Below are 480,012 nucleotides of genomic sequence, written 5' to 3'. Positions count from 1 at the left end.
GTGCTGAGGGCGACTCCTTGTGGAGCACCACTGTGTTGAGTGTGACTCCTCGTGGAGCACCACTGTGCTGAGTGTGACTCCTCCTGGAGCACCACTGTGCTGAGACGACTCCTTGTGGATCACGACTGTGCTGAGGGCGACTCCTCCTGGAGCACCACTGTGCTGAGTGTGACTCCTCCTGGAGCACCACTGTGTTGAGTGTGACTCCTCGTGGAGCGCCACTGTGCTGAGGATGACTCCCCGTGGAGCACCACTGTGCTGAGGATGACTCTTCTGGAGCACCACTGTGCTGATGATGACTCTGTGGAGCACCACTGTATTGTGATTACTCCTCATGGAACCACCCTCAGGTTAGTCCCATCAGGAAGGACTTGCAGGTTTGTTTTCAGTGGTTTTGTTTTAGTATCATGGGGCTGACTAAAAATTGTCCCAAGGATTCACACTACCCAGGAAGCTGAAGTCAGAGGTCGAGAGCCCATGGTCCTCTTGTCACGCTTGGTCCCTACTGTGATCAGCTGGTCTTATTTACTGTCATCCGGTGCACACTTTGGCCTGAACCTGAACACAACTGTTCCATTATCCTCTGAGTAGAGCAGGCTGCCTTGAGCTAATACCCTGTCAACAAGAGAGCAATTGCTAGGAGCACGAAGGTGGCTTTGCGGCTGGTCAGAAAGGCCACCTCAGAGCCTGTCTGCTGCGTGCTGGCTTCCTTTCATCAGGCACTTTAAGGAGTGAGTTACCCAGCCTCCATTTTCTCCTGTTTTCACTGTTGCTAATCACCGGGACCTGGAGTCTATCCACATTCGCACAGGGCTCATGGGAAATCGGCAATGTGTTTTACCCACAAGCCCTCCTTCTGGCCTGCGGATTAGAAGGTTAATTGAGATTTCTGTGTGTAGGCTCTAAAGTGCTAATGCATTGCAGGTCTGTATCTTTTCCGAGCCGGGCAGGGTTTAATTGCCACTCTGAAGGTAAAGCCTGTTTGCTCCGGATGGATTACAGGGCAAGAGCCTCCCTGATAAGCCCTGAAGGATGCAGATGACAGGTACAAAGGATGCAGGTGCCACTGGGGACTAACCAGGTGATTGCGTCCTGAATCCAGCCTCATCAGTATTGATTGTTCTCGTCCTAAAACATTTGCAAATTGTTTTGCATGGATTTCAGCTTCTATTTTGAGTGGGCCATGCATGATGTCAGAATAAGTGAGAGTTTATTTTTAGAAGCAAATTGGTTTAGGTGCAAGTGGATTGTTTTCTAAAATCAGGCAGTGGGTAGAGTGGTGAGCGGCGTAGACGGACAGGGCACCCATGTATTTTCAGGAGACGTTCTTTCCGTCATTGCTTTCATTTCCACTGACCCTGAGCAGGGGCCCAGCTTCTGGTATGGCATACTCTGGGGGCGGTGCACAGTGGTCAGGCTGAGGCTCCGGGGTCAGTCTCAGATCAAAGGTCAGCCAACTGGTGAGCCTGGCACCATCACCAACACCTCCAGTCTTTACTAACTTTTCTACATGTTAAAGCTGTAAGAGTTTCGTGGAACTCACGTGGAAGCAACGCGTGCTTCACACCTCCAGTCTTTACTAACTTTTCTACATGTTAAAGCTGTAAGAGTTTCGTGGAACTCACGTGGAAGCAACGCGTGCTTCACACCTCCAGTCTTTACTAACTTTTCTACATGTTAAAGCTGTAAGAGTTTCGTGGAACTCACGTGGAAGCAACGCGTGCTTCACACCTCCAGTCTTTACTAACTTTTCTACATGTTAAAGCTGTAAGAGTTTCGTGGAACTCACGTGGAAGCAACGCGTGCTTCACAGGTGACTCACTCCATAGCGGAGGGCTGCTTCCGGGGACGATGGTGGCAGTGATGACAATGGTGGTGATGGTGGCATCGATGGCAATGATGACGACGTGAAGGTCGTGGCGATTATGGTGACGAAGACAGTGGTGATTTGTGGCTATGTGGTGGTGGTAAGGAGGGTGACTATGGCAATGGTAATGGTGGTGGTGATGATAGTGATGACCTAGGGATGTAATGATGGTGACTATGAGGATTGCTACCATCCAGGCACATCTGGCCCCGCCCCTTGGGGGCCTGGCAGAGGCATCACCCCTGCTCACATGGCAGGCAGTACCCTGGCCTGCTGTGTGGTCTCTGTGCATATGCGTTGCTGCCCTCTGTCCCTTTAAAGGCACAACTCGCCTTCTCCCTTCCCTCTTCCTCTTCTTCCTCTCTCCCACCTGTCCTCCCCCCCCCAGCTCTCTGCTTCTCTGCACCTCTATCTCTCTTTGTTTCTTTCTCTCTCTTCCCACGGGGTCACTTTATGCTTTCTTTCTCTCTCCCCTCTCTCCATGCCCTCCCCACCACTTTGGACCCAACCACCAAGGTTCAGCTCATGCTTTATCATAACGGTGATCATAGTGATGCCAGTGATGGCCACGTGAGGGTGGTGGCAATGGTACATTTAACCTCTATAAAGACCTTGAATTAGAACAGCATATAATTTTTATTTGTACATTTTTTATCATTATATCTGTCCAGTTATTTCTTTTTAGAGAATTCCCTTATCATTTTTTTTTTCAATTTCTTTTTCCATGAACACTTGTCATATGTTTGAGACTTTGGGACTCCTGCTATATAATTTTACTTTCCTTAGACTCTATATGTTTCTTTTAAAATCAATCCTAAATTACTAGAATTTCTGAGGTCACCTTGAGCTTTGGCCAAGGTGGGTATTTACACCCTGAGGGATGTGTGCGTGTCGGAAATGGAAATGAGGGTTCATCCTGAGGAGTCTGAATGGCCCGACATGATCTTGGTGTTTGAAGCTGGCCCATGCTATGGCACGGCTGAATTTTGACTCCTGTGTCCAGGCCTCTTGGGTCCTGCACTGCTGTTGACACTAGTGTAGTGTGTAGATTCCTCTCCTGTGGGGGTGTCCCAAGCTGGAGTCACAGCGCTCTCTCTGTCCTTGTGTCTTCCCACCACTGGTCCTCTCTCTGCCCTCTCAAACCCAGCTGCACCTCCGCCATTTAGCGATGACCCAGCTTCTCCCATTGCATCCTGGGAAAGCATTGTCTCCATCCTTATAAGAAATGGTTTCTTCATTATTAAGGAGTGTGAAGATGGACAAACCATCACTGGACAGCTAACTTACAATCTCTCTTTGCCCTTCTTCCTGGCCCACTGTCCCCCACTGTCTCACTTGGGGTGCAGCAGATGTGAGCCATGGTCCTCCTGGTCCCTGGCCAGAGACGGGCTCGCCTGGCCACAAAGTATGACAAACAAGGCTGTGGTTGTATACATCTTAGAGCCAAGTCCTGGGAGCTCACAGCCTTGGTCTGAGCAGTATGGAGCACCAAGGCTTTTGTATTTTAAAGAAGGGTGAGAGGGAAGAGGAAGTGAAGTGGGAGTCCTCTCTGTGTGCTGTGATTACCATTAACAAATAAAAAAACTGGACTTAGGCAGCAAAGATGCTTGGTTCTCTATTCATCTCTTAGATTGGCACACCAAGAAAGTGGCCACAATGCATACAGACACTTGGCAACCTGAGGAGGAACGACATGGAGCGTGAAGTTCCGCCAATGACCAGGGCCAGCTCGCGATCCACGAGCAGGGATCATCTCACCAGCGGGCCGTCCAGTCCCTGCCAGTCCTTCAGATGTCACAGCCCTGGCTGACCATCCTCAGTTCCTGACTATAGAGTTAAGGTCTATTAAGGTTTTAGGCCATCAAGTTTGGGGTCACTTGTCACACAGCAGTGGGTAACTGGTGCCCTTCTGTCTTTGCAGTCCCCCACAAATGTCCCAGTGGGCTGTCTTTGCCACAGTCGTTTCCCAAGACTAGGGAGTTGAATGAAACTTTCTCTGATTCTCTCATAGTGTAAGAGTTTGGAAAAATGTTTCTCTTTTCCAGACGTGCAGGGAAGGGTGATCTATGCTCAAGATAAACACAGAGAATAGAACCTATTTTTCAAGGGTGGCGAATTGCTAGACCTGTGTTTACTCTCTTTTATCTACCTTGAAATTTGGCTTCAGTTATGAAAACTATAAGTCAAAGAAGGAACTAAACAGAGAACACAGAGCCCCAAGGCAAATGCTGGCTGTTGGGCTGTTACTTGAGAACCTAGGACTGTCATGGTCACTGTGGGTTTTGTTATCTCAAAACTTAGAGGAGTGCAGATCCCAGCCAATCACAACAGACCCGAAGGAGGAGCCTTTGATGCAGCCCAGGATGGAAAAGCTGCAGGAAGCAAGTGACTTCCACGCTCTGCTCTGAACACACCCGTCTCTGGGTGGCCGGGAGGGTGGGGTCCATCTCACTCTTCACAGCACCCAAGATGGACTTCGCAGGGGAACATATCATGGTGGTATTTGCTTGCTCGTATTTAATCAGTTTACAGCTCCACATTCGCCAGACCAATCCTTCAGCAAATATTCCAGGAAAAGGGACCTGGTCCTCCACTGTCACCTCCCTAGCTTCTGTCAAATATAGTCCCACCTGAAGGTAGGCTATGGGCACTCAGCCACTGCCGGTCCCGGGATGTATCTATGGGTGACGAGAACAGCCAGCTCTGCCCCTGCAGAGCTCCTAACAGCCATGACTCTGCAGCTGTGTTGATCTTAACTTCTCTGCAAGGCTCATGCTCCTCAGGGCCGATGCTGGGAACCCAGAGGGCCGTGGTTCCTTGCCCCCAAGGTCTTCCAGTTCACTGCCTTCCTGCCTGTGCAGTGGCCCTGACAGGGTGTGTCATACCCGGTCACGGGCGGCGAGGCTTGCTTTGTCCCTCAGTGCCAATCATGCTAACCAGGCCTCTGGGCTGAGCGGCAACCTCCTTGCTCTGACTTCGCCATCTGTATTCAGAACTCAGCACTGGGAATTCCAAGGGAAGCCTTGCAGCCTGCAGCCCGATCCTGCAATCAACAATGCAGCTCGCGGCTTTCAGATCATTCCTTGGCTTTGCAAGAACAACAACAAAAAACATCAGCTGGCCAATCTATACAGCATCTCAAGAGGCAGAGATGACATTTTTCTCCCCCAAGGCTAAGTCTGGTGGATTCTAGGTACTAGAAAGCATCCTTGAAATATTTCCCCACATCTGGACTGTGGTGGCGCACGCCTTTAATCCCAGTACTCAGGAGGCAGAGGCAGGACAATCTCCGTGAGTTCGAGGCCAGCCTGGTCCACAGAGCTAGTTCTAGGACAGGCTCCAAAGCTACACAAAGAAACCCTGTTTTGGAAAACAAACAAACAAACAAACAATAAATTTCCCATAACCCACACATCTAACACCAACTCTCTGGGCCCTGCCGTCTGCCATGTCATCTGTCAGCTGGTATCAGTCCATTCCCACCTGTCCATTGTTGTGATTAAACATCACAGAACAGATACTGGAGGAAATGTTTATTTGGCTTACACGTTCTGATCACAGCCCATCATGTAAGGGAGTCGGGATGGGGACCCCGAGGCAAGAACTAAGGCAGATGCTGTGAAAGAATGCTGCGTCCTGACTCTCTGTCTACAGATCGCCCAGTCTGATTTCCAACACAGCTCAGGACCACCTGCCCAGGGAAGGCACCAGCCGCGGTGGACTGGGCCCTCCCCCCACATCAATCATGAATCAAGAAAATGCCCCTCGGTATTTCCCACAGGCCAATCCCCACAGAGGATCACGGGTCATGTCTCGGAGGGTCAGTGAGGTGGTCGGCCTGAGGGACAGCTCCTACCTTGACCAGATGATGAAGTCGGAGAGTCGGAGCATGTTTCAGCCTAAGAGATGCCAGCTGCCAAGAAAGCACCTCTGGGCAGTGCCAGACAGTGGGATGGAGGCCAGAATGCTTCAGTTCTTCCCCGTTCTTCATAGCATGAAGGAGACACTTTGTAAGAACTGTTCTGTCTTGCCTTGGTCTGGCTACTGTGAAGCAGGCAGATTGTTTGGCTAGTCACTTCCTGCTGTGACAGTCTTGTGGGCGCATATTCCGATATGCCACAAAAGCCATTGCCCCGGTTTGAGCTGATACATAGCTCTGCAGACAAGCTGTCTGCCCTTAACAAAAGCCAGGATGCCTTGCTCCTAGCTTCCTTTGTTTAAGTGTGAATTATCTGAGAAGAGGTGTTGACTGAAACTGGTCAGGATGTTTGGGGTTTCTTTCCTTATGCAATTTGAAGGTTATCTTATAGAGATGCTAATTCAGTACCTACCTGACTGCTAGACTTGACTAAAGTCCAGGCACCTGGTTGCCTAGGCAACAGCCTTTGTGTGTTGCTGCTCATTTTGGATGGATATATAAGATGTTGGAACAATAAACGGGGAGTCTGGCCTTTTCCAAGATGACCGTGTAAGTTGTGTCTGATTATTCCTCGCGACTCCGTTCCAGTCTAGTTAGAGAATCTGTGTTGGACCCAAACGGGCTCCAACACAGTCTGCTCCACCTAACAAGCTGGAAACATCCACCGTGGGCTGTGAGCCCTGAAACAGTGAGCCAAGAGAAACTTCTTTCCCTTGTCGCTGGATTAACTCGGGTATTTTGTCCCAGCAATGGAAATCCCACGTGCAGCAGTGGCGCTAATGCTGGGGGTCCCTGATGGCACATCATTCAGACGCCTTTGCCGCGTGTTTGCAGGAAGGACTGGAGACATGGGGAGATGCGAGCAGCTTGAGAATCTGGAGAATGTTCTAACAGAGCTTTATGGACATCGTGATAGAGACTTGACCAGAGTAACGGCTAAGTTTCCATGGGATTGAGAATTGGTAGGAGGTGGACTAGAGGGTGCACACACACATACTTTCTCTCTCTCTCTCACACACACAGACATACACACATACTCTTTCACACACAATATGTAAGAGCTAGCCAATAAGAGGCTGGAACTAATGGGTCAGGCAATGTTTAAAAGAATACAGTTTTCGTGTAATTATTTCGGGGCATAAGCCTGCCATGTGGGAGCCAGGGCTGCCGGAACGCAGCCCTGCCGCTCCTTCTACAACCCTCGGAGGTTCTTTGGAAATAGCAATTTCCCTGCCAAGCACAGTCTTCTGTTAGGAATATTTTCTAACTGAGCCTCTCCGCTGGTGCAAAAATCTCCAATCAAACCAGATTAGACCGAATCAAAAATGTCCGCGTTTAATGAATGCCATGCTCCCGGGTGGCCAGGAGCATTGGGGGGGGGGGAGACAGAGGGAGACCACATGCAAAACCTGAAACCACGTGTTGCTCTTTCTACCATGAACCTAAATACCCCATGGGAATGGTCCTGACCATCCTGGTGGAGGGGTCAACACTTGGCAGGCTAGGAGTTGGAGTGCAACTCAATATTACATTTTAGACTCTTTGAATATGGGGGTGTTAGAGGGCTGGGATCTCACTTTTGACCAAACATCTCAGAGACTTGGAAAAAGGGGCATTGGGTCAAGTCTGGCCACTTCCTGCAGGCATGGGGCAATGTGTGTGTGAGGGGAGCTGGGAGTTGGTGAGTTCAGGCTCAGCAAGAGGTGTGGCTGGGGAGGCATCTGGGTTGTTGTTATCCTGGAGTCCTCAGGCAGCTGTTTTTTGAGGGAGATGAGAAGGCAGGTGGTTAGGAGAAAAAAATATTATTTTTGGCCTATGAAATGCAGCTAGCCATGGGAAGGGACACAACAGCAGATAAAACCAGATTTTAGTTGGCATGTGTCCTTGATCCAGAAGAGTTGGTATCAATGGTGAAGTCCCAGGAACTGGTGCAGGTCTTTGGTGTTGTCTGGGGGAGCGCTTTGTAGATTGATCTTGGCCCAGGCAGCAGGATTGACCTATAGAATATGCTTGAAACTGGCTGGGGTTAGCAAAAGGCTCTGGAGACTGCTAGGTTTTTTGTTGTTGTGTTGTTGTTGTTGGTTTTTTTTTTCCAGACCTGGTTTTTGATAGAGCAGCAGAACTTTTTTAGGAACCTGTAAGAAAACCAGAACAGATTTACATCTTGGTGTCATAGCAAAAGACTATTGCTTTAGGTTAAGACAGTTAGGGAAATTGAGAACCCTGGATTCTTTAAGATACACCTGAAACCTGTTAGGCACACCTGTCTGTATTTTAGCAGGAAACAATATGAAGTAATAAGTTAACGATACCTTAAGTTGTCCAATGCCATTAGACAGATCTGAGAGGGATAAATGAGCAAAAATGAGACAGCTTTTTGGGTACACAGGCAATCCCAAATCCTCTCCTTGGTCCTTGGAGAACAACAGTCTTGGAAGCAGTGCTTGCTGTTAGTTGCTGAGTACAAGAGGCCCAAAGTTTTTTCCTGTGTGTTGGGGGGGCGGGATTTAGTCTACTTGTCTTGGCAGGATGAGGAGATCGATCCCACAAAAGGCATCCAGGAAGTTGAAGAGGTAGAAGGCCTCTTTTTGCTGTGTGGGTTGCTTTGCCAAACCCAAAGGCAAGGCCAGGAGGCGAAAGGTGATGTGGAAGCTGGATTGTCTGTGTTAGAGGCTCTTTTGTTAAATGCTGTACTCTCAATCTGTAGACACTTGAGAACCTGGTACCACTACCTGTTATTAAAGTGTGTGTATAAGCTAAATTCAGGTGAGTATTTTATCCAGTAAGTTACAGTTTACCAGTGCTAGTTAGTAAATGTAAGAAGATTAAAGGGAATATTTTAATAAGTTAAAGAATCTTAAAATGAGCACACATGCACACAGAAACATTTATAAAGTTACAGACTTACTGTGGCCACATTATTAGCTGACCAACCCAAAATTTGGCATAGGCAGGCAGCAAAAGCTGGACAAGCACAGAGTTGATCCCATTAAGGACCAGACTAGCAGACACTACAAGAGGGAACAAAAGCATAAGGACGAACCATCCATACAGTTTTAAAGTGGAAGGACAGGGGAGGGGGGGGGGGNGGGGGGGGGGGGGGGGGGGGGGGGGGACCAAATCCATTGTAGAGAGTCAAACAGCTGGGGGGGGGGAGGGGCCCAGAGTGATCCCAGGGTAGGGGGTAGGTGGCAGGAGCCAGCGAAGCATAGGAAACAGTTGATGGGTGAGGGCCTTTCCGAAGGGATGGGTGGTGGCTTCTGCTGTCCTTGGTGGGTGGAAAGGGAGTCAGGTTTAGATCCCCGAATCCGGAACTAGAGCTGGCCGTGCCTCTGGCAGTGGCGTTGGAGCCCCGTGGGCTAACAGAAGAGGCAGAAGTGGGAACAGGACAAACTGCGGGCTACAAATCAGTGGAGAACAAGAGGCAGAGGCAGGGGACAGGAGTGTGCATCAGAAATCGGGGGTTACAGAGCCTTAGATAGCCCCAATGTAAAAGGACTTTTTGTAAAAAGCCACTCAAGGACATTTGAGTAATCGGCTTGGAATTGTAAGGACCCATTTTAAAAGTCTATGCCCAATGGGACTCAAGTCTGTTGCAATGCATCTATCAAACAGAGCCCTTGAGTCAAAACAGGGCTACATGAGAGTGGGGGACATCTCCCCACACCCACATCCCGTCTCAGCGAAAGCCTGACTTTTGCCTTGTGGAACAGGCTCCTGGCATGATCCACAGCTTCAACAAAAGAACAAAAAGCTAATGAGTCACCCTGGGGACCCTACCGGCATAGAGCCAAAAGAAAGGGAACTCACTGAGTCCAAATTTGAGTCTGGCGGAGAGCATAGGGGATGAGCGTTTTCTAGATGGTGGAAAAAATAAACCCATCTCAGTGAAACCTCCAAGATGTTGGGAATGTTTCCTAACCAAGCCTCTCTGACAGTGCAAAACACTCTAATCAAACCAGATTAGACCGAATCAAAAATGCCCACGTTTAATGAATGTTGCACTCTTGGGTGGCCGGGAGCATGGCAGGGGCAAGACAGAAGGAGAACACTCACAAAACATATTCCTTTTTCAAGCCCAAACCTAAATACCATGTGAGAATGAGTGGTCCTGACCCTCCCCAGGGAGGGGTCAGCACTTGGTAGGCTGGGAATTGGAGTCCAAGTGCTAGGCAATTCCCAGGCCAGGAGCTGGGGTGACGCTTTCAACTCAACATTACATTCAGGACTCTTTGGATATGGGGGTGTTAGAGGGCTGGGGTCTCACTTTTGACCAAACATCCTCCGTCTCTGAATCATATCTGAATCAAATAGGCTGGGTGAGTATAGAGAACTTTGGGCGGAAGGCATGGATTGAAGACTTCCTGATAGTGGGATGGACACTGTCCAATCACAGCAGGTTGTGCGTGGCAGCCTCTCCAGTATATTCACGTACAAGCACGTACTGTTGACCATCGCGTCAGGGACTGTGCCTACGTAGGAACAGAACACAGATGAGATTCTGTGTTCCTGGCAGCTGAAACCCCACTGGAGGAAACCTACCCTTTTCACATTGGCGAGTCCAGTTGTGGCCGTGAGCAGCCAGCCAGCCAGGTGGTGCCTGCTCAGGAAAGTCCCCCGAGGGGCAGCTGGCTAAACACAAGAGGATGACAGGAGCTGTTACAGATACAGAGCCAAGGCCAAGTGCCCCCATGTGTAGAGTTGTACGGGTGTTCTAGGAGAGTGTGCCCTTCCGGGGGTGGGTGTGTCTCTCCATCACCAGTCCTGCCTGGTTAGCACATCCGGCCACTCCCTTGAGAAACCAGCCCCACTAACACCAAGTCCTAGTTCTTGAGCATCAGAATCCTGTCAGCTGTTACCTGAAGCCATTTACATCCCAGTAAACATCAACTGAGAAAATGGCCAGTTATTGTTGGGTTTTGGATGGTGGCGGGGGCGGGGGGGGAGCTGCTCAAGAGGGACAGAGAGATTATAGGGACTGAGGAGTTTATTTGAAGAGTTAATAGCGCCAGAGACAGAGAGGCAGCAGCGCACTGGGGTCTCTGCAGAGAGAAATCAGGATCCACGCAGCAGGAGAGGAAGTCTCCTGTCAGCCCTCTGAGGCTAGGGTGGGTTTCACAGCCAGCGTCTGCAGTGGGCTCTCTGATTCCCAGGCTGGAGGCAGGGAAGGGGTGGGAGCAGAGTGTGAACAGCACCAACAACCTTTGTGACATTAACTCATTTCCCAGGTGAGCGATCTGGGCCCTGGGACTCACAGACAACACAGCTGGGTGCCTCAGTTGGGTGCTTGTCTGTATCCTTGAAAGGGGAGAGAGAGCTGCTGCTGACTGTGACCTGAGCTGCAGCCAAATGCTAACATCACATTCGTACAGTTCTGCTGCTCAGCGCCTTTCCTGTGAGCTCCCAGAGAAAGCAGATGCCCGATTTCTTTATCAGCAGTGTGAGGCTCCTGGGACTTACTGCCTTCCCAAGTGCCCTCTGCAGAAAGGAACTTGTCAAAGCTCGTCCACATATGGGAACTACTGCCTTCTGGAGGACAGGGATGTGGCCAATGCCCTCTGGCCGGTGATGTCTGCAAGCCCTTTGTACAGGTCTCCAAAGCATGCTTTGTCTATGAGACAGCTTGTTTGTATCTTAGATTCAGTCCCAAGTTTCTGAATCTAGGAGCTTCTTAAACATTGTTTAATTAAAGTTCTTAACTGACTTTCTTTGCCATTCTAGAACGAGGCAATGATTTGTTCCATGAAGTAGAATGTGTTCTCGAAGTCTATTTTAATCAGTTAAACTAGAATTCCTTTATGAATTGATGACCTGGTTTGTTTTCAGGGTTAACAACGCTCAAATCTAACAGGCAGAGGCCCTGCTAACCCATTCCCCTACACTTAGAGACAGAGCCTGTGGAAAGACTTTCTTGGAATTCCAAGAACTTTCTCTCAGGCTGAGTAATTGGGTCTGACTGGAATTCTGACTGGAGTGTCCCCAAATCTGCCCTAGAGTGCACAGAGAATCAGTTTGGATCGCTTTTTCTCTAAGTCCCCTCTTTCCAGTCTTTCCCTGAGTGTGAACATAGCCTGGCTCTCTGCTGACTGAAGGAAGCCCATCCTGGCTGGCTCTCAGGTCCTAGAGAGGCTGAAGTCAGCTCGGCACAGGCAACCTGCTGTGGATATCAGCTCTTGAGTAATAAGCTGTGGAATCAGTGGAATCAAGCCTCATGCTGATTTCATCTTTGAAGTAAATCATACACAGCTTTGAAAATCAAGACAATTTTCCTCTAGAAATATCTTACTTTTATGTGGCATTTGCAACAGTGTTTATTTTAAACTCAAGACCACGCCAAAGAAAGGCATGTGATTTTTATGGTTATCAGAAAAAGCACACGGAGAGGATGCCTTTGAAGGGAGTCCGACGTTGGAGCAAACGGAGTTTGTTATGGGGTCACATCTAGTCCCTCTCAGTTGTGTCTCATCTTTCTTCGGCGGCTCCGTTTCCTCACTGTGGCCATGACAAAATACTCTGACAAATGCCACTTAAGGGGCAAGGGCTCATTCAGCTCACAGCTCTAGGTAACCCTCTCACTGCAGGGTCCGCATGGGGCGCAGCAGGCACAGTCAGTCACGTGGTCACACCGCACTCACGGTAGAGCACCTCTGAGGTGAAACAGGATCCCTAGGAGATTGCAGGCAACTTTTCTCAGCCTTGCAGGTTAGCACAGAAAGGAATGTCTGTAGAGACCAGACCGCCTGTCTCCCTTGGGCTAAGAGTTCCAGGAAGGAGAGCCTGCAGGAGAGGAACACAGGTCTGTGGCAATAACTCCCTTAGTCCCAAGCCCTCATCCCATTCCTGTAAAGAGAGATTCATAGCCGGGATCTACTGCTGGCAGACCCCTCAGTTTTCCTCAGGAGAGAGGCTACTCCTTGCTGTGTGTGCTAATAAACACATCTGTTCTGTGTGTGCTAATAAACACATCTGTTGAAGGTCAGACCCCTGTCCTTTTCGGCCTCTTGTCTCTTTATGGGGCCGCAGAATCTAACGGTCGAGAAGCAGAGGGCAAGAGACACATGCATGCTGGCACACAAAGAAGCAGAGGGCAAGAGACACACGCATGCTGGCACACAGTTTGCTGTCTCCACTCTTGTGCAGTAGGATGCCCTGGCAGGTATCGGTGTTGTTCAGAATGGAGATTCTCCTGTCTCCTCCCATCTCATCCATTAATGAGATAATCCCCGTAGACCCGCCAGAGGCCGGTCTCCCTGACGATTCCTTACTCTATCGAGCTGACAAAAATCACAGGAATTCTGGTCAGTGGACCATGAGGAAGGGAATGAATGAATGGGTGAACAAATGAATGCTGGAGAACGATCCAGAAATCTCAGCAAACCTAACAAAGGGCCAGGCAAGACAGACAAGGTGACTAGTAAGTCAGATTCCAAGAGCTTATGAATTTAATCCATGTCAGACTTTGGGGAGAAAGACATCATACAGGTCACACAAATGTGAAGACAGAATGGGGATGGGCTGGGGTAAGGGTGGGGGTGTCGATCCCACAGCCCAGCAGGACCCACACAAGTCTGGATATGGTGACCCAGCACCTTAAGCTGTAGCTGTCTGAGACTCACTTTTGCTTCATCGGTTTTAAATGTGGAATAAGGTAATTTTAAACTTTTTGTGGGTGTGACATTTTCCCAAATAGACTGAATCTTAAATTTAGATGTGGGTATTGTGTAACACGGGGAGTAAGTATCTGTGTTGTCTGAAATCTTGAATAACTAAGAGCAAGGGAGGCAGAGTGACGACTTCACTGTGTACTGGGGACAAAATGTCATCAATGGGACAGTCCCAAGTGCATCCGGCGAGGAGCAAAAGCCTCAAGATAGAGGTCAATCCTTAGAGAACGCACACACCAGCATCAGGACCTTGGGGCTGGAGAAGGGTTTCTCTAACGGGGGTTGATGACATCAGCCGTGGTAGAAAGGGAAGACAGCATTCGACAGTGCTCTGAAGAGCAAACACACCGACAGGAGATGTTTTAGCAGCTCATATCAGTGTATGAATGGGGCGGGTACTGCACGGCATCCTTCAGACCAGTCTGGGATCTCCTCAAGAGAGACAACTGCTAAACAACAGAGCCGGGCTGTTCTGTGATTTAATGGTGATGATTATCATAATTATTATAAGAGCTTCCATTTGGTTATTCAGTGGGCCAGGCACTTTCACGCACTTACATACTTCATTACTTCATTTTTAGAATAACCTGCAATATAGGTTAAAAATTTCACTTAAACGTTGCTCAATTAGTTAATTCTTTGGCTGAGTCTCTCTCTCTCTCCCTCCCTTGCTCTCTCTCTCCCTCCCTCCCCCCCTTTCTCTTTCTCTCTCTCTCACCCGCGCGCGCGCGCGCGCGCACGCGCACACGCACACACACACACACACACACACACACACACACATGCACACGAGTTAGCAGGAACACAGGGCACACGAGGAGCAGCATGCCTACAGACTGCTCACACCAGCCTGGGCCGAGGGAGAGCGTGGTGCTGATGCTAGGACAGCAGGCGCGGCTGGCTTTCTGCTCTGGGCTTCCTGGTGCTCCCTTCATCTCCACACAGCATTGTGACGTCCTCTGGAGATAAGTGCGCACCAGTGCACACACAGCTGCTTCCCTGTCTTAATGATCGCACAGAATCCCCTTCTATAAATGAGCTGTAATTTATTCAGCCAGACCCCTTTAAGGAGCGTTTGGACGGCTGCCAATCCTTGGCTCTTAAACCCCGTTTGTGCAAGAGATACCATGATTTCACAAATGGACAACTGCCCGGACTCAGCATCTCAGAGCAGATCCCCACAGATCCCTCGACCGCCTCATGCGGTTTTCTTTCCCTGGTCCAGTTCTCTGCGAGGCCATCCCTCTCTCCACAGACGCCCACTAAAGCGACACATCACAGTCTGTAGACAGGAATGAGCTGGAGCCCAGCTGCCTTCTGTAGGCCACACATTAAAAATACTGTGAAATGTAAAACAGTGTTCTCTTTTCACTGACTTTTAACAGTACAATTTTCATGTGATGGAGTTATTTTTATTTTTTAATATAGTAAACATCTTTTGAATTTCTCATTTTAGTAAGCTGGGGCGACAGCTCATCCAGTAAATGCTTGCCTTGCGAGTCTGAGGACCTGAGTGCAATTCTTAATACTCACGCTAACAAAACAAAACAGTCTAGCGGTGGTGCACGCCTTTAATCCCAGCACTTTGGAGGCAGAGGCAGCCGGGGCAACAAAAGAAACCCTGTTTTAAAAAACAAAAAACAACAACAAATAAACAAACCACCCCCTCAAACAAAACAAATGAAAACCAAAAAACAACAAACAAAGAAACAACAATAAAAAAAATAAACAAACCCTAAAGGCCCAAGTGTGGTGGTGCACACTCAATCTCAGTGCTGGTGAGACTGAGCCTGGCAAATCCCAGGGGCTAACTGGCCAGCCAGCCTACTGTCCTCGGCAAGCTCCAGGTTAGAGCGAGGACCTAACCTGCCGGGGGAATAACACCTGAGCATGACCTCTGACCTCCGCAAGCATGCACACACACACACCCTTACACACAGGAAAACCCTAACTTTAACCTCTGACATTGCAAATATCCATGGAATCCACATAACTGAAAGCTTTGTGGGGAGTAGGGAGTGCAGCGATTCTTGTAAGGTGGTGAACACTGTGGCCACCATGTACAGTTCTAGAAGTGGAATTGGGATGTGGAAGTTTACAGGCTTGTATACACGGTACTGAGGGGTTTTATCAGCCTTCATCCCACCAACAGAGAGTAAAATGCCGCCTTCCGTTCATCTTGAAAACAGTCCTGTGGAGCCCTTTCAATCTGTACATACCTGATTGCTGAAAGGGTTTATTGTAGTTTCATTTTGCATTTCTCTTCTGTTGCATACACATACACACACATGACATGCACACACACCACACGAGTCCACACGCACCACTGTCTAGACACACACATGTGACATGCACACAGACCACACACGTCCATCCACACCACTGACACCACACACACACACAGAGTTTGAAGTCCACAGTGGTGTGAGCAGGCTCACAGTTTTTCTATTTTTTTATCTAGATAACGTGCTGGATTCCTGACTCTTACGTTCCCTGTACATCAGCCTTTGTGAACTCTGCCCACCTCCCACACTGGATCTTTCCTGGGCTTCCCATTTTGTTCCGATGTTTTTCAACAACTGGATGAGGAGGAACCTTCCTGGCCCCTGGAGTTACTAATTGAGCTGACTGGCCGCTTGGACAACAGACCTGTGTCCCGGTGGGGTGTTTAACAGAGTCTGATGTTGAGTGAGACTTCTGGTTTTTGAAGACTGCAAGTCATGGCACCACTGCTGACAGGATGGACCCAGCGGCTTGCAGAAACACCCGTGGTGGCCTGGCTTCTGAGAGGAGCTTCCCTGACTCCTCCCTGGCTCATGCTGGCTATGTGACAAGGCAGGAACACCTGATCCTGAAAGCAGACATATCTGAGAAATCACAACCCTGTGGGCAACTGAGGCATAGACAAGACCTGTGGCTAAACAGAAGAGCTCTCCAGCACCCCCGAAGCTAGATGTGGGAATCTGTTGCCATGGCATCCGTGGCAGCTTCTGTTAATTTGCTTGCATCATAGAAAATGACAGGAAGTTTGTGCTTGTTGGAGCTGCTCTCTGAAAGAGGCGGCACACCTGAGGGTGTTTGTCCATGATGTCTGGTGTTTTGTTTATGCCGCATAGGACTGATCTGTGGGTACAAGGCCTTACAGAACAGAACTGGTCGGCTATCAGCACCAGGAGTTGATGGCACTTAAAATCTGTGAAGAAGCAAAAAGGAGTTTCGCCAGTCTCAGAATGGGGCACTGTTGGCACCTTCAGTCCAGCCTTGTGGCTCTAGATCTGAGGAGGATGGATCTCAACTGCCTTAAGCCTCTTGACATGGCCCTCATGGCTGTTTCAGGGCTAGGGTTGGGTGTGATACTTCAGAACACTCTTTAAAGAAACAGGTAGGCTTGACTTTTCTTGTGACACAGGATTTCTTGGTAGCGGTGGCTCCAGAAAGGTACACTAAGGCTTTCTGGGAGGAGACACCAGACCATGTCTCTTCAAGAGGAAGAAGCACCTCCTCTCAGGGGAACATGCATCAAGGCCCCCAGAGAGGAGGGGCCAGGCACACGCCTCTCGTCACTTGGTTATGGTGGTTCAGCTCCAACCTGACACAGCTCTTCTCTCCCAGCTGAGAGGTCAAGCTGGCGGTGAGAAAGACAAAATCATCCTGTCGTGAGGATCTCTCCTTCGCCTTTGTGGTTGGTACTAGATAGGAACACTTTCTGTGTAAGCCCAGGAGTCAGGGCTGAGACGGGACGATGGGAGGGAGGAGGCTCCTCAGTCATGGAGGCCATCCTTGCTCACCATGACGAGATGGCTGTTGGCTTGCCTGCCCAGTAAGAATTCCAGACAAATAGCAATCAAAACACTTCAACATACTGAAGTATGCACCAAATATTACATGGGAAATTTATATTAAACAAGTTTTAACTATAACTTTAAATTCAGATTTAACAGAGCAGAGCTGCGGAGATGGCGTAGCGGTTAGAACACTTCTGTTCTTTCGGAGGACCAGAGTTTGGTTCCTAACCCAAGTTGCCCAGTACACAACAACCAGCTCCAGGGAGTCTGATACCCTCGTTCTGACCTTCGTGGGGATGAACACACACACATACACATGTATGCATTTACACACATATGCACACACAGGGTTTTCATTTTTGATAAATTTAGCTACTTTGTCTAATTTCACTTTTATTTTCTGAGGGGAAAATCCTAGTATGCAGAAATCATGGGGTTTCATTGAGATGTTTCACTGTCTCGATTGGTTTGAATTAAACTCCTGTGAGCCCTGAGTTTCAGTAACTGAGAGTGGAGACAGAGGCCCCTCCCTCCTTTAGCTCCAAGGCACAGCACAGGACTGAGGTAAGCCAAAGGAAGCCCTAGTTCACTGGACTCTGGGAACTTCCTTCCATAGCCCCAGGTCTTTGTCCTGGTGAGTCATCCGAAACCTAGGGGCTTGAAGCTTTGGCCTGGCCCACAGCTCACCACGTGGTCACCATCGTTCCATGCCAAGCACCAAAACCCCAGTAGAAGAAGAAGAACTGCCTGCCTTCCCAGCCCCAGAGCCGGGGTCCAGGTCCTGTTCCAGTTTATTCCGGCAAACAAGCCATTCATGCTAGCTCCCCCGAGCTGCACCACTATTCAAGACACCCCAGAGAGCGCCGAGCCCTGGGACACGTAGAAATGCCAAGGTGCGTACCTTCACACATGGAATTTCCTGGCATTCCCCCTGATAAAACCAAGGACAGCAGGGAACAAAGGTCCTCCAAGGGCCTGGGACTGCACCAGACACAGTGTGCTTCTCCGTCCTGGAACGCGTGCTCTCTGGTTGAAGGGAAATTAAGGTGAGCAAAACCAGTGTGGTGACAGGACATTTTCTAGGGCTGCTTCTTCAGGACACAGTGCCTGTCCCCTGGCCTGCTGTGGCTGCCTCATCCCTGCTGTGCTGGCGCCTCCGAGGAGGAGAGCTGCGTGCTCACGGACAAATCCATCCATCCTCATCAGATGGACGCTCAAGGGCAGAAGGCCATTCCGTCAGACACCCGGGATCTGCAGAGTGTCACGAGGACCAGAAGTGCTTAACTGTCTGCGCTGTCAGTTCCCAGGGCCAGAAACGGCAAGCTTATCAGAGATACGCAGCATCTCCGAACCTCAGGGGGCCTTTCTAATCTGAGGCGCCGGATCCAAACCAGCAGAAGGAAAGGTCAGGAGTGTATTTTGAACTGGTGGACAGTTGATGTCATGAAGGATGCCCTGGCAACTGTAGACGGGCGCTCCCAGGAGGCTCTGGCTCTTCCGTTTGTTTATCTCCTTGGCGGCGATCACTGCGTCTGCGCGCATCTTCAGAATTTGCAATGTGAAGCAGGCTGAAGCATTGAGATTGGGACGCAGCTTCGAGTCCTGTGGTACAGAATCGCTTCCAGTGTGATGGTAAACCGGGAGCGTTTAATGAACCGTCGCTCCTTGACCACGGCTCGTGTGTGCACCATGAAGGATGCCTTCTTATTACCCATGGTTGGGGGTGTTTATGAGGAATTCAAGTCTGGGGGATTTTAATCCTCCAGTTCATTACACGAATCACATGAAAACCTAGGTCATAAGGGTTTCTGTAATTGTCTTTAATCCACAGCTCTCTCTTCCCAGAAATGACTCATTTCTAAATCAAAGTAGATTTAATGTCTGTCACTTCCATCATAGCTCAGAAAATGTGCCCCAAACATAGACCTGTGCCAAGTTCATCTCGTGAGCCTTCTAAAAGCTTTAGGACTTAGCTCCAGAAAATCCCAGGCTGGCCCGTCAGGTGATGGCCACCACAGGTGAGTGCGCCGTTTGGAAACAAAATTATTACCATCCAGTTTCTCAGCCTTGTAACGGCGTAAATGAATGCAGACAGATTGTAAAAATATATACAGTTTTAATGGAGAAATAGACTTACAGAACCACCGTTCCTGCGGAGACCAGGAAAGCAGAAGCAGCATCTGGGAGCACGCTCGCCAAATTTATAGGCAAACATTAGCCCGAAGTGAACACGCCCCCTAAGGGGCGGGACTTGTCCCTACACAGCCTTGGTTAACAGAAATGGGATAAAAACTTGGGAAAACAAAATCAATACGTTTTTAGAGTTCCCTTTAATGTAGGTCAATACAGCCAAGAAACTGTCTAACTTAGGTTGTCTAAGTCAGAATTCCTACATCACATGCAGGAAAATGTTATTAAAAAACGAAACAAAACACCAATTACTTATGGATTTGGTTCTTACCTCAGAAACACTCTGCACCTTCAAGGTGTTAAACTGGAGGCAGCCTTGGGCTCAGTGGAGGTGTGCCAGCAGGTGGCATCCCCAGCTGCTGAAGGACAGGGACTAAACTCTGGTCACTGCAGGCTTGAAAAGTACAGTTTAAAACCAGAGCACAGCTGGGCTGGTGGCCTGTGGCTGTAGCTGTAGCTATTCAGGTGACTGAGGCAGGATGACCAAAAGACATGCCTGAACAACAGAGTGTGTTTAAGGCCAGCTAAGTAACTTAGTAAGACGCTGAAAAAAGAAGGGAAAGAAAACTATAAAGGGAGAAGGGACAGAGTGCGGTTGTACAGCGTGGTGGTAGCACGGTGGCAGAGTGCTTGTGTGGCCTCTGTGTCACTCTCAGTTCAATCTCCAGTTCTACAAAACACAAAACAAAACCAACAAAAAAGCATAAAACCCAGCAAATGTCAACAGCATCGTGGCTAGACTCACTCTGACAGACAGATGGCTGCCGACTCTGTAAAGACAAACTGAACAAACGCAGGCCTCAGGATGGGGCTCCCCGTGGACAGCTGCGAGCTGGGCCACGAAAGCCTGAAGTGTGGACACGGGAGGACCGGTAGATGCCCCGGAAGTGGCTGCCCCGGAAGTGGCTGCCCCGGAAGTGGCTGCCAACTCTGAGACGAATGAAGTGTGTGGGTCCTGGGCTCCCATGGTATAATGAACGAAAGAAATACAAGAGCCCAAACACCATCAAGGATAGAGATTCATTCAGCTGTGTGAACAGATATCCACTAGAAAAGCATGAAATAAATACATAAACAAAAAACAAATGGAGCCCTTTTAATTTGGTTTAAATTGGCTTCTCCTACTTGAATGACAAAGTTTGGCCCAAAGTGGCCTCCGTATATAGTGAACTGCAATCTATCTTGATGTGTAAGCAGGCTGTATCCAAACTAAGTGTGTACATGGTAACCAAGCAACCAAGCCTCTGCCAATCACAGCAGCCAAACCCTCAGCTGGTCCTCAGTCTGAAGGCTCTTAAATTATGCACAAGTAAAACAGAGGGGGACTGCACTAATCGGGGGGGGGGGGGGGGGGGGGGGGGGGGCTGTGTGGACATACATGGACTTACTTGCGAATGAACACAGCTCACCCTAACTGCTAGAGAGCACTGAACCCCTTGGTCCTGAAATACTGTTTCTAGGAACTTTTGTTTGTTCAAATAACCCTGGCTAAATCTGACCAAGGTCAGGTTTTCTGGCCTGCTTGGGAAGAAGTTTGATTTTTCTCCAGCAAGCTCAGGACGGACTGAGAGGCTAAAGATGTTTACAACTTTTCAGAAGGCCATGAGAAATCCCTTGAATTTGGGAGAGACTTTTTTTATTGAGGGTTTTCTCTAGATAGAATGGAACCATTTGGCTCCCGCCTGCCATTTCTTTGCTTTCCTAAGCCATGCTTCTTGGGGTTCTCGCTGGCCGAGACAGTAGTCAGCTCACACACTACAGGTTAACCCTCTAAAATACTAGCCCCCAGATGTCAAGAATTTCATGACTAATGCTGACTTCTGGTCTATGGTTCTCAGAGCAGGGCTGGCCATATAGATAGCTCCATGTGACTGGAGACTGGGCAGGAGAGCCGGGCAGTGTGCAGGGAGCCAAGCTTGGCCAGGCATCCCGAATGCTTTTTCTTTAATTTATTTATTATTTTTTCCATACCAATCCCAGTTCCCTATCACTCCTCTCCTCATGCTCTCCCTCCTTTCTCCTATCCCACCCCCGTCTGCTCCTCAGAGAGGGTAAGGCCTCCCCTGGGAAGTCAACTAAGTCTGTCCCATTGACAGAATTGTTGAGGCAGGACCAAGCCCCCGCTTCCCCCACCCCTGGGCTTAAGCCGAGCAAGGTATCCCTCTATAGAGAATGGGCTCCACAAAGCAGTTCATGTCTTAGAGTTAGATCCTGTCCCACCGCCAGTGGCCCCATACACTGCCCAAGCCACACTGTTGTCGCCTGTATTCAGGGGGCCTAGTTCGTCATACGCAGGTTCCCCTGCAGTCAGTCCAGAGTCAGTGAGCTTCCACTAGTTCAGGTCAGCTGATTCTGTGGGTTTCCCCATCATGACCATGACCCCTTTTTTCATATTATAGCTCACCCCTCTTTTCTCCTGGAGATCAAGTTGTTTCCAGGTTCTGGCTATGATAAATAATGCGACTATGGACATAGTTGAGCACATGTTCTTGTGGTGTGATTGTACCTCTTTTGGCTCAAAAGTGGTATCGTACGGTCTTGAGGTAGGATGATTCCTAATCTTCTGAGAAACTGCCATCCTGATTTCCACAGCAGCCACACAAGTTTGCATTCCCACCAGCAATGGAGGAGGGTTCTGCTTACTCCACATCCTCTCCAGCATAGGCTATCTTTAGTGTTTTTTATCTTAGCCATTCTGGACGGTGTAAGATCCAATCTTAGAGTTGTTTTGATTTGCATTTCCGGGATGACTAAGGATGTTGAGCATTTCCTTGGATTCTTCAGTTGAGATTTCTATTTAGATCTGTACCCTATTTTTAATTGGATTATTTGGTAGTAAGATGTCAAGTTTCTTGAGTTCTTTGTCTGTTTTGAAGATCAATCCTCTGTCAGATGTGGGGTTAGTGAAGATTTTTTCCCATTCTATAGGCAGCCATTTTGTCTTGTTGACCATGGCTTGCTGTGTATTGCCTTCATTATGTTTAGGTATGTTCCTTGTATCCCTGACCTCTCCAAGACCTTTATTATGAAGGGATGTTGCATTTTGTCAAAGGCTTTTCAGCATCTAATGAGATGATCATGTGGTTTTTATTTTTCAGCTTGTTTATATGGTGGATCACGTTGACAGATTTTTGTATGTTGAACCATCCCTGCATCTCTGGGATGAAGCTTACTTGATCATGGTGGATGATGGTTCTGATGTGTTCTTGGATTCAGTTTGACAGTATTTTATTGAGTATTTTTGCATCAATGTTCATAAGGGAGATTGGTCTGTAATTCTCTTTCTTAATTGTGTTTTTGTGTGGTTTGGATAACAAGGTAACTATAGCCTCGTAAAAAGAGTTTGGCAGTGTTCCTTCTACTTCTATTGTGTGGAACAATTTGAGAAGTATAGGTATCAGCTCTTTTTTGAAATTCTGGTAGAATTCTGCACTGTAACCATCTGGTTCTGAATTTTTGAGGGGGCGGTTGGGAGGCTTTTGAAGACTGTTTCTATTTCCTCTTGGGTTATAGATCTATTTAATTTGTTTATCTGGCCTTGATTTAATTTTGGTATGTGGTATTCATCCAGAAAATTGTCCATTTCCTTTAAATTTTCCAATTTTGTGGAGTATTGCCTTTTGGTTAGTTCGGATAAAGGTTTGCTTGCTAATCTTGTTGATTTTCTTGAAGAACCAACTCTTTGTCTTATTGGTTCTTTGTATTGTTTTCTTTGTTTCTATTTTATTGATTTCCAGCCCTTGATTTGATTATTTCTTATCACCTCCCCCTTCTAGATGAATTTGCTTCTTTTTGTTCTAGATCCTTCTGGTGGTCTGTCAGTTTGCTAGTGTGGGATTTTTCCAGACACTTTATGTACATTTAGTGCTGTGAACTTTGCTCTTCACACTGCTTTCATTGTGTCCCATAAGTTTGGGTATGTTGTATAGTCATTTTCATTGGATTTTAGGAAGTCTTTAATTTCTTTCTTATTTCTTCCTTGATCCATTGGTGATTCAGATGAGCATTGTTCAATTTCCATGTGTTTGTGGGCTTTCTGGAATTAGTGTTGCTGTTGAATTCTAACTTTAAGCTGCGGTGTTTGATAAGACACATGGGGTTATTCCAATTTTTTTTTTCTCGTGAGATTTGCTTTGTTACCAAGTATATGGCCAATTTTTTAGACGGTTCCATGAGGTGCTAAGCAGAAGGTATATTCTTTTATGTTTGCATGAAATGTTCTCTTTTTTTGTTTGTTTTTTTCAAGACAGGGTTTCTCTGTGGTTTTGGAGCCTGTCCTGGAACTAGCTCTTGTAGACCAGGCTGGTCTCAAACTCACAGAGATCCGCCTGCCTCTGCCTCCCGAGTGCTGGGATTAAAGGCGTGTGCCACCACCGCCCGGCTGGATGGAATGTTCTATAGATGTCTGTTAAGTCCATTTGAGTCATAACATCTGTTAGCTTTCTTATTTCTCTGTTAAGTTTCTGTCTGGCAGACCCGTCCAGTGGTGAGAGTGGGGTGTTGAAGTCTTCCACTATTAGTGTGGGGGGCATTAATATATAGTTTAAGCTTTAGTAATTTTTTTTGCAAATGTGGGTGCCATTGTATTTGGGGCATAGATGTTTAGAATTGAGATTTCCTCTTGGTGGATTTTTCCAGTGACTGATATGAAATGTCCTTCTTTGTCCCGTTTGTTGATTTTAGCTTGAAGTCTATTTTGTTAGATATTAGGATAGCTACACCCACTTGTTTCTTAGCTCCATTAGATTGGAAAATCTTTTCCCAACCCTTTACTCTGAGGTGATATCTGTCTTTGAGGCTGAGGTGTGTTTCTTGTATGCAACAGAAGGATGGATTCTGTTTTCGTATCCAATCTATTAGCCTATGTCTTTTTATAGGCAAATTGAGTCTATTTATATTAAGGGATATTAATGACCAGTAGTTGCTAGTTCCTGTTATTTTTGTTTTTCATGGTTGTGGTGGTGGTATAATGTGTGTATTTCCCTTCTTTGTGATTTGCTGCTATGAAATCATCTGTTACCCGTGTTTTTGTAGGTGTAGCTGACTTTCTTGGGTTGGAGTTTTCCTTCTAGTACTTCTAGTAGGGCTGGATTTGTGGGTAGGTATTGCTTAAACCTAGTTTTGTCACAGAATATCTTGTTTTCTCCATCTATGGTGATTGAAAGTTTTGCTGGGTATAGTAGCCTAGGCTGGCATCCATGGTCTCTTTGTGTCTGCAGCACATCTGTCATAGGCCTTCTGGCTTTCATTGTTTCCATTATGAAGTCAAATGTAATTCTCATAGGTCTGCCTTTATATGTTACTTGGCCTTTTTCCTTTGCAGTTTTTAATATTCTTTCTTTATTCTGTATTTTGATTGTTATATGGTGAGGGGACTTTGTTTTTGGTTCTATCTATTTGGTGTTGCATAAGTTTCTTGTATGTTTATAGGCATGTCCTTCTTTAAGTTTTCATCTATGATTTTTTTGAAATATATTTTCTGTGTCTTTGTGTTGGACAACTTCTCTGTGTTTTATCCCTATTATTCTTAGGTTTGATCTTTTGATGGTGTCCCATATTTCCTGAATATTTTATGTTAAGATTTTGCTGGATTTAATATTTTCTTTGACCCATAAATCTATTTCCTTTATTATATTTTCAGTGCCTGAGATTCTCTCCCCCATCTCTTGTATTCTGATGTTTATGCTTGCATTTGTGGTTCCTGGGTACAATCGTTTACCCAAATTTTCCATTTCCAGAATTCCCTTGGTTTGTGTTTTCTTTATTGTCTCTATTTCAGCTTTCATGTCTTGAATAATTTTTTTACTTGTTTGTTTTTTCTTGTTTTTCTTTAAGTGATTGGTTGATTTCTTCCAATTTTTTTTTGTTTTTTCCTCTGCTTCTTTAAGGAAGCTTTTTATTTCCTCTTTAAGGGCCTCAATCATTTTCATAAAGTTATTTTAAAGGTTGTTTTCGCCTGCTTCATGTGAGCTGGGATGTTCATGTCTTGCTGTTGTGGAACCTCTAGTTTCTGCTGGTGCTGTACTATTCTTTGTGTTGTTGAGTGTTTTCTTACTTTGTTGTCTACCCATCTCTTCTCTCAACCGGTGTAGGTGGAGCCTGTGCTTCAGGGGTCCCTCTTCTTCTAATTGGTGTAGTTGGGGGCTCTGGCCCTGTTGAACACTCCTTCAAGTGCAGGCAGAGCAGAGCCTCTGGGGAGTACTTCTCCAGGTGCTAGCTGGCCCAAGGCTCCAATGGTTGCTCCTCAAGGTGAATGCAGGACTAAGAGGCTATCGTTCCGGTTTCTGCCACTCCTGGGCGGGTCAGTTGCTCAGGCCTCTGGTGCTCCCAGGCAGGTCATTCCCTTGGGTCTCTTGCCTCTTGGTCTTGCCATTTGTGAGGGGCTTACACCTTTCACACGTTCTTCAGTGGCAGCTCCACTGAAGTCCCAGCAGGTCCCACGATGCCATGGCAGCATGTTGCGCTGGCTTCTTGTAGTCTCCTATTATAAGGTGAGCTCTACGAACCTCTGATGTCTGGGGGATTTGCTGACCCATCTCTGGGCTCCTTTTGTGTCACCCACATGGCCACACAGCACTGTCCTGGGACCAGCATTCTTCCCTGATAACCAGCGTTCTCTGTTTTCCAAAGCAGATGTTTTGCTTTGTTATGCAGACAGTTTTTAACCTTCCATTTTTTCTGAGGTTCCTCTAAGAGCTAATCCAGAAGTGGAGGGACCCTAAATTCATAAGAGGAGGAGAGGCATTTGCGCCCCTTCAATGTGCTTGGCACTGGAGCTTTGAAACGCACCCCAGCCTGGTCCTGCTCCTAAGTGCACAGCATATGTGTGCACAAACCTGCCACCAAGGTAATGATGATTCCAGCAGCTCCTAAGGCTGGGTCCAGATTCAGAGTTTACAGAGGTGAGCAAGCTATGAGGTCCGTAGTGTGGGCCTTAGTCCAACATGCCTGATGTCCTTAGGAAAAAAGAAGAAACTCAGACAAGGACAGATAGGGAGGGACAGAATATGAAGAGGCACAGAAAGGAGATGATGTCATTTGTAAAGCCGCAGGACAAGCCAGTCATGCCAACACTTCGTTTTGACTTTCAGGTTCCAAAAGTGCAAAAATTACCCCCTCTCTTCTCTCTCTCTCTCTCTCTCTCTCTCTCTCTCTCTCTCTCTCTCTCTCTCTCTCTCTCTCTCTCTGTGTGTGTGTGTGGTATGGGTGTATGTATGGGAGAGAGAGAAGTGTGATACACACATTTTATGCACGGGTGTGTGAGCACATCAAACACGTCGAGGGTCACTGGGCACATCTGCTGCTCAGCCCTGAGGGTCACCGTGAGCAGGCTTTCTGTCCACAGCGTGCTGACACCCAGATTCTCTTGTGTATCAGGAGACTCCGTCAGGCCAACGGTGGCTGGTTCATCAGCTTCCACACCTGCTTTGGAAATGTGCTCCATTAAGGATCTGTAGCCAACGCTAGCTCTGTCCAGCAGCTCAGAGTAACACATATCACGAAAGGAAAATTCCCACCCCAGGCCTCTCCAAGACACCTTCTCCTCCTCCTTGAATTTAACGACAGGAGTCCTAACTCCCTGTGGAGGTAACCTGGGTCCCTTTAGAACAATTACACCCTTTAGAACAGATCACCAGACCCTGGAATGTGCCGTGCGTGCCCTGGGCCAAAGGAGTGGAAGTTTCCTCCTTCCTTCAGGCCTCCTCAGCTGCCACTCCTTGCTCTCCACATGGAACCTCAGTTTCCTTCAGCCTGGTAGCTGAGTTGGTGGATGGGGGACATACAGCTCTAGACTAGGGCACAGCGGAAAGGGCACAGTCAGAGCCAACCCCGTGTCTTGTCTCTGCTTTCAAATTCCTGCTGGTCTTGTTCACCTCCACCACTGAGGGAAATCAGGGCAGAAACTCAAGACAGGAACCTCAAGGCAGGAACTGAGACAGAAACCACGGATCCCTGCTTTACTGTCTTGTTTGGTTTGCTTCCTTATGCATCCCAGGACAGCCTGCCCTGGGTTAGCATTGCCCACCCCGCCATGGGCTGTGCTTACCTACACCAATCATTGATCAAGAAAACGTGCTGTAGACTAGCCTACATGCAGTCTGATAGAAAACGTGCTGTAGACTAGCCTACATGCAGTCTGATAGAAAACGTGCTGTAGACTAGCCTACAGGCAGTCTGATAGAAGCATGTCTTTCCAATTGAGGTGCCTTTCCCCAAATAACTCTAGCTGTGTCAAGTGGACAAAAAGCAACCAGGACAGCTCCTTCCCAAGAAGACTGTTATCACTGGAGGGTGCCCAACCCCCAGGGTGCCATAGCAAAGACAACCCATGGACACACTAAAGGACGTGGTGTCCACAGGACCACACTAAAGGACACAGTATCCACATGGCCACACTAAAGGGCATGGTGTCCACAGGACCACACTAAAGGGCAAGGTGTCCACACGGCCACACTAAGGACATGGTGTCCACAGGACCACACTAAGGACATGGTGTCCACAGGACCACAGTAAAGGACATGGTGTCCACAGGACCACAGTAAAAGACATGATGTCCACAGGACCACACTCTTTCCTTCTAGAGATGCTCAGGAGTCTGCCTTTGCCTCTCCCAGCCGCTGCTGATAAGACCAAAATTCTTCTGTCCTAAATTTAGTCACAAGTCAGAGCACAGTAAGGAGAGATAAGAAATCATTCAACTAAGAGCTCTGATAACAAACACAGGCTGCTCCACATCCTAAAGGTATGTCATCAGTCACAAACGTCTCAGAAGGGGTCCATCAGAGTGCCATGTCCACTTATGGCCTTAGCCAGCCAAAGGCTCAAGTGCTGCTTCTGCTTACGGTCAGTTCCCGGCTCACTGGCCCTCAACTGTTCTTGCTCTGTGTTGTCCTGTCCTCCTTACCACAGCCAGTTAGGATCAATGTAAAAGGTTAATGCTTCCTGTTAACACACTGGGGTTTCACAACTGCTGCTTCCCCCAGAAGTCCCTGCAGTCCATTGATGACTTCATCTTGAGTTCAGAGACCCAGTTGCCCAGAGAGGTCACACTCACCAGGGTTAGGACTTAGATGTATCTTTTGGGGACACATGATTCAACTAAGCACAGTTTCCCAGGACTGAGAGGCGATCTGGGAGGGGTGTCCAGCATGGGGTAGAGAGAGAGGTCCCCATTTCACCCTGACCTCATCCATGGCAGCCAAGTCTAAGGTACACAACTCGTGCCTGCTCTCCTAGGCTTCTTCAGCGAGCGCTGGGCAGGTCAGAGGTGCTGTCTCAGCCATTTCTGCCCAGTGGGAATCTTTGAAGAAGGGAATTCTCAGCACACTGCAGACAGAGCCTCCTCTGTCTCCTTTCAGAAGCTCAGCACAAGGATTTCTGCAAAACTCCAGAGTTCCTGGATATCCACAAGTCCATGTGGGTCAAACTTCCTGACCGTCCTCCTAAGGAGTAAGCACTCACCCTACAGTAAGCATGTCAGATAAACTCTGGGTTGGGCTGAAACAGACACTGGCATACACCTGGCATAGGTGGCGTTGTCCTGACAAACCCACAGTGGTCTTGGCTGCAGAGCAGAGCAATGTGTGGTATTATCCATCATGGAGCCTGGCTGTGTTTCTAATATAATGTGGGAACACACAAGTTTGGCTACACCATCTGTTCTGTGAAGTCAGCACTTCTCAGAGCCCTTTGCTACATTAATGTCCTTTTGTTCTGTAAATGTATGTTGACATATGCATTTATGTGTACATCTGTGTGAAGCATATACTTAGACAAATGTGTGTTGTGTGTGCATAGACTGTTACAGAATATGTGTGTATGCATATCTACATATTTGGACAAGTTTGTGCATATATATTCTTTTATGCGTATGTACATATATCCACATGAATGTAAGTATATAAATGAATACATGATGTGTGTGTATACCTTTGCCTATACCTATATGGAAGCATGTGGGCATGTATGTGTGTGTATAACTGCACAGATGTGTGTGTATATGTGTGCATGCTGTTAATCCCACTGGTCAAGAATAAGGCTACTACCACAATCTTAAGAAAAATTTGAAACAAGATTTAATCAAATGCTGGCCAGGAGGATGGGCTCTGGCCAGGACCACTCTGGGAGTTTCCCCAAAATGGCCATGAGTTACATTTTACAGAGGCTTTAAAAACAAACCCACAATTCACTTCATGTCTCATTAGGTCCAATCAGGGGCAGGCATACATCCTGGTGTATTTCCTGCCCAGGTACCTCCTGCCTGTGTCCAATCAGGGGCAAGCATACATACTGGTGTATTTCCTGCCCAGGTACCTCCCACCCACATATGGTCAAGCACCTCTGGTTCAGATGGGTCAAACAAACTTGTCTAAGGAGCGAAAACATAAATGATAGCCTCCAGCACTTAACTATGATTCTCACAATGCCTGCATGGATGCAAGTGTTTGTGCGCATGTATACATGCATGGATGTGTGTGCACATGTGTATGTATATGTACATGGATGCATGTTTACACACATATTATTTACTTTACTAGATTTAGTGTCCTCTACTTTACATACATATATGTATATGTCTATTCATATGTATATATGCGTATATATATATAGGTCATTTATCAACAGTGAGGATGTTCATTCTGTAATCCAGCTTAAATGCCTTTATCCTGAATACACATATGGAACTATCCCTTTCTCTGATCTGTGGTCGATGTGTGAGGATAAGGGGCCCCCAGAACACACATCCTGTTGTCTCTGCGAGGATGAGAATCTGGCACCTGAAGGACCAGGAAGTTCCAGGCCCTTTCTATGGGACAAGTTCCAGCTCTGCACGGCCCCATTTCTCCACAGTGAGGCCCCAAGCCTGTGAGGCTAGAGCCAGGCCGCCTTGGGAGCTGCCTGTCCAGGAGTGTAGCACCTTGGCTCCACAGCTCTCAAAGATCTCCGTCTTCCTTACTCTAACTTCCCACCTTCCTGTCTGGCACTGTCCAAAGTCACACGTTCCCAACATCATGATGTGGGGACAAGAGGGCAGAACTGCTGTGTGCTTGCTCGCTGTGACTCCCTGTGTGTGGCTCTCTGTGACGTTTTACTGGATGCCAGGAGGCCAGCTGGGCCCTGCCCTAGAGACTATTCAGCTGTGAGTTGGTATCGAGAGGATGGACTTTCCCTTTAAGGACAACTTCAGTGTGTTCATCACCTCAGGGTTCGATAGGGAGGCACATAAAAAGCATCAAGATAAGTAGGAAGCAGACTGCTTTAAACCTCGTGCTGCCTCCTCTTTAATTGTTGCTGACTTTTCAGGTGCATCACTTCATGGAGGCTGGGAAATGAGGAGAAACACACAGAGCCAGAGAGACAGAGAGCAAAACACAGGGGAGGGGAAGAAGAGCGACAGCAAGGGGAAGAGAGAGGGGGAGACAGAGAGCAAATGTGCACACACACGGGGCAGAACAAGCTATCCCCTTGGAAATCACACCTCTGCTTCTTCCTTCCTAAGTGTACCCCTCCTTCCAACAGCACTACCAGCTGGGGACCAAGCATGGGTCTTTGAGTGATATTCTACATCAAACCATAGCATTTAGGAAACATTTATAAGCAGGGTGGGAAATCCTTCCGAGAGCTTGAGGAAGCACAAGCTTCTTTCTTAACATCATTGCTCCTGTTGACTTGAGGTCGACACAGTTGAAAGAACTCCAAAGCTCTTTCCCCTCACGAGTGGGACACTGTTCTCAGATAATAATAATAATAATAATAATAATAATAATAATAATAATAATGACAGATGTAATATAATAATAATAATAATGTAACAGGGGGGCTGGAGAGATGGCTCAGAGGTTGAGAGCACTGACTGCTCTTCCAGAGGTCCTGAGTTCAATTCCCAGCAACCACATGGTGGCTCGCAGCCATCTGTAATGAGACTGGTGGGTGCCCTCATATGGCCAGCAAGCATACGGACAGAACACTGTATACTAAATAAATAAATCTTTTAAAAATAATAATAATAATGTAACAGAATGTCTGAGTGCCTTAAAATACGCAACCTGAGACTTTTCCCAAGCCAGTCTGTGCCAAATGCTGCCCTTCACTGCCTCGCCGCTGTCCAGCACGCTCAGTGCTTCCTCCTGGTGACCCCTACTCCTGGGAAGCAAGCTCAGCTTCTCCACCGGTCCTGCCTTCATATCCCCATGGCAGTAGCAAAAGCTTCCAGAGAGATAAGCTAATACAATGCAAAGCTGTTCAGCAGTAAAAAGAGCGCAGAACAAAACAAAACAAACCCCAAACTATGAATTGTTGGCATGGAAGAGAGCTCAGGCTAAAGACATACAAATATGCTTGATAAAATCATAGAAGGAATTTCCCCAAATTAAGGGAAAAGCTGATGATACATAATTCATCTTTCTCTTCTGTTGTCCTTCAAAGCCAAACTTACCCAAAGCAAAACCCACTTTCTAACAATGGCATCTCTCTGTCAAGAGCAGCTGAGCATTTGGGGGTGTTACACCTCAGGGGGGAGTGTAACACATGGGAATCAGAAGCATCAGCACCCTGAGAAACAGGGCAAGGGAACCTCAGTCCATTCCCCTGCCATCCCAGGAGCAAATTAGAGATCAACAGACAGGATGGATTATTTTTATTTAAACTTTAGCAGCTTCACAGCATCCCAAAGGCACCCAGTGACTGCTGAACTTCTTGCCTGTCCTCAAAGTTTACTCTCAATTTTTATGCCCCCACCCTCCATTTCCCCGTTTATCCCACAGAGGGATTTCATGTTTGGAGGAATGCGGGCTTCCCTGTCAGATTTAATGATTTTATTGCTTTCATCATCGGTAGCTGGCTAAACCACAGTGACTCAGGGTTTTGAAATCACCTCCATCATTCCACATGTGTTTAGGCACAGGAGGAGAGAATGCACAGCCCTAGCAGCCCACGCTAGCTGCGGTTCAGGCTCCAGGGCCCTCCCTCCAGGACCTGGCAGGCTTCGAGGGCCTCTGCTGTGTTTTTGCAGTTGCTGGCCTTGACATTTTAGTAGGATGGCTGCTCTACTGGGCTTTTAAAATATCTCTTCTTGCATCAAATTAATCTTTTGTGCCACCTTGTTTCCCTCACATTCCCACTGCCTTGGCAGCTAGAAGCGGCATTGTTCCAGTGAGCCTGAGAGGATGGGGGCTCCCCCCCCCCCCCGCAGGTGGAAGAAGCTGCCTGCTCCCTCCACCAAGACCTTCTGTGCTGGAAGGGTAGGCTCATTAAGGCTTTTCCCAGAGCACACCACAAAAGACGGCTGGGAAAACAAAAGTAAGATGCTGGATCCCGCGGCAATGCCTTTGTGGCTCTGCTGGTGCGAGAATCGCACAGAGACGTGGATTCCATCTATTGAATGTGGAGTCAGGCAAAGGGCGGCCCAGAGAGGAGGGAGGGGCTTGAGAGATTCAAGGCCATTCAGTTAGCAGGGCCCAGTGGTCCTTGGTGCTTACTGAATGCCTGCTGGGGGGAAAAAAAAAAAGGAAGAAAAACGAAAAAAATTCTGGGATTGCCAAGGAAAGAAAGCAAGAATTTAATCTCTCAGGACAGCAATACAAAAGAAAGTAAAGGAATGTCACCCTCTCAAAAGTGTCCTAAGTGTGTAAATCAGGAAGCCACATCTCAGTCCGCAGAGCTGTCACTGCTAGGTCAGTGTAGACCTGGGCACTCCGTCAAGCCTTGCTCTGTCTGCATCTTTCCTCCAGTCCCCTGGTGTCCTCTGCTGGGGGAGCAGCCTGGTCGCCTGCTCTTCTGTTCCTCTCTGACTAGTGTCACTTACAGAACCAGACTCGCTGCTGTGAGGGACAACAGAGGCAGGACAGGAAGGAAACATTTGCCTTTTGAAGTTCTGTGTTCCTGGCATTGTTGGCTAAAGACAGGCTGATTGTGGTTTTAAGAACTTACTGGGAGACCATCTGTAAGCGGAGACTGCTCGTTCATTCCTGGCTGCCCAGATCTGAAATAATCACACAGAAACTATATTAATTACAACACTGTGTGGCCAATGGTTCATGCATATTTCTAGCTACCTCTTACATCTTAAATTAACCCATTTCTATTATTCTGTGTATCACCACAAGGGTGTGACTTACCAGGTAAAGTTCTGGCATCTGTCTCTTTCGGCAGCTACAAGGCATCTCCTTGACTCTGCCTACTTTCTCTCTGTATCTCTGTTCAGATTTCCTGCCTGGCTTTAATCTGCCCTGCCATAGGATCAAAGCAGCTTCTTTGTTAACCAATGGTAGTAAAACATATTCACAGCATACTGAGGGGAATCCCACATCTACCATTGATGTGGGAGTCCCCTGTGTGTGCTGTGATTACCATAAATGAATAAAGAAACTGCCTTGGCCTGTTGATAGGGCAGAACTTAGGTAGGCGGGGAAAACTAAACTAAATTCTAAGGAAAAAAAAAGGCAAAAACTCCATGGATCTGCCACCAGAGATGTGCTGAAACTTTGCTGGTAGGCCACGACCTCGTGGTAACACACAGATTAATGAAGATGGGTTAAATTAAGATGTGAGAGTTAGCCAATAAGAAGCTAGAGCTAATGGACCAAGCAGTAATTTAATTAATACAGCTTCTGGGTGATTATTTCGGTTCTGGGTGGCTGGGATGAACAAGCGTTTCCCTACCACAAGCCATCTTCCTTTTGAGCATGTGATGGCCTAGTTTCCAATCCAGCACCATCAGTGATCTAGATCTATGACTCCTCAAATCCTTGCTGTTCCTCGGAATCTCTTGGTGCTGCTACTTCAAGATCTTAAAGTCAGGGCATGTCTGCGAAGGATATTCAGCAGCACATACGTGTGTGTCTGTGAGCTCATGTGTGTGCTCACACCACACGCGTGTGCGCGCGCACACACACACACACAAGTGTGCTTTTGGTGGGGATGACTCACAATCTGTACAGCCACCTAGGAAGTGCACATCTTACTGATGCTGACCAACACAGTTCACACACTCAGCCATTTGTCTGTTTTATATTTACTGAGTCCTGCAGATTCTCAGGGCACTGTGGTGTTTGTGCTTTCTTCTCTGGTTAGCGTTCTGCTCAGGCATGTGCTTTCACAAACTCTGTTTTTCAAGGTTTCGCATTAATTGGATGCAGCATCTGGATGGGTCTTTAGTTACTGCAGCCACACCGCCTACAACTCTGTGAGATGATTTGATAGCTATAATAGATTTTCTAGCAGCAATTTCCTGATTTTTCTGTCAATATTATCAGGTCATCTGCAAAGACAGATGGATCTTTCTTCTCCCTGAACCCCACCCTGTGTGCTTCCCTGGGGCTCTTGAGATGATCCCATTACTGGTGTATGCTAGGCAAGTGCTGTAGCAGAGCTACGTGCCCATCCCATAGTGGGCGTTGTTCATCTCCTTTGTAAGCTGGGTTCTCTGGCCCATCCACTGTTGTACCCAATAATTACAGTGTGGCCTCCTGGTGTGGGACAATTCTGTATTCTGTCAATTATGGTTTAAATAAACACTGACTGGACAGTAGCCAGGCAGGAAGTATAAGTGGGACAACCAGACAGGAAGTAGAGGCAGGGCAAAGAGAACAGGAGGATTCTGGGAAGAGGAAAGCCCATTCCTCCACAGTCCTGCCCAGACACAGAAGAAGGAAGATGTGACCTGCCCCGCTGAGAAAGGTACCAAGCCATGTGGCTAACATATACTAGAATAATGGGCTAATGTAAGTTATAAGTGTAACAAGAAGCCTGAGCTAATGGGCCAATCAGTTTATAACTAATGTAGACCTCTGTGTGATTTTCTTTGGGACCTAACAAATATGGAAACCAGGCAGGACAGAAACCCAGACAACACCCTCCCTCACTTAGACTTATAAACTGTCCAGTCTTTGGTGCTGATACCATATTAGATGAACTTGTCCTGGCCATGCCTTACCATGCAAAGTTTCTCTTACTTCTGGTTATATACTTGGTCATGGTCACGCGTGTGTTCCTCAGCCTCTGTTGGGATGACCAAGCAGTCTTTCCTCTCTACCATTACACTGAATTCTCTCAGTTGGTTTTCATGTATCAGACCATATTTGCAGGTCCAGAGTAAGCTCTGCTGACCGCTGTGTGGTTTTTCTAGGGCTGTGTGAGAAACTGTGGAAACAGGAGCGAGGTCTGCACATCTCCTCACAGTTCCCCAGGCCGAAGTGGATGCAGGGCTGTTTGAAGTGAGCATGCCAACTTGTCGTTAAGAGTGGTGGGTGACAGCTCAAAGCCCCAAGTCCCCTACTGTGTACTGTGTGATGTGGGAGTTACTATTAAGACTGAAATCACAAAACAGAACAAAACACATGCATTTGTTTCACCCAGACTCCAAGGTAGGTGGAGTTACATGACAAGATACTCTCATTGAAACTGCTAGGCTTTGTGAATTGATTGTGAGCCAATAAATTCAGACACTGTGGAAGGCACACATCTGTTTATTGGCATAGCACACTCATGACGGGAACAAGAGGGATTCCAGCGGGGCCTGGAGGAGATGGAGACTATGGAATAGTGGGTGCCAGAGGCATTTGGATTCTCCAGGAGTTGGCAGGGGCGGGGCACATAGTTCTTCCTTATTGTCTCCAGGTGTGCAGCCCGACCAGCAGGCAAATTTCTGTCCAGTGAAAGCATTATGGGCCTCTGGCTTCCGGAGCCCTGAGAAAAGTGTGCTTCTGCTCTTTCTGCCCATCCCTGAGGTACTTTGTGGTGTAGCTGTTGGACCTCACACACGTGTGATTTGTCCTTTGACTGTCTAGCTACATAAGAGTGTTATTTAGCTTCCAAGTAATTGGAGATTATTCAGGGTCTGGTTGCAGATTTCAAATTTACTTCCCATGTGTTTGTTCGGTGCCAAGTGTCTAGCCCACGGCCTCACGCATTCTGGGAAACTGGTCTACCACAGAGCATGCCCCCAGTCCAAGGAAGCATCCTGTGTGATCTTAGGCCTGGTCAATGTGTAGAGACTTGTCTTCGAGTCCAGAGTGTGGCCTGATTTGATCCACGTTCCGGGAGCTTCTGGAAATAATTAAAGGCCATACTGCTGGGTTTAGCGACAGCAAACGTCCATCCACAACCGCAAGGTCAGGTTGGTCTGTGCTGTTTAAGACTGCTCTGCCCTGAATGATTTTCTCCCTGGCGCGGATGGAAGGGGCTGTAAAGCATATGCTGAAACTTGGGGATTATCACTCTTCTTTCTCGCTGGTTGGCCTTTAGTAAACTTTGGAGCAGTAGTGGTCTCATTCAGCTATAAATACTAAGTGGCCAGGCCCAGCCTTCTCCCCTCAACCCCCCACCTCCCATGCTGCTGAATTTAACTTGTTTGGATCTTTAAGTTTAGAGCGGTAGCTTAATATTGCATTTTTATTTACTGGACTCAGAGACAGCTGCTAACACACAGCAGGCAGACAGAGCGGAGACTGCCTCACGCCCAGGCGCGCTGGTCCAGGGATAGCAGGTGTAAGCTGGGGCTTGGTTAGTAGAGACTCATGGTTCCTTCTTACGTAGACCACACCACCTAAGCGTGGGTGCACATGGCTTTGGGATGCCTAGGGCACTCCACATCACATCACACCTGTCACAGAGCTCTCTCTGCCTTCTCTCAGCTGTCCCTCATCACGTCACCCAGCTAGCCAACCTTCGGGCCTTTCCTGTGACGAAGTGACTCCATCTCAAGTCTCAGCCATGAGAGAACGGAGTGGGTTAACACTTGGCAAGCGCTGGGGAAATGGGTGTGTCATCATGTTAGTCACTGCTAAGGAAGTGTGCACTTTCCAGGCTCATTGGATCAACACGCCCTGTTTATGACCGTCGTGGGAGACTAATGCTCCCCAGAACTTTTTTTTTTTTTAAGCTGGGAGTCACAGAAAGACTGGGATTTGGAAGCGGACTCATCATCTTGGGGTGTTTTATTTTTGGGTGGGTGATGTACTTCACTGAATAATCATTCTGTGTGTGGGTGGTCAGACAGTTTTCTTCTGCGCTTCAAGTCTAACAATAGTTTGACTAACTGTGAAATTCTAGCATCCCTATTCTTTCCCTCGAAGTCTCTATAATCATTGCTTCTAAATTTAGTGCAGCAACTGGGACTTCCATGTGGGGCTGAGTCTCCTTCTGTCTGCAAGCATCGCTCCTTATCAGAGGGCTGGGGAGTTTCTGTTGCCTCCTGCCTCCGGAGGGAGAGAGAATGGTCTTGTTTGCATGTGTGTGTTTGTCTCCAGAGATGTTCTCCACTCGCTGTGAAGACTATCTTTCCTTGATTTAGGGGAGTTCTCTCGCAGTGCAGAATTGGCCACTTCAGTCTCCACATGGCTGAAACTATGCCTGGTGAGAAGTCACCAGAGGCTGGCTGGCATGAGGTCATGCCCACGGGTTGTGGCTCAGGGGTAGGGGTGGGACAGCCTGGGGCTGCAGAGGTATGGCCTTGCTCCCTGCAGGTGTGGTACTATCACAGCTACAGTAACTAACCAGCACTTACTGTAGCTGATTCATGCTCTCATCGACGAGATTGGTTTGTTTTAATTTTTTAAGAGAATGTTGCAATATGTTGCGAGGTTGCTGCAGAGGTCAAAATCTTCAGGCCTTAACCTCTCCAGTGCTTAGGGTGCAAGCAAAGGCCATCAAACCTGACTAAGAGATACAAAGTTTGAGAGCCATGAGTGGAACTAAAATGTCCTTAAGTCTCAGGACCATCCCTCACCTCCATGCTGTTCAGTTGACCTAAGTCAATGAGGAAGGGATAGGAAACCCAGAGCAGTGGCTTGGAGGGAGGGGGAGGGGCTGAGCCCTGCAGCAGCCCATTGATGTGCCAGTGGCCAGTGGCTGTCCTGGCTTTGGCCCTTTGTCACCTCTCCCACCATTATGCGCATCATGATTTGATCGGTAGTATAAACCCACCTATGACTAGCTTCATGAATAACAAAAGGTGTGAAATGCACCTTTCAGCCCCAGGCAGGGCAGGGGGAAATCTGGCCAGAGCAGGCCCGAGGCAGGGTGGGCTGAACCTGCCAAGAGCAGGATAGGTGCCCTTCACACTGACAACACCCGCGGGTACATAACTCTTCAGACCGAGCCGACCTAGGCTTTAACACCGAAGCTGAGCAACCACAGGTGTGATTGTTCGCCGAGGTTGCCAAAAAGAGGCAGGGTATGAGTGAAATTGTAAGACTTCAGGATTGAAGAAGGTAAATACAGTCTGACATTCGTAAGTTTATAGTGGTCACCTACCATAGCGGCCATGTTCTGCTGTATCAGGTTTCATAAAATGTTTCTTTATAATTAATTTAAACTGTTTCCTTTTAATCTGTTGTGCTTCCTAGAAGCAATGTGTACAAAAAGCCTCAGGATGGGGCTCTGGACACTTCTCCCCTGCTTAGGTTCATACAGGGCGGCAGGTTGTGGCGCTCTTATTTGATTCTCTCTGTTGTGTTTATCTGTTTGGCCTTTTATTGTGTTTTATCTTATTCTGCGTTCACAATGCTGCATTAACAAAAACCTTTGTAGACGAAGTGCAAAGAGGAAGCCATATGGGGGCGGGGAGAGAAAGCAGCCCTAACTGGTCTCTGCCAGACTTCTGTAGTATTATGTCTGTCCCTCTGTCTGTCTCCCAACACTAGCCCCCAGTCACCGCAGCCTCTCTACTATGCCCACCAGGGAAGACTTTCCAACAAGTGCCATAGCTGAGACACTCAGCCTCTGTCAGGTGAGGTTATTTCCTGCTGATCAACCAGCCACGTGAGGAAGCCCCATCCTGTCACAGGAGCTTGGTAAGCAAATCAGGTGATGGCTGGGAGCCACAATGGACGTGCCCATGACTATGTAACCTCACTCCAGCAACTTCCCTTCTCTCTTTGCTTCTCAAGGAAAGCACGTTTGCAATGTCATGTCATAGTGCCACCTTGTGGCCATTCCAGTTACCAACATCCAGCCCCCTCCAGATGTCCATCCAGAGTGAGGCAGATTCCTAGAGATGGCTCCGTGGTTCTTTGGTCCATCTGTCTAGGGCCACAGCTTCTGGCCCTGAACTGTACTCTCAGAGCAACTGGCCTCTCATCTTGTTCCCCTTGAAAAGCCATAGGTGACCCCCCACAACCATCTGCTTCAGATGGAGCCAAGTCAGAAGTGCTAAGCATGAGCTTCCGATTCTGAAGACCAAGTGACAAAGTTTTCAGAATCTTTAACAGTTTTACAAAGTTCCCAAGCATCAGAAGCAAAATCAGTCCTTGAATGTGACGGAGCGAAGGCCAGGCCAAGGTGTGACTTCTGGCCTCTTCCTTTATCAATCCGGCTTATTATCAATCTCTCTTTGGCTTTGAGAGGCCTCTGTCCCGTGGGATGCATTTCAATTATCGCCTGGCTTTGCAAGTAACTTTCAAAGAGGGCACAGAGTGGCCATTGTCTGTTTATATTGGGATATATCCCGAAGGAGAGGAAGGACCCAGGAAGCAGAGGGCATTGGCCATGGCCCACTTCCCGTGTCCCTGCTGGTGAGGCCTGGACCTGAGCCCATCTCGGCATTTGCCATCACTGCTTTCTATCATGCAAACTCTTGAGTTTTAGAAACAGTCTAATGCCTGCTCCACTGCCCATGGAAACACCCTTTGGTTGGTGAGGACTTGGAGCAGTCCATCTTCCCTGTCCCTTGTGGCTTTACTAAGGCCACCCAGCCTCTCGCCCTTCCCACAATGCTCTGCCAGCCTCTGCCAGCTCTGTCGAGCAAATGGCCACACCACCGGGCTTTGCTGAGGGAGTGATCACACTCAGCAAGGGCTCAGCTTCCTCTCATGAGCTCCTCTCTGTCTCTCTAGCACCTCCTGCCTCTGCCCTGGTCCACCTGTCCCAGGTCCATCAGATGTGTTCCCATTTCCTCCTCATTTGTCTCCCTTTCTCTGGCTCTTCTCCTCCTGTAGCTCAGATCGACTTTCAATTTTCTCCAACCTTCACACTGCCACCCAGAGCCATTCTAGGTGGGAAGTGGCCTCTGTTAACCTCACTGATCAGAGAGCTCCTGAGTCCAATCCTCCCGGGCTTACAACTGTGCTTGTCCTTACAGTCACCTCTCAGGTCACACCCTCAGTGACCCCCACAGTCACCCTCACCAACCCACACAGCCACCTCTCAGGTCACACCCTCAGTGACCCACACAGTCACCTCTCAGGCCACACAGCCACCTCTCGGGCCACACCCTCAGTGACCCACACAGTCACCTCTCAGGCCACACAGCCACCTCTCGGGCCACACCCTCAGTGACCCACACAGTCACCTCTCAGGCCACACAGCCACCTCTCGGGCCACACCCTCAGTGACCCACACAGTCACCTCTCAGGCCACACCCTCAGTGACCCACACAGTCACCTCTCAGGCCACACCTCACTGAGCTAAGCAGCCACCTTACTCAGTGGCTGTGCTGGTCCAAACAACCCTTCCAATCCTAAATAACTACTTTGCCTTTTAAGGATGGTGGTGACACATGGAGCTAAGTAAACCTTGAATAAAAATGTGCGCCTGTGCCAGCAATCAAAACTTATCCAGAATAATCAGTCATCTAGGCCTCTAGACGGAAGTTTCTGTCCTGCCTGCTCCCGCATCTGTTCAGTCCCAAATAAACACACAGTAGCTTATACTAATTATAAACTACTTGGTCTATTAGCTCAGGTTTATTATTAGCTAGCTCTTACAACTTAAAATTAACTCATAATTTTTGTCTATGATTAGCCACATGGTTTGGTACCTTTTCTCACTGAGACATTCTCATCTTGCTTCTTCTGTGTCTGGGTGCTGACTGCAGACTTAGACTTTCCTCTTCCCAGAATTCTCCTAGTCTGGTCACCGCACTTGTACTTCCTGCCTGGCTACTGGCCAATCAGTGTTTTATTAAACCAATTCAAGGGACAAATCTTTACAGGGTACAAGAGCATTATCCCACAGCATAGGCCAGCTCATGTTGTTCATCCTACAAGATGGCAGTTACTTCCCTAAAGTGTTGACCTGCTGTGGTAAAGATACATTATTTCCCTAGTTTCCTCATAGAGTGCAGAGATTGCCGACTGTTGTGGAATATTATTTTAACTGGGCAAAGAGGTGTTACATTTATGCTGCATTTGTTTAATGATGTTAACAAAGTGTGTTTAATTATGTAAAGATGGGCTGCATTTGTTCCACCTTGCCTGCCTAAGGCACCTGATTGGTCTAATAAAAAGCTGAATGGCCCATAGCCAAACAGGAGAGGGATAAGCAGGGCTGGCAGGTAGAGATACTAAATAGGAGAAACCTAGGCTCATGAGGAATGGAAGAAAGAGAGAAGGAGAAGGGAATGGGTGAGAAGGAGGGGAATACACCTGGGGCAAGAATCCAGGCAGCCACCAGACAACCAGACATGAGAAGTAGTGAAAGTAAGATATACAGAAGGAAAGAAAAGTAAAAAAAGACATAGCCAGAAATGAGCCTCAGCTAGGCTGAGCATTCAAAGCTAACCATAATTCTCTATGTCATGATTCGGGAGCTGGGTGGAGGCTTAAAAGAAAAAGCCAGGTACCAACCTTCTTGTGTACAGGATGGGAGACCTATGCAAACTGACCCCACACCTTCACCTTCTCGGCTGTAAATGGATCCATGCTTCTCTTGGGAATGATGTGGCATAGGGTTCTAGCTATTCCTTGCCCCAGCGCAGGCCCATGAGATACATTAAGGGGTAAGAAACCAACATGGATGGTGCCACCCTTCAACAGAATGATAAACTAAAAACTGGACATGGAAGGTAGTATTCTACACCCCCCTCAAAGATTGAAAACAGAAACAGACAGGTGTATGCCAGCCTCTAGACAGAAATAACCCACGTGTTCATTTACAAATGACTGCGTGACAATTTGTCACCTATGCAACAAGGAAGTCACGGACAGAAAGGAAATTCTGACATGCTACATGGTGGGTAAGTCTGGAGGACACTGTGATGAGTGAAATAAGCCAGTTACAAAACTGCAAATGCTGTGAGGCTTCAAGCCCAAGCCACCGAGGCTAAGGTAGGTGGAGGCTTTGGGGGGGGGGCTGGGTGTGGGGTGTGTTTAATGTGGGATGTGGGAGTCGGTGTTAAACAGGTGTGAAATTTGATGAGAAGATGGAAGTTTCTGGAGGTGAGTGGACGGTACAGGCAACTGTATAATGGTGTGAACGTACCCAGTGCCACTGATCTAGGCAGAATGACTGAGATGCGACATCATGTGGATTTTACCACAGTGAAGGGAAGTGCACTGCAGTGGAGGGCAGTGCACTGCATTTGTCATCACAGTGAAGGGCAGTGCACTGCGTTTGTTACCACAGTGAAGGGCAGTGCACTGCATTTGTCATCACAGTGAAGGGCAGTGAACTGCATTTGTTACCACAGTGGAGGGCAGTGCACTGCATTTGTTACCACAGTGGAGGGCAGCGCACTGCATTTGTCATCACAGTGGAGGGCAGCACACTGCATTTGTCATCACAGTGAAGGGCAGCACACTGCATATGTTACCACAGTGAAGGGCAGCACACTGCATTTGTTTTTACAGTGAAGGGCAGTGCACTGCATTTGTTTTTACAGTGGAGGGCAGCGCACTGCATTTGTCATCACAGTGGAGGGCAGCACACTGCATTTGTCATCACAGTGAAGGGCAGTGAACTGTATTCGTTTTTACAGTGAAGGACAGTGGACTGCATTTGCTACCACAGTGAAGGGTGGTGCAATGTGTTTGTTACCACAGTGAAGGGCAGTGGAAAGCATTTGTTACCACAGTGAAGGGCAGTACACTGCATTTGTTACCACGGTGAAGGGCAGTACACTGCATTTGTTTTTAAAATGAGATATTGATGTCATGTGGATTTTACCACAGTGAGGGCAGTGTACTATATTTGTTTTTAATCTTTTAATTTTTGTTTAGAATGTGTTTCTTGAAGTTATTTCTGATTACTTAACTTTTGAGGAATAGATAATTATTTTATACAAGCCATTTTAGAAAGAGAAAAGAAAGTAGTTGTCTAATTTCTAAGGTTACTCTAAGCTTAATTCCCATGGATCTATGCAGAAAAGGAGAAAAATGAAATGCAGAACGGGATGGAAAAATAGAAAGAAATCAACTCAACCAGTGGGCAAACATCTATTTATAAGTAAATTCACTAATTTTCAAATAATTAGAATCAATTAAAACAAGGCATGGGGAGAAACTTTGTATCTCTGAGCACTATCATGGTGTGAGAAAATTTAGCAATTTATCATATGAATGAACAAGAGAAGAGAAGTTACTGGATTCTCTGTGGGACTATACAAAAAGCATTTGATATAGTCACATTGAAGTTTATAGTTAGAACTCTCTAAAAGGAAACAAAATGGCTTTTCTTGTGGGTAAAAGCCTCCACCCAACACACCTGCAGGGAACGTTGGAGACAGAGCAAGGCCTGCTGGGAAAACGGAGGACCAGAAAGCCAGTTGTATTAGACATAAGGTGCGACTGTCAATCAGCCCTCAACTGATGAACACGTACATACCTTCCAATCTTTGCCACGAAAAATCCTCTACAAAGAAAAGATTGTCCGCACATCAATTGGATGGAGAAAAACAAGACTATCTTTAAAGTGGGAAGGGGGTGGCAGCGGGAAGCACTTAGGTCAAAGAGGGCATGCGTGCTTGCATGTGTAATACGTGAGCTGGGCTGATGGCTAGCCTGGGTGTACACCCACCCACAGTTCTCCAGCAGCGGCACACCCCTGACTTCACCCATCTGGCTGATTAATAACAGCTGTGTGTTTTAATTTGCATTTGCACATTGTGCGTGCACCCAAGCATTTCTGAGTGTTTCTGAGTGGGTGTTGTTTATGTAAAACACGTGTTCCTATTCCATGTCAATTTTCTATTAAATTAGTGAGGCCATTTTTGGTCTTTGATACTAGGACAACTCTTTTTTTCCCACGTGATTTTTTCCTCTTGACTTTGATAATACTCTTTTCTCTTTTATTTCAGAGTATCTATGTGGCTGAATTGATCAATTGTATCTTTTATGACTTTTAAAATCTGAGAAATATTTTTTAAAAAGCCTTTTGTGTTCTAGTTTATGAGAACGTTTTCTCAAGTATCACATGATACATGAAAAAGAGAAGTTCCTTGAAATAACATATTTCTAGGTACAGTTAATCTCATTGGATATCTGTGCTTGATTTTGCCTCTAAAGAAAACAGAAATGGGGCCAGGTGTGGTGATGCACCCCTTTAATCCCAGCACTTAGAAGGCAGGAGGATCTCTGTGAGTTCAAGGCCATCCTGGTTTATGTAGCTCATTTTAGAATAGCTGGGGATACACTGAGAGACCCCATCTTGAAAAGAAACAGAGAAGGAAGGAAGAAGGAAGGAAGGAAGGAAGGAAGGAAGGAAGGAAGGAAGGAAGGAAGGAAGGAAGGCCAAAATGGAGTTAGCCACTCACTTCTTCGGGAATGAAAAGTGAGGTTTTCTAGGACTTCCTAAGATGAATAAGATGGGGGCCTGGTGAGGAGGGTGGAGGTGAGGAGGCTTTGAGTTCATGTGTGGTACCCACAGAGACCAGAAAAGGGCACGGAAACCCCTGGGACTGGAGTTACTGACGGCTGAAAGCCCCATGCAGATGCTGGGTAACCTGGGTTCTCTGCAAGAGCAGCAAGTGCTCCTCACTGCCAAGCCATCTCTCCAGCCCCAATAAGAGATTTTTTAAATCCTTCTAAACACTGTGTGAACTGCCATTCAGCACATTGTGTTAAATCATAGAGTTTTCTAAGCTGTCAAGAATTATTAAAATGGACACAAAACAAACATGGGGCTGGGTGAAAACATTTTCCTGAAAGAAATTCTTTAAAGAATGGTTTTTATTTAAAAACCCTGAGGTCTCAGAGGAGGAAGGTGGGACCCATTCTTTTCCTCATTAAACAACAGCAACAACAACAAAATACATCTCCTTACCCTTGATTTGTTTCATTAAAATGTAGGTCACAGTGGGCTTGAAGGTACATTAGAGTGTGCCTTGGGCTTGAAGGTACGTTAGGTTGTGCCTTAATGAAAAAATTTCGACCAGGAGGCAGTCACCTGCCTGCTGTCCCCAACCTGCCATCTTGTTTGCTTCCTGTGCACTGGGCACTCTCCAGCCAAGAACAGGAAGCTCCTGGTCCACTTTCCTGTTCATCTGGTGGGACCTGGGAGAAGGAACGGGGGGGGGGGGGGGGGGGGAGACAGTTCAAGGGCTGAAACTCTCACAGGATGGAGTGACATAGACTGCTTGGTGCAAGAAGGACTGGTTTAACTGTTTTCTTTTTAATTATAAAGTTTGTTCAACTGGAGAAATACAACTGGAAAAATGTCTAGAAATTTGGGTGACTTCCCCTTCCAGTCCACTGCCTCTAAACATGACCACCGTCTGCTCGATCGTCTCTGAGAGAACTGTCTCATCCAGGCAAACATCTGACCCAGATATGCTGGGATTCGGACATGCAGGACAGGAGCAGGGGCTCCAGAGTTCCCTGGAAGGAAGCCACCTAAGGCATCAGCGTTGAATATATGGGGCTCTGGAGAGAGAACTAGCCACATCCCCGCAATCTCTCAGAGAACTAGGGCCTGCCTGGAGATATAAGGTAGAATCGCAGAGTGTGAACAAGAAAGGGAGAGATTTTGTTATAAATACTCGTCAGGGGCTGACCTCCCAGAACAGCATCCTTCAAGCTCTTAGACAGGTCAGAATGTCCACGAAAGGGTTCTCATTGTCACGGCTTAGCTCTGATGGCCCAAGGGCCAGCCTGACTCTGCTTGCTGGTTCAGTCATTCTGGTCCCTTGATCTGTGCAATGCTGGTCTCGCCATTGCAAGCTACACCGAGAACCAGACTTAGGAGGCAGAAGCAGGAGGATCTGACAGCATCCCTCTCCCTCCAGCATCCTCCCTCCAGCATCCCTCTCCCTCCAGCATCCTCCCTCCAGCATCCCTCTCCCTCCAGCATCCTACCTCCAGAGCATCTTGCCTTCAATATCTTTTCTCAGACAGCAACCCTACTGGGGTGGATGCCATTCCTCAGTGCCAGAAGGTTATAAAGCATTTTTTGTCTATCTCTTTGTTAACTGCTCTTATTTGTGATTTCAGAAGGCATAGTTGGCATATTTTATGTCTTAAATAAAAAATAGAGGGAGTTTGATTACTCAGTTCTCATCACATGACCCACATTGATCTTGAGCATTGAGCTCCTTGCTGTTTATCAGTGGTTTAGCATCTGGGGTAGAACATGCACGGAGCCACACTGTGTGTTTTGATTGGAAGAGATACCCTATACACAGGAGCACGACCCACAGACTCAGCTGTTTCTCAGGGATGTTTTTGGGGTGAGAGTTGGAAACGGAGGTACGCCAGTACTTAGACGCATTTTCTAAAGCAAACCCCTATATGCAAATGTGTGCAGTAGTGGGTTGGTATTCAGATATGGGAATTGTAAGCATTTAGAAGATGAATCAGCCTCTACCCAAGGTAACCAATAAATCCTCAAAGAACCGAGAAAGCTACAAGGGGAGGGTGGAAGATGTGTGCAAAGAGTATTTATTTGCCAGCCCCCCTTCCCCACCCCGTGATGGCTTGAAGGACAAATGTCCCCTATGGCTCACATATTTGATTACTTGGTCCTCATTTGGGGACACCATTTGGGGGGAGGTTATGGAACTTCTAACAAGAGCAGGCTTGATGGAGGAAGTACATCACAAGGGGGTGAGTTTTGGGATTTTTATAGCCCTACTTCTTTTGCTTCCCGCATGCAGATAAGATTTGACCAATCTGTTTCCTACCGGGGCTGCTTGCTTCCCTGTCTGCCTGGACCTATCTCCCTTTGAAACCATCGGCCAAAATAAATTCTTTCTTCCTAAAACTGCTTTTCGTCATGGTGTTTGTCAACAGCCATAAAGAAGTAACTAATATATACCATCTCATACATCAGAGACTGTTAATCAAACACAGGGTGGGGAACGGTTATACACTATGCACGCACCAAACGTCACCTTCTACAGGGGAACTCCCATGGTGTTATGGTTTAAACTGCTTCACAGATTCTGTGATAATGCCTCCTGGAGCAAGATGCTGCTATCAGCAAGAACCTGGCAGGAGCAGCGTCTACCCAGCAAGACATTTCCAGTCTGCTTACCTGCTGTGTTCATCCCAGAAGTGGAGCCTCAGCTCCTGTCAAACCGGAAAAACCGGAAGATGCAGCTCAGTCAAGCTCAGCCAGACCTGCAGATCCTGAGCAAACAGGCAAGCTTTGCCTGAGACTGTAAGCTTTGGGGTGGTTTCTTACTCAGCAAGAGACTACAGAGAGAGAGAGAGAGAGAGAGAGAGAGAGAGAGAGAGAGAGAGAGAGAGAGAGAGAGAGAGAAGAGAGGAGAGAGGGGGGAAAGGAGGGGAGTGCTCTGGGCATGAGAGAGAAGGGCCGTGTTAGGCCAGTTGATCAGGTTTAAGCTTTTGAATACTTATTTTTTTTTTCTAGAAAAGATGTTTGCTCTGGGAATGCAAATATTCCTTTTATGCTCACAGATCTTCTGCTTGTTTCAGAAATTCCAGGATTGAACCGTGAGAGTCAGAGCCAGAGCTAACCTATCCAGGGGTGATGATAATCACGTAGAGAGGACTGTGTCTTCACTCCTTCACAGCGCTAACTTTCAGATCTGCCCCAGGGTTTCAGAGGAGGTGCGCCCTTTAACTGAAAGCAATAAAGGCCCCCCCCCTTCGTTACAAATTTTCCTATGACAATTCTTTTAGTATTCCCAAATCTATATCTGAGTCTCCAAGGAGAGCATGCCAATCACTGGGCTTTAAGTATCATCAAACATTCATATTTATCCTGAAAATCTTCACTGTAACAACTTTGGCAATCACCCACTTTTTAAATCGCTGGGTTGTGATATACAGAGCTATTTTGTTGTGCGGTATCCACCAGAGAAGACCACTCAGACATTGCTCGAGCCCATAGAAAGTCTTAATTAGCTACAAGACAAGCATGGATGAGACATCCCAGTCCCAGAGGAGAAGGAAGGCTTAGCAGGTCTTCACAGTTCATCCAGACACTATGGCTTGAGAAAACCCTGAATCCTGACTTTCAGACAAGTGGACAGGGTTTTGTGTCTGAAGCTTCGTGCAGCTACACGTCACACACGGATGGGGAAAGCCACGCCCCCACATTTCATGTGCTCTGAGCCAGCAGAGGTGGCACCACTGGGCACGGCCAAGGTACATCATGTGCCCTTTGAGGCAGCCACTACGCCATACCTCTCCTGGCTCAGTGACCTCCCCAGGGCAGTCATGAAGTGCTGAGCAGGAAGAGGGAGCTGAGCCATGCAACTGCTCCACCCTAGGCCCTCATAGTCTGGATGACAGGAGGGGCAGCCATTCATCTCTAACATGCAAATGATGCCGCTGCTGTCTGGAAGACTAAGACCTGCTGCTGAGCCACACTAACCTGATTCCATGCGACACACCACTCAGCTCAGTGCTCTCCTCGGTCGTGGTTTTGTTTAATTTCTTATGACATGCATTAGATGAACATCTTACAAATTCTGCTTCCCTTTGGGTCAAGACACCCACACTGAAGACACCCCCTTAGACACCCACACTGAAGACATCCCCTTAGATACCCACACTGAAGACATCCCTTAGATACCACACTGAAGACATTCCCCTTAGACATCCACACTGAAGACATCCCCTTAGACACCCATACTGAAGACATCCCACTAGACAACCACACTGAAGACATCCCCTTTAAGACACCTACACTGAAGACATCCCCCCTTAGACACCCACACTGAAGACATCCCCTTAGATACCCACACTGAAGACATCCCACTAGACATCCACACTGAAGACACCCCCTTTAAGACACCTACACTGAAGACATCCCCCCTTAGATACCCACACTGAAGACACCCCCTTAGATATCCACACTGAAGACTCCCCTAGACACCACACTGAAGACACCCCATTTCAGCTTTAAGCACAAGAGGCTACACTGTGTCCTCAACACTTACTTAGAACTGTCTTCAACTAAAGATGCTTTTGCCATACATCTACCTTCCACAGAACACCGGGATGTAAACAGAGTTCACCAAACTTATTGCCGTGTTGAGGAAAAGACTGGCTTTCAGTTTTTGGTACTTGATTCACATTTCCATCTAGGACACCATCAGAACAGCCCTTGCTGTTCAATTTGATCAACATTCTTTTCAGGTCAAATTTCGGGTTCTCGCTACAGCCACCAGAATCACACCAAGCATTCTAGGGCAGTGTAGGCTCTTCCTAACTGTAGGGGTACTCTCTCACCTCTACTTACTATGTACGCTGTAGCAAGACCACGTCCATAATTACGGGCATTTATTATAGCAGAATCAAACACCATCTAATACTGTTCTGGCTGCTATGATATAATCCCACAGTCTGATTTACAAACAGCAGAAACTGACTGCTCACAGCTCTGCAGACTGGGATGTCTAAGATGAAGATAGATTTGGTGTATGATGAGCGCCTATGTCCTGATTCCCATCATGTCATCACAAGTTATAATAAACACAAAGACTCTCTCTCCCAAGCTGTCTTATAAGGACCCAATCACCTTTCAAAGGTCCCACCTTTCAATACCATACAAGGAGACTAGTTTTCAATACACAAAATTTAAAAGAAAACAAATTTTCAAAGTGCATCAGGCATTATTCTCTAGTGTTTATTCTTCAAGGGATTCTCATGGGCTAGACACTTTGCCTACAATTAAGACACATCTCACTAGGGGGCACTACAGTTCACCCCCACTTCCCTTCAGCTCTCCCCCACCTCTACCAAGATCTAATTGCATTTCTATCTAATTTACTTGAAAGTAACCAATGGACAGGTTTTACCGCCACTCCTGAAAACTGCATCTAAAACAGGAAAGATTCTTTATATCATCGCGAGTTTTGTTCATCTGTTAATGATCTCTTTTAGAGACGAAACTGAATGAAACAAGGAGGAGCTGCTGTCACCTACTCTGCCACCAGAGGGTGCTCACTGCAAACACACTGGGGCCTGGAAGAGAGTCTGTGAGGGTTAAGTAAACAGTTTAAGGAAAGAGCCTAAAGCTTGGGAGCTGTTTTCCTCACAGCCATTTTCCACGGTATACTTTCCTCTTCCTAGGTAGTGATTTGGAAGTACATGATAGCTAAAGCTCTCTCCTGTTGTAAAATCTACAGAGCTTTCTGGAAGCAATGGAACCCAGGGATACTTCAGGCCTCTGTAGATGTTTTTGGGTAAATCTCCATCTGGCCGGGATTCCCCTGTCATGCCCAGATTGGTGGGGTATGAGGCGCCACCTCATCTCCTCATGGTCTCACCCTGACCTTTCCTCTCTAACGGCTCTGGTGCTTCCTGCAGGAACACTCGAACGTGTTCCCTGGCGCTGTCGAGCCTTAGCGAGGCGTGTGATCACACTGTGGGAAAGGACACTCCTCGAGACCCACGCATGGTCACTGGCAGGCCTGTGAGGAAGGGACTGGCCACACAATAACTTAAATAATACTTATTTACACATGTATTCGTGTGTACATGTGTGGTCATATGAGTCGCCTGAGGAGGCCAGAAGGCATCAGACCCCCCGGAATTGGAGATCCAGGCAGCTGTGAGATGCCTGATGTGGGGACCAAACTCAGGTCCTCTGCAGGAGCGGTAAGCACTCTTTTCCTCTGAGCCATTCCTTCAGCCCCCCAGAAGACTTCATAATAACTGCAAGTTTATTTAATGACCTGGGTCCCTCGAACCGGCACTCTGCCGAGATAGACCCTGAACTCTGCAGAGTTAGCTATCCTCTCTCACCCACACCTCACAGAGCTTAGCTTCCCTCTTTTCTCCCAGGGTCATTTTATGATAATGACGGGCATCTCACAACTACAGAGTCACCGCTCCCCCAGCTGTCATGAGGCTGGCGCCTGGGATGCAAAATGATTGGAAAGGAGAGGGGCATAGGCACCCAGCTACGCATGCGTGGAGAGCAACGTTGATTTGACTGCTAACGACGCCTTCCCACATTCTTCGTAGTCTTGGCTTGAGTTGAATTTCCCTGGAATAGACCACGGGAAACAGACTGCTGTTGGCCCCACTGCCCCTGTTCGCTACTTTGTATCGTTTGATTTGCATATGTTCTCTGAGGCAGCCCTTGTCTGTAAGGGTTGGCATAGGGGTCTCACATTTTGTGTATGGCCAGCCGGCAGACAACTGAACCATTCAGGTAGGTCTAAGTCCGGGCCTCTGGCCATTGGTACACACGATGGCACATCATATTACTACATGTCTGGCCTTTTACTTCTCTATCAGATAAAAATGATGGCTCTGAAATAATTTCTTTCTGAAAGAAAGCTCTGGGACTGGGTCCTCTCTCAGCACCTGAAGGCAGCGTTACTGATGACCCGATGCCTTGGGGTGCAGGATGATAGAGTTAAGCTGTGCTAGTCAGGAATGGCCTCTGGTATCACTGTTTTGGGGTGTGGGCATTTTCATGGGACTATTTAAAAGTGTGTGTGTGTGTGTGTGTGTGTGTGTGTGTTTAGACAGGATCTAGTATTCACTATGTAGATCAGGCTGGTTTTGAATTAATAGAGATCCTCCTGCCTCTGCTTTCTCAGTTCTGGGATTAAAGGCCTGTGCCACTTGGCTTTGTTTTAAAACCTAAAATGCTTCAAGGATTTAAAAGAGCTCTGAGCATGGCGCTGGAGTGTAGCTCAGTGGTAGAATATATGTAGGGATAGGAAGCGGGCTGCGTTCTCAGCCCACCTAGCTTAGTCCCCCGAAATAACCACACAGAGATCTGTATTAATCAAATTGCTGCCTGGCCCATTAGCTCTATCCTCTTCTTGGCTAACTCTCACATCTTAATTAACCCATTTTTAATAAATCTGTGTATCACCACATGACTGTGGCTTACCAACAAGATTCTAGCCTACGTCCGTCTCGGCCTGGAGATTCATGGCGTCCGCCTGACTCTGCTTTCTTCCTCCCACGATTCTGTTCTGTCTTCCCCACCTACCTATGTTCCGACCTATCAGGCCAAGCAGTTTTCTTTATTGAAATATAAGTGAAATAAATGCCAATGAAAGCAACAGATAGATAGAAGACTCTCCTACATCACATATATACTCAGCAAGCAAGAAGCCCTGGGCACCAAGAACAAACAGGAAAACTATATTCTGTGTGTGTAGATGATGAGTGTACCTGTTCATGTGGGTTTGTGCATGTGGATGTGGAGCAGGGGTTCTCAACCTGATGGGTCGTGACCCCCACGGGAGGTTGCATATCAGATATTTACATTATGATTCTTAACAGCAGCAAAATTATAGTTATGAAGTAGCAAAGAAATAATCTTAGGGTTGGGGGTCACCATAGCATGAGAACCTGCGTTAAAGGGCTGTAGTGTTAGCAATAGCAAAAAACACTGGTGTGGAGGGTGGAGGGTAGACGTTGATGTCAGGTGTCTCTCTTGATTGATGGGGTCTCTCACTGAGTTTGGAACTCACTAATTCATCTAGATCGGCGGCAGGTCAATAAGCTCCGCCCAGCTCCACCTTCCAGCCCAGGGGTTAAGGATGGGCATCACTACACCAGGCTTTTAGAGGACGGCTGGGATCTGAGTTCAGGTCCTCAAGCATCTTCCAACCCTCTAAATCTTTTTTTTAAAAATATTTATTTATTTATTTATTTATTATGGATACAATATTCTGTTTGCATATATGCCTGCAGGCTAGAAGAGGGCACCAGACCTCATTACAGATGGTTGTGATCCACCATGTGGTTGCTGGGAATTGAACTCGGGTCCTTTGGAAGAGCACGCAATGCTCTTAACCGCTGAGCCATCTCTCCAGCCCCCCCTCTAAATCTTTTTTGTTTTGTTTTGTTTTTGAGACAGAGTTTCTCTGTGTAACCCTGGAACTTGCTCTGTAGACCAGGTTGGCCTCGAACTCATTGATCCACCTTCCCCTGCCTCCAGAGTGCTGGGATTAAAAGTGTGCTCCACCACTGCCTGGCTAAATCTATTCTTAAATGGAGTTGTATTTCAGAAAACACGAAGAGAGTGTGGAAATGTCCAGTGTGTGTCAGCCTCACCTTGCTGATGGCTCTGGAAGAGACTGACACTCCCTGCAGGAATGAGACTTAGTAAGCCTGAAGCAGGCTTGTTAGTGCCCAGCAGGGGATTAAGTCAGAGCTCACGGTTGCAGTGGTGACAGCCTCAGATCCCGGGAGGGACAGTAGAAGATTCCTCCCTAATCACTGGCAAAGCCAATGTGACGTGGACAGCTTCCGTAATCACAAGTTTCAAAGGCCTTTTTCTAGGGTCTGGATTGTAAGAGTGAGTCCCTGGAGAAACACTACCCAACTCATGTCCTGTGTTTCACATAGCCTCTATCCTACTTCCAAGAGCCTTGTTGAAATTCCATCCACCTCAAAGGGCCTTGGCTGGGATCAAAACTCCTATGGACTTGGAGGCTGGGTCTGAAAGTCTCTTCCTCCCTTTTTCTCTCCACTGTGTAGGAAGAGCAGAGTGAGCATGGGCCTCATTCCCCAGAAGCAAACCAAAGTGGGAAAGGGGTGATTGGCCGGACTCCAGCAACACACGCTCTATGCCAGCAACTGCACCGGAGACTTCCTTTGCCTTAACCCAGCAACAGCTTACTTCCCTTATCTTTTTCTGCCAGAGAGTTGAGCTCTGTCTGCACAACATCCAAGCTGCTCCCAGGCTTCTGCAGATGCAGGTCCAGAGGCCCTGGGAGCAGATGTTTGCGATGGGGTCGTCAGCCCTTACAGTTCTAGTTCAAACCCTTCCTGGTCCTCTGGCTCAGGCTCCTCTGCAGGGGAGCTGGGTCAGCTTGGCTCATTTGCGCCTTTGGTTTGGCCCAACCAGGTTCCCAGTGCTTGCCAAGCTGCTGAGGGTCAGCAAGAGGCCAGGCAGATGGCACCATCCAGCCTTCAGGAGGTGAGGCAGGGTGCCAGTGCCAGCCGGCATGCCCAGCTTACTTTGCAGGCTAAATGGGGGTCACATGCCATCCTTGGGGCAGGAGGCCTGTCCTGCTGCCAGCCCTAAGTGCCAGGGAAGGTTTCTTCTGATGCCCTGCATCACTCCTGGGCCACCACCCTCTTGTACAGACGCGCTCCTCCAGACGTCCTCATTCTGTCGCGGAAGCAGCACCTCCGCTCTGAGGGAATGGAACACTGAGGCCCAGACAGACTCAGACACACTCTCCCAAAATAACAAAGTATATTGGTCGTCTTTCAAGGATGGCTTGGGACCAACTTTCCAAGCACAGACATGCAGAGGGAGCTATTCCAGTCTGTGACCTCTTGACATCGCAAGCTTAAAATCCCCAACCAAAACGTGGAAATTATCCCTAGAGGAAAACCAGCGCCTGTGAAGAAGCAAGATACTGTCCATTCCTGCACAGAGGCTCCCTCAACTTACCCTTTCTGCCACCCACTCAACAAGCAGCTGCTCCCTGTTCCTTTCCCTCGGGTTCCCTGTAATTCACCTGCACTGGAGGATGAGGTAGCCATTAGCTCAGCTCCCACCATTGCCAGGCAGCCTCCCGATGGCACAGCCTCTTTCTGATAGGCCTGGCTGCACAGGATAGTCCACACACATCTTACAGCAAGTCCTTGTTCTGCACCAATCGGGCCCCAGGATTCAGAAAAGTCAGGCCAAGAAGAAGCAGGGACTTGAGTTCAGGGTGAGTGACAGACAGACTGAAGCCCTACAGAGGTTTGCGACAAACCCACTCCCTTTCCTCCTGGGTACCGTGAGGGTGCCACTTACAGCGTTTACTGTCACACACACCCTGTGAACAGGCGAACCTGTGCTCTCTACACTGGGAATAGATTGTTGAAATAGGAGCGGCGGGGCTGTGTCCCCAACACCCCGGCCGCTTGGCTAGCTCATGCCCGAAATAACAACACACAAACTGTATTCATTTAAGAACTGCTTGGCCCATGAACTCTAGCCCTTACAGGCTAATTCTCGCACCTGGACTAGCCCATTTCTAGTAATGTGTGTAAGCACCCCAAGGTGCGCTTACCGGGAAGATTCTAGCCTCCATCCATCGTGGGTTTGAGTTTCATGCGTCTGCCTCAGAGCGCAGAGCTGTCGGGTCTCTCCAGAAGCAGAGCAGAGTCTGACCTCACTTCCTCTTCCGCCCAGAATTCTATTCTGTTTACTCCTCCCATCTATGTTCTAACCTATCAGGGCCAGCCAAGCAGTTTCTTTTATTGCTCAGCCAATGAAATCAACAGATTGATATGACACTCCCACATCAATAGATGACCTATTTCTCCTTCCTCTTTGCTGGACTGATGGGGAGGACTGGGAGAAAGTCCTGGAGGGACCTGCAGAAGGTAGCTCAACATGACGGCCGATGCTACTGCTACAAATGCACCTCCTTGTATCCTCAATTTTAGGTCCCCATTGTTGGTGTTCGAGAGGACAGTGGCACATGCCTTCCCAGATCAACCGATATTAAATAGCCTGAAATCTTGGGAGCCACAGAACCATGTTTCTGGATCAATATTTACTTCTCTTCTTAAACACAGCTTCTCATGTCTTGGACCATGCAGGCCATCTCTGTGAGAGGTGGATCAAGAACTCAGGAAAGGAGCCCTGGGTTGCACCGTCCCCTCTGTTATAATTGCTCCTCCTCCCTGGGAGCACAAGAGCACAGACCCATGCGTCAGCCCCCACTTAACAACAGCAGACTCTAGTCCTTTAATGAGGGGTCTGTCCCAGCTGGAGGCAGATGGGAACTCTGCCGTGAGAACCCCTAATTACACATCTCTGCAAGGAGAACCAGGTGGGGACAGGTCACAATGACCTCCAGAGGGGAGCCAGGGTTCCAACCGAGGAAATACAGCCCTGATATACAAAGTGCAACATATGGTTTCAGGGGACCCTGATGTGGGAGTGATTTCTTATTAATAAAGAAACTGCCTAGGCCCCTTGATAGGCCAACCCTTAGGTGGGTGGAGTAAACAGAACAGAATGCTGGGAGAAAGAAGCTGAGTCAAGGAGTCGCCATGATTCTCCCACTCCAGACAGACGCAGGTTAAGATCTCCCCTGGTAAGCCAGCTCGTGGTGTTACAGGGATATTAGAAATGGGTTAGATCGATATGTAAGAGCTAGCCAATAAGAGGCTTGGAACTAATGGGCCAGGCAGTGTTTAAAAGAATACAGTTTCCGTATAATTATTTTGGGGCATAAGCTAGCCATGCGGGCGGCTGGGTGCCGGGGACGCAGCCCCACAGCTTCTTATCTCAACAGGACCCACAGAGCTGTGTCCCCATGGTAAAGAGGAGACACGGAGGATTGTTCAGACCCCAGCAGCCTGGAAGCTCAGTCTCTTCTCTTAGTGAAGACATAAGGGTTATGCCGAGGTCCACCCAGGAATCACTCCTAAAGGGAGAAACAGGTCAACGGGCCCTGGGACCACATTTCCTAAGTGACAGTGAACTAATATAAGTGTGTGCACACAAATGCACACATATTCCTCATCACTCCCCCACTGCAAGCCAGGCACTTACATATGTACCTGGTGTCCAAGTGTTACTCTGTTGCTACTTGCAGCTACAAGTCTACATGTGAATAAGAACCTTAAAAGGGCTTCTAGGGCTGGTCCAAGTCACATGACCAGTGAAGAGTGGAGACATCGCCATAACCAGTGTGACTACTGCACCACGCAGTCACTAATCAATAAAATGCCTTCTAGTGGATTTTAGGGAGGTATTTTCGCAATTGAGGTTCCTTTATCAATTACCCTAAATTGAATTATCCTTCAGATAATTCTGGGCTGGAGAGATGGCTCAGTGGTTAAGAGCACTCCCTGCTCTTCCAAAGGTCCTGAGTTCAATTCAACAACCACATGGTGGCTCACAACCATCTGTATGAGATCTGGTGTCCTCTTGAGGAAGAGACCTGGTCAGTCCTCCTCACCAACTTAGACCATGAAACCCAGTATGGACAAGTTCAACAGACCCGCCATGTACGGGCTGCCCACACAGGCTTCAGCATTTCCAGGGGAGGACAAACATTTCATTTTTGTTTCAGATAATTCTAATTTGTGTGTCAAGTCAACATAAGGCTAGCCAGCACGCTGAGGTTTGATGGAAAGCTGATTCCTGGGAGGACCCATGAAGCTCCTTGGATACGGGGACAGCTGACACTTTCCCCAGTGCCATTGTTGTAGCCAGGCTGTTCTCATCCAAGAGAAGGAGACCAGGCTGAGCTCTTTCTGAATCAAGTCTAAGTCACACAAACCCGGCTGTGGGCACACACTTGTGGTGACAAGTCCAGAGGCCCTGAGCCGAGAGAGCAGGGAGTTCAGAAAGGTAAAAGCCACAGGTTTACTACATCCTGTTGACGTAGCTGCTGTGGCTGTTGGCAAGCAGAACAGGAGAACATGAACGTTTAATAAGACCAGGGCACAGCTGTACCACCATGGTGCTTCCGTTGGATGGGGAACAGAAAGCCCCGTGGTTACAGAAGCAGAAGGATGCAGGCCAGCAAATGTTCCTGTAAGTACTGTCCGTGCCTGAGGGTCAGGCTGACCTCAGGATTTAGCAAATGTACTTTTCTCACTTCAGCGTTCTTAGCTGACCTGCAGCCTTTGGAGAAGGGCTTCTATCCAGCTCCACCGTCAGCCAGATGTGGGGCCTTGGGAGCTGCAGCGGGTCTCCCTGAGCTCTGGATCCCTGTCCCAAGGAGGAGCTGTACCAGGCGTGCAGGCAACAAGGACAGAGGAAGCGGGTTAGCTTCTGGCTGGTCTGTCACCCCCATACCTGGCCTGGTTTGAATGTGAAACATCCTTCACAGGCTCCTGTGTTTGGACATTTTGTCTCCAGTTAGTGATGCTGTTTGGAAAACTTAGGAAATCTTTGGGACATGGAGCCAGGCTGGAAGAAGTGGGTGGGCCTTGAAGTTTTACAGGTCAGCCCAACTCCTGTTCACTCTCTGCTTCCTGACTGCAAATATAATGAGACCAGCTGCCCATGCCATGACTTTGCCATCCTGATGGCTGGTACCTAGGAACAGTGCTTCAGAAAACCTTCCTGAATTTGCTCCTATCAGGCATTTGTCACGGCAGTGGGGGGAAAGGCACCACGACAGTGCCTTAGAGATGAACATCTCTAGATGAAAAGACAAAGTTCCTCACACCCACGCTGCCACCCATAATCTCAGAAGAGGCACCAAGGCCAGCCAGGCCCTGGTTCTTATTGCCAAACCACAGGAACCACCAAGTTGGAGCCAGCGGGTTTGTCCAGGGCCTTGGGAGAACCAAGGGGGAGATACCTGTCAGGAGATTCCAGGACGCCCACCCCACGGCAGAGGCACAAGAGCAAGGCACAGAGAATGCTCATTGTCTGACATTCCGGTTGGGCCTGTTGCGCTAGTCACCTGCCACCTACTCACCCCTGGTCCTCCAAGGTCATCCAGAGGCTGAGAAACTAGAGCAGGCACACCCAAATCTTGAAACCGGTCTTGCCCTGGGGAAGTCTGACAGTCAGAGGGGAGGGGATGGCACCTGTTGGAGCTGGATAGGTGACTTACTGAAGAGAGCATGAATGTGGCCGGGTGTCCCTCACCAGCAAGGTCACACCCTACACACCACCCCAGGCTTTCTATTCAACCCCCACACACTTCCCTATGGTGGTTTTCTCTGGTTACATACTCCCCCTGCCCCCCTCACACTGGAACCTGTGGGATGTGCTGCCCCCAAAGCTGTGACATATTGGCCTCAAGAAGTTTGCCAATCTGATCTTCATGTGTTTAGGCAAGTCTACTAAAACCACAGCTTTCATCTTAAAGGGAGTAGGAGTAGATGTAAGAGCCATTTGGAGTGACCATGGCCCCAGGAACACAGACTTAGGGTACTCCAAATTCCACGTTCCACCGCGGGGGCAATTTCATAGCTGTATAGAACAAAGACAGTCATAAATCAAGGCGGGTTTAAAATACCTTGGAGGATACACCAGAGGCAGGCACAGAGAAATGGGGGGAGCTGTCCTAGGAGCCCCAGATACTCTCTGAGCTTTTGCGTCAATGGAAGCTAGAGATCATCTAAGTTAATATCTTTTTTCTGTTAGTCACAAGGCGTTAGTTCCAGGTCTGAGCTGGGCAAGAGAAGACTGTTTCAAGAGCTGGAACTAGATAAGACAACTAGCCTCAGGGCCTGCGACATTCCACCCCCCTCTCCCCCCCACCAACCACCACGGTTCTGCAGCTCTATCCCTCAATCTTTACAGAAGACACTGAGTGGACAAATGAGGGGGACCCTACAGGTATCCAGGCAGGGAAGCCATCAGCAAAGAGGTGAGAATGAAAACCCAGGGGGTTCACTGTCGGGATGCTTAAAACAACATAAGTTGAGGGAAAGTTCCCAGGCAAGAGTCACCCCCACTCCAGGTGCCCGATAAAGCTCAAGGTGTGACTTCATAAAAACTGCTATGAGAATGGCTTCTACAGCTAGAAGGCCTAGACTCTAGTGTGGTCTTTCATACACAGAGGCCAGCAGGCCATAAAGTACTCTTGACCTCTCCCCCTAAGGATGGGTTAACTGGGAGGGGAGAGGGTAGGAAAAACATTTTAGATGAAGTCTGCCTCTACAGTAAAAGGGAGATAAGGTCTCCCTCCAGGGATAGTGAGTCACCAGGTCAGTAACCATATCCACTCCCAGCCTTCTTGGTAGAAAACAGGCAAGTCCCCCTTCCAGGAGGTACCCTTTGTGCTTCACGTTCCTGGTTTCCTAGTGCTGTACAGGGACAAGAACCTTTGTGCCCCACAGACAAAGGAAGAGATTTCATGACAGTCCCATGCATGTGCTGTTGGGGGGTAGCCGCCAGAGAAGACTATGCAGGCATGAGTTGAAGCCAATAGAAAGTCTCTATTAGCTGGCCAGTGACTGCACTGGGTGTTCAGGATCCCAGTGTAGCCCTGAGCCGTTCTCAGAGTGAGATTTTAAGCACAAAATCCATATCCCGGGTTGACACATTTCAGTTAACAAGAACACTTAGCCAGAAGCAGAACTACAGAAGTCAAAAAGCAAGGTTAGTGCACTCAGAGACTCCCAGAACTACGGGCTTTGATGGATGAGGTCTTTGCTTCTGTTTTGGCAGGTGGTGCTGTCTACATGCTGAATTTTATGGCCATCCTTCCTTTCATACCTTCCTACTCCTCCTTCCATTCCTCCCCTCCTTCCCGTCCTCTCTGTCCTCCCGCTCCTCCCCATCCTCCCGCTCCTCCCCATCCTCCCGCTCCTCCCCATCCTCCCGCTCCTCCCCATCCTCCCGCTCCTCCCCATCCTCCCCTTTCTCTCCTTTCTCCCCTTGCTTCCCCTCCTCTCCTTCCTCCCCCTCCTTCCCCCTCCTCCCCTTTCTCCCTTCCCTTCCCCTTGCTCCCCCTCCTCCCCACCTTCCCCTTCCTCCCTCTCCTCCCTTTCCTCCCCCTCCTCCCCGTCCTCCCTTCCCCATTCCCACCTCTGATGGTCCCACTCATGTCTTCTCATAAGCCTCACACGATAGCTACTCCCTGAATTTGCTTAATAAAACACCCCAAAGACCATTCATTCTTCCTGTGGCTTAGTAAAGTTCCACTTGTGGTAGACCATATTTTCACTGCCCATTCTTGCACTGCTGATACCCAGGCTGATTCCACAATCTGGCGGTGTGAACAGAGCACTGGTAGACATGGGTGTACCGGTGTCTAGGTGTCACTGTGGAAAACTCACGTGACTCCTCTGGGTGTGTTCTCAGAATGCTACAGCCAGACTAGATAGTGGTTCATGTTTCAGTATGTCAGACACCAGTGTGCTGTCCCCACTGTGGCCCCACTAATTTACACCCACACCAGAGTGTTTACGATTCTTTCCCTACCTCCTCCATAATACTCGTTTGCTTTCTCGTGGGTAGTAGCCATTCTGACTGGCTATCTCGGCAGACTCCGGATGTCGTGTGATTTCAGTTCCCCAGTTTCTAAAGATGCCAGACCCCTTCATGCATTTATTACTTCTTCTGAAAAGTGTTTGATCAGTTTGTTTGTCCATGTGTTGTTTGATTCGTTTGTCCTTTTGGTGTTTAATTATTTAGTACTTTTGCAGGGGTAGGGTGTTTTTGAGACAGGGTTTCTCTGTAGCTTTGGGGCCTGTCCTGGGACTTGCTCTGTAGACTGGGCGGGCCTCAAACTCAGAGAGATTTATCTTCCTCTGCTGCCTAATTCTGCCTCCCAAGTGCTGGGATTAAAGACTCGTGCCACCAGCACCTGGCTAATTATTTACTTCTTTATGTACTCTAAACATTAACCCCCTTCCTCATGGATTCTTCGATTCTATTGGCCACCTCCAATGTTTTGTTTATTGTGTGGAAGTTTTTCAGTTTCATGCAGTTCCATTTGCAAATGAACACTATTACTTGCTTAGCCATGTGGATCTTCCTTGGAAATCATTGTTTATGCCCAGGCTGTGAGATGCTTCCCTCTGCTTTCTGGCAGGAGTTTGCTTCAGGTTGTACATGAAAGTGTTTGATTCATTTTGGGTTGATGCTGTACAGGGTGAGGAAGAACACAGGGTTTCATTCTTCTCCCTGTGAGTTCAGTTTCTTCCAAACCACTTGAGCAAACTCTCTCTTTTCCCATCCTTGCCAAGAATCAGATGGTTCAAGCTCTGTAGATTTATTTCAGGGTCCTCTTTTCTACTCCGTTGGTCTGCACATCTGTTTTTGTGTGAGTGCCATGCTGGTTTGGTTATGGTAGCTCCACAACATAATTTAAAATCAGGAATTCAGTTGCCTCCAATAGTGCTGTTTTGCACAGGATTGCTTTGACTATTTAGGGTCCTTCATGTTTTCATTTAAATATTATGGTTTGTTCTGATTTTTGTTTTGTTTTGTATTTCTAGTTCCCTGAAGCATTTCATAGAATCCTGAGGAAAATTGCACTGAGATTGAAGATTGCCTTTTGGTAATGTGGCTATTTTCACTGCCAATTCTGATAATTCTGCACAAGAGGTCTTTCTATAGTATAGTATCTTCATTTTTATCTCCTTGGAATCTTCCTTGTAGAGGTCTTCCATGTCCTTGGTCAATCTTGTTCCTAGCTTTTATTTTGATCATATTGTTAAAGAGATTGTTTTTCTCATTTTCCCAGTGAATATTTTATTTCTGAATGAAAAGACAACTTTTTGCATCTTGCTGCTTTGTTGACTGTGTTTATTAGATCTCCAAGTTTCTGGCAAAGTCTCTATGGTTTCCAAAATAGAAGAGCAGATGGTAAGGTTTATTCTAATTATCTCTGTTATTTCCTTGCTTTATGGCTCTAGCTAAGAATTTAAGTGATGAATGAGAGTGAAGAGTGGGCACCCTTTTCCCGTCCAGACTTGGGAGAAAATGCTTTCTCCCATTTAGTGTGATGTTGTCCTGTAAGTCTGTTGTCCGCAGCCTCTAGCATGCTCGTTCTGTGTGCTTCTCCTGCTCCTTGGCCTCTCACGCATGTTTTGTCCAGTTCTGGTGAGAACGTTGTGTTCCTTTGCTTTTGGACACTGTGTTCCTCTTTAAGACTCAAGCCACGAATCTTCCCTTTGATTTGGACAAAGTGAAGTGCTCTGAGGTTTGGAAGAACATCAGCAAATCTGTAAGGTGAGGACGGTCAGGTTGGGAAGGACATAACGCCGTCATTTGCCAGCCTCTCACACAACAGAGCATTTTCTTATGTCAGTAAGAACAAGACTTGTCCTGGGCAGAAATATGGGTGGCCCTTGGGGCTCTTGATATGAGACACTCTGCCCTGGCTGACTGTGGCTGGCACAGCATAGCCATCACCACAACTGAGTACCTTGCAGGTAGATCTGTGCTTCCCATGGCCCTGGAGGCCAACATCAAGTGATGCTATGGTGGCCAAACTGGGGGAGGGGTGGGGTCCTCGGGTGCAGATTTCTGTCTTCTCACTGTGTCCTCACAGGGCAAAGCGACACCTCTGAGACCCTCTTTATAAGCTTTCATCCACTTCATAGTCCTTCCTGTGGTGGTTTGAATTAGAATGGTCCCCATTGACTCATAGATTTGAAAGCCTAGTCACCAGGCAGTGGCACCATTTGAAAGGATTAGGAGGTGTGGCCTTGTTGGAAAAAGTGTGTCCCTGGGGGAGGGCTTTGCAGCTTCAAATGCTCAGGCTGAGCCTACTGCGTCTCCCTTCCTGCTGCTTTCAGATCCGGCCATAGAACTCTCAGCTGCTCCTCCAGCCTGTCTGCTGCAGGCTGCCATGCTCCCCATAAAGATGAGCAGGGGCAAGACCTCTGAAACTGTAAGCCAGCCCCAGTTAAATGTTTTCTTTTATAAGAGTTGCTGTGATCGTGATGTCTCTTCACAGCAACAGAACACCGACTTAGACACTCCCCAGACTCTGAGCTTCCAAATCCTGAGTAGGGATTTTAGCATGAATTTGAGGCACACCAGCAGATGAACTCTGGAAGTCTGACTCTTCCGGCTGCCTTCAGACTGCACCTCTTAACCAGAGCAGCATGAGAACCACTTGCCAGGCTCTTTGAAGGACAAAGAGAAGGGAGGCAGACTTCCTTCCTGAAAAAATAGGGCTGAGCAAGAAGGACCAAGACTTGGCTTCAGGCTGGGGGTCTAGGACTAGCTGTTTCAGATCCTCTGCCACCTGGGATAGTTACACAGCACCTGTGGGAAATGTCAGCCCCCAGTGAAATCAACCTGACTGAGAACAAAAAAATAATTCTATCTCTTTGGGGTTAATAATGACCGTGACTTGGGAAAGCCTAGATTCAAACAGTCTTGGCAATACGTCCTGGGCTTTCACAAAGTAGCCACAGCTTTAAGCCACCAAAGGGGTGTAGGTATCCCAGGACATACCAGTCAGGAGTAAAGCTGTACTGAAAAAGCCATGCTGTCCTATAAGTGTGTGTGTGGACACCTCTCTGGGGAGCTTGGGGAGAGCGTCTGTGAAATGTAAGTCAGCAGAAACCAATGGTGTTTTCAGGAAGCTGTGGTCTGGCTCAGTCTCCAGGTCCCCTTGCACTGGAGATTGGAGTCTGCCGTCCAGCTGGAGCTGTGTTTGAGGTCTTCCTCAGCGATGACCTCTTGGCTCCACCGATACGCACTGAGCCAATCCCACTCTGTTCTGTGTTTGTTGTTTTCATTTTTTCCCTTGACAAATATAAACATGGGCAAACTGGTGAAAGGCAAGAGCTGGATAGTCAGGCTGCTTACAGACAAGCTTTCCTGTTCCCATCCGTTCCAGCTCTACAGCGGGTTGTGGCTTTTCCCCTCCTGCTCAGGAAGTGGAGTGACCGGGACAGCCTTACACAGGGAATTTACACTGCTTGCTCAGGCAGATGGAAAGTGTATGAACTGGAAACATGATTGTTTAGAAGGTTTCTATTATAGATCTGAGGGCGAGAATCTCCAGAGGTGTCGAGAAGCATCCAAAGCAGAGAGAGAAAGACTAGCAGTCTAGACTTGACCATGAGAGGAAAAAGAAGGGGAGAGGACAAGGGGAAGAAAAAGAGACGAAAAGGTCAAGAGATGAAGAAAACAGGAGAGAGCAGTCAAAACAGCAGGGCTGTAAGAAGAATGAGAAGCTGTGGGGAAGGAGGCTTCTGGAGTGAAGATAGAGTGAGAGGGGTTGGGTGAGCAGAGAGCCAGGACGCCAGCGTGGACTAACAGGTTCATTAGTACTGAGGGAGCCTGGAGACCAGCAAGCGCTCTGGGATGCTAGCAGGCACCCCAGGCAGCGGTTAGTCCCTTCCTACAGTGATAAGGAGGGGTTTCAGGGCAGTGGTGGCAGGCCAGTGGACATACTAAAGCCCTTGAGGAACATGTAAGGCATTTCCACAATTTCTTATTCCTAACACAGTTAAGTGTAACAGACTAACCGTAAGTAAGGAGGGGTTCTAACAAGAATGCTCTATTTCAGGACCACCCAGACCACCCATAGACAAGAAGCCGAACAGGTGGAATAGACAGCTCCCCAACTGTCAATTTAGGACTGACTTTTAACCAATTCTAGGGAACACTGCTTCATGGAAATCTTTGTCTAGAGTTTTGAAGCCGCAGATGACCTTTATCTGACACACAGGAGGATTAACTGTGAAGAAGCTAAGTTTGTTCCCTGGCTGCCTGTGTCAACTTGTCAGGCCCATAGAAAATCCTGTTTCAGGGGAAGCTATGGATCAGATTTTGGACTGGCCACTGCCTTTGTTTGTCTGGCTGTGTTTTGGTTTGGGGTTGTCCTGGTTTGTTGTCTGTTAGTGCTGTGAAACATTCTGACCAACAGCAACATGGGAACATGGCCTGGACCACATGGCGACCATCACTGCTTAATAAAGCCCCATGGCCTGGACCATATGACAACCATCGCTGCTTGACAAAGTCCCAGCATTTTGATATCGCAGACCACACTTCCCCAGTAACTTTTTACTTTCATTTTTAATGATTCTCAATACTAACACCTTTCTCTTTGGGAAACTTTGGATGGGCTTGGGTAAAGGATGAAAATGTGTACACTGGTAGCCTCTCTAAACAAAAATAATGTTTTGAGAAAAAGCATCCCCACCAGTGTGGAACCAGGAAGTTCACTGTACGCTCCTAATTACACCAAGAACAGGAATGTTAGTGATTTGCTAGACACACCTGGACCCAAGGATGAAATGCCTGCCTACAGTTCAGATGCAGAGCCTGGGGCAAGTGAAGGCAAGAGTTCTTTTCATCAATACAGAACAATCAGAATGGTACGGTATCAGAAAAGAGTAAGACATTAGGACCTTCCCTATAGGGAGCGCTCGGAGCACGGAGTAAGACCGAGAGTAGTTTACAGTCTGCTCCCCACGGGTCCTTCTCCCAAGGTCAGGCATTTAGATAAACAAGGGTCTCCATTCATTCCCTTGGGAGGAACTTAATTAAGGCCCTGCCTTTAACACAGGTGCCTATTGTCAAGGTCAAAGTTAGACTCCTCAACCCCTGACCTGAAGCCACACCCCAGTTCACAAGCTCCCTGACTCCCATTTAACCCCTGTGCAACTATACAGTATAAAAAGTAGAATCTTTTATCAATTAAACAAACACTGCTGGCAGCCATCCTGATTCACCCTCAGATCCTGTCAGCACCCACTTCACACATTCTCTTTGGGGTCTAAACCCTCCACCCGTACCTCTACCCCAACCCTCCTCCCCCATCCTGGCAGGGAAGAAGGAATTTATCACAACATACACGTCCAGATCTCAACCCATCGTTATGGGAAGTCAGGGAAGGAACTAAGCCTAAATGGTGGAGGATCACTGCTTGCTGGTTTTGCGCCTCCACCTCTTCCTCTCTCCTGCTTCTGTGTGTGTGTGTATGCGGTCTCACTGTGTCACCCTGGCTGGCCTGGAACTCACTATGTAGACTGACTCAGCTATTGACACCTACCAGTAATCACCTGCCTCAGCCTCCTGAGTGCTGGGATTAAAGGTTTGCATCTCTGTGAAAAATAGTATTTTGTGTTTTATTTCTATCAAAGGCAGCTAGACTACCAAGGGCCAAGCTTCAATAATCTCCCCCATCTTTGATCTTCTCATCCTGTAAAATGTATATGCAGATTTTTTAAACTCCCCCACCTGATGTTTGTTTATAAAAGCCCCCACTGTGCTCCCAGATTAACATGGCCTGGAGTAGTCAGTTAAGATGGTGGTAAGGTCACCTATGTAACAGAGTTAACACGGGGAACCAGGCAGGGAATACCTCAGTAAAGATGGCAGAACTTGGTTACCTGACCTGGCTCTCAGTTAAAACAGCAGCGAAGTCACCTGACCTCAGTTAAGATGATGGTAAGGTCACCTGACCTCAGTAAAAATGGCAGCGGTCACATGTTGTATGGAAGAGAGACCTAGAGACATGATCCGCCCTGTTGCCTAGCCACAATGCCACGCCACAAGCCGCGGCAGGGAGCAGAAGGATGTAATTGAAGACAGCTGCCTCGTGGATCCGACCAATCTTGTCGGCAGCAGTAGCAGTGGCAGGGACAGTCAGAGCAAAAGTGGAGCCAGTGGAGCTGGCGAGGACACTGGTGGAGTGAGGGTTTATACCATAGTCAAAAACGTGAAAACCCTTGAAAACGGGAACACCACAAAGTTCATAAGGGGGCACCCCCCGCTCTAGGCGGGGCTGTGAGAGAAGGGGACACCCATGGCTTGGAGAAGAACGTCCTCTATTTCTGTGGCCTGCTGTGGTCTCAGGACCGCTGCCCATTGCCACCACTCAGGGACCTGCAGCATTTTATTTAAACCATAACAGCACCATGACATAAAAACATTTCCAATCTCTGGGTGGTGGTGGCACACACCTTTAATCCCAGCCCTTGGGAGGCAGAGGCAGGCGGATCTCTGTGAGTTTGAGACCAGCATGGTCTACAGAATGAGTTCCAGGACAGGTTCCATAGCTACAGAGAAACCCTGTCTCGAAAAACCAAAACCAAATCAAACCAAAGTCAACACCAAACCAAAACAACAACCAAAGAAAAAGAAAAAACCCAGAACAAAGACATTACCAAACAATTTTCTTGATTCTGGCAAAACAGAATTTCCATGTTGATCAAAGACTTTAAAGTTAAGAAAAATGGGGACACAGCTTCAGTGGTAAAATACTTGCCATGCAATTATAGGACCCGAGTTCAGATCCCCAAAAGTCATATCAAAAAGCTTGGCACAGAAGCTGTCCTGTAATTCCAATGTTGGGAGCCAGAGACAGGAGGATCATTGTGGCTTGCTGTCCAGCCAGCCTATCCAGTGAGCTTCAGGTTTAGTGAGAGACCCTGCCTGGAAAAATAACAGGGAGAATAGAGCAAGACACCCGACAGAGACCTCTGGCCTCCATAAACATGTATATGGCTGCATACCACACCACACACGCATGGACATACACACACATATACCACACCACACACACACACCACACACATACCATACACACACCACACACATACCACACAAACCACACATATACCATACACCATACACACACATATATACCACACCACACATACACCCACACACCACATACCATACACACATACCACACACACACCACACATATACTACACACATACACAGTAGCAACAATAATAAAATTTAACACAATAAGCTTTGTCTTCCAACCAGCAGGCAGACAGCCAAGATCTGTGAAGGGCAGTGCTAGGAACTTCAGAGAGCGTGTGGGGGGCTGTGAGGAGCTCTGGGGAGCACCTCAGCTTTGGGAGGAGCTGTGTGGACTGCAGAGATGTAGAGGAGCACATGAGGAGCAGACCTGTGCTGTGGGCTGGGAGGGAGGCAGAGCAGCCTTGAGGTCACAGATTGTAAAAATGGCACAGGATTAGTCCGCTTCCAGAGGCAGCATGGTCACCAGGAGTGGACTGGCTACAAGGTAAACTATGTTAGCTCCATACAGTGTGGTAGCCACAGAGCATCACAGAAAAGGAGGCGGACCTGCATCACATCCAAATACGGCAAAGTACTTTAATAAATTAAAATGCGAATAGAGGGGAGGTAGAGAATAATTAGACTTCTATTAAAAGTAAAAACAAACAAAGCTGTCTGTGAGTTAAGAGACAAACAGCAGGTCAATATCACAAAATGCAATCTTGACTTCTGCCTGTCTGCAAAGGTCAGTGACATGCAAACTCCTCCTGACTTCACCAGGTTTCTACCTCAGGCTGCTGATTCTCTGACTCCCTGTCTGCCTCCTGCCTCCACCCTGGCTTGCGTTAGGTCCCAGGCTCGATTGCTTCCCTTGCTTGGAACATGCCCTCAAGTTTTAACTCAGACGCCAGCTCTCCAGACCAGCTTCAGAACCCTCTGCAGGGACAACCAAACTTGTAAGCTCCTTGGGAAGGAATGCCACAACACAGACTATGGTAACGCCACCTCCCACCGGATGAGAAGTCCATGAAACCAAAGATCAAGTCTATCCCCAGCATTGCCTCTGGCCCTTGGCCACAACACTGGCACTCAGCAAAATGCCAGTGTGTTCTTCTAAAGAGCATTCAGGGAAGTAGGTCAAAGCAGGGAAACAAGGGTCCCACAGAAAAGCCCAAGTAACAGACCAACCGCGGCGGCAGCTTGTGTCCAGCATCCCCAGTGGAAGCCCAATATGATACAGATTTTGTATTTTATGGCTTTGGAAGACATTCTGCCAATGTGACCCCAGAAATGCAGCTGGTTTCAGGTAATGGACGAACAAACGCGGGCTTCTGACCGATGTCTCTGAACTGAGTGTGTCTCTGGGCTCGCTGGACGATGTGATATTAGCACTGAGTGTGACAGAGTACTGAGCTTCATGGGAGTACCGAGTTCGGCTCCTGGGGAGGGAAGCCTCACCCTCTGGCCCCACCTGGAAGGAGCGTGACATGGTGGACTTTCCCCACCCTGCAGCCCCCGTGGCTGGGTACAGGTGCCTCCCTTCCTCTAGCCTGTCCCATCCACAAGGTGGGCCTGGCGTCATGTGACTACGCATTGAACCCTGCCTGTGGTGGCTTCCGTCTGTAGCTGGCTCAGAGGGACCCTGACCTGCCTTTCACTCTCAAGAATTTTGCTTTGGAGTGTGTCAGTGTTCAGTAACTTTTGGTTGAAGGGTAGAACTGGGCACCATAAATACTTTATTGTTTGGAAGATCCAGCGGTGATTTAGAGGAAAGCTGGTCCTGGTTACGTTTACTAGTGGCCAAAGGCTGAATTTTGCTCCACAGCCCAGAGCCATCCTTGCCAAGGCCTGAGAGTGAGCAACGGAGGTCAGGATTGAAGAGGAGACTCCTGTGGTTACTGAGAGGAACCAGGGGAGGTCACTTCCTAGGAGAAGTCGTGAAGGTCACACCCAGGCTTCCATCCAGGGCCTCTCTAGCCTTAGGTCTTAGGTTCCCATTGACCAGGCCCTGATCAAAGATAAAGTGAACTTGGACAGCGGGCAGTAGTCACCCAGCACCAGAACGAGGTCTCAATGTTCTTGGCCGTGAAGAAGCTTCCAGGTGAGCTCTAGGATTTGGAGGGAGATATGTAGAGGGGGCAGGTGTTCCACAAAACACTACGACCCAGTCCTCTTAGGGTTAGGGAGTGGGGGACACCCAGGGGACTTTCCCTGCCAGAGCTGGGGCTGATTCTCTACCTTCTCGTTAAGATCTAGAAAGCTCACCGTTGTCTCTCAGAGTCCCATGTGAATGTGGGCAGGATATCACAGGCAAGCCAGCCTGTCAGGTGACCGATCTGTTCAACCCGGCCAGTGGTCCTCAACCTGTGGGTTGTGACCTCCTGGGGATCTCAGACGGATATCCTGCATATCAGATATTTACATTATGACTCATAATGGTAACAAAATCACAGTTATGAAGTATCAACGAAATACTTTTATGGCTGGAGGTCACCACAGCATGAGGGACTGTATTAAAGGGTCACAGCATTAAGAAGGTCGAGAATCACCGAGTTAGGGCGGACCCTGAATGGGAATGGCCTGGCCTCAGATCTCTCTGTGTGTGGACACTGAAAATGTCAGGAGGTTGGCTTTCAACCTCTAAAGGTCTTCAGTCTGCAGGAGAAGGGGGGCAGGGTGCAGAGGGTGAATTAGAACAGGGGGGACGGCTCAGCGCACCGCTTACCAGGATACGCTCTTCTCCTCTCCTACTACCTACTTCCTGCTACTTCCAGAGGTCGAATGGTTCTAATCTCACCGACCAACCCTGCCAGCTATGAGGAAAGGGGCTGGTGTGTGACCCTGTCCCTGGTGAGTTAGGGGACTACCTGTGAGCCTGAGGTGGTGGGAGAACACACGGGTACTGAGTCGCACCTGAGCAACAGAAGGGGGAGAGTGGAGATGTAGGGTGAGCTCATGACCGTTGCTATGTGCGGTAGACGTCAGAGTGGGCTATGGTAGAAGCGTGGGTTCTCTTGCCTCTCAGACACCAGCAAAGGAGTAAATCTGACACTTGAAATGAAGGGTGGATGAAAGATGGAAGAAAGAGGCCAGGTGGAGGGACACCTAAGACCACTGGTGTTAGGACACAAGCCATGTGTGCTCAGTCTGTTTCCTCTGCACTGAGACACTGAGGTGCATGCAGGCACATGTGGGCAGGAAGGCAGACAGGCACACACGCACGCACACTCATTCACATGCATGCACGCGCACACACATACACTCATACACACACACACACACACACACACACACACACACACACACCACAGTGGGCTTGGGTTTGTTCTCCACTTACAAGCACGAAGGAACAGGAGGACTGGATTACAAATGCCTCAGATCTCTGCTACCTTAATGGAGTCTTTGTCTTCCACGAGCCAACTCCTGGCCACTCTGCTCCTCAGCCCCAGTCCAACCAGCTCAGCCACAGGCCCCATTGACTCTCTATACTTCCTAGTCTGGGCTGTCTTGCAGAGCGAGTCTCCCGACTGTTGGGAGCCCTGGCTGTCGGAAGGAGATCTCAAGATAAACGCACAGGCATTTCAACTCCCTGTTCCTTCCGCCAGAACCGGGAGGGTTGCTCTGTGCCTTCAACATGGGCTCTCTTGCACATTTCCCTGTGGACCGCAAGGGCGGGTGACATTCAGCTCCCCAGACCCCGTCGGTACAGTGACTAACCCACGACAGGTGCTCAGTAAAGCGGGGCAATGAGTCCGGGAGCTCCGACACAGAACTGCAGGCCAGGGAAGGCTGGCGAGCGCGGGCGAGAGCGGCGTGGAGACAAACAGCCGGCCCACGGGGCGGGGTGCCCACCCTGCGCTTTGAGCCCTGCTCTCATTCCGGTTCCCAAAGCCAACTTACAAGGTCTGCTTGGGAAGGGCAATGATTTATTGGGCCACAGAGATGGTCTCATCATTACCAGCTACAAACTAAAGACCCAGGGTAAGATAAAAGTTCCATCTAGCTTCTTGAGGTCACATGACTGAGTCCACACCGTCCCCACACAGCTTCAGGACTCCTGCCTGGTAAAGTCACGGGCTCTCTATCCAGCGTTGGTGTGAGGAAAGGACCCCCACTTCATAATAAAAGCCCTGGACACTGAGTAGTCAACGCCAGGTAGATTTTTTTTTTTTTTTTTTTTTTTTTTGGTTTTACAGAGTTCCGGACAAGAAGCAAAAAATGCCTGGTATGCCAATTCGGTATAAAATAGTTTCTTAAAATCATATTTCCCTGCTCCCTGAATGCTTCATTGGCTGAATCTTCAGGGGGTACAGTTTTCCCTGCATGTCCAACGTAGCCACCACCCCAAATCCACAATCCTCGGAGGGTTTGCAGTCTTTTCCCCTTTTGTTCTAGGTAGGGCAAGGCACACAGTATATTGTACCTCTTCAGCCCTAAAATAGACTCAAGTGTCCAGGTGAGCAGGGCCAGCTGCTGGCTCAGGAAGCCAGGGGCCTGGTGCCTCCTGTTTCTTTGTGATTCTTGGACGGGGTTCAAAGCCCTGAAAATGGGCCATAAATTTTACACTAGGGGGTGTGTCTTACCTGGGGGCTCTGACATCACCATGGAGAAGCTGCCCAGCCTCAGAGGCTGACACCCTGGCTGGGGGCCAGCCCCTCCCATAGCCCTGGCTGTGAGTGCACAGCTCCTGCCCCCCCTTGTGAGTCACAATCCTGCCCCCTCTCAGTACCCTGCTACATCAGCCTGACTTCTCCCTCAGCTGAGCGGTGCCAGCCTCCCTACCCTTACCAGGCCATCTCAGCCTTGGGACCCTGCTAGGCAGTACCACCGAAGAGGGACAGATCAAAAGGGATGGGCAGGTATGACCAGGTGTGTGTTCCTTTGCCTTGGAGGAAGCAGTTGATGACTGTCTTGCTGGCAGCCCCTAAGCCACAGGTCTAGGTTGGGAGGAGGGGTCTGGCAGGTCTTTGGGAGGTTGGGTCTGGCGTGGCTTTGTGGCAGGCCACTACCTAAGGCACAGAATTCAGAGACACGTACTAGGTGAGCTGTGCCAATTTGCACAGCTGTCTGCTAGGGGTCACTGGGGTCTGGAATGGGCTTGGGGTTTCCTTTTAGATGAAGGTAAATAGCCCAACCAAAAGTGTTTCCCATCCACATGCGCTGAGGCAAAGACCCAGGCAACACAGGCTGCTTTTTCCCACCTTCTGCATGTCTATACGTGTCGTGGCATACTCCTTCCAATGTCCGGATAAGTTCCTGGGCATGGGGTGGACAGATGCCTTCAGGAAGCTGAACAGAGATTGTGAACACGGGTGAGCCGTGAAAATAAGGCAACTCTTGTGACTTGATCTATGTAAGATGGTTGGAAAGAAGCCGGATTTGGAACCTACGGCATGACCCTGGCTGACCCCAGCAGACCATTGCAGAAGGGGATTTCTCGCACTCAGTGGGTGTCTGGTCTGTTTTGCAGAGTTCCTCCTAAGAAAATTGACTGTTGGAAGTATTGTTCCCTTGGGAATACTTTTCTTGGGAAAATTAGATGATCTTCTAAAAGAATAGAATAGTATGTAGGTTTAGCACATAGAATAGAACGTGAGTTCAGTTGCCCAGAGGAGAGCTTGAGGAATCAAACACGAGACTCTGTATGTAGGTGTGTGCACACAGTATGCACATACAGACATGTGCACCTATATACGCTGAATACAGAATGTGATGTGTCTCACAAAGGCACTTTTTACAAAGTATTCTGTTGTTTTTAACAACATCTCCATTGTTTGATTTTACCAGTAAAGACTCGGGAGCCAGATGCTGGGGTGAAAGCCTGCCAGCTCAGAGAGGCAGAAACAACACCCAGTTGACCTTCCTCCTCAGCCGACATCTCAGAAACCTCCCTCTTCTACACTGCCTCGAAAACTCTCCTCAAACTCAGTGTCCCTTCCTCTACTTCCTGTGTGTCTCTCTATCCATCCTCCTGTCTCCCTCTTACTCGCTATGGCTTTTTTTTTATTGATCAGCCTATCTTCACTTCTTGTCAACTGGTTGCTTGCTCTGCCTCTTGACCTATGGTTGCCTTTTTAAAAGTCCTGTTTACAATATTCAAGCAGAAAGCTCTTAGCTTAAAGGTGTGTGCAAGGACTAAACCACACCACAACTAGAAACAGGATTTTCTAGTAAATAGTGCAAGCTCAGGGCTCACAGTTTGATCAAATATCCTGCACCAATATTCATGTGTACATACATATATACCTGTGATTTTTTTCATGAAAATGAGCTTTTCCTATATTTTTCAAACCAAGTAATATTTTTTCCTGTTAATTTTATGTGTGTGAGTGTTTTGCTTACATGTATGTCTGTGTACCATGTACATACCTGGTACCCATGCAGGCTAGAAGAGGGCGTTGGATCCTTTGGGAATGGAGTTAGACAGTCATAAGCCACTATGTGTGAGCTGGGAATTGAACCCAGATCTTCTGGAAGAACAGCAACTGCTCTTAAACACGGAGCCATCTCTCCAGCACCAGTCTTTATAAATGGTCTTAATAATATTGGGTTATTGACATGTGGCTTCTTCAGTCTTGGAGAGTGTAGGAGTGCCAATGTGGTTTCCAGGTTAAACACCCCCCACCCCCACCCCCACGCACAAGACAGGGTTTCTTTGTGCAACTCTGGCTGTCCTGGAACTGGCTCTGGAGGCCAGGCTGGCCTGAAACTCACAGAGATCCACCTGCCTCTGCCTCCAGAGTGCTGGGATTAAGGGTGTGCTCCACCACCACCCGGCTTCCAGGTTACATTTTTAATGCACTATTCAGACCTTTTATGTCTTTTCCTGGAGTTTGTTTCTGTGTCAGCCAATGGCAAAGCCTGTTTGTAAAGTGCCACCATGCTGGCCGTGGTCAGACCAGGAGCTACCAAGCCAGTCATAGGGAAGGTCTGCGGGCAGACTCCAGAAAGAGGAAAACTACCCAATGTCTTATCGGGAAAGATTCAGCATGTCTGACCTGGTGGCTTGCTTCATCGCGTGCATCTGCCTGGGAGAGGGGAGCATGGCCTCTGAGCTCACTTCCTCTTCCTCCCAGCATTCTGTTCTGTTTACTCCTCCCACCTATGTTTTAACCTATGAGGCCAAGCAGTTTCTTTATTACTTAACCAATGACTTCCTCCATCAGTGGGAGCAAGGCTGAAGCTCGCGCTCTGAGCTTTCCCAGGATAACTTATGACCACTTTGCTAGCGGGGGCAAAGCAATCCATTACAAGTATGTGCTGGACGCACACAGGTACCACTTGTGTGCACCATGCCTACGTGCTGAGGACTGACTGGGAAGAGATCTCTCAGCTGTTCAGATTTTGGCCTTCACGGCACTTGCTGGTTATTACGCACAAGGCGAGTGCCTGCTTCACTGAGACAGTGCTGGACTGGCTTTCCCTTCCCGACGGCAGAGACTGCTCCCGTGGGCATTTGTGGATCAGAGCTGCTGTGGTGATGGCATTTACACCCTCGTCCTTGTGGATGCTGATTTATCTGTGTGTCTCCTGCCCTAAGTTCTGTTGGCTGCTTTCCCTTGAGTCCAGCTTCTTTAGTAGTGCGAGTTTGCCTGATTGACTTCGACATTGGCTTGGTTGTTTTGTTTGTATCTGTTTCCTCCTCTGGCCCTTTGCCCCATGAGCACACAGGCTTCTGGGCATACTGACAGCAGCCAGCTCCAGCTTTCCAGTAATACCTGGTGCAGGATCCTGGGGAAGTATCTGTGACCCCGGGAAGGATCTGTGACTCTGGGAAGTATCTGTGATCTTGAGAAGTATCTGTGACCTTGGGAAGTATCTGTGACCTTGGGAAGTATATGTGACCCCCGGGAAGTATCTGTGACCCCGGGAAGTATCTGTGATCTTGAGAATTATCTGTGACCCTGGGAAGTATCTGTGACCCTGGGAAGTATCTGTGACCTCGGGAAGAATCTGTGACTTCAGGAAGTATCTGTGGCTAGATGTGGAGGGGGAGCCCTGTCTACAGTACTGGAGAGAGAAGGAGACATGCAGAAAACAAAAGGCGCTGTGCGCAGGCGTGCTGCAAGGCTGTCTAGAGCAGAGCCTGGTGTCTTGCTTGGTGTGGGAGTGGATCCTGGGCTCTGGGTAGCCGGGTACTGCTGCCACAAGAGGGGAGTAGGCAGAGCATAAACCTAATTAGTCTTCATCAATAAAGAAATTGGGACTCAAATATTGGGGTAAAAGCTGAGAGATCAGAGACACAGCAGCCACCAGAGACTTCTTACCTCTCGGAATCCTCAGACCCCTCCCTGTATCCACCCAGTATTGTCACTTCCTGTCTCCTCTCTGTACAGACCACCAGACCTTTATGGTTAATTCGTGACTAGCTCTGCCCTCTCCCTCCAAGCCAGCTTTTTTTGTCAGAACACAGACAAAATATCACAACATAGGACTGAGCCCCCAGATCCTGGTCTGGCCTTTTTCTGTACAGGATGGCTGTGCCTTAGTTGGGTGAGATTTCCTGGTCAGTAGCTCTGCAGGATCTACAGTCAAGGGTGGCTGACCCATCAGGCCACTCAAATGTCAACAGTAGAATGTGTTCTAGAGCCTCTGAGAGACATCAAGACACAGATTCCCAGGTGGTCACAAACTGCCAACCTGGGGCTCTGTGGGATTCATCAGTAGCGAGAGGGTGAGGGCAGTCTCTACAGTCCGTTCTTCAAATGGGTCTGGGCTCTCTGGAAAGGGGTGGGAAGCAGTTGGAGGATCTCACTGTTACCTGAAGACGGTCATGGAGCCTTTGCTCAGACTGGCTCTGGCTGTGCCTGCCTTACCGAGGAAGAACTTGGTAGTCCAGGCAAGCTCCCCGTTTCCTCAGGAGGCCATTTGTTTAGCCGGGCTAAGCGATGTCTGCTGCACATTGTGGGGTTGCCAGTCAGCCCTGGGGTTGCAGGAACTCTGGGATACATGCTAAGAGAAAACTTCTTCCCAAGCTGCGGTTGCACTGGTGCAGTCTGCTAAAGGGAAAAGGAGGAAGCGTGGGGTATACCCATTCCTAGAGCACAAGAATCCCAGAATTCCTAAAGGAAGCAATAATCTCCATCCTTTGAATACTCATGTTTCATTTTCCTGCAGGAAATTAATAGAATCAATGAACATTTATTTGGTGCCACTTTTAGATTTCAAACACAAATGCCGAGGAAGCTGACAGTGGCTGCTCACAGGTCAGTTGTCTTTCACACTCAGATCAGCTTCCAGAGCTTACTGTTCTCTCCTCCCATCCAAGTGTAGGTCTGTAGGGCTGTGTCTGTCAGTCCAGGCAGGAGCCAAGACCTGGGACAATAAGCACATCCTAGCTTTTGGCCGTGAGATCACACCTAAAACTCTTTTCACCTTAGAGATCGGGCGATTCTGCAGATATCTCTCGAAGATCATCTCTTGCAGACTTCCATGTTTTCTGTTTTCATCATCCCCCCTTGACAGAGATGAGGAGCGTCCTGGGGGAAAGACTCGATTGATCAAAACATTGATGCTGCCAACCAATTCCCAACCTGAAGAGCAGCCAAGGACACTGGATCTGACTTGCCAAAGGGAAACTAGACCTCTTGGGGGGATTTCATAGCCGCGAGTTCCCTGGAAGATCTAGATGGACTGTGAGGAGCCGAGACAGCAGCTATTAGAAGTTGCTTTCAGGGTCAGTTGCCAACCCCAAAACAGTCCTGGGAAGTTTGAGAAACCAATGGAGGAAGAGACTAAAAGCAAAGAAAACACCAGAAGCTGTCCCATCGCACATAAGTCATTTGGGGTAACTATAGACAGGGTGATGGAGTTGAAGGCTACTAAAACATCTCCAGAAAATTAGACAGAACGCATTAAAGCATCGCTTTCTGTGTTGCTCCAGCTCACCTTGTGTATTGTCATTTGCTGGGGATTACTCTGATTAAGGGTGGCTCCAGGGCTCTATACTGTTAGCCTCTTGGATCCTCACAGCTTCCTAAACGGAAGTTTAGAGATCTTTCAGGGCTAGGATGATGATGCAAGGTTGTTTCCAGGGTTCCTGTGTTTGTGTGTGCACAGGCGCACCGGCATGTGGAAGCCAGAGGACAGCTTCAGGTATCCTCCTCAGGCATGCTGTCTGCCTCTGTTGAGACAGGCTCTCTCATTAGAGAGTTCACCGTGTTAGGCTAGACTGGGTCAGGGAGTCCTAAGGACTCTCTCCTCTTTCCACCTCTGGAGCCCCGGCATTCAAGTACATGCCTACCATGTATGGTGTTATTACTCATGTTGGGGCTCAGCCTCAGGTTCTCACACTTGTGACATAACTGCTTCACTGACTGGGGAGTGGTAACCCCCTTCCCCACATTAGAATACCTTGCTAGCCTAGTCTTGCTCTATTGTCTGTTTTCAGAAATAATAACCCATTTAAATATTCAACCCATTTAATATTTAAAACCATGTTTCCCACAAGGCTTGTCTTTCCAGGAACCAGGTAAGCTACAAGAGCCTTGTCTCCATTATTGGTGGTCATGTCGGTTACCAAGGCTGTAGGATTCACTCGCTTGGTTCATCCTTGGCAGACATGACGGAGGACACAGCATTTTGGGAATGGTCTAAGAACAACTGGGTAGAAGGATGATTTCGGGAGACAAGGTCTTACTAGGAAGCTCTGGCTGTCCTGGAACTCTGTGTGAGCCAGGCTGGCCCCAGACTCACAGAAACGTGCCTGCTTCTGCCTCCAGAGTCCCTAGATTAAAGGGTGTGGCACTGGGTGCAGCATGGGGTGTTTCTTACTTGTCTTGTACAGTGTGTAGAACACCGTGTGACACTCTGGACCTAGCCTGTCTGTCTAACATGCTCCCACAAGAATCTTTTGTGTTAATTAGCAAGTGAAGCTCAAATCCAATTCCACAGCGAGTGCCAGCTGTCTTAAGGACTCAGAGACCACGTATGACTGGCAGCTGCTTGGCCAACCAGCATCGTTCTGGGCTGGCATCCTGGGCTTTGCTGTCTTATAATGGGTCCAAGATTTCAAATACTAATTATTTCACATGAAATGGTACAAGTAAAATTTCTCTCTGAATATAATAGGATACCATATTCAACACTCAAAGCATCATTGCAACATGGTGAAATCACGTCTTTGCACTACTAAGTCCATGGCTCTGGGATCTTATCGCAGTAAATGTTTGTCAGAAGATAGACAAGGCATCTAAAGTTGATGTTTTTGCATTTTTTGGTTTTTGTTTGATTGATTTTTTTTTCTCTTGAGACAGGGTTTCTCTGTCCTGGAACCCACTCTGTAGACTAGGCTGGCCTCGAACTCCCAGAGATCTACCTCCCTCTGTTTCCTGAGTGCTGGGATTAAAGGTGTGCACCTGCTTTGTTCTTTAGGACAGAAGAATATTCCGCATTCTGCACCACTGGCAATTTCTCTGGACATAGGAGTTACTCTCAAAGGTACGTAAGATGTGATATTCCTATCCGAAAGTAATAGGGAAAAAATTGCAGAGGAGCTGATTAATAAGTCAATCTCCCCAGAGAATAGCATGAGGTAGACTTAGGCCTGCAAAAGACAGTGTATACCTATCCAAAGCCTTAGTGGCCAACCTACTTCTCACTCAGAGAGGGTGGGACCGCATGGTAATGGTCCCATTTCTTGTGCTCCAGTTGGTTTCTTTTAGGGAAACACAAGCATATGCATCCCCTGACATCCGCTGGTAGTAACACACGTCTGTCTGCGTAATGGGGAAGAACCTAAAGAATGTCCTGGTGGTTTCCTGTGGATTCTTCCTTCTCTTCACAGCCTATGGAGGCCTGCAGAACCTGCAGGTGAGATATATTTATCATGTTATCCGATTCACACTGGTACAACTCACACATTCCCACACTCCCTGGCACAACCCACACTCTCCCTCATCCCTGGTACACCCCACACATTCCCACATCCCTGGCACAACCCACACATTCCCGCATCCCTGGCACAACCCACATCTCCCGCACTCCCTAGCACATTCTTTCTTTTTTCCAAATGAAGCCCTACGAGGTTCAGTCTTGTTCCCACAGAGTGATACCAGAGCTCCACAGCCCAAGTGTATGTGACCCTGGGGCAAGGAGGAGGCTCAGGACACTTTGCCTTTGAATGGAAAAAAAGAGATAAGGGAAACTATTGTGGATTTTATGTGCTCTGGGCTTTGTGGTTGGGCAGAAATGTCAGTTTGCTAATCCTTACTTGACCTTATGAGAAGCTTTAGGCAAAACTATGAACTTTGACAAAATCATTTGCATTTTGAACAGTTATGGAATCCTTCTTGCTCAAGTCCGTGAGTCTGCTTGAAAACCATGCAGCTGCCTCCAACAGGTTGTTGGAGGTCATGTGCATCTAGGTCATATGGGCCCAGATCCTTTGGGGTGGGGGAGGATTTGACAACTTTTCCTGTGACAATTACAGTAAAAGGGATATCTGTCTGTCTGTCCATCTGTCCACCTATCCATCCATCCATCCATCCATCCATCCATCTGTTGTTTGCCTTCCTCCCTTCCTTCCCTTTCTTTTTCTCCCTTCCTTCCTTCCTTCCTTCCTTCCTTCCTTCCTTCCTTCCTTCCTCCCTCCCTCCCTCCCTCCCTCCCTCCCTCCCTCCCTCCTCCCTCCCTCCCTCCCTCCCTCCCTCCCTCCCTCCCTTCCTTCCTTCCTTCCTTCCTGCTGTTCTTCCATTCTTTTTTCTTCTTCTTTTGTTTTTTTAAGACGGGGTTTCATGTAGTACTGGCAGCACCAGCTCCATGCTGATGCCTGCTCTCTGGTTTCTGATAGCTCCTGTGTTCACCAGCTGAAGATGGTGGATGTTGTCTCCACAGTCTTGCATGGCCCTCTAGTGGAAAGCATTCCCGAGCCTCTCCTCGGCCTGATTGAGAGACTGCTGTATGTTGATGCGACCAGGTCTACTCCATGCAATCTCCATGTGCTTGTCTTTATATGTCTACTGCACAGACGAGCTTGTCTAGCAGATGCCAGCCTAGGCATTAAAGTGTGGGCACTCATGTGGAAAAGGCCATTAGCTTCTGAAATTCTGATTCTCCTTAGATACTGACTCCTGTCTTCCTTTCCAGTGGTCTGCAGTCAAAAGCAATTGTCAGTCACAAAAGTCCTTCCCTAATTTGCTGTAGTAATGTGGGCAACAGAGAAATCCCAACATTGACAGACGCTGTTAGAGTCTCACTAGAATTGTGGAGGAAGCAGGCAAAATCACAACTGTGAGTGAAACACCCAGGACAAAACTGTTTGTAAAATGACCTGGCTGGACGACACTTCTAGCTACTCCATAAACACGAAGTACCCAGACAACTCCACTTCAGAGGACGGTGCTCGACTCCTTCTTTTAGACAGATTGTAGGGGTTTTAGGGATGGGCTAGAGGAAGTCTGTTGAGTGCAGTGGGCACAGAACGTGGGGGAGGGCAGGTAGCATGCTGGGGGAGTATCTCTGTCTCTTTCCCCTCCTCCCCTTCCTCTTCCCCTCCTGTACTCTTTTTGTCATTCTTCCTCCCTCCTCTTCCCCTCCTCCCTTTCCTCCTTCTCCCCTTCCTCCTCCCCCTTCCTTTCCTTCCCTTCTGTTCTTCCTCTTGCCATTCCCTTCCTCCCCCTCCCCTTCCTATTCCTCCTTCTTCTCTTCCTCCCTCCCTCATCCTCCTCTCATTCACTTTCTCTTACAAGTGGCAGAAGAAGAAAGAGTTCTTCTGGTTTCTTTGGCCACAAATCCAGTAGTGCCCTCCAGCGGCCTGGGTCAGTTCACACCAGTGTTATGCGGGGCACTCCTGTGGAATAACAGTGAGTCATTGTGTAGCGCAGGGCTATACAATGACTCGCTGTTTTGTCGGGGCACTCTCTGCTTTGTCGGGGGTCTTCCCCACAGCTCCACCATGGACCCCTCCCACCAAGCAAAAGTCCAGTTGAAGGGCTCACAGTGGCCATTTCTGAGTCCTGGCGGCGTCCTTCCTGGTAGTCTGGGAAGCTGGCTTTATTTCCACTGCAGTAGTGACCCTTATGTAAGAAGGCTGGTATCTGGTAACTCAGGGTTTGAGGGGCCTGAGCCTGGGACCAACACCCGCACAGTCCCCTCCTCTGACGGCTGGCCTTTCTTCCACAGAGCAGCCTCTACAATGAGGATGGCCTGGGCGTGGTGACCCTCAGCACCATCTACTGTAGTATGATGCTGTCCTCCATGTTCCTCCCACCTGTCCTCATCAAGAAGCTTGGCTGCAAGTGGACCATGGCGGGCTCTATGTGCTGCTACATGACCTTCTCCCTGGCCAACTTCTACCCCAACTGGTGTGTGTGCCTTGCGCTCTCGTGCAGATGGCTGTCCTCTGCGACTGAGTTAGAATATGTCCCTCTGAGCACCGTGACAGTATGACACCCTCTCGACCTTCCCTGTGTCCCCGCCGACTTCCTCCCATACTCCTGACCCCAGTGCTGGCCTCTTCTTTGGATTTCCCCAACTCCCTCACAACCCCCTGCCCTCACCACATCCTCATGGCCCAAATGGTTAGGAAGTCTGATATAGGTAATTCTCAGGGACTCAGCCAGCAGTGACGGACATCCATCTTTTGAGTGTGGACCACATTGGCCTCTTTGGGCACACCCTGATCCCTCTCCATCTTGCTGGGCCTCTGTGTGGATGCATACTGATCCCTTCCTCCATTCTGCTGGGTCTTTTTGCAGGTACACCTTGATCCCTACTTCCATCTTGCTGGGCCTGGGTGCAGCTCCTCTGTGGTCGGCCCAGTGTACCTACATCACCATCATGGGAAATCTGCAAGCACAGAAAGAGGGGAAGCTGGCCAAGGATATGGTGAACCAGTACTTTGGCCTCTTCTTTCTTATCTTCCAGTCCTCTGGAATGTGGGGCAACCTCATTTCCTCACTGGTGTTCAGCCAGACGCCCAGTAAAGGTAAGCGTGGGGGCTGCGTAGCCTTGGGAATAGCCCGGTCTCCATGACAGCAAAGTGAGGTCCAATTCCACTCCCATACCTGTCCTTACTGTGGAGGCAGGTCATCCTACCCCTCTGCGGACAGTTGAGAGGCTAAGTCGCTGCCTTCTCCACAGGTACCCTGTGGATATTGGGGAACCCCTGGGGAAAGGGTGTCATGAAGAAATTGGGCATCCCCAAATCCTGCTAGTGTGATGTGGGTCCCTGGAGTTGCTGAGAATTTACGTGACTTATTTCCCTATAAAACTGAGCCACAGGCCAGTGTTAAAAACCACCTGTCAGACTCCTTATCCCACGACTGGGAGAATGTTCCAGGGCTGCCTTCCCTCAACCCTACCCAGCAGGGACCCCAGGCTGGAGGACTTCCAGCCTTCCATTCTTGTGGCAGAGCCTTCCGGAAGGGGCAGTCTGGGTGAGGATGGCCTCTCTCCCTCCATCCTGGCATGAGTCTGGCTCGGCCCAGGCCACGTGCTGGCAGGAAGCTCAAAAGTCACCACCTTCCTCCCTCCACAGTGACAGTGTATCTCAGGCAGGAACGACTCAGGGCAACACATATGGTCACAGTCACTGCCACTCAGCCAAGATGCTGCAGAAACTGATGTCAAACCCAGCCTCTGTGTCACAGCAGGGAAGGGCCGTGGGCTGCTCCCTGAGTAGTGAACTGATCAATCCCCCCATTGGCATTGCCCAGAGACTAATCTATCCTACATGACAGTCCCTCATGCCTCACAGATGTGCCCAGAGGCTGTCTCCTATGTGACTCTAGATCTGGCAAGGGATCAACACTAATGTCACAGTAGCTTCAATTTACACGTGTGTGCGTGTTAGGTAGGTAGTCACCGTTAAACCAACCACTTCATTCCACATCTATTTATTTTTATTTTATGGGTAGGAGTGGGTTTTTTTTCTTCATGCATGTATATGCACCATGCGCAAGCAGGTGCCAGAGAGGGCACTATATTCTCTGGAACTGGAGTTACATGCAGTTGCCCGCCAGCGTTGGGTGCTGGGAACCAAACCTGAATCCTCTACAGAAGCAGCAATGCTACTCGCTGGACCATCTCTCCAGTCCTGCACTGGTTGTTTTGCTTTTCTTTCTTTTTTTTTTAACAAATAAAAGAACTAGCATTCGTTTCCTGAAGCAGAAAAGACAAAGTCACCTGCCCCATGTGACTACCACCCTTTCACCGCCGATTTTGGCCTCAGTATACAACTTAGTCCCTAGAATTCTCACCTCATCTTGATTTCAACTTCCCTAGTGGTCATCCCAGAGGATCAGCTCAAGTCCTGTGGAGCCAAAGAATGTCTGATGGACACAGAGGTCAGCAATAGCACCTACCACCCCTCCCACCATCTAACCTACACACTCCTGGGTATCTTCAACGGTACGTACAGATGCACAACCTCTAACTGTGGTTCTCCAGCCCGTAAGTGAACTTTGTCCATGGAAAACCCTGCCACACTTACCTGGTCGAAGAGATGCCATGATCACGATGGTGGTTTTCTCAGGGTAGTGCTTGTTCATTGCACTGTGTCACCCCTGTGATTTCCCCAAATTCATTTGTGATAGTGGGGGACTATGTCTGTGCTTGCTTTAATAAATAAAGCAAAAAACCCCAGCCAATTGTAGGACTGGGCCAATCTCAATGGCTAATCTCTAAAAGCAAACTCAGCGGCCAATGCTGCCCAACCAAGCTACCTGTGGCCGTGCAATATGGAGGTGCACAGATCTAAAATGAGGGTGTGGGTAGAATATGGAGTAAAAAGGGGGAGCCAGGGAGGCACCCCAAGTAACTTCTGTCTTCCTGCTGTCCTTGGTCATCCTCAACCTAGACATTTGTCCATCAGATATCCTATTTATATCCATGTGGTGATGGGGACAACGGGGTCACCAGGCTTGTGGTTTCTCAATATCTACCCCCATCCCCTTTCTGCAGTGGGGGACCAGACACCCATGGAAAGCACTGGGCTATAGTGATTGCCCTGTCCCCTCTCCTCCCACTTCTAGACAGCCACAGAGAACCTGGGTGTACAAAATGGCGGTACTCATCAGTCGAAGTGGCAGGCTTTCTGGTCGGCAGGGTCAGGCAATAGAGAAGTCAGGCTTTGAGCATCACGTGACCTCGCTGCCTCACTCACTGTTGTCTTTGTAGTGAGGGGAAAGGCCACAGGTAGCACTGGTGAATAATTGGAGTCATCAGTACTGCTCAGTAGAACTTTATATGCCTGGAGAATTCTGTCATCCAAATAACCGGTCAGCTGGCTTAGATAAGGAGACCATGGCCCAGACTGGGTGGAGCCATTACCCTATTCTGATACCTGGAAATCTGCCATGAGTCTCTTTTAAGTATGCTACCATAAACAAATAAGACAGGACAAAGTGGGCAGTAATGCCCGAGTGCCCTCCCCCTGGGGTGATGGTCTGGGGCTCTGGGAACTGCATTCACAATGAAGCGCTTGGAGTGTGCCTTCAGAATATAGCATCTCAGTTCCATGACACCACTTCACGCCCCCGAAGGCTCAGGACCACTTGGCATTAGATACACACACCTCTGAGGATGTGACTTCTGAGACCAAGCCCCTCTGAACTCACAGGCTCTCCCTGAGACCGTGTCCAAACACCCCAAACTTAGAAGTCTTTTGCAGCAGGGTAGGCCATGGAGAAGGAGCCACCCACATCAGTGAGGAAGAGACACAAGTTTTCTACCGTTTTTCCACAGCCAACATTGGGATGATTGGAAGGACAGAGTGCTTCCCTGTACAGACACCTACCTGTTCATGTAAACGGTCACTGCGATGCTATGGCTCCTCCCTTGAGGCCTTGTGGTTCTTCCGCAGCGGGGCACAGCCCCAGGTCCCCGACAGGAGATGCCTAGCCTCATAGAACCTAATAAACACAGCTGAAATGGTGCAGTCAGGTGACTCAGGAAGGGTGCTGAGTCAGGAGGGAAAGCCCTGAGGGGATCCGGACTTTGCTGGGTGTAAGTTTGTTAAAGAGGGGATTACTATGATCGGTGCTGAGACAGGTGGGCCACCTCTGCCAACATCTGTAAAGACAGCTGGCTTCGTCAAGCCCGCGGCTCAGCAAGGCTGGGGGACTGCAGGACCCACGCTCACTGACTGAAGCTCACACCCAGAGTTTGGGCATTTCCATCCCGAGGGAACTACCCTTGTCAGAAAGTGGAATGGCAGTGCCCAGGAGATGTTACAAATGGCACCTCACATGGCTCGGGGACAGAGGGACCTCTGTGCATGTCACAATACCCACATAAACCTGTTTCCTGTACAGGGGATGGAGGGGACCGGAAGACTGCAGTGGGCAGATGGCAAAGACGCACTCAGCTACTCGCTGCGTTTTGGGATTAGAGATGTACAGAATGTTCAGGGTGAAATAGTTTTCGGTTCTTATTTTCACAGATAACCCATTAATGTGGCTCAAAGTACAAATGCATAGAGCACAATTAATAAAAACCCAGACACAGAAATTGGAGTCCAACCTGAAAGTCAGAAAAGTGAAACAGTCAGCCCCTAGCTCTTAACTTAATCTCTGTCCGAAATGACAATCCTGCCTCCAGGAATCTCAGAATGAGACTGTGTGCGTGAGCTGTCTCCTCCCATCTTATATTCCTCTCTAGGGCTGGGATTTAAGATGTGTGTTACCACTGCCTGTAAGGCTGACCAGTGGGGCTGTTACTCTCCTATCTTCAGGCAGGCTTCATTTATTAAAATACACTGCGTATCATCACAAGTGCAGTCAAAGGTCTCAGGACCCATGGAGCCCTCTGCTGATTGTCCCTCTAAGCCCATCCCTCTCTAAGGCCTGTCCCTAAACAGCACGGGTCTGCTGGGGCCTTCAGGGTGTTTAATGCACAATAGATTTCTATGTCCCTCTTTGACTGACACATAGCTTTGTGCCTTGCTGTGTTTTCTTCTCATCATCTGGCTTGGGGAACTTTTGTTTTTTATCATCTTTAAAAGCATGTTGTTCCTCTGTAGGTGATGGCAATGCTGACCCACTGTGTGTGGGTGTTGGCAATGCTGACCCACTATGTGTGGGTGATGGTCATTCTGACCCACTGTGTGTAGTTGATGGCTATGCTGACCCACTGTGTGTGGGTGATGGTCATTCTGACCCACTGTGTGTGGGTGATGATCATTCTGACCCACCGTGTGTGGGTGATGGCTATGCTGACCCACTGTGTGTAGTTGATGCCTGTGCTGACCCACCATGTGTGGGTGATGGCCTTTCTGACCCACTGTGTGGGTGTTGGCCATGCTGACCCACCATGTGTGGGTGATGGTCTTTCTGACCCAGTGCATGTGGGATATGACCATGCTGACCCACTGTGTGGGTGTTGGCCATGCTGACCCACCATGGCGGACTTTAACTGAAAACTAAGTCACAAGTTAATCGTAGCGCTAACACATATGTGGTCAAGTGCAGCTAGTCACTGGTTCTATGATGACTAGCTGTCCATGGAGATGGGGGTGGAATATACATCTGATCCTCATGGACGAACCTGTCCGTGTGTCCTCATAGGTAGCAGTGTCCTGGCCATCTTGCTGGTGTCCGTGTTTCTGGAGTCTGTGGAAAACAGATTGGCTAGTGAAGGAGAGGCGAGGCCCAGATCGCCACCTCTCTTGTCCACTGTACTCTCGACCTTCACACTTTTTAAAGACAAGCGCTTGTGCCTGCTGATGTTCCTGCCACTGTACAGTGGGCTCCACCAAGGGTTTCTCTATGGAGAGTACACAAAGGTAGGAGAAAGGAGCCCAGGGCTCACACTGTGCACCTGTGCTCTACCTAAAGGAACCCGAGAGTGTCCTGAGACCAGTGGCCCAGGGGCCCTCGAGTGGGATCAGGTTCCCGGTCCTATAGCTGCTAAGTCTATGATTTGAGACACCCACCTCTGACTTCTCATCCGAAGGGAGAACTTCCTACCAGCCTGTGTCTTTCCCAGGAAGCACAAAACTAGGGAAAGGTAGCTGCTGCCAGCTGTGTGTAACGCTCGTCCATTCTGCTAAAGCAGGTGTTAAATCCTTGAGTCGCCTTGAAATCCCTTCCTACGCCAGCTTCCACACCGTGTATTCCAGCCTAGAAACCTTGCTGCCTGCCAACGCCGGCTCTTCCACTTATGAACTTTTTTGTGCTCACGGAAAGTCTTTCACATGGGACAACACAGGCAGTAGGGACACAAAGCCGGCTATTCTCTATTGGCTGAATCACAACTGCTGTCTTCTGTGGGAGGGCTGACCCCAGGCTCTGTCTTTCTAAGGAATCCCAGAGCTGTGGAGGGAGGGAGCCACTTGTCCTAGAAGTCTTCTCCCTCCTGGGTGGGTGAGAGTCTTTCCTGGTACACTCTGGTTCATGGTGACCCTAGGGCAGAGGCAGGAGGCAGAGGCAGGAGGCAGGAGGCAGGAGGCAGAGGCAGGAGGCAGGAGGCAGGAGGCAGGAGGGAGGAGGCAGAGGCAGGAGGCAGAGGCAGGAGGCAGGAGGCAGGAGGCAGGAGGCAGACAGCAGGCAGACAGCAGGCAGACAGACAGCAGGCAGACAGACAGCAGGCAGACAGCAGGCAGACAGACAGCAGGCAGACAGCAGGCAGACAGACAGCAGGCAGACAGCAGGCAGACAGACAGCAGGCAGACAGACAGCAGGCAGACAGCAGGCAGACAGCAGACAGACAGCAGACAGACAGCAGACAGACAGCAGACAGACAGCAGGCAGACAGCAGGCAGACAGACAGACAGCAGACAGACAGCAGGCAGACAGCAGGCATTCAGCCTCACCTGAATTCCCATAAACTGCAGTCATTGCCGGACAAGTGTGCTTTGGGCAATATCTAGGTATCCTGGATTCATCCAGTAGTACCACCATTTGCGGGGAGCTGATGGTGGAGGGAATCAGTCTTGGGTCTTTATTAAAGAAGGTTAGAAAGGGACCACACCAGCAGCCAAGAAGAGGGGTACCAGCCAGGAAGGTGGGATGGCTCAGGCTCTTAGCACTCAAGGGAAGACTGATGGATGGCTGCGAGGACCTAAGGAGACCATGTCTTGGCAGCAGCTGAGGGGACTTAAAGGACAGCTTCAGGCACCACAGCCATGTGCTGTGGGCTGAGGGACTGAGGCTGTGGCTGCAAGATGGGTCAGGGTAACCTGGAATCACCCCGAGGCCCCCTTTGCTTGTCTACCTAGATCACCCCCTGGTCCTGGTCCTGTTTGTGGCCTTTCATGTCCACCTCACTGACTTCTCCATCGTCAGGTGACTCTCTGGAGTCACGCCTCTCATCATGTCCTGCACGTCCTCCTCTTCATCCTCCCTCTTCCTCTGCACCATTGGGCTCTGCAGCTGGCAGGACACGCCCCCAACACTTCAGCCCAACACCTCAGCAATGTGCATGGGCCTCCTGTCCCATCAGACATCACATCGTTCCAGCCCCAGCCAGCTATGCCAATGCAGCCAGCCTCCTTGTTCCAACCTTTTATCCTAAATGTCCTTGATTCTGCCAGTAATGGAGCCAAGCTTTGAGGCCGCCCAGTGGCCTCCCTAGCGGTCTATGGAGGTTGCATTTCCCTCACCTGTCCTTAGGCCTAATAGGAAATGATGGGACATGTCAGCGTCTTTGTTAATGCTCTATAAGATAGTGTCTACACCTAGGGTGAAGAATGTGGGAAGGGGTTTGTCCAGATGTCTGTCCATTCTGGCCCAAAGCAGGCCCTCTTCCGTATACCAGTGCTGCTCTCCCAGGCTGGGAGCTGCAGTTCCTGGGCCATATCAGCGTGTCAGCTGTCACGTGGTAGCTGCAGACTGGAACCACAGGGAGGCCTGTACACGCCAGTAATGCAGCTCTGTGCTTCTTCCCAGTCTTATGCCACCTGTGCCCTGGGCATCCATTTCGTGGGCTATGTGATGATCTGCTTCTCGGCTGTCACCTCCCTGTGCTCCCTGCTGTATGGGAAGATCTCCAAGTACACGGGCAGGGCGGCGCTCTATGTGACGGGTAAGTAGACACTCGGGTCAGCATATGCCCCGGGCCCATGTAAAGGGCACACACAGGGCAGTGAGAGCCTCAGAAAGGGAAGCCCTGTAGGCAGCACGATTGCCCGCCTCCCATGATGCTCTCCTTGTGCCCCCTGACACCCTTTGCCTTCCTCCAACAAGGGGAAGTGTAACCAGCTTTCTTGGACTGCCAGGCCCAAAATTATGACACAGAGACTTCTTGTTAATTCTGAATGCTCAGGCTTAGCTTAGGCTTGTCTCTAACTAGCTTTTTAACCTTAATTTAGCTGGTTTCTATTCATCTACTTTGCCATGAGCCTTTTTACCTGTCTTTCATTCTGTATGTCCTACTTTCTCTGTGTCTGTCTGTCTGTCTGGCCAGGTCCCCTTTTCTCTTTGCCCACCAGTCCCATCTGTCCCTTTTCAGCCTAGCTATTGGCCCTGGAGCTTTTTATTAGACCAATCAGGGGCCTTAGGAAAGCAACGCATCTTTAGATAGTCAAAGAATTATTCTACAGCATAAACAAATGCAGCCCATCTTTACCCAGTTAAACAAATATTCTACGGCACAAGGAAGTACTTGTTTCTGCCTCACAGAGATCTGCCACAGAAGTTGTGCCCCAAGGAACAAGCCCAGAGATCACTGTCCAGGGCTCTCTCTTCACCCCCCGACTGTTTAGAAGCCTAGCTCACACTGTAGGAGACAACCTGTCGGTCCCCCAGCCACACAGCAGGGGCTGGGGTCCCACAGTTCAGAGTCCTGATGAGATTATGGGTTCTGTGGGTCCTCATGGTCCAGAGGGTCCCCTGTTAGAGTCAGCCACGCACTTACACACTCTGCTTTCTCTGCTCACACACCTGTGCTTCCTCTGCTCGCACACCTGTGCTTCCTCTGCTCGCACACCTGTGCTTCCTCTGCTCACACACCTGTGCTTCCTCTGCTCACACACCTGTGCTTCCTCTGTCCACACACCCGTGCTTTCTCTGTACCATCCTGATTCTATGCGCTGTATGAAAGCATTAGAAAATCCGCAAGCACATGGGTATAGGACCTGAGGTCCCCACCATCCCAGGCAGAGGGGACAGCCACCCACGGTCCTGTCTTGTGTCCTCTGACAGGTGCTACCATTCACCTCGTTTGCATTATCATCCTCCTTCTGTGGCGCCCGAACCCAGCCCAGCTGCCTGTCTTCTTCATCCTCTCTGGCCTGTGGGGAATGGCAGATGCCGTCTGGCAGACACAGAACAACGGTGAGTGCCCAGCACAGGCTCATGGTGCCTCAGTTTCCCTCAGTAAGCTCTCTTGAGGGTAGCAAGGCCAGAAGGCCGTCACTAAGGTGGAAATCAAGGTCTCTGTGTATGTCTAGTTGAAGCCCCCAGTAGAAGGCAACTCTGGGGACAAGGGAAGTGAGAAAGAGACAGCCAGGTCTCAAGGACTGTGTTCTCATGTCTGAGTACACATGATGCAGAGGGAGGGGCGGGTGAGACCAGGGGCTCCCCACAGCATGGGGTGCCCTGGAGTGCTCACAGGTGTGCACAGACGAGGAGCCAGAGGAGGTGATGGCAGGGAGGAGCTATAGCGCATCCAGATAGGGACGTGGGATGCTAGCACACATGTTACCCTGTATCCTGAAGATGGGGACAGGGACACAGAGGAGGAAGATGCCTGTGGGCAGGTTAAAGCTCCTGCTGACAGTCAGGATCAGAAATGGAGGTGAGAAAGTCCTATAGACACCCACAGAGCCAGAGATGGGGAACATGACCTCTTGACCTTGGAGAACTGACTAGCGGTAGAAAGTTGGAATAACTATGAAGAAGCCCTGGTAGAAGCCACCTGGGAGAGACCTTTCCCCAGGTAGAGTGTGCCATCTAGAGGTGAGCAAGACCAGTAAGGCAGGGGCATGACTGGACAGGAGGGTGGCTCGGCTCCGGAATGCCGTCTCACCAGGCCCAGGGGCTGCACAAGGAGGCTCCAAGAGAATCAGCAGGAGGGTCAGTGGTGTGACAATGAGTTATAGGAACCAGAGTGTTTGCACTGGATGTGCTGGAAGCTCTCACTTCTACCCTAGATCAGCAGCTCAGAGGACTCCAAGGGAGGGCACTAGGCGAGAAGGATACGGAATGTCGTGTGGATGGCCGCGGCGCAGGACAGGTGACAGGGCGTGTATTCGGATGATGGTCATAAATGACATAATGAGGCCAAGGTCAGAACCCTCAGCCCTAAATGCCTAGCAGCCTGGATTGTGCCCAAGGGGCAGGAAAGGAAGGGCTCTGTGTCCAGAATCTGAAATGTCTTGGTGAGCGGCCTGAGGGAGCCCTGAGACGCATATGGTTCATAAGTTACTCCTTTCCCAGCACAATCAGGCTTAAACACTGGCAACACCTTGAAATTAGGCTTGCCAGGGATGGGAGGCCCAGCCACTCTTTCTGAATCTGCAGCGTGTGGCCGCAGACGGTGGACCCGCATCCTTCAGAGCTTGTCCTTGCTGTAATCCCAGTGTGCTATTAGAGAAATCTAAAACAGTTGGATCCAGAGGGTCTAACTGACTCCATAGTGCAGTTGGCTTTAGTGGAGGCTGAACCAAATGGCCAGTGTGTGCTCTGGTGGGGCTTTCATCTAGTTTTTTGTTTGTTTTTGACCAAAGTCAGTAACTAGGAACAAACAGCTAGACTTTCCATGGGCTGGGACATACTCCTGTTCTTAGGAATATATGGGTTCAGTGTGTGTGTGTGTGTGTGTGTGTGTGTGTGTGTGTGTGATCAGAAACTCACTTTAGCTCTTCTCAGAAGTCCAGAATTAAAAGCCAGTGACATGGCAGATCAGCTAGTGACGTTAGCTTATCCAGCCAGCACCAGAGAGAAATTGCATCAAACCCCACACAGGCCTAAGAGTTCGCTGAAACACGTGTGGACCCCATCCTCTGTGTGCGGACGACCTTCTGAACTCACTGAATTTTCAAAGCATTTACAAAAGCACAGAAGGCACCTGGATAGACAGCCCGCTTTATCCCGCACTCCAGCACAGTGGAAACTTAAAATTATCACAGTAAAAACATCTCACTTTCTTTCTCTCTGAAATATATGAATAATCACTTTACTTCCCCCTTTCTTTATATGGACAGAAAACACCCGGAAAAGCACCTTTGTTAAACTATGAAAATTACCTAAGACCCAATATTTATGTATATTATGAGCACTCAAGTTCGGTTAGTGTCTTGGACAATGACTCGATTGAATAAGGGATGCTAATTTAAAATCACATAATTTCAATCCTTTTGTACAGGTAAAAGTGTGATGTTTGTTGTTAAAAGACAAACCAGTTTCTTCAAAAGTGTGCGCTTGCAGCCACCCCAGTGAGGAGTGTTGTTTTGTGCCGAGTTCCTGTAGCTGGCTCCGCCAAGCTTCCCACAACACAACACGCCCACACGGCATCCAGATGGTTGCCTGTCCCTCTTCGATGTGGCAGATTACATGCAGTTTTGGTCACATCTCAAGAACAGTATCCTGTGGGGCAGCGGAGATGGCACAGTGGACCAGAACACTTGCTCCATGAACAACTCGATGAACTGAGACATTTGGATCTCCAGGTTGGAGCTTGTGACCCCAGCACTGGAAAAGGGGAACTGAGACAGGAGAATTGCTGACACTTGCTGGCCAGGCAGTCTAGCAAGGAAACCGAAAGGTCACGTTCTAGTGAGAGACCCTGTCTCAGGGAGTAAGATGTGAGTGACTGAGCAGGATGCCCAGTGTCCTCCTCTGGCCTCTGATTGCACACACATGCACATGTACACACAAAGGACAGACGTGATAGTATGTTCTCTTCTTATTCATAGACATGAGAGAGCTCCCCCAACTGAGTCATTGTTGTAGGACTCAGACACGGTTCCTTTTGCGAGGCTGGGTGCCCCAGGGCTTGGGGGCTTCTGCAGCCTCCCAGTAAATCTGACCTTATCTGTCCATCCAGTCTGACTACTGAGAGAGGACGAGTGTCGTTGCTATAGCAACCCTCACATGCCACTGCACTGCGTCTAAGACATAGAATGCGCATCTAAAAATACACTCCGCCCCGTTGGCTGCTGAAGGGGCTAATTTTCAAGTTCACAGGGGCACAGAGTCTGACTTCTTAGTGCCCATTTGTCTTCCCAACAGATGAGACGCCTGTCAGTTCACTCAACATCCCCTCACCTAACGACTGGAATCAGGGTCTTGGTCACTTTAGCCTCAAGTGCCCTGCACAGCTGAGGGAGCCAGGTCAGGCTGCTGCTGAGAGCAAAACAATAATTAATTCACAATAGCCTATGTTTACAGACAAGCTGCAGAGACGGTATAAAGTCCGCATAGAGCCAGGGTCCAGCCCCTAATAATCATCTTTCATAGCCAGGTTGGCTGCTATCAGGACATGGGTTCCCTGTGGCTCACAAACGGTAGATGCCCTGGGATTTCCCCAGTTTGCCATAAACCTCCATTTCCTGCTCTGAGATCTGTGTTGGGTGATGCCCTGCACTTGGCATCCATGTCTGTGTAGTTAACCCTGGGATGGTCACCTCCTTGCCATGCCCCCTCACCCATCCGTCTGGATACTTCTGGCATGGATGTCTATTTTCTCATGGACTTTCTCTTCACTTGTCTGGTTGTTACCAGTGTGGACAAATGGACAGACATGACTCCTCCCTTCTCTGTCTGGTCATAGCTGATGTGAACACCTCTCCCTCAGAGCTGGTTTGATGAGCAGGCATTCCTGAAGAGACAGTGGTTGCTCTGCCCAGATCCGCGGGTCTTCTGCAAAGGCAGTTTAGGCTATGCACCCAAAATCCTTAGCTTCTCAGTTGTCTGGGACGCAGCTTCTGGTGGAGCTGTGTTCACAGAGAGGAAGGGACGGGGCCACTTCTGCTGGTCCAGTTCCCAGATGGATCAGTTTCAGTCTTCATAGTTATCAGTCCTAGACTTCTTACTCTCCTGCCCTGGGGCCCTCCATCTAGAATGTCTCTACACTGGGTCCTCCATCCTAGGATCCTTCCATGTTGGGCCTTTCTACCCAAGATATTTCATTCTGGGGACCCCATCCTGTGTCATGGCATTCTTTATCCTGAGTCCTCCGTCTTAGGGTCCTCCCTCCTGGCCCATTATGGGAAGCCAAGCAGGATTTCTAGGGGCAGTGCTGCTAGGATTGAGACATTATGCTGACTCCTGTCACCTGGCAGGACGCGCCCAGGGTCCTATGGCTGCTACATCACTATGAAGTCTATATGCAGATGCAAAGGTCCCTTTAAGAGACAAGCTCCACCTACTCTCTCTCTCTCTCTCTCTCTCTCTCTCTCTCTCTCTCTCTCTCTCTCTCTCTCTCTCTTCTCTCTCTGAGGAGACAGGTCACTGTCTCTTTCTCTCCCTTTCCCTTCCCCAATAAACTTCCTTCCAGTGTAAGCTCTGTCTAAAGGCATCTTTGTTCCCTGCCACGGAATCCATGGTCCCACCTCAGGCTGCCATGTCGTTACACATGCAGGGGCTGAGGGCGGCCTTGGTGAAGAGGGAGGTTGTGTGAGTAGGAGCTGGCACAGCCATCTGGAGTGTGGAGAGACCATAGCAAGTCACCAGGGCCTGTCATTTCCTCATTGATCCCCTCCTTGATGCACCTGCCACTCAGCCACGTTTTGCAATGGGATTCTTGCCGCTCTCATCCAGATCTATCAAAAATGCCCTGTCCAACACAGGAAGCAAAGGTGATTTCATTCAGAAGCGGAAAAGCATCGGGCTGTGCGAGTTTTGAGTTTGCTGTAACCAATAAAAATTACCATAGGCTGGGGAGTGTGATAAACATGGCTTCTCTCACTGTTCCCTCTGCCAGACCCCTGCTCCAGGAGGTCTCAGGAGTGCACATATACACACATGTACAGAGGTGCTGTGTGACAATTTAAAATGGGAAAAAAGAGACTGTTGAGCACATTAAAAAGGTAAAAGTCATACTAGGTGTGGTGGTGCACACCTTTAATCCTAGCACTCGGGAGGCAGAGGCAGGCAGATCTCTGTGAGTTCGAGGCCAGCCTGGTCTACAGAGTGAGTTCCAGGACAGCCAGGATTGTTTTGCTGAATAATCCGGTCTCAAAATAATAATAATAATAATAATAATAATAATAATAATAATAATAGTCACAGAACTAGTAATAAAGGCTTAAGAACTTTCAAGTGTCACTGACTGCTTCTAAACACTGGGCAGTGGGCATCACCTGCGAGGCTACTACTGTTGAGTGTTGGCGGCATACCCTTGGAAGGACAAATATGGGTTCCTGTGAATATAACTCATTTCCCTTTGGTCCTGGGGACAGGTGAGGAGCTCCACCTCGTCTTACACTGTGAGGGTGAAAGAAACTCCATTCATGCCAGGCATCCATCCTGGTACCCACCAGCCATTCGTCTCCGACTCCAGCCCCTGGAAGATAAGTTCCCAGTAACCCTGACTCAGTGACCGCCACCCAAAACTGAACAGCTGTGACCATCTACTTGCTATAAGACTAATTGCTTTTTTGCTTCTGTAACTTGCTTATGCAGACACCTAAGGATTGTTCTGAGCTGCCTTAACCCCTTCACTTGGCAGATCAGACTGGTTTTTGCTGGCTTGCATAGATACGGAGTCTTCTCGTGCCTTCCCATTCCTCCCTTAGCTCTCCTTCTCACGGCAGTCCCAAATTTGGCGCAGAGATGGTTTATCCTGCCAGAAGCTAATCAATAAATCTTTTAACTATTGTTGGGTTGAGTCTATGATCTTTTCCACAGGGTCACAAACTCCACAACAACACACACTGAATTCTTTCTTTATCCCTAGAGGAGGCCAGCTCCCTTCGGCAGCGACTGCTCTGCGTCTCCATGTTCCCTCTCCCGTGCTGCCCACTGCTGGAGGGCCTCACCTAACTGTCAGCATAATTATGTACTATTTTGTTTTTAAGAAAAAAAATCCAGATTTTTTTTTCAAGAAAGCTGGCAGTGACAAAGTCTCTCTATCAGGATTAATTTAATGGACCCTGTTGTGTGTCTCTGTGCTTATTGGTGGTATATGTGTGTGCATGTGTTTTGGGTATGTATGTGATATCTGTGTACAAATGCACACGTGTGCATGTGGAGGCCAACACTGTCTTAGTCACTCTCTATCTCAATATTTGAGACAGAGTCTCAAAAATTCAGCTGGGTGAGCTGGCTAGCAAGCCCCAGAAATCCTCCCTTCTGTCTCCCAGGACTAGGATTATAGGGCAGTGCCTGGCATTTTCTGCAGATACTGGGAGCCTGCGCTCAGACTCTCACACAGGCCCCGAGTCCTGTTTGGCGTCTTATACAACCTTTTCACTCGCGTCTCTCCTCCACAGCTCTGTACGGCGTCCTGTTTGAGAAGAAAAAGGAAGCTGCTTTTGCGAACTACCGCCTTGGGGAAGCCTTGGGGTTCGTCATCGCCTTTGGGTACAGCTCGTTCCTGTGTGTGAGGACCAAGCTCTATATTCTCTTGGGCATCTTGAGCCTGACCATCACGGCTTACGGGACTGCTGAGTACCTGGAATCCAGGGCTGCTGGCAAGGCCCCTCCTGCAGGAGAGAAAAGTGAGGCAGGAAAAGAAGAAATGAAGACAGAGATATGAGTTCAGCCTAGCCATGGCCGAAACTTCAGCCCGGGTCAGCAGAGGAGGTCTGTATGGCGGCACTCAGTAGGTAGACACCCGCTAACTGTTTCAGCAATATCTGGACATTCTGGAGAGTATTTTTTTATGGATTTTTCTCAACTTGACAAATTTCCAGTCCATTTTTCTACTCGCAGAGATCAAGGGTATATATGCAACGGGCCGGGAACATAGCGTAGCGCTGGGGTGCTGGCTCAGCACGCACAAGGCCACGTGTTCAGTCCCCACTTCCACAAAAAGAAGGCAACACCTATGTACAGGGGCAGGGGAGATGGCTCAGTCCGTACAGTACTTTCCAGGCCAAGCATGCAGACACCAGCTTGAACCCCGACACACGTTAAAAAACAAAGGCAGGGACTGGAAATGGCAGTGCACACTTGCCATTGTGCGTTCTACACTGGGGAGGCAGAGGCAGAGAGGTCCATGGAGCTCATTGGCTCTTCAGGCTAGCCAGACCCATGAGCTCCGGGTCCAGTGAAAACCGTACTGAGGTTAACAGAAACTGGGGTCACCTAATGTCAACCTCTGGCCATTATACACCACACACACACATCATACACACACATCATGCACACACACTCACACACACACATAACATCACATCACATCACATATACACACACTGGCACCAAACACACACACACACACCACACAGACAGACACACACACTACACGGAAGTATCTGTTATAGATATTAAATGAAACATCAAATATTTCCAGAGTAGGTTTACCTTAGTTTTTGCTGTTGTGTTTAATAGTTGGAAGAACCATACATTTACAAACACCATAATTTTACAAATGGGTAAACATCTAATGCCACAGATTTTACAAATGGACACAAAAGCCAACTGAACAAAGCTCACAGGGGTTAGCCACTCCGCAGCGCGTGCCTCTTGAAATTCCCTGGGGGCTTCTCTAAATAAAAAGTTTATGCCTCTGTTTCCTGCCTAAATATGTGTTCTAAACACTCACATGTATCTTTCTCTCTCTCCCTCTCTCTCACACACACACTCACACACCACATGCACACACGCATGAGCGCACACGTGCACACACGCACACACATGCGGGCTTGCCATGTCAGGAGGCCATTGGAAGGATTTCAAACGGGATGCTTGATGTTCCGTTATCACTGTTGTGAAGTCAAACATAATTCATGCATAGAGCCTGTACTGTAATCAAAGGTGTTTCATGCATGCACCATCTCCAGCCCCTGAGTCACCGAGTGACATTCTGAGAATGGCATCCTTAAGAAAATCAAGTTGGAGGCATTGACGGAGACATGGATCTCACACTCTGCTGATGAGAACCCCAGTGCCTGCTGTTCTTGCTTTGGAAAGCCTTCTGTCTAGGGCCCCTCATCTCTCTCTCTCTGTCTCTCTTCTACTTCTTCCTCCCCACCATCTCCTACCCTGCCCTCTCTGGGCCCAGTTTCATAGGCAGTGGCCCCTCTGAGATGGAAGCCTGCTTGCTCTTAGTCTGTCTTCAGTGCAGAGAATGTAAAACAGGCTCACATGTAACACAGGACTGTAATCACAGGAACAAATTAGGAGGCTCATTCCTTCACATGACATGGGTGTAATTAACATTGTCTTAGACTCAACCCGGAAAGCAGGGACAAAACCAGACTCCACTCTGGAGAAACTTCTCTTTTACACAGACAGTGTGAAATGAGTCAGAGGGCAACTGAGGCCACAAAGCAGTGGGGCAAGAAAGACAAGAAGGGTCAGCACCAGGGTAAGAGACAGAGGGTCAGGAAGACCCTGAGGGATGGCGTGCACGAGTGCAGTGCCTACCCTACAGGGTCAAGGTAAGTGGTCAGGTTTGGGATGTACTTTCTAGATAGAGTCTGCAGGATATGGCGATGAGAGAAAAAAAAAACCAGAAGGTTGACCTATTAAGGAATAGACCTGTTCCTTCCTTACTTGGAGAGTGTCTGACTCATGGGTAAGACCCCAACATCCGGGCACAGGGTGTGTCAATTCTTTTTCATTTTATTTACGTTTTATTTTTTGAGTTTTATTTATTATTTATTTATTAAAAATTTCCACCTCCTCCTATTTCCTCCCCCTCCCCCAACTCCCCCTCCTCCTCCCTCTCCAGTCCTACAAGCAGTCAGGGTTCCCTGCCCTGTGGGAAGTCCAAGGTCCTCCCCGCTCCATCCAGGTCTAGGAAGGTGAGCATCCAAATAGACTAGGCTCCCACAGAGCCAGTACATGAAGTAGAATCGAAACCCAGTGCCATTATCATTGGCTTCTCAGTCAGCCCTCATTGTCAGCCACATTCAGAGAGTCCGGTTTGATCACATGCTCGTTCAGTCCCAGTCCCGCTGGCCTTGGTGAGCTCCCATTAGATCAGTCCCACTGTCACAGTGGGTGGGCGCACCCCTCGCGGTCCTGACTTCCTTGCTCATGTTCTCCCTCCTTCTGGGTGTGTCACTTATACGTTGCTGACATTCTATATTTTTTTACTTTTTGCCTGGACATTATCGATAGAGAATGAGGCTGGAATTCACAGGAGAGATGACTGTGTTGGATGTTCCCATCACAGAGGTGACCGGTCACACACAGAAGAGCCCAACTCTGCCTGGTGGGGTGGAGAATGCGGCGTTCTGGGGTCTGCATCCTTGGGCCTTGCCAGGTAATGAGGGTCAGGAGGAATGGGAGGAACCAGGAAAACACCAGGGAAAGGAAAACCAGGGCCCAGAGACGGACCAGGCTCTGACCATGACTGCGGTTCTTGTGCTGGGGCATTTGGTTAGAGGAGGAATGAGGCCCGTGGCCTGTATGAGCACAGGACGACTCCATGTGGATGATGGGACAGGAAGCATGGACTCTCTGTTGTGCTGGAATGTGACATGAAAGCAATGACATTTTATGGAACGTCGAAGTCTTCTCTGTCCCCAACAGTCTTCCAGCCAGGTGACAAAGCCCACCATAGGCACAGCGCCTGCACCTCGGGAGAGATGGACTTTCGTGTATAGTCCTCCAGACTTCGGGGATGTCGAAGGACTTAAAACAGATGTGACCATTTTATAATCAAGGGAGAGATACATGTAATTAACACAGAACAGGCAGGCCTAAGGGGCCAAGGAGTGCTTATCTTTGGGGAGATGGTGGGGAGGGCTCTTGGGGCTCTGCTGGGGCCAAGCATTCTGTCTCTTGCACAGAAGAACTTAGTTATATGAGTCCAGAAGGCGATGCTAGGGATGGATTTGGGCCACAGTGGTGGGCACATCATGACTTTCCATCCTTCCACGGGACAAGTCAATGCTTCTCTGGGACTGCTCAACAGCCACAAGGCCAGACTCAGAGTGGCTGTTACTGGGCTACCACATTCTTCCCAGCCTTCCCATGAGGTTATGTGGGCACGCAGCCCAGGAGAGAACTGAGTCAGAACGAAACCCAGCAGGAACCAAGAGAGACCCAGCTCCCAGCCAGGCAGTCTGGGATTGTGAAAACACGGTCCAGAAGATGTGTCTCCATGTCCAAGTGCTCTTGGCAATGGCCTAGGGTGGTCCCTCTCCCTCGGCTCTGATGTTCAGGCACAAAGAGAACACAGCTTCTAGTAGCTTATCCCCTCAAATGGAGGGGAAAATTAAAGACTGTTGAATAAATTTAGGATTTCCAGCTAATCCAGACCCAGAAACTGCCTTGCTCTGCTACCTCCTGGACTAGATACACTAATCCAAATAATATATGTCAAACCCAGTCTCCTGTGTATGCTTATGAAAAACACAAACTTAATTATACTTCATTTTTTACAGAATTTACTGGCATCTAGAGCTGGAAGATAATGAATAATTAATAATAAGAAAGAAAAATGACTTGAGGGCTGCACACCACCAGCCCTGCTAGAGTTCAGTCGGCATCTTGGGTATGACTTAGTGTATCTGAAATACATTAACAGTTAACCAACAGTCGGCAGTGCTGGCAGCTGGGTGGGCTGAGAAGGATTGCCGGCTCAGAGCAAATCATTAGATGAGTCCTCTGGCCCCCAAGGAGATTCGCTGCGTTGGCAGTGCTCAGGCCCCTGTCGTGGACGCTGGAAGGACTAACAACAGCCTTAGCTGAGGGAGGAGTGTGGTCAGGATCGCTGGAGCTAGCAGAATAGTAAAGATCTATTCTAGACACCCATCTGCTTTTGTGGATAAATACACAGCACAAGGGGATCCCAGGAAGCCAAGTCCCACCTCCAGAGGAGGCTAACGCCTTGCTCATGACAGGTGGGTCTCAGAGTCCCCAGGCAGTGACACTGAACTTCTCAGGGCACAAATGAGCCCCTCTGGCACTCAGCTGCTAGGATCCCGGCTGCCAGTCTTTGAGGAAGGGAAGGTCTTCCCTTTGTGAGGACAGCAGACTGCATCGCTAAGCAACAAGCACTTCTGCCATCCTGCCCACGTCCACCTAGCGGTATAGAGGACAGCACCCACTCTTGGCGTCTGGACCCGACGAGAAGCCATTCCTGTACTTTAGGTTGGGTGTGGGGACAGATCAGCAGAACCTTCTGGAGAGGCAGAGGCTGGTCAGTGAGTACGTACTGGCCTGCACACCACAGAACCTGAGTAAGGGGACTTAGCCAGAGAGGTAGACTGAGTCACCCAGGCTATGTACCTACAGGCACACTTCAACCCGAAATATGCATCTCCGGGATGCCTTGGGTGCTGGCCCTGCAGAGCAAACGGTACTGGAATTCATGTCTGTGATAAGGAGGCCAAGGGGAGTGCTTCTCCACGCAGGTAGAGGAGAGTCAACTGATGATGTGGGAGTGTCATATATCAGTCTGTTGATTTCATTGGTTAAGTAATAAACACACTGCTTGGGCTCATAGGTTAAAGCATTGGTGGGAGGAATAAACAGAATAGAATTCTGGGCGGAAGAGGAAGTGAGGTCAGACTCTGCTCTGCTCCGGGAGAGACCGGATAGCTCTGTGCTCTGAGGCAGACGCATGAAGCTCTCCCAGGATGGACAGAGGCTAGAATCTTCCCGGTAAGCGCACCTTGGGGTACTTACACACATCATTAGAAATGGGCTAGTCCAGGTGCGAGAATTAGCCTGTAAGGGCTAGAGTTCATGGGCCAAGCAGTTCTTAAATGAATACAGTTTGTGTGTTGTTATTTCGGGCATGAGCTAGCCAAGCAGCTGGGGTGTTGGGGACGCAGCCCCGCCGCTCTTATTTCAACAAACTGAGTTCAACTCGAATCCTTTGAACAGCCAGTGTTTCCAAAATGGGTGTTGATGTTGGGTGCAGGGATGAACAAGATGGCCTACTGGGGCATCTGGCCATTCCCTTAGGTACATAGGAAGTGCGTGGGTCCTACTAAGGAAAAGGAGGTACTCCTGAGAGGAAGGGGGAGTCCAAGGACTGTCCTCATCAGTGTCCTCATCCATCCCCTGAATATTATATTGAGAAACTGAGACTCAGGAGGGCAGGGCCTAGCTGGAGGACACAACTTGCCGTCCTTCTCCTGTCTGCTCCTGTGTTTCCTGCCACCACGGGATGAGCAGTTTTGCCACACACTCGCCCTGCTGGGATAGTCTGCCTCCCCTTTAACACAAGTGAGCCCATCAGCTGTGGACGGAAATGTCAGCAGTCGGCAGCTGACACCAACCTTCCCTCCTCGCACAGTTCCTCCCAGGGTTTGTCACAGGACTGAAGAGGGGTGCCGGAGGTCTGTGGCTCCCGTCTGTCCCCACTTGATGTCTAAATGGCCGAAGCTCACTGAGCTAAGCTATGTTCACTGTGATGGGGTCTCTGTGTTACCAGGGTTCTCAGAGACCAGGAGACCCCACAGCAGACACAGGGAGAAGGCTCTTACCAAAAGAGAAGGGCCACGCACCACCAAGATGCACACGACATGCAGCTGTTGCCTAACTGCCTGCATGATCAACGTTTAGAAAAGAAACTCTCTGAGGATGGAAGACGAAGCCCCCGGGATCACCCTGAAGCCACTGGTGTTCCGAGTGGACGAGAGCACACCCAGAGTCGTGCAGAGCGTCCTCCTGGAGCGCGGGTGGGACCAGTTTGATGAGCAGCATCAGGACGTGGAGGACTGGAATCTCTACTGGAGGACGTCCTCCTTCAGGATGGCAGAGCATGTCAATGTCAAACCCTGGCAGAGGCTGAACCACCACCCGGGGACGACCACCCTCACCAGGAAGGACTGCCTGGCCAAGAGCCTGGCACACATGAGAAGGCTCTACTGCGAGTCCATCTATGAGTTCACGCCCCTAACGTTCATCATGCCCTGTGACTACACCAAGTTTGTGGCCGAGTACTTCCAGGAGAAGCAAGTGCTGGGTACCAAACCTATGTACTGGATCTGCAAGCCGGCAGAGCTGTCTCGGGGGAGGGGGGAATCATCATTTTCAGCGACATTCGAGATCTCATCTTCAAGGGCATGCATGTGGCACAGAAATACATCTGCAACCCTTTGCTCATGGGCAGGTACAAGTGTGACCTCCGCATCTACGTCTGCGTCACCGGCTTCAGGCCTTTGACCATCTATATGTACCGCGAAGGGCTGGTGCGGTTCGCCACTGAAAAGTTTGACCTTGGGAATCTGCAAGACGCTTATGCCCATTTGACCAACAGCAGCATCAACCAATCTGGAGCCTCGTATGAGAAGATCAAGGAGGTGGTGGGTCAATGCTGCAAGTGGACGCTCAGCAGGTTCTTCTCTTACCTTAGGAACTGGGATGTGGATGACCTGCGGTTGTGGCGGAAGATCAACCACGTGGTGATTCTCACGGTCCTGGCCGTGGCTCCCACGGTCCCCGCTGCCTACAACTGCTTCGAGTTTTTCAGGCTTGACATCCTCATTGATGACAACCTGAAACCGTGGCTTCTGGAAGTCAACTACAGCCCTGCTTTGTCCTTGGACTGCTCCACAGATGTCTCTGTGAAGAGAAGCCTTGTCCACGACATCGCTGAACTGATTTATTTAAACGGCCTAAGAACTGAGGAGAAGTGCAGCAGGGCTTCTCCAGGCTGCTCCAGGGTCTCCTTCGCCAGGAGTGACAGTGAGCTCTGCACAGCCTCTGATCCCCTTCCCTGCGTGTCTCTCATACGGTTTGCCAGCAGGACGTGCAGTGAAGCCAACTCGGCTGTACACAGAGCCACCGACATCCGTCCCAAGCCCACGCGGACCTCCCAGCTGAGAGAGAGGATGAACAAGCAAGACGGACTCCTGAGGAAGCAGCCAAAGGCCAGGGCTTGGCACACGCCTCGCAAGGCACTCTCTTCATGTGCACCGTCAGCTCAGCCACAGCCCCACAGGACCAAGGGGCACAAGGCCATCCTCATGGAAGCTGGCTCCACACCCAATGACCAGGAAGGCAACTTTGTTCTCATTTTCCCTTTCAATGAGGCTACTTTCGGAGCCTCCAAAAATGGATTAGATGTCAAAAGAATAATCCAAGAGCTCCAGAAATTAATGAATAAAAAACTCTCAAGTGGTAAAAACTAAAATGGAGAAGCAAGGTGGAACTTTGGAAAACTAAGGATTTCTCGTTTTTCTTTTCTTCCTTTTTTCCTCTCTGTCTCTCTGTCTCTCTGCCTCTCTCTCTCTCTCTCTCTCTCTCTCTCTCTCTCTCTCTCTCTCTCTCTCTCTCTCTCTTTCTGATACAGGGTTTCTCTGCATAGCCCTGATTGTCCTGGAACTCACTCTGTGGACCAGCAGCTTATCCTATGAACTCAGAGAGCCATGTGCCTCTGCTTCCTGGGTGCTGGGATTAAAGGGGTGCACTACCACCACACAGCTGGAAACTAAGGATTTTACCCCAGAGGAGATGATGGCCCAGTCCCTAGCATGTGCCTTTAGCACACAGCATTGTTACTGGGTGCAGATGTGTGAACAGAGACAGTGGCTCCACTAGGGCGACTCCATCAAACACTGATCACACGACCCTGTCCCATGTTAGGTTTCTCAGATGGCTCGGCAGTATCTCAGGGGCCACCTCTTAATTCAGAGACATGCTGTCCAGCACTACAATCCAGCTGTCTATTCCTTGTAACATGAGAAAAACATGAGAAATATTATAACATTTAAGGAGATTTCTTAGGTCAAATAGTACAAAATAGGCAGGAATCATCTTTTATTTTTAATCAGCCATTGTTTGTCAAAATTATTTTGGGGGGTTGATGTGGGATTCCCCCCTGTATGCTGTGAATATGTTTTATTACCATTGTTTAAGAAACTGTTTTGGCCAATGGCTTAGCAAAGTAAAGCCAGGTGGGAAATCTGAACAGAGAGAGAGAGAGAGAGAGAGAGAGAGAGAGAGAGAGTAGGTGAAGGAGATGCCATGTAGCTGCTGAAGGAGAAGGACCCAGAACCTTTCTGGTAAGCCATACCCTTGTAGTGATACACAGATTAATATAAATGGATTAATTCAAGATGTAAGAGCTCACTAGAAATATGACTGAGTCATTGGCTGGACAGTGTTGTAATTAATGTAGTTTCTGTGTGATTTTTCCGGTCTGGGCATCTGGGAAATGAAAGAGCAGTCTCCACCTACAGGGGGCTGGGAAGCTGGCTCAGTGAGAACCCACATCTGATTTCCAGCACCCAGACTGGAAGCCAGACGTGATGGCACATGCTTGCGGTCCCAGCACTGGAAAGAAAGGCTTCAGCAGGCAGGTGCCTGGGGTTCACTGGCCAGCCAGCTTAGCTGGGCCAGTAACCTCCATATCTCAGTCCCAGAGACTCTGACTCAAAACACAAGGTGGTCAGTTCCTGAGGAAGAACACTTGAAGTTCATCTCTGGCCTCTACACACGCGCTTGTATGCACTCGTGTACACCCACACATCCGCTTCTGGCCTCTACACACATTTGTATGCACTCGTGTACACCCACACATCCGCTTGTGTCATCATTGTACAGTCACTTAGGGTGCAGCAGATTACAGGAAATCCAGCTGTTTATAATCATGCATCCTAAATCAGACATTGTACAAACAGCTACCCAGAGGGACGTCTCCTTGATTCCGTCAGGTTGACACATTAACCATCACACAGACAGTGAGTTCCTAGGGCTGGAGGCAGTGGGATGATGGTGATCCTGTGGGTGATGGAAACCCTCCAGCATGAGAGATCTGTGATAACCACATGGCTGCGGGAATGTGCTGAGTGATGCTTACGTTACGTGTATTACGGTAATGTGCCAAGGGTGATGCTTATGTTATGTGTATTATGGTAATGTGCCAAGGGTGATGCTTAAGTTATGTGTATTACAGTAATGTGCCAAGGGTGATACTTATGTTACATGTATTACGGTAATGTGCCAAGAGTGATGCTTATGTTATTTATATGTATTACAGTAATGTGCCATGGGTGGTACTTATGTTACGTGTATTACAGCAATGTGCCAAGGGTGATGCTTATGTTACGTATATTATGGTAATTGAATAAAGAGGTCCCTGCTTATAACCCACCCCCAACAGAAACTTCTTCAGGCATCTGTAGACAAAAGCTTTTGAGGGATCCTGGGATTCACATTGACACTTGTGAGACATTGCTGGACACAAGACTCAGGGGACTGTCGTCATAGGGAAGGCCCCATGCTCGGAGGACAGACCAGTTGGCTGGAGCTATCTCTGGCCATGAGTTTACTGCCATCACCACTGCCAGGAACCTACAAGGATTGTGCCCACTGGCGCCTTGGAGACCGGCTCACAGGAGGGCTGAGAGGAGACCTATGCAGCCAACAGGCATGTGAAACTCCACCTCCCAGCAGGTGTTTCAACCAGGGACCCTGGTTGGCTCTAGGCTGCCTTGGATGCAGCCTGTCTTGGGAACAGTTCCGACTGCACAGACAGGTGATAAGAGATTCATCTGTGTGCTTCTGGGATGGCCTGCAGGCTCCATGCCCACAGACTGAGGGGGCCCTGCAGCTCAACTCCAGCCCTCTGTGTTCCAGGGACAGTAGTCCTGCACAAAGACTGGACAGACTCTCACCTCCCAGGGGCCCCAGGTTGGGTTTGCTAAACTGGACTCTGGAGCCTAGTTCCAGTCCCCGCTGGCTACCCAGGGGTCTGCCAGGAGACTGCCCAGGGGTCTGCCAGGAAACTATCCAGGGGTCTGCCAGGAGACTACCCAGGGGTCTGCCAGGAGACTACCCAGGGGTCTGCCAGGAGACTGCCCAGGGGTCTGCCAGGAGACTGCCCAGGGGTCTGCCAGGAGACTACCCCACCAGCTGAGTCCCTGGACAGACTTGCCAGTCTCTGTCCCAAACATCTGCCAATGCCCCATGGTTCTGGTCCCAGCTTCTCCCTTAACTGAAGAGCAGCTTTGCCAGAGGACGGGAACACACTCCTGATGGAGGAAGGTCATTGGTCAATAAACATGCTGCCTTGGCCCATTTGATAGGCCATTCCTTAGGTGGGTGGAGTAGACAGGATAGAATGCTGGGAAGAAGGGAAGTGAGGTCAGAGACGCAATGCAGCCAGCCGCCAGCCGCCAGCCGCCAGGTCAGACATGCTGAATCTTTCCCGGTAAGACTGGTGCTACACAGATTATTAGAGATGGGTTGATCGGGATATGAGAATTAGCCAGTAAGGGCTAGAGCTAATGGGCCAAGCAGTGTTTAAAAGAATACAGTTTGTGTGTTGTTATTTTGGGGCATAAGCTAGCCAGGCAGCCAGGAGCCAGGTGGCAGGAACGCAGCCCGCAGCTCATTCAACACACTCCAGCCTCTTCATTGTGACTTTTTGGTTCATTATCCTGGGAGTCTTGGAGGGACCTCATTTTAGTGACAGCCCCATAGACCAAGGTCCTGGAGAAAGTTGCATCCATCCTGTGGCCAAACAGAACTCAGAGTAACCAGAGCCCTTTGTAACAGGTCTGCAAACAGCCGTCTCCACTATAGACACAAGAGCAGCCATGTGACCAGACCCAACCAGACACACAGCCCTGCACCTGGAAGCACTTCTGTTTACACAGACTTAAGCTGAGACAAACTGGCAGTTGTGGGAGAGCTGAAGGGAGAAGCTGGCTCCTTCACACTCAAAGTCTAACAAGCTATAACAGACAGCAAGAAACCACCGTCAACTGATGGGATTAAGAAAGCAGCATATAAATTAGATGCTAAATATTATAATATAAACTATTGAAAAGAACCAGACAGAAGCCCTGAAGCCAATGAATGCCCCCACAGGAAAATTCAGGAGTATATATGATTATGTAGGAGAGAGATCAGTAAATCCTAAGGTAGGGCCATTGGAATTATCCAGTTAGAGAAACAAAAAGGAAAAAGACTGAGAAGCAGGGGCAAAGCGTGGGTCTGGGTGACACTCTCACACAGGAGTGGGCAGCTTTCAGCAGCACCAGGAAGAACTGAGAACTGAAGCCTGCTGGGAATTCATCAGCCCTGGGGCGGGGCGCCCTGTGCTGCACTTCCTCCTTGTCATGGTTGTCATGGCAGAACGCATCATGGAACCTTTGCAAGGGAGGGAGGAGTTACTGTGGCTTGCAATACCCCTCATGGCAGAGAAGGCATGGCGTAGAAAGGCATGGAGGGGCCCAGCCTGGGCTCTCACACCACAGCACATCAGAAAGCAGAGAGAAGGCTAGACCGAAACCAAGGCTGGACCTAAAGTCCTCCCTTTACCAACCTAGTCCCACTCCTTGAAGATTCTATGGAATGAAATTAGCCGGGGATAAAGAGTTCAAACACAGGAACCTGGGGAGGGGGGCATTTCACATTCAACAGTACACACACACACACACACACACACACACACACATTTTTTGGAGGAACCAAAGAATGGGAGAATGCTTTGAGGTGCAAGATAATTAAACAGTAAAAGTGAAAACACAGAATCTTAAAAGCAGCAAGAAAACGCATATTGCGTATAGGGGAGCACCCCAAGTGTGCCCAGTAGGATTCTTAGAAGACACCAGAAGCACTGGGAGGGGACACCGTCACAGGGCTAAGAGCTTAATCCAATAAGAACTGTGTCCTCAGAAAAGCTGTCCTTCCAGGCGAGGAGAGCTGAGGGGGTTATCACTGCTGGATGTGGCAGAAAAGACAGCAGAGGGAGCACTTTGAGTTGAAACGAAGGAATGCTAAATTCTGCATACTGTATGAAGGCAAACATTTGCTCAGATTCACAGTGCTCTTTGTCCTGAATAGCTAGCCTGGCACTTTCTCAATCCTTATACATGAATTTAGGAACTGAGGGATTAAGATAGCCCAAGCCATCCTTTTGTGTTTTTTACACAGCAGGGGAACGTTTTCCCAACTGGCTCCAGGTTTCAGGGCTTGAATAGAGGCAGTAACAGTTAGCAAGCATTGCTGGTAGAGGCAGGAACTAGACTTTGGTCAAACTGAAAATCTTGAGTTCAGGAGATACTGTCTATAAGCCATGACCACACTGACATTAGAAATTTGGTGTGAGAAGTCCTTCTGTATATGTGTTGTTTTTATTGGTTAATAAAGAAGCTGCTTTTGGCCAATGGCTTAACAGAATATAGCCAGGCTGGAAGAGATATCTATAGTGAAAGAAGGTGGAGTCAGTGAGAAGCCCTGTATCTGCCGCCAGAGACAGACGCGCCAGAACATTGCCGGAAAACCACAAGCCTTGTGGTAAAAAAATAATGGAAATGGGTTACTACAAGATGTAAGAGTCATCTAGAAATATGCATAAGCTAATACGCCAAGCAGTGATTTAATTAATACAGTTTTGTGTGGTTGTTTCGGGTCTAGGCAGCCAGGCATTAACAAGCAGCCTCTCCCAACAGAAACTACTCTATATTCCTGGGCCCCGAGTGGATGGGATCAAGGCAGGGTGGTAAAATTGGCAGTGCCCAGGGGAGGGGTTGCAGGCATTGTTCTGAGGGCTGTATTTGGATCCAGGTACCATGGGGTTGGTTGAGAAGTTTTCAGTACCTCTTAGATTATTTTCTCTCCAGAATGTTCTCCAACTCTTTCTGCAAGTGTTTTCTCCTCATCCTGCCAGGAACTGGGGAAGTAGAAGCAAGGTCCCAACTGGGTCACAGAACACAAGCTGACACTCCACTCAGAGCAGGCAGATGGGACACTGGTGCACCCTCCAGAGGCAGAGGCCCTTGTCGCCTTGAGACCAGACACTTTGCCATGGTTGAACACATCCAGTGTGCTGCCAGTGTGGACAGCTGCACCCAGGATGGTGGCACCCACACCCATCTCCCTCTAGCTCCAGGCTCTCTGAGTCAATAGCTAAGACCCTGGCCCCAGACCCCGCCTACTTCTCCACCAGGGTGCCGAGCTAGTTTCCTGGATGTTTGCTGTCAACCTGACACACGCTAGAGTCATCTAGAAGGAGGGAACTTCAACTGAGAAAATACCTCCATAAGATCTGGCTGTAGGGCATTTTCTTGATTACTGATTGATGGAGGAGGGCCTGGCCCATTGTGGGTGGAGCTACTTCTGGGCAGGTGGACCTGGGTTCTCTAATAAGAAAGCAGGTTGAGCAAGCTATGGAGAGCAAGCCAGTAAACAGTGCCACCATGGCCTCTGCTTCTGCCTCCAGGTTCTGGTCCCGTTTGAGTTCCTGTCCTGACTTCTTTTGATGATGAATTGCAATGTGGAAGTGTTAGTCAAATAAACCCTTTCATTCCAACTTCTTATTTATTTTTGTCATGGTGTTTCACCACAGCAGTAGAATCCTAACTAAGACAAGTTGGTACTAGGAGTGGGGTATCTCTGTGGCAGACCTGACCATGTTTGGGGGAGAGTGTGGAAAGACTTTGTAACTTTGGGTTAAAAAGCCTTTCAGAATTGAGAGCGTGCTGGGCTGCTCTGCAGGAACCTGGAAGACAAGAACGGAGAGCAATGCACACAGCGGAGGCCTGGCTTGCAAAGTTTAATTTTTTTCTTTTGGTTTTCTAAGACAGGATTTCCCAGTAGCTATGGTCCCAGTTGTGGAACTTGCTCTGTAGACCGGGCTGTCCTCGAATTCACAGAGATCCGCCTGCCTCTGCCTTCCAGGTCCTAGGATTAAAGGTGTGTATCACCACTTCTCAGCCTGACTTGCAAAGTTTAAGAGGGAAGTTTAAAGACTATCAGGGCCATCTGTTATTTTGAATTAAGGTTCTGTGGTTCTGGTTAGCTGGGGCTGAAGAGTCAGCTGTGGTTAATAAGATCCCAGAACTGCTGAAGCGAAACCTTTGATTTTCTGGGACAGTCGGTGCTGGTCTATCGACAGTGATATTGATGTTCAAGTGCGATCTTGGGTATGGACAAGAAAGGAGAAGTTATCACTTATTAGTGATGCTTGTATGTCAATTTGATAAGGGGTCAGTGGGAAGGTACATGGGGAGGAGGTGAATCAGATAACCCGAAACTTCAGCCCACATGTCCAGAACTCTGCAGCTCAAGCCTCTCACTTTGCATAGACTTGACCCAAGCTGAGTGTGAAAACCCCGGCAGCCTGGCTCACAACATGGGCTCTCACTGCAGGCACGCGCGGCTACAAAGCTGGCTTTGTGACAGCAGAAGACACCGTCTGGACAGGGCTACGGAAGTCAGGCTTCTGTGAGTCGTGCTTCTTGCATCCACTATCAGTTTTCAGAAGAATTGAAGGGCATCGTCAGCCGCTCACTGGCGGTGCAGAGGTCAACAGTATAAGACATCACGGAGCACATTTACACAGGCAATGAGGATTTAACACTCACTGCGATGAGTCAGACCCTAACTGTAAAGACCCTGCCCAAGACTTAGAAGACTCTAGTGCACAGGGCAGTTAAGGGAACAGTGGCATCTTATTGTCCACGCCAAAGCCTGGCACAACAGTGAGGTGGCTGTACAAGCCAGAGAGAGCCCAGAAAGGGATCTTTTCTCTACCTTGCAGATCCTCTGACACCAAGGAGGCAGGCACACCTGCCCTTTGGACTTCCTTACAGGTCAGTCAGGGCAAGGCGGGGGAATGGAGATGCTGCTGCCAGCCCTTCCTCTCCACTGCCTCCTGAAGACACCCACTGGGCACAGTCTGCTGGCGTGCATCCAGTGCTTTCTCCATCCACACACCTTGCAGGCGTGTGGAGGACACAGAGAAACCCACACGCTCAGAGCTCCTCATCAGAAAGAAGCCCCCCACCCCCGCAGTGGATCTGCAGCCTCCACCGCAGACCCGTGCAGGGGCTGGAAGGGGTAGTCAAAGGATTGGAACTGTCTACTGAGACTCGGCTGCCGCCTACAAGCTAGGGAGAAGCCTCCCTTGCCTAGGGCACAGCAGAGTGCTCCCACGAAAGGAGGGGACAGCAGGCAGACTCACAGGAATGAGGAGGAGGCAGGGTTCAAGTGTGTTTCTGTGTTTTTACTTGTGCTTTTATTCATGTCCTTGTTGATTGACAGATCATAATTCAAATTTATGGGATAGAATGCCACATGAGGCTCTGTCTAGGCACTTCAAGGTGGTTAAATCATGCCTATCAATACACTAAGCACCAGTGAAGATACACCCCCCTGAATCCCACTCGTGAGGAGTCTAAAAAGGGACAGAAGTAGACAGCAGGCAGGCATTGGCTATGTTCATGGCTGACCGTGCTCCAGCTTGTGTCCCTTTCATCCTCTGCTCCAGGCCCAGCCTCTGACAGAGACGCTGCATCTAGACCAGACCCTGGAGCCATGGTCTGGGGAGCCTCGTTCCTGGCCACTGCTGCTTTGGCATCCTTCCCCAGATGGTGACTGGACGGTCTTTCTCTTTATGATTTTTGGATGCCCCTCTACTCCTGATGTGTGTGCGATCTTCAGACTCACCAGGGGAACCTCTCCGTGAGTCATTGGGACCTAGTGCTTGACACTGAGTCTGTGGATGCGCTACTTCCAGTCCAGAATGACAGCTCCCGTCTCGTCTTTGACCCTGACCCTCCCAGAGGCATACTTGGTCTCCTGGCAGCCATTGCAGTACACAGTCTTGGTGGTGCCATCTGGGAATTCCCTCCGCTTGAACCTGGCTGTGTGGATTTCCTTCTGTCCATTGCTGAACATGATGACTTTGTCTCCATTCCTGTAGAACAGAAACACTGATGGGTGGTGCCGCACAGAGGCCAACGGTGTGAGCACGGAGGAACTAGGAATGAGTGATACCATAGCGCCACCCAGAACCCCAGTCTCTTCTGAGGGAGGAAGATGAAGCTTCCCGAGGAACGAGTTGGGAAAGCATTCTCAGGAAGGTGGCCATGCAGGGGCTGAGTGGGGAGCACGGACCCAGAGACCTGAGCTCGCAATCTGAGTGGGTGCATCAGAACTGCTCAGTCCATGGCAGAAACACAGCAGAAAGAGCCCTGGGTGTGGGCACTGTGCTGACCAGGAGAGCCAAGGACGCTCCAGACGGGGGTGGGGAGAGCTGATGAGGTTGAGGTCCTAGAGGAAACACGCCAAGGTCACACCAGAGTGGGGGCATACTGGGAACAGCTAAGGTGACTTCTTGACCTCTTGCCCAGGCTAGTAGACAGATGTGACTGAAGGGCCTCATTGTCTGCACACACCAGCACTGAGACAGTGACTTAGTACACAGTTGTGCAGCTGAGAGTCTGCTTATACACCCTGCAACCGAACCACACCTCTACACAGTGTAGCTTTGAGAGGTGGAGGCTGAAGATGGCACTCAATGGTGGGCCGGCTTCAGTCACCGAAATATTGACACGCGTCACTTCAGAGCAGTGGGACATCCTGAGAAATTATTGTGATGTCAACCGGGGTGACCATGACATTAGTTGATGCTGTAAACTGCGGTCAATCACTGAGCAGCATTTGGGGGCACGAGACTGCCCCCGAAATTCTATGTCTATGCTCATATTCTCTATAAACAGATTTGCACTGAAGGCACAAAGAACCTTGCAGGCCCAGTGACATTATTTTCTGGTGTCATTGTTGGTTTTTATAATTTTTTTTGTATATGTATGAGTGTTTGCCTGCATGTATATCTGCAAACTACATGGCACACAGCTGGTGCTCATGGAAGTCAGGGGAGGCCATCAGGTCCCCTGGGACAGGAGTTACAGAGGGCTGCAGGCTGTCACGTGGGTGCTGCGAACTGACTCTGTGTCCTTCCCAAGAGCAGCCGGGCTCTTAACCGTGGAGCCATCTCTCCAGCCCCTGCTGTTACGCTTAAATGAATGCCTGGATTTCTGCACACGTGTAAATGGCTGTGGATATGTTATAGAACACAAAGCCCAGGGTTGGGGTGCTGACCTTTTCACCGTCACACACGTCCCATCAGGGAACACAGTCTCCTCACAGTCGTCCTTAAGCTGCTTCACGGTCCCATCAGGAAACACCGTTTCCTTGGAGCCATCCGGGTAGAATTTTTCTGCAGAATACATTGTTTAAAGTACGTGTTACACAGGATGCATTTGGAACCTGTGCTGTATCTAAATGACCTATACTGAAATATGAATGAGGACGATCAAATCAGAGGAGTTTGTAATTAGGATTGGCAGACATAACGCCCAGCGCCCTCTTGATTCAGTTTTAGGTAAGTGAGGTTTGGACGTAGTGTTGACAGTTTCTAGTGCATAATGGTTGGTGGATATTTTGGCTTGGTTATGATGAAAAAGTGGTACACCTTTGTTAGAAATCCAATTCAAGTCTCAAAGTCTGCTTCTCTTCTTGGCTGTGGACTTTTGGTAAAATCCATCACTAGTGGCAGGCAATATTTTGTATTGCAGTCCCAGACAGAACTAAATGGGAAGGGAGGCGCTAGAGGCCATTGCTCCCTCAGCCTCTCACGCGACCTCACAGTCTGCCACTGCATCTTTCCCCGCACACTGGACTACATTTCTCTCTGAACCGTGAGCCAAAACTAATAATCCCTGGTCCCAGCAGTGGGAAAGTAACCAAGACACTCTTGGAAATGCTTCTGCTGTCCCACATGGACTTGCAAAGGCAAGCTAGATCATTGAGAGTCACAGTGACATCAGCCTTGTGGTGACATCAGCCTTGTGTGGAGACAGTCCTCACTGCGGAGCATGCTGAAGCATTGCTGCACCTGCGCTTACACACGAGCCGGGGCCGGCAACCGTGCACGACACCCTGCCAAGCTGTGCTTTTCCGTGTGCGTCCATGGGAAGTACAAAAGCTTATAAGCGGAACGCCACGGATCGGCTTCCACGTGTTCTTCTCATGACCCCGTGCTTCGTGCATGTTTTGGCCAATGGTTGGCGGTTGTTGGCAGACAAAAAGGAGACATTAAGTATGCTTAGGAAAAGACTGTGGTGTGGAATCTGACAGCCAAGGACCAACTCCGTGCAGTAAGTGCCTGTTAGCCCAGGACTCTGAAAAGCTAACTGGAATGTTGGTACAATGCCCTGGAGAAGTAGGGACTCACTAGCTTGCAAATCTCAAAATCCCCTGTCTGGTGCAGAAGCAAAGCATTTGCTGAACTTTGCAGAGCACATAGACACAGGGATGCCCCTGAAAAGTGGCAAGAGGGGGTTGTGATGTTTTTTTCACCTTGTCTAGAATTGTCACAGGAGGGTGTTCTGGAGATAGGAGGCGTGGGTATAGACAGCGACAGAACTCAGAACCCCTGCTATACAGTTACTTGATACATTAGAGACATTCCACACAGAGCAGCCAGGGTTCAAAGGACAGATATGTCTATCAAACCCTTTTATTCTTTTCATCAGACCTGCCTAATATCATCAACCACCTCATAGAGCATTTATGAACGTGCGAGTGTAATTTTTCTTTTTCTTACTTATAAATGCCTGACCTAATTTGGCTCAGTTTTAGACAGCTTTTCTTCTTCTTTTTTTATTGATTTTTATTGAGCTCTACATTTTTCTCTGCTCCCCTCCCTGGCTTCCCCTCCCCCTTCAGCCCTCCCCCAAGTCCCCATGCTTCCAATTTACTCAGGAGATCTTGTCTTTTTCTACTTCCCATGTAGATTAGATCTATGTAAGTCTCTCTTAGGTCCTCGTTGCTGTCTAAGTTCTCTGGGATTGTGATTTGTGGGCTGGTTTTCTTTGCTTTATGTTTAAAAACCACCTATGAGTGAGTACATGTGATAATTATCTTTCTGTGTCTGGGTTAACTCACTCAAAATAATGTTTTGCATAAGATGACAACGTATGCTGGAGAGGATGTGGGGTAAAGGGAACACTCCTGCATTGCTGGTGGAAGTGCAAGCTGGTACAGCCCCTTTAGATATCAGTATGGCAATTTCTCAGAAAGTTGCGAAACAACCTTCCTCAAGACCCAGAAATACCACTTTTGGGTATATACCCAAATTATACCACAAGGACATGTGCTCAACTATGTTCATAACAACATTGTTTGTCATAGCCAGAACCTGGAAACAACCTAAATGCCCCTTGACCAAAAAATTGATAAAGAAAATGTGGTATATTTACACAATAGAGTACTATACCAAAAAAAAATGACATCTTGAGATTTGCAGACAAATGGATGGATCTAGAAAATGTCATCTTGAGTGATATAACTCAGACTCAGAAAGACAAACATCATATGACTTTTAGACATAAAGTAAAGAAAAGCAGCCTACGAGTCACAATCCCAGAGAACCTAGAAGACAATGAGGACCTTGAGACAAACATGGATGTCTCATGGGAAGTAGTAAAAGACAAGATCTCCTGAGTAAATTGGGAGCATGGGGACCATGGTAGAGGGTAGAAGGGGAGGGGGAAGGATGGGGGGAGCAGAGAAAATATATAGTTCAATAAAAATCAATAATTTTTTTTAAAAAAAAGCTTACTGGAAATGGGAAAAAATAAAAAATATTGTGTGTTAAAAAAATAAGTAGCAAAAACACTGAGAGCAACAATAAATGAATGGGACCTCCTGAAACTGAGAAGCTTCTGTAAAGTAAGGACACTGTCAATAAGACAAAAAGGCAGCCTACTGAATGGAAAAAGATCTTCACCAACCCCATATCAGACAAAGGACTGAAGAAATTAGACATCAAAATTCTAAATAACCCAATTAAAAATGGGGTACAGAACTAAACAGAGAAGTCTCAATAGAAGAATCTCAAATGACCGAAAGATACTTAAGGAAATGTTCAACATCTTTAGCCATTAGAGAAATGCAAATCAAAAACAAGTCTGAGATACCATCTTACACCTGTCAGAATGGCTAAGGTCAGAAACACTATAATGATAGCTTATGCTGGAGAGGATGTGGAGTAAGGGGAACACTCATCCCTTGCTGGTGGGAATGCAAACTTGTACAACCACTTTGGAAATCAGTATGGCGGTTTCTCAGAAAATTGGGAATCAACCTATCTCAGAATCTAGCAATACCACTCTTGGACATATACCCAAAAGATGCTCAATCATACTACAAGGACATTTGTTCAACTATGTTCATAGCAGCATTATTTGTAATAATCAGAACTTGGAAACAACCTATATACCCTTCAACCAAAGAATGGATAAAGAAAATATGGCACATTTATACATTAGAGTATTACGCAGTGGCAAAAAAAAAAAAAAAAAAAAAAAACAATGACATCTTGAATTTTGCATGCAAATGGATGGAATTAGAAAACACTATATAGAAGGAATGGGAGGAGGGGAGGGAGTAGGAACTTGGATTGGTATGTATAATGAAAAAAGTTTGTTTTCTTTTTTAAAAAAATAAAGGAAAAGACAAAAATTAAAAATAATATTGAAATAACAAAAAATGACTCTTTGGGTATAATATTGCCCTATGTACTCCATGGAATAATTTCTAATAAAAAACATTTAAATCTAGCTGGGCAGCCTGTTTTTTTTTTAGTGAATCTAAAGGCTGTATGTCTGCTGCTTTTTCCTAGGCTGCTCATATACCCCACCATCTCCTCCCTCACAGACACACAAAGCCCGGAGCCAGCAGGTCCAGGGTGACGACGTCACTCACCAGTCCACTTGTTTGGAAACTGCACAACTTCAACACCGTCCGGGTAGGTTGTGTGTGTCGTCTGAGCATCCGCATAGTAGTAAATCTGTAAAGACCAGGGAACACATGTTGGGAGGCGACCCCTAATGCTGTTACATTAGAATCAGCTGAATCTGATTAGTTGTTTCCCATAGGTGGCTCATGGCACAAGCTCAGCTGGTGGGTTCTGTGGGAACTTCCACAGTTCAGAAACACAGGCGGTGGGGAGGAGTGACATTTTATGTGCATTTTAATAAATAAAGCTTGCCTGAAGACCAGAACACAAAACAGCCACACTAGTCGGCCATAGAGGCCGGTAGAGGTGGTGCAAATCTTTAATTTCAGCACTAGAGAAGAATAAAGGGCTGGAGGAGACAGGAGCTCGCTGTCTTTTCAGCCTGAATATTCCATAGAGGTAAGAGCTCTCTAGTGGCTAGGCTGCTTTGCTTTTCTGATCTTCAGCTTGAGCCCAGTAGGTTAGCTCAGGCCAGTGGAAGAGCACCTGATAATTCACAGCAGAGGGTGGGGAGCTGGTGGGACACCACTGACCTGCAAATCTGCAGGTGAGACCATGAAGAATCTCGCTTGCATCAAACACCAAGGACAACATTCTCATTAACAAGAAGGTTCTAATCTTTCTCCTCCCCTCACCTCCTGACAGCAGGAGAGGAGAAGGGTGTGCCTCTGGGGACTGCTGCTCCTAACTGTGGCTCTGACTCTAAGACAGCACAAGTGTGCTCACTGCACGCACCACTCTCTGGTCTGACTTGACCTTCTTCATGTCACCATTAAAGAACTTGACGAGGGTCGTCTTCTTGTCGGCACTGATCTCCTTCCTGGTTCCGTTGGGGAAAGTGATGATTGTTCGCCCGTCGCTGAGTACCTGCTCGACCTTGATGGACACACAAAGACTCGGGGTGAAGACCTGTGACAAGTACGGTTGCCGCGGCTCCACTGTTTCTCCTTGTATTCAAAATCACTGCACACAGCTTGTCTGGCATGGTGATTAATAACACACACACACACACAAACACACACACACCATCCTGCATTTGTTTGTCAGTAGTAAGCGTTATGGTCTGTTCCTCCTTGTCTGCCTTCCTTGTGCTGAGGCTGTGTGTTTGCCATGGGTCTGTAGGATCTAAGGTCCTAGGACTGATTAACCCGCAACCTGGGCCAGATGAAATGGCACAATTGCTATGTAGAAATTAACTTGTGTGCATTTTTGTCCTTCCTGTCTTCTCCTTTCCACTCATACACTACACTCATGGCTTCAGTGAATAATTAGCAAGCAGGCAGCTTCAAGTGCACACTGCTAGGCTTTTGGTAGAAGACACTACCCTGTAAAGATCAGCGTAAACAAAGACACTTGCAGAAATAACCTCAATTTGGGGACTTAATACATGTGTACTTTAAAAGCTCCACGTAGCATTTATTAATTATGCCACGCATTGTAACTATTCTTAACATAGCTGGAACTGTAGGAGCTGACTCATCAGAGTTAAAAACCAACACTTCTGACCAAATCAGAGAGCTAGCCAACCAAACCCAGCTGACAGCCAATACGGCAGAGGTTTGAGCTAAGTCTACACTCTTATGCCCTTGCTCACAAACAGACCAGCTGAATGTGTAAGCTGTGTGCAGGTCAGAACCAGAAGACGAGTTCTTGTTCTCAGCCAGCCAGAAAAGCTCCAACGAGACCAGCGGCCTCTCACAATAACAAAGCGCACTGTTCTTAAGGCTCTACACGGGGAGATCATAAAATCAACCGCATTTGCACGAACCAGTCCAGGAACAGTGCTCCAGCCAATAACCAACACAGACGATAGTCATTGTATAAGACAGTAATGGGGCTGACCATTTCCTGTCACCTCATGCCGTGTGGCACCCTGCATCTCTGAGGTTTGTGGTGATGCTGGGCCAATGTGCCTGTGTGTGATAAGTCACAGACCGCTGTCTAGTCTGCACCAGAAACTGACAACAGACAACAGAAACAGACAACAGACAACAGACAGCAGAGACTGACAACAGACAACAGACAACTGACAACAGACAACAGAAACAGACAACAGAAACAGACAACAGAAACAGACAACAGACAGCAGAGACAGACAACAGACAACAGAAACAGACAACAGACAACAGAAATAGACAACAGAAACAGACAACAGACAACAGACAGCAGAGACAGACAACAGACAACAGACAACAGAAACAGACAACAGACAACAGACAACAGACAGCAGAGACAGACAACAGACAACAGAAACAGACAACAGACAACAGAAACAGACAACAGACAATAGACAACAGACAGCAGAGACAGACAACAGACAACAGAAACAGACAACAGACAACAGAAATAGACAACAGAAACAGACAACAGACAGCAGAGACAGACAACAGACAACAGACAGCAGACAGTGGCTCCTGCGTTTGCTCTCCCAGACATGTCGTCTTTATTTCAGTGCCTTCCTCACGGTGCGGGACACGTCCTGCATGGTAGTATGACTGCTGCCCATGCCGCCTTGCCCCTCACATTTACCATGTCTCTTGCTTACACCCCAGGGTCATGTGGAGTAACTGAGGATGTCTAGGTTTGGGCGAATCGCTACAATGTCCACACAATGGTGACATCACCAAACGCCGTTCTGAGAGCATGTCATCACTCGGTCATGTGTGATCATGTCATTTTTAAAGTACATTATAAGAACAGGGTACAAGCTGGTGGTGGTGGTGTACGCCTTTAATGCCAGTGCTCAGGAGGCAGAGGCAGGTGGATCTCTGTGAGTTCAAGGCCAGCCTGGCTTACAGAGCAAGTTCCGGGTCAGTCAGAACTGTTTCACAGAAAAACCGTCTTGAAAAACAAAAACAAAGCAGCTACCCCCTCAAAAATAGGATTTGAGCCACAAAAGAGGATGTAAGGCCTATTATATTTTAGTTTAGACTTTGCCATGGATTTTTCATTTTTAGTGGTAGATAAGTGTGTAAAACGTATTTGATAGTGAAGGTGTAAAATTTAATCTGACTCCTCACCGATTCCGAATGGCTGTTCTAACTACAGAAGAGCATTGAGAGATATAGACTTTGGGTCTGGTTAATTTTAGTGTATGACTTTTTCTTACTTCTTTTACAATAAAGTTTCAATTAAAGATAGATACAGTTTACAATATAAAAATAATCGAACAATTCAGCATATTCCATGTAAGACACACATAGACTGATCCAAGATGAAGGATCAGAAGAGGCAGTGAGGTGATGGGGACTGTAAGGGAGGTGGTACCCAGGGAGGTGGTACCCAGGGAGCCGGGCAGTGAGGTCAATGCACAGCAGAATAGGATGCCACAGACACCTGCTTCTCACATTCATCCCCGTGGCTCCCGAAGACCAAGCACCTGATTGGTGTGTAACTCCCTGGACACTAACCAGCACCGCCCTGCTCCCTACGGATCTCATCGTGTGGGCTGTGCTCAACTGTGTTTCTTTGCCCGATAACTGTGCAAAACAGCCACACTAAAGAAGGGGTCTAGGGATGCAGCTAAGTTGGTCGCTGCTTGTCCAGCATGCTTGAAGCCCTGGGTCCCATTCCCAGCATAGCATGACAGGATGCGGTGTCACACGCCTCTAATCCCAGCACTATGGAGGAGGAGGCAGGAGGACCAGAAACCCAAGGTCATTGTGCTACCTAGTGGGTCCATAAAGGCTGGACCTGTCTAAAAGGAAAAGAGGGGGAAGGAGAAGGGGGCTGGGGAGGAGGAGGATGAAGAGGAAGAGGAGATTTTAGTGAAAAACTGTGACGTCAGGCAGCTTTCCTTCTTCCTCTGCTCAGCCCAGAGGAGACTCACTCCAGCAAGAGAGGCTGAAGGTGAACTGGGCCATCATCACTTCAGCTGCTCGCTTGGGCCACAGCAGCTCCCCCTTCCCATGGTCCCCAAGTCAACTCCAGTCTCCTGGCAGTAGATCTCTGGGACAAAATGCTTCTTGAGGTAGCAGTGGGTGTCACTGCGGTGAGAGCGGCAGGTGTTTGTCACTGGAAGCAAGCTGCTCAGTGATGCTCTGGAGAGGTGTGGCCACCAGCCTGTAGCTCTGGGACAGCCTGCACAGGGAGCGTGGCTGGGAAGAGCTGTGTTCCGCGGATACCTACCTTGCCATTCGGGTGTCGCTTTTCCTGTGTCTCCTTATCCTTCTTGGTGTTCATGGAGCGTGGTACTTCTTTAGATGGTCCTGATCTTGCCATGAGATTCTGTAGAGAGATTAAAACCATTGCCTCCTGTGGCCCCCTGTGAGGACTACAGGGCCTCATCAACACTGGCTCTTGGGACTAAGTTTGTGTTTGTAAAGTGATTTCTCTCATCTTATGGACCATGCTTGATCCATAGCAGGGTGAGCAAGATGGCAGTCACCAAATTCTGATTCTGACTGCACATCACTCAGGCCTCGAAATGCATCGGTAGCAGGAGTTTACGAGGTAACTAAACCCATCTCACATCGCTGATTGTAGGGTTAGGCCCGCCCCGAAGGGGGCGGACTCGCCTCTGGCTTAAATTGCGCAGCAAAGAAGCCTGGGCTTCCCTTCCTGTTTCCTGTACTCTGCGGGAACCTTGGTTTCGTGAGTCTGTTTTTTCCATTAAAGTTGTGCAAATATTTATTACAATTTGTCTTCATTAATCTAAGCTGCCACAGCTGATAATGATACTGACTGCTTTTAGAGAACCCCACCCCCCATTGCCCACCTTCACATGGTTTCAAAGTACTTTTCAGCCCACATTTCCTCCTGTAGAGAAAATGGCTTTAATTCTGTTGCCATTCCCCTCAGACACTGTGCAGCTATGAGGTGACCCTGGCCATAGATCTTGGCCTTTTACTCTTTTCATTTCCACTGAGAATTGAAAATAAAGAAAACAAAACAGAATAAAAATTTTGGCTTCTGAATCCTTAAGGTCACAGAAGCTTGACCTGCCTTTGGCCACTGGCCTAATGCTGCCCTCCATTGACAAAGGGATGCCCTGTTTCTCTCTTTTGAAAGGCAGAGAATGTCAGAGACTAGGGTCATTTGCAGCCATAATAACCTTCCACGCTCATGAAAAAGGGATGGAGTGGCAGTCACTCCACTGTCACTGCCACCACCTCCAGGTCTTCCTACCCCAGCTTCCCCACCAGGTGAAATCCTACCTACCTGCAGCCACAGTGCATTCTGGGAAAAACTAGGGAGGAGCCTGCTTGCTTGAGCCTGCATGAGAAGCTCACCTTCAGAACTCTCTGGGTTGGAGGACCATATATCTAAAAGAGCAGAGAAGAGCTTTTCAAAAGACTGCATGCACAGAGTGAGAAGGTTGTATTCCCCGTGTGAGTAAGTTTCCAAACGTTTCCAACAGTTCTCTTTGTTCCTGGGGTCGCTGTGCGCATGTCATCGACTGATTGAGTGAAATCATGAAATGTTGAGTGGAGACAGTCAGCCCTTGTCTGCTGACTCTGTCGTCCCTAGAGTTGTGGTCCAACAGACTAAGCTAGCAGAGGGTGGTGTCTGTTCTGCAGCTGCTTTTGCCCCAGGAAGGGACGGACACAGGAAGAGAAACCCAGGGACAACTGCCCACTGGACACGTGGAAGGAAACAGAGGCAGCCGGGGAGGGAGTACTGTGTATCCAGGGCAGTGGAGAGCAGGTAGGAAGGTCACCATCGCCAGGGAACTGACAGCCACACACCCACAGCCGAGAGCAGAGAGAAGAATGCATGGATGCTTGCTTGCTCTCAGCCGGCTTTCTCATCTCATTCAGGACCCCTTGCACAGTGCTTATCAGACACAGGCCAACCTGATATAAACAATTCCTCAACCAGGTTCTCTTCCAAGGCGATTCTAGGTTGTGCCAAGCGGACATAACCAACACACGGAGTGTGGAAGGCTTGGGCATTTGGACACTGCCCTCCATCTGGTGTGCTGCTGAAGGAGGTTTGGTTGCTATGACCTCAATAGAAGAAGTATAGTACTTGGTTTTACTTCCAGTTTTCTCTGCTTTTTGCCTATGGTGCCTACCCTTAGGAGCTGGCCCTTTGGAACCATAAACCCAGTAGATTCTTCCTGCTGGAAGTTGACGTGGTCGTGGTGCTTTACGATAGCGATAGAAAAATAACTGATTCACAGGGGTCCAGAAACGTCACACAGGCTCAGGGAGAGACAGCGCTGTGCTCACGCATGCACAAGGGTTCAGGGCTCAATATGCCAAAGGGGGCTCACGTGGGCCAGCAAAGAGGGTAGGTAAGAATCAGGCTACAGGAGGATGAGGACTTTCTCTTCCCACTAGGGCTGCCGCTGAGCCTGGCAGCCAAGGCTGTGTGCAGACTCCACAGCAGAGTTCGTGCACACCCACGGGCGTGCTCAAGGGCGCAGAGTGTGGTGGTTACCACTGTCGGCAGGCTGCAGTGGGGCATTCTCCCTGCCACTGTGGGAGCCTGCAGCTGGCACCCACGGGGACAGGAGAGCCTGGATAGACAGTTTGGGCTCAGGGGAAGGTCAGGCAATTGCTGGGCAAGAACAGATAAAACAGGCAGGTAATGTCACCGGCCAGCAAGCAGAAAGGGAAGGGCTAAGGATGGCCCCGAACAGCCAGCCTGGGTTCTGCTGCAGTGTTGAGAGAGGTGACCGAGACAGATGAAGGAGCTTGAGGAGGAATCAGACAAAGAGTGGCCAGGCTCACATGCCACATCCCTCCCTGGGCCCAGGGAGCTTTAGGGACCTCACCCACATGCCACATCTCTCCCTGGTCCCCTGCCACTTCATTCCTCTCACCAGCCACTGACTCTGTGTCCAGAGCTGTGGTGTCCGATGGTGGTTCTGGTGATATCCTGCCAAGGCGCCTTTGCACAAACTTGGAAGACAGGTGCATAACCTGGATGTAGAGAGAGTCAGAAAACCAATGATGCCACCAGACCAGTAACCGGATGCTGTGCACAGCTGTGTCAGCTTTCAGACACCTTAATCACGTCTCAGACTCTGCCAAGAGTACTGGCTCCATTCCCTGAACTCAGGCAATTGACCCTGTATAGGGAATTCCCACCCATATAATGGTTTTGTTTTTAAAGATAACTTCAGTTCTGTTTGGCTTGTTGTTTTAATACTGAAGGCGTGTGTGAAGACACTCAGTTTTCTGATCTATAGGAACAGTTACAATTTACAAATCCCCGAGCCCATTTTGAGTGACAGAGGGAGTGCTCTTGTTGGACTTCATGTGGCTGGGATAAGCAGGATGTATTCCTGGGGTGGGGAGCTGAGGAGAGGGAGGTTGGTAAAGTGCTTTCTGCTCAAGCGTGAGGGTTGACGGTCAGATCCCTAGAACCCACAAAAGGCCAGGTGGGGCAGCATGCCTAGAGCCCCAGCATCCAGAAAGCAGACACCAGAGGTCCCTCAGGCTTATTAGTCAGAGCCCAGTCAACCAGTGTCGTCACCCAGGCTCAGTTAGGGAGCATGTCTCAAAATGTGGTAAAAGGCCAGGGGACAGCACAATGGTTAATTAAGAGCTTTGCTACCATTTCAGAGGGACCCCTGTCTGGCTCCCAGCTCTCATGTTGGATGGTTCACGATTGCCTGTAACTCTAGCTCAAGGGGATCTAGCACAACCTCTTCTGGCCTTTATGGGCATGCAGAGGGCGCGTGTGCACCAGCATGTAAAAATAACTTAGAGAAATGATGTGGAAACAGATAGAGGAAGACAACGGACACAGAGAGAGGGGGAGAGAGAAAGGAGAGGGAGGGAAGGAGGGAGGGAGGGAGAGACCATACACAAGCGGTACAAGTTCCCAAGGTCACCTTTTCATCAAAAGACATAAAAGATAATCTTTCATCTAAGGAGTCTGTTCCTCCAGTGGCCATTGTGCTTCCGTTTTGAAGACTTCCGGAAGGGACATCGTCTCTGTCGTCCCATGATGTTGTTTTCTCTGAATCGATCCCCTCTATTCTTATGTACACAGGCTAGAAACAAACGTGGGGGCGTTTACGTCAACATCAGATCATACCGCCCAAAAGTACCAATTAACGCACCATGTTGGCTACCCCCACAGCTTGGACCGTGACAGCCCCGTGTTTTCAGTTCCCTGGGGGAGCAGAAGGGAAGCTGCTGTCTGCACACCTTCCCCCACAGCCTCAGTCTAGAACCATTGCATTCTGAAGTCTAGAAAGGGTTTGATACCGTGCTTAATAAAGAACATGAAACCAAATTTAACAGATTTTAAGAAAAATGAGTTTCTAGCCTTTGTGTTATTTTAAAAACCAGTGGTTCTGATGTATGGCTTAGCTTGCCACCCATCACTCGCCTTCAAGCACACATCTACCAGGGAGTCTTACTACATTCAGATAACTGATTACACGTGGTCTCTTCTGCTGTGGCCCCACACTCACCCCAAACCGCTGCATGCGGGAGTCTCATGCAGACAGGCAATGAGTGCAGAGCCACCAGAGGCCTGTGAGGACACCCAAGGGGCAGGAATGCCCAGGCTTAAAGGGCACAGGGAGGGAAAACCACATTTTAATCTGCTCACTAATATTGAATGTCTTCATAATGGCTTGAGCTAGGAGCCTTGGACTGGATGTCCTACGTGTTGGTGAGATTAGACTGCTGTTGGGTGTGACCTGTGACCTGCCACCTGCTTCTTGCAGACACCAGTTCTAAACCATCACAGGACCCAAAAGATAAACAACTCAACCCTCGTGCCCTTGCATTAGGCAACTTCAGCTGAGCATGTGGGGAAGTAGGAAATGCGGAACACTTCAACAATATTAGTTAAAGTTTTTCATACAGTATTTCCCATCTCTTTCAACTGCTCCCAGATTCTCCCCACCTCCCTACCTAGCCAACTTCATGTTCTCTCTCTCTCAACCCCCCAAAGCAAACAGAGAAATGAAATAAAAACAAACTAAAAAAAAAACCAGTCAGACAAAAAGAAACAAAATACAGGCACACAAAAACAATGAACCAAACAACAACAACAAAACCCAACAACCACAGAATCTGTGTTGGCCAGCTACTCCTGGGTGTGGGCCTGCCTTGGAGTGTGATTGATGCACCCAGAAGCTCTTCCCTTTCTTGGCAGCTACCATTTGTAAACAGCTTCTTGGTCAAAGGTGGGACCTTGAGTCCCCTCCCGCTCTGAGCTCTGAGTGCCGGGATTTCACATGGTTTGAACCTGTGCATCACGGTGTGCTGCACAGTCTCCCTGAGTTCACAGTGCATCAGCCCTGCTCCGTCTGGATGGTGCTGTTTCTGTGGAGTCACCGACCACCTCTAGTTTTACAATCTTCCCACCCCTTCTTCCACATAGATCCCTGAGCCGTGAGGGGAGGGTTTTGATGAAGACAGCCCATCTAGGACCAAGTGCCCCAATGTCTGTGTGTGTATTGTACATCTGTGCTTCTCTATGTTAATGCTCATCTACAGCAAGGAGAAATGTTTCTGATGAGGGTTTCGGTAGCACTGATCTATGGATCTAGCAATGTGCTGTCAGGATATCTTTTGTTAGCAGAATAAGAACATTTGTGTTTTTTCCTAGGCCCATGACCTATCCAGTCTCTGTTTCTGGACCAGTTTACCAGTGTCAGGTATGGGTTCCCCCTCATGGAATGGGCCTTAAATGCCATAAGGAAGTGGCTGGTTACTCCCATAACATGGGTGCCATGGTTGCACCCGTGTATTCTGCAGGCAGGTCTCTGTTTTAGGTAGTGTGCCTGTAGTGGGTGACACTGATGTTACCTTTCTCCTCTGGTGGCCTGCGGAGTTACCTTACAGCACCGTGAACACTAGCAGCAGGGGTGAAGCTTCTAGCAGGATACCAGCTTAGTTTCTCCATGTCAGTGAAGACGTTGTGTCTTCGTAAATAGAGCCACTCCGTCAGTTTGTGGGGAGCAACCAATAGCCTTAGCCATGTCCTGCTATGTTTGGGGAGTTCCAAGGGACCCCTTTGGCCAATGACTCAACAAGATGTAGTCCATTCCTTTCACTAGAGGATTTATTTGGTGGGATAATATGTCTAGTTGGGCATCATCTTTCCTGTTATATGCTGACTCCATTTAAATTCCCTTCATATACATACATACATACATACATGTTTTGGAAACTTCTACAGCAGTAGGATCCCACGTGACTTTTCAGAAGGCCTTTAGTTACACAATACTCGTGTAACTGGCCAAAGACCTGAGATACAAGTCCTCCTCTGGAGGCTGTCTGTCAATGTGGGCTTGGTATTTTATGGTTGCACACTCTCCTCTGAGGAAGAAGTGTCAGTGTGAACCTCTCGCACCATTGCTCCAGGGCTGACTTACACTGTGCACTCCATATACACGTGTACACAAGGCAGACCTTTTGACACCATCCCTAGAATGGTGTTTGAATACAGATAACCCTGGGCAAATTTAAAAGTGTGGCATTTACCGCCTTGATTTTTTTTTGTTGCCGTTCAAAGGTGGGTGTGTGCGGTTTAGAGGCTGTTCTTATCTACAGTCACGTGAGGAGCAGAATTGTGCAGTCAGTGAGCTTTTGAGACTGACCTCTGACAGAGACAGAGGAATACCCTGCAGACTCATGGGCACATCTTACCCACATACCCACATGAGCAAAGTTTAATGGAGGCAACGCGGTAGCAAAGGCCACATAGAATCTCCCATAGGGCCCCGCTCAGCTTCCACCAGTGACAGCAGCCTGCTCTCAGTTACTAATCACAGGGTTATACCTCCGTCCTATCTCCCCCTGTGCCACGGTTGGGTTAATGACAGAATCTAGTCCACCACTTAAGGTAAAGTAGGACCCTAGAGTCCTGAGGTGGCCTGGTCAGGTGTCCAGCTGTTCCACCAGAGCCTGGGGATTCCTGGAGACAGTGGCGACATGCTCTGCTCCCAGGGCTACCGGGACTGTCACTTCTATGTGAACTATGACTGAAAGACAGACACTAAGCCCTCACAGAGTGCCCAGGGGAGACGGCATGCCTGCAAGGGAGGGGACATGCCTCCTTGTGCCATTATCTCTGCAATGCAGAAAGTCTGCTGTACCAGAGTATCGGTTGCTCTTGCTGTGGGCGGCAAGGCTACAGAAGATTTTGCGGCCCCAAGACTCTGCTGCTTCAGGGCCTTCAGTTCTTCACGGAGCTCCTGGTTCTCCTTCATCAGAGCGTCGATCTGGCTTTGGAGGTCTCTGTGAGCCACACACCACCAAGACGCCTGTCTTGAGACCTCTGCTGCAAGGTCACAGATCTGCTTCTGCAGTCCCTGAGGTGGGGAAAGAATGACAGGCACTTCTCAGGAACCCTGAGGGAGTACTGACAACTCCCCGCCCCCAAAACAGAGTCCACGCCCACAAGGGATTGTGGACTTCTGAGATGTTGTTCTCCAAAGAGAAAAATCAGGTGTCCACAGCTTTAGCATTGTCAAGCGTGTCTGCTAGGGCTTACTCCACACACACTAACCAGATGTAAGGGCTGGTGAGGTACAGCCACCACTAGAGCATTTTTGTGAAAGAAATTCACTTCTCTTGCTCAGACTTCTCCTCTGGGGTAGTTGAGAAGGGGCTGCCACCATGAGTCCGAAAACGACTGAGACCCAGCCTCTGGTCCTAACTTCATTAATCCCTTGCAGGGGTGACCTCAGAGAGAAGTGAAGGAAGCAGAGGCACCTGCCCACATCACAGGACAGTTAGCTCCACCCCCGAGCATGCCGCTGGGACGGACAAGGCCTGGTCTAGGGACACCTCCTCCCCATGGCAATTGCTTTCCCATTAGTTGCTGCCCCAGACCGCTGAGGTTAGGTTTGTCCTTTGTCCTGTCACTTTGACAGGACCCCCTGCTCGGTGTTGAAGGTGTCCCTGCCAAGCACTACCACCTCTGTGGGAAACGTTGTCATTGAGGGAGGGGGGGGCGTGCGCGTGTGTACGTGCGTGTGTGCACGTGGGTGTGAGTGGGGGTGTGTGCACAGGCATGTGTGTGTGTGCGTGCACGTGTGTGCTTGTGTGCACGTGGGTGTGAGTGGGGGTGTGTGCACAGGCATGAGTGTGTGTGCGTGCACGTGTGTGCCTGTGTGCACGTGGGTGTGAGTGGGGGTGTGTGCACAGGCATGTGTGTGTGTGCGTGCACGTGTGTGCCTGTGTGCACGTGGGTGTGAGTGGGGGTGTGTGCACAGGCATGAGTGTGTGTGCGTGCCTGTGTGCACATGGGTGTGTGGGTGTGTGTTGTGATAGGAGCGGTGGGGCTGCATCCCCAGCACCCCGGCCGCCTGGCTAGCTTATGCCCCAAACTAACAACACACAAACTGTATTCTTTTAAACACTGCTTGACCCATTAACCCTAGCCCTTACAGGCTAATTCTCATATCCCGATCAATCCATCTCTAATAAACTATGTAGCACCGGTCTTACCGGGAAAGATTCAGCATGTCTGACCTGGTGGCTTGCTTCATCGCATGCGTCTGCCCGAGAGAGAGGGGAGCGTGGCCTCTGCTGAGGCGTCTACCTCACTTCCTTTTCCTCCCAGCATTCTGTTCTGTTTATTCCTCCCACCTATATTTTAACCTATCAGGGCCGAGCAGTTTCTTTATTGCTTAACCAATGAAATCAACAGACTGATATGACACTCCTACATCATGTGTATATGTGTGTGTGGTGTGTGTACGTGGGTGTGCATGGGTGTGGGTGTGCACATGGATGTGTGTGCATGTGGATGTGTGTGTATGCGCACATATGTGTGCATGGGTGTGTGTGCACATGTGTGAGTGTATGTGTGTGTGTGTGTATGGCAGCTATGTCCAGAAGCCTGTTGTTTTCCTCCTCAATAGTGAGCAACAGACTTCTCTTTCCTTCCATAGAGATTATCACAAAGAGAAAGACCACATATTTGGATGGACTGAATCTTAGAGACAGAATAGAATGACAGACATTAGAGAACACCTTCCTGACCATCTCATTCTCCTAGTTCTGGAGACAATGGGGGAGGGATTGCATTTTAGTTTTGATATTCTTCCTTTCTGGGAACTTTGCCACTAACACCAAATTTGGAGGATTTGGGCAGAGAGCGACGACAGTAAGGGCACCCAGGGACCCGAAGTGTATCTCTGCCAAACAAACCCAGGGACACGTTTTGTTTTTTATTAATATTTGTTAATTGCACATTTCAATGAGAGATTGCTGTGATATTCCTCTAGCACACAAAGTGTCACAAATGCATTCTACAGTTCTGATCTTCCTGGAGGAGACAGGGCCCCCAAGGGACACTTGGAACTGGGGGCCTTGGATGTCCAGTGAAGGGCAGTGTTAAGCGTCCAGATCCAGGACGTGTGTGCTGGACGGAGCTCTTGGCAGGGGATCAGCTGCGTTAGTCAGCCTCCTGTCCTCTCAGAAAATAACAGAGGGAGCCAACTTAGACGGGAGAAAGTTTGGTTAAGCTTCTGGGTTCAAAGCTTTCAGTTCACAGCTGCTGGGCTCCATCACTTTGGGCTTGTGCTGAGACAGAACTGTTCACCTTAGGAAAGCCAGGGAGGGAGGGAAAGAGGGAGGGAGGGAGGGAGGGAGGGAGGGAAGGAGGGAGGGAGGGAGAGAGAGAGAGAGAGAGAGAATTGTGGAAAAGCCTGGGACTTCACTAGCTTTTTCAAAGGCATACTCCTAACGACCTAACTTCATCTGCCTTCACCTTTACCACCTGCCAATAGTGGTACTTTGTGACCGTCAATGTTACACACGGATGTGATCTTTGGGGGACGTCTGAGACTCAGACTGTAACTCCAACTACAGTTTCCCAGACCTTAGAAAACCTTAATACCAACAAGCCACCGGCCAGTGAAGAGGGATGGATAGCGTGACAGTGACTAGGGGTCAAACTATTTAAAACAAAAACAAGATTCAGGGATGCCTGAGAACTCAAGAAGACCCCCGTTTTGCCTTCCCCATCATAAGAACACCATTTTCTTAACATTTACTCATTACAAAACACAGCCCCATGACCTTGTGATGTTCTCTGTGGGCTACTTTATAAAAGCGATGCTCATATTCCCCTGTCTTTCTTCAACAGTGCTGAATGACCTCTATGGTTAGGGGCTCACGTCCTGTCCCTCCACACACAATAGGAATCTAACATAGTGTGGGACACCCAGTAGTGGGATGCTGTTCCTGAGGAGCCCCAGGGACAGCTCTACACACGGCAGTCTCTTCTGCTTGTGGATGTAAGCCCTTCGCTCCATCCTTGCACCCCGCTCTGGGAAGAGAGCTGTAGAGACTGAAACATCCAAGAGTCCTCTCATGCCTCAGAGAAAAGAACATGACCTTTCCTTCTCATGTGCTCTGTGAAAGCCATGCCTCCACGCCCCCACCTCTGCATGCTTGGGCTACTGTTGGCTACTCAGTGACTTCCCCTACGGTCTCTGAGTCCCTTACTGCAAGGGGATCCTCACACATTCGGTCAAAAGGCCACAGGTTTTATGCTGCAGCCAGAGTGCAGACTCTGCAATATTAGCAGGCCACCCCTAATGATACCCCACCCAGTACTGACAAAATAAGAAATGTTTAGGCAAGGACCTAGTGCTAAAGAAACACTGTCAGCATCAAAGTTGTGATGGCAGTGTCTAGACCCTCAGCGTCCACAGGGAGCCCTCAGATATGCTGCGATTGTGTGTTCCCAGCTCATAACAGCTACTGGAAGCCAGAGAGCTCTAAACTTCACACTCCAGGTTTTCCATGGACCTCTTCAGTTGACCCAGTGAGCACTGCAGCCTTGTCCTGAGAATAAACGGGGTCAGATCCTAAGAGAGATTATAGCCTCACATGGAACAAGGGGATGGATAATGTGGAAGGGGTGCGCACGCGTGCGTGTGCGTGTGTGTGTGATGGATATTGTGGAAACAGTATGTGCATGTGTGTGTGATGGATAATGTGGAAGCAGTGTGTGAGTGTGCATGTGTGATGGATAATGTGGAAGCAGTATGTGTGTGTGTGCGTGCATGTGTGTGGGTATGTGTGCATGTGTATGATGGATAATGTGGAAGCAGTGTGTGTGTGTGTGCGTGCATGTGTGTGGGCATGTGTGTGTGTGATGGATAATGTGGAAGCAGTGTGTGTGTGTGAGTGCATGCGTGTGCATGTGTGATGGATAATGTGGAAGCAGCATATGCGTGTGTGTGTGTGTGTGTGTGTGTGTGTGTGCGCGCGTGCGTGTAAGGATCAGGGAGTTTGATAGCACGGTTTAAGGAATATAAATGTCCTGAAAATACTGACACATTTTCAGCAGCCTGGAGCCTTCTCTGGACCTAAAAGAAGGGAGGCAATGTGTTCTGCATCCTCAGCTCTGCACCTGACACTCAAAGTCACCACAGAGGCTGGACCAGGGTTTCTCTAAGAGAACGCAGCACCCCAGCTCAGAGTGCGCTCACACTGCAATGGCCCTAAGGGACAACTTGAGTTTTAGAAAGGAACGGCAGGTCTCAAGACAAGAGGCAGAGTCCTGCCCAGTACATTCCCCATCCAAGAGACACGCTGCTTCTTGGCTTGGCTTACCACAGGCTTCTCAGGTTTGCTGTCCTCCCCAGAGACCTGGGCTGTAGCATCCATCTCCTTCTCATGGTTGGCCCCTGCTCCCTGACGCGGGTCCTCTAACATGGTAGGCCTCCACTGACTCCTTAGCCTCGAGGTGACCGGTAAGCATTCTGGTTGTAAAGGAGGAAGGGTCATGGGGGCTTCTTGGCACATCCCACCTCTGCCTCTCCGATCATCGTCTGACAGCCTTCCAATCCTCCCACGTAGGATGGAGAAATCCCAACCACGTGTCACGGAGTCCCCCACCCTACATCCTGGGAAGTCTCCACCTGGAGCTGACCAAGGAATGGTTTCTATGCCTGGAAACCACAGACTGGAAAGGACCCAGCCACTTCCAAGTGGTGTGTCCCCAAAGGTGGGTGGGAGTCAGCATGGTGCCTGATCACAGTGCCAGCATTACCTTGAGGGGAGCAGTGCCTCGAGAGGGCACCTGGGAAGTCTTAGTCCTTCATCAGACCTCTGCTGTGGATGCCTTTGACTGCCTCTCATCAGGACAAACCCCTTGTCCCCAACCTACAACTCCATAACCTAAAACGATGACATAGAAGCAGGGGTTTATGGAACCTGAAACTTAGAACCATGGGGGAGGAGCCCAGCAGGAGGCAGCTAGGTGGAGAGGAAAAGCAAGGAGCTGCCTTCCATAGGATAGAACAGCACCAGAAGCCAAATCAATTCCCTCCCATGGCCACCAAAGCCCCACTACGGCTAATCCCCACCCCCTGTCCAGTGTAAGGTGGTGGTGGCCATTGGCATGTTTGGGAAAGACTGAGCACTGGTGAGTGGCAGGGCTTCTCAGACAGAGAATGTCTGAGAACCGAGAATGCCCTGACCACAAATTACAACTATAACAACATACTTCCTGTTTCTACATATAAACACATGTGCTCATCAGCCTAGGCTGTATATAAACAGGAATGAGAAGCTGAGCCACAATGACAGGCAGTCTGGCTGGAGACAAGGTGTTTCCTAGTGAGAGACAAGCAAAGGCATCTGTAGCACGGCCATTCACAGCCCCCCTCAGTGGTCCCAGACCCTACGGGTTTCTGCAAAGGTGGACAGGCATCCATGGCTTCTCTGAAGGGGGACTCCACACTCCCCAACACTGGCTCCTAAGGGCCTCTCTTCAGGAGTACCCTCTCCCTGGGCCCCCCAGGAATCATGGCTCACTTCACCTAGCCTAAGATGGTGGCTTCTGCCAGGACATGGCTCATCTAGGCCATATCCCAACAGCTCTCTGTGTCCTCCACACAGCTAGCGTTAGAACTCCAGGAAACCTCTCCATTCTAAACTGACTCTCTGACTTAAAGGGCCATGCCAACTCATACAGCCTTGGGATTTTTATAAGGTTAAACAGTCACCACCCGCAATTTAGCTAGAGTAAGTTCATATCCATCCACACAGAGAACTGGAGGGAGCCATATTGTCTGCACAACTGATGATGATACCAAGTTTCCCACATGCAGCAGAATAAAGACTCAATTCTCTCAGCACACATTCTTGAAAAACTATAACATTTCTGTAAAATAAAAACAGCTTAGGGATGCTCACAGATAGAATATGATCTCTACGAGGCTAAATGAAAGACACAAGGCAAAACATCATTCCACAAAATGCTTCACGGACTAAATGGTCCCTCTGGGTTTCGTGATTAAGGGACTTCTCATCCACATTGCTGAATTTGAAGTGGTTGAATATTTAAAGGCAAATAGAAAGAACATTTTTTTACAAGAGTGTGCGTTCCCTACCTGGGGACCCATGGTGTATATCCTGGGGACATAGAGAGTTCTAATTGGGTTGGGATTGACTGTGCCGCTCCTGGGAGACCTTAAGCTGCTTCTCTGTCTCTCTCCATCATCAAGTTCTTCTTGGACCAAGTCCTCATTAGCCAGCAGAGGCCAGAAAGAGCTCAGTGTCGTGGGCCTTTGTTCTGCTTTTTGTCATGTTTTAAAAATTCTTAAAATAGAATTTTTTATTGGGTCTATAAAAAAGAAGTAGCTCATTGTCAAGTCACTGTTAGCTCATGATAACAGAAAATTCTCATATGAGACTCGGTTCTGGCCCCAGGGACCGTAAGGTGCAGCCAGAGGAGCAGAGTCCGGGCTGCACTGATGTAGTAATAGGAGCGGCGGGGCTGCATCCACCCAGCTGCCTGCACAGTTAGCTTTATACCCGAAATAATTACATGGAAACTGTATTCTTTTAAACACTGCCTGGCCCATTCGTTCCAGCCTCTTATTGGATAGCTTTTATATATTGATCTAACCCATTTTTAATAATCTATGTAGCCCACAAGATGGCTTACCAGGGAAGATCTTAACCTGCTTCTATGTTGGGTGGGAGAATCATGGCGACTGCCTGACTCGGCTTCTTTCTCCCAGCATTCTGTTCTGTCTACTCTGCCTACCTAATTTTCTGTCCTATCAGGCCAAGCAGTTTTCTTTATTAGTTAACCAATAAAAGCAACAGATAAGATACAAGACCTACCTCCATCACATTGAGCCCAGAGTTAGACACTCAGGCAAAGAAGCATGTATCGGCACGGAGGGCTGGAGGAGAGAGAGCGTCTTCCATACCAGAGAAGCGAGGGCATACAGAGAGGCAGAAAGGCCAGGAGGGAGATCAGCAGCTGTCCCAGGAGGCCACCCTCGAGGAAGAGGAGTTCTGAGACTAAACTCTAGGGTGTGGTGCATTGCAATAGTTGGTGAATTGTCGTGTGGTGACAATTTGATTTGATGACATGTGATTACGCCTGCTAAAAGTAGACCCTGGGGATCAGGGTCACACACTCCACCCCCATTTTAGACCCAAGCATGTTTGTCTTCAAGAATCCTCCAAACCTTCTTGTCTGGGGGTGAGACGGCTCTCGAAACTCTCTGACAGGATGGAAAGTGAGCAATGTTCCTGAAAACACCTATGAAGGCAACCCTTCCAACAAGGATGACTATTGCTATCCCATGATATGAAATGTCTACAGTGGGAAAGCTCTGGCAGCTCAGACACAGAGTCCATGAGAGACTCTGACTCCCTCTGCTTCCTGACTTCATTTCTGCTTGGTGTCCTGAGACTCGATTTGATGGTGCTCGCTTTTGATTGCTCTGTCAATTAGACCGCTGCAGTCATTCCGCTGGATGCTGTGAGCCACCTGCTTTGAGGATGTTTTTCTACCTCTTTCCTCTACCTGCTCCTCACTCTTTATGATTTTACTACTGCTTGATATACACTTACCAAACTCACTCATTCAAAAATCCAGCTACTGTAGATCATTCTCAGCCCACACAAAACAGCAGGCTTAGATGCTATTCCTGCGACATTCAAACCCTTGATCTTAGACTGTATAGAGGAAGCAATGGGCCCTGCTGTAATTTTATCATCATGAAACCAGTGGATTGTGAAAGATGGTTCTGGAAGAAGCATATAAATGAATGAAAGAGGAAGGTGGGAAGCCTGGCTGCTTCGGTCAGCAGTAAGCAGCCTGTCATGTGAGAAGAAGGTATCAGATACTGTTCGTTGGTTTCCTTACTTGTTTCGTATTTATTTAGATAAAGGGTCTGAAACCATAGCCTAGGCTGGCCTGAAACTCACCGCACAACTGAAACTTGTGTCTATTTTCCTGTCTCGGCCTCCTAAACGTTATACAGGTCACCATGTTTAGCTCCAGGCCACTGTCCACTGTTTTTCTATAGTATATGCGTAGCATTTGTGTAGGAAGAATAAGTCTCCTGAGGTCCACACACCTTAATCCCTGACCTACACCATCTTGAAAAGAGGACTTTTCATGTGGGTAGGCCATGGATCTTACAATGGAGGAGGCTTAAAGTCAAGTCACTAGTGCGCTTGTGTCAGCGAGAAGAAGGAATGAGGGAACAAGGCGTCAATGAGCACATTGCTTGACGGTGGGGAGGGGACGCAGTGCGAGGAACAGAGGTGCTTCCAGCCCTCTGGGACTCCAAAAGCACAAGGCCCTGCTGACCCTGGGCTCCAGAAGCACACGGCCCTGCTAACCCTGGGCTCCAGAAGCACACGGCCCTGCTGACCCTGGGCTCCAGAAGCACACAGCCCTGCTAACCCTGGGCTCCAGCGGGTGTCACTCAGGCGACATTTCTGACCTATGGAGCAGTAGGAGAGCATGTGATCTTCGGATCCCCCGTATTGTGGCAGAATATTTTTCCTTCTCCTCCTCTGCCTTCTCTTTCCTTCTGCCTCCTCCTTAATTCCCTCCTCATCCTCTCCCCCTTCCCCTTCTTCTTGTTTTCTGTTTTAAGTTTATTGAGATGGATTCACATAGCTCAGGCTGGCTCAAACTCACTATATCCCAAAGGCTGGCCTTGACTTCCTGATCCTCCCGGTTCTGCCTCTGGAGTCCTGCTACGTCCAGTAAGCTGAAACCTTCTGCCTTTCTAGGCCTTACAGTCCTGGATGGAGACTGAGGGTTTTCACGAGTGCGCTGCGTCATGCAGCCTTGGTACCAGACAGCGTTTCAGTTTCGAAAGTGTGTCTGGAGGAAGAACCAGAGACAGGAGGATGCTTCTCCTTGTCCTGAGGCAGGTGTGTCTGGCAATGAAGGAGCCGTAGGATGATAACCATCGGAGTCTAGCTAGATGGAACAAAAGAATGCCTTCCTAATAGCGGGTGCTGAGAATGAGAGATACCAAAGACACTGGTGGTTACCCCCTCCTCTGTTCTACAGTTGTTGAACAGATGCCAAACCAGAAGACACTGAGAATTGTGGCTCACCTCCCTCCTTCTGAGCATCACTCCAAGTGCTTCTCTCCCTGCATCCAGACACAAGACTTCAATGAGATTGACTTCCGTCTTTGCATAATTGAAAGCAATTAAATTGAGATGAATATTCTACTGAGAAAATGTGGTTCCCTTTGGAAACTGCCCTCATTCTCCAGCCCCTCATTCTCCCATCTACAATAGGGACAGGCTGTTCAGTCACTTGAGACTCAGGGCACCTGTGGGCCAAGCATGATCATGAGCCCGAGAAGCAGGAAAACGAGGCTGATCACCGAATCCCTTGACTTAAGGACCCTGAAGTGGAGAGCATGTGGGCATGAGAGAGATCAGCTTCCCACAGGGTAAGATAACCAGAGTTAAAGACAACCCTGTTGGGTCTCAACTCTAGAGGCTGCTGGAAAAGTGGCAGGTACATCGTATGTAAAATCTGACCCCTCCCTGGACTAGGACACACGGAAAGTACAGGGTCAGATAAAAAGGCCAATTCCTGCTGCATGTTTGGGTGGATGCAACTTTCTGGGATCTAAAAATCCGCATTAATGTGTTCCTTGACAAATTCTTCAAAGATCTTGCTTTCTTCAACTCCCTGAATTAGTAAGCCTGCCAAGAAATATATAAATATATATACACATATGTAAATATATAACAAATATATATTATATATAATTATCGTTGTCAACTTTACACTTATCTAAACCTATAAAAACAAACACTAACCATGTGTATGTGCACAGCCCCCCAGGAGCCATTGACACAGTGGCTTCTGGTGTTCTTTGCACGCATCATCATTGACAAAGAGAACCTAATGGACACTCACAGCAATGTGCTGATAATGCCACGTTTCAATACTTAACAAAACCCCAGTGATGAGAAACGTGGGGTTACTGGTCAAATGGAACACAAGACTGTAGAGCAAACTGTGCCTAGCCACCCCTGACGTGTTCGTTGTAATGAAACCATGGAAGAAATGGCCAGAGTCTGAGCGAGCAGCATCTCTAGGTGGTGGGATGTTCTGTGTTACTTTACTTCACTCCACAGTTCCTATAACTGAGCATATTGGTGTCATAATAAAAAAAGTCATTAGAAATAGTAAAGCTAAAATTTTAGATGGTGAGCTTCAGCATCCAAAATAACCCTTCTCACTGTGATAAGAGGTATGAGATCAAGGGGAGCACATACCTGGGTCTGCAGGCGACCTGGGGAGACAAAAGATCTAAGTTCCACAAGACTTCAAGATGCCTCTTCTCTTACATCACAAAGAGATCATGCCTGAAGATGCCACCGTGGTAGAAAATACAGTGGCGCCCACAATGCCCATTTCCTAACTCCCAGGACTTACAAACGAGTCATCATGACAACAGGGGCTCTCAGACGTCCTTTGGGGATTTGAGAGGGCAAGAGCTTCCTGAATTGTCCACAGATCCCTAACAGTAAAGGAGGGAGTAAGGACTGTCACGTTCCTTCCTGTATGGTTGTAATGAGAACCTCTGAAGCTAGACTTCTAGATAGGAGACTTCATATTCCTGTGTCTTGTTTTAAAATGCTGTTGTTTTGTTTGTGAGCCTAGCCTTTAATGGCTGAGCCGTCTCTCTAGCCCTGGCCAAAAGATACTTAAGGAAATGTTCAACATCCTTAGTCATCAGGGAAATGCAAACCAAACGACTCTGAAACACCATCTTACACCAGTCAGATTGGTTAAGATCAAAAACATCAGTGATAACTTATGCTGAAGAGGATGTGGAGTGAGGGGAACACTCCTCCATTGCTGGTGGGAACGCAAACTTGTACAACCACTCTAGAAATCAGTATAGTGGTTTCTCAGAAAATTGGGTATCAACCTACCTCAGGATCCAGCAATACCACTCTTGGGCACATACCCAAAAGATGCTCAATCATACTACAAGGACATTTGTTCAACTATGTTCATAGCAGCATTATTTGTAATAGCCAGAACCTGGAAAGAGATGTCCCTTAACCAAAGAATGGATAAAGAAAATGCGGCACATATTATTTTATTTATTTACAAATTTATTTAAATACTTTATATATTTACACATTGTAGTACTACTCAGTGGTTAAAAAAAATGACATCTTGAATTTTGCATGCAAATGGACAGAACTAGAAAAATCCATTCTGAGTGAGGTAACCCAGACCCAGAAAGATGAACATGGTGTGTACTCACTCATAAGTGGATACTAACTGTAAAGCAAAGTATATTCAGCTGATCCATCTGGAAAGAGGAAATAGAAAAGATTGCCTGACAAAATTGGGAGCATGGGGGTTAGGGGAGAAGGAAGGGTGGAAAGGAAAAAGGATAGGGAAAGGTGAAGGGGGAAGAGAACTTGAGGAAATGGGATAGTTGAGATGGAGGAAGGATGGAGATAAGAGCAAGGAAAGAGATATTTTGATTGCAAGAGCCATTATTGGGCTAGCAAGAAACCTGGCACTAGAGAAATCCCCAGGAATCCACAAGGATGACCCCAGTTAAGACCCTAAGCAATAGAAGAGAAGGTGCCCAAATTGGCCTTGCCCTATAGTCAGATTGATGACTATCTTAAATGTTACCATAGAACCTTCATCCAGCAACTGATGGAAGCAGAGACCCTCCTTGGAGCACTGGAAGAGTGGGAGGACTGAGAATATGAGCAAAGAGGTCAAGACCATGATGGAGACACCCACTGAAACAGTTTGCCTGAGGTAATGAAATCTCACCAACCCCAGCTGGACAAGGAAGAAAACAGCAAAGGTCCAAACTAATCCCTATGATGGGGTTGACAGTTGCATGGATGGGGCAGACTGAGGGGCCACTGGCAGTGGCACCAGGATTTATCCCTACTGCATGTACTGGCTTTTTGGAATCCTATTCTCTTTGGATGGATGCCTTGTTCAGCCCAGATATCGTAGGGAGGGCCTTGGACCTTCCCCAAAGCAATGCACCTTACCCTCTCTGAGGAGTGGATCAGGGGTGGGGTGGGGTGGAAGGTGAAGGGAATGGGAGGAGGGCAGGGAGTGGGAACTGGGATTGGTATGTATAATGAAAAAGATAGTTTTTAAAAAAAAAGAGAGAGAGAGAAAAGGGAAAAAAAAAGAACTTCCAGTTGAATATGTCACACTGGGCACAATCTTTGCTATGATTGCTTTCTCCCAAACTTCACTAAGATGATGTGGGAAAAAATTTAAAAGCAGAAACAAAAAAGAATGCTATCCATTTGTCCTCCCCAAAGAATAAATACAAGAGTTTCATAATTCTCTTCTCAGGATAAGCCCACGTGGGTTTCCTTCCTCCTGCCAGCAGCCCTCCCATACTGTGTTGCGTCCATCAAATGCCCACAGTCTCCCTATCAGGAGGCCTTGGTGGTCCAGCTGTTCAGACCCTCTGTCCTCCTGTCTCCACTGCCCCTAACCGCAGTGCATCCACGTGGCTCATGCCCTCTGGTCACTCGCAGAACACAGCTCCACCAGACAAAGCAATGTGGCTTCACCCCGTGTCATGCCCAAGGACAGGATGAAGCATGCATGGATGGAGGATTTTACCTGGCTTGCAGGGTCCAACCCCCAATGTTCTTGGCCCTTTCCAGGTAGTGTGAGTGTCAAGGAGGAGTCTTAGTAGAAAACTTGTTCCTCCCCCAACACACACACACACACACACACACACACACACACACACACACACACTTTAGACTGAATGGAAGAATAAATGACAAAGTTCAACTTTAAGTAGCCAGGAAATCTGAAATACTCTGTCAGGAGAGTGTGGCAACCAGATCTGACCTCACGTATAAAATCCAGCCATACTCAGGGGGTCTGACCTCATGTATAACATCCAGCCATACTCAGGGGGTCTGACCTCACGTATAAAATCCAGCCATACTCAGGGGATCTGACCTCACATATAAAGTCCAGCCATACTCAGGGGGTCTGACCTCACGTATAAAATCCAGCCATACTCAGGGGGTCTAACCTCATGTATAAAATCAGTCATTCTCAGGGGGTCTTTCCAGTGTCATTATTTAAGGCAGGGAGCCCCAAGCCTCCCTTGTGAGCCAGTCACACTACAGGACAATCCGCCTGTTTCAGTCATTGTTCTAATGCCCAAAAGTGCAGAAGTCTTGGCGGTGTTAACCGTTTCCAGTTCCCCTTTCAGCAGCTGGGACACAAGCTCCGCTCACTGATCTTCTCAGAACACCGTAGCGATGGCTTTGGGGCCCCTGAAGGGAACTGAAACACAATTTCCCCTTTCTCAGGAGCAAGCAAACAGGGCAAATCTTGGGGGTTTTCCTGTCTCTGTCCATCCTCTTCCCCCAAACCAATTTTGCATCTCCTTGGGCCAGATCCCAGTTAATGTTTCAGTATTATTTTCTCACCAAATGCAGAACTCGTCTGCTCTGTAGTGGGGGAACACATCTTTTTCTCTCAGAGGAGAGAACACAGTGAAGCCTCCTTTCACTGCTTCAGCTCCGCATGGTCTCGGCCCATGGAGCCCCCCAACTGCTCAGCTGCCAGCACCACGGTGGAGACAGCTGTGGGTACCATGCTGACGGTGGAGTGTGCTCTGGGGCTCACAGGCAATGCCATTGCCCTCTGGACCTTCATCTACCGCCTCAAAGTGTGGAAGCCTTATGCGGTTTACCTGTTCAACCTGGTGATGGCTGACCTGCTGCTGGCCACCTGCCTGCCACTCCTCGCCATCTTCTACCTGAAGGGCAAGACCTGGGAACTCGGCCGTGCCCCCTGCAACGTCCTGCTCTTCCTGCTGGCCTTCAGCCGTGGTGTAGGGGTGGCCTTCCTAACAACAGTGGCTCTAGACCGGTATCTGCGCGTGGTCCATCCTCGGCTCAGGGTCAACTTGGTGTCTCTGAGAGGAGCCTGGGTCATTTCCAGCCTAGTATGGCTTCTCATGGTTGCCCTCACTCCCCAAAATCTGCTCGCTCATAAGGCTACCCAGAATTCCACGGAGTGTCCCAGCTTCTACCCCATAGGAGAGAGAACCTGGCAGGAGGTGCTTTTCTTCCTGCAGTTCCTGCTTCCCTTTGGCCTCATCGTCTTCTGCAACACTAGGCTCATCAGGACCCTCCAGGAGAGACTCCGAGAGTCTGACAAAAAGCCCAGGTTCCGGAGGGCCAGGGCGCTGGTTGCCATGGTGCTGGTGGTGTTTGGGCTGTGTTTCCTACCTTGCATCCTGGCCAGAGTCCTGGTCCATGTCTTTCAAGAATTTGAGAGTTGCCTTGTCCAGCGAGCCATAGTGCAGACCTCGGACATCGCCGGCAGCCTCACCTGCCTGCACAGTGTACTGAGCCCGGTCATTTACTGCTTCTCCAACCAGGCCTTCACCCACTCATACCGGAAGGTGCTCAGAAGCCTGCGAGGGTGGAAGAAGGCAGAAGGGCCAGCTGTCTCCAACCTCAGAGACTCCGATTCCTGAAGACTATTGAAATCCTCAGCTTGCCTCTGTTTGGGCACCACCTCGAATCTAAACAATAATCCAGTTAACCTCAGGGTCAGAAGAGAGCAACGTACCTTAAGGATCCAGACATGAAGTCAGTCAATGCACTAACAGGCTTGGTTCCCCTGATTTGCCCCTGCTTCTGTCACACTGCAGGGTGGCAGACTTGAACCACACAGACAGATCCTGCTTCCTTTGCGTGGTGGCCATCCAGATGAAGTTGCCTGGCTGAGAGGAGAAGCTGAGCACTTCTGCACAGCCCCACGGGGAGACTCCAAGGCACTATGATCACGGAGGAGAAGGCTGCTCTTGCTCCAGCACGGGTCATGTTCTCTTTCTACACTTCAGTTCTCTCCAGTGTGACAAACTGCTTTCTTCTTACCCACCGTGGAGCGCACAACAGTGGAAGCCAGCAGTCCCCGAGGCTCTGAAGAGGCTGCAGGTCACATTCTGCTTTTATAAAACTCTCCTTTGCTTTTAGAGGCTGTACGGAGTGTCAAAGACAGTTCAGCCAGCTACCTCTTTCACTGCAGGAAATACCTGGTAATTGCCTCAAAACTGACCTGGAAGTTCTTGCTTAACTTTTAATGTCTGGGTGCTTTTTACTTTCCCTGCCCTGCTTTAAAAGAGACGCCACATCTTCATCCTAGTCCCGGGGAAAGGCGCTTGCTTTTGAACTGGTGCTTGAAGCAAGTCCCCAGGGGAACCTAAGGGCTGGCAGACTGTGGCACGGGACTCTTAGAACACACAGGCCAGGGACAGCAGGTGAGCAGGAGGACTTGAAAACCACTCTCCTTGCTGCTTCAACCCTGTTTCCACTGTCCTCTCCAGAAAGGCAGCTAAGAACAAGGAATCTCCACAATGCCTTTGGGGGATCTGCTGCCAATGGCCACGGTCCTCGCACAGGCGCCCTGTGGTGTGCCCTGCTTGATGACAAAGCTGATGGCATTGGTGACACTGTGTCTGCTCACAGGCTTCCTTGCCTGCTCGGTAGATTCATTGCCACCTGAGACCTTATGCAGACGGATAGAAAAGTCCCAGAGACCAGGGTGGCCTATCAGACCCAGCGTTCCCGGGAATGAGGACCGTGCAGCAGCAACTCTGTTTTCCAGGATTTATTTCCTCCTAAGAGAGCAGACTGTCACAGGCTGGAGACAGAACTGTGGCCTGACCAGAATGTGACTGAAGTCTGCTGTATGCATTTGGTGCTGTGCCCACTTTCTTCCCTTTCAACTGAGGAAAAGCATCTCCAGCTCACATGCATCCAACAGCTTAAACGATGCTTTAACAACTCCTGTGTTTGACACAAGTGTTTTCTTTGTTATGTTGTTATTGCTGGCCTAAAAGGAATCCCAGCTCTCTCCCACGCTTGGACTTCGGAGTCTGTGACTGTGCTTGTGACAGTCACCCCGAACGTGATGGCGTTGTCTGAACACCGTGCAGGAGCCGCACAGCAGTCTGCCCCTATTGCGGGTCAGATGTGGGGAGGTCTAGGGTCACAGCCTGTTGAAATAGGAGCGGCGGCGGGGCTGCGTCCCCAACACCCCGGCCGCTTGGCTAGCTTATGCCCGAAATAACAACACACAAACTGTATTCATTTAAAGAACTGCTTGACCCATGAACTCTAGCCCTTACAGGCTAATTCTCGCACCTGGTCTAGCCCATTTCTAATGATGTTTGTAAGCACCCCAAGGTGCGCTTACCGGAAAGATTCTAGCCTAAGTCCATCGTGGGTTGCAGCTGCCTGGGAGAGCTGAGCATGGCGTCTCTTCTCCAGCAGAGCTGTCGGGTCTCTCTGGGAGCAGAGCAGAGTCTGACCTCACTTCCTCTTCCGCCCAGAATTCTATTCTGTTTACTCCTCCCATCTATGTTCCAGCCATGAGGCCAAGCAGCTGGTTTATTATAACTTAACCAATGAAATCAACAGATTGATATATGACACTCCCACATCACTTCCCCTTTTTCTGTTTAAACAAAAAAAAAAAGGCTTTAACTTAACATAGCAAAATTACATATAACAAAACAGTTATCAAGTAAAAATTACAATAATCTATATCATAACTAAGAAAAACTATAACTATAGCTAACTATTCTTAACTCCATCAAAGAGTCCAGAAAGATACAATATTACCTAAACAAACAAGAAATAAGCAAACTCTCAAACTCTAGAAATGACAGAGACATCTCGCTGCCTGGACAGTCACCCAAAGTTCCTCTGTACCGTTGGGGCATCCATCTTCAGCCTAGAGGCCCATAGTTTCCAGCAGACATTTCCACAAAGCAGGAACTTTCAAAGGCAGTCACTATCTGCTTGTCCTGAAGAATGTCTTGCAGACTCTTTCATGAATCAGGAACCCCGAAAGATCATCTCACCTTTAGGCAAGTTCAGCAGTCCTCTCTCTGCGGGTTCTCTGTGTCCAGTTTATGCAATAGTCCAGGCAAGAGCAGTTTCTTGCCCAAATGGCTATCAAACTCCATAAGGATCCTCTTCGATGCCCATCTTCCTCTTGAAGTAGATTGGTGCTGCCAGGAGCAGAGTGTCTCATTGTCATGAAAAGTCCTAAGTTATTAAAACATTTAAAATGCCATATTCTATAATCTTTGAAAAATATGAAGAATGCCTATCTAAAATATATCTATGCACATCTAGAAAATCTTAACTAACATGACTACAAACTTAACTATTATTAATGATTATTCATTAACAACCTATATACATTACAAAATTAACCTTAAATTTAAATCACTAAAGCAAAATCCATATCAATGTAAATTATTCATACCTATATCATCTCCCCCTTTAAATGTAAAAGAACATTTATAAACAATATTTGGGAACATGGGCGCAGTTTTTTCTCTCCAAACTGCTTCCTGCTGAATGGGGGCGTCGTTAATTAGGTCTTTCATGGTATAACCTGTGTGCTAGTTTCATCTCAGTTGGCAGTTGAGCGAAGCAATTTTCTGAAGGTATTCACAGCAACCGTTCAGGAGGGCGTGGTCCATCATACCATATCGGAATAGAAGAAATGAACAGGGTCTCATCCTCTGTGAAAACAAAATAGGAAACTCCTTTCGAAAGCATCATGTCCTTAGATCCAAATTTCAAAGTCAAGGCATCAAAATCTCTACGATGGATTAGTTCAGCAGCATTTATAAACAAATATCTTTTGGCAGCTGTTGCTCCTTCCTCAGCATTCAAACAATTCAAAGAGAGCATAATAGTATACAGTATCAAGATTCTCTGTGTATTTTCCATCTTTGTACGCTTTATTTTAACCTCTATTTCGTTTATTTTTACTTTTATTTTATATTCTCTGCATCTCTTTGACCTGGAATAACTCTGTAGACCAGGCTCTCCTTGAACTCTCAGAGATCCGCCTGTCTCTGCCTCCCAGGCATTGGGATTAAAGGTGTTTGCTACCACACCTTGAACTCACAGAGATCTGTTTGTCTCTGCCTTCTAGGCACTGGGATTAAAGGCGTGTGCTACCACACCTTGAAGTCACAGAGGTCAATCTCCCTCTGCCTCCCAAGTGTTGGGATTAAAGGCGTGTACTACCACACACAACTTCTCTTTTTCTTACTTTTTTTTTAAAAACTTTTAACTTTTAGCTTGCATATATTTCTAACACACTGTAAATCATTTAAACATTTTCTTTATCTTTGAATCTCTTTACTGTATATCTCTCTGTTTTTCTGACCACATGAGTCTGTAAATTACTGAGCAATATGAGTAGGATTAAAGCCGTGGCTTTGCCAGCTAGATCCAGTCCATTCCTTAGCTTTCCAGCCTCATGGCGGAGATACAGGCTGTAGCCTTGTTTATAGACACAATTCTATGGCGTTTCAAGGTCCCTGCCAGCCAGCGAGCTACAACAGACAACAGTCAAGTCGTCTCTCGGTAGTTGGCTCTCCTGCCTCAGTCAGAGTTTGCCCTGGCAGGACGGCCCAAAAAGCCAGCATTTTTAAACGGCGCAGCTTTTTTCCTGCTATAGCTGAAAACCGAAAAGCATGCGTTCAGCTTTTCGTCAACACCATTTAAGTGTTTCGTGGCAGGACCTCTTAATGAGCTGCAGGGTTTTGCAGCTGAAGCTGAGTCAGGAAGCCTCTCTTAGATGAGAGCGCTTGCTTGCCTCTAGCAAGCAGAGTAGACCCAAGAAATTTCTGCTACCAAGAAAACATGCTTCACTCCATTCTTTCCCAAGCTTTCTCAGGCTTTTTGTGGATTCAGTTAGCCTCACGTCTGGGCACCATCTGTTGAAATAGGAGCGGCGGCGGGGCTGCGTCCCCAACACCCCGGCCGCTTGGCTAGCTTATGCCCGAAATAACAACACACAAACTGTATTCATTTAAAGAACTGCTTGGCCCATACTCTAGCCCTTATAGGCTAATTCTCGCACCTGGTCTAGCCCATTTCTAATAATGCGTGTAAGCACCCCAAGGTGCGCTTACCGGAAAGATTCTAGCCTAAGTCCATCGTGGGTTGCAGCTGCCTGGGAGAGCTGAGCATGGCGTCTCTGCTCCAGCAGAGCTGTCGGGTCTCTCCGGGAGCAGAGCAGAGTCTGACCTCACTTCCTCTTCCGCCCAGAATTCTATTCTGTTTATTCCGCCCACCTATCTTATAACCTATCAGGGCCAGCAGTTTCTTTATTACTCAGCCAATGAAATCAACAGATTGATATATGACACTCCCACATCAACAGCCTTCCCGGTCTGGGGAGCACAAGACTTCGAGCTTCCTGTCTTGAGCTCTGCTCTCACTCCGGTGCTGCTAGCCCTGCCGACCTCTGCCTCTGTCCGAGATGCACGTCAGTAAGATGGGTGACTTTGGGACATCCTCAACACAGTGTCCCTACCCTCAGGGTCCTGTTTTCTGTCCCCACAGTGGCCACTGAGGAGAAAACCCTGGTGCCTTAGCCAGGTAGGGACACTTCACTCAGGTGGAGCAGATGGGGCAGGGTCCCATCTTAACACGTCTCCTCTCCCTTAAATCTATTCATGTGTAGCCCCGGCTGAGAACGCCTGGTGTGGTGGCTAAGTGAGACCTTGGAGAGAGCATCTTCCTCAGTCTCTTGGATCTATGACCTGGGACAAGACGCCTTACTGCTTTTGTCTGCCCCATCTTCAAAATAAGAAAAACGTAACATCTACAAGGCATCCTTGCAGGGATTAAATGACACTCCAGATTTGTCGTGCAGACACAGTCATGCCACAACCACTCAGGAGACATTCATTTAATCGTCTCTTATTTCTGTTTTCCTTGCTGACTTCCCATCCTACTGTGGGCCTTGAGGACATTGTTTTTCAACTGCATGTCCTCACCCAGACCCTGCTACACAACGGGTGCTCAGGGATGGAAGTCTTGTAAAGTCATTTAATAAAAGGCTCCCGTTCCTGGTAAGTTACAGCATTGGGCCGTCTTTCCCAGAAATTTAACAGTTGTAACTATTACACCTTCTGTTGATTTTGCCATGTCTCTGATTCCCTAGACCTCAGCCAGGCCTGTACATTTCGACATCTTTCTAGAATAGTCCTAGTTCCTGCCCTCTGGCCTCAGGCAGGGGCATTCCTTTTGTGGAGAGTCGCCTGAACAGCATCTCCATCTACTACCTGATACAGCGGGGTCTCACTCCAGAATCCCGCATCTCTGCTCTTCCCCACATGCTTCCCTTGCAGCCCTAGCCCCTGACTCACCCCTCAGCCCCCCAGCTTTGCTAGGTGCACACAGAGGCCCCTTCATGAGTGAACAGGGAAAGAAGAAGCAGCGAACAGATTAGCCCTGTAAGAAATGAGCTCGGTGACCTAGCAGATTGGGTTTTGTTTGTTTTCAAATATAGCTTGAAAGTCCGACTCTAGAGGTAGACCGAAAATGAGCTCTGAAAACCTTTAGGGAGCTGCTGATAGGAATGACAGGGACATAATGCTGTCTGCAGAAAGCTTCCTCTATGGGCACATGCCCACTTGTGCCAGTGATCGAATTAACACTGACCTCTGGGCATGTCTGTGGGGATGGTCTTGAGAATTGATGTGGAAGTCCCCGTCCATTGTGGGCAGCATTATGGCTGAAAATGTCGAGTCATTTCAAAGTCAAACAAAGGTGAGCGGCGTAGAGCCTTCTAAGGACCAACACATGGGGGCGGCAGTGTGTTTGAGCCTGGATGAGGACAGGGGGTACATTCTACGGCCCCCAGAGGTTTCAGCTGTTACGGTTCATGACATCATGTGCCATTTTCACCATGGCTGTGTCTGCTCAGAGGCTGGAGTACACTCACCTTGCTGAGCAACATCCTCACCCTCCCTCCCCTGAGCCTTTTCCTCCATAAACAGAAACTCATGCTCTGCAAACACACGCGGCTGCCCTTCCTTCCCGGTCCCCGAGCCACAGCCTCCTCTCTCTGTCTGAATCCAGCTCTCTGGGGCTTCCCACACATGGAGAACTGCACAGTGTCATGAAGGGAGCATTTTACTTGCCATGGTATCCATAGAGTTCCCCTGTGGGGTGGCATGTCAGTTTCCTTTCCAAAAATAAACGACACTTTGCTTGTTGGTTCCTGCACTCACTCATAGGCTCTTGGGCCACTCCTGCCTCGTGGCTGTTGTGCACCTTTCTGGATGAACACAGGTGTGCAGATGTCCCTGTAGCCCTGCTTACAGATAGGGAGTGGAAGTTCTGGGTCCTGTGGCAATTCCCTTTTGAAGAGGGTCTGTTCTCTTGTCTCAGGGGCCTCTTTTACATACCCAGCAATGCTGTACAGGGGTTCCAACCCTCACATCCTCACCAGTTTATAACAGAGCAGCTGCAGACAGCAGGAGGTGGGTTTTCTTCCTGGGAGTTGGAGATGCTCTCTAGGAAGACTCAGAAGAAATCCCAGAGCCAGCCCTTGGTTAACAATGAGTTTGTCATTTACTTGTGTTTGCTTCCTGTTGTCTCAGTCAGTCTGGGCTGACAGAATTGTCAATTGCGTTGGGTGGGTTACTCAGTCTAGGGGTTTGTAACCCACCCTGCAATCAGTTATTCCAGGGTCTCGGAGGGGCGCTACCTGGAAGGGAATGAGCTAGGACAGAAGAAGGAGGCCAAGCAGATTTGTCAAAGCCTCCTTTATTAGTTAGGATCATGGTTGCTGCTTATATAGGCCCTGCATGAGGACTTGGTGGGCAGGGCACGGGATCTTGCCGCGTGGTCCCGGTCACGTAGGCCAGGTTCGTCACGTAGGCCAAGAGGTTACATTCGGACAGGTAGGCCAAGAAGTAACAAGTTGCCACACCTGGTTCCCTGGATAGCTGGAATGTGAGGCACGTTCCACTAATAGATAAGTTAATTGGGTGTGGGGCAGGTTCTCTCAATAGAACATAATTATGGGTGTGAGGTTCCCTGCAGGCTCCCCAGGGTGATGGTTCCTGTAATGATTTTTAGGGGGGAAATGGCTCGTGACACAGAACAAAGCACCCATGCCTGAGGAGGCAAAGCCTATGGGCTCGGCTCACCGTTCTGGAGAAAACGCGGACTGAGACACTGGCAGTCCAGGCTGACTGAGGGCTGTTCTCGTCTCTAGAGATGTCAATTTACAGCTGTGTTTTCTTCTGACTGGAGGAGCCTGGGAGCATCCACGAGCCTTGAGTGTAAGGGCATTGTGCTGGTTAATTTTAACTTTCAACTTGATACAAGTTAGAATCAACTGGGGAGAAACTCTTAATGAAAAATTGCCTGGATCAGCTTGGCCTATGGACATGCATGTGGGGTTATCTTGATTCTTAATTGATGAAGAAGACCCAGCCCATTGTGGGCAGCACCATCCCCTAGGCAGGGGGTCTGAATGGTGTAACAATAAAGAAAGCTAGCTCAGAGCTAGCAAGGAAGTGAGATCCATGTATTTATTCTCACTTTGCTCTTATGGTTGATGTCATGCTTTTAAATTACTTTCTCAACTTCCCCACAGTACTGGACCATAACCTGGACTTGTCAGTCAAACCAAACCTTGCTCCCTTGACTTGCTTTTAGTCAGAGGACTTCCCATAGCATCAGAAGTGAAGCTCGAACAGGCGCTGATCTCGTGTAACTCTTGAGAGGTGCCTGCCTCCTGTGCCCTCCTTCCTCACAGCACCCTGACTCCCCCTTGAGGACAGTCTGCGGATATCTGTGGCTTGAGTCCTATTTAGCTCTATGATAGGAGTGATACCATCCTCCATGGTCCTGCTCAGACTCATAGGCCCTTTGAGACAAGCGTTAAGGCATGATAGCAAACTCCAGCCAGCCAGCTAGGACCCACAAAGGACCTGTCCTGTCTGCTCTCAGTCTAGACCTGCCTCAGGTCAGGAGATGGGGAGTCTGTGTCTGGGACTGCAACCCAAGGCGAGCCACTCTCTCTGCCTTCCCTATAGGGAGTGTGCTACACTGCTCAGAAGCTCTAGGAGGGCCTGGGCTGTGGCACAATGAAGAAGTGTAGAACTCTCAGCTCCTTCAGCACCATGTCTGCCTGCATCCCTCCGTGATCCCCGCCACAATGGCAATGAGCTGCACCCCTGAACCTGTAAGCCAGCACCAATAAAATGTGTTCTTTTTATGAGTTGCCTTGGTCATGGTGTCTCTTCCCAGCAATAGAACAGTGACCGACACAGGGTATACATTTGTTTCATTTAACACTGATTTCCTCCGTCTTCCCAGGTTTTTGACAAGAACCTAACTACCTTCTGGGAAATTACAAGAACCAGCCTCAGAGGTGGTAATAAATTATTGTATATTATAAACAGAATTTTTTAATATGTCATGTTGTAGCATCATCTTAGGCCCATCTGTCAGAACTCAAAGAAAAGGTGCCTTGGCAAGCGCAGACACAAGGATGGTAAAGCAGGAGTCACCGCAGACCTTCAAACCAGAGACCTGAAGACCTCAAGGCCTAAGGCCAATCTCCATAGCCTGCCTGAGCCAGAACCTTTGCGTCCTGCCTAGCCGTGTCAGGGCAGGTCCTGCTATGACCTCACCAGGAGCCATTGTGAGAGATCCACCAGCAGGTGTGACACTGTGGCCCAGCCTGGATTTCTTTGGGTGAATTGAGAGGAGCTGTGGAGTGGTGCCCTGTGCGACTTTATTGTTTCTAGCGAGGTTGCCTGCAGCTCCCTATTTTTGGTTGCTTAGTTTGTGTGTGTACTCGTGTGTCCTTATGTGTATAGGTGTTTGTGCAAGTATGTACTTGTTTATTTGCTATTAGGTGTGACTGCACATATAGGTGTGCACCTGTGTAGAAGTGTGAGGTCGGTTGTCTGCACATGTGTGTTCTGCCTGAGGACAGCGTTTAATTCCAGGTGTGGCACGTGAGATGTGCTGCCCTCTCTGCTTTTTGAAGCAGAGTCTCTCATTGGCCTGAAAGCTCATCAAGTAGGCTAGGCTAGCCAATGAAACTCAGGAATCTCCCCAGCGAGATTAAAAACTTGTGCTGTCCAGTTTGGGTTTTTATTACTTTTTTCAATGTTTGATTTTGTTTTGTGTTTTAACATGGATCCTCGGGTGGAATCCAGAAGGTTTTCCTAGGAGCTGACGCCATGCTGAAGCGTCTGGTGGTGGTGTCCACGCCCCCTCGTTCTTTGACGGACTTGATATTTGATTTTAGGAATGTACTTAATGGCTGTAGCTGGAGAGTTTCTGGTTTTTTGTTTTGTTTTAGTTTGAATGCTTACTGTTTTTCATTTGTTTCTATTTCTTTTCTTTAATCTTTTTTCTTTAAAAGAAAAAATATTAGCCAGGAGAGTTTCAGGACAGTTAGGGTTACACAGAGAAACCCTGTCATGAACCCTGCCCCCACCAAAAGACCCCCAAAACAAAACAAAAACCCACTGTTTGCCATTGAGAATGTTCTTGATCCATGCAATTCATACTTTGTTTGGCTTTTATACAGTTTTAGCCTTCAGATTTTATTTTTGCTTTTTGGTTTGGTTTTTAGTTTTCAATTTTCTGGCTTGGGTTTATTTTGTTTCTGTTTTTGTTTTTAGTGTTGCGGTTATTTTGTATTTTATTTTTTGATTTGTTATTTTGGTTCTTTGGGTGTTTGGAGTTTGGGTTTTAAAATTTTGCCTTTTTTATATTTTCTGTTTGTATCCCTCTTTTTCCTTATTTCCTTTCAGGTTTGTTTCTTTTTCATCTGTTTTCAGTTAGCATTCCAGCATTCAAGCTGTGACCCCTTTAACTCACTGTCTTGGGAGTTGACCTTTCAGTTTGGGTTTTGACTTTTGTTTCCGTGCTTTGGTTTCCTAATTTTGTGTTAAGTCTTTGGTTTTTAATTTTGCTTTTTTGTTTTCATCTTGATTTAATTTTCACTTTTAATTTTTCATTCCTTATTTTACTTTATTCTCCTTTATTCCTTTTTCTTTGACGTCGTTCCTACAGACATGCCACCCGTGGCATCTAGTCAGCCGGATAGAGAGACTGCAGGACTCAGCCGCGTGCCCGTCTTCTTCGGTGAAGAGATATTCACCAGTCAATACACCATCCTGAGAAAGTTAGGCCAAGGTTCCAACGCCAAGGTGATGCTGGCCCAGCACCGTCTCACGGGCGTCCCAGTGGCTGTGAAAGTGCTCGTGAGGGAGATGCCCTGGCGCCAGTCGGCTGTTTCAGAAGTGGACATTCTGATGACCATCAGCCACCCAAACATTGTCTCTCTCCTCCAAGTCATCGAAACAGAAAAGAATATCTACCTCATCATGGAGGTGGCTGAGGGACAACAGCTGTTCCGTCACGTCTGTGAGGTCGGACACTTGCAGGAGAAGGAGGCCCGAGGACTATTTCACCAAATCATAGGTGCCGTGGGCTACTGCCATGACCACGGCATAGTCCACAGAGACCTGAAGCCTGATAATATTATTGTAGACAGCTCTGGAAGAGTGAAGATTGTCGACTTTGGCCTGGGGGTCAAGGTCAGGCCTGGAAAACTGCTTGAGAGGCCTGGAGGGGCATTCCAGTTTGGTGCCCCTGAATTCTTCCTAGGGGTGCCATACGATGGCCCCAAAGCAGACATCTGGACCTTGGGGGTCCTCTTGTTCTTCATGGTAACTGGGACATTTCCATTTTCAGCACCCACCTTATCAGAGCTTTGGAAGCAGGTGGTTCAAGGGAGGTATGAGGTCCCAAACCAGCTTTCTGAAGAGCTACAGGGCCTAATCAGGTACTTACTAACTGTCAACCCCAGGCAGAGGCCAACGGTTAAGGAAATCGAAAGGCACTCATGGCTAAGACATGAGAGCGCATCAGCTCACAATGAAGAGACAATCCCAAGCCTCCCAGACCCTGCAATCATGGCCGCCATGGCCAACATTGGCTTTAACATCCGAGATATAAGAGATGCCTTACTGCACAGGAGATTTGATGAGACAATGGCATCGTACTGCTTACTACACCACCAGGCATGCCAGGAGCATGGCCGCTCAGCCCAACCCTATCTCAGGGACACAGAGGGGACACATTTCACCTCACCCACGGATCCCGTCTCTTTCCCTTTGCCTCTGAGGAGGAGGGCCAGCGAACCTGCCCTTCAGACAATCTTACCTTCAACAAAAAACCAGCGGCTAGAGATTGTCCGACAGCCCAGACCAAGGGGCGACAGAAGTGCCACTGAGCAGGACAGTCCTCTCTGCTTCTACTCTTGGCACGTTCTTGGCACCGCTCACCCGTGTGGCATTGGTGTTCCCAACATTTATTCACCGACCAGCAGTCAGGGGAACACAGAAAACAAGAAGAAGGCCCTCCCCAATGAGCCAGACCACGGGGAGACTGCAGCCTCAGGTCCCGGACAGCAAAGTGACTGGAAGGCGTGGGCAAGGAGGATTGGGAAACATCTATGGAAGCTTTGCTGCTGCACAGAAGAAACCTCAGGGATGGCAGAGCAGGGTGTCACCCCAGAAATGAGGGGACAAAATGAATGACTGTCATAGAAAATTTAGGTATGCGCCCCAGGTCCATTTCTGTGTTCAGTTGTATCTCTGCTTTTATTAATTTCCTCGTCAATTGACAGATCATAATTATGAGCATTTACATGGTCAAGTGTGTGGAAGGCTGAATCTAGACGCTGTGGGATGGTTCCATCAAGTCTGTCAATGCTGTAGGACATGTATGAGTCCCTTTCCCATGCATCCTTGTATCATAAGTGGCCAGGCAGAGGAGACCTCCATGATCCCAAAGTCATAGTGTTAGGACAATCTTTGTCTGGACACCAAGAACTGAAGGATGGAGCCATAAAGGAACCTTAGATGCTCTCTGTGACCCCCATTCCCATCCAGAGGCCTGATCCAGCCAGGAGGCCTGCAGAAAGTGGGTGAGGCTTCTAGTGATGGGTAGAGCAGTCATCTGGGACACCAGATAGCAGGGGTGGACAGGGACCTCACATCAGCAACAGATAAAAGACCCCAGCATCCAGGAATTGGGGAGACCCTGAATTAGGCTGTGGGGTCTTCCACCCTTTCCCAGCTTCCTCTGAAGGAAGGGGAGCAGACTAGTAACCCTGATTAAAATTCTCCCCCATTTTGACCTTTTTACTTTCTCTCCCTGAATTTGACAGGCCTTCTTCTGATTGGTCTCTATCCCACACACCCAACAAAGTACACACATCTTAGTTTGTGCAGTCTGGCTCTCTGTGGGCTACAGCCTCTGTCTCTCAGGCCCCAGACTTCAGAGGACTGAAGAGACCATCAAGACTGTTGTCCATAAGACCTGGAAAGACAGAGTATCTAAGACTCGAAGCTTCCACTGTATGACAAAGAAGTTAATTCCTGCCTCAGCCTCTGAGAATCACTCCTGCTATGGGAACTGATCCACCTTTCCTGCCCATGCCTGCACCGTGAGCCTCGCTGCTGCTGAGACCTGCTCCTCACGGAAGATGCTCTGAATCTCAAGCCTGCCGTGACACCGGACCTCTCTTGGTCCCAATGAAGCGGAGGGTCTCAGAGCTACACAGTTGAGTTTCCACTTTCTGAACCAGCACTGCTGCACCGCAATCAAACCTTGTTTTTTCACACGCCGCCCCATCTACACACTCCATTCTTGGAGGAAGGAAGGATAAAGAAATAATTCAAGGAGACTGAAAGTCTCACAGTCAGTAGGGCTCTTGTTAGGAGAGACCCCAGTCTGTGCAGGCTGCAGCTACAGAGACCCACGAGTGGGGACTCTAAGCATCAGGGACTCTTATTTGGAGAGATACTGCTTGGCAAGGAATCCAATCAGTAGGGACTCCATTCAGAGGAGATTCCAGTCGGCATAGATTCTAACCAAGAGTGATCCAAGTCAGCTGGGAGTCTAGTCAGTGGAGACTTCAATCGGCCAACACTCCTGTCAGGAAGATTCCACCGAGATCAAACTCCAAGCAGCGGGTATCAGATTCTTGCCAGAGCAGACCCCAGTCACCTGGGACCCTCCTCAGCAGGGATCTCTCAAAGATACTGGCCTTGCACAGGACCCCTTCCCAGTCTAGACCCGAAAGCCCTTCTAGGAGCTACTGGACCCAGAAGCCCGTCTGCTCACATAGGGTCCTGCTGGACTTTTCTTCTTGGGACTCATCCGTGCCTGACTTTTCTGTGTGTGTTACAGGTAAGAGGGTGAGCACACAGTTCCTCTTAAATGTGATTCCCACGATTCTTGGACTAAAATTGATGCTGACAAAAGATGTTTTCTGCATCTTCCTCACACAAATGCGCCAGTCACTGTTTCAGGGATGGGTGGTCACAGCCTGAGGATGAGTGACTTCAAGGGCCCTTCAAAGTTCCATCCGAGAGCACCCCAAAAAGTGCTTCTGAAGGGACTGAGTCCTACGCTGCCTGCAGGGAAGAAATGCAGACCCAAGGAAGACATTCCAAGAGTGATCTCAGGGGATCTCAAGAATGATCTCTTCTGGACGTTGTTTGCAGGGATTTTTGGCTCTCCCCCATAACATTTGATATGTGTTTAGGTGGGCACGCATGTATGTGTGCATGCGTGTGCAGGGTAGGGTTTGATTCCAAGTGTCTTCTATCACTCTTACTCTTAGTTTAAGACTTCTTTATTGTGAAATTTTAGTTGTATGTATGTATTCATGTGTGTGCATATGGGAGCAGGGGTGAGTGTGCAAGTGTGGGTGTGCACGTGTGTGTGGAGCATGCACGTGTGGGTATGCAGCATGCATGTGTGGGTGTGTAAGTGTGTGGAGCATGCATGTGTGTGCATGTGTGTGGAGCATGCAAGTGTGTGTATGTGGAGTTCAGTCAAGTTTAAGTCAAGTGTCTTCTCTTGCTCCTCCACTAGTTTTGCATTAAGTGTCTCTTGCTAAGCCTGTGCTCACTGAGTAGGCAAGGTTAGTGAGACAGCGAGTTCCCAGAGTCTTCCTGGGTCCCTTTCCCGGTCCTGTGACTATAGGCATGGGAACACCATGCCTGGGTTATTTTTTTACAGGGATGCTGGAGGTGCAGCTCAGGTTCTCATGCTGTGTGGCAGATACTTTACCGACATTGCTGTATCTCTATACCCATGACCCCAAGGCTTAGTGACTATTCTACAGCTGCCAAGAGACACCTTGACCAAGGCAACTACTGTAGAAGAAACATTCGATTGGGTGCTTGCTTACAGTCTCAGCGGCTTAGTTCGTCACCATCACAGCGGGGAGCATGGTGGCAGGCGTGGCGCTGGAGAAGTAGCTGAGAGCTCCACCCTGATCCTCAGGCTGCAGGAAGAAAGAGACACTGGATCCGCCCGGGGGTTTTGGAGCCTCAAAGCCTACCCCCCAGTGACACACTTCCTTTAACACCTGTCAATCCTTCTAAGCCTGTCAAAGAGTTCCATTCCCTCAGGGCGAAGCATTCAAATGAGCCAATGGAGGCCACTCCTAATCAGACCACCGCACCCCATAATCTTATAGTATCCTTGACTGCAAACACCAGGAGAGACAATGCCCATTCAAACGCCCCCCACTGCCTCTTTGTCTATCACCCCTCCTCTTCTCCTTACATCTGATGGGTGGGTTCTTGTTGATTCCTGAGGCATCTTCAAGCCGCCTTCTGCTGTCTGGATGCAACTCCTCTGGTTTCTTTTCAATGGGGGTCATATCTCACACAAATGAAAAGCCCACCGTACAAAAATGAGCCCTGCAAGATAAAACCAATCCCCAGGTAGCCTTGGGGAAGCACTGAAAGCTCACTAAGGTGAAGCGTTGACTTGTAGCCAAAAGAATAACATCTACCTCAAGGTGGAGACATAAGACACAAGACCAGCCTGTATGGGGAAAGACATTCTGTCTCAACAAAACCAAGGAAACTTCTGCGCAACCTTCCCTAAAGTATTTATTAAGCAGGTGTTTTAAAGGTGGTATCTAAACTCCCTACACAAAGAACAACCTGTGTTCTGTGTTCACACCCTGGGTTTCTACGCAGCCAATCACACTCTCATCAACACCTTCACCTGTGCGGGTCTAGGGTGGATTTAGGATTCTCAGCATCTCCAGTACAGACCATCAGAGCACAGATTCCAAGTTCTGCTCAGAACTCAGGGCCAGCAGTCGCCTGTCCAGGCTGTAGAAGGAACCAGAAGCAAAAGCTGGCCTGGCCTGCAGTGTTCCCTGAGGGCTCCGTCTGGTGCAGTACCCTTCTTCTGAGAGAGCTATCAAAGGGGACAGGCTGGGAAAGGCTCTAATTACCAGCTGATCTGAGCAGGCAAGTGTTGCGGCCTTGGACTTACTGCCCTCTAGAGTCAGATTTTAACAACTGCAAACAGATAGCACTTGCAGGGGGCCTGGTGATCAAAAGAGATCAACTTGGGGATAAGGACCCCACTCTCCTGGAACAGGGAGGGGGCATGTGGAGTGAGTCACGCCTTGCATTAGGGGATGGGGTGGGAGATGCCTTCCAGATGCTGATTTCTCAGAAGCCTGCTAGCCATATTTGGGCAGCCTGTCCTGAACTCCAGTAGCAGCTGAGGCTCAGCTATGGGCCACAGGAGAACAACTCGCATGAACTTAGCTTTGACCGTGTCACGTGGTAGCCAGGGGAGGTTCTGTTTGAAAAAGGGTTAGGACTATTTGTGCTTGGGAGCTGGGGCTGTTCTGAGAGAAAATGTATTGTCTCATTATTTCTTCTTTTGAGACAAACTCTCACTGCCTAGCCCAGGCTGGCTGGAAAGGCGAGGCCCTCCGCAGCCACGCATTAAGCCCAGCACTGACACACTGGCATGGCATGGTTCCTGAGAGGTCAGAGATCAAACCTGGTGAGCGTTCCTGCGTGGTGCCGAGGACTTGATGGCTGTGACATTCTTAGGAGGTTTTCTAGATTTCAGTGGCAGTGCCCCTAACTGGGCTAGGGTTACATCGCCAGCACAGTTCAAATGTTTTAGATTTGGGCGAGTAGTCCATCTGGTCCCAATTGAGTGAATGTTCTTTTCTTCTGAGGGCACACTTACTCACCTTCTGAGGGCACGCTCACTCACCTGAGGGCACGCTCACTCACCTTCTGAGGGCACACTCACCTTTTTCAGCTGAAACTCAGGACTGAAAAGCAAATCCTGCTGGATCCGGTCTCTGGGTCTTGAGTTTTAAACACCACCATTGAGTGTGGCAGCCTGTGGGTTTTGTCCAGTCTGCTCGTGGCCAAGGTTTCCAATTTTATCAGCATCCCCACACTCTAGGGCAGAACATGGGAGCAGATGGGACCTGTTGCTAGTTGGTGCTGACAACATGGCTGAGCTTAAGGTGACCCTTGTCTAAATTGTGGGATAAAAAGAACTCATGGAATGTGATTTCTGCCTTGTCTGTTTACTTGATGTCTCTTCTCACCAGAGCAGAGTGACAAACGTCCACACTGGACAGATGTCACATATATTTTTTAAATTCGATATTCTGCTGTGTTGGCCAGGCTGGCCTCCGACTCTTGGGTCCAGGTGATGCCCCTGCTTCAGGCTCACAAGCTGCTGGGACCACAGGCAGGTGCCACTGTCTTAGGTCCTGGTGTCCGGCCATGAAGGGGTCAAGCAGGTAAAAGGGTAATGGTGAGGAGGTGGCTGTAGAAGGAGCAGGGCCAGGGCCTGGTTTGTGCGTTGGTTCCCCAGCTGCCCCAGTACCCAGCAGCCTCCTCTGCGCTCCGTCCCTCCCCTGCAGGCCTGGCCATGTCTGCACACTCTGCACCCTGCGGGCTGTTGTTTCTTCCTCTGCATGCCACCGGGTGCCTGATTCTCAAGAGTTAGAACCGCATTTATGACCAAGCAGACAGAGCTCCCTGGTCAGGTGACTTGTACACCATCTCACCTGGAAGAGCCTCACACAGTGTCAGGTCTCTGGCCGCAACGGCTGAAGGTCATCTGGTCTGCTTTGTGGGAGAGATTTAGCCATCATAACTGGAAGGTCATGGCCTTAACTACTAGAACTCCTGATTCCTGAATTCAGGTGATTCTCGAGTCCCAGAGTAAGGTGGGACACTCTGAGACTTGCTCCCAACAGACTTGCTGGTACCCTGTGGTTTCTTAGGGCAGACAATTGCCTGAGCTTTGAGAAAAACGATCTCCAGAGGCACGTAAGCAGAGGGTCACGTGCCATGCTCTGAGGACAGGGACTGCCTGGATGCAGCTGAGCTCAGGAGGGCCGTCGTCTAGACAGAAATAGCAGAAGATTCAGTGATGGCCCAGCACAAGCCGCACCTTCTCCTGGGCTCAGCAGATCCGTAGAGGACACTCAAGTCAGCATTAGGGATTTCTAAAGCCGCTCACTGTGCAGGGGAGGGGGACAGGTCTCCTGGCCTCATGCAGGCTGCTGTCGCAGCTATTTTGATTGACTCACTCTCTAAGGACATCTGCAGAGAGACCGAGGAGGACATTGACTTGTCTGTCTACACAAGGGCAGGTGAGCTCTCCATCTGGTGTCTTTGTAGTCAAAGCTCACGTTGGTGTTAATTACGGGTGGGCTTGCTTAGGGCCCTTCTTAGGGGCTGACGTTTCCTGGGCTCGGAGTCCCTAGCTGATGTAAAGCCACCTGACTCTTCTCCATTACCCCGTAAAGCTTATAAGACCCTTGGGACGGCTGAACATATGGGACTCACACTGTGGTCTCTTCCCGGGAGGGGGGCAGTTTGGGAACCTGATTAGCATCTTCAGGACTGGCAGGCTTTCCTGGTGGCCTGCAAGAGGGGCAAAAGCCAAGAAATTGCAGTCAAGAAAAGACAGAGGCCCAAGGCTGGAAGCAGACCCACCCTCCATGGGACTTAGCAGGTGGGATGGGGCTGCCCCTGCCAGTATCAAATCCCTGGAACCCATCTATGTGGCAGACTGGAGACAGAGAAGTTAAGGTGCAAACTGGACTAGGGGACCAGAGGCTCCCTTCCTGTCTCCATGGCATCTGTGAGCACACCGAGGGCAGGAGCTGGATCTTGTACATTTATTGTGGTGTTGAAATCCCTTCAATGACCCTGGTGCCCCTGCCTGCTCAGATCTCCAACAGGGTTAGGAAGACCTGGTCTGCACTGGAGCAGCCTGGCATACGGGCTTTTAGGCTGGCTAAGCATACCCCTGTGTTCACATGATACTGGCAGGACACGGTGCAGCAGGGCAAGCAGGGGGCATTTGTGTGTTGCCTGTTGGCACAAACTGCTTAGGAATTCACCAAACTCCAAGTTAGGCAGAGGAGTCAGAGACCAGCAGTGGAGGCTCATTTTACACCTAATGTAAGAAAGGAAGGAGCTGTGAGGTCAGGTGACAGAGCAACCCTTGGTTTCCTGCTTTAACTTCTACCTGCTCCCAGCCTAACGAAGGAAAGCATCTCACACACTAAGATTACACACATTTAAATATATATATGCACACTCACTTGCATTTGTGCAAATATGCCCCCAACTCATACCTTTCTACACATGCCTACAAACATATATACATAAAGCTTCCATGTGTGCACATATTCTCGAACATTCATGTCTGCTCATTTTAGGCATAAACTCACACCACACACACGGCTCTGAAAGTGGATCTGGACGGTATTCTGAGCCACTTTCCCATGTACACATATGAATGCATACAGACACACACACACTCTCAAGTGGATAGACCCATGCTGCTCATGCTACTCCAATTCACCAGTGCAGGTGCACACACGGAAGTATGCAAGGCTGTGAAGGGGAAAGGACCCCCCACAAGCTTCGATGGCAGCGGAGGTTCACAGTGACCTGGAGTCAGTCAATGAGACAGAGGAACGAGGGCTGGGCCCAAGAACTGTTACTGGCAGCAGCATAGAAAGTGCAAAGGTTCTCGCTATTCCAGAAAAAGATTACACTTCATAAAATCCATGTTTATTCAAAAAATCTCATGGGAAAGTCTGGAAAGCATAATAAATATCTGTACAGTGGCCGCCCGTCTCAAACACAGACAGAAAACGTGGACACAGAGTGAGCTGTAAACGTCACTGCTGAGCGTGTAAATGCAGTGCCAGGCGGGAGCAGGGTGGGCAGGGTGTGCCACCTGCACGGATGAGCCACGCTGGCTTCGCCTTCCACCTTTCCCTGCCACACAGGGCCCAGAGTCCTTTCCCACTCCGGGTGTCTCACAGTCTTGCAGGTGGTGAAGGGTGGCAAAATAAGCCAGAGAGGACGAAGAGTCCTGGCGTTCTTCTCCTGGGTTTGAGAGATCAGTACAACGCAGGGAAAACCCCAAAGGGCATCGTAAGGAAGAACGCCATTTATAAATACTGCCAACGATAGATAGCACAAGATACTATCCTCACTTAAAAAGCCAGGCAATATCCCCCAAATTGGGGCTTCTAGGTAGTTTAAACCACACATTCTGACTGTAGGACAGTGGACGCTCATGGCTTGCCCTCCACTGACTTCAGGGTAGAATGTGACAAGGTCCCCACCCCACGCAGTAGGGGTGTCCATCATGTTCTCATCCCAGATAGGTCAGGAGCTGCCAGTGGGGTGGCCCCAAAGTGACCACTGGGTAGGGGTAGGGGAGGACTGGGATGGAGGTGGGGAATCCCCATGACAAGTTCTGTAGCTTCCAAGACCCACACAGGGGGTGACAGTGGGCTGCGGGGGAGCCTCGGTTGCTTGTGTAGAGAATAGAGGACCTTTCATTGTGCTGGGTAAGGGCTCACTGGGGAGGTGAATGCAAGGGACAGTGGGACTACATGCCATAGCCGTCTGAACAGGGGTTCAGATCATCCCGCCACATGCTCTTTAGGCCGCTCCTACCAAAGATTTCAAGTATCGTGTACTGGGCGAGGGTGGGAAAGTCGAGGTATTTCACTCTCAACATAGCAGGGCTGAGCCAGCATCCTCTACAGATGTGTGACATGCTTCACAGACACGTCAGTGACAGGGTTTGGTGTGAAGGCGAGTGAGGGTAAGGCAGATAACCTGGCATCACCGAGGTGATAGGACCATGTGACCAGTGGGGACACATGATGCTCACCTCCTCAGCAATGCCTTCAGCATTCTCTTGTTCTTTCTCTTTGATAAAACTCATAGATTTGAAGCTGCAAACAAACCCAGACCAAAGGCCGTGGACAGCTCGTCCGTGATGTATGCTGAGAGGCCCTTGGAGGATTCCGGGTCTCCTGCTCATTTCTAAGAGGACAGCATCTGCCACAGACTACCCGCTACTTGTTCCCTCTCAATTTCTATCCGAAATGGAAGGACCCAGACCTCAGAAATTAATAGGGAAGTGATTTCAGCCTTGGACAGAGCATTTTCCATTGAGAAATTATGAGGACTTCCCTCGGGACACCGGGAATATGGCACACAGTCACCAACTGCTCCCACCCTTTATAGTCTATAATTCCCAAACGAAAGTGCAGTGGAATAATTAAAGCTTGTGAAATGAGTTTACACTTTGAGGTCTGAAACATGTTCCACGCATTGCACTGAGGGCGGGTGCTGGGTCCTAGACCTAAGTGAGGTACGGAGGAGCTGTGGCCGCTTGCTGTCTTCCCAGTACAAGCTTATGTGACTAACGGGTGCTTCCTACACCTCCTGGGTGGAAGAGCTGGCCTCAGACTGGCAGTTTCTGAGCCACAGTGGAGTGTCCTCTGACCTGAGCCCACTACGGGGGTATCCTTGGCACCCCCCAGAGAGACTGGAGGACACACAAGCCCCTCTTCCAGGGCCAGGCTGAGTGGGGCCTGCCATGCAGCAAGGGTCTCACTCGCTTACTCTGCAAGAAGAGTGCACAGACAGCCTGCTCCGCGTCACACCTGCTCCCCACACGGACTGCACCCTGAAAACACTATTGGTGAAGTGTGATTTTAAGACAGGTCTACACAACAGAAACAAAATGCAACACAGAACCACGGCTTCTACGAAGTGCGTCACTCCTGTGGACAGCCTGTCCTGGCACCTCTTGCCTCTCTGAGGCCAAAGGGCTCAGGTGTCTCTCCTGTGCTCAGTGGGGCTAAGAAAGAACTGGGGAAGGAAATATAGTTCCACTTCCTCGGTCTCTCTGTGGACTAGGAAACACAGACTGAATCCAGTACCCCCACCTCAGGCAAACACGTGCACAGTTTCCAGCACAAGTGGCAACGGCAGAGCCCCACATGCTCAGTGTCCTCGGGGCCAGAACGCTAGGGAGCGGCAATGCAGTGGGCACTGGCTCTGCCTGGCAGCTTCCTGGGGCTCCCCTCTCAACCGTCATGAATCTGGCTCTCAAACAGACTCAGTCACCCCAACTCTTGGGGTGGGTGCTTCCGTCCTAACAAGTGAGTGACAAGAGTCGAGAGGCTGCCCAGCATCTCGTTTGTGAACCAGAGGATGGCGAGGGACTCTTTGGGTGACTTTGGGCAGAACAGGCATGTAAGTTGGATGCCATCACGCAGCCAGTGGTGACATCAGAACGGCCAGGAGCATCCCGCTCTTCTAGGGCAGCTCTGCGGGCCCCTGGCAGGGACCGTGCACCGACCTTCTTAACGGCAGAGCAGGACAGCGCCGTGAGAGGTTGGCCACTCAGCTGACTTCAGGATGGCAGAAATGCTTTGCACTGAACATAAGCCATGACATGAAAAGACTAAAAGCCCTGAGCGAGCTCAGGCAGGCTCCAGCAGGGTGCTATGAGGTGACAGGTTCATTTGGTTTCACTCAGGAGAAAAGGAGAGCAGGCGGCGGCGAGGTCGGCACAGCAAGGCTCAGACATCCTGGGCAGGACCCTCTCCGGGGCTGCAAAGGAGACAGACAACCAAGGCCAGATCCGTCTTTGTGCTGGAATCATGGTCACTCAAGTGCCCATGAGCAGGACCTGTGTGTGGCGTCCGGGAGCCTGAGAGGACGTTGGGCAGGGAGGCTGAGGCTGGAGGGCAGGCCTGGCCGGCCACTACAACCTGGTGGACGTGAGTCTCTTCATGCCTCTGCGCTGGGCCAAGCTAGACGACAACACAGGCTCCAGCCTTGGCGCCTGTGGGGTCCTGTTCAGAGCAAAGTAGGTGGCTGCCATGGCACCCTGTAAGAGGAGGAGGGGGGTAGGTGAGCATGGTGCCCATCTACTCGTGAATGGGAAGCTGAGCTACAGGGCCTTGAGAGCCTCAGTTTATATCCCGATAAAGCAGGGGAGGCCAGGATTACTGGTGCACTGAGGGTAGCGGGCATCCTGCCGTGCCCACATAATCAGCCCACAAATGGTGGCCACTACCGTGACACCCAGGCCCAGCAGGGGCTTGTGCCTTAGGAGTATTTAAGGCTGGAGTGGAGTTTCTGGGAGGTCATGCCATCATCTTACTGCTGACTGGAAGGCAGATGTGTCTGGGGGCCAGGTAGGTCCCCAGGAGTTTGTGGCCAGCGTTTCTTAGTCTCTGGCACTCTGAAGCAGTCTGCACTAACTTGGCAGCTGGGCTCACCTTGGTGTAGCTCCACCCCGTCAAGACAGACCCAGGACGGACTTCTCGCAGGACTGGGCTGGGACTGTGTGCAGTGCTTAGGAGGGCGGTACTGCCCGGACTGCGGGACTGCGGGGCTGCCCAACACACTGCTAGCATGAGGAGACTTTTACAGACTTCTGGTCCAGAAATGAGGGCTCTGGATTATAGGGCTGTACAACCATGGTACCAAACACAATTTCTGTACGTGTGCTTAAGTGAGACTCGTGTACCTACAGCAGGTGACCTCACGAGCTACAGTCTCTGCTCACCAACGGTGAGGAACTATCCTCAGGGATTGCTCAGGGATTCCCACGCCCACCGCCAGGGTCTGGCCATTAGGTACCTTCACTAGATGGACATCTTGTCTGCTCAGCTGACTTTGGGACAGATACTCTCTGTTCACAATCCATGGGTGTTTCAACACTTGAACTGCTGTGAGGCGTTGCTGCGGGTCCACGTGAAGCATCTTGGACACGACGTCCTGCCAAGGGTTCAGAGGGAAGAGGGATGTGGTGTTGGGCTGGTCAGGGACTGCCCAGGAGAACAGAACTATATATAATTTGGAGGTGATTCTTTGCATTTTGGGTCAAATCTAGGGTTATGAATATGTGATTGTATTTAAAGTGTCAAGGATTACTGACTTAGCAACAGACAGATTTATAGTAAAGGTGTTTCAAACTTTAAACGGCACACATAAGCTGCTGAAATACTAATTTAATAAAAGTGGCTGCCTTCTATAAACTCAAGGGATTCCATGCACTGGAACAAGGCACTCAGAGCCCATCTTTCTCCTTCAGAACTTTTATAGCAACACAGAAGACAGGCTGCTGGCACAGCTTACTGAGGTCAGACTGTAGTGTACTTTTCCGGCACTGGGTGGAGCCTAGCACCTTGCAAACACTAAGGGCTTGTGCACTGACCTACACTCTGAGCCCAACAGTGTACTGTTTTACTACAGGATTTGGTGATCTCCACCGAAGAAGACTGGAGTGGGAGGGATGGGCATGATGGTGACCTGGTGAGAAAAGTGTGCGTGCCAGGCCAGCCCAAACCAGAGACTTTACACCAACACAAATGTGCCGCAGGCATTAGGGTGGTCGTCCGGAACCACCCCTACAGAGGAGGCAATTTGGCCACAGAGGCTCTGAAGTTAACCTGCAGGTCTCTTCTTCCTCAGGGTCCCTAGCTGCCAGTCACTCTGCCAACTTCAGGCTCGCAGCCCTGGTCGCAGCAGCCAGCTCCCTAACCGCGGCTCCTCTGTGGGCTCCCCTAGCTGTTCATGTCTACATCTGCCTGTGTCTGTATCTCCGTCCATGCCCACAGTTCCTACTGGTTCTGCTTCTCTGCAGAACCTTACTACATTAGCAACATGAAGAAGGTCATTTTTTTTAAATAAAAAATTTGAAACACTGTGAATAAGTCTATGACGTCTGTATGGGTGGAAACATACAGGAACGTCCGGCTTCCTCACAAACAGCATGCCTATGGCAGATCCTCCAAGCCCAGGCGGTAACAATACCAGGAAATATACTCACTTTGGCTGCGTCAGATATGGAGTCCCAGTTCCCCCCAGAGAGGGCGTATTTCCCACTGCCGATCCTAGCCAGAATCTCCTCGGGGGTATCATCTGGCCCATTGGCAAAAGGGGTGAACCTGTGGGGGAGCATTGATGGCTATGAGCTCACAGCTCCACCTCAGGGCTTTCTGCCGGGCGAACAATGTCTGCCTCTTTCTACCCCGAGTCTAGGGCTCAGGCTAAGGAATGGTGTGTGCCCTAGTGCCATGGTCAGTGCTGGAAGTCAACAAGACGGGGTCACACTGGCGCCAGGATGGCAGAGAGTCTGCATGGAGATTTGGTATCCATGATGAGAGAGTGGTTCAGTGGCTGGACGCCCGAGATGTGAAGTCTGAGGGACCCAGGTGTCACTCCACCACCAAGTCTTGGCTCTTGGGTAGACTGGTTCTTGAACTTAGAAAAGTCACACCACACAAGTCAGGTATAGTCCTTGTCCGCCACCCCAACATCACACATACAATTCAGACATGCATCAGCACACACCTCCCGAGAAGAGGAACGTGCAACTCTCCTAGCGTTCCTGTCAAGAGAATGGTTCAGGCGGAAGAGGGAACGTGTGTGTGTGTGGGGAGGGGGAGGGGGTCTGTGGAGGGTATTTGTTTGTGGGCTGAGTTTATAAAGATCACACAGCTGACTGTCCTTGTCATTTCCTTATCCTACAGGGTTTGAGTAGTCACCCTAACCCAGACGTGCTGGTGTGTTTACACACAAGCACCAGGAGGGAAGGGTGACGCCTGGGGCCCTCCATTACCCAGCCAGCATGGTTTACAGCAGGATTCCCAAGCTCCAGACATCGCACGCTGCGTCGTAGCCTTGCCGCTTCAGGACCTGGAAGGGCAATGGGCAGGGTCAGAATTGTGCTGGGCAGCTCCAGTTCAGAGTGAATGGGGGCACAGCCAGGGCAGGGCGGGGCCATCTGCTGGGTCAGCCAGTGCTGCCTACCATGTTATAGCATGGCTCCTGCAGAGAAGGGGTGGGGCACAGCCAGGGCGGGGCCATCTGCTGGGTCAGCCAGTGCTGCCTACCATGTTATAGCATGGCTCCTGCAGAGAAGGGGTGGGGCACAGCCAGGGCGGGGCCATCTGCTGGGTCAGCCAGTGCTGCCTACCATGTTATAGCATGGCTCCTGCAGAGAAGGGGTGGGGCACGGCCCTTGCCTGACATGTGGCGTGACGGCAGAAGTCCTGCTTTTCTGTCGACATGTTAGCCACATTGCGGGATGCCATTCAGTGCACGTTCACAGTGCAGGGCAGCCATCCTCCAGAACCCCTTTTCCTAAACTGAAATTCCCCACGGGCCAACCCAGTCGTCTCTGACGACCCCATTCTGTTTTCTGTATGAATCTAAGCTTGCGAGGAACTTCACCCAATGGACGCAGAGTCGTCCCGGAACTCACAACATAGCAGGAATGACCTTGACCTGATCCCCCTTCTGTCTCCACCACTGCAGCACTGTATGTGGCACGATGCCTGGCTTATGCAGTTTGTGTTTCGAGATATGAGGCCCTATCGTAGGCTGGTCTCCTGCCCCTGAGCTCAGGGGCCCTTCCTGTCTCGGCCTGGTAGAGTCCCAGTGGAGACCAGGTGTGTGCCACTGTACCCTATGTCTTAGCTAACGGATACTAAGGGGGAAGAATTCTGATGGTGCCATATGGGGGTGACTGATGGGTATGTTCACACTTGAGCGACAGGGAAGAGCCCAGCCTGATGCTCACGGGTCACTATAGATTGCTGCATTGGCCTGAATGAGGCATTAGAACTCTGTGTTCAGTTTCTTCCCAGGCGAGGGTGAGTTATGTGCCACAGTGCAAGACAGGTATTAAATGCTGAGTAAATTGCAACTCTGAGTCACTGGTTAAATGACCTCCCAAGTCACATAAATACTGACTTTGTTTTTCTCTCCTCGACTATGAAACACGGCTCTCGTATGCACTCTGTCAGGACTAATAACGGCCAAACGCCATCGAAGCTTCAAACCAGCCGTTTCCAAAGGGGTCAAGGCTGCTCACTTGCCTGGATAACCCCTGGATAACCAGATACGGCTGCCTAGTCACTCTTAGACCTCACTCGGCAAAGCGCACAGCAGTGTCTTCCTCGTAGGATTCGGAGCAGACCTGACAGTTCCACTCAGGAGGCCCAACACAGGGCCTGAGCCTCTCCGACTCCATCAGCAAGGCTAGCCCCTGCTGCTATCACTGTGGTTCCACTTTACCATCAACTCACACAACAAGCCAGACTGATGTACCACCACAAATATCAGTGGCAGCAGAAGCCAGTGGAGTTGGCCTCAGGAAGCTAGCAATGGGAACGAGATACCCTTTGGAAATCCTCCGAGGTAAGGGATGGGGAGCAGAGTAGGGAACACATATGTGAGCATTTGGGTGTACACTGTTGTGGGCTCCCATCCCAAGTCGCATGATGCTGACTGGTTGTCATGGAAACACTAGAGCAGGAACCTGGTGCATCAGCACCATATAAGTGTTCCTGATGGAAGATAAGATACACACGGTGACTGAGTGGTTCTGGCCGATCCAGAGCGACCATTTGCTCTTCTCCCTCCACAGCAGGCTCTCCTTCACATCTCTTGAGGACATGGCCAAGTCCATAATACTGCCTCAATGCCCCAAGATCTCTAGTCACTATGGTAACAGGAAACAGGGTGTGCTTCCCTCAGCCTGACTATGCTGTCTTCCCTCGGTTTGGAGGACTCTACCTCAGGCGCCACAAAGTTTGCTGTGTAGCAGGGAGTCATGAGCAATCCGTTCTCTGCTCGCAGCTGCTTGGCAAACCCAAAGTCACAGATGCGGATAGATTCGGGGTTTCCAGACTCGTCCATGTACAGGATGTTACTGGGTTTCAGGTCCCGATGAACAACCTGGAAGGCAGGAAGCAGCAGTCAAGGCAGAGTGGGAGAGAAAAGGAGTGTATGCGGGAGACAAGGGAGAACTGATTCCCAGAGTAGGTTCCCTGGTGAGAGAAAAGTACTGTGCTCTTCTGAGGGGTCGCCCTATCTCTCACCCCTGCTGGTCACTCACGGCCAAGGACCCACAGAGTCCGCCTTCATACAGAAGGACAATATGATGGAATAAAACCCATGCTTTTCCAAGATGCAGGCAGCTCTGGCTACAGGGATGAAAATGTTCCCGTGAGAAAATTGGCCCACAGTGGGATTCTGGGGTATGACAGTGCACGGACCACTTGTCACAGGGACCAAAAGCACAGTGCGCTGCTATCCCAGGCACACACGGTGCACTGCTACCCCAAGCACACACAGTATGCACCCCAGGCACACACTGTGCGCTGCTACCCCAAGCACACACAGTGTGCACCCCAGGCACACACGGTGCGCTGCTACCCCAAGCACACACAGTGTGCACCCCAGGCACACACGGTGCGCTGCTACCCCAGGCACACACGGTGCGCTGCTACCCCAGGCACACACGGTGCGCCGCTACCCCAGGCACACTGACTCTGCAGCAAGGGGAGGGGTTGAGGGCTGCACAGACTGCATTGCACCACTCAAGGCCCAGACTCCAAGCATGTCCCATAGTTACAGTGACAGCTGCCACGGCAGAAGGGCCAGCAATACCACAAAACAAAGCAGCTATTTAGGACACAAAGGGACAGAAGACCCTTGTGCAGATACGCAGTGTGACGCCATGAGGTCTGGAGCTGAGCATCCCAGCTGTCCTCTTCCAGAGCAGTGAGAGGTTCTGCTAAGATCGACGTGATATACTCAGGCAATCGGGGCGGTTCATGGACACTGACGGCAGCCTCCGGGAGACTGAAGACTCCAGATCCCCCCATTAGACAGAAGGATGTCTGTGAACTCTCACATTCAGGGGCGTCTAGAATCTGGCTGTTGGGAAAGCAATGTGTGGAACTCCCGGGTCACGGGGAAGTCACACAAAAAGGATGGGCTGTGAGATCTTGGAAGAACTGTGAAGGCTTGCAAACCTGTGTTTGCAGTTGGCCCAAACCTGCTTTATGGGAATTTCTGAGGAGAGAGGGAAAGAGCAGAGGAGGGGCAGAGGTGAAGGGTGGGGTGGGAGGAAGGATGGAAGGACAGAGGCACAGGGTGAAGGGAAGGAGGGAGGAGGAAAAGACGCAGACAATGTATTAGGCTGGCTGTTCCCTCCTTGAGACAGAGATTGTGGCCTGGAGTTCCGCAGTGTGGCCTTGGTGCAGTTGGCTTTAACCAACCCATGCTTGGTCCTCTAAGACACACAAAGTCCAGGCTTTAGAACTGAGTCCCTGAGGAGCGTGGTGTAGTCTCGGCCGTCGGAGGCTGTGGGAACCCTAGCTGCTACCCTTTCTCTTTAACTTTTCAGATCACAAGTACTGAGAATTCTAAATCTCTCTTTATCAAGGCCAGGGCATCACATTCTCTTTGGTAAAATTGGTTCACACAAATCTGTGACCTTAGTTCCTGTATACTATGTATACAGATGACTTCAGACCCATAACGGGCAGCAGAACACATCACAGAAAATCACATCCCTTGGGTACATTGTTCGGCGCTGAAGGACTTGAGAGGGCACAGGAAGTACTCTGCCCTCCCACTTGCCTTCAGGCAGATACCAGTCTATAAGGATGTCTCCCTGCACCCACAACTCTGTGGCTCCTCTACAGTCTTGCATCTTCCTCCCTGTGGTTGCCAGCTGCCCCGAAGCTGGTCCACTGCCCTGCCCTGAGCCTTGCAACTGGGAGTGCAGGCAGCCCCACCTGGGTCATCCCTTGTTCCCGCAGGCTATGGGCACCCTGGCCCGGGTCTTACCCCTTGAGAATGCAGGTAGTCCATGGTCCTGGCAATGGTGCACAGCACGTCACTGGCCTCGCGCTCTGAGAAGCACCGCTGACGGAGGATGCGGTCCAGCAACTCCCCGCCGCGCATGAGCTCCATCACCAGGTATACATACTTGCCATCATCATAGACCTGGAGGTCAAGGAGAAGCACACGAAATTCAAGGACCTCTATGTCAGCATGGCTGCCGTCTTCAGGCTCCTGGTTCTGTGACGGAGCAAGGGCTCCAAATGGGGTGGAGGACAGAAGCTGGGGGCTATGTCCCTAGAAGTAAAATCAAGATGTTTGGCTGTTGGGAATGGGTGAGCACCCATTCCAGCCACACAAAAATAGCTCTTCTCTGGAGGGAAACAGCTGATACCCTGGGGGATGGGCAAGCTGGGCCACGGGATACACGGGAGCTCGAGAGAAGCGGCTGAGCTGAAATATGTTGTAGAGTCATGCTGCTGGTCTTTGAGGGGCAAGCACACCAAAGGAGGGCAAGTGACAGTAGCAACAGCACTCCACAAGAACGATGCCTCTCAACTGTCACCACGCATGTAATTCCGTGGGTCAAGCCAGCGTGCAGGCCTGGCTCTGCAGGGCTGTGGGGAGGGGACCTGGCTCCAACAAACACACAGCTTTTGCCAATACTAGCTTTAGACTCAACTTAAAATGAAAAAAAAAAAAAGATGCAAACTGGCTATTTTGGGGCCCTGTATATATGAAGACAAACACGTATGTACCCCAGTCACCAAAAGCATGGAGCCCATGTGTGCCTAAGCTTTGAGAACTAGATGAAAACGGGTGACGGAACCAAGTGCTTGTTCTCAGTTCAGTGATAATCATTCAGTCGATGAACTGCCAGAACAAGTTACTAAAATAATTTACCTGACTTTGACCTGTGTAAAAGGTGTGGCGCTAATTCGTTTCTGAGCTTATGAACTCACTGTTCTATTTTGAGGGTGGGAAGATGATGTCATCTCGGCCCTGAGCTGCTCCCCTCAAACAGCAGAGAGGGCCAACTCTGAGTCTGCAGAAGAGCTGGCTTTGGTTTGTGAATCTTCCACGTAAACCAAGAACACACAATCAGAGCACCAGGCTTGGGTCAGAGCTGGCTCCATTTAAGCTTTTGGATGAGAGACACTCACTGCCCATGTTCCCTGGGGTTGAACTCTTACTCCGTGAGCTGCTGTCAAAGGGACACTGAGAGGGTCCCAGCAGGTACAGGCTGTGGGCGTATGTCACGGGAATGACTTTGTACTCCAAGAGGTAAGGGTAAGAAGAGGGAAAACTTGCTCTCCTCTCGAACCCATACCTGCCCATCTGGCTTCATTCATAGGGTAGAGGAGCCTTGCAGACAGTCCCAGTGCGGCTGATTCCTGTGCTAATGTCCCTCATCAGGGAAGGTTCAAAGGAGGCTGTAAACATGTCCCAGCCAGAGTTGAGTGGGACCGGCCACCCTCATGCCACACTGTCAGGCAGGAACTGACTCAGTGACAAAGAACAGCACACACACGTGACACACTCAGGTGTTTCCCATTTTACGCTCGGGCACAGCATGTTGGGGGGAGTGGGGGACTATCCAGGGGTGTACATACACCCGGTTCATTCATGTATACACCCAAATTAGGGGACTTCTGGGTGGGATGTGTCTAAGGCACGTGATCCTGGGCGCACGGAACAAAAGCAATGTGAGAAAACTTGCACCATGCGCATGGTGGTGTTTCTGCGTCCACTGCAGGAAAGAGCTGCTACAGAGGCACTCACATCTTTTAGGGTGATGATGTTGGGGTGCTGGCCATACCGCAGGAGGATCTCGATCTCTTCTGAAGGGTCCCTTTTGCTCTTATCGATGATCTGAAACACACACAGCATGTAGCACTGAGAGCTTCGCTGCTGGCCTTGTTGGACCACTGCAGATGAGGGACTGAGACCCCAGAGAGTCACAGCAGGACCGCCGTCCATACCCGCATGGGACTCAACCAAGCTCACTTAAAATCTCTCAGAAACGTAGACCTAGCCTCTCCTGTCTCAGCTAGCAAAAAGGGTACAATTAAAAAGAGGAAACCGGGTCTATAATTCTAGCTACGAGGGAGCTCGGAGCAGAAAGACTGTAAGTTGTAGGCCTGTCTGGGCAACTTAATGAGATGCTGTCTCAAAGTGAAAAGAGGGATGTAGTTAGGGATACAGCTAGGGATGTAGCTTGGTGACAAAGTACTTGTCTAGCACGTGCAAGGCCCCAGGTTCAATCCCTAATACCACAAGAAAGAAGGGGTCAGCCTTCAGACATGAATCTCAAGATATCAAAAGGCCAGAGGCAGCAGGGCAGGTGTGAGCTTGCCCAGGCGCCAGCAGCCAGCACAGTCTGTGTCTGCCACTGACCTGACACACCCCCTTTCTTTTTTGGGTCCCTCCCCCTACCCAGTATTTTGCACAATGTCTTGGAATAGCAGATAAAACTATTTAACTCTAGATGGGTGGCTTCCCCTTAAGGTGCCACAAATCAAAGCCTGTCTTTGAGATAGGAGTCCCTGTGCTCCATGATGGCTCTGCCACCTCTGGAGGAGCCTGGCCTCCTATGTTTGTGGGGAGCTGATGGAGAGAAAGGACCCACGTGTGTGACTCAGACAGCACTTAGGTTGAGAATGACTCATAAATTCAGAAATGCCCCCTACCCTCAACAGCACTCTATGCCCCTGCATTCTGGCGTCATCCAGTTCCAAAGCCTCTCTGCTTTGACTACATGGGTATCCAACACCCAACATATTCCCTTTGCAATATATTCATGGGCCTGGATGATTTAGTGGTGGATGCATTTTTTCTCAAAGTCATTTCCATGATAAAGTCATCCGCTCCTAACATCAATTTGGTCTCCTCCGAAGGAGCTGAGTGGAATGAACAAGAGGAAGCCTTTTGTTGACCGCCAGGGACACCTGAATTGGAAAAGCGCCACAGGTGCACCGACACTGTCACTTAGTTTAAGAGCAGAAAAGGAATTACATATTTTCTTGAGAATGCATAAATAACCCTAGAAAGGAATAGGAGACTATCAAAAACTTTGACTTCCCAGGGCAGGGAAATGGGTATCGAGGGGATGGAGTTATGACCGGGAGACCCTGAGGTTTCCTTGAGTATAGTTGTTGAATCTGGAATCATGTGAATATTACCTGCTAAAAATTAATGTTAGAATACTGCCACTATCATAAAAACACCTGGGACAAAGCTTGACCCCTTTCCGTGGTATCTGTCTTATTCCTGTGTGTTCTTTGGGTGTAAGTCATGAAACAAATTCTGACGAACAGCCATAAACATGTGTGAACAAATCCTGTTTCTTAAAGACCTTAAGATCTCACTGACACTGAATAACACTTTAAGACTGAAGTGAGAATTAATGTGTATGTTCGACCAGGAGGTGCTGGAGGGCACGCCGGCTAGTCTGTAATAACAGGGCACACACACGAGCATGGTGGACCATGAAAACACACTGAATATCCTTTGTTCGGTGGAACTTGCGAAGCATCTCCATCAAATACCATAAGGAAGTGACGCGTTCCCTCCGGTGGCTGTTGAGAGGTGGAAAAATACACAGGATCCTTCAGTGAGTTTCCTGGTGGGACGGCTTCCTGGGAATGATGTAGCTGGGTTTCCTTGCAACTAGAGCAAGCCCTGTGGACCACATTCTTGGCTCTTCCCTCCAGGTAGTAGAGACAACCACAGTCATAGGCAGGAGGAAGGGGAAGTGTGTGTCTCACTGCTCTGCTTCTCATCAGGAAGAGAGGCGTAGAAGGGTCAGGCAGCGTCCTGCCCAGTGGACAACTGTCTCTGCTGAAGGTGGGTAAGCTCCCCACGGGTGTGATGTGTAGCATGCTGCCTCTCATGCTCCTCAGAGGTGGTAAGCCAAGGCCTGTATATACCTGGAGCAAGTATGCCTGCCATCACGGCTGGTGCAGGAGGAAGGCTCTTCTTGACAGGGAACTCACGTATGCTGGTGGCTGATGCTGCTACACAGGAGTCTTTGTCACTACCAAGGCATTCCCGCCCCCCCCTTCCAGCTTTCCCTTTCTGTGTCTGTACTTGTCCCTCCTTGTACTTCTCAGCTCCCTATCACTGAAGCACCCCTTTCTAGGTGCTGAGCCATGTGCAGGCGAGTTCTGACAGCGGCGGGGTGAGCTCCTGGCCAAGCAGGACGCACCCCCAGGCCCACTTCCTTCCACTTGTTGGAAGGACCCTAGTGTGTTGGAAGCAAGTTAAGCAGAGTGTGTAATTACTTAAAAAAAAAAAAATAACTAAGAGTTTCTCCCGTAAAGTTAAACAAACGACGAAGAGTAAGAACTCCAGTGTTTTCTTGGTAGGAAAAAAAAAATCAAAATTTCTACGCTAATTAGTCCTTCTAAAAACAAGCTCTCCCCAGGCCAGGCATCTGTTTGATTCCACTTCCTTGCTGGTTCACAGTTATGTACACAGAATGGAAGTGAGCACAGGCAGGAACACTGCTGTGCAGAGACGGCAGCCGTGGGTCCAGACTCGGCCTCCCGTGGGCAGTGAGGCCTGTCCTGTCCTGGCTGTGGTGGTCACATCCCCTGCTGGAGTTAAAAACAGGGCGACAGACATCCAAAATCACCATCCAGCGTCTCACAGAGAAGCCAAAGGCACTTTGGGAAAACTGGCTGTGAAGACACGGGAGACTGGGTTGTGAACCTCATCTTTCACCCTGCACATAGATCAGACACCTCAATGATGGCGACAGACCCGGGAGGCCCCACCAGTCCTCGTCAGGGGCGGGGTGGGGCAGGGATTAGCAGCAATGGAGAGCTGTTGTAGGGGGGGATTCAGATTTTTCAAGGTGTGGCCACAGACACAGTGCTCTGGATCAGACAGGATTTTACTCAGTGGTCACAGGCAGAATGGACGTGGAGTAGGGGCGGGTGCTGGGAGGAGGAGAATGTTCCAGAGGGGAAAGGAGGCAACAGCGAGTGGAAATGAGTTAAATAAACAATTAAAATAGCTTTGAGAGAACGGGGTGACACTTAGGAACAACTCTAAAGCACTTCAGCTTTTATTGCGTCCATTTCTTTAGCTGTGTGTGGCTATGCACAGCTCAGGGCACATGTAAGGCCAATGACAGCTTGCTGGAGCTGGCTCCTTCCTTCCACCATGTAGGTCCCGGGAATGGAACTCAGCCCATTGGGCTTGGCAGCAAGGATCTTTCATTTTTATCTGATCCTAACTGCGGGCATTTCGTAAGAACGGGTGTGCTGCCGAGGGGTTTGGTCACGCCTCGTACTGACCAGGTCCACCTGCCACCCCCAGAACTTCAGCCATAGGAGGCGGGGTTGTCAGTAGAGAGGTGCCGTGCCTGGGCTAAGGCTCTGGTTTGAAAGGCAAGGGCATGAGGAAGGGCCGGCTGAAGGGCGTCTGTTAACCTGTCTCAGTTACTCTCCGGTGGCGGCCTCTGGTTCTGGGACCAGAGAGAAAGGATGTGTCAGAGATGGAAAGATGGAATGCAGCAGGCTTCCTGAAGGCGGAGTCAAGGGGGCAGTGTGCTCCCTGCCTTGAGCAGGCTCTAGAGTGCATGTGCACAGGCCTCTCTCTTCTATAGCTCAACCTGCCCCCACCACACGACCAGCTGACGTGAGTTCACAGGCTCTGCTTGCCGGAGCTGCGTGGACACAGAAGTCCATCAACTGTTGGCTCTTCCATCTTTGAACCCAGGAAAGGTTGAGCCCTTAGAGAAGTGGACTTATTGCTGCCCATCTACAAGGAGTTTGTGTGTGCTCCTAGGCTGTATGTGGAAGCTGTCTTGCCAAGCTTTTCCATGGTCCTGCTCCATTCCGTGAGGGTTAATTTAAGCATTTTCCAAACAATAGATTATGACCCACTATAGTCTTAGAAAGGACAAGGGGATCCCTGCATGTCTACCACTTGGTTTATCCAGGGAGTTTCAAGGCTTCAATGACAAACAGGAACTCCTAGCTCTTCTTCTACTGTCAACTAGAGATAAAACTCTTAGTTTTCTTCCTGGGGTGCACAGGTTGGGAAGGGGAGCTGTCACAGATTGTACATGGTCAGACCTCACCAGGATCTTTGAGGACAGAGTCCTAACTCCCAACAAAGCCGATTCCAGATGGAGGCTCTGCGTGAGAGCTGGACGTGGGAAGACCAGAGAGAGCATGCCACTGGCCTCGTCAATGGGACCGAGGTGCAGGGCACAGAAGAACACTAAACAGTAGTGGGCTGTTTCTAGAAGGGCCCTGGGGCTGCCGGGCCAGCCGCACAATGGATGTGTTTCTTAGGCTCTCTGGCAGCACCGCTTGCTTCTAGGAGTGCTGCTGGCCTTGAGATAAACAATCTAAAGAATTTCTGTGAGAAACAACTCACACAAAGAAATACTAAAGAAGCCCACACAAGCCACAAAGCACTCAAAAGTCCTCCGGGGCGAGGCAGAACACAGATCTTCTGTACACCCCAGCCACGCGCAATCAGGACCCGTGACTGTGCCCCAGCAGGGTTGGCTCCGTGACACCTGGTGCTGACCCTGCCATAACTGTGAGCTCCTCTTTCCGCTGTAATCACCTTGAGGACTCCAGGAAGTTTGGACCAATTTGTAAAAAGGCCAGATTCCTGAAATGTTTGGCTGGTGTCTATTTTGCTAAAACCTACTGAATGTTTTCACAGTCTGAGATACCTGGGGCAGACAGCCTGTGAAGACTCACTTTCTCTTGAGAATATGCTTCTGAGAAATGTCCAGTGTCAAGAAAGGATACACAGTGCCCGGGCTCAGTGGACCAAGCAGCCTTTTCAGAGCCTGGAAAACCACTATGGGCAGAAACTGCCCTTGCCTCGTTGGCCAGCTCCACCTCTCCCTAGGCTCTCTCTGAAGAGCTGGGACAGCGTCACATGCCAAGCAGAGCTGGTATGGTTCACGTCACAATGAGGCAGCCTCAGACTTTGTCCCTCCAGTCTGTGTCCGTGTGTCTGTGTGTGGGCGCACGCGCGTGTGCACGCAAGTGTGCGGGGGAGGGGTGTGTGTGCACACGTACCACAGCATAGGTGTGAAGGTTAGAGAACAACCTCAGGATTCAGCCCTTCCCTTCCAACTTGTCTACAGCACAGTGTCTCTCATTGTTCCCCTCTGCATAGGCCAGGCTAGCGGCCCAAGCAATCCTGGGATTCTCCTGTCTCTGCCTCCCATCTCACCGAGGAACTCAATACAGACGTGTGCTACACACCTGGCTTCATGTAGGCTTTGCAGACTTGAAGTCTGCCGCAAGCATTCTACCCACAGAGCCGTCTCTCCAGCCCTATGTCTCATGTGTCGGGGGTGGGTAGCTGAGGTTAGACCGCCTCACGGTCGTGGAGAGAGAACACGCAGTGTGTGAGGCATGGTGTGTGTTTCTGTGTATGTTAGGTGCTGACTTCAGAAGAAGGAAGCTTTAGCTTTTACTAACTAGAAAGCTCTAGAAGTTAGCGTTTTGGATGCTCAGGTCAAAGATTTAATCTACAACAGTTCGGGAGGTGAAGATGACTACCCGGAGCTCGACAAACTGGATTCCGGTGTCACTCTGCACGACCCGCAGGTTTTGGTGGCTGGGGAAAAGCATTAGCTGCCCCCTTTATTCTCCATTCCTATTTATTTCTTTGATTATTTTTTCGCAGCTGTATCTTTTTTCCTTCCTCCCTCCCCCACTTTCCTTCCTTTGATAAATGCTATGCCTGTTTGCCCACTTCTGTCTCCTAGATCCTGTGTGCTTAGGGCTATTTTTTCTTGGCATGCTATACTTAGTTACTAAAGATGACTGGTTCCATGTTGGACATAACTGAAATATTTATCATTTGAAAAGACTTTTTCTTTTTGTTTTTTGAGATAGGGTCCTGCTACGTAGCCCAGGCTCATCGGGACCACTCAGTTCCCCTGCCTCAGTTTCCTGAGGGCTTTAGTTACAGCTGTGTTACCATGCCCAGCTTGCAAAATAAGTTTTAACTCATATCAAAATAAACTGAAGTCTCCCACACTGATCTCAGAAACCATGGCTGGGCAGAGCCTGCTCAGTGCCCGCGTTCCAGCTGGCGGCACTGCTCGGCGAGGCCAGGGCTCCTTGCCTTACCTTCACAGCATACTCCGTGTCAGTGGCTTTGTGAACACAGCGCTTGCACACCGAGTAGGAGCCCACCCCGATGTCCTCCTTGATCTCGTAGCCATCGGTGAAGTGGATATTGTTCCCGTGTAATTGCTGCAGAGGCCAAGACAGGGTGGTTAGCAGCTCTTCATCAGGTGCGTGGGCAGCAGACACACGGATCTAGGGCACCCTGGGAACTTGGGAGCTCGAGGAAATGAAGAGTTCCTTGCCCAAGGTCACAGAGCTATGCATAGATGGTTCTAGAACTCCTGTGGCCACTGGCTTTTAACATTCAGACACCTGGATGTTATGGGTCTACTGAGCACTTGTTTCCCCCAGAGACCTATGGTGGTGAGACTCTGTGGAGCCGGGGCAGACACACTTGTATGTGGCTACGTTGCCATTTCCAGGGTGAGTGTTCAGATGAAAGCACCAAGCCCAAATGTTTAAACCAGAAGTCAGCTCTGGCCCCCCCGCGCACAGCCCCCGCCTGCTCACCACTGAGAACAAGTGCCCCACTGAGCACAGCCACCAGGGAGACAGATGTCAGGGAATCAATTCAATGCTATCTGATTCCACTGAATGGAGACATCGAGCACTCAAGTGAGTTTACTGCAAATCCTTCAGAGTTCTCGGAGTTCTAGCTATATTCATACAATACAGAAGTCTAAACGGCATCCCCAGTGCCCCCCCCGACAACATGGCACCCACAGCTGATACAGAGAAGACAGGGGCACAGACATCCATGGGGATCCTCTCCTCAGATTTAATTTTCCCTTTTAGAAATGAATGTGTAACTGTTCAAACCACCAGGAAGATCACTATAGCAACACTCAGTGACATTTAGGGGCAGGGGGATGTCTGCCTTTGACCCGCTGTTGGCACCCAACACTGAGGTAATAAAAATCCTCAGGGTCTCCAAGGCCAGGCACTGGGGCCCTGAACTGAGCTCCTGAGGTAAGCAAACTTACCTGCACAATGGGGTGAATGGGGGCCTTGGGCATGTCTTGCTGTGAGGGCTCCTGGACCAGGCTGGAGGCCACGAAGCTGAATCCTCTGAACAGGTGATGGGCGTTTGCACTTGGGGGGACACCAGGAGAGTCTGTGGATGAGCAGTGCAGGGTTCACACCTCATGAGAGCCAGGGAAAGACCATGATGTGTACATGTGTGTAGTGACTACACATGCAGCATGTGTGCTGGCGAGGGTACATATGAGTAGAGAGGCAGAAACACACGAAACTACTTCAGGTGCTGCCAAGAGTCTGATCCGGCAAACACGCATCACGTGGAAGTTTTCAGATAATCATTGATCACGTGTTTTTAGGTTACTGACTTTGGAAGTTACTGGATATTCTTCAACAGAACCCAACACCCCTCCCTACTACAGAACAAAGCAAAATGCTGCCAGAAACTCTAGGGGGAGAGGCCAGAAAGCAGGGCTGCCATGAGTTCAGCACCTCCTTTCTGGGCTAAGCAGGTGCTGTATGCCTAAAGACAATCAGAGAAAAGCCAAGAATTTCCCCAGTTCCACATTCACCTACAGCCCAGACTTCTGCCTAAGGCCCAGCACACAGCCAGACAGCCCCTTCCACACCTGCACAGCATGTGCCAAGGCTGCCCTGCTCCGTGCCTCCAGTCCCTGCTGCCCACGGTCCAGCAGAAGAGTGTTGACTTTTCTAAGTCCATGAGGGCTGTTCCAAAGCAGGACTGCTATGCTATGGTTCCCCTCCAGGTCTGGCTGGTGGGGGAGGGGATTAGTGACAGACAGGAAGGGGCAGAGGAAGCCATCTTATGGGCACCATGTCTGGAGATGCTCAGGCTGGGATGAGTGGGCGCATGCTTATTAAATGGGATAACACGAAAGCTGAGGGTGCCATAAAAGCACAAGTAGCCTGAACATCTAGATTTGGCCAAAGGACAGCGATCTCAGGGCTGAAGGAGGGAACTCGAATTGGCATGGATTCTTGGAAGAGGAGGGAGGGGCAATGGCCCCTGCACTCTCAAAGTCACACGTCCTCCGGAGAGCCAGCCTGAGCCTTGGATTTAGTCCTCAGAATTACTGACAAAAGTACAAGTGTAGAAAATGTCCTTAGCATTATTAATGACAGCAAAAAATCACAGCCAGCCTACATGCCAGTGTTAAGGACATCGCAACTATAGTGACATTTCATTTGTATTTTAATAAATAAAGCTTGCCTGAGCATCAGAAAAGTAAAACAACCACATTGGCCAGCCTTACAGACCAGGTCTCAATAACACACACCTTTAATCCCAATAGCCACACTAACTTGCCACAGAAACCAGGCGGTAGTGGTACACACCTTTAGTCCCAGCACTAGAGAGGATTATAAAACGGGAGGAGGCAGCTCTCAGTCTCAGTCTCATTCTGAGATTCCTGAAGCCAAGATCGCCATTTTTGGATTAAGGTCAAGGTAAGAGCCAGTGGCTGGCTGTTTTGCTTTTCAGATCTTCATTCAGGTTGAACTCCATTTCAGTCTGTGAGCTTTTATTAATCGTGTTTCACACAACCACAATTAGTAACAGTCTCTTTACATAATGCTTTACTGCTGGATAGTGTGTGTGTGTGTGTGTGTGTGTGTGTGTGTGTGTGTGTGTGAGCGCGCGCGCGCGTGTCAGAGAACAACTTTCAGGAGTCTTTCTTTCTCTCCTCCCACCTTGCCTGTCTTGTTCCTGCCATGCTGCATACTCTAGGCTATCTGGCTGCCATGGTCTGCATGTGAAATGTCTCCCATAGGCTCACGTGTTTGAACACTTGGTCCTTAGCTGGTCTGTTTGGAAAAGCCATGGAACTCTGGGAGATGGAGTCTATTGGAGGAAGTCCGTCACTGGAGGCGGGCTTTGAGGTTTGTAGCCAGACCCTATTTCCTGCTCTCTCACCTTCCAGACTGCTGATGCAACGCAACAGGCTGGCCTCCTGTTCTCCCCACACCTTTCAAGCCATGATGGGCTGTAACCCTCTGAGACTGTGAGCCAAATAAACCCTTTCTCTCTTAGCTTACTCTTATAGGGGTGATTTAGCTCAGCAATAAGTGTCAATAAGGCACTGGCCCAGGAGCCTCTGGGTAATTCTCTGATTCCCACAGGAGTGCGGGGATTACAGATGCCAGCCCCCACTTTCAGTTATTTGTGGGTATCCAGGGATCAAACTTATGTTATCAGGATTTTTACCCTCTGAGCCAGCCCACTGGTCTATTTGTAAGTATTAAGGATCTGAATTCAGTTTGTATTTTAGCTGGCCCCATCCCTTAGGTGACCGACTATGACAACCAGACACAGTTAGGGACAAACACAAAAGTGTAATCCTAACAGTTTGAAAGCAAAGACAAAGATGTCAAACACCAGTCAAGTGTGGTGGTATTCTCCTGTCGGAATGGGCAGACCTGGGAGGCTGAGCCAACCTGGGCTACACGGCAAGACCCGACTCAGGAAAACAACAGAAACAACAACAACAACTAAAATTTAAAAGAAAAAGACGGAAGAGAGAGAAAAGACAGAAAAAGGATGTTGCCAAATAACGAGAACTTGCCCACTGTAAATGAAGATTCAGCTGTGTAAACATCAAATATATTTATATATAAGTAAATAGAATATGTAATCTATAACAAATTCTGTAATATATCAGGATATATAAATAAATAACATAAATAACACATTAACTAATAATATTTATAATAGATACCTTAGTTTTTTCTTGTATGATAATTTAAAAATTAATGTATATACTACATTAAATATCATATGTACATATATACATACTTACACTATATCTATATATCTGTCTGTCTGTCTATCTATCTATCTGTCTGTCTGTCTATCTATCTATCTATGAGAATGAACAGATGAACAAGTGTATATTTACACATTCTGGAAACATTTACCCTGGGGAGACAGAGTGCCCTTTCCTTCCCTTCCAGTCCTTTACTTTGACATAGAAACAATGGTGGGGAGGGGTGTGGGGAGGAAGAAGCTCCTGTCCAGGAATGTATTTTTTGTTCCTTCATATTCTGCTTTGGGTACAGGTTTATGAGGGCAGCTGCTTCACAGCCCAGGGGCAAGGCCAGTGAGGAGGGGGGCTCTGATCCCAGACAGGGCCTGGCTGTAGTTAGGTGGAAATAGCCCCCACCGTGTGCTTTCCTGGGGCAGAGATGCCAGCCCACCAGAAGAGACAGGAAGCTTCCTGGATGCTCCTGGACAGAAAGGGAACAGACCTGAGACTCACTGCCTTGCACGAGCTCAGTCTCCCACACAGACAGACACTCGTGTGACCCTGAATTAATGTGACCGAGGTGACTGCTTGGAAATGAATTCCTAATCTGCTAGACTGGGGACACTTAATTACAAGGCAAGGCATGGCAGGACTGTTTTTAGAACATGAAGTTATGCGCAGCGAGACACCCAATGGCAGAGTGAAGTTTAATGTAGACGGCTGCTTCCCTCAGCCTAGCCCTAGGGATGGATGGGCTTCTGTTGTGTCAGGAGCTTTGGTTGTCTTCCTTTACCCAGCACGCTTCTGGCTATGAGGTCTATTTTCTTGCCTTCTCTTAACAGTGAGAGACTGGACCAGGGAAAAGGTTTAACGATGGGTATGTCAGTCTCAGGGACTCGGGGGGTTAGGAGTTTGCTGAGCCTGGCAGTGCTGAGCGATAGACGGGGGTCTGTGCACAGCACACTGGGTGTGTGTGTCTGAGAGATAGACGGGGGTCTGTGCACAGCACACTGGGTGTGTGTGTCTGAGCATGTATGTAGGGAACACGTCACGTGAACTTGAACTGATGCATTTTTAGTCGTGAAAAAAATGCAGCCAGAGTCAGCAATGTTTTCCGGGCAGTAAAGACGCATACATCTCTCTGCATAGAGCCAAGAAGTCAGCGGAGATGCAAGGATGTCCGGCCTGCTGGAGTGCAGAGGTCTTTGGAAGAGGCCGGAGGAACTGACATTTCATGTGTGAGGCAGGAGAGTAAAAGGCAGGTAGCAGGCACAGAATTCAGAATGCTTTATACTCAGTTGAGAGGTACTGAGTGCCTCCTAGTTCATACAGAAGAGCGAAATTACAAGGGGAGCTAAAAGTCAACTTGTAAAAGCACCAATGAGCTCCTGGCCAGGGGGAAAGATTTTCAGTCCTTAGATTGACATGCTCCACCAAGCAGCTGACTTCTGATCAGGAAACCTAAGGTCGCTTGCGGCTTCATGTTAACCAAGACGGAAAGTCTACCGCATGAACACCCTCAGTTTCTAGATGGTGTCAGAATCACTCCACTGCTCTTTCTTTAACTTAAAGGTCTACTCAGCTTCCCTGCTGGGAAAATCAGGGTGACTTCTCTGCATCTTCAGCACTTCCATTACTGTCTCCCCCAAAGGCAAACTGCTTGACAGGGTCTATTAACTCAGTATCTGAATAAACCACAATACTAGGGCATGATATAAGCCAGTTCTAGACACAGGATTGTATGCTCCATGTCTGATGGGTTTTCCTTGGGCTAATATTAAGATAAAACATCTTTTTCTATGCACAAAAGGCTTACAAGGTTTACTTAAGGCAACAACAACCAACTAGGTTGGAGTTTGAATTCCCCATGGAATTCCAAGAGCACACGTGATCCTCAGGAAGACCCTGCACTGGCCCCTTTGCACTCAGCAGTGCAGCTTAGCTTGCTTGGAGCATTTTAAACATGCAGGTTTCCATGGCAGACTCGTAACTAATGCTACCCTTCCCAGTGAGGACCCTGCCATCCCCGAGGTCTGGGTGGAGTCTGCTCTGGCTCACAGTCACAACAAACTGCTTTTGTGTTCCTTCATCTTGGGGTTAGATGCAGGATTGGCGAGCCACTCAGGTGGCCTCCAGGCTCTGACCTCCTGAACTCAGCACCTGGATAGGGATGCTCCTCTGTGCACGGGCTCATGACAATGGGACTGACTGCTCCATGGCATGACCATGCTCAAGGACAATTCTTCCTCAGTGGTGCTGGTCTCCACCAGTCTTCTCTAGGCAGGGGCGGCCTAGAGGTCAGAGGGAGCCATCTGTGCGCTGTCTGGGGTTGAATGTCCAGAATCAACGCACACACTGCCCTGGCTCTTCATGCCATTTCGCTCAAAGAGTAGCTATCCCAGACCCACATGAAGTGCCCATGCAGTCCCAAAGGCCAGTCCATCATCATCCAGAGGAGGGCATGTCCATCTCCCTGCCTAGCAGAGCCTGTACCCAGGGAGAACAGGGTGGGGTTTCTATTCCATTTCTCCCAACTTGAAACTCATGGTTGACAATCTTGTTTTGTGGTTAGTTCCCAATAACCACACCATTTCCTATTTGTAAGTAGTGGGAAATCCCAAAGAATCCATGCACAGACCCCAGCAGCTCCACAATAGCTGGCTGAACTCGCTCCCGAGTCGACAGGGGCTGAGGGTCTGTTCTGCTCATTACCACTGCAGTGGCTCCCGCTGCCCTGCCCACAGGCAGCTGTGTTTGCAGACAGGGTCCTCACGGGAGAAGTCAGGGAGTGGTCCCTACTCCCACAGGACTGGTGTAACACAGCATTACCCAGGTTTCCCCAGTCACAGAGGAAAGGCCGTGAGAGGACACGGGAGGTGGCCAACCATAGAGAGTCCTAGCCAGGCACAGACCCTGCCAGCACCTAACCTTGAACCCAGTCTCCCTGACTGTGACACAACACACACCTCTTGCTAAGCCACCAGCCTTCCAGTGCTGCCCCATCACGGTGGTCTCAGGCAATCATGGAAAGCAGAGCCACAGACCCCAGAGATCTCAAACACCATGAAGCTAAATTTCTGTGCTGGGATCTAGTTGCACTGTATCCATCAAACAGGGCCCAGCGTTCACAGAAATAACATTTAGTTCCTAAGCCCACAGCCCTAAAGATAGCCACTTTCTCCCACAGATCACTGAAGTGAGCCACCTGCTACTTTTCTGTGTCTTGCTTGTGTGTCCCTGGGAGGATTGTCACGCCTACCATCTCACAGCCAGAGAGGGGTTCACAGAACCCTGAATGGTTGTGTGTGTCTGTCACAAGAGGAATAGTGCGAATTGGTTCTGCTGATGACCCCTTAGTGCCAAGCAGAAGTCAGGAAGGCCACATGGGTCTAAAAGTTACTCCCTAAGGGAGTGACCTCCACTCTCTGGAGTCAGATCGGAACAGACCAACTGGGAGGAACCGGTACATACCTGTGGGTGTTCTTGCAGTAAACTCGGGGTCAAAGTGGAAGGTGTCCTCAGGTCTGCCCACTGCCGGCTTGAAGGGTGGCTTGATCTCCTTGCGGTACAGCTTCTGCAGGAAGAGAGGGACAGATACTGAGAACAGGCAATGGAAAGCAGAGATCAGAGGCCAGAAGCAGCTCTCACGCTTTCCAAGATGAGGCGCATGTAGATTGTATGTGCCATCTCTATAACTATAAACACTATATCTCACTGTGCGTGTTCCACAGAAGACCATGTATGCAATACAGATTTACATGTTAGATGTGAGTTACAAAAGGTATAGTTTGAGGTTTAGAGGTTTGAGATCTGTTGAACATCCTTCTATTTAGTGCCATAGTTTTCTAACTTATTTTTGGTTATAGGATTTTTATCTCCAAGAAGGCATTATGGGTTGCCCAGACACACCGAGCACTGTGGCTGTGGAATCGCCACCTTAGAGCCTACTTCAGCAATCTGGGGACTCTGAAAACCGAGGCCCAGAAAAAAACCTTTGCTTGTGTAGCTCTTCCCACTGTCACGGCCATCAGGAAAACACACAGAAGTCCAGGACTGTCCACGGGTCCTTCCAGGACTGTCAGTGGGTCCTTCCAGGCAGACCTGCTGCTGAAACCTGCTTTCCAAACCCAAAGTGTGCTCTTTAATCCTCTGTGGAGACGATGTTGGATGAGGCCATTGAAAGACAGTGCACACATCTTTGAGATTGGGCAAGGCACCTGTGATGGGCATTGTGGATGGTGATGAGTCAAGGGTACCAAGAGGCAGAGATGGGAAAGAAGGGAGGGGAAGGAAGAAGCAGGCAGCATGGGGAGAGCTGAGATTCTAGAACAATTCATGCCCATTCCGAGGGAAGGGGAAGAAGATGGGACCGCATGGTCCAACTCATCGTTTTCAATCATTTCATTTGTCCCTCCATGTTCAGATGACATCAGCTCGGCACTGACACTGAGACAGATCTCGCATCGCACAAGTGCTGAGGATGCTGGGCAGGCACACCAGGGTCACACACACCTCACAAGTGCTGAGGAGGCTGGGCAGGTCCATCATGATCACACACATCTCACAAGTGCTGAGGATGCTGGGCAGGCACACCAGGGTCACACACACCTCACAAGTGCAGAGGATGCTGGGCAGGCACACCAGGGTCACACACACCTCACAAGTGCTGAGGAGGCTGGGCAGGTCCATCAGGATCACACACACCTCACAAGTGCGGAGAATGCTGGGCAGGCATACCAGGGTCACACACACCTCACAAATGAGGAGGATGCTGGGCAGGCACACCGGGGTCACACACACCTCACAAGTGCGGAGGATGCTGGGCAGATCCATCAGGGTCACACACACCTCACAAGTGCGGAGGATGCTGGGCAGATCCATCAGGGTCACACACACCTCACAAGTGCGGAGGATGCTGGGCAGGCACACCAGGGTCACACACACCTCACAAGTGCGGAGGATGCTGGGCAGGCACACCAGGGTCACACACACCTCACAAGTGCGGAGGATGCTGGGCAGGCACACCAGGGTCACACACACCTCACAAGTGCGGAGGATGCTGGGCAGGCACACCAGGGTCACACACACCTCACAAGTGCGGAGGATGCTGGGCAGGCACACCAGGGTCACACACACCTCACAAGTGCGGAGGATGCTGGGCAGGCACACCAGGGTCACACACACCTCACAAGTGCGGAGGATGCTGGGCAGATCCATCAGGGTCACACACACCTCACAAGTGTGGAGGAAGCTGGACAGGCACACCAGGGTCACACACACCTCACAAGTGTGGAGGAAGCTGGACAGGCACACCAGGGTCACACACACCTCACAAGTGCTGAGGAGGCTGGGCAGGCACACCAGGGTCACACACACCTCACAAGTGCGGAGGAAGCTGGGCAGATCCATCAGGGTCACACACACCTCACAAGTGCAGAGGAAGCTGGGCAGGCACACCAGGGTCACACACACCTCACAAGTGCGGAGGATGCTGGGCAGATCCATCAGGGTCACACACACCTCACAAGTGCGGAGGAAGCTGGACAGGCACACCAGGGTCACACACACCTCACAAGTGTGGAGGAAGCTGGACAGGCACACCAGCACAAACAGAAGTGAAGACAGGAAACCGACTCCAACTCCACCCTGGGGCTGCAGATTCTAGCATCTGCTTGATGTACAGTTTCGACTACAGCATTCTCAAATTCATCTGCTCCACTGAGCGACGGGCAGAGGTGTGCCGTTCCTGCGATGGCAGAGCAGCTATGCAAGCACAGAATGTGGCAGAATGAGAGGGATGGGGAGAACAGACAATGTCCAGGGCATTATGGATGGGCTGTGCCAGTGTCTGTGAGAAAGAACACAACCTCAACAAGTCTATGTCACCCAAGACATCCACCAAGTCCTCAAACAAGAGGCACTGTGGCCGCAGTCCTCAGGGGGATTTTGAAGGGGTGAGCTCTCCTGGTGCATTCAGGAGGAAGTGGTAGAAATCCTCCTGCAGCAGCGGGAGCAAGAGCACACGATGAAAACCCATTAACGAAACACTGGATGCACCTCATGTCCTCACATGCCATGAACACTATCCTCCACCTGTGCCAGCCAGTGCACAGGACAGCCAAGGCCACCAAGCTGCATCCTGCCACCCACAGAGCCACCCAGATACTCTGTGCCTCAGTTTCTCTTCAGAGAAACAGATGATGTCCCAAGCTGGCAATGTAAAAAGCACTACATGTGTGATTCACTCGTATTAATAGTTAGCAGTAACGGCGGCCATGCCTGCTCAGCCCCTATGCAGAGGGTCTGGGCTTGGGCCTCGGACAGTGGCCTGGAAAGAAGCAATTTGGCAGGAACCTACCACCCTGGGGCTGAATCTGGTGAAGTATTGTTCTCTGCCTGTCCACGTGCCATTTTGCCCGCCCTGGGTTTGCTTGATAGAAGTCGGCTGGCTGGATGCCAATCTGGACTGGTTTGCTTAGCCTGTGAGGTCACCTTTTATGTTTATTTTGGGTTTGTGCTAATCCTGAGTTCTCAGCATTGCTTCAGCCACCGAGGGAAAAGCAAACACAGCTTACATTTGCCGGCTCCACCGTCCTCTGCACGAGCTTCCTGGTCTATAATTAACTTGTAATTTTTCACTTAGCTAGGCGAGCAGCACGGGTGTTTGGGGGGCCGACCCAGAGCAAGCACTAATGTGCTGGAAGCCGAGGGCAAACGGAAAGGCAGGAAAACCACAGAGACCCTGTCACCCTCCGCCTGCCTCAGCTAACACTGGTGACCCTCACTTCTGGGTGGATGACACTCTCTGTGCCAACAGGTCACCAGATCCTCAGGGGACAGCTGGTGGATGACAGGAATTTACTCTAAAAAAAAAAAGACAGAAATATATGCTGGCAATTTGGGGGTCACAGAAGGCAATAGAAAGAAAGATAAATAGCCTGCTCTTTTCTCAGCTGCATCCTGAGGCTACACTTGGATAGACTCCACAGGCCGGATCTGATGTGGCAAATGTCTCCTTTGTCACTATTGAATGCCCGCACTGCCAAGGGGTGTGGAAGGGGATCCCCTGGTGAAGAGAGTCCTGTAGAACATGGGACTTCAGTGGTTTTCAGTGATCTGAGCTACTGACACCAAGAAGGTGCACAGGACAGTACAAAACTAAGTCCAATAGCCTGGTGCACACATGCCCACAGGCTTCTTGAAGCATGGTGTGTGTGTGCATATGTGTGTATATGTGTGCGTGTGTACATGGCGCTTTTGAAGCCATTCACACCTGTGCTCTTAGCTGGGCCCCTCCTTCCTTCCTCCTGGGTCCATCTCTTCCTACTTACCTTCCCCATGCTTCTGTTTTCTCTCACCTGGATACTCACACAGCACTGTGGTGTTGAACAGGCACCTCAGGTGCACCAGACATCTCCCCATCCCTCTAGGGTAGGGCTTCTTCCCATCACCACACTGTAGGTACCCCAGGGTGCACCAGACATCTCCCCATCCCTCTAGGGTAGGGCTTCTTCCCATCACCACACTGTAGGTACTCCAGGGTGCACCAGACATCTCCTCATCTCTCTAGGATAATAGGGCTTTTCCCCATCACCACACTGTAGGCACCTCCCTTCTGCTGCATCCAGCCATGCTACAAGCACTGCTTATGGCTAGATAAATGAACATGAAAGCAGGTTCCTGGGCTCCTCTACCATGCTGGACTATTTATCAGAGCCATAGACAAAAGAAGGTGCCATTGCTCCAGGCTCTGCAGGGTACCGTCCGGCAAGGACAGGGTGAGAGTAAACATTTGTGGTCTTGGTGACCCTGAAGGGCCTCTTTGGAGCCAAATGAAATAAAACTGAATGCCAAAAGAAACAGGCAACAACAATAAAAAGCCCTTCCCCACATTATTCTAGCCTGAATTAGTTTCAAATAATACAGAAATGCCACTCCTTAGTACAGGAATCCAGTGTCTTTGTTTGCACCAAAGGGGCATTGTTCCCCAATGACAGAGAGACCAAGGCGAGCTCTGAGCCTGGTGTAGTTTATGGAAGGTGCATATGGCTGCGGATGGGATCCCACAGACCTAGTCCAGCCTTGCCCCACTATGACCGTTAGCTTTAACTGCCAGTGGATACAGCCTAGAATAACATAGGTACAGAGTCTCAATGAGGGGTTGTCCACATTGGGTGGGCCTGTGGGTGTGTCTGTGGAAGACCGTCCTAAGTGACTGATAAGGGCGACTCAGCCCACTGTGGGTGGCATCATTCCCTAGGCATGAGGTCCTAAACTGTATTAAGAGTAGAGAAACGGAGCTATTCACAAACAAGGGGGATGCCTGTGCTCTTTCTCCATGCTCTTGGCTAGATATGATGTAACGAACTATAGAAATGATCCCTGAAAGTATAGTCTTTAGATATGATGTAACGAACTATAGAAATGATCCCTGAAAGTATAGTCTTTAGATATGATGTAACGAACTGTCTCAAGTTCCTACCACCTCAATGTCCCAGCAGTAATGGGCGGTACCCTGGAACTATGAGGGGAGACCAACTGTCTCAACTTCCCAGCAGTAATGGGCGGTACCCTGGAACTATGAGGGGAAACTAGCCTGACTTCTATAAGTTGCTTTTTGTCCAAATATTTCATCACAGCAACAGAAATAGAGCAAGAACTCTGGGTTCTAGTCCCATCTGCAACTCAGATCCTGAAACCTGAAAACTCAGACACCCACATGGCCACTGCCAGCTCCAGGATGTCTTTAGATTGTCATTCATCAGAATTCCTTCTCAGTCAGGTCCTCTGAGGGGTGCTACCTCTGAGCCACAGCCTGTGGGCATGGCTGGGCACTTCCCTTCCTTTCCAGGTACAGCCTAGGACTCCAGCTATCTCCACCCAGGCAACTCCCTGCCTGCTAAGTCACCCTCCCTGACTTAGCAACTCCCTCTCTATTTCCTGGCTGGGTCTTTGGAAGGACAGCAGTATACGCTACAGAGAAAGGGAGAGTGTGTGTGTGTGTGTGTGTGTGTGTGTGTGTGTGTGTGTGTGTGGGTGTGGTTTGGGGGGAAGATCCTTCACAGGCATCATCCTGGCCTGAGAGACTTCTGGAATTCCATCCCTGACCTCTTGCTGCTCCTCCTTACTCATCAAGGGCTCTTATTCACCCCTCCTTTCCTCTCTCTCTCCCTCCCCTCTCCACCCCACCTCACTCTCTCAAAGGCATCTTTCTGGTGGCTCCCTGGCCTATTTAGAAGCCTGGGTCAAGTCTTGTGAGTCAGCAGCCCTGATTTCTCTTGGCTCACATTTGAGGACAGAGACAGAAAGGGACAACACTCATCACAAACCGGTGGTGCCACATGGCAGATTCAAAGCTAATGGGGAGGGGAGCAGAAGAGCAAGGCCAGGGTCTGGAGACCACGGCAGGTGTCCTGTGGTGACACTGAAGAGAAGACTGAGAGGGGGACATAGAGCAGAGGGCCTGGGAAAGGCAGACCCAGGAAGATGGCCAGTGGAGAGAGGGGAACAGGTAGGTTAGGGCATGATCTCCTGATGTGGGAAGTCCTTCAATATGCATGTTGCTTTTATTGGATAATGAATAAAGCTGCTTTGGCCTATGGCAGGGCAGAACACAGCCAGGCTAGAAGAGATACAGAGAGAGAATAGGCGGAGTTAGGGAGACGCCATGTAGCCACCGAAGGAGAAATATGCCTGCTGATCCCTTACCAGTAAGCCACAGCCTCGTGATGATACACAGATTAATAGAAATGGGTTAATTTAAGATGTATAAGAATTGGTTAATAAGAAGCCTGAGCTAATAGGCCAAGCAGTATTATAATTAATATGGTTTCTGTGTGATTACTGAGGTCTGAGCAATCGGAAAGCGAATGAGCAGTTTCTGCCTCTACTTTCCCACTTTTCCCCGCCCTCTTTCCGGCCTCCCTTTATGCAGCAAAACCTGTGACCCAGCACTGAGTCATTTGTGCCCAGCTTCTCTCTCCAGTGAGATCACTGGACCCCCAAGGTAAGGCTCTACCACATCCTGGTCATCCCCAGCCCAGGAAGTCCCTGGGACAGAGGCCCTCAATGTGCAGGCTTGAATCGAACAGGGAAATGCCACACTGGCCGAGAAAAATCAGGGAGCGGAGGGCCACCCCAGAGGCCTGGCTTCCATGCCCCATATGCTAAACTGTTCTATTCATTCCTCAGGGTAACAGGAAGACAGCTGCTGTCAATGAGAAGTCTGCGGGTCAGTCTCTTCTCTTTCAGTCATTCTTTCTTTTTCTTCTTTTCTTTTTCTGATGCTGGGGGTAGAACCCAGGGCCTCACGTATGCTGGACAAGTACTCTGCCACTGATATACACCCAGCCTGATGTTTCAATATTCTGCTAAAAGATCCTCTGTGATTAACTTCAACTCCGGAAATGAAAGTCTTGTGTGTGTGTGTGTGTGTGTGTGTGTGTATGCGCGCGCGCGCTGTGTATCACAGCATGGATATCAGAAGGCACACCAGAGGGAGGACAGCCCAGAGGCTGTCAGACGTAAGCACTGCTGCTAGCCTGTCTGTCCCTGGGGTGCCTTCTGCTGAGGCAGAAGCTGGCATTAGTATGGCTTGGACAGGTGCAAGAGGATGGGTGTGCAGAGGTGCTAATGAGGATTTAGGACTGTGGGCAGGTGCTCACCAGTTTGTACCTCTCTGGGAGACAGTCAGCCATGCTGAGGGTCCCGAGCATGCTCACCCACAGGCGGGTAGTCTGTGTTTGTCCCAGACTCTTGGTGCAGACAGAGAGGCCGTGTGCACCAGGCAGCTGTAGCATCCCCCCAACCCCGTGTGCACCAGGCAGCTGCATCATCCCCTCCGCCCTCTCCTCGCCATGTGGCGTGTAGAGCGGAGACCTCGGCAAGGAACTTACATTCCAGTCTATGGTGACGAAGAAAGGATGGCGCTTGATCTCCTCCACTCCATCAATGCCAGCACCTGTCACAACACAGCAGAGAATCCATGTCAGTGCAAGCCCAAGGCCATGCGCTACCTCTGACTGCAGCTGTGTGTCGGGCAAGAGAGCGTGCAGCAGGGGGAGTCCTGGGATGGTCTTTCTGTGAGAAGAAATCTCCCACTTGCCCGTGGCCTCGGAACCCAGGGAGCGCCCATGTGACTCCAAGGCTGGGATGCGGCTGCAGCCAGAGTGGAAGTGGTAATGGAAAGGTAGGTGTCGGGGTCCAGACCTCCTGCTCCAGGAATAGGGATGCCAGGATGCCCAGAGAGAAGCAGGTGGCTGCCACAATCACAGACCATGTTTGCAACACCCAGAACCACAAACTGTCTCCACTTGGTTCTCTGATTTGCTCATTCATTGTGCCTACCGAACCTGTCCCCTTACTGTGTTTATATTAAAATCCTAAGTTGTGCCCTGCACAGGAGACAGGGGGATGTCCGTGACTGTGACATCATTCCGGATGTCACTCAACACCAGAGCTAGCCTGATGTGAATGGTGAGTTCCAGAGGAGCAGCATGAGTGTGAGAACAAGCTGGAAAACACCCCACATCCACCTGGTATGAACCTGAGTGTGGGGGAGGGGGAGGGACCCTGCCGTGTTTCCACTCAATTCTTTAAACCATGCTTCTCTAAATCAGGTCCACTGATTAAAAGCAAAGCTCGAGGCCCAAAGCTCATGTTTCCCCAGGACTGCAAGGCAGACAAGGAGTCCAGGCTCTGCTGCCGTGGGTAGGGGACAGAGCTAGCCTCAGCTACCTAGAAATAGGATCACAGGAGTCTTGTCTGCTTCTATCCCAGGGTAGGAAAAGAATGACCCCCACCACCACATGGTGCACCCCAACGTCCTCCTGGCTCTAAGTCAAAACTAGACATTCCTCTTGAGTCCATGCCCACTAGGCTCCTGGAGCCCTAGAGGCATTTTTTTTCTTCCTAAGACATCTCCGAGCAGGGCACCATGAAGGGCACAAGGCCACCTTGAGATGCGGTGGTGATCTGTCCTCTGTGGAGTCAGGCACTGGTCCCTACCCTGGAGTCTCTGGGGGTAGATCAATACGTATCCCGTATCCCGTGGTTCATGCTCTGACTCCTGGTCATCTGCTCTGTTCACAGCAGCGACAGAAACCAATACGTATCAATACGTATCCCATGGCTCAAGCTCTGACCCCTGGTCGTCTGCTCCCTGATCCAGGGAGGCATGCCTTGCCTCTGTTTAAAGAACCTCTGCATGCATATGGTTTGCAAGAACTATAAGGGGGACTCGCTGGAGAAGCTAGTGTTGGGTGCTTATGAATCTCCTCTGTTGCTCTCCCCTGGCCTCATTTTCTTCTGTTACAGTTCGAATCTGGCACCAAGCTTGGGGTTTGCAGTCTCAGCCAATAGAGCTGGTGCTGTGATTACTGCGCAGATACTGTGCAATGGTGGAAGGTCTCTGCAGCCGGGCTTTGAGAGCTGCGGTGACCTTTCGAGAACAAACCTGGTCATTAGTCTTCATGCTCGCCTTATCCTCTCCTGAGATATTTTAAAACAGATTGCTGTGGATTTGGCTCTGCTTTTATCTGGACTGAACACATTTGACAAATAGCAGGGAGCAGAGTTCCAGGAGGGGAGGATGGGAACGCACTTGTGCTGATGTGGGAGCCAGAGCGGCTACGTTATAGGATCTTGAGCAAACACCACTCAAGCCTCTCCTGCTCCAGGAGGATGCCTGCAAATCATCTCCTGTCACGGGCACTGACAAGACCCTGGAGTCGACAGAGACAGGCGGAATGCAGGGCTGTAGGGCCGGCCACGTGCCTCTCCCTCTCTCGTCTGGGGTACCTCTCTCTCTCTAGGCTCCATCGTTCTGCAGCAGGCTTCTCAGTGCCAAGCAGACACGGTGGACTGTGGCATTCAGATTTCACCTCTGATGACCACACTTACTGACACACGTTCTAATTACTGTGGGCACTTTTCACACAGAGACATCTTGAAGGGTGCTTCTCTGGATCCAGATTCTGTCCTTGATTAAAGGCACAAGGCACTGAATCAAGACCCCATGTGACCCCAGAAAAGGATTCCTCTGTTACCCACACTTAGTCAGGTCCCCTTCACACTAAAATGCCCTCCTCTAATACACCCACCAAGGACTCCCAAATTCAGCAAACCGCTCCCTAGCGGGTCTGCTGAAAAGAGCTTCCCTGGTTTTATTTTCGAAAATGGTTAATTCCTAGATCCTCTGCTATACTTTTAGAAGGGCACAGAACCCACCTGCAATGCCCCTGGCAGCACTCAGAACTCACTCTACTGGTGGCACGCCTTCCTCCCCTGACCGGCAAACCATCTGTGTCTAAGCTGTAACCACTCAGACCGCCTCCTAGGACTGATGGAAATATGAGCCCTGCTTTCTAGTTCTTAATCGCGTATATGCTATTTGCACAGCATTTCTGTAGTTGTAAAGTGCTTTCTGTCCATTTAAATGTCACCCGTTTGATGTTAGCAACCTTTGCCTGACAACTGTGTGCCATGTAGAATGCTGTGCTGTGTGTGTGTGTGCGTGTTTGTACGTGCGCGCACACACACATGTGTGCACACGTGTGTACCCTATCATTAGATAGCCCTAGGTCTATTTAAGTTCCCGAGGGATGCCCAGGGCTGGTTCTGAGCTGACTAACTTTAAATACAAGTTCAATTGTGTGTGAGGTTTGAGGAAGCCATCAAAGGTCAGTGAAGACACAGTCACGGTTGGCAGCTCTGCTTGTGGAAAGTGGAACAAGGCCCTGGAGAGACAATGCCTGCACTGTCCAGATCACCTCTGACCAGGGAACTGAACAGAGACCCAGAACCCCTGGGTGACATGAGCAGGGCTCAGCAGCTGCCCTAGACCATGGTCACTACATCAATGTGACCATCAGCCAAGTTGCCTGTGTTCCGCACACATCCGACCCTTGCTGAGCTCCCATGCTCCCATGAGAGCTCCTGTCGCTCTCTGGGAGAGGCTGCAGCCACTCGTTAGGGGAGAACACAAAGCCACCACGTCGGAAAGCCCAGGAAGCAGGTTAATAGAACTGATGTTCCTTGTCACTCATCTGGTCCTGCAGGAAGTCAGAGCAGAGAAAAAGGAGGGCTGGAAACCAGTTCCTGCAGCTGCTGAGGTTGGGGGCAGCAAGACACAGCCAGATCTCTGTAGATATGCACGCAGGACAAGCTCCCCTCAGGAGGGGCTGAAGTCCGAGGACTGGGGAACACACCCAGCAGACCATGCAGCACAGATGTGCTTCATAAGATCCTACAGGGTGAGACCCATGTCTCCCCGAGCACCAGCATCAGGGGTAGGGGGCTAGCCTGAGTCTCTGACTCACTTTCTCACGGGTAAGGGGCTAACCTGAGTCTCTGACTCACTTTCTCACGGGTAAGGGGCTAGCCTGAGTCTCTGACTCACCTTCTCACGGGTAAGGGGCTAGCCTGAGGCTCTGACTCACTTTCTCACAGGTAAGGGGGCTAGCCTGAGTCTCTGACTCATTTTCTCACTTTTTCACCCTCTACTTTGAGCTGCTAGGATTTGAAAACTGTTCTCAGTCACAGATGCTAGGTCTGGGATGGACCCTTTGTGGCATAGGTGACAGTTCTGGAAGCCAGTCAGGGCAGTAATCTTCCCTAGCCTCTGCCACGGGCTGGGTTCTCACTCCTCAGCCCACACCAGTTCATCTGTCCCCACCAAGGCTGGTGTGTCCCCTTCTCCACAGTCCAGAGGCCCCGACAGAATACCTGGGGGGTATTCGGGGCCTCAGGATGCCAAGCACCTCTGAGGGTGCCCAGCACTTCACCCGGCAGCTGCGTATGGTTGTGGATGGCACACGGAGGCTTCCACATGGGAACGGAAGTGACTGGCACAGAATACAGCAGCCAGCTGAGGAGAAGGCTGTGGGGTGTGGATGGCTTAGGCCTGGGACAGCTTGGAATGTGGGGGGCAACACAGATGGCTGGCTGCTGAGACGGTCCTCTGAACAACAGCACCCCTCCATGGGTCCCGTATAGTCCCACTCAATCTATATGACACAGGTCAGCATTTCCTATGTGCCAGGCACTGTCCTGTCTCTGTGAAGTCCACTAACAACTTTGGGGTACACACTGTTACTCTCAGTTCACAGATAAGCAACCAAGCACAGAGAGGTTAAGCTATGGATTGGCGGTTACACGGCGAGAAAGCACAAACCAGGCAGGGTCATAGCAAAGGAGCTGCTCCCCTGCCTCCCTGCACCCTGGCAGCAAGGCCTCTGAGTGCCTCTGAGGGGTGTCATCTGTAGGCTACCCCAGGACCCCCGATAATGAGGACTTTCTGTTAGATCTAGGAAGACCCCTGAGCCAACATAAGAGCAATTAGGAGATCCTTCTAGACTGTCTGCACACAGACACTTCATGTCTCTTTCATGGCACTGTGCCCTGTTTTCACCACCTGCACAAGTATGGTGAGGAAAGGCCGGGAAAGCTAGGATGGCCTGGACCACCAATGACTGTGAAGCATATTGGGGCTCAGGAAATGAACCCCAAAGTGAAGCCCCAGATAACCAAGTTCCTCCGGCCTCTCATACGCTTGTCTCTCTCCATAGAGTGCAGAGAAACCAGGACCCCTTCCCTCCAAAGGCAACAGCGAGAACCAAATCGTCCTCGCCACCCTCGCCACCATTCCCGGCAGGACCCCTCGTATGATGGTGGGTCCCAGGACACCTGTCCAAGAGATAAGGGTCCTAGGAGTGGGGTGCAGGCTGCAGGAGCCTGGGACAAGCCCTGCTGAGCCTCTGGTCTCCTCTCAGTATCGTGTGTTTACCCTCAGCCTCATTTTTGTGGGCTTTGCTGTTTCATCGAACCCGAGAAACGTTACTAGTGTCTTTGGGTCTTCTCCTGAAGAGTCCTGCCCTGTGTACAAACGGGACCAAGTTTGTCAGTTACACCTGGCAGCTCCCTGTCACAGGGTGCCAGTGTGGCCCTCAGGGTGGGGAAAAAGACCTGCATACTGCTTGCTGCCATGTGGGAAATCCTAAGACTGGGTTGGGCCCTTGTGTCTCAGAGTCTCCAAATATTGGCTGCTCCCCTTATAAACAGCACCCCCAAAAGAAAAGAAAGAAATTTTAAATTATTAAAATACTATGCAGTTGCTGTTTGCAGGGCCGGTCTGCTGAGGCGCTTGAGGCAGAGGAGGGGCCGTCTCCAGCCCTGGGAGAATAGCACATCTGGCCTGTCTCCTCTCTCGTTTCCAAGCAGACCGGCTATCCCGGGCTGCTGCGCACGGTTTAAACAGCTCCTTTTAAACTGAAGCATCCGCCATATTGCACAGGTGCAACCTCGCTGCTCTGGCCAAGTGCTGCCCGCAGCGTCAGTCGAGCTAGCTGGTGTGTGAAGCAAAGCTTCTGGGGACATCTGTCAGCATGCCTGAAGGAGATGCCATCCCTAAAGTGGAGCTGACTGAACGACGATCACAGGCTTTCACCAATTAGCTGGAATTAGGGTGAGATAAATTCTGACCAGTATCTCAGGGTGCCATCAGTTCTAAAGGTCACCAAAACAATACCCCCATCCAAATTTGCAAGGTGTAAAAAAACCAGGGCTTTTTGTTTTATCCCAACACTACAGAAACAGTTTTGAAGACGTCAGGAATCAAGACGTCTGCATTTGCAGCTGCCTGTGTGAGACAGAAGTCTGGTAGGGAATTGAAGCCCTTGCTGGAAGCCATTGAAGCCAATAAATACAATCTCAAAATACACGCAAATCCATTAAGACTAGAATGTTATATAATTATCTTTCTTCTGGTTTTCTAAATCTACCTATCTTTAATGCCCATTGGCTATACAGAATGAAAGTGTGTAAAATTCAAGGAAAATAAATAAATTGAGATTTTTCACGCAATTCAGCAAATGCAATTGTGGTGAGAATTCAGGGGGTTCTTGGCAGGTGAAGAGAGAAGAGGGACAACCTTGGTGTAAATTGAGTAGAGAATCCATGTGTGAATAACAGACAGTTTATCTGCAAGTCTGGAAGATCTCCAAGGACTCAGAAAGACAACATGAACATAGAGAGCGTTTTGCAAAAGTCTGTCTATGCCGACGGGGGACCCTGTGGGCACGATGTGACAGTGGTCCTGCCACAGTTAGTGAGGTGCCGATGCTGGCTCCGACTCAGGTTCTACACAGGACTCTGACCTGACATTGCTCCAGAATACCAAAGCCCTTTTGGCTGTCAGCCCTGGTGATAGCTTTTGAACAATAGATGGCTGTGTCCCAAGCACCGCTGTGGTCATGAAGGGCATGTCCCCTGTTTTGAGGCTTCTGACAAGAAGCCCTTGTGTTTTCCTGTTGTCCTGAAAAGCAGGTGTTTATGAAAAAAGCCAGATATAACAGGTTCCCCAAAGCTCATGGTTAGACAGGCACAGGAATGAGCTGGATGCTGTGATGGGCCAGTTTTATGAGCTGCACGAATTCCACATTTAAGATGAGGGCCCAGGATGTCTCCCTGGATGAGGGAGAGGGTATGCAGCGCCCTGGGCTGGTGAAGTCAGGAGGGACCTCAGGGACCAACTGACCTCACTCCTCAGGGAGAAAAGCTGACTCCCAAGGTCACTTACTTGGGCCCAGGTCAGGGCCAATACACACTTGTTGATAGGCACAGAGGCTCAGACAGCAAGAGCCTGTGTGTTTCACCATCTACGGCCCAAACTAATGAGGAACCCTTCACTTCTGTGGAGACCCTTATACATGCTGGAGTGGACAGAAGGAAGGCTGGTCTCTCTTCAGGGAAGTCAACAGAGACAGGAACACTGATTTTTATACTCTGGAGTCAAAACACAATGTTGGCAAAATGAGACTACAGCTGTGACATCCTCAGTCCAGGCAGATGGAATGGCCAAAAATGGCTGCTCCTAGGCAGGTCCGAGCACCACAACACCACACTGCGGGGAGACCAGAGAGGACCGTCTCGGCTGTGGATGCTGATGTGGCAAGAACATTTGAAAGTCTCTGATGGAGAACCCCCAAGTGAACAAGAGCCCACTGAGTACAGTCAAGGACAGCACCTTCTAGCATGCTAGCCAGGAGTGGGATGTAGGCAAACCATTTGCTGTCATCATTTCTTCTGCTTTACCCCGTGATGAGGACAATGGAGAGGACTGGACTAAAGACCCAGCTGGGTGCCAAACTGGCCATCACTGACCCCTGCATCTCCGACCTTCTTGGAGTGTCTAGTCTCACCTCTTTCCCGTTCTCTCAGCATCAGCAAATGCTCCCAGGGTTTTCATTGTCTAGCAGCCCAGGTCCAAGGTGAGCAGACAGCACACCTGCCTGCACTAGCTGTGACTTGTGGGACCCTCTCGCTGACCCTGGTGGCTGCTAAGGAAACCTGGTCCCCAGCCTTTCTTATGTCACCCCAACCACAGATGCCTGCTTCCTGCCTTTCTTCTACTCAGAAGTGCCAGGTGAGCAAGTTCTATCAACAAGAAGTGATAGTAAGCTTTGAGGAGGACTTTCAAATACGCTTTCCCCACAAAGGGACACAAGCACTTGCTCGCTCCGTCCCCCCTCTTTCTCCCTTCAATACGGATGCTATGGCCTCCTGGAGCTGTTGCGGCTACTTGCTGATCATAAGACAGCCAAGCATGGGAATGAAAAGACAAGTCACAGCGGGAGCCCAGCTGCCAGGTGATGCCTCAAAACCTACATCCACACATGGCCTCCTGTGACAGACCCCCCACAAGCAGAAATACATTTTTGCAGCCCAAAGCAGTTCTCATCAGATGCCTCCATTTATAAATGGATCAGGGTTCTCCTTTGAGCTACTCTACAGCACCACCACAAGCCCTTGACTCAGGGCGGCTGCTGGAACACAGTGCAGGTCACACGACTTGTTCACCTGCGCACTAAGCAGCGGCTCTCACCATCCCCTCATTGTCTCAGGGTCCCACTCAGCATGGCTGTACTTACACTGGACAGTGTAGGCCACTCAGGAAGGGACCAAAGAGTACCCCAGGATTGCAAGAAAGATCAGGTTAGGATCAAAACTTCAGAAGACAGTCGAAAGCAGGGCAGAGCTCTAGACAGGGCTCTGGGGTTCAGAGGTAAGCGGTAATGATAAGTGAATGTGTTCTCCTGCACTTTGGGGAACCTGAGAGCTACGAAGCGATTCTGAAGCAGTGTGTTCTGAGGGGTGGGGGTGTTCCGGTATGCACTGACCTAGCTCCTCTGGTCAAGACCAAGACAGAATGCTCAAAAATTCAAGGCCTACTTGGCTAAAGAGTAGATTCCAGAGGAGCCTGAGTAACTTAATAAGACCTGTGTCAAGAGGAATAGAAGGGGTGGAGGTGCATGAAGTGTTTGCTTAGCATGAGCAATGCTGGATGTGGGGACCCTCAGCATCTCAAAGAAAATCAGTCTGGAGCAAGTGCTAGCCCTGTGCTCCGGGAGGTTGATCTCAGGGCTGCTCACCAAAGAGGGGGAATAGGCTGAAGGAAGTGTGGTGGGAGGTCAGCTCCAGGACCAGTGGCCTCCTCGGTGTGGACACCAGCGGACACCACTGTGCTTTCTGACTGAGAAGGAGTGTCCCATCCTCGATGCCCCACTCCTCAGGGTGGGCGTTCTTGCTTGCAGCAGGCCTGAATAAACAGGAGTCACTGCCCCCGAGCACACGACTGCCTTCCCTACCAGGAACCAAGGAACACAGCAAGGCAAAGCTGGCAGTTCAGAGAGCAACAGGGGCCTTAGACCACTACATGTGAGCGTACATTGCCCAGTAAAAATGATCATAACCTTCTTGGTCCCATGAGAAGCCACAGTGATTCTTGGCTGAGGTCTCAGGTCCTAGCTGAGATTTGTGTAACCGATCCAAGAACAACAGCACAGAGAGACTCTGAACCATGGGTTTCCTCCAAATCAAGAGCCCAACACACACAACCCTGTACGCACAGCCATGCCAAGAATTCCACCGTGGCTCCACACATTCCCATCCTGGGGATTTCCGTCTCATCACCACACTGGCACCTTGGGGACCAGAGCTGCTTACCCGGGACTGTCACCTCCCTGTGGGTCATCTTGGTGAGCTTTTGGCAGGTTAAGTGCTCTGGTCAGCTGGGGAACAGCCCCAGCTCTTGGGCCTAACTGTAAAGTCTGCACTGGGGCAGCCCATTTCACGAAGCCTCACAAGCTTGGCCACAGAGGCAATCACAGGCTCCACGCAGGATGAGCACCCTCTCCAGTGTCTCCTGTGCACTCCACTCTAGGCAAATCCATGTCGGTTGTGAAGCAGCCATCCTCACTGGGGCTGCTCCCCCACAGACCTTGCCTGGGTCTGGGACTGATGGTCATGGGTGAGGAGGGAGGTAATGACAAGGGCATCTGGTCCAGGATGACTACAGTAGGTATGTCTTTAATACGCTCGTGAAGCGGAATTTTTCTAAAGCAACCTCGGGAGGGAATAGCTGTGCCTGGCGTGAAGCCTGGATTAGAAGTCGAATGCGGCTCTGTTTCACTGCTGGACTAGCACAGCACAGCCCTGTATTCCTCAGACCACACCACTGTATACAAGTCACCTCGCACGCTAGGAAGATGTCATAGGAAGGGGGACAGGGCTTTTAATAGGCATTTTCTAATAGCTGAAGATCATAAATGACTCACAAGTTTCCCGAATGGAAGCTGATACACGAAAGGAAGTAAACGAGGCCTGGCTTCCTTGGGGCTGAGCCAGGCAGAGAGGAAAATCTAATTATTTCTTCTAGAATGAAATATTTCCTGACTTGCCTTTGAATGAAGTGTTCCTACCTGTGAAGCAGAGCCAATGGCCTGTGTTGCTTCTGCTCATCTGTGGGATAAGCCATACGGCCAGCATGCTGTGCCCAGACTCCCACAGGACCCTTACTCCATCCCTGCGGCTCAGTCCGTCCCCCAAGAGTATCCGGGCCATGCAGTAAACCCAGTGGAGTTGGGGAAAGGGGACGGTGCTTGGTTAATGCTACAGTAAGTCTTGGCTCTGTATGTGTTGGGCTTCTTAGTTTAAGAGGCCATAAATAGAAGAGACCTTTCAACCATTCTATCTGTACTTTATGGAGTTCTTAAAGAGACACGGGACAAAAAGAAAATATCGGGGTTTTGTGCAAAAGCGGAGAATTAAAAAGGAAAAAAAGATACATTGAGAATCATACACCTTTCAGCAATCCTAATAAGATAACGTGTCTGTGCAGTTTAGACCACATGTGAGTGTTTCCTCGCTTCAGGGACCCTCTGCTTCCTGTGACCTCAGCAAGACCAAGCACACAGTTCAGTCAGAGTTAGGAACCAGGGAGGGAGTCTTCCATGTTCCCCTGGGGCACTGAACGGTGACCCCCACATTCCTGGGCAGCCTCGCTGCATTCCTGCAGGAGGGCGTACCGTGGGGACCCTTACCTAGCCGGTTGCAGGGGTTCCGCTTGAAGAGGGCCCTCAGCAGGCTCTGTGCCTCCACGCTGAGGAACTGGGGCATGCCCAGCTTGGCTCTGGAAGACAGAAGGGAACACAGGTGAGAAGGGAGAGGACAAAGGTCAAGTGCGGTGCCCCGTTCTGTGAGCCGCTCTGCTTGCAAGGGAACAGTTCCCCAAACATCTGGACGACGGTGCCAGCATTCACCTGAGGACCCCACTCTGCCTAAAACCATGTGAAGAGCTTCAGCTCATGCAACTTGTAGCTGGCTACTGACCATATTCAAAATTAAAACTGCAGTTTCCATAACTGCTACTTACTAGTCCACTTAAAACACAGTGAGGGGTCAAAGCAGCAGCAGGGATCCCCGAGAACCGACAGCATCGCCCATGGAAACAAAGTTTTCCCAATGCCACATTCCCTTAAGCAAGCGAGGGTATTGGTGTCTTAAGTTCAGTGAGCTCCTTTCCAGCACCCTGGGAACAGTGTCCTCTTACTTCCCCGGCAAGTAGAACTATGGAGAATGTCTGCAAAAGGAGCGTCCCAAAGGCCCGGAACCGGAACGTTGGCCCCTGGAGTCCTTGGACCTTACCCAGCACCAGGCACTGAGTGTGGCCTGACCCGCAGCCTGGACAGACACGGGCCCATATGGGTTTGCTGGGAGGACTGCCCCAGCTTTCACCAAAAGTAAAACAAGTTCCCATTAAAACCTAGGGAACAAAGGTGCTCCACCAAGAACACAGGGTACAGCTATTGGCAGCTACCTAGTAAGCACATGGATCAGATGCATACAGGATCACTGGCTGCCCTGGAAGACCACAAGGAAATCCTGAACCATGCAAGGCTTTGTGATGTGTCCCTGCGGTAGAGTTTCTACCTTCTGTCCTGTCTATACAGGAGGAAGTCACAAAGATATGGCTTGCAATGTCTAATGTCTCCTAAGTTTAGTAAAATCCTTTTATGCCAACATTCTAGTGGGAGACACAAGAACAGTGCTGTGACTTTTCATGGGACCCTTACTGATTTGGGGTTCCCATCTCTTATGCCCAGCTCATCAAGGACTTTATAGCAGGTGGCCAAGGGTTCAACAGTGGTCGATGGCCTCTTCTATGGCCCTAGAGCTCTCCTGTTCTTTAGGTAAATGAGTCTGAGGAGACCGAGTCAGAAACAGTTTGCAACCACACGGTGCCCCCTGCAGTCGTGTGGGGTGCAGGTTACCATGTGCAGGTTCAGCAGGGAGAGTGGAAGCCTGCACCTGTGCCCTCTCTGCCACCCAGGAGACCACTGTCATCACCTGGAAGCCAACACCGGACAATCTACGTGAGTTAATCTACGTCTGAAAGTTCATCAGAATTCTCCAGTGGGTCTTCCAGGACAGCCAAGGTTCACACACACAGCCGGCATGCAATCCATCCATGGTGATGAAGAGATGGCTCTTCCCAACACCACGGCTCCCACTGAACTCAGCAGCCCACCTCCTCCTCAGCTATCGACACAAAGCCCACGACTCAGCTCCCGGGTGGAGTGTCTACTTTGGAGCAGGTACCCACACTCACTTGAGGATGAGGGCCATCGTCTCCTTCCTGTCCTTCCCCTGGAATGGCAGGGACCCTGTGAGCATCTCGAACTGTAGAGCAAAAAAAAAAACAAAAAAAAAAAAACGGATGAGTTTGTTCCTTCATCCCCAACCCTATCCATCAGTGGGACAGCAGCCCCGTGGTGAGGCACCAGGACCTTGGCCTCCAGGTTCCCTTTCTAGCTGGAGAGGCTCAGAAGGACGAACACGGTGACTGATGGTTGACTACACTACATGTGGGTTAGGGCTTTCTTTCCCTGGTGAGCGCTGTGGAGAGCGGCAGCAGGAGAGGGGTCAGAGCAGCCTAGGGAAGGTGGGGGGTGATGAGCAGGAGGGAGACTGCTCACATGGACCGCTGCATGCTCTTTGTCTCTGATGGGAAGGATCCTGGGTACAGCCCATTAATAACACCTGATGGGGACCAGAGGGAGCCAGAAATCTCTCACAAAGACTCCCACACAGGAAACAGCACTGCTTAGGAAGGGAGTTGAGATAAGGCAGGGCCTGAAGGGCAGACCTCGCTGATCATGGGTTTCTTACTCACAAAAACAATGTTGATTCTGTGGGCTCCAGAGGCTGAGGCCTGGATCCTACAGTTATTACCAGCACCTCCATCACCATCAACACCACTGCCTCCACCACTGCAGCCGCCACCACCACCACCATGGCCACCACCACTACCACAACCACCACAATGACCACAGCCACCACTACCACCACCACCACCACCTATGCCACCACCTCCTCCTCCATCACCACCACCACGACCATCACCACCACCTCTTCCTCCATCACCACCACCACGACCATCACCACCACCTCCACCACCACCTCTTCCTCTGTCACCACCACCACGACCATCACCACCACCTACACCACTACCTCCTCCTCCATCATCGCCACCACCACCTCCACCACGCCCCCAGCACTGCCGTTGAGAGGTGAAGGCAGCGGTAGCAAACCCCACCATGCACACGAGATACTAAAACCTGCAGACATGTGTGAAGCATCTACTGTGAGCACCGCTCACTTCAGTCTAGATGAGGAGGCAGCAGCCTGCCTGGAGGTCTTTAAGCGGTCACACTAAACCTGCGAGTGCCTTGATACTTTCACTGCACCTGCCTCTGCCCCTTAACTTATGGTCCAGTGTCTTCGCTTTGCATTGTGAAAATCCTGGGAGACACGAGAACAAAGACAGAGACAATTGGCCTGCCAGCCTCATTTAAAGACACTCAGAGCACTGACCTCCTACTACACAAAACTGTTCATGCTTACTATGAAAGTTCTGTAGCATATGTGGATGAGCCAACACGCAACAAAATGTCTACTGCTGGACACCTAAGATGTCGCCAGCTAGGATCCCACTAACAGAACATATTAGACCAGTGATTCTCAACCTGGGGATCCAATGACCCTGCACAGGGGTTGCATAATAGATAGCCCGCATACCAAATAATTACATTACAATTCATAACAGTAGTAAAATTACAGTTATGAAGTAGCAACAAAACAAATTCTATGGTTGGGGGGCATCACAGCATGAGGAACTGTGTTAAAAAGGGTCGCAGCATTGGGAAGGTTGAGAGCCACTGCTCTGAACTGAAAGACACTTAAACGCTTCCTGAACTTCGGGGGTGATAACACATTAACTTTTCTCATTGCTGTGTAAAGCAGTCAAGGAAAGCAGAGTTCTCAGGCAGCCAGTGCTGGAGGGAAGGCAGGAGACAGGAGCATGAGCTGCTGCTCACACAGTATCCAGTCGGGAAGCAAAAAGACAGAGCTGGCGTTGCCCGCCGGTTTCTTCTCTCTCCCTCTCCAGTCTATGGGTGGTGCTCTCCATATCTGGAGTGGGTCTTTCCTCATCAGTTAGGCCTCTCTGGAAACGACCCACAAACACATTGAGTGTGTCTCCTAGGGGGTTCAAATCCAGCCGAGGTGCTAGAGAAAGCCAACCACAGCTGACAAGCTAACAGAGCACAGTTATAAACTTAGAGAGAGAGGAGGTTACAGTTCTTAGTCTTTTTATTATTGTTTGACAGTTTCGTACATTTACATAATGAATTTGAGTCATTTCACCTCCCACATAAATATGTCATGAGAGTGGAGCGAGAGCTGCTGGAGAGGAAGGTTTCGGTGGGAGAGAGGCGAGAGAGGGATGCTTACAATGTATTATCGGCTTTCTCTTTGTAAACCAGCGTTTAAAGGGGTTGAACAAGGCCCTGCCAGTTCAGGGCTCCGAGGTTCACCCTGTCACACTGCGCTGCCGCTGGCCCCATGCGTGATTAAAGTGCACAGACGATTGGGCTGCAGGCGACAACAAATGCATCCGTAATAAAAGGCGAGAGCAACAGATGAGAGCTCAAAAATAGACAAACATCATGAAAATGAAAGGCTGGATGCTCGGCCTGGAGATGAGCGACTCGTTGGATAAATACGATGAGCACGCATAAGCTGATTATAAAAATTACCATCTCAAAATAGGGTGCCAGTGAGGGGAACTCTTGCTGCTCCGCTCTTCCTTGCAGTCTATTTATGGCGCTCATGAAATCCCATTTCCAAGAAAGCCTGTGACTGCCTAGAATGCGAATATGTCCCACCTGTGGCCTTCTAATCCTTGCTGCAGAAATGGAGCCACGGTGCAGGCTGGTGCACAAGAACAATGTGTGGCAACAACAATCAAAGCCCGTGCTCTCTGCTCATCTCTCCCTTCATGTGGTTCATTTCTAGGTCTGCATGGTAGAGACCAATACAAGGGTGCACAGGAACGCTCGCTAAGGGCCTGCTCATGACAACACACAGGCACACAGGAATGCTCGCTAAGGGCCTGCTCATGACAGCACACGGCACACAGGAATGCTCGCTAAGGTAAGGGCCTGCTCATGACAACACACGGGTACACAGAAATGCTCGCTAAGGGCCTGCTCATGACAACACACGGGTACACAGAAATGCTCGCTAAGGGCCTGCTCATGATATGAGACAATGGTGACGCTGTCCTGCTTCTGAAGCCTCTCTGGTTTTATCTCCAGACCCCAAGAGACCACAGAAAGGTGCTCATTTTTGAGTGATGCTCAGGAAATGTCTGTCTTTCGTCTCGACTCAGGGCCTGGTACATGGTTTCCCCTTGATGAGACTTGTACCCTGGTGTTAGATGCCACCACAGCTCTTGAGTGAAATGACAGCAGCCAAGGTCCCCTTTGACTCCCATGAAAGCATACACGTGTGAGCAACCACGTGACTCCATGAGATACGGACAAGCTTCACTTGCGTAGCTACAATGCTCCCAGGATGAGAAATGGTACTCCCCAGAAGCAGTTCTCAGACCCCAGGGAACGATTCCAAAGTCAGCATCAAATTGCCATGGATTTGGGCATTGGTGCCACCTACATCCAGTCTGTGGAGGTCAGGGAGGTTGGTCTCTAAGGTGAAGTCCTGGCTTAAGGGAGAGCTAAGGAACCCAGGTCATAGGTAGCTGGAGACAGGTGTGAGCACCCCTCTCCTGCAGCCTCCTGGTAGCTGCGTGAGAAAATTCTCTGGAAGGGGATCATCATGGGAGTCGACATTCAAGTCCACTCGCTGGTCAACATTCTTAAAAAGCAACCACAAGTTGATCTGAAAACTGACAGAGGCAAAGCTCCCCTGAGCCATAGAGACCTGATGTAGAACCAGCTTAGGGTTTCCAGCCACAAGGACTTCCGTGTTGGGAGGGGCCTGGGCTCACAGGGACAAGTCGCTGACCTGGCAGTCCCCAGCCACACTTCACACCAGGACAGTGCACCCCCAGCTGGAGACACTCGGGTCTTTCTCTGACGGTTCACAGGTCACGCAGGAGCCTACGCTGAGACAGAATCAGTGTCTCTGCCACAGAGAGCTGGGGCTGGTGGAGACCGACAGACGGACTCCCTGACTGAGGTCCGAGTATGGCAGGGTTGGCGGTGGTTGGCAGAACTTTGACTGGGTCTTAGTCGGTTGGCTCTGGTTTCATATGATTGCCTGGGTTCCCCTGCGTTTCTGAACAGCAGGCACAGTATGTTCTAGAGAGTGATCTACACTGACCTAAGGCTCTGAAGTCAACAGCCAGCTCAGTACTCAGATGCGGCCCCAGGCTCTTATGTCACTGGGGGGGGGGTCCCCAGTCTACGGAATTATGAACAGCACACACCTCTCCAGGCCATCCTAGAGGTCAGGTCTACTCAGGCTTCCTAAGTCCTCATTTCCATCGTGGGGCTCAGGTCTCCTGACTATAAAGCACCTCACAACATGAGCAGTCCACAAACGATCCTTCAAGCAGATAACAGGACACACTGGCGTCCTACTGGAAAGTAACTTCTGCTGTTACCCAAGAAAGCACGGGGAACCTGAGGCTGCCATGGGCCATCCTGAGAGAAGCTGGTCATCACGTGACTGCTTGGGCATGACAAAGGGGATTGTGGGTATTAGGATCTGCCGCTCATTCTTCTCTGAGCCTTGATCTTCATTTCAGTCCCATCATGCTTAGAGATTGGGGGGCTCAGATGAGGGTGGTCTTTCGCTGTAGCCTGTGACACTGTGTCTGCTTTAGGGGAGTCATAGTGCTGGAAGCCCTGGCAGCATGTTCCCAGCTGCTCCAAGGTGGCCTGCAGAGTCCCAGCTAGAACGAAAGGAACTTCAGGCTGATTAATGCTGTTCCCTGAGCTGGGATGAAATACCCCGTAGGGAGACACAATGGTTAATCGCGATTGTCAGCTTTACTGGACTGAGAGTTTTCTAGGAGACACACTTGTGGGTATGTATACAATCGTGTTTCCAGAGAGACCCCCCCCACCGAGAGTGGGTGGCACCATTTCATGGGCTGGGGTCCTGGACAGAGAAAGGAGCGGGACCCCAGCTGAGCAGTGGCATTCCTTCCTCTCCATTTCTTGGTTGTAGCTATGACATGACCGATTACCTAAAGCTCCTGCCACCACAGTCAGTAACGTTCTAACTGCCACGCCTTCCCCAGCACCATAGACTTCCCCTCACATTGTGAGCCACGACAAACCCTGGCCTCCTCAGCTGCTTGTGCCAAGCAATAGGAACAGTTGCTGATCCATGCAGAGAGCAAGGGTCAGTTTGTCTTTCATGCTGAGAAGGCTCCCGCCACCACTGTAGGGAAGGTGGTGGCAAGCAGGGCCTGTTCACATCTGGTCAGGTCAGGACATACAGACTGATGAATGCTGGTGTACATTTTCCCACACTTATTCAGTCCTGGACCCTGGTCCATGGGATGCTACTGCCCACATCCAGTCTTCCTCTCTCAGACTCTATAGAAAGGCCTCACAGACATGCCAAAGTGCGTGTCATTAATGAGCCAGACGTGACTTCATCCAGTAGAGCTGATAAATAAAACCAAGTGTCATGACATCTGGCAAATGAGCCATCCAGCAGGACTGTCCCCCAACAACTGAGCCATCCTGCAGGACTGTCCTCTATGTATGAGAACCTGGACCACAATGGATCCTGGTGGGTACGTGTGGCAGCCACACCCTTACACACAGTAAGTACACCCTTGGGAGCAGAAGCTGGCTCCCTGCCTCAGCTTTGCAAACTCTGGGAGAGAGTGAGACCCAGGTAGGGTAAAGGTCATGGGGACATTGCATGCTGGGACCACTGTATGCCCTTGGGAAGCAGACTCAGAGTATAGGGCTGCCGTGCCAGGGAGTCTGGGGCAGGTGACATCTGAGCTGGGGAAGTTTCCAAACATTCAATGACAGAAGAGAGATGTAGTGTGGTGACCAGAATGCCCAGGAGCTGCAGAGAGGCAGCCAGGGACAGCTTAGGGTCAGGAAAGGCACCCAGAGGTAGCTCTTGCCTGCGACTATATGGGAAGCTGTCTGGCCCCGTTCTTACCCCACCTCCCGCCCCCATCAGCTGCCCTGTCAGAGAGCACAGGAGTCCATGACCTCCTCCCCTATGCCAAGGTCTATCTGCAGCACTGCTGTGCAGACCGCTGGTCACAGCAGCTGCGGGAGACAAGGGGAAGCCTGGACATACAGCGGGTCAGCCTGCTCCTGGAGGGCTTGAGCTCTCACGAGTGTGGGGCAGCAAGAAAGAGCCACTCCTGACCTACAGCCAGACTCAGCAAAGGAGATTTCAGGCCTTTCAGTAAAGCCTGCAGGAAGGGAAGGGAGGACTTCAAGGGAGGGCATCACCTCCATCCCCCTTTTCCCTACCAGCACACACCCATCACCCTGCCAGGACGGTGGTTCTCACCCACAGGGGTCTCCTACCGGGTATCCTGCATGTCAGACACTTACATGATGATTTGTAACAGCAGCAAAATGACAGTTATGAAGTAGCAATGAGATAATTTTACTGTTGAAGGTCACCACAACATGAGGAACTGTACGGAAGTGTCACAGAGTCAGGAAGGTTGAGAACCGCTGTGCCAGCGGATCTGAGGAAAACAGTGTTTGCATGTGAGCATAGCTATCTGAGCAAACATCACCCTGAAGAGAGCAGTCAACTGTCTCTTCAGCATACACAAAGACAGGACCCTTTCAATCTGTAAATAAGACACTTTGAGACAACCCTGGGACCACAGGACTTGGCTGGTGGCCTTCAGGAGACCTGGATTCTAGCCACTGCCCTCAGGGCTGGATAACCACCAGCACTGTTGCCACCTCCGTGACTGCCCCTCCTCACGTTGCACCACTAACTTACACGAGTGTAAGCGTGTGGCATGTGGCAGGCTCCCCCTCAAGCTGTTGCTTCCTTCCTTCAGGGTGCATGGTACCTCCTGGGATCTCACAGAGCAGAATTTATGACAGTTCTAAAAAGGGGTATCACAGCCATGAGCACCAGCCTAGGGTACAGGGGAGAGGGGCTGCTGATGGCTGCCCTCCGTCTCTCATGGGATGCAGCACACTGGGATACTCCATGATGGCCAGCTTTCATGAAGATCTGACAGGGAAGAGAAAGTATGGTTCTGCCCCAGGGTGGCGAGAGCATCTCTTAGTGAGAGTTAGTCTCTCCCCAGCTGGCTGGAAGGGCCCTCAGAAGTTAGCAATTTTACACAGCTAGAGTTTCCCAGCCTTGGGGATAGCTGTGGCCCCAAGTATGGATGACCATGGTCCCTTGAGGCTTCAAGGCACCCCTAGGGGCAAATCTGAACCAGGGCTCTGGACTGCACGGGTAGAGGATGACAGCTGGCTGTGTTTATAAGAGGTGCATATTTGGATGTACAGGACCTGCTGAGAGCTGCCTGGGACTTTCTTACTGCAGCATCTACTGAGGGTCTCACAGTCTCAGTTTCTTCTGGTGTTAAATGCGCACACTAAAGGGATGCCGGGAATCATTGGTGTTAGATTCCACAGCAATGAAAACCGGCCTGCAGGGAGATGTGAGTGGCCAATGAGCATCCTTCCTGTCCTGCTGGGGTGGGAAGACTAGAAAGGGAAGCAGCATGCCAGATTGGGAAATGGGTAGCATTTCTAGATGCAAATAGAAAACTGGCTAGCACCATGAACACTTTGGTGTAGGCCAAATTTTACAACATGGCAAAGTGTTTCGTCTGAAACAAGAGAGGTATGTTTAACAGAGGAGCCCCTGCCTGTCTTCACATTCCAGGTATATCAAATTCACCATCTTCCTGAGCAGGTAAGAGACGGGCCAGGGCCTTTCAAAGCCTGCTTCCCCTCCAGTTTCCAGTGTCTCGATCAAGCTGAGATGAGGAAGTCATCTGGGAAACAGCCTCCCTTACAGAAGAAATGAGCGGGAAAACCTTACCATGAGCACACCGAAGGACCACCAGTCGGCACTCTGCGTGTGGCCCCGCCGGTTCACCACCTCAGGTGCCATGTATTCGATAGTCCCACAGAACGAATAGGCTCTCTTGTCGTGGTCGATGGCCTCCTTGCTCAAGCCAAAATCTAAACACAAGCACAGCACACACACTGCCTGAGCCTGAGGCACAGCCCCACGTCTATGTGGACAGACCCCTTGATTCACCATCTCAGAGACCTAGGACCTCCAGGACATACTATTCAGGCTGAAGGTGCTTCCAGAGCCTGGCCCTCCCCGTCCCCCATATCACGAGCTCTGTCATAGCAGCAAGGGGCTCACTTCTTGGTAATGAACATGGATTCCCAGAGAGCCTTTCCCACGTATCAGCATGGGGTGATGCAGGCTGAGGGGCCCAGAAGGGGAGGAGTGAGATGTGGTTCTTGCAGGAGGAAAGGAGGCATTGCTGGCACCCGCTTGGGAAGCAGGTGCTTGTTAAATAGACTCAGCAGGTTACAGCGCACGTAGAGATGAGGCCAGGACAGGTCAATGGGTAGGAAAATGGAGCCCAAAGCCTAGAACCTGTGAACAGACTGTCTTACGGTGCAGGCACACAGTATGGATCCTGAGTAGGGTATTAACCGATGGTCCAAGTGACCTTAGGGAGGGGAGAACCATAGAGATTGCAAGAGGCTGGTACAGCAGAAGAGGAGGGGGTCCATGGAAGCTCAAAAACTCAAGGCAAGTGATTCTCCCCACGGGCCAATCTTGACATCTAACAGCTCCAGAATGGTAAAGTGGTAAATCGTGTTTCTGGTAACTTGTTACAGCAGCCACTGGGGGCTGGTATACACATGAGCAGTGGGGAATCACTGGAAGCTGTGTACACACGGGCAGTGGGGAGTCCCTGGAAGCTGTGTACACATGGGCAGTGGGTAGTCACTGGAAGCTGGTGTACACACGGGCAGTGGGGAAGTCACTGGAAGCTGGTGTACACACGGGCCACGGAGGTGAGACGGAATGTTTGTAGCTGGGCTGATTATATCAATGCTACAAGGTCTGGATATAAACAAGGGCAGCTGGGCCGCTGCTGCTGGGAGAGACAAGGCTATGACCACTGGGCAGGCCCTGCATCTGCCTTAAGGGACACGGGCTCACAGCTTCTAGTCAAAGACTCAGGGTTGCTGAGCCTTAGGCAGGTGAACAGGGGAGGTAATCTAAAAGCCTGTGTGCCCCCTTGCTGTGTGCACACGTGTGAGAGCCGGCGCTGCCAGGAAGGAGTCTTAGGTAGGAGACAGAGGAAGTATTTCAGAAGTTGGAGTTTCTCTCTGCTGTGTGTGCGTGCGCGCACACACACACACACACACACACACACACACACACACACACACAGAAGGCCAGCACTTGGGCAACAAAACTTCAGCCAGGTCAGAGAGTGGACAGGGGCTGTTATGAGGTGGTTCACAAATTCATAAGGGATAATCAGTGATGAAGGGAGATAAAGATGTTGTGTGTTTTGTTTGTTTGTTTAACCAACCTGTGATCTTAATATGCCCCTCTTCATCCAGGAGGATGCTGGAAGAAAGGGAAAGAAAACAGACATCAGAGAAACAAAAAAAGACGGAGCTCTCATGGTCCCTTAGCACGTAGAGTTCAGAGAAAAGCCCCTTGGAGCTGAGATGCTTGCCCAATGCTTGGGCTTCTGACAGGCTGCATCCCGGATAGCTTGTCTTATGGTGGACCAGCTCAGGAAGGGAGCAAAAGGCTGTGGTCATGAGACTGGGGGAGACGGACCCGTCATGAGCCTGGAGGAGGGAAACCAAGAATCCTGGTCATGAGCCTGGGGGAGGAGAACCAAGGATCCTGGTCATGAGCCTGCAGGGCTGCATGTTTTTGAGCCTTCAGATTGGAACCCTTGGATCCCTTCACAATACAATAGAGTGGGTTTTCTAACTGTTTTGGCACATAGATGCCTACAGCCTCTGCAGAGGAAATTCCCTGACCCCGGGAAGCCCTCGATGCCCAGAGACCCTCTTCTCAGAATCTCAGACTCTCTTGGCACTGGCCCCAACACTTTGGAGCAATCCTGGCCTCCAGTGAGGGCCATGCACACAGCAGGGGTTCAGCAAAGGGATTTTGAGCTGCCCACGGCTTCATCCTGGTATGGACTCCTGAACTGTTGTCTACAGAGCCTCATGTCGTGGCTGGCCTTTGGGGTGCTCTTCCTAGCGATCCCGCAGACGTGGAGAACGAGGACGGGACATTAGCTACCCTCTCCCTCACACCCTCGGCCCAGGGCACCAACATTTCTACCTGTTTTTAGGACTGTCATAAAGTCTGCTCCATGAGGCCCCAGAAGGTACCATTCACCCTAAAGAAACAAGGAAGTGGCCGGGGAGGGTGTAAACAATACCCCAAGAGGTGGGGAAGCCTGCCACAAGCCTGGGTTTCCACTCACGGAAGACCCTGAGTTCCACATCCAGAAAGACTGTGTCTGCCAGGATTGGGCGGGGTGGAAGAAAGCTGTGCAGAGTGCAGCTGGGACAGTCACAGCTCTGCGGGCTGAAAAGCACTCTGCTGAAGGGACTGTGAGGGCACGTGACACTTGAACTCACTATGGGTACGTGACCCTTGAACTCGCCATGGGTACGTGACACTTGAACTCGCCATGGTCACCTGGCTGTGCCCTCTACCACACTTGAGGGTAAATGCTATTTTCTGTATATTGACAACATGGAAACTATGGGCCACAGGTTTAAAGGATAGCCAGTGTTTTCTGGGAAACGTTAGCATATTAACTAACATGCTGAGTTATAATTAAAGAAGCAGATGTTTAATGTTTTCATCTTTGCTTCTCAGTCATACTGAGTCTTTGCACAGAATTAAGCAAATTCAAAATTCATTCCCAAATAATTCTAATTGGACCACAAAATCTTTGTTTTTATCCTGTAATTAAATGTTACTATCTTTAGCTTCAAGAACCAGCTCAGCCTTTACAAGTGAGTGGGAGCCAAGGTCCTGATGCCCAGAACGGCTCTGAGCATACAGAAGTCTTCTGTAGGGGTCATAGCTGCAGCACAGATTTGTATAAGGCTCATGAACTCCATTGAATTAATGTGAGGTAAGCTTGTGATAAGCTTTGCGTGAGCCCTGGGAGGAAGCCAGGCTCGGTGGTCACCTCCTGGGGGGTGAGGGGTACAGGGGATGCTGTCAGCACTAAGAGACATGATATCCAACCTGCTCTGAGGTGTCATTCTGACCTCCTGCTCCTGCCCATGGAGGGGTCAGGTATAGGTCAAAAGTTCCCATTCCCGCTGAGCTCCTGAAGAGAGGGCCTTCAGGGTCACGTCTCCACAGATTCATAGGATCAGTCAGTGATAATTTGTTGACTGATAGGTGATCAGAGCTACCCACTGCACACACTTCACTCCGTCAAACCCAGATGACAGCTATGTCTTCAGAGAAGCAGCTGTCTTCCTCCAAGGGCAGTGTGGGTGCAAGAGAAGGAGAAGCAGGGTGATGTCCATCCTGACTACGTGATATCTTGAACTCAAGGTATGGCTTTAGGCTGTCCTGGTTTGGAAACGTCTCAGAGGTGGCACGACAGCCAGGGACACCGTATGACTGGTCACAGGCCCCTCCTAAGTCCTCTCTTGTCTGCATGAGTCAGTGCTAGCTCCTGTGCGTTCTGCTACTCACAGACCATGCAGGAAGAAAATCAGAACCCTGAATCCCATTACTTTGCAAGGTAGTTCCTGTTTTCATTTAGACTACAGCAGAGATGAAAATATACACACTGACCTGGGGCCCTGGGGCCACTGCCCCTCAGCTGATCCCGTGAGAGAACTAATCTGACCCATCTACTAGCTAGCCATCTCAGAGGAGGCAAACCAACCATATCCCTAGAGCTTAGAGCAGCAGCAGGAAGGTGTCCAAGCCTGAATGACAGCAGGCGGGAAGAGGCGGTGATGGGGACAATCTCTTGTGTGACATGGCTCTAGGGGGTAGCTGCTGGGCAGGGGAGAGTTATGTGTGAAGAAGGGATGTGGCCTGGCCTCCCACAGTGGACAAGCCTACCCTGCCTTTGCTGAGCACCTGTGCAAGGTAAGGTGGTGACATCTGCTTAGCCTTCTTGGAACTCCAGCACTGGACCCACCCCCATGTCACGGTGCCCAGCCCACTCAGATCCTAGGTAACAGCCACTGGCGTGGGCTGGCAGCAGATGCCCCAGCAGGCTGTGAATGCCTTTCCCCTTACTTCTCTGGCTTCAGATCCCGGTAGATGATCCCCAGGCTGTGAAGGTGGTCTAGGGCCAGCGCCAACTCAGCCAGGTAGAACTTGACATCCTCCTCGGTGAACATGACCTAGAGGGGTGGGAAAGGACCAGGGTTCAGCTTCTCCCACGACTGCTTGTTTTAAAGCATGCATCGCAGAAACCAGAGCTGTCCCAGAATACGTGTGTGGAGATCCTGGCTCTCCCATGATGCTTTCCCGCCACTCCTACTGCAGGAGACTTCTCACGGTTGCAGACTGTGCTCTTACGGAGCTCATTTGGTCAGCCTTGTGAACACAACCTCAGCCCACCACCAACTGCCCTTAGCCGACAAACTGCTCAGGCTGCAGTGTAACCCCGGGATCCCGTCTTATGAGGGATGCTCCCGTGTGAATTCAAGATGGTTAGCGGTTGGAGGACTATAGAAAACGGGTCTCCAATTTTGCCTTTCTCCCTCCCCTCTTCTACCTGTCCCTGGGCTGGTGTGCAAACTGGCAGCCTAACCACCTGCCCTCTGCACAGAGGGATGCATCCTGCCAAGTACAATGTGTTGGTTGGAGGGGAGCCTGTGATTGTTGGGGTTGGTGCTGCATTCCAGGCTGGTTATGGTATCAGGACGCCTTGGAGCCAGGAGCCTTCAGTACATTAGCTTTGTCCTGTCCTGCTCACGCTTCTGCAGTAATCTCAATGGGAAGGCAAGTCCTTGCATGTTTTTGTATATATGCATGTGTAGGCATACAGATGTTTTTGCACGTATGTGCATAGAGGTCAGAGGTTCATCTCAGGTATCTTGCTTGGTCATTCTCCACCTTATTTTTTGAGAAAGGAAATCTCACCAAAACAGAGCTCACCAATTTGGTTACACTTGGCTGGCCCTGTGATGTCATGATTCCATACTCTGCTCCCCAGTGCTAAGAGCACAGGGTGAGCTGCTGACCCAGCCTTTTGAGATGGGTGGGTAGAGACCCCAACTCTTAGGTCCTCATGCTAGCACAGGAAGTGCTGCCTTCATGGGACCATCTCCTCAGGTTCCTCACAAAACACTCACCAAGAGACATCCTTGCTGAAGAGACTGCACTCCACATTACCACTACATTTTCTTTGAAAGCAGACACACAAAAAAACCCACATGCAAACTGAATGTGGCTTGAGACCAGAGCTAAAATGTGTGGTGAATGTCACCAGCCAAGCAGACAGGGCTCAGTTGCTAGTAAGGAGACCTGTCTTAGGTCCTACAAAGTGTCAGCTGGTACCCCTGGAAGTGGGAGCCAGCCCTGGACTATAGACCCTCCTCCACTCCCAGCACCCTTCCACCCCATTCTATTTCCCATGTGTGACCAGCACCTCTCCGCTTGCTGGTTTCCTTTCTGGATGCATTGACACCAGTTAATGCATCCAGTAGGTTTTGCAGTCAAATCCCATCACGTTCCAAGTTCCCCTTCATGATTGGATTCACCTAATACACAGAGTTATCATCTCTCTCTGCTTTCCTACACCTCAGGGTACGTCTTGCAGAGTCCCCAAACCCACTTTTAATCTACTGCCCACAGGTGAGTCCTTGAAATCAATCATGGTGGCCACACACACACAGACTACTGTCCAGAGCTCTGCTGAAGGAGAGAAGGCAGGAAAAGGCCTTTTAAGCTGTCATCCCCCCAACTCCCAAAGAACCCATGCACCCAGATGTGGCCACTTTATCCCTCTGCAATAATAATCTATATGTCCCATTGTAAGGAGGTACAGGGCTTTTGATCAAGAAGCCCAGCTACAGGCTATCTCATCAGATACTGAACAAAAGAAAACCACAGGTCTGGGTTTCTTGGCTAAGAGAAGTAGAGGATCCCATCATCAGAGTCCTGAATTTCTGCTACATGTGCTATTGCTCCAGGGACCTCCAGGACACAAAGGGGGAATAGCTCCAGTCTCTAGGAGCCCTCTCCCATCTGGCCACACGCTCTACCTTGATCTGCTAGTTGTCTAAGAAAGGCACAATGTAGACGCTCCTGAAAGCCTGGGAAGGTGGAGGGAAAGGGGACGATTTGAACACCACCATCACAGGCAACAAAAAAGTACTCTGTGGGGAAAACGCGAGGCACATCCCGTCAGCATGCTGCTGGACCTCTTGTTCTTTGTACGGAGCCTTCTGAAATCATTCAAATGAGAGACAAGAATGTTGCTGCTATAGACAGAATTCTGGATTTCCTTATCCTACAAAGCTGGCCCCGTGCCCCTCAAGTCATGATGGACATAGTACCTTCACAGTACAGTTCTGGAGAGTTCTCCTTGAAGTGTTGGTACACAGAATTAACTCTGCAGCTAGACACGAATGAGGCTCATGCAGTGAGAAAAGACCTGACAAGATGTTCCAAAACAGACACATGGAGACTACTATCCAGGGAGAGGTCCACATGGTGTTAAGTGTGCCTTCCCAGGATGGGAAGTGAGAGGCCATCAAACGCCGTCATCCCCACATGGTACCACAAACTGTGTTAGAAGGTTTGCTGATGCAGCCGTGCAGATCTTACTCTGCAGCTCAGGCTGGTAGTGAAGTCCAAATCCTGCCTCAATTTCCTGACTGCTGGGCTATGGGTGTGTGTAGCCATAGCTGGTGCACACACATTCATAGGACATCATCTACCACACACTTCGCATCATACAGGCCAAACGCCACACACGGCACGTTACACACACTAAATGTCCACATCACTCAGCCTACACATACCTCACACACCCATCCCCAAGATGCACTTCCCTTCCTGTTTTCCAAGACAGAAAGTCACCATGAGCTGCAGGGTCACTTACCTCTTTGGAAAGCCTGGTAAAGAGGTCCCCTCCCCGCAGGAAATCCAGAATCAGGTAGAGCTTGCCTTCGGTCTGAAAGGCTGTGGGAAGAGATATGGGGTTGAGCACTTCTCCAGCAAACACTGTTCTCTCTGACCCTGAATCTCTGTTCTTCCCAAAGCCCAGCGTCTCTGCAATTCAACAAGGCTGTGAGCCTGGAGAGCTGCCATTCATTCAGACGGGCATCACTGACCACTGAGACAGGGCCCAGCAGAAGAGGAGGGGGCTAGGTTCAGTGTTCCTCACTTTGTTGGGTTTTAGAACTTCCTTTATCCTTCTCCTCCATCCTTATCCCTTCTAGTCACAAAGTGACTGAGGGACGCGGGGAGAGAAAAGTCCGTGTTCAAGTGTGTGCCCACCGCTGGCATTACTGAGTAGGCTTCGCTCACGGAGACTGTGATAGGCAGAAACTTACTGAAACATTGACAGGAGACGGTTCTGATAAGCAGGAGGCACACTTCAGTTCCCTCCTGTGGAAGCGCATTCCTCTACCCAGGGACCAAGATGACCATCATGGATCCTCTCCACTCCAGTAATGTGGAGAACGGCTTTGCCTGCCTCTCTATGTCATGCATGACATGAAGTTATTGGTAGCGACTCCATAGTCTACACAGCTCACCCCCAGGACGTACCAAAGGCACACCTCGGAGCGAGGGGTCCCTGAGCACATAAGGACCTAGAGAACAGAGTCCCGTTATTGAGAGTCTGCCAGCACTGGCGGCCAGGTCAATGTCAGAGAGGGTCAGCAATCATGATGGTCAGGCCAACACCAGGAAGCCATCTATCACTTCTCATCAGGTTCTACACACAGGGTGCCAGGTCCGAGGGTCCTGCTACTTCTGTGTATTGAAATTTTTTATTTCACTTCTAAAAGTTCCAGAACCATTATAAATGCTGGCATTTAGAAACACAGCTGCTAACTAGAAGACCCTTTGTGGGGGATGCGTGGCCTGCAGTGGATGCAGTGTGGGCCTTGAGGGGCAGTGGAAACAGAAGCAATGCATGCAGAACAGCTGTTGAAAAGTCTGTGTAAGATGCCCAGCTCTTAACTTCCTGGTGAGAACAGCCTGACCCCCAGCACACAGCCTGGAGATGGACGATCCTGAGAAGATCTGCAGGGCCCGAGTAGGGCTGACATGCAGATTTGAGAAGCACTCAGTAAATAAAGGGCTTACTCGGTTTCAAAAATGAAACACTCCAGATGGCAACTCCAGGTTTTGCTCTGACCACAGCCCACCAGCAGCTGGAACTGTACGGGAGTCGGGGCGGGGGGCAGGGGGGAGACTTTCCTGCCTTACTGCTGCCGGCAGAGGGTGAGGCTCCAACCACAGCTGCCGTGGCTGGGAAGGCTGAGGGTTCTACCCCGCCCTCAGTCCACAGAGGAGCCAGCTTTTGTTCTTTCTGGAGGAGGGTACACCGTGTGACTCAAGACAGGCCTGAACTGTTCTTGGTCTTTGGAAGTCTCCCCATTTCACCCCAGGGCATTCATGCCTTTGCTTCCTGTTTCTAGGAACCTCTGACTGTGCTGTGGTTCTTCCGTGACCTCTGTTCGTATGAACCCCTTAACAAGCAAAGTGTGCTGTGGGGGACACGGCTGAGGAACCACCAACTTCTGGATTCTTCCCGCTGCTCCTCAGATGAGATGCAAAGGCAGAGAACTGGTGTCGGGTAGTGAGGCAGGTTTTGCTCTGAGCCTCAAGAGCCTGAGACAACCGCCTTCCCTGAGCGGCAGTCTGAGGGTCACTCCTTGGCCCTCCCTCTCTTCATCCACTTTGAAGGTCAGGGTCGGTGATCAACACACCCTATCCTGAGCACCACTGGGTGTGCCATTGTGTCTCACCATGGTGGAGTCCCTTGTACCAGATTAGCAGTGGCAATGTCACCATGATGGGCAGCCCCACCTCACAGTCTTTGGGATGAAGAAGGGCATCTTGCTCTTTCAGGAGAAAGAAACAGGAAAGAGACTGAAGAGTAGGGATTTAAGGGACCGTTGTCTCCGCATGAGACAGGATTCTGACACAAGATCGTCTTCTTTTGCAGCAATTATTATCATCACGGTCTCCTCTGATCAAAGACACCACCCTAGGGATCAAAGCATACCACACCTGCTTCCCTTACCATAATGCAGCTTGACGATGAACGGGTGATTGACTTCTGCCAGGATGTCTCTCTCCATCTTAGACCTGACCCGGTCCCGCACTGCACGACAAAAACAAAGGCTTTCAGAATGCACACGGAGAGTTCGGGGGCCCCCCCGATACCCAACGGCAGACGAGCCAGTGCAGAGCCAGCCGCACACTCGTGGAAATGTGGAGCAGAAGCATGGCCACCCTCACCTGCGCCTAGGTCTAAGGAATACATACATGTTGACACATTTGCTTCCTTGTTGCTAGCTCCTTTTCTTTATACCAGAAACACTGAACATATATTGTAGACACCATGACATTCTCCTTGTAGGAGAATCGACTCGTACGCCTTAGGATTGAGGGGTGCTCCTCACTGACTCTAGTGTCCCATCTCCTGTGGTGTCTCTGGCTTCCAGGCCTCTCATGCCCACCATCTGCAGCTTACTTCCTCAGCCTTGGGTCTAGTCAAGGGCTATTTCCTTATTGTGTTGGTAGCTATGGTTGTATTTGATTTGCATCCAGAAGAGAACAATCTTCCTCCTGCCCCCAACTTTTTACTAAGTCCAGGCCAGCTTTCTTGTAGAACGGTCCACATCCAGGTCTGTCTGACTGGAGCTCAGCTGCTTCCTCTAACTTGTATTTCTCACAGATTGAGGTCAGGTCTGGTGTCTCTACAGGATTGCAGTTAGACACTTTTGGTGGCAGAAAAGGCCTCTACCTTAACCTTCTGGGACTGGGAAGAGCCTGTGGGGCTGACCCTCTCCAGGTGATATCAGCTGGGTGAGGGAGAGGAGGAGCTGGCAAGGACTCAGCTCTCCAGGTCAAGATCTGGTACCCCTCTTGTAAGGGAGAGCAGCCCAGGGAGGGACACTCTGGCACCTGGTGACCTGTGCAATCCCTAACTCTCACTCAATGGCGTTAGCATTCATTTAGGGTCCTTGCTGAAGCATTCCAAGTTCCAAAACGATACTTCTTCCATTTCTGATGCAAGAGGAAATAAGGGGCTAACTCCTTCTCTCCCCGTCAGGATGACTGTGGACCAAGGAGGTAGAGGGTGTGTGTGTGTGTGTGTGTGTGTGTGTGTGTGTGTAGTACAACATTCTTTTCAGTGTCCCCACTGTCTCACATTCAGCCATCTGGAATACAGACGTAATTAGTTCTGAGGCAAAACAAATGAACAGAACAGAGATTGACAACCACTTGAGAATAAGAGCAACGCTCAGACTCCACAGGGTACCTGGTATGCCCAGGTCCGCGTGACCTCCTAGGACCTCTCTGAGTGAGGGCTGAACATCTGGAATGCCTGCAGTGGCAAGAGCATCCTACTACACTGTTCATCACTATTGGAATGGCAGCACACACGCCAAACGTGTTATTAAAGAAATCCTTGCTCAGGGATGGTGTAATGATAAAAAGTGGACTATGCCCAATGCTGGCGGTTGTGGAGAAACTGGAACCCACGTGTGACGCTAGGAATGTAACATGGTACAGTCATTGTGGAGCAGGTAAGCAGAGTGACCATGGAACCTAGCAGCTCTGTTTCTAGGTACCTATCCACAAGATCAGAAAGCAGTGACTTAGATATCTGTGCAGCCATGTTCACATCAGCACTACTCAGCAGACAAAATGTAACACACACATGGTGTGCGCATGACAGAGCAGTGCTCTGCTCCAAGGGGACATGATACACACATGGTGTACAGAGTATGGGGTATTGCTCTCCTGTGCCAGGATTTGCCAGGATTTCGAGAGGATGCACCATTGTGGGGAGCAGCAAGAACAAAAAGTGACAGAAGACAGAGCATGAAAGAAGCACACTGCCCAACACTGAGCAGCCCCAGAGCACCCACCAGGGTGAGGGCAGTGAAGGATCATCAGACCCTAAGAGACCTCACTCTTCCTGGAGTCCGCAAGAGAAGTCCAAGCCCAGTCATGTCTTTGGAATGACTTTTGCAAGTTTTTCTCTGCAAAGGTCATTTTCTCTGCACGTGTCTTGCTATGGAGCCCAGGGTGGACTTGATCTGAACCCTCTTCCTTCACATTTTTTCAAGTCTATTATTTTAATTAAATAAAAAAAATTTCATCTGTTTGCTCTTGGAGAAATACTCCCCAGATAAAAAGAAGGGTGCTTGCCTATACCAGGTTGACAGCACCTTCTTCCACACCCTGGAGACTCCAGAGTGGGTATCTCCTCTGACCATGGCTCCCAGGGGAAATCAACAATGGCGGAAGAAGTAGAGGGTAGGTGTGGAGCTTCTCTGTCTTCTCAGCCCCGAGACACAGATTAGGGCAGACAGAAATACAGAAGAGTTTCGGGGAGCTGATAAAAAACCAACCTGAAACCTGTTTGTTCTGTGAAAAATACAGCTCATGGCAGTTAATAAAGACTGTGGTGAAGAATGGATATTCTCTCAAAATAAAAGAGAATAGAGGAGAACTCAGGCTCTGACTCTGAGAAACCCTTTGGCATCAATCAAGTTAGCATCCACAGGGGAAATCATTTCTGCGGCCGGGAGCTCCAGGCCAGCTGCTATGGGACTGGGGTGCCTCTCTCTCTATATGCTGGGCCAGGGCGTATTTTCCTATTGCCTCAGTCACGCCTGGCCAGCCTTCTTGCACCTAGGCCATTCGTCCCAGCAGAACGTACTGGCTCTCATCTCTCGCGCCTCTTCCCTATGGGAAAGTTCCCACTCCATGACCCGGTGAATCGCGGTGGCAGAGAAAGGTGACTCTATCTCTCGTGCCTCTTCCCTATGGGAAAGTTCCCACTCCACGACCCCGTGAATCGTGGTGGCAGAGAAAGGTGACTCTAGCTCTCCGCCATCTCTCCAAGGCCTCAAATCAGGTAACCGTCGTCTGAAAAGCCGCTAGCCATCCTCAATGTCCTTGAGCTTGCTCAGTTTGAACAAAGATCAGAGTTTAGCCACCTGTCTCCCAGGTGAAGAAGGAAGTCTCCAGCTTTAGAAGGTTTCCTTCATGACAGAAAATGGTCTGTGAGCAGCAGAGTTCCTAGATATTTGGGAGTCAAAACATTTTGCAGAAAATTACCCCCTGCCCAAGAAGAGAAGAAACCCACAGATAATCAAGGTGACGGCGTGGGCTGCCTAACCAGGCCTAATTCCCCAAGACCTGCTCTTTGTTTCTTCACATGGAACTGTCTCAATGACATGACAGTTAAAGTCACTCCTTCCAGAAATTCTTCCCTCTTCTTGGTTCACACTGTGCAGACACTGAAGACAGTGGGTACAGAGCAGGGTCTAGTCCTTACATTTACACATCTGTATGTCCAGAGGTGCAACCCTGCCAACAACACACGATGGACTCCAGGGTACACAAGCGGGCAGGTCAACAAGCAGTCAGAGTCTTCCGCAAAGAAGGTGTTTGCCACATAAGAACCATAGGGCTGGGGTTTGGTTTAGCAGGGGCTGAGAGCTGAAGGAATACAAGGGGGTATTCTCACTCTGCTTTTCATCAGGATAGCTCATCGGGAGAAGAAACCCCTGAAAGAGTAAATACTTGAAGCACAACAAGTCAGCAGATGGTTCCCTGACGAGGAGATGGAAGGAGGCCGAAACGCTGGGAGTGAGGAGGACACAGAATCCTGGCCTCTGACATCCCTGCATAATGTGGTTTGGGGACCTTTGCTGCTCAGTCCCCTCATGCTGAAAAAGGGGCACTTAAAACCTGTGTTTGGAGTGTTCCTCACATACCCTGCTACCCGCCCTCCCCAGAATTTGAAATCACTCAAATGGGAATTGAACGGCATAAATGAGTTAGCTTAGAAAGACAATCTGTTCAGATGCAGACAGCCGCTGAGGCTGAGTCTCTGAATGAGTCAATGTTTCTAACGAAGCACCTCAGCTAAGACAGAAACAAACACAGAAGAGCTGAAATGAACACTCTGCCGGCTGGAACCAGCTCCAGCCAGGGACGATGTCAAGATGTTGCCCACGACACAAGAGCCATCAATGCATGCCTGCACTGGTCACCAGAGTCCTGCAGGCATGCGTGTCTGTGGAGCTATGAGTCAGTACTCTTATCCCACGGCAGCAACGTCGTGAGACGCGGGCTCTGCCGACAACACCCTGCCCGTGTCCCTTTCCCTCCTGTCACTCCAGTCCACGCTTCCCAAAGACCCACCCCTCAGCCACCAAGGGTCACAGCTGCCACTACAGTGACTGTCCGTCGGCCGCTTTGCCTGCTCAGAGAGTGGGCCAGAAGGCACTATTGTTCTTCACAATCAGCAGAACACAGTTTCCTTCTCGGAGGAGAACGTATGACCTTCAGGAAGAGAGCATTGACCTCCAGGGAAAACGACTACAAGCTAGGTCTGAAAACACAGGTAAGAAACGCTGTCGAATTAGCCCTGCAAAGGGACGCCACACTGGAGGGACGGCTGCAGGAACAGGAGCTATGTGCCGCCTGTGGGACAAGTCACCATGAGTCCTAATCACAGCCACTAACTGCTTCAGGTCATTTATGGCAGGAGCACAGCCTGACTGGGACAGCATTCTCCTAAGCAGACGGCACTCTGCACAACGGATTAAAGTGAGTGCTGCTGCCATTTTGTGTCCCTGGGCCAAATCCAGACCAGGTGATCCCCATGGAGAAAAGGACAGAGAAGCATCCGGAAGGGGTATGTGGTGGTGACACTCCAATACGCTGAGACTGGCTGTTACACCATTGGTGCTGGAGAAGCTACCTCCAGCCCTGCCTTAGCTCAGCGACCATGGGGCCAGGAGAGGCTTCCCAGGTGGCATAGCCAGGGGAGTCAGCGCTGGCTGTGTCTCCAGCCTGGTTTCCTAATCTGAACTATGTACCAAGGAATCTCCACATTGCCATGAAGAGAGGCAGAAGGGAAGTTTAAGATTCTCCAACTCGACCTTCCATGAAGCCCCAGGCACCTGCAGCAGGGTGATCTACTAGAAAGCCACTGTCCCAATCAATAAGGACATCTCTCATGGCAGTAAAGGCGCCCTCTTGCTAGCTCATGGACTGCACAGAAGAGTTCAGACCCGCTTAATGTTGGGGCTCATGGGAACAGGTTAGTGGGCAGAGCATTCCCTCCGTCAACCCCTCCATCACTGAGCAGGACACCACACTCCAGGGTTCCCTATATTTCAAGCACACAACACAAAACTGTTGCCCACAGTCACTTCATTCTGACACAAAACTGTGCCAAGTTCAAGAACACAAGAAACTATCAAAGTCCGTAAGTAGCAGCATCCTGTCACGATAGGATAGTTGACGACGGGACCCTAGCTGGGGTGGCGGCAAGCGCACACACCTGCTGTTTCTTTTCTCTTCCGGCTTCGGCACAGTTGACCTCCCTTTAGAAACGGCTTGTCACCTTTGTAATGAAAGGAGGGGGCTATGCCTGGAATTCCACACACGAAGGTAAAATAGAGCCGTGAGAACCGCCATTCTTGTTGTCAAGGCATGAGGACTCCCGCTGACAACAGTCCTCCCCCTGCACACATGGCCGCCACCGCACGTGAGAAACAGTCGATTTCCGCAAGCGCCTGCCCCTTCTCGTTTCCTTCTCAGAATGACTTTGCTATTCAGATGAGTTCCAGTTCCCTCTGCAACTGTCCTTGTGGAGCTAGTGATTGGCAAGAGGAGGGCACACCGTGGGTGTCACACACAAACCTTCTCTCTCCAAAGCTGGGGCCGTGGCGGAGGCGGGGACTGGAATTTGAGTAACTCAGGATAACAGGATGCAGAGAAGTTGGAAACAAAACAAATTTGAATGTTCCTTTGTGTAGACTCTCTTCTTCCAGTTGTGAGAGAGCGCAGGTGTGTGTGGGGGGGAGAGGTCCTGTGGGAGTACACGGGAGGCCAGGGGGTTCGTTCTACCCCCACGTGATGCATCACCATGTCTTATGGTAACTGAGGCGCCTCCATTTTCTCTTAAGAGACACTATTGGATTTCTGGGGGCAAATCTATTCCTCGGTGATAGCCTGTTATAGAAAGCTGAAATAATAAGAAATGTAAAACCATGTTTGGTATTAGCAGACTTCAGAAGAGCACAAGGGGATGGGGATTTTTCCCATTCCTTTTTGCCTACATGGCTCATCTTCACAATATGTAAGGGATTACACACTGTTCTAGAGTACTTGTTTTTAAACATTATAAGACACCCGGGATAGTCTGAATGTGACTGGCTCCTATATGCTCATAGGGAGTGGCATTATTGGGAGGCATGACTTTGTTGGAGTAGGGGTGGCCTTATTGAAAGAAGTGTGTCACTGTGGGGTGGGTTTTGAGTCCCAGTGCAAGGAGTCCAGTTCTTGTTGCCTTCTGATCAAGATGTAGCCAGCACCATGTCTGCCTGCATGCCGCCATGCTCCCTGCCATGATGATAATGGACTGAACCTCTGGAACTGTAAGCCGCCACCTCAATTAAATCTTTTCTTTTATAAGAGTTGCCATGGTCATGGTGTCTCTTCACAGCAATAGAAACCCTGACTAAGACAGCACCAGATATGAGGGGTTTATTGTTGATAACTTGAGATACAATTCATAGAGATAAAAATAAAAGCTGTCAATAATTTGGTAACTAGAAAGAATTGTTTATATGTCCACAATATCCTTGCCAGTGTGGACATGGGTGTGTATGTATGTGTGTATGTGTGTGTGTGACTGTGTGTACATGTGTGAGACTATGTGTATGTGTGACTGTGTATATGTATGTATTTATGTGTATGTGTGTAACTGAGTATATGTGTATGACTGTGTGTATGTGTGCTTATAACTATATGTGTGTGTGACTATGTATATGTATGTCTTTATGTGTATGTGCGTAACTGAGTGTATATGTGTGACTGTGTGTAACTGTGTATATGTATAACTGAGTTTGTGTGTGTGTGTACATTTAACACAGGGTCAGGTACTCATTATATTCATTCAGGAGATGTAGTTTCATATCCTATGCACAAAACTGGATTGGGAGCCATTTCTCAAGAGCACTTCTGCTTGAATTATAAATGATTTCAAAGGCTCATCACGCAAAGCAGACTGAAATTATGGGCTGAGCATCATGGTCAACCCTAATGGAACAAAGGGCAAATGAGTGCTGAGTCAGAGCATAGCTGGTCCTTCACGTCTGCATCTGCAGCACAGGCTGGGCACTGCAGCCCTCATCAGGGGCTCCCACTGCACCCTGCTTCACCTCTATCTCAGAGCTGGGAGGAAGGAGGAGGACGCATGAGCACCAAACCACACACCCATCAGGGCGAACAGCACTGATGTTGGTATCATTCACCTTCTTCTGTCCTCAGTCCCAGAGGGCACCTCATCTGGACCATAGCAGCATTCCATTGTAAAACATCTCTCCACCCCTGAGAAGTTCAGGCCCGTGAAGAATTCAAGCCTGTGTCTCCAGCCCCTACTCTGAAGCCACGCTTGCACAAGCTGCCTCTGAGGGACAGTGTCCAGTTAGTTTCTATGGCTGCAGTAAAACCAAAAGGGACTTGGGAAGAAAAACAATTATTTGGCTTACACACGCAGATGGCACTGAAGGAAGCCGGGACAGGAAGTGAAGGCAGGAGCCTGCAGACAGGAACTGAGGTAAGCCCACCGAGGAGTGCTGGTTACTGCTTTGCTCCCCAAGGCTTGCTCAGCCTGTTTTCTCAGACAACCCAAGCCCATCTACCCAGGGGTGGCACCAACCCCAATGGGCTGGACCCTCACACATTGGTCATTACCAGGAGAAGGCCCCCACAAACTTGCCTGCAGACCAAACTGGCAGGGGCATTTTCTCAGTTGAGGTTCCCTCCTCACACACCTTTAGCTTGTACCAAGATGGCAAAACCGGCTCAGCCAGCCTGTCCTCAACATCCAGAGAGTGGAAGCATCAGATACAAACTCTCCTCAGCACTATCTGCACGTCTGTCCATGGTGCAGACAGGCCACGTGACAACCACTATGGATGAGATGATAAAATGCTGGAGAGGGGGAGGGGTCTCCAGGAGAAGGCACTGAGTCGGAGTGAAGAGTCCGCCATGGAAGGATGACAACAGGAGCAGGAGGCAGCTGCTCGTGCTGTGTTCACAACTGGGACGCGGAGCGCGGTGAACGCTGGGGCGCAGCTTCCGTTTCCCGTGTTATATTTGGCCCATGGGTTGGTGTCACCACACCCAGGATGATCACCTCAGCTGGACCTCTCTGGAAACGTCTGTATAGACACTGGGGTGTGGATCTTCAGGTGATGGTGGTGATGACAAAGATCACACCGGCGTTTGCGCTCAAGGCTGTGGTTACAGGGCTGTGCTGCTGGCCCCGTGGAGCAGCCGGCTCACAGGACGACGTGTTTCAATGCTGAACAACCGCAGGAGCAGTTTCTTTTGAGGACTTCCCGATGATCTTAATGTAACGTCTGTTTCTCTGAGACAATCCTAGTAAAGTTTATCTTATTAAATTCTGGAGTTGTTTCCCATATACTTTCTTGGCCAGAAAGAATAACTGTACAACATTTTTGTGAAGAATTTTGGGCAGTCTCACCATGTTCAATTGATAACCAGCAATAATGACATAATGCCACCGTAAGATTATGCTGGCTCTGAGAAACATGCCTTTGGTGGTGGATCTGAATGATCTAGGAGAAGCCACATCCCAGGTTCACTCCTACGAATCCGTGAGCCACAAATCCGTGTTGACAATGGCCTTCCCTAGGCGTACTCAGATGACAGATCATGCCCAGGATGTCAGAAGTAGTCGATATTTACATTTTCTGACCATTGACAACATAATTCATCTCTTTTGTGGAAGAAAGATCACCCATTCTAAAGTCAGGCCTGGGATCTCACACACCTGCTCAACATAAAAGCCGTCTCCCTTGAGAGAATTCTTTCTGCCTGTATACAAGACGTTTGCAATCTACAGACACTTCGTCCATGCATCTGTCACCCTATGTCACCGGCTATCTGTGGCGTGAAACCATAAGCTTTATCTCCCCAGCTAGACAGACAGCAAGTGAGTTGAAGGCTCAGAATGACACATTCTTTGGAGTCCTCTGCTGCCAAGGACAGTACGTTTCAAGACCCACAAATCCAAGTGTCCCCTGACATCTGCTGAGTCTCCCAGCATCCCAAGGGTCTAAGCATGGGCTTCCCTCACTCAGGGTTCCACCTCTGTGAGGCCAGCACCCATCACTAAGAAGCTGGATCATGTGTCCATGCTGGTGTGAATTTCGTGCTGGTCAGGGCCTGGACCACCCTCGGCTATGACAGACAGACTGAAGAGGGGGGATCAGAGGGAGGCTGGTAAGAGTGAGACCGAGTCCGGGCTTGGGACAGGCCCTGGGGTTTAAGGCTTACCCGCACTGGGAGGATGGGCACAGCGGAGGCTGCGTATCCCCGGCCACTGGGGCCACTAAGGAGCACAGCACAATCGTGCATCGAGCTTCCTGGGAAACTGAGCAACCGCCGTGGCGGTCTGCTGTGGAGCCACACAGAGGAACAAATGGCTTCCTTCCCGCTGCTCTTTTCCCGCATGGCTCTCTGCAGCAGAGCATGTGAGATGCTACTGATGCAGCGAGCTCCCTCTGAAAGCCAAACAAACTTTGCAGAGATGGCAACAACACCCAAGAAATGCTGGCAGCTTATTGCCCAGAGTGGTGCCCCGTGCCCTCCCCTGGGGTTCCTGAAACCACGAAGACTGGGTAAAGCCATTGTGTCCTCAGATTGCCCAGGGAAGACTGCCGTAATGTCTCAGAAGGAACTGGCCCCTCCCAGGACCCTTACCTTTCAAGGTGGCTTTCTTCAGGACCTTCATGGCATAGAGCTGACCAGCGTCGGAGCCTGTGACCTTCCTCACCAAGAACACCTGAGGAGCAGAAAACACACTGGCTGTCTGTGATGGTTAGCTTTGTAACTGGACACAGCCTAGACTCACCAGGAAGAGACCCCTGAAGGATTGTCAACACCGGCCTACCTGAGCGACTGTCTATGGTGGGCTGTGCAGACCCAGCCCACAATGGGCGGCACAGCCATAGGCAGGGGTGCTGAACTGCATGAGAGTGGAGAAAGAGACGCGGACAAGCTAGCAAGCTAACAAGAGGGCATTCCCCGGACAAATTTCTCTCTGCTCCTGACTGCGGATGTGATGTGACCAGCCATCTCAAGCCCCTGCTGCTGTGACTGCCCTATGGTACCAGACTGTGGAATTCTGAGGTGGAATAAACCCACTCTCCTCTAAGATGCTTTTGTCAGACAGAGTACGCCATCACAACAGCAGGGATGACACAGGACGCTATCCCAAATTATCACTAATTAAGAAAATGCCCTACAGCTAAATCTTATGGAGATATTCTCTCAGTTGAAGTTCCCTCCTTTAAGATAAATTCTAGTTTGTGTCAAGTTGACATAAAACCAGCCAGGACAAGATTCTAGCTGTGGGCAGCAGAAGCTCACCCAGTTATTTTGTTTTTAGTTGCTGGCTCTTAAGCACATTCGTGTGGATATTTAACATTCTCTGAGACACTTCTGACACATGGAATAAATCAACAAAACAAAAGATACCTGAGAGAGGCTGAGCTTAAGGCAATATTACTAATTTTTTAAAAATATTAATGAAGAAAATTGCTGAGTATGAAAAGGAATGTTCCACACGAATGAAGAAAGTGTCGTTTTCCTAAAGGGCTCCCCACTGTAAGCCCCGATTGGTAACAGAGCCCACAGCGGCACCCAGGGCTGTGCTGCAGTTGTGAGCAGAGGCAGCTGTCCTTGGATGCATGGATCTGTGGCGCTTCTCCTTCCCAAAGGCTTCCCTCACACCCAGCCCTCCTGCATGCACTTTGGGGTATTCTAGCTCTGCACAACCCTAGCTAGCCCCCACTGGCCAAGGACACAGTACCATCATGAGCCTCTACCTGTCACAACAGTCACATTAGGGCTGCAGGTTCCCCTAGCCATGTGGCAGGTCACTCCTCACTTTCCTGGTTCTCTATCACAGACAGAGACGGTGCTCAGGAACCTGCACGGTGCAGAGCGGGGCCTGTCAGGGCCAGAGACGATCTGACGTCATCTATTCCAGCGGCACAAGCGAAGGGGAAGCGGGGAGACGCATTCAAGCCCAGGACCCACATTCACAGATGCCAGTGTCAGCCCCACTTCTCCATCATGTGCACCTCATTCCCCCTGGCCAATGTCAGTACTGCAACCACGCCCCTCAACAGGGGAGAGCATCTGGTGTCCACGGGAAAACACCATGCTCTCTGCCAGACGGCAAAGGTGCCAGAAAGGGGAAGAGCCCCGTCTTGTGTGGCGATGAGTATTTCCAGGAGCACACAGGGTCTTGGGAAGTCATGAGGACACACCATCACCGGGAATGGCTCTGATTGTTTAGATGTGTGGGACATCCATTTGCATGCGTGTGCACATCTCCATGGCTGGATGAACACGCCCATGGTACAGACCCAAGAGAGAGCCTGGGGCTCAGTCTCATATGTATCAACTGACATTCTAGATTTGAGGCACCAGACCCCCCCCCCCCACACACACACACACAGGATCTTGAGATTCCTGTGGTCCTGCACATCCCTAGAAGTTACTGCAGATGGAGGGGCTCTTGTTCTAAGCAATGCCATTTGGGTCAAGGTCACCTCCTTGGTGTAGGGAATGAGCCCAGGGTGCCAGTGTGGGTTCGTTTCTACCAATAAGCAGATAGAAATGAGACAACAGTGGTTGGAATAAGAGACTTTTTTGAAGACACAACGCATTAGTGCCTAACTGCTAAGTCCCTGCAGTCTGAAAGGACTCTTCCATCTGATACCATCTAAAATAATTCCAGCCTGCTCCTGACACTGGCAGCATCTATCTGCAGGAGGCAGGGGGCAGAAGACAGGGGTAAGAGGAAGGAAGCAGGAAGTGGGAGAAGGCAAGGGGTAGGAGGCAGGAAGTAGGAGGTGGGGCAGGAGGCAGGAGTCTAGGTGGTGATGGTGGACCCTAGATGCAATGCACATGGCAGCTCAGTGTCCATTAGATCACTGGGAGGTTAGGCTAAGAGCTGGAAAGGAGGTTGGGGCTTGGAGCAAGGCCTGTGCTGTTGGCCACACGACCAGCGCATTTTCCTGCCAACCATCAGACTGGAGTCAGTGGGAGCTGAGCACTGAGAAGCCAGCACAGAACATTTTGGCTGCACCCCTACTGTGGCGCTTTATGCCAGTATGTGGGGTCAGGGAGGCATGCATCCACGGCCAGGTCACCTATGGCCAGGTCGCTGAGTCTTCATATGGAAAAGACTATGCTGGGTCACTGTTCACTGTTCACAGGACTCTGGTTAGTAGACAGAGGAACCACCTCTATGCTGTTATATTACAGCTGAGACAAAAATCCCAAGAAAAAGATTTGCATGATGGAAAAATAGCCATGCAGGGAGAAGCCTGGGGAGAGGAAGCAGTCTGCACTGCCCCATCCCATGCACATGTAGGACTGCCTGGCCTTTCTCTGCCTTCTCCCTACACTCTGCCATGTAACATGCATGACATGATGGTGCCGCCCAGGTTCCCTGCTGTAGTTCTAATCTCCACGTGGCCATGCTAGGACGGGCTGGCAGAGCCCTGTGCCACATCACAAGACATCAGGAGGGTCTTCGCATATGTGGGCACACCGGCACCACATCCTTGGACTTGTTGGCCTCTGTCCAGGTTTTAGTCTTTGATAAGTCAGTTACAGCAACACAAAAGGGGCTGAGACAGAGTCGTGGCACATGGATGAAGAACACAGTCATCCCACCTGCCAGCATCTAAACAGAAAACCACATCCTCACCTGCAATGGACGGTGCCATTTACTGTTAGGTGAGACAGTGTCAACTGATACACAGATATTTGCGTATAAAATGCTTACAATTTTGGGTAGACAATGTCTTACTCTGTAGCCCAGGCTGGCCTCAAAGTCATGGCAATCCTCCTGCTTCAGGCTTTGAGCACTGAAAATATTTTTCCTGATGGCCTTTCATACTTTAAGAACGGGACCACTGGAGACGGTGGCTAAGGCTTACATTCGTCTGTTTTAAGCAGGATTTCTGCGTCTTTAAAGGCACAGAAACAGCTTCACTCTGTCACTATTAATACTAAGTGCCAAGATTTAGAACTGCGTGCAGCAATCTCTCTAAGGTGGTTAGAGGACAGGACAGAGGTCACCTCTCGCACCATAAGAGGAGAGACTGTGGAATTTAGACATTTATTTGGATGCAAAAAAAAAAAAAGCTCCAAAGTAACTTTGATAATTTTAGCAAATGTGGCTGCTGTGTCTCTGGTGCTTTGGCAGTGGTGTGCGCAAACCTGTTCTGCTGTCAGAACAATGCACAGGTGACTGTGTGGCCCAGGCCAGATGCAGTCACCCTGCCCCGTCCCGAGCTCTTGGGATCACTATAATGAGTGACACACTTGTCACCACGGTCTCAGTCTGGGGGACCTCCAACTGCAGGACGCTCCAGGGCCCGAGCCAAAGATGCAGAGCTACTTTCCGGGGACTCTCGGGCAACAATCTCCCCGAAAGAAGGCATTTAGAGCCCCGCTCATAATGCCGCTGTTCAATTACAGGAAAGCAAGGACATTTTAAAATGTCAGTTTGCTCACTTCTCAGAATGTGGGACTCACAATTTACCACACCCCAGGGAATTTTAAGGGAAAAAGGAGAAAGCATCTACTCCTGCCTTGGTATTTCTCAACAGAGGGGTGTTGTGGGTCAGGGGGGGCTGGAGAAGGCGGGAAGGTCCCCACCACAGCCACAGGCTCTGGAGCAGCCTGTCTGCACGCCCCATCCAGCACTGGAACACAGTACCAGGCTTCCTCATCTCCTACGCTTAGGTTGCTCTTCTTCTGAAGCCCAAGGCTGTTTTGCTCATCTTCCTCTTGTTCTAAGCCCAGACCCCCCGGGCTGATCTCAGTGCTGACGATCTGCGAACCAACACTGGCAAGGAGAGGCTGCGTCAGAAAGACTGCCCAGGCCATGCCCTGCACACGGCTACAGCACCGGAGCCACAGCTGTGGTTACCAGGTGCAGAGGACCTGTAGGACCTAGCTCCAGCCCTGGGATACTCTGGCATGGGGACCCAAGGCAGCTGAGGCTCAGCTGCCGCCTGGGAGGAAGTCCAGCCAGAGCCTCCCTATTCTGGGGTTCCCAACTGCTGCCGTAGAAGCCATCTGGTCTGTGGCACAAGGAGAGACAGGCACACAGCAGGAGTTCATCAGGGACAAAGAAGGCGCCCTGTCCATTTGCTTGTGTTGGGGCACTCATTTAATCACTCAAGCAAAGGAGGTCGGACAGTAGGCTCAGGGATGGGCAAGGGTCAGCTGGGGTCAACCAGCCCTGGGATCCACAGTATCCAGAACCTTTCCGCAGAAAGGAGACGCGCCTGCCCCACGTTTATGAGTACACAGCACATTTGCCTGCAGAGCGGGAATGGGAGAGTGTGGGGCGGTCAGTCAGACCGGTCAGCACCTCACGCTGGTCTCATGGAAAAGAAAACCTGCAAGGACAGACGCAGCATGATTTGGGATCCCCTTCGCTGCTGTGCAGAGCCCAGGAAGACCCGGGTGGCTTCTCCAGGGCAACTAGCTTCTTTCTAGAGTCCCAGTCGAGTCTCCTTGCTTCCCTCAGGGCACTGGGCTTGGAGGAACTGAGCTGAAGGCAAGAGCTCCAGGATGCGATGCCCACAGGAACTTACCCGTCCACTGTCCCCTCTTCCCTCCTCCCACTGGTACCTGCGCAGCTCCATTCCTTTGCCCTCCTGTCTGTATGAGATTAGGAACTGAGAAGGTGGGGCGTGCAACTTGTCACTAGGAGCACTGTCGAGAGCCACCTCAACGCTATTTCAAAGAAATGCTTGATAAAATGTAAGACAAGACGAATGAAGATCCTGGGGAAGTAATTCCTCCTCCACTCTGGTTTTGTTGTTGTTGTTTGTTTGTTTGTTTAAGACAGGATCTTAGGCAGCCCAGGCTGTCCTTGAACTCAGAACGTTGCTGGGGAAGACCCCGAGCTTTTGCTAGTGCAGAGATTACAAGGGTGTTCCTTCACACTGTTTACACTGTGCTGGGGTTGAACCCAGGGCATCAGAAGTACAATGTAAGCCCCATTCCTGAGCAAGACGCATTCAGGTTCAGGCAGTTTTTGTGCAGATAGACTACTGGCTGGACACCTGGACCTCTGATACACCCCTGTGGGGCTTGGGAAGTGTCCTGTCTTCCTGTCCCCAGGAACTCGGGTGCTTCTCTGTGGGGATGGAGCTGTGACAGTGACAATGTAACGGCAGTCACCCAGTGCAGAGCCAGCCGATAGCCCCAGCAGCACTTCTGTCTCCAGTGTTCTGGGAAAGAAGGCGCTGCTGGTGTGAGTCTAAACAGGAAGAGGCTCCTCCCTCGTGAGACAATAGATGTGTACATGAGAAACATCTATATTTCGCTTCTTCCATGTTGTAAACCCCCATGATGTACGTGTAACATATGTGAGTGTAAGCAGGCTTCTTGTCACTTGCCCATGCAGAAAAGGAAAAGAAGGCATTCTGCCTCATAAACAGTCAAATGAATGGGGTCTGCATGAGATCGCTCTAAGCCACTCCAAGACTTGAGTCGGACTGTACCGAGCCCACCCTCTTTCTGGCCCAGTCATGTGAAGACTGACAAGATTCGGCAAATGTCCACATGCAACCCAGAACAGTTATTCCACAGTGCCAGGACAGCTCTGCTCACATGTCAGGAAGCGCTGGCTTCGTGCTGAACTTGGGTCTTTTCGCTCTAGCAGGCTCTTAGCTCCTGCCTTGCCTATCCAGCTGCACACAGTGAGGACCACACTGTGTGTGGAAGGGACGCTGAGGGAAGAGCCAGCATTCCTGTCTCCTGAGAGACATCAGCCACCATCGCACGACCCATGGGGCAGATATAAAGACATGAGCAGGTTCAGCGCACAAACCCTTCCCAGGCCACAGCCAGCTTGGACTCATGGCTAATTTAACCCACAGCACGATTATATAAAATAAGGGAGCTACTTCATTTTACAAATGGGGAAACTGAGGAATCAAAGAGCAAAACTACTATGTCATTGACCCAGGTGAAAAGAGACTGACTCCAAATCCCTGCCTCCCTGATTCTTGAGTGATAGCTGTATAGGCCAATCCAGGGACGGTCTCCCCACTTGATTCTTGAGTGACAGCTGTGTAGACCAATCCAGAGCAGACCTCCACCCCTTTACTCATTTTCCTCTTTTCAGAAAGATCTGTTGAGACATCAACTTCCAAGACTCCATGACTTAAATGCAATAGTCGAGCTCCCTCTGCAATAACTACACGCCAAGGGGCCACTGATGAGCATGGGAGTGTGGGTGACCTGGCTTTCATGGCTCATGATTCTGACATACACAGGCTCAGCTAATATGGGCAGTGCCATGCCCAAACCCTGCCAGACTCAGCCAGTACTGCCTTTGCCTCTGATGCCAGTCCACCAGTGTCGTTCCATCCAACTCACCTTTCCGTAGGACCCTTGTCCTAAGACCTTCAGCAGCTCAAACTGGGAGGGATCGGCCTTCTCGAAGCCTTCCTTCACATGGTTGCTGATGTCAATCTCCTTTACGATACCCTCTTCCTGCAAGACAGCAGTGACACGCAGTTAGAACACAGCCAACCTCCAGCCCAATCCATCAACACCCTTCCCTAATGCTAGGAAAGCTGTCTGCTCTGGGGGCTTCCAGTGTAGGGACTGAGATGGTGCCTATGCCCAGCATGTGAGTCTCCAGCGTGGGGACTGAGATGGTGCCTATGGCCGGCATGTGAGCCTCCAGCTTGGGGACTGAGATGGTGCCTATGGTCAGCATGTGAGCCTCCAGCGTGGGGACTGAGATGGTTATGGCTGACATGTGAGCCTTCTGTCCCCCAGAGGTTGCTGTCACCGTGTCTCACCAGGACCATGGGGAAATCTGAATGTGTTCTCTATGATACCCACTCTGCAGTTTACTGTGTGGGGCTGGAATATGGCAGCAGAACAGGGACCAAATAGTGCCCTGAGGGTCTTGCTTCACCACTCGACACAGGAGACCAGGAGAGGGTCCCATGTGGACATGCAGACAATTTAGTCTCTAACTCATTCACTTCCCAGTGTTTTTGACACAGGTAACTCAAGGAGAGCTACAGAAGAGCCTTTCGTCTATAAACCAGGCACCAGGCACCAGTCTCTAAGTGTCCATCACTTCCTGCACGCTAGGAATGCAGGGGCCCAACAGTGGCCACTGGAGTTGGACAGCATTGGACAGCAGGTGTCACCCCGCACATCAGAAAGGGCAGGCCAGGAAGTCATCCCCAAACAGCCAGGAAGTCATCCCCAAACAACCAGCAGGAAGCAGCCTTCCCTGGAAGTCATCCCCAAACAGCCAGCAGGAAGCAGCCCTTCCCACATCTTCTTCCTAAGCAAACCACAGAGCCCGGTTTCCTCTCAATATCTGAGCTCCACAGCTGCAGTGTCTCCCTCCATTCAAGGACTGACTACCGTCCCCTGGGGATGACATCACAGTGGCAATGGCCACTTACACTACATATTACCTTATAGGGAAATGAGTGCCCCGGGCTATAGGTGTATACTACCATGCCTGGCTCCTTGTCTTGTGCTGATAGCGGCTGTTTCTCTTGGTGAGGCTGGCCATTTTATCCAAAACTCTACAGAGGATTTAATGCAGTTCCCTCAAAACATCCAAACCGGTGCCATGAATACTAAATGCTCAGTTTATGGCACAGGACAGAACTCTTAAAAGTAACTAGATGTTTGGGGAATGAAGCCAGTTTCAAGGTCAGATGGAAGCTACACTTACAAAGCCACCATCCCATGACTTGAGAGAGAGAAATCAGAAACCTCTATAGGCTGTAGATGACAAGGAGTGCTAAAAAATCTTACTGAGTGGCAGCAGGGTTCTAGAATGTTCCAGGAGAGCAGGAAGGAGGAAGGACAGCCATGAAGCAGCTACCAAGAGTAAAGCCGTAATAGGGCCTTCCTTTCCTGGTTTATCCCTCATCTCTTTCTCTTGCCTTGTGGCTCCAGACAAGGGTTTGACTACTATACTGGATTAAAAAAAAAGTCAGAGCAGACATCGTATCTAATTCCCACCTTCAGAGGAAATGTTTAGTTTTTTTCTGTTTAGTATAATGTTGGTTACAAGTTTGTTGTATAAACCACATGTTCTCTGCAATATGCAGATTCAACTTATAATGTATATGATTGTACGTGTGTGTATACATACATACATACATACATACATACATAAGTGCAAAACAGAAAGGACAAGGAGTTACACTCATGACCCCTCATCAATAGAGCTGCCTAAACAGGACCTGAACAACGACAATACCAACAAACATATTGTCATTGTGGAAGGGGGACTCTCACAGGCCCCACCCCGAGACCGAGACTCCAGACAACTGAGGACTGAGGACCTCTGAGAGAGGGAGAGCAGCTGGACTCAGGGACAAGCCCCTAACTGGTCATCTAATTCCCAGCGCTCAGCCCTGATACCATACACAGACAAGGAACACTAAACAGACGCAGCAGGCTGTAGCTATATATCTGTGCCTTTATACATATAACAATAGCAGTTACACAAAGAGGTCTTGAATTGGAGGGGAAGTGAGGTGAGTATACATGGAATAAGTAAGGGGGAGGAAAGAAAAATGATATAATTATATTTTAATTTTAATACACTATATTTTAAATAGAAAAGAGACCAAAGGAGGGCAAAAACAGGTGATGGATAAGGGATAAGCAAAAATAACACAGGGCATAAAAGAGGAAGAGACACTGAAGGGAGGTACAGGAGACCGGGGAGCACGGAGATGATGGAGAGGAGGGAAAGGAAAACCCGAAGCATGTTTGCTCCAAAGTGCACAGTGATATCTAACATTATATATGCTATTTTTAGTACTTTTAATTAAAAAAAAAAGAGTCGGGAACAACCCAGCAGCTGCACAACCCAGCTGCTGCGCCTCAGCCGTTTCTGAGCAGTCGCCCCGTGAGGACTGTCCTCTGTGTTTAGTCTCCGTCATCCCATCCTCAACCACATCGTTTATTAGAGGCTAATGAAGTCCAGGGCTGTTAACCTGGGCTGGTGAAGACCTAGGGAACCCTCCCCGCTGATCTCCTAACTCACGAATGCCTTATTTCATATCTCATCTGGCATTTCCATTGCTTTGGGTACGAGGGCTGGGACAGTACAGAGGCCATTCTGGAAATCAGGGGTCATGTCTAAGACATCAATTCCCAGAAAAACAACCAAATAAACTGGTGACCGGGGATCATGGAATAAAAAGCGAACTGCAAGCAGTAATGCATGTCTTTAATCTCAGAACCGGAGGCAGATGCAGGGTGATTGCCCACAAAGTCTACGCCAGCTTAGGCCAGACTTCCAATTTTGGGTCAGCTGGGGCTATACAATGAGAGCCTGTATAAGGGTAGGGGTGAAGAGGAGAGAAGAGGCCAGGAGGGAGAGTGGGAGGGAAGGAAGGAGGAACGGAATGCAGAAACAGAAATTAACGCAATGGACCCACAAATAACTGTAGAGCAGACGGGGCAACAGCAGCAGACCCAGCACGGTCTTAGTGAGCAGTGTGACTAAGGTCAACTAGACACGATGCTGGGAAGGGTCAAGGGTGACTACGCCTGCCACAGAATCATGGGAAGAAGAGAAACCTTGTGCAGGAAAGGGTTAAGTGGCGAAGGTGCAGATGGAGCACCAGCCAGCAGTGGAGACTGAATACAGGCAAGGAGACACATACAGAATGTCCTTCTCAGTGACCTGGGATGTCTTCCACGCCCACCCATGCTTGGGACAATACATTCGATACAACATTCAACTGAGTGAGTGTGTGGGGTCCCGGGAGGAACAGGAAGTTCAAACGCACCACCAAGCCCACTTTTCTCAGTCACCCTGGATGGGAACCTTCACCTTCTCTTCCTGAAGGAAGTAACTGGGCCCACAAGAGTAGACAGAGAGGCAGGCACGCGCACACACACACACACACACACACACACACAGTAACAGGCGGAGATGGTTGCCAGGTGTCTTTGTCTTCAAAAAGAAATCACACAAGCCACCTGAGAACAACAATACAGGAGCAATAGCTGAAGGGCAGGTGGAGGAGGAGCCATCCCAGAAACAAATGTGTCCTTTCCCTACCCCCACCTCAGGCCTACTGACGTGGGTTACTAAGGCGACACAAATCTTCCCCTTAAATGTTTTCTCCTCAGTTTCTCTGTTTTGAAAAGAAAGTTTTCCTCACAGTCTCCAGCCCTTTTCACCCCACTGTCTCCTGTAGTTTTATGAACCACACTGTGAAAATGAGACTCCCTGCAAGCTAGAGTCATGAGCATGACCGATGGGTGTAGTTCCACGTTTGCAGGGGCCTCGCTCCCACTGACGGTATCCACAAGGTGGAGGCTGGGTTACCTGCAGACACGTGGCCCCTGCAGGAGGCAGAACCTGTCTTCCTTTGGGACATCTAAGTCCAGTAAGACCTTTGCTCCTGAGTACACCTTGAAGCCCTATAAGTATTCTACTGTATCAATACCACATACTAACTGATGGTACCATGAACAATTAGTTCCCCTCTCTCTTTTCTAAATCTCTTCTCCAGAAATGTAAAACTAATCAAGATGATCAGTTGTCTGTCTGTGTAAGAGAACTAGAGGCCACAAAGTCCTAAGTAAGTCCAAGTCCTAAGTAAGGCTCACCTACCGCCATCACATCCAGCTAGACCAAAATTAAATTTCAAGTTTAGGCAAAACTAATTAAGTATTTTTTAAAAACAAGCAAGATTAGATACCTGCTGCAAGGAAAAAAAGGGATATAAGTGGTTTCTAGATGCCAAGAATAATAGGAAGAAAAGAAGAGTTTGTTGGTCTTACACGGAAGTTTGTATCCTTGACAGACAAGATCCCTTTGGAGGCAGGGGTGGAGCTCTCGAGCAAGGCGCATGTGAGTCTGTCCATGCAATAGGGACACTGTGCACCCTGCTCCAGGGTGCTTACATGTTCACAGGAGAAGACGGGCTTGATAGTAATCTACTGGAAATTGACAAAAAAAAAAAAAAAAAAAAAAAGCAACTCCAGAGATAGAGATCGACACACTCTTCTGTCCACAAGGGCTGCACACACATAAATAAAATACTAATAAAGTAAAATTAGGGTCTAGTGTCAATCAGAGACCTCTGAATGAGTGCGATGTGCGTATTTCATGTATACACACGCATGCATACACTGTGCTAGTTTTCCAGATATGGACACGAAGAGTTTCGTTCTCCCTGCAGGTAGCACTAACCAGTGAACCAGTGGGCTGTGCTCTGCCTGTGACATCTCCGATGGAGGCCTCATGGGTCATGGTCCCCGAGACAGGCAGTGAAAGGGCCCTGTTCCTCATCTCTGGCTACCTGCCAGAAGTAGATCTTCTTTGGGATCCTTGAGGAGAAAGCATCAGAGCAGGTGTGACTCTGCCACCCCAGCCGCACAACTTTTACTAGCTCAGTGACTCTCGCAACAGAGTCCAGACCAAATGAGCCACAGACTTCAGAATGAAGCTTAAACAACAGCAGTGGTGTAAGGATGGCGGCGGTGGAAAGGATTGTAGCCGTGTGAAGGACAGCAGTGTGAAGGATGGTGGCGGTGTGTTTCTCCTGTTTCTGAAACTGATGAAAACTTTTGGGCAGAAACCTCACGAAAAGGAGCCCACTAGACAGCTCCCCACCCCTTCTCCCCCATCTTCTCCACTCCCGGTCCATCCCATCTTCTTTGTTTCCTTTCTCTTGCAGTCAACTTAGCCATTTCACATTCTTCAAAGATTATGAAATATTTTGCTAAAAGGAAAAGAACAAATTTAACTCCAAGTTTCCCAGAGTCCCTTCCCCTGTCAACATGGTACCATTATCTACCTGTAGAGCTGTCAGAGCTGGGAACCTGGCACAAAAGGAAAAACTCACGTAGAACAAAGATTTTTACTGAAGCCGGCACAAACCAGAACTGATAGGCTTCCCATGACAAGTGCACACGGAGGCTGACTAGAGAGGGGATAAACTGGATCCATTTCCTCACAGCCAGATCCCTTCTGGCCCTACAACAGTTACTCCTGAGATCACACTTATCCTTCCTCACGAGCACCAAGCACCCAAAGATGTACAGCAAGGCCAAGGACCCTCCCTTCTGGCAGGTGGATTCCAGACCTGAGCTCCTTGTTATCCTACACGCTGTGACATGGTCTGGAAGAAGCAAGCTGGCCTGGCCAACGCTCCCGGAAGAGACTAGGGTTCACAGCATCCACGCAGTGTGTGCGGGTCCTCCACAGGGCAGGATACATGCATACTCCCCTACGTGTCACTGTCTACCCAGTGAAGTGCCCAGAGCACAGCGTCTACTCTGCAAGCGCCTGGACGAAAGCAAGAGACACTTGGTGGGACGTTTTAGATAAGTGTGTCACATCCATGTGCTGGCCCCTGCAGGACACCAGCTCAAGACAGACTAGAGAGCTGTTGTGCACATGACCTCACCATCCTTAGGAGACCTTTCCTATCCACAGTGCAAGAGGAGTTGAGAACCTCCCATAACCCTGAGGCCATATTTACATTATATATACTTTTTTAAAAAATATTTATTTATTTATTATGTATACAGTATACAACATTCTGTCTGTGTATGTCATACACAGAAGAGGGCACCAGACCTCACTACAGATGGTTGTGAGCCACCATGTGGTTGCTGGGAATTGAACTCAGGACCTTTAGAAGAGCAGGCAATGCTCTTAACCACTGAGCCATCTCTCCAGCCCCTATATATACATTTTTTTAAGTTTGGGGAAAAGTGGCAAAAAGCCATCCTTGCTTGAGGTTTGGCAAAACATTTCTGTCGTGTGGATCCACATATATGTACCACGTTGAGATCATACACCCTGCCCACCCCACATGAGACACCGGAGACGGCACACCTCCACAGAGGCAATTATTCATACCAGATAAAATGGACTGAAACTCACTCAGTGAGGATGCGAACTGCCAGGTGAGAGTTCTATCGTTTCCTGAACTCAAAGAAAAGCAGGTCTGGGCTTGGAGGCATACAGCAACAGTGCAGGAACTTCCATAACCCTGAGCCATGGACCAGAATCTGAGCCACAGCTGTGGGGCCAACAGAGGTCCATAAGCTCCGCTGTCGGCCGTGGTCTGGTGTGCAGGGCGAGCAAGCAGCGTGGAATCAGAACGGCTTCAGTGCCGTCAGCACAGGAACAGACGTTAAAATAACTACAAGGTTAAACTTCCACCGTAGGCTGTGTGTGAGCTGTGCCAGATTGAGTATCCTCAGTCAGAACAGTTCCCCCTCTCCACTGAGCCCCAGCATCAGCCACGGGCTACCCCTCTGCAGCTCTGGCTTACCCCCTGCTGGAAGACAGCACTTGAGCTAAGCACAGCACTGCTGTAAACAGAATCTGGCCAAAACAAACAAACAAAAAAAACAAAACAAAACAAAAAAACAACCAAGTCACTTAAATGAGAGAATCGAGCTACTAGCACTTGCTTTTGAAAGTCTCTTAATTGCTCTTCTTTTCCAGAACGGCAGCCTGGGGACAGTGGTGCAAATCCCCACTGAGATCTGTGTATGTGTTCCTGGACCTCTGCCAAAACTTGGCCTCGCGGCTACACACACAGCGCTGGACACACAGTCTGCTCTTACACAGCCGGGACTCAGCTCAGAATGTCTCCTCATCCAAAGCAGTGGCTGGGGCATGAGGTTTCCAGAACATTCTAACAGAATGCTAGGGAGTTGCTACCACTAAATAACTGATACAGTTCCTAAGTCCAGCCCTCAGCCACTTCTTCCAGGGTGACATGCTTTTCTTAGCGTATGTCAACTTTTAACACACTGGTTACCCAGGAAACCACTGCCGTGCATTTCCATCAGGTTTTCTCCAGACTGCATACATCTGAACCTCATTCCAAGCCTTCCGTCCACCATGCTCCCAGTCAGTGTCTGGCTTCATGAAGCCGAGTGTGACAGGGCGCCCACCTCCTCCGTCCACAGCACGGGGTACAAAGAACACACAGTAGGGTGGAGTGTGGACTGCATGAAACCTCACAGTCCCTCCCTTTCCACCCGTGGATGTGAGTCCTGACCCTGGGGGGGGGGGGAGGCTGCAAGTGCACCTGACAGCCCGAGCCCCCAGCATATGCCTACACAAACTCTCTCTCCCCGAGGTGCAGTGTGCTTCTCATGAGGAAAGGGATCCCCTCTCTTGGTCCTGGATACTCCTGCCTCCCAGTAGGAAAGACCTGACCCTAAAAAGGACAGAGCATTGCCATGGAGTGAATGCCTTCTTCCTCCTCGCCCAGGCCTGTCCTTCTCCAGTGTGGTGGTTTGAACAAGAAGGCCCCAGAGGCCCATGTATTTGAATACTTGGTTATTGGAGAGTGGCACTACTCAGCAGGGTTTAGGAGGTGTGGCCTTGTGGAGGAAGTGTGTCACTAGTGGTGGGCTTCAGGATTAAAACTGCTTAAGCCAGGCCCCGTATCTCTCTCCTTCCGGCTGCCTGTAGACCTGGATATAGAACTCTCAGCTCCTCCAGGACCAACCATGTCTGTATGCTGCCATGATGATAATGGACTCACCCTCTGAAACCCTGAGCCAGCCCCCAGTTAAATGTTTTCCTTTATAAACATGCTGTCTCTTCACAGCCATATAACAGCGACTGGGACATTCAGTGATACCACAGCAGAGACACTCTTGCCCTGCTTCTAGCAAGAGCCTACTTTAAAAAGACCATGGGAGAGGGTAGAGAACCCCTAGATAAAGGGGCACACAGGTGAGCGTGATGGGGTCCTTAGGATGTGACGGTTGCCAGGAAAGGACTTTTCAGGGAGCAAACTCAGTGACAGCAGTGAGATCAGGGCCGTGGCTCATGTGTGGAAATCTTGGAGAAAGAAGAGAATTTCTGAGTCTCTCTCTGTATCCAGGGGCTACAGGAACTCTCCTCATCTGAATCTGACCTGCTAGGATGCAGCAGGCTCCTTAGAAGCTGCTCTCTCCTCCCAAGCGCTGAGTCACTGAGTCAAAGCGGCACCTCTGTCTCAGGTGACCCTATCCTGGGTCTGCGCCACTAGGCAGCCCTCCTTCACCTCCATGCAGAAGCATAAGATCTGGCCTGGCCCTCTAGATTTCTCAGCCAAGGACCCCTGGCTGTGGTCATCCCATACTTCCCCTTTCTTGGTCTGTATAGTGTTCATCCTCTCCCTAGAAGGGCACCGGCAGTCAGTGAACACTGCTCATACATGCCTTCATCTCGCGGCAAATCCTGCTCACACATGTTCACACATGTCGTCATCCCCACTGAGTAGATGACTCTCCACAGACAGCCCCTCAGCATGGAGAGAAGCCAAGTCCCCTGATGGGGATGATGGATGAAGATTGGCAGGTTCATACTGGAGACTCAGGAAGTTGTGGGGAGGGGCACTCAGCCAATGAGTAGGATAAATAATACAAGCTTTCTACAATCAGAAAAGCAAGAGCCAAGAGGGAATCAGGAGTTGCTGTTTGTCCTATCAATTAGAACAATTCTAAAACAGTGTCTGGATTGGTGTCCTTATTCTAGGAGGCCATCCACAGTGCTCTAAAGCTTGTTGATTGAAGCACCCTTCACACATCTGAGCAGCAAGCTGTGCTCACAGCTGGGGATGGTACCTCTCACAGAGGCAAGCCTAGAGGACGTTGGTGGCTGGTGCCACAAGTGGATCTGGTACACAACACATCCTAGGATCCGACCGTATCCAAGAATTCTCTAGAAGAAAAATGCTAGGGAACCCACTCACCATCACGTAACACCCCTGGGGCATGAACTAGGATCTCTGAAAAGTTCCATCTCACCAAACACGGCTTGGGGAACCGAGAGACCAGCTTCTTCCCACGTTCACCGCATCCATAAGAGAAGAGCAGTGCCAATGGCCACTCTCCCTCCTTAGGCAGACGTCCCAGCCCAGCATGCTATGACATGCTTGACAACTCCTTTCTGTGACTAAAGCATAGCCCAGTGCAGACATCGTTCAATTGGAGAAAAGACTTCAACTGACCCACCCAGGAAAAACAACCCCGTGATTCAATGACAACAGTGATGGGAGCAGCCTCCAAGCTGGGAGTGATCACTCATGTACATGCACAAATATACATGCCAAAGTCCAGCCTCCAAGCTGGAAAGGTCACTCATGCACACGCACAAAAATACATGCCAAAGTCCAGCCTCCAAGCTGGGAGTGGTTACTCATGTACACGCACAAACATACATGCCAAAGTCCAGCCTCCAAGCTGGGAACGGTGGTCACTCACACACACGCACCAACATACATGCCAAAGTCCAGCCTCGAAGCTGGGAGCAGTCACTCACACACACGCACAAACATACATGCCAAAGTCCAGCCTTCAAGCTGGGAGCGGTCACTCATGTGCATGCACAAACATACAAGCCAAAGTCCAGCACATCCTGGGGAACTGGGAGACAATCAGACACCAATCTGGTGTTCCCTAACCAATACATACATTTCTGCCTTTACGGTTTACGGATCTCCTTCCAGCCCCGAGCTACTTTGTTATCTGCCCATCCAGGTACTGCAAATCCTTGGTTTATTCTATCCCATCTATCAGCGTCTTCCTGTCACTGCAATCCCCCTCATGCCCTCTCTCTCCTCCCCTCCCTCTCCCTCCCAGGCCAAGCGCTGGCCTGCCCACCAGGCTCCCTCACTAAGCAGGAGAGCCTCCACTCAGCAATGCCCCCTCCCCTGAAACTGAGTCAGCCCCTTGCTCCTGTCACTTTGTCACAGCCGTTTTGAAGCCACCAGCCTGCCTTGGGCTAGAAACTGGCCCTTAGTGTTCTTGGCACCTTGCTGGTGTCACCTCCCCAAATCTTAGAGTCACCCTTCACCTAACCTCACTGTCCTTCCAAGGGAGGGAGTCCTAGGAAAGTGACTTCTAGAAATGAGCTCAACCCTTGTTTTCAAGTCACAAACAAAGTAGTGACATGGGCACCACCTTGTCCCCAAATACCAGAACTCAAAAGAAGAGCCTGAGTTCAGTCCATTAGTGTGTGTGCGGAAAGGGGTGGGTTAAGAGTGGGAGAGAGGCCTGCGCCCACACTTCTTGTTGGCACCAGGCAAGGCATTCTGCACACCTCATGCCCCTTTGCCCTCAAAGCACTCTCCAAGTCTGAAGCTGCCTGCTCATAGTGGCAGATCTGACTGAGTCCCACAGTGGCTTCACAAGACTAAGCAAAAGATTTGCTCATGAGATCCCACAGTGAGAAGGGCCGAGAGGCTGATGGGCAAGCAGTGAGGGACAGCTACTGTGAGCAATGATCATGTGTGCACACATCCATGTGTGCATCTTTGTTAACATGTGCGTGCACAGCACAATGAAGTCAACAAATCCCTCCTCGACTGAGGTGCAGATGGAAGCAGCAGCCTGCCCTCAGGGTGCTCCATGGCGCCAGCAAAGACAACGGGCAGCACTACATATCAGCCGCAGCTGAATCACTCCTCAGAGCCTGACCCTGGGCCATCGGGTGTCCCCAGAGGTGACATGTTCTCGGCCTCTGGCTCACCCTGGTGGAGACACACTACACATGATGTCTCAGCGTTTCAGGAAGGACTCTCATGGGGCCTCATTCCTGTGCAGTTAGGCTGAGTGTCCCAGACAAAATTCCCATAACAGATGGAGAAGGGACTCACATCCCAAGCTCTGGGATTTGTTTGTGAATTGAATCTCTGAGTTGAACCTGAAACACTTCCAGGGACACGAGCAAGCTAAGATGGGCACCTAGAACATGCCTGGAGAACCTAAGCAAAGGCATGGGGACTCCCGTGAGAGCAGCCAGACAGGGGGTCCGGTGCTGAGGCTGAACAGCTCTCTTCCCATCGTGAAGCTGGCACCTCATCTTGAATCACACAAACGCTGCCTCTTGGAAGACCCTTTAGCAAACCTCTGACACTAGAGAGAAAAGGAGAAGGCCTCTTGTACAGAAATGGTAATAAAGGCACCTTTTATGGCTACCATACAAAACGGTTTTAAGCAATGGGGATGTGTCAAAGGGAAGCCGACTATTCTGATGCTAAAATTAATCTGAGCAGTAAGTCTGTGCTAACGTTAGCCTGGAGATCATGAAAGATTGATGATCCTCAGGCCGGGCCCAGCAGCAGGCCTGCTAGGAGAGGGAAGGTAGGAAGGAACACACTCAGCCACCCACCGGGGTGGCATCTTCCCCCAGCACCTCTGTGCCCAACCCCCGCCCCACATAACTGAACTCACAACGGGAAAGAGGTACACGGTTTAAACTGAGAGGCAGTCTCAAGGGACACCGCTTCTGCACTATGCTTTGGTCACTCTCCAGTTTCCCCGGGAGCCAGGAAACATGCATTTTCTTCTGGTTCATCCATTCCTAGGGAAACAGAGGCCTGAGCAGGCACAGTGGTCCCCTCAAGCTGCCTGTCAGAACACTCTCCCCAGATACTGAACCACCTGTGCGGGAGAGGGATGACTTTCCCACAGGAACTGCCCTGGCACACCTCCCACACCCATCTGCAACCAAGTCACCACCCTCGAAGAGGTGGAGCTGAGATCTCACAGGTAACAGCCTATCCCAGAACGTTGTGCTCTGGTAGCCTCCGATCCCACCGCCCCTGGGACTGGGAGCTAAGTACAGAGTCAGGCAGGAGCCCCTCATGGCTGGAACACCGCACTCAGGACCCACACACATCTGTGAACACCAGGGACTGGTCCAGGACACGAAGCTTGTAGGCTGCTGGAGTCACCAAGGCCAGAAGGGACGCTGCCCGGAGGACATTCTAACCCAACAGTGTCCCCCTTGTGGGTGTAAGACAGGCAGGCAGTTCTGGTGATCCCCATGGGAGAAACAGAGAACCAGGAGAGGACTGAGGTAGTAAGGGTACCACTTAAAATCAGATTGGCATAGGTTAACTCACAGGGATGACCTCGGTGCACGTGACAGCTACACTGGGTGGCACCCCGTCAGCACCTTCAGCCAGGCTCCAGGAACCCAGCATCCAGGCTTTGTGTCGCTAGCCCACGGGAACAAGGTGGGGCCAGTCATGACTGGACTATTCTGGGAGGAGACGACATCAGGGCCAGCTTCAGAACATTCTCTGGAAAGTACTCTCACCCCATTACGCACCACTGCCAAAGGACAGCTGTAATGCAGGCGCCATGTGCCAGGCTCCATCACACAAAGCCTCCCTCCCTTTTCAGTTCTGTGGTCGATGGCTTCTGACCAAGGACAGATTGGAACTAACTGGATCTACCTGTCATCACCTTGACAACGTCATTGCTGTCACCAAAAACTTTGTCTCAGGTGAGGTCAAGGTTCTGAGACAGGGGATCAAGCCAGCAGCACAGCTAACTTGAGGTACTTATGGTGTTTATATGACAATGACTCCAAGCCAGGCCAGGTCTGCTGCTACACAGAACGGCAAGAATGATTTCCTCCTTCGTTGGTGTGCACCTCTTACCCTCACACACGTCCAGTCCATCACATGGTCTCACCTGTCACCTGTCATCTTTCCAAGCTTTTAAAGAAAGGAGGTCTGCCCGCATTACACTGCAGCCCTAGACAGAGCTACACCCTCCTTGGAAGTGGAATTGGGAGCTTCACCAGACACACCTTGAACACACCTCAGCTGCCAAATGCACACACTACAGCCACCCACTAAATGCACTGCAACTGCCTTCTGCAGCTGGCCACTGCACATAACAGCAGCCACCTACTACCCAGACTGCAGCTGGCTACTGCACACACAGAAGCCACTCGCTGCACAGACTGCAGCTGGCTACTGCACACACAGAAGCCACTCGCTGCACAGACTGCAGCTGGTACATATCTCTCACCTTGCTCTGAGCTCTGTGGACCCAAGGATCTCAGACCAGCTCAGGACCATAGCCCCAGCCACAGGACATAAGAGAAATCTTGCCACATGACCTTATGTGTATATTGAGGTAAATCAGAACAACATTCCAACACTGGGTTTCTCCTAATACTGCCTAGTTCACCACCTGCAAGAACCCTGAGTTCACCCAATGAGGCAAATGTGATGTTCTAGAATGAATGCATGATTCACGGTGACATATTACCAAGCCTCTGGTGTGTGTCTGAGGTACGTCCATGATCCCTGTATAGCCATCTAAATGGCATCTTGATGCTCATCCTCCACACAGGTCCCCAGAAATGAGTGACTAACCAAGAGATGGTGACCCATAAGGTGCAGGCATATACATGAAATGAGGCCAGGGGACAGAAGTAGCAGTAGGGACATGGGAAACAGGAAAGAGGTGACAGGTTTAGTCACTTCTCAGGGCTCAGACCCCAGGATCTGTCTTTTTAAAGTGACAATCCCTGTTGGCCTCCAGGAACAACACATCTGTCACTGCCCTCAGCTTCTGGCCTGTGCCTTCACACCTGAACATGCTGTATCTCCTACAGGAGAACCTTCTGGGTAGTCAGGGCTGGCCCTGCCTTGCTGGGCACCACATGCTTGGCTCCAGTCCCTTCCCAAATGCTCCAGGTGTCTACCACTCTGGGCCCAGTGGCTACTGACTTCCCACACACAGAATGTCTGTGTTCCTTCGTGAGATCGTCTGGTCACTTGCTGGAGATTTGCCAAGAGTGGGCCCATGTGTGTGACTGGACCGACTTCTAGATGCTGCCCTGGCTCTAGGATGGATGTGTGTCCTGTCCTGGGATTTGTCATATACTTCTAGAAGAACAACAGTAGCAGCTCTTGTCCCCACGAGCGCAGCTCTCTGATGCTCCCCTGAACAGTATCCTCACCTATCCCACATAGCTCTGGGCAAGATCCGAAATATATTTTACTCTGCCACCCTAGGAGCGAGGCCTTGCACCTTCAGCTCTACTCCTGCACAATCTAAGGAAGTTCATTTTTACTGAGTATGTCTTGAGCTCAGAACCCAAGTACTGATTATTTCTTGGAGGGGAGCTCCTGAGGCTGAGGCTCCACCTCGCTGGCTGACCCAGAAGATGCATCCACTCAGCTACCAAGGCCATAAAACCAAGTGGGGAGGGCACCCCGAGCTCTCTGTACTTGGCTGGCCTAGTCACATAACAGTGGGGTCTAGGTGGCAGGCCCTAGGGCTCCAGGCACTAAGCCCCATAGGTGTGAGCACTATCTAACCTACTTCAGGGCAGGCAGGTCCTGCACCGAGTGCCTTCCTAAGGTAGCTCCTCTACCACACTCCACAGAGACACTCTGACACTTGTCACTGATCCACAGGGAGGAACAAGGTCAGCAACAGAGCTGTATTTCTGTGTCCATTATCTCCCGAAAACAGACTCTGGAGCCCCCAAAGTACAGGGCTTACCAAGATGACTAAACCAACCCTTACATTTAACAAACTCTAAAAAAGGAAGTAAAACAGGAAAAGCAGCGAGACCACAAATACAGTTTGGTGGTGCTGCCAGTAGGTTTTGCGTTAAGCCAAAATAAATATTAGACATAATAACAGAGGGCTTGATGCAAAATACTATGCACAAATCAATTCTACTCTTATAATGTCAAAAATAGCAAGGCAGTTAGATCAACGGGGAAGCCATAAAACATTTAAAGGGATAAATATTAAATAAGCACTCCTAAATATATAACAGCAAATGTTCAAATATTGAAAACATTGCCTAAAGGCAAACCCGAGATGAGTGACAGGTGGAAGATACAAGCCTGCAGAAAGACGAGTGGAAGGCTGCCTGGGGCAAGGCGTGTTTGATCCGTTTAAATCTACATTTTGAGTTCTTCCTTCGAAATTACAAATGGCAAAATGTCTCTAAACTTCACACAAATTAACAGAAAATGGCACAGAACTTGAGGAGCATTCAGTTGGTTATGAGAGGAACTGCAGTTGCTTCCTAAGTACACCTTCCTTCCGTGCAGAACAGAACAGCAAACACAAAGCCACTGCAGAGGATGAGGGGCCAGGTCACAGCCAGCCAAGAGGCAGGCAGGGTCAAGGCATGATAAAGTCACGAAAACACAGAACCAGGGGAGGGCAGGTCAGATCTGGTCATGAGAGCTGCCTTTTTGTCTTCGGTGGACGGAAAAGCAAGCATATCGCCTGGTGATCTCGGACACCAAATATCTCCTCGTGGGTCTAAAAACTGCTCGCACCCAACATGGGAGACCAGGAAATACAAAAAGCAGACACGGCTTCCAGCTCAGGAAAAGTCACTGGCAGGAAAGCACAGATTTGTGCAGAGAAAGCCCCTTAAAAGCTCATAGCAAAGGGCAAGACCAAGAGTAGCCAGGAAAAAGGTGGTGTGGTGGTCCATCCCCGAAATTCCAGTTCTGGGGAAGGAGGGGAGAGGCGGGGGAGAAAGCTCCAAGTGTAAGTCCAGCCTGGACTACTTGACAAGTTCTAAACCAGCTTAGCTGACTCAAACAAACAAACACACAGGAGGGATACATGTGTGCATGCATGTATGTGCACGTTCCTGTTCCCCCAAAGAAAATGTGGTCAGTTTCCATGTAATGAAAGTATTTCATCAAGAAATAGGTTGGTTTTTAAAGTAACTTATTCAGCAAACAAAGTAAAAAAAAAAAAAATGAGGGTTTTTTTTTCCTATCTACTTAGGCAAGATGCCAGGGGTAAAAATAATCCCCAGCGTTTGCTGAATTTCAGCACAATGACTGCCTGACAGAAGAGACGGTGTGAGCTGCACTCAGCGGAGCGCAGAGGCAGCATGGCCCATGCTCAAATACCGATGCTGAAACAACTGAGGGTTTCAGAACAGAGCGAAGGACACAGAGTTGTATACAATCCATCTCAGGGTTCTTCAGAGGGAAGACATTACGGGAACCCCACATGCTCTATACAGCATGGATAAGTCAAACACATGCAGCATGCCATCACATAAAGACAAATTATTTATGATAATTAATGGCATTACAACATGCGTATGATATTGCTTCTTTTGAAAGAACACAGAATTCCATCATGTTCAGACTCACTGATTTTATAGGAAGACTTCTGTGCAGGTACAAATTGAGAAACAGAACAGAAGCATCCCAAGTTATGAAAGGCCTGTGCCCGATCATGGGGCTTTCAGGAGTCTAGTTTTCTTTATAGTCTCTGATTCATCTCTGAGACACTCATTGACCGCTCCATAAAAACTACTGAAAGGGAGCTTGGGCTGCATGGCCTGTACCCAGGACATGCCATCGTGTCCTGTTTGGAGACTATGTCCCTCACAGTCCAGTTGTTCTTACTTCCTGTGCCTTTCATGTTTCATCAAGACCAATGGCCTCCTCTAGGGACCACACAGAGACAAGCCGAGTAGGGAGACACACTGAACTCTGCAAGCTCAACAGACTAAAAGCTAACATAAACAAAGAGTCAAGAGTTCAAAAACGAGGAAAGTGGCATCGTTCATCCCCTAGAGACCTCCCCACATCTTGACGTCACTCAAGAGAGCATAAACTACAACTTTAAATGGTTCTAAGTCTTCAAAATTGTGGGATAAAGCTGCCCTGTGCCAGCTATCTGCAAGACTCCTCACCCGTCACAAACAGATCCCCTCCATTACCCGGTTCAAAGAACTATAACTGCCCCATATGTGCATGGTGAATGGCGACATTCAGACTGGGCTCCAGTGTTAGGAGGGGGGTGTCTTGGGCAAGTGCCCAGTCATTCTGCACCTCACTTTTCATGTCTGCAAGCCTGAAGCAGATATGTCTACGCTAAGATGGTGAAGTTGAACTTTGGTAAGTCACATAGAGAAAAGACACGTCGGAAGACTCTGCTGACCACGGCAACACAGCTTTGTAAAGAAGTTTGACACTGATGCCCCACCTAGAGAGGTCCAGAGCTCAGGTCTCTGAGCTGCTACCACTGTGAACACAGAGGGCAGCGAGGGCTGACCTGGGAGCTGAAAGAGGCACAGTGGGCAGCGTCTTATGAGACTCTGAATTCAAAACCCTACCCAATCCAACTGGAAGAGCAAAGTTCCTTTGTACTTTGTTTGCCCTCGGCATTTAGTGAGAGAGTCAGGTCAAAAACACCTATCCCAGCACAAGGCTCTACAGCATGTGGAAGCAGCCAAGGGCTACAGGAGGTTGAAACAAGAGGATGGTCACCCCAAGCGAAGCCCGTGACAGGCCCTGGTCCATGTGTGCCAGATGCTCTGCAGTCACATATGGCTTGTTCAAACTGCGTGGTTCTGGTCTGTGGGTCTGTTTTGCCTTTTGTTTTTGTTTTTTGTTTTTCTATTTTCTCTGCTCAGACTGTTCTGAATAACATTGTAAAATCAGAAGTTACTATGAAATATGGAGGCAGCTGGTGTGGGACAATTCTGTCAATCATGTTTTAAATAAATGCTGATTGGCCAGTAATCAGGCAGGAAGTATAGGCGGAACAACCAGACAGGAAGTAGAGGTGGATCGATGAGAACAGGAGAATTCTGGGGAAGAGGAAGCCCATTCCTCCCCAGTCCTGTCCAGACACAGAAGAAGGAAGATGTGACCTGCCCCAGTGAAAAAGGTACCAAGCCATGTGGCTAACATATACTAGAATAATGGGCTAATATAAGTTATAAAAGTAACAAGAAGCCTGAGCTAATGGGCCAATCAGTTTATATCTAATGTAGACCCTCTGTGTGATTTTCTTTGGGGCTTACTGGCTGTGGGAACTGGGCAGGACAGAAACCCCAACAAGCAAGCCCTCATGTTACAGGCAGCCTGTACTCAGCAACATGGAAGCAGCCCATCTCTAAGACGGCAAATCCACAGAGATGATAAAAACGTGCCACCAAAGTGCAGGCTGGTTAATGTGCTTCTACTTTAAGACATGCTTAAATAAAATGTTGCTGAGTACCAGACTGCCTTGGAGAAGATGAAGAGCCCATGTCACGTAAAGTTGACATGTGTGTAAGATCACAGCCATGGGGCATACTACAAGACACTTAAGGAGAATGCAACAGGCCTTTCCAACACGAGAAGTTGATCAACAGGAAAAGAGCAGTTCTGCAGTGTTTAAAGCAACTGCATATCGTGTTTGGCCAGTCTCTACCCTTCCCTTTGCTTAGGTTCAGCATTTGCAATCTCATTTCTAGGTTAAGAGGAGGACTCACAGGTGTCCCTTTTCATGATTGTACAAACAACACACATGCCAAATAATCTGCAGAGCCACAACCAAAGGGAACAGAGACGCTTAATTACATCAGAATCCCGACTGTGGGGCTGGATCCCAGGGCTTTACTCCGCAGTGTTTAGAGGGCTTGAGAGCTGCCTTCCTGTGAGTCGCTGGGCACCCCAGCACTGCTACCATCAGGGGCCCTAGTCCTGCAGGCCCTTCTTGCCTGATGACCAATGCATCCTTAGTGCCCAGTCACTGAGCTGTGATGTCACAGCATCCCAAGGCTGACCCAACCCAAGGGCAAACGGAGAAGGAGATAGGAAAGTTAAAACAACTCTGTTCTCAGTACAAGGCACATAGCTACAACCCACCCTGAAACACACTGCAACTTACCCTGTGTTCTGCTCAGATCTGGCAGTCTAGGAGAAAGCCGAGAGCCCACAGGCTGTTACATGTTTGAATGAAATCAACCTAAACAGAGCATTCAGGATTTTCTCCTCCCCTCCCTATCTGACCCAGTCCTGTGTCCCAACAGGAAATATCAGAAGTCAGGGGCTCAAAGGGTCAGGGGGAGGTAGGGAAAGAGATATCCTGTGGGATTGATTGGGGAGGAATATTCGAGGGAACATTGAATTTTAAATGATTAGGCCCACAAAACCTAAAGCTGTGGTGTTTGTTGTTTGATCAATTGGTTAGTTAGTTTTTTAAGACAGGGTCTTATACAGCTTACACTGGTCCTGGATTTGCTATGCATCCAAGAATGACCCTGAGCTCTTTGTCCTCCCGCCTCCATCTCTTGGGTACCTGGATTACAGGCCACCACATCTGGCTTATGCTGCCCGAGAGACAGAGCTGAGCTACATCCGCAGCCTGAGTGAACTAGCAGTTTTTAATGAACAACAACAAAAAAAAAAAAGAGGGGCTGAGAAATTCAAGACTTCTTCTTCCTGCATACACTGCCCAGGATGAGAAAACTCACTCAAGGGTCACTTCTGCTTGCAATGCTACTTGCTTTCACATCAGGAAAAGCCCAGGTCTGCCTGCTCCTGGAACTGGGGTAGGGGTGGGGCTCTACCCCACACCACACCCTCCTGGGTGCAGAAGTCATGGCCCACCTCCTTTATATTCTACTACTTCCTATGTGAATACTGGGGACCATTCAAAATTCAAACTAGCAGGACATCCAAATTACAGAGCAAGGAAAAAAGAAGGTAGGAACCTTTGTCATCATAACTGTGGACCATACACTGATGTCCTAATAAGTTGGCTTTCAAACTTAGATATTTTGGGTACTTTAATGTGGATAATTATTTTTATATTTAAGAAAAATAAGTCAATGTATTTTATATCCTCTGTCATTTTCCCTGCTTTAAAGTTTGTTTGTCTTAATTTGGCTGGTGATTGCTTTTTTTAAATTCACATGAGCAAAACAGAACTAAAGTATAAATAGAAATTGAACTTGGAAAAACAAAATAATTATGCCACTATCAATTTTAAGATACAGCAATTTGAGTAAGTTTATTCCACATTTTCATGTTTTTCAGAGTATCATATTATAGCTAATTAGTTGCTAGAAACTATCAAGAGTGCTGTTCGTAAGCTCAGTCAAGGCGGCACGCTTGGCTTCAGCGTGCACAGCCCTGCACACACTACGCCAGGGAGGCTAGCGCTGCAGCAAACACGCTGGCCAGAAACCAGGCTAGCACTGTCATTCTGAGTGTGAAGAAGATGCATCCACTCTGTATCAGTGAAGCTCAGGGGCTAAATACCTCATAAGAGTCTCCCACAACTATTCCAGTTTGCCAAAGCGGGCACAGGAGGAGAGACTGGTCCTCAAAGGTCAGTGTGCCCTACACTGCTTCTTACCTACAGATAGGTGGGACTTAAGTCACAGCCAGGCTTCACTGCTGCCCAGAGAGGGCCCAGGAGACACATTCCTGAGATGCTGCATGCAGCGAAAGCTAAGCTGTCCACCCATCTCTGAGAAGCCAGTCACATGGAATCTGCCACCTCCATCTCTGGCGGCAAGAGATGTAAGTGCCTGACTAGGTGCAGGAAACACGGCTCAGTCTGAAGGGTGATATCTGCTAGAAGGAACCGTGCAACTTCTCCAGATCCCACACTCCACTTCCACAGCCAACACGCACGCTAGCCAACTACATCAAAGCCTCATCAATACGTTCAGCTCACGTACAGTGATTTCATTACCCGGTGTGACTGAGACACTAAATAAAGACTAATAAAAATGTATCCTTCGGGTCTATCTAATGATCTTGCTAGACTAGCTTCGCCGGGAAAGCAGGTCGACAAATGAAAGCGCCTTTTTGAAACTTAGCCTGCTCTAAATGCCACAGTCCGGGTTGGCTTAAGAGACAATTATTTCCAGGGTTGGCACTTCAAGATCAAGTCTCACCAGTCAGGTTCCTGGCAGGGCCTTCTTCCTGGCTTACAGTAGCTACCTCTTCAGTAGGCCCCCCCATGGCAGGGAACAGCTCTGGGCCCTCTTCTCATATGGACATCACTCCCAGTCTGGGGCCCCACTCTTGGGAGCTCTTTTTATGTTGCTTGCTTCTTATAGGCCCTGCTGAAAATGCAGTCACACGGGCGCCCGTGCTTCAAATGTGACCTGTGGGGGACACGATCCAGTCGTCGGCAATCAATCTTTTATTTGCAGTAATTTATTTACCGCACTCGGTGGTGACGTGGACACTGCTGGGGAAAATTACATTTTAAAATACATTTTCTAGCTATATTAGAGTGGTCATGCCATGGAGAAACACTGCGAAATAGAGCATGCCTGGGAATCTCGTAAGGACTTGGGCTGTACCCCAACTTGCTCACCATGACCTATGCAGTGACCTTTCCCACCTGTGCGGCTATGTATGTTATACTGGGGTAAGAACAGTTCAACCATAACTAGATGGTTCGGCTACTGTGCCAACTTTATGGCACACTGGCTGTGTGAAAAGCCAACCCTAGAAATAACCCAATGGGATCAACAGAGGGCTCACAGATGACCCGTATGAAATGCAATATTGGTGTAAAAAAATCAGAAACATTTGGCAGAACTTCGGGTTTCCAACAACACTGACTAAAGATTCAATCTGGACCAATTTTAAGATCCTAGCACACAGAAGCCTCACAGTAAGATGTCTGCAGAACACATGGAGGGTTCCTATGCCAGCAGTCAGTGTGGACGACCAGGAGCTCTATGCCAGCAGCTAGCGTGGACGACCGGGAGCTCTGTGCCAGCAGTTAGCATGGACGACCAGGAGCTCTATGCCAGCAGCTAGCGTGGACGACCAGGAGCTCTATGCCAGCAGTCAGTGTGGACGACCAGGAGCTCTGTGCCAGGAGCTAGTGTGGACGACCAGGAGCTCTGTGCCAGCAGCTAGCATGGATGACCAGAAGCTCTATGCCAGCAGCTAGCATGGACGACCAGGAGCTCTATGCCAGCAGCTAGTGTGGATGACCAGGAATTTTTAGTATCTTTGGGTCTCTGAAGCTTGGACTCCAAGAGAGTATCATGACTAATATATTTTCCTTTCCACTCAAACTGTCCTGAAATAGAGTTGAAAAACAAAGTCCAGCGTTGACTTCATGAAAAGTTAACAGAACGAGCCAGTCATGGGACCAGACAGGGAAAACAAGACTCCCGTTGGGATGGAGCTTGGTCCTCACACTGTCAGCAGCTGCCACTGCTTCCTTGTTGGTGTCTTTCTTTGGGAGCACGGGAGACTGAGGACTGCTCACATGTCTGTATAGATCAACATGGTGCCCCAATGTATTGATTGACAACCTAATTACAGGACCTGCTTTTGAAGTTCATGTGTAACTATGCCCAAAATTATTTCTTAATGTTAACAAGACTATATCAAATATGACATCAAACTTTAAAAAAACATCAAAACTATGAATAGAAATAAAAGAAAAATAACCAAAGTTTATTCTGATGCAGTGAGATTTAATGAAAGTTGGCCTCGGAGCACAGTGGACTTCTTTAAAAACACCATGGCAGAAGGAGCCAGCAGCCGACCAGAAACCCTTTCTACCCCCCACCCCCCCACCCCCATCCAAAAGTAGGGCTGTGCTACAAGACATCCCCCAGCAGATGTCCCAAGTCCTGGCCAACAGAAAGTGGCAAACAATGTTCCTTCCAGAGGTGGGGTGTTTCTTCCTAGTGTTTACAAGGCTTGAGGGTGGACCATGGACCTAAAATTCCCTGAAACACCACGAAAAAGACAAGTGAACACAGCAAGAAATGATTTTTCTCTTATTAACGTCCTGAAATGCTAGCCAAGGGCAGAACACCAAACGGGCTAAATGTCTTTGAGTGAGGGTATGTGTGCAAGGCCTCCAGTCTTCCAGGTCCACAGCAGCACGGGATAAGGAAGCAAAGAAGGTAAAATAAGACCGGAGGTCCCAATTTGCTTCTGATAAATACAAGGGAGACCTAGCCTCTAAATCGGTTCTCATCCCTGACATTTGCTCTTGTTGTGTGACACAGGGAAGCACCTTGCCATGTGTGCTCAGTTCCTGCCTCTGGAGGGAAGGTCAGCACACCTTGACCGCTCATCACAAGCAATCAATGAAGCAGCAGAAACTTAGAGGTCCTGGAACATCACAAGTCCACTCACTCACAATGGCTCAGGGGGTGAGCAGGGTTTTCTTAGGCTGACTTCACGCTAGAAGCAAGAGAGTGAAGGCCCAGACCACGGGAGGGCAGTGAATGAGTTGGTCCTTTGTAGAACAGAGTTTAGGAAGAGCTATACCGCCCCAGTGAGTCCCAAGCCAGATCAGGAACTCTGGGCTGGCCGCCACTCTTTATTGATAGAATTGTGGTCTGTGCCCCAGGCTGTCTGCAAACAGACATCCAGAATGAAAGGAGACAGAAGCTGGCCCTGGGACCGATCTCCTCCTCCACCAGCAGAAGCTGAGCAGCCAGTGTGAAGCAGAGGTCGGCTCCACAGCTCAGCACAAAGCAGAGTGGGTGCCCAGGTCTGCGCTTGGTCTGCCCAGGTCTGCACTCGGTCCGCCCAGGTCTGCGCTCGGTCCGCCGGGTCCATGCTCATGTAAAGAAGCACAAGAATGGCTGGCATTAGCTCAGAACTAAGTGCACAGCTTTGTGAACATAGGTCCTAAGTCCCTACATGTCACAGTCCCGCAGATATGGAAAATAAACCAGCTCAACAGCCAACGTCCAGGATCCTGAACAACCCTCCCCGTGGGAGGGGAACTCTAGACCAGAGGTCAGTGGAAAGCTTGAGGAGATGCTCCGCTGAGGGAGTCATCTGACCCTCAGGGCTTCCAGTTTCATCCCCATCAGTTTACGGCATGTAGGGTAGGAGCCGCGTTTCCAGCCGACAGAGTGACTCCCACACTGACCCACAGCAGAGAAAGACCACGGCTCAGACATCTCAGAAATACTGACTGTGGACTCCAGCCCTCGAAAAACAAGCCACGGGATGTTGAGACCCATGCAAGCTGTATTTGCTAGAGACATTTTCGAAATCTCTTAGTAAGAACTTCACATAAAAACAAACTCGTAAAGACTCAGTGAGATGGAAAGACATTTGTATATAGTTGGGAAAACAAGGTTTACACACTAAGGTCATCGGAGGTCATCCCAGGCATTGTGAATAGAGGTTAGAGGAAGGTCGCCCAGAATTGGCTCACTGGGTGGGAGAAGGGACACCAAGACACCAGAGGGTCTTTGAGAAACTGGTGGGATGGACTCAGTCAAGTCGAACAAAGACTTCAGGTCCAGAACCGGCAACCCTAACTGGATGATGCAGGCTACCTGGCTGGAGCAAACTTCTAATGGTTTTTACTTTCTGGTTCAACTTCAGAAATGGTTGCCAATAAAACCAGAGTACCAAGTCCTTTACACATCAACAGACTTGACAGAGCATAAACCCATCACAAGCAGAGCTCCTTCGGAGGCTGAGGCAGGGGGATTGCTGAGCCTACAACCTGGCAAACAGCCTGGACAAAACAAACTGGCCAAGAAATAGTCCTTAGGGCTCGAGATACGATCTATGGAAAGAAGATCCCATTTCAGGGCTCCAAGTATCCAAAGGTGAAGAACCCTCTTGGACTGGGCCAGCTGAAGACTGGGCCCCCATCTGACCTGAGGATCTGAGTCAGGCCTGAAGCAGCAGAATCCTAGCCCTCGGGAGGCACAGGCTGCTGTACATGAGCTCCATGTTAATATGGCCGACACCAGCCACTGTAGCCACGGCCACAGGACAAAGTGCATGTGTTCACATGCTTCACTGCGAAAGCTTTTTGACAGTAATCTGTATGTACCGCATGACGTCACTCTCTAGACTTCAATTACACACAGCAAAATTTACATACATATAAAATCCTCAGAAGAGCCAATGCAGATGAAAGAAGAATCAGTATTTATGAAGCAAAGCAGGGGAAACACAAAGACCAAGGAAACAGACAGATGGGCAGTCCTGGGGCAAGGACAGATGTGAAGTCCTGGGGAGCAGACAGATGTGCAATCCTGGGGAGCAGACAGATGTGCAGTCCTGGGGAACAGACAGGTGTGCAGTTCTGGGGAACAGACAGGTGTGCAGTCCTGGGGCAAGGACAGATGTGCAGTCCTGGGGTAAGGTCAGATGTGCCGTCTAGGGAGCAGACAGATGTTAAGTCCTAGGGAACAGACAGGTGTGCAGTCCTGGGGCAAAGACAGCTGTGCAGTCCTGGGGAGCAGGCAGATGTGCAGTCCTGGGGAGCAGGCAGATGTGTGGTTCTGGGGAACAGACAGATGTGCGGTTCTGGGGAACAGACAGATGTGCAGTCCTGGGGAGCAGACAGATGTACAGTCCTGGGGAGCAGACAGATGTACAGTCCTGGGGAGCAGACAGATGTGCAGTCCTGGGGAGCAGACAGACATACAGTCCCAGGGAAGAAACTGCCCTACCCTGAGCAAAGGGCCAGGAAAAGGAGGATCAGAAGAGATCATCCAAGTCAGAGCTTCAAATATGACCAAGGACTTAAACACAAAGCAGCACAGACAAGTCTTTGAGAGTCAGAAGGTGCCTGCCAGGCAGAGTGGCCACTAAACTCTCCCCAGTTCTGAGCACCAGGTAGAGTGGGCCCTGAGCTCTCCCCAGTTCTGAGCACCAGGCAGAGTGGGCCCTGAGCTCTCCCCAGTTCTGAGCACCGTCAAATAAGCAGGCTAGCTGCCTTTACTTGAGAATGTTCTCGGCAGGAGCAGCTTGCACTGAGAACTCAGAAGGATTCAGTCAGACTTCATGGGTCAGGAAGTTATATGTGGTAAACAGAACAAAAGACTAAAAGCCACAGACAGGCGGGGTGGGATCAGTAGGTAGAGCGTTTGCCTTGCACGTGTGAGGCCTTGGGTCCAATCCCCAGCACCACATAAAGCTGGACACAGTAGTGCATCCCTGTAATTCCAGAATTCAAAAAGTAGGTAAATGCTTTGGGTTTTGTTTGTTTATAAAGCCACGAAGCAGGCTCAGCAAACAGAACTTTCCCTGCTCCCTTTGCTGGAACCACAGCCCACTGATGTCACCGATGAGCAAAGCCATGACCCTCAAGCAGAAAAGTCCACCTGGTGCTCAGTACTGAGGGCTGGTGGCAAGCTCTCGTCAGTCTGCAGGGACAGCAAGCACGGTGGCTGGACAGTCTCCCCACCAACCTGGGAACATGGCCTTACTAGAACAGCCTCTACAAATGTAATCAATCAGCCCACTAATCTACAGCATACACGGGTGGGTGGACCCCAAGGCAGTATGGTGGCTGTCAGAGTCAGTAGCACCAGGGAAGCAGAAAGGGTCCTCTCTAGGACATCTGGAGGGAGCCTGGCCCTGCCCCGGAGTGGACCACCAACTGGGCCTCCCGAGCTGGGAGTGCAAATGTTCCTTTGGTGTGCGCCACTGTGTGTATGGAGCAGTCTGCTACAAGCGTCCCTAGGATGGGACAGCAGGCAGTGAACACTAACCAGCAGCCACGGTGCCCCATGTGACCCATTTCAAGCAGGTCTATATCGTACCAGTGCCACACAGTACCACGTGACAAGGAACTGCTGCCAAACCCAAGCTGAGGAGATGGACTAACTCCGCCATACCTTCCCAAACAGAAGCACCTACAAATGAGAAAATCATCTGGGGAAAGCTGATCGCTGGGGGCTAAGTTCCAGCTGGATGGGAGTAAGAGGCGCCGCATCAGACTAAAGATAACAGGGCAGACTGTGCGTGGCAACTGCCGGAAGACAGGAGCTGGAATGCAGTCACACGAAGACATGGTGGAGCTTAGGGGAGATGGGTGTGCCTACCCCCAATAACCACCACACGGAACGCCACCAACAACAGCACCAAGAGTTTGTTTTTACCCGTCTCTTAAAAAAATCAATTGAATTATGAAATACAACCAGGCAGAGTTCAGCGGCCGTCTAGTCCACTCTCAGAGATCTAGGAAGGTGGGCAGAGGGCAGGGCCAGCTTCGTATGCAAGCACCAGCAGAGGGTACCAACTGCTCGAGCAGCTAGAGGGGTGCCGTTCCTGGAGACGACGGCAGCCGCAGCAACTGTGTTAGGAGCACCGCGGGTGATGCTTCTGAGCCTACTGGAAATGGGCTCCGCTGGAGAAGAGCGCTGGCCCGCGTGGGCACACTGCCAGCACCTGCTGACCTGTAGGGCTGACTTCCTGGGCCTGCCACTAGGACTGTTCTCCATTGTAACTGCTCACCCAGTCCCAGCAGCAGGCGAGCGTGGAACTCACAGCAGCTGTGATTGCCCAAGGACAACCAGTAAAAATTCCAGCATGGGGCAGAGAGGGCTCCAGAGGCCCTGCCCCTAGCTAAGGAGCTTTGTGTTGAGGGACTGGAGGAGAGAGTAGGCGTGGATGAGGTACATGATATACACATAAAATTGTCAAATAATAAATTTTTTAAATTGGGGGAAGAATTTTTAAAAACTCAAATTTAACACAGCTGAATTATAAAGTCACACCTAGAAGAGCAAACAGGCACTCTTGGTCCTCAAAGGCCTCTAAGCTCACCACTCACAGGGCTCCTACAAAAACCACTGGAGCAAAAGGGCGCTGGAGAGACACGTGGCAGGAATGCCCAAGGGCATTTCAGAAAGCAAGGAAGAATCAACAGAGTTCAGTGGATCCTAAAATCATGTTTCGTAAGTAATCGACTGGTGAATTTTAACTCTGATAGAATTCCAGTTTAGACATCAGATTCTAAGCATTGGGAAGAAAAGTCCCTTATTATACCGCTGCTAAAAGAAAAAGAAAGATGAATGGAACAGAAGAACAAATCAATACAGGGCTCATGGCAAAAAGAACATATCAGAAAAGTAGCATTTATAATTGCAGGCTACCAGCACCTCCCAGGAGGTGTATGAGGCCACGCTGTCATTTGGTTATGTCATGTGTTGAGAGTAAAGAGCTGTCATCTCAGGTATTCCTTTTATTTTCCTCATAATTGTTATAAAATTTATTTGACTTTGGCGGTGAGAACATTTTAATTGCTAGCTCTTTTGCACACCGGGCAATGCAGATTCTTCAAAGATGCCACCGCGGTGTCTCCTGTCACTCTTGTCTGAGAGCCCAGAGCTGCTTCTATTCAGCGTGTTTCAAAAGGCAAACAAAACAACATAAGTAGAAAGATAAAAGAACCAGAGGAGAACAGCTCCGAGAAACCCAGCCAATGGTTCCGGGGTCCTACACTACTTCTAGAAACGACTCATTCTCTGGTGCAAACTGCACTCTATAATCCCAAAGCCTGGGCCTTTAAGATGGCTCTATGGAGAAAGTGCTGGCCACAAGCATGAGGAACGGAGTTCAATTCCCAGCAGCCATGTAGAAGGCTTGGTGCAGTCGTGTATGCCTGTAATCCCAGCGCTGGGGAGGAAGAAAGGGGATCGTCTCTGGGCTTGCTGGTTAACTGATGAGATCCAAGTTAGTGAGAGACCTTACTTAAAAAAAAATAAGGTTGAGATTGACAGAAGAAACACACACACACACACACACCACACACACTTCCAGACCTCAGGTCCTGCCCTTACAAACCAGCCTGCCTTTTATTGTTAGCTTTTTTTCCTCTCTAGAATACAAGAAAGGGTCACCATCACAGCAGGAACGGACGCAAACAAAAGCAGTGGGAAAGAGACACTTCCATTTATCTCCAGCCCCCGGAGGAGCAGGGATACCTTCCTGGTCAGTGGGATAGAGTGAACGAGTCTTCCTGAAATGCAAGGGTTTTGGAGTTCAACTTACACAGTTGTTCTAACATTCCAATGGGAAATCTACACAAAAGCAATTTTTCATGACTTTTACTTGGATTCGGCCAGTAGCATCGAAATACTATCTCAATGCATCAAACATGAAGAGACGGGAAATACTCAGGTGCTGAAAGAGGAGAGGGTGGGAACTGAATTGGTGGGGTGGTTCTAGGCTTTGCCCTGCTCTGGAAGCCACACTGTCCTGCCCTGGGTTCTCATGCTTGCCACAGTCCAGCATTGGATAGAGCTTTTGTGCACAGACTCTTCTCTGGTAAAATGTCTTCTGCCTCCCTCTGCCTGACATGGGAATGGTCCTGAAGACATGTCCACCTACCCTGCTTCCAGGGCCCCTGATGACAGCAACTGTCGCAATGCCCTTCTCAGGAAAGGGAAGAAGAGAGAATGAAAAGTGTGTGAGGAACCCAAGTGGCACCAGCCACACTGAGTAGCTGGCTCCCTTGACGGCCTCTTCCTCCACAGTCCTACTCCACAGCTGGGTAGAGCGTGGGCAGGCGGGCAGCCTGTGTTCACACATGCAGAAGCAACATGGTGAGGCTCATGACAGATGGAACAGTTTGCAAAATTAAGACTGGATTCTTTCCAGTGTGGTCAGACAGGGGACAGTAACAGAATAAAAACTCCGGCTATATATGGAGCTAACAAAATTCCGAGCTAGCTCTGGTGAAAAGGAATCGGGTGGCCCTTTCGTTTGAAGAGAGGAGTCTGCTCACTGTGAAGTAAATTCCAGTGGTTTGTGTGGCTAAAGCTCCTGACGTGTCTCTGGTCATGTGACACACCTTCCTGTTGCCTTAGGGAGAGAAAGCCTGATTTCTTTAGGAGAATGGAGGCAGGGAGAGAAGCCATGTCTCAGGTCCACTAGACTTTGCAGCAGTTCAGGAAGCGACAGGGTCTTTCTCCATATGCATTCCCAGCATCCCTCTTTCCTGTCCTCTTCCCATCCCCCCCCATTACTGACAGAGGCTTATCCCCGTTCCAATTGCACAGGAGGGTTCCTATCTGCTCTCAGAGGGCCAGCCTAGAGCATCCTCAAGCCACTGGCCCCGCCAGGCTCTCCTGCACATGTAAGGGATGAAGATATTCCCGCAGGATGCAACTGCTCATGGACCAAAAGACCAATATCACTGCATCATGCAGACTGCACTCCAACTCTCAGGCCTTCAGCTCCCACGATCTGCAAGAGTTTCACCTTGGGAGCTTGGGCTCAGCGGAGGAACCACCTAGCACACACAATTCGCAATGGCCACTCTTGGTGAGGTTTCAGAAGCACAGCCATGACACTGGTGCCAAGAAAACTAAAACACACCAGAATCTCTAGAAAAGTGGATTCTGGAAACTGCAGGAATGTTGAGATTGGGTTAAGACATTTTAGAGAGAATGTTCTCCACAGAGAAATCATAGAAGTGACCTAGCTGCCCTTACCTTGTGACAAAATTACCAATTAGCTAGATATAGGAAATACAGTGAGTGTCACATTTCTCTAAAATGCAGTGAGATGCGCATAAGTCTTTCTCCATATATATCCTAAATGAGACAAAGACCTGACAGCTGCTACTTTATAGCTCCCTCAGTCGATACGGAGTAACCCACAGACACTGACTGCCTGGATCTGGCCTGTGCCATCTTCCTTTCTTGTCAGTTTCTGAGAGATGCAGGAAGCTTCATGGAACCTTAAGGGACCAATATTCTGAAGAATGTAAGAAGCATATTTCTAAAAACACTAATGTCAAGAGCTGGACAGGGCCACAAAGACAACAACAAAGAACAGAAGCACTCTCTCAACAGAACAGAACCTCAACAATTGTCTCTCAACAGACCAGAACCTCAACCGTCTTCTCTCAATGGACCAGAACCTCAACAGTCATCTCTCATCAGACCAGAACCTCAACAGTCTCCTCTCAATGGACCAGAACCTCAACAGTCTTCTCTCAATAGACCAGAACCTCAGCAGTCTCCTCTCAACAGACCAGAACCTCAACAGTCTCCTCTCAATAGACCAGAACCTCAACAGTCTTCTCTCAACAGACCAGAACCTCAACAGACTCCTCTCAATAGGCCAGAACCTCAACAGTCTCCTCTCAATAGACCAGAACCTCAACAGTCTCCTCTCAATAGACCAGAACCTCAACAGTCTCCTCTCAACAGACCAGAACCTCAAAGTCTCCTCTCAATGGACCAGAACTGTGTGTGCTTCACAAGGACAGAAATGGTAGATGGAAGACCTATGCATCTGAGACTTTTTATCAAAACAGCAGGAAACTACATGTCTGTTAAAACTCACCTTCCTGTTGTAATTGGAGTGGCGGGGCTGCATCCCCAGCACCCCGGCCACCTGCTAGCTTATGCCCCGAAATAACAACACACAAACTATATTCTTTTAAACACTGCTTGGCCCATTATATTTAGTCTCCTCTCGGCTAACTCTCGCACCTGGACTAGCCCATTTCTAATAATGTGTGTAAGCACCCTAAGGTGCGCTTACCGGGAAGATTCTAGCCTACGTCCATCCTGGGTTGGAGCTTCATCGCGAGTGCCTCAGAGAGCAGAGCTATTGTGTCTACCCGGGAGAGCTGAGCATGGTGTCTCTGAGCTCACTTCCTCTTCCTCCCAGCATTCTGTTCTGTTTACTCCTCCCACCTATGTTTTAACCTATCAGGGCCAAGCAGTTTCTTTATTGCTTAACCAATGAAATCAACAGATTGATATATGACACTCCCACATCACCTTCCTTTTGCCTACCAGATATAGAACATCATATATTGAAAAATTCTTTATATTCAGTATGTCTTAAAAGAAAAAAAGACATCACCTCAGAAAGATGATGATAAATAAAGTTAGGGTGAAGGGAAGCACGCAAGTATTAAAAAGAGAAAACCCAAGTAACTGCCTGCTCTGCCTCAGCCCTAATCTGTGACTCTCCCGAGTCAATATTTACCGAACACACCCAGCTATATGACATAAAAATCAAGGCATATTCATCTATCAGCAATCAACTTATATACTAGCAGATACACAATATGCATGAAATGTTCTGGAAGCCACATAAATCACACATCTTTCATGATGTCAGTATCTATGACTTAAACCCATGTAGGCATTCCATTGGTTACAAAGCACATCACACACAGTATAATATTGTGTCAAGACTGCTAGGCTACCTAAGACCCAGAGCTGAGCCACAGCACCGCTGTCAGTCAGCGCCAGTGTTTCATACACAATGTCTTATTTAATTACATTAAATGTTATTCTAATGAAAGCTATTCACAAAAACAAATGGACTGTATAGGACCAAGAGAGCTGTGGTAGAGACAGAGAAGCCTTGAGATGTTCAGTCCTAAATGGGATGTCTCATCAAAGCCCTCCTGTCAGAGCTTGGGAAATGCAGAAAGATTGTAAGAGCTGAAGAGGACAGACAACATCACAAAAACCGTCTTTCAGAGACACAGGACTGATGAATGTATGAACCCACAGAGACAATGGCCGCATGCACAGGAACTGTAGGAGTTCAAGTAAGACTGGGTCCCGCTGCTGGGAGGGAAAGCAGACACGATCTCATACCCCTAACCGAGAAATTATTCCCAACTGACGGATCACACAGGAAAGGCTAGCTCCCTCCAATGGAGTCTCACTGGGTACACAAACAACACTTAAGGGCAGGCCATGCCCAGCAGTAGATGGACAACACAAAACAGGCTCACTGGGATTTTTGAAGAATTTTTTTTATAGCCTTACTGGTCTTTTGCTTATATATCACAGTTTCTGATTTTGCGTTTTTATGGGTTGTGTGCACATGCATGTGTGTGTGTGTCTGCCTATAAATGTGTCTCTCATGCGTTTTCTTTGTTGGTTGGTTTTGTTTCATTCTGGTTTGTTTGGATTTTTATTTGCCTGTTTGTCTTCTAAAGAGAGAAATAGTGTGGAGCTGGATGGGTGGGGAGAGTCTGGGAGGAAATGAAGGGGCTCTCACACTAAACTGCACAAAAATATTATTTTCAATTAAAAAAATAAAGAGGAGCTATGATAACTTAAAAACAAAGCAAGGTGAAGGCAAAAGAAATCCACCATATTTGATACCAAGGCTTATTTTAAGCAGGTAATAATCAGAACAAAGCAGTTTGGGTACAAATGAGAAAAACGAAGCAGAATAATGGTCAGAAGAACCCATCTCCTTAAGGAACTTGTGAGCAGCCTTCCCAGGGGACATGACAGATAGAACACACCTATCTGTTGTTCAGAAAGCGTCATCTCACTCACAGAGCAAAGGTCTGTACCACAGTCTGCGCAAACAGGCAGCCAAGTAAAGACTAGCAGAATACAAGGGGGATCTCAGTCGGTAAAGGATTTGCCTTGATCCTCGGAACCCACGGAGGACGTTGTTTAAAGCCACTGAGGTAGCGTGAGCGAGAAGCAGATCCCTGCAGCTGGCCAGTCCAGCCTCCTTGGCCAGTGAGTCACTCTGACCAAAGAAAAGTAGACGGCTTCTAAGTAATGGAACAGTAAGGTTTACCTCTGACCTTCACTTGCACCTACAAACATGTGCACCTTCACACATACACACACACACGTACACACGTGTGCACACATAAACACACATGTATACACACACACTACAACTTCAACCTTGAGAGACTGACAGATTACTTTTCTGCAGTCAAATGCTCTACCACTGAGCTATACCCCCGGATTACTTTCTGACTTCAGTGTTCAGGCAGACTTGTAGCTGGGAGACAGAATGAACACACCAGCAAGAGAAAGCTGACAAATTTAGCTGCATAAAATTAAAATTTTCTGTATAAAAGGGTTAAAAATAGGCCACAAACTAGATGACATTTGCATAATACATATAATTGATGTCCAGAATACAAAATGAACTCTTGTGAATCAATTAGAAGACAGAGAATAGGAAAATTACATAAATGGGCAACATAAGGAGAGGGTGGCCAGTGACAGGTGATGGCTGCCAACTGTAAGCAGGGGAACGGCAGCTCCCACGGCCAGCTGGCAGGAGCAGCGACTGCACACCCTATCTGGAGTAAACGTAAGAACGTCCGTGGCAGTGGGAACCACGTGCCCCACAGCCAGCCACTTCATTCTCAGATACAGCATAAAGAACACTCCCTGTCCTCCAGCCCCCACTACGTGTGTGGGAATAACAGATATAAATCGGTATTGTAAGCAGTGCTACTGATAACAACGGGAGGGAATGACAGCCGTCCACCCACGGGGGACTAGGGAGTGTCGGTGCGGCCGGAAAACCAAACACAGCCTAAAAGCAGGCAAACAGGGATGAAGCTCTGCTGCTGATCAGCATGAGCACACAGATACGTATGGAACCAGTTATATAACACAGGCAATGTGATTCCGCTTACACCACATGCAGACCAGAACATGGGCATGTCGTAGTGTTTAGGGAACACAAACACACCATGAGGAAATAAACAGGCATGAATAGCATCAGATCTAAGACAACAGAGAATGAAATTTGGGAAGGATCACTGGATATCTAGTCTATTGAAAAAGTTTATTTCCTAAACCAATTCACATTGACAGATCTCAATATTTAGGGATGTGAACCTCTACATACATGGACAGTGGGAAGCTGTTCAGAACTCACAGGATGGAAGGCACCTGGGATATCAAAACTCAAGCGTTCTGAATCCAGAAAAATCCTTCCGTCTGTTCATAGCCCCTGTCTCTGAAATGCCCATGGGACCAGCATTCTGGCCCACAAGGGAAGGTAGCTCCACTGAGATCAGCCTTGCATGGGCTGTGGTGGCATTGCCAAAAAAGAGGGAGTTCTTAGCACAATTCAATCAGAACCACAGAAGCCTGGGGGAATGGAGTGGGCGGAGAAGGGGGCCTCTCCCACCAGACCCTGGAGACTGTGCGGATGGGAGATCTGGAGTCCTGTCTGGCTTCAGTGGGTCGGGGCGAGGAGGCTCCTGACCAGGTTCTTTGGCCGGGAGGATGACCAGCTATAAAAAGCTGGAGTAGCACTAGGTTGCCAAGGGAGGCCATGTGGGAGGCTGTGCCACTGTGTAACATCAACAGTAGGAACTATGGCAGGCAAGCCCAAGCTGCCCAGAGGTATGAGCTGGACTGTAACAGGCAAAGGAACTGGGAGGCCTAAGGAGAGGTCAGCTAAACAAAGGATATTAGATTCAGAGTTCTGGTTTGGAAAAAAAAGGGGGGGATGCTGTGGGACAATAGCTCGGTCCACCCGGCTTCCCCGCACCACCTTCCCCTGGGCCTATCTAGACTGCATTTCCTCTTCCGGCACCTCTCCTACGAGTTCTCCACTCCTGCATTTCAGGCCTAGCTCCCTGCGCCCCATCTGACTCTGTTCCCAGCCCAGGTTCTCCCTCAGGCTCCTGGCACCACGCATGGTGTCTGTCCACCATATCAGACACACCTCTCCCAAGAGCCCGGCTGCTCAGTCCAGGCCCTGTGTGAGGCACAGGCCCCCCCAGCACTCAGTAACTTCAGGACAGTTTCTCTTTTATCCTTAACATGCTAAGTTCCTTAAAAGGAAGCCTCGGTATAATACTGGATCTGAGATCCTCAGAATTCTGTGGCAGGAGAAGAGAGAGTGGAAAAAGCTACACCAGGATTAAAACGAAAGAAGCCAGTAGGCAGAGAGAGACTGAAAGCCCTTTCCCACCTGGACAGTGTAGCAACTTGCTTATACAAGGCCTGAGACACAAGCGTGGGAGAATCGGTGCTGTGGAAAAGTCACCTGTGGGCCTCACGGCTCAGCACCCTGGCGGCTTTACCCTCGGCTCCACCCACTTGCATCTTCAGTGGTATTTCCCTTTTAATACACTTCTCCGTCTGTTTCTACCTTGAGTCCTGTGTTCCTGGTCTAATTGCTTGTTGTGAGACACAAGAACCCAGAGACTTCAGCAGGTGCCTCTTGAGACTAAGACCCAGGCCTATAACATTCTGACAAGAAACTCAAATATGTTTGTTAAGATTGAGTTTGGAAATGCCGTGCCTTCTGTTCAGGTCTTGACATTAGACAAAAACGTGTTAGACAAAAATGTGAACATGGAGGTTGAGATTCTGAAGGAAAGGGGCCATGTGTGAGGAGGGCCGTGGAGAAGACATAAGCCACCCGCATCCCCCTTGTGTATTCCTGGGGAGCTTCCAAAGATTGCGGCGAATGAGAAACAGCAGTAAGTCCCACTGGAGAGGCAAATATAGCTTCACAGACCTGAGATGAAACCACACACTCTGGCTCCACCTGGCAACTGGATGTGAACTGAGCAGAAGGCATCATCCACTATCAACAGCCTGGCCTTGGGCCTCCACCTCTTACTGCAGGCTCGGCACCTTGGATAATGTCCATGAGAAGCAAACCAAACAGAAAGGCATTAGGAGGACCCAGGGGGCTTCACACGTTTAACGTCTTGTCACAATTATCCTCTAACAATCCATAAACGGAAGCTGAAGGAACACAAGACCCTTGAACAGACCAGACTCCAGCCATGCTCACACCGCTCTCTGTGATCCACAGACCCAGGCACTCGTTAGTGTTCAAACAGCTCCCCTTGCAACAGGCTTGACTGTAAGGAGACCACGAACCTTCCTGTATCACAACACGAGAAAAGTCAGAGTTGGAAGGAAACTGTAGTGTCAAGTTTATCTGCACGAATATTGCTGACTGTATACCCTACTTATCTAAGAAGGGCTGCCCAGGGGCTTCAGAGTGAGTGTGAACTAGAGAGAAGGCAAGAGATCACATGGGAGTTAGAGCATTACTCTGTGGGTGACAGTGAGTGAGAGAAAAGCAAGGGCAAGGTCTCTGGAGAGGAAACATCTCTAGGACATGGAAGTCACCCTTATAGTTCAATGATAAAAGGCTGATCATTGCTCTCTGATGGGAACTCCCCCACAGGCCTGACTGTTCAAATATCTAGTCCCCATTGGAGGTGCTCTTTAGGGAGGTCATAAGACTTTTTGACCATTGCTATCTGATGGGAACTTCCCCCACAGGCCTGACTGTTTGGATATCTAGTCCCCAGTTGGAGGGGCTCTTTAGGGAGGTCATAAAACTTTTTGCACATGGGGCCTGCTGGTAGACTCAACACTTAAAAAGAGAAAACTGCTCTAAATAGATGTTTCTTTGAGATAGACATACAAATGGCCAAGGGGGCGGTTAATGTCATGGGTCATTCGGGAAATGCAAATCTAAACCACAGGGAGGTGCCACCCTATACCACCAACATGTTCACTCCCGCCAGTGTGGAAACCGTGAGAAAGACAGTAACAGCCTTGGTGAGAACTGGGTGCCTCCACACTGTAGTCGGCAGAAAAAAGCCCGAGGGTTCTCAGGCACAGCAGTTCCACGCCTGGGTACCTTCCCAAGGAAGTGAAAAGGTAAACCCTCAAAAACAGCCATAAGGAAATGTTCTTGGCAGCATCGTGCGACAGCCCAACAGTGGAAACATTTCAAACATCTATCAACTTCTTCATACATAAATAAATATGTGGTGTGGCCATACAATGGAGCATTATTTGGCAAGACAAAGAAATGCCCACTTGGATGGAGCCTGGAAACACTGAGCTCAGGGTGAAAGGAGCCAGACACAGCATCTCTAATTTTAAGATTCCATTTGTCTGATGTGTCTAGACAGGCCACTCTCTAGGGATACATGTCCTCCAGCTGGTACAGCTGTGAGGGTCGGGAAGAGGTCAGTAAAGGGGTGAGAGCTTGGTTTTGAGGTGAGAGATAATTTCCAGATCTCTGGGACAATACTGCAATCACAGCATCATATATGTCACACAGTGAGTGATGGACATGTCACACAGTGAGTGATGGACATGTCACACAGGTGAGCAGTGTGCATGTCACACAGATCCCACAAGATCTGCAGATGGCACCCAAGCAAGACAAAGATACACTGAGGGTGTATGCTTGTCCCTCCTCTCTCACTGTAACTTGGAGTCACTACTCAGAAGAGACTAGAACTTTTCACCCAGCCTCCTGGGAGGTACTGGCTTCTTAGTAGATGCCCCCCAAGACATGGATGGAAATCACCAAAAGACCCTAACTGAAAGGCTACCCCTTATTGTCCCCTCCCTTAATAAATGGCTGCTAAAACTCTAGAGTCTTGGCTTCCAAGGGTTTTTTCTGGGACCCTGTGTCAACCACATGGGCACCTGAAATAACGGGCATGCCCTGTTAGTTAACAGTGGAACCCCAATGGCAAAGGTTGAGTGTCAAGCACAGTTTGTCTGTAATCACTGAAAAACAAAGAATTTACAAACTGGAATATTCAGGAAGTCTGAATTAACTTCAGTTTGTGCATATGTGTGTATACATGCTATGCACATCCATGTCTGCACAAGTGCACATGTGTGTGTAGGTGCATGGGAAAGCCAGAGAACAACCTCTGGTGTCATGCTTCACGTGCCACGTACCTTTTATTTTGGAGACCGGTTCTCCCACTGGCCTGAAGCTCGCTGATGAGGCTACACTGCTTGGCCATGGCCCCAGGGACCTGCCTGCTTCCATGTCCTTGGTCTCAGATTGCAAGTACGCACCTTAATGCCTAGATCTGTATGTGTGCACTGAGAACCACATTCAGGTCCCACGGCTCCATAGCAAACACGCTACCGTCTGAGCTGTCTCTCCAGACAAGAAGTCAGAAAGGATTCTTCTATACTTATTTCAAGATAAAGAAACAGTGGTTAATTTTGAACCACTTGCTTCCATTTGCATATTTTTGAAACTTTCTACTCTTCCCCTATTCCTGTTTTTTTTTTCCCTCCTGCTACAATCTCTTCATTACATCTTTTGCTGTTAATGTAAACAAGCGTCTTCCACTACAAGGGAGCTTGTGAGGAGAGAAAGCTTGTTAGTAAAGCCATGTTCTTCTTCTTCTGGCCCTGAGTAGGAGACAGGCACACAGTGTGCCAGGCCGTTTAGAGGACAGAAATAGAAGTCATGAAGTGTTCCTTCACTCTTCTGGGAGCTCTGAAAACGGCTCTCCCGTTCTTCCCATGAATAAAAAGATAACCTGACCGCACAGTGGTGTGGAGTGGGGGGTAAGAAACACGAATCCAATGCTGGCAGAGGCGATCAGCCACCAGGAACCACTAGCAACAGGCAGGAAAACAACTCCAAAGACAAAATGCAGTGGACCGCATGGATAAAATTCTATACAACTGGGTCACTCCGCTCGCTTACTACACACTGAAATAAACGTGTTTCTTCTTAGGGTTTGCACATCGACCCCGAGGTCAGAAGAGACTGCTTCGGAAGTCCCTGTTTCCTTTTATACAATATTATATCTAGCAATTTATCAAAATGAGATAACTCGGTTAAACAGCAGTGCTTGACAAATACTTGCGCATAAGAACACAAGGAAAGAGAGAAACAACAGGCTGGCAGATGGCTGAGTTGGTAAAATGCTTGCCTTGTAAGTATGAGAACCTGAGATTGAGGCCAGGAACCCAAGCAAAAAGCCAGATATGGGTTGAAATTCCAGTATCGAGGAGATAAGAAACAGGGCGGATGTCTAGGGCTCAATGTGGCCAACAGGCTAACCTAATCAGCTGCTCTGCGTCTCAGTGGGAGACGGTCTCAAAAAGCAAGGTTCCTGGGGTACAACACTTGAGATTGACTTCCGGCCTCCACACATGAACACATATACTCCCCTGTCCCAACCAGAGTACATATACAGAGAAAGGGGGGGGGGGTGGGAGGGAGAGCCATTTCTACTTCTGTGCTTCTAAGAAATCTATTTTGTCAGTGACATCTGATGTCCACTCCTTTACTCCACACTCTAAGGGACAGCATTAAGAACTAGAAAACTAACGCAATGAAATGCTCTTTCTGTAATTCAATCATTTCCACCACGCTTTGCTGAATCCATCTTTAAATTCTTGTCTGCGTGTGCAGGATCTTAGTTGGGAGGCCAACATAGGAAAGAAAAGTAGAGCAAGAAGAGGAACCAAGGCATCCTGCAGCCACTAAGCCTCCTGTGCAGGGTCAATGGCAGGCAGTATGACGGGATTTAAAAATCACCATGGAAACACACCTCTGGCTTGCTGATGAGGGTGTTTTCAGAAGGGTTTAAGTAAGAAGGAGGGCTCACCCTGAATGTGGGCGTCATAGAGCCAGTGAGCACCAGCATCCATCCGTCTCCTGACGGATGCGTGTGACCACGCTCCTGTTGCACCTCCCTTACCGTGGAGGGTCCTCCTTTGAACTGTGAGCCACACAATCCCTTGCTTCCTTTTGATGCTTTATCAAGTATTTATTTTGTCATGGTGATAGGAAAGTGAATGACAGACATGCCGAGAAAACGAGAATAGGAATTTGTAAAAATAGGAAACCTGGGCTTTTTCAATGAATGAAAGAAATTTATTCTTCGTTTCCCCACTTTACCACCTTCATTAAATTGGTAAATTTGAAAAGACAAGTCTACTATTGTTTAAAATATAAGATTAAAATCATTACTGCATTTTCCAAATATACTTCCTAAGGAATGCCTGTGTTTTACATGTAACCATGCAGCAAAACTCCACAAGTGTGCTCAAAATTGTTAATTATGCCAAGCATGCTCATTTATCCCAATAAAATAATAACCCAAAACATTGAGACTCAAGCCCTCCACAGAGCAGCAACAGGTTGGAAAGATCTGTTCCATCTCCTGAACACCCCAGAACCATTCATCCTGCCCCACCCCACCCCTCGTCTGCTGCTACTTGCATCCTCCTCGCACAAAACATGAATAAAACAGAGAACACGAGCAACGGCAGAGCTCTCTTCTACAAAGAGGAAGTCATGAAGGGTGTGGGGTTCAAACCCATCAGATATTGAGGGGATGGAAGCCACCCTGTGTCCAGCGCTTGGCAGCCAGAAGGGGCTGGACCCACAGGCTCTCAGGTTCTTGAAAGTTCACATATCTGTCCTGTAGTGTGTGTTCCAGAACTTGTACTACCAACACATAATCTAAAGCTAAGAGCCGTGGGATGGAAAACTTCTTTTTCTTTCTCCTTGTGTTTTAGACAGAGCCTTGCTATGTATTCCAGGTTGGACTCACAAAGATCCTCCTGCCTCTGCCTCCCCACTGCTGGTACTGCAGTATCACACTCGGGTCAGAAAACACCTTCAGGAGAGCTCTTCCACAGAAGTGTGCACAGAACACATAACCTGCCATAGATACATTGTTGAGCTCAGCATTTCACCCCCATAGAAGAACACACATCACTGTGGTTAAAGACACAAGCGCAAGGCGAACACAACAGAGCAGGCTCCCGGCTCCCATGGCAGCATGACTAACTGTCGGGGTCAGGGAGAGCTCTACCAGGACCCTGGTCTGTGATATGTCGGACATACGTGAGGCAGACACACTAGCACTGACTTTCTTAGAGTTCTTATAAGATATTAAGTGAGAAAATGTACTCATGCCAGATAGCTTTATTTGCATAAAGAAAATCAAAATCACTGGGGACTGTGTAGGTCACAGATGGCTGCCGAAGTACAAATGTGGCCTCCAGGTTTCTCCATTCCTCCACAGCCTCTGAACCAAGGTCTCAAGGTCCCTCTGCTCCTGACTGCCATTCCTGGAAAATAGCTTATGTAGTGCTAGCACATATACATATATGCACATATACAGATGTTCATGCCTACATGCATAGATAGGAACACACATGCACATATATACCACTTGCAAACACACACTTATACTGACATATTTATGTATTTAATCACTTTATATTAATTCTCAGGCTGTCAAAGAGAACATTTCCTACTCATCAGTGTTAAGAGAGAGAACTTACATTAGTTAATTTGCAAATAACTTTGTCTCCTTCCTCTTGAAAACTACAAAATGCTTGGAAGACCCTTGGCTGGATAAACAATGTCCATTCTTGCCTGGTTTTGTCCCTTCTGCTCCTCTCTAGCGGGATGCAGGGACAGAGAGTGGAAGGCAGGACGAGTGTGAACAATGACGGACAGCCACATCACCAACAGCAGTGACAGAGTGCTGTGAAGAACGGCCTCCGAGGGATAAGTCTGCCTTGAAGAATGCAGAAGTGAAACCAGATTTTGTGAATTACCCCTAGCATCTGCTGTCAGAACAGAAGAGCTCAGTGTGGCCAGCCTGTGGGCCCCTGGCAACTATCTTCCGCCATTGCTCTCGTCACAATCCTGTGTGCATATGTCGAAACACGCGCCGTCACCAAGGATGTGGATGTGAGAGAATGGTCCCTCGGGGCTCTCTGGTGTGCCACACATCCTAAACACCCAGCATCTGAAACCTGGGTGCTCCGGCCTTCTCCGCTGGGTAGAAGAGATGCTGAGGGGACTGGACACCTCTTTTTTCTCACGGTGCTCTTCCAGGCCTGTTTTCTTCTTGTGCCTCCAGTTTTTCGCTCATCTTTTAATGCCCATAAGCAAGGCCTCACCTCACCAGCCCAAGAGGACTAGAGCGGCAGGGGGGGAACCCGCTGACCATGCTCCGCAATCTCAGAACTCCATGAGCACCCTCAGGTGTTTGCGTGCGGCAGACACTGCCAATCCTAACGGTAAAATTCCGAATTCACACTCTACCCCATAGAGCAAGGGACTGGGCCACTCTACACAGATTCTCCTCAGGGCAGGCTCATGTCCAGAACTCTCTCTCCCTGCCTTTGGGAGGTGGGGTGGCAATAAGTAGCAGGGTGCTAGGCAGCAGTGTCCCCGCTGTCCCAACTCTCCTGGTAGGTGAGAAGCTACCCCGCAGGGCCCATCTCTGACGGTGCCTTCTCTGTCACACTGCTGGGCAGCATTGCTGTCCACACTCAGGCAGGAAGGTGTGCAGAGTGAGGCCTGGCTGCTTCACGATATGACATCTTCTTCTTTCCCTGTGGAGTGCTTGTCCTCGGAGGCCAAGGCATTTCACTCTTCCTCCTCCGCAGGCCCTGCGCGCAGGCTCCACTTCCTTCTGCCACTGCATTTCCCTCCCCTCTGTCTTTCCCCGTCCGGCTTCCCTCCACTGGACTCCTGGGTTACTATTGAGGATACGAGAGCTTGAGCACAGGCTGCAAGCCCCAAAGAGCAGGCTCAACCGAAGTGGACGATGTGCCACGCGTGAAACCAACTCTTGGGACAGCATCTGTCTCAAGGCTCCAAACAAGCAGGGAGACTTCCAACCAGAGACACAGCTTGACCCAGACCTAACTCCTCATGCCAAATACACCTGCAGGTGTCCACTCACCTTGAGTGACGCCACCGGCCTGGGTCCACATGCCACCAGTGATGCAATCAAGTGGCTGCAGTGGCGTGGTAGAGTTATTAAGCCTTTAGTAAGGAGACTGCAGATCCTCGCGGGACTGAGTAAGCCAGATCTATCTGGCTGACTGCACCTCCTGTGCCGACTCCCCACTTCAGGATCAGGTTGGCAAGGACATCATTTGGATTCCTCTTTCATTTGCATGTGTGTCCAGTTACCCACAAGTAGCAGCGAACTGCAGGTCCTGGAGCTACTCCGCTCTTCTCTCCCTCCTCCTCACAGCTCTTCCAGAAGGATCCATCTGTTTGTTATGTGTCCGTGTGCATGTACACATCTGGGCACTCCCTCTTGGCTACTTGGTCTTCAGGTGAGACGGAACCACTCTGAGACTCCTTCTCGGGGTCCCCTAAATGCCACCACAGCTTGTCCTCCTGTCCTGCTGGGCTTGCTGCCCCACATTTCCCCCTAGCACTTTTTGAAATGGCCACATTTCCTAAGTGCACTCAATTGTTTTCTCTTTAACCCTAGAGCACAGCTGCCACAAGGATGGAGTTGTAGCTCTGCTCTGCTCACCCTGGGGTAGACCTCGGTGGATCCTTACACAGCCGAAATCTCTGCTCACCCTGGGGTAGACCTCGGGGGATCCTTACACAGCTAAAATCTCTGCTCACCCTGAGGTAGACCTTGGCGGATCCTTACACAGCCGAAATCTCTGCTCACACTGGAGGTAGACCTCGTCGGATCCTTACACAGCCGAAATCTCCACTCACGCTGGGCCACGCAGATACCAAATCAGATCCAGTACAGCCGCATGGAAGGGAAACCCCTAGGACAGCTAGCTGCTCTGCCTGGCCACTTTCTAGGCAGGCAGAGTCTAGTCTTCTACTTTTGAGGTCCTGCCCAAGCCTGCTCAGACCTCATCCACCTACACATCTCTACTTGAGCTGTGCCCACCTCTGTCTTGAAACCCACAGATCTACTCTACAGTCAGACTGACTTTAATGTGCATCTGTCCCCGACCACCAGGGTGACAAATCGCCACAGCCTGAAGGCTCCTGATTGCTCTGCTGCTGTGAGCAGGGTTGTTCTCTCCTGATGACTCTGAGAACATCCTCCGGGCTCCCTTTCTCCATCACTGTCTCCCTGTTCCTCTCCCAAAGCGGAGTCTTCTCTGTCTCCCTTTACAGAGACACATGGACATCCAGGATCATCTTCCTAATCCAAGATCCCAACTTAACAACACATGCATAACCACTTCTGCCTGAAACAGTAACATCTACCAACTTCAGAAACTGGGCTGTGCTTGTCTTTGGGGACTGACCAATAGCCATCCTCTACACCCACCAGGTATACATACCACCTGCCGAAACCAAAGCACTCTGAGTCCATGGCATTGGCAAGAACCCTCATGGCCCCAGAGAGAGCTGGGGAGGGCAGAGGGCCGTTCCACAGCTGGAGAACTGCCTTATTACTGCCACTGAACTCCAGCAGGAAACACTGGCATTGTTCATTGTTGTCTAAACACTGCCTCTCAGAGGGTCCACCTACTAAGAGACAAGCATTCACCTTGCAACCCTGCAACCCTGCAACCCTTCCATGTACAGCAGAGAGCACAGCCTCCCCTCATGAGCCAGCATGTCGGGCTGTTTTGACTTGATGCAAGAGGTTGCAAGAGGAGAGAGGACCCAAGAGGAATCAGATGTGTGATAAAGGGAGAAGAAAAAAAACACTGTAAGATGACTGAAGTTGTCAGACACGCTGCCTCTGTTTCCTTCTAACTGAGAGAAGAACTGGACAAAAGTCATGCTGCACAGAACTACTGACCCTTGAAGTTCATAAAGTCCTGCCCTTCCTGTCTAAACATGTGGTGGGGGGTAGTGTGACCTCTGCCAGGACAGGGGCATTAGGATGGAGAACACTGGATTTGAAGTGAGTGGGGGGGAGCCTCCAGAATGAGACAGCAAATGCCTGCACCCGGTTCTCATCTGTCATCTCCTGAATCACTAAGACCCACCAAAGAGCCCTGGAGAAGCTGTGGTCTCCAGAGGGATGCGGCCAGCCATGAGCAGGTGCTCCATCTGCAGTGGAGACAGCATCGAAACCCTCCTACCCTGCTGCCCTCTAGCCTCAAACTCCAGACTCTGGCTTTCTGGTGCTTTCTGAAGGACAAACTGAGGAACTTACTGCCTTGGGAAGACCCACCGTGTATACACCACACAAACTAAACTCTTCATGTAGCCATTCCTACTCAACCCAACAATGTAGCTTAAGTGGTGATGCTTTAACATGACCAGCCATGGAAGGGTAATGCCAAGCCAGGGCTTGTATTGTGTGTCTCAGCCATGGCATGTGAGTTTGGGAGCCATGGCTAGCGGAAGTGACGAAGCTTGACCACAGCCTACTAACCTGCCACACTGGCCTTTACTAGGTACCCACCATGCCTGCTACACAGATCACTCCACTGTCTCCCGATTCAACCCTCTAAGGCAGGGGGCTGCTTTTTTTTTACAGTGCAAGGAATTGGAGTTCAGTTGGTATTACTGGTGACCTTGGTGAAGTCACAGAAGTATATCAGAAGAAGGACTTCAGTGGTCTGTCCCCAAAGCTGACACACACCATCACCACAGTGTCATAAAGCACAGAAGGACACAGATGTGGGGGTCACTGCCCATCACTACCCAGACCTCATCACAGAAGGACACAGATGTGGGGGTTACTGCCCATCACTACTCAGGTCCCATCACAGGACACAGATGTGGGGTCACTGCCCACGCTACTCAGGCCCCATCACAGAAGGACGATACAGATGTGGGGATCACTGCCCATCGCTACCCAGACCTCATCACAGAAGGACACAGATGTGAGGTCACTGACCATCGCTACCCAGACCTCATCACAGAAGGACACAGATGTGGGGTCACTGTCCATCACTACCCAGGCCCCATCACAGAAGGACACAGATGTGGGGGTCACTGTCCATCACTATCCAGACCCCATTACGGAAGGAAGACAGATGTGAGAAATCACTGTGTATCACTACCCAGGCCCCATCACAGAAGGACGATACAGATGTGAGAAATCACTGTGTATCACTACCCAGGTCCCATCACAGAAGGACGATACAGATGTGAGAAATCACTGTGTATCACTACCCAGGTCCCACCCAACTACTCAGCAAGCTGTGTCCCCGCCCCCACTCCTTCCAAGCCAGGACCCTGCCAACTGCATCACTTCCTGTCCAGCAGTTGTCTTCACGCCCCTGCCATCACAGCTCACCGTGGCCTCTTGGCTGTTGCCGGGAGCTCCTTGAAAAGAGATGAACAAACTGCTCCTACACGGGAGTCCTTGTGGGGATGACCTGGGTGACCATCTCAGAGGAAAGACAAATGGGTTAGACAGATGGACCAGACTGGGATTGGAGCAGGAGTAGGGAAGGAAATGAAACTCCTGGGCGGTGCAAGGCTGTGTTTGCTCGCTGCAGACTGACACACGCCTCTCCCACACACACAATGACCATGGCAGGTCTGCTCTGACATACAGCCCTTCCTTCCCACATCACTTGCCAGCTTCATCAGGACCCACAGCACCATATTGTCAAAGGAGAGAGTAAGATCTATTCATGATCTCTGACAGTCACTGAACACATCTGCACAGGGTCTCTCTGCAGGTCAACCTCAGGACAAACCACCAAGTGGGATGCCTCCTTTCACTTTTCTCTGGGGGTAGGTGTTGCAATCCTTCCACTGAGTCACACATCGAAACTCCCAAATTCTGCTTTGCTACATTTTACAAATATAACTCACAGGCCACCGTGTGCTGCTGGGGCTCCCTGGGATGCAGACGGTCCATTGCCCCTGCTGCCGTCAGTCCAGGAGCTCAAAGGTCCAGTGCTCCACGGTGACAACTGACTAAACAGAATCCAAAAGCTGAAGGTATTCTGAAAATAAACTTCCTTTTTCTGTTTTGTCTGTTTTTCTTTCCTTTCAATTAGCTTCAAAGTCAACCTAGCCACCAGAATCATTTACCAAGGTCTCCTGTACACCTCTGCAAGCCTGTCGTGGGTTACAGACACACCTGGTACCAGCCTTTCTGAGCTTCCTGCTTTGACAAAGAGCCTCTGGCTACCAGGGCCACGTGAGCATGAAAGGGTCTGGCAGCTCCTGCAAGGATGAGAGCCCAGCACTAAACTCCCCTGTTCCACCTCCTCTCTCAGGGACCCCTCAGGCAGCTCCTCAACCCACTTAGCCACTTCCCTAACAAGCAGCTGTTTTGCCTTTTTTGTGCTAATAAAGACATTGAATACAGGATGCTTCAGATGTAAACATCAGCAGGCAGGATGTCATCTGACTTTCAGTCCTGAAAGGCCTGCTTGTCCTGGTCCAAAACACTCGAACTAACCCTCACCACAACCTTCCCAAAAGAAGTCACTTCCCTTTCTATTATAAACTCAGCTACCCACTTAATAAGTAAAGGGCAAAGAAGCAGCCCATCCATGGCATCTGTCCAGACATGGCCGCCAATCTCGCAAAGCCTCAAGTTGCAGTGGGGATCAGCTGACCATTTCAGCAAGTTCTAGACCTGCATATGCCAGTGTCTATCTAAAATCTAAAGATGCTGACAACACAGCAGGCTTGCCTTCTGTGCGTCTGCAGCATCCTTGGCTTAGCTCTTCCCCAGTCCCACCCAGGGATGAGCTGCTCATTCCTGTTTGCTGTCTTAATCTCCTGCGTGTGTGTCTTTCCACCCAAGGAAACCAGAAAATTTCTGCCAAGACTCCATCCTTTGCCATCCCTCAGCTTGCGCCCCCTATAGAGAGAGAGAGACAGAGACAGAGACAGAGAGACAGACAGAGACAGAGACAGACAGAGAAAGGAGACCCGGACTGGACTTTAGCTCTGTCCAGCCAAAGATGGGCCTGGACCCAGACCCTCCTGCCTCCACCTTCCAAGTACTGGGATTACATGCATGTTAGAGAGACCAAGGAGCAGGCCCGGGGCCTTAGGGGTGTTAGGCAAGCTCTCTGTCAGATGAGCTGCATTTCCAGCCCTAAATCTTCATTCTAAGGAAACTCAGCGTGGTTGTAACCTAGGAGAGCCAGCTCTCTGGTGACAACACTCACCTGAGACAATGTGTACTCAAATGGGGGACGGCAGAGGAAGCTGGAAAAGAGAACCCTCAGCAGAGGGTCTGGCTAGCAAATGGGCACAGCCCCGTGGAATTCCACCGGGCCTAGGTCATCTCTGACTCCGGAGGCTTAAGTACCATCACTATAAGATAAACTGCCTTTTTTGCAGATGAAGAGGCAGGTACTCCAAAGGATTAAGTAAGTGAGCCAGCTGAGGCAGGAAAACAGGAAGTGTGAGGCGGGCTAGTGAGGCAGCTAGCCAGTGAGGGCCAGGCAAGCTCACGGCAGGTGTGCAGAGGCACAGCTGGCCCCAGGGGTGCAGAACTTCCTCTCCCGCTGGAAGTGCAGCTGCTGACAGAGCCTGAGGACCTTTGCAAGAGCTGGGAATTAAGCAGGATTCCATGACTGGTGGTATTGTTACTATGTCCTTTAGGGGACCTCAAGAAACTAAGCAAATAACACCTAAACAAAGGCACACATCCCTGACGACCTGGCACACTGTGTCTTTCCTGCAGATTCAGCCCCTGAAGTCTCGTGGGAGGTCCTAACGTTATTTATAGTCATGCAACCATGGCATCATCCTCGTTCACTCATCAGTCAGCATAAGCACCTTCTTTTTTGTTGAAGGTGTTTTGTTTGTTTTTAACTTTTTCTATTTTATTTTTTTTACACAATCTTTTCCTATTTTACATACCAATCCCAGTTCCCTCTCCTTCCTCTCCTGTTTCCCCTACCTGACCCTCCTCATACCCCCTCCATTCCTCACAGACTGTGAGACTGACCTCCCATGGGGAGTCAACAAAGTCTGGCAAATCTCTTGAGGCAGGCCCAAGGCCCTCCTCCCAGAATCTGGACTGGGCAAGGTATCCCTCCACAGGGAATGGGCTATAAAAGCCAGTTCATGCACTAGAGATAAATACTGGTTCCACGGCTGGCCAGTGGGCCCACAAACTGCCCCAGCCATACAACTGTCCCCCACATTCAGAGGGCCTAGTTCAGGCCTGTGCAGGTTCCCTGCTGCCAGTCCAGGGTCAGAGAGCTCCCACTAGCTCGGGCCAGCTGTCTAAGCAGTACCTTCTGTAGCTGGGGGTCACGTATGATCAACTGAACACTGCCTACGTTTGCATCGGACCCAGTAGCTGTGAAGCCTACTTCATAGAGATCTCCTCATGGTCAACTCAACAGCTTTGATAAGTGAAGCCTTATCTGCAAACAGGATGACAGGAAAGAACGCAACAAAAGACAGCCCCATAACTAAGTCAGCGCCGATCATTCGGAGAATTCCTCGAATCAAAGCAGCTTTGCTTAGTCAACAGCACAGAGCCGTGGAGGAAAAACATATTTCTGGCTAAATTCCTAGATGCCAACTCCATCTCACATGAACAAATTTCTCCAGTTTTCCCCATCTCAACAGGGTGCACACACTCTACTGGCAGACTCCAGAATACAGGGTTGAGGCTTAAAACACCAGCCGCCCGCACCTTCCCGCGGCCTGTGAGTGAGCTGGATCCACAGCCTCCCACAGCCTCCCTGCAGCACAGGTCCTGGAGACTACACCACCATATCGGAAGAACTGGCATCCATCCATGGATCACACTGAGCTACCGAGGTCAGACAGGAGGACAGTCTTTCACTTACTGCCCCTTTGTTCCTACTTCAGAGTGTGTGAAAAAAGAGCAAATGGTTAAACTTCTATTGAGTGGTGACCGCCAGTCAGCCTATGGTATGGCCTCGTGGGAAGGGTGGTGACGGAGGCAGGGGAAGGAAAATGGGAAAAATCTCAAGAGTTTTGGTTGTACGTAATTTTGAATAAGCAAAAATATTTTGATAAGCGTCTTTGATGAAAATAAAAAGTATGTGGGGTGGGGGGAACACAACACTACAAAGACACATCTCAGACACAGTCACTGCAATTAAGGAATTAGTTGTAGTGTCTAAGAAATACAATAAAGGGTAAATAGGCAAACAACCTTCACCAACATGAACCATTTTATTTATGGTCTTTTCTTCTTTTCTCCCTCCCTCTCTCTCTTCCTCCCTCTCTCCCTTCCTCCCTCTTTCCTTCCTTCTTTTCCTAGTTGTCAAAAGCCTAATACAACAAGGACTCCCAGAATTTCCTAGGTACTTACTACTGTGAACAACTGGAAATTGCCTTCCTGGAAACTACCTAACCTAGAAGAAATTCTCTATTGATCACCAAGAATAAGAACTGTTCTTTGCACCTCAGCTGGAATCTCCCTTAACATTTGCCCCCAGCCCCTTTTCTAACATTTATGTGATTGTGACACCATGATGTGGGATTTCCCTCTGTATGCTGTGAATACCATTGGTTAGTAAAGAAAACTGTCCTGGCCTGTGATAGGGCAGAGTAGAACTAGGCGGGGAAAACTAAACTGAATGCTGGGAGAAGGAAGGCAGAGTCAGAGAGAAGCCATGGAGCCGCCAGAGGGGAAAGACGCCAGCTGCCAGCTGGAACCTTGCCAGTAGGCCATGAACCTCATGGCAAAATATAAAATAATGGAAATGGGTTAATTCTAGATGTAAAAGCTAGCAAGCAATATGCTTAAGCTATCGGCCAAACCATATTACAAATAATACAGTTTCTGTGTGATTATTTCGGGAGTCTGGGCAGCTGGGAACAAACACACAGTGTCTCCTACAACAACTCCATTATTTTTCTTTCTTTTTTTTCTTCTTTAAAAACAGTTGAGTAATTACAATATCGTCATGTGAGAACACAGACGACCTTTGGTTATCTATGACCATGACAAACAAATAAATTAGGAACTGATCTAAGTCGATCACTTTAATCCACTGACTTAAGAATACCACATGAACCATACCCCAAAAGCAGGCTTCTGTTGATTTCTTGGCCACTCACTAGATAGCAAGTTCATTTGAAGCAGAGACCATGGCTTTGTACCCTAACTGCTTAGCTCAGCATATGTGACACACCGTAAGACTTTTTTTCCTTAAGAATAAATAAGTGAAAGCCACTCAACAGTTTATCACCACCCAAAATCCCACCCTGTTCTCCTTATTTCTCACCAACTATCTTTTGGTGAAAATGTCAGTTTCAGATGAAATGATTCAAATAACGCATCAGAGATCTCCCTGGCCTTGTTAATACTGAGGAACTGGCCATTCTGTAGGCAAGCTGTCTCTCCATATCAATACCTTTAGTGGATCAGATTAAATCTAACGTTTAGTAAATAACATCATCTTAAGTAAAAACCTTTACTGCCTCTGGAGAGAATGTGAACCAGGAGTACACACCTATAAGCACACCCTTGGGGTCTCTGGAGTACACGCCTGCAGCACACCCTTGGGGTCTCTGGAGTATACACCTATAAGCACACCCTTGGGGTCTCTGGATTATACGCCTGTAGCACACCCTTGGGGTCTCGGATGGGGTTTCAGCATCCCTCAAGCTCTCTGACTTTAAAACGGACACTGGAACATTTCTGTGCTCTGAAAGCCACCCCCGCTCAGGGCAAAGCGACCCACACGGGTAATGGATCCGTGGATAAGTGCAGCTGACTCATGGGCAGGCAGGCATGGTAAGAGGGGTTACACTATCCCTGCCAGAAGACGGAAACTCATCTGAGCAATTCAGCCATCCTATCCTGTGGGCAGCTGACCTTCCCCTGGGCAGGCAGGAAGGGAACAGGAGCTTTTGGTTACCAGGCAAGGCCTGCACCACTGGGACAACAGTAGCCATGTAGTCAGTAGACACCGGATGATAGGAAAACCACCAACAAACTTTGTCGATATCAACAACTAACAGTGACTGAGTAGTGATCACCAAGATTCTAAACTGTCTTTCCAGTCACTCACTAACCTCGGCATTATCTATCCTTCCGTCTTGTAGCTCAGAAAGGGGCTTACAGAAGTTAATGGTCTTTCTAGTCCAAGGGGAGTGGGACTCTGAGTGCACATGATCAGATCCACATAGAACTGTCTAAATTCCAGAAAAGGTTGTCAAGGGAAAAAAAATAGGCTTTGCAACACATTCCAAAACATTTCACTGGGTAATTACCTCTTAATGACGACAACTTTCTGTGTGCCTGAAAAACAGCAAACACCAATGGCTACACAGTCAGCAACAACTAAAACTTGCTAACCACAGGCCCCGGCTCCTCCATGAAGGAGATTCTTTAGATCATCTGAGAAGAGCCTCCTGGGCCTCCACGCCTTCATTTGTAGCTGGACCATGGGAGGAAGCAGCAGTAACAGGCAACTCTGTAAGTCTCAGTGCGCGGCACCAGGGCCCTGCAGCCAGAGACTTCTTGGGGACAAAGTCTCTGAAGAGCTCTGGGGTCTGACATCTGTGCCCACAAAGGCTATGCAAGGCTGTGGGCTTCCCTTCAAGAGTCTCTGGAACACGTCTGCCCTCAGTGGCCCACCAGCCAGATCGCTTAAATCAATACCAATACAGAACAAAATATTTAAATGACCTTGATTTTAAGCAGAAATTCACAGTATGTTTTCACATGTGATAAGGTAACTTGGTCTCCACAGCCCCAAGTTTATCAAACACTGTGTTCTAAAAACAAAATTAATTTTAAACCAAATATAATTTTTAACAAAGATAATACTGCTTCAAACTTGAATTTGCTGTTAATTTCCTGTTTATATCATTAAACTTTGAGTTGCAAAGACAAAGACTTTTAGCTTTTCTGTATATCCTAAAGCAATTTTCGTTGAATGAGTTTATTTTTGTACAGTGAATTCCCTTTTTCATTTGTCCCAAATGTAAATGCACAACAATGCAATACTTAACGTACAATCCCTACTGACAGGCCTTCCTACTAAGTCTTCCACTCTTGCTGGGCTCTTCTGACCCATGGGTCACAAAGGACTGAGAAGGCACCTGGAGAAGTGTGAACGTTTGGGACTTACTAGACGAATACACAGAACCATCTACGTAACACATTCCCAGAGAAACAAGGAGCCTGAGGCCAGAACATCTTTCGCTGACATTACCTGGGATCTGCACTGTTCAGAAACAGCCTGAACTCACCCCAGGTCCTTAGCAAACATCGACAGAAGAGTGGGGAAGCTTTGAAGAAGACCCTTCATTCTCAGGGTCTCTCCCCTGTGCAACGGAGGAAGGATAGCAGAACAAACATCAGATGGCAGGAAACTGGGGGGGGGCAGCTGAGCAGCACACACCCATGCATCTTCACTAGCCTGTGCGGTAGCTCGCAACACGGCATCAGGTGCATCCACGGGAGACATGACCTTACTGACGGAATACACTGCTTTTGTAGACACTGACCACTGTCAAAATTTTACTTTCTCTCTCTCTCTCTCTCTCTCTCTCTCTCTCTCTCTCTCTCTCTCTCTCTCGTGTGTGTGTTTGTGTGTGTGTGTGTACAAGTGCAACAAGTGCAGCATGGTGCCTGGGATGAAGTCAGAAGACTACCGTGGGATTCAGTCCCCTCCTGTCGCCATGAGTCTCTGGGGATGAAACTCGGGTCGCTAGGCTTGGCTGTAAGCACCTTCACCTCCTGAGCCATTTCTGCCCAACTTTCTCATCCCATTGACCTGCACATCTACAGGTTTATATGGGGGCCTTAGAAATGGTATTTTCGCACTGAAAACAAAACAACAAACAAAACTTTCTTTTTTTGCTCCCGACATGCATACGCCTCGCCTGCCATTGTATTTTGGAGGCCTTTTTCATAGCCCAGTTTGTTCCTCTTTGTTGAATCAGCACACAGGCTTCTAGAACACTCAGGGCCCTTCAAGCGCCCTGTAAACGGCACAGAGAGTTTGCTCACGGGGTGTAATGGCAAAAGCAATGGGCCAGAGACAAGGAACAGCATGACAACCTCGGCACTGTGGTGAAATAGGAGATACAAACATATCTGATAGGAAGGTAAACACTTCTGCAATTTCTGTTCTTGTTGGCTAGATTCTGCAGTCCCAGAAAAATGAAGTTTGGCTTAATTTCTCTCTTCATTAAGTTTAAAGACCCCTCTCCATTACCATATAAATAATTGCAGTTGTCCAAAAGTCAGTGTTTTGCTCTCTGAGAGACATTCTAGGCCCTTTGATTCTGAGCTGGAATTAAGCAAAAGAAACTTTTTCAACAGGCAGTTCCTTGACACTTTCAGTACTATCCCTGGCTTTACTGAAAGAGCCCTGGATCATCGCAGAGCCCCTTGCCTGAGACAAAGAAATCCAAAATGAAATCTGTGACATTGCTCCTAATGGAACAACCACACACACCCCAATTCCGTGGGTCAGCAATGAAGCAGGGGCATCTGTGCCCCATAGAATCTCGAGGTCAGTTGCCAGCCTTCCTTCACACACTCCGCTTAAGCAGGTCACGGCTCTGCCATCTAAGGACTCAACTATGTGGTCTGAACACTGGGGTGAGGAAAGAGCGTAGTGTTAAAATGAAAATCACCGTTAAACACAGACGACAGGCTATGGACACCCACAGAAGAAAAGAAGAGGGACCCACAAAGGTCAAGATTTTCCGGCGTCCTTCGTGTTTCAGGGCCAATCTATCTCAAAGACGAAGCTGCAGGGAATTGCATCAGGCACTCCATCTCCGAGCGCCAGGGTGCTCTTGCACGGAAGGAACCCTCTTTACTTGGTCAACTCTACGCTGATCTCAGATACCCTGACCATCCACGCAGTACCATGCCCAAGACAGCACAGGCTGGCGCCGGAGCCTACAGAACTTGGGAATCGCGTGGAGCCTCCCAGAGAACCCCCACACCACGAGGCAACCCAGCTGCACGGGCCGCACCCCTCCTCAGGGGAGTGACCCCGAATCCTGTGCACACAGGAGCACTAGAGAAAAAATTCACTGGGGTAGATTTCAGCCGCAGCAAGAACTCGCTCTGTGCAGGTGTTGTGATGTACCAACCAACATTTGGAGCCGATTTGATAGGTTTTAATGACAACTGGACCAGTTTTCAAATAACTTCCCACGTCACACTGGGGTCTGGAGTGATGATGTACAGGACTGTGAGAAGGATTCCGGTGGCCAAACGCCCTCTGGGTTCCACATGCCCACGAAAGGTGAGGCGGGGACCCGCATCCTGCGCGCTCCCGGGAAGGGCCTTTACCTCAAGGCGACTCAGACTGGAGCTCTTGGAACGCGACTTCTTGCGCAGGTACACGGAGAAGAACCTGCGCACCGTGAACTTCTTCATGCTTAGCTCCATCGCCCCGCGCCCAGCTGCCAGGAGCCGCAGGGCCGGCGGGCGCGCATCCCTGGCGCATCCCAGGCCGGACAGCGCGCGGGCGGGCACGCGCGCCGGGGAGCCCGACGCGGTAGCCCTGGGCGCGGATGCGGGCTGCGAGCACAAAGGGCAGGCCTCGCCGGGCCCCAGGATTGCTCCCGCGGCGCCTTCGCCTCCGGCCAGGAGTACCAGCTCCCGGCAGTCCGCCCCGCCCATAGACTACGCCCAGCGCCTTGCCGACCAAACAGAGAGTGCTCCCGCGCCACGCCTACACGCCCACCCACCAATCAATGTCCACAGCAGGCGCTCTTTCTCCTTCAGCCCCATAACCCACAGTGGACAACCCCACCCTCGACCCGCCCACCCACACCAACTCCAATCAGCTCGAGCCGTCCTGCCCAGGGGCGTCGTCCCCGTCACCGCCTCCAATCAGCGCCCGTTGCCCACTCCTCCTTCTCCTACTACTCCTGCCCTCCGAGAACTGCACGGTGCGGTGTCACCCCGCCTACCTCCCCGCCCACTGCCACGGCCGCCAATCAGCGCCCACGCCCTTGTGTGCCTAATCAGCCTCTCCTGCTTGAGGCGCGCGGCTCTGGTCCGGTCTCCCGTCTGGTCCATCTGAGCTGTTGTTTTCTCCTCCTGACACTCCTGTCTACTTGGACCCCACAGTTTGGCATCATGCTTTTTTCTTCGCAGAGCAAAACTTTAATGGCTAGAGACCAAGCGTGCTAGAAAAGCGCCCCAGGAGCTACTCTCATCCAGCTGGGCCCTGCAGCCCCTTCTCTGAGAGCCATAGGAAGAAGACCCCGCCTGCATCTCGGTGTCAGCCGCCTTCCCCGTGCTCGAGCAGTAAGGACGCCTCACGTGGTCGGGGCCAGCAGCTGAGAACAAAGGCTCACATCCGCTCTCTGTGACCTCCGGCTCCATTTATAGACAATTATCCACACAGATGACTTATCAGGGCCAGCAGCAGGAACATCCTGAGGGGCAATCATAGCCTATTTTAACCTAAGTCCAAATGGTCTTCCTAGACACCCAAAAAGAAAGGCTGACTTAATAAAGTCCTGCACCCTGTGGCAGAGCGGTAGTGGACTGGAGAGGTACACAGCAGCAGACCTCCGGGGCAGCTAGGCCCTCCTCTGACCTAAGTACAGTTCCCTTGGCCTGACTTCCATGGCGATGGCCACTTTGGGGAAAACAGCAGCGTGTCCCTCCTGCAGCCCACTAGGCTCACATTCAATACTTTCCCACGCCGCTGACTGGCACGGGACACAGGAATCGGAAGACGCAGCGTGCCAGACAGTCAGCCATGTCACGGAAAACACCACATAGGCTACCTGGTCCAGAGTCAAGAGCCAGTCCTCTTTAGAGAGAATTTGGGGGGACCACTGTCGGACTGAAGTGTCCACCATAAGGGTTTGAAGCCTCAGCAGAGGCAACACACGCTGGTACAGACTTGACCTCAGTTTAGCTCTTTGGGATGCCTGAGGGGACAGGGCCTGGTCCTTCCTTAAGAAGAAAGACTAGGGTCGGGAAGTGCCCAGTCATAAACTACTATGGAGGAGCAGCTCCTGGGACTCCTGAATCAGCAAGGCGGTGGAGAGCTTAGGGCAGAGACTTGAGGGCACATTAGTTCCCGGTTCCCCCATCACTGCAACTCTCACCCCTGGAACTGATCTTGGTCCTCTTTGTATACTTGGGGCACACTGAGTCATGCAAAAATGCCCCCAGGCCACTAGGTTCAAGAGCTCACCACTTCTGAGAATGCTAGCAATTTAATAAGAAAACCTGGACAGCCAGAAAATCTCCAACACACTGAAAATGAAGTTGAAATGTACGCAAGGCAAGCTACATTCCAGAACTATGGTGGAAGGTGTTCCACCTGTGTCCGGATGCTGTTGTGATGTTAAAGCTGGCTTGGAACCATGAGGGACCATGCTTAAAATCTAGGAAATGTATGTTCCCTAATCATCCAGTTAATCTGTCACATCAGCCAATTCTGGGCCAAACTTCTTTGAGAACTATTTCATTGGAAAATAACAAACCTTTTTACTAAGTTTCTTTTTATTCTTGTTATTTTTCAGCTGAAAAGAACAGTATTTGGTATATTAAGCAAGATTTTCATTCTTTGCTTAGTTAGTTTATCTAGATATGTCTAGTTATCAATTCTAAATTTTTATGAAAATTATTTAAAAGTTATTTTAATAGCCAGGATACTTATAGAATGTTGTGGTAGAAAACACGCTAGAGTTGTTACCATAGGACAGGAGAATCACGAATGTGAACTGACCCAGAAGTAGGACATGGAAGGCTCTCTCGGCCTCAGCACTGTGTTCTCTCTCTCTGAGGAACCAGAGGCCAGGAAGAGCTATCAACACATGAGTACCCTGTGATCAGGGGCCCACACCAGCTTCTGAGGAAGATGAACACACACCTGCGCCGTTTGAAGGTGGGAAGGGCAAAGGGAGGCAGAGCATGGCTTTCCAGACCAGGTATGGGGAGAAGGGCGGAGAAGGAACCCTGTGCCAAGGCCCTGGGGTGGAAGACGCTGATACTTGCCTCATTGTCTGACCAAAGCAAGAGCTCCAAGAGTGACCGTTGGAAGACTGGGACATTATAAGAAGGAATGGATGGTACACATAAGACCATACCTTCATTTTAGAGCATCTTCTTGGCAATGGAGTACAGAGTAGAACACCCGTGACAAGTAGAAACAATACCAGGCTTTATTGAACTGCGGGGCCCCCAACTCATGACACAGAGACTTATTAATTATGAATGCTTGGCCTTAGTTTACGCTTGTTTCTGACTAACTTTTTAATCTTAATTTAACCTGTTTCTTTTCACCTACATTTTGCCTCAGGGCCTTTTACCTTTCTTTCTGTTTTATTTCCTTGCTTTCTCTGTGTCTGACCGACAGTTGCCTGGCTGGTTGAACCCTGGCCTCTCCCTCTCTTTCTCCTTCATTCTCTGGAGCCTAGGTTCCTCCTCCTACACATTCTCTCTGCCTGCCAGCCCTGCCTGTCCCTCTACTGTCTAGCTCTTGGCTGTTCAGCTTTTTATTAGACCAATCAGGTGCCTTAGGCAGGCAAGGTGAAGCAGCAACACATCTTTACATCATTAAACAAATTCCACAACATAAACAAACGTAACATACCTTTACACAGTTAAAAGTAATATTCCACAACATAAACAAACGCAACATACCTTTACATAGTTAAAGTAATGTTCGGCAACAGGAAACAGTTTTTGTAAAAGAGCTTGGGGACAACCTGAGGGAATGACAGTGCCTGGGCAGAAGGTAAGCTACAGAGGTCAAAGGCATGGACAGGAAGTATGTGAGGACAGAGGACAGCTCCTGGATACCTCCCCATCCCGGGGCTCCACTGTCATTTCTCTCCCCCACTTCTTGGTGTCATTAGCTCAGAGGCAATCACTCAGGATACACCTAGTAAATTCCCATGATTCTCTACAAAGTCACAGTTCCAATGTCACTTGTGTCTGATCCCAAGTAACAGGAACATGATAAATAAAGACATCGTGACTTTGAAGGGAGAAGAAAACAACTCTCAAACATGGGCTTGCCACTTGGTTAAAGTCTGGGGTCTTTTTCACATTAAAATATCTCATTTCCTAAAAAAAAAATACAGAAAATAATATCTATAACCAAGAACTGAGACAATTTAAAAACTACAAGGAAAATCAAATCCAAATTTAAATAAGAGCCATGATCACAAAAAAAAATGTAGTATAATAGACCAACTGCTCTGATGTGAACATCACGAGGTAGGAATTTATTTCTGTGACTCCCTAATTATTAATCATTTCTCCCCTGCATACATTAGGGAGGAGACACGACGACGAGGAGGCAATGACGGCTGCTCTGAGGAGCTGCAGCACTCTTCTCCCTGCGTCTCCATGCCAAGCCCGAAGCCAAGAGGGCGGGTGGCCAAGGGTGTGACCACACAGTGTCCTGGGAGCCCCCAGGAGCCCCAGAAGCCTACAGCCCAGCCGAGAACAAGAGGGTTCACCAAGATAACGTCAGGTTGGCTGGATGACTGAGGAAATGCTGCAGGGCCAGGGAGCATGGTCCCAAAGTTCCTCCATCTACTGAGGATATACGCTGTGTGCTGTGTGGGGAAGGAAAGAGGGTGTAGGGTCCTCTGGACAGTGTTTGCACACAGGGACTTTGAGGAACCCTAGAATCTTGACGGGAACCCACCCTGGAAAATCTAACTGTGATCTCTTCTGTCAGTCCTTTGTTCTGCCTTCCACTCCACCCCTGGACAGCTGACGCCTGTCCTCAGGCATTCTGAGCACACATCACACTGGAGCTGCAAGTTCCGTGTCAGATAGGAATGGTTCTGTGCTCCCTACTAAAGGGGAGCGTCTACCTTCCTGCTCACAGAGCAGTATCCCTACTCCTTGTGATACCAAGGCCCTTGGGCCTCCTGCATCTTGCCTATCAGCTGGCCCAATGCTAGGCTCAAGCTCTGACTTTCTTCTTGGTCTCTGGATAGGTGGAGCTCAAGGGCCTTAGTCCTGGTAATCATGGGGGAACTAAGAAATATCTCAAGAATTAGTGGCCCAGCCAGCCCTTCCCACATCTGTGTGAAGTCACCATCACCAAAAGCTGAAAACATACAAGTTGTACCTGTGTGCTCAACACAAGCAATCACATTCTCTAAAGCAGTGCTTTTCAACCTTCCTAATGCTGTGACCCTTTAATACAGTGCCTCATGTTGTGACGACCACCCCAACCAAAAAATCATTTTTGGTGCTACTTCATGACTGTAATTTTGAATTATGAACCATAACATAAATATTGGATATGCGGGATATCTGATTGCGATCCCCGCAAAAAGGGTCATTCAACCCCCGAAGGGGTCACGACCCACAGATTGAGAATACCGTCCTGGAGAAAGTCAAGAAGTAAAGAATCCTTCAGACTTAGGACCAAGATCACTAACCCAAGATCACAAAGAAACCCCTATCAGTCCCAGGCAGCAAGGCCACAATCAGATGTGTGGTGACTCAGCCAGTGGAGGTGTCTGATGCAGACAACAAGATGACCAAATGTAATATGTTCAAGGAAATTAAAGCAAGATATGCAAACATGATTACAGGCAGGAGGCCACAAACGTGACTAATCAGATGTAAAACCAAGGGAGCAAAGATGTGACATCTGACACGAGCCAGATAGGGCCGACTGAAGTGTGCCATTCATCAGAGGTGGGTCAGACGTGGTGAGGCAGAAAAAGGGCGGATCTCCACAAGCAGACCTGCTTTGTGAGTGAGCAGCTGCAGAGAAAAAAAGGGGGGGCTCTTAATTTAGCTTTCTACACACTCTGGAGATCACATGCTCCAACTCCTGCTGAAACTCTCTGAGTTTAAGACCAAGGCTCCTGTGTGTTCTTTGCCAGGCCCTACCACTGAAACCTAACCATTCCTGAAGTAGGAGTCGGCCCTAGCTTCCCAGCTTCTCCTTTGTCTCTAAAAGGTCCCTCGGTATGGTCAGCTGGACTTGTGAGCATCCTCAGGCCCTTCCCCTTTGCCAGATACAGTCAGAACTAGATACAACTGTCACCACCTCCTGCCATCTTGTCACCAAACTGACCAAGTTGCCAGGTATACCCACATCTCCCCACGCCTTCTAAACAGAGGTCACTCTCCAGAACCTAGTTAGCTCTCCCTGAAGGTCACGGGCTCTGGCATTATCTGCAAAGATGGGAAGGCCTGGGCCTCTGCCTGGGCTGTGCTCCCTGGTTTCCCTCTGTCCGTCTTTCTTCCATGTTTGGTGCCCTGTCTTCAGGGCTGTGTGGTATTGCCGCTTTCTATGGTCTGGCCTACACCTCACGCTAACACTAACTAAATGACCAGATAAGCATCAGGTGACTCTATTCTGTCCTGCTGTTTCCAGGGATTTACTTGCTATGGAGAGCTGTAGTTTACAATATGGCTTTATCTCTGCAACACGTTCCTCCAACAAACACAAAGGACCCCATTTTCCACAGTGAGGCCTGGCAACTGGTAAATAAGAGAAAAGGGACTTTTTCTATCATGCCCCCACCCCAAACCTGGGCAGGAATTATAGAGGAACTGTGGGGAGGGAAGCAGGAAACAGGAAGCAGATTGAAACTATAGCAGGAAGGATCCTGTAACTTGAAAGGGAGGGGGGAAGCTTTTCATAATAGAGAAGGCTAAGAAATCTGAAATGGGGTCAAAAGACAATGTAAAGCTCTTGCTAAGATTTTTTTTTTGCTAGAGATTTTCATCATTTAAAAATCTTTCATGGGTACCAACAGCACATCCATGAGGGACAGAAGCTCTGAAGGCCACAGGGTGGAGGGGGCTGGACCCCTCCCCCTCCTCACAGACACTCTATGGTTAGAGGACCGAGGGAGGAAGTTCAGGACTGGGGTGAGGCAGAGGGGAATTCTAAACCATATGGCTGAGGACATTTGTATAGTTGGCCTTTCTGGGAAATACACAGATAACCACTAAAACGAGGACCCTCCCCACCCCGCCCGCCTTGTCTTGACTCTTAGCTGGTCCTGAGGCCTGTGGGAACATCTGTCACATAGGCCAAAGGTTTCTCCCAGAGAATCTGGAGACAGCCCCAGGAGCCACACAGGGTAGGAAGCTATGTTAGACTACCCCAAAGGTTGTGTCCCTAAACGCCAGCAGGTGAGCCAGAAATGCTGAGGGAAACGGCCCTGCCTGGCATAAGAATTAGAAAGAACAGGGAGATGCCAGCCTGAAGCCAAAGGTCACACACTTGTTTTTAAAGGTCCACGCTGGGAATACGCAAAGCTTATGCAGGACCTGTATGCGCTTGCTGGACGTGTGCCCTTCAAGCACATCCCATAATAAACTCCAGCCATGTGCGCTCATAAGCCTAAGATGATAAAATCCCGCTGAGCATGAGGCAGTAGAGAGGACAAGTAGTTGAAGTTTGTATTCAAATGGCATGTATTCGAAGGCTCAGCTAATGTCATTGCAGGGGAAAAGAAAAAGCAGAATTCAAAGAATTACAAGTAAACTAGATGCTGTAAAATGACCAAGCAGGTTTGATTAAAAAGTAAAGCTTGAAGACTAAGAGGGGGAAAAAACTGATAAATACATCAGTGTAGAATATTAAAAGAGGAAAAGTGTCAGTTTAGGGGAAGTCCTAGAGAAGACTGGTAAAGGAGAAGTCAGAGCGGATCCAGACAGAACGTGAAAGGGTGGGAACCAGAAAAGGGGCTGAGAGAGACAGAGGGAGGACGGTCCCGTAAGCCCGCAGTTGATAAACTCCAGTCTTATTTACAAAGATATGGTAATTCCAAGGGGATTGATTAAACAGAAAGAACCGCACACCTAAACCCTGCATAGTCACAAAAGCGGCAGAAGTGGGGCCCCAGGCAACACGAGACAGATTTGACGGCAGAGGAAGCCAGTCGCCAGCTCAGAGACCGCACCCAGAGCCAAGGAGAATGGAGCAATCTGTATCAAACACTGAGAGAATCAAATGAAGAGACCACTTTAGCCTCAAACTCTCCCTGCAAAAGAAATAATTCTCACGAATAAGAAGATATTTGCTCAGAAGCAACCTGAGGATGTGCGCAACCAATAAAATCTTAAGAGCAGTGCTAGGTACACAAAAACTGGATAAGCAGGAATTAAAATATTATATAATGTGTGCATTTAAATCAAGTTACAAACAAAGTCCCGGTTTTAAAAACCTACACATAGCGGGCTGGCAAGATGGTTCAGTGGGCGGAGACGCCTGCTGCTAAAGCTAAGAGTCCACATTTGACCACGAGGCCTCATGAGAAAGGACTTCTGCAGCTGTCTTTGTGCTTTTATGTGCGTATATACCCACACACACACACACTAATAAATAAATATAATGAAAGTTTAATTAGAACGTACAGAAGGAGTGGGATCTGAGTTCCAGCCTCGTCTTTGGATTTTCAAACAGTTTCAGGTGGAAGCACATTTGCTAGAGTTCCTAGAGTAATCAATAGAAATATAAATCCAATGTAAAATTAAAAGCAATACATGATTGCTTACAAATGCAATCAAAGAAAAAGTATAACATGAGAAAAATTCAAAAGAAAGGAATCAAGAGCAAAGCCAGAGAAGAAGGAAGATGCACTTGATGAGCCACCGGCGTGGACCAGAGCGTTTCTGTACTCTACTGTTTCTCAGGATGGCACACAGGAGGCTACCGTTCCCTCTGGGATTAGAGCAGGCTAGTTTACCATGTGCCAAAAGCTACTCCATCGCTAAGCTTGGTGTTCCTCGACTAGAATGCAGTGATGTGCGTCCAGCATCCCTCTGGCCCTTCTGGACCATCAGGACCTAGGGGGCAAGGACGCAGTTGCCCATGCAACTGCCTGTTCCTCGAGGGGAGCAGCCCCTTGCTCATCAGCCTGGAGGCTCATATTTTCTTCCGCTGTGCCAAACAATGCCAGGCTGATTATCAGTTTGTAAACGATGTAAGGCCAAATTATACATTTAACATTTTAAAAGTAGAAGAAATATTTTTAAAACAATAAAAATTACAATCAATATTAATACGCCAGATTCTCCATTTAAAAGATAGACTATAAAACTGGCTTAAAATAGTACAAATTAGCTATAGAGACATAGCTAAAGCAAGGCATATGGAAACAGAACACGTTCAAACAGAAGAATGGAAAAAAGATACACCATTCAATTAGCCCTAAGAGAGATGAGGAATTAGCCTCACACAAAAGCACTGATAGACAGGAGATAGTCACTCCTCACTGATGGAGTCAGCAACAGGGAGGAGGCAAGCGTCTAAATTTGCATGCACTAGGTAATACAGCTTCAGAAGATACTGCCAAACAACGAAACAAAAACCGCTCGACAAACCCACTATCATTTGGAGAAACTGTTAACACTTCTCTCAGTAAATGGGAAAACTCTAACAGAAAAAAAGGTCACTGCGTATTTGAATAATTGAATCACACAGTACGAGAGCTGACTTGGTGTGCATGTGCAGTACACCAGGCCCGGTAGAGCTACATGTTCTTCTCAAATGCACATGTAGTTTAGATGACAAGGCATGTATAAGTAAGCTATGTAGAAGATAATCCCACTAGTAGTTGCTATTGTAAGAACTGTTTTTTTCCTATCATAGTATAAAAATAATTTTACCTTCATAATTGAAAATAACACATATGATTGGCTTTTTTTTTTCTGAGCCAGAGTGTCATGATGTAATCCAGGCTGACCTGGATCTTACAATGTAGCCCAAGCTGGCTTCAAACTCACAACAATCCTCCTGCCTCAGCCCCACTGGAGTTCTGGGATTACAGACATGAGCCAAAACACTTAGCTATTATTGGCAACTTGAAAATGTACATTTTTAATAGCCTTGAATCAAATACTAATTTATCACAAAGGTTAAAGATTGTTTGGATTTAAGATATTAAAAACAGGGACTGGAGAGATGGCTCAGTGGTTAAGAGCATTGCCTGCTCTTCCAAAGGTCCTGAGTTCAATTCCCAGCAACCACATGGTGGCTCACAACCATCTATAATGAGATCTGGTGCCCTCTTCTGGCCTGCAGGCATGCATGCAGACAGAATATTGTATACATAATAAATAAATAAATATTTTAAAAAAAGATATTAAAAACAGCTGGGCGGTGGTGGCACACGCCTTTAATCCTAACACTTGGGAAGCAGAGGCAGGTGGATCTCTCTGAGTTTGAGGCCAGCCTGGTCTATATAGCAAGTTCCAGGACTACACAGAAAAACCCTGTCTCAAAGAAAAACCCTGTCTCGAAAACAAAAACAAAACAAAACTATAAAAAATGTACAATTAAGTTGGAATTGAAAGATCTATAGCATCAAATGATCAAATGATCAAAAGATGTTTGAAATAAACATTGACCTTAAAATAGAAAGGAAGAGGGAGTTCCAGAAGAAAACTGCCAGGTACCATAGAAAGAAGAAAACAATAAAAACAATAATCAAGACACATGAAGAAAGAAAAGTAAGGTTAGACAATGCAGAGGTGGGTTTAGTTTTCACAAGAGCTTTGTGGGCTACTACAGGAAAGGATGGTACAGAGGCAGGCAGGACAGCAAGTCAGGGGCTTGTCCCTGACATGCATTTATAGTTAGCACAAATCACACAGCGGCCGCAGGGAGAGGTCACGTGACCACTGCACCCAGTCATGTCATCGAGATGTTATCATAGACACCTTGCAGCATTTTCCAGATCCGCGTCCTGGGCTACCGTTCTCTTGCAAATTCTAACAAAATGTTTATCCTGAGCTAGCTCCATGGACATCACCAGACACAGGCGTGGAGACTGATGCTATCTCCTCTTGCTCCCTGGGGTCCAAACTCTTCAGACAGGCCAGGTTCCTCACTGTCTGCCAGCTACACACGTCCTGCATCATGTCCTTCAGAGATGCTCCCCATTAGCCTGCGTCCATCAGGTCTCCTGGCAGATGTTCCTGGTGAACCTAGCCCCCCACATGGGAACGTTTAGAACTTAGGCTTATGTGTGTACTTCTAGAGTGCTTCTCTCGGACCAGGGACCCTACGAGGGTGTGGGTTATGTCTGTCTTGCAGATCATCACACACAGTGCCTGACATCTATCCCGACAGCCACCAGAGCTACTGGGCGCCATTCACTTTTGATGAAAGACAGGAAGAGAATAAACTTGGGAATGGTTTTGATAACCCCCTTCTCCCCCTCCTTTTTCTCTTTCTAAGCCAATAACTAGACATCACACGTTGATTAACCATGAGGTAATTTTAGGTTGTGAAGGACACACGGTACGCACTTTTTAAAAAGGAACTTTACAGCAGGGAGCAGACACCACCATCACAGTACATCCGGAAGCTCTGTGATGGCTCCCAGCCCTAACACCATTCCTTTAAGTCACTCTGTGCCTGGGCTTCCTTCTTAGAACACCTAGCTGGAATTCTGGGAAGTGCAGGAAGTTCCATACCCTGATCCTGTCACCATCTGCAGAATCTCCAGTTTTCTTGGGGAAAGATAAGATTTAGGGTGCAAGCAGGAAGGGATATTGTAGACAAATTTTGGCTTACAAAATTCTGAATAGCCTGAAAACATGAAAAAGTCAAAAGAAATCAAGGACTTAGGAATTTATCATCTCCACATAGAATTAACATAAGCAGTGTTGCTATCTTAATTGTGTCGTTCAGAAAGATCAGTGGCAGTCCCAACCTCTGGCTCCAGGAAATAGAACCTTATTTGGAAACAGGGTCTTGGCAGATAAGACCACGTAAAGCTGGGGTAACTGCTGTAGGGATGATCCTAAACGCAACACCATAGGTGTTTTCATAAGGCAAGAGGAATAGAGGGAGAGAGAGAGAGGGGAAGGGGAAGAGAAAGAGGGCAGGTGAGGGTGTAGTTCTATGCTTGTAAGAAGTTGGGGGGGGGGGTGTTATATCCCCGTTGCCTTCAGAGGGAGCCGGACTGAGCACAGTCTGTGTTCAGCCTTCTATAGAGAATAGATCTCTATTGTTCTAAGTGCCCCAGCTTGTGGAAGGTTGTCATGGCAACCCTGGGAACCCAACAACATAAACTGCATTCTTTAAGGCTAACTATTGAACTTCACATCCGACAAAAACTTGACCTTAGTAGCACAGAGAAGCATTCGCCTTTCAAAGTTTACACGGCAGGACCAGTTGTGGCGAAGGCTGCCAATGGGACAAGTGGGCTGCAGTTGGGCCAGGATTCGGCTTCAACCTCAGGTTCCTTAGGGGTCTCTCCCACTGGAGGCAAGGCGGTGCAGAGGCGTGTGCTCCAGTGCAGCCGCTAAGGTCCTCGCCGCTTTGCCCCTTCCTCACTGGACTGCCCACTTCCCTTCCCTCTCTGGCATGTCCCCTTGCATCCCCTCCCTGCAGCAACCCCATCCTGATTCTCTGGATGAGTCCATGTCAAGATGGGCAAATCCAAAGCCTGCACGCCAGACTCAGACTTCTCCACACCTGACCGTATTTAAACAACTAATCTTTCCATCTAAGCCCATAAATTGAATACAAGCATTTACTGCCATAAATTTATAAACACAGACAACAGCTGACAAACATTAACGCTTCAACTTTTACTTCCTGTACCTTTCAGGTGTGTGGGGGGGGGCAGGGTGAGGGAGCCTACATAAAAGCAATGGTTCTTAAGTCAGTCAGTCTGAGCTGGCCTCCCAGGAAGCGTTTGGCTTCTTAGATGGTGGACCATTCTGAGATGGTGAGAATGGGAACTTGCTCACTGACATCCGGCAATGGAGACCAGCTGCCACCCGACCTCCTATGGTACATAGGCCAGCTACCCACAACATAAAACCGCTGCTCCTGAGAAGCCATGATCCAAGCAAGGTGAGATCACGCTGCTGCCAGCTCATGGGGCCTCCCTTGCTGAGCCTCATTCTTCCGAGGTCTAAACACCTGTCAGGAGTCAGGACCTAAATGCCTGTTAAGTGAACATTCACATAACAAATTTGCAAAAGCAAAATTTCACATGGTTACCCCAAGTATGGTGGCACGTGACTGAAAATCCCAGCCCTCGGTGGCTGATACAGCAAGATTTTGACCTGGGCTACATAGCAAGCAAGACCTTGCCTTATATTTTAAAAATAAAATTTCAGTCGCTTATCCAAAAGAGACATTTTTATTTTACTGCAAATGTTGTATTCTAAAATGATCCCAAAATGTGTTTTTAAAATGTCAGGGCGATTATATGAGCTGCATGAAGACACAGTGAAATTTGTACATAAATACCTGCAGAGCCCCAGGGTCCATCTGGAGCGGCCCAACATTCTAGAGGGTGTTCCTCCCCCCCCCCCCCCCCCCCCCCCCCCCCCCCCCCCCCCCCCCCCCCCCCCCCCCCCCCCCCCCCCCCCCCCCCCCCCCCCCCCGCAGCTCTCCTGCACAGAGCAGGTCCTGGACTGCCACACAGCCAGTCCGGCACAGCAAACAATAGCCAAAGGACCCACAGCCTATGGTAAGCATCTGTCTCCCTGCCTGAGTGCACACTCTGCCCACTGACTCCCTAGATGGTCTCCGACTCCCTAGCCTCTTACCAGAAGGAAAGCTGGCTGGGCAGGCAGACAGAATTCGGGAGAGGAGCCCTTTCCAGAACTGGAAGGAAGAAAAAGCAAGCAGCGGACCCCTAAGTAACAGAAGCAGGACAGTCATGGTGGAAGGAACGTGGGAATGAAGGTAAGGGATGCAGCGGGACAGTCACGGTGGAAGGAACGTGGGAATGAAAGTCAGGGATGGCCACGCTCTAGAGTCAAGTCCTGGCTGGAAGAGAAAAGCTCAAGACTCGGGGTGGGAGGTCTGTAACTAAGCAGACGCCATCTCTCTGCCCCAGAGAGGGAGTCAGCCAGGGAGGCCTGCTCCCTGGTTTGCCATCTTCAACCATGCTGCCGCTCGGCACACTCTCTGGGGCCACAGTCCAGTCTGTCTTCACCCCAGCGCTGCAGCCAAACAGGGGTCCTAGCAGCTCCCCGCCCTCGAGACCCTTACTGCCTGCCCAGCATGTATTCCTACCCCATGATGCTTTCGGAGCTCCACCCTCAAGCCAGGCATATAAATCCTGTCAATTCCAGCACTTGGGAGGCTGAGGCAGGAGGATTGGTATGAGTTCCAGGCCAGCCAAGGCTAACAAGTGAGATCCTGCCACAAAGAGTCAAAATGAAACACACAAAACTGTAAAGCAGCCCTTCCCCACTTCTAACCCAGGCCTCCTTCCCTCTCTGGCACAATCCCTCGTGTCTGAGTGAGGACACGCGTGTGCTTGCTGTGCAGGCTGTTCCCCCGTGTGTTCTCATTTGGCGTGGTTTCCTCAGCTGTCCTCTGTTTCATCTCCAGCTTCAGGACTTCTGGTTCCAGCACCACACACTCGGGGGCACCGCCTGCCACTGCGACTCTCCAGCCAGGGCCCCACTGCCACAGTGATGTTGGGGTACAAAGTCAGCCCCTCACGCTTGAAGGTAGATACTCTACTGGCTGAGCCAGCCCCCCTGGTCCACTCTCCTCCTACCCTTCCAAACTCCACTTAGAAGGATCCCTCAGAAATTCTCAATTTCTCTCTCTCTCTCTGTCTCTGTCACTGTCTCTCTCTCTCTCCACACACACACACACACACACACACACACCAGACATGTGTGTGCACATATGTATCCATGTGTGTGCTCACTCCTGTTTTCCACACCCTCCTGGAACACACTGCACATTTCTCTGTCACATGACCACAACTGTGACACGGGCTTTTCCCTATCAATCCCGTGATCGCAACCGTCACAGCACTTAGTTCATTCCTGCCTTTGTGACTAGCATGCTCCTTAGGGTGCAGACCACAACTCTCATAACCAGGAAACAGTCATGGGATGGACTCTCAAAGCAGGCTTCTTGCTGGAGCCCATGAAGGAGAGGATGTGTTTGTGAGGGAGTGAGCTTCATCAGGGATTGGCCATCCTGGTCTTTCATCTACCCCATGCATAGCCAACTTCGAAATTTCCATTTTCACTTCTCAGTGACCTACTGTCTCAGCCATGCTGATGGCTGCAGACACGAAGATGTGCGGAGTGCCTCGTGTCTCCGTTCATTACTGGGCCCACTGCATCACCTCCATCTCACCTGAGTTCCTGAGTCCCGTGATGGTTCTGGGCATCTCTACTCTTCAGACTCACAGCGTGAGTGCCTGTCACTGGATGCATCTATGCTCTTTACAACCAGTCCCTCGGGTGGCCCACCTCTTCCTAGGTCCATAGAACTCATGTGCAATGCCTCACCAATTCCCCTTTCCCTGAGTGACTGCTGGCACCATACCCAAGCTCTTCCATTGCCCCTGCCCCCTTCTTCCCATTAGTTCATTCTCATCTTCCCGTCTCGTGGCCCCCAGTGCCAACTGTGCTAATTTCAGGCTGCTACCCAAGCATCCTGCCATCCGTCATCCTCAAGCCTCATTCTTGTGAGGACTCTGGGGTGCACTCCGTAGTGCACCAGAAACTGCTGCCTTTTCTCCTCTTTCTTCCCTTGCTGGTGTCTGCTGATGGTTGATGTCTGGAAGTCCAAGCTCAAGCATTTTCTGACAGGATGCAGCTCTCTCCCATAAACCCCTAGCACTCTGTTATGTTGACAATAATACAGATCAGCCTAGGGATTGGTTTCTTAACTGTCCTTCCTAGGACACCATGTTACATATGGCTGGGGATTTCTCATCTGTGCAGGACAAGGTCACACTTCTAGGATGCTTTGGTTGTTGGTAGGACGATGGAGTTGATCAGAACATGGGCCCTTTGGAGGCTGGCAAGGGAATTTCTGCTCAGGAGCTCCTCAGTTCCTCAGGCAGGTGAGCCCTATGCGTGCCCATGCACAGCTGGGACCAAAGCTCATGTTAGGGAGGTTATTCCATAACCTATTATGCGGCTATCCCAGCTGCAGGGAGGCAGAGCTGTGACTGTTCTGTATGTATGATAACGTACATACGGCTATCCCAGCTGCAGGGAGGCAGAGCTGTGACTGTCCTGTATGTATGATAGATAACGTGCATGGCCGTGGCCTCACTAGCACAGACTTCTGAATTGCCTTTTAACTTTATGGGAGAGGCAGGAGGTGATGGTGGGCATAGAAAGTCTATTATTATTATTATTATTATTATTAATTATTCAAGTTGGTCTTATTGTGAGCTAAGCGTTGTCACTTTTATAAGACCTGGCCTGAACTATTACATGAGTGACTGGGCTGTTAATCCTTAGAAACCAGGGCTAATTTTCAGATGATGAGCCCTTATTGCCAGGACGATAAAACTGTATCATTATGCAAGGTCCCCACTCCTGGCTTATGCAGGAGAGCTCCCATGACAACTTCTGCATATGCTTGCCCAAACACTAGTGTCTTACCAGGAGCAAGGACATGAAAACGAACTCTCTCTGTCATCACTGTGGGGGTCATTGAGAATGATGCCTCCTCTGCCCTCTCTTTTTAGTGTGTTCCATGGGATCCAGAAGGCTGACTTGGCTTCAGCCTCCTGCCTCCTTTCTTCCTATGAAGTGATCCGCAGAGAAAGCTCTCCTGAGGAAAATGCAGACGGCCATGAATTCTGCCTGGTTTGGACTAGTGGCAAGATTTGAGGTGTGTCCACAGCAGGGCTTGAGATTTTATATTCAATGGGAATGGGCTATTTTTATGAGGAAGTGTGTATTTTTCAGCACCTAGAGGTATGGCCCCTGACTGACTCCATGTAAGGGTCCTCTCATTACTGGGACAGGACCCTGATGCAACCATGTGACCACACTGAATTGTCCCAGAAATCAAGACTATTCCCCAGAAGACACCACTCAACTGCAAGAGATGCTAGTTAAGACAAGAGCCTCCTCTCTATCTTGCAAATAGTACTTCTCCGGCTTTATCTTATTACACATCTCCTTGGTTAAAAACAGAACCTAGCCTTTGCTTCTGGAGTACCATCTGCAACCATTTGTACAACCCAGAAAGCGCAGAGCAGTATCCCAGCTCGTGGGCAGCCAAGATTTTTTTTAAAGCAAACTATTCAACGCACAGAATTATGTAAGTGTACCTGGAAGCAGGTTATAGCGAGGACCACATTGGAGACTTGCGATGATTTGCTCTGTGGATATCTGTCCTGCCTACCAGGCTACTTTCTTTAGCTTAACATTTTCTATCAACAGTAAACAACTCCACAGAAACTTGCGAGTGCGTGCACACACACACGCACACACACATGACTCCAGAATGATGAAGTCTCTTCAACAGAAAAATATCCTTGAAGCACGTCAGATGTCACTCTGAAATACTGGTGACAGATTCAGCAGTGATCAACAGTGCCACATGGTGATAAACTTGTTTAGCATTCACAAAGGCAACAACTGGCCTGCCACAGAATCTGTGGGTGCCCCGTGGAGCCCGCAGGTCCATGGCAACCCTGCGATGGTTAGCTCGTGAGACCACGCTCTGGCTGTTCTTGCAATCCACCGAACATGGCTTCTCTGAGGCTCGAAGGAAGTTGGCTTCCCTGTCTTCAGAGCTGGAAGCACAGGCTGGGAGCCATGTGCCTGCCTGTGTTTTGATGACTGCCAGGCTTGACTAGAACCTGCATTTATCCCTGCTGCTAGATTACTGCCACCACAAGGAGCCTAAAGGATACTAAAACAGCCACTCTGAGAACTTTGTTCTTTGACATCTTACCTAGGGGGAGTCAGAGCCAGGGCTGGATCATCTCACAGAGAAAACAGCACAGATGGCAGGCAGCAAGAGCCCTCCCTGATGGGACCACAGCCTTTCTCACCTCTGTTCTGCTCCTGTTCATAGGGTGTTTGTTTGTTTGTTTGTTTGTTTGTTTGTTTGTTTGTTTGTTTAAAATATCACTGTACCAGAGACTTGTTTCTGTCTTCATTTTACACTATAGTGTTCTTCTCTGCTTTGAAAACTTTGCCCAACATCTTAAAGAAAATCCCTAATGCGCCTGCACCAAATGCAGTTTCCAGCACAGACCGGTCAGATCAGCTTTCCCACAGACTCTGGTGATTTCTACTTCGTTCTTTGTTCAGAATCACACAGAAAGGGCGATGGGGTGTGCTTGACTGTTAACTGGCCAGCATCCCTCACTTGCTCACGTCCCCGTGGCCTCAGCAGGGCCCAAGGTGTGGGAGATGCTGGAACTGGTGCTTGTTCCGGGAATTCTGGACTTGGTGTGGAGTAAGGGAAACCTTCCTTAATTAAACAGACAGGCATTTTAATTAAACTCGCAGGTCATTGGTTCTATTTAGGGATCCCTCGGCCGGCTGAACCTCCTTGACAACCTGCCCTGGCTTACTGGAGGTCTCCATGTCACCTGTTTCAGTGCAGGTGACAAGCCAGCACACCCAGGTGCGACAACTGCAGACCAACCCTCTGTGTACCGTCTGTCTCTCCCTTCTCCTTGTGCACTAGGCAAACATTTCCAGACACTTACCCTTGATACTTGGGCCCAGGCACACGGGCCTCAACCTTCCTGAATGGGCTACAGAATCTGTGGCCTTAGGTGACAATGACAGTCACCTTCTCCTTTAAGAATGTGCAAATGGCTCTCTGCACTCACTAACAGCTAGAAAGCCGGAGGACAGAGCAATTCGCACCCTGCATAGACGCTGGATTTCATGATAAACTCTCCCAGAACATTTTATTTGTGACTCTGTAAGGACAAAGATGGCCCACATAGTCAGATTCTAGAGGCGCTGTGGACCCTGATGGTCCCCCTTCCTGGTTATAGCAAGGACAGGGTTAAATGGAGAAGCACACAGAGAAGAGAAAATAACTCAGGGAGAAATCCCTGGTTCACATGTTTTCTTCTTAAAATGTGTTTTGTTGAAAACAAATATATACTTTCAGATTTGAGATACTATGAGTTTTGTAATGTTTTGCAAAAATTAGAATATTGTTAACCTGTTAACAGATTTCTTTCACACGCGACTGCCATGCTGGAAGATCTCTTCTAGACACACACACTCTGCATAAAAACACTTTGTGGTTAAACAAAGAAGATTAAGGATGTCTTAGTGAATGCTGTATTTATATCGAAATGGAACTACCCTCTAGGCTTACAGAAATACTTGCACAGACTTACGGAAGAGATTCTAAATATGTTCTAATATAGCAGTTGTCTGCCTTAGAACTACTGAAAGACCAAGGGCCAGAATAGATGGCAGCGCAATATGCCCAGGGCTGCGTCTTCCTCTCTGAAATGCGGATGCTCCTTGTCAGGTGGTATTACAGAAACACAATAAACCCAGGCATGAGCTCTTTGTGTCGATATTAACTCACTGAGATGATGCCTCTCAGCACTGAGGGAACCAGGGACGAGTTACCACAGCGTCTAGGACCTGGCTGGCTCCCAAGCTCTCCCCAGCTTTTAGGCACTGCACGAATCTGTTTGATACTGATCACCAAAGTCCAATTCTGGAGTCTGAGCATGTTTGATGTGACCGACTTTGACTCCATGTCTGCGGCTAAGACAGTCAGTCCTCTCCTAACCACAGGAACCTGAGATAAGAAGATACTCGAAGGCAGGTAGGGTGGATGAGGGCGAGGGGCAAACAAGATGTATCTCCCACCGTGTCTCCCCTGTGACACCCACCCCCCACACACGGCAGAGGAGGAGATGGACATGGTCCTTCTGGTGTTATCACTGCTCAGTATCAGAGGCTGAGCATCGGGCACAGGTGCACTGTTAGACCACAGCCATGCCCCCACTGGACAGGAAACCCACCACAGACTAATCATGAGAAGCCGCTGCTGCACGGCACACTGTGACCACAGTGATCTCACTCAAGCAGCAGTATCTGCATAGGAAGCCAGGGCCATGTGAACAATAAATAGGCCCCAAGCAGGGGAGAGTGAGGAGAGAGCTGAGTTTCATGCTCAGAGCACTCCTGACTGTACAGGGCTCAGTTACATCACCGAAACTGGGAACTCTAAACTGTCTCCGCTCGGGTCCTGTGCACTCTAGAGGCAGAACTGAGGCAGAATGAGGCTGGTAGGTGGGGGCAGCTGGAGGGAAAGCAGAGAAACCCGAATTTTGAACGATCCCAACAAAAACGTAATTCTCGGCAAGCAGGGTGATCCAACTCTCTCTCTTGCTGTAATTCAAAATAACCCACTGCTATTAAAACCCTGGTATCAGTGTAAGCACAGAGGGCTCCCAATCAAGGCTGGAAAGTGCAGGATGGGTTTGGCAATCAGAGGCACAGACTGGGCAGAGTAAAGACGCCCTAGGTATCTGTTCAGAGCTAGGGAGAGCAGAGCACCATACAGGTATAAGCAGAGAATGCTCCTAGCGTCTATGATTGCCTTGGGCTTAAGAGCCACTCACTGGAATAAGTGAAATGTCTGTCAATGATGGGGAAATAGACTGGGTCCTGAGGCAGGGGGATGGGCTGGGCTGCACACAGCCTCACCTGGCACAGCACAGAACGATGGGTTTTAGTTATACAAACTACACATGCAGGTGGAAGACTGTTCATCAGCGTGGAAGCCTGGTAGAGGGGACAAGGAAGCCTTCTGCAGAGGGTCAACAGTTGACAGCCTCCTGGGGAAAAAAAGGGAGAAGCAGCCCTTCCCCCAAACTCCCTGCTTCCCTAGTAAACTCCCTTTCCAGGGACCCTCACTGTGGAAGCTCTGCCTGGTCCTTCTGCCTTCCCATGCATGGGAAGGCGAAGTGATGACCTCACTGGAGACCTCCTATGGCGTTCACATGGAAGTGTCATAGACCGACTGTGCAAACGAGATGTCCCAGAGGAGGTACTAATGCAAAGGACGAAAAGGCAGACAAATATCCCAAAAATCTAGTACTAATGCAAAGGAAGAAAAGTCGGACAAATATCCTAAAAATCTAGTACTAAGGCAAAGGAAGAAAAGTCAGGCAAATATCCTTAAAACATTAAGACAAAAGGCGTTATTTTTCCAATTTTAGTCTTATCAATTAAAAAAATTGAAAATTGTGTGGGTCACGCATTCTGACTTTAAACTGACACTCTCCAAATCCGCTCCCCCGTAGGCCGCGCAGGGCTGTAGGTCTCCTGGGACAACAAGGAGAGATGCTGTGAGCAAGGCACAGAGCAGGCACAGATTTTAATTTAATTACAAGATCTCCCCCTTTCTTTCCCTCCCTTCAACCCTTTCCATGTGTCCCTCCCCACGGTCCTTCAGTTCATGGCCTCTTCCTTCACTACATGTTATTGCATGCATATGTGTATGTATATGTATGTGTATGCATGTGTATGCATGTGGACATACTTTCCACTTTTCTCTTGTCTGGTGCTGCCAGGCTTTATGCTGAGTGGGGCCCTTGCCCATACACTACTTTCAAAGGGGCTCATTCACAGACCAGACGGAGCATGGCACTGCTTTTCAAAGGAAAGGAATGGTTATCCGGCTGCCCACAGAGCTGGAGCTGTTATCTCTTCCCTGTGTCTGCGTCACATAGAGAAGCCGAGATGGGCAGAGGGAGAGAAACGAGAGAGTAGGAGGAAAGACACAAAGAGGGGGAAGTGGGGGGGGGCGGGGAGATCAACGAACAAAGATGAATGCTCGCCTCCACACGAGAGATGAGAAGGGGGTGTTGGTATCAGGACGCAAGGGCAAGGGAGATAAACACAGCGCCTGCCTCATGCGCGTCGAGCCTGCGTGAAGGATCAGGAGGAAAATCTTAACTTCCACAATCAATGGCTTAATCACCAGAGGGATGCGCATCACAGGAAGACACTGCAAGACACACACAGTCTCCAGGCCTGATTTCTCCATGCAACCTTGAGCCATCGCTGGACTTCAGATAAAACATAATGCCACAGAGAGTATTCTAGAGCACAAACCATTAGCCAGTGTCACAGGGCTCCTTAGAACATGTTCATGGACACCAAAATAGTCGGTGAAAAGGCAGCACAATGTGGAGGTTAAGGGTACATTAACCTCATTCCCTAGAAGTACGACCTCATAGAAGTGAAGAGTGGTTCTCACTGCTATCCCCTGTAAGCTGGTGGTGATGGCACAGGACTCAGTACCCAGGAGACGCCAGCTATTCCTAGGGACAGTGGACCTGTGAGGAGAGGTGAGGAGGACCCACCTCGGAGCCAAGGAGAGGAACCTCTGACTCTGGCCTCACGTTGCACTCAGATTCCCAGTTTCTAAGACAAGAATTACTGTTTTTTAAAAATGTCCAGTGCCAAGTATGGTGGCGCACACCTTTAATCCTGCACTCGGAAGGCAGAGGCAGGTGGATCTATGTGAGTTCAAAGCCAGCCTGGTCAAAATTTAGTGATTTCAAAATCAGCCAAGTCCACACAGTAAGACCCTGTCTCAAAAAACAAAAATGAAAAATAAAATAATTGCTCAACCCACGCCGCTTAGCTGTGGCAACCACACAGTGGAATGCAGTAATAGAGAATGGAACTGTCTATTTCCTCATCCAAAAGACAAACTCCGAGAGGGCCAGGATCCTCGGCGGGTGTGGCTTCCGCTCCGTCAGATCTTCACTCAGCTTAGCCCGACCTAACCAGGAGCTGTGAAGGACAGTGGGAAAAGGGCACCCAAGCTCAGGACCCCAGCTTCCCGACCAAGCCTGCTATGGAGCTCTAGCGGTCAGCAGATGTGACTGCTCACTACCCTCCGCGTGTGGCGCATGGAAGATGCGGGAGTTGTCACTTGTCCAAAAAATTTCCTTGTCTCTGCGTACAGCTGCTCACAGGTGGATGCATCATTCCCACGAGCCCAGGGAACCTAGAGCGGGCAGCACCTGTAGAAGCAGGTGTGGCATCTGCTGTCTCTCGGAAGAGCTGGGGAGGAAGGGGTCCTGCAGACGGTGGGCAGGACAGTGGCCAGACTCACCGGCTGCGGATGAGGGAGGGATATGGCATCCCAGGAGCAGTGCAGGGTTCCGGGCCAAGACTGAAGCCCTTCCTTCCTTCCTTCCCTCCCTATCAGCCATGCAACTTCACATTAACTGCTTAGATCTATGATGTGAAACCACACGACCACTACTGACCTCTGTAGGTGTTTCTGGAAAGTTCCACTACAGTTGAAGGGGAAACTTGTTGGACCTGCTGACAATTTGCCAGCCCATGCAGGCACACAACATTACTGCTTTCTTAACAGTCCATGTGGACGCCAGCTAATCCCCCTTGTTCCCAGATGGTAATAAACACTACCACCATATTCTGTGCTATTTCTGTGGGACCTGTTCTCACTCTGAGAAATGACTGGCAATAAAAGAGGCACCATTCGTCCTCTGAGAGAGCCCAGGGAGGTCACAAACCGAACAACAGTAACAGGAGACCAAGCTGTGTTGTCTATGACAGGCGGACACGGGCCAAGGTGGAACACTTGACTCTCTCTGTCAGAGTCCCCACGCCCACCCCCAAGGTGAAACATTGAGGTGTCTCAGAGCCATGTCAGGAATCTGGGACTGTGCCTGCTCCTGTCGCACTGAGGCCTCTACACACACGAATGTCTCTACAGATTCACTCTGAACCTCACTACTGCGTTCTTAGTTGGTTCCTTCCAGTAGAGACTGCAAAGTTGCAGGTAGAGAGTGCAGGGCAGCATAAAGAACATCATGAATCACAGGAAACTGCAAACCTTTTATTTATTTTAACTGCACTCAGTCGCACATCACGTATCAGGGGCTGCTGAAGCAACAGGGCCTCTGGAGCCAGCCTCCTCCATCCCCAGCCTGCAGAGAAGGAACTGACGGCAGCCAGGACACAGCCAGTGCCTCCTGCTTGAGGAACAAATGGTTTAAACACGAAATGCAACGGAAAGGACTAAAGACGACTTGTGTTCTGCCCACAGCTCTCCTCCTCACCACGTCCTCCTCGCTCTGAGAGGTGCGCCGTTTCCCTCCATGGTCCCTACTTCTTTCCAGATGGAAAGTGCTTGGTCTTGTGGCTTACACTGTGATCCCAGCAGCATGTAAGCAGAGACAGGAGGATGACCACGGACTGGAGGCCAGTCTGGGGTCTGCCGTGTTTCCAGCACGCAGAGCTCTGTATGTCTCACCTCTATCTCAAAACATTTCCCTCTCATGCCCACGCGTGGCTGTTTCAGCCAGCAATGGCCAGCTTTAGCACCAGCTGCTGCCAGGATTCTACTATCTCACCTTGCTGCCCAGGGAAAGGTGGCTCTGTCAGGACACTGCTTTCGTCCATCAATCCTCGGCTCCGGTGTGTAAACTCATTAGACAACACGATAATCAGATCTTCTCCCTTCCCTTGGGCCTGGTGCCTTCCAGGACCACATCTGTCTGAGAGACTTCAAATTCACTCCCTGTGAGCTCCGACCAGGGCCCACTGTGTCCACCCTTTGGTCACTTCCCGGAGGCAGCTTCCCCTCTCCTGGGCATAACCCATGATCCTACTGTCCTGTGATCTCCGTCTACCCTTCCCCTTTCTTCTCCACACACCTAAAGGATGTGCACTAGGTGCTCACTGCTGGGCACATGGCATTTTGTATTCTGTTCTTCTTCTAGATCCTTCTGTGTTCACAGATTCTAGTCCAGTGGGCCCGACCTCTCTTGTTTTCTTCAGAATTACAGCTATCATGGAGACATGCCAATCTCTTCCTTACCCATCCTCTTGGGTCTTCCTCTCGGGAGCTACTAACCACTCCTGCACCCCCACGCCCCCACTAGTCCCCTCCCCTGCAGGGCCCTGCCTCTTCTCCACAGCAAGGGTAAATGCTGGTGTTCCAACTGTCCCCTTTTAGCTTTCTGGCAGTGTTTCACTTGGACACATTGCACACTGCCCTGTTTCCAGCTGGACTCATGGCTCTCTGTACTGCTTTTCAGTTTCTGTTCTACCTCCAGCCATTCCTCAGGTCTCAGAGGAATGAGTTTATCTTTTTACACACAGGATACAGATCACAGAACACTGAATTCTGGTGCCAGAAGAGGCTTTAGAACATCTATTCTTAGGTTCCTTTAGTCTTCTCTGGAAAACAGGAATGCCTATAAAATTTTCAAATTTCCAGTGTCTTATGAATTTGCACCCCAAGATAAAAATTGAGGGCTATTTATCTGCAGTGGGCTAGTGCTTCACCACACCTGGGAGAATGGCTCAACGGTAGAGCATTTCCTGAGCAAGCATGAGGTCCTAGGCTTAATCTCAGTACTGCAAGGGGGCGGGGGATAAACTCTACCATGCTAACTGCTTGCTTAGAGCAGTAGTGACTAGTTGGCTAACTCCAATCAGAAGTTGATTGAGAGCTGCATGTTTGTTGCTCAAACAGTGTGTTTTGTTATATAAGCCAAGTACCAAGTTAAAACATGAAATTATATTGAAAAATGACAGCGGTGGTTAAAAGTTTGGGACACACTGGTTTGTTTAAATATCTTCATTTTATATTTAGGGAAACGGAGCAAAGAGACCTAGACATTTTAAGTCCACGTCAGAAGGAATCCTAGCTTCCTGGCCGATGGTTAGTGCTATCCACCATCATGAGAAGACAGCACCCTTCCGTGAGTCTCCAGGCAGGGCCACTTTTAGATGTGCTATCGTAGCATCCTGTAAAGTCAGGCCCAGGGGCCCAGGGGATTCCCTTCCTGTCTCTGACTTGTGTTATACATAGTGCTCTGCCAATGTTTGATTCTTTAGGGAAAAGACATTGCACCCACCCAAACATGTTAAAAGGGCTCAGGAGTTCAAGAAGTTTCTTGTCAGTACTAACACAGATATCAGAGCAGTGAAGGATTGATTCCCCATGACTGTATTATCCCCATGGCTTGGCTTACAGGATCAGTCACAAGTATACAACACTAGTCCCTAAATTGGACTAATGCTAGTGTGGGTACCTGTGTCCTGCTGACCTTGAGTTGCTCAATGTCAAGACTTTAACAGCCATGACAGCTTGGGAAGACAGAGTCTGTGTGATGGCTTCACTGTGTGATGGAGGAAGGTCATTGGTTAATTAAATAAAGAAACTGCTTGCCCTGATAGGTTAGAACATAGGTGGGTGGAGTAAACAGAACAGAATGCTGGGAGGAAGAGGAAGTGAGCTCAGAGATGCCATGCTCCCCTCTCTCGGGCAGATGCGATAGCTCTGCTCTCTGAGGCAGACATGATCAAGCTCCGGCCCAGGATGGACGTAGGCTAGAATCTTCCCGGTAAGCACACCTCGGTGCTACACACTTTATTAGAAATGGGCTAGTCCAGGTGCGAGAGTTAGCTGAGAAGAGGCTAGATATAATGGGCCAAGCAGTATTTAAATGAATACAATTTGTGTGTTGTTATTTCGGATAAAGCTAGCCAGTTGCGGGAGCTGGGTGGTGGAATGCAGCCCCACAGCTCATACTACACCTGTGCCCAAATCAAACCGGCTCTTCACTGGGATGACCACCCTGCTGTGCGAGCTTCCCACTGTGCGAGCTTCCGGTAGGGCTCCCCAGGCATTTGAAGGCAGAAAGAGGCCTGAAAGGCACTCCCTACAGCAAAGGCTTGACTCTGGGGTGAGACAGTCCAGGAAGGGACCCAGAGCTCACAGGGTCACGGTGCTCTGAGTCAGGAGAGACTGGAAGGGGAAGCAGTCGGCCGGGCTTTCAGAGTGGCATGTGGCACCAGGCCAAATAAGAAAAATTAGGCGGTGCCTGGGACAGAGTGAGGCCCAGGGAGACATAGCCATCAGTCAGCAAGGAATCAGGACTCCAGCTCTGCAAAGGCCCTCCCTGGATTTTAGCCTGACTCCTTCTAGGTAGAAAAAAGTCTAAGGCCCAGCAAGCTCATTGGAGCTTACTATTAAAGTCAGCCAGTTAGACAGGGTCCTTAACGGAGGCTCACTGTCCACACATACTGTGGGATGAACACTGAAAAGGTGAGAGGGAAAAAAACAGAATGAGCAGGGAGCAGAGGACCCTGGGTACTCAAGGTGTGAGGAAGCATCTGGGACGCATGTGTTCATGCTCACATGTGCACACACACACACACACACACGCATACATATCCACACTCACACACACGTCTATATTTCATTAATACCACAGCACACACACATGCACTCCTAAGCCCCCAGGAGGTCACAACCAGGAAGAGAACCTGGCATAAGCTCTGACGAAGGTGGTACAAGCACCAGGGACAGAAGCGACATCTTCAAGGAGGAGCCAGAAGACAAGCGAAGGCTGTGGGACTCTCTAGGGGAAACAAGGACTGAGCTGTGGCATTAAGGGACCCTACCACAGCTCTCCATACTCTGGACTTTACACTTTGCTCCAGTGACAGGTCAGGATGCAAGCAAAGAAGGCAGCTATCCCAGTGGAATTGGGCACTGGGAGCTGATGCCAGCAATGCCCTGTGCTTCTATTCCCGGTTTCATGGTCTCCTCTTAGGGGAGTCTGGATGTGCTGGCTAGCCTGTGGTTCCTGGGGAAAGGCTTCTGGGGGCCTCAGCTGCACCAAACATGCACAGGACACCCTATCAGTCTCTACCTGCGACAACACGCTCCTCACATCAAACTACCATCTCCTCACAGCAACTGCGTGTGCACGACGGGTGTCACACTCGACTTCTGCTTGAGTCAGAGGTCCCCTTCGTAGAAAAAGCATCTCTGTGCCTCTGAGCCATGAGCTACATCTGTGTCTAAAAGCCACAGCTGCCCAGAGGGGACACGTGATCTAGCCGCCTCTTAACCTTGGTTTCTTCCAGGTGACCCACATTTCCTGAGCAAGGACGCTGCTGAGGTGCGCTCTTCTGTGGCGCGGTCAGGAAGCAGAGCTCTCTGAGAAAGCCTTCCGCTTTCTTCCACCCACGGCTGTAATTACAACTAAGCCTAAACCCGAAGGTGACCTTGGGAGTGTGCTTCCTTGTGCTTCAAGCATAGCTGATCCGCTCCTCAGCTCAGAGTCGATGCTCCAGAACCACCACCCACACTCCCACCCCCCGCTTCCTCGTGCCTCATGCTTCCACGTGAGTTTACACCATTTCTCTGTCCAGAAACTGCTGGGGTCCTTCCTTAAACAGAATCCAGTTTAGAGTCTGTGAGCCCCTGGGAGGGGGCTAGAGAACACCCTGCAGGCGGTGGTACTTCTGAAAAGTCCTCCTGGAGTTCCCTGTTGTAGAACTCTATAGACTGCTCGGCTGAGGAGACCTGTGGCTCCCAAAGGTGCCTGCATCACACAAGTGAAGGAGCAAGCACACTGGGCAGGGCGGGGGGGGGGGGTGTGTGTGCTTAATCCAAACAAAGCTGAGGCTGGTTCTCAAATTCCTAGGCAACCCCTTGGACTACTCAGATCTAGTTCTGCTGGTCCAGTGAGTGGATATCATATCTCTAGGGTGGACACAGGGACTCCACAAAGCAGGTAGCCTCACATAAGCACCTTAACTCTCTCTCTCTCTCTCTCTCTCTCTCTCTCTCTCTCTCTCTCTCTCTCTCTCTCTGTGTGTGTGTGTGTGTGTGTGTGTGTGTGTGTGTAGGTGTGAAGGTTTTGCGCATACATGTGAAGGTCAGAGGTCAACTTCAGGTGTCCCTTCCTTATCAGGCCAGGCTGGCCAGCAAGCCCCAGGGATACTTCTGTCTCCAGTCCCTCTGCACTGGTTCTGCAAGTGTGCACCACCACGTCTGGGGTTTTTCACATTACTTCTTAAGTTTAAACTCTGATTCCATGCTTTCAGGGCAGGGCTAAGCACTTTCCTGACTGAGATACCCACAGGATCTTTCCTATGGCACATTCTACACATGTCCCCTGATGGGAACGATAGCCCTCTATACGGAGTGAGCAAGCAGCCATTGTTCAGGACGAAGCTTCTTAAGTCTGCAGCACTGGCCACCCCAGCAGATCAGTCAGCATGCAAGCACACAGCAACGATTCGTCCAGCCTCTGTGGGCAACCGCTTGACTTTGACACTTCAGGTACAACTCATCGGTCACAGGCAGCTTTGCACATGCCCCTCCCCCCACCTCTCTCACACACACATGCACACGCAGAGGAAGGCTGGGAGATTCACATAGCTCATGTCTTCTCTGACCCACAGGTCCAGCTATCCCAGCTCAGGTTTCCTTCCATGAATGAGGCACAGTTTATTCCAGGGGCAGACTGCCTTGTGGGCAGCTCTGGAGCTGAGCTGCCTAAACAGCCCCTCGTGTTATCTCTACCTTCTGAGAAATCCAGTAGGTCCCTGGTCAACCTCCATATTATTATTATTATTATTATTATTAATGAATTGAACCTAAACCTTCTATTCAGAAGAACCCGCTCCTTTGCCAAAGCAAGTCCAGGAAGCAGCTGGTCGGTCTCATATGTAAACGACCAGAGGCATTAAAATGAACCCACGTGCTCTGTGGAAAACAGAAGCGTCTGTTCCCTTCGCTCTCCCAGGAAAACTTCTGCTAATGGAGGCCTCTGCAGGTGTCTCCTGTGCACAGGTGTGCAGCTGTTTGCCACACATCTCAACTGTGCGGGGATTGTGTCTGCATACATGTTTCTATGTGTGTTTACATGTTACTGTGTGTGTGTGTTTGTGTGTGCACACGTGTAAGTGTAAAACAGGGATGTCAGGCATCCTCGATAACTCTTCTCCTAGTTTTTGAGACAGGGTCCCTCATTGAAGCTGGAGTTTGACAATTCAGTTCTTTGGGCCGGACAGCAAACCCCAGGGGTCTTCCTGTCTCCCCTTTGCAAAGCTTCTGATACAGCACCATTCCCAGCTTATAATACTTTTTAATTATTCATTTGGAAGGTGGGTGGCATCTTGTACATGTAAAGTCCAAGGACAATCTTTGGGAGTTGGCTCTTTCTGCCTTCATGTGAGAGGCAGGAATTGAACTCGGGTCATCAAGCGAGGCAGAAAGCACCCTTACCCCCTAGGCCACCTTGCCAGTTTTTATGCCAAGATTTTTTAATGTGGGTTTTAGAAAATCAAACTCAGGACCTCCTGCTTCCTCAGCAAGCACTCGACTGTTCCCTAGTCCCTGGCCTGTAGTTCTCCAGGGACATCAGGGGAGAGAAAGCACTTAGTGAGCTGCACACACACACACACACACACACACACACGATGCTTTTCCAGCGCTATAATGAAAATAAAAAGCTCTGCTTTCTAGAAGGTTCCGGTGTTAACAGCTCTCGTAAGGGGGCAGGGAATTGGTCCTGCTGACTTTTCCCCCCCGCTATGTAACTCCAGCAGCTGTGGAAATAGTATCGTGGCCCCTGCGTGTTTTCACGCCCTACCAGTGAGGCCTCCTTTGCTGGTGTCCCACTTGCTCAATGACCCCCAATGACCCCCTCTGACCTTTCCCTTCCCTAACACAACATGGCATCTGCCAGGCTCCTCCCCATCAACAGATCTCCTCTCACGGCACCCCACACCATGGCTGCCCCAACACACCTCCTCCAGCCCATTACTTCTCTCTTATACACATTTGTCTCCCTACCAGGTTCCCAAGACACCATGCTCCAGCAGGCATGTGATTCCATGGAAAGGAATGACTCTGAGAGTCCAGTGAAGTCCCACCTGCCCAGAGCCCGCTCCTCACTGCTGCTACAGCTCCAACCCATGCTTTACTCCCAAAGCATTATAAGTTTGTTGGTTGTGAGGCAGAGGAAAGGAAGAACGCGGGCAGAATGGAGAGCAGCAACAGATGGAGCTGCGCAGAGAGAACAGGAAGCCAGTGGATCCCATTGTCCCATCCATGGCCACAAGGCTGGCATGAACTGTCACCTGGTACTGAAAACATAGCCCAGGAAGGGAGGCAGGGGAAGGACAGCAGATGCTCTGAGGAGCCCAGGACCAGCAGGCACACAGATCTGCTGTGGTGACTGAACTGAGCCGCACAGACGGAAAGGGCAAACCCTGCTCCTCGGGCAGCAGGTGCTGCACAGTCAGGGAGCTTCTATAAGCCACGTCTCAAAGGAGACCAGGAATGAAGGCAGCGAGGAAATGGGCAGAGCAAACATGTCAGACAACATACTTGGAGCCGTGTGGTGAGTAACAGAGGAGAGGGGAGAGATTCCAAACGTCCCATCACTATGCAGAAGTGAATGCCCGGCTGACAGCTTCCCGAGAGGTTTGAGAACCAGCAAAGACAGAACCCATGCCCTGGCCACGCCCTCTCTATAGGTTTCTCCACAAAACGACAAGTACTTACTAACAGTATCCCATAGAATCTAGAGGCAACGCGGCGGAGCCGGGAAAGCATCTCGCTTAGGTCAGAGGTGACGATTCGGGCCAGGGAGCAACATGGTCTTACTCTTCAAGCATCGCTACTCCTCTGCATCAGGGAGGCAGCCTCCCGTGTGGTTTGTAAACATTTGGCCGGTTCGAGATCATCTGAAAGTCAGTGGAGGGCAGCAAGCAGCTGCTCACAGCCAGGATGCAGCCACCCCACTTTTAGTAACTGCCTTAGCCAAACTCTAGGGTCAATTACTTAATATAGCTCTGCTCTTTCTACTGGGAAGCCAGTGTAACATGGTAGGCCACCTGCTGGGCTGCTAGTTTGCCAGTCCTGAGAGAAGCCCAAGCCAGACTGAGCCACTATGGCAGGTGGCAGGAGTGGCAGCAGAGGGATCTCATAGTCTGGACTAGGAATTTAGATGTCCCTTATTCTCAGGAAGCTGGTCATCCCCTGATGAGTGCTAAGTGGTTCTTCTCAATGTATTCATACCGTCATTTGGGCGTTTTGTTCCAGAGATTCTATTCTTGTAGCTCAAACACTCCAATTTCCTTCTGCCGCTGGAAGGTCCCCTACTGAAGAAACCTGAACCCCAGAGAATGCAAGCCATGCACTCAAGGTGACACAGTTAACGGCAAAGCCGTCCACTGCCATCTAAGACATTCACAGAACCCTCGGATCTGTGACTGCAAATATCTCCAGCACATCTTTGCAGCTGGGTAATGGTGCAATGAGAAAGAAAAGACCGCACCACCAGCCATCCTCATCATCGTGTATGTCCTGCGATGCATAAGCATGCACAGACAGCTTATATTAACCGATTATTCTTATCTATGTTAGCTACATGGCTCAGTATCTTTTTCAACAGGGCAGGTCACATCTTCCTTCTTCTGTGTCTGGACAGGACTGGGGAGGAATGGGCTTCCTCCTTCCCAGAATTCTCCTGTTCTCATTGACCCACTTCTACTTCCTGTCTGGTTGTCCCACCTATACTTCCTGCCTGGCTACTGGCCAATCAGCATTTATTTAAAACATAATTGGCAGAATATAGACAATTGTCCCGCACCACATACTAATTGTTATGGGTGTCTTCAATGCAAGAGTGGGATCCGGGGAAAGAATGGGCTATAGTGTCGTGGGAACATATGGATTCAGACAAAGGAATGATAGAGGGGAGCAACAGCCTGACCTCTGCTATGCAAATGATTCGTACATATCCAACACAAAACTCAAGCAGGCTAAACCATTAATATCCCTTGACAAATGCACATACAGCCAAACTGACTATATTCTGGTGAGAAGGGAACTCTTAACCAGCATCCAAAACAGCCAAGCATTTCCTAGTGCTGACTTAGGGTCAGATCACCAACCTGCTAAGGCCAACATTCAACTGCAACTTGGAGAGGCATGCTAGGCAAGACGAACTGGATCATAAACAACGATGAACCCAGCTGTACAGAGAGCATAAGAGAACCACTGGGGAAAAAAAGATGAGGGAAATAATTAAACAACCTTCACAAATATAGAAAATGAATGGGAGAAAATCAAAAGAGCTACACAGGGGGCTTCAAAGGAGATGTTTGGATATGCAAAAAGGGCAACACCAGTAGAACGGCCAACTGCAGAAACATCAACCTGGTGGAGGAAAGAAGGAAGCTAAAGAGCAAAGGAGAGGCAATCTGCAGGCAGCAAAACACAACAACTGCCTGAGCGGGGAGGGCAAAAGGAGAGCGAAGAAGGACAGAGAGCTGTGTAATCAAGGTTTATGCAAAGAGGTCGAGGAGGCGAGACTCCATAATAAAACATCTTGTCTAAGAAGCTATCAGATGGATAATTGCCAGACACGCTCCTCAGATTCAGGTGATTACAGATGGGCAAAGTCATTCATTAACAGAACCAGAAGAAATAAAGATGGAGACAATATTTGCCATCCTATACAATGACCCCAATGCTGTCAATGTAGACTATCATGAGAAACACTTCAGCAGCCACTCAAACACCAGAGATGATGAGGAAACATTAAATATTGACAGGAGAGAGACAGAGGAAAGTATCAAGAGAGTGAAATGCAGAAAGGCCCCAGGAGTGGATGACATCACAGTGGAGGAGCTGGAGGCGGCTAAAATAGGCTCAGGGGCCAAGCGCTTCTCAGACTCTTCAGAGAGATATTAAAACACAAAGTGATTCTCACAGAATGGAAGCACTCAGCCATAATCCCATAACAAGAAGGACAAGCTGGACTGCTCAAATTACAGGGGCATTAGTTTGTTGTGTCATCGCAGCAAGATCTTCTCCATTATCCTGCAAAGGATCAAGGGCAGAACAGAGGAAATCCTAGCAGAGGCCCAGTGCAGATTCAGAGCTAATGAGCACAACTCATCAGATCTTCACTTTGGGGCAACTGGCAGAAAAATACGAAGAATTTGGAAAACACTTATATGTCTGTTACATCAACTTCAAAAAGGCATTCAATACAATTTGGAGAAAAGGACTTTGGGAAACAATGAGGTTCTACAGGAACCCAGAGAAAATCATAAGAATACTAGAAAATGCCTATAAAGATACAAGCTTGATGTGGGATTTCCCTCTTTGCTGTGAATGTGGCTAATAAAGAAGCTGCTTTGACCTGCAGCAGGGCAGAATGGAGCAAGGCAAGAAAACTAAACTGAATGCTGGGAGAAAGAAGGCAGAATTAGGCAGATACCATGTAGCTACCAAAGGAGAAAGACACCAAAACCTTACTGGTAGGCCACAGCCTTGTGGTAATACATAGATTAATAGAAAAGGGGTAATTCAAGATGTAAGAATTCATAATAAGAAGCCTGAGCTAATGAGCCAAACAGTGCTGTAATTAATAGAGTTTCTGTGTGATGATTCAGGTCTGGGAGGCCGGGAAATGAAACACAATATCTGGTTACTCAAGCCATCCACCACTTTGAATGGGCACAATTGGCTCACCACCACGAATTCCATTAATGCAGTGTGCATGTGCGCGCGTGTGCGCGCGCACACACACACACACCCACACACCACAATGGACATCAACCACATGCCCCCTTTTGTACTTTTCCAAGTAGCAGCTTAATTGGTGTTAGCAGTATTGGGGAGGGTAAAGGCAATGAAAGTAAAAGGGACCCTCAAAAACACTGACACCCAGACATACCTCCACATCACACGACTTGTCCAGTAGCAGTGCTTTGACCTGAGCATCACTGCACATCCTTCCTGTCAGCCATGAGCATCTCTGTGTCCTCCCTCCCTGAACTGTGACTTGCCACTCTGCTGAAGGACAGAGCTCATGCATCTGTCATTCTTGTTGCTCATAGAGCTGACCCCTATACTGTGACTCTAATGGCAGCCAATGCCTGGGCATGTTTAAGATCACAGTTGAGAAAAGAGAAGAACAGGATGATGCTAAGGGAACCACAGGAAGCACTTCCAGACGGTGGGAGTCAGAAGGAGAAGTGACTGAGAAGGTGTCTTCAGAGTGATAACCATGACCACCACAGCAAAGAAAAGTGCTTCTTCAACTTATACAAATACAGAAAAGGAAATATTCTCTACACATTTGTATTTAAGTTTATAGCCAATTCATTACAATGTTTGTGTTCCTCTGGGATCCAGAAAACGCCTAATTTAACTCAGCTTGTTTCTACCCCATGTTCCATTCTGAAGGACATGTGAAGCCTGAACTTCATGTCAAGTCTCAGACCAAATCCCCAGTGAGGTTCCCTGGAATCTCCACTAGAACTCCTTAACACTCAGAAGTAATGGCAGTGGTCTCCTTCACTAGAACACTGGTGAGAATTAGAGGTCTTAAAAATTATTCCAGGGATCTGGGGACATGGTTCCATATAGAGCATTTCCCTAGCATTGATAAGGTTGTGGGTTTAGTCTCCAACACTGCAGAAATGTACTAATAATTTGAGGGCGAAGACCTTCCTTTCTGAAACTTCCACTCTTCCTACATCAGTGCCAGCATAAAATTTAACATGGCAGAGGGTGGCCAGTGACATCTTTTATAAGAAAAAAGCATATGTTGCTGTGGAATAACCCTTCTGTACACCATGACTATATACCACTCTCATTGGTTAATAAGGAACTGATTGGAGAGTAGCCAGGCAGGAAGTATAGGAGGGGCAGCCAAATTGAGAACGCTGGGAGGAAGAAGGGTAGAGTCAGTAGAGATGACAGGAGAAACAGAGGGTACAAGACATGCTGGAGGATGGGTAAAGCCACGTGCCACAGGGCAATACATAGATTAATAGAAATAGGTTAACTTAAGTTGTAAGAGCTAGTCAGTAATAAGCCTGAGCTTAATATAATAATTTATATTAAGTATCATGTGGTTATTTGGGAGTGACTGTCAGGACACAGAAAAACTCCATCAATAATTTGTCATCAGGCAACAAACAGTCATATCCTTGCTGCCAAGTAACACTTTCAGCTACTCCAGGGCATTTACTCCAGTAACTCACTTCCTCAAACCATGGAACCTGTCTACTCTCAAGTGTGATTCCATCTGGACGACAGGTGACTTCTGACGTTTTCCTGTGTCACGTGTTTGAAAGAAACGTAAAACTGGGTAAAAAACTGCACTAAGTCCAGTTGAGCTAGAGACAGGGACAGCTGGGACAGAGGACCTAGAGACGGGGACAGCTGGGACAGAGGAGCTAGAGATGGGGACAGCTGGGACAGAGGAGCTAGAGACGGGGACAGCTGGGACAGAGGAGCTAGAGACGGGGACATCTGGGACAGAGGAGCTAGAGACGGGGACATCTGGGACAGAGGAGCTAGAGGGGGACAGCTGGGACAGAGTCATACTAGACTCATCAGCCACCATTTCTAGCAGAGTCAGAAGAACGAGGGTCATGATGCACTAAGGGCCATGAGCTGACAAAGGCGTGTGTAATTTTCGGACATAGTTCGCTGTCAGTGTGTCCCTAAGCGTGCTCTCTTCCTCTTACCTGGAAAAGAACAGGACTTCATCCGCTTTCCCAGACTTCCCAGCAGAGCTCTTCAGGTTTTGTTCCTACGGAGCACATTGCTACTTTCATTCCTAAGAAATAGGAACTCAGAAGTCAAAAGGAAAGACAGGGCATGTGCTTAAAGATGAATCAAAGCCAGGGGAGAGGACACGCTTCGGATGACCCCACCGGCCTGCATGTCACTCTCAAGGCCATCTCTGCTCACACGAGAGAACTGGACAAGAACCTCCTGTGAAGTGGATTAGGAGGGCGAGTAAGTGTCAACCAGCTAAGCAGGATGAATTGAATCTGGCATGTTCTCCAGTCAGGCAGCTCCTGGGTTACAGGTGCATGAGTGAGCTCTGTTCCCTCTGTGCAAGAGAGCAGCCGGAACAGTCACCAGGAAATCACTCTCAGATGACACTTGAGCCTGCCTGTCTTCTGACTCATCACAGGTGAGCGTAAATTGGGTGCTGAAAGGTCCATAGTGTGCACAGAAAAATTACGACTTTCTAGATGGAAGAACATCTTTAAGAATCTCAGATGATTCAGATACTGCGATATAAAGTAACATCCAAAATCCTAATGGGCTAGTAATCAACCAGGATGACTTGATTGAGCACACGCAATTCTTAAATCATCACACAACATCTGTTTTGCCTTCCCCACCTATCGGCTGTCTTTCGCGGCTGTGAAAATACGTACATGGCACTTAATGCAGAACTGAGTCTCCCAATTTCTGAAAGGTTCTGACTCATCCAGCCTTTATGCTAAACCTTGTCTCAGATCTATACTCAAAACAACTGCTTGCTGTAGCCATAGAGACTGCCCTGGCTTTGCATCAGTGACATATTAGGGGGCACCTTGAGATGTTGTTCTTAGGGTTGTGGCTCTAATGGCATTATGCTTTCTGACAGCAAATGTGCACATGCATACACATGCGTGTGTCTGGATCTATGGCCAAATGTGCACATGCATACACATGCATGTGTCTAGATCCATGGGCAAATGTTTTCTCTTTTGTTTCATCCTGAAGGGGACATATATTCTGTATTGAATTAGTTGTTTTTATATAGTTGTGACAACTTAGAGTGGAAGCTATTTATTTTTGCTTATGGTTCTAGAAGGTTCGGTCTCAAATGGCTTGACCCCATGAGCCTTGGTAGAATATCATGGTGGCAGGAGAGCAGAGAAAGAGGCTGTTCACCTCACGCCAAAGAGGAAGCAGAGAAGAGGCTCACACCACAGAGGACAGGGAGCAAAGAGTGAGGAATAGATGGAGAACCAGTTACACTCTTCAAAGGAATGTGACCAGTGACTTCATTCCTGCAGTTAAAGTGTCCACCCATATTCCAAACATTAGCACCAACTGGCACCAAGGGCTTTAAAACACGAGCCAGTAAAGGACATTTAATATTCAAAGCACACTATGTTAACCTTCTTCTACTCGAAGATGGGCACAGGCCCTGAGGATAGTTAACATCACTTGGCATTCAGGAAGGAGGACTCTGAAAGCTTAGAGGAAGGCAGGTTGAGGGCCTAAACCTAAGCAACAATACTGGAGTGAGTTCTGGGTTTTATTCCTGCCTTGTGTGTGACAGACTGGAGCTGAAGAAGCTAGCAACTCATAAATATCAAAGGCACGCATCTTCTTCTCAGGGAAGTTCCCATCAATGCCCAAAAGCCTACCAAAGAGCAGGAGGATTAGAAAGCATTGACAGGGCCCTGCTCCAGCCACCCATCACAAAGAAAACTGCCCTACATGTCTGCCGTAGCAGTCAGAGGCTGGAGTAAACACAGAACTCCTCCAAGGCCATCAGAAGGCCCTGCTGTGGGATACCCCTGTAGCAGTATCTACTGCCTGATGGACAGAAAGGATTGCAGCCAGCATGCAGTGACCATGAGGACATTCGTCCCCTTGGGATCAATGAAGCCATGTTTGGGACTTGCACACTCAACCAGTAACAAGTTTCACATTCCATCCTTGCAATGTTCCCACTGTGATGCTCTGTCTCCTCTCAAGCAACGGGGGCAAGTGGCCATGGACTGTAATCTCAGAGGCTGTGAGCCCAGTGAACCTTTCAAACCATTGAATTTCTCAAGTATTCCGTCACAGCGATAGAAAGCTGAATCGCAATCTGTTTTTTCTTGTTTTTGTTTTGTTGTAGGGCTATTGACAAAGAGATGATACTTATAGATGACTTAGGGTTGGGGTCAGAGTTCACACTAATCGTGTAGGCCCCACCCTCCTGTGCCCCTCAGTCTCTGTACCCAGGACCCATGTTCTCTGATGCAGGCCATATACTTATCTCTGAGTGCGGCCCATTGCCCTCCAGATCTAAAAGATAATCACTCCTTCTCTCTTTTCGAGTTTCCGAGACCTAGATTCTCAGAGTGCCTGGGCAGCCAAGCAGCTACCTATTAACCAGAAAGCAGCCAAGTCTACATCTGGGGTTCATACCCATGAAGATATTGAGTCCTTTGCTTGTGTGCTTAATAAAATCAGGTACCAATGAATAAAATGAGTGGAAAATATATCCGGAAGGTTTGGAGGAGCATGGGAGCAGAGGTCCTTATGGCCAGTTGGTGAGACGGCAGTGTAGTCAGGCTGTTCCAGAAAGCAGGAAGCAGCTGCTGGTTGTGTCTATTCTTTTAAATGCCTGGAAAGTGGATATCTAGGCCACAGCCCTGGGCAGAAATATAAAAACACTCATGCGTGATAAGAGTGAAGAACACAGGCATCTGGGAGTGGTCAAACACAAAAGAGAACAGACGGCGACTTCTGTGTGCTGAAAGCAGCAGCCGGTCCTTGCCCAACACACCACTGATTCACACTCGCAAATTGTTTGAAATACTAGGAGTGACAGCAGAGGCAAAGAACAAACAGGTCCTGGATGTCGTGTCCTGGTCCATTTGACAGTGCTGTCTCAGAGGTGATTAGTGTCATGGGTGAAGATCCAGAAATAGGGGATATGGACCAGCTTCTCATACAGGCCCCAGTGGGCCAGTCACTGGGTCCCCCCACCCCGTGAGTCTCACCTCATCACCGTCAGCATCACCCAGTCAGTTCCAGACCTTTCTGCGAGGGCTCAACAGTAGCCTCTCTGCCCTGCCTTCTTCTCTAAGTCCCCAGAGGGCATCCTGGATGCCATCCTATAGGATTCCTGCCTGGCATCATGGTGAGTCACCCACAGCCCACCACGAGGAGAAGGTGGAATATTCCAGGGTGCTGGTCATAGGTGCTGGCTTGGAGCACAGATCGCATTCCTACCAGAAGAAACACTTTAATCCATGACAGACCACACAGAATTGATCCAGAGGTGAGGCCCAGCCTTGAGCTGATGGGATAACCACCAGAAAAGGCAGCAGAAGGGAAGGGATGGATCTGTTAATGCCTAAATTATGCCCTCTAAAAGGGATGTTATTATAACTTACAGACCTTATAGCTATGGGCTTATCTGGGAGGGAACTTTGCAGAGGTCCTCTGGATGACAAAGCCATTCAGGTGAGTCAGTAGGGCCAGTGTCCTGCTATGAAGAGAGCAGGTGAGGACTCAGGGGAAGGTTGTGTGTGCAGACAGGCAGGGTTTAGGATCACCCTGATCAGCAGCAGACAGGTTACCAGAAAGAGTAAAACAGTCCCTCTGTTTGGCCTCAGAAGCGGCCACACGTGGGGCTCAAGCTCTGGCTCCAGGCCTTCAGTGGGAACTGAAGCTCTAGACCCGAGCCACGCAGGGGCAGCAGTGTCTTGAGACCTGAGCCTCGCATGGGCAGCTCTGCTGCAGTGTCTTGAGACCCGAGCCATGCGGGGCAGCACCACCGCAGATCTTGAGACCCGAGCCACGCAGGGGTAGCTCCACTTGAGAGGTGGATATGCGCCCTACACAAACGTCAACCAAAGGCAAGATTGTGCTCTTCCCTCTGTGTTGACCCTATATTCTAGATGGTCGGTAGAGGAAGCAAGCCTCACGCTGCCCTCAGGACTGACTGCAATGGTTGTCCCACCCTTCCTGCGGGCTCCCAGCCTGGCCTACGCTCTGCCCTCAGTAGATCCAAACATCAGTCACCCCCACCCAGAGGCCAGGTACAGCCTTCACAGAGCCTTCATTCCCTCTGAGGTGATGGGGGTGGGTCTTGTATCTTATCTGTTGCTTTCATTGGTTAACTAATAAAGAAACTGCCTTGGCCCTCATAGGACAGAAAATTAGGTAGGCGGAGTAGACAGAACAGAATGCTGGGAGAAAGAAGCTGAGTCAGGGAGTCGCCATGGTTCTCCCACTCCAGACAGATACAGGTTAAGATCTTCCCTGGTAAGCCACCTTGTGGGCTACACAAATTATTAGAAATGGGTTAGATTAATATGTAAGAGCTAGCCAATAAGAGGCTACAGATAATGGGCCAGGCATTGTTTAAAAGAATACAGTTTCCGTGTAATTATTTAGGGGCATAAGCTAGAGCTAGCTGGCGGCCGGGAGCTGGGGCGGCAGGGAAACGGCCCGCAGCTCCTCACAACACTGAGGTACAAAGTGAGGAGATTAACATGGGGGCCCAGGAGCCATAAGGGAAGCTGTGGGAGGCTCAGGGTGCTGGACAGGGTGGGGTCAGAAAGAGTCAGAACAGTTCCCCCCTCCAGCCCTACTTCACCATGTCGGGTGGATGACACCATTAGAGAACCCCACTTCTAGAAACACAGTGGTTAGGGTGCCCCCCACATGGAGACTTTCTCTTTATGGGACCCTGGGAGATGTGTACAGATGCTTTGGGACCCATCAGGAAATGCTAAATAAGAGGAAAAGGAGGTATTTTAGCCTAGAAAATTTCTTTTCCTTAAATAATTTATAATTGCATCATCCCCTTCCCTTTCCTCTGTCTAAGTCCTCCTGTATACACCCTTGCTTTTTTCAAATTCGCGGCCTCTTTTTCTTTAATCATCACAGTTGTGTGTTTCTAAATACATTCATACAACCTGCTTGGTCCATGGAGTCTTTCTTATATGTGTGTGTTGGGGCTGACCATTTGGTTCTGGGTAATCGCCTGTGTGGTCTTCCCTGGAGAAAGATCATCTCCCACTACCGGTCTTCCTCAGTTGCCTGTAGCTTTGTCTAGGCTTGAGGCATCGGGAGTCTCCCCACTTCCACATCACCTCGCCCATCAGTATGGTCCTTATTCAGACCATGTTAAGGCACACACGTTAGACTTCATGGGCACAGCATCAGACATTTATAGGTGACACAGTCTCACGGAAAGCTTCCTGCTTCTCTGGCCCTTACAATCTCTATGTCCCTTCTTCTGCAATGATCCCTGAGCCTTAGGTGCAAGAGCTGGGTTGCAGAGGTGCCCACTGGGCTGGGCTCCACTGCTCTCACTGTCAGTTAGTTGTGGGCTTCTGCAAGGGTCTCATCTGTCGGTGAGGGTGACAGGCATACTTATCCATGAGTATAAGGACGAAGAGTGGAGTTAAGGACTATTATGGTGGGTTAATAAAATGGTGGTTGTAGGATCTCCCCCAAGTTCCCTGACAGTTGGATAGGTTTTATAACCGGGTCTGGTTTCCTGCTTGCTGAGCAGGCCACACGTCCAATTAGAGCGTTGTTGGTGATCACCAAGGTGTGCATGCCACTACTGCACCTTAGGGTGATGGGGTCATGCTGGCCAATGCTGTGGTTCACAGGCGTCAAAGCTGGGGAGGTCTACTGAGTGCTTCCCTCCTTTGGAAGCTTGAATGGCACCTTCTGACACTGTGAAGGCTGGTCCTCAGGGAAAAAGTCTAACACATCTCAAATGCAGTGTTGAAGATGCCATGAACTGGAGGTTAACAGAACAGAAACGTCCAACACTGGATCCTCTGCATCTAGGTGTGGAGGACATAAGGAATATTTGAGACAGGATTGTCTCATGGGAAAAAATAGTAAAAGTCCTTACCACACAGCACACAACTTGAATTGTTGTAAATGCGTCAATGAGGAGCCAGACACCAATAGTAGAACCCAGGAACATGTGTGATGGATGCTGCCTTCCTAACTGAGAAACATGACAAGCTTACAATTCCCAGGCAACTAAACACTACGATCAAAAGCTAATTCATCTGAAAAAAAAAGCATGAAAAATGTCAGTGCTTCACAAAGAGATAACAGCAGATCTGTCTACCTGCAACCAGGAGGGCCTGTGTGGAAGGGGAGAGCCAGAGGGAACACGCCTTGCGGGAAGGGAGATGCTGGAAGGCCTCCTTCTCCCCACAGCCAGGAGGAAAGAATGTGTGCTGACTCCCCATTCTCAAACCCCGGCGAGGGGGGCAGGCATTTCTGTCGTCTGTGCTCAGGGTTTGTAATGAAGAAGAGATGTGGACATCATCAGGATGCAGCCGTCGCTCTGGGAAAGGCTGGTGGAGGATAGTGTGCAGCTGACATTGGCGTGTGTCTCCTTCCCTAGACTGAGCGAAAGCATCAGGTGTGGACATGCGAGCAGTTCTGCGGCTGAGCAGCTCTGCGGGGCCCGGAGGAGGCTCTCCCCATCTCTGCTCCGAAACTGTGCAGGAAGCAGAGCTTGCAGGTAGGTGCCTGGGTGAAATGGGAGATGAGGGTTAGTGGAGAGAGTTCAGGAACGCACTGCTAACGAAAGGCTCTGGAGGCCTGAAGAGTGTGTGGTGGGAAGGGGACTGGGCACGCTATGCTGAGTGCTCCAAGGTGGTGATACCAAATTTCAGATTTCAGATGTCTAAGCTCCAGAATGTTTCAAGGAACAAGACAGTATTCTGGGATGTCCCATAACTGTCCCTAGCAATGCATTCCATAGCTAGTCTGAACCTGAGCACTTTCTTGTTGGTAAGGATAGCTGCACCGATTTATCGTTTTTCCTCAAAGCATATATACCTTTACTTCCTCTTGACAAACTTCCTGAGTTCCAGGCACAGAGAAAGAGTGAGGATCACATCCCTCCCAGGCCACCACTCTGGGCACACAGCAGTTAGGGTGGCCCTGAACCAAGGCTGACACTAACCCAGCCCTTTACCATCCCACTATTTTTGGATTTCTAACAGGAGTCTAAACTTATTCATCAAAGAAAACGAAATGCCTCAGAAATAATCTCCCCTTTGAAAAGGCAGAGTCCTCTGAGTTTTCATGAATATGCTTCATGCCCTTAGGACCACATAACAATCCACAGGGTCACATATTGACTTCTTAACAAGACAAATCTATCTGAATATACAAGACACAAGTATTTGTGCACATTTTCCTTTGGAAATGATCCAAAGGACTTGACCTCAAAGCATGAAATGATAAAGATGTGTTTCCTATAATGTGACAAAACACCTCAATACTGAGGATCCCACACGCTGCCAGATCTCCGCATGCTCACCCTCGGGGTGGGCACAGCACTGAGCAATTGCTTGAAGACCACACCACCAGCGGGAAGTTCATGAGACATGAGATCAACAGGTTCAAAACCACCCATTGGATTCCTCCTCCTCTCTTCCCCCTCCCTCCCACTCCCTCTCTCCTATATGTAGTTGAAGAATCCTAACATTTGAGAGAACTTCAGGAATCCAAAGACCATGAGGATGGTTGTCTGATCACATAAGATCAAAATCTTCAATGGTTTGGCTACATTTCAACTTGAACAACAAAATCCATGAATTTGGCTTCATCTGGCAAAATGTTTCTACAAAGGGCCAGATGGTAGATTGTACTAGACAACTCCACAGGCGCCACAGACATAAGTGAGTGTAATGGATTCTAATTATATACTTTTATACTTTTTTGAGCTTCCTGTAATTCTTTTGTGTCATGAAAAATGCTTCAGATTTCTTTTCCAATCACTTAAAAATAAGCAATTCATTCTTGGCTCAGAGACTATTCAATAAAGATGGCGGTGTGATAGCGATGACCCCAGCACCTCGGTCACATTGTTTAATAAGAGGTAGCCATCTTAATAATGAGATACAGGCCAAAGTGTGGCTCACCCTCTGGCAAAACCCCAGGGCATCTGAAGGCCTCACTCTTCTGCAACGATGCTGGCCCAGAGAAGCTGCCCTCAGTTTACTCAGGCAACTCTAAGCGTGAACATTTTTGTCCCTGAATCCATGGACAAATCCTTAGATGCTACTTCTCACATGAGCCTCTCCAAATCTCACGATATCCACAGATAAGCCTGTCCTGTTGGCGATGACAAGGACCCTGCTCTCAGACCTGCCCACTGTTCTGTGAACAATATATCAGGGATGACTCTGCTCCATGCATTCCCTCTAACATTTGATTTAAAATAAAAATCTTAGTGTTCATGAAGAGGCAGGTTTGGGCAAACAGGGGCTGGCTCTAGACTAGCAGTAGGCCCACAGAGGTCCTGAGTTAGTCACTGTGACAGACAAAAGACCAAGGCCCAGATATCTGCCCACTGGGGGTGATGCACTTCACCAGGGCCCCTTCCTGAAGCCGGGAAGATAACGAGCAGAATTACCTACACGGTGCACTCTCAAGTGCAACGAACACATCACAGCTTCTAATTGTGGGGACCCCAGCAATTTGTAATTTGGAGATAGGGTCTTTCTGAGTAGTCGTGGCTGTCTTGGAGCTCGCTATGTAGACCAGACAGGCCTTGAACTGACATGCATCCCTCTGCCTCCAGTGGGACACCACACCCACCACACCTTGAAAAATCTTTGTCACCTATCACAGAAGTTTAGATGCCAGGCCTCTGACTAGGAAAAGATGGGGACAGGCGCCTCCTCTGTCTCACCTGTCAGGTCTGTAATTCTGCTAGGACAATGTACTCCAGTGACAAATAGCATAGGGAATTTTGTCATGTGGTTGCAAATACTGATCGGCAGCTATTGAACAGGCAAAGAGAAGATACAGCAATCTGAAAGAGGAAAAAACACAGAACAAACCAGAAAGGGGAAGTGATGAGGGATGGACACTGGCTCAGAAGATGCTACACCCAGACTCCTAGCCATGAGGGATGGACACTGGCTCAGAAGATGCTACATCCAGACTCCTAGCCATGAGCGATGAGGGAGGGACACTGGCTCCGAAGATGCTACACCCAGACTCATTGTCCTATGTCACAGGTCTAGAGCCACACTAACTTTTCTCACCAGGGGTGAAATGCTTGAGGACTGGGGTCCCCAAAGGTTAGGGACAGTGGGAAACAGAATTAAAGCAGAACAGTGTTCACCAGGGCCAAACCCCCTGAAAGAGCTATGACACTCTTTAGATGGGGCCACACAAGCTCTGGCAGATGTGACTCCATGGCCCACTTTGTGTCCCTTCTACGGCCTGCCTCCCCCAGCAGTCTCTGGTTTCTTTCATGGAAACCACTTTATTTCCTGTGTGAAGGATGTACCTCTGCATTTCTGGAGGGATCTCAGTTGTCTGCTCCCTTCCCATCCACCTGAGTCCTAGGGCCCCAGACACCACTCCCTGTATGTCAGAATCCACATCCACGCTTGACTCACAGAAGGACCGAAAGCCGACCGCAGCACTGAGGTCTCGTGACCGGCGAGGACAAGTGGAGATGACCTGCAGACACTCAACAGCAACACCTAGAGTACTGTCCTGACAGCAGTGCCCAAGGCTGGGGCTGACTCGGACGCTGAAGGAAGCTGGAGGAAGGGCCAGCCCAAGGCTACAGTCCTAGGGTTGATCCTGCTTCCACATGTACTAGACCCAAGATCCAGGCTGCCTTCTTGTTCATGCTCTCCCCCTGGAAAGCAGGAGCTGACTTCTAAGGGCCAAGCAAGAGCCATGCTGGAGCACATGGCACTGCCACTCAGAAGGACAGGCATGCTCCCGTGCATTGCATAGCTCTCCCCACACCAGGACATGTCTGGCACATGCACAGAGGTTTCCCGAACTGAGCCCCAGCAGTTGCAGGAGGCTATCTGGGTACTTCAAGGCTACTTTCGAGTACCGCTAAGAAAATGAAGTTGAAACTAAGAGACATTTTCCCAACTGTCTGCTTGATGAGTAGAAAGAAAGTCAGGTTTGGCCCACCTCCTCCTGTGCGAGAACAAGAGTCTACTTTGAGACAGAATCTAAACCATGGATTCATTGTGCTTTATGGATACTTAAAAGGAAGGTAAATTCCCTTCAGACACAGGCTTTTCTCTGTCCCTATACATACCATACACACCATACATATGGACATGTGCACGTATCAAATGCACCACATTGATTCTCTCTGCACAGGTATAAATAAGTGGCTGTTTTGGTTGCTATGACTTGTTAGATGTTAGTGGAAGAGTTGAGGCCTCCTAACTTTGTTAACTCCTCTCTGGTTTGTCCCCTTTTGTGGTGTCGTGAATTTCGATGCTGTGGCTGATGGTACCTTGTAACTGTAGGACCCCACAGCAGATCCCACCTGCCTCCATAGCCTGTCCTTTAATGCTGCTCCCTTGAAGCCAGCCATGATTGTACCCTTACTACAGACTTTCTTCTCTAATTGAAGCTTTTAATCCAGGCTTGTCAACTTTCACAAACACATTTGGGATGCGTTCTTTTATATAATCAAATAATGAGTTCTTGGGATTCTTTTTTTTTTTTTTTAAAAAAAAAAGCTCAATCTGAGAATTTTGAAGTATATTATTGCAATACTTATTTTTTCAAATACTAACTCTGCTGGGTCTCTCCTGTCACCGAGGCTCACTGTGTCCAGGTTCTCAGGCTCCCTCCCATTTCCCACTGATTGGCCAGTGGCCTGTGGCTTTCTTCTCTGCTGCCGGTGTGTTCCTGTTCTGCTAGCTTGAGCTGTTGCTCATTTTGAGGGAAATGTTTCATAAGAAGTGTAAACATCTGTCTCTTGGATCATCTTGCCTCCTGGGATGACCACCTCTGAACCGAAACTGCCTTAGCTCACTCCTGTGCCCGGCACTCTTGGCTCTCAGTTCTCTTTTCCCCTGAAGACAACCTCAGTTTGTTGTCAGGCTCACGGGCATGCCAGGTGACATGTTCTCTTACAAACAACATTCTCTCTCCACAGAGAAGATGGAGGCTTCAAGGCCTGGCCTGACCCACCTTGTGCACCCCAGCCTGACCCCTGTGCCCCAACTCAGGTCTATCCTCTGCTCAGCCCCACCCTATGGCGATTCTCTGGAGTCTGACCTTCACTCTTGGCGTTTGAGGATCAGTTTTCTCTGACAACTTGTACTGCTCAGTTTTCTTCATCTAAATACTATTTGGCTCCAGATCCCACCTTTCGGGGTTCCCCCACGACAATCTCCAGGGGCCCTGATATCGATTTCTTCTCTGTCATGTGCTTCAGTCTTACAGGCATGGCTGCAGCAGCTCTTCCGATCTGCCTCCCTCCCCCACTGCGGCTCACATGCACTCTCTCCCTGATGGCACCCACTCACTGACGAGGCTCCGACTGCACTCACAGGTTATAAGTGTCGCTGCTCTCAAGCCCCAAACGAGATTTTGTACTTTAAAGTCTGTTTCCAAATGTCACCTGAAAACTCCCACAGCAAGTCTTAGAACTGTCCAAAACGACGTGTCCAACTAAATTACCCAGATTTTCTCCAAAAATAGATTTTCTATCATAAAGAATATCAAGTTTCCATTTGTGGAGCCCGTCAGGGGAATTCTATCAACTTCTTCTCTTTGCACCATCACTTAGCTCCTGGCAACTCCTTAATAATCCCGGGTGCAACACTTCTCAGGCGCTCCTCGTGCTCAGGGTAAGCACACGTCCAGTCAGTGTTGCCGTGTGAGCAGAACAACGGTCACACTCAGCATGACACTTTGAGTCTACCTGTTCAGCCCGACTCTTCTCAGTGGCTGCTCTTTGCTGCTGACACCACAGGTCAGCCGAGTTAACTACCAGGCTGCTTCAGATGAGGCCATATGCTGCCCACAAGTGGCTTGGAGGTTCACCTTCAGGTTGTAAGGTCACAGCTGGTTAGTGCTCAGACTGACTCCCAGCAGAGAGAACAGGTTCCCTCTGTTTGCACAATTACAAAGACAACGGTACGGCTACAAAGAAAATGGGCTCTGCTTTAAGATGGCTCACTCCTTTTAAATACAGTCAGGAGGGAGGTTAGGCTGACTCTAACCACACAGGGCACTTTGTTCCATGAGCAGTAGACTTGGAACAAGACAGAGGCTGCTGTATCTTCCAAATCCTGCAGTGTCTATAATATATAGTGTATATAATATGTATAATATATCTATAGCCCAGCCCTTGCTCACACTCTGACACACACAAACCCTGGAGTGTCTACAACAGAACACAGCCCAGCCCTTGCTCACACTCTGACAGACACAAACCCTGGAGTGTCTACAACAGAACACAGCCCTTGCTCACACCCTGACACACACAAGAGCTCATCGTGGCACACACGTCAGGACAGCTATCACCGAAACAGGAGAATGACACGTGCTAGAGAGGATGTGGGGAAATGGGAGCCACCGAGAAAATGTGGCACTGGGCAGCTGCTGTAGGAACCGGTTTGGCCATCCCTCGAGAACTTAACCACAGACTGTCAAGTGATCTAGCAATTCCACTTCAGGAACTATCCCCGAAGAGCTGAAAACAGGACTTCGAATGGATAAACCATCCACCCGTGTTCGCACAGGCGCAGCTGGTCACACAGCCCAGTGTGAGCAGCCCTGGGACCTGTAAGTGGACACTGGCTCAATATAAATGTGACATCTTGGTCAGCACCAAACACTGCCTTCCTACCTATGAAAATGTGAGATCTGTGATATCATTAACCTTGAGATAAAATGGAATTCAGACACTTTATACAATGTAGGTGTACCTGGAAGACACTCTGGGTCGAATGAACCAGTCAGAAGGAGGAGAGCACTGTATGACGCTGATGTCCCCAGAGTGGTCACGCTCACAGGACAGAAAGAGTTGACTGAAACCTAGGTTGCTGTCTGACAAATGCATTTGAAAAGAGCTCTGGGATCACCTGTAGAACTCTGTGAGCACACTGAGCACGGCTGGACTGCACAGTTCACGCTGGCTAAGGCTGGCATGATGGTGAACCGCCAGCCATACAGTGGAGTAACCTGGTAAAGGGTCTCTGTGAAGAGTGGTCCAGATCAGGCTGGCTTGGATATTTCAGAGGGCGTTGTCTTAATTCTGTCATCTGATGGGGGGAAGACTAGGCTAAAAGTGGGAAGAATTCCTCCCTGGGTTTGGGTCCTGCGCTGAAAAGGACAGAGTGCACCAGGTACCAGCATGCATGCATGCATTCATCTTCTTCTGTTCTGGACTGGGTGCAACTAGCTGCTTCAAGTTGCTGCTGCCTTGATTTCCCTACAATGATGAACTGTAACCTCAATTCTGAGCCAAAATTTCTCCCATAATGTTTTTGTTAGGGTATTTCACCACAGCTACAGAAACGAAAATTAGAACGGTGAAAACATTCATATTTCATATATATAAAGAAAGGACTCACAGACAAGATTAGCCCTTCAAATAAAATCATCTGAAATAAAAAAAAAAATTAAGTGCTCTAGACAACCACTCCAAAGCTAAAGACACCTTCCACAGCCCAGGAAGCTCAGAAGTCACAGGACGCAAGGGCCCTGCTTGAAGGTATAGCCAGTAGACATGTGGGGGTGGGGGGGGGAAGAAGATGCTCCCTACTGAAGCTGCAGTAAGTTGTGCAGAGAGCTTCAGAGGTGCAGTTCCCACGGCTCCTCACCCATGCTAGAGAGCATTTTAGTAACACGGCTGTCTTGGGGTCACCCATGATCCTGGAAGTAACCCCATAAATTCATTGGTGCAGCATACAGGACTTTGGAGAAATCACTTTTTTGGTTTGTAGCAGGTGCCCTACCTGGGGCGAACAGGTCCATGTCTCCCTAAGAAAAGTCACACAGTAACGCCCTGAAGCCATTCCCCTTTACCCTTTCTCAGGAAGGTGACAGAAATCCCCGAGGTCTTCTACTTTTCTACAGCAAATGTTCCTTGGTCTCCATCGTGGAGACAGATGAGAGTCCAGAACACCATGGATGCGCAGGTACCATTCCCTGAGTCCCGCCCCAGATGATCAGTCTTCCCTCATTCACTACGGGTTCTTGGCTTTAGTCTCCCAGGGTTTATTCCTCCTCTCCCATTCTCTATGATGCCCCAGTTCCCACAATGACGAACCCTGTAGGGTGTGGCGCACTGACACAATCCTCCTGGTTTGCACAAGGGCTTGCCATGCAGCTCACTGATACACTCCTGGTTTGCACAAGGGCCCAGGTTGTGGCTCACTGACACACTCCTGGTTTGCACAAGGGCTCAGGTTGTGGCTCACTCGCACAGTTATTCCTAGTTTGCACCAAGCAAGGGCCTGGGTTCTACCCCCAGCAACAAGTGAGTCTTGGTAAGCACCTGGGGTAACCTAGGACGTGTGAGAAGCTGACACAGGAGAGTAAGAGGACAGATGGTCTGCTGGGAGTCCTAACCCCAGGGAGGGAGGGTGCCATCACATATTGAACCTGTAGAAACCAAGGAGACAGTAGCAGCAATGTTGCCACCAAGGGATATCTAGTTCCCTGTCTCTCCAGCCCCCACACCAGCAAGGTAACCTAGTCAGTGTCACCTGCCTATTCCACAAACCCTTTGACTCTGATGGGCCAGGGCCATGCATGCAATGTGTGGGCTCTTCACTGCCTTAGCCCAGGGTAGCCCAGAGAGCAACCAGTTTCATAGTAATTGCCTCAGCCTTTGCCCGGTTTCTGCCATGGTCCTATACAAACCTCAACGAGGAAGTTCAACAGCTTTTCCTCTGGAAACCTCTCCTCCCACGATCAGTTTCTCTCACTTTCCCTAATTTCTTACTTTCCCTCAGCTTCTCATAATCCTTCTCAAGCCTGCTTCTGCTTCGTGTGGTGCCATCTTTAACTGTCATTAGCAGGGGACAACAAACCCAGACCCCTGCGTCAGATCGACCTTTGCAGGTTGTTTCATGTCCAGCACGCACAGCTGGGTTGAGAAAACCTTGTGACATTGCTTCAAAGGTGCTGCCATTTCCGGGTCAAACATGTATCTTTCCCATGGAAAGCTTGTGGCCTTTCTCAAGGTGCTCTTACAGGCTCTGTGCTGCACGGACATAACATCAGAGCCAGGAATGGCTACCTAGGAACTCATCCTTTCTTGCTGGTGCTTGGGAAACAACCCTCAGAGACGGCCTTCTTGACTTTGGGTGCACGGTGGTCACCCTTTGAAAATCACTAGTGACTGTGATGGGGAGCGCCCTGTGTTTGAGACGGGGTGTGGGGCAACGGGTCAAGGGGAATCCCCACACCCAGATGCCTGCTGATGCCTACACCGGACAGACTCGGTTGTCACGGGGAGGAGGCCAGGCTGCCTGGTGAGTAAGCAGCCTTAGGAAACTGCCCTGGACATTTGTCTAAACGTTTCTAATTCTTTCAGCTCTGATGAGGCACCAAAAGCTACTCAGAGCCATTGAATGAATTCTAGGGAAGTCGAGTCCTAAACTTACTATATTCACAGAGGACAGAAAAGTCAGATTTCAACCATCCATGTGCCTATAGACAGCTGCTCAGGAAAGAGGGCTGTTGAATAATGTCTTCCCGAAAGATTGATTGGTTATCCAACACAAAGTGGTCAGACCTCAAACTGTGTATACATAAACAACAGAAATGGACCCTGCAGATTATATTTGACATATATATTTAACAATAAGAATTAAAGGGAAAAAAGCTTATCAGTTTGAGAGTAAAGGCATGGGAGGTGTTGGAGGGAGGAAAGAAAATGGGGTGATATAATTATATTTTTGTTAAAAATGTAAAAAAGTTAATTAAAAACAACAGCAAAAAGATTGACATCTTGACCTTTTTTTATCTCATAAAGTGTCCTTTTGGGAGCAACAATATGGTCACATTCCAAAAGAACTCTTCATAAATCAAAAATACCTACCTCATCATACCTTGGCCAACCTAGCTTAACCACATAGCACACAGAGCATAAGCAATTTCCCTTAGAGTGTGAGGCTGGCTGAGCATCACCCAGCAAGGCATGATGGATCGTGCACCACGTATCTGGAGAGGGCTCAAAGCTCAAAAGGGGTGATCCCTGTAAGCCAGGGGTGCCCAAGGCTGTGCAAACTCCCGAGAAGACTACAGCGCAGATGCTCAGAGCCTCAGCTAGCACCTCCATCCTGGACTTCAGCCTCCAGACCTGTAAGAGTCTAAGTTGTGATACCCGCCAATCTGTGGTATTGTATAGCAGGAGACCAATAAGGTGAAACCTCTGGGAGCCAGGCACGTGGTACACAGTGTAACTGTAACAACTGGGAGCCAGGCACGTGGTACACAGTGTGACTGCAGCACCCAGGAGACCGGAGCAGGGTGGAGGCAGACGTGGTGGACAGCATGACCCCAGGACCCGAGAGGATGGAGGCAGACATGTAGTGTACAGTGTGATCCCAGGACTTAGGAGGCCGGAGCAGGGTGGAGGCAGACATGTGGTGTACAGTGAGACCCCAGGACCTGGGAGGATGGAGCAGAAGGATCATGAATTTGAGTCAAGCCTGAACTACATAGCAAGATATTATTTAAGAAATTTTAAAAGACTAGGAAAAATAACCAGTCATTTTGAAAAACTGTCTTAGAGAGTCAGAACAGTGTTCAGAGACTAAATGTCAGTGTGGATTTAAAGCTAAGGTAAGAGTCTGCAGTCAGCAGTTACTTCTATCAAGACCGTGTGTGTGTGTGTGTGTGTGTGTGTGTGTGTGTGTGTGTGTGTGTGTCTGGAACCAGCCCTGTACTAAACACAGCCTCCAGTTTGTCTCAATGGGTCAGCAGGCCCCTGGCCAGACCTCCAGGCTGGTCCCAGGCATATGACCATGTCAGTCAGGGATGCACCTGCCTGGGCTCTGTGATCTGTGGTGCCTAGATGAGGTTTTGCTGGCTGCAAAGCCCACAGAAGAGGTTGGCCCATGAAGCGTGGGCCACAGAAATAGCATGTACTGCGGAACAATCCTTTCCTACACTATGAATATCTGTTACTCTCATTGGTTAATGAGAAGCTGACAGGCCGGTAGCTGGGCAGGAAGTTAGGCAGGAAAGCCAAACTGAGAATGATGGGAAGAAGGTGGGTGGAGTCACAGGAGATGCCAGCCACCGAGCAAGCAGGATGTATTTAAAAAAAAAAAAAAAGAGGTAACAAGCCATGTTACATGCGGCAAAATATAGATTAAAAAGTCTGGGCTAATTGAAGTGTAAGAGCTAGCTAGCCTGAGCTATCGGCTGGGGATCTGTAGGTAATATTAAGTCTCAGCACGTATTTGAGAGCGGCTGTGGGATGGGAAAACTCTGCCTCTTGCATAGCAGTGTGGAGATTCCCTAGGAGAGGCAACCCCTCCCTGAAGTTGAATGTAACCAAAAGCCCAGGTAAAGGCATGTTTCTAAGAAAGTCAGAGTGAGCTGATGTGATGGGCAGCTTCAATGTCTTCCCCAACAGGAAACCAGGTCATCTGTTCAGAAATTGGGGGGCGGGGGGGTTGAGGAGATCTAGGGATGACCTTGAGCAACAGGTAGCCAGTGGTGCCTGGAAGACGCTTGGGAACTGGAGCCACCCTACACTGGGGTTCTTTAGGACAGACCACATACAACAGATCTCAGCGCTGGGGTTCTGTAGGACAGACCACATACAACAGATCTCAGCACCCAACACCCATCTCACCTATTTTTTTTTTCAGTAGGGTGGTGGTACCACAGGCTCAAGGCCACTCTTCACAGCACCTCATCAAATGGAAGATACCCGGATGTCTGGTGTTCAGACTAGGCCATCAGCATGTGACTGGCTTTCTGCCAGCATCTTACACCGAGTGTGCTAATCCAGGGTGGGGAGGAACTAATGGCTTCCCACACAGGGACGGTCAGCCTGGCAGCGCTGCAGGGGTGACCCACAGCCTGTCCTTCACTAAGTGTGTGCAGCAGTGCTGGACAGGGCTGAGCCAGAGATGCGAGGCAGAGCTCAGCAAGGCCGTGTCTTATTTATAAGGTCATCTCTCTTCAAGTCCACATAAGTTTTGTGAGTTTATCTGATGAAATATTAAACCAGCTCACCTTTTTCTTGGCAGTTTTCTTTTGTTTTTAACAGAGAATGATGAAATACTGCGGGGTCTGGGATCCCCTTGTTACAGCGATCAGAAAAACACGATTTAGATCAAGAAGAGTCTCACTCCAAACACTTCAGAACCTGACTTGTACGCTTGGACCTCCCCGCTGCCTTGAGACCCACTGACTCACAGAGACAGCTGTCAATTAAAATCCCCTCAGATCTAAAGAGCCCTGAGGAGTCACCACGCCTGCCACGTTAGAAAATCACGCCACACGTAAGAAAAGCAAAGAGCCACCACGGCTTATCTCTACCCGGCCCCTGGAGACAGATGCCAGAGAGAAGCTCACACACAGAAGGGGAAATGCGCCCACAGCAAATGTTTGCCGCACAGAACAAACACAAAAAGAGAATCCCCTGACTGCACGCGGAAAGAGAGCTGGTGACAGGCACCCTCAGGGTGGATTGTTTTCCCATGTAGAGGACACTGAGCAGATGGTTCTGGGAGCCCAGGAAAGAGGGAGCAGCATGTGACTTCTGATACAAAGTGGCCCTGTGGGATAGCGCAGTAATTGTTGAGTTTAAAATGCGTTCTGTTGGTTCCCCCAAAGGTCTGGCCAGACCCATCCACCAGTGCAGATCTGTAGGCTTGCCCATGGCTTAACCCAGCAGTAAAAAGCACACAAAGAATCAGGAAATAAAATCACCTTGTAACACCAGAAAATTATTGTGGCTCCCAGAGCTGAAGATCTTTCTGGTTTGCATCTTATGAGATGCTGGCAATAAAACGTGTCCGCTGAATGGGGCCATTTCATTGGCTCTGCCCCTCGGATGTCTCCCGCGGCCTCATGTAGTCATCCTCCGTATGAGGAGCCCAGCACAGCCATGCTGTGCATGAACGCTGCCCTCAGGTGTGTCTCATATTAAAAGTTATTCCTGTGTCCTCACCGTTGGTCATTTTCACGGTGTTAGACAAGATTTGGTGATGTTCTCCCACTGTTCCTCTCATTTCCCTAGTACAGTTATTCTAACGTAGTGCGCAAAATACCACAATGGCGGCACAGGGTAGGAAAAGTTAAGATCAGATATAATCCACTCCCGTTAGGGACTGTGGACCCCAGACCCTGAATTTCCTATAATCAACTTGTCATACTTGCTACTGCTCTGAGCACGAGACCCTGAGGCAGGGGAGTGGGTTCTGGTGGCTGCAGCTGAAAGATCCCGAGAGATGGGGCATGGCTAGAGCCCTATATAAGCTTCCCCTGAACACAATGAAGTGGGCATTCTTGTTTCAAAGATGACCTGTGTCTTTGTCTCTGTGTGTCTCTGTGTGTTTAAATCTCCAGGCCTATTTCTGGGCTTGCAAACGAACCATCTTATAGTGCAGGTGCCGCACTATGGGCATAGTACATAGAACACGTAGTAGTATAGATGTTACAGGTGGACGGTACACACTCCTGAGTCAGGGAAACCATGAGGCAGTCCACCTGTCCCAACCATAGGCCTGCTTGTTGAAAGCTGGCCCAAGTTACACCGGCAACAGGTACCTAGCTCTTTGAGGAAGCATGAAGGAAGGTGGCTAGCTCATGCTGGGAGCTGCTGCAGGCACGAGAAGCCTTTTCCTCCCGTTATAATACCTGTGAGCAGACCAGCCAAAGACACAGTGGCAGGAAGACATTCAAGAGGACGAACAGCAGAAGTGACAGCCTTGAGAGCCCCCCAGGCACCTGTCCCTCCAGCACCATCACTATTCAAGTGGCAGGAGAGCAGGACGAAGAGAGGGAGGTCGAGGCAGCAAGGCTGGCTCACGTTCTCCACAAGGCCTGAAGGATGGAGGCATGCCTGGCCTGTCTCACTTGTTGCAGCCGAGCTTTACAGTAAATTGCAAGGTCATTTGTGCAGCTGCCAGCGAGGGAGTATTTTGTACTTGAGCGAAGAGAAAGGGAGGCGGGTGCACTGTGATTTAAAATACGCATCGCCTTCTAGGTGCGAGTGTACCAGCCTCATGAAAGCCAATGCCCCTCCAAGCTGCCCACTCCCCATGAACGTCACGCTTGCCCATTGCTCTTCCAGCAGAGGGGGTGGAGGCGTGACTGAGACGCAAACAATTTGCTTTTTATTCCAAAGGGCCTAATTACCACTCTTGTGTCTTAGTCACGGGCATCCGGACACCCCAGGAGTGGCCCGTGCCTTCCTTGTCTCAACTATAACCAGAGCCTGGGATGCAGTTAGAGACAAGCAGTGCCCTCCAGAGGAAAGAAAGAGACTTCTAGAATTCCCCTTGGCAAATCGCTAACTGAAGACCAGAATGGATGTTCTTGCATAGGAAATGAATACTTCTTTTAATCTGTGCTTGAGCAGGCGATGAAGGGCTCCTCCCGGCTGTCCGTGTGAGTGGGAAGCAATTCTCCTTGGCATTTGGGGTCCCTGACCCATTCCTGTATATAAAGGAGCTACTGACAGCTATGAACCGGACAAAGGTTCTAACATATTGCCTGCTTACTTGGACCCTCATCTCAAATCTGTTCATGTTGTCTTTTACTTCTTATGTTTCTGTAAGAAAACGTCACCTTGCTTCCCTGATTATGAAAAAGCTCTATTTCTAATTGAGAAAGAAATGGGGAATACAGAAAAACATGAAGTAAATAAAAATAGCTTTCCAGTGTAGACACTCACTGAGAATCACCGACCTGGACCTTTCCAGAATCGGTGCTGCAACAATCGTTATGTTAATTAAAATGCAGAGCTTGCCCAGCCCTCGCCTTGCAGCCTGCCCTTTGTGTTTGGGATGTGTTAGGCATCTTTTCCCTTTCAAGAAACACAGCATGTGTGTTAAAGTCCAAGTGCATTACTGTCCACTGGGGGCCTCTGGACCGCATCACGATTGCACACTGAAGCAGCCAGGGCAGCCCTGCTTTGGAGGAAGTCCTTCAAGGGTTCAGAAGCTAACAGCAAGTTCTCTGTTCTGCCACCTGGTAGGGTGGGAAGGAGAGAGAGAGAGAGAGAGAGAGAGAGAGAGAGAGAGAGAGAGAGAGAGAGAGAGAGAAGCCCAAGCAGAGCTGTAGCTCTGCCTCAGAGCAGATCTTAAATATAGAGGCATCCCCATGAGACCACAGTGGACACCAGTGGACCACAGTGCAGCAGTGGGCATCTGGTGATTTCAGGTCCCTCTGAGCCACACTGCCTTACAAGGTAAACTCATTTGCCTGTCCCCAAAGTCCTAGAAGCAATCACCAATATGGTTCCCACATTATGCATGAAAAGCCTCGTATATTCCTTGGGTTAAAAAAACGCAAACATAATGGGACCCTGTAACTACATCAGAGATAGGGTTTACCCAGAGCCAAGACACTTCAGTAGAACAGGGCTGGTAGGAAGAGGAGGGACCCCATCATCAGGTCATCACCAAAGAGGCCATGCCTTGCTTTTCTGCTCTGGTTCTCGGTGTATGCCCCTAGGCCTCAAGCAAGTATGCAGCTCCCATCTGGAGATGATCATCCCTAAGCCTCACAGCAAGGACACAGCTCCCATTTGGAGATGATCATCCCTCCACGCTTGCAAGGCGAATGCTATGAAGATGCCTTGGTCTTGAAATGTCAAAGTCTCAACCTGCTGCTGGCCTTACAGAACTTTGCCTCACAGAAGCTTAATAACAAAGCTATTTTTAAGCGAGCGAGGTTGGGCGTGCACCTAACGGCAGAGACAAAGTTTATAAGAGTTAGCAGGAATTTATAAACCTCTCGACATGCTAAGTGTCTAAGCTGAGTCATTCATTTAGCTTTGACTTGTCCAAACACACGTCTGTGGTGGTGGCGATGCTTCCTCTTTTCCGTAATATGTTTCATGGTCCCATGCTATATTTAAACAGCTCTAAGTCTGGAGCAGTAAAGCAAAAAGCAGGTCAGGAATTCAGGAATACGAATCCAGAAAAGCCGTTAGGTCTGATGATCCCTGAACAGGCCCCTCGTGAACAACTTCCTTAACTTCTGTAGAAGCACACATGCTTCCTGGATGTGCCCAGGGCCCTGGAGTGCAGAGACCTGGGTGGCATGTGGCGTACTGCAATGCTAACATGTTCCATGTCTGAGTCAGGCACCCCAGTAAGGCCTGGCATGCGCTGTGTGTGGTAAGGACTGGAGGGACTGTTACCAGAACAGGATGCTCAGGTCAGGTGCATCAGGAGGAGACCCTATGCAGACACACACAAGATGGACTGGCAGCTTCCCACGGGCATCTTAGCAAGGTTCTAAATTTGAAGGCAGCTAAGTGTTCGGAGGACCTGGCTACTTCACAGCGCCTACTCACTGGGCCTGAGTGTCAGAGCCACAGTGAGGACAGAAAGCCTTATTCCATAGCAGCCAAGAATCCCAAAACCTGTTGCATTTCTCCTGTTTTCCTCTGTTGCTACCATACAGTGCCACACCGCTTCCCATGGAGCATGCTTTAGGAAAATGCATCCATCAGGTATGTCAGGCCCCTGCTCTAAGTGCTCATGTCCGAGGCCTCCTGTTCAGAGGGCTGGCACAGGGTCCCTCAACTTCTAGGAACATGTTCTTGACAGTTTCTGGTCCCCACAGAACACAGACAGCTGTGGTCTAATGGCAGAGAGACCTGCGTGTGCTCCAGATAACACACGCACCTCTCATGCACCCCAGAGGTCACTAGCGTTAAACCCTGCACAGCTAACTGTTATGAGCCATGATAACCCTGCTTGCTAGCATCTACTACTAAAGCGGTTGTCAGCCTACTGACCTGTTGCCTGGTAACTCAGCTCAGAGGACAGTGCACACTGAGAACCCATAAAAGTGCACAGTGAATCAACGCTGAACGCTCATCTTTCTATGGAGAGAATAGAGCTGGTCTCCTCCACACACTGCATATCAATCCCACCAGTACAATACTTGTGGTTGCAAGAAAAAACAGCCAATCTTTACAGTCATAAGTAGGAAAGACTATGTAAACAAAATACAAAACAGGTAAAAAAATTTTGATTAATTTAAATATTTACCTTTCCTTTACTACAAAGATGCAGCTCATAAGCGGAAGCAGAAACAGCTAGGTGGAACACGCAGCGCTTGCAGCAGCACTGATTTTCAGAGTGTGGAGAAACCGCGAAGACACCGCAGGATGGGCAGCCCTCTAGAAATGGGACCAGGGGTGTGAATAAGCAGTTCAGACGCTAGGAAACCAAAGGGCCAGGAAAAAATTGGAACTAAAAGCCCAATGTCATCTACAACCAGGGAATAGAAGCTTAGCCATTTCACATTCTAGCTCAGTCAGATGTTTAAAATGTCTAAAAATATCAAGTGTGTTCCACGATGTTAGAAATCTAACTTTCTAATATTTGACAATACCTAGCAATTGCGAGAACATACACCACACCACAATCCCACCCCCAAAGAGGGTAGGGTATGAACCCCAGAGTAGAGCAGGGAGGTTCAGGGGAGAGCGGAGGGAACAGGTACATCCAGGTTTCACTCCTGACATCAACTGCAAACCACCGCACAGCCATGATACGCAAGTGTGTATTGTCAACACCATGTTGTAAAACGGAAAATGGGCTCAATTCAAGTAGTAGCTGCCTTTGGGGCAGAGGGGATGTTTTCAGCCTTGCTTTGTGACTATCTGAAGCAGATGTACTGAGTGCTATTTTGGCTGGGCAGGAACTGGACTGGCACAGCTAGTTTCGATGCCAAACACCAAACCACGTTTCTCACTTTCTATAGCTAACTTTCCCCCCAAAAGATGAAGGGAAGGCACAGACATTAAGGTAAGCTGGCACTTAGGAGGGTAATTTAGCTTCTAAACACACACACACCAGCTAACTGGACACTTACAAGCCCGTCATTAGATACTGTGCCTATGGTCAACAGCTCTGTAATGTATTCTAACAGACAAGCAAGGCACAGTTACACTCAGTGGGCAGCCCCCCACCCCCGTTTCCACCGGGGGCTACTTTCCAGAGAGTAAACTCTGCACAAAGACCCAAAAGTATCTCTCCTGGAATCCCCACTAGGCAGACCCCTTGGCATGGCACCTGCTTTACATCAGACCTCAGTCCTGGGCTGAGCACCACGAATACCAGAGCAGGTAGAGACATCATTAGAACACTGCCCTGACACCGCCACATGCTAGAATGTCTGCCTTCATGGGCAGGAAGAAACGTGGCATGGGCTGATTTTGTCTGAAAGCCTTGCTTTTCAAGGGAGCCCTTAGGATTCTCTCCGGGATGAGCTGCAGAGCACATCGTAAGGGCAGTACAGAGCCAGGACATTTGACACACGCAAAGTCGAGTCACAAACTGCCTCAAACAGTGAGCTCTGTGCCTCCACCCCAAGAGCAGAACTTTCAGTGATGGGACAGGGAAGGGAAGACGTCTGTGCCCAGGCCCATGCTCCTTGGGCCTCTAGCCTGCGTCCTAGCCTCCACCCCTTTCCTATGCTTTTCCTGTTCTGTCTTTATCAACGCTCATACACTACAGTCTTTATTGCTTGTAACACCCGCTGAGTTTATTACACATGGCAGCAAGTTCACTGTGGGCAGCGACATTTACTGTTTCACATTAGATATATACCATTTCACATTCCTATCAGTGCCTGAGGAACACCACGGGGTCTAACACACAAACAGGTTCTAGCACCATGAGATGGGCCCTGGAGTGAACACACAAATCACCCTGTGTTAAAATAATATTCCAATATTATTTTAAGATGTGTTACCTTTGTTTGTGCTGTGAAACATTTGTTTAGTAATGCAAAGATGTGTTGTGTTCTTTCATGTTGCATTTGTTTAACTCTGTGAAGCTGTGTTGCTTTGCCTGTCTAAAACTTGATTGGTCTAATAAAGATGTGAACAGCCAATAGCAGCAGAAAGGCTAGGAGGAGCTGGCCGTCAGAGAGAATAAATAGAGGGGGAAATCAGGGAGAAGGACAGCAAAGGTCACCCAGCTACACAGCCAGCCACGGAGGAAGAGTGGAAGTAAGATTTACCGAAGAGAAAGACAAAAGTCTAGAGGCAAAAGGTAGACAGGATAATTTAAGTTAAGAAAAGCTGGCTAGAAACAGGGCAAGCCAAGGCTGGGCATTCATAAGTAATAATACACCTCCGTGTGTGTGTGTGTGTGTGTGTGTGTGTGTGTGTGCGCGTGTGCGTATGCGTGTGTGTGTGCGTGTGTGTGTGTGTGTGTGTGTGCTTATTTGGGAGCTAGATGGCAAACCCACCAAAGAAAAAAGAGGAAAAGAGAGAGAAAGAAAAAAAACACCACCAGCAACTCTGAGCACTGACTATGGAATAAAGTCTATAAGGTCACAATCATCTATGCAGTGATCATATCCATTGTCCTCTCCACAATACAGCTGAAGAACCAGAAGCCCAAGGCACTTTGTTCCTCCGTACATTGTTCTGATAACTAAAGAAGGCAGGAGGCCTGCTGCAGCCACCCCCACACTAGTGCTCTGAGCCCGAGCTCTGCACAGCTCAACAGTGTGCTAAAGGCCTGGAGAGCACAGAGTCCAAGTGGCCCTGCACTAGACCTACAAATGTCAATCCAGAGTGTGGTGGCAGTGTGTACTCCCTGAGGAAGAAGTCCCCACAAGGGCCATGGGCTAGGAGACTGACTTGGGCTCCTCACATTGCAGAGGGCTATGTGGTTCTGGCCTCCTACTTTCAGCTTCTAGCCAGGGAAGACTTGGTGGACACGGCCACCATCAGCCCCAAACATCTAGCCACTGATTGAAGAATGAGCCTGAATCCCAGCCCAACCAGCACAGCTGCTTGGCCACATCACTGCTTTTAGTAAGTGTGTGACGGAAATCGTAACTGTTGGGTACTTAGCCCAGCACGTGTCTGAACATCGGGTGAAGGCTTGGCCCCACGTTGCTATAACAACAGTACAGCTTACTCACAGGGCACCCATCAAAACCCCCTCAGCCTTGGGGAGCTATCTCCATCCTGGGCAGCTTGGCCTCTGCTGAGTGCCCAGCAGACTCAGATCTCTTTGCCTGACCCGTCTGTCCACCATACTGAAGGGTATGAGGTCTGCAAGGGGATCCCCTACTTCTGTTTCACCCTTCACTCACAGGACTGAAACAGCCGACCAGACCCCCATCAGGCAAGTGCCGGCTGCCTGTCAAGGGCACAGCCCCCTTCTCTTGGCAGCAGACATCCAGAGTAGGAAACTGGTGGTTTGAATAGTCTCCTTCCCAAACCAGCTTCTGGCACATGGCCTGGAGCTGTCTTCCCCAACAGCCAGCAGGAGTCTCCCTGGAACATGCAGACCGCACATATCACAGGCAGCTGCCACCCTTTCAAGTTCATCACCAAGCACAGGAATTTCCACTGTGAGTGTCCCATCCCAGTATCCATGAACGCACGCGCTAGCTGACTGCTCCCCATCATGCGGCCCTAGGCACTCGTTAGATTCTATCCACTGACCTGGCCTTTCCTTTTGAAAAAGTCTCCGAGGACAGTCAGCCCTATGGATGCAGAGGTCTCCTGGGGCCAGCAGGGTCTCTGGCCTCTGGTGGGGAAAATGAAAGCATCGTGCCCAGCCAGTGCATCTGCCTCAGAGCGCAGACGAACTCTGGCTCGCTGAGCTGCAGGTCGCTCCTGAGCCATGCTGGACACACACACACTGGACACGCTCTGGACACACAGAAACTCTGCAATAGCTGCCAGCATGTGCCACTGGCATGCAGAGGAACCAGCCCCCACAGGGCAGAGCCGAGCCCCTGAGGCCGTTGCCGGGGGCCCAGGAGTATTTCCCTCCTTTGAAAACACGCAGCTCTATGGTGACAAGCTAAAGGAGGAACGCTGCTCGGCTCTGTGTCGAGGGACCTGCAGGAGAAGCTGAGCTGGGGCTGCCTGCCAGAGCATCGGAGTCACGCCTGGCAGAGACGGTGGCAAAGGCCACAGTTCCATGAGGTTGCAAGCATACGTGCATGCCGCTTTCATACAGCATACACACATGCACTCATGTACGTATAGACGGTGTTCCTGCCTTAGCTCAGCTCTGCGGGAGGAAACTGCAGAGCAGAGAGCCCTTGTTGTCGTGGCAGAAACTGCCCTGCTCCTGGTGAGACACCGGGAAACAGCATCAGTATTTCACTACCTTCCCAAAGCCATCAGGGCCAGCTGCCCAGCATACAGTGGGTCTACTCTGCCTCTTTCCCAGAGAAACATATGGGTCAGCCTTCTTTAACTGCTGCTGGATTCCTGGGAGCAGTGGTTGCTCCCCACCCATTGGAGGCAAAAGTGCAAGACCAAGACCAACAGCTCTTGCTCCTCCAGGCCCCCCCTTGCTGACTTTGCAGCCATGTCTTTTCCCTGTGTCTTCAAAAGGCTGCCCCTCTGTATATCTGCATCCTAACCCCTGCTGATTAGAATACCAGTTTAAACAAAATCAGGGCATCCCCAATGACAATTCTTTCTTAATCTCCCAAAGCAATTATGTTCTGAGGTCCTAGAGTTAGGACCTCACTACAAATTAGCGGCCCAAATCAGCTCTCTGCAACAGCAGAAGCCCCAATGAGGAGCCCCACACAGCATTCGCTTGGAGAACAAAAGGGGATAAGCCACCCAGAGCTGGCTCTGGCTCTTCCTGGCTCAGGTTTTTCACACCCCAAGGGCACCAAGCTTGCAAGCTCTGGGGGACACAGTATGAGTGACTTGCCAGCTCTGGAAGCTGTGACCCTCCTTCCCTACAGCTGTTGTCTTATGGAAAAGAGCCGACTAGTTCCATGGAGGGTGGATTGTACAGCTCACACTGAGGGTAAAGACGGGACAAGGTGCAGAGCAGACACCCAGGGGCCGTACACCCTCCAATCCCACGCCCTGAGCCAAATCTTACCCTTGGTCTACAACCCACATTTTTCATATCTGCCAACACACATTCCATCACCTTCCCCTCTACCTATTTACCTACAAATGAGGAGCCACTCAATGCGTACATATCTGTGCATTTGAAAACACGTAGGTAGCTGGCCAGGCCAGGGACAGCGGCTGCTAACAGTTCAAGAAAAGCCATAACAAACAGCCACTCGGACTCCTGACACCTACAGAGCAGAACACAGCTCCATTAGAACTCATAGACACTTGTTAAAAATGGTTTGGCTTCTCCAGTAGAACAGAGGGCAAGGATGAATAGCGTCTAAACAGTGCTAGAAAAGATAAAGATTAGATATGACTTCCTTCCTGTCCAGTCTAAAGGGCATATCACTGATTCCTGACATTTATATAAAAACCTTCAGAGGATCCCATCAATGTCTCCCGTGCTTGACCAGCAATTACATCGAGTCCATGTTAATTATTTTAAGTGTGACTTTGCATCTGTGATCTCCAGATAGGGGCCAGTCTGGTGTCTGACTGGCACAGCCACAGCCCAGGGCCACCTGCTACTGTGCTTGAAAGTTCATGCTGGACAGATGTCAGTTAGCACCTTGGGAGTGCTGGACAGACAGACAGACACTTTAAGACCTCAGTAGCAGATATGAAAACTGGGGACATGTCTATGTGTGAAGAAGTAATTTAGAACACACTGGAAGGGAGACCTTAGTTCTTAAAGAGGAAGAAAGGACACTCTTGAGCACTGCCCAGGGAAAGCGCAGAAAGATGGTTGCTTCAAAGGGCGCACTAGTTGAAGATATATTGAGGAACTACTGAATATTTAATGAATTCAGCCTTGTGGTGCTGACTAAGGTCATCCACCAGGACAATTCTTGCCAGCAAACATCGCTTACTCAAACACTTTTTTAAAGATAGGAAGACTTAGTCCAACAGGGTTCAAACCCAGTTCTACTTTCTTCATGTACACCAGTATCTTGTACAATTACCCCCATTCCAGATGGTGTCGTTTGCTGTTAATCTCTTAGGGAAAAAAAAAGCCCAAACCAAGAGGATACATACTCATTTCCCTATGGCTTTCCCTTCTTTGGAAACGGGGTCTCATTCTACAGCCCAGTCTGCTTGTGGTTTCACAATTCTGCCCCAGCCTCGAGCGGTATGGCTGCAAGTCTATATCCTATGCAAATTCAAGATGTCCACTCTGGGTAATGTGGCACACCCTCTTACCTGGGCTCGAGACTTTTGCCCTCTGCCCCATGGTGAGTAGGACATGAGCAGAGGGGTTCTCATGCCTAACTCTGTGCCCTGCTCGTTTGCTGTGAACTCCAATATTTGTTCTGTAGCTCAGTCATTCAAAAAGCAAGAGCAAGGTCCTGCCTCCCTGTGCGTAGTACCAAAAACAAACTCCTCTTTTCTCAGCTCATTTCTAGGCAGTGCCCTCATTTACCCAGGGCACGGGGCCACATGTCCTGTGTGTGATAGGACCTCTCCTTGTTCACCATTGCAGTCCTGGACTCTGCCAACACCTATTGAGTGGACAAGAATCCCTGGGACAAACTCTGGTGACATCCAGAATCACACTCAACTGTCCATTTTGAATCAAACCTTCTTAAAAATAAAATTTGCATTGTAACTTCAGAGAATTAGTATCCATTAAGACCCAGTGATGTGCCCTCTAAAACAGGCACAGTGTTTGGACGTTTGTGCCACATGCTAAACACCAATGTCACATCTTCAGAAGAAGGAAAGACATCTCTTTGTTGGTCTAGCTCTGCACTGTTCCATGGTAGTTACAGCAGAACCCAAAGCTGTAAAAGCAAGACCACCACTCAGATGAGCTCAGGGCAGGACCACACACAGAGGGGCGAAATGCAGCCTCTGGGGACAGGCTAGGTGCCCGCCTTCGCAGAATGCGTGGGTTCTGTCATAAACCTTAAGTGATTGGGCTGCATTGTGACAATGAAACCTAACATGTGGTGGGTGGCTCAGCAACCACGGCTTCTCTGAAACGGAGACAATGTACCGTGCTGTGGAGGTCATGGTGAGAATGGGTCCCATGCACTCTCAAGGGTGAGCAATGGGAAATGAGGAGAGAGACAGCCAGACACCTGCCTACCCAACCAAGAACAATGAGGAACCAAAACCTTTAAAGACTCTGATGCTTTGGCCGGAACTCTGTCCATGGTCCTCTCCCATGTGGCCACGTGTGCTCAGTACCTCACCCCGGAGCCCCAGCATGCAGGAACTGGCTCAGCGTTCACACAGTACCTGTGGCTATGGGTAACCGCTACTCCGTGTCAGTGACTCACCGGGAGCCATTCTCACATGCAGGACTCCACCTTACCTGTGTCTGTGTCTGTCACATATTATGCTTTAGACGAGTCTCGAATAAAGGAAACCATCCATTTTTTAAATTGTGTGTAAATTTTTTTGGCTTTATGATGACTCAGGAATAGCAGGCCAACAGAGCAGACATGATCACCATTGAAGAGTCTGTTACAGGGACAGTCCATGAAGAAGGGATGTAGGCACGGGTTCTCTCTTGTCAGTTAGTGCAGGGAGCTCCTCAGAAAGTTACTCTCTAAGGCCTGCCTAGCCTAGAGGACAGCTCCCCACCACAGGCAAGCTCTAATCTCAGAGCACTGGCAACAGGAACCAGAATGGCTGAGAGCGCAGGTCCATTCCTAGCCTCGGGTGCTAGCTGAGCTCTGCTAGACAGTATGTTTAACACTGTCTGAAACAGTGCCCCGACCTGAGGTCCAGCCTCTGTTGTCTTGGCTACAGGACCCTGAGCAGAGAAGGAACGGCAGCATCTCAGAGACCTGGTCTCTTCACCTAGACTCCAGGTTACTCTAGAATCCAGAGCAGAGGGGAAAGGCTTGTGATTCCTGCAGTCCCTTCAGTCCCTAAATTTTATAAGCTCCTCCTGCCCCCTGCAGCATAAAAACCATCTACATGCTTCCCTGCCAAAGATCGCAAGCTCAGAGCCACCAGATTCTAATGAATGTCTCTCTCCAAGGTTGTGGTGCCTGATCTGATATATTCTGTCTTTCTAGTGGTTCTCTGCAGCCCCTGGATGAAGCCAGATGATCCCCAGGGCTGGTTCCCTGAAGAAGGTTTTTCCCACTTTTATGGCTTCTTCCCGTGTTTGCGATTCAGGTGGGCACAAAGCATCATTCATGTACACTGTACTGAGTGAAAGGCCCTTGCCTCCACGGCCTTTTACAGTGTCCCCTTGCGGAGGCCTGTGGGGATGTCCTCTGGGGCCGGGTGTGGAAATAGATGGGCGTGTCTGCCTTCTATCCTAGGGCTGCTTTGCCTGTTCTTCAGTGGGCCTTTGTTCTTTTGTCTACTCCTTAGGGAGCTACAAGCACCAGATGCAATCTGCACCCTCTGCAATCTGCACCCCTCTGCGATCTGCACCCCTTCTATGATCTGCACCCCTCTGCGATCTGCACTCTCTCCGATCTGCACACCTTCTATGCTCTGCACCCTCTGCGATCTGCATCCCTCTATGATCTGCACCCTCTGCGATCTGCATCCCTCTATGATCTGCACCCTCTGCGATCTGCATCCCTCTATGATCTGCACCCCTCTGCGATCTGCACCCCCCTGCGATCTGCACATCTGCACCCCTCTGCGATCTGCACCCCTCTGTGATCTGCACCCTCTGCAATCTGCACCCCCCTGCGATCTGCATCCCCCTGTGATCTGCATCCCCCTGCGATCTGCACATCTGCACCCCTCTGCGATCTGCACCCCTCTGTGATCTGCACCCTCTGCGATCTGCACCCCTGTATGATCTGCGCCCTCTGAGATCTGCACCCCTTCTATAATCTGCACCCCTCTGCGATCTGCACCCCTCTATGATCTGCACCCCTCTGAGATCTGCACCCCTCTATTCCTTTAGGCACCTAAGGTGGGCACCAGTATAGGCCAAGAGCCAGCTTCATCTTCTCCCCTCTCCTCAGCAGACACATGCTATTCTTCCGACTCTCTATGGAGTGTGTTTAACCTTTTCTAAGTCTCTGGCTGGAAGATGAGGTATCCAATAGGAAGCAGCGACAGAACCACAAGGCACATTCCACCCGAGAGGATGCAGCAGCCTGCAGGCTGGGGTAGGCGAGGAGCCGTTGTTCAAGGGCGCGTCCTGTCCGGTGAGGAACAGGCTATCGACTCTACTACAGTCCAGTTTTCTTAACCCCGGAAGCAGATGAAGACGGCTTTCCTTCGCCTCATACATCAGCGGTATTATTTTAAGAATGTTTTAAAGTGAGACAAGCATTTATTTTTTTATTTTATTTTCACGTGAAAAGATCTATAGATGTAAGGATATCACCCACAGGCCTGCAGAGAACCAAGCTTGTACCCATTTAGTGCTCTGTGCCAAACCATAGAATCGGAGTCCTTCTCACCCCACCGAGAAATGTCAGACACAATGTGGGAAAGACAGCTTTTCATCCAAAGAGATTAAGGCTCAAAACTGGCATCCTGTGGCTGTGGCTGCAGCTATGGTTATGATTTAAAAGTCTCTTTTTACTTTCTTTTTTCTTAATTGAATTTTTAAAAACAGGGCCTCAGCTTCAAACTCGCTGTGCAGCTAAGGATAACTTTTAATTCTGATCCTCCTGCCTTCATCTCCCCAGTGGTAGGGTTACGGCTGTGAGCCACCAAATGGGACAATACTTTCCTTTTTTTTTTTAAGAGATGTAGACGACAGATTCAAAAGTAATTTTTCAGGTTGGGGATATAGCCCAGCCAGTACCCTAGTGCTAAATGAAGCAGGCATGGAGGCATACACCTGTAACCCTAGCACTTGGGAGAAAAAGGCAAGAGAACCTGGAGTTTAAGGACATCCTCAGCTGCACAGAGCAGTTTGAGGACAGCCTGGGTATATGAGTCCCTGTCTCGGAAAAATGGATCAATAGAAAATAATTTCTCTAACTGTTGGAGCCACCCAACAGGTCCAGGCTGGGTGTGATCTGATAGGGAAGGAACATAAATGTGCTTGGCTATTTATCTTGAGAATGGGCAGATGGATGCTATGAAGTAAGAAGTTCACTGAGTGGGCAGTGTCTGTGGGGTCATGGAGTTCTGGGGGTGGGGACAACGATGACGGCTGAGCAATGGCGTAAAGCACCCGAAGACGCCAAGCGGTCAGAGAAAGAGCTGAAGGAACATTTTATGTTAGGCATACTTTACCATATGAACAACAATTTTTCTCTTTAAAAGAAAAATAAGAGTCCATACGACAAACAGCTAAAGCCTACTTAGATGACTGTCTTCGCTTGAAAGTCTACGTTTGTTAAGTCTGAACAAGGACCACCTATCGTCTTCGCCTTCTCTTCCTTCTACCTCTACAGAAACTGAGCCCCTTCTCTTCCTTCTACCTCTACAGAAACTGAGTACGGCCCCTTGCTCTCACCTGAGAGACTGAACATGGGACATCTGACCTACTCAAGCTCCAACTCAAGAGCAAAAACAATTAGGAACGGATGCAGCTGTCAGCAGTGCTGCCCCGAGCTTTACATCCAGCTACAACTTCCTCCCACCTGGGCAGCACCCACGCTCTCCCACCTGGGCATCTTTCTCCTTGATAAGATGGAATTTCATTCTGCCACGGAGTGACTTTCCCTCCTCCTTGCCCTCTCTGGCGAGCTCTGTTCCCTGGTGACTCCCAAAGGTGAGGTCCACTCCCAGTGCCACCCTGTCCATCCCCATCACCAGGTGCCTCCTACCTTCCTGAGAAACAGTTTCTGCAGTTTCCCGTGCGACAGCCTGATCATCTCTCCCTGCCCAGGGCTGCTCTGGCTGCACAGACGCGAGAGCCATTCTGCCCACCGAGCAGCCGCCTCTTCTTTTATCGCCTCCCTCGGTGCTGTGCCAGCGCGTCACCCGGCATTAGGGCAACCCAGGCCATCTCCTTCCCTCCTCCTCCCCTCAGCCGCCTTCGGCAGCCACCAAGGCCATCAGAGGAGTCCACCTCCTAGGCATCAGCTGGGTGACTGCAGACAAAACCCTGCTCTGTCAAGTCCAGGAGGATGGGAAACAGCAATCAGCCCCAAGGCAGCACTCTTCTGTGTGCTAAGTGCAGGCTCCCTGCTCTGCTCAGAATCCACACAGGGCTACTACATCTGGCCAACGCTCTGAAGAATACCTGCAATGTGCAAAACTGTCAGAGATCTGGAGTGGCAGCCCTGTGACCTGTGACCCTCCCCAACCTGACAGCCTCCCTGGGCAGCATGTAAAAAGGCCCCCCCTTTTCCCTTGTCTTGGTCCTTTTACACAGGTGTAAATAAAAATAATGGCACAAGGCTGCTCCTTGTGTGACATGTGAGCCACAGAGTCGCGCACACAGACATCTGCAGCCTCGTTGCTCTAGGACAGGTTTTGGAAGCAGAGGAAATGCCTGTTTTAGAAGTGTCTACATTACTCCTAGCAGCTGAAAGGGCCATGGGACATTCAGATAACGAGTTGAAGCTAATATCTTATGTTCCTCACAGCTGTCTTTGCTTCTGTCTTTGGTTATATATTTATTTGTGAGTGCATATAACAAGGTCTTATTGTAGCTCAAGCTGGTCTTGAACTCACTATCCTTCTGCCTCAGCCTGGGATTATAGGTGCTCGCAATCACAGTTAGCCCTTTCCTTACAATAGCTTTATTTTTTCTTCTCTCCCTCCCCGCCTCTGTCTATCTGTCTGTCTGTCTGTCTCTCCTTCTCTTCTCCTCCCACCTCCTCCTCACTCTCCTCCTTTGTATCAATATTAGGACATCAAGGCTAGGGCCTTGGTTAGGCAAGCACCTACCACTGAGCCACACCCAGACATCTTTTCACTTCAGGAACAAGGTCTTGATAAGTTGTCCAGACTGGGTTTGCCTCAAAGCCCTCCTGCGTCAGCCTCCCAGGAAGATGGATGCTAGACCTGGGCCACTGGCCTTTCTGCGCTCATCTCTTCTCTGCTCATCTCTTTCTGTACTCTAGATAGTTCTGACAGCTCAATCCTGCCTTCTCCTCGATGAAAGCACTGGACAATCGAGAGCAAGCCCTCGCCATTCCTGGTTTCCAGAATGGATCAGCATCCCTCCCCAGAAGCCCTGGGGAAGGCCTGTGCACTGTCTGAAGATCAGAGTGTGGAGCTAAGTCACTAGTTAGCCAGAGGGGCAGTGGTGGTGCACACCTTAATCACAGCACTTGGGAGGCAGAGGCAGACTGATCTCTGTGAGTTCAAGGCCACTCTGAGCTACACTAGAGTGATCCAGCCTCAGAGAAAAACAGAGCCAGGCTGTGGTGGCTCACACCTTTAATCCCAACAGTAGGGAGGTGGAGACAGGAAGAGAAGGTGGGAGGAAACAGGAGCTCAATGACTTATAGAGACAGGAAATCCCTTTTGGTCTGAAAATATCGTAGAGGTAAGACTTAGTGGCTAGCCTCTCTGCTTCTCTGATCTTTCGGCTTTCACCCCCTAATATCTGACTCTGAGTTTTTATTATTAAGATCAGTTAGAATTTGCACTACAAACTCTATTGCTAAATGATGGCACAGCTCCACAGTAAACATGGCCTGCATCCCAGCCCTGCCTGTCTCTACACACAGTGGCCATTCAGCTATTGATGGCACCACGAAGGAAATGGAGAAGCTTCAACACTGCCCTATGAGGGTAGCCTCTAGTGTTGCAGGGGATGAAATAAGATGTTTCCCTGAACACTTGGACTCTTGGGGCCTTCATGAACAAGTTTGTTTTAATTATTTCAATGCACAACGACCAAACTTGATTGAAACGTGTTAGTATTTTCTGGTGGATTTTGACTGGGGTGAGGAAGAGCAAGGGACCCCTGGAATCATTTCAAGTGCATGTAAATAAAAAGGCAGAGTTCATTTTCACTCACCAGCTCCCCCTGTTTAAGCACTTGGGAAAATTCTTATCTTCTGTAGGGAACTGGTTCCAGCCTGACCCAAATCATTGTCATTCAGGAATGGCTGCTGGGAGACAAAGGTACTTATTGGGGAGCAAGCATTTCTCTCAGCTTCTCTTGCACACAGAATAGAGTTGGGGAACAAGCATTTCTCTCAGCCTCTCTTGCACACAGAATAGAGTTAGGCCTTTGAGTTGTTTAGATTCCTACTTCCTAGGGTGCATGGTCTATTGCCCCAAAGAAGGGATCCTGCTGGGGAAAGGACGTCTAATACAACGGAAGATGAATCCATCCAGACTCTGCTGGCCTTCTGCAGACAGGCTGAGCTGCTCCGCTGCACTCAGGACTGTGAAGCCAGTGCAGGAGCCAACACAGCAAAGCTCGCAGATGATTGAGTCTGAGAAGCTGCAGCCTGTTGGCCTGGGAAACCAGAACTAGCCCCCTTGCTGGAGGTCCCATCCCATTTGATGGCCACATAGCTGAGCGTGGCATCGGTATAAAAGAGAACTCGATGGAGGGCTGGGCAGCGGGTCTGAATAACCCTGACCTAAAATCATTGCATTTTATAATTGTAGTTTGAGCTATCCAAAATGCAATTCCATTCAAACTTCCACAAGAATTAAAAGGCAATTACCCAGGACTTGGGGCCTTTGAAAGTACATTAGCCAGCAGACCAGGGCTTTGATCTCTGGGGACATGGTGATCATGTCAGGTTGGAGTGCAGCAACAGAAACCTTTCATTTTTAATAGACTGTAATTGCAGATGCAAGTAAGCTGTAGACCGGATGTTGTCATGGTGACCATGACAAGCACTACCTTCACTGAATGCCATGGGAGATCGTCATAACAACCTTGGCTTACTCATCTCCAACTGCGTGTTTAAAGAAATGATTTTGAGAGGCAGGTTCTCTCTTGGTCACGCTTTAAGGAAATGCTACCATTGCCACAGGGCCACCACTCCAGCAACGGAACCCAGAGGTCACACAGTCACATCCAAAGAATCAGCATCCAGGCCTGGGACAGCACTGCTTCCTGTCTCCTTCCGGCCACCATGAGCTCAGCCTTGAGCATCGTGTCTTCCTCCACAGCACCCAGCACTGTCTACTTAAGATGGACCCGCTCAGAACAGGACACTGAGGACCTGGTGTCAAAGGCACCCTGTGCCATGTCCTCCCCTTTACAAGCAGGGATGGATGAGAAGCATGTCATCTCTGTGCAGCATGCAGCTGCCCCAGTGTCAGGACTAGGACACGGGAGCTCAGGGCAGGAGTGTTTCCAGGTGGACCCCTCTCTCTGGGGAGCTGCTGAGTTGAGCCCTGGGTGGTGGGTTCCTGTGCAGTAACCTGCTGACAAAAGGACAGGAAGTCTGTCTAATAGGCTAAGACCTGCTGCCGTCCTCATAGGACCGCACAGCCTGGCTCATCTGGTCTAAGGCCCCCAACGGGAGCCTTTGAGAGCCACAAGCCGATAGCACAGAGAAGAAACTGAGGGTCCGAGAAGCCACCTACAAAGAGAAAGCAGGGTTCTCTTTCCCAGTTTTCTTTCTTTGGCCCCACCCATTCCCATATCCCATCGTATTTTACTTCAAATGCAGTCTTATAGCCACTATTGTTGGGCACGTTAGCAGCTAGTCCAGGGACTCCAAATGTATATGTGTCCATCTGAGCATGCCCACCCCCATGGGAGAAGGAGGAGAACATACAATGGTCTCAGCCCTAATACACTGTGTGGTCTCCATACATGATGCAGGCACAGCTATGTGGTCACATGAGTGCAGGCATGTTGTGAAGTGGCTACCTTCACAGAAGAACTCGTCTAGAATCACTGGGGACCACCTCCAGAAGGCATGGAGGTGAGGTCCCCCCATCCCCCACCACTCCAGCCTCTGAGGACGCTCTGAGAAAGTTCTGGTGGGAGCAGAGTAGCAACTGTGAGATGCCAGGCTGGCATTTAGAGCTGAGAATCTAAAGAACCTCCCACTCACTCCTCAGGCCTGAGGCTGGCCTGGCACTTGGGTGCAGGACTCGGAGCCCTGGAAGCTCTTCGTGTTTGTCATGGAGGAAGGGAAGCTCTAGGCACACCCAGAAAGCTAGTCTCTTTATGTCCTGAAGCCATCACTGCACCCCTACTTCTGACCCTGTCCAGGGTCACCAGGGCTGTACACATGGTGCAGAAATTCATTCCAAGGTAAATTATGGGTCCCAGCATAGCCTTTTCTGGGGTGGCTGAGGAGGGAGGAACCATCATATCCGTGTCGCACAATGGACGTTTGTTCTCTTAACAGACCAGACGCATCCTCTGGTGTCACGGGGCAGAGGCCGCCTCAGATGGTGACATTAACTGAGCTCCAGAATGGCCTATCTGCTCAAATCAGACACAACCAGGACGACAGATGAGCACTGACCATCACTCCAGGGCTGTGCTGTGATCGTCAATATTTAGGATAACGCAGCCTCTGCTAACTCAAAAATATATACAAAAATTACTATAGCTGTGGCACAAACTTCCTTGGAAATTATAAAAAATATGAAAATATTTTTCCTGTGACCTTAGAATTTAGTGGGGAACTTTGGGACTCTTTGGGGATTTCCTTCCTTCCTTCCTTCCTTCCTTCCTTCCTTCCTTCCTTCCTTCCTTCCTTCCTTCTCTTTTGGGGAGGTTGTTTTTCTCCAGGCATCTCTTTCAAATTCTGAATGTTATCTATTGGAAGTGAGGTAGAGATATTATGATACATTTTAGGTCAGTCATTTTTCTTGAAGTCAATGCTTGGTTTATCAACACCTACCCAAAGGAAACTGAAGATGACTAACTTGCTCAGGGTCCCCTGACTCTGGGTACACATCAGAGCAGGTGAGTGCCCACGTGTGGCATTCGGTCTGTGGAGACGTCTAACGATTAGAGACAGCCATCCAGCTACACTGGACAGACACAACAGAGCCACACTGTGTCCACGCTCTCGTCCATGGCGAGTTACCTGTGGTAAAGCTGCCCCCTTAGATCTCTACTGTCCCCTGAGTGTCAGTGCCCACCCGGTGCCCCTGCAGTGCTAACACACTGGTGGGATGGACAATGGGCTCCTCAGCTGGAGGTGCCCAGGCAAGGGGCTTTGTAGAAACAGGCAATTCTGCTGCAGGATCTTAGGTCTCAAATCCGCACTAAAACACAGACTTTCACATTTATTCCTCACACTTCAGCCCTTCTCAAATGTCACCTTCACACGACCAGCTTCATAAAAAGCAAAACACAGTCATGATACTGTTTCCTTCTTTTCAGATTCAAGACAGGGGCCAGGAGTAATAAAAGGAAAAGACAAAACAGCATGTCTCTAAAGACAGGGTCAGGTAGGGTTTGGGTAGAAAGATTAAAGACCTGTTAGAAGTAAGGCAGAGGAGCCCGGTTCTGAATTTTAATCTGAAAACTAGTTTTGCCACTCAGATGGGGCAGCCACCAGCCAGCAAGCCTCCAAGTCAGGAATGGTGAACATCTGCCTGGTGTTTATGGAGCGCACCCATGTTCGAAGCGATCAGCACACTGCAGCTCTCTGCATTTGCGACATCTCATTATTTCATCTGTGTATCAGAGTAGCTGGCAAGCACTAGTTCATTGCACAAACGACTAAAAACCATTTAGTACATGTCCAACACACGTACATGTCCAGATGCTGGGCAGGCAGCAGACAAGCCAGGGTCATCAAGCACCTGGTGTTCCTTTTATGGGAGCCAGCTTAGTAATTTGTATTCTTCTGACTCTTCACCCAACAGCTGCCGTTGTTTCTCCCTCTGTGACACTGCATCCTCAGCCTCTACTGCTGTGTGCCAGTGAGCAAGGGTGGCCATGCTCCGGTGAGCTCATTCCTGTCTGACAGGAAGCCTGGGAGAACTGCGTTTTCTCTGTCAGGATCTATAGACTCAGTGGATGAATGATCAGCCCTCTCCACAGAACAATGCTGTGTGTTCACGGCAAAGCCGTGGTAGGAAGACAGGAGGGGGAGGAAACAGCACGGCCCTCAGCAGGCACTCTCCACAGACAGAACACCCCTCCAAAGAATCTTTATCTCCTTTGTTTCTCTTCTCAAATGTCTTTCTATTATAGTCAAAGAAATAGATAGCAAAATCGCAACGGTGAGGTAATTCACTTCAACTTTTTGCAAGTCTTAGAAAACACACAAAGAACTTAATGCAACAACTGTCATTACATCAGCCACCTCAATAGCAGTACTAGAGAAGTGTCCCAATACTTCTTGTCTAAGTTCTGGAACACACACAGGCCACAGAAGCTAAATCTTTGCTATAGGTTAAGCCTGGAACATTGTAGAAACCTCCATCTTGTACTACAAGCCTTTGCAGTCTTACTAAAAAATAAAAATAGAGCAAGAGTTGGGATGAAGGAAAGAACACAGGAGGGCCAGCACAGCAAGGCCGGAACCAGTCCTTTCAAGTCATGTGCACCTGCTGGCCAGGTTGTCAGGGGGTCCCCACTCACCCCAGAACCTCCAAGTGCCTGACAGGCACCCTGCCTCAGAACTCCACCCTGAGCTGGATCCGCTTTTACCCTGAACATCAGGGACTCCTTGTGGCTATGATCAAACCATTTCTGGAAGCATGACCAGGCCCACTTGAGGGTTAATGGGAGCAGAGGGGACTTGCCCAGCTTCAGGTTCTTCTGAGCCCGGACCATCTGGAGGCAGTGTCCTGATGGAAATAGTGGAGCTCCTGGACAGTCTCCAACTCTAGCCACTGTCCTGTGGGTGACACCTCATAAGAAGCCATTGACCCCTTCAGAATGTCTCACTAGCAGTGACCCCCCCACACTCCAGCCATGGCCCCTAAATCTGCTCTTACCCTCTAACAAACACATCTGATTTTATTCTCTTGACCTACCTCCCCCGCTACTTGCCCCCCTCCCCAAGACTGGAACTTACTGAACAGCCCTGGTGGGCCTGATATTTGTTATATAGACCAGGACGGCCTCAAATATGCAGGAATTTACTCTCTCTTTATGCTCTAGGGTTACAAGTGCAGCGTGTATTATATAACTGGAGACCCACACTCATTTCTATAGCCAAGAACAAAGGACCTGCTAACACTGAGACCTCTTCTCACGGGTGTGGCGAGGCCAGGAGTGGATTGTGAGAACATTCACAATAATGAAGCCGATCCCGCAAGGAGCAGATCCTTGCACCGAGGTGCAGGCAGGCGTCAGTCAGGTTTTGCTAAGCACTACCAGCTGCAGCCTGGCTGCCTTTTCCTATGGAGTGGAAAAAAGAGATTCCCAGGCCTGATGCACAAATCCTCTGCCTGCTTCTGTAATACACATCGTCTCCTGAGTTCATTAAAGGATTTGAAGGATGTCCTTCAAAACAGAATTCTGTCATCCATGTTACCCTAGACAAAAACAATGGAGGCATTGAGATACAGCACAGCCAGGCGATTCTACCAACACAAGTATTTTTTGTTTGTTTCGAGACAGGGCTTCTCTGTAGCTTTGGAGCCTGTTCTGGAACTAGCTCTTGTAGACTAGGTTGGCCTTGAACTCATAGAGATCCTCCTGCCTCTGCGTCCTGAGTGCTGGGATTAAAGGCGTGAACCACCACCGCCCAGCTCCAACACAAGTCTCACACCAGACAAGGAGTCCAGTGTGGTGAGAGAATCCTATCAAGGACAGAGTCTCTTTCAGACCATCCTCAGAGCTAGACTGTCAGGAGAAGCCCTCGAAGGCTAGTGAAGAGCACCACACTGGAGGCAAGAGAGGGGGAGACAAGCAAGCCTGGGCCTTGTGTTGCAGTAAATGGGTGTCAGGGACCTCCTCTGTCCTCAGGGACCTCCTCTGTCCTCAGGGACCTCCTCTGTCCCCAGGGACCTCCTCTGCCCTCAGGGACCTCCTCTGTCCTCACCCTCCTCTCACTTTCTGTGCAGAGGGAAAACCTGCTGCCTGGTGTATGGGCTACTCAGACCCCTGACCCTTGAGCCCTGTGTATTTTTACTTTTCATTATAAACCTTCTTATTCTTTTCCTCTCTTTCGCGATTGTTAGTGTTGTTGTTGTTATTATTATCAGCACTATTTACTCTTTGCTTTAAGAAGGCTGCCAAACACTCCAGAAAGATTGGGAGAGTTTTTGTTCAACATCTACTACATTAATATAAGCTGCCATCACCCAGTCAGAACTCACCTGGCTGGGTTCTAGCACCTTCCTCCCACGTGGTAAGGACTACATGTGGCATGGGAGACAGACATCAAGAATTAACATAAAGACATACCAGAAACTTTCTTTTTTTTATATAAAGATTTATTTATTTATTATGTATACAACATTCTGCCTCCATGTATGCCCACACGTCAGAGGAGAGCGCCAGATCTCAGTACAGATGGTTGTGAGCCACCATGTGGTTGCTGGAAATTGAACTCAGGACCTCTGGAAGAGTAGCCAGTGCTCTTAACCTCTGAGCCACCTCTCCAGCCCCCAGAAACTTTCTTATTTGCAGAGTTATTAAAAGCAAACAGCCATTTGAAAAATGAGAAAGCCATCTCCACGTGAAGCTGGTCCTCTTAGGACTAGTTCCCAAAACGCTGCTGCTGGGACCATGACTTACCCAAAGACAGAGTTCAGGAGCTGGCAGGCACACAGATGTCTTAATGGAGTATCACACACAAAGTAAGGTTTTCCCGATGACCCACAGATTCTGAATAAAAGATCCTACAATAATGCACATTAGCGGGCGCTGTTCCTGCTTGGCATGCGAGGCAGACCCCGCCGTTCAGACTTCATTGCACAGCCTGCTGGGCTGGCATTTCCACTAGGGTGTCAGAAGTGTTCAGTTTATACTGTAGTCTCCCAGAAAGCACACCACAGTTGGCTTCATTATAGCCAGGCAGAGTGAAAGAACCAAAGAGATTGAGAAAGCCTCCACTGTACGTTGGTCATTTTTCCTATAGCCTAGCAGAGGGAAGGGACTGCGTGAATCGTCTTACCTCTGTGGACGACGAGGATAGCTGCGTCTCGGCCGAGGGGGTCGTGTCACCTTTGCCCTGGGGAAGCAGAGTGGAGAAGTATGGGTAAGCTTGTCTGTCCACAGCACGTGCCCACCCTCTGCCATCCTCGCCTGCCCGTGGGTACCCACCAAGACTGCCCGCTTCTTGTTTCTGAACATAAGCCTCCACATGGCCTCAGTGCCTCGCGGAGCTCTGCTGCTGGCAAGGGGCTTTCAGAGAGGACTCAGAGAGGGGAACTTGCAGCTTTTGTGCAACCTTCAAAACTCTGCCAGAGGAAGTGATGATGCTGCCATCCTGAGCCTCGAAACTCAACGGACAACAGCCACTACCTTAAGCTGTAGGTTGGCTGTCCTGCAGCAACTGGAACCCACAAGTCTAACTATAAAATGTAGCACCCATGTAGCAAAAACCCCAGTCACACTTAACCACCAATGCCTAAACCCAAGGTTCTGCTCAGCCAGGAGTCTGCTCAGCCAGGAGTCTCACCTTTCAAACCCATTTTGGCCACAGTGATTTAGAGAAAGTTTGGAGATTTACGTGACAATGTGCCCTTAGGGACTTGAGGACAGAGGTCATGTCTGTTCCCATCTCTGCACGTCTGGGAACACATTTTCCATGCCTGTAAAATGGCTCAGAGTGTAAAGAGACAACTGCCACCAAGACTCAAGACCTGAGGTCAGTCCTGGGGACCCACATAGGTGGAGAGAACTGACTTCCTTATTCCTTGAGTTCTCCTCTGGCCTCTACACATGTGCCATAGCATGTGCATGTACACATACACACACACAAACACACACAAATAAATATTCTCAACTTACATAATTGCTGCTGTCTTGGTGGCTTATATAATAGCCAACAGGAATGCTTAGTGGGAAAAAGCATGTGCTATGCAAGGCTGAGGACCCGAGTTCAAATCCCTACAACTACCTAAAAACAACTGGACATGTAGCACAAGTGTCTATAACATCAGCAATCCGACAGAGAGATGGAGGTAGAGACAGAAAGTCTACAAGCTCCTGGTCCAGCTAGCAGAGTTTGTCCACATGCTAGAAAACAGCAAACAAACCCACTCTCAAACAAAGTAGGTGAGTATCAACACCTAAGATTGTCCTCTGACTTCTATATCCACACCATGGTATACACAGCCTGCAGTCACATATACAACATACACACACACACACACACACACACACACACACAATAAACGTATCATGCACGTATCATAGATACCCACACGCTCATGTGCACACATGTGCACACACACAAACACACACGTGCACATGTGTACACGTGCGAACACACACAAACACATACACACAAGCATTGGGAATGAAGGCTAGGAGGTTCCGAGTCCCTTGAGTCCTCCAGTTTTCAAGTGAAGAGTGAATATTCCATCTTGCGCCACTAGATGTCAGCAGAGGATGTGCTGAGAAGCCAAGCTTCCGCCCAGCCCCTGGGAAACCCTGGAGATCCTCTATGAAAAAGAAAGGAGGTGGTTCACAGCCAAGGACTTGAAAAGTCCATTTCTGGAGAACTAAACTAGTGCTCGTGGTGGTTTGGGTTTCTAACAATCTCCCCATACAGCCCATCCTGGCCTGGCCCCTGCCGTCCTATGAAGAAAGTACAGAGACTCCCACACCACTTCTCAGGTCATTTGTGGGCACTCCTGGCTTGTATCAACAGAGGCACTTGAAGAGTTGGGCACACTGTGGAAACCTTAGAAGTTACAGCTACCGACTGAGAGTGGGTGATCACAGGAACACTCAGAGTGCACCTTCCAGACAGAGCATCTGCTGAGGAAGGACACTGAAGATGTGTGTGCTCCTTTGTGACTGAGACAGTACTACCAGCCCCAAGGACAAGCAGGGAATTGCCTTGCTTCACAGCCCAACAGGACCTGAAATCTATCCTGGGGCTCCTGGAGCTCCTGGGAAAATCTCTTCTCTGGTGACAGTGGAACATTCCAAACTGTGGGTCCTGTAACACTTTCCTGGAGCAATGTGCAAGCTCAGTGGAGATTTCTCGCAGACTTGGGGTGCTGAAGAACCCCACATAATGGAGCACCCAGGAGCTGGCCAAAACCCTGTCTGGGAGGCCAGAAGCACAAGAGCAAGCAAGCAGAAACAGTCAGGATTTCCATGCTGAGAATAGGAGTTTTCGGAGAGACTGACCTCACACAGGACTCTGAGAAACCTGATGTCCCCAGTGGGCCAAAGCCCAGAGAAATGACAGGGAAATGTGGGCATGGCTTTTCCAACACTGAAATTTCACTGAGCGCTGAGAAACTGGATGCCACACGTCCCCAGTACTCTTGGCCGAGTAAGGGGCTGCCACACATCCACAGAAGTTCATGAGAGAAATAAGCAGAGCATCTTAGAGCCTGAAGGAGCATCACCAGGTCAGGGCAAAGAGAGGCAGAAGCAGGACATGACCACTGGCTCACATATAGGGTTCTACAGGAGGTGCTGGACACCAAGAGGCAGAGGCACCAGGGCATGAGGCCTGGACCCCACACCAGAAGGAGGATCTGCAGTCCTCGCCTGCTGGATGGGCTGGAGAGGAGCGGGGCCTGGGGAGACAAAGGAGGTAAGCAGTCATTTACCAGAGAGGAATGACTTCCACGGGGTGGAGGGAGCACCGAGCAGTCAGAGAGCTGTTACGTGAAACCTCCTGGGTCTGCTATAGGGTCTCAAGAATTATTTAGGTATGAAATGAGGATAAACACTCCCTGATGCAGATTAGACACTGCCGTGATCCAGATGCTGTGTCCTGCCTTCTGCCCTGGGCAGCTGGGGTCAAACCACCTGAACGGGAAGGCGAGAGAATGCGCGCTTCTCCCATTTCAGCTTTTAATCAGACTAGACCATGCGCTAGGGTTTGCTGACTAAAAGGGCATTGTCTAAACGCATCGAAATCCCCCACTTCCCCTAGGTTTAGAAGGTTCTAATCCTAACATAAAACTACCTACAATAAGAAAAACTATCACGTATTGTGGAAAAAATAAAGAAAAGGTAATAATAACAAAGATGAAATGGTAAACAACATCAAGCAAGAAACATATTCTAAATTTCCAGGTCAGAGGTAACGGGCAAACTACAGAGATTGTCCCGAACTCTAAGTTTTGTACCTACTATGCCCTAGCTAAAATATGAGAGGGTTGTTACTGTAACTACCCAATCTTTCAAATTTCCTGCTTCGTGGAAAAGTCTGCTGGATACTATGGGCCTGTAGGCTGAAGATGGATGTTCCAATGATACAGAAGAACTTTGGGTGACTGTCCAGGCTGCAAGATGTCTCTGTCAATTCTAGAGTTTTGGAAGTTGCTTAAAATGGACTTCCTGTTTACTTAGGCAATATATCTTTCTGGGGTCTTTGATGGAATTGAAGATAACTGTAATTATAGTTTTCCTTAGTTATGATAAAAGATAAATTAGGTATTAAATTTTAGACTCACAAAAAGAGAATGGATGGTAGAGTATGTTCTTTAATTTTGCCAAATACAAATAGACTAAATATTATAAGTGCAATAACTACTTGATAACTGTTTTTTATGTAATTTTACTATGTTAAAGTTAAAACCTTCCTTTTTAATTAGACAGAAAAAGGGAGATGATGTGGGATTCACTTCTGTATGTTGTGAATGTTTTACTGCTATTGGTTAATAAAACTAATTTGGCCAATAGCCAGGCAGAATAGTGCCAGGCCAAAAATCCAAGCAAGATGGGGGGTGGGGGGTCAGAGTCAGGGAGATGCCAGCAGTCGCTGGAGAAGCAAAATGTGAGGTAACAAGCCACAAGCCTCATGGTAAAATATAGAATAATAGATATAGGTTAAATTAAGTCATAAGAGCTAGTTAATAATAATCCTGAGCTAATGGGCCAAACAGTTAGGAATTAATATTAAGCCTCAGAGTATTTATTTGGGACGTGGCAGGCGGGAGAGAAACCTCCAGTTGCAGAGAGTAACACAGACACAGGAAGGTTGGGATCAGAGCAGGGACCATGTGGTTTTGCCTGCCCATTCAAATGAGAGTTGAAACTGAAAGCCTTCCGCAGTGGGAGCAGAGTGGGGCTAGTTTGGGCCTTACGGATGGCAGTGGGAGATCCCCTTTCTCGTGGTTCTGGCTAGTGAAGAAAGAACCACCAGGAGGCTCTCTCCCCACAGCAGGAGCCATCAGAAACCCCAGGCCCAACTGATAGCTGCTTGGAGGGCAAACACGGGTAAAGGAAATGAGAGGAAGTCCAGAGAGCGAGACGGCCCAGTGGGGATGGCATCCGCAGACTGGCCTGGCTGTGATGGGAGTTCTCACCTGTCATTTTTGGGGTTAGAATTTTGTTTCAGTCCCGTTAATGAGGTGACCTCCCCATAAAATAATATTGATCATTTTAAAGTATTGGGCTGGAAGTATAACAACCCGGTGGTAGAGCACTAGCCCGGAATACAAGAGGCCCCAGTGTGTTCCCAGCACAGGAAATCAAACGGATGTAGGTACACCCATGACTAGTTCCCATGGGACCGACCCAGCAACTTTCCTCCCTAGAATGTGCCCAGATTACCCCACATTAAGTAAACAACCACACAACTAGCGCATTTAAAATACTGGGTGTGTGGGATTTCCTATTGCCTGTGTGCCTGTGTCTCCCTAGAGCTCACTATTCTCCCAGTCCCTGATCACTCAGTATGACACACTGCAGGCAATGTACTGTGTTGGTATGATTCACTAGAACACAACCTGCTAGCTAAAGATAAATCAAGGAAATGGACCAGGCTAGATAGGTATGTGCCTATAAGACTTTCCTGCTAATCCAGACTGGCAGGCACGGGCTTCAGTGAGTTTTTGTGAATCTGTAACGGCAGTGTGTGTCAAGTTTAACGTGACAGTTGGCGCTGCGCTAGGAATGGATCTGAGTCACTTGGAAGACACACACGCAGAACTCCGAAGAGCCACCACACCAAGCCTGCCCAGGAGGAAGGCTGAGGAAGATGGGGGTGTCTAAACTGTCCTCACAAACCAGACTCTAAGGAGAGCACCCACCCTGGGTGAAAGACAGAAGAACTAAAAGGCCACGTCTGAGCCAAGAATTCCGGGGAAGAGCAATTCTGAGGAGAATACAAGCTAATTATAAAACCACAAAGATGTAGTAAAGTGAATGCAAGCAAGTCGGGAAGAGCAGAGTCAAACCCGCCTCACAGGCAGTGACCTGGGATCTCGGCACTCACAGAGTTCTAACCAGTCAGTCAGCCCTGCAGAATCTTTAACAGCAGTGAGGGCCTTCCTGGGACAAAAGAAAGAAAGAAAAAAAACCCTTAAAGGAAAAAGATACTGCCAAGTCAAAATAATCCATAGGGCAGAACAATTTGCTCATAACTTACAGCTAAAAGGGATGACAATGAGTGTGTGAGTGTGGGTTCTCACACTGGTGAGGTCTGTTCCGCCATCCCCTAAGAGCCACAGCCCTTGCCCATCCCTGCAAGCAGACGCCAAGTGTGCAAACAGCAGGCAGGGAAGGGCTGGAGAGGATCCGGAGACATGGGACCGAGACGCTGCCTACTGACTTTCTCCGTGTCCCATGTTCCAGTACTGTGGAGAGCAATTTGAAGATGCCCAGAGCTTGTGGCCTCAGCACCACTTTTAGGCATCTAGACAAGAGAGACATATATTACGTGCTCAGGGGAGACAAGCAATGGGTTAGCCTGGCTCTGCTTCAGCAAGAAGCAGCAGAGCAGACTGGAAAGATAAGCTGGCATCCTGGAAGATGCCACGTTCTCAAACAGAGAGCACGCTAGATTGTTAGAACCATTGTAATGTGTGTTCCAGGACTGAAGTGGCCCTTACTGGCAGAGTGTCGCCTAGCGTGCTGGAGGCCTTGGTTTCACAAGCAAACAGATTAAAATTCCAGCCCGTGGAAATTTAAATGTAGCTTTAATTATGTCTACAAACTGCTACACACAGAAGGGTGTCTAGCAACTTCCTATGATGAACTCTAAACTATGAATTATGCATATTAACAAGTACGTCAGACAGTGCTCAGAGACAGAGCCTCTCGGGGGGTGGGGGGAGCTTGGAAAAGACATTAGGCAGGCTGGGATCCAAGATTCTGTCCTTTCTGGAGGAGGCCATGGCGGGGGGCTGGCATAGAAACCACAGCTTCAGCGCTGTGGGACAGCGTGGCCAGTGAGGATGCCCATCGTCACGAAAGCCTGACAAACAGCGTGGCATGGAGCACTTACTGTGTGTTGGCGCAATGGAGATGGGCTGGGCTTCAACACTGTGGGCCTCACACACGAGTCTCCGGAGTACTCGCTGGGTGTTGACTATGCTATTTACAGCCTGATCTGAACCCACCCAGTACCTGCGTATCTTACATGGAGACTCAGGCCATAGCACGTCCACAGTGTTGCTTAGCCCCAGGCCTGTTTCTGCAGCCTCCGACACCCAGCACAGCTGGGTCCAGGATTGTACATAGCAACCTTGCATAGTTCGTCTGAATGCCAGGCACAGAAGTTCATTGTTAACTCTCTACCACAAGGAGACTACACTCCGTCAGAGATTTCCACTCTGACTTCCGGATCCTCAGAGGATCCCAAATCCAGCCAGCGCCGTGGGATGTTTAGAGAGAGTGTTCGGCAGAAACAGGAAGCATCGTGTGCCTTTCCTCTCGCCTCGGCTTATGAAGCAAGACTAATTAATCTAAACAGCCCTTGCTCAGTTCCTGGAAGAGAAGTCTGGGAAGTCACCAACTAACGCACGTTCCCAGGATCACGCACGTTCCCGGGGTCACGCACGTTCCCGGGTCACACATGTTCCCAGGGTCACACATGTTCCCAGGGTCACAAGTCTCAGCAGAGCCACAGCTTTCTCCCTAGGGTCAGCATGCTCCAGACACAGGTAAGCACGCCTACCTGCCAGAGACAGAGGCTGAGCCATGACTGAACCGCCTCATGGAGATAACAGAGTAGCGTAAGTTGGGGGAGAGAGCTTGTGAGAGTTATTAGGTACCTATCCATGAATCAAGAGATGAGCAGAAGGAAGAGAGGGTAGGGCTAGAATTCAGGAAGAGGTTCCTCCTAAGAGCCAGAGATGGGCAAAGTGTCCACATACATCACAATTGATACCATAAGTGGCTATCCCCTCCCTGTGAGCCCCCTAAGTGCTTAGCAGCACCCTGACTTGAACACACAAGACGCCAATAACATGTCTCCCTACCTGCTAAGTGTTCTTGTGACATAGTCACCTTTGATTAATAACCAACTGAGCTTTTAGGAGTAAGACTCTAGGTCCCTGGGGAGCCTGGCGGGTGGTTAGAGGGTGGGGCTCGGTGTAGTGTCGGGCAGGCTCTTGGTCACACTTTCAGGAATGGCGTGGACCCTCAGCACCAGAAAGGTTAGAGCTACTGGAGGAATAGATAACAGACCCCAGCATTAGACGGGGGGGGGGGGGGGCTACGGGTCGGAGGTAGAAACCTTCCTGTTCCCCAGCATGGTGCTGGGGGTTGTGTGGGAACGATCTTCCATACCAGGCCCAACCTCATAAACCAGGAGGTGCAGTAACAACAGACAGAATTCACTCAGAAGATTATCTTCCTCTGCCTCAGATGGGACCGAGGCCTCCAGAGGACAGGGTGGTAACTACTATGTCCATGTGGCTGGGTCATGGAGCATAAATGGGCCAAATGCCAGTTGTGATGCTGTTGTGAGGTACTTGTTGGATGTTGACTTAGTTGGGTTTCTATGGCGTGATGAAACACCATGGCCAAGGTAACCTGGGGATGAAAGAGTTTATTTGGCTTACACTTCCATCTTTATCACTGAAGAGTCAGGACAGAGCAGGAACCTGGAGGCAGGAGCTGATACAGAGGTCATGGAGGGGTGCTTACTGGCTTGCTCCCCATGGCTGGCTCAGCCTGCTTCCTTTTGAACCCTGACCACCTGCCCAAGGATGATATCACCAACAATGGGTGGGGGCAGGGCCCTCCTACTTCAATCTCTAAGAAAATGCCCTACAGGCTTGTCTGCAACCTAGTCCTAAGGAGGCATTTTTTCAGTTGAGGCTTCTTCCTCTCCAGCAATTCTACCTTGTGTCAAGTTGACATACACTAGCCAGTGCTGATGTGATTAACACATAAGCCAGTAGGCTGAGTATTGAAATTGGCCTTCCATGGTGCAGTGGCCTCATTGAGCCAGCCAAAGACCTTAAAAGATATACCTCCCCAAGGAGGAAAACCTGCCTCCAGACAGCCTTTGGCTAAAACATTGAGTCCCCCTAGAAGAATCCCAGTCTGTGGCTCTGCCTACAGATTTCAGTTTGGTCACTTGCGCTAGTCTGTGGGGCAGCTCCTTAAAACAAACACATCTGTCTGTCTACATAGAAACGTGCATCTCCAGACACAGCATTCACCACAGCCTGGGAACAGCACCTCCTGGTGGCTAGGTTCTTTGATGAACCCATGACTTCATTTTGGCTGTGAGAGCATCCCAATATCAGTCCCTGCAACTCCGTTCTGGATACGTGACCAGGAAGCTGGAGCTAGGCCAGTAGTGTACGCGGGAAGACTGCTGGGTACCCTTCCTGATGTGCCCTGCATTCAGCCCCATGTTTCTATTACTGTCAGATTCCAGAGAAGAGGGGCCTAGCAAGAGGACCAAGTGGATGTGATCAAGGATGGGGTAACTGCAGAGTTGTAAGCAAGCTGCAAAGAACACGCAGGTGTGGAGGCTCCAGGAATCAGCCACAGCCAGCCCAGGCAACAGAGAAAGGCAAACATCAAAGGGGCCAAGGACAGTGAGCCCACTCATTGCTGCTTTCAGAGCCACAGAGAGAACACCCCACCCCTCTCTGTAACCCACCTTCCCAGGCAGGGAAACCCACGCCTCCCAACCCTGCAGGCCTCGAGTGAGGCAACACTCCAGAGAGGCAGAGAAAAAGGCGCACTGCCTGGGGAACCGCGCACAAGCTCAGTTATTTAAGCCGTCCTCTGACAGGTCTTTTCAAATGACTTTTTGTGACAATCACTGACCGATTCCTGGCATACACTTGGGAAGAGCTCAAAAAGAAAAAACCCAGTGCCATCATGAGAGCCAACCTCTTTCCGTGGTGTTTATGTGGACACGATTGCTTCTGTTGGTGACATCTGAAGACTAGAGGAAGGGACGCAGAGCCCTGCCCAGCACAGACAGGGTCCGCCACAGACACACAAGTACTCACGACATCATGCATAGCCAGTTCCCAACCATTTTACTTCTTAGATTATCAAAGAGTGTGGCTAATCAAGTATATACTAACAATGATTATAATTTTAATTCAAACAATAGAACGTGTGCTAGCAGAACATCACATTTAAAACTGGATTTTGACTGGATTTTGTTTTAACTGCAAGACCGCGAAGGAAGGTAACGGATACGACACTTTGGGGGCCCGGAGGAGGACCCTGCTCTTCGGCTTAGCTTTCCAAGAAGGTGAGTAGAATGGGGACCCAAATTAAAGGGAAGACTGACAACAAACGTTTGCATTCTCAGAAAAACACATTTTTGTGTATTTTTGAAGAGGCTTGGCAAGCTGTCAAATTACTATGGAAACACTAAGGAGTGCCATGAGTTTTATTGTAAAAGACCAGGATGTTTACATGCTGAAAGAGGCAGCCACTTCCCCATGAGGCCCTGATAGGAGATGGTGAGATCAGGGGGACCCTGTTTGTTTCTGCTGTAAGGGACGCCTACAGGTCCAGAAGAACAAGTACCTCAACTCAGTCAGACCGGCCCCTCAATGGTTCTTGAAAAACAGCCACAGTGACTCACTGTGGCAGGGCAATTAAGCAATGGGCAGGAAGGAATCCATAAGACCTGGACAAACTCTGAGTGCATATGCCCTGTCCAAGAAACAGGCAGGCCTAGGAGCTCCACAGCAACTTCTGGCCTCCATAACCTGCCCTCCAGGGCCAGACACCAGGCAAGAAGTAACTACAGAGAGATGTCCTGTCATTGTGAAGAAAATTAAAAGCGTAAAGCAGCTACGGAGAGCTCTGCATTTCAGTCTTTGCAGCAGGAAGGTTCCAGAGTACAGAAGCTGCCTGCTCCGGAGCAGCAATGGGATCAACACCAGTGTGAGTGGACAAAGCAGAGCTGAGAAACTCTCTAGGCAATCGGGAACTCAGTGTCTCTGTGGGACTGAGACGAGAAAGAAAAACATTCTGACATTGGCACTTCTGTAAATGGCTTTACTGAAAATGTACTGATGGTTTACAGCATCTGCTTGATGAAGTCTGCAAGCCAATCGCCAACCCTGAAGGCAGTTCTCCACAGAGGAAGGAGACTCTGCCAGGAAGAGCAGAGGAAGGGTGAAAAGGAAGGGAAATTCATGTGATTTCTGATAAATCAAATTTTAGTCATTTTATTATATTCAATTTTTAAAGTTGAAGGTTTTTTATTTACTTAAAAATCTTCTGTGGCGGCTCCTCCCATGCTATACCCGAGCTCTCCAGCCAGCCAGACCTAGTAGACCCTTCATCAGGGTCTATCCCAGTGAGTCTGTCTGGTCCTCCCCTCCACGCACCCTTCCTAACCCCTACATCTTCCCTACACTCCAGGCTTGGATCATGATGCCCATCCTCCACACTAGCCCAGTCCCCTGTATTCACCTGACTTCAGGACACTGAATCAATTTCCAGCCTCCAGACCCAACCTGATCCACACATCCTCTCTTCTGCCCCAACCCGCTCTGTCCACATTAGACACAGAACTAACAAAAGTCCACATGCCCAAATTCCATTGCAAAAACACGAACACTATGAACAATCAAACCAGTATCTTCTCTCCAAAGCTCACCAGACCGATAGAAATGTTTGCCTGTGAGGATGACCTAGATGAACCCCAAAACACAGAATGTAAAAGATCAATTACAAACTTCATCAAACTATTCAAGGGCCTTACAGAAGCTACCCAGAAACAGCTGAACGAAATAAAGGAAAAGGCTCTAAAATAGAGCAAACACCTGGGTGGTGCCCAAGAAAACACAGACAAACCCCACATGCTCTCCCCATGAAAACACAGACAAACCCCACATGCTCTTCCCATGAAAACACTCAACAAACTAGGACTTAAAAAACGTTATGTCTACATGATTAAAAAAAAATCACAGCAAAGGTCAGACTCTGGTGAAAGACTAAAGTTCTCCCAAGGCTGGGACAAGCCTGGGATGCCCACTCTTTCCACCTCCAGTTAAAAAGTTCTACAAGGCCCAGCAAGAGCGACTAGGCCAAAATAAATAAATAAATGCCATTCAAAATGGAGAACTGGCAAATTTACCTCTTCCCAGATTATGTAACCTAATAGGTAGAAAACTCAAAGCATTCCACAAAAATAATAGAGCCAATAAAGCAATCCAGCAAAGCAGTAGTATGCAAACTCCACAAAGAAAAATCAGAGTAGGAGCAAGCATTTGCCATTCGTTTAGCTAACGAAGGATTAATAAATAGCAAGAATATATGAAGATCTCTAAAACACAATGATAAAATAAATTATTCAAAATGCACAAGGGAACTGAGCTTTCATATCTCCAAATGGTCAACAAACACAAACAGATGCGTCATTATGGAAATGCAAGCTGGCATTACCGTGGGCAGAGCCACGCCTACTAAGATAGCTACTCCACAAAGAAAATATGAAATATTGGCAAACATGGAGAAAAGGCAGAACCCCGTGAGCCACTGTCAGAAGTAGAAAGGTCCAGCTGCTGTGGAGACAATATGGTGACCAAGATGACAGTAAAATGACCAGTTCTGGCCGGTACTCAGAGAACCACAGTCCGCGGTAGTTACTCTGCGGCGGTAAGGCTGGGCCTGCAGCTCAGGGCTAGATGGCTCACCACACAAGAAAGGCTTTGGGTTCAATCCCAAGTACTGGGGGGGAGGGGCAGTGGAAACAACTCAAACGTCTATTAACAAATGGATAGCCAAAAGGTGTTACTTCGTTTTTAAGGAATTAAACTCTGACAGATATTACATGTGTGACCCTTGAAGACAGTAATCTAAGTGAAAACCAGTCACAAAAACAAAGATGGTGTATGACCTCCTTTCTACAAGGAGGTCATCAAACACAAGGATGGGAGGAGGAGTGGAGATGCTGGGTCTGGAGGCAGGGAGAACAGGAATGGGGCCCACGGTCCCAGCAGTGCAGAGTTCTGTCCTAGGTGGTGACGGCCATATAGCAGCATGAACTTAATGACACCAAACTGCAGACTTTAAAATGATCCACGCCATATATCTGTGTTATATTGTACACCACTAAAACTTGGGAAACAGAGGATAGAGACATGGTCCAGCAGTTGAGTGCTGTCTTCTCTTCTAGAAGACACTGACTCAATTCCCAGTGCCTAAATGTTAGCTCACAACCACTTGTAACTCCAGTTCCAGGGGATCTGGTCCCCTCTTCTGGCTTCTTTGGGCTCTGCATGCAACACGCTGCACATACATACAAGCAAAACACCTGTATACGTATTTTATGAGGAAATATACCTTCTCCAGTGCCCTGTCTACAATATCAGGCGTTGACAAGAATAGATCCAGGATTAGCAAAACAGAAATTGTGAGGGCTAAGCTACACTAATGGTTATGTTGGGACTTTCCCGTGATATCTCCCAGCCTCCTCCTTGCTTTAGAGCTCACACATACTGGTTCACCCAGATCCCAGCCACCTGCTCAGGACTGTTGGGTCACAGTGTAAGTACACTGTCCTGTGAAGTATGAGAACGATTGTTCCCAAGACACCAGGACCTCAGACTCTCTCCTGAGTTCAAATGTGGTCATCACATGGTCCACGGTGCACATGCAGGAATATGCCTGCCATTTATGCCCCAGCTCTCCTGGGAGGTGTAGCCACAGCCACACGGGGCTGCAGGTGTCAATCCAATCCCACTGGCCTCTATTTCTCCTGGGGACACAGAGGCTACCTCACAACTCAGGGGCGGCCAATAAGGGAAGGCATGTGCTTGAACTATTCCCATCACCCATGCAGTTCCAAAGAACAATAACATTGCTAAGTTTTGTGGCAACATTTTTAAGCTAGTATGGCCTAACACACATTCAGCCACAGCTACTCACTAGAATATATATATTTATAATTTTATTTATAACTCCAAACAGAACACCAGGAGATTTCAAGGACATTCTAGAACATTCACATAGGCCAAAGATTTGAGTTTACTGATACCCCCGCTCCCCTGCTGAACATGGGGAGCCTCTTCCTGCATCCTTTAGACCACACTATAGCAAGCAACTTCTTCACCATCTATTTCGAGTCATGCATTTTGAGCATTTTATGTTTTCTGTTGATTTTCTTCTCAAAGTAGCCCTGATCCAAGTGTCTAAAGTGCTGTTTATGTTGCTAAGTACAGAAGAGGATGCGTACATACAAGAGAAGTTTCAGTCAGCATGAGAGACGGCATGTTAGCCATGAGTATAAAATAATAGATATCCATCAAAGGGACACAGAAACAAGGCTGTGTAGCGGCCTGGTTGGCAGCACTGCTGTGAGCACTCACGAGGAGCAGTGGAGGAGTCCCCACTGTTTCACATCTGTGACAACTGCACACAACGTAACTGCGGTGCACAGGGCACAGGCTGTGCCTGCCCATCTTGGGGCTTCTCATTTGGAAACGTATCTGTGGCCCAACCCATATGACTTAGAGAATTTGCTGCCTTGGAGCTCCAAAGAGATCCCAAATACACCAAGTAGGTATAAATAAACACTTTTAAACAGCTCACTGTGCATCAGCTCTGGGGAAGGAGGTCTTGCTGTACGCCTCACACAGTGTGACCACATAGGGCTGCCAACAGGAAGCTCCATTGCTTCTCCTAGTGTGACCTCTGCTGCCACAGGGCAAGCCTCTTTCTCTAATCGTCTTACGAGATCACCAACAAAAACAATCCTCATTGACAAACCCTGGCCGTCTTTGATGTGGCTCCCATGGTCAACATTAGGGTGGATACAACCACTCTACCCTCGTTACTGTATCTATAAAATGACTGTCCATGCCATAATTGCAGAGACAATTGTTCCAACCTGAAGCTGTGCCAGGCTTGCATTCGGGCACCAATGGCAAGAGGCTGGGCTGCGTAGAGAGCCTGTGCTGGGAAGCAGCCACTTCCCACTGCCTGTGAGTTAAGATCATTGTCCCCAAGACCCAGATTGAGACAGTATATATGAATTATGAGACTTTAAACTTACAACATTCTAAGTATGCTATCTAGAACCAACATTTCTCATCTTTAAAAGATGTTTTAAATATGCAAGAGTTATTTTTAATCCTTTGACTACAAGAAGTTATCCCCTGGCCTTTTAGACTAAAGCCCAAATAGCTTTGTAAATCTGAGTGCAGCTGAGATTCTACTACAGTTCTACATGGAGGAAAGAAAGGCCTTGGCTAATCACCTGCTCTGTATAATCCAGTTACCCAGATAGTTCCTGGAATAACAGCTCTCATAAATTAAAATTCACTTAACAAGAAAATTGCATTACGCTAATGCATTCTTTCTCTAGTGACTCCAGAGTCCTCATCAGTATGGGAATTACACGGCTGAACAATAGGCACCAAGTACAGGGTAGGCTCAGGGGTTAGCACGAGAATATCTTATAAGACTTTGGTCATGGTACCTGTATGTAACCATCAGGAGGTGAAGGAAGAGTCTCAGAAATTCAAGGTCACCCTCAGTTACATAGTGAGTTTTAGGCTAGCCTGGGATACACAAGATCCCTTCTCCTGTTTCAAAAAAAAAAAAAAAAAAAACCTAAAACTCAAGCAAAATTTAATTAAATAAATAAATAAAGCACCCTTGCTCTCTTCATGTGGTTCTGAAAGAAGAGTGTGTGTGAGAGCATGCTGTGTGCAGTCATCCGCCCTCCGATGCAGCCCTCTGGGGCACTGGTGTGCACATCATCACGGGAGGAACCCTAGCTGATGTTGGTGTGCCCACCATCATGGTGGGAACCCTAGCTGACATTGGTGTGCACACCATCACAGTGGGAACCCTAGCTGATGTTGGTGTACACAGCATCACGGTGGGAACCCTAGCTGACACTGGTGTGCACACCATCACGGTGGAAACTCTAGGCAATGTTGGTGTGTACCCCATCACGGTGGGAACCCTAGGTGATGTTGGTGTGCACACCATCACATTGGGAACCCTAGACGAGGCTGGTGTGCACGGCTTCACGGTGGGAACCCTAGGTGACGTTGGTGTTTAATATCGGTCCCCTCCTTGTACACCAGGCTGTGGATGGGAGAGACCCTCACAAGCCACTTCCAGGTCCTCTTCCCTGCAGCTTCATACCCCCTTCATGAATAACTGGGAGCTAGTGGAATATTTTAAATGAAACTAGCTTTCCTATTTTCTAATGACCCCAGGAGCATCTCAATACACAGCCGAGTTCCTGAGAAACAAGCCGGGAAGTGTCAGACAGGTTGTGAACTATGAAAATCTCGCTGAAAACTAAACTGTGCCAAGAAAATTTCTACAGAATTTGGGAACGCTCCATCTCTGGTAGAAGATAATTGACAGTTCAGAGCAGAAGAGGCCTCGTGGGTTTTATTTCCAGACAAATAAAATAACTCAGACTAAATCTTGGACCCCTGTGAAATCTACTTCTCAATTCTGTCTGTAGTTTGAGGGAAGTGTCCTGCATTTTCCCTCCTCCTTCTTAGCCTTGGAAGGCTGACTCCACACAGCACTCCTCCGGACCAATAATTACAAATCTAATAGTGTGCAACTCTAATTACGAAGAATTCACTCTGCTTGCCAAGTTCATCTGTGACATATCTCATTGACTTCCTAGGGCCACTATATACCTTAAAACAAGAGAAATACCTTCCTAAGTTTCCGGAAGCCACAAGTCTTAAAGGAGGGTGTTCGTAGACTGTTCTCTCAGAAGCCTGGGAGGACTCTTCCTCGCCTCTGTCAGTTTCTGGGGTAACTAACGCTCCAAGTGATCCCCAGCTGATCCTACGCTGTACAAAGTCTGCACCCCACATGCCTCCCCATGTCTCTCCCAAGGATGCCAGTCACATGCAGTCAGAACACGCCCTGAGGAGTTCTTACCTTGAAGAGATCTATAATGACACCATTTCTGAACAGAGCCACAATCCTGGCCATGGATCCTGGGGTAGGACTCCTAAGGCATGCTTTTGAGGTACACAAACCAACTACAATGCATCACACCAGAGGATCTGTGTTTGCTGCGATCAAAACCCTTCAGACGTGTTTTCCCTGCATGAGTGTGCTACACTTTTGTTGGTACATAATGCTGTGTCCAGACGGCATGGGAAAGAGACTGTTTTACTTCACCTTCCCTTGCAGAGATTCTTAAGCCCAATTTTGTTCAAAGTTTTTACTAGACTATAGGTATATAAATGAACTAAACATGATATAAACCAAATGTTTTTGATAAATAATAAAAATATTTAGTTTAAAACATTTCTTTGATTTAGAAATAGTTTTATCATTTACTAAAGGTGAAAGCAAATTTTCATACTAGAATTGGATTGCTTCTTTGTTTTATCTAAAGAATTAAACCCAGAGTAGCAGACTCTGTGGGATGTGCAGCAGCCTCAGTGTTTCTCAGCTGATCAATGTTTTGATTTTATTGACATAATCATCAATGTTCAAGATGCTACGTTGCATAAACATGTGATACAATGTGGCAGATGTTTGCTTTGAACCATTTCAAAAATGGTTGGAAAGTCTATCCTGATCTCAAGCCAAAACTTCATCCAGCCAGCAACCCAAACAGCAATTGTTAGAGTTTGTTTGCTTTGTCTTTTGTTTTGTTTTGTTTTGAGATAAGGGTCTATGTAGCCCAGGCTTGGTTTGAACTTCCTTAGGTAGCCGAGGGTAACCCTGAACTCTTGATGCTCCTGCCTCCACTCCCTAAGTGGTTGGATTATAGACTTGCACCACCACATCCATCTTGAAACAGCAATTTTAATTTTAAAACTTGAATTACATTTTATTTAGTGTAGTGGTAGCATGCGTATGCCACACTGTGCAATAGGGGTCAGAGGACAACTTACAGGAGACAGCTCTCCACTGGAACCACGAGAGTCCTAGGGACCAAACTCAGATCTTCAAACTGTGCGGGAAGCACTTGCTAAGCCATCTTGCAAACCCTCAAGCATTGTAACACAAAACAATCAGAAAATATATTGGTTTGATATCTAGTCGCCGAGGAATGATTACGGGGAAATATGAAACATCTTGAAAACATTGTTTTCTGTAACTAAATGGTTCTGTTTCCACAGGAGTTTGTAAACACAGTAGAGATTCCACAGTTCACAATAACAAGTGAGGGGTTTCGGGCAATGTTCGCCAGTGCTGCTTGCAGCGCCAACACACAGTGCCAAGCACGCGGTGCGCATTCGGAGGCAAGGCTGCAGTGAAGCCACAGGGTGCAGCAAGGGTGAGCGCTGCCACAAACACTCAGGGTCATGACACATTTGGTTTCAAACTGAGTGCTGAGACCATTACTGTTGCCAACTTGTTCATGATCTCCACATTCAGTTCTGAGACCTGTATGGGGCCATGACCTGCAGTTTAAGAAGCTGGGCTCTATGTGCCCATTGGGTATTTCCTTAGGGTCGTCATGTACTGCAAAGTATAAGGATGGCTGGCACCTGACATTTTATCTGGCATAGATCAAATACCAAATAAATATTTGTAAATGTATTGATTGTTACTTATCAACTCCATGTTTTCAATGTGCACACTGTTTGCCATTATAAACAGAATTACTTAATATATTTAAATTATATGTAAGGGCTTAAGCCAAAAGTTTGGTTTTTTTTTTTTTTTTTTGGCACCAAGGTTATCATATTAGGAGTCTATGTAGATAACCCTGGGCTTTTTAAAAAGACTATCAGAAGCAAATGGAACTAAAAGCTACTTTAAATGTTAGCTATATTAATCGGCAAAGAAAAAGGTAAATATCTTAAAAGCTAGTTAAAAACTCCAAACACGCTTTGATTTTAAGACACAGTAGAGAAAAGAAGCACAACTTCACACTGTTCACTGTTCACTGGCAGTAGAGTGCAGGGTCTTGGCAGTGCGTGTGGAAGGGTTGTGATGCACTCTGGGAAAGCAGGAAAGTCTTATTCCAGCATTGTAGGTGTGCTATTCTGGGATCTGACCACGCAAAAAGACACACTCTGGGGGAAGTGCCGGCACTCTCTATAAACATGGGCTTGTTCTGCAGCCTCTGTTCTGTGTAATGTAAAACTGTTCCACCTCTTTCATCCTCTCTATGGCTAGTGCGAGGGCCCGTGAAAGCCCAGGAGTTCACTTAGGACATAGCAACATTACAGACCCCAAACCACTGCATGAAGTCTGCTTGTCAACACTTTAGTGGATGGGAGAGGGCAATGGCAATGGTTGCGTCCAACTGCTAAGACGCCAGGGTTGTCTGTCTGCACTTTGAGCCCGCAGTGTCTTAGGATGCTAAATACCTTTACAATCTAAACGCCACAGAAACCAAATCCAAATCCAGATGAACAGAGCCCTTTCACTAGCCTTGAACGGAAGACACACAACATCACTTGCTTTAAGAAAAGGTGGCTGTGCAGAAGGCAGTGTCCCTGGGAGCTGGCACTGGCTCTGTCGTTTCACTCCGGGTCTCTCCCTAGGACACAGACACACTCAGCAGACATCAGCACGTCAGGAAGGTAAGGTGTGGTAGGTGAAGAGTGCTGGGCTGGACAGGAAGGGACAAAAACAGCAGAAGTTCCCGAAGAATTGCTGGTTGAAGGTGGAGTGGGAGCTGGAGGAAGACGAGCCAACTTTTATAAACCTTCGTGAGAGTATCAGGACCATGGACAGAGAAGTCGGCACACTTTTTGCCTCTCCTTGGATTTTTATCTAGACTTCTTCCGCAAAGAGAATGATTTCACTCTATAGCCTAGCTCAAAAGGGGGGGTGGGTGGGCACTAGCAGCCCCGTAGCTCCTGGTCCATTAGTGAGCACGCAGACTTAGAAAATACAGCTGCTGTCAATGCTACTCCTGCAGATAAAAACATACCTTGTGGACCCATATTTCACTGCCCCAACAACAGCCAAGACATGCTGCTCCTTTCTCCTTTGTTAGAAATGTAGATCGCCTGGGGAGAGGTGTTTGCCAAAGCTGATGGCTAAGTTGCAGGTGTTTCCCTAACCCCCGTGTCCCCTGGAAAGAGAATATTAATGAGGTATCCACCTTGGGTTACCTGGGGGATAAGAGATGCTTGATATAATAAACGCGGGTAGATCTTCAGGATGGGGAGAAGCCTGAGATGCCCTTCCGTGATGATGGTGTAAGCTGTGTCTGGTTATTTCTCGCCTCCGTACTGGTCCAGTTAGGGAAGATAGTTTCTATGCTGAGGCCCACGGGCCCTGACAATACCTCAGCTCTACACTAACACGGTGCCACAGTGTCAGAGACCTCCCCACGGCCCTTTAGCAGTTATGCCCAGGGCCCCACACAGTGTTGTCCTGTCCATGGATAGCAACATCAGGTCCTGGAAGGGCTACATTCTAGCACATCTACAGTGTTACCCAAAACATTACTGAGCCAAATTAGAACACAGTAAGAGGACCATGCCCATTCCTAGTTCTTTGAGAAAAGTTTAGGATAAATGGGTACAAAATGACTGGGTCATCTTTATGGGTTTTAAATGTGCTCCCCGAATGTGTTATTCCGTGGGGTTTTGGAGTTATCATCACATGGTCTGGGGGAGGCAAGAAGACAAATCATTAAATTTCTTACAGCGCCAGGCTCCTTCCCAGGGGACACCACCCACCAATAGACCACCGCTGTCAAGCACAGAAGAACCAGAATCTCCAGGGAGGCTCTTTCTACAATGCCTCATTTTCAACAGGTATAATCCATAGAAAGCTTTGAAGATCCCAGAGAACACTGGTGTACATCCCACTATGGTTTGCCCATTGCTGCAATTTTCTTATATTTCTCCTGTCTTTATTCCATTCATTGTGTCTGTGTATGTGTTTGCACACGTGTGTGCATTCCATGGCACTCCTGTGGAGGTCAGAGGATAACTGTAGGAGCTGGTTCTCTCCTTCCACCAGGCAGGTCATGGGGACTGGACGAAGTTGCCAGGCTTGGGAATAATTCCACATGGCATACGTGGCTAACGGATCTGACAGTAACTTGCAAACATCTTAACGCTTCACCTCGACTGACTGCAGCCCGTGTCTTCTCAGCGTCAGACCACAGTAATCCTGCGATAACCATTACAATGGATGTAATCTTATAAAACTCCCAGTACCCCCTGCTTTCCCCACTTATCCTTTAGATCTCTGTAGATTAGAAGCACTCAGAACCCTGGCAGGAAACTCTGGTTCACGCACATCACACTGGACCTTGCTGCTTGTCTCCTTAGCTTCCTGTGCTTCACCTCCAATGGGGCTTGGCAGTGGCATCCTGGGTTTTCCACAGGCCAGTTTTCTGCCCTTTCTGCCATTATAAGATAGTCCTTCCTGGCGCAGATCCTACACAGCACTGACTTACGTCCTCACATTGTATACAGGTGGCACCGACTTACGTCCGCACATTGTACACAGACAGCACTGACTTACGTCCTCACGCTGTACACAGAAGGCACTGACTTACGTCCTCATGCTGTACACAGACGGCACTGACTTATGTCCTCATGTACACAGACGGCACTGACTTATGTCCTCATGTACACAGACGGCACTGACTTATGTCCTCATGTACACAGACGGCACTGACTTATGTCCTCACGTACACAGGTGGCACCGACTTACGTCCGCACATTGTACACAGACAGCACTGACTTATGTCCTCACATTGTACACAGAAGGCACTGACTTACGTCCTCATGCTGTACACAGACGGCACTGACTTATGTCCTCATGTACACAGACGGCACTGACTTATGTCCTCATGTACACAGACGGCACTGACTTATGTCCTCATGTACACAGACGGCACTGACTTATGTCCTCACGTACACAGGTGGCACCGACTTACGTCCGCACATTGTACACAGACAGCACTGACTTATGTCCTCACATTGTACACAGAAGGCACTGACTTACGTCCTCATGCTGTACACAGACGGCACTGACTTATGTCCTCATGTACACAGACGGCACTGACTTATGTCCTCATGTACACAGACGGCACTGACTTATATCCTCACGTACACAGGCGGCACCAACTTACGTCCTCACATTGTACACAGACAGCATGGGAGACCACAGCTCTCTGAACATTTGTGCAGAGGATTGTGCTCATTAAAATTTTAACTACATTTGTCATGAGAGATCACATCAACCCCTTACCAAAAAAGCAATGAACCCACTTAGAAGCTCAATTACGTTCTTAATTATTGTGAACTAATTACTATACTAAGAATGTATGGTTTCTAGTTTGAGAACAAAATCTGCAGTCATGTGTTACCTAAATTCATATAAGCAAAAATCAGTAAGAATCAGTCACAAAAAAATAAACAGAGTGTAAGTCAGCAGTTCATCTCTGGGGCTCAGCAACAGTTACAAGAGCACGGGGCAAGGGTATAGGATTTCTCAGCACCAATTCAGAGATGGTAAAACGTGGACATTGATTCAATCCCATCTACTCTAAAGGCTTAACAAGAGGATGGAGTTTAGAATAGTATGAGCTACACGGCCCAACCCTATTTCAAAATAAAATACAGGGCTGGGGACACAGTTTAGTGATAGAACACCTGCCTAGAGTGCATGAGGCCCTGAGTTCAAGCACCAGTACTATCATAAACAAAACCAAGCAATGAAAACATTTGCTAAGTCAACACAAACCACCACACACAGAGCACACATCTGTGCTTCAGCAGTCCTTTCTTGAGGGCACAGGGGTTTCCTGCCCGTGTCTAAAGACCAGGGGAGGCCAGGGACACTGCTAGACTACTTCTGGTATCATCTGACAGTGTACAATACATTTAATGGCGTTCATCCAGTCCCAAATGTTAGCTACTTAAAGGCTAAGAACCACTGTCTACTTACTGATTCTGTAGTCCTGTTGAGCTATCCAAGGGGCACCAGCTTCCGTTTGTGCCCAGTACCTACTGGTTACTACCTCCTTGAAGGAGGAGGTTGAAAGGAGATGCCCAGATACCAGCATACCCCTCAAATCATACAGGTCAGACTTAGCTATGACTTCCTTCTTGTGGTATCTCCCAATATCACCTTCCTTAACGGCCATCAAGTTATAAACCTAAGTACTGGCCTGCTGGCCTCTCTCCTGCCTTATCCTCCACACCCAGTGACGGCTCAGCCCCAAATCTATTCGGATCTATAGGGGTCCAGATGGCCGGCAGTGCCTTTCTCGGCACAAACTCTGACCCAGATGTGGCCGCATGAGTTCAGGAAACTGCAGGCATGAGATGAAGTCTAGGAGGAATGTCTTCTGGAGGAGAACAAGGCCACAAGGGCAGGAAGCTGTAGAAGGAAGAACTCGGGTGAGGGGTCAAAGAGATGGCTTGCTCAAGCTCCGCTTGTAATCATGTCTTCAGTAGATAACTAGAAAATATACAAATAGTGGTGGGAAAGACAAAATTGTCTCTTCCTGAAGTGAACCCAGAGTCCTGTGTCTTTGTCTACCACTACCCTCTCTTCCAAGTCCCCACACGGCCTGAGGCTGTGCTGGCTATGGCACAGACCCAGCCATCCTGAGACGCTCATCCTCAGGGAGTATCTCCATCCTTCCTGAAAACAGGGAGTTCTCCAGATGGGACATGTCTGCCCCAGCTCATCCTGTCCATCTCACACGGTTAGCTTTAAAACTTCAAAGCGAATCCACCTAGCATTTCTTTTAGGACTAAACTCTATCTCCCTAACCTCTACCCCCCCCCAAAAAAAAGTTTCATGTTGAAATCCTAACACCCAATACCTCAACTCAATATGACTGCATTTGAGCCAGAGATAAACACGTAGCAGCAAGGCCACAAGGCGGTCCCTAACCGACGCTGATGCTCGATTAGGAAATATGGACACAAACACACCTTGGTTTTGTGTGCTCAGGAAAAAAGGTGATCACCCTCTCAAGGAAACCCCACTGGTGCCCCCTGGCCTCTAACGTCTGGCGCCCAGAACCATGAGAAAACCACCTTCCGCTGTGAAGACCACCTCGGGCGGCTCTATGAGACAGACACACAGTGAGCGTGTTTCCATCCTGTTTGCTCACACATCTGTTTCAGATCACTAGGAAATCAGCACGAGAACACACATTTACCCACCCTGAAGCCATGTTTGGCACACAGGGACTGGACAAGGACTTCTAGATGAATGGTAACACATTACCAGATCTTATGGTTTTCCCAGAAGGAACCATAAAAATGGATTCCACCACAAATTCTAGAGTTCTTGGGTTTCCTTATGAGCATTGCAAAGTTCTCTGAAGAAAACTCCCCAGCTAATGAGTGGGCAGGGGACTAGAAGACCCAGGCCAAGCAGCCCATCACTGCAGCAGCTGCAGTCCTACAGGAGCACTGGTTAGCTTAAAATACAGGGTGGGGGTATTTCCAGCCCCACTACAGTCTATGAGACCACAGTTAAACAGGTAGTCCATGACTATATATGAGCAACATTGAGATCCTGATTCAAAGGAAACAAAACCCAAACGATGAGAAATCTGAAGCCCTAACACCTGGCAGCATTTTTAAATTGTCATTTTGTGCATTGCAACTGTTCCAGGAATTTGTGCATGTGTTCATATATTTGTGTGCATGTTCTTGTCCATGTACATATAGATTTGTGTACACCTCCGCATCCAGGAGACAGCCTTACATATGCACTCCACGGAAGATGAAGGGTTAAACAAAGTGTGGTAGTCTATGTGTGGACAATGACAACACGGTGGTATGAACCAAAGCCAGCATCTGAGCTGCTGCAGTTCTGCACCTGAGCAAGGACCACTGAAGCCTAGACCAGTCCATGTATGGGCGGTGGCTCAAAGGCTGTGTGGCTTAGCCGGTCCAGGAACCCCAGGTTACATCACTAGAGAACTCTGTGGCCATTTTCACTTCAAATAGAACTTGAATATTTAACTGTGTCTCGAGTTCTATCTTTCTGTTTATTTGTAAACACTTGTATATGTGCATGCATGTGTGTCTGTATGCACATGCATATAGTCATGCCTTTTGAAATAGGAAGAAATCACATCAGCTAAAAGCCAAAATATGCCACGTTCTGGCCTCACCTGCTGCCATGGTGATCCCTGCCTACACACTTCTGAGGGCAGAGCTGAATGTACCCTTAACATCTCTGCACCTGGAAGCTGAGTCTGCTCCAGAATAAAGAGATGTAAGCCCTCTCTTCTAGGTGATGCCAAGATTGAGAAGTCTCCTCTGATGTGACAGGTCCTTGATCCTTGAAGACATCCGCAGGGTGTTTGGGTGTGCTCTGGAGTACCCGATAGCCCTTTATGAACACACTTACAGTTGTGGAAGCTGGCGGTCATGAGGTGCTGCCAGGACTGGTATTGGGTGATGGTACCTTTCTAGAACACAGACAGGACACTGAACGTGTTCCCACATGGCTGAGAAGTGACCCATCTCTCTGGGCCGCTTCTAGGTCACCAATCCTACCCATGAGACCCCACCCTTGTGCCTTGATCACATGTTAAAGCTTCGCCTCTTAATACCATTCATCTGCTCGGGAATGAGGATTTCAAGTCAGTCTGTCATGGGGGTGGGATACCAACATTTAGAGCACAGCACACATGAACTACCCCAGCTAGAAAGAGCAAGTCTTTGTGCCTAGCTGCCACCCTACGATCCTGCCTTTCACACCAACAACTGTGAGAAGCAGAGAAAATTGGAATAAGCCGGTCTGAAAAACTGAATTGAGCCACACGCACCAATTAGTTGTCAAAAACATTGGGCATAAATAGATGTTCTCTTTTAGCAACTTTTCGAGGCCAGTGAGTATTTTAAGCTACTGAGGGGAAAGTGTAAATTTTATTAAGTGACTTGGATAACAGGAGCATAGAACATAAATTTTCCATATTTTTGTTTTTAGCTTCCAAATAAACTCCAGGTCATCGGGTCTGTTTTACATCTAAAACTCAATGGAATTTTCTCTTTGTTCTGTGGAAACCAAGGTCCATGCTTCTGTACATAATCCTCCAGGGTAGCGTTTGTAGCAACCCAATGTCTTGGGCGTGGGCATCACGCCAGCACATGGGCCTGGGGAGGTTCTGGCCTTTTCCTCAGTTGACCTGCAGGGCAGAGGACTCAAGGACCCATTACCTACCCTCCTATTCACAGGTAAGTGTAATTTACCCACGTCAAAACTTAAGTGGACAAATGGCTTTCACTGAGAATAGAAAAAAACCCTACTTTTCTGCAATTTATTAAACTGAGCCTTGGATTAAGTTGGCGCCATCTCAGGGCTCCATGTGCACTGTATTCTCCAGACTCCCACAGAACTCTCCACTGAACTTTACTCTGTGTGTGTGTGTGTGTGTGTGTGTGTGTGTGTGTGTGTGTGTCAGTTCTAGTGGTGGAATCAGGACCTTTGAAGGCAAGCATCCTACTAACAAGTTGCATCTCCAGCTCTGTCCTGATACTGTCATGGGTACCAACCTGCACCTCCAGCTCTGTCCTGATACTGTCTCGGGTGCCAACCTGCACCTCCAGCTCTGTGCTGATACTGTCTTGGGTTGCAGCAGACATACCATTAGAGAGATGATGAGAAACCAACAATGCTGCTCCCTGCATGTGCTGAACAGGATGCTGGGCAGGATCTAGCAGTTTTCTGTCAGGTAGGAATCCCAGTTACATTGCTGGATTCACCTGAGACAACAGATGCCAGAGGCTGAGCCAGGGTTCTTACCCAGTGTGGACACATTCTGGAGAAGCCGAGGGCCTAGACTTGGCACCCCAGGTAACACTCCTCTCTGCTACATTACCTGCTACCCCCGAACATACGCACATGGCATCTCTAGAGTTCAGAGGCTTGGGAGCCAAAGCACAATTGATCTTCTGTGTTGGGTCCATGATGTCAAGAGAAACCAAGCTCTCTTTGAGACACAGTTTGCTAATCCATCTTTTGACAAGAAAGCTGCCAACGTGTGAGTGTTCACAGTGTAAGGATTAAACACTGAGCTCCAGAAAGCTGGCGACTTATTGGTAATTTCTAAGTTTTGATATTCAATGCCATTTACATGAGCTATGAAGGAAAACAGTTTGAATTTATAAAATTTTGAATCACTGAGTTATTTTGTAAATGTGGTTTATGTTTTTTAAACCCCTACAATGAAACAAAGTAAGTGTTCATGAATTGTCAAGTCAAGACTTTATCCACAATACCTTAAGGACCAAATTTTACTTGCAATTCTCATATTAAAATGTCTTATTACAAACAGGTCTGCCGACGTATTTGAAAACAGCTTGCTGTCTTATGTAAGAGTAATATATTTGCCTAAAATGTTTTCTCCTGTAAGCGAACGTTTTCTCCTGTAAGAACACAAAGAGATGGCTCAGGGGTTAAGAGCACCAGCTGCTCTTCCAGAGGTCCTGAGTTCAATCCCAGCAACCACATGGTGGCTCACAACCATCTGTAATGAGGTCTAGTGCCCTCTTCTTGCCTGTAGGCAGACATGCAGGCAGAGCACTATACACATAATAAATACATTAATCTTTTAAAAAATGGACACAAATAATCATAATGGCAAACAAAGAGTGGGTGCTTGTTGTGTGCAGGTGTTTAGCCAACCACGGGCGCGGGCTCAGCTCATTCGATCCTCACAACCACGAGACGTTGTTTGTGGGGGAGTTGGAGTCTTTACAACTATAACTTCCAAGAAGAAATATCATTTGTCTGCAGAAGGCAACAATTCTACATACACGTGAGATCTCTGATCATTACTTTCCATACAACTTTTTAAATTGCCATTCTAAATATTGCTTTCCTCTTCTCGAGTTTAATATCTTTGCTGTTAAAATGTACTAGATTATAAAAGCAAACAAAAGAGAAAACCAAGTAAAGCTACTTCTCCAACCCCATTGCTCCAAATCCCACTGTGTATGGATACCGTATTTCCATTATCCATTCATCAGATGATGGACATCTGCTCTGTTCCATGTCCTAGCTACTGCGAATAGAGCGTCAGCTAACATGGATAAGCAGGCGTCTCTGCAGCAGGAAGTAGGGCCATGTGAGCACACAAAGCCAGGAGTAGTATGACTAGCTCAGACACTAGGTCTAGTTCTAGTTTTCTGAGGACCGGCCGCAGTGGTACCCACAGGGGCCGCACCAGTTTGCACACTCACCAGCTGTGCATGGCATTCCCCATGCCCCAGGACCATGTCAGCATTTTGTGTCTTTGTTTTTTTACCCTTAGCCATTCTGTCTAGAATATGACAAAGACTCAAAGCAGTCTCAATTTGTGCTTCCTTGATGGATAAATGTGGATATTTTAAAAGTACTTAGCACTTCATTGGTGCATCTTCTTCCGGAAACTCCTGTGTTGTTCAATAGCCCAATTTTTAATTGAGTTGTTTGCTTTGCTGGTGTTTGGTTTCAAGTTCTTTGTGTACTCTAGACATCCATCCTCTGTCAGATGTATGCATGACTGGCAAACTTCTTTTCCAGCATGTAGGCTGTCTCTTCAGTCACGTAGCCCATCCCTTTCCACTGCAGACTCCGCTTGATGCCAGCTGGTCCCATTTCCTGGGTGATCAGAGCCCTCCTCAGGAAGTCTGTGTGTGAGCAGCTCTCCTTAAGTGCACTCCTTACTCTTTCTTCCAGAAGCTTCAGGTTTTTGGATCTAACACTGAGACGTTTGATCCATTTGAAATTGGTTGGGGGTGGGGGTGAGAGAGAAGAATCAAGTTTCATTTTTCTATGTAGATACCCAGTTTCCCAATACCATTTATTATGGCAACTTTTCTCTAATGTGTATTTCTGGCATTTTGTAAAAAGAATTCAGGTGGCAGTAGGTGAGTGGACTTATATCTAGGTCCCTGAGTCTACTCCACTAACCAATGATCCTGTTCGTGTGCCGGGGCCATGTTTGACTACTATGACTTTTCAGTACCTTGAAACTAAGAACCGAAATGTCTGCAGCACAGTTTTTGCTGCTCAGATTGCTTTGACTACTTACGGTCTTTTGTGCTCCCATATAAATTTTAAGATGCTTTTTCAATTTCTGTGAAGAATTGCATTAGACTTTGTATGAGACTGTATTGATCTGTAGATTGGTTTTGGTCGATGGCCACTTTCACAGTATTAATCCTACTGACCCATGTGCACGGCGGTCACTCCCTCCTCTACTCTTCTCTTCGAATTCCTCAGTGTTTTATAGTTTTAATTTATAGGTCTTCCACTTCCTTGGCTAGATTTGTGTATGTTGTGGGTTTGGGTTTTTTTGTTTTGTTTTGTTTTGTTCTGTATTGTGCATGGGTTGTTTCTCTGATTTCCTTCTCAGTCCACTCGTCATTGGTAAACAGGGAGGCTATGGAGCATGCTAACTGTGTGATCCACCCCTTTGCTAAAAGTGTTTGTTAGCCTGTAGGGTCTCTTGGCATCTGGACAGGGATACTTTGAATTCTTCCTTTCCTATTTGTGTTATCATTTTGAAAACAAATATCCAGTTGCTCAAACACCATTTGTTGAAAAGATGACCCTGACGTCTGTGTAAAAATCAATTGAGCACAAAGTCAGGGGTCTCCTCCTGTTCATTCCATTAACTGATGCGTTTGTTTTCATGCCAATAGCCAACGGTCATAATTACTAAATCTCTATGCATGACTCTAACATGCTCCGTATGGGTTTGCCCACCACGTTCTTACTTTACAAAGGGGTGGCTACGCTAAGTCCTTTGCACTTCCATGTATTGTCGAGTCGTCTTAACACATTCTGTGAGAAGACATGCTTCAGTCTTGACTCATGGGCATGGGGTCTCGGGGTCTCTTTGAAAAAGAATTGCCTACCCGTGTGAGTTTTCTGAACACTGACTTGAGAACTTAAATACAAAGAATTCCAGCGTGGCTACACCAGCTTTCAATGCCGCCAGCTGTGAGTGCTTGTTCATCCTCCCCACAACCTCACCAGCATTTGCTGTCGGCTGTTTGGTTGACCGTCTCACCCATTCTGGCTGGGGTGACGTGGATCCTCCCAGACCTCTGCCTGATTACTGAAGATGCTCAGCACCTTCTGGCATAGTTTTTAACCACTTGTCTTTCTTCCTCTGTCCAGAGCCACAGCCCATGCTTTAACTGGGCCATTTATTTTCTTGACCTTTTGCCTCTCTTCAGTCCCTGTGCACTTTCCCCTAATCCAGAAGTTGAGCAATGACTGTTACCTTTTTCTAAATGCAGAGCCTGTAGCTGAGAAATCTCCCTGGTCTCAGCCAGAGTGGTTGTCTTTAATCTCTACAACCTCTAAGTAGGCTTCTTCTCCCCCTCATCCACGAGACTCTGGTTTCGCATCATAGGAGAGAACATTTGGGCACAGGATGGAAGTTCATGACTCTCTTCCACATAGGGGCACTCTTTTAGGCCCTGCCTTTCCCTGCTCCTTGCCCACACAGTCAAGACTATGTGGAGAAGAGCTATAGACAAGATCTGGGGGTTCCCTTATTAGGAACTCTGAGGCCCTAAACTGGTGCACAGCCCATACCCAGCTGTGATCTTTTTTATCCACCATGACGGTGCTATGCCTGCCACTATCTTGGCTATGGCTGACATCCCCGTACCATGTGATTTCCTGGCCAAAGCTGACATCACCGTACCATGTGATTCTCACGTAGATAGTATCCTTCAGGAGGGTGCTCACCTGATTGCCATGCTCAATTTAACAGTTCAAGAAACACGACCCACTTTTAGATTACCTGGCTCTTTCTTGTTGTTGGCTATATTCAGTTATAGCTTTCTACACCCTAAGCTAAACCAGACCACTATTTTCCCTCCAAAGCGAAAATAAAGTTGCTGAAGACTAGCAAACAGAGGTTTTCCTAATCCATAATCCTGAGTTCCTTTTCACCCTTTGCCAGTCTCGTTTGCAAATTCAGCATCCCACCATGGCAACGCCTGAGTCACAGCTCAGAGCCTCCATCTCTAGAGGTCTTTATGAGGAAGTCAGCGGCTGATGCTTTACTAAAATTGCCAGTAGGAAATCAATGCCTGTCAACAGGGTTTAATGTATGTATGATTGACTTTCTTAAGGAAGCATGGTGACATGCTGAGGACAAATGGATTCTAACTTCTACAGTGAAGTGCTTTTGACCTTCCTGACACAAACACAAGGAAGTAAGTGCAGATTCTTAGCACCCATACAAGAAGCTGGATAGAGTGGCGTATGTCACCAGTATGGAGACCGTGGAGCCGGGAAGACACCCACGGGCTGCTGGCCTAGCATCTAGCTGAATCAATGAGCTCTAGGTGCAGTGAGTGGCACTGTCTGAAAAATACCATCAAGAGTCTCTGGGCTCTGCACACACATGCACATGCGTATGCACGCAAACAAAATAAAATACTAAAGCATTTCACAGTAGCTTAAAACATGATGGCACCATGCTGCCCGTTTGGAACAGGAGACGCGTTCTTCTTCGTTCTGGAACTGTGCCCCTAGCTGCTCCTTTGCTTCTAGAATAGACTTCTCTAGTGGCCCTGTGGCTGTGTCCTCGACCTAAGTCAGTGGTTCTCAACCTTCCTAACGCTGTGGTCCTTTAATACAGGCTCCTCACATTAGGGCAACCCACAACCGTAAAATTACTTCTGTTGCTACTTCATGACTGTAGTTTTGCTACTGTTATGAATCATAATGTAAATATCTGGTATGCAGGATATCTGACCCCTATGAGTGGGTCCTCTGGCCCCCAAAGGGGTTGCCACCCATGGGTTGAGAACTGTTGACCTAAACGGTAGTGAGGAGAGCTGCTGCAGTAATCAACTGTAAAGAAACCAGTGATGGGGACTTCATTGTTGAGGAAAAGGCGCCCAGGTGCTGAGAGTAACACGGTACACTGTGTTTTACTTTCTGTTGACCTGGGACCCCTGACAGCAGGGACAGGAACTTGCCGGGCTGAGGGTTGCATGGGTGGAGGGTGACCAAGGAGTCCTTAATAGTGTCCTGACAGATTTCCAGACTGGTTCCTCCTCAGTCTGTAAGTCTGGGGCAGTAAGCACACAGGAAGAACCTTTAGATTCACCCCGGAGCCTCACTCCGTCTTGCCTTTCTACAGAACTCTGTCACCCAAGGTGATCTCGTTCAGGGGGTGTTTATTTGGGAGAATACTGAAAGACAGACTTTCTGGGAGAATTTTTGTGTAGTACTTCTTAGGAAATCGCAGGTATTGAGCACATGCCAAGTGCACCATAGCTTGGTAGAGAGCTACCGAAGAAAAGCAAGAGGGACGTGGTCACTATTGTGTGTGTGTGCAAGTACACATGCAAATGTGCACAAGTGAGTAAAATGGGGAGGCAGGGACGGAAAGAGGAAAGGAACAGACTTGTGGCTTGGAGGCGAGAGGCCCAGGGCCTTGTGCCTGGGGATACAGAGTAGGCCCATATTTCTACAAGGTAAGGCAACCAGAATCTCAGGCCATTATGTGCACCTGCCACACAGGAGGTGGTCACCTCCCCAGCAAAGGGTCAGGAAGTCGTTCTGCTCCTTCTCTGTAATTTTGAGGATGCCTGGGATAGAGATGCTAATTCAGCCTACATGACAGAGCTGGCATACAGAGCAGGAAGATAAAAAGACTTGATAGAGCAGGCATAGGCAGATGTGTGGACATAACCACAGCCATTTACCTGGTTACCTAGGAAACAGAATGCTAATGAATTTCCCCTCGGTTTATGTTTTGGTATAAAGGCTGTTTGGAGAATAAACGCAGAGGAATTTTCAGGATGTGAACTCAGGATTTCATGAGGGATCACTGAGAATCTCCCTCCCGAGAAAGCCATGTGAGCTGTATCTTTAATCTCACGCCTCCCCTTTGGTCTGGAGAAATACTTTATAATCCAGGCTGGCACCAGATCACGACAATACAGAACAGTTTCCACTGTTCCGTGATGGCAAGAAAACACCTTGTTGTATCTGCCTGTTCGCTTGAACTGCACACTTGCATTCCAGTTCCCGAGCAGATGGTGACCCTGAAGAACTAGTCACATCTTGCTGGTGTTCCTCTCCCATTGCTAATACAGACTGCTTCTCATAAATGCTCAGGAAAGGCTTGTGGAGTTACCCGCCAAGACCTCATCTGCCATGCTCCAACGGGCCAGCATCTAGAAGAGGTGGGAGGTAACCAAGTTGAAGCTCACCTATGGTTCACTCTGAACCATTTGGCAATGGGTTGGCTCTTTTGTGTGCGCTTGGCACCCAGGTGTTTTGATACTGCATTCTGGGAAAATTATGCTTTGCTGATTTCCTAGAAGTTATTATAACTCATACCAACTGCAAAGACTTCATTTCCACACCCGGTTGCAGATGATTGCAAGGGCTTAGCATGAGTCAAGTGAAAGACTGGGTTTTCTAATGGCTTGTTGTTCTTACCAAAACTCAGGATTATCAACAGAAGGAAGTCTACTTGGTTAAAACACACACACATGTACACACACACACACTATCACTCACACACAAAAACACATGGCTTCCCTGGCTGTAATTTTTCAAATTATCCATTTGGGATGAATAAATATTCTCGTAATTCAATATTTCATTAAGACATAGAGAGAAAGAGAGATCATCCAAAAATTGAGGAAGGGGCTAATTTTCAAAAGTATTTCCCAGCTAAGGCTCCTCTGGAGTGTTATGTATACATTGAAAAAAGAATTTAGGTAAGCGTATTATTATTATTTCATCACCATCATTATTATTTATTATTATTACTTAGAGAGAGGAGTTAAAAGATGAGAGAATCCCTGTGTGAGGACTCAGTGTCTGCGTTGTACACAACCTCAGTGATGAGGGGGAAGCTCTCCAGGACTAGCTCTGTGACAGGCATGGCTCACAGGGCACTGAGTTCATGTAGGACCTCAAAGGAACACGACCCCCTCCTCTCCTGAGAGCCAGTTCCTCTGTGTGTGGTGTAGGAAAGACATGACAGACTGGGCATAGGCCACTTGTGTATCACAAGGAAGGTCTGAGCCAGTGGCTGTCCACACTCCATCCACCAGTAAGATCTATTCTCCATATGGGGTGCAAGTGAATGGAAGACAGTAACACCATCTGGGTAGACAGGGCAATACAGACAGTCCCTCTTTAGCTGGGTTGCTACTGTACAATGCCCCCACTTCCCCGGGGTCCAAGAAGAGGCAAGGTGCTGTAACCCAGCAGCGCACTGAGAGAGTTCTCACCGCACGGCTCACACGCCTGGGCAGCCGAGATGTCACTATGCTGTTTGTCAGGAGCTTCAGTGACCTGAGCTGTTCCCAGGCTGGTTTGCATGCTAAGGTGGGAACAGCAAAGATCCCACACTCTTCCTCATGCTGAAACAGTGATCTTCACACGAGACTGCGCTTTGACAAGGCCGCTGTCAGACCCCCTGGAGAATGTTTCCCATGCTCCACCCACGGAGTCGCTGTCGGATGCACTGCCACTGGCGTTGCCGTGAACCGTGCTGGAGCGTGTGCTGACGGGAGTTCCCACGTTTCTCCAGCTATCTGTGGATGCCACGCCTCCATCTGGATCCCTCACAGCTCAGAACCCTCAGCTGGTGTCCCTAGCCTGAGAGCCCTGCTGACTGGCTGAGTGATCCCTCTGTGTCCATGCTGGGGACCACGCAATGTCTGACTTTCTGCTATAAAAGCAGATGAGGATGTCAGGTTGAACCACATGTATTGGCCCATCCTAGATGAGCAAGAGCATGCAAGTAAGACAGGATATCCCGGGGTACAGATGCCCTGGATGACGAGAGCTGGGTGCTTTGTCGGTTGTGTGTTATTGTAAATAACTGTCACGTGCAGTCGTTTAGGTTGCGAGTTCATATACAGCCCCCCATTTCTGCCTCAAAAAATGTCCATGCTCCCTGAAGCCACTGTCACTTCTGCATGCCCACCAGAAGCTTGAATGGGAGGAACTCTGCAGCTTGGCCAATTTTATCTGCTTCCAAGAAGCATGTATTGTGTGTGCTTCCCGTTGCTAGGACCCACGGACGCATTAACACAACTCTGACTAACCGACGAAGAACTGTAAGCCTTGCAAACCCGGAGAGCTGGAGCAGTCCTGGAACATGTGTATTGCCCCTCGAGGGCCCACGGTTGTCTGAACCGATTATGTAACGTAACAAGCAGGACTTGGGAGGGTGTCTTATTAATCTTTCAAAGCTATTAACTATCTCTTTAAACTGTAATTGCATCGCTCTTAATTGCTTTATTAGTTCCTCAGCTTCATTATTCATCCTGTCTCACTCCTATTCAAACCAGTTGCAGCTGGGTTTTTTTTTTTTCTTTAATGTGAACGGGAATCTCTGTCTCCAGATTCCAGAGAAAGGAGAGGTGGCATGCGGGCTCCACACAGGGTCGGCCCTGCATTAGCAGCTCCCCTGACACCAGGGCTTTGTCCAGGCCCTGAGGGTTGTCCTGTACTGGCTCTCTCTCCCTCTGGCACCCTGGTGTCCCCTGACCTGTCTCCTTCCCCACATCCTCACTGATCTAGTCTTGCCACGGTCAGAGAGAGATGTGCTCAGGAGGTAATCCATGATCTGCCCTCAGACCTTGGTGATGCCTAGAAAGGGGGCCATAGGCGCAGCTCCAGAATCTTCCCCAGCCTCTGAACTCTTGCTGCCTGCCTCAACTTCCTCGATGGTTCTGGGCATCTGTCAGAGCCCCGCCCTGGCAGTCTCCCTGCGGCTCTCTCCTGCAGACTGAAGCTGGCAGCCTCAGCACCCACTCACTAGACAGACGTTTCCTGAGCTGCCATCACAACTAGTGGGGGAGGGGGACACCTCACCAGTCACAGGAAATAAAGTGAAAACTCAAGCGTTATTGCAGACAGAAAACTGTTCTTCATGGTGATTAATGAACACGACCCTAAACCTCAGCCCTTCTAAAAACACGTTCATACGACAAATGCTACCATTTTTCATATTTTTTTTTTCTGTGAAATAAAAGCTTACCGAAAAACCATCCAAACAGCTGGCAATTCTTGGTGACTAAAAAGCTGACGAAATGGCCCAGGAGCCTGGCGTGGTGTGGTACTGAGAAGATGCAGGAAGCATCTGTATTCCATGGCTCCCCTGGCTCCTCCGGTCCACCTGCCCCTCCCCCATCCATGGCCCAGGGGGTTCTAACTGGTAAAGGAGTAGCGCCATCCACAGCCCCATCCCTGATGACTCATCTGCCACAGGGATGAGTAAGAACACGGTCTCTAACGCATGTCATTGTGGTGGGCAAAGTACACTGAGTACTCTCCAGCAGTGTCCAAACGTGTTTCCTGGACAATGAGGTGACAAGTGTGCTCAATTAACCCTGAAAGGCAAAGTGTGTGCAGTCAACAGGGATGGCCTCAAGGCCTCTCCTTCGCCCGCCCGGTGTCCACCTCAGCGCGCGCCACATGTAATTTCCCAGCATTCCAGGCGCGCCACATGTAATTTCCCAGCATTCCAGGCTTCAAAGGAAGTCACGCTGCAGCTGCCTTATCAAGTGCACAGCTGTTGCTTCTGCTTCCTTCGGAGCCTACAACCTGGCCTGCGCTGAGCCCCCAGCTGCACCCTCGGGGAAGTGGTTCACAGAGAACCTGCTGGTTCACCGCTACTGTTTAGAGTCTAATAGCTGCCTGCTTTGTAGGGACAGAATGGGATCAGAGTAAGGCGCCCTCCTGGAATTCACAGCACAAACTCCCTCCAAGGAACCCAGTTTCTCTAGAAAGGAAACCTTTCCTTCAACCACAGAGAAGGGAAAACAAGCTGTGTTAACTCTCAAATTCAGAAGCAGACTTCATAACCTATTTTCACTCTTTATGTTGGAACTTCCCTGGGGTTCTTTTCTCCAGAAGTTGGGCAGAGCCAAGACACCTGACAGAGCCAGATAAAGATTACACGGGGAAATGTTTAGACCTGAAACATCCAATGCGCTCTATACTTTAAAAGGAAAGAAAAGGAGGAACAATTCTCCATTTTAAAAAGCCACCTGGGGCCGGAGAGTTGGTTCGGCAGATAGGAGTACAAACTGCCTTTAGAGCAGCATGCTGACTAGGTGGCTCACAGCACTCTGGCTGGGCGGCTCACAGCCACCTGTAACTCCTGCTCCAAAGGCTCTGATGCCCTCTTCTGGCATCTCTGGAAACTGCACTCACATGAACAAGCCTGCACACAGACACACAGGCATGCAATAAAACTAAGGTCAGGTGAGGTGGCGCTTGCGTGTCTTTCATCCTAGCACGTGGGAGACAGAAGCAGGCAGATCTCTGTGAATATGAGTCCCACCGGGACTACACAGTGAGATCCAGGCCAGCCCAGGCTACATAGTGAGACCCTGTCTCAAAATAACTTTTAAACCCCCCTGAGTTGTGCTTGGGGCTCTCCTTTATTTATTACAGATATTAAAATTCTGATTTCCTATCTTCCAGTCAAGGTTACCATCAGGAAATCATTTCCACTCCTCATATTCCGCTATCAAAACAATTTGCACAAGAGCTGGATGCTTTAATTGTAATATAGAGATCCCCGTCTAGATTCCCATAGGAAGTACTAGGAATAAGTGTGTGGTGGCACACGGCTATGATCCCAGCACTAGCGGAGCTGAGGCAGGAAGAGCACGGCTTCCAGAGCCATGGGACAGGATCTGTCACTGATGAGCCACTGAGCTGCTGCTCTTTTGTTGTAACGGCGCAAACGAATTAACACATCACCATACCCAATCTTACTGCTCCACATGAGGCCACTCCCACCCCGACAGCGCCACAGACTCTGTCTCCAGGAGCCAAGTCCATTCCTCTCGCTAATGCACTGTGACAGCCCAGAAAGAAAGCTCACCTTTTTTTATTCCTGTAAAAAGCATGCTAAACTGGGTCATCTACGCCACACTAGCCGCCTCGTCTCTCTTCACACTCTGTACTGTGCACATACAGTGAAGGTTCCCGGGAAGCAGAGCTCTCCCCGGAATGTGGCAAGACAGCGTTAAAGTGACAGCTTGGGTCTGAGGAGCCCCGGCCCTGTTATTGTGGTGGAGGGTGTACCCTTCTTTGCCTCACAATTTGGCAAGGATCCAGTCAAATATGCACCTTTTCAGGAAAGTCCCTAGTTCATGTTTGATTAACCTCCGCTTCTGTGGCCCTGCCCAGAGCTACGCCTGCTATCTAGCGAAAGCAAAGGTTCACAGCCAAGCAGACATTCTGCCCAAACTCAGTCATATCACTTCAGAGCTCTGGAGAGAGCTGAGCTCCAAAGCCCTGAGACGGAAGGGAAGGTAGCCAAAGGTGAGGCAAATTAATGGCATTTTCCAAACTGATCAATAGGTGGCTTCATGCTATCCTGGGACCTGGAGGCACCGGTAGGCACCTGCCCTGGCGTGCATGGTTAGGTGCAGCAAAGGTGATCCTCAGGCTGTGAGCTGGCTGGCAATGCCCACCAGTCCAATTCCCCCATGCTATGATAGAGTTGACAACAGAGCTGTGGACCAGACAGCATCTGAGGTTCTCAGTGGCCCCGGCTGAGTACACCCACAGTGCTCAATCAGTCTTGCTGGTTTTGTCAACCTTCCACAGCCCTAGCCACCGTTGACAGAATTCCATTCCTAAATGTAATTTCTAAAGTCGCTTATCTAGAATTCTTTCGCTTCAGCTCCAACTCAGTTTTGGGATTTAACCCCTACTGCCTCACACCTTTCTGGCCTCTATGTCACCAGTGTAGCTGGGACACTGTCACCGAGCTAAAGCCTAGGCCAGGTCCCAGCTGTCTGCCTGGATAACAGAAGCATAAAGACCATAGCTAGCAACAACCGTGCTTTTCTTGCTCTTGGTGTTTCATCTCCACCTCGGGGCACCAGTCTCCAGAGACACCCGTTCCTCTTCTTTGCTTCCAGCCCCGTTTTCCTGCCAGGCTCTTCGCTGGCCTCTCAGTGTGGCCCTCTCAACTCTCCTCATTGGACCTCATCTGCTTCCATGCCTCTGGAAAGGCAAACCCCCACAGATAAATCCACCTGCCAGGATCCCGTGGCTTGCTTGCACACACAAAGCCTTCCAAGAGCTATGTTACATAATTCCCAGCAGGCAGAGTCATTTCCTATATTCCTGTACCTCTGCCAGTATTTCCCACACCTGACTGTCGACAGCAAGCCAGTGCTCTCCCTCGACTTGTGCTTGTCTTCACGGGGTTAGACTCTCTCCTTTGAAGGACAAACTAACGCAGTACTCACAATACATATATGTGCATATGCGTGTTCACATTTGTAGGTAGATACACATCTCACTCAAATAACTGCTCGTGGGTCAATATTTTAAACTTCCAGATCTCTCTCTATTCTACCTCCCAGACCCAATCTCCCCCCAAACAACAGATTATTGAAAAAAAAAGATATAGTTACTTCTTCTGTAGCATCTTCTGGGGTGGGCTCTATGTCCAGGTTGAGTTCCTCCTCCGTGGTCTGACAACAGAGACATAGGTTAATATGATTAGCGTCTCAAAATTTGTGTCAGCGGCTTCATACGCGTAATAGGCACAGCTGTAACTGGCGTGGCAGGTGCTTCATGTGTGTAATAGGCACAGCTGTAACTGGCTTGTCAGGTGTTTCATGTGTGTAATCGGCACAGCTGTAACTGGCTTGGTAGGTGGCAGAGCCTGTAATACTGCTCTCTTGCACCTGCACAGCTCTGTAACCGTGGAATGCTTGGTACTGGGACAGATGTTTTACACGCAAGCAGTGAGTATTCATGTCTAAAGTCACAAGCTGCTGAATCAGTGAGGTGTAGGACTTCCGGCACAATGCAGAAGACAGGCAGTTATACTGCCTTCGGCCAGCAGGAGGCAGGAGACAAGCTTACATGCAGCGCAAACATCCACAGGGTGAGGGTGGACACAGACAAGACACCAAACACATCTGTAGCATTCCTGCTTGAATGGAACAAATCAGCCTCGTGTTAATTCTGGAAGGGGAACTGGATTTTTGTGGGTTTGTTTCTTAGAGAGTGACTTGTGAAAACTCCAGCAGCCTGAAATTTGCTATATAAACAGGTCTATAACCCACCTCTACCTCATGGGTTTTGGAATTACAGGTGTGTGCCATTGAGCCCAGCTGGGAAGAATTAATGAAATCCCAGACAGTAAAGTTCTGGGCTCACAAAGATGCATTAACAGCACTTGTGTAGCTCGGGGTTTACACGGGAGGCCAGGGCTGCATCTCTGCTTAGAACGCAATAGCGTGGAAGACTGCTCAGATGACCTATTAGAAAGGGGACAGCCCCCACCACCCTGAGACTCAGAGAGAACTCAGTGAAGCATTCCCACCCAGAACTAGCTCTAGTGTGCTCTGCTGCCCCAGGCTAGCTGATGATGTCACGATGGCTAAGCCAGCAGCCATGCTGGGTTAGAAATCTCACTAACTTGACTCCGAGTCACCAGGGAATCATGGTGGATGTGGAACATTTGAAAACCAAGATTTTGCTTTCTCTAATGCACTGAGGCATCCCAGAACGCTCACGCTTTAATAAAAATATTATTAAAATGAGTCAGCTGAGCCCCACAGATGGCTTCACACACTGCCTGGCTTGTTGCTCCTTCCTCTCTCTCCAGAGCAGGGCTGTGGCCACCGAGCCCCACTGAGCATGCACACCCGGCAGTCCTGACTGATACAACTCATAGAAACCACTGCTTCCCCTCCATACTAGACTCTTCAGGGCTTCTCTAGAATCTCCAGTTTTTATTCGCCATGTTTTCTTATCTCATTCATGCGTAAAGTATCATCCAAAATATCCCAAACCAATTCATAATACCACAACTAGTCTCCTTAGATAGTCAGCGGGGTTCCCTAGTCTATGTGCTGGAGCATTGCTGTTTTTTTTTTTTTTTTTTTTTTTTTAAGAATATACCATGTTCTACTTCTATGGGCCTCAGATTCCTAGGTTTCTAAGGACTGTGGACAAGAGAACAGCTGAGGAGAGGAAAGCAAAGTGTAGCCGTGTTAGGCTAAGAGAAGAACCTAGGAACATGGATTTCCAGCCTGTGACATTAACTGTGTTCCACAGATATCCCTATCCATGCCAAGGCCAGACTCTGGGTGCGTCTCACCCAACTCTGCACATGCTCTGTAATCTGCGAGCTATTTGAGTAGCACAGGACATAAAACATGGGCAAACGAGACAATAAAGTCAGCTTAGGGGTACTGTGACCCAGGGACATGACAATTGAGGACATGGAAGGTCCCCGAGAGCTGGGAACTTCATGGTTTGATTATTTCAGCTTTGGCCCTCTGTGGAGACAACTCCAGCCAGCTGTTTCTTGGCTCCAGACTGCTAACAATTTAGCGCCCCACCCTCACTCTGCATGCTCCACAAGTTTGCTGCTCTGAAAAACTCACCAGAAAGCCGGAGGAAACGTCTTCTCTCCAGGCTCTCTAGCCTCTGACTCTCCCGGTGTCGGGCAGACTAACCGAGAAGCTCACAACCCTCGGCGCTGCTGGGCAGCAGAGCGGGTGCTATCAACTCTGCATCAGGATTGTTGATTTGCCGGTTTTCTTTGGTCATGACATATTTCTGTAATAACATGAGCCTGCCCGTCCTGGTCTACTTCAGAAATGTTTTAAACACAAGCTGCTCCGAGGAGCCTCTGTCCTGGGGATAGCACCAGACTCAGAATTCCAGCAGGACCCCACGTTTCCTTCAGCCCAGTTCTCCCCCACAAGAGCTCTGTGTTCAGGAAGTCGGGCAGATGGACATCAGGCCACAAACAACGGGCTCAGCAACAGGAAATAAGAGAATGTCTGCCCTCATCATTTGCTCAGTCATCAGTTGAATTTTTAGAAGAATCGAGTAAGAATCTCTCAAGTAAAAAAGAATAGGCTTGAGTTGCCATCTGGGGAATGAGTGGCTTTGTCTTCAACCACAAGGCAGCACCAAGTACCAACAGAGTAATCAGCAATGGCAGAGCCAAGTGTCAACCTTGCTCACCAAGGCAACCCCCTTGCACCAATACTCAGACTGCTCTGGCTACAAGATACAGCACATAGTGTCTGTGAAAGACTCTATTTCCCACATCATACCCACATCCTCCTCCAAGCACTTACAAGATTATACTCGTTTATTTGGTCTCTGTCTCTCTTTGCCTAATGGTCTCTGTCTGTCTCTCTGTCTGCCTCTCTCTCCAGCCATGTGTGTGCGTGTGTGGTGTGTGTGTGCAGAAATCAGAGGGCAACTGTCTTTCCTCTTACCACATGAGTTTAGGAATTCAGGTTATCAGGCTTGACAGCAAACACCCTCACGCACTGAGCAATCTTATAAGCCCTATTCCAAGTATTTTTATGGGAGTCCTCAAAGTAAAATACCAAATATGCTGTCTTCTAGAACAGAATCATTCAGAACAAAGATATATTTCTGTGACTGTCTCCACGTCACTATGAAATGAAAGCAGTTATCATGGAACTTATATGTGTAAGGTCAGATGAGGCAGAGATTAAACCTCAGGTTGCGGTATTCAGGAGTCTATAAAAATTAGCCATTTTTAAATTGCAGTTTTGGTCGCTCCTGACACGGTGCCCGAACATCTAAAGATGCAGCCGCTCTGAACAACTCCGGAAAACTTTCTTCTCAGAAAAAGCTCTGATGATCACGTAGAACCCAAACGGAACAAATGAAATTCCTGGCAACAGAGGCTTGCCACCTCCCTAGGGGACAGCGTCATCGGTACCTTCCCCAACACAGCCCCAGCAGTGTGACACTGGCATTGTTCCCTCTGAGTGCATGGCCATTCAGGACAACACCGCCGCTGCTCTGTTCCTCTAGCCTAACGGGTCAGTTCCTGCAGCAGATGGAGATCTCGCCCATGATCTGGACCACTTGTTGAAAGCAAAGCAAACTGGTGCCAACTAGTTGACAATAGCAGTACTTACAAGCACAAGACACACTGCCAGAAGCACACTGAAGGACGGCTGGGGGCAGCATGCTTGTCTTCTATAGGCTTCATGCATGCACTCACAACACGCACACTGCCACAGGCACACAAATGCACATGTTTGTGTGGCCACATATGTGAAACACAGACACAGAGCGACCATATCTGCCACGCTAACCATTACTAAATAACTGTGAATTTTCTATTGAATAAAAGTCTGTTTGCTACCATCCAGAGGGCACTGTGGGGAAGGGCACACTCCCCTCTTCTGTACCTACCTCTATCTCCATGGGCTCCACCTCGATCTTCTTCCATAGCTCCAGCAGCTGTGCTATCGGCATTTTATAAACTTTCCTTTTCTTCCAAGCAAGTGTTGATAGCAAGAATGAAAATAAAAGCAGGCACCAAGGAGCCGGAGAATCGGCTGACGGGATGTCAGAGGCTGGGGGCAGCAGGCCAGGCTGGAGTGCAGAGTGGGAGAGAGCACACGGGACACGGAACTGGACGGTCTCCTGGGCCAGGGAGGGTCCTGAGGTCTTCAGTGTGTGGCTGCTCAGCCTCGTCAGCGGGCTGCAGCGCGGTGAGGCAAGGAGACTGCAGCTGCGTCTGGGAGTCCGTGCGTCTGTCTCGCAGAGTGCAGCCTCCGAGTGCTTTCCTGCCTCCCGGTTACGCTGCCACTCTGCCCCCTCCCCTCTATTTTACCTTAATTGGCTCTAAATGAGGGTGAAAGTTGAGTCTGAGGATGCTGCTGCCATAGAAACCGCTTAGCAACGGAGGACCAGCGAGGGAGAAGGAGGGATTGGAGCTCGGGCTCTGCCCTACCCCTCCCCACCTCTGCGACACTGCCTGGGACCCACACACCACCCCTGTCAGGAGTTCTGAGGCTGGAGGCCGGATGCAGCAGAGACACCCCTCCACACCGGGGTTTCAGACACCCGCATTGGGGATTGCGCTGATGCCTGCAGTAGCTTGGTGCAGCGACTCCCTGCTGTCCCCAGTGAACAGCTCTGTTGAGGCATTGGGCAGGAAACCACCAGGAGAAAGGAGTACCGACACACTGAAGGGACTGGGCAGGATGGGTACCTCAGAATCCAGTCTTGGACCACACTTCTGCCCGAAGCAGGAAGATGGGCTGCAGAAAGCTTAAGTTCCTGCATCCTATCCTCTGCAGGAAGGGACAGAGACCAGCTGTTTGTCCCTGTTTATCCCTGTCTGCTCTGAAGGACCAGTGTAGAACAGGAAAGGGTGTCGCAGGGGCAGGACAGCGTTTACTCTAAACACATTATCTAGTTTGTTCTTTCCACCCAGCATGGCTATTTCACTCCCGTTTTACAGATGAGACAGTCCTATGGCTCAAGGAGAAAAAAAGTACCCACAGACAACGGAGTGAAGAAGCCGGCTCTGCCTGAAGCTGAGAAACTTAGCTTCTCAGAGGAGGGAGTATGTTTTAGGATTCCTTGAGGGTGGGTCTTTGGTCTGCTCCATTTCTATCTGGGAATGAAAAACACATCAGGAGACGATCCGTGCTGAGCCTAGACCAATTTGGTTCCTTCTCTCGGGAAATCATGTTCGAGACGAACACAGTTTAGCCTTGCTCTGGAGCAAGCATCTTCATCTCTGCGTGCCCTTATCTTTGAGAACATCTAAGGCAATGGCTCCCTGGCTCAGAACATTATCGTGTCCTTTTCATCTTTATGAAGTCACCAAGCAATGCAGCCTACTAAAGGACGGAGAGGGGCCCAAAGCCTGCGCACTTCCACATTTTACGGCAGAATAATACCTCATCTTCCGCCAACAGTGGGGGCGAGAGTGGGCGTGTGTTCACAAGAGACACTTCAGCCTCATCTTTTTACAAAACGAGGCCCGTGAGGACCTTGAAAATTAATTCTACTCAGGATAAGAATAACAGCGAGGTTGTTCATTTTACACTGGAAACCTACTGACTGAGTGAGTGACTGAGCAGAGGAGGGCATCCTGTATGCTAACCATAATAAAGTCAGCTGAGGTAGGATATAGAAGGTCGCAAGCTAACAACAGACAAGATGAAGTGATTTTTCTCTGTAATAAAGCCAGGGAAACCACTCACAAAAGACTTCTGAGAAGATGTGAAAAGCATTGCATCTGACCACTGAAGACCTGAACTCCCTCAAGCGACAGAAGGAGACGCAATCATTTTCTTGCTGTGCTTCTGCAAAACCTCCCATTTCTAGAACATTCTACAGATGCCCCAATGTGTGAAGATGGAAAGAAAATATTGGTCTTTCCTTTTGAGGGAGGAATGAGGAAAAAAGAATTTTAGATAGGCTTCAGGGTGAGCCATGCTTCCTTGGAGACTAGAGTAAACCCCAAGTTTCCAGGAGGACCTGAGTTAAAATTCTTACCAGAGTGGCTGTCAGCAGACACAAAGAGTGACTAGGGCTGGGCACTGCTGCAGATACAGCACTTACTCAACATTCTGTCTCTTTTCAGTCTCTGCGACATGAGCTAAACCCCATCCCACCATCTTCTGGGTGAAGCAGAGAAACCTGGGAAAAGAGCGTGGGAGAAAGAATGGGACTCTGAGTGAGCCATGGGAGCCGGGCTCAGCTCACTCCACACTGCTGCCTTTGAACAGTTAGCAGGTTGTTCAAAGCAAGCAGCTTGGGCACTCGGGATGCAGCACAGGGAGGCACAAGCCTGCTGGATGGGAGTGGGAGAAGTCAGGGAAACAGGCCACCTAGGACCTAAGAATGACCCAAAGGGGAAAGGAAACTTCCGAGAAAAAATGAGGATCCAGGATGACGTTGGCCCCATCCGTAAAGCTTTCAATACCCAGAAAAGACAAATCAGAAAAGAAGGAGTGGGCTTTTCTGGGGGATATAATTATAAAGACTTCAATAAAAGACCAAATTATTGAGGATGAGTGTTCAACTAAATCCCAAGAAAACTCAAATGACTTGTTTGACAGAGTGACACTTCCGAAATCTGGTTTCTGAGAAACCTCCTTGTAGGCATCAGTTTGCAAGGGGAGGCAGTAACTAGAGGACGCTTGCTGAAAACAGAGCCAGCTCTCCAGAAAGGCGCTGTGAAGCACAGCCAGAGCCCCAGCCACGGCATCATGATGGCGTGAGACAGATAAACAGGCATCAAATCCAGAGAACCCCAGCCCCACACACTCTCAGCACAAACAGATTCCCAAGCATACCGATGTGCTCAGACCCCTGAGTCTGACAACATGTTTATTTTCTTGCAGAACAGAAAGGAAATACTTCCACTAACCAAGGAAAAGTTGTGCGGAGAGGCATTGGAGCCTGTGGTTGGCCTGCTCCTGGTGCTCACAGCTGTCCTCTGGGGTTCAGCTTTCCCAGGGTTCATGAAGCAATAGCAGGCCTTGGGAAAGCCTCAACTGAGTCTAAGGCACCTGGTGTTTGAAATAATGAGAGACGCTGGCCTCCATTTTGTCCTTGACAGCCATTTTCCAATGACTCCCGTTCCATCCTGGCCTGCTCCACCTTGCAGCTGAAGGTAATTAAGGATTTGGTAAAATAAGACAAATTGCTCATTTCTAATGGGTGAGCCCTTGTTTTGCTAGTTCCATGTTCTAGTGTTTCACAGAATTCTAAAAAAACAAACAAACAAACAAAAAAACACCACCACCAAAAAAAACACCTTAGAACCAAATTGCTTTTAACAAAAAGACAAGATACTTCCTTGTATTGGCCAAGTTCTGTGCCCTCGAGGGCACACGCTACAGTCCTGCCTCCATCAGGTGTAATGTAGACTTAGGGTCCACACAGCAACCACGGTGGAATGGGGGCCACTAATCTAATTACTGCAAGTTTTAGAGGAGAATCTCCATGCAGATGCACACAGCAGCAGGCGGAGCTGAAGTCTTCCCACCAAAGGTCAAGGAACCACACGTTCTCCAAGAAGCTAAGGGAGGCCTGGGACGATCCTGCCCTGGGGACCTCCATACTGCCACAGTTCAGTCTTGGGCTTCTGGCCCCCAGGCTGTGAGAGGGAACACTCCTAAGCGGGTGCTTTATTATGGAGGCACACGAGCTGAGCGATGCCCCACCCCTGGGGCGGGCGTGGACTAGAGAGAACAGAACACTAAACCAGATACTGCAATACCGCCATTCCATAGAATTCCATCAAAAGAAACCTGAAGATCCTGCACTGCCCTCTCCTGCACACCAGCTGGCAACAGAGAGACCTCGGGGCAGTTTGCAGAGGCTTCCAAAGCCATTTCAAGGACTGGCACTCTTCGTGGCTTTGGGAAGATGCAAAGGCACTGAATCCAGACCCCTTACAGGATGATGTCACAGCCCCGTCCCCAGCACAGTGGCATCATGACATACTCTACAGAACAGCCACGTTGTTTCTATGAAAATTACTCACAAGGAAAAACTGTTTTAAGGCTGAGCAGAGAGTAAACGGCTTCTCTTTATTGTGAAAAGCAAATTATAAGCTTAGGGAAATCTTTAAAGAAGGAATCTCCCGTCTTTCTTCCCAACAGATCTTTCATCTCATTGGTGACAAGAGTTGTGGTAACCCAGCTTGCCTAAATAGGACCCTTGGGTTTTCCCACTGGCTGACAGGGTCGCCCTCCTCCAACAACACAGCTCTGGGCCAGCAGTGACACAAATGTGCATGCGTGGGAGCCAGAAGGAAGCGGGAATGATGTAGGCCATCTTTCTGCCAAGTTGTAGAGCACTTAGCTAAAATTCACAGCCCCCTGCCCCACAAAAAGATGGTTGAAGAGGGCAAGAAACAAAGACATGAAATGGACCAAAGAGCGTGAAAAGTGTATTGAGGACCGCTCTGTACTCACGGGAATGGAGTGAATCGGAACAAACCTTCACTGTACTTGGTATTTACAATAGAGATTAGACACAAGTGCAAACGAGCCTTGGTAAATTCTCCAAAGCACAGCAGTTACGCTCACAGAACATGAGTAATTGCTAAAAGCGTGGTATTTATAGGAATCTTCTAAACAATCTGTGGAATCAGTTATCGGCTCCTGGCAACAGTATCCCAGTACCCTATCAGGTTCACGGACTACAGAATAACCCCGTTAGCAGCATGGAGTCCTCCCTGTGAAAGGAAACAGACATAGCAAGCAGGGCCTGCTGTTTGATTCCACAAGTGGGTAGGCTTGAGGGGAGTTAAGAACGAGAGAGCTTCCAGTGGGAAATGCAAGTCTGAGCTTCTGAGACACACCCCAGGAACCCAAACCTGGTACTTCTCTTAGCCACGCCTACCTCCTCTTAGCCACGCCCACTTGCTTCTTTTTGTTTTGATTTTCGACTAGTACATAAAAAATGGAATTTGTACACATTAACGAGTACCATGTTATGGCCTTATGCAGGTTTGCCTTTGGTATTATTTAAACCAATTTAAACATATTTGTTCTGAAACATTTGCCATTTTTATGGCTAAAATTCATAGCCCTTTCCTTTGTATATAATCCTATATAATCGTGCACTATTGTCTGAACCAGGTTTTCTCACGCTCTTGACTGTCACTTCTGCTGGTTTTAAAGACAAGAACACCCTGTCATGGTGGTGCTGTAATCCCAGCACTCAGGAAGTAGAAGCAGAAGGGTCAGAAATTTCAGGTCCTCTTTGACTGCTAGCATGTTCAAGGACAGACTAGAATGCATGAGACCAGGTCTCAAAAGAGAAAAGGGAAAGAGAGAAAAACACAAAGATTGATGCCTGGTTATCTTGACGGGAGACTGAGAGCAGAGGGGTCAGCCTTGACACGGGACCTTACAGGAAAGCAGGTTTTTGTTCTTGTTCTTTCTCCATGAAGTGCTCCGCTTAGGAAACGCTTAGAGAGGTGAAGGGAACGGATGTGCACAGTGAGGAGAAATCACAGAGTGGTAGCCTCAGAACAAAAAATCAGCAAAACCAGAAAACGGCAGCCAGATCGTTAATGTACCACTGCCCTATTGGACTGCTAAGCAGGAATTGTAGCCTTTTTACAGAAAAAGTCTACCAGGATTCATGAGCTAGACGTTATCACAGAAGCAGTGTGTCCAGGCAGTGGAAGGAACCAGAGAAGGCCCTCCAGCCTAGGATGGCACAACCCTTACAAAAGTGTTTAAAAGGAACCATTCACATAGTCAGGAGCCAAACAGCTAGTGTGCCGTTTGTGTACACTCTAGTGTGTTTGTGTACACTAGTGTGTTGTGTACGCTAGTGTATTTGTGTACACTAGTGTGTTGTGTACGCTAGTGTATTTGTGTATGCTAGTGTGTTATGTACACTAGTGTGTTTGTGTACACTAGTGTATTTGTGTATACTAGTATGTTATGTACGCTAGTGTATTTGTGTACACTAGTGTGTTGTGTACGCTAGTGTGTTTGTGTACGCTAGTGTGTTGTGTATGCTAGTGTATTTGTGTATGCTAGTGTGTTTTGTACGCTAGTGTGTTTGTGTACACTAGTGTGTTGTGTACGCTAGTGTGTTTGTGTACGCTAGTGTATTTGTGTACACTAGTATGTTATATACGCTAGTGTATTTGTGTACACTAGTATGTTATGTACGCTAGTGTATTTGTGTATGCTAGTGTGTTGTGTACGCTAGTGTATTTGTGTATGCTAGTGTGTTATGTACACTAGTGTGTTGTATACACTCATGTGTTTGTGTACACTAGTGTGTTGTGTACGCTAGTGTGTTTATGTATACTAGTGTGTTGTGTATACTAGTGTGTTTGTGTATACTGCACTTCAGCTCCAGTGAACTTTGCTGAGTCTACTGACATAAGTCTTGATAAAGAACTAAAGGACAAGCCATTCAGTGCTCACTGAGCACCCAGTGCAGGGCTGAGTATTCACCAAGGGCTTAAGAAGTCCAGCTGAAGAATCAGTGGGGGGTGGGGTGCTTGTTCATGTGTGCTGTGGGCATGTGTGTGCTGTGAGCATGTGTGTGCTGTGAGCATGCGTGTGCTGTGAGCATGCGTGTGCTGTGGGCATGCGTGTGCTGTGGGCATGCGTGTGCTGTGGGCATGTGCATACCAAGGTACGCTTGTGGAAGTAAGACCATCTTCGGATGTCAGTCCTTGTTTTCCACCTTGTTTGAGATGGGTTTGTCATTAGTACTAAAGCCAGGCTGGGCAGCAAGTCCCTAGAGAGATTCCCTTGGCTCTGCCTCCCACTTCTCCATAGTGGTGATTACACCATGCATTAAGATTACAGATTCTCACATTACTGTGTCTAGTTTTTGTGTGCATCCTGGAGACCTGAACTCAAGTTGTTAAACTTCATCATCCAACACTTTCACCCACAGAGCCATCTCTCCAGTCCCATGAGAGAGTTCTCGTGTGTCTTCGTGTTTGCATACACATTTGAGGGCATTTTCTTAGAGAAAATGAAGGTTATGAGAATATTCCAGAGTATAGCTCAGTGGGAGAGAACACCTAACGAGCATACAGGAGGCCACAGACTTGATCCCAAGCAGCACAAAAACAACAGGAGTCCACTGTTCTCCACCCGCTTTGGATGAGTTTATCAATATCCACAAAAAAGGTAGGTGGCCAAGGTGTGCCTCCACCCAGTGCTGGGGAGGACCGTGTGTTTCTAAAGTCTCACCAGGGGCAAGCAGGGGCCGGTTTCTGTCTTTGAACACATCTGTCAAGCAAGAGAAGGTTTGGGTCTTAGGGACACTGGTAGGACCTGACAGAAACTCTCTCCCTGTATGAACCATCAATTTTTTATTTTCTCAAAGTGTTATGGTGGGAAAAGTGATTTCTAAGGAAATGCTGAGAGATTGATATTGAGCTCATATTAAGAATACTGGGAAAGGAATCGCTGTAGCAGAGACTTTAACTCCCTGTAACCGGCCTAGGTTATTACTTCAGAACAGCTTGACTTAACTTGGGATTTTGAGAACCAATTAGAGGCTGAAATGAGATATATTTCTTTAAGGAAAAATAACCTTTTCTTTCCTTCAGAGAGTTAACAGGTTGTACTGAGGAAATCTTGAGAAAAACCACTTTTGGTTCCTCACTAAGCCCCCAAAGGACCCTTTCATACAGCATAGCAGGAGGTCTGTGGCCACACACCCCAGGTAGGGCAGACAGTACCTCCGCGTGTGTCTAAGAAGGCAGCTGTGGGGACTCTGTATATAAGAATCAGTGTTGAGAGTTCTTCAGTAAGCATTCACCTTTCCTGTTGCCTGTGTGACAGGATCCTCCACCCTGGAGCAGGAGACAGGGCCTGAGAATAACCTGGGTGAGCCCCACTGCCCTACAGCCATCACAGAACCAGGTGTGGACACCGTTCAAGGATTCTCGGGAGTCTGGGACAAGATGGATCCCTGCCCTCCTCTCATAGTTAAGGTGATCTAGAAGTAATGAAGGAGGGGGAAAATGGAGAAAGATGATGAGTGATGGACAGGAGACGGGGGACGATGAGGACAGGGGATGGAAAGAGCTGAAGGGGCAGGAGCAGAGGAAGAAGTTGGGCCGGGTGTGGTGGCATCCACCTGCAATCCCAGAACTTGGGGAAAAGGCAGAAGGAACATGAGTTCAAGGTCAACCTCAGCCACACAGAAAATGTGAGGACTTCTGTCCACATGGAGACCCTGGAAAGATGAGTGACAGGAAGTATAATGGCTACTTCTTGTTGCCCTGATAAAAAAACCATGACCAAAAATGACTTACGGAAAAGAGAATGCATAATTCCAGAAGAGGAATCATAGTGGTGGGGGCATGGCCGGAGGTGCAGGAAGCTGAGAGATCACAGCTTCAACAGCAAACATGAAGCAGAGAGCTCAGACTACAGTAGGGTAAGGCTATACACTGTGGGCACAGCCCCCAATGGTGTATGTCCTCCAGCAAGGCCACCCACCTACACCTCCCTAAACAGACCATCTACTAGAGACCTACGGAGTGGGCCATTTCTCCTTCAAACCCTTGTATGAGATGAGAGGGGGAAGGAAGAGGCCCTACAGGACCCACACGGCAGCGAAGTGAGGCAGGCGTCCCTCCCTGGAAGACAGGCCATCCTTGCCTAAAGGAGACCCCATACATAGAACTTCAACCTCATTCTCATGTAAGCAAACCTCAACCAAATTAACACTCTCATCACAAATCACTGAGGCTCTGCCAATCATGACAGTGGGACTTTAGTTAACTGCAGGCTGCCTGTAAAAATACCCGTGCTTCCTTCCATGTAGCATTCCCGAATTCCACTAGCCTTGGGAAAGTCACATGTCAATCATTCTTTGTCCACATAAACCAAGCTCAACTTAATTGGTTTCAATTTTTCCGATAATGGTGAGCTTCAATAACAAAATCACATGTGGAGTTGGGGAAATCCGACCACCCTTGATCATCATGAAGGAAAAATTCTTCCCTAGCATGTAGTTTAACCGTAGTTAAAACGATGCTGGCTTAAGTGAGCATCTCTCTCTTCCTGGATGTAGTGGGAAAGCATCCACATGAACTATGACTGCCAGAGCAGAAGCCTTCAGTTTCTGCCGGTGACTTCTCTGCGTGCCAGAGACCTGGATTTTTTTCACATAAAACCCTGAAGACTTGGCTATTTAGAGCAAGCCAAATAGCCTTCTGATTTGCTTACTTCATCCCGATTTCTCACAAGTGTGGCTTGATTTCCCTTAAAAACAGCATTTTGTCCCTCGTCAATCTGTTTTCCTCCCCACAGCTGGTTACCGTCCTTTCGCTGCACTGTGCCAGCTGAGATCACTTCCTCCTCCAATAAAAATAGACGTCTTCTGGTTGGGGCTGGTGGAAGCTCTCTGTGCTGTCACACGCTGAACCCTTGTCAGCATAAATCTTTTCCTTCTTCTAAAGGTATGTGTGTGTGCTGTGTGTGCGCACGCATGAGTGTGCGCCACGTGCGTGTGTGAAGGCAAAAGACTATTTTCAGAAGTTGCTCTCTCATCTCACCTTGACTGGGACTCTGATGCAGATCACCAGGCTTGCGCAGCTGCAGTTTCACGTGCTGAACCGTCTTGCCAGCCCTCATGTTTGCTCACTGGACCTTGAAAGCCAGAGGAAAGGAAAGTAACGGGCGTGCAGGAATCTGTTATTTTGACCTCTAGGGCATGTGTCACTGGTGACCCTGTAAGCCTGAGGGAACGTGAGGCTCTGTGGTGATTTGCTTTCACGGGCCTTTGGCTGGATTTACCACTCCCTGGGAGACACACCTCAGGGTGTGTCCATGACAGCAACCTGTGGAGGTTTAACTGAGAAAGAAGGCCCTATCCAGAGGGAGCACCATTCCAGACACTGGGGCTCCAGGTCAAATGCGAGGGAGAAGTGGGGAAAGGAGAAAGACTAAGGACTCCTGCACCCCATTTCATGGCTTCCTGTTCCTCTCTAGGGCTGGGATTAAAGGCATGCACCACTGAGATTAAAGGCATGCACCGCCCAGTTTCTCTAGCATATTAGTATAGCCACTGGGTTTAAAGATGTGTGTTATCCCTGCCTGGCTGTAAGGCTGGCCAGTGTGGCTGTTTTACTTTTATGATCCTTAGGCAAGCTTTATTTATGAAAATACAAATGAAATGCCACGCCCCCCAGCATTGTGTCCGCAGAGGCCATATGCCACGAGTGAGCAGGAGGACTCAGGATCCTCATGACCTTCCCTCTCTGGTCTCATCTTCCCCCCTCCTCAACAACACAAAGTCTACAAGCCTTGGGCACATGACTGTGAACTTGAATAATAGCAGAGAAGGGAGCCTAATTTAGGGAAGATCAGCTCTGGCACCTCACGTCAGAGTGAAGGCAGAGGCTGGCGATGGTGTTGTCCTCTCCTGTGGTCAAAAGCTGAGACCTGAGTTTGTCTCTAAGTCATATTCACAACTAATTCCTTCCATAGTGGGTACTCGTGAGTCTGAGAACCACAGTTTCTCTACCTCAACACGGTGTTTTTTTCATCCATGGGAGCTGTTCGAGTAAGGCCAGGTAAGCAGACCTGCTCTGGAAACAGGCAAGAAACTGCTTGCTAGCAGTCTGGCTAATGGGCACCGGACAAACAGAGCCATATTAACAACACAATGCCCACAGGCCCTCTGCTCTTCCTTACTTCACAGCCATTCTGTGCCGCACTTACCTTGTGCATGAGCTAAAAGTATGAGTGAAACACAAACATTTCTATCCAGGTTCATTTCGGTAGGAGGAAGAGAGGAGAGAAAATGCCTGCTGGATACGACGTGACGGTTGAGGGGACAGCCTAGGACGGCTAACAGAGTCTACATTTTAGCTTCTGCAGTCAGAGAAACAAAAATGCAAAGCCTCAGGGCTGGTGGGAAACAGGGCTGTGACCTGTCTCACACACAACAGTCCGGGCTGGGTATTCAGTTCCAGCCTGCACTGGCTAGTGCAGGAACAGGGCAACTTAGTTTCAGTGTACAGGAGTCAGACTGGGATAGGAACAGCCATGGGCAGGGGTCTGTCCTGTGGACACCGTATCTTAAAACTTTGCTTCTCTTAAAGCAAAGCAACTTGAGGGTTTTAAATTACAGTCCATTAAAAATGTCTTCTGGGCTGGCCAGACAGCTCAGTGGGTAAACACTGTGCAACCCTAAGAAGCAGAGGGGGGGTCCCTGGAGTCTGTGTAAAAGGGAAAAGGGAAACCAGCTTCACAGAGGTGTGCTGTAACCTCTACATGCACATGGTGGCACATGTGTGCCCCCACTCAGGAAATAATACAATAAAAATTAAAAATATTTCCCAACCGTTTTACAGTCCTCAAAAATCCATATGTAGTGTTGATCTACCTTTCCTAGGTAGTATTCCATGTGTGGATATATATGCCTTTACTCATAGAATCTGCTCCCACAGATGAACAAAGTTTTCAGTCTATGTTCGGGGCATCCCCAAAGGGAACCTGCCAGGGAAATGTTGTGAACACACTTATGCCTCTTGTCGTGTTCAACAATAAAGTCTTTTCAAAGCCAGGCTCACCTTACAAACAGAGGAACCTAAGTTGCCTCTGTAGATTTTTTCTAAGTGGCCTGAAAGTTGGCTCTTCCCAACTCAAAGGCTTTGCACACTTGAGATTCTTACTGTGGAAGTGGGTTTGGAAGCACGACAAACTGTCTTCCTGGCTTGGACTAAATCACCTACCATGTTTTTGGATGAAAAATTAATTATGACGACAACCAAATCTTTATATAACCAAAATCAAAGTCAGTTTGTGATCTATACCTCATGAAAACTGTAAGAAGAAGCCAAAAGGAAGGAGAATAAAAATAAGGGCAGTCTCTGTTCTGTCGGGTAAAGCACATATTTCACAGGATGGTTATTAAAGCAGAGCTGTGCTGGAGCGCAGCTGTCTGCACACACCAGTGAGAAGCAGTGACGGTGATCAGCGCACATGGACTCAAACACGCGAGAGAAACACTGGACACACATTATAGGGGGAGGCAACATTTGGAGGGACATTAGCCATTCCTGAAAAAAAATATTTCAAGGTTTTCTTTCCCAAATACACAGTTAGTTAGGATAATTTAAATCATTATCATCCAGGGTGAAGGGAGGCCCAGGAAGAAAGCTGAGCAGGTGAACCTGAGTTTGATCCCTGGGGTCCAGTTCATAGTGAAAGGCGAGGCCTCAGTGTGCACTCCACAGTGGCTCTATCTGCCCCTCTGCACATGCACAAACAAAGTAAGTGTTAAATTTTTACAGTGTGGAAATGTAGTAGCATTTCATTTGTATTTTAATAAATAAAGCTTGCCTGAAGGCTGGCCACGCTGACCAGCCTTACAGACCAGGCAGCAATGATGCACACCTTTAATCCCAGCAGCCTCACTAGTTTGCCTTAGAAACCAGGTGGTAGTGGTGCACAACCCAAATCCCAGCCCTAGAGAGGATTATAAAACGGGAGGAGACAGCGCTCAGATACAGTCTCTGAGATTGCTGGAGGCAGGATCACCATTTCACACTGAGGTCCAGGTAAGAGTCAGTGGCTGGCTGCTTTGTTTTTCTGACCTTCAGGTTGAACCCCAATTTCTGTCTCTGGGTTTTTATTAATTGTGCTTTATGAAAACATAACAACAAAGAAGAAAATACAGGTAAATATCTATGTGACTTAAAGACTAATGTTTTAAGCATGAAAAACTAGAATTTCAAAAAACTAACTTAAAAGCTGTATCTACAAAAAAATAATAACAGCAAAAATCCAGCCGTTTCCCTCTGTTATCTTCTATAGTATAAAATTTAATAAGTAGATAGGGGCTGGAAAGATGACTTAGTAGTTAAAGAGTGTACTGCCTTTGCAGAGGACCCGAGTTCAGTTTTCAATACCTACATCAGACAGCTAACAACTTCCTGTAACTACAGTTCCAGGGGACCTGACACCACTTGGAGCTTCTGCAGGAATTGCACTTACATGCACAAACCCACACACATATATACATAATTAAAAATGAAAAATACGATAAGTAGACAAATCGTTGTCGTGAACATATGCAGGAAATCTTCCTTTAGCAAGCTCAGGATAAATGCTTCCACCTTTCTTTCTGTTCTTATTCAGAATAAATGATGCCTTTAAAACATGAGTTCTAAGCACTATGCATAGATTTTATAATGTGTCTGTAACTTTTGATATTTTCCATTATGTTTTAATGAACCATCTGTCTAAAACTTATTTTCAAAAGTTGAACCGTTAGTAATTGGCTAAGTTATATTCTTGTTAGTGCTGGTATTATGGCTCGTGGTTTGGCTGTTGTCATCTAAGCTAACCGCTCTGAGAAACTGGGATGCAGTTATGAATTACACAGAGACACAACAAGCAGCTCAAGGACCAGGCTCAGAGCAGTGCAGACACTAGCCCACAGCGCCTCTCACAAGACAGAAATGCACGTGGCTGTGCAGCCTTACGGTGTTGGGGAATATTATTTTCAGGTGTGTGGTTTCTATTTATGCTACATTTGATTAACTGTGAAGCTGTGATTCTTTGCCTGTCTAAAACACCTGATGGTCCTAATAAAGCGATGAATGGCCAATAGTGAAGCAGAAGCACGGATAGGCGGGGCTAGCAGGCAGAGAGAGTATAAAAGGAAAAAAAAAATGAGGCGGTGACCGGGGAGCGGAAGAAAACAAGGAGAGGAAGATGTCAGGACCAGCCACCAGCTACACAGCAAGCCAAGGAGAAAGAAGTAAAGAATGATACACAGAAATAGAGAAAGATGAAAGCCCAGAGGCAAAAGGTAGTCAGGATAATTTAAGAAAAGCTGGCAAGAAATAAGCCAAGCTAAGCCTGGCGTTCATAACTAAGAATAAGCCTCCGTGTGTGATTTATTTGAGAGTAAGGTGGTGGGTCCCTCAAAAAGCAAAAAGAGAATATCCCACAACACTAAGGAAAATCTCCAAGGTGATAAGAAAGAAAACCAAATAAACAAAAAGAGATTCAATTGAGCAGGAGCTGAAAGAACAGAAAACTCCAAACAAGGTCAGGACTTGGGAAGATGTGGGAGCCAGCTCAGCCCATGACACCACAGGCAGTGTGGATAAGGCCACTCGCGGGAGGACCAGAGCCCTTGGAAGAAAAGGGACATGTTATCTTCTGCAGAGTCCACAAAACTGGGATTTTCCTTTTACCACCAGCAACGGTAAAGCTTGGGGGGGGGGGTATTCAAGACTCCCAACAATAGCAGTAGTCAGTGGATTCTCCTAGCTCCAACCATAGCAGTGGTCAGTGGATTCTCCTAGCTCCGGGGCAGACAGAAAGGACAACTTCCCACTTAAGCCACAGCACGGGAGCCAAGGTGAGAAAAACCCAGAGCCCAGGAAGGAAGCATTTGCCAAGCTACAAGAAATGAGAAGCCCTCCCCGCAATGTGTAGGGATGGGGTGAAGGAGCAGAGTGCAGGAAGCAACGTGCAGCAATGGGGGGAGCACGGCCACCAGGTCAAAGAGCCCGTGATCTCAGGAGAGCCACAGACCTGCAACCCACATGTGGGTGAGCATGCCAGCCGGGACAGGGGAGAGGGAATTTTTTACTCCTCTCGACCTCATTACATCATGTGGGCATTTCATAGGTGCTGCAGCTGGGTAGGGCTGTTCAGTTGCTTCCTCCCTTGGCAGCTGACATAGAATTTTCTGGAACCATGAAAGCTAGACTGAAGGAAATAAAGCTTTGAGGTAAGATCCAGCTTGAATCATCTAAGTCCTGTGTCCAGTGTATTTAACAGCAAGGCCCACCCTCAACCCAAGAGGCAACCTGGACTTATGTCCATAATCTATACTGTTTTGGGAGTCATCTGGAACACCCTGCACAACCAGGCAGTTTCTTGTGCCTGGTACTAATGGTATGGCTTACCTTCCATATGTGTGTGTGTGTGTGTATGTATGTATGTATGCATATGTATATGATTTAAAATATATATTGCAATTTTAGATAAATATTCAGTATTATTCCTTGAGGCTTTAGCTAACAACCGTGGTGTTGTCTCTCATCACGCCTTCTGTACTGACTCACCTACCAGGAGGAAACCCCTGTTTTCCATTTCACATGATAATAATGATCGGATAAAAAGAAGCTATCAACTTGAGGGAGCCATGGGAGGGGGCCAAGAGGGGCAGTTGGGAGGGGCTGGGGAAGGAGAGAGAGAGGGGGAAAGTGATGTAATTATATGTCAATTAAAAACGTATTTTAAAAATTAGAAAAAAAAAACCTCCAAGATTTTTGACTATATTGTTACTGACTCTGCAAACACTCATTTTCTATTCTGTTAGCAAATGATTAGTCATTAGTCATCCTCTCCCCAGAGTCCTTGCTGCTGCTTACGGCATCCCTAAACTCTTCTAAGGCCACAGTGGACTCTTGTCCAGGGATGACACGAGCTAGCTTGCGAGTCACCAGCACTGCCCTGGGTGCAGCCTGCGTGGTTGTGAACAGTGTCCTGCTGACTAGATCTATACTGGGCTCCTAATCCCACATGAGCGTGGTCAGGCCTTTGTAATAATTACCTCCATGTGCCACACCTGACTTCACTTCGTTAACCTGATGCTTTGCCTCCACCTGTCTTTTCTCACTGAGAGTTAACATGGAAGAAATGCTGAGTTCCCAGCACTGAATCTCTAATTTCTACAGAGTGCCTGGAAATTTGCTTATAAGAGTAATGAAAAGGGTTATTACATGTTATAACATGAGAGCTACTCTTATTGCAGATATAAAAATCCCCTTTAGGGGGGGACTAATCGCCAAGTCGTTACAGGACTCCATAGAACAAGCCAGGAACTCAGTAGCTGAACCAGATACTGGAAGATGTTGCAGGCATTGCCTAGACCTTCCTAACGCTGCAACCCTTTAATACAGTTCGCCATGCTGTGATGACAATCATAAAATATCTCCTTTTGTATATTGATTCTTCTATGAATCATAATGTAAACACCTGTATTTTCTGATGGTTTTAGGTGACCCCTGTGAAAGGGTCATTCGACCCCAAAGAGGTTGTGACCAGCAGGTTGAGAACCGCTGACCTAGACGGAGTTCAACTTTTAAAAACCCAGAGTGATCCAGGGTCATGCTTGAAACTCAGCACTAGGCAGCCTGAGGCAAGAGGACCATGCCAGTCTGGGCTGAACTGCAAGATCCTGGAGGCAAGAAGTGTAGACATCGGAGCATAAGCCAGAGGGATGAGGAGGTGTTTGCAAGAATCCCCCATGGGCTCAAGTATTTGAACACTTGGTCTCCAGTTGGTGGCACTGTTTGGGGAAGTGGTGGGGCCTTGCTGGAGGAAGAGGTCACTGTTGCCAAGGTCATGATAGAGTTAAAGTGAAGTTAATGCATACTTATGATGTGTGCATCCTGCTGAATATAAAATTAAGAAATTCTATTATCAATTTTACTGATGAGTGCACACATGTGTGTATGTTTTATGTATGTGGGTGCATGTGTGGAGACTTCTGGGGACAACTGGTAGAAATCAGCTCCTCCTTCCCCCTACACAGGGCCCACGGCCTGAACTCAGGTCATCAGCCTTGTGGGCAGACTCCTTGATCCACCGAGCCATCTCACCAGCCTGGTTGAGTGTAATCTTGACATTTAAAAAGGCTAAACAAAGATTGAAAACCAGTAGTATAGATGATATACTGTGCGAACGTGAAGAAGGATGGCTAGAAGGATGAGCGAGTGCTGTGGGCAGCGAGGGAAGAGCTAGAGGGATGAGCATCAAGCATCTCCTGAGAGCCCTTCCAACTTCACTTGGGTTTTGTTGGGTAGTTGATTGGTTATTAATTTTATGGTTAATCTTTTTTTTTAAGATTGTATTTATTTATTATGTACATTCTGCCTCCATGTATGCCTGCAGGCCAGAAGAGGGAGCCAGATCTCATTACAGATGGTTGTGAGCCACCATGTGGTTGCTGGGAATTGAACTCAGGTCCTCTGGAAGAGAATCCAGTGCTCTTAACCACTGAGCCATCTCTCCAGCCCCATGGTTAATTTTTTTTTGCTTTGTTTTAATTTGTTTGTGACACAGAGTCTCACTCTGGAGCCCAGCGTGAGATCAAAGTCACAGCAATTGTCCTCCTGAGTGCTAGAACTGAAGGTGTGAGCCACCGTTCCAGCTCTGACATCTGCTGAAAAAAGGAAACTTTTAAAGTAACAGATCAGATCTGGATAAAGAATGTCAATAAAACATGGACCAAAAGACTTCAACAGTGGTCAGAGCCTAGTAGTCTTCTGAAACTTTCCTGTGTCCAAGACTTCCAAGGACTACGTGACGCCTCTGACAGGGCCAAGCTTTTGAAAAGGGCCCCAAAATAAAGCTAACTTCCTGCTTACAATCTGGTTACAACCTTTTAGAGTCTAACCAATGCCCTACACAGACTTGTGAAGCCCAGTGCCTAATGACCTTACACAAATAGCTGATTTCCAGAAAAATACCTTGTCCTGTAAAATTCACTGCTTAGGTAAGTAGCCAGTAGCCCACCTGACCTCTCAGATACAGGTCCCCCCACTGAGTCTCACACTGAAAGAAAATGGTAACCGACCCTTAACTGCTATAAAAGAAACCTGATCCCTTCTCTGCGAAGCAGCCTGCTGCTTTCCTGGAAAATAATTCAACAGACGTTTTGTCTTTCGTGCCTCTGGTACATTCTTTCACTGCCCGTGTAATTGGCCCGCCATGTCACCCTGGAATCTGAAGGTTCTGCACCAGAAAAACTGCATGGAGAAAACTGAGCAGAGGAGGGGTTTCCAACAAGAGGAGAGAAACAGCATTTAACAATGTCAATGTTGGAACTAGAGAAAAAAAAAAACCATCCTGAGTGAGGTAACCCAACCCAGAAAGATGAGCATGGTAGGTACCCACTCATAAGTGGATACTAGATGTAAAGCAAAGGATAAGGAGCCCCAGAGAAGCTAAGTAACAAGGAGAACCCTAAGAGAAACATATATAGATCCATCTGGGAAGGAGAAATAGACAAGATCTCCTGAGAAAATTGGGAGCATGGGGGTGGGGGGAGGAGGAAAAACAGAGGGGAGGAGGAGGGGAGAAGGGAAGGGGAAAGGAGAACTTGAGGGAAAAGGATGGTCAAGATGGAGGAAGGTCAGAGATGAGAGCAAGGAAAGAGATATCTCGGTTCAGGGAGCCATTATGGGACTAGCAAGAAACCTGGCACTAGATAAATTCCCAGGAATCCCCAAGGATGACCCCAGCTAAGATCCTAAGCAGTTATGGAAAGGGTGCCCGAACTGGCCTTTGTCCTGTAGTCAGATTGATAAACTATCTTAAATGTCACCAAAGAACCTTCATCCAGCAACTGATGGAGGCAGATGCAGAGATCCACAGTGGAACACTGAGCTGAGCTCCCAAAGTTCAGTTGAAGAGTGTGAGGAGTGAGAATATGAGCAAGGAGGTCAAGACCATGATGGGGACACCCACTGAAGCAGCTGACTTGAGCTAATGGGAGCTCACCAACTCCAGCCTGATAGGGAAGGAACAAGCATAGGCCCAATCTAAGCCCTCTGAATGTGGGTGACAGTTGTATGACTGGGGCAAACTGTAGGGTCACTGGCAGTGGGACCAGGATTTATCCCTACTGCTTGTACTGGCTTTTTGGAACCCATTCTCTCTGGAGAAATACCTTGCTCAGCCTAGATACAGTGGGGATGGACTTGGTCCTGCCTCAAAGCAATGTGTTAGACTTTGTTGACTCCCCATGGGAAGCCTTGCCCTCTCTGAGGAGTGGATGGGAAGTGGGAAGATGGAGGAGGAGGAGGAGGAGGGAGGAGCAGGAACTGGGATTGGTATGTAAAATAGTTTTTTAAAAAATAAAAAGGTTAAAAATGTCAATTAAAACACCTAAGAAACCCAGAAAAGAGGGAAGACGGCATCAGAGAGTATGAAGCACACAGTCTGAGAGTTTGGCCTGTGAGCATGTCTGTGGAGGGACTGTCTGGATTATCAACTGATGTAAGAGGACCCAGCCTGCTATGGGTGGCACCATTCCTGGGCCGGTGGTCTGGGCTATATCAGGAAGCTAGCTTAGCATGAGCCAGCAAGCAGCACTCCTGCATGGCTTCTGTTTCAGGTTCCTGAATTCCTGTCTTCTCTCCGAGATAGGCTGTAAGATGAGATAAACCCATCCTTCTCCTAAGTGGCTTTTATTTGGAGGGTTTTATCACAACCCAGAAGAAACTAAAATATTCGTGTATGTGTATCTCCATTGTTCATGATAGATGCAGCTCTATGCAAACTGATAACATTTCACCTCTGGAGTGACATTCATTCTCTAGGGTGTACGGGACACTGGTGACGTCCACTTGGAATCTGAGAGGAATGTCTGATGACATATCTTCATCTTGTGAGGCTCTGTGGTGCAGATATACCCATCCCTCCCAGCAGACTACCAGGCAGGCAGTGCCTGGAAAGAGCTCCAAGCATTGTCCACACCAACTATGAACTTCAGCCTGTGCACCTACACGATCAGGCCCAGGTCTTTCGGCCTCTTCTGTCACATTATCCTTCCTCTGGTCCTCTCTCTCCACCAAATGTCCACCACTAAGCCATCACTGCAGGTCTCAGCTGTCTGACTCTGTTTCTCTTTGGAAAACTAGGCTTTAACACCGGTACTTCCTATAAGCGTCCAGCAGCTGGACAAGTCCCTGAAACCCCTCTCTTGGGCTCACGCCAGGCTTGCGACTGTTGTTCACATTCTCTGTCTGCCCAGACCCAGACCTCTCTCATCCTGTAGTCACTGGAGTCACTGCTCATGGCCTATCTTTGCTGACTATGAGTGTCTAGGACTTAAGGTACCCAGGTGGTGACCAACTGGGCCACAAAAGGGCCTCTTACACAACAGCCCTGCACACACAGATGGAGCCTTCCTGCTGCTGTGCCCCAGCATTGTTGCGATCAAGGACAGCGTGGTCATCTTATGAGAATGTCTAAATTGATCCTCCTACATCGTTTGGGTGCTTTTCAGTTTCTCATGATCATTCTCAGAGTCAAGTGTCCTTTGGGCCAGAATCAAGGGCATCTTTCTTAAGCTAAACTATAACTCACAGGCCAACAAGATGGCAGAGGGAGTAGAGGTTCTTGCTAAGCCTGACAACTTGAGTTCAATCCCCAGTTATCTGCATGATGAGAGGACCGACTCTCCAAATCTGTCCTCTGACCTCCACACGCATGCCACGCCAAGTGTTCACACACTCACTCACACACATATACAGACACATGCAAAATCAATGTTTTTAAAATTGAGTAATACCTACACAGGAGATTCTGAGACTCGGTCTGCCCATTTTCTAAATGCCCCTCTCTCTATGGCCTTTGTGCTGCCCCAGCCACATTCTCTGCTTTCCAAGACCCATAAATGGTCACGTGGTGTTGCTAGTTTTAAAATGGCCCTGATGAACTCCTATTATCGATGGCATTATTAGTTGTCATGCTTTCCTTGACACACGAGCATCCAGATGCGCTTGTTTGGGATTTCCCGAACCTCTGTTTCTGTCCTCAGTAAAATGCACGTGCAACTTTAAAGGACAAAACCAGGTCTCTGAATCAGAGAGGAAATGGGGACGTGGGCTGTGGCTGGAGACTAGCTCTGGTGTCTGCACTTGGTCCACTAAACAGCTTACAGAAGACATGGCACAGGGAGAGAGCAAGTGCAGGAAGGCTGGGGAGCGGAGGTCAGATGGGTGATGGCTTGGTAGTACCTTGGCACAGTCCTGCCAGGGTTCTGGTACATGGCATAGCTTCACCAGAGACCTACACAGAAATCGTGTCTCTTTTACTAGCTTCTCGTTCGGGGTGAAGCCAATAAGGCATGACACACACGCAACCACACTGACAGGTTCTGACCATGCAGCAACTGTCCGTCTTTCTCAAATTTGGCTTCCTCCATCTGCTCAGAATTCTGTGGCACATTAAAGAAGAGGGGGTCTTAAGGCAAATACCATCTATCGTATGAACTCTAGGAGGGAGGTCACCACAGGGCCATCCTGGAGAAGTGCATGCTGAATGGAAGATTCCAGCTCCACCCACAGGGGAGGAGGCCCAAGCTTGGACATACTGGTGCGGCTCTACTGCGCTGAGCTCAGAGACTCCAAATACAGATGTCACCAAGCAGCATCTCCCCATCAGCTCAAGGACATTTCTCTCCTGCCAGCTCTTGAAAAGGGAACATTGCCTGCTTGCTCAGCCTTCCTTGGAACCCTCCCCATTGTGCTGAAGCTTTGCTGTGCTCTGCTGCCTGGAGAGCTGCCTCCATCTTTCCACAGGGTCAGGGAGGTCTAGACAGTCCAAGAGGGCAAGAAACATTAAGAACAGTACATTGGAAGGTAGGAAAAATTATGTAAAAAAAAAAATGGTATTAAAGTTTGGCCAAAAAAAAAAAATACAGGGTAAAGAAACAGGCAGTGTCCCTGCAAAGCTCTGCAAAACAGGCAACAGCCTCAGTTCTCAGCCTCCAGGGCTCCTAGGTGTGAACTCCACCCCAGAATCATCTACTGTGGTGGGTGGGGGGTAAAGAAATGCAACCTTCCTGCACTTAGCCCTCTGCAGGACTTCACAGCAGGGTGTCAGGACGAGCGTTCATCTGAGCATGAGTCTCAGAGCATGCACAGTGCCCTCCACTCCTTCTGCTTGCCTTCTGCATCTGCAGGAATCCAAGTGTGTGTCGATGCACGTGAACTTTGCAGGTTGTGAAAACAAAGCTTTGGAAGTTGGTAAAATTTCTCTTCCTTCCTTTTCCTCCCTTTTTCTGGGCATCAGAGACCCAGTGAATTAAGGACCAGGATGGTGAAGGAAGAAAGCAGCTCAGTGTGGAGAGTGAGAGCATCCTCACCTCCACGGTGTGGGCAAAGGATGCAAGCAGGAGCTCGTCTCCTAGCAGTGGATCCATCGAGTAAGCAAAGACACCGGAGGGAACAGAAGCCAGGTGCCGGCGTGGAAAAGGAGCAGCTGTAGCAATCCTTGTGGTGGCAGATCAGAACGGGAACTGGCATGCACTGTGACTTGCTGCCGATGCAGTCGATGCAGACATAAACGTGTGTAAAGAACAGTGCTGGTCTCCCTGGAAAGAGGCGGGAACACTTGAGAAGGATCTGGGAACACTTGAGAAGCAGGCACAGGCAGCAGCTGGGGACTCCCGCTGGAACAATCATGAAGAGAATGGCTCTTAACTCACAGAGTGAAATAGGACACCCGAGCCCACTGACTGTAGGAAATGAATACAGAGCATGATAAGGGAAGGGTATTTACATAACTTCAGAGCAATTGCAGAGGCTGAAAGGAATCTTCTCAAATGAATACTCATTCATGTACTCCAAGGGGAAATGTCTTCCCATCTTCTGGACTTCATGCCAAGTCTCACGCCGTTAGTGCGTTAACAGGGTGTTAAAGCTAGAGTAGGAATTTTCCCATTTACCGGAGCAAGTGTGTCCCGGGTGATCCGTGGAGAGAAGGTGCATTCAGGTAAACCCACTGAGCATCAGTGGGCCCAGTGGAGAGCAGTGAGCTGCAGGCTGAAGACCCATCCTCTAGTGGGCAGAGTCCAGAGTGGCATGCGCAGATGGCCCAGGGAAGAGACGGGGGCTCTAAATTAGGTCGGTGATGGGAAGCAAATGCAATGCGATGCCTTTCAGGGTTAGGGTAAAACTGAAGGCCGTTCAGAAAGAGCGGTGTGATGTCAGCTGAGGGGCGTGGGAAGCCATCGAATGCTAGCTCTGAGAGGGGCGGAAGGGCTGGTGATGACCACTCCTCCATACCACGCAGCACGGAACGGGAGGCACTGCTCCAGAGCTGGGCAAGGCATCCTGGGTCGGATCCACACACACCAAGGCAAGAGGTGACGGCAGCATAACTGTGGGTAGAAGCCAGTCTTGGAGACCGTCTCCTCGTCTACGTTCCCTTTAGTGTCCTTTACTGTTTCAGCCAGTGGCTTGGCAGAATAGAGATAGGAGGGAAAACTAAACTGAATGCTGGGAAAAAGAAGGCGGAGTCAGAAGAAGCCATGTAGCTGCTGCCAGTAAGCCACAGCCACGTGGTGATACGCAGATTAGTAGAAATGGGCTAATTTAAGATATAAGAGTTAGTCAGAAATACGCTTAAGCTATTGGCCAAACAGTATTGTAAGTAATACAGATTTCTGTGTGATTATTTCTGGAGTCTGTGCAGCCAACAAACAAGTGGCCTCCCCCAACAATTCCAGTCAATTTTATAGGGAGACCAAGGTGGTCACAGCTGCTTTAGTGAGATAAACCTAAAAAAGTTCATGTTTACTGACTTTGAATACTAGTATTTGGAACTGGACTCCCCATGTCTCCCCTGGCTCATCAAAGCCCACACACTTACCTGACTTGGCCAAGGCTACTGAAAACTTATTTTCAACCTGCTTGCCATGCAGTAGGCCAGAACACAAACAGGAAGAGAAAATCAGAGCACTGCTCAAGGGATACGTGATTGGACTGCCGTGGGGTCAGGAGGATCTCACGTGCTCAGCCTCAGGAGGACCACAGGGCTCTGGCACACTCAGCTCACACCACCCCTCTCAGTCCACAGCCCACACCTTGCCATTGTGCCAGCCTGTTTTAATTCAGGCTGCTCTAAGAAATGCTCAGACCAGAATCACAAATGTGCCCCATTTGAAAGGATGACAATTTGTTTTAGAACAAAGGAAGACTAAGGTAAAGTCTGAGGACTACTGCAAGCCCCGCCTCCCTCGTTTCTCCAAGAACATGAAAATAAACAGGTGTGAAGAGGAGAGACAATACAGCCTCCTACTGAAATCATCTTCTAAACAAGCCAAGGTACACAATCCCCCACAAAAGGACACTGAAGAAGGAGCCAGTAAGTCCAGAGAGAAGGCAAGCCCTTACTCACCCATGTTTCCAACTGGGTCCTCCCCACCACTCAACACCAACCACTAGTTCCAGAGTAGCCTACCCTTTGAACCCACAAGTGAAGGGGTGCTGGAAACAGATATGCACGTGGGAGAAGCAAAGGAACAAACAGAAGAGGGACTGTGGTAACAGGGCCCCCCCCCAAGGCCATAGCCCTATCCCAGCAAATAAGCAAGGCCAGCTCCTTCCTCTAACACAGAAAGGCTAAATAAAGGACTGCTTCTGATCAAGCCCTTGCTAATGTCTAGACACACACTGTCTAAATACACACCCTGTGCTCGGAAGAGCTGGGTCCTTCAATTCCACCATGATGGCAGCTGTTTTACGGATCCACGCGCCAGATAAATCCTGTTAAACTCACAGCATTTCAGGTGTGTCTCACAGATACAAGTCAGGTTTGGCTTCTGACCAATCTGAAAGCCTTTTTCTAATTGGTAACAGATCCACGCACATCAATCAACACAGCAGTTTTTGATGATGTTGTTCTGAGGATAAGCAATTTAAAACATTTTCACATTGTACCTGCACTATCTAACTAACTAACTAACTAACTGTTAGATAAGCAGGATGGGTGGGGCCGGCGCAATGCTCAGCGGGGAAAGTGCTTGCTGCACAGTCGGATTGTTAAAGACAGCAACAGCCAGTGTGAGAAAGGACGTACCAGCATTACAGAAAGTGGAATGTAGCTATAGGAGTGCTGCCTCGAACACAGCTCAAAGATGTGTGGCGTACTAGAAACTGTGGAAAATTGCATCTCCAACATAACTGAAGTTTAGGTTTGCCGAGAATATGTTTCTGCTAAGATGTGTGCAGACTGTTACCCACATTGGCTCCCATTCCCATAACAAAAGGACAATCCTAGCACACAGTAGGTCTTCGGGCCCTATTCACTACCACTTTTACCATTTAGTTCAAAGGGGGTGGCATTGGAAAACTGCTACCCATAAAGTCCTGGTCCTCTTACCAAGAAGAACACAATTCTGCCAGACAGGCGATGACCCTGGACAACACTAATTGAAAAGAACATTAATCTACTTCAAACTAACTGTGGCAGGATCCTTGCTGTGTAAATCTACCATCCCACCAAAATGGCAAAGCTTGCAGTGTCTGTCTCTATAAAACATGTTTAATTGCTCCATGTTAACTCAGGGCAAGGACCTAAAGAGATTTACAGGTGACAATGTATGTGCCACCTTTTAGCCCAACATCTATAAAAACTGTCAAGTATTTCTGCCCATGGTCAGACTCTGGGCACGCACCAGGCTGCCAGGCCAGGCACACACTGGGCTAAGGAGTTGTCCTTTGTCTGCATTCCCTGAGAGGGCAGAGTGAACTCTCACTGGGGAGAGCTAGCTCACTGCAGCAGGACGACCTGGGTGGGATCCCCAGAACCTATGCTGGAGAAGATGATCCCAAGAGTATCCTCTGACCTCCGTAGGTTCCGTGGTATGTGCACACACCCCATACACATCATACATCACACACATACACAATAATAATAATAAAAATTTTTAAATTTAAAAAAAAGAAATGGAATAATTTAAACTTGACCAAAATAAAAAAATTCTGTGTCGAGACTTCCAAGTTCTTATTGGCAATGTGAATCCAGCTGATTCTGGACAGGAAGTAAAGCCTGACCCCAGCTGCTTTGCTGGCAGCTGCCAGGAAGAACACAGGAGCCCCTACCAATCAGACTGGACAAAGACCAACTCATTAACACACAAGGAAAAAAGGCAAACACATTTTAAGAAACTTACAGTGGATTTTTAGAAAGCAATTAATTTGTGACTTTTTCTTACTTTGTGGAACATAAAATATTTCCAAAATGTGAACATCAAAGTTGGGTCTTTGCAGGCGGAGGATAGAAGATTGGACCATCTTCACAGACCATCATCCCGTGTGTGGAAGCCCCCGTGGCCAGCCGGGCATCCGGCCTGAAGGACAGCCGCTCATCTGGCTCAGTGCAGTTTCGCAGATGGAGGTCCTCCTTGGTGAAGCATAACTCTATTTGACCAACAGTTTGTACACTCTCTCCCTAAAAATAGAAAATGGTAGACATTTCAGAGTCCAGGACCCATGGGTTAGTATCGATCTGGGGATCACAGCCTCAGCACTTGAAAACAGAAGCCGCGGCTCCAGATCAGAGACTCCAGCCTCTGAGCAAGGCCTCTCAGAGCAGAGGAGGGTTCAGGGGAACCTAATGGAGGCTTGCTCCTCACAGTCACCGAGGGCTCACCTCTGCTCGCCTGGAAGCCTGGGGTGAGGAGGTGTTTTCAGCTCGGAAGACAAAACACAAACAAACACAAACTGACCCAAATGTGCCCATAGCACACATGGGGACCCTGGCAGAGTAAATGTCAAGATACTCGTTCCTGGCAGCCAAGAGCATCTGTTTCATCTGGAAATGAGACAGTAGGCTGCAATTAAAGTGACTGAGAGCGGCAAGGTAAGAGCTTAGACTACCAGGTGTGGTGGCACACAGAGAGGCAGGTGATCTCTGCAAGGTGGAGGACGGCCCGGTCTACACAGTTATATAACAGAGAAACCCTGTCTGTAAAACAAAACCAACCAAATAAATGAACAGACAAAAACAAAAAAACAACAAAAAAACCTTAGAAACTTACAAATGCTTAACTTAGAACTCTACTCCTTGCCCACTTTCTCTTCCCCTTCCTCTTCCCTCTCCCTCTCCCTTCCTCTTACAAGGTTTTCTCACTAGAATGAAGCAGCACAGCCTGTAGTGCTATACAGATCTAGTCTTTGACCAAGCAGCTGCCATCTTGGTGAGTTCAGCTGTGCCTCTTAAACAAGATCAGGCCATAGGGCTCCTTACTGTTTACATTCTTTCTTAGAGGGGCGGGAGGATCATGTGACCCTCACCTGCCTATCCAGCTGCTTCCTATTTCCTGCTTCAGGCAATGCTACACTAACAGCACGTGGTGTCTGGGAGGGGCTTGAATGTATAGACCAGAGAAGACTAGAAGGGGCTCCATCTATGTGGCTGAGGAAAAGCCCTCACCGCTGCTGGGTAGACATTCTGGTGTGGGCTTTTAGGAGAGCAGCACCCACGACCCTGCAGGTAACCCTCACCCAGCTCTGTAACTAAGCTCAATAAGCTCATGGGTTCGCCCGAGTGATCTGTGGTGGAATCATGCCTCGGGGGGCTGTTGAGACCTTAAGAGGGAAAGCAGATGTTTATGTCTCCCCAAGGAAGGAATCTGAGAAACACACGAGATGCTTCAAAACATCTCTGTGCTTTCCCATACACTTGCCTGTACATGTATATACATGGAAAATATGCCCAGATGTAACTGTCCCAGAGTAAAGCCATCTTTTCCATAGAGAGAATAGGATGCAGAACACAAGTCTGACCTGTTCTGGCACAAGGCACTGGATTTTAGGCACCACGCCATAGATCCTGGTAAGCGCATCTCTGAAATCTGCAAGCTGGGATTAAATGAGAGCATTAGCAACGAACAGCAGAAGTCCCACCCTCACTGATTCTCTTTAAAGAGCATCCCCGACACACAGAGGACCTGGAGGACAGCCTTAGAGAGCACGCCCCACACACAGAGGACCTGGAGGACAGCCTTAGAGAGCACGCCCCCAACACACAGAGGACTGGAGGACAGCCTTAGAGAGCACGCCTCCCCGACACACACACACACAGAGGACCTGGAGGACAGCCTTAGAGAGCACGCCCCTGACACAGAGGACCTGGAGGACAGCCTTAGAGAGCACGCCCCCACACACAGAGGACCTGGAGTACAGCCTGAGGATGTTCTGGCTCCATCACTGAAGGACAGATCACTATGGGCTCTGCCCAGGAGGCCTGAACATCCCCAACAGTTTGTTTTTTCTCTGTTCCACCTTCCTCTCCACTGGGAGCTTGACTCTTCCCTATCTCCAGCCCAGTCCAGTGTCTCCCTCCTATGCTATCTTGCCTAAAGCCACCCTCGCCAACTGACTGCTGGGATCCCAAAGCTTTTCCCCAGGCCTGTTCCTGCCTCAAATCCAGCAGCTTCCATCGCTCACCCTTGGCTTTCCCTGGAGATCCTCTCTGCCTTTGACCTTGGTAACCAGAAGGCTGTTGAGGACACAGGTCCACTAGGAACTTCCCAGTGCTTCCTGTGTCTCAGAGCATGGCATGGCCCTTACCACCCCAGCTTCCTATTTTGGGAAAATGCCAGGTCACCACCTCCTCCACGGGTCCAGTAGCCCCCATGTGCCACAGAGCACATGAGGGGACAGGGGCTTGGATGCTGATGCAAAGCTGAATGCCTGCTGATGTCAGATACTTTTGGACCAGTTTTCCAAGTCACTGTCTCGTACTCCTGCCACCTTACCAAGTGCATGAGGCAGCTCAGCAGCAGGTAGACCCTGCCATTCCCATCACCATGGATACCATCTATGAACATCAAGCCAGGTGAAACTGTAAACACAGCCCCCTTCTCATGTCAGTTTGAGCAGAGTCCGGGTGAGCTTGGGGAAGCCCTACAAACCCACATCCTGGCATTTTCCAGAAGGGTCTAACTTAACTGGCAGCTAAAGCTCCTTTCAAGGCCAGGCTCCAATTCCCTACAGTCCACAGAGGGAGAGATACACACTGACTGGGGAAAGGAACACACGGTCCTGCAGACAAAGCTGTCGGGTTACTACCAACAGGGCAAAGTGATGGCCGTGCCCATGCCTGGACCGCAGAGGCTTCTCTGGAGCTGTTTTAAAGCCACACCCCACAATAAACACAAAAAACACCTCAGAGAACCGTCTAAAGAGAGTCTGTGAGCTCTCCTGGTAGCCCAGGTATATTTTAAGCTTTTGAGTGACAGCTCTCTTTAGAAAAAAAAAAAACAGACAAGCCATAACTGAAAGATCTGCATTGCACATGTCCTTCTTAGTCAATAAGACATGGCATTACTTCCTGTGCCACGTAACTTACATGAAAAAACAAAAGCCAGTTTCTTTCCCCTCAAACACCATGACATTTTTCAAAAGCACATTTCACACTGTGCTGAGGCCAAGGACTACTGCTCGGCAGAACCGTGGATCTGCGCCTCCAAGTCAGGGGCCTAAGAGCCTTAGTGTATGTTCATATGCAAACGCAAACAGTTCAAGGAAAACCTATTTCAAGTCGTGTATCCTGGGTCACTTTAAAACCCAACTGCAGCTCACAAGGTGAATGGATCCCACCAAACTCCCCAGTGACAAACATTAGATACCAGACAGAGGCTGCAGGTAAGACTTACCTGGTAGTAATTGATAGATGGCTTGATCCCAAATTTTAGCAGCACACTAAAAGAAAATGTAAAAATTAGCTGCATGAAGACAGCACAGCACACTTTGTTCTTCCCTTGGATTTCACATTGAAAATTAAGACGCTGTTAAAGGAGAGTGTACTTTCTAACTTCCACAATAAATCCATTAACAGGAACAGCAGCAGCAAACCCTGTGCAAGCTATGACCACACAGGCTCTGCAGGATAGCTTTTCCTGAAGAACTGTGCTGGCCAGATCGTCAAAGAATTTCAGTGCATGTAGCCTAGAATCCTATCAGAGTTGCTCACAACAAACTTAATACTGGAGGCACAATGTCAACGTCCCTAGACCACCCACTGCAGAGAAGTCTCTGTGGTCCCACCACAAGATCCCGGATGGCTCAGGACTGTTGACACCAAGGGGTAGGTTGGAGGCTGCAACTCTTCCTCTCTACTTGCCATCAGTCTGTGGCAGCAAGGGGCAAGCAGGAAATGCCCCCAAAATCCACACAAGTGTGCCGCTGCCTGCCCTGGCTGTCAGAATATGATTAACACAGTTCCAACAAAGTATAAAATATTCCAACTTCAAAACAATATTTATTATAAGTCACAACTTTAGTGCTTTGATAAACTGAGCTTAACCTGTTATTGCCATTTTTGACCAGACTTTTTACTGCTGTTTTTACGGCTGTGTTTTAATAACATTACTGGAAAAAGTCGTTTAGCACCTGTGGCCACACACTGCTCCACCTGATGCAGGTGGCCCAGGAAACACAGCAAAGAGAAAGATGGGCCAAGCTGTCTCTTGTCCTCTTCTGAGTGAAGACAGCGGGTGCCAGCCCACGTCTGCACTGGCGGGAGCTCAGAGCTTCTCAGCCTGCCGCCTTTACTCCACGAAGTAGGTGAGCATGATTTACAGTTTATGATACCTTGTTACATCTTATGAAATGGACAGGTATTCTCCATTGATGGAGGAATTGGGGAGAGTAATCATTCTTCTACAATTTTTTTTTTTTTTTTTGGTCATTTTAAGCAAGCACTGCCCACTGGGAGTGCCTTCCAGTTATCAGGCCTCTGGGATCACTTGCTGACAGCCAGTGGCTGTAGCTAGACAGCAGTGTTTCAAGGGTGAAGGCTCCGATGTGTCTCTAACAGGAGACACTACTAGGCGGCAAAGGCCGCAGACAGGAGCTACTTAGATGCTTAGGCCTTTGCACCTCATACAATAGCTACTCTCCTTCCTATGTGGCTAGATGGATTAGCCTCAACTCATACCACAGTGTGGCTACCAGGCTGGGCCCGCTCTCACCAACAGAAGCTCCCTGTGGGTCTGTCTGTCAGCCTTTCTGGAAGGGCAGTCTCTTTTTAACTGGTGCCTTCCTGTGCTCCAGAAGCACAAGATGAATCTTCTTGCAGGGGTTCTTCACATGGCTTCTAAGTACCCAGTAGGTTTCTGAAAAACCTACACTTTGGGGGTCAGGGTTTCCAAGGGTTTGTTCTTACCGCAAGAGATAGTGTGTTCTCAGAAAACCCCACAGCTTAAACAAAATACACACACAACTCATGATGCTGAGTGTCTGTTACAGTATCTGGCATGTAACTCCTAGTGTATGTATGTAATAATGCAGATATTTGGATGTTTTATTTTTTCTGCTTTGAGACAGGGTTTCACTGTGTAGCCCTGTTTGGCCTGGAACTTGCTATGCGAAGCAATCTGGCCTCAACCTTATAGAGATCCACCTGCCTCTGCCTCCAAAGTCCTGGGATTAAAGGCATAGGCCACTGTACCCAGCCTAATAATGCAATTTTTTAAAAGACAAAAAGAACTTCAAAATCTGAGTACTGCCCAACTATTCTTTTTATAACATGGGGATAAGATCTAAAGAGGTCATATAACCAAAATGTACAACTTATGTCAGAAAGGACCCTGTGCTCTGTCTGCTGATGGCGTTCAGGCCTTCGTGGCTATTCTTTGGTTATCCCATCTCTCCAAAGGCACCTGCCCCTCCTCTTCTACTGCCAGATTAACTGATTCAAATCCCAGCTGTTTTTGAGCGAAATGACACAGAAAACTGTGTGTGAAATGGTGACACATCACCATAACTGTGCCTGTGCTAAGGAGACAAAGCCTGTGTGTGCACAGCCAGCGCCTGTGCTAAGGAGACAAAGCCTGTGTGTGCACAGCCAGCATCTGTGCTAAGGAGACAAAGCTTGTGTGCGCAGAGAGCCAGCGGAGGTTTATTCATCTTTTAAGCAGATTTAATTCATGAACCTTAGATATGATTGAAAAGCAAAGAATCTTGGGATTATTCTCATCTGGAGCTCTGACTAGAACAAGCTGTACAGAGGACAAGCAGTGTGCGGACACTGTAAAAAGCCTTCATTTTTCGAGACATTTATTCCTCACATGGCTAGAGGCTGGGAATCTTAGGATCAAAGTTCTGGTGTCTGGGGATCACTCTTTCCTCATAGTCTGTATTTCTGTGCGCTTACATGGGGGTATTAACAAGCTCTCTAGCTCTCCAGGGCCTGCAGTAAAAGAACTAATTCCACTCAGGAGAGCTCTACACTCATGTACTGCCCGCCTAAGGGGGAAGATTTCTGTCTACAAAATTTTTGAGGCAATTTACGTTCAGCCCACTGCAGGCTGAGCTCTCGCTGATGCCCTCCTTTCTCTCTTCTGGCTACTGGCTTATCACGTTCAGTCTCAATAAGAAACTCTTAAGAGCCAGCAAGATGGCTCAGAGGTAGAAAAGTACCTGCCACACAAGCCTAACAACCTGGGTTCAATCCCCAGAACCCAGCTGTGCCAAGGTGAAAGAAGAGAACCATCTCCAGAGCTGTCCTCTGACCTCCACGCGCGCATACACACACACACACACACACACACACACACACACACACGCATGCGCACACACATGCACACACATGCATGCGCACACACATGCACACACATGCATGCACGCACACATGCATGCACACACACACATGCACACACACATGCACACTACACTCAAACAATAAACAAATGAAAAGCACAGTACACTCAGCACAACAGAAGCGTCTGGATGAAAAGGGTCAGGCTGGTCCACCGTCCTACAGAGCATGCTGTTCTTACAGATTCACTACGCTGGTGTGGTGACGATATATTCCCAAGTCCAGAACTGAGGTCAGGGCAGGCAGTAAAAATCTACATGGTTTGGCTCATTTCTAGGGCTTAAAGGACCCTTCCCTCCACCTCATGCTTTTTTGAGGAGCACCACAATCGGATACAGAGATCTATTGAGGACCGGTGTCTCTAGGGGAATGATCTTAAGGCAGCAACTTTCTCAGAGGTTGTAGGGATGATTCACTAATGACAACTCAGCACCACACGGCAGCCTGGGTCTCTGCTCTCTATGGTCATTACAAGGATCAAAGATCTGTCAGGGGCTCAACCCCAGGAATGAGCCCACCACAGCATTCAGGACCCTAACACACAGCCCCAGGGCGACGGCAGAGTGAGATGTCCACACACCTGTTGAGGTCGATCTGCTTGTACAGGTCCAGGCTCTTCCCGAAGTACTTCTTCTCAGAGTTGAGGGCATCCACCTGGGCAGCGCAGGTGCCGTGCTTATCCCATTCATGTTTCCTGTGCGGTGCAGCATAAGAAAGGTCAGACCCGTGCTCTAGAGCAGAGCTGGCGCATGCACTGAGCCTGTCAGTGCCTTCACAGATACCCTGGGCCCAGGCCCAGCCACGTGCAACAATCTCCAAAGAGACCGCTCAGTCTTCTCATGTTTCTATCTCAAACCCCTTCCAGGGCACCTCTACAATCACAACACACTCCATCCAGGCGGTGGTGATGAAGCCTATATCCCCAGCACTCAGGAGGCAGAGGCAGTTGAAGTACTTTCTAGAATACAGGCTATGAAAGACAGTGAGTTCAAGGCGTACCTGGGCTGCAAAGTGAGTTCACGGCTTCCCTGAGCAGTTTAGTGGGCAGCTTTCTCAGAACTAACAACGCTGGGAGTCTAGTTCAGCAGGAAAGCACCAGAAACTTGGACTCATCTAGTGAGCTAGTCACCACCCAAGCTTTGACTGAACGTCCTGTTTATCTAAAAGTGATTCCGGCCTACTCACTGCAGTCCACAAACCCTGAAACAGTACACCCTCAAGAAAAAGCCATGCTCAACGCTGCGATGCAGGAAGCCGGCACCGATTACATTCCGCTGCCTTAAGGCATTTTATCAAACGAGGAATATTTCTAGGTTAAATTAAGAGGCCTGGAAAGATATTATTAGCTGTAATAGGAATTATAAATTTTCACATTGGAAGATGTAGAAAAAAATTACCTTCAGTTGAATTAATTTTATCTTCTTTAAAAAACAAACAAACAAAACAATGCTTTTCAAACAACTGGGTTAATTCCAAGCTCTTGCTAACCTGGAAGAAGACTGTCCCTGTGAGACTCACACTGTCTCTGATCAGGTTACCATGAGGTCACTATCTCTAAGGCATGCTCTGTGTGTGTGTGTGTGGGGGGGGTGAGATATTTGGATTGATTTTTAAATATGCAAGCATTTGATTGCTGAATTTTAGGAGAGAGGACTTTTTAAATGAAGTAATGGATGAAATAACAAGAGACCAGAAAATAAATTCATTACATAAATTCCACCTGACCTCATTTTTAACCCACTGGACAGAGGCCCTCAAAGCTACATACCAGAATCCTTTCTTGACGCCCTCTAGTGACAGGATCTGTCCCCTGTTCTCTGTGCCTCCCACAGCTGACACCCAGGACACCCTTAGAAATTCCTCACATCTGTGTTCAAATGCATATGGCCAACGGGAATTCAGACTTACCAGAACCGGCTACGGTTAGAGGATGGGTGGATCACATCGGGCCAGTAGATCTTCATGTCTCGCAGAAGGTCCTGTATGTAATTTAAACAAAATGTTTGCCCAATACCTAACAAATTCAAAACTTCTAAGCAAACTTAACAAACTAATAAACAGAAAGCATTCAAGCTCTAACAATTTAAATGAGCAAAATGAGTTTGTGTTTATTCTACATAAAGCATACTGAAGTAGCCGCAAGTGAAAACACACAAACTCTTACAAGAGAATGACAAGGCCAGGCGACAGTGGCACACATCTTTATCCCAGCACTCAGGAGGCAGAGGCAGAAGGATCTCTGTGAGTTCAAGGTCAGCCTGGTCTACAGAGCAAGTTCCAGGACAGCCAGGGCTACACAGAGAAACCCTGTCTCAAAAAAAAAAAAATCAAAAAACAAATAAAATAAAGAGAATGATAGACTGATGAAATGATCCTCTGAAGCCACAAAGACACGTGAGGAACCTTAACTGTACTGTGGGAAGTGAGAGCAGCAGGCTGTACTATGACTACAACCACAAGAAGGTCTGAAAAGGGCAAATCCTGAGACACAATGAGATCCAAGGTCGCCTTGGGTATCAGGAGTGACAAGAAAAGGTGGGGACAAGTGAACACTGTCACCTCCTCCTCCAGTGCTGTCTGCTGTCACCTCCTTGTGCCTCCTCATGGACCACTTCCCTCAGCCTAGTTTCAGCCCCAGTGAGACCTCTGGGGATAGCCTAGAGTGATGTCACTTACAGTCAAACAAGCCCACTTTCCTGTTGGAGACAACTATGTCCGACCATAACACTACACAAGCACACCAGGACTTTTGGGAAGAGAAGCAGTAAGGATGGCTACTGCAGACCCACTGGCCCAGCACCAAAGGCTGCTCGACCCTGGTGCTCTGGATTTCCCTTCCAGGAAGCGCTAACCCACTAACACAACTCATTTTCACTGGTCCTTTTTCCTTCATCTTTTAAATGCTAGGTTCAAGCTTTGTGTAGCAATAGTATCATATTCAAGGAGGCTTACCCAAGGTTTAACTGTTGCTAATCGAAAATTTTGCCTAGTACCTTGATGTTGTTTTTCACTTGCAATATAGAGGACACTGGCAACTTTTTACAATCTCTATAGAAAATAAATAATTTTAAGAAAAAAATAACTTTTTAAAAATATGTAATTTATTTCTATGTTATATGCATTGGTGTCTTGCCTGCATGTGTGTCTGTGTGAGGGTGTCAGGAAGTCCTGGAACTGGAGTTACAGACAGCTGTGAGCTGCCATATGGGTTCTCAGAATTGAACCTGGGTCCTCTGGAAGAGCAGCCAGTGCTCTTAACCACTGAGCCATCCCTCCAGACCCCAAAAAATGTACTTTTAATAAGCTACAGTCAGCTACTCTTGACAGCCTCACTACCTAGTTTTACCTCAACATCTGTTTCCTGGAGGACCTGGCCAGACAGGGACAGACTTGGCATCTGGATTCCTGGGGAACCAGGGAAGCTTGAGGTTGTCTGTGCAGTTTTCATGTGCCCCTGGCAAACTTCCACTGCTCAGCCCAAAGTGTAGGACGGACTGACAGACAGCAACTACTCAGTGGTGATTCAGAAGATAGCTAGAGTGTATGCATATTCAGACACCCAGTACAGCACAGTTACTTTAGCACTCAGGAGGCAGAGGCAGATGGATCTCTTTGAGTTCGAAGCCAGCCTGGTCTACAAAGCAAGTTCCAGGACAGCCAAGACTGTTACACAAAGAAACCCACCTATCGGGCCTGCCATGTCCCATATGCCACCCCAGGTACCCTGACAGGAGTTGTTGGTGCCCCTTCAGGAAAGGTGAACACGCGGGAGCAGGTTTGCCATGCCGCGCGAATCTCAAGAGCACTTCTGTCCCGTGATTCTGTAACGGGAATTGTGATGCCGAAGAGGCCTGCCATGTCCTCCTCCTCGGAGTTCCTACTTAGAAACCATGCACCTTGGGTATCAGGTGCCTATTCTCCAAGCCACAGCTGTCTGGAAATGTCTCACCCTTACCACACAAACCAAGTGCCCACTTTCCCTCACTGGCCCAGAAGCCCCAGAGCTAAGGTCTAGCTAGCTCTGGCATGTAAGCAGACGGGTCCGTTCTATCAGGACAGGCACTGCTGCCCCCTGAGCTGTTCTAACGTCCATTCAGACCTAGACCAGGAGGTGGAAGGTGGATTTTTTTTCTTTTTGCATGTATGGGGTTGTTGTGTATAGCAATCATTACTAAAGAGACCCAGGGGGCTCAGTCCTGGTGAATCCACTCCTTCAATTTGAAACACGACTTTGAAGGTACACTTATGAAGGATGAATTCATTTAGTTCAACTTTCTATTTGCAACAGAAGTATAATAAAAAAAGATCAGTACCTTAATCTCATCTAAGTTAAAGTGCCAGGATTGGTTACAATCTTCTGCTCTATCAGGCCTTGAAATCCAAATGTTTAAGAAAAAGAAGAAATATTAGTCTTGGTGAAGAGGCCTTAGTCCACAACACTAGAAAGCACTTCTCTTAAAAATCTACATGTGAGAGAGAAATTCTAGTCAGGAACCCCGTACCCCCCCCCCCCAGAGCACATCAACAAATATGAGCAAGGAAGTCAGGACCATGAGGGGTTGGTTCACCCACTGAGAAAGTGTGCCTGAACTAATGGGAGCCCACCAAAGCCAGCTGGACTGGGACTGAACGAGCACGGGATCAAACTGGACTCTCTGAATGTGGCTGACAATTGGGGAGGCTGAGAAGCCAATGATAATGGCACTGGGATTTGTCTCTACTGCATGAACTGGCTTTTTGGGACCCTAGTCTATTTGGATACACACCTTCCTAAGCCTGGATGTAGTGGGGAGGGCCTTGGATTTCCCACATGGCAGGGTACCCTGCCCTCTCTTAGGACTGGAAGGGGAGAGAAGGAGGATGTGGGGGGGAGCAGGTGGGAAGTGGGAGGAGGGGAGGAAGTGGAAATTTTGATTGGTATTATTTATAAAGTAATAAAAAAGAAATTTAATAAAAAAATTTTTAAAGAATGGTTCTGAGCAAATGGTCAGCTTGACTTTGTTCTGGAAAAGGAGCAAATGTAAGAAAGGACCCGGGATCTTTGCTTATCTTTGAAAAGGGGGCTGGAGAGATGTTCGGTACTTAAGAGCACTGGTCTCTCTCCCAGAGAACATGGTTCAAGGCCCAGCACCCATATGGCAGTTCATAACTGCATGCTCACTCCAATCCCAGGGACAATGCCCATTCCTGGCTTTTGCTGGTACTGGGTACACACATGGTACACAGACATACATGCAAGTAAAACATAAAAGTGTGTGTGTGTGTGTGTGTGTGTGTGTGTGTGTAAGAATCTGGTCAACAGAATAAACTTCTAAAGAGAGTAACATGTCTCTAGTGACTAGACTCCAGCTAGCTTTTCCCGACTATCTCATTGGGTTTTGCTACATTAGATGCTTGCCATAGTCCATGTATTGTCCAATAATCCAGAGTATCTCTGCAGCCGTCAACTTCCTGGGGAAAAAACAAACAGACAAGGAAGGTGACTGGTTGTGTAAATATTTATCAACTCCGTTTTCTTTGAACGTGCATCAACTAGACACAGGCACACCACTAACAGACAGTAACCCCGGGGTTAGCATTGTATAAGTTTACTCTAGCACCGCACTCATGGGAAATGCCAGGGCTAGCAGTCAAGGTCAGTCCTCAGCTGCAGGGAATCGGGCAGCTAGTCTCGGTCTTTCCATGCACCCACAGGTATGGACAGGCACATTTACCTACGAACAATCTACATAGCAGGAGCAAACATGTAAGAAAACCCTGGCGCTCTGTGACTCGCAAGCCTGCTCTGGTACCAGACCCTAACGCAGTGAACTGGTAGGTGCTGGACACTGGACGCCAAAGAGTGTGACGGGGTGAAAACAGGAGCGTTTTCTCAACTTCAATCACAAAGATAAAATCAGAGATGAAAAATCTTAGTAAGATAAAATTATGGCCCTCCAAGGGGTTTAGTTAGGATGAAACTTTCCCACAATAAATGATAATAGAAATAAACAGACTCGGGCTGTCAGACTGGATGAAAAGGAACAGAACTCAGGACACACACGTGCACACCAGGAACCAGGCAAATATAACACCTGGACCCCGCTACTACAGACAGACATCATGCCCCTCCTGTCCTGATGTCTCCCACCACGCGGCCTCTTTCTATGAGCCGTCTGAAGAGTCCAGTTCAGGCGACTGGTCACTAGTGAGAGCTGCCTGCTATCGAATGACTGAACGACTAGAGATGGGAGCTATACCCCACACGTACACCTCAGCCTACACCCCGAGTCCTTCCTTAAGGAAAGTTCATTTCCTACAGGCACAGTGTGACTGAGGTGCAGAATCAGGGCTGAAGGCCCCTGCAGAGCTCCACGGCCAGGCCCCTACCTGACCTAGGACAGAAACTCAGACAAGAGGCGGCTTTCTTCTTCAGTCGGCAAACGCTGAGGTCTCGTGGAGCCTCTTGAGATCATGACAGGTGTGTCCCAGCATAATTCATGTCCGTCTACCTCACGGGGGTGTGGAGGTGGGGGGAGGACACAGACACAGCACTTGTAGCTAAAGAAGGGCACAGCGAGGCAACAGCACACCCATAATTCCTCAGGCAGGCCAGACCCGCCTGGTGCCTGCTGCTGGAGGGCAACTCCTCTAGGGCTGGCCTGAAGCAAGCTTTCCAGTGAGGTCTTCTCCACCTAAAACCCTCATGTGCCGCGCTCCCTGTACATCCTCTCTCTCCACCCCCACACTGGAACCAGGGACCCAGGTCAAGGGTATGACTTGGCAACCATAACTGAAAAATCAACTTCATCTGTCAACAGGAAATTAAGATGGAGGAAGTGAAAGAGAAAATCCCCACTACTCCATGCCCAGGGAGACAGAAAGGCAGGAAGGCTCTCAGCCTGGCAGGAGAGCAGACTACAGCAAAGCTGCGGGATACGCTGTATATGCTTCATAAGTAAGAGGTCCCAATTTTTAAACTCAAACAGGTTTTCAGAAAAAACTATCAACAACACTAGTGCCCAGTCAGCAATATGACAAAAACTCCAGGGCCAGCTCTTATAAACCACCCGCGAGGATGAGCCAGCGCAAGGCCCCAGCTGGCAGCACTCCGAGAGAAGTCTCGGCACCGAGAGCATAAAGGACACAAGGCATGAAAGGAAACACGGACGTGGACAGAGGTGCCGACCTCAAGGGGGAAGGGTATCGTGGCTGCCAAGCAGAACCGTCTTGGCAGCGGGCAATGGCCTTCTTCAAGCACACGCTGCCCATTGCAGGCACCTGGGTACAGCTCAGTACACAGAGGGAAGTACAGGCCTACTGAAGGCAGAGCCGTGGGCCCCAAAGATACATCTCTGCCCCAAGCCGCCTACTGTGAACATCAGCTCCTTTGGAAATAGGGTTTTTAAAGATATAATCAAAGTAAGATGAGGCTCTATTAGGTCAGGCTGGGCCCTAAATCCAGTTAGTGTCGGAGAGACAGAGATGCGGTGTGTAGATCTTTGAATGAGATTGGCTCCCATATTTGAAGGCTTGGTTCCCCAACTCGTAGAACTCTGTGGGAAGGGTTAAGTGTAGTGTGGCCCTATGGGAGGAGCTTTGTCCCTGGAGGTGGGCTTTGACGGTTCAAAAGCCCATGCCATTCCCAGTATCTCTCTCGGCATCTTGTCTATATCTCAAGATGTGACCTCTCAGCTACTGCTCCTGAACCATGCTTGCTGGCCACTTGGCCACCATGCTCCCCATCAGGGTGGTCACAGACCTAACTCTCGGAAAATGTAAGCTCCTAAAAAAAAACAAACAACAACAAAAAAAAAAAAAGAAAGAAAAAGAAACCTCTTGCTTCTCCAAGTTTCCTTGTGTAGTGGCATTTCAATTGTATTTTAATAAATAAAGCTTGTCTGGGGATCGGGAAAGCAAAGCAGCCACACTGGAAGCCTTACAGACCAAGCAGCAATGGCACACACCTTTAATCCCAGCAGCCACACTAGCTTGCCACAGAAACCACGTCTTGAATCCCAGAATGAGAGGATTATAAAATGGGAGAAGACAGCTCTCACTCACAGTCTCATTCTGAGATTCCTGGAGGCAGGATCGCTATTTCGAACTGAGGTAGAGGTAAGAGCTGGCTGTTTTGCTTTTCTGACCTTTAGGTTAAACCTCATTTCTGTTTCTGGGTTTTTATTAGTTGTGTACCAGCCTTGGTCTTGGTGTCTTATCATGGCAAAAAGATAAATAAATAACTAAGACACCATGAAGAAGACAGACACTGGAGTACTGCATGTAGAAGTCTAGAACACCCAGGACTGTCACCTCTAGTGGTGGGCAGGAACAAACGCTCCCAGGAAGAACGAGTCCTCCTGATGCCTTCTGCAGACTCCCAGCCCCGGCACGGAGAGGGAGTGCACTTCCAGTGTTCTAAGCTGCACCACTCGGGATTCTGTTGCCGTCACCCTCCGAATCCTACACACGCAAGTCACTGGTCAAGCGGTCCAGTCACACTTCAGGGCAGATTTAACATACCTGGCATACAAGGTGGGCACCTGCCCATACAAAACAACTCATACAGGCCTACTGGATCAAGAGGGCCGGCCAAAACAGAGCTCACCTTGCAAACTGTTGGGGGCCAGTGCTGGGTCAAAATTAGTTTCTTCCACTCATGGCTGCCACTGTTAAAAGACAAACGTATTTTTCAAGGATGTGTCCAAGTGACAAAGGCTCACCTATCCAGTCAACCCACTCTTTCAACAAGGAGAGTCTACGGGACTGGACACATGACCAGGAACAGCGATCCCTACTGTGATGGATTAATTTAAAATGCTGCAGGATCCCTGGTGGTGGGGCCACGTGGGGGCAGACAGTGGGCAGAGGGTCCCAAGAGCAGCTACTCTCAGTCAGGGACAGTGCAGAAGACCACGAGGAGAGACAGACAGATGGGCACGCCACGAGACCACACACACCACAGGTCTCCGAAGGCAACTGGTCCCGGTCAGGGAGATACTGCAGTGGGCAAGAGACAGAGACATGGATAGGCATGCCATGCAGTGTGAGGTTGAGTATTTATTTATTGAGTGGGTTATGGAGAGGAAAGTAAGAAGGGGAGAGGAGCAGAGAGGGGGTTGGGAGGGAGACAGAAGGGGGAATGGGAGAAGTGGGCAGAGGCAGAAGCTGAGAGGGAGACGGAAGAGACTCAGGCTGCAAGCAGGAAGGACACCTGCCTGCCTAAGCAGACTGGAGGGGGCGTGGCTTGTCTCTTAAAGAGACAGGACAGACCATTACACCTACCTCCTGAAGTACAGGCCACAAAGGAAGGCAAAGAATGCTCTAAGAGCAACAAGTATACCAGGGCACATATCTGTGAGTAATGGAGAATATCAACAAAGTGGAGGGGCCAAGTGGGTGGGGTAGAGCTAGGAAGGCCTGCTGATGGAAAGTAACTGAGCAATAGTTGCCTTTTTCAGGGGACTCAGTATACAGACTCCTAATTTCTTCGCTCTCTCTGTGAGCTCCCGAGGCTCTGAAGATTTATCTTGTTCCCCTCCATTCACGTGCCAAAACAAACACGACCTGAAGCCACACTGAAGTCCTATCAATACCCTATTTGGCATTTAGCTGCCCTTACACCCGTGGTGACAGGATGTTACTTCAGAGACCACTATGGATATGAATGTCACCTGCAGCCTAGCCTGGGCTCTAGCCACAGCCTGACCTGGGCAAGCAGACTTGGTACACATTATCTAGGGTACGGTATGTGATGTGCTCTGTCTTGTCACATGTTCCCTGGACCACAGTACGCTCACCAAACTGCTTTTATCGCAAGCCTGTGAACTGAGGCTCTCCCAATCCAGAGACTTCACAGAGAAACTGTGGGACTGTGGAGCTGTAGGGTGGTTATCCCTAATGGTCACATGTTGGAGGCAGAGTTTAGGCAACAGCGGGGGAGTTTTTAGATATGGGACCGACAGGGAATCATCAGGTCGCTGGCAGTATGCCCTTGGACAGAACTTTGGTAGTTCTGCTGGGATCCTGACAGCCGCCATAAAAGCCTAAACAGATGCTGAAAGCCTTCTCTACAGAAGAGATGAAACACACTAATTAAAGCTCTGACCATCCCCATTTATTTGCAAAGGATCACACTGAGCCGGGAAGGTAAGGCTCAGAATAAAACTCAACCAAACTATCTCTATGTGTTTTTCAGATAAAAGAAGGTATGTCCGTTTAATAAGAGATCCAAGGCCTCACCTACTCCAATACTCAAGGAGAAAGTCAGAGAAAAGGAGACCCACCCAACACAAGGAACTCACCTGGCCTTGGGGCTGAAATTCCAAGCGTAACCCAGCGGCAGACTTTAGGCTGGTTATAGAACTGTGCTCTGCAGCCTGAAGTCCTCAGCTAACCCTCACTGCCCCAAGCCCTTTCTATATCTTAGCTGCTCACAGGTACCAACTGTGCTGTGCGGGGCAGGTCTCCTAGCAGTAGGGCTCCAAGATCACACTCTTAGATAGGGACTAACTTTTGCACGCCCGCGCGTGCGCGCGCGCGCGCGCACACACACACACACACACACACTGCACACCACGACATGCCCGAAGAATGGTCCCTGCCTTAAATAGATATGAAAGCAAACAAATGCCACTGGCTTTTAGTTACTCTTTGGGAACACAGGACTTCTTGAGAGCAACGAAGCCCTACCTTTTCCGCTCCAGTGGTGCAAAAACACCAAAAGCTTTTACTAATCGACTGTTAGGCAGAAGAGGGAAAAGTCAGAATGTGTTCAGGGATTGACCTGGCAGAATGGAAGCAGAGATGATTAGAGCTAGCCCGTGCGTCCCAGAGAGAGCTAAGGGGCGCTTGCGAGCGCGGTGGGGGGGGGGGGGGGGGGGGGGGGGGGGGGGGGGGGGGGGGGGGGGGGGGGGGGGGGGGGGGGTGCGGGGAGGAAGTCCCCTGAAGAAAAACTTAAAAAGAGGAAGAAGGGCGTCCAGAAACCAGCCTCCAGCCCTGCCGGCTGGCTCTCACCTCCACAGCGGGCCCGCCCCGCACAGGCACCACAGCGCCAGGCCCCAAGCCAGCACGGAGACCGAGCCCGGGAGGGCGCCGCGAGCCCCCGCCGATGCCATAGCGCTGCCCCGGGCTCCACAGCCTCCCAGCAGCCTTCGCGCGCGCCGGCTCGGCAGCCCGACCGCCCGCTGCCGACGCTTCACCGAAGGCTTCCGCCAGTCAGCCGAGCACCACTGGGTAGCCCCCACGGCCACGCCCCCTAGCTCGAGGCACGCCCCCCGAGCCCCGGTGCACAAGCCCCGAGCCGCAGGCCACTCTCCCGAGTTCTGGGCGGGCACGCCCCCAGCCCGGGCCACGCCCCCGATGGCCCCGCCCAGAAAGTCCCCTGGCTTCAGTTCTGGAACCCTCAGGTCTAGGCCCACCTGACGGACACTCCCCCCACGCGCAAGGTCCCTGCCGTTTTGCCCCCCATTGCTACTGGGAGTTCGGTGCCACCCAGCTACAGACTGGATGGAGAAGGCTAACCCTTCTATTCCTCCTCTCTGACTTGTTTAATTCTTCACTTTGCCAGGAGTGTCCGGTTCACACCCATGGACCGCACACAGCCAAGGATATGGTATGATGTGGCTCAACCCAAAGTCATAAGCTGACTTAAAACATGAGGGTTTTTTTTCTTTCTTTGTAATTTTTAAAAAGTCATTTCATGATTCCCTCGGATAAGCGTTGTGGATAATACATTGTGTCACATTGTCAAAAGGTTGGACACCCAAATCTAGATAATGCAGACTCGCCCACAGTTCTGTTTTCTCTCTCGTGGATGAAAATGATCATTAAAAAGAAAGCAAACCCCAATACCTCAAATCCTACTTCAACCACAGCCCTGTCTGTTTAAACATCTCAGAGAAGCCTGCTTTGGCTCCTGCCAACAAAAGCCAAAGGTGGGCTTCCTAAGGCCAGGTGTTCTTAGGGAGAGTTGTTGCAGGGATTAGCCGTGGACTGGTAACATCATGGAAGGGGCGAAGTAATGAATAGTCTATTTGAGGCTCCTGGCTCAGCATAAAAGATTGGAGTGTAGCTTTACAGCTGTTGCCAGTGACCAACCTCTTCTTAAAGAGGGTGAGCCAGAGCCCCCTCCGCCCCGGGGAGAGGAGGGCGTGGCCATGGCTTGGGTAACAGCGCTTTGTTCCTTTGGCGGTGTCAGTCTCGGTGAGGAGCTGGAATTCCTGGGCACAACTTCTGACCTTGGCCTGACTTTTATTTAGGTCACGTGAGGAAGGGACAGCTCTTGCAGTAAGTCATTTTCCAGAACTCAGCGAATGAGGGGTTTCATTTCGTAACATTTGCCATCATTTGGAAGGAGCCACCCAGACGCTTCCTTGATTCTCCTCAGCACAGGTCTGTCAGCCATGACAAAGCACCTAGGATTCCTCGGTCCCTCAGCAAGTGAGCTGATCAGAGCAGGGGCCCCTGCTTCCCGCTCTCACTTGCATGGATCCTTCAAGGTCCTCTACTTTATAGTTGTGATTATAATTTTGTATTCCTTAGTGGGTGGGCTGTTTTTTCACACAGGGTCTCAGTCCGTAGCTCTGGCTGACCTGGAATTGACTATGTAGGCCAGACTGATCTCAAACTCACAGAGATCTGCCTGGCTTTGCTGGATTAAATGTAAGGCCCCAGTTCATTCCTGTTTTGAAAATGAACTTCCAAGTTCTATAACTTCTCAACCTCCTAAATTTGAAGATGCTGGGTGCAACCTGTCCAGCAGGATCCTAAACAGCCCCATGCAGCACGGCCACTGGAGACAAGTTTGCGATAGGATAGAGAGAGGGGCTAGCTAGCTTAGCAGGAAGCCAGGCATCAGGGAGGTGGAGACATTTCGGGGATGACTGGCTCCCATAACACAGTGTGAGGGGACAGATGAGGTTTGAGGGATGGAGCTCGCCTGTGTAGCAGCAGGTCCTGGGAAGGAGTGGGTGGCAGACAGTGGTCGCCAATATCTGTGAGTCAATGTCCTTAAGTCTGTTTAGACCCCAGATATCAAGATGCTTTCATGACATGACCTATTGGGGACCTTCCAGTTTTTATACCTATTTGGATTCCCTTGGCAGCTTTTGCTAGATTATATTGCAGTAATGAACTGCCCTGATTTTGGTGGCTTATTGCGACGTAGTGCCCTTTCCAGACGCAGCTATAGCCCATGGGGTTGGTTTGTTTGTTTGCTCTGGACCTAGGATGGGGATAAGGAAAGGAAAGGAAAGGAAAGGAAAGGAAAGGAAAGGAAAGGAAAGGAAAGGAAAGGAAAGGAAAGGAAAGGAAAGGAAAGGAAAGGAAAGGTAAGGTGGGGAAAGGAAAGGAAAGGAAAGGAAAGGAAAGGAAAGGAAAGGAAAGGAAAGGAAAGGAAAGGAAAGGAAAGGAAAGGAAAGGAAAGGAAAGGTCCAATGGCAAAGCAATGTTTTTGATGCCCAGACATATTAGCAAGGATGCTTCATCATCCAGTGGAATCCTTTGGGTCAGGATAGTCCAAATAGTGAGACTGGACATGCAGAACCAGCTCGGATCTGATTTACAAATGGCTACAGTGAATATAGATCTGAGCCTGCAGCAATTGAAGGTGCCAAGTGTCCAAAAGTGAACCTTTAAAATATCACATGCCCTGACACCTGGATGTTCTCAGGAAAGGCCCTGGGAATGGGGCGGGGTGGGGGAGGCAGCGGCCAGCCAGAACAAAGAGAGAGCACGCCCATTGTGTGCAAAGTGGAGCACACCTCTGGATGATTTCCAATGGGAAGGCTGGGCAAGGGTCAAGGCGTGCAAGATTAGGCCTCTTCAGACAAGAAGGGCAAAGCACCAAGGCACCTGGACGGCGTGAGGAGGCGCAGGCTTCAGAGTTGAGGGTGCATCCTGGCTGATAGGAAGAACCTGAGCTTAGTTCAGATTTTCCCAGCCATGAGTCTGTGAACCAGGCACACCAACTGACTTCTTTCTGGCCCACTTTCCGTTTGAGAACAGGAAAACACCAGTCTCAGGAGCCTGTCACGTGGCTTAAACAGATTACACCCAATCCTCTAGAAGATTCCTGGGACAGAGGCTAGGCACCCTGTAGTTGGGACAGGCAAATCGCAGGGAGCCTCCTGGGGAAACTGCCTTGGGTTTGATCAGAAACTTGTGTGTGGTTCCTTCTTTTCCCATCAGTTGTTAGTTCTGAAAGTCTTTGTCATACTATGGGGAATCCTACTGTAAAACTCCTTTGCAGGCTAAGACTTGAGAACAGCCAGTTCTGGTTGAGGTACCTCACCATCTCAGGCTGACTGTTGCAGGACATAGTTTACAGAATCGGTGTGTTCTGAGTTGTGACTACGACAAAAGAGGGCAGGAGGAGATGGAAGAGCCTGCTCAGGTGTTTCTTGAAATGTCATTTTTTTTCTTGTAGATGTCACAGAGATAACGAGTGTGGTGATATTTTGTTTTTGTTTTAATAAATAGAGCTTGCCTGAGGATCAGAGTACAGAGCTAAGTCACTAGAGGCCAGGTAGTGTTGGCTCACACCTTTAATCCTAGTACACGGAAGTCCCCACACTTTAAATGCCGGCATTAGGGAGGTGGAGAAAGGAAGGGATGTGGCTGGGTGGAGAGAGGAATGTAAGACAGGAGGAGACAGTAGCTCATTGTGGTCTAGAGATGCAGTCTGGAGATGATGCAGTCTGAGGAGACAGTCTGAGGACAGAATCGCCCTTTTGGTCTAAGCATTGGTAGAGGTAAAAAGCCTCTCTAGTGCCTGGCCACTCTGCTTCTCTGATCTCTCAGCTTTCACCCCTTATTATCTGACTCGGGGTTTTTATTAAGAGCAATAAAACTGGAGCCATGAGAAAGAAGCAAAATAAACCGAACCCCTGATGCTCTGTCATGTCAAGTGTGTTATTTCTATCCTCTAATATCCCACAGTCAGCTTTGGTACCTCTGACCAAAATGCCATCTACAAAATTTTACCCTAAAAATCTATTATCTGTGTATTTCTGACTCATTTTACACAAGATATTTATTCTGAAAACAGAAAAAAAAAACTGGGCTTACTCACACGCAGTCACGTGCACAGACACCCACATACACCTATAAACACTCCCACGTGCGTGTTATGAAAGTCTGTTTACTGGAGCTTTTAAAAGCACCGTCTTGAGGGAATAAGCCAGCCATAGTAGACTCAGCATGATGGTGGGGCGGGGTGAGCCCCCGACAGCCATGCCCTGCCCCTCCAGAGGTACTGTGGCCTCTACTCATTTTCCTCTGCCTTGAAACCCTCACTGAAAGATAAAAACAGCATGTACAAATGACCTTTCCCAAGCTATCCATTAAAGACTGGCCGACACAGAGGGGCTCCCTCTGTCCTAGTGCCCAGCCTCTGACACTCCCAGCTGTCCTTTGAATGTTTGCCCCTCTGACACTTGTGGAAATTTGACCTCCGCAGTGAGGTATTCACAGACAAGAGATGAACTCCAACCTTGGATTGGTGGGGCGAGGTTATGGGGGTTGATTAAGATTGAATACGGTCACAGGCACAGCCCTCCCGATTGTATCTGTGGCTTTAGAACGAGAGAGAGACTAGAGGATACATTCGTAAGACCATCCCTGTCTCGGTGTTGTGACCTGTACCACCTTAGGATGGTGTCCACAAGATAACTGTCAATCTCCAGAGCCAGCAACAGTCTGTGGGCATTCAGCCTCCAGGGGATCTTTAACTTCTTTAGTCCAGTACTGTGTCATCCGTGACAGAAAGCAGACTAAGAGAAGCTGAGACACAGGCGTCAGGAAGCAATTAGGTCACCAAGACATCACATTTCTATCACTGTGATAAAACACCTGGAAGGAACAATTAAGAGGAGGAAATGTTTATTTTCGGCTCAAGGTTAAGAGGTATGAGGCCAGGGTCACTTGGTTGGCTGTTCTGTGGTGAGGCACAGCATCCTGTCGGAAGGGCATGCAGATAGAAATGGGGGTGGGGCTTAAGATCTAGGCCCCAAGAGGACACCCCCAGCTCCCTCAAGTAGGCTTCACCAAATAGAGTGACCATCACCTTCCAATCAATTGGAAAGCCCTCAATGAATAAGTCACTGACGAGCTAGCTCAGAGCTCTCGGGATGCAGTCAGAAATCCCATTGGCTGGCAACCCAGACCTTTTGGGTGCGTTTTGGGTACATGCTATACCGTTCCTGTCACATTGTTAGTGGTGGTCAGTGTCTCGACCAGGTGGCGCCAGGCTCTTGGAATCTTATTCAAAGAAACAAAAGCTCACACACAATGCTAAGTAGCAGGGAAACTTCAGTCTAAGCAAAGCAATAGTACAGGTCAAAGAAATACGGTCTAGACTGGCAGCAGCCTCAGAATGAAGATCCTCAAGGGCCCCCCTTGGGGTTCAGGAGAAGGAGCCCATTGGGGTTCTATACTAAGGAGCATAGTAAGGGTGGTTGTCTGTTTTGATTGACGGGCTTTTATGTCATACAACCTTTACCACATATGTCCCTGCCCATGATGCACCTGATTTTAAGCACACATGTATCCAGCTATGCACTGGCATAAGACAATAATAGGCAATCCTCCTACTCAGAAGACACACTTTACCTTATTGTGCAATGCCCAAAGCTAATACAGGTCAGGTCAGCCCTCCCACCGTCAAACCTGGACAGAGCTGGAATATGATAGAATAAAATCTGAGTTTGATGGTCGCTATGAGGAAAAGTTCATTGTTTCTCCTGTTTACTGTTTCCACTTTTGAAGAGAGATGCACACGCAGCTTGATGCAGGTAAGGGACCGAGGTCCCTACAGGTTCTTACACGCCTTGTTCAGAGAGGGGCGTGCGTATCTGGAATGTGCCGGTCAGCATCTCAGGCTGCACAGTAGAATCCCATGTTTTTGAGCTGTCCCCGTTCTTGCCTGCCTTGAAGCCTTGTCTAAATTTGCACCCATAGCATATATGAGCATACTCAATCCTCGTGCATGCCGCTAAGCTTTGGGGTAGCTTTGGGGTAACTTGCTGCATCCCCATGGCAACCAGAAGAAAGGACTGTCAATGGAGGAGCAGGCAAATGGGATAGAATGAAAGACACATTTATTTGAGTCTGGCTGTTTTGTAGACTTGATTGTGGCCCAGGGCATGCATTCTTTATAATTATGAAGCAAAATTTGATTCTTAAAATGGAAACCCCTAAGAACAACAAGAACAACAACAAAAAGAAACACACACACACACACACACACACAAAAACAAGGTTTCTACTTCTGGGCTGCTTGGAACTAAGATGTGGGTGGGTTGCCATATTTCGTAGTAGGATATTTCACTAGGAAAACCAAAACTAAAACCAAACAAAACATACAAGAAATCTTAGGCTGTTTTCAGTTTCCATCTTGTTAATGATTAACAGTATTGCTATTGTGAATCTAAATAAGCAATGGCATAATGGTAGGGATAGCTGATGTTTAAAAGAATGGAAAGAACCAAACTGGACAAGTGAGATGGCCCAGCTGGAAAGGCACCCGCTGCTGGGCCCGACACACTCAAGTTTGAGCTCTAGAACCCCCATGGTGGAAGGAAAGAACTGGCTCCCGGGAGCTGTCCTCTGACCTTCACATGCAGTCCGTGCTACATGTGAACCCACACATACATGCACACCCACACATACAGGCACACACACACATACAGGCGCACACAAACATACATGCACACACATACATGCACACACAGTGAACACACATACAGGCACACACACATACATGAACACATATATATACACACATAAAAAGAAATGAATAAATGTAAGATGATTTAATTAAAAATAACGATAAGGTAAACTAATAGAGGAATTTTAAATTAATTAAAAACCCCAGTGATAATGAGCAACTCAGGGCCATAGGCAGCCTGAGGACAAGAGCATCTAAGTACACACCTTCCCTAAAAGGAGCCAGGACCTCTTACAGAAGCCTGATCTTTGGGGGCAGCAAAGGAAACAGCACAGGAATGACACCAGCTGCCACCTGAGAGCGGAGAGGCTCAACACACAATGAGCTAAGGCAGAACCTGGGAAGCTAATCTCATGCGGTGCTTATAGGCAGAATGGGCTGCTTTGTTTGGTTTAGCACAAAGAATAACTGTGCAGGGCGGTGGTGGCGCACGCCTTTAATTCCAACACTCGGGAGGCAGAGGCAGGTGGATCGCTGTGAGTTCGAGACCAGCCTGGTCTACAGAGTGAGTGTCGGGATATTCAGGGCTACACAGAGTAACACTGTCACAACAAAACAACAATAGCAACAAAAGAATAACTGTGATAGATAGAAAGATCCATATGTGTTAAAGTATATGAACATACAATAGAAAGGCAGGAAGGAAGGAGGCAGGGAAGGAGGGGGAGGAAAGAAGAAAAAGAAAGAAAGAGGAAAATTCTCGTTGATTGCTGTGGGGCATTCACAGGAATAGTTCTGAATTCCAAAACTGTGAGCTGAGTGAGGATGTCTCCTTCTCTGTGTCAGCCACACCTCAGCTTAGTCAAGTAACCCAAAGGCTCCATCAGCATTCCACGAAAAGAAGCTACCAGGCACATAGGCTCCGTGGGATACAGCAAGACACTAGCACACCTCCATGGAGCCTTGAAGTCTGGCGTCGCTCTCTGCCTTTTCTGCTGTTGTTTGGGGCTGTAGCTTCAGGATTCATGACACTTTCACTTTGTCATTTGCAACATGACCCTTTTAGCCTCCCATTCCACAGCCATGGCTATGCGCGTGGTTACTCCAAGCTCATTCTGTCAAGGGACGCTGGTACTTTGGAATTTAGTGTGTAGCATTCACAGCCAGGCTCAAGGAGGCCTTCCTGCCACTAGGCTAGTCTTTTCTAACCCTGCATAGGAGACAGAGATGGGAGACGGTCCTGTAGGTTTCTGTGTTAAAGAAAACTCGCCATTACGCTCACAGTGACATCTGAAATCACACTTAGAATGAGAGCCTCTCTCATCGTGGTTCTTCTTCTTCTTTTTTTTTTTTTTAATGGGCTTTTCCGCTTCCCTTTAATGTCTTGCAAGCATTTGGCACAGATTAACGAGGGGATTCTGTTTTGTCTAAATGGCACCCTGCTCCATCTTCAAAATATAACTAGTCATTAAAGTAATTTTCCCTGGTCCCTGGGGCAGACTCTGTTTTAGAAAGCTGGTTAAACCACAGAAAAGTCTTCCTGGACTAGATCAAGGTGGCGACACACAGCTGGTCTCTACTAATTTAAAGTCAACATGATCCCATCATAATTGACTTTCATCAGTGTTTGGCGGAGGCGGAGGCCACTTGGTGCATTGTAAATATTAACCTTCTTATATGCTTGTCAAGACAGACTTCAAAAAGATGTGTAGGGGGTGGAGAGAGTGTGAAAGTGGTTGCCGGGGAAGAGGGAGATGGCTACGCTACATCACCACCCACAGACTACAGTCTAAAACCACTCCAAGATGCAGTCAGCCACGCATACAGGCTCTGACACTGGAAACACCGGGGATCATTGGTTGTCTCTACTGTAACACCAACCTCTACCTAAACCTCTGCTGGTAACACAGGCATCCCTCACTTCTCCTGTCTGCTTGCCAGAACACCGTGTGTGGTTCCTGATCTCCAGACTTGATCTTTCCAAACCCTGAAGTGCCAGGCTGACACAGGACAGAGCTGTCTCATGATCCCGCATGTCACCACTGTCATGTGACTTGGGGAAGTATGTGACATGTATGGGCTTGCTCATTTATTGCTTCATTCTTCCTCCAGCCACTCAATCCAAGACATTCTGTCCACAGATATACAGCCATAAATGCTAAGGGAAAGAAATATAGCAGCTGCTGGGTGGCTGGGCCCCACCAGGCAGAAATTGGTGACGCTTGGTGTGTGTCAAAGTAGACACAGCTAAGCAGTGTGTGCCAGCAACAGCCCTGAGTCCCAAGGCACAGATGGCATTTTCACAGCCTTTACAACATAGTAGGTCCAGCAAGCATGGTTTGGGTTTTGTTTTTAGAGACAGAGTTTCTCTTTAGCTTTGGAGCCTGTCCTGGAACTCACTCTGTAGACCAGGCTGGCCTTGAACTCACAGAGATTGGCCTGCCTCTTCCAAGTGCCTGGATTAAAGGCGTGCACCACCACTGCCTGGTGCCAGCAAGCATTTTTAAAGCAGTGTTCTAACACTTATAAGTAGCCAAAGGTTCATGGCCTTTTACCATCACCTAGCAACAGCTAACTTAGTGTCTGTGACATCGGTTCTTAAACTACTTGGTTTCAGGCTCCTTTTGTAGTCTTTTAAGTTTTTTTTTATTGATTTTATTGAGCTATACATTTTTCTCTGCTCCTCTCCCTTTTTCTCCCCTCCCCTTCAACCCTCTCCCATGGTCCCCAGGCTCTCAATTTACTCAGGAGATCTTGTCTTTTGCTACTTCCCATGTAGATTAAATCCATATGTCTCTCTAAGGGTCCTCATTGTTGTCTAGGTTCTCTAGGATTGTGAATTGTAGGCTGGTTTTCTTCGGTTTATGTCTAAAAACAACTTATGAGTGAATATAGATGATATTTGTTTTTCTGGGTCTGGGTTACCTCACTCAATATGATGTTTTCTAGATCCATCTATTTGGCTGCAAATTTCAAGATGTCATTATTTTTTTCTGCCATGCAGTACTCTGTTGTGTAAATGTACCACATTCTCCTTATCCATTCTTCAGTTGAAGGGCATTTAGGTTGTTTCCAGGTTCTGGCTATGATAAATAATGCTGCTATGAACATAGTTGAGCACATGTCCTTGTGATACAATTGAACATCCTTTGGGTGTATACCCTTGTTGGAGGAGGCTGTTTGTTGTTTCCCAGCTGCTCAAACCCTGAAACAATCACAATGAAACTATATTATTTAAATCACTGCTTGGCCCATTAGCTCTAGCTTCTTATTGGCTAACTTTTACATCTTAATTTAACCTATTTCCATTAATCTGTGCATCACCACAAGGTTGTGGCCTACCAGGAAAGTTTCAGCATGTCTGCCTTCAGCAGTGGCTCCATGGCGTCCCCTGACTCCGCCTCCTTTCTCCCAGGATTCAGCTTAGTTTTCTCCACCTAGCTCTGTTCCCCTATAGCTCTGCTATAGGTCCAAAGCAGTTCCTTTATTTATCAATGGTAATCACAGCATACAGAGGGAAATCCTACATCAATACCAAAAGTGGTATTGCTGGATCTTGAGAAAGGTTGTTTCCTAATTTTCTGAGAAATCGCCATACTGATATCCAAAGGAGTTGTACCAATTTGTACTCCCACCAGCAATGCAGGAGTGCTCTCTTTACCCCACAACCTCTCCAGCATAAGTTTTCATCAGTGTTTTGTATCTTGGCCATTCTTACAGGTGCAAAATAAATTTTCAGACTTGTTTTGATTTACATTTCTCTGATGGTTAAGGATGTTGAGCATTTCCTTATGTGTCTTTCAGCTGTTTTAGATTCCTCTGTTGAGAGTTCTCTGTTTAGGTCAGTACTCCATTTTTTTTTGGATTATTTGTTCTTTTGATGACCAATTTCTTGAGTTCTTTGTATATTTTGGAGATCATCCCTCTGTCCGGTATTGGGTTGGTGAAAATCTTTTCCCATTCTGTAGGCTGCCATTTTGTCTTGTTGACCATGTCCTTTGCTTTACAGAAGCTTTTCAGTTTCAGGAGGTCCCATTTATTAATTGTTTCTCTCAGTGTCTGTGATACTGGGGTTATATTTAGGAAGTGATCTCCTGTGCCAATGCGTTCAAGTATACTTCCCACTTTCTCTTCTATGAGGTTCAGTGTGGCTGGCTTTATGTTGAGGTCTTTGATCCATTTGGACTTGAGTTTTATGCATGGTGATAGATATGGATCTATTTTCATTCTTCTACATGTCGATATCCAGTTATGCCAGTACTCTTTGTTGAATACGATTTCTTTTTTCCATTTTATATTTTTTACTTCTTTGTCAAAAATCAGGTCATTGTAGATATGTGGATTAATATCTGGGTCTTTCATTCAGTTCCATTGGTCCTCCTGTCTTTTCTTATGCTAATACCAGGCTGTTTTCAGTACGGTAGCTCTGTAGTAGAGTTTGAATCAGGGATTGTGATGCCTCCAGAAGTTCTTTTATTTTACAAGATTGTTTTGGCTCTCCTGGGTTTTTTGCTTTTCCATATGAAGTTGAGTACTGTTCTTTCGAGGTCTGTGAAGAATTTTGCTGGAATTTTGATGGGCATTTCATTGAATCTGTAGATTGCTTTTGCTAAGATTGCCATTTTTACTATGTAAATTCTACCTAACCAAGAGCATGGGAGATCCTTCCACTTTCTGATCTCTTCTTCAATTTCTTTTTTTAAGATTTAAAGTTCTTGTCATACAGGTCTTCCACTTGTTTGGGTAGAGTTACTCCGAGACATTTTATGCTATTTGTGGCTATGTGCTTTAAGTTTTTTGAGGACCCCCCAAAAAATTGTGTTCCCAGTCTTTGTATTTAAGGGTGCCTATGTTAATGGTGGCCAGGGTTTGCAGCACATGTTCCCAGGTTCCTAATGTCTTATTCAAGCCCAAAGTAAAGTTTCAAGCAAATTCAAGATTGCAAAGTCACAAGAACATGTCATTCAAAGCAAAAAGTTCAGAAAAGAAATACCCATCACAGTTATGTGAAATAAATGAAAAAAGTGTTAATTAAATAAAATTTTAAGACTTGAAAGAAGGAAAGACATAGGCTGTCAAGAGAGACAACAAGCAGCTGGAGCAGTTGGCTCAGCAGTTAAGAGCACAGGCTGTCTTTCCTAGAGGACCTGTGTTCAATTCTTGGCACTCACATGGCAGCCCACAGCTGTCTGTATCTCCAGTTCCAGGGAATCTGGCACCCTGACACGGACACACATGCAGGCAAGACACCAATGCACGTACCAATAAGTAAATCATTTTTAAAGAGTGACAACAGGCCACATGAGTGGGGGTATGATGGACTCTGATTATTTTGAGGGCCTGTGTTTTATAGGGTTCAAGAGAGGGACTTTCGGTTGCTAAGAAGCATACCATAGACGATTCTCTAATTTGATTGACAGACTTGCATGACTTAAGCCTTAGCTTACTGGGTACTTCCACAAGCATCTGATTTTAATTATAATCATGTCTAATCACACATATGCGTAAGATGGTAAGTAGGGAATTCTCTCTAGAAATTCACTTAGAGACCAGTTTGCTTTATGGCACATACACCCAAACCAGTTCGGACTAGATCAGCTCCCCACCCTGCCTACCTTTGTACTCAACATAACTGGAGAATGGCTGTATAAAATTGATGGCCATGAAGAGGGAAAACGTTCGCCATTGTTTGGAGTGGAGTAGGTACAGCTTGCTGCCGGTGGGGGTCAGGGGCTGCTAATCGTTGCTAGATGTATTATTAGGAAAAGGGCATCGCATAGCCCAGGCCAATTAGAATCCCAGGTTGCTAAGCTATTCCATATTTGTCCACATCTACATTATTACAAATTAAAACTGAGGACATTTTTAAAACACTAATTAAAAATAGCTGCAATAAACCATTAAATTACTTGAGGGAGTCAGCTCACTCTGTCCACTGTGTAAGTCCTGAGGCTGAAACTCAGTTGTCGGCCTCTGTGGCCAGTGCCTTTACCCACCAGCCCTCTGACGTCTTTTCAGACACTGTGTTAGTTGCTTCTCATTGCTGTCGCTCCGAACAACAGACCTGAAGAAAGATGTTTATTTGAGCTCACAATTCCAGAGAGTTCCAAGCCTGTTGGAGTGGGGAAGGCTTGGGGGAGGAGTTTAATTCATTCTGGCAGCAGGACTTTATGGGGGTGGCTACCCACACCACGACAGGCAGGGAAACAGAACGGAGCTGGAGGTAGCAGCTGATGGTGACTTTCATAGTTCCCGCATTAAGTAACAAAACAACAACAAAATCGAGCATCAAAGCACTTGTCAGCCGTTGATATAAATAACAGGCAGGTGGGTCACAGGAAAGCAGGAAGTCTCTATCATAGACCTCATGTTGACTGAGGACACACTAAGCCTTTGGGATTTGCCTGCTAGTTGCAAGGATGGAGCTGAGGCAAAACATAGGGGTGGGCAATTGACTGGATATTAGTGGGCTAAAGGTGGCCCAAGATAACTTAGCTCTGCACCAGCAAACTCCAAAAACTGATGTGGGATTCCCCTCTGTATGCTGTGGATATGTTTTATTACCATTGATTAATAAAGAAGCTACTTTGGGCCTATGTCAGAGCAGAATAAAGCCCGGCAGGAAATCTGGAGGGGGGGGGGGTCAGAGAGATGTCATGTAGCTGCCAAAGGAGACAGACACCAGAGAACTTTACCAGTACACCATGAGCCTCGTGGCAAAACATAGATTTACAGAAATGGGTTAATTTGAAATGTAAGAGTTAGCTAGAAATATGCATTAGCTAATTGGCCAAGCAGTGTTATAATATAGCTTCTATATAATTATTTCGGGTCTGGGGAGCCGGGAAATGAACAAGCAGTCTCCACCTACAAAAGTCACAGAAGTTTTGCCTGACAGTCAGTCTTGTAAAATTTCCCCTAAGAAGTACCCCTGCCCCTTCTCACCTCACCATAGAATCTTTAACACATAAGTGGCTCAGCTTTCATTTTTCTGGGACCTTCAGTTCACAGCACATAACTTTCTTTATCCACAAATATATGAAAGTTTTAAAAGTGGTTATATATTTTAATTTTTTTCTAAATGTTTTTATTTTATTACCTTATGTATATGAGTGCTTTGCCTGCATATATGTTTGCATACCATGTACATGCTGAAAAAGAGCATTGGATCTCCTGGGACTAGAGGTATGAATGGTTGTGAACCACCATGCGGGTGCTGGGGATTGAACTTGAGTCCTCTGCAAGAGCAACAAGGGTTCTCAGCCGCCGAGTCAACTCCCCAGCCCAACTCTTTTTATCCACAAATATGAAAGTTACAGGAGTGGTTAGATTTAACCACTGGGGGCTGGAGAGGGTAGCTCAGTGGTTAAGAACACTGGCTGCTCTTGCAGAGGATCCAGGTTTGGTTCCCAGTACCCAGATAGTGGTTCTCAACCATCTGTAACACCAGGTCCAAGGATCTGCCGCCCTCTTCTGGCTGCTGCCAGCACTGCCATTGATTGGTAGTACACATACATACTGGAAGGCAAACCATCAGACATATAAAAATCGATAAATCTTAAGACACATAAAATCCATTTCAGGGTACTTGGTTGACCTTTGTGTCTTACAGACACTTTATTTCCATTCTGGGGAGCCTTCTTAAGGGTTTCAGGGTAATTTCCTATTCAAGATCAAGGTTTCTTCTGTTCTCTCCAAAGAATCCTGCTCATGAGATCATGAGATTTGGCTCTTGATTGAATCAGTGGTTCTCAACCTTCCAACAGCTGTGATCCTTTACTACAGTTCCTCAGGTTGTGGTGACCCACCCCAACCATAAAATGACTTTTTGTTGCTACTTTATAACTGTAATTTTGCTACTGTTATGGATCATAATAGAAACACCTGTGCTTTCCAATGGTCTCAGCTAACCCCTATAAAAGAGTTGTTCAAGCCCAGGGGTCGAGACCCAGCAGTTGAGAACCACTGTTCTAAATTTTAAGAGTAATTGTATTTGTTATCACTGTATCCTTTATTTCTCCAACTTTTAAATTTATTCAACTTTGTAACCCATCAATCTACTGAAACAGTAGCCATCTATGTTCTATGTATAGGGCAGACATTTGACTGAGGAACACAGCTCAGTGCTGCCCATGTGTGTAGTTTTTAGATCTTATTATTATTGGTGTGGGGAGCAGGGGGATGCAAGAGGTCATCAAAGGTCAACTCTGCTGTCAGGTCTCCTCTTGCTCCTTTATGTCACTAACCTGCACATCAAGCCCTGACAAGCCCTCTCACCAGTTCCTACTTTAACATCTGCCAGAGGTTTACATTCGGGAAATCCTGTCTTTCTCAAGCTGTGAACATTTCCTCCCAGCCCCAAGCATGTCCCCTTCTCCGTTAACTCCTGTCCCATCTCACAGAGCACCAACGCTCTGACTCCCAACAAATGGGTTTTGCCCATTCTTGAAAAAAATCACAGAAATGAAAGCAAAGGTGTGCATATTTTTCTGTCTGGCATCTCTTGCTCAGCACTGTGTTTGTGAAATTCAACGTGTCTTACATGTCTGTTGTTGATTCCTTTTTATCAATGACTACTATTCCATTGTAAAAATATCATCGTGGTTTATTTCTTCTCTGCATTTGGGTAGTTTCCAGAGTTAGTTGGCTACAATAAATAAAGTCACTATACACATTCATGTATAATTCTTTTTAAGTTTCTCTTTCTTTCTAGTAAGTATTCAGGAGCATGACGAGAACAGGAAAGAGCATTGCCCAGTGTGGCTGGATCTACAATGAGAAATCCAGATGTTTCCCAGCTGTGGGTTCTGTGTGGACTGGCCTACCTCTGTCACCTCTATGTTTCAACATGCTGCCTAGAAGGCACTTTCTTAGATGTGCTTACAATGTAAACAAGTGGAATTTAAGTGTTTTTAAGCCCCTAATACATATGGATTTTTGTAGACAGATGTTTCTGTCCTGCTTGGTCCCACAGCCACTCAGTCCCAAATAAACACCCAGAGGCTTATAGTAAACTGTTTGGCCTATTGTTCAGGCTTATTATTAACTACCTCTTACAACTTAAATTAACCCATAATTCTTATCTGTTTAGCCATGTGGCTTGGTACCTTTTCTCAATAAGGCATTCTCATCTTGCTTCCCGTTTCTGGATAATGACTGTGTCTCTGCCTTTCCTCTTCCCAGAATTCTCCTAGTCTGGTGGCCCCACCTGTACTTCCTGCCTGGGACTGGCCAGTCAGTGTCTTATTAAATGAGTGCCAGACCTTTACAATGTACAGGAGATTCTCCCACGCAGAATTTTGCCATGGCTGGGGAGACTAGGAGGAGACAGGCTCCATTAGAAGTGTGTTGGCTCCAGACAGCTGTATGTACTCTTAACTACTGAGTCATCTCTCTAGTCCCTTTGTCTGCTTCTTTTATACTTAACTACTTCTTCAGTTAATCGTGCATTGTCGAGAGAGAATAGATTTTGCTTTAAGAATACTGAAGGCCAGAGCCTGCCCCCTTCCCAAAGTTCATCATTGCCAACTTGACTCCAGCCACAGAGAAGCCACTGAAAAGACCAATGCAGTGGTCTTCCCTCCAGCCCTCCCTGTCCTGCAACTCTGGCGGCTCAAGTTCATTTCCTCCACTGTGCAGGTTCACTTCTTGGGTTTTGGTTTCCCTTCCCTGCAGCTTTGTTTGGAAGCCACAGTAGTGTGGTGTGTCTAAAGTCAAAGAGAGTTGCTTTCTGTGCCTTGCCGGGTTTTGTTCTTATTTTCATTTTTTAAGTCCCCTTTAACTGGAGGAATAGATGCTTGACAGCTTTCCCAGACAACCTTTACAGATATGTCCCCGTACAATCCTCCCACTCCTCCACAGCAATTACCTGTAGGGGGAAAAAACTATCCTGACTTCTATGACAGTTGTTTATCTCTTTGTAGTTTTCGTATACAAATTTACATTCTCAAACATTATAATTTCACTGTTTTTTTTTTAAACGTCTTTTAAGCCTGTTTTAGATTGTAGGTCTCCATACCTCTTCTCCTTACCTTGAGACTTCCCAGAGTTTTCTGTAGCCAAGGCTTCCTTCCTTGCATTTCCACAGTGGAGACTGGAATGTTATTCCTCTGCATCTCGTATGCATTTGTAGCCAGCCAGAGACTTAAGGTGTAGGTTTGGTTTCTGTGATTCTGTTACATTGTAGGTGTTAGTCTCTCCCTTCTCATGTGTCATGTGTATTTATGTACATGTATGTTGTTATGGTTTTTAGTGTTTAATGACCACTCCCTGAGTGGTTAAAAATAGTAATGTTTTAATTCTGTGGGTTCCTTAAAGAGACTGTTTTATTATTGTGTGTGTGTGTGTGTGTGCGCACACATGGCTGCAGGTGCCCATGAAGGTCGTTTCCTCTGGAACGAAGTCACAAGAGGTTGTGTCCCACTCAGCATGGGTGCTGGGGACCAAACTCGGGTCTCGTGCAAGAAGAACATGTGCTCTTACCCACATCTCTCCAGCTCTGTCCAACACCTCCCCCTTTTGAAAACGAGTCCTATTGCATAGCTCAAGATAGCCTAGTCTAGAACTCACCATGTAACCCAGGCTAGCCTCAAATCCATAATCCTTCTGCCTCAGCCTCATGAGAAACTGAGATTATAGGTGTGTGTAGCCACATGGCTTGTCACTATCTGTCAAAATATTTTTTCTAGGAATTGAAATTTCTCCTGGTTTTCTATTTGAAGACTCAGTATTATAATCTGAGTGAGGAAGGCGTAAGTTTCTAGATTCTCTTCTCACTGTTTCTATCTTTGTCTGTCTCTATCTCCCCTCCCCACCACCCTGCTGTCCCCCATGTCTGTCTGCTGTTTGTCTGTCTCTCTCTCTCCCCTCCCCACCACCCTGCTGTCCCTCAATGTCTGTCTTCTGTCTGTCTCTATCTCCTCTCCCCACCACCATGCTGTCCCCATGTCTGTCTGCTGTCTGTCTGTCTGTCTGTCTGTCTCTCCCCTCCCCACCACCCTGTTGTTCCATGTCTGTCTGCTGTCTGTCTGTCTCTTTGTACAGGGACTAAACTTAGAATTTGTGCAATGCTAGGCAAACACTCTTAGCTATGACCCCAGATCTTTTTACTTATTTTGAGGCAGGGCCTTACTAACTTTCCCAGACATTCCCAGACAGGCTTTGAACCCCTCTGTCTCCCACACTGGTCTTGATCTTCCAATCCTCCTACCTCACTGTTCTAAGCAGCTGGGACCGGACTGTGACACTGGGTCCAAAATCAGTTCTCTTTATTCTCATTTTTTAATCAAGAGCTAATTCATATTTTTTTTTAATTTTTAAGAATTTTCTAACATTTTGATTGTGTGTGTGTATGTGCATGTAACATGTTCATGTTGGGAGGGTGTGGGGTATGAAGGCCAGAGGTCAATGTTGGGTGCTTTTCTCCACCTTATTTTTTAAGATTTATTTATTTATTGGTTTATGTTTCTGAGTGTTTTGACTGCATGTATGTCTGTGTATTAGCCATGTATCTGATTCCCCCAAAGGTCAGAAAAGGGCATCAGATCGCCTGGGACTGAAGTTACAGATGGTTGTGCTGGGAGTCAAACCTGGGTCCTCTTAACAGAGTTCTCTTAACCACTGAGTCATCTCCCCAGTGCCGCGGACCGTCCCTCTCGGAGACCACTATCCACGGGAGACCAGGGTGAAGGATAGGATAGCCAGGATACGATGCAAGGGAAATGACAGACAGACACACTGTGTAGTGAAAATCTGCTGCAATTTTACTTCTGTAAAGCTTCAGTTTTTGTACAAAACAGATCAAAGAACTTGGCAGGTGCATTACATCACCCCACTCAGGGTTCCAGACATAAATCAAGATTAAGCATAACCAAAATAGAGCTTCTTCTACGTGCTCCTTTCT

General features: G+C 48.8%; 7 protein-coding genes across 15 annotated transcripts; 4 read left to right on the top strand and 3 right to left on the bottom strand.

Moving 5' to 3' along the window:
- The first annotated feature begins 73,124 nt into the window (after positions 1-73,124).
- Positions 73,125-98,966, top strand: Unc93a (unc-93 homolog A). 4 transcript variants are annotated; one of them, XM_050136025.1, is made up of 10 exons: positions 73,125-73,265; positions 79,780-79,845; positions 80,056-80,217; positions 82,528-82,709; positions 83,103-83,332; positions 84,631-84,756; positions 87,912-88,129; positions 90,234-90,369; positions 91,488-91,619; positions 97,721-98,966. In XM_050136025.1, the coding sequence occupies exons 3-10, from the start codon at positions 80,131-80,133 to the stop codon at positions 97,984-97,986; spliced, it is 1,377 nt and encodes a 458-aa protein (XP_049991982.1). In that variant the 5' UTR covers positions 73,125-73,265; positions 79,780-79,845; positions 80,056-80,130; the 3' UTR covers positions 97,987-98,966. The 4 variants fall into 4 exon arrangements, with proteins under 4 accessions (XP_049991982.1, XP_049991984.1, XP_049991983.1 ...); XM_050136027.1 differs by lacking the exon at positions 97,721-98,966 and adding an exon at positions 96,689-97,106 and having other exon boundaries at positions 73,133-73,275; XM_050136026.1 differs by having other exon boundaries at positions 73,134-73,275; positions 82,533-82,709.
- A 1,439-nt stretch (positions 98,967-100,405) lies between these two features.
- Ttll2 (tubulin tyrosine ligase like 2) lies at positions 100,406-107,437 on the top strand. The gene is given in 2 exon segments (XM_050136022.1): positions 100,406-104,378; positions 104,381-107,437. Coding segments are annotated over 2 exon segments (1,551 nt in total). The 5' UTR covers positions 100,406-103,940; the 3' UTR covers positions 105,494-107,437.
- A 5,881-nt stretch (positions 107,438-113,318) lies between these two features.
- Positions 113,319-149,312, bottom strand: LOC126497837 (centromere protein J-like). Of its 2 annotated transcripts, XM_050136031.1 has the most exons (12): positions 148,115-149,312; positions 146,323-148,045; positions 134,397-134,545; positions 129,917-130,132; positions 126,689-126,850; positions 125,672-125,771; positions 124,063-124,166; positions 123,031-123,129; positions 119,638-119,778; positions 118,869-118,953; positions 115,200-115,317; positions 113,319-114,012 (listed from the first exon to the last, which is right to left on the bottom strand). In XM_050136031.1, exons 3-12 carry the CDS (start codon positions 134,496-134,498, stop codon positions 113,823-113,825), a joined length of 1,317 nt encoding a protein of 438 aa, XP_049991988.1. In that variant the 5' UTR covers positions 134,499-134,545; positions 146,323-148,045; positions 148,115-149,312; the 3' UTR covers positions 113,319-113,822. The 2 variants fall into 2 exon arrangements, with proteins under 2 accessions (XP_049991988.1, XP_049991987.1); XM_050136030.1 differs by having other exon boundaries at positions 146,323-149,312.
- Gpr31 (G protein-coupled receptor 31) lies at positions 141,259-146,327 on the top strand. Its single transcript, XM_050136038.1, has one exon. The coding sequence runs from the start codon at positions 143,651-143,653 to the stop codon at positions 144,596-144,598; it is 948 nt and encodes a 315-aa protein (XP_049991995.1). The 5' UTR covers positions 141,259-143,650; the 3' UTR covers positions 144,599-146,327.
- Positions 149,313-149,323: 11 nt separating the features above from the next.
- Positions 149,324-159,501, top strand: LOC126497833 (sperm motility kinase Z-like). Its single transcript, XM_050136021.1, has 3 exons — positions 149,324-153,628; positions 154,998-156,547; positions 157,162-159,501. Exons 1-2 carry the CDS (start codon positions 153,589-153,591, stop codon positions 156,527-156,529), a joined length of 1,572 nt encoding a protein of 523 aa, XP_049991978.1. The 5' UTR covers positions 149,324-153,588; the 3' UTR covers positions 156,530-156,547; positions 157,162-159,501.
- Positions 159,502-163,853: 4,352 nt separating this feature from the next.
- Rps6ka2 (ribosomal protein S6 kinase A2) lies at positions 163,854-427,932 on the bottom strand. 2 transcript variants are annotated; one of them, XR_007590671.1, is made up of 24 exons: positions 427,861-427,930; positions 418,242-420,488; positions 414,446-414,505; positions 375,922-375,978; positions 242,055-242,171; positions 235,332-235,413; positions 225,580-225,660; positions 223,423-223,502; positions 220,605-220,711; positions 217,885-217,922; positions 216,354-216,496; positions 208,588-208,658; positions 207,020-207,108; positions 196,538-196,602; positions 189,114-189,216; positions 182,886-183,016; positions 181,903-182,028; positions 175,565-175,654; positions 173,789-173,947; positions 171,725-171,886; positions 169,764-169,840; positions 168,972-169,089; positions 167,780-167,917; positions 163,854-167,021 (listed from the first exon to the last, which is right to left on the bottom strand). XR_007590671.1 is itself a non-coding variant. In XM_050135881.1 (21 exons), exons 2-21 carry the CDS (start codon positions 418,302-418,304, stop codon positions 169,778-169,780), a joined length of 1,887 nt encoding a protein of 628 aa, XP_049991838.1. In that variant the 5' UTR covers positions 418,305-420,488; positions 427,861-427,932; the 3' UTR covers positions 169,096-169,777. The 2 variants fall into 2 exon arrangements, 1 of the variants encoding a protein (XP_049991838.1); XM_050135881.1 differs by lacking the exons at positions 163,854-167,021; positions 167,780-167,917; positions 168,972-169,089 and having other exon boundaries at positions 169,096-169,840; positions 427,861-427,932.
- Positions 427,933-438,607: 10,675 nt separating this feature from the next.
- Positions 438,608-461,704, bottom strand: Rnaset2 (ribonuclease T2). Of its 4 annotated transcripts, none has more exons than XM_050135887.1 (10): positions 461,459-461,704; positions 459,051-459,111; positions 455,862-455,914; positions 454,777-454,834; positions 452,372-452,442; positions 451,044-451,157; positions 447,519-447,564; positions 445,645-445,719; positions 444,072-444,307; positions 438,608-440,522 (listed from the first exon to the last, which is right to left on the bottom strand). In XM_050135887.1, the coding sequence occupies exons 1-9, from the start codon at positions 461,557-461,559 to the stop codon at positions 444,107-444,109; spliced, it is 780 nt and encodes a 259-aa protein (XP_049991844.1). In that variant the 5' UTR covers positions 461,560-461,704; the 3' UTR covers positions 438,608-440,522; positions 444,072-444,106. The 4 variants fall into 4 exon arrangements, with proteins under 4 accessions (XP_049991844.1, XP_049991845.1, XP_049991846.1 ...); XM_050135888.1 differs by having other exon boundaries at positions 438,608-440,444; XM_050135889.1 differs by lacking the exon at positions 438,608-440,522 and adding an exon at positions 443,761-443,966.
- Between the last annotated feature and the right edge of the window lie 18,308 nt (positions 461,705-480,012).

The sequence above is a fragment of the Alexandromys fortis genome, unplaced genomic scaffold (assembly GCF_014885135.2).
Source record: "Alexandromys fortis isolate MF-2015 unplaced genomic scaffold, M_Fortis_MF-2015_v1.1 scaffold_23, whole genome shotgun sequence".
Taxonomy (NCBI): Eukaryota; Metazoa; Chordata; class Mammalia; order Rodentia; family Cricetidae; genus Alexandromys; species Alexandromys fortis.
The sequence above is the reverse complement of the archived record's forward strand: the minus strand, read 5'-3'. Positions and strand labels throughout refer to the sequence as shown.

What these genes read in the sequence shown, in the direction of transcription:
- Rps6ka2 (XM_050135881.1), bottom strand. Translation starts at nt 418,304, where the DNA reads ATGCCGATAGCACAGCTGCTGGAGCTATGGAAGAAGATCGAGGTGGAG. An exon ending in TTACCAGGCTTTCCAAAGAG is followed by an intron (nt 220,712 to 223,422) that starts GTAAGTGACCCT and finishes CCACCCCTCTAG; the next exon opens with GTCATGTTCACCGAGGAGGA. An exon ending in ACGATGGCCCTCATCCTCAA is followed by an intron (nt 207,109 to 208,587) that starts GTGAGTGTGGGT and finishes TCTGTCTTCCAG; the next exon opens with AGCCAAGCTGGGCATGCCCC.
- Rnaset2 (XM_050135887.1), bottom strand. Translation starts at nt 461,559, where the DNA reads ATGGCATCGGCGGGGGCTCGCGGCGCCCTCCCGGGCTCGGTCTCCGTG. An exon ending in TGGACAATACATGGACTATG is followed by an intron (nt 454,835 to 455,861) that starts GCAAGCATCTAA and finishes TTGGATTTCAAG; the next exon opens with GCCTGATAGAGCAGAAGATT. An exon ending in CATCTATCAATTACTACCAG is followed by an intron (nt 445,720 to 447,518) that starts GTAAGTCTTACC and finishes ATTTAATCCCAG; the next exon opens with CTTGCAGATTTCAGAGATGC.
- Unc93a (XM_050136025.1), top strand. Translation starts at nt 80,131, where the DNA reads ATGGGGAAGAACCTAAAGAATGTCCTGGTGGTTTCCTGTGGATTCTTC. An exon ending in CAGCCAGACGCCCAGTAAAG is followed by an intron (nt 83,333 to 84,630) that starts GTAAGCGTGGGG and finishes CAACTTCCCTAG; the next exon opens with TGGTCATCCCAGAGGATCAG. An exon ending in ACTCCTGGGTATCTTCAACG is followed by an intron (nt 84,757 to 87,911) that starts GTACGTACAGAT and finishes GTGTCCTCATAG; the next exon opens with GTAGCAGTGTCCTGGCCATC.
- LOC126497837 (XM_050136030.1), bottom strand. Translation starts at nt 134,498, where the DNA reads ATGTTAGAGGACCCGCGTCAGGGAGCAGGGGCCAACCATGAGAAGGAG. An exon ending in CAAGAGCAACCGATACTCTG is followed by an intron (nt 126,851 to 129,916) that starts GTACAGCAGACT and finishes GTTTGTTTCTAG; the next exon opens with CCTGTGTACATAAGAATAGA. An exon ending in ACGTGTGTGACGGTGAAAAG is followed by an intron (nt 114,013 to 115,199) that starts GTCAGCACCCCA and finishes TCTGTTCTACAG; the next exon opens with GAATGGAGACAAAGTCATCA.
- LOC126497833 (XM_050136021.1), top strand. Translation starts at nt 153,589, where the DNA reads ATGACCTCACCAGGAGCCATTGTGAGAGATCCACCAGCAG. An exon ending in TGTGAGAGATCCACCAGCAG is followed by an intron (nt 153,629 to 154,997) that starts GTGTGACACTGT and finishes TCGTTCCTACAG; the next exon opens with ACATGCCACCCGTGGCATCT.
- Gpr31 (XM_050136038.1), top strand. Translation starts at nt 143,651, where the DNA reads ATGGAGCCCCCCAACTGCTCAGCTGCCAGCACCACGGTGGAGACAGCT.